This window comes from Cervus canadensis, chromosome 31 (genome assembly GCF_019320065.1).
Source record: "Cervus canadensis isolate Bull #8, Minnesota chromosome 31, ASM1932006v1, whole genome shotgun sequence".
NCBI classification, from domain to species: Eukaryota; Metazoa; Chordata; class Mammalia; order Artiodactyla; family Cervidae; genus Cervus; species Cervus canadensis.
The window spans coordinates 35,107,835-35,684,550 of NC_057416.1; the positions used below are offsets into that span (position 1 = coordinate 35,107,835).

The 576,716-nt window shown below is 44.7% G+C and overlaps 13 protein-coding genes and 1 non-coding gene across 50 annotated transcripts in view; 9 read left to right on the top strand and 5 right to left on the bottom strand.

Annotated features, from left to right (window-relative positions):
- Positions 1–40,369, bottom strand: part of SLC20A2 (solute carrier family 20 member 2) — a 109,132-nt gene extending 68,763 nt beyond the window's left edge. Inside the window, exons 1-2 of one of the 3 annotated variants that reach the window (XM_043454706.1) lie at positions 35,961–37,915; positions 34,713–34,811 (exon numbers count right to left, since the gene is read on the bottom strand). The gene's annotated coding sequence lies outside the window, so the exon portion shown is untranslated. Of the gene's footprint in view, positions 1–8,183; positions 8,562–34,712; positions 34,812–35,960; positions 37,916–40,235 lie in introns of those variants that run through there. The other 2 variants (XM_043454707.1, XM_043454708.1) reach the window with 2 other exon arrangements.
- SMIM19 (small integral membrane protein 19) lies at positions 40,261–53,566 on the top strand. Of its 2 annotated transcripts, none has more exons than XM_043454709.1 (4): positions 40,261–40,397; positions 44,735–44,872; positions 46,353–46,477; positions 51,638–53,566. In XM_043454709.1, exons 2-4 carry the CDS (start codon positions 44,739–44,741, stop codon positions 51,700–51,702), a joined length of 324 nt encoding a protein of 107 aa, XP_043310644.1. In that variant the 5' UTR covers positions 40,261–40,397; positions 44,735–44,738; the 3' UTR covers positions 51,703–53,566. The 2 variants fall into 2 exon arrangements, with proteins under 2 accessions (XP_043310644.1, XP_043310645.1); XM_043454710.1 differs by lacking the exon at positions 40,261–40,397 and adding an exon at positions 41,656–42,125.
- A 14,551-nt stretch (positions 53,567–68,117) lies between these two features.
- On the top strand, positions 68,118–68,221 carry LOC122432669. The gene has a single exon (XR_006266932.1). It is a non-coding gene; the product is annotated as a U6 spliceosomal RNA (small nuclear RNA).
- A 67,814-nt stretch (positions 68,222–136,035) lies between these two features.
- On the top strand, positions 136,036–166,168 carry CHRNB3 (cholinergic receptor nicotinic beta 3 subunit). The gene is made up of 6 exons (XM_043454357.1): positions 136,036–136,215; positions 147,636–147,787; positions 148,972–149,016; positions 159,453–159,562; positions 159,812–160,694; positions 163,244–166,168. The coding sequence occupies exons 1-6, from the start codon at positions 136,164–136,166 to the stop codon at positions 163,376–163,378; spliced, it is 1,377 nt and encodes a 458-aa protein (XP_043310292.1). The 5' UTR covers positions 136,036–136,163; the 3' UTR covers positions 163,379–166,168.
- Positions 166,169–174,286: 8,118 nt separating this feature from the next.
- On the bottom strand, positions 174,287–189,328 carry CHRNA6 (cholinergic receptor nicotinic alpha 6 subunit). The gene is made up of 6 exons (XM_043454358.1): positions 188,869–189,328; positions 186,553–186,692; positions 180,067–180,111; positions 178,938–179,047; positions 177,859–178,837; positions 174,287–175,512 (listed from the first exon to the last, which is right to left on the bottom strand). Exons 1-6 carry the CDS (start codon positions 188,945–188,947, stop codon positions 175,381–175,383), a joined length of 1,485 nt encoding a protein of 494 aa, XP_043310293.1. The 5' UTR covers positions 188,948–189,328; the 3' UTR covers positions 174,287–175,380.
- A 25,926-nt stretch (positions 189,329–215,254) lies between these two features.
- Positions 215,255–223,644, bottom strand: THAP1 (THAP domain containing 1). The gene is made up of 3 exons (XM_043454236.1): positions 223,307–223,644; positions 218,947–219,142; positions 215,255–218,218 (listed from the first exon to the last, which is right to left on the bottom strand). The coding sequence occupies exons 1-3, from the start codon at positions 223,375–223,377 to the stop codon at positions 217,844–217,846; spliced, it is 642 nt and encodes a 213-aa protein (XP_043310171.1). The 5' UTR covers positions 223,378–223,644; the 3' UTR covers positions 215,255–217,843.
- Positions 223,645–227,521: 3,877 nt separating this feature from the next.
- On the bottom strand, positions 227,522–260,779 carry RNF170 (ring finger protein 170). 4 transcript variants are annotated; one of them, XM_043454233.1, is made up of 7 exons: positions 260,615–260,779; positions 254,317–254,460; positions 245,144–245,219; positions 243,520–243,628; positions 238,344–238,417; positions 234,184–234,294; positions 227,522–227,813 (listed from the first exon to the last, which is right to left on the bottom strand). In XM_043454233.1, the coding sequence occupies exons 2-7, from the start codon at positions 254,451–254,453 to the stop codon at positions 227,688–227,690; spliced, it is 633 nt and encodes a 210-aa protein (XP_043310168.1). In that variant the 5' UTR covers positions 254,454–254,460; positions 260,615–260,779; the 3' UTR covers positions 227,522–227,687. The 4 variants fall into 4 exon arrangements, with proteins under 4 accessions (XP_043310168.1, XP_043310167.1, XP_043310169.1 ...); XM_043454232.1 differs by having other exon boundaries at positions 227,522–230,589; positions 260,615–260,772; XM_043454234.1 differs by lacking the exon at positions 254,317–254,460 and having other exon boundaries at positions 227,522–230,589; positions 260,615–260,770.
- Positions 260,780–260,862: 83 nt separating this feature from the next.
- HOOK3 (hook microtubule tethering protein 3) lies at positions 260,863–351,302 on the top strand. Of its 5 annotated transcripts, none has more exons than XM_043454229.1 (24): positions 260,932–261,057; positions 265,325–265,479; positions 268,851–268,936; positions 283,786–283,858; positions 287,017–287,067; positions 288,604–288,736; positions 292,116–292,183; positions 298,884–298,946; positions 300,453–300,536; positions 306,106–306,269; positions 309,406–309,546; positions 311,050–311,251; positions 314,492–314,602; positions 315,532–315,619; positions 321,691–321,760; positions 323,690–323,830; positions 328,434–328,521; positions 330,783–330,788; positions 332,744–332,778; positions 334,809–334,891; positions 335,908–336,008; positions 337,175–337,279; positions 337,994–338,065; positions 341,655–351,302. In XM_043454229.1, exons 2-24 carry the CDS (start codon positions 265,384–265,386, stop codon positions 341,793–341,795), a joined length of 2,202 nt encoding a protein of 733 aa, XP_043310164.1. In that variant the 5' UTR covers positions 260,932–261,057; positions 265,325–265,383; the 3' UTR covers positions 341,796–351,302. The 5 variants fall into 5 exon arrangements, with proteins under 5 accessions (XP_043310165.1, XP_043310166.1, XP_043310164.1 ...); XM_043454226.1 differs by lacking the exon at positions 260,932–261,057 and adding an exon at positions 261,769–261,838; XM_043454230.1 differs by lacking the exon at positions 265,325–265,479 and having other exon boundaries at positions 260,863–261,057.
- Positions 351,303–368,625: 17,323 nt separating this feature from the next.
- On the top strand, positions 368,626–392,107 carry FNTA (farnesyltransferase, CAAX box, alpha). The gene is made up of 9 exons (XM_043454382.1): positions 368,626–368,847; positions 371,081–371,166; positions 379,091–379,205; positions 382,535–382,639; positions 387,091–387,217; positions 389,266–389,414; positions 389,913–389,975; positions 391,037–391,208; positions 391,475–392,107. Exons 1-9 carry the CDS (start codon positions 368,657–368,659, stop codon positions 391,595–391,597), a joined length of 1,131 nt encoding a protein of 376 aa, XP_043310317.1. The 5' UTR covers positions 368,626–368,656; the 3' UTR covers positions 391,598–392,107.
- Positions 392,108–397,586: 5,479 nt separating this feature from the next.
- POMK (protein O-mannose kinase) lies at positions 397,587–414,361 on the top strand. Of its 15 annotated transcripts, none has more exons than XM_043454032.1 (8): positions 397,587–397,735; positions 398,897–399,224; positions 400,169–400,441; positions 400,563–400,652; positions 401,493–401,648; positions 403,493–403,998; positions 411,549–411,734; positions 412,167–414,361. In XM_043454032.1, exons 6-8 carry the CDS (start codon positions 403,717–403,719, stop codon positions 412,935–412,937), a joined length of 1,239 nt encoding a protein of 412 aa, XP_043309967.1. In that variant the 5' UTR covers positions 397,587–397,735; positions 398,897–399,224; positions 400,169–400,441; positions 400,563–400,652; positions 401,493–401,648; positions 403,493–403,716; the 3' UTR covers positions 412,938–414,361. The 15 variants fall into 15 exon arrangements, with proteins under 15 accessions (XP_043309967.1, XP_043309973.1, XP_043309962.1 ...); XM_043454027.1 differs by having other exon boundaries at positions 397,603–397,735; positions 398,886–399,224; XM_043454030.1 differs by having other exon boundaries at positions 397,603–397,735; positions 398,886–399,224; positions 401,493–401,614.
- Positions 410,330–425,722, top strand: LOC122432250 (60S ribosomal protein L17-like). The gene is made up of 3 exons (XM_043454042.1): positions 410,330–410,340; positions 418,239–418,241; positions 425,094–425,722. Exon 3 carries the CDS (start codon positions 425,131–425,133, stop codon positions 425,683–425,685), a length of 555 nt encoding a protein of 184 aa, XP_043309977.1. The 5' UTR covers positions 410,330–410,340; positions 418,239–418,241; positions 425,094–425,130; the 3' UTR covers positions 425,686–425,722.
- HGSNAT (heparan-alpha-glucosaminide N-acetyltransferase) lies at positions 422,102–455,687 on the top strand. Its single transcript, XM_043454026.1, has 18 exons — positions 422,102–422,290; positions 430,128–430,243; positions 434,857–434,993; positions 435,214–435,335; positions 437,805–437,874; positions 441,519–441,588; positions 442,249–442,346; positions 444,083–444,159; positions 444,777–444,807; positions 445,932–446,092; positions 447,230–447,345; positions 449,326–449,447; positions 449,858–449,984; positions 451,073–451,159; positions 452,771–452,848; positions 453,695–453,765; positions 453,851–453,963; positions 454,592–455,687. The coding sequence occupies exons 1-18, from the start codon at positions 422,188–422,190 to the stop codon at positions 454,771–454,773; spliced, it is 1,881 nt and encodes a 626-aa protein (XP_043309961.1). The 5' UTR covers positions 422,102–422,187; the 3' UTR covers positions 454,774–455,687.
- A 7,322-nt stretch (positions 455,688–463,009) lies between these two features.
- Positions 463,010–492,848, bottom strand: INTS10 (integrator complex subunit 10). 3 transcript variants are annotated; one of them, XM_043454273.1, is made up of 18 exons: positions 492,639–492,848; positions 491,852–491,919; positions 490,371–490,474; positions 489,470–489,609; positions 487,449–487,530; positions 486,846–486,986; positions 486,099–486,270; positions 485,451–485,620; positions 484,554–484,687; positions 478,481–478,634; positions 477,037–477,119; positions 475,866–476,018; positions 474,388–474,496; positions 470,776–470,855; positions 468,981–469,143; positions 468,072–468,165; positions 465,290–465,367; positions 463,010–463,407 (listed from the first exon to the last, which is right to left on the bottom strand). In XM_043454273.1, the coding sequence occupies exons 1-18, from the start codon at positions 492,765–492,767 to the stop codon at positions 463,251–463,253; spliced, it is 2,211 nt and encodes a 736-aa protein (XP_043310208.1). In that variant the 5' UTR covers positions 492,768–492,848; the 3' UTR covers positions 463,010–463,250. The 3 variants fall into 3 exon arrangements, with proteins under 3 accessions (XP_043310208.1, XP_043310210.1, XP_043310209.1); XM_043454275.1 differs by lacking the exon at positions 492,639–492,848 and adding an exon at positions 492,312–492,450; XM_043454274.1 differs by lacking the exon at positions 465,290–465,367 and having other exon boundaries at positions 492,639–492,845.
- Positions 492,849–539,869: 47,021 nt separating this feature from the next.
- The window catches only part of CSGALNACT1 (chondroitin sulfate N-acetylgalactosaminyltransferase 1), a 329,577-nt gene continuing 292,730 nt past the window's right edge, over positions 539,870–576,716 (top strand). For 6 of the 11 annotated variants that reach the window (XM_043454678.1, XM_043454691.1, XM_043454684.1 and 3 more), the window contains exon 1: positions 539,870–540,004. The gene's annotated coding sequence lies outside the window, so the exon portion shown is untranslated. Of the gene's footprint in view, positions 540,005–540,439; positions 540,463–576,716 lie in introns of those variants that run through there. The other 5 variants (XM_043454673.1, XM_043454686.1, XM_043454681.1 and 2 more) reach the window with 3 other exon arrangements.

Consider the following 576,716-nt stretch of genomic DNA (forward strand, 5'->3'; position numbering starts at 1 on the left):
CTTACTCATCTAGATACGAGTCTGTGCTCCCACTGAATGAAGAAGGGCTCTGTGACTCAACGGAAGTTGGACCCGCTTGGCAGCGAGGATACGCTGATGTGGCCACCATCAACATACCCTCACTGGGAACAGAGCTCCATCCACTGACTTATCTGACTATTTGGGTTAAACGGTTCACCCACTGCTCCTTTCCACCCCCCTGCCCAGAGAAAAAGATGATAAACCCACGTGAGATGTGTCTTTTCTTCCTGGGGAAGGCGAGAGTGTGGAGAAGGATTACGAGATTATTCCAACCATACCATTGCTGGAGAAAGAGGTGAAGATGATGAAGAAAGGAAGGAGAGGATGAAGAGAAAGACGCTCCTTGTAAGGATGAAAACGGTAAGAAGGAAACCTGAAAAACCAGCTCTCTGGCCTCCCAGGACTCTGAGAAAGACTCCTGATGAGTAACAAAGGCTCTGAACCAAAGATTAGGCCACAGAGTGATTCATCTGGCTTCCCAAGGCACTTTTGCTTTAAGTTTAAGGTTATCAGTCTTGTTAAAAGTGGATTCAACTCAATTTCAACCCAGACCTCTGTCCCCAAGTGAACCTGGTGATGGATCCATTCATTCTGGTCAAGGCTTAGTGTTTGAAGACTTCAAAGGGAGACCTTTGCCACAGCCATCAAAAGTATTTATTCTTTCGTGTCACCACACAAAGTGGGTAGAAAGGGAGGCCTCCTGTTACGACTCAAGAATTTCTTGTCAAGTACCACCAGTACCAAAACAATTCCCCCAAATACCCTTCCGATTAAGGCCCTAAGGACACGCCGGGAACATCTGGCAGAAGCAAACTAGCAACAGATGCTCTCTTATGCCATCATCACCTTGGTTAACGCTGCCGAGATGCACGCAGAGGCCACACGGATAAGTGCTGCCTAAACATGACCCAAAGCCCATGGCCATGGTTCCACCCTCCACTATTCTGGGCTTAAGTGGATAATCTTCACGCTAGGTGTACTAAGTTAATGACTTTTAAAAATATGTTTTATTTGCCAGCTCCCTGTCTTCCCTCTCCACATAACACTGAACCTGGTCAAACAGAGATTCACGCGAGAGTTCAGAGACCCTCTGGAGCACCGAGGTCTCACGGCAGACCCTTGCCGGATGCCTTTCGCCTCCGCCTGGAACAGGTGTGCTCAGTGGGGCCTGACTCTCTGCGACCCCACGGACCGCAGCCCGCCAGGCTCCGCTGTCCATGGGACGCCCCAGGCAAGAATACTGGAGTGGGTTGCCATTTCCTTCTCCAGGAGATCTTCCCGACCCAGGCATGGAACCCACGTCTCCCTGCATTGGTAAGCAGGTTCTTTACCACTAGCGCCACCTGGGAAGCCCAACATGCATGCGTATAAATGTAATTTTGGTACATACAGAAACTGCTGCTGCTGCTAAGTCGCTTCAGTCGTGTCCGACTCTGTGCGACCCCATAGACGGCAGCCCACCAGGCTCCCCCGTCCCTGGGATTCTCCAGGCAAGAACACTGGAGTGGGGTGCCATTGCCTTCTCTGACATACAGAAAAGGAGAAAGTAAAACAAGGAACAAAGCTCCTAGCCCACTCCTGCAAAATGACCACTGTTTCTGTGTACAATTGGGTGTACTCGGTTTATCCACAGGGGGAGGTATTAATTACGTAAGCCACTGAGAGGCCACTGATGAATCAAATAAAAAAGTCAAAATAAAAATGAATTACAACAGTTCTGTTTTGAAAAGAAAGGTTTTCATTATTTCACAAGTAATATATGCTCGCTGAAGAAAAAAGCCTAAAATACAGGTAACCAGAAAGCCAGGGGAAAACATGAGCTCATCCCTACAGCTAACTGACGTTATATTTGGGGCACTGCATTCTTTTTTATGTGCATATAAATGCCTTCCTTTTAAAAAAGGAATTAAAGCTATGAATACCCATTTAAAAATATCTTCCATTCAAGAAATGAGCTGATACATATGTTTTTTTGTAACCTGCTAGTTTTACTCCACATACATCCAACACCATCATTTCAAACGGCTGCAGCGTGCTGCATTATGGGGCAGGACCATAAATTATTTGGCTTCCCTGGTGGTTCAGATGGTAAAGAATCTGCCTGTGATGTGGGAGACCCGGGTTTGATTCCTGGTTCAGAAAGATCCCTTGGGGAAGGGAATGGCAACCCACTCCAGTGTTCTTGCCTGGAGAATCCCGTGGACAGAGGAGCCTGGCGGGCTACGGTCCAAGTACTTATTAGGTTGTTTCTGGGGATCTTCGATTGAATTATTAGGTCAGTAATTCTTTCTAATAACAAACTAAGGAGTTTTTCTTTTCTCTCCTTTCAAAGTAGTTACATTTTTTTTTGACTCAGCAACTGCCATGAGATAAAGCTAATCCCAAATGACCTAACCATTCTCACTTTTAATGACACATCTGTGGGCTAGATATGACTGACTTTAGAAACAAAATTATTGTTGCCAGGATGAAATACCCGAAGAAAGACTATTCCGTCACTTTTCTTTGTATGGAGATGAAAATAGCCTTTGCCTGCTATCCTGAAGAACCAAATCAACTAGCCACTGGGCGTTTCCTCTCCTGGATATATAGTTACTGAGAGTTCAGGAGTTTAAAAGACAGTATGTTCAATTCAGGGGCTGATCCAGGGTGTTCAAAGTCGGCCGTCTCTGCTTCTGCATTGCTGAGATAAACCTGTGTTCCCGGGGTGAAACCAGAACATGGACCAGGCCTCACACTGTATGTGTGACACAGACGTAGGCCAGGATGGCGCACACGCCCTCACGTCTGAGAAGTCAGCTTGCTCCAACATAACGGGGTCTGAGGACTCGGTGACACCTCGCACAAGGCACCTGCCCCCTCCACCCTCTGCCTCCCGGGACAGGGCACACTGGAGTCCGTGCCACACTGCCCTCGCCTGAAGGAATGCTGAATCCTCTGCAAATGTGTAACAGAGAACAAACGCTGAGGATGCCCCCGATCCAGTTCTCAGGGCCGAGCTCTGAGGGCCTCCGGGCCGGGCCCAGGTCCGACATGGCCTCTCTGGGAACAGCAGCAGACCCCCGCTGCGACTCTTTCTAGGCAGCACTGTCAGAACACGTCCTCAGGGAACCCTTCCTTCACTCGGATCGCAGAGAGCGCTGATTGTCCCAAACGCCATACAGGGTGTAACGGACGGAGAGCCCACACTCTCCGGAGTTTCTGCTTTCCACCCCAGACCACTCCTTCCAGCAAATCACACACAAAGAATGTACAAAAGGGCAAAGACCATGAAATTAAGATGCATCTGTATTACGTGCAAGATGGAGGGTGGGGAGGGACGCTTAGGAGGGAGCATCTGGACTGGGGAGGCCTGAATGGTGAGCAGCCCGACTCCAGGTCATTCATCACATGGATGGCGGCAGGGCACCTGTGGCCTTGGACGCTATGATGGAATGATTCACTGTTTATTTGCGTGAAGCGCCTACTATGTGCCTGGCTGGCTGCTTGCTGCAGATGTAAAACAACAGGGTAAACGGGCCCCCCTGCCCTGGCTCCGGGAGACCCACTAACACAATACATCGAGGTGCCCCTGTCTCCAGTCTCCAGGAGTCAGATGGAAGTCCCCGTGCAGGCATGAGGGTCAGTGTTCCCGCAGCGCAAGGGACACAGATGGGGGAGTGGGGTAGGGTCACACTTCCCCCCGGCCTCCCTGCCTCTGAAAGGGGGACGAGTCCCCCCTTACGTGGGGACTGTCACAGCATCCTGTGACATGGAGGGGCCACGGGCTAACACCAAGGGGCCCCCATTTTCACCGCTGCTCAAACTTGCCCACCGGTGGCTGCTGAAAAGCCCCGAGGAGACAGTCTGTTTAATGACGCACTGTACAGAGCAGAGACGGCGACACCTGACCACACAGCATGACTGCATCGGCCTCTCGTTTGCGCCTCCTCTGACATGGGCAGTGTCCTAACTACTGAGCTCACAAAAGTAATTGCAAAATCCTCCTGGTTCATTATTAGTCTTCTCGAAGTGACAGGAAATGCAGAGAGGAAGGAAGGCTGGCAGGGACTCCGACAGGTCGTTTAACTCCTGACTTCAGACGGAATACTGAAAACCCTGCAAAGACCCAGGTTTCAACGGCTTCAGGAAAACAGCTTCTCTCTTCCCGTACCCCAGTCCCCCATTTTATAACAACACTCTTCTCTCTCTGCACCTTGACCAGGGGCCCTCCAACTTCATCCAGCTCACCTGGGGAGTGAGTTAAAACACAGATTGCTAGGCCCTCCCCAGCCCCATAGTTTCTGAATCAACAGGTCTTGGGTGGAGCCTGAGAATGTACATTTTTCCCTAGCTCCCAGGTGGGGCTAAAGCTGGCTGCACCACGAGAACCACGGTTCTACCCTAACCGTCACTGGACCAAACCCTTACGTTCTCAAGAGAACTGGACACCAGTTGGCCTCTGTCCCCTGGCCCTGGAATACAGACGCCGGAATAACGATTCAAGAGCCCCCCTGGTCATTTTTTACCCCCTCCTGGCTAAATAATGGAAGTTCCTAACATCTTTTATAGGCATCGTTTTTCAACCCTTTAATCCTTTCTGAGGTTCTCTGTCTAGCTCTCTCTGAAGCCCTTTTAGCTGTGGGGCTGTGAACCAGGCCTGGAGCCTTAGTCAGAGATGGGATGAGGTTGAACACAAGGGGCAAATGACTCATACCACATCTCCTGGGTATTAATCTCTAGCACCCGCGCCTGCCTTATGAGTGCCCTCTGATTCACACCATTCTGACTCCTTTATGGGCTGCAGTAACGCCGGGCTGACCTTCGGAAACGCCTTTCTTCCAAGAAGCTCAAAGCCCTTCTCTAACTAATGTAACCGTTGACCCAACATCCCCAACTGGGCAAAGTAATCTGTTCAATTGTGTATCAGTTTAAGGAGAGAAAGTCTGGAACCCAAATATCAGATTTCTACCCAAATATCACTGTACGGAGAAAGAGCTTCTTACATTTATAATACATTTGAACATGTAGGTGGTTCATGCATAGGCTAGATGGTGCGCTGGATGTTTCTGGCGGTAATAATGGAGCTGACAGGGGCTTCCAGGTGGCTCAGAGGCAAGGAATCCACCTGCCAATGCAGGAAACGCAGGAGATGCAGGTTCGATCCCTGGGTTGGGAAGATCCCCTGGAGGAGAAAATGGCAACCCACTCCAGAAGCCTGAAAAATCCCATGGACAGAGGAGCCTGGCAGGCTACAGTCTATGGGGTTGCAAAGAGTTGGACAAGACTGAGCGACTGAGCATGCGCATGGTATCAAGCTGCCTCCCCTACAGATGAAAAATAGGTGCTTTCCAGGTGCAGGTGAAACTCCTGACCCCCTTCCCTGTGTGGGACTCATCCCAGGGGCCCTGGGCCGCGCACCAGGCCCTGGGGGCCTCTCACCTCCATCGCTTCCCCAGCTGCAGGGAGAGACAGGGGAGGAGGGCCCGGCGGCACTGCTGGCCGCCCGACCCCATGAGGCCGGAGCCCAGATGGACCGAGAGCAGCCCACGGGCCCCCCGCCCCCGCCTCACATGTTCTCCTTTTCTTCTTCTCTTCCTGGCTCTGCCAGTTCACTCAGTGTTAAGTCGGGCCCGCACTCCGCATCCCGCCTAACATGAGCACGTGGGCTCCTGGAGTATAGGAACTATGCCTTCTTTGTGCATTGTATGGCTCTGGGGGTGCTTCATACATGCTAAATAACAACAGCCTCTCAGCACGTCCAGGAGCTCTTGGCATTCCTGCTGGGGCCCAGATCCTATTACCATACCCTTGTGCCCGAGACCCGCAGCGCGGAAGACACCCTCTGCTCTCTGCTCCTTTCATGCCAGATGAAACAGTGGAAAACTCGGTTGATCAAGCCCTGTTCCTGCAAGGTTTCCTTCTGAAAGAGGACATTCTAGAAGTGTGATCACTGGGCACCTGCATTAGGCTCCCAACCAAAGGGCAACCTGTTAGATCATTTCAGTTCCATTCTGGCCACGCCGACAGAGGATAAAGGGGACCCAGAGAGAAGGTGCCTCTCTGCATTCCTGAAAACCCCTCAAAGCTTCAGAGCAGAAGGCTCTTCTCTAGGAATGAAATCCCAGGAAAAGCAATCTCCTGTGATCAGGAGTTGTCAGAGCCTGCGGGGCCAGGACTATTTTAAGAGGGGGAGGCTGAGGACAGGAGGGCAGGCGGCCAGGGAGAGCAGCTTAAGCAGGGCTGGAGGACACACGTGCAGAGTCAAGTGCAGGGGGGTGGTGGGCAGCACAGGCGTGTCTGACACACGGTGACACACGGTCGGAGCCACGGGCTCCGGGTCCCTTCCCCAGGCCACAGAGCTGCCCGTGTTTCTCAGCATCTGGACATCCTGCTGGGGACTGAGTTGAGCTGACTGCAATTTGTCATGACCAAGGTCACAGTCAAGGTCACAAGCAGTCCGGAGTCTCTTCCCAGGAGGGCACTGAGAACCCCGTCCCTTCCCGGGAGACCCCTTCCTTTCCCCGGGCACTGGTGAGCCGCGGGAGAAGGGTCTCTGCTTCAGCAAACCCTCCCGACATTCCCACACCAACACTGACATCACCTCCTCTCCTGGATCACTCTCTCACGGCACATAAATCACGAAGACAAACACTCGGAAAGTGTTTACGAGCATTTTAGCAACTCCACCTAAAAGAACATATGCTTCCTCATAGTAAAAACACCTTGGGAAACATCCTTCTGTTAAATTTTTTTAAATGGACAAATCTTACATGGCTTTTTTTTTTTTTTTGCAGGACTGAACTACAGTTGAGTGGCTGAATAATAGCTTGAGGAGGATCTAACACCCAATCACAGTATACCTCTAAAAACACTCCACTGAGATTCTGATGGTACTTCATTAACAGTTAAAAGAAAGAATAAGAACAGTTACTTTCTTTGGATAAAAGTATATATTCCAAAGGAAATCCTGGAACGAAGTCCCTTCAACTGCTGAAGATGACATTACAGACTTTTCTGTTATAATCACAATGAATCTGGATGGCAAGTTTCTCTTCTGCTCAATAAAAAGACTTCAGCTTTTTAAAAAAAAGTTTCCTTCCAAAAATAGACCAAGAACTCAGTTCTATTTTCCCGTCTTACATTCTTTTCCTACTAAATGTACCCTGAAACATTTCCTTTCATTGTTGGCACCTTGGGTTGCTGGGATTTAAAATCGGACAATACATAGTAACAAAGAAATCTTTAAATAAAGCTTTCCAAATGGAAAAAGGCATCTGAGGGTATGCCTTCCTCTGGGACCAGAGGATGGAACCCTGATGCCTGGGAGCATTAGAACTGTTTCATTAAAATCCACATGTTAAGTGATAAAGGAATTCCTGCCAGGCTCTGTGTTATAAGCAACTTGTTTGGCATAAAGTCAGCATCTTGTGAATTAAAACACACTCTGAACCAAGCCAGGTGATTCATACGTAATTAAAATGATTCTACATTAAAATCTTTAGTTTTCCTCAGTCCAAACTTAAGTTGGCAATGACTTGTTGAGTTGAGAGCAGTTGAGATTAGGGAATTTCCTGACCTTTGGTTAATTCTGATCCCTAACTCAATCTTCTAGAGAATAATTTCAATTACTTTTCCAAAGGCTTCCTCTTAAATTTATTTTTTAAAGGGCTTCTCTTTAGACATGGGTCTATTTTTAGGCACCAAATTCTCCTTTAACAAAAACTATCTACACATTTCACAAAATTACATTTGACACTCCCATTACATCTGTAGATAAACCTGTAGCTCACAGTAGGTATAACAGGAGTCCAATTTCAACAATTTCCCCCTCTAAGAGTTAGGTCACCACTGAAAATAAAGCTCAATGACACACCATTCCATTAGTCAAATATTTCAACAGATAAAGTATGCAACAATGTGCAGATTGCTTTTGCAAAGATAAAAATAGTAAGAATCAAATACTTTCTCTTGGGAAAATCAAGTGAGGCAGGTTTCCTGTAGTGAAATACGTTTAAGGAAAGACCTCTGGCCACCATTCTTAGAAGCCTCTAAAGCACTCAGCCCAGAGTTCTCCGTTTTCCCAAGAGATTAAAAAAAAAAATGACAATGGATAGCAACATGAGGGAGAACCTAGGGCGAAAAGAACAAGGAGAAATCTGAAAGATTCAGCCGGTACTTACAAGAACTTTCAAAGGAAATGGGGACTGCAATCCTTCAGAGACCGCTCTCCGGATCGCCAACACGGTCTGAGTCTAAAATAGGCTTCTCTCACACTGGCCGAGAAGTCACATTTCAGCTTACTAACTTCTACTCGGGTAAACAGTTTTACAACTCATAGAACAAACCCCCGGCTAAAATTAACCGCACCGGCGCAGCCCGCAGGAACTCGCTGATCTGCATCAGACGCGCCGGGATTTATTCACTGGGACAACATCGGTGTCCTCTTAATGGGAGCTCCGGCCAAGGGGCGTGCCCTGCGAACAATACAGAGCATCGTGATTATGCTAATTACTGAATGCGGTCCCGGTCCCCGGGTGCTATCTCCTTCCTCGCTGTTTTCACAAGAGCCGGCCCACGGGGAGGGCGAGCTCTTTTTCAGCACAGGCACTCTCTGGATTTTTCAGCTCTTTCAGATCAGACAAAACTTTGGCAACAAGGTGGCAGTGCTGTGTGCTCTTCACAAGGGAAAAAAAAAAAAGTCAAGGGACATTCAGTCAGATTATTTACACAGCAGATCAGACCTCGTCCTGTTGTTTGGTCTGCTTAAGTTGTTGTGTTTGACTCTTTTGTGACCCCCGTGGGCTGCAGCCCGCCAGGCTCCTCTGTCCATGGGATTCTCCAGGCAGGAATACTGGAGTGGGTTGCCATTTCCTTCTCCAGGGGATCTTCCCCATCCAGAGATGGAACCTGCATCTCCTGTGTTAGCAGGCGGATTCTTTACCATTGAGCCACCAGGCAAGCCCAGATATGATACTATAGGAAACTGAACAGGCGTCAAAGACACATACCAATAAGTCTATCAACAAAGGACCTTAAACGAAAGCTTTTTTTCTCGCTACATAATGAACTAATTTCATTTATTTGCTCTCTGGCTTTGTCTTCTGCACCTCCCAAGGAGTTGCTATGAGGATGCAGGTTTACCAATACACTACAACTGAGAATAAACATCGCAAATATTCACAAAAGGCATCATCCTTAGCAAAAAGCATTTTGAAGTGCATTTAATTGCCTGGCTGGCTAGAACTGGTCAACCGTCCTTTGACAGTTGGTGACAGACCATCTATAAATCCTGTTGAAGCTCAGGCTGACAGTTAAAGACCTCATGCACACAGCTGATATTCAAAAGAAAATTAGAGGTGACACGGAACTTTCTTTGAAAAATACAAACTGCCTTAGTAAGTACAACCAGGGTCAAGGACACCAAACTGCTTAATATCTACTCAAGATGGTTCACACTAGTTTGTTGTGGATATTTTAGTTCTTATAGTATATGTTGCTCTTATTGGGTACTTCATGAGAGATATCAAGGCATGAATGTCAATCAAATCTCCGAACATCTCTGGGCAATGTCATTCTTCCATTTTGTTTTTTAAACATTTGGGCAAACAGGGAAATTCAACGGCTTGTTCCATGCTTTTCGCTAAATCAACATGGGATTATTCCATCCTGCCTCCTAACCACTCCATGGCATGTCTTCCATATTAACTATTTAGCTATAATCCTGCAAATCTTGTCGGAGCTGTTTGTTTTTCTAATTTTAAAATGTCATATGTCATTTTAGATTTCAGGAGATTTATTCTGCTCAGCTCCCCAAATCCCAGGTCAACTGTGGTACAGGCATATGACGTGGAACCAGAAGACTTGACCCTGTCCTAACAGCTCCGGCACGCGTGACACGCCACTCAAGGTGGCGAACAGCTTGGTGTTCACTGGCATGAGCACAATCCCCCTCCTGGCTGTTTACAAAAACTGTGGGCTGCCAGTCTGGGTGTTTCCACCCCCAGAGCTCAGCTTTAGGCAGCGGCAGCCAGGAGTTGCTCACCCCTCATGAGATGGTAGCTGTCTGCGCTCATCAACCACCCCAACCCGAGTCCCTGCAGTGGGCACCCCACCCCGAGCCCAGAGGAAAGAAGTTGGTACTTATCAAAGATGACTGACCTTGGATGAATACGATCAATTCTCTGTGATCCACAGCGAACATACTCTGCAATTCTCAACACCAAAGGACACTGTAAGGCTATTTTCAATACAGTGATCCTTAACTTACTACATCATAGTGCAGTCAAAGAGTTTCTAAGCCAAACAGTACTTCTTCCCTCAACAAACAAAAAAGCCAATATACCATAAGCACCTATGCATCAAATCTGGCGTCAGAGAGAAACAAGGCAGTGGATCCCACGTCCCTGACGCTGAAGGCAGGGGACGCTAGGCAGTGCTCCAGTTCTTCACATGTCAAATATGCTGAGTGTGACTACACTGTTTCTTTCAACAGTGGCCACACCTGTCCCAAGATCCAAGAACTGAAACATTCCAAAGTAAATAGTCTATCTTCCAGTGTCCATGAGTCACCCTGCTGTTTCCCTTTCATTAGCGAGAAGAATGTAGGAGTCAACTGTATTCTGTCCTGGGCATACCTGTGATGGGAGAGAAAAATCTCTGTGCATCATTTAAAAGCAAGGGAAAGCCTTCCTGTTCGAGGTCACACACTGTGGGGCGGGCGGCGGAAGGCACAGCTGTGCCAGTGAGGGGAGGTGATCTGTGGGTCTCCAGTCCAGCAGATCCAAGAAATCAAAACAAAAACTCACAGTAATGGACTGACCTGGATAAGGACCCTCTGGAGCAGCTACTTCTGTAATTCAAAAATTTCCAGTCACATTAAAAAAGTAAAAATAAACAGGTGAAATTAATTTTAATAATTTTTTTTATTGAACTCCATATATCCAAGATACCGTCATTTCAACATGTCATAAAGATAGCACACCTGAAACTAACACACAGCGCTGTAAATCAATTATGAAGTGAAGTGAAGTCACTCAGTCATGTCCGACTCTTTGCGACCCCATGGACTGTAGCCCACCAGGCTCCTTGGTCCATCGGATTTTCCAGGCATGAATACTGGGGTGGGCTGCCATTTCCTTCTCCAGGGAATCTTCCCGACCCAGGGATCGAACCCAGGTCTCCCACATTGTACGCAGACGCTTTACCGTCTGAGCTACCAGGGAAGCCCATACTCCGATATAAAACATAAAAAAGAAAACAGGTAATGACTATACAAACTGCCAATGAGAGGGTGGGAGAAAGGGAAAGCTGAGGAACTCAGACAAACTGAGATGGGAGGAAAAGGACTTAGAAGAGAAAGAAAGGGCTAAAAAGAGGACAGATGGATGAAATGGAGGAGAGGTGAAAAGCAGAACAGAGTCTGTCCCTGGGCACGGAGTCCAGGTACAGAATCGTGTAACAAACCCTGGAACCTTCCCACCCTGGGACCTAGTGTTGAGGACACAGAAGAGAGGAAAGCCAAGGTCTCTGCGTCATCCAGGAGCGCACGTCTGAGTGAGACGGACAGACCGCCACTCCCCACCCGGCACACACGCGGTTCTTGTGAACGTGAAGACGCAGCTATGTGCCGCGTCCTAGGGGAGCGCACAAGACAGGGGGCACGGTTTCATCTTTAAATGACGGGTACTTTTCATGAATGTAAATTAATTTTTTTATTCAAGTATAGTTGATTTACAGTGTGTGTTCATTTCAGGTGTTCAGCAATGTGATTCAGTTATAACATTCTTTTTCAGATTCTCTTCCCACATAGGCTATTCGGGCATAGTTCTCTGTGCTAATATACAGTAGGTCTCTGTTATCTATTTTGTATATATATGTATATATTTATATGGTATGTACATGCTACTCCCAAAGTCCTGATTTATCCCTCTCCCCTAAAATTTTAAATATATGTCTTAGGCTGTCTCAGGATTCTGCATTTTATTTTGAAATCTCCAAGAGTCACAGATAGACTAATTATTCTAACATACTTTTAAAAAGGACATCTGGAACCAGCAGGAAAGTTTCCTCTCTGAGGTATTCATCATCTTCAAGTTAAACCTGGTGATTTAGTCCAACCAGTGAAGGGAACGGGTGGGAAAGAAGCAGAAAAGGGGAAAATTCACATTTCATGGTCACCAGTTTTTCAGAGGATGGCATGAAGGCCATCAATGGCTTCGTGCTCAAAAAAATTTAAAAAAAACCCAAAAAACCCTCACCAGTCCACTGGGGAGAAAGTCAGAAAGATCTGAGTTCAAAAGGCAGCTCCTAACCCACGCACTTGACCTTGGGCAATTCAGCTGACCTGTGTGAGTCCACCTCCTCACCCGCCCCATAAAACAGGGGCGGCGATGACACATCGAGGGGCCCTAAGGACTTCAGTCACCAGGCACCCGCCAAGCACGCGCTCCCAGTAAACTGCCACCTTTAGGCCCAACAGCCCGCGCCTGGGACATTACGAGGGAGGGTGAGAGGCGTCCTGCTTTAGTTCAAAGCTTCAAAGAATAAAAGGTTGAAAGGGGCTCCAAATAATCGCGATGCACTGCAGGGAAGCCAGGGCCTGTAAACTCGGCTCTGAAGACCGTGGCCTGGGCAGCCGGCTCAGGTCTCCTCCACTCCAGCAGCATATGCTGGGAGCCGAGGGCTGGCTCAGAGCCGAGGGACACTGACCGACCGTTCGTACAAGTTCTGTGTCCGGGCGATGGGGCGGTAATAACCCCCTATCAGCTCCCACTACCCTGGACCCACACCCCAGGGGAGTCCCTGCCCACACTGACTCTGGGCTTGGTCTGCGGGGCAACAGCAAACATAACCCAGAGGCTTGAGTGCAGGCCTGGGGTGGGGGAGCCGGCCCCGCTCCAGCTGCACTTCAGGGCAGCGAGGCCACCACTGGACGCCCGCCTAGCCTTCTGAGGGTAAGACCACGTGGGGCACAGACTTGCCATCTGCACTGAAGCCCCATCCCAGCCAGCCCGACGATGGCCCCCACAGGCTCAGAGGCGACCCCAGGCCAGGCGGCCCTAGCCAGGCTGCCCGCTGACTTCAGAGACCAACTGGCTAGCTCCATCCAAGCAGAAGAGTCACCCAGGTGACCCACGGAACCGTGAGACTTCAGGCTTCCTTTTCCCAGCTGCTAGAATTAGGAGGCCTGTTACACAGCAAAAGATCACAGATAGACAATCTTCAAACGGTCTCTAACAGTCCATCCCTTTACTTTCAAATTAAACCCTCTCAGACTAATCTGTGTCTATCTTACTCTTAAAAAACGCACAATTCTCTTTAAAAAAAAAAACCCCACAATTCTGATTACTACAATTATTTTGTCATATCCACCAGCAGGTTAACCAAACTAAAATGAAACAGTGATACAGTCTGCATGTGAAACTGCTAAAATGGTTAAGTTTAAGCTTTATTTGTTTCGTTCTATAACTAGAAACAAATATTGGGTTAGTTAAAAAGATTGTTCAGGTTTTTCTGTATGCTTTTATAGGGAAACCCGAGCAAGCTTTTTGGCCAAACTAATCTATGTGGCCTTCAATGCTACAACTCTCTGCTAAAGGAATGATTTCTCGGGCTTCCCTGGTGACTCTGTGGAAAAAAAAAAAATCTACCTGCCAATTTAGGAGACCCGGGTTCGATCCCTGGTCTGGGAAGATCCCACATGCCGAGCTGCAGCTAAGTCCTCACACCACAACTGCTGAGCCTGCCCATGCCCTAGAGCGTGGGAGCCGCAACTCCTGAAGCTCACACTCGGCAACAATGAGAAGGCCACGCATCGCAACTAGAGGAAGCCCGTGTGCAGCCACGAAGACCCAGTGCAGCCAAATAAATAAAACAAATAAATAAATTTTTTTAAGAAGATGATTCTCTGTCCTGGCCTTCAGACTGATTACATGGGTATAGTTCACGGCTGTTCAGTTCAGTCGCTCAGTCCTGTCCGACTCTTTGCGACCCCACAGACTGCAGCAAGCCACGTTCATGGCTGTTCAGTACGTCTTAATACTTCAGAAATGGGTAAGAGTACCATTTACGCACAGGTGAGCAGAGAAGACTGATTCAAAGAATAAACCACTTTTTCTTCTGCGCTTCTGTAAGCTAAAAATATATACACATAGCAGCCAGTTCTTCAAGACACTTCTTTCTTAAGACTTTGATAAACAGCTAATTCTGCATAATTTGTAACAATTATATCAGGACTATAAAAATAAAGGCAGCATTATTACTGCTGCTGTTTGAATACTTATTTTAGACAGTTGATCTTTTTAAGTATCCTAGAAGTCCATGCGGAAAATTTATCCTCACCATGCATTCTTAAGTTATCCATTTAACAGACACTTGCTAAACAACTGCTTCCTGCCATTCCGAAACTCTCAAGCATTAACAAGATTTGAACAAACGGCAGGATGCCCAAGATTGTAGCAGAACATGGTGTTAACGACAGTGCTGCCTTCAAGAGGCTTATAATCTGATAGAAGACATGACGGCATATATATAAACTTTCTACCATATAAGAGGGTAATCAGTAAGCATCCCAAAGGGTAAAAATCCATTCCAACAGGAATGTTCTGGTGGGGTTAGTCAAGAAAGGCACCTTGGAGAAAATAACATGTGAATTTGCCTGCTGATAAGCTTTCAACATCGAAAGAAGTGGAAAGAACATTATACAGAACCAACAACGTGCAAAGTCAGAGAAAAAGGAATGCTGTGATGCATGTCTGTACCATGTATGTCTGGGAAATAGATTTCAGCTCTGTCACTTAGCAGCTGTTTAGACCATTGATAAACTTGCTTCCTTTCTCCAAATCAACGCTGCGAAGTGTCCAATTCGAGAGTATGGAGTCCAGAGCAAGACTGCCCAGGCTTCTTCCAGTTTCTAGTTGTTGACTCTGGGCAATTAATTCTCTCTGTGCCTCAGTTTCATCATCTTTAAAATGGGTATAACAACATACAAACTCCATAGGGTGACTATGAAGATTAGATGGGTTTATATTTGTAAAGAATGCAGAACAGTGCCTGTTGCTTAATATATAAGTGAAGTCACTGAGTCATGTCCGACTCTTTGTGACCCCACAGACTATAGCCCACCAGGCTCCTCCGTCCATGGGATTTTCCAGGCAAGGGTACTGGAGTGGGTGGCCATTTCCTTCTCCAAACATTCTGTTAAATAAACAAACTCACACATTTATGCATAATAGCAAGATAGGGAGACAGATGTGCGTGAATATAGAAATATACATATAGCTGTATCATCAAGGACAGAACCTGGTATGTACTAGATGCTAGATTCATATATATATATATATATATATTTTTTTTTTCCCCTTTGAAGTTCACAGACACTGCACTAGAACACAGGGTCATATATGCCCCAATATTAGCCTCCACTCAGTTAAAAGATTGGAGACTGGCCTTCCCCTTTCTCTTGAGGCAACAACTCTACCTGGGAGACGCCAGGCTTACTAAACTGCTAGACAGACATAGCATGGCTGTCAGATTCAAACAAAGCTGCGCTAATGTCTCATGTAATAAAAACACTTTCAATGGAAAAACAAGCATAGGCTTATTAAGTACAATCTGAACCTCTATAATTTATTAGCATTCAAGCTAATGCAAAACAAGAAACCTTAAATATACTGCAATCTAAGATTTCAGGGGGGAAACAAAAGCCCTGAAAAACAAGATTTTAAGCCACGTGACTCAAAATGTGGGTTAACAAAATCCTAATTCCAGTCTAATTTGGCTTCAAGTAGTTATATATCCAAACTGAAAAATTTTTAACTAAAGTTTTATTACATGAATCTACTAAATATGAAGCTGAATTTCCCATTTTTAAGATGAAAATGGGAAACTAAAGATAGTTGACAGATCATACTAAAAGTACTTGAAAATGTTCTGCTACATTGAAGTAAGTGAGCATTTCCTGCATCTTATACTATCTGCTTAGAGACCTCTTTTTCACAGATAATGTATAGGTAAAAACTTCACCTGCCACAAATCAAACTGCACTGGTGAAGAGAATTTGAATTAACAAGTTATCTTGAACTCCTTAATGATAAATGCACCTTCTCAGCTTACTCCATCCAATTATAGCAAAACTGTTAAGAATCGGGCAACAAGCTACTAACTTCCAAAATCTTTTGGTACATTATCAGTTAATATTCATTTCTATTTCAATCCACAAGCAAATAAATCTGTTTCAGAAGCATCTACAACTTTTTTTAGAGTAAGGGTTACCCTACTTTCTAACTTGAAATTTAAGACTTTCTGAGGAAAAGAGGGTTGCAAGCAAGTTCCTTAGTAAGAGTTACCCTTCCGGGTTCATTTGAATCCCAACTTCACTACCTGCTGACTGAGCCACCACAGGCAAATTAACAGACTGTTGTAAAAATGAGTTAATGCACATATAACACTCAGAACAGTACTTAGCAGATTCTTAAAAATATATATTTTACCTACATAAAATAATAAGGAATGGGAAATTGTGTTTGAACCACCTGTACATAGTAGAGATCTATCCTACTTTGGGACTCCTAAGTTTTTAGAGGAAATTTTCAAGGTAAAGCTAAAAGGACCCTCATTAACAGCAGTCCAAATCCACAATGTTTTACTAATAATAATTTCAATTAAGTTCTCAGGGTTCCTATATTCTATTCTCAAGCCACCAAGCCGCTAAAATGCCAAAGTGTGTGGGGAAACACAACACTTGGTACCAGTTTACCAAGAGAGTTGGGAAATCAAGAATTTACTTTCTAATTTTTAATATTTTTGTTGTAAACGGATGCAGTCCATTCCCAACCAGACACACTAGAAGTGGTCACTTTGGCAATAAGTGGTTCAAAATCAACCTCAAATTACAGCAGCTGAAATATTTGTAAGAGATTCTCACTTCACTTGGCTACAAGAATCCAGCAGGGACCTGGCTTCTACAGGGGGAGCAGAGGCTACCTCCTGAGATAGATGTACGCGATTCAGTCTCAAGCACTGTATATTTCATTTTAACAAATGCTCCCATGAAGGCTCGTTTTTCAAAATATCAGCAATAAGCAAAGAAGGACTAACAACTCAGCTCTCAGAACTGTAACAGCCCAGTAATTAGAATAATCCAAGAGGCTGTTCTCTGGAACACAGAGAGACCCTGGTTCACACAAGGAAGGGAGGACGAGCAGGACTGGGGTATCTGTGGTTATTGCAGACTGTGAAACAGGAGACAATTACCCATTTTAGACCTTAATGCTCACATTGTAAGACTTGGTCTGTTCTTTTTCTTGACATTCTATTCCTGTCTCTCCAATTGCCAGGAGAGGGAACATCACCCAATTCTTTGAGTCAGATCTGTTTTTTAAAATAGCCTCCTAGAAAATAACTAAAAATTAATCTTTTCAGTTTCACTACTTAAGATCTTTTCATGTAAATGACACTGAACGGAGGAGTTCCTGATAAATCCAGATTCTTTAAGGCTTAACATGGGGAACACAGCCAATATTTTATAATAAGTATAAAGGGAACAAAGCCTTTAAAAGCTGTGAATTGCTATGCTGTAGACCTGTTACTTATAAAACATCGTACAACTATACTTTAATTTTAAAAAGTAAAAAATAAACCCTCTTTTTAAATAAGATGATGGATGCATAAAAGAGAAGCATATTAATAAATTCCAGCCAACACTTCGATTTTGAATAAGAAAATCCTTGTTCTCATTATTCAACTCTAAGATATAATACAGGATTACAGGATAACAAACAGCCAGTTAGACAAAGAGTATGCTAGTTGTTCATACATGGCATATCAGAAATACATGCAAATCATGACATCAGACTAGTACTTACTGTTCTTTGTATAAGTGTTAAACAAGCCATCTCTTCTCACAAGAGTGGGGTGGTGGGCCAGTGTTCAGTAAAATAATTCGGATAAAACCTCAAACATCCCCCCGCACAATATCCAAAAGAGTCTCTCTGAGATTATTTACCAAAAGTAATCTCTTTCAAAATTTAACTAATTCTGGCCACTGAAGAAAAGGGGGAATCAATCAAATTTAAGTTATGATTCTTTAGAATGTGTTGGACAATTCTGAGACACACTGAGGAAAAAAGTATTAAAGACAGCCAAGCGAAGGCAGCAGCTAAAACACAGAGGCCAGAGGTGAGATCAAAATTAGAAGCGTATAATGTCTGGAGGACTGTCCATATAAGGATATCTTTAAATCAGTAACTAAGTCGGGACCATCCACTGGGCAAAATAAACATCTGCCATCATCGAAGCGGCTGACTCCCATCTCTCATTCAGAAATCTCTGGACCATCTCAGGAGACAAATATGACGTGACTTTGCACTCAACAGCGTTTGGGGCTGTTCTCAAAGCTGGTCTCGACTTTCCCAGTCCCACGTGAGAAACACATATACATGGATCTTTTTTACAAAAGTATGAAAACGCAACAGTACAGGGGACTTCCCTGGCCTTCCCCTGAGACTTCACCTTCCACGAGCGGGATGCAGGTTTGATTCCTGGTCTGGGAACTGGGATGCCACATGCTTCCCAGCCAAAAAAAAAAAAAACCCGAAAGCATAAAATAGAGGCAGTGTTGTAGTAAATTCAAAGCAATATTAGAGGATAAAACTTCTGCCAAGCCTTCCTCACCCCATCTGCTAGGCTATATTTACGTACACTCCCTAACCCCATAAATTTCCTGATCCCCAGAGTGGGCTGCTGTTTTCCTGTTTCATTTACTTATTTGTCAGACTCTCAGGGAGCTTCTTAAGCTGGTGCCAAGCCCAAGAAGGATGAAATAAATAAGGATCTTACCTTCTAGGAGTTCAGTGCGGTATGGCAGGCAGACACAGAGATAACTAATACAGCGTAAGGCCTATGTAACTAACAGGAGTTTGCACAAGGAGGCTTGCGGCTGTCTCTGGCATCGAGGGGAGGGTCTGTGATGGAAAGGACCAGGCAGAGAAACAGCAGAGCGATCAGGACAGGCAAAAGCTCAGAGTCTGTTCTGAGAACAGCAAGAACTATGTGCCTGGAGTGTGAGTGACAGGATGTGAACGGGGGGAAGAGGCAGAAGATTAGGCTGGAAAAGGCAATGACTGAGGTCCCTGCGGGCAATGTGAACTCTGATCAGCACACCGACCCGCCACCCTGAGGCTCTCAACTCCGGCTACACATCAAAATCTCCTGGGAAACTTTAAGACAGAATTGATGTCTGGTATTTACTAGTATCAATTAATTGGTCGAGGATGGGGACTGGGCGTTGGTGTTTTTAAAAGTCTTCTCATGTGATCCTAGCATGTGGTTGGGATAAGCACAGTCACTACAGGCAACAGGGAGTCAACACAACCAAACAAGCAGGATGAGGATGCAAGAACAATAAAAAAAAAGGAAAAAGTGAACTGAGCAATAGAGTGCAGAGCAGACCAGAGAGACTTCCCTGGTGGTCCACTGGTTAAGACGCCGCACTTCCAGCACAGAGCGCCTGGGTTCAATTCCTGGTCAGGGAACTAGATCCCACAGGCCATGGGGTGAGTCCAAAAAGTAAAAATGAAAATATAAATAAATAACATTCTAAAATTAAAAAATAAAAGAGTAGGTCAGAGGCACAGAGACCAGGGTAGGAATGTCCATTTACAGGTTCCTGAATACAGACAAAGAGAGGAGAGTCTAAGCCAGTAGTTAGTACTAACCTTTTCTGGGTCACCGACCTACGTGAAAGTGAGTGATAAAAGTTAAAAGCCTTAAAAAAAAGAAAAGCTGAAAGCCTTTTCCTAAGGAAAAATGCACATATGTAAAAAAATGTACAAATAATTTCGAGGGGTTATGAACCTCTTTTGAGTAGGGGATTCAAGTGAGGAAATCCTGACCCTAAAAGCATTGACTAGAAAGAGGAGAGACACTTGAGGTAGAATCAACAGCATTGATGACTCCCAGGTGAAGGGAAGGCAGAGGGATTTGGGCTGACGCCACCATTTCCAGCTTGAGAGTTGTAAGTGATCAACTTACTTAAATGTCAGGAACGTCACTAAGCGGTAACGTGTATTCATCTCAGTGAGTCTTCCCAGTCCTAGAAGATGAACTGCCATCTTATTCACCACTGAAGAAATTGAGATTGAGAGGTATTAAGGAGCCTGTCCAAGGTCAGGCAGTGTGAAGCGGTGGAGCGGGGATTCAATCCCAGATAGGAAGACTCCAGAGCCCCCAGCATGCCTGGTGAGTGGTCTCCATTCATTAAAAAAGGAGAGACAGGAGGATGGGGCAGAAGTAGGTTCAGTAGGGCAGGAAGAAGGGGCAGGGGAGGGAACACAAACATTACCTTTAGATATGCCATGTTCAAGACGGTACAAGACATAGCAATGACATTGTCTGCTGAATCGGGGTGGGGGGAAGAAAAAAGAAAAGAGCTCAAGGAGGGGACAGTGGAAGACACAGCCGTAGAATGTTTAGCGAGTTCCCTAAACACGTGCAGAGTTCCAGCACATGCTAAGTGCCTCTCTGCAGGTGTAAGTGCTATCCTTCCCTGTCTCTACAAATGAGCGAACAGGACTCGGGAGAGCAAGGCTGCCGAGCCAGCCAGCGGCACAGCCCACCCCCTAACCTAACATCTCTGGCACCAGAAAAAGGAGTGGAAACCATGGTCCTGAGTGGTAGCAGCTCTTACCCTATTCTAAAACCACTAGTGTGAGATACAGGTTTCTTTTTTCTCTTCCAAAACTTTATATAAAAAAAAAACTTGACAGTATTTATTTCCACCATCTAAAGGATTCTGATATTATTTCAATTATTTGAGCGACAAGAGATACCTGCGTCTCAACCAGGTGAAGTATCAGAGCTACACTTTCGCAGGGCAGTGTGCAGACTCAGGTGCAGGCCTGTGCAGACAACAGACATGACACAAATTCCGTGCAGCGCTATTATCATCTGAGTCAGGATTCAGAACAATTAGCCCAATGGAGATAAGTGTCCTGTGTTCCCGGAGGCCACAACGAAGCCAGGAAGTGGTGAAATTTCCTTTTTTACTCTTTTTGTAGCATGAAAAGAATGTGGCTTTTCTCCTCTCTAAAGAAACAAAAATAAACTCTTAAACCACACACTGCAAGTCTAGACTAGTTACTTCAGGTTTAACAGTGGAATAATTTATGCACTGCACGTTTCAGATAAAAACCTGTTACAGTTCAACATTCCGGCACCTTTAAAAATACCTGTACTGGCAGTCACGTAGCCTTTGAGTTAAAAGCATCAAAAAAGTACTTTAAAAGAGCCTGCAACATTATCCTAGAATTTTCTCCTGTTCTAGAATTCAGGTACCCGAGAGAAGAAATACGATGATCCAGTGAAAAGGGTATTGAAGTCCTAGAGCACAACCTCTCCCTCACAGGAGGATTCCTTCCAAAGCCCCGGTCCTGGTCACCCGTCACTAGGCTTGCAGTCATGACCTTCCAGGGCCCCACCCCATCACCGGAGACCTCTCACTAGGTGTTTGTGGGTGCTGCGTACCATGCTTAGTCGCTCAGTCGTATCCGACTCTTTGAAACCCCATGGGCTGTAGCCCACCAGGCTCCTCTGTCCATGGGATCCTCCAGGCAAGAATACTGGAGTGGGTTGCCATGCCCTCCTCCAGGGGAATCTTCCTGATCCAGGCATTGAACTCAACTCTCCCGCATTCCAGGTGGATTCTCAACTGGCTGAGCCACCAGGGAAGCCCTCGCTAGAGCTCAGATGGAGTCAGAATCCTTTGCCTTGTAATTTCCATTCATCAAATATTTACTGAGCACCTGAGATCCACAGCACAAGCTCTGCAAACCCCCTTCCGGTCCTGCCGGTCCTTGATCCGCGCTGCTCTCTCACACCCCCTCCCCCTGATCCAATAACAAACTCCTCCCCCGGGGGATCCTCAGTGACTCCACTTCTCAGCCCATCACTTGTCTCCCTGCTCTGCTGGTGTCTCACCGAAGCGTCGGTCACAGGCGTCAACACAGCCCCCAGGTGTGGTCCAACGCCTGTTTTTAGCAGCTGCATCACAGGGAGGCTTGCAGAAGCCTGTGGTCAAATAAACCCTAGCTGATCTTGGGTGTATGTGAGCCAATTCTCGACTCCTGCAGATGCTTCCTCTTGCTGATTTTATTTAGAACGCTGCCACAAGCTATCCAGATGATTCTGATTCGAGAGTCTGCTCTGTATGGCATTAGTCATCTCTCCTAGGTGGATGTCATCTGGAAAGTTAGATAAACTTCTCTCAATCCAGTCTTTATAGAAAGAGGACACTGTGATTTAAATGTGCTATCAACGGGAACTCAAAAGTTCCCTGTGGTCCCAAAGATCCCTTTATAGAATCTCAAGGCTCAGAACTACCATCTGATTTTATCCATTTCAGCCTTTCTTGAGGCAACAGCTCTGCTGAAAATCTGATGAAAGCCATCACAAGGATTTGTTATTCAGCCACTCAGTTGGGTCCGACTCTTTGTGACCCCATGGACTGCAGCATGCCAGGCTTCCCCGTCCTTTGCTATCTCCTGGAGCTTGCTCAAACTCATGTCCATCTAGTCGGTGATGCCATCCAACCATCTTGTCTATCCTCTGTTGTTCCCTTCTCCTCCTGTCTTAAATCTTTCCCAGCATGTCGCCTCTTTGCATCAAGAGACCAAAGTATTCGAGTTTCAGCTTCAGCATCAGTCCTTTCAGTGAATATTCAGGGTTGATTTCCTTTAGGATTGACTGGTTTGATCTCCTTGCAGTCCAAGGGACTCTCAAGAGTCTTCTCCAACACCACAGTTCGAAAGCATCAGTTCTTTGGTGCTCGGCTTCTTTATGGTCCAACTTTCACATCCGTACTCGACTACTGGAAAAGCCATAGCTTTGACTAGACGGACCACTGTCGGCAAAGTGATGTCACATGTACACAGTTTTGCAATCAAGATCAGATGGTTCCAGGACCTCCATGAAGCCCATCCATTGGCCTGTTGAGGTAAACTTAGAAATTCTAGAAGCTATGAAAAATATCTATGGTCATTAGGATCCATTCAGAGCCATTTCTAAAATAACTGATTCTCTATCTAATGCCCAACAACACCCTGAAGAAGCCAATTAATTGGAACTCAACGGACCTTAATTCACTAATTCTACCAGAGAAGATATAGAGAAACTAAGAAATCTGAGGAAAACCAAACCACAGGTTATAAGAGTACTTTAGATACAAAAGTTATGCATACAAAGATACATGTTGCAACACTGTTTATAGTGGAAAAAAGGAGGGGCCATCTTGAATATCCATCCTCAGGGAAATGGCTGAATGAATTATATATGTTGAAACTGTTATTCATTTTTTGAAAACAAGAGTTAGATCTGATCTATTGATCTGGAGAAATAGCCATGATCTATTATGAAGGAAGAGAAAGCTTTAGAATAATGTATTGAGTATGATCCTATTTGAAAAGCAAAAAAAAAAAAACCTAACAAATCTTATTGTCATTAAACATACTTTTTTGAATATAGGAAAAGGTGTAGAAGAATTCACATCCGTGAACACGGATGGGGAGGAATGAATTTTGTTGTTGTTCATCCTTGTGTACATTCACGTGTTACAAGCAAATACTGATTTTGCAAAGCAATACATTTTAAAAAGAAAAGAAACTAAATAAAGTTGACAACAGGATCTATAAATAGACTCAGCTCTCTCACCCCAACACTTTAGGCAGGTTTTCTAAACCTTTTCTGATGTCCCCAAAAGGTTCCCACCCACAGGATGCCTTGGACCAAATCTAACTTCTTTTTGACTTTTCAGTGATTCTGAGTTTTTCACTGTTGGGTACTTGATTCACTGTCACAGGCATTCTTCTGTTATACTTATGAAAGCTGTGTTTTGTAGATTAAATGTGTCCACAGTCCACAGGTGTGATTTTTCCCCCCTTAGGAAAATATCCATCTCGGCAGAGCCATGAATAAAAGGAATGCAGAATCCGTGAGCCCAGTATGTGGGAGATGCGTGCATGAAGCACAAACACTAGCCCATTCTAAAGCGAAGACACAAGAGCAGAGACACTGTTGTCTGTTGGTTCAGGGGTTCTCAACCTTGGCTAAACATCAGAATTACATAGAAGTTTTTTAAAAATACCAGTGCCTGGGCAGCACTTTCAATGATTCTAATTTAATTGGCCTGGTTGTAGGTACTTGTTTCATTCTTAAAGCTAACGAGATAATTCAAACAGAGTTAAGAATCACTGCTTTCTACATTTCACTCTTTCCTTTCTTCCATTTTTTTTTTTTTTTACAAAGAACATTTTATCGGTTACATTAAGGCTAGAAGATAGTCGTATGTGGGAAAGCCAAAACTGATCAAATCAGTTGATCCTGTCCACTGTTTATAAATTCCTATCATCCTTATGTGGACTTCTGATGCCAATTATTAGGTTGGTGCAAATGTGTTAATAAAGTTGTTTAAATCCATGGCTATCATCAATAGAAGCCCTTCACATGTCAAAAGAGTATTTGTAGCTTCATCTGAATAATGACTCATCATTTATTATAAACTTTGGAGGCAATGATTTTATGAAACATTTCAGGACCCCTAAACATGATGTTGGAAAGCAAAAAGCATTAGCACTGACCTACTGATTATCTGAAATGTTGCCAGACATTAGCCAATGATGGACTTGCTGATTTTTTGTGCTAATCTAGAGGTATTTTTAAAAATTAATCTCTACCACATCACAGAAAATTGAAAACCAGAAAAATCATTATATGAAATATCTGTCCCACTCAAATTTAGTATCTGAGAACAATAATATACCCGAGAAAACACGCTAATAAAATATGAAAGGGGATTCATTAGCCAAATGAAATATTTATTTAGTACCCATTACATTACAGTACAAAGAAGACAAGATTCTATACTTTGGACGTATGCCACAATTCAAGCAGATAATTTAAAACAAAGGACAATGACAACATATGTTACTTTACTTGCCTTTATATGTAAGTGTGGATGGTATTAGCATGTATTTTCAAAGAAGCTTTCAGCAGCCCATCCAAAAAGTTCTGATCAAGGAACTGCATTCCTAGGCATTTGTGAAATGAAAACTCGGGTCCACACAAAACACCTGCACATGGATCCTCGTAACTGCTTTATTTGTAATAGCAATGAACAGCAAACCACCCAAATGCGCTTCCAAAGGACAAATGGTTCAACTGTGATGCATCCATACCACGGACCAGTACCAGGCAGTAAAACGGAACTACTGATATACACAACCGCGAGAAGGCATCGCAGGGGCACCATGAGGAGTTTAAAAAGCTAATCTCAAAAGGTCACGTGCTGCACAATTCCATTTATGTAATATTCTCAAAATGACAGAATTATAAAGCCGGAGAACAGATTAGTGGTTACCCAGGGTTGGTGGGCAGAGGGAGGGTTATGACGGAGCAGCAAGCAGAAAGCCTTGGGTTGATGCGACAGCTCTGTCCTCCTGATTGTGGTGGCGGGTTACATGAATCTACACGTGATGGATCTGACGGAGAAGGGACAGGCTACCCACCCAGTATTCTTGGGCTTCCCTGCTGGCTCAGTTGGTAAAGAATCCGCCTGCAATGCGGGAGACCTGAGTTCAATCCCTGGGTTGGGAAGACCTCCTGGAGAAGGGAAAGGCTACCCACTCCAGTATTCTGGCCTGGAGAATTCCATGGACTGTATAGTCCATGGGGTTGCAAAGAGTCAGACATGACTGAGCGAATTTCAGTTTCACACATGATGGAGCTACACAGAAGTACATACACACACAAATGTGTGTGTGTAAAACTGGAGACAACAGAGTAAGCTCTGTGTGTTGTACCAGGGTACAGAACTACACACAAATGCACGCCTGTAAAACTGAAGACATCCAAGTAAGCTCTGTGGGTTGCACCAAGGTCTGTCTTCCGTCTTTGCTCCCGTACTAGCTGCCTCTGTGGGAAACTGGGTGAAGGATACACAGGACCTCTCTGCATTTTTACAACTTTCTGTGAATCCGTAACCATTTCAAGACAAAAAGTTTAAAATGAGTTTGAGGGAAACATAAAACTTACTTATGATAAACCATTTTTCTTAATCTAAAGGAACGCAGGTGGCTCAGATGGTAAAGAAGAATCTGCCTGCAGTGCAGGAGACCCATGTTCGATCCTTGGCTCAGGAAGATCCCCTGGAGAAGGGAATGGCTACCCAATCCAGTATTCTTGCCTGGAGAATCCGAAGGAAAGAGGAGCCTGGAGGGCTATAGTCCCGCCAGGGTCTGTAAGACCTGGGGTTACAAAGAGTTGGTCACAATTGAGCAACTAACAGTTTTACATTCATGGACAAGTAAAGGGAGGTATGCCAGATAGCTGGAGGGGAAAAGATGGAGGGAATACTTACAGAGGATATCTGCAATATCGCACCCCAGGCATTACAGCGGATCTCGTTCAGTCAACACTCGGTCCAGTGAGGTGGCTGCCGCTAAAGAACCGCACTTTCAGATGAGGAAACAGAAAGAGAAGGTAAGAAATGCAACCAAGGGCACGCAGCTGGCACGGAGCAATGATATCAAAGTTAAGAAAAGACCATCTCAAAGCAAACAGGATTTTAAGGAGAAAAGAAGAGCCATTTCTGCATCAAGAAGGGTTTAAAAGGTAGTTTAAAATAGGTAGAGTAGGTGAAATGCTACAGATGTAAATCTTAAAAAGGCCCACATTCACAGCACACTGGGTTGAAAGTGTGTCTTCTGAGAATTAAAAACCCACGATACACATTAGCCCTGGATAACTGGATGCACTTGACCAGAGAAGAATGCGAAACTGTGGTTATTTCTTATTTACCTTTAAACTTCTGCTTAGAAATGAGAAGGGTGACACCCCTTTAAAAGGTGCTCGATGAATGAAAATAGGAGATAAAAGTGAGCCAAAATTCAGAAATACCACAAACAGAGGAAAACAAAGCTGATTATAACAAAGCCTATTCACAAAAGAAAAGGGACAGTCTGCAATCTTGTCAAAAGACGGGCAAGATGGTCTGAATGAGGTTAGCAGAAGACAGGAATCTGCATAGGATGACCACAAGGATGAGCAAGGTGAGTATCTGTCTGCAATAAAACAGTTTTAAAGATAGTAACGCAGTTAGGCTTGGCTTCAGTCTGGCTTAGAAAAAGTAAGAGGAACCTTTCTGCCCTTCATCACTCCATCCATAAATTCAATGCAAATAATACAGTGGTGGGGGTGGGGGGAGTGGATGGAAATTTTAAACAAGATTGGTCACAAGCTGACAGATAAGGCCGGGGCGACAGAGACGTGGAGATGAATTCTCAAAGCAGCTTTCAGGACCTCTGGCGCCACCTGCACCAGCAGCCCTGATCCCACGAAAAAAAAAAAAAAGCAAAAAGGGAGGCGACAACAGCGATAAACACACCACTGTTTTCATAGGTCTGGTGAAAATGCTCACTCCTCAGAAAGCTGCTTAAGAGAGCCTTAAGAGAAAGTCAGGGACACTGAAAACAACACTGGCAGTCCCTTTAACACAGCAACTGCCCCAGGATGACCAAGCAACATTTTCATAAGTGCAGTTTTTGAAGACTGCTCATCACAGCATTGTTTACAATGGCGAGAAACCTGATACCTAAATTATCAAAAAGGGATTAAATACATTATGGTATACTCGTACAATGGAATACCAAAGAGGGATCAGACATATTATCATATACTCCTACGGTGGAATACCGAGCAGCTGTGTGAAAAAAGGAAGATATTAACCCACAATGCCAGGGTATGAGGACTTCCCCTGGCTAAGACTTCACCTTTCAATGCAGGGGGCTGGGGTTTGCTCTCTGGTCAGGGAGCTAAAACCCTACATGCCTTATGACCAGAAAACAAAACATACAACAGATAACAACGTTCTAACAACTTCAGTAAAGAGTTTAAAAATGGTCCATATTAAAAAAAAAAAAAAAAACTTACAAAAACAAAAACAGGGTACAGCAAAGGGAGACAGGAATCAACGAGAGCTGTTCTGATTGGCCACAGCGGGAGCCGCCAGAGCGATATTTACTGCATCTGATTATAACACCAGTATGATCATCCAGCAGTCTGCATGGGTATAAATCAAAGGCTGGATAAACGAATAACTGGGACAGCAAACGCCCTGTGCGGAAGGTGCCAAACACAGTGGGGAGATCCCCTGCCCCGCCCCAAGGAGGTGGAGCAGGACCCCCACTCCCGACGTGGGGGCTGCCTTCTTCCCAAGAGCACTGGTGGAAAAGGCACAAAGAGGAACTTCGCAGGAGAACTTGACAAGCATCCCCTCAGCCAGGACACCAAGGTTACAGTCACGCAGACAGGAGGTCGCCCTGAAACAATGCCATGAAAACCACACTCTGCCCCGGCGGTCTCTCTCCCCCCCACACACAACCCCGGTTGAACCAGGAGAAAAACGTCAGACAGATCCCAGTTGAGGGGCGCTCAACAATATCTGACCAGTACGCCCCCCCACCCCCAGACTGTCCAAGTCATAAAAACCAAGAGAAGTCTAAGAGACTGTCCCAGGCAAGAAGAGCCTGAGGAGACGTGAGGACTGAAGCCTGGCGTCCTGGTTGGGGTCCTGGAACAGAAAAAGACAAGAGATAAAAACCAAGGAAGTCTGAGGAAGCGGGGACTTTGGCTAATGACGACCTATCAATACTGGCTCATTAGTTCTGACAAACACACCACATCAAGGTGAGATGTTACTGACAGGGGAAACGGGAAGCTCTCAGTCCTAGCTTTGCAGTATTCTATAAACCCCAAACTCTCCTAAAATAAAAAGATTAGTTTTAAAAACGGAAAAGGGAAAATTTTAATGAAGATATATCAACTCATGATGCTTCAGAATGGTGGCCAATATGTAATATATGAAAGATGAGTCACTAGATAGCACATGTTATAAAACTAGTTTTGCTTAAAAAATACACATATATATCTATATGCCAAAAAGTCTCTATGGCAAAAGACCAACCATACATCAAATCACCGACCTAGCGATTTTCACCGTCTCCTCTGTACTTTTCTAGAGTAGTTGGTTTTGTCTCTCCACTGAGCACTGGTTACATTTAATATTGAGCCTCATTAATTTCCATAGTCAAGAACACTGTTGTTTTATTTTGGGGAAAAATTAGGTGTCTCACATAGAATTTATATAGAGTCCATTTTAGTTCAAAATAATATGCACTTATAAAACAGCTGAACTTTAACTTTTTCAAGAGGAAACATTTCAAAAGGCAGTACATTTTAAAAAGGCAAACATTTAAAAAGTGACGGAAAGCGTGGAATTTAATCAGACCTGGAGTGTAATCCTAGTTTCACCATTTACTGTCGGTGTGACCTCGGGCGGTTCAATCCCCTCCTCTGCCCTCTTTAACAATGGGGAAAATGTAACACAACAAGCCTCTGGATCTGCAGAACTGACCTAACATTTATTTGCCTATTTATCAATATAAACACGTATTTATATACCACATAAATATATTTTATCACCTCAAATTTTATTAGAAATTATCTGAGTGGTAGCAAAGAGTTCAATGTATGCCAAGAGCCTGACCCTACTGAGGTTCCATAAGGGCAATTGTTATTGTTATCAATAATAATAATATTAAAAAATTCAAGAAAAAATCAAACACTATCAGAAAAAAATTTCACGTCTCAAAGACTCTAACAGGGAGCACCCAGAGACAAGATCAGCAGCTCAGCCCATCTCACACCATCTGCTGCGAGGTCCCAGAGCCTCTGCTAACTAGACATTCATTAGGGCGATTAAACACATTAACGTGCCCACAGGACTGCTGCTGAGAATACTAAGTGAAAGCCACTTGTCCAATCATAGCCAGCTTAAAACTAAACTTTGGAACAGTAATGTACCAAGTGCCTCCCTTGCTATGGAAATACACTTTCCCTACCTGTGAATGGAATGTCAATACAAATTAACACCAGCCATAAAACACAAACCAAACTGATTCAAATCCCTGGACTACAAACAATGAACTTTACTGAAGATGCTTTAGACAAGACACATATTTTGATCAAAATTCAGGGCTGGTAGTTCCGTCTCAATACTGATGTTTAAAAATTATCCCAAATATAAGCCTTATAGTACACAAAATCACAAGAAAATAAACAAATCTAATCATGACATTAGTGGACTTTTGTAACAAAGCTAAACAACCCAGATCAGAAGAACCATTTGTCTCCAGTTAAAACTTAACCCAGCCTGATTTATCATATGGTCCAAGACAGACTCATATTTTAAGACCTGCTAATTTAGGAAGAAATGAATCCAACCATAAGCAAAATAATATTAAATCATTGTGCCAATTTTTTCTTGTTGTCATTGTTTAGGCGCTAAGTCGTGTCCAACTCTTTTGCTACCCTATGCACTGTAGCCTGCCAGGGTCTTCTGTCCATCAAATTTCCCAAGCAAGAAAACTGCAGTAGGTTGCTATTTCCTTCTCCAGGGGATCATCCCAATCCAGAGATCGAACCCATGTTTCCTGCATTGGCAGGTGGATTCTTTACCACTGAGCCACCAGGGAAGCCCGTCAGTTTTTTTCTACTACACTAGAAAATGCAGATTGTGCAGTTTGGTTCTGGTGAAAGAAGTTAATGTAAACACCTTTTGAAAGAACAAAAATGTAGATATAATCCAGGAACTAAATTCAGGTTCACATAAAATTCAGGCATTGAGATCATAACTACACCAAGACTGATTTTATAACACATTCCAAAGCACCTGTATCCAGTAAGTCTTCCTCCAACTTTTCTGAAAGCAGTTGTTACGAGAACCCATCCCGGTGACGTCACTCTAGCTAAACACTTTAAAAGCTAATGGCATATTTTTATCACATATGCTTAAGTGAGCAAATTTTAAATTTGAGAATGGATGTGACTTACGGGAAGAAACAATTGTCATTGAGAACTACATCTGGCAGGTAGACTAAGGGAAATAAACTTCTGGTTTTAAAAAAAAAGAGATTGACTATAAGGTTTTGAGTAAGGTAAGTTTTCCTAAAAACTATAAAAGCATATGTGAAACGGGAATTCCACTTGTTTCGGGCAGCAACATTGTCTACGGTGTAAGAGTACATTCATCTGCCACATTCTCTCCCGGGTGTCGTGTTCTCCAAATTTTAAACAATAATTGAAGAAGGGACCGTCCACTAGAGCCACCTGGGAAGCCCATAAGAAACCATACATATTACCTCATTTAACCCATGCAAGATTACTAGACAATTTTCACTATTTTAAGTGGAGACACTGCGTCTGAGTGCTTTAAGGAAGCTGTCCGACTCACACAGGTAATAAGGGAGGGACCACCCATGACTTCATCATCACAACACACACACCCCATTATCTACACATTGTATCTGACATTCTGAGGTTTCTGACTTATACTTTCTGACTCTCTCAATTAATCTGTTCCTGTGATAGCTGCTGCTTATGTAAATACACTCTTGCATTCGCCCCACTGCATTGTGATCGTTCACTCATCAATAATTCCCTACTCAGTGATGAGCTTCTGGAGAGAAGAGCCCACCCTCTGCCCATCTCTGGAACCTCAGACCACAGTGCTGCACTCAGCACGCCTGCACGCATTTCCTGTTAGTACCTAACAGTGGTTCTGATGTTGATTTTACTATCTGCTCACAAGTGGTGAACGTGACAGAATCAGCTCCAAGATACCTGACAACCACCATCAGAATCAGGGCAGGCTCCGGCAGAAAGAAGATTCAGTATGATCAGCTTCCATTTGCTGGGTGGTTCTTAAAAGCAGTATTTAGATACTACATTGTATGGGCTTCACTGGTGGCTCGGACAGTCAAGAATCTGCCTGCAATGCAGGAGACCCAGATTCAATCCCTGGGTCGGGGAGGTTCCCCTAGAGAAGGGAAAGGCTACTCACTTCAGTATTCTTGCCTGGAGAATTCCATGGAGAGAGCAGCCTGCTGGGCTACGGTTCAGGGGGTCACAGAGTCAGAGATGACTGTGCAACTAGCACTATGTGGTTTACAGGGTTTTCCTTTCTACGTTTAATAAAGCTGCGTCTGTACTCACATCAGTCCACTTTCAGTAGTTTATTCACACAGCACCACACTCATAACACATGCAAGAATGAAGGAAAAAATATGACAAGGTAAATCATCAACAGGGTAACATTTTGCTAAAAAGCTACCTTTTCATCAGGACTCCAGAGTCCAAAAGGGCAAGAGTATACAATTTATATGCTTTCCAAGGCAAGAAGCTAACAGGGTTGGTTATTAATGACACTTTGAGACTGTTACAAAATGACACAGGTTAATACTTAAGGACATCAAGTCTCTCAAAATAAAATATTTACAAGATTAAGTTTGTTTTGTTATTCAAGTCTTAGAACTTGAAAGTATAAAAAAAAAATGATGACCTTGTATTAACATTCAGTGACAGAATTACTGATACTTTTTATCCTTTTAGGGGAACTTTTACCTAATAAATCTTAAGTGTCTGCCGGTTTGTGGTTTTAGTTTTCCTTCCCCTTCTAGAAACTATGTGTCCTTTTGTGGTATTTACCTTTCTCTTCCCATTTTCCACCCACCCCTAACCCCAAACCTGCTTTGAATGTCTGTCTTTACTCTTTCAAGGCAAGGCAGTGAACTGAAAAGGCAAGAACTCTTGAATAAAGAGTTAAAAATGCCAGCATTGTATGATTACCCTCTCTTTGGAGTAAGTTTAGTCTTCTAGAACACCCATCTAATTCTTAGAAGCAGAAAACACAGGAAGCTCAATGTTCCAAGAAAAGTTAATAATAACTGATTCATCCTGGCTACCCAGGAAATACACAGCAAGGACGTGGGTTCCATGCAAATACAGCCAACAAATTCATCTAGTAATGCCTGCCACCCAGGGACGAGGAAAATAGAAAAAGGCTCATGGAGCAAATACACAAAAGGCGTAGGAAGAAAACAACAATAAATGCAGTGTGCTGAGCAGGAATCAGAGCTGGATGAAGCCCATGACAGGCCAGGGAGCGCTACAGACAGAAGAGGCAAGGTGGTACAGAAGTCATCACCAAGGGGGAGCGACAGAAACGAGCGGGGCTAGGTGGGAAACCGGGGCTGACAAGTGATAACAAGAAAAGACCGCAGGGGCTGGCTGGGAAGGGGTACGCCCAAGGAAACCGAGGGGAAAGAGAACAGAGAGCATTCTTGACGGGAGGCTGAGTCATAGAAAAAGGCAGGAAGGAAAGACACCAAACAAGAAATTCTGGACAGATGAGAAATAAACACTAAAGTGAGACCAGGTGATAACTAGGCAGGGCAGAAAGGCAAAAAAAAAAAAAAAAGAATGAGGTAAAAGAAGCCTCTGTGAAAGGAAATACTAAAAAAAAAAGACAAATGGTTTCAGGAATTTCACTTTATTAAATTTTAAAATCTGTTTTGTTTCTGTTTCTCTGTTGGGTAAAACTTGATTAAGAACAATGGTTTCCACAATCTCCAGGGGAGAAAAGGTATTGATGAGGTCAACTGACTTAGCAAGAGTTAGAAGAGCTGAAAACAGTCCAATTTACTCATGTCTGTTAACCATCTTAGCTCTAACCCACAGACTGACTTTCACACTGACCACATGTACACACACATTAATGACCTTAATGATCAACTGCTTCATTTGTTGATCACAAAAGCTTCCTCTCTCTCACTTTTTCTCTTTTTGGGCTTATCAGTGTGTGGAGAAATCCCTGCTTCTTACTATGGCGGTAAAAAAGAAAGGGCAGAGTAAGAGTGTGGCCTTTACATCAATATTGCTACAAAGAAGTCTGATGGAAGCTTAAAACAAGGTTAGAACAATAATGGGGAAAAGATGTAAATTTCCTGTAAATTCTACTTCTGGGCTCCTACATAACTAAAAACAGAACATCGTGATCATGCTTCATTTCCCTCTAGCAAACAGAGGAAGAAAACAAAACACCAAATAAGAACATAAAAACAGTAAAAAAAAAAAAAAAAAAAGAAAGAAAGGAAAAAGAACGACAATTACTCTACTCTTGATCCTAGGAAAGTCTGTTCGTGAAGCTATGATTCATATAATTCTTATTTTTAAGCTGAAAAAATACAGTCATTGGATTTTTACAAAAATCCATGCAAGAAAAAAGCAGGCACATACACAGGCCGAAGGAAGATAAAGGAAATGAACCTGGAGTCACAGAGTTTTGAACAATCACTGAGAAGAAGCAATTCCTCGACATCCGGCACTTTGAGGAATTCTTCAGTGAAAGTCAACGTCTGGGGCCAGCATCCTACTACAAGCTCCCATTTCCCCTATTGTATCTACTACTTTTCTATCCACGCAGAAGCAAACTCTGATTGTAAGCAGATTACCAGCTTTAGCAGTAGAGGAAAAAATTACTCAATATTACACACTAAAGCAATGGGTTAACAAAGACAATGTAAGACACACGAGTCATGCCACTTTGTAATTGCAGAACTATCTTCTTTCAGCTGCTCACAAGTGCTAAACCGCATTGGGTTGCTTCTTGAAATTTGCCTTTTCTTCAGTTTTTTTTAAACCATTCTTCCATGAATATTATATCAGATCACTTGGCCCTACGGTCTTTTCACAGGCATCTGACATGATTACTTCTGGGAATGCTGCTGTTCCAAGGCACTGGGACACATCTTGAAGGAACAAACCTGGTTTTCTGTCCCTACTGACGACATGGTGAAAAGAGGACTCTCTAAGCTCAGAGAAGACGTGGAAGCCAAACTGTGCTGTTTCCAAGGTAAGACACCCTAAAAAGAAAAGAAAACAAACAAACAAACAAACAAAAAGTTAAAAATCAACCAGATTTCCAAAAGAAACTCTAATAAAGTAGTGAAAATTCTAAGACTGAATAAGTAACGCATAAAAAACTTTAATCTTTCACTTCAGTTTTTAATATTCTATAGTTTCAAAAAAAAATGTTACAGGGCATCACAGGTTACATAATAAAAAATACTGCAAATAACTTGCTGTTCCTGAAATTAACAAAAAGTATCCATTAAAATTACAAAGAAATTTTGGTGACTGACATTTTGATCTTTACCTTAGCCAGAACAGAAGACAGGCTTTGAGAAAACACTATTTCTCTGTGTTCATATCTGACTTGGAAATGGTATGAACAAGTGTCATTTATATGGAGCCATAAAGTGAGTTACAGAATTGATGCCCTGGAAAATTTCTTCCAGCCATAAAACTCTGAAATTGCACACTATCTGGTGATAAAATCTTGAAGCCAGTGAGCCAGCTGTAGGGAAGCCATTTGACTTTGCCCTGATTCTCCCATCTATAAAATACAGGGCTGGTTCTTCCAACAGGTGGAGATGGGTACCAGGATCACCTGAGGAGGACTTAAATACAGCTGCCCCGCCCCCCCCCCCCCCCGCCCCCGCCAGCTGTGGCTCTAGGGAGCTCTAATCTCTGGATTAAGAGGAGGCATCTGTCACTGTCACTGTATAAGCAGCCCTGGGTCGTTCTGTCTACACTTGTGCTTAAACCACCGCCATACTGGTCAGGGTGCCACTCTACCACCCTCAGAGTCATAAAACTGGGCAGGAGGGACACCATCACCCCAGCTTGACAGGTTTAGGACAAATGAATCACTGTCTCTTTCTCTAAAAATCCCTGTTCAGAGAGGAAGCTGAAACTAAGATTGAGGCTAACGTGCCAGTTGGATAAAAACACTTCCATGTAGATTCTTTTAGCCCCAACTGTAGCCTTGGATAATTAAATAGAAAACAACTGTGGGCAATATTCACAGCCATCAGCTCCTTTGCTGACGGGCCATCCCAGAATATGAGCTGATGTTAAAAGGAGAGCAGCACTGTGTCATTTCTTACTGAAACTACAAGGCTGTCCCCCTGACCCCCCAGCAGAAGTGATGTGTCCCCCAGAACACGTACCTGCAGAGCTGCTAACCAGGCCCGGGCCTGCTCCAGGGCACCTCTTCCTCGGATTCCAGGGCCAATGGTAGTGCTCCCTATCGGCGGGGTCATGTGGGTTCAGCGGACTCTGTTGGCGCCCAACACCCCCAAAATAACACTGTCGTCTCCCAACTAAAGGGACATACAACTGGGCTTTCGAAGAAAACCATTTTCCTTCATCTTGCTGCGTTCTGTTTGCGGGCCCTCATCCAAGTCCATGTGGCTTCTGAGTGACCTTACTCCAGGTCTGTTACCAAACCAACAGTGCTGCTTTACTTTTGTTTTTTAATCCACCAGAGAAATACAGCTTGGTTGGAAGAGGCCTCCAGGCCCCAAAAGTGTGCTCGGTTGTCCAAGACAAGCTGAAGAAGTGAGTCAAGATTTCATGTAAGGACCAGGCAACCGGACAGATGGGCACCGGAAGCCTTCCATGACACTCCCATCCTGGTAAGTTACATTCACTAGGGGGTTAAAAGTGTTTTTAAAAAGAAAGGTAGTAACGAGTTCATTCAGTACTGTTTTATTTCACATGAGTAGACACTGAATTAGTATCCTAAACAGTCACGGCCCTCTGTCCTTGTGAATCACCGTCCTAGAATTCAACAGGAGTAACCAAGCAAGAGCTCTACTGCTCACTCAGCTTTGAAATGCAAAGTCCGGTTTCTCTTCTTGGTGCTTCCAGTCACATCAAAATAGAGTCCCCTCAACCATTTCATTACCAACCTCTTCTGCCTGGAAAATCCGGCATAGCCTCTGTACCTGAGGGTCACTGCCACTGTGAGTGCTACTCTGAAATTGTAAAAGAGTTTGTGCAGCTGAGAAACTAGGGTCAAGTTCTAGCTCTCTCTTCTATCTTTGATAAAGTAAAGCTCCGGGGAGAATCCACCCTGATTCCAGAGCCAGGCTGCCTGCGGTTCGCATCCCGTCTCCCTGGCTTACTGCTCGTATTGTGATCTCAGGTACGTGGCTGAATCTCTCTGTGCCTCAGTTTCTCCATGTAAAAAATGGGACTATAACGGGACAACAGGGTTGTTGTGAGAGTCAAATAAATCTAGATGCAAAAGCACATTCTAGGCACTCCATCAATAGTAGCTATTGTTATTTGCTTTATGTAACTCCAAATTCTCATACTTTTCCACATGTGTACATAATGTTTGCTCAATGTTTACCCACTTGAGGCCTGGGACCACATCTTGAGTTTTTCTGACATTCCCCCATGGCACCTACTAGTCACTCAAGAGGTAAAAATGAACCTACTTGGTATAGATTGTTATACCAGATGAACAAGGAAGTTCTCACACACAGACCTGTACAAACATGTATTCCCTACCCTCAGACAGCCTGTATTTTGGGTGGGGAAACAAAACACAGGGAAACACTCCTACAACAATATAAAGCCATAAAAGATTGAATGCCAAGGGTTCCTTGTGAGCTGGGGCCGTGGAGAGGGCGAGCCTGCAGTGGCCCGCCCTGCCCCTGGAGGCAAGTGGAACTTCCACAAGAGGCGGGCACAGAGAGCGGATTCTGGCATACCTGTTCATCCCACAAACATTCACTGGTCACCTTCCGCAGGCCGAGATACGGCCATGAGGGACCTAGAAAAGGCCCCAGCACCGCAGGACCTAAAAGGGCACTCACTCCACGTGACAGCTGAGTTCTGAAGTAAGGAGGAAGGGGTGTTCTTCTCTCGGATGAAACACAACACCGCTTCAGCACCTCACAGACAGGAGCCAAGGCTGGCATTACGGTTGCTCCGGCTTCCAACAATGGCAAACCCACAGAAGTTAACAACTTTTCCTGTTCTGTACTCTCAATATGCTCCACTGTTTATGAAGCACGTTAAAGAGACATTCTCTATTATTTCTGAACACAAATAACATATAAGAGGTTTACAGACACACACAGTCAGTATTGTTGGAAAGGTTTTCAGAGGCCGTGGTGCCCACAGACATCAAACATCTCCCAGGGAAGTGCCTGAAGATGCATGTGGTGGCAGGAATCAGTTAGTCACCATGGGCGGAAGGATTAACACTTGCATCTTTGTCTTCTACATCCTTCCACTGATGACAAACCTCCACTCATCTCCTCCCGGAAGAGAATGCCTTTGGGTAAAGGAACCTCTTATACATATCGACTGGCAAAAGCGTTCTCAAATCCCTTACTGATGGCGGACCACTATACAAAGATGGGTTAAGTCCAACACGCTCTCATCACAAATAAGACACGTTTCTGAGCACTTCCCTCCTCCTCTGCAGGCCTTTCAACCGCTTCGACTCTCATAGGATGCACACTGCTGGATCCCACCATCGCCCCTGGAAACAGAATAATCTTCTTTTTTTTTTTTTTGGTTGCCCTGCACAACTTGCCTGCCCAGTGATGGAAACCACGCCCCCTGCACTGGAAGTACAGTCTTAACCACTAGACTGCCAGGGAAGACCCAGAATAAACTTAAGGATGTCCAAACTACTCAATTAAATCCAGTCAAAAATTCCTTAATGCACAAAGTACTGGATTCAAATATGTTTAAGACATTCAAAGGCAAACTAAAAAATGAGGTTAGAACCCCTACAACATAGATTACATAACATTCCTAACCTTCATGTACCCATGAATGTTAGACTCATCAACAAAGTAACAGTCAACCCACTGCTTTTTATTCCCTTGGTCTGGTACTGGAAAATCACCCTTCCTGTATGTCATTTGTTAACCTCTTAATTAGGAATGTCACTAAGAGACTAAACAGGGTAAGAAGAGACCTTTCACCAGGAGCAATTAAGGCTTTCCCAACATTTACTTTTTCTGAACGTCCAAGCACAGCCTCTTGATTGAGTGACAATGACATGTAATGGGAACTTTGATAAAAAAAAAAAAAGAGACACAGGGCTTTGGAAACTACTGAATACTCCAATAAAGGGACTAACTGCAATTCCATGCAATTGAAAAGCCACCTTCCAACTTGAAAAACACATTTACTCTGAGTCATTTTATATTGCCAACACCCTTGTTTTACGAAAAACAGAAACAGAAGCAATTAATGTACATATTCACCATTTGGACACATTCAAATCAAACTCGTGTACTCAAGTACTTCAGAGTAACCTCTGTTTATGCAAAAAGTTATCCCAAAGATTAAATGAGGTAAAGCGTGTAGATGATTTGAAACAAGTCTGGCAAACAACCACTACTCAACTTTGCCCAGTATTACTGTTTCTAATTTTCCAACTTTGTAATCATACTAAGCAGTTGTAAAGCATGATTATGTATACATAATGTATATAAGCTAATACGTGTTACTACCAGAAATAATGTTTTTATGTTATGCACCAAGCAATGCTACTCATCTAGACAGAGGTGTTTAATTTGAACAGAATAATCCAAAGAGCAGCAGAGAAAACTTGCTACGGGGCAGAATGTTAAATGTTAGCTCTAATCTCTGCTTATCAACTAAGGACACAGCCCCTACGTCGTCTAGTGCGAATTATAATCAGCAGTCAGCTGATTCTACAGAACTCGTTCAAAAGGAACAGTTAAGACCTCAACCTCGTGGATAAGGGGCCATTTACTTGCGAGGCTGCGCCAACCACTGAAATCTGATTACTTCAATACTGACGCTGAAATCCTACATAAATTCATTACATGTCTCTTGCCGGAATTTTTTTTTTTTTGCAAGTCCTTACACACACACACAAAATTATACCCCAAAGCCACTTAAACTGACAAGACGACATCATCCTGAACGCATCCGGCTTTTAAAACATTTCAGTCGCTTCGGCCACGCATCATTTACGATGACAGGGAATCGCTGACGATGTCAGGGACAGCGCAAAAGCCAGCTTGGAGAGCACGTGCCTTCCTAAGTCAATACGAAAAGTAACCCTACGCCCACATCACGAACGGGGGGGGGGGGGGAATCTTCGCGTTTCCAAGCTGAATCTCTACCCGGGGCGGGGGCGGCCAAGGCACACGCCCTCCTCGCATGCCGGGCCGGCGCCGCGGCGCCCGGGAGACCCCCGTCCCTTCGCCCGCGCGATCGGGCGCGTCGCGGCCGGACGCAGGTGGACTCCAGGCCGGGGCGGCCGGACGCGGGCCACCGAGCCCCGGGGGCCGCGGGGAGGGGCCGGCGCCGCGGGGTCGGGGAGGGGAGCCGGGCCGCACTCACGCGCCCGCGGGCGGTCCCGGGGCGGTCGCCGCGTCTCCCCGGGTCGCGCCCTGGCAGGGGAGCGGGGCGGGGCGGGGTGGGTGAGGGGGAAAGACCTGGCTCCTCGTTCCCTCCGGAAGCCGCCGGGCAGGCAGGAAGTGACGAAGCAGACGCCGTCCGGTACGCGCGGGAACCGGGTCCGCGCGTCCGGCCGCCGGCGCGGCGCACAGAGCCCCCGCGGAGCAGCCCGGCCGCGCGCCGCCGGCGGAGCGAGCCGCGTGAGTGGCCCCGCGCCCCGCGCCCCGCGCGGCCCCGCCCCGCCGCGCGCCCCGCCCCGCCCCGCCCCACCCCGCCGCGCCGCCCCCAGGCCCGCTGCCCGCGCCCCGGCCGGAGCGAGCCGCCGGCTCCGCGCCCCAGAGACGCGGGTGGGGAGGCCGGGGCTGGCGGGGTGGGGCCGCGCGCTGCCCGCCCCGGGACGGGGCTTCACCGCCCGCCCGCCCACTCTTGCTTTCCGGGAAGAGCGCGCCTCACGCGTCTGGGTTGGGTCGGGAGCGCGCAAGTGCGTGACTCGCCCGCTTGGGGGTGGCTCCGGGCGAGTTGTGTAACCCTCACCCTCACCGCCGCCGTCACCCCCGGGGCTCCTGCCAAGTGGGAGCTCGAGTGCGCCCAGCACGCGGATGGTGAGGAGTCACCGAGTCTGTGGGCTGCCCGGCACGGGCGCCCTCAGATGCCCATGCGATGCTTCAGCGGCTCGCCGGTCGGAGGCCTGTGACTTTGTCCCTTTCCGCTCCCGGAGCCCCAAACCTTGAGCGCTTCGGAGGATGGAGAGAAAAAATCCAGTCAATGGTGGCGGTGGATTGTGTTGTGTGAGGAACTCGTGAAACTGTTGAAGTGATTCTCATCTGGATTCGTTTCAAAATAACAAAGCTCTTAAGTGAGAGGCGAAATTGGTAACATTTAAGACGTGATGACAAGGGATCTTCAAAATTGAAGATCCCCTGGAGGAGGGCATGGCAACCCACTCCAGTCTTCTTGTCTGGAGAAATCCACGGACAGAGGAGCCTGGTGGGCTACAGTCCATGGGGTCGCAAGGGGCAGACACGACTTAGCGACCAAACCACCACCACCAGAGGTGGTATCAGGAAGCCCAAACAGGAAAAAAAAAAAAAAAAGTATATATATATATATGTATGTATACATATATATATTTAGTTTATGATAGTCACTTGATCCCAAGAAGAGTTTTAGTTCTCTACGTAAAAGTTTGTCAAACTGAGATCTGTCCCTACTTCTTGTTTTGCCAACTTTATCTCTGGATACTTATGTTGGGCACTTATTTTCTGGTTACTTATTTCAGCGACTCCTTGCTGAAATAGTTCAAGCATTAATTTACAGGAAGAATATGTGGGAAAGTTTCTGTTTTCTCAGAAAAGCCCTGCATGACAATCCAAGCGCACGGGTGAGCTTGCTGAAATATCCATTAACTTGCCAGGAAGGAACCATTGTAATACCCCCGGGCATTTTATCCTCAAGAGGGAGGTTGTGTGTATACACTTGGTTAACCTGTGGTGAGCTGGGAGGGGGCTGGTCATAGTTCAGGCCACATGGGGGCCATCGTCTGTCCGGTGACTTTGGACAGGCTTACAGAATCATGTCATTCATTGGTTGTGAGGGAGGAATGGGCAGGACAGGCCTACCCCTGGTGCAAATCTTTCACAACTACACTACTAAAAATAACTCGTGCGTGTCCCCAGAACAGTAGTGTTACTGCATACTGTCATTGCATACCAATCAAGTTGTATAACTCTTGGTAAAATTTCACCATTTGTGGTCAGCAGTATTTTAGAATCCCTCTCCAAATATAAGGAGAGACTGGCATATTTGTAGCAGGAGGAAGACAGCTCTGTAGGAACTCACCATTTATTGAGGGGTGCAAGAACAGAATTTTGTGAAACGCTGAAGCAAGAAATTAACCTGGCTCAGAACAGTCAGGTGTTAGAACACAGGTAGGAGACCCTTTCACAGTTGTGTCAGATAAAGGGCACCTACAAAATGTCTCAGTAGCCATAGATATCTATGTTCCTCGTTCCTTCTCTCATTTCTTATTAACTCCCAATCCTGAAACCTACCCCACTCAGGGACGGCATGGTAATGCCAAGCCTTCCACAGCATCTCAAATCAGACATCTAAAGTCATCTCTCTCTTTTTAAAATAATTTTATTTATTTTTGGCTGTACTGGGTCTTCATTGTTGTGCAGTCTCTTTAGTTGTGGCGATCGGGGGCGGGGGGCCGGGGCACTCTAGTTGCAGTGCACCGGCCTCTCACTGGGGGGGGGGGGCTTCTCTGGAGCGCAAGGGCCTCAGTAACTGCAGCAAATGGGCTCAGCAGTTGTGGTTACTGGGCTCTAAAGCACCGGCTCAAGGGTTTAGTTTCTCCGAGGTATGTGGGATCCTCCTGGACCAGGAATCAAACCCACGTCTCCTGCTTTGGCCGGCAGATTCTTTACCATTGCCACCAGGGAAGCCCTAAAGTCGTCTCTTAACAGCTGAAACAGTCATTGTTATTTTACATTTTGGCACCAACGAAAATCTAGAAAAAAATTCTAGATTCCTTACCCATAAAGACAGTTGTAGTCTCTGATCTTCCAAAAGTTTCCCCTTTTAAGGTAGGTTGATTACTTAACCATGAATGATGTTACATTCAGAGAAACTCTGGAGTTCAGTTTTAAGGCATAAGAATCGAAACTGAATAACGTCAAATCCCTCTGCACCTCCCACTCTCTTTTAAAAAAAAAAATCCATCGCCAGTCTTTAGTAGCTAGCAACTGTGTATGTTTAATGATTTAGTGGTCTTTAGATCTTGCAGCTGTTAAATTTTATCATTTAAATTGTTTTTATTCATCGCTGACTAATTTTCCTAAGACCAATCTTTATTTTCATCAGACACACATAGATGTTTCAGAGACTTTACTCTTGCCCTCAGTGTCTAGGATTTAAGTTAAATGGCCATTCAGTGATACTCACTTTATTATAAATGAATCCAGTCTGTCCCCAAACCTCTGCTAGAGATTGCAGGTGTAAGAAAGGGGCCAATAAGCCACCTGACCTGGGAGCAGACCCTGGGGAAATTTCGTTTTAGGCAGAGACAAACTAAGAAAACAGACTGCCCTTAATGTGCACTTATTAACTGAGACAAATCTACATTAAAAAACATTTTGGAGGCTCATAGGACAGATATTTCAGTGGAGGAATTTATGCAATGCTTTCACTATTTTAGGATGTCTAGAAAAAATTGTAAAATGATTTCTTAGACATTCCACATACCCATTTTCTTGGTATTAGAAAATGACTATCATTAGAAACTACAGTAAGTTATCACCTGTCATTTGTTCAGTTATTCTCCTGATAGAGTGTCTAAAACAACACTTCTGAATTTCTTCCACATATTAAATCATTTATACTGACTTAGTTGAGATTTAACACAAGGGAAGAACTTTCTCTTTAAGGAACAATTCAGTGAACTTTCCAACGGCAATTGAGAAACTAGAACTCTTTCCCTCGCTACTTGATACACTTGCTGTTATCACTCTTATTTTCTGTGGGAATGTCCAAAGAATGCACTTCCTTGAATAGAAGTCACAGCTGTGTAAATAGCAAAAAGTGACTTTTTATAGCTTCTTTCAACCACACTTGGCCAGGAGGCCCAGGCTGCACAGATAAAGCTGCAGACACGTTCGTTTTCCAGGTGCGTCAGGGGCCTGCAGAAGAGCGTGCTCCCGGCCAGCGCATCTCCTCAAAGCCAATGTCAGCAGTCCGACACTGTGCTGTTCTCTTAGCATCCAGGCCAGTTGTGTGGGCCTGTGTCTTAGTATTCAGGTGCATCTGCCTGGGCAACAGTTACGGGTTGGAAAATGTACAGTGATATTTCAACCCGTATCCTTTTAGAAATATTTTTTTTTAATCTCCAAGTTTGAACTTTTATGTAGGAGCTGTGATGTTTCAAAGTCAGAAATAAGGGGAAATGCGTTCCGTGCCTTAGTGATCTAGATCAGGGTTGGTCAACTTTTTCTTGCCTTTTTTTAACTTAATTTTTTATTTTATTAATTAATATCCTGGGGTATGAGTGGTGGTTTACAATATTGTGTCAGTGTCAAATATACAGCACAAGTGACTCAATCATACCTGTACATGTAGCCATTGTTTTTCAGATTGTTTTCCAGTATAGTTTATTACAGTGTTGATTAGCGTTCCCAGTGCTACACAGTAGATCTTTGTTGATTATTTACTATGTAGTGGTGCACATGTCTCAATCCCAAACTCCTAATTTATCCCTCCCCACCCCCCTTCCCCTTCCCCCTTTGATAACTATAAATTTGTTTTCTAAGTCTGTGAGTCTGTTTTCTGTTTTGTAAGATTGTAAATATTTGAGGCTCTGAGGGCTGTGAGGTGAAAACGCAAGATACTGGTAGTACTCTCAACCATTTAGAATGTCTCCGTTGGAAATGTAACACCATTTTTGGCTCCTGGGCCACACAGAGGCAAGCAGGCCCAGGCCCTCTGTTTGCCCGCCTTTGTCCCGCCTTCACCATCACCCGCCCTCTTTACTGTCTTCCAGGCCCATGCCTGGGGGCTACGGAGTGATGGGGGACGATGGGGCCATGGACTACAGCGTCCACGAGGCCTGGAATGAAGCTACCAACGTGTACCTGGTGGTGATCCTTGTCAGCTTCGGGCTCTTCATGTATGCCAAGAGGTAACGGCTTGAGGTTCTCTGGGTTGATGATAAGATCCTGAGCATTTACAAGTTTTGCAGGTTGGTTTGATCTAAATTCAATGCACAGAAACGATTTCACCAGCATTTTGGTTCCTACTATGAAAGCTCTCTCTCCTCGGCCCTGCCCTCAAGTACCAGACCCCAGGTCTTGGCTCGGAAAACCCAGCTGCTCCAAAAGACGGGCTGTGAGTGCAGCTCTGGGCTCCCAGGCCAGCTGCTCTGTACTCCCATTCTATCACTTCTGATATAGCTCAGAGTTATCACTCAGCCAGTTCACTATCGCCCTCAGACGAGCACATATTTTTGGCCCATGTCCCTGAAACACTCACTCCTACATGTTCAGCTCTTCTGTTGCACGTTTCAAGCCTTCCCTTCTGTTCCTTACACATGACTGTGTCCCAGAACTTAGTGAATGATGTTGTATGGTCTGATTTCTTGTCTGTCCATCCTGCAAACACTCAGTCCCCCGAAAACAGGGACTTTTATTTAACCTTTGTGTCCCTGAAGTGGCGCATTAGTGTAAATCCTCCACAAATACTTCCTGCTGTCATTCCAGACACTGTCGCACAGTTTAACTGTCCTTTTCCACACTCCCTGGCTCCTTTAAGTACAGTGGACAAAACGGGAGGGAGGTGTTGGTTTGAAGAGGAAGAACAGCAGTAGTTGGATTGAGTTGCTTCTGCTCATAGCCACATGCTTTGTGACGTCATGTACCAAGGTCAGAGGCATCAGACAGTTCAGGGTAGTTAGTCATCCAGGAGTAACTGCTGCCTGGCCTGGGAAATAGTTCAGATTCACACTGCCCGTGGGACACGCAGGCTCGCCCTTCACAGCCCGGTGAACCCTGAGCCGCTGGCCTCCTGGACTCCAGGCTGGGGGCGGGGAGAGACAGGCCCCCAGGGGTCGCCCCAGGGCTGCTGGCAGGTGACAGTGGTCCCCTAAAAAGAGCTGCCACCTCCTCCCCACCCCACCGTTTTAAAAGCACAGACAGGCTGCTGTTCACTTTAACTAGATGACCCCACTAAGGCCATGCTACTCTATTTAAGAGTATTTATTCATTGTTTCCCAGAATTCAGGTCTGCTCACCTTCTGTTTACTCACTACCCCCAGTAAATGAGCTTTATTTGTGTGACATGACGGAGGAAAAAAATCATACTTTTTTTTGTCTGTGCATTCTTGTAAACAATAGGGCATTTTTTATGGAGGTGAGGGGAGACATGTTGTATGAAGTCGGTGTATTTAGTCACTACTTTTCCTTTCTTGTAACTCTGTGACTATACATGTACAACTTCTTACTTTAGTGAAAGAGAGAATACTTGAGCCAAGGGACAAAACCGAAGATGGACTCATGGCCACCTATGTCCTTTTAATGCAGCTTTTGGTTACTGCGATCGTGAGAGTGTTACAGTCCTATAGCTGTGAATACAAATCTCTCTTCCACGTTGTTTTTGTGTTTTAGAAATAAAAGGAAAATTATGAGGATATTCAGCTTGCCACCTCCAGCAGAAACTCTGTCAGAGCCCAACTTTTATGACACAATAAGCAAAATTCGTTTAAGACAGCAACTAGAAATGTACTCCATTTGTAAGTATACCCTGTGCCTAATCACATACATGTTGTTCAGTCGCTCAGTCATGTCTGACTCTCTGCAACTCCATGGAGTGTAGCCCACCAGGCTCCTCTGTCCATGAGGTTTCCTGGACAAGAATACTGCAGTGGGTTGCCATTTCTTCTCCAAGGGAGTCTTTCCAACCTAGGGATCGAACCTTCGTCTCCTGCTTGGCAGGCAGATTGTTTTTCACTGCACCACCTAGGAAGCCTTATTACATACATAAGCATGTTTAATACATACATTTTTTATTTGAGTCTAGTTTTCAAAGGTTATCAGAAAGAAATGATAGTGGCACAAGGAACTATATTCAATATCCTGTAACAAACCTTAGTGGGAAAGAATATGTATATATATATATGTATATGTGAATCACTTCGCTGTACTCCAGGAACTAGCACAACATTTTAAATCAACCATACTTCAGTGAAAAAAAAAATTTTTTTTTTAAATAGCTGATAATAGAAGCATAGTACCCAGTTTGCATGAAGTGAGTGATTCAGGACCCTTCTCCCACGTGGAGCCCTCCCCCTGAAAGGAGCCCTAGCAAGCTGTTCATGTGATCACATTTTTGAAACTTCAGCAAAAGTTAGATGTTTTGCTAGCCGATGAGACTGCTGTCTGGTCCTCCTCTGACTTGCCTCATGTGCAGCGGCGTTGAGGTGGCCACGAGCACTTTGAGGATCCAGCTAAGGGGAGGTTTTGAGTTGAAGCTGCTTTTAGTTTGGGTTTGAATTTTGTGTTCACAGAGTTTGCAGTCACTTCAGTTTCAATTAAATGACGGCGTACCGCAGCCACATTATGGGTGTATAGGAGCAGCTTCCAGGCCGGAGGTTATTAACGTGTCCTGTGACACCGAACACTGGGTGTGTAGGTGGTGGAGAAGAAGCAAAGGTTAAAGGGCACAGAGCCAGGGTGAATTGTACATCCAAGCCACAACCTCTGATGCCACCATTGAAAAAACGAGGTGCGGCTTCCATGGTGTGTCATTAAATGAGGAAGGGCAGGATGCAGTTGTATATGTGCTGGGGTGCCACTCCTTTAACACTGAATGACCGCAACATGTATGTGCAGTAAAAATGTTCTATATCATTTTTCTTATCGACGTGTAGTTGAGTTACGATGTTGTGTTATACCTGTGTTTACACGTATATAGCCCAGTGATTCAGCTATACGTTTATATATATATATATATATGTGTGTGTGTGTGTGTGTGTGTGTATATATATATTCTTTTTCAGACTTTTTCCCCTATAGAGCACCACAAAATATTGAGTATAGTTCCTCGTGCTATTTAGTAAGTCCTTGTTGGTCATCTTTTATGTTTAGTCATGTGCATATGTTAATCTTAACCTCCCAATTCATCCCTCCACCAGTCCTTTATGTCTGTGGGTCTATTTCTGTTTTGTAAAAAAAGTTCATTTATATCTTTTTTGTTTTTTTAAGATGTCACATATAAGCAATATCGATGATATTTCTTTCTGTGACTTCACTTACAGGGACGTTTAGATTGCTTCTGTTGTCTTGGCTATTATAAATAGTGAACTTGGCCTGGCTGTTATTAATCATGCACCTATGAACATAAGGGTACATGTACCTTTTCATCTCTCTGGTTTTCTCTGGATATATGTCCAGGAGTGGGGTTGCGGGATTGGATATCTTTAGTTTTTTGAGGAGCGTCCATCCTGTTCTCCACAAAGGTTGTACCAGTTTACATCCCCACCAAGAGTGTAGGAGGGTTCTGTTTTCTCCACATTATTACTTACAGGCTTTGATGCTGGCCATTCTGATCAGTGTGAGGTGGTACCTCCTTGTAGTTTGGATTTGCCTTTCTTTAATAATTAGTGACATTGAGCATCCTTTCATGTGCTTGTTGGCCACATGTTATGTCTTCTCTGGAGAAATGTCTGTTTAAGTCTTCTGCCCATTTTTTGATAGGATTGTTTGTAAAAATGCTCTGTATAATTATGCAAGCCTGGAGGAAAGTTTGGAAAGATACATGTGAGATTATTAGCATTCGTTACCTTGATGGGGATGCTGTGGAACTCAAGGAGAAAAGACAGTATTTTTAAAAGAAAGATGTCTACAGTAAAATCTTAAATGTGAATGTGTGCGTGCTCATGGGCATAAAAAGAAGCAAGAAAGAATGATCAGCAAGATATTACTATTATATCTCTCAGGAGACTGGAATTTCAGGTGAAAAGTAGGAAAATACACACACACACATATATATATGTAATTTTTATAACACAAGTAGAACTTCCAAAAATTCTTCAGCATAAATTTCACACTGAGAACTGTAGACAGCAGTTCCTCTGTGGAAAGGGGCTGCAGGGCTGATCAGGTGGGAGGAAGATACACTTTCAGTGTTTCCTCTTGGGGTCCCTTTTGCATCTTGTATCATATTTGTGTGTTACTAGTTCAGAATAAGAAGTAAAACTGAATTTCACAGAGCAGCGTTATTCATAGCAGCCAGAAGATGGAAACACCCCAAGTGTCCTTGACTCCTGGGTAGGTCCACGGCCTGTGGTCTGTACATGCACAGGGTGTCATCCAGCCTTTAAAGGGAAGGGAATTCTGACGGGTGCTACAGCAGGCATGAACCTCGAAGACATGATGCTTCATAATTACTCTTATCAGGAAGCGAAGGAAGCCAGTCACAAAATAAATCGTATGCGATTTCACTTCTGTGAAGCAAATTCCCAGGGACGGAGCGTGGAGTCCTCACCAGGGGCTGGAGGAGCAGGGAGCGGGGAATTCCTCTGTGCGGAGAGGAGAGGGCAGCGTGGGGCGGCGGGCAGATGGGTGCGGCTGGTGGCAGCGCAGCAGGGTGAAAGGAGCTTCTGCCCCTGAGCCACCGAAAAAGGGTGCAAATGGCAAATTGTAACGTTTTTGTATTTTACCTCAAAAATAAAAAATCCCCAAGAAAACCTAAGTATTAAAAACAAAAACACAGAGAGCGAGAAGCCCTGTATGGAAAATTAAAGCATTAGGCTTTCCTTGATGCCTACTCAAAACAGAGGTTAGTGGGAGTGCCCTGGTGGCCTAGCAGTTAGGATTCAGTGCTTTCACTACGGAAGCCAGAGTTCGGTCCCTGGTGGGGGAATCTAAGATCCTGCAATGCCGCGCAGCGCAGCCAAAATACAAAAACAAACAAGAAACCCCCAGAAGTTAGCTTGCATCCCCTCCCCAAAATATTTACTAGCATAGCATATACAATTTTAAACCCAGTGTACCGTTCTTTTTCTTCTATAATGAGAATGGCATAAAAATGAAATTTGTCCAAATGCCTGTATTTGTAAGGTGTGTTAGTTTTCTGCTGCTGCTCTATTACCACAAATTCAGTGGCTGATACAGCACAAATCTTACAATTATAGGTTAAAAGTCCCACAGCAGTTTCACTAGGCTAAAATCATGGTGTCAGCAGAGTTCTGTTTCTTTCTGGAGGCTGTGAATGAGAGTGTGTTTCTTTGCCTTTTCTAGCTTCTAGAAGCTACCGTATTGCTTGGTTTGTGGCCTCATTCACCCGTCTTCAAAGCCAGTGGCATCGCGTCTTTCTGATCATTCTTGCATTTTTATAAGCTCCCTCTGTCTCTGAACTCAGCCAGTAGAGGTTCTCTGATTTTCAGGGCCCCTGGGATCAGGTTGGGCCAAATAATCCAGGTGATTATGTAATCCCCCCATCTCAACGTCCTTCATCAAATCTTTAAAGTCCCTTCTGCCCTAGAAGGTAACATATTCACTGATTATGGAGATTAGGATGTGGACATCTTTGGAAGCTGTTGTTCTTGTAAATAGTGAGTGTTTGCACATTTAATGAGTCCCCTCACATCGCATCGTTCTTAGTGTTGATGACATATCTAATCCTGATTTAGTCTCTAGGTTCAAGAAAGAAGCAAACAAAATTCTCTTCCTTAAAGAGTGAAAGTGAAAGCTGCTCAGTCGTGTCTGACTCTTTGTGATCACATGGACTATACAGTCCGTGGAATTCTCCAGGCCAGAATACTGGAGTGGGTAGCTATTCCCTTCCCCAGGGGATCTTCCCAACCCAGGGATTGAACCCAGATCTTCTGCATTGCAGGCAGATTCTTTACCAACTGAGCCACCAGGGAAGCCCAAGAATACTGGAGTGGGTAGCCTATCCCTTCTCCAGGGGATCTTCCCGACCCAGGAATCGAACCAGGGTCTCCTGCATTGCAGGCAGATTCCTTAAAAAAGGACCCCCCCCCCAAATTGTATAAGCTTTAGGCCACAAAAGTCTGGATCCACCCTGAGTATATAAACAAATAGTATTTCTTCCTTGGCTGGTAAAAACTTAATGAAGAGACTAAAAAGCTTCAAAAGCTAAACCATTCACAGGACTTTGGCTAAGTTAAGAAGGTTAAGATCTTCAATAATTATCTCTCAGAAAAACAAAAACAGTACAGAATTGCAAGTCTGTTTTTTCTTCTTGTTTATATTAATGACAATGTTCAGTAAATGTCTTAGGCTTGTCATTTAATATATAGTCAAATTCTTTATGATGTGGGCAAAAGCATTATTTCATTTATCTTGAGGTGGAGATGGAGGATAAGAAAGAAGGACACTACAAAATGTTACTTTGAGTTTAGTAGCTTAATTAGTGTTTACCCTATATTTTGGGCTTCCCAGATGGTGCTAGTGGTAAAGAACCAGCCTGCCAATGCAGGAGACGTGGGAGACGCAGGTTTCACCCCTGGATCAGGAAGATCCCCTGGAGGAGGGCATGGCAACCCACTCTAGTATTCTTGCCTGGAGAATCCCATGGACAGGGGAGCCTGGGGGGCTACAGTCCTGGGGGGTCACAAAGAGTCAGACATGACTGAAATGGCTGAGCATGCACACACTCTGTATTTTGATGTTCTGAATAAGCCAATGTACAAAACAACAATAATAATAAACATTTGAAAATGGATATCAGCACTGATGAGAAATTAGAGGATCACAAAGTATCATAAATTTCCTCTAGTGAAAAAAAATTGTTTAATTCTAAGCTGGTTCTTTACTGAGAATCATGACTTGGCTGTAATTTAATGATGTGAGCTCATAATGATTTTGCGACTTTATTAATTGTATCTCCTTTTTTCTTGTTTTTTGTTTTGTTTGTTTCCTAATAGCCAGGAAGTATGACTATCAGCAGCCACAGAGCCAAGCTGACAGCGTGCAGCTCTCGCTGGAATGAAATCTCAGAAAATCAGCGGCATAAATGCTTGTTGTCCAAGAGTGCAGTCTTCTCCCGCTACTGAATCATGGCCAGCATTTTCGGGTGTTTTTTTTTTAACTTCTGTCTCCATAAAATCATTTTGTTTGTGACTTTCCCCCCAATTTTCTGGTGTGTTTGGTTTCGCTTTTTAAAATTTCATCTCCAAATCATTTGTTCCACAAATTGAAAATGCCTTCAAGGGCCTGAACACAGAGAGTCAGGGAAGGTAGACGGTCACCAGAGATGGCGATCTTACCTTGTGAAGACCTGCAAGTCCTTCAGGATGCAATCAGGAGCAAAAGCACAAGAGTCTGGAGGCCACTTTTGAACTTTTTCGCAAAATTAAAAAATAAAAATCAAATCATTGAAAGAACTTCCTCTTCAATTGTGCCATGGGATAAATGTCATAATGGATAAGGGACTAACTAACGTGTATTCTTGTGGCTGTTGTTACCTGAGATTGAATTAGCCATCTTTGCTTCTTCGGGAGTCACACAGGAAGCTGTCTTTTCTGCACCGTGAAATCCTGACGCACACCCCCCTGCTAGCTGTGGAAATTTCCTGGGGCTGAAGTTCATTCCCCTTCATGGTGTTCCCACAAGTTCCTTCCCCCAGAAGAGTCTTTTTCCAGCCATGCCAGGGCCGTGCTGCTGAAGACATGGGCACCTCTAACTGGTGCTAGCTACTTGCTTTGGGATCTTATGACTATAAATGTTTAACTGTCTAGCTTCTTGGGCTTTTTTTTTTTTTTTTTAACCGTAATAAGCTTCCCTATAGACTTCATATCTTGTACCATTTTTGTGTGGAAAACTTCATGCTGAAAACACTGAAATGTTTTTGCCCAGGTTTTCATATTTATTTAAATAAAAACTGATTGGAGACAATAGCAGGTACATTTAACTGTCCATGTAACTGTTCAAGAATTTGTTTTCAGGACTTCCGGGGTGGTCCAGTGGCTTAGATTCCATGTGGCCAATGCAGGGAGCCCGGGATTCAATCCCCCGTCAGGCAACTGGATCCCACATGCCACAGCTAAAGATCTCAAATGCTGCAACTGAGACCCAGAGCAGCCAAATAAATATTAAAAAAGAGAAAGAATTTGTTTTTGAATCAAAATGCAATTTTAAAAGAGTTAATATTTTAAATGTTATTGCCTTTTCCTTTACAATTATGAAGTAAAGAATATAAATTTTATTTTGTTGGGGTTTTTTTTAAGTTTTTTTTTTTAAGTTATTGCATTATTTTGGTTTTTTTTTTTTTTTAAGGTGAACCATTTTAAAAGTCTTTATTGGATTTGTTATAATACTGTTTCTGTTTTTTCTGTTTTGGTTTTTTGGCCAGGAGACATGTGAGCTCTTAGCTCCCTAAACAGGGATCAAACCTGCACCCCTTGGATTGGAAGACAAAATCTTAACTACTGCACCACCAGGGAAGTCCCAAGAATATAAATTTTAAATGAAAAAGTTTAGGCCAAATGAAATCATTTCAGGGAAATTGCACTTGCTTTAAAATGTATGTCATTCAAAAATGTATATATTTTACAAGGTGGATTGTTGACCAAATGGAATAATTCTTTCTTAACCCACAGATGACTTTGAATTCCCCACCTGTACCCAGAATGAATACATTGACTGAAGGATTGTAAACAGTGGTAATTATGGCCTGGGGTGAGCAGAGCAGGACGAGAACAGTCTCTTAAACTTTGCTCTTACGTAATCAGGAGTGGGAGTGGTTCACATGCTGTCACTGATGTGAGGCACAAACCTGGATCAATTATGAAAACTGGCTATCTCAGCTGATTTGAATAAACTGTGTACCTAAATAAATATAAATCACAACAAAATTGATGGTGATGGTTTTTTATTTGTATCCACTAGCCATGAAATCAAAAGACGTTTGCTTCTTGGAGGAAAAGCTATGATCAATCTAGACAGCATATTAAAAAGCAGAGAGATTACTTTGCTGACAAAGGTACATCTATTCAAGGCTATGGTTTTTCCAGTGGTCATGTATGGGTGTCAGAGTTGAACCATAAAGAAAGCTGAGCACCGAAGAACTGGTGCTTTTGAACTGTGGTGTTGGAGAGGACTCCTGAGAGTCCCTTGCACTGCAAGGAGATCAAACTAGTCCATCCTAAAGGAGATCGGTCCTGAATATTCATTAGAAGGACTGATGCTCAAGCTGAAGCTCCAATACTCTGGCCACCTGATGTGAAGAACCGACTCATTAGAAAAAACCCTGATGGTGGGAAAGACCGAGAGCAGACGGGGACGACAGAGGATGAGATGGTGATGGCATCACCAACTCGATGGACATGAGTTTGAGGAAGCTGCAGGAGTTGGTGATAGACAGAGAAGCCTGGCGTGCTGCGGTCCATGGGGTCGCAAAGGACACGACTGAGCGACTGAGCTGTGCTGTAGACAGATCAGGTGGCTTTTTATCTGCACCCACTAGACGGTGAACACTGGGCTCTGGCGAGTGAGAGAGCAAGATTCCTCCTCGTTTTTCTCTAAAGCCTGATGATGGGAGTCACACCCCCTACCAGCAGGGTCCACATCGAGGCTGCTTTGAAGTTTCTTCTCTGCTTCCACAGCTGAGTGGGGGAAAGGGGGAAGCCCTGCAGGCACACTTCAAAGCCACACCAGCTGACTGTCCTGCTTCTGCACCCCCTCGCCCCCGGGAATCCATCAAGGGTCCACGACGGAGCTGTTTTCTTTGGAAGAAAAGTGACATGACTAATAAACGGGTCACTAACACTTCACTGCGTGAAAGATGCGAGGTTAGCGCGATGGGGCAGCTCCCCTGGCTGCACAGCTGGGCCAGCCTGCTGCTCCATGGGCACAAATGTTTGCTCTCAGCCTTACACCATTTCCGGTAGAGTTCTTGAGGATTCACCAGAAAGGAAGATGCAGAGTTTATGGTAAGATGGCTGTAATGTTGGAAATATATTTCAAGTATTCAGTAAAAGTAAGATAGAAAATAGTAATGAAAGTAACTTCAGCTATTAAAAGTAAGTGTATCTTAGTTAGACACTACTATATATAACGTACGTATGTATATATGTATTCCAATACTCTTGCCTGGAAAATCCCATGGATGGAGGAGCCTGGTGGGCTGCAGTCCATGGGGTCTCGAAGAGTCATACATGACTGAGCGACTTCACTTTCACTTTTCACTTTTATGCATTGGAGAAGGAAATGGCAACCCACTCCAGTGTTCTTGCCTGGAGAATCCCAGGGATGGGGTCGCACAGAGTCGGACATGACTGAAGTGACTTAGCAGTAGCAGTACCATATATAAAATAACATGATATCACTTATATGTGGAATCTAAAAAAAATTATACAAATGAACTTATGTACAAAACAAAAAAAAAAAAGACAGATTTTGAAAGCAAACGGTAGCCAAAGGAGAAATGTCATGAGGAAGGATAAATTAAGAGTTTGGGATTGACATATGGATGCTGGAAAGCTGGAAATAAAAAGGACATTTGACTTATATCCAACCTTGTGCATAATAGCGAGACTCACAGAAGAGTGACTGGAGCTTAGTCTTAATGTTTCCCACGCGATTTTCTAATAAAGTCAGAGCCAGACAAAACTACAAAGCAAGAAGCATCTCTCACCTGTCTTTTTGCCCCTCTTCAGCCTCTTTCCAGTCTGTATGGGTGACGTTAAGTCTTGATTAAGGATTTAAGAGTGAGGATGAGGAATTAACCCAAGAACTGAGGTGAGCCCTACATGGAAGCTTCCAGCAACAGGTTATCTTTCTCCTACCCTGGACCTCTCACCCTCAAATAAACAAGCAACCTTTAACACTGGAGTCTGCTGACTTTTATTTACATACAGTAAAAAGCTAAAGCTGTTTGTGCAGTAGCCACACCCAAGGGAGGAAGATGGTAAGTCAAAGCAGAAGCAAGTAACCGTCTGGGGTTACTGGGTGCTTCTCTGTCCCAACTGTGATACTGAAGGACCACTGTGCTATTCGTGTCTTTTATTTTTGATGTTTCTTATTCCAAAGCTGCTTTCTTCTCTTCCAAATCAAGAAGCAACAGAGGTCTCATTATTACGAAAGAGTGGCTCCATCCTGGGGATTTTCATGAAAGAAATATTTTGACAGATTTCAAACTAGCTGAAGAAAGCTGAGAATTTTTAACTGCAACTAATGTTGATGTTGTTAAACTCAACTGCAAATCCCTTTGACCTCAGAAATCTGGAAAAAAAAGTCCCACATGAAATATTTATGATATAACAAGTAAAGGTATTTTATTTATTTGGGGGGGAGGGATTATGTCTCTGAATAACATTTTATTTTGAGATTTAAAAAACCAGGCACATTTAAGTTGACTACATGCCAATATGGGCTTCCCCGGTGGCTCAGGCGGTAAAGAATCCACCTGCAATTCGGGAGACCTGGGTTCGATCCCTGGGTTGGGAAGATCCCCTGGAGGAGAGCATGGCAACCTACTCCAGTATTCTTGCCTGGAGAATCCCCATGGACAGAGGAGCCTGGCGGGCTGCTGTCCGTGGGGTTGCAAAGAGTTGGACACGACTGAGCGACTAAGCACACAGCATGTGCTAATATAAATCTTATATCTGGAATGCTTTCTAATAAATAGTAACTAGTCCAGAGTAAATGCTTGGTAGATAGTTGCTGAAATAATTAACTGACATCAACTTATAAAATTGATGTTTATTTTTTGTATTTTTAAAATAATTCTGCTTCTGGTAATGGAGGACTAATTGTGTCAGACTCTCTTACAGATAATGAGTTCAGAACAAAACATGAAAACAATTTGAAAGAAGCCATAAACAGAGAAACAAGGAAGAAGATAACCCTTGAAAGAAGGGACCTCAGTGGTTGAGATTTGTGTCTATATGGGTTTTTTGCCTGAAGGTATTTCTTAGTCCTCAGTTGAGAATAACTAGAACTCAAGCAGAAAGCTACAGTGAAACTGATTTGACAAACAGGATAGAGTTCAGAACTTCTAAACTGAAAAGTGAGGAAGAATATCTCAGAAAAAAGTGAATCACAGAAAAAAAGTGAACCCCAAAAGGAGGAACCCCAAAATCTGCATATAAATTCTGCCAAGTCCTTGGATGATCCCCGAATCTACATGAGAGACCCCAAGGAACCTGGCAGAAATCAAACAGCTGAAAGAACTAAGGATGGCATTCAGCTGGTGCTTACCATTGGCCAGGTACAATTTGAATCTGGCCAAATTTAATTATGTGCTTGAACAACCCCAGCACTTCTCAGAGGAAATTAACAGAACCTAGAGTCTCTAATACCATGTCATCCAAAAATGCCCAACATATAATGAAGAAGAACAGGAATGAGAAGAGCAGGAAAATGTGATTCACAGTCAGGAGAAGAAATGGGACAATATGGTCCATAGTCAAGAGAAAAAATGGTCAAAACATACTGACTCCAAGATGACCTGGATGTTGAATTAGCAGACAAGAACTTCAAAGTAGTCATGACAAAGATGTTTGGATAAATAAAATACTTTCAAGTAGATGATAATCAAAAGGCTTTAGCAGCAGCCGACCTGCCGACCAAGAAATACTAAAGAAAGTTCTTTGGGGAAAAAAAAAAAGAGAAGTGCTGGCACCTGGAAACTCAAATCTAAGCAAATTCTAGGCATAATGAATAATCAGTTGGGGAAAGATATTGATAGAGCAAGTAGGGGCTCTTATCAAGAGGGAATGACGAGTATGTAGAACAGTTTGTACTGTTTTCATTTTTATATAAGCTTGGAATTACTTTGTTATAGAAAAACATTTGTAAATCAGCTTCTTGGTCAACCAGATTCTATTTTTTGTACCATATCAATCATCACTGAAGCTGACTCTCCAATAATTTGGCCACCTGATGCTAAGAACTGACTCACTGGAAAAGACTCTGTTGCTGGGAAAGATTGAAGGCAGCGGGAGAAGGGGATGACAGAGGATGAGCTGGTTGGATGGCATCACCGACTCGATGGACCTGAGTTTGAGCAAGCTCCGGGAGTTGCTGATGGACAAGGAAGCCTGGTGTGCTGCAGTCCATGGGGTCGCAAAGAATCGGACACGACTGAGCGACTGAACTGAATCATTGGCAAACGGAAAAGCAGGTGTCTGGACAACGTTATGTTTATTTCTTCTCTATTTCTCCCCACAGTGTCCAAAATCCTTCTGCTCCCTATCAAAGTCTATTCCAGGAAAGAATCTAAAACACACTTCCACAAAAATAAAAATAACTGATAACCGTCAAAGTGTTAACTTCTTACGGGGTGTCTGTTCTACATTTTTAACAGAGAGCCTCCAGTTGGAAAGAAGTGAAGTTTTCAGACATTACAGAGAGGTTTAATTCTTAGGGATAAAAGTATGTTTATGGCCTCTGAAATCATATCATGAAAGCAGTTAACTAAATACCTATTTATTTGGCTCCTGTATCCAATTCTGCCCTCTTTTATCATCTTCATGGGCTTCCCTGATAGCTCAGTTGGTAAAGAATCCACCTGAAATGTGGGAGACCTGGGTTGAGAGATCCCCTGAAGAAGGGAGAGGCTACCCACTCCAGTATTCTGGCCTGGAGAACCCCATGGACTGTATAGTCCATGGGGTCGAAAAGAGATGGACACTGAGCAACTTTCACTTTCACCATCTTAGTTCCAACACTAGCAATCAGAATATCACCTCTTCATCCACCAAAATGATAAGATGCGTTAGATTCCTAAATAAAGAGAGTGATTCTACAGTTTCATATGAAAACAGGGCATCTCAGTGATGTAGGGATAGAGATGCGCTTTTGTTTACCATTTTACAAATGAAGAAAAGTGAACAGTGGGATTGACTCTTCCAATCCTGAATGTGTGCAAGTGTGCTCAGTTGTGTCCAAGTCTTTTGCGACCCCATGGACTGTAGCCTGCCAGGCTCCTCTGTCCAGGGGATTTTCCAAGCAAGAATACTGGAGTAGGTAGCCATGCCCTTCTCCAGGGGATCTTCCAACCCAGGGATCAAACCTGCGTCTCTTACATCTCTTGCCTTGGTAGGCAGGTTCTTTACCACTAGCACCACCTGGGAAGCCCATATACATACATACATATGTGTGTATATATATATGTATGTGTGTGTGTGTGTATATATATATATATATATATATAATTATTCTTCAAAAAATTAGTAATTAAATTTTAGTTCATCATACCAATAAATCTGGTGGCCTAGAAAATCAAAAAAAGCGAGCAATCCCAAAATGTTAGCTTTTGTGTGTGTGTTGTTACACATTTGCCTTTCCAAATTCATATTTTCACTGGTTTGAGATTTCTTACATTCATTTTAGGACTTCCCTAGTGGCTCAGTGGTAAAGAATCCACCTGCAATGCAGGAGACTTGAGTTCAATCCCTGAGTCATGAAGATCCCCTGGAGAGGAAAATGACAACCCACTCCGGTTATTCCTGCCTGGAAATCTCATGGACAGAGGAGCCTGGCAAGCTGCAGTCCATGGAGTCGCAAAGAGTCAGATATGACTAGACAATAACAACAAACTCATCTACACCTAATAGAAAAGGCCAGCAAATGCAAAGCTCTTTGAATTCCAAAGGGAAAGAAGATGGCTTGGGGCTGACAGGGGTTGCAGGGAAACTACAGATTCGCCAGCTGGTTTCAGACAGTCCTGAGTGGACCAATTCCATCTTTATCTTGAAAGTGTAGTCACGGTGCAGGTGATTTCTTTTACAAATTAATTTCTCTGTGGTTACATTCAGATTTAGCAGATTACAACAGCATCACAATTTGAATTTACTTGTCACCATCTTCTGCAATTTATAATTCTTAAGCAAAATATAGTGGATCTAGAGTTTATCATACTAAGTGAAATACGTCAGACAGCGAAAGACAAATACATGATGTCACTTATTATGTGGAATCTTTAAAAAAAAATGATATAAATGAACTTATTTACAAAACAAAAGCAAACTCACAAACTGAGAAACTTATGGTTAGATTACCAAAGGGAAAGGTTACGGGAGAGGGATATATTAGGAGTTTGATACTAACATATATATACTATTATATGTAAAAGTAGGTCATCAAAAAGGACCTGCTGTTAGCACAGGGAGCCCTGTGTGGGAAAACCTATATGGGGAAAGAATCTGAAAAAGAATGGGTATATGTTTATGTATATGTATACCTGAATCATTTTGCCGTACACCTGAAATGAACACAGCACTGTAAATCCACTTTACTCCCGTATAAAATAAAAATTTTAAATATCTAATGACATTACTGTCATATATCAGCAAAACCTCAATCAACACAGCACTATTGATTGGAAATGTCTACTTAAAAAAATGCACAACATGAAAGTTTCACGTTACTTTTATTTGGGGCAAAACGAGGAAGGCAGCCCAGGAGACAGCAGCCCACACAGCTCTGAGAAACTGCTCCAAAGGCAGGGGGGAAGGTCGGTATGTGATTTTGGGAAAGCGAGAGTACATGCAATCAAGCACATATTTTTCCAGAAGGTTTCTGCTCGTCACAAGGAGCAGTCGTCACCGTAAAGGATTTTAGTGCTTTTTTGGATATGAGGCGACACAAGAGTTGGGCTCATAAAATCAGCTCCTGAAAACATCTCCCTGAAGACCGGCCCTACCAGTGTTCCTAGAGCACTGAGCGCCTCATCCCAGCTCTCCACTCTGAACTCCTTTCAGGGGCTGTCGAAGGGCAGCAGCCACAGCACGTGATCTATTCCTTGTAGAGGTGGGTGGCAAGGGCCCGTGACAAGTGCCAATTTGTCGTTGACAGAAACCAAGCGAACTGTGTCAACAGTCCGGGCCGCGGGAGGGGACGCTGGCCTGGCTGATTGCAGACCGACTTCAGACAGCTGTGTCGAGGTGTCAAGGCTTTGCTACCAAATCTTTTAGAGAAAAGAATTCCTCCTTTTCTTGAGACTTTTGACCATCAGTGTCAGTTTTCTCTATTCATGTTCAAGTCTTGCGATATTTTCTGCAGAGGACTGGGGACTGGGTTTTAAAAACCTCAGTTCCAAGGACAGATTTTCATTCATCTACCAGTGGTAAATAAGTCAAAGTAGCTGGAGAAGTGGTTACTTACTCAAAATTGGCTTATTTGGTTGCATGCTAGCTTTACTTAATGTTCTGGATATTTTTGGCTACTTCTAATGCGTCTTCTTAGCCTGAGGCCTGTTGCCACGGTGAAATAGAATTAATAACAGCATTAGTTATGCTAACTTAATACTTGTAAAATATACGCTTTCTTTGTTTATTAAAAAAAAAAAGACCTTGGCAAGTCAAGCATGCTTCAAAGGAGTTGTAAAATTTTTGGAAACAGTGGTCCTTAATTATAGCTGTGGAGAAATTTGAACTGCACATATTAACCAGACACTTGGTGTTCTGTTAGCTGATAGCTCTGGCCGAACATGCCGTTTGCTTTCTCAAGCTGTTTGAGAGTAAATTTTAAATTTAGCTTGAAACAATTCTGAATAGAGGGAAGTCACTTCATGGTCCAAACAAACCATTTCCTTTTGAACTCTATTATAAACTTCTGATTTTTGGCCAATCAGAAGGATCTAATTCATCTTTCTCCTAAGAAGTTAAAATATAATTTGAATTTGATTTAGTTTGTATCAAGTCACATTTAATGCAATCAAAGACAAGTCTTGACTGCTATATGTTTTGGGACAATTTTGAAAGCGCCAACCAAGAGAGAAAATGGACTAGGTAATGGTTTAGTTAACAGAACACAGAATTTGAAACCCAAGCTTCAGCCTGTTTCAATCTGTGTGGTTTCTATTTGAATATGAGTGTAGCTTACTAAAGAGTTGGACATGACTGAGCAATTTCCCTTTCACTTTTCACTTTCATGCATTGGAGAAGGAAATGGCAACCCACTCCAGTGTTCTTGCCTGGAGAATCCCAGGGACGGGGGAGCCTGGTGGGCGGCCGTCTATGGGGTCACCCAGAGTCGGACATGACTGAAGCGACTTAGCAGCAGCAGCAGCAGCCGCAGTAGCTTACTAACCTCACCAGGCCTCAATTTGTTCATCTGTTAAGTGGAAATAAGACTGCATTTATCCCAGGGATGTTCACATCCTGAATGATGTACCACCTGAACCCCTTGGATGGCAATGGAATAATCCTTGGTGATGCTGTTCAATATTCGTTTACTGTGTAACCGATTTCTACATTTAAGAGTTTGGAAGAGCGAAATCAGACATGCATAGAGTCCTTAATGCTTCCAGGCCATAAAAGCATGTATTCTTCAGCTTTCTCTGCAGTCCCAGGAAAGGCAGCTAGCTCAGGAAAACTTATAACGTACAGGAATCAAGTCATCAAACTTTGACGACTCCCAAAACCCTTCAGGGGACTTCCTTGGCAGTCCAGTGGCTAAGACTTCGCCTTTCAGTGCAAGGGTTGTGGGTTTGATCTCTGGTTGGGGGGCTAAGATCCCATGTAACTTGCAGCCAAAAAAATCAAAACATAAAGCAGAAGCAATTATTACAACAAATTCTATAAAGACTTTAAACAAATGATCTGCATCAAAAAAGCCTTTTAAGAGAAATCAAAACCTTCAGTCTTCTGTGTCATCCTTCAAGTAATAATAATACCTCCATGTTTTTCCAGATAGAAATATGGGCCCAGGGAAACTAGGGAAAGTCTCAATGTTAAAAACCAGAATTATGTTATCTCTTGAGAGCCTTGCCATTCTGTGCTTCAATGATTCTCATGATAGAAATGGAATGGTCTGGAGGTTCAAGCATTGTTTCCAGTGGAAAATAGCGCAGATATTATTGCTGGGGAATAAATTAGCTTGCCTGATTTATCAGCCTTATTCAAGTCTCTTGGAGATCAAAGGAAAGTCAAGCATATAGCAGCAAAATTTCCTTACAGTATTTTTACAATCTCATTCCCAAATACTAAAATATAGAGGATTCTTTTTTTTTCTTTGTATTCATTCAATTACCGCATAGTTTATAAATCACACGACTGTTTTGTACACTTTGTACCAGACAAGTCTGGGCACGCAAAGCTTGTAGCCAGTTCACAAAAGCCACTTAACATATTTGTTTGTCATTTAAGTTATGACTTTGAAAACAAAAGAAGACAAGGCCTTTCACAGTGACAGACAGGCTTACGTAAATTGCTGCACAAACTAAATTCAAAATAACTCCAGTTCACATGGAAAACATTATTATTTCATTGCCACTCTGTCATAACACTCTCTGATAATTTAAAAAACATCCACGGTAACTAATAAGTATGATGCAAAGGTTTCCATACCTCTTCTCCTGTGTATCCTTTTGGTAAGTCAAAGAAACTGCAGGCACCAAGGCTTTCTATTAAGGATGGGCTGAATTCTTCCTTTTGCTTCAAAGCACTTATTTTGTTGTTGTTCAGTCGCCAAGTCATGTCCGACCCTTCGCGAACCCGTGGACTGCAGCACGCCAGGCTTCCCTGTCCCTCACCATCTCCCAGAGTCTGCCCAAGTTCATGTCCATTGAATTGGTGATGCCATCCAACGATCTCATCCTCTGTCGCCCTCTTCTCCTCCTGCCTTCAATCTTTCCCAGCATCAGGGTCTTTTCCAGTGAGTCTGTTGTTGGCATCACGTGGCCAAAGTATTGCAGCTTCAGCTTCAGTATCAGTCTTTCCAATGAGTATTCAGGGTTGATTTCCTTCAAGATTGACTGGCTGATCTTGCTGTCCAAGGTCTCTCAAGAGTCTTCTCTAGCACCACAGTTCAAAAGCATCAATTCTTCAGTGCTCTGCCTTCTTTATGGTCCAGCTTTCGCATCCGTACATGACTACTGAAAAGACCATAGCCTTGACTAGACCGATTTTTGTCAGCAAAGTGATGTCTTTGCTTTTTAACACACTGTCTTGGTTTGCCATAGCTTTCCTGACAAGAAGTAATCATCTTCTAATTTCCTGACATGTAGATCCAGAAAAGAGCCAAGAGGCACAGGGTTAGGAGCACATATAGGGTGTGGGGTTTGTTCTTCTGCTTCTTTCTATTACCTCCTTCTGCTACAGTTACAGTTCAGTTACTCAAGAATATTACAGTTTTTTAAAAAGAAGGCTCCTGCAGCCTTCAGTGACTGAGTGAACACAAGGTCAGTAGGTATGTGTGGTGGGCGGGCATTCCAGGGGCTAGTGGTGTGAGCTATGGTCCAAGACAGACGTGTTTTCCATCCCAGCTCTTTTTCTTACCATGACACTCTGTACTTTCATCTCTAAAACAGAGGTAATAACTCCCACCTCAAAGAACTGTTTCCAGGGTTAAATGCAATTCCCAGTAGTGGCGTCTGACAATATGTATTCCATAAGAATTGCTGTATACTCACTTTGAGCCAGCCTATATATTTTATGCTAAAAACAAAGCATTGCTAGAATGCTAGAATGAATCAAGGAAAAAGACTGTTCTCAAGAGTGAAATGGTTGTATGATATAATTTAAAAAATAATGAAGTTTCTTACTTTCTATAACATACAGCAACAGAACATTTGTAGATTATGGTAAACCTGTTTAACAACAAATAAGAAGGATTTAGAATTATCATAGCAGGAGATCCTGGAAAGAGGTGGTAGATGTCCTTGATTTCAATTGTAGCTTTAACCCTTGAGCAAACTTCTTTAGCTTTGATCTTTGGCTTCCTTGTTTGTTAACTAAACTCCTGGAAGGGGTGTAGTGAGGATAAGATATTAAAACAAAATATATGTTTGTCCATCTGTCTAGGATAATATATTAAAGCTATATACATGTCCATCTATCTATAGAGAGAGCACACAATAAACTATATATATATAGTTTATTATATATATTATATTTATTTTATATATATATATAATCTAATATGTTGACAAATTTTCTACTGCAAGTAGGGTTTTTAAAATGTTTTAAGTGCTAAAATTAATCAGATATATGTAAATATTCTTCTTTGCAAAATTATTTGCATAATTGCCTACAGTCCTTTTGTCATTTGTATAATTAAAGCTTAATGTGAAGGGAGCTGTGATTGTGATGGCCACATGGGGTGGAGGGCAATTTCTATTTCCTGACCTGAGTTGTAATAACAAGGACGTATCTGCCTTATAATTATTAACTAAGCTATACATTTGTTTTGTGTGGATTTGGGGGTCTGTATTGTATTATACAATACAATTTCTTTAAACAAAAATTCACTCAGTTCCATAGCCAAGAAATGAAAGCAACCTAAGAGTCCATCAACAGAAGAAGAAGCAAAGAAGATGTGGCATATAGATATAGATATATATTCAATGGACTATTACTCAACCATAAAAAAGAATGAACTAATGCCATTGCAGCAACATCGATGGACAAAAAGATTATTATACTAAGAGAAGTAAGTCAGATGGAGAAAGACAAATATCATGTGGCATTGCTTATTTGTGGAATCTAAAAAGATGGCAAAAATAAATATATTTACAAAACAGAAACATATTCACAGGCATAGAAAACAATCTTTTGTTACCAAAGGGGAGAGGGGGAGAGCTAAACTAGGCTTTGGGGATTAACAGATACACACTACTATACACAAAATGGACAGAAGGACCTACTGTATACAAGAGGGAACTATAATCAATATCTTGTAATAGCCTATAATGGAAAAGAATATGAAAAAGAATACCCATATATATGTATTGTTATTGTTTAGTTGCTAAGTTGTGTCCGACTCTTTTGTGACCCCATGGACTGTAGCCTGCCACGCTCCTCTGTCCGTGGGATTCTCCAGATAAGAGTGCTAGAGCGGCTTGCCATTTCCTACTCCAGGGGATCTTCCCAACCCAGGGATCAAACTTGTATCCTTCGTCTCCTGCTTTGGCAGAAGGATTCTTTACCACTGAGCCACTATATATATATCCATGGGTATATGTATATAAATTACTTTGCTGAACCTGAACACAACACAACCCAGAAACTAACATAACATTGTAAATCAATATACTGCAATTAAAAAAAAATTTTTAAAGGTATTCCATGGCTGTCCAGTGGTTAGGACTCCATGCTCTTACTGCTGAGGGCCCAGATTCTATCCCTGATTAGGGAACTAGGATCCCACAAACTGTACCACACAAAGAACTGCACCACTCAATTCAGTTACTATATGCACTACGACAAAGGTAAAATCATAGAGGACTGGTTCAGCTTTTATTCAAGTCCTAAAAGCATAAAATAAATGAGGGCTCTTGATGCCTGCCTTTCTATTGGGTCCTTCCACCAATACCCCACATTGCTATCTGTGTTTTCCACTTTCATGTGGGAAATTTTGGATGCCAAGAACTGTGAATATAAAGTGAATTTGTGTCATCCTAGACAGTAACGGAGTTTACATAATCAGTGTTGTTAAGTGTGAATTGTTAGTCGCTCAGTCATAACCAACTCTTTGCGACCCCATGGACAGCCTGCCAGGCTCCTCAGTCCATGGAATTCTCTAGGCAGGCATACTGGAAAGTGTAACCATTCCCTTCTCCAGGGGATCTTCCCCACCCAGCGATCGAACCTGGATGTCCTGCATTGCAGGCAGATTCTTTACTATCTGAGCCACCAGGGAAGCCCTCTAATGTTGTTAATTCAGAAAGATTAATCAAGTTGTAATGAGGACTTGTGACTTCAGTTGCAGTAAGCATGGTGGTACCCAACTGAAGAATAAAAAGAGAAGTCAGTTAAAAAGAGATCTGATGACGAAGTTGAAGGTGAGTTGACTTTTGTATGTCTAGTAAAAGAATAAAACATTGCCTTAGCCATAATACTGTGTAAGTTACTATGACCGCTAATGAAAACATAAAAGTTGCAGTTATTCTGTTACTGAGTAGAAAACAGGTAACTAGGTATCTCTGGGACATTTACTGGCGAGGTCTCAAGTTAAAGGAATAGGGGGGTACCTTATGATCAAAGCTTCATGAAACATCAGAAGCAGAAAACCTGGCGAGAACCAAGGAAAACCTCATCTCCCTCCCCTGGCCCTCTGGACTCTAGCTCTCTCCTCTGCAGACCACCTCCCTCTCCTTAATGAGCGGCTCACACACGCCCCAAAGGGCTGCCCTAATTCAGGGTCTCACGGGACCATCCTCTGATGCTCCAATTCCAAATAACTGTGGGCAAAAGAGACCACAGGAGCAGAAGGTCCTCTGTTAAGGCGTTGTAGAGCCGAGAGGAAATGACTTCCTTTAATTCCACACAGTTAAATGCACGACCACTAACACAGGTCCTCTACTCATTCCACCAACACGGAACTACCGTGAGTCAGAATGTGCTGGGGATTCAGAGGTGAATAACTCCCAGTCCTTACGCTTGAGGAGGTCAGACTTCAGACAGTGAAACAGACCATCAAAAGACATTCTTAAAAGAGGATAAAACAAAGGAATTATAAAGTCTTTCAAGATCTTAGAGGAGGTGATGACTAATTTCACATAGGAGATTGTGGTAGAATAATCTTGAAGAATGAGTATTAAAACTCACAAACACAGTCCGGCAAAAGATATGGGAATTAACATTCAATGCTCCTGGGACTATCTCTTCAGTGAAGGACAATATGGATTAAATCCTGATAGATCCAAGAGGCGAGCTTTGCAGTATCTTAAACTGACGACAAAGATCTAAGGCAAATCAGGAAGAAAATGAAAATCCCAGTGAAGATGATAAAGCTTCTGAGCAAACAATGATCAGACGAGAAAATCAAAAGCATCAAGCATCACTGGTCCACGCACAGTTTAGAACCAGTTAGACCAGCAAGATCAGCAAGCTGGGTAGTGCCAAAGGTGGGCAGGGCTGTGGGGCTGTGGGCTCTGACGTGGGCATCCATCCTTGAGAGAACTCAGCGGTGCTTATCAAGTCTGATTAATTTTCTGCGTCCAGAGCTAGGGGACAAAGTGAAGAGGTCAGGTCAGAAGGCATTCGTATGCTTGACTTTGATTCTTTTTTTATCTGACTGTGCCTTCACTGCAGGGCACAGCCTTTCTCTAGTTTTGGTGAGCGGGGGGCTACCTTCCTTGCAGTGCCTGGGCTTTTCATTGCACTGGGTGGCTTCTCTCGTTGCAGATCACAGGCTCTAGGGTGGACGGGCTTCCGTAGTTGTGGCTAATGGGTCCTAGAGCACAAGCTCAGTAGTTGTGGCTCTCAGGTTCTAGAGCACAAGTGCAATAATTATGGCTCATGGACTTAGTTGCTCTGGGGCATGTGGGATCATCCCAGACCAGGGATCGAACCGGTATCTCCTGCATTGGCAGGTGGATTCTTATCCACGTACCATCAGAGAAGTCCATGGCTTTGATTCTAAAGACAACAAAGAACCAAGCGAAGATTCTAAGCAGGCCAGTGACATGGCCGGAACAAAACTGATGGTGTGTGGGGCTAAAATCAGAATTGGGGAGTGCCTGCTTCAGCGGCACATATACTAAAATTGGAACAATATAGAGAATAGCATGACCCCGGGGCAAGGATGACACACAAGTTCGTAAAGTATTCTCTAATTCTGATGAAAGTTAGTCACTTAGTCGTGTCCGACTCTTTGTGACACCGTGGACTTAGCTCATCAGGCTTCTCTGTCCATGGAATCCTCCAAGCAAGAATACTGGAGTGGGCTGCCGTTTTACGTATAGCTGACTCACCTGCTGTGCAGTGGCAACTAACACAGTGTAAAGCAACAACACTCCAATAAAAGTTTTAAAAAAGAATTCCAGCTCCAGCTGCAGCTGTTAAAAAATAAATATATAGAGCTTCCCCAGTGGCTCAGTGGGAAAGAATCAGCCTGCCAGGGCAAAAGGGACACGGGTTTGCTCCCTGGGCCAGGAAGACCCCACGTGCCACAGAGCATCTAAACTCGGGCGCCTCCACTATGGGGTCGGTGCTCTAGAGCCGGGAGCCACAGCTATTGGCCCAGGTGCCCCGACTACTGAAGCCCCGCACCCTAGAGCCCAGGATCCACGAGAGAAGCCACTGCAACGAGAAGCTGTTGGAACACAACTAGAGAGTGGCCCCCACTCCCTGCAACTAGAGCAAAGCCCGCACATCAATGAAGACCCAGCACAGCCCCCCCGCCCCGCCCCCAGATATATATAAATAGGGCTTCCCTTGTGGCTCAGCTGGTAATAAATCTGCCTGCAATGCGAAAGACCTGGGTTTGATCCCTGGGTTGGGAAGACCCCCTGGAGAAGGGAAAGGCTACCCACAGCCCAAAATAAATTAAAAAAAAAATATATATATATATAAATAGTTTTTAAAAACTGAGCAGAGGGGGGAATGGCAGCTTAGAAAATGAGTCAGTCTACGTTAGAAACTAATACGATATTGTAAAGCAACTATATGCCAAAATTTAAAATAAAATAAAATTTCAGGAGCTCTGGCTATAAATCTGGCTCCTGCAATGTCAAAGGAAAAATGAGTTAGGGGCATGGGTCCAGAAAATGACATACAGTGAACAAAACAGACTGCAAAAGGGTACGCAGACCCAAGCTACCACTACATAAGAACCCAAAGCAGGTTGGCTAGAGATCAGGAGTGAATCTGGAATGAGCCTGTCATATTGAACATTCAAAGGTTTCTCTCTCCCATGCAGCAGCTTGCTTATGATGTTGTTATTGTACAAAATATTGTTTAGAATTCTGTAGCCTAAGTTAAAAGCATTACTTAGGGGGAAGAAAATACTACACAGAGAGGTAAGAACAGAGTCATTATCCTTTGATCCTGTCTGGAAGGTGAGGTGGTTTCAGACAGTTACTTTTTATATGACTGTTATGAAAATATAGAGCCTAGTTACACATCAATTACTCTTTAATTACTCTGAATTTATGGGATTATGGATGATTTTTTAAAAATATGTTTCATATTTTTATGGTTTCAACAATGAGGTCATACCCCCTTCATCTACCATTTTCCAAACTGGACTCTGATTTTAATATAGATGCGTGTGGGATTTGTTTCACATAGAAGTGCAGTGGAATCATAAACCCTGAAGCTGAAGGTAATTCCTCTTGGGGAATGAGCTGAGCAGTCCAGCTGGTCCCTGGGCTCACTGTGGCCTCGGTTGTGGGCAAAGCAACCCAGGCCCCAGGGCGTGTGGGGAAGTCAAGCCTGGCTACCAGCTGGTTCGGGCAGTCACGAGACCCGCCGAGTCCATGCCGCTCACCAGTCCAACCAGTAGACAGTCAGGAGGGGCTGGTTAGCTTCTCTTGTGTGTGGGCAGTGAGTTAATTGCCTTTGCTCTTAGAAACTGTTCCTTTTGGCTTCTGCAGCCTGAATATGAATTAGCACCCTTTCTTCTGCACATCTACCCATCTCAGGGCGACGCCAATGCCAAGGATACACAAAGTCCTTTTTCTTCTTTGCCTCTAGTTTTCTGCCTTTGCTCTCTCCTTCTGCCTCTCTCTCTGCTTTTGCTCAGCCCCAGTCTGCTGTCTTTTCTTTTTGTACCCTGTGTCCTAGGCTTGCTGGCTGGTTTCCTCATTAATCCATGAGAAGGCTGCACTGACACCATCTAGACAAATGGGCCCTTGGGTCTGTGTGGTCTTCTCCAATGGGACTGTGCAGAGAGCAGGCTGGAGGGTTTATGCTACTTTGACAGTGATATATTCCAAGACCAAAGAGCCATGTAAACATAGTTACCTGCTGGAATGTTTTTTTAAAAAGTAAGTACTTGGGGTGCAGGCAAGCTCTTAATTCTATTGAAAGTATCACCCAACAACGGTACTGAAAATATCATTTCACTTTTCAATACTGTTCAATACCAAAATGGTATTAAAAAAAGAATATTCAAGTCTATTGAAAATATCACCCTACTAGCAATGGGCACCAGGGATTATGACATGTCAGGCCCAATTTCCTCACTGGTTTTAACATAAGCACCTTTAAAGAACTGCTTCGTACTTTTTGGCCATGATGATATGATTTACTATATTAAAATAGTAAATGAATAATGAATAATTGACATTATTTACTTATTAGTATCTCCTTAGTGCAATAGGTGAGCTCCCAAAAAGTAGTATAAAAACCAAATTAAGAATAGAATTTAAAATGAACTAAGCTCTGTGATGAAATGCTACTGTTAATCGCTGGAGAAATAAAGAATCTTCTTGCAAATGAGGTAGCTGCATTAAAGTGTGGGAAAATAATAGAATTTGGAGTAATAAAAGCTGGGCTTCAGTTCCGATTCTGCAGAGTGTGAGCTGTGCAATACCCAAGTGCTCTCAGCCTTGGTTTTCTTCTGTAAAACAAGGATTATTTCAGAATGTGATTGCCCTTGGAAAATTACAAAGGACTCTCCAGGTGTGAGCTGGTGCTGTGATTATCGCAGAGACTTTTAATACACACGTTCCCGCGTGATCCTCCTGTATCCGGTGTTGGAGACAGCTGACTTTATTATACGTCTCTGTATGGATGAGACACTTAGCTGTGTGTGTGCTCTGTCGCGCAGTCCTGTCCAACTCTTTGCGACTCCATGGACTGTAGCCCACCAGGCTCCTCTGTTCAGGGGATTTCCCAGACAAGAATACTGGAGTGGGTTGCCATTTCCTCCTCCAGGGGATCTTTGCAACCCAGGGATCAAATCTGCGTCTCTTGCATTTCCTCTTTTGGCAGGCAGGTTCTTTACCACTCTTGCTCCCTGGAGAGTCAGGAAAGTCTAGGGATTGACACATGGCACCATCTCACCAAAGGTAACAGAGACAAAAACCCAAACCCAGCTCCTCTGGTTCCTAAACCCGTACATTTCCCACTAAAGCACACTGCCTCAGGCTTTAGGAGCGGGAAAGGGAGATGAATTCTTACACATCAGTATGTTTTCCTGCGACAGTGGAGACTGGGGGTGGGGTATGTGAATGGGTGGTGACTGCAGTTCTAGGTCTATCAGTCTATATCTCATTAGCTATGTGATTGCAGATTGTATGCATGATGTGTGTCCGACTCTTTGTGACCCCACAGACTGTAGCCCCCTAGGCTCCTGGGATTTTCTGTCGGTGGGATTTTCCAGGCAAGAAAACTAGAGTGGGTTGCCATTTCTTTCTACAGGGGATCTTCCTGACCCAGGAATCGAACCCAGGTCTCTTGAGTCTCTTGTATTGCAGGTAAATTCTTTACTGCTTGAATCATCAGAAGAGATGCAACTATATGAACCTGGATATAATACTTAACCTCATGAAATGGGTCTAACGTAACTAAATGGCTCTCCATTTAGTCAACTATTAAAGATAATAATATTTAATTTGTAGGGTGGGTAGACGGTAGACAAAATACAATGATGTGTGTCTTATACAAGGTACATAAAAAGCATTCATTAAGGAAAATACCAGTGCCGAATTCAGGTCTACAAAGGTGTGGGAGAGAAGAAATCCAATGTGTCTAAAGTGGCCTGTGGAAGGCAGTGTTTTTGTCTGTCCTGCTGTCCTGCAGGGTCACTTGGTGACCAGGAGGAGAAGAACATTCCCATCCTCCATGAATTTTCTCCATCCATAGTCATGGTAGCCATTGAAACCGCCTGCAATTCAGAATATCCTTCCCACTTCCTGAAAAGCAATACATGAATTCTTTCTCTCTTTCTTTTAAATTAATTTACAATGTTGTGTTAATGTCGGCTGTATAGCCAAGTGATTCAGTTATATACATACATACATTCTTTTTTTTAAAAAAATATTCTTTTCCATTGTGGTCTCTCATAAGATAGTTAATATAGTTCCCTATGCCATGCAGTAGGACCTTGTTTATCTATTGTTATATGTCGCAGTTTGTATCTGCTAATCCCAAACTCCTAGTTTGTCCCTCCCGACCCCTTTCACTTTTGGTAACCATTAATTTGTTTTCTATACCTGTGAGTCTATTTCTGTTTTGTAAATAAGTTCATTTGTATCCCCTTTTTTAGATTCCACATATAAGTGATATCATATGATATTTGTCTTTGTCTGGCTTACTTCACTTAGTATGATCATCTCTAGGTTCGTGTGATGGGATTTTCTTTTCTTTTTGAGTACAGTTGCTTAACAGTGTTGTTAGTTTCTGCTGTACAATGCGAATCAGCCACGTGTACACAGATATCCCCTCTCTCTTGAGCCTCCCTCCCACCCCATCCCGCCCCTCTGGGTCATCACAGAGCCCCGAGCTGAGCTTCCCACTAGCTGTCTATTTTACACATGGTAATACATCATCCCTCAAATGGACAGAGGGAGGCCATATAGTCGAAATACTGATAAATGACGTTTTATAATCCTCTGAAAAGAAATCAAATGAGACTTATAGAAATGCATTGCAACAAAGTTTAAATCAGCAGCATGCTGAAGGCTTTGTCGGGAACTCCAACAACCAGAAGAAACTTTCAAAAACTGAGCAGAATAGGAAGAGACATGGTCACGATAAAACAGAAAAGTCATCAAGTACAAATAGAGGAAGAGGAAATGGGTCTTTGATGGGCTAAAAAGGGAAAACAAGGAAACCAAAAACAAAGCAGCCAAATCTAATCTATGGACCAGAATCGTGTAGAGAATCGAATAGGGAATGTGACGGAAGCACGTGGTGGACTGACCACATTAATGGCCCTAAGTGATCGTCTCCCCCTCTGCACGCCCTTCCTCTATAGCTCTGGAGTGTCTTCCACTCTGACTTTGGGCTCCGCTGTCTGAGTTGACAAAAAGACAGCAACAAACATGACTCATATAGAGAATTCACAAGTGCTCAAGCCCTGTGGCTGCCCACCTTCTCTTCCATCTGCCTTGAGCCTGTGCCTAGGCAAGCCTTGTGGAAGGTGAGTAACCACGGGGGGCAAAGTCAAGTCATCCCAGCTCTAGATAGCCTCACAGCCCACGGCTGTCATCCCTCCCACTGACCACAGGCGAAGTAAGCCAAGCTGAGCTATTAGCTGAGCCCAGTTCAGACGGGCAGAGCCACGCTGCTGACCTGTGAGTAATACATGGCTATTGTTTTAAGTCATCTTGTTTGAGGTGGTTTGTCATAGAGCAGTAGTTAATTGATAACACAGACTTGAGAGTGTATCCTAGAATTTAGGGGAGATAGCAGAGAAACACAGAGGATGTGCATTTAGAGGACAAGGACATCCAACACATGGATAGCTGGTATTCCTACAGAAAACATCAGAAAAAATCAAACAGAAGGAATTATCAAAGGCAAATTAAAATTTTATTCCTAGGTGAAGAAATCCTACGTAGTCAAATTAAAAGTATTCATCAAGTTTAAGACAAAATTTATTTTAAAGGCTTATACCAAGATATCATCAGGCACATTTTGAATTAACAAATATTTTCTTCTGTAGCCTATTAACAACTCCAGAAAGAATGAAGGGATGGAGCCAAAGCAAAAACAACACCCAGTTGTGGATGGGACTGGTGATAGAAGCAAGGTTCGAAGCTATAAAGAGCAATATTGCATAGGACTCATTTGAAAAAACCCTGATGCTGGGAAAGATTGGGGGCAGGAGGAGAAGGGGAAGACAGAGGATGAGATGGCTGGATGGCATCACCAACTCAATGGACATGGGTTTGGGTGAACTCCGGGAGTTGGTGATGGACAGGGAGGCCTGGCGTGCTGCGGTTCATGGGGTCGCAAAGAGTCGGACATGACTGAGCAACTGAACTGAACTGAATATGGTAAATTACACTGATTGATTTTCAAGTATTAAAATAGCTTTGCATTCCTGGGATGAGCCCCACTTGGTTGTGGTGTATTATTATTTTTATATATTTCTGGGCTCAGTTTGCTAACATTTTGCTAGGAGTTTTTGTTTTATGTGTTCCTGAGAGATCTGCATCAGTAGTTTTCTTGTAATATCTTTGTCTAGTTTTTGTCTTAGAGTAATGCTGGCCTCACAATGCAAGTTGGGAAATATTCCTTCCTCTTCTGTTTTCTGGAAGAGAGTGTGTAGAGTTGTTTCTTCCTCAAGCATTTGGTAGAATTTTCCAGTGAAACCCTTTGGGTGTGAAGCTTTCTTTATGAGAAAGCTTTAATTTTATACTACAAATTCAATAGATACAGAACTACTTCAGGTCATCTATTTTCTTCTTAAGTGAGTTTTTATCTTTCAAAGAATTGGCTGATTTTATCTAAATGGTCATATACATGAGCACAGAATTTTTAATAGTGTTTCCTTGTTATCCTTTTAATATCTGTATGTTCTGTCGTGGTAATGCTATTTTCTGACTCCCCTTTTTTTCTTGGCCAGTGTAGCAAATTCTTTTTGCTTTTTTCAATCTGTCAAAGAATCAGATGATTTCTCTACTGTTCTTGTTTTATTGAACTCACATCTTATCTTTATTTATTTCTTTATTTATTTTTACATCTTATCTTTAATATTCCCTTCTTCCTGCTTGCTTTGGGCTTTAATTTGCTCTTTCACAGGCTGGAAGCTTAGATTATTGTGTGCTGCGGACTGAACATGTCCCCCACCGAATTCACATGTCAAAACTCTAAGCGCCAGCGAATGGGAGTTGACATGGGGCTTTGGGGAAAAGAGTAGGGTTAGATGAGGTCATGACGACTGATCCCCTGTAAAAGAGGGGGACACGGGATCTCTCCCTGAGGGCCCTTGCCAAGCACCTGACCTTGCTGGACCCCTTATCTTATACCTCCTGCCTCCAGAACTGTGAGAAATAAATGCTGTTGAAGTCATCCAGGCTATGGAATTTGTTATAGCCTGAGCTGACTGAGACTGTGGAGAGGCAAACTTTTTTCTATAAAGGGCCAGATATTAAGTATTTTAGGCCTTGTGGGCCACATGCTGTCTCTGTCACAGATTCCATATATTTTTTACAACCCTTTAAAAACATAAAAATTGTTCCTGGTTTATGGGTTTTTAAAAAACAAGCCACAGGCTGGACATAATTTGTGGACCATCGTGGGCCAAACCCTTGAAATGGAAAATTTGAATAATATATTTGATAAGACAATATAGTGAATTTTAAAAGCCTACATCAAACTTTGTACCTTAGAGATGGTTCCTGTGTTTATTCAATGAGAGCTGCTTTGGTGGCTAGTTTAGAAACCCTCTCGAGTTATTTTTTAACTTAATTTTTTGTACTGTAATAGAGTTGGTTTGCAAGGTTATGTTAGTTTCAGGTGCACAGGTAAGCGATCTACTTATACATGTGTGTGTGTGTGTGTTAGTTATTCAGTCGTGTCCGACTCTTTGCGACCCCGTGGGCTGCAGCCCGCCAGGCTCCTCTCTGTCCATGGGATTCTCCAGGCGAGAGTGCTGCAGTGGGTTACCATGCCCTCCTCCAGGGGATCGTCCCGACCCAGGGACTGAACCTGGGTCGTCTGCATTGCAGGCAGATTCATCATCTGAGCTACCTGGGAAGCCCACTTATACATATATCCATTCTTTCTCAGATTCTTTTCCCACATCAATTACAGAATATTGAATATAGTTCCCTGCGCTATACAGTGGATCCTTATGTATTATATATATGTTTGTGTGTATATATGTTAATACCAAACTCCTAATTCATCCCTCCCCACCACACAGAAACTCTCTCAAACTAGCTTATACAGTGAAGGAGCGGTGATGAGTGTCTGAGGAGCTGCAATCCAGCTGGTTTCAGGCTCCAGCTCTGGTCCAGTTAGCCGTGACCAAGGCAACAGGTCCCACACCCGAGAACAAGAAGGGCATTATCTGAGAGAGGGTCATGAGTTTAGCGCGTATTCAGAACATATCTGTGACATGACAGCCTCCAGAGAACAAGTGTGTTCTCTCTCTCTCTCTGTCTCACACACGCACGCACATACAGACATGCATGCCCACACATGCTCCTTGCTCCACGGATGGCACCTCCTAAGGGGACCCCTGCTTCTCAGGTGTTTTTCAAGTTGTGAACTGCCACCTGTTAATGGTAGAAGATTACTTTAGTGTGTTGCTTGGCTCTGGAAAAAATGAACTAGAATAACAAAATATCAGGATATCTTTGCCGGTAAGGCTATGTGTTGTTTTGAGATCTTTACTTTCCTTTTTATATAGAAATGGATATTCAACTAAAAAGTTTACAAAACACTCAATTCTTAGTACAAACACAATTACACTCAGCCCCCACCCCGAAGGAGGGAACCAACCCCATGTGGACTAAATTATCAATTCACCTACTTCCCTTCCACACGCGCCTAGAAAGAGGGCTGTCTCCAGGTATGAAACATCTACACTGGACTTAATTGTCTATCTGTGTGAAGTTTAGATATAAAGTTATGTTAATGTGGTACAATGGATGGGAGATCTTTAATCTTCCTCTGTGTGTGATTTTAAGTAATATTTGTACCATCTACTCCTAGAGAGTTTGAAGAGGCTCAGCTGATGGGCTGGCTGTGATATACACATGTTTCACTGGCAGTGTTTTTTAATGACAAGTTCAACTCTTTTAAACTTTACTGTTCTGTTCAGTTCTGCTATTTCTTTTAGCATTGATATTGATCATTTATCTAAAAATCATTTATTTTCTCCAACTTTTCAAATATATTAATTTGTAGAAGGCTTTTTCTTATACTTATTAAATCTCTTCTGCATCTGTTTCTAATATTTAATGTTATATGTTTATTTTTCATAACTGGACTTACTAGAGGTGTGTCTATTTGATTGTTGCTTGTTGTTTTCAGAGAAATGGCTCTTGAATTTATTTAATTCTACCATTTTGCATTTTAAAATTCATTATTTTGGCTCTTATCTTTCTCAATTTCTTCCGCTTTCCTTAGATTTAAAAAATACATAGTTTTGCTATTTACTAATTTCTTTAAGAGAATTCTTGATGTATTTATTTTAACATTTTCCTAATGAGTAATGAAGTCATTTCAAGTGATGAATTTTCTTAAATACCATTTTGGCCTTACTCTGTAATTGGAGTGTCTTAAAAGGTTTTTGCAAAGAGTTGGACATGACTGAGCGATTGAACTGAACTGAACTGAACTGAAAAGGTTTTTGACTGTTTTCAATTGAAATTTCTATTTTAATTTTAAAAATTATTGTATCGTGACAGCAGAACTGTGGCCTATATGATTTTAGCTTTTTAAAATTCATATGTGGAACCTATCTTTTTTTTTTAAATGATACAAATGAACTTATTTATAAAACAGACTCAGATTTTGAAAACAAACTTCTGAGGAGGACTGTAGGCTTTCAAATACAGAAGGCTCTAGTGGGGTAGAAATTGGTACAGCGAGTGGGTCTGTAAGTAAAAGACCCTCTGGGAAAAAGTGGAGTTGGGGCTCCTGAGGGTCACCCCACCCCAGGCCAGAAAGCCGGTCATCTGTGTAGTCAGCTAAGGGGGCCCTTGGGTCTCAGCCCTCAGGCCCCCTGAAGTTAAGGCTCAAATCAGAGTGAACACCTTGAGTAAAATGTCCCAGCAAAGTGACAAATTCCAGACCAAGGTGGCTTGGCTGGAAAAAAAAATAGACAAAGCCAAATATTTGAAAATACTGAAATCAATCTCATAATCAAGCCACATTGCAGCAGCTAAGTTCTGTACTTTGCTCTCACCTCTAGTGCGGAGGGTTAAGCCCTGTGAGTTGGACTCTGGTGTTTGCCATGGAGGCGGGGGTGGGGGTGGAGGTGGGCGGACCCTGAATTAGGAGGAAACCCAGACTCCTGGGAGGGGCTGGGCGCTTCCCTCCAGACCCCACGGCTGAGGCAGGTGGACGGGCATCCCTCAGCAGCTGCTCTGGATGACCGGCTTGAAGAACAGCATCAGTGGACGCTGATGCCATGGAAACCTCCCCAGTCCATTTCCCCTCTCCGCAACTTGGGACTAAGACGTTTACAAGACAAGAAGGTGCGGTCCAACTCCAGCTGTCTAGCTAACTGGTACAGTTATTCATAGAGCTACCTGAACCTGGCACAAGATGCCAACTTCTGTATTGGGTTTCAGCAACTTGAGCAACTAAAAATAACATTGTCAGGCAGCCTAGTAAGACTCCATGAAGCTATGTCTCCAGGAAAAGAAAAGTCTGTTAAGTGAGGGTCCGTGGATGACTGAGCACCATGCTCTAATAAATCCATCTGAAGAGTAGATCCACAGAGAAAGAAGCAGAGCTGGGGGTCAGAGAGACAAAAAAGACATCATATGTGTCCCTGAATTCAGCCAAGATGGAAGCAACTTCTGTCCATTCTGGTACTTTCACTTCTTGCCTAAGACAGTTTCAGTGGGATTTCTATTGTAGGTAATCAAAATGTTCTGACTAATACAAGTGGTATAATTGTTGGAAAGGAGAGAAAACTTTTCACTAGTTACATTAACTACCCGGAAAACCCCAGAGAATCAGCCGAAAACTTATTCAAGCAAATAAAAGATGAATTTTTTTCAATCAGTGGTGTTGGGATGTTAGATCGCTACTTCAGACCAAAATACATTTCAGAAAGAAAAAAGATGTAATTAAACCACAAAAGAAATAGAAGAAAACATGGGGGCTTCCCTGGTGGCTCAGAGGGTAAAGAATCTGCCTGCAATGCAGGAGACCCATGTTCCATTCATGGGTTGGAAAGATCCCCTGTAGAAGGAAATGGCAATCCGTTCCAGTATTCTTGCCTGGAAAATCCTACGAGGAAGCTGGGCAGCTACAATCCATGGGGTCACAAGAGTTGGACACGGCTTAGCGACTAATCAACAGCAATATGAACATATTTTTATCTGATTTAGGAATAGGAAAAGCTTTTCTTGGCATTCAAGCCAAAGCAGAAGGTAAGGAAGACAGACTTGTAAAAATTAACTCTCACTTTAATAACAATAAAGTGCAGAATGAAAAATCATTTAAGATGGGAAATTTGGGAGGAGGATCCAGTTTGGGGTTTCCAGGGACTGTCTTTGAGAGTGGAGAAGATGGTTGATTTGCTGTGGGGAGTGTTGGTATTTGTGGAAACCACTCTGTCGAAATGAACTACAAATATATGCAGTGTGGCTAAAGCTGAGTGGTGATCCCAAGTTTAGAGACACGTGTTTGGAACAATTTAGCATAGAGATGATAGTTAAATCTACTAGGTCTTCATAGAATTGGTCAACTTCAGTTTCTTCAGCATCAGATGTCCTTTTCATCATATGGGATTGGAATACAAAAGTAGGAAGTCAAGAGATACCTGGAGTAAAAGGCAAGTTTGGCCTTGGAGTACAAAATGAAGCAGGGCAAAGGCTAACAGAGTTTTGTCAAAAGAACACACTGGTCATAGCAAACACCCTTTACCAACAACATAAGAGATGACTCTACACATGGACATCACCAGATGATCAACATCGAAATCAGATTGATTATGTTCTTGCAGCTGAAGATGGAGAAGTTCTATACAGTCAGCAAAAATAAGACCTGGAGCTGACCTTGGCTCAGATTATGAGCTCTTTGTTGCATAATTCAGGCTTAATTTGAAGAAAGTAGGGAAAACCTCTAGGCTATTCAAGTATGACTGAAATCAAATCCCTTATGACCATACAGTGGAGGTGATAAATAGATTCAAAGGATTAGATCTGGTAGGCAGAGGGCTGGAAGAACTAGGGATGGAGGTTTGTAACATTGTACAGAAGGCAATAACCAAAATTATCCCAAAGAAAAAGAAATTCAAGAAGGCAAACTGACTGTCTGAGGAGGCTTTGCAAATAGCTGAGGAAAGAAGAGAAGCAAAAGGCAAAGGAGAAAGGGAAAGATATACCCAACTGAACGTGGCGTTCCAGAGAATAGCCGGGAGAGACAAAAGTGCCTCTTAAGTGATCAATGCAAAGAAATAGAGGAAAACAACAGAATGGGAAAGACTAGAGATCTCTTCAAGAAAAACAGAGATATCAAGGGAACATTTCATGTAAGGATGGGCACAATAAAGGAAGAAATGGTAAGGACCTAACAGAAGCAGAAGAGATTAAGAAGAGGTAGCAAGAATACACAGAACAACTATATGAAAAAGGTCTTAATGACCCAGATAACCACAGTGGTGTGGTCAATTACATAGAGCTAGAGTGTGAGGTCAAGTGGGCCTTAGGAAGCATTATTATGAACAAAGCTAGTGGAAGTGACTGAATTCCAGCTGAGCTATTTAAAATCCTAAAAAATGATGCCATTAAAGTGTTGCATACAGTACATCAGCAAATTTGGAAAACTCAGCAGTGGCCACAAGACTGGAAAAGAGTAGTTTTCATTCCAATCTCAAAGGGCAATACAAAATAATGTTCAAACTCCTGTACAGTTACACTCATTTCACATGCTAGCAAGTTGCTACATGTGTGTGCACAGTTGTGTCCGACTCTTTGCAACCCCATGGACTATAGCCCACCAGGCTCCTCTGTCCATGGGATTTTCCAGGCAAGAATACTGGAGCAGGTTGCCATTTCTTTCTCTAGGGTATCCTTCCAACCCAGAGATCAAACCCGGATCTCCTGCATTGCAGGTGGATTCTTTACCACTAGCAACACCTGGAAAGCACCCATGTTAGCAAGATTATGCTCAAAATCCTTCAAGCTAGGTTTCAGCAGTACATGAACCAAAAACTTCTAGTTGATAAGGTGGATTTTGAAGACGCAGAGGAATCAGATATCAAATTGCCAACATTCGCTGGATCAAGGAGAAAGTAAGGGAATTCCAGAAAAACATCTATTTCTGCTTCATAGCCTATGCTAAAGCCTTTGACTGTGTGGCTCACAACAAACTGGAAAATTCTTAAAGAGATGGGAATACCAGACCAACTTACCTGTCTCCTAAGAAACCTGTATGCAGATCAAGAGGCAACAGTTAGAAACAGACATGGAACAACAGACTGGTTCAAAATCGGGAAAGGAGTACCTCAAGGCTGTATATTGTCACTCTGCTTATTTAACTTATATACAGAGTGCATCATGCAAAATGCCAGGCTGGATAAAGCACAAGATAGGATCAAAATTGTTTGAAGAAATATCAATAACCTCAGATATACAGATGACACCACCCTTATGGCAGAGAGTGGAGAGGAACTAAAGAGCCTCTTGATGAAGTTGAAAGAGGAAAGTGAAAAAAGATGGCTTGAAACTCAGCATTCAAAAAACTAAGATCATGGCATCCAGTTTCATTACTTCCTGGCAAATAGAAGGGGAAAAAGTGGAAACAGTGACAGATTTTATTTTAGGAGCTCTAAAATCACTGCTGACACAAAATTAAAAGACATTTGCTCCTTAGAAGAAAAGCTATGACAAACCTAGACAGTGGATTGAAAAGCAGAGACATAACTTTACTGACAAAGGTCCATAGAGTCAAAGCTATTGTTTTCCCAATAGTCATGTACAGATGTGAGAGTTGGACCATAAAGAAGGCTGGGCACCAAAGGATGAACGCTTTTGAACTGTGGTGCTGGAGAAGACAAGAGTCCCTTGGACAGCAAGGAGATCAGTCAGTCCTAAAGGAAATCAACCCTGAATATTCACCGGAAGGACTGATCCTGAAGCTGAAGCTCCAATACTTTGGCCACTGGATGGGAAGAGCTGACTCATAGAAAAAGACCCTGATGCTGGGAAAGATAAATGGCAAAAAGAGAAGGGGGCAGTAGAGGAAGATGGTTAGATAGCGTCACTGACTTGATGGACATGAGTTTGAGCAAACTCTGGGAGATGGTGGAGGACAGAGGAGGCTTGTGTGCTGCAGTCCATGGGGTCACAGAGTTGGGCATGACTTACTGACTGAACAACAAAAAGATCTACTAGAGTGGATGGGATTACCAAGGAGTGAGAAAAAAAAGTGGTCCCCAGAAGACACTAACGTTTAAACCCCAGGAGAATGCTTATATCCTTCAGGGCAAGAGATGCTCCATGTCTGAACGTTCTGAGTTATCCCTGTGGCCCTGATAATACCTAGCACAATGCTGGGTACACATTGAATATTCTGCAAGCACCCTTTTGATTTTGTCCACTTTTAAAAATTTAATTAACTTAAAAATAGGTCAATTCATACGATTCACAGTTAAAAGGGTGTGAAAAGACATTTTCTTGGTACCTCTGTCCCTAAACCACTATTTCTCCCCGCTGGAATCAATCAACATCAATACTTTCTTGCATATCATTTCAGAAATATTTTATATATATGTAAGTAAACAAAGATACATTTAGTAAAGCCCTCTTGTTTCAACTTCCTTTTTAAACAGACACAGTGTTCCAGAGATTGTGTCATATCAGTAAAGCAAGAGCTTTATCATTCTTTTTAATGACTGTACAGTATTTCAATTTATAGATTATGATTTATTTAACCAGGCCTTCTGTGACAGCTATAAAGTAGGAGTCCCCAGCCTCCTGTATCTAATGCCTGATCGTCTGAGGTGGAGCTGATGTAATAATAATAGAAATAAAGTGCACGGTAAATGGAATGCACTTGAATCATCCCCAAACTATCCCCTGCCCCTGCCCCCATCCATAGAAAAATTGTCTTCCATGAGGTCCCTGATGCCAAAAAAGTTTGGGGACGGCTGCTGTAAAGGTTATTTACGATATTTTGATTTAACTAACAAAGACAGGATAGAAAATTTTTATTGCAAGTCATCCAATGGCGGTGGTTTTGAAATGTCTCACGTTGATTAGGCTGAACCATGGGCTTCCCAATTCCCTGTTGTGTATATTTCCTGCCAGGGGGGACCAGGGAGACATTTTTGTCACATGAGATTGGAGGACAGATGTGAAGATGCAGCCATTTGCTCTTACCCTGAAAGGTGAAATGTCTGTCTTCTCTTCCATATTTTCCAATAAGCTGTGATTTATACCTTTTGTTTCCCACTGGGCTTTTAGGTGAGACCCACCTGAAGCATTGCAGGCCGGTTAATTGTTGCTTTGCTGTTTCTTGGTTAAGTTTCCTAGGCAGCCTTTAGAACAGTAAATTAATATTCCAGCCATCTTGCAGATTTCTCTCTTAGCCACTCACTTCTAAAATTCCTTGGCAAGGTCACAGATGGTGTCCTTCTCTGCTGGTATTTTGGTCACATCAAGGCTTTTGTTTATGCCTTTTTTCCTGCAGGCCAAAGAGTGGGGATATTTTTGGTGAGAATTGGAGTTTGATCTCAAGGACTCTCCAAGCCGGCAGTGCTGTTATCTGTTCCGGGGACCCCACTGGTGTGGGCGATTATGTGTCTGTAGACACTGCTAAGGCCATATTTTCATGCCCTCTTGTGAACTGATGCAACTTTGCAGCACTGGGAGAGGAAGAATTTCAGCACATGACTTCACTAGAAATGAGTGCAACAGCAAGGGATGTTTTGAGATGGGGTATCTAATCTAAAGCTTTCATTGTACAGATGAAGAAGGCTGAGGTGAAGAAACTGAATTTAAAAAGTGATGAGTTAGGGGCTTCCCTGGTGGCTCAGTGGTAAAGAATCTGCCTGCCAGCGCAGGAGACACGGGTTCAATCCCTGGTCTTGGAAGATCCCACATGCCCTGGAGCAACTAGGCCCACAGTTACTGAGCCTGGGCTCTAGAGCCCAGAAGCTGCAAGTACTGAAGCCCGAAAACAAAAAACCGTAGAGTCTGTGCTCTTAACAAGAGAAGCCCCCACAGTGAGAAGCCCACACACCACAATTAGACAGTAACCCCTCTTGCTATGACTAGAGAAAAATCCCGAGTAGCAGGGCAGACCCAGCACAGCCACAGTGTTAAATAAATAAATAAATTTAAAGTGACAAATTAAACTCAAAGACTTTTTTTTTTGGCCACTCTGAAAAGCATGTAAGATCTTAGTTCCCTGACCAGGGATGGAACCCGTGCCCCCTGTGTTGGAAGCCTGGGAGTCTTAATTACTGGACCACCTGGGAAGTCCCTAAACTTGAAGACTTTGGATGTGGGAGTGGTGTCCTCTCTTCTCACCTAGACTGTCCTTTCTTCTTTAACCTAAAGTGTCTCAACACTTCAAAGGAGCCTCTGGGATAGTCATTGGTTCCACCGTAAGCACCACAGTAAAAGACAACTGGTCAACTGCATCCCTTCTTAACTGGCGCTCAGGCCTGGAACCGTGTTTGACCTTGTTTGTCCATCTGCAGACCTCTGGGCTGATACAGCACTTCTCAGAATGGGGTCTGGGGACCCCTGTGAGATGGCAAGACCCCTTCAGGAAGTTTTCAAGGTTGAAACTATTCTTACAATAATATTGCAACATTATCTGCCTTTGGCTCTCATTTGCTCAGGAAGATTTTCCACAATTTTCCAAGAAAGTGTACTTAGAATACAAATATGTGCATTTTCAGACATTAAGTTTGTTCTAGTACTTTTGCTGACCTCGTACTACCTTCAACTATTTTTGCTATAATCTGCTTAACCTCATTATTGTTCAGTAAATAGCTATTTGGACATCCTAAAGTTTGCCTCCAGCCTACTTGGAAAAGAAGTAAGCACACTTTGTTGTTTTGATTTACAATCATTTTTTGGAGATTTTTAAAAATTCAAGTATAACTGATGTACAGTATTACATAAGTTACAGGTGTACAATATAGTGATTCATAATTTTTAAAGGTTATATTCCATTTATAGTTGTTATAAAATATTGGCTCTGTTGCAATCATGCATGGGTGCGTGCTAAGTCACTTCCATCCAACTGTTTGCAACCCTATGGACTGTAGCCCTCCAGGCTCCTCTGTCCATGGATTCTCCAGGCAATAATACTGGAGTGGGTTGCCATGCCCTCCTCCACGGGATCTTCCGGACCCAAAAATCGAAACTGTGTTTCCTATGGCTCCTGCATTATAGGCGAAATCTTTACCACTGAGCCACCGGGGAAACCCCCTATTCTTATTTTTAAAGGTGATTGGTTACTTTCTCAACCCACAGCTTCACCATCTATGTATACAGTCATTTCTCTGGCTCAGAAGGGAGGAACTTTCAAAGAAAAAGGGTGAAATTGTGAATAAGAAATAAAAATATGGAGACGGTTATCTTCTCCTGGGCTGTATACATGTTAATAATTTATGACTATTCCTGAAAGTATCATGGTGAGTGATTTCTGGTTTCTGGTCCCACATGTAAGGAGCTTAGGCGTGGTCACTCCATCCCAACAAGTACACACAGCTGAACAAAACAAAAATCAACAACTTCTTAGATCTGTCGTCAGAGCAGTGAAGTCACAGAGCAAGCAGCTGTCCGAAAAATTAAAGAGACAGACAGGTGGAGAGGATCATGACCTACTAGATATGAAACCTTTGAGTAGGAAATTCTGGGGGAACCAGTGCCTGGGTAGGGAAACCTGAACTATAAATGATGAATTGCTGGAGACTCAGAGGGGACAGTCTGAGAGTTAAAAACTCCAAGAAGATCCAGGCATGGGGGTCCCCATGATTTTGAGAGGTTTACCTCCAAGAGCTCATAGTGAATATCAGGAAAAAAAAAATCCCTGTGCTTTTGCCAGGAGGAAGAGAAAAATAACCATTGTGACAAATCAGAGAATTCTGTTCTTCTTAACAAGGGCTTCCCTTAGGAGAAACTATTTACCCAGAGCCTAACCTGTCAGGGATTTATTGGAGCCTAATGATCTCGGGGAAGGGAAAGACCTGGCCCCAGACCCCCGTACTTTCCATGTGGGGAAGACAAAGGCCCAACTCCAGCGCCTTCCACCCATCCTGTCCCCCCAAAGATGAGGAGAGGAACTGAGAAGCACCAGGGATATTCATAGTATTCCTTTATTATTATTTTTTTGATGTCCATGAGATCTTTAGTAATACCCTCTCTTCCCTTTCAGATACAGTAATTTGTGTCCTCACTTTTTTCCTCAGTTAGCCTGGCAAGAAGCTTTTCAAATTTATTGATTTTTCCAAAGAACCAACTTTAGGTTTTATCGACTTTCTCTATTGATTTCCTGTTTTCAATTTCATCAATTTCTGCTCTAATTTTTATTATTTCTTTTCTGCTGCTTACCTTGGATTTCCTCTTCTTTTTCTGGTTTCCTAAAAGAGAAGCTTGAGTGATTGGTTTTAGAAATACCTTCTTTTCTAATATATGTGTTCAATGTTACAATATTTCCATTAAGCACTATTTTTGCAGTATATTATTAAAATTTTAATGTTTTATTTGTATTTTGTTCAAAAATTTAAAATGTCTCCTGATATTTCATCTTTGCTCATGTTTTATTTAGAAGTATGCTGTTTAGTGTCTAAAAGTTTGGGGATTTTCCATTTTCTTCCTGTTATTTATTTCTAGCTTAATTCCACTGTGGTCTGAGAGTACATGTGTATGATTTTTGTTGTTTTAATTGTGTTATGGTTTGATTTTTATGGCCCAGAATGTGGTTTATCTTGCTGAATGGTTCATATGAATTTGAGAAGAATGTGTAACTTGCTAGGCAATAAGACAAGAAAAGGAAATAAAACATATACAAATTGAGAAGGAAGAAATTAAAGTATCTTTATCCACAGATGACTTGATCATCTATGTAAACAGTATGAAAGAATCAACAAAAACCTGTTGGAACTAATAAGTGATTATAGCAAGTTTACAGGATACAAGGTTACTATACAAAAGCCAATTGATTTCCTACATACCATCAATGAACAAGTGGAATTTGAAATAAAAAACATTACCATTTACATCAGCACTCAAAAAATGAAATTTTAGGTATAAATCTAGTGAAATATATACAAGATCTACTTGAGGAAAACTACAAAACTTTGATGAATGATATAAAAAATGAACTAAAAAAACCAGAGAGGTATTCTGTGTTCATGGATAGCAAAACTCAATGTTGTCAAGATATTAGTTCATCTTAATTTGATCTACAGATTCAGTGCAACCCCAATCAAAGTTCCAGAAAGTTTTTTTTGTGGATATAAACAAGCTGATTCTAAAGTTTGTATAGAGAGACAAAAGACCCAGAAGAGCCAACTCTTCTGAGAAGAAGAGTTGAGACGGTTGAGAAGAACAACAAAGTCAGACTGACACTACATTATTTCAAGATTCCCTATAAAGCTACAGTATTCAAGACAGTGTGATACTGGTGAAAGAGAAAGCAAATAAATCAGTGGCATAGAATAAACAGCCCAGAAGAAGACTCACATAAATATAGTCAACTGTCTTTGACAGAGAAGCAAAGCATTACAATGAAGCAAATATAGTCTCTTTGACAAATGATGCTGTAACAATTGGATACTCACACGCAAAACAAAATTAGTCTAGGTACAGACCTCACACCCCTTCCAAAAATTAAGTCAAAATGGAGCATAGTCCTGAATGTATAATATAAAACTGTTAAAAACTCCTAGACAATGTCATAGAAGAAAACCTGATGACTTTGTGTATAGTGATGACTTTTTTGAGACGACATCAAAGATTTGATTTATGACAGAAATAACTGATAACCTGCACTTCATCAAAGTTAAAAACTTCTGTTCTCTGAAAGACACTGTTAAGAGAATGAGGAGACAAGACACAAGCCAGAAGAATATATTTGCAAATGACACCTCTGATAAAGGACTGCTCCCCAAAATATACAAAGAACTTTTAAAACTCAACAATAAGAAAACAAACAGATTTAAAAATGGGCAAAAGATTTGAACAAACACCTCACTATAGAAGATATATCGATGGCAACTAAGCATATGAAAATATTCAACATCATAGGTTACTAGGGAATTGCAAATTAAAACAACAAGATATCACTATGAACCTGTTATCATGGCCAAAATCCAAAAGGACAGAAAATGCTGGCAAAGATGTCGAGCAACAGGAACTCTCCTTTGTTGCTGGTGGAAATGCAAAATGGTACACTCACTTTGGAAGACAGTTTCGCAGTTTCTTATGAAACTAAACATACTCTAAGCATAAAATCCAAGTGGCACCCGTTGGTATTTATCCTAATGAACTGAAAACTTATGTCCACAGGAAAACCTTCACACGGATGTTTATAGCAGGTTTATTCATGAGTGCCAAAACTTGGAAGCATCCAAAATGTCCCTCAGTGGGTGAATGTATTAATAAACTGTGGTACATCCAGACAAAGGAGTGTTATTCAGGGCTAAAAAGAAATGAGCTATCAGGTGAAGAAAAGACACAGGAGAAACCTAAATGCATATTACTAAGTGAAAGAAACCAATCTGAAAAGTCTACATCAGTCTGAAAAGTCTTCAAGCTATATGATTCCAATTATATGACTTTCTGGAAAGGGCAAAACTATGGACATGGTAAAAAGAAGAGAGGCTACCAGGAATGAAGGGGAGAGGAGGGATGAAATAGCAGAGCACAGAGCATTTTTTAAGACAGTGAAACAATTCTGTATGATACTACAGTGGTGGACACGTGTCATTTATATTTATCAAAACCCACACATTGTACAGGACCAAGAGTAAACCCTAATGCAAACTATGGGCTTTGGGTGATAATGATGAGTCATCAGTTGCAATGAATGTACCACTTTAGTTCAAGATGTGAGGACTTCCCTGGTGCCTTAGACAGTAAAGCATCTGCCTACAATGCGGGAGACCTGAGTTCAATCCCTGGGTCGGGAAGAGGAAGAGGAAGATCTGGAGAAGGAAATGGCAACCCACTCCAGTATTCTTGCCTGGAAAATCCCATGGACAGAGAAGCCTGGTAGACTACAGTCCATGGGGTTGCAAAGAGTCAGATAGTTCAAGATGGTGGGGGAGTTTGAGTGGGTGTGGGTATATGGGAATTCTCTGTAAATTCTGCTCAAGTTTGCTGTGGACCTAAAATCACACTAAAAGCTAATGTTCATTAATTAAAAGAAAGAGTATTGTGATGCCAATTAAGTTGTGGTATCACTTGGAGACTAGTCACTCAGCATTTGCCGAAAAAAGAATTTAATATTTTAAATATAGGCGTGATGAACTCCTTAAAACCAAAAAGTCATTTGTTACAGATTTTCAGATAGGAATGAGGAAACCTCCAGGATAACTCACAGCATAAGTTATCTTATTAGGTTGGCTGAAGAAATGCACAACATAGCTGAAAAGCTATCTTTATAGTTGACAATGCGGAATGCTTGCTGGATGAAGTCTTCAGGGAAATCACCACAGTGCTGCTTCCCAGTAACACTAACTTGTTGCATTAAAGTTTGGGCCACAGAGGTGCCAAATGGACTCATGTGCAGAATTGCACTTTTCCTTTACCAAGGGACAAATCTATCGAGGTGGCTGAGTTTGCTGTTTTTTAATCCGCTACCAGCCCCAACTAATAAACATTGGAGATCTTTCACAGGAACACCCGACAACAAACACTGAAGATCCAAAGACCGTTTCTGACAACAAACTCCTTGCTTGGCAAGAAACACAACGTGTTGAATGACTTTTTTGAGGCTCACGGTTTATCCTGGAACAAGGCTGTTGACATTTGCATGGATGATACAAAAGCCAAAGCGAGTCAAACGGGTGGCACTTTAGCATGAATCGAGGAAGTGGCATTAAAGTGGACCCAGGCTTTGGATTTGTCACTGTGAAGTTAAAAAAGAAAACACGAATCAGTTTCACTTAGCAGTGTCCTTGACAAACCTGTAAAATTTGTTGGTCTCATTAGATCTCAACTCCTTGAGTACACGTCATGACGGTACTGGTGTTTCTCCCTGACAAAGTGGAAGCACTTGCGTTGCAGGCTGAAATTTGATGTTTGTCTCAAAGAAAAACTCCTGGAAGGTGTTTCAGTCGTGAGTTAAACAAGTTACTTTTGTCATGGAACACCACCACTTTCACTTAAAAAAAACAGCAGAAAGACAAATCATGATTATTCAGGCGTGGGTATTTGGCTGACATTGTGTTGGAAATTAACAGAGTGAGCCCTTTATTCCAAGGAAAGCAACTGGTTTTTGTTTTTTTTTTTGCTATGATTAAGACTGAACTTTCAGGAGAAAATTATGTTCCGTCACTCAATCATGTCCGATTCCTTGTGATACCACGAGCTGTAGTCCTCCTCTGTCCATGGAACTTTCCAAGCAAGAATACCAGAATAGGTAGCCATTTCTTCCTCCAGAGGATCTTCCTGACCCAGAAATTGAACCCGTGTCTCTTATGTCTCCTGCATTGGCAGACAGATTCTTTACCACTTCACCATACTGTAAAACGGAGAAGGCAATGGCACCCCACTCCAGTACTCTTGCCTGGAGAATCCCATGGGTGGAGGAGCATGGTAGGCTGCAGTCCATGGGGTCGCGAAGAGTCGGACACGACTGAGAGACTTCCCTTTCACTTTTCACTTTCATGCATTGGAGAAGGAAATGGCAACCTACTCCAGTGTTCTTGCCTGGAGAATCCCAGGGACGGGGGAGCCTGGTGGGCTGCTGTCCATGGGGTCACACAGAGTTGGACACGACTGAAGCGACTTAGCAGCAGCAGCAGCATACTGTAAAACCTGAATTCACCATCACGTTTGACAGCTTCCCAGTATTTTATAGGATAGATGGCAACTTCAATGAATTCTTTTGTATCGTATGAATTATGTCAATGCTTAGAAGATCTGCATAACTCAGTAAACCAATATTTTCCAAATGAAAAAAATGTGTGTTGTTATAGAGTTGGGCTTCCCTGGTGGCTCAGAGGTTAAAGCATCTGCCTCCCACGTGGGAGACCCAGGTTTGATCCCTGGATCGGGAAGATCCCCTGGAGAAGGAAATGGCAACCCACTCCAGTATTCTTGCCTGGAGAATCCCATGGACAGAGGAGCCTGGTAGGCTACCAGTTATAGAGATATTTATGAGTAAAATATCCATCCAAAGTGCCAAACAGACTCATGGATTTGAATGTAACCATTAAAATGGTATGAAGAAAAAAAAAAATGGTATGAAGGTTTCATTAGTGTGGTCCTGATTCCTCTTTGTAAGTAAAGTTTCAATACTATTACTTGGTATAGTATCAAAAAGGAATATCCATAATCATCTGAAAAAAAATTGAAAATTCTTCTCCCTTTCTTGTTTATCTGTGTGAAGCTAGATAGTCTTCATACACTTCAACCAACATAGCAGACTGAATACAGAAGCAGAGATGAGAGCAGTCTTTTATTATAATAACTCAAGACATGAAAGAGATTTGCAAAATGTAGAACAACTAAATTTTCTCTTTTTTTTCTAAATTTTCTTTTGTTGTGGAAAATATAGTTTAAAATACAGCTTAAGAAATGCCATTGTGGGACCTCCCTGGTGGCGCAGTGGCTGGGAATCCTCCTGCCAGTGCAGGGGACACAGGTTCAATCCCTGGTCCCAGAAGATTCCACAGGCCGAGGAGGAGCTAAGCCCACAAGCTGCAGATACGGAGCCTGTGAGCCACAACTAATGACGACCCTGTGCCCTAGAGCCCTGGGGTCACAACTGCTGAGCCTGTGAGCCACAACTCCTGAAAACCAGGCACCTAGAGCCCGTGCTCCGCAACAAGGGAAGTCACTGCAATAAGCCTGCGCACCGCAATGGAAACAGTGCCCCCACTCACCGCAGCTAGAGAAAGGCCGGTGCAAAAGCAGCGGAGACCAAAACACAAACACATGCCACTGTGTTATCTATTATTTTTAACGACTAAATACCAAATGTTTGAGAATTATTGTACTCACCTATGCCTCTTCATGCCACTTATCACATACCTCCCAATCCAATAAAATTGGTCATGAGCACTCAAGGCTATTTGAATTGCCTGCGCTTTTCTCATTTATTCACACCAATTCTCATTCTGGCTCCACCTCTAGCTTCTACAGTCCAACTCTGTACACACCCCACCTTCCTTACTCTAGCAGAGCCCCGGTTTCGTTTTTCCCTCCTCTGAGTGGCCTTGACCTTCACAGCTGTGTAGGGTTCTAGGGCCCTCTCTGACCCCAAGGGGACACCTTAGTTTTGTCTAACCCAACATGGTGCTCTCGTTCCCCTCGCTAAATCAGTGGTTTCAATGTGCTTGTGAGCCCATGAGACGTGAGAAATCTTCTGAAGACCCTGGAAAGGTCACCTCAAGCTTCAAATGGGATATAAGACAGGGTTGATTCTCTCTTTCTGCCTGGATGTTGTTGATATACGAAGCCCGGAATCACTGCAGCCATTTGGGACCCATGAGGAGAATCAGCCTAGTGAACAAATCAGAGTGTGGACGATGACAGAACATAAAGAGACAGGCAGTTTGGCCCTTGATGACATTATTGTTTTATAAGCCAGCCCTGCCACTGCCCAATCTCTATAGAGTTCTTACTAGGGAGCTCTTATTTTTCCTATGGCTTAAGCCGTTTGAATGAGAATTTACCTTTTCTTTTAGCTGAAAATATCCAAACCCCTCTGGATATTCATGGGAATTACTTTTCCTTGCCTCTGCCCACTCCCGTTAGCTCTCCACTCTCTGATTTCCTTGAGTGAGAAGACAGTCTAGCAGAGGGAACTTGTTAGTCACTCAGTCGTGTCTGACTCTTTGTGACCCCCATGGACTGTAGCCAGCCAGGCTCCTCTGTCCACGGAATTCTCCAGGCAAGAATACTGGAGTGGGTCACCATTCCCTTCTCCAGGGGATCTTCCAGACCCAGGGATCGAATCCTCGTCTCCCACATTGCAAGCAGATTCTTTACTGACTGAGTGACCAGGGAAGCCAATTAGATGATAACTCCATAGTAAGAAATGCGGCCTTTTGACATCTTCACCAGGAGCTGATAACTTCCAGCTTCCAGCTGCAATGGACTTGTTTTTTTTCCAAAACACCTGGCATTTGGCAGAGGCAGTGCTGCCCACTCACCACCACGCTCCGCGGAGGCCGAGTGCTGAGGCTAATCTGCCCTGTTTCATAAACGGAAGCGTCACAAATCGGAGCTGGACAAGGCTGCCCAGTAGAAGAATGTGGTGGCCCCGTGGTCCCTCACAGCCTGTTCCCTCCTAGGAGATGCAGGCGCTACCCGGTTTCCAAGCAACGCCTCTCCCCTCCAACGCCCCTGGGAGAGACAAGGTGCGCCTCCCGGCAGGGAGCAGGCCTGCTGGTGATGGGGTCCGGGAGGAGTGTCCCGTGAGCCAGGGATGGGGGAGCACGTGTGAACCTCACCCAGAGGTGGCCACGCTCTGATCCGAGGGCCACTTCCTATCTGGGGAAGGGCGTCTGTGCCCTGGAGTTCTGATGTGGGGCTGTTCGTGCCCATGGCAACCACCCCATGGAGTCCTGGATGCGAGCTGCCCCTGTCCCGGGCACACAGCCAGCTCGTGTGCTCCCTGCTGGGCCGAGCCCCAGCCCAAATCTCCCCTTTGTTCCCCGAATGGCTTGTATCCCAAGCCCTGGGAAACAAACACAGCACTGTTAGAAGGGAAATGGGGCCCCAGGCTTCGACTCAAGGCCTGGCCTTCACACAGGCACCTCGAATCGGATTCACCGGGCGCCGTCTGGAGCAGTGCTGGCTGAGCCCGCTGCGGAGAGGCAGCCCGAAGCTCGGCCTCCCGGCTGGATGTCTGGGCAAGACTCCTGTGTTTACCCTGCTCCTTCTGTTCCCTCACCCCTTCTCCCATCAGAGCAGTTACCTCTGGGGAGGGCAGGGACCACCCCCTGGGAAGGACAAAAAGTCACTTCAGCTTTATTTTCCATCTTCTATTTCTTTCATAAAATGAAAAAAGAAAATCAGTCCCTCAGTCATGTCCTACTCTTTGCGACCCCATGAAATGTGGCCCTTCAGGCTCCTCTGTCCACAGGATTCTCCAGGCAATAAACACTAGAGTATGTTGCTGTTCCCTTCTCCAGGAGATCTTCCCGACCCGGGGATTGAACCCAGGTCTAACCCTGTATTGCAGGCAGATTGTTTACCATCTGAGCCATGGGAAGCCCCAATGAAAGGTCTCTGTAATCTTTTTATGACAAATTATTAATATGTGCTATTTTAGGGAGTGACTTAGTTACTCCATATTTTTCTGAATTTTTAAACTTAATACAATATTTCAACTGTTAACAGTGGTGAAATTAATAGTGATGCTTTCTTCTCTCCTTTTGTTTATGTCTCACATTTCTTCTAATGAGCATGCTTTGCTTTTCTGATTGAAAAAAAAAAATCTTTTTTAACTGTGTTGAGTTTACACAGGGGCTGTGAAATGTGCTGTGTGGAGACTTATTTGGGTGTGAGACTGCTTTGTTAGGAGATGATACTGGAGGGCACAGACTATACAGAGTCCCTGAGGAGCAGAATAAAGACCTTTAATCATAGAATGAGACTATCGTGGGTTGAACTCTGACCGGTTCAAAGGTAAGTACATAAGGAACATAAGGGGGCATGCCATCTTCAGCTCACACTTAAATCAGAAAGCTTGTCCATCCTCCAAGAGAAAGTTGTGATAGTCCCTCCTCTGGAGGGGGCAGAGAGACGGTCTTACCCAGAGAGGGAAGGCATTCCCAGGAAGGCACTAAGGAGTCACTTGAGCAGCAGATGAACGATGCAGGAAGCTGGGAATCAGGTCAAGTTAGAACCAGGGCTCTTTGAGGAGGCCTGGAAAGTCATAGTACAGGTTCATGGCATACCCCTTTTATTCCATCTATGCAGATACCTGAGTGTGAGCAGGAAAAGACAGAGATGGGTAGAATGGATAAAAACACAGGCCCAACTATATGTCGTTCTACAAATGAAACCCCAAAACACAAACAGGCTGAAAAGGGAAGGATGGAAAAAGATATTCCATGAAAATAGTAACCAAAAGAGAGCAGGAATGACCATAGTAATATCAGACAAAATAGACATTGAATCATAAATGTTTACAGAAGACAAAGAAAGACATTATATATTAATAAAAGTTTCAATAGAGCAAGAAGATACAGCAATTACAAACATTTTCAAAACTAATTGCAGACCATCAAGATATATTAAGCAAAAACAGGCAGAATGGAAGGGGCAAATGAGTTTTACAATAATAGTTGGAGATTTCATTACCTCACTCCCCAATGATGAATTTGCCTCTGTAATTTGGGTGGGCCTCACCCAATCAGTTGACAGAACAAAACTGACTTCACTTAAGCAGGAAGCAATTCTGCCCACAAACAACTATCAGACTTGAACTGCAACATCAGCTCTTCTTGGGTTTCTAGCCTGCTGGTCTACCCTGCAGATTCTGGACATGTCCCTTCATAATCATGTGGGCTAATTCCTCAAAATAAATTTCCCCCATGCTCTCTCCTGTGTGTATGTTGACTGAAAAAACACATAATCTAAAAGTTGAGAATTATCTTTTATTCAGCAGACATTCTGAGGACTTCAGGCCTGGGACACAGCATCTCAGATAATGCTGAAAGACTGTTCCAAAGAGGCTGGGGTGGGGGGGTGGGGTTGGATACCAGGATATATGGGGGATTTTGCAACAAAAAATCAAATAGTCAGAACATCAAAAGATCATTGTTAATTAAAGAAAACCAGAGATGTCAAGTTAATGAATTTGGTGCTTTTCTATGTATGGGAAGATGCAGATTCTGGGATCATTGAAATCCCTCCTTGGTATGCGCCTTAGCTATCTGGGGCCAGCATCCCGTGGTTCCTCATCCTGAGTGGCCTCGGGATGCACTGTTGGGGTGGCTGCAGCACTTTTTCCCATCCTGATTGCCTAGGGCTCACCGTTGGGCTGGCTGTAATGCAATAGCTTGATGGCTGCAACATGCTTTGTTTACTCATGTGGCAAGCAACGTCTTTCTTTTATCTTTTTTTAAGTGCAATGATTAAGACCCAGATACAACATTCAGAATGAATAATTCACTTTTTTTTTAGCTTTAGTTTTTGCTTATTTGGCTGCAATGGGTCTGAATTGTGGCTGGTGGGATTTTCGAGGTGGTGCATGGACTCTCTAGTTGTGGCATGCAGGCTTAGCCGCCCCACGGCATGCGAGCTCTTAGTTCCCTGACCAGGGACAGAACCTATGTCCTCTGAATTGCAAGGCAGATTCTTAACCCCTGGACCATCAGGGAAGTCCCCAGTTTCGGCTCTGTTTCTCTGGAGAGCCCTGAATAACACACGCACACCCAGAAAACTTCACATGACACACACTCAAGACAGTGAGACGTGAAGAAGAGTTCAAGCAATGTCAATAATTTTCACTGTTAGGAAAATAAATGGGTTTTGGCTGCTAAAGCTCAAAGGATTTTTAGGAATAATCTAGATTGGTGGTACCCAAACTCCTTTTTTCCAGATCTTACTCAGGGTAAGATCTGGAGAATCCTCTAGTCCTCAAAATTTGTTTTGAGTAAGCTATCTTGGCCTCAGATAGCTAAGGCACATACCAAACAGTGATTTCAATGATCCCAGAATCTGCATCTTCCCATACATAGAAAAGCACCAAATTCATTAACTTGACATCTCTGTCAATTCCAATTCCGAAATTCCTAATTCCAATGTACTGAAATGGGATAAAGGAGCCCACTTACTTCAGCCGCCTTATTCTACCCCCTCTCCTCTTCCCAAGGCACCCCTGGAGCCACAGCTTCTAAACTCGAACCTTCCAGCTCACTGTTTACAAACAGGACTAATGTGTAATGTGCCCCGGGAACATATTTTTTCGTGTCCCCAGTTTTATTTTTATGGTAGTCTGCACCAGCGTTATTTTAGAGATAAATTCCTTATGCTTGTAGCTCTTGAAGAACTATAATAAAACAGATTTACCAATTCAATTAAAATATTACTTCCAAGCCCATGCAATTTAACTTACAACATTAGTTTGCCAGACAATGTTGTTTTGCTTGAAATAAATTGCTACTGGTGATGTGAATATGCTAATAACTCTAGGGAGAAGGCTTTCCTGGGTCTGACAGGCCCACTTCTTTCGGTGAAAATTACCAGACAACCATCATTTACAGCAGGCCCCATGTTATCATTTGGCCCTTACTTGATGTGGATGTTGTAGAGACCTCTTCGGTCCTTTTCTGGGTACCCCCCCGGAAATGAGAGCAGTCCTGCCTGTCCCCAAAGAAAAGATAAACACGAACAGATACCTAGGCTCAGACACCTAGGCTGGCAGCCCTTGGTTAGAGGGAGCAGCAGAAGGAGCCAGGGAAAACCTTACATGAATTTCATCAACATGAAAAAATTAATAGAAGAGCAAAGGCTATTAATCAGTGAGTGGAAATGAAGGGTGTGTTCTTATCTTACTCTTGTGACTTTTCTGCAAGTTTGATTTTTAAAAAACAATTCTCACAGAGAACTCAGAGCTTGCAAGTTATGTCCAAACCCTGCAGTGTGAGAAGCACTAATCTTCAGCCGTTTATATAGATTGGAAAATTGAACCTCAAAGGCCAGGAATGATTTACAAGGATCCTGCCGGGCTAATGGGTAGAGAACTAAAATTAGAACCTCAGTCTCCTTGCCAGGGGCTTCCGTGGTAGCTCAGTGGTCAAGAATCTGCCTGCCAATACAGGAGACACAGATTCAATCCCTGGATCAAGGTCCCCTGGAGAAGGGAATGGCAACCCACTCCAGTATTCTCACCTGCAGAATCCCATGGACAGAGGAGCCTGGTGGGTTACAGTCCATGGGGTCGCAAAGAGTCACACACTACTGAGCGACTAAGTGACAACAAAGTTAGAACCTCAGTCTCCTAGCTGAGACCCTTCCCCACATTATCATGAACGGTAGTGCTTAGCACTCTGATATTCTCACAAGGATGTATTTTGCTGTAGGAAACTGGTAAGGATTTCATAAAACATAGACCCAGGTTTCCAGAACCCTACTAAGCTGACCTTTGAGAAACACCTGCTGGTATACCACCCCCTCCACCCCCAACACAGGCACGCCTGTCCAGCACGCACAGAGAAGGAGGTTTCATTCTTAAACAGAAAATCTCTGTGTTGTCATACTCCTGTGACTACATCCTTCCCCAGTGAGTACCGCCTGAGGCCAGCAGGGCCTGGGACCACTGCCGCTCCCCGACCACCCGAAGGCACCTTCTAATCTCTGAGTCCTGCCTTCAGCTCTAATTTTTCATCAATAAGAGAGATAATGTAAAGCTTAAGGAAGGAAGCAAAAAATTATACTAAAAGGCACCAATACGAGTACTATAGGTGGCCATTGTGAATATACATATATACATACATACATATATATATATATATGCTTTTTCTACTTTCCACCCGAAATCCCACTCCACCTAAGAGATATGCTAGTAACATCTTACTGATCGTTCTTGCTTCTTTTTAACTGTGTGCATGTGCTAAATTTTAACTATAGACAACTTCCTTTTAAAAATATCCAGTCTTGAGACTTCCCTGGCAGTTCAGTGGTTAAGACTCTGCACTGCCGATACAGAGGCTGCAGGTTCAATTCCTGGTGGAGGAACTAAGGTCCCACATGCCTCGTGGCCAAAAGAGCTTTTCAAAAAAAAATCCAGTCTTTTTCCCTAGAGTCCCGCAGCGTCCCCATCAAGGTAATAAAAGTTAACAATCTGATGTGTATCTTTCCAAGCCTTCCTCCAGGCTTGTATAATTAATTATATAGAACATTTTTACAAATAACCCAATCAAAACATAGGCAGAAGATCTAAATAGATGTTTCTTGAAAAAAGACATAATCTGCCAATAGGCACATGAAACAGTGCTCAATATCGCTAATTATCAAAGAAATGCAAATCAAAGCTACATTACACTAAAACACGGAGAAGGCAATGGCACCCCGCTCCAGTACTCTTGCCTGGAAAATCCCATGGACGGAGGGGCCTGGTGGGCTGCAGTCCATGGGGTCGGGAAGAGTCTGACACGACTGACAGAATTCACTTTCACGTTTCACTTTCATGCATTGGAGAAGAAAATGGCAGCCCACTTCAGTGTTCTTGCCTGGAGAATCCCAGGGACGGGGGAGCCTGGTGGGCTGCAGTCTGTGGGGTTGCTATGAGTCAGACACAACTGAGCGACTTCACTTTCACTTTTCACTTTCATGCATTGGAGAAGGACATGGCAGCCCACTCCAGTGTTCTTGCCTGGAGAATCCCAGGGACGGGGGAGCCTGGTGGGCTGCAGTCTGTGGGGTCACAGGAGTCAGACAGGACTTAGTGACTAAACCACCGGCTCCACACTGTTCATAGGAATGTAAACTGGTGCAACCACTATGGAGAACAGTACGGAGGTTCCTCAAAAAGCTGAAAACAGAGTTAGCATATGAGTCAGCAATCCCACTCTTGGGTGTATATCAAGACAAAACTATTTTAAAAGATACGTGCGCCCCAATGTTCATAGCAGCACTATTCACAACAGCCAAGACTTGGAAAGAACCTAATATCCGTCAACAGATGAATGGATAAAGATGTGGTGCACACATGCTAAGTCACTTCAGTTGTGTCCAACTCGTTAAATATATATCTTTGCAACAGAATTCTACTCAGCCATAAAGAATGAAATAGTGCCATTTGCAGCAACATGGATGGACCTAGGGATTTATCACACTCAGGAAGTCAGAAGGAGAAAGACACTTGTATGTGGAATCTAAAAAAATGACACAAGAAAACTTATCTATGAAACACAGACAGACTAGACGATAGACTTGTGGTTACCAAGGGAATCAATCAGGGGTGGGGGAGGGACAGACTGGAAGTTTGAGATTAGTGGCTGCAAACTATTAATATTCTATACAGGATGGATAAACAACAAGTTCTTACTATATAGCACAGGGAACTATCTTCAGTATTCTGCAATACACCATAATGGAAAAGAAGATGATAAACGATGTATGTATATGTATAACTGATTCACTTTGCTGTACAGGAGAAATTAACACATCATTGTTAATCTTAATATTTATTAACTTTATTGTTAATTGTTAATACTTCAATAAAATAAATTTTTCTTAAATTCCAAAAAAAATAAAATAGGAATATGAAACAAAGCACAAAGGTTTTAGAAAAAGCTCATTGTTTAAACCATCTTTTCCCCCAAGGGATAGGAATCTGATTCAGCATTAAAGAGCTGAGCGACTGAGGTGCGGTTACTGCCAAAAGGCTGATGAGCCGAGAAGACTCGGAGAAGGGCTCCAGTCAGTACTACTGTCTCCATGTAACAAGAGGGTCAAGTTCATGGGAAACAGCCAGGGGGAAATATCAAGTCATGTTTCATGTGAAACACAGACACTATAGGTACTCATCAGAGGAAATTACATGCAGAGGGGGCGATTCAAAGCAAACCTCCTTCCCCAATGCAAATACACAGAACTGCAAATCCATGGCAAAGGGAACTCTCCTTTGACTTTCAATAAACCGCCAACAACCTCTGAAAGCTATAATCTAGATCTTAAGGGTCTACACAGACGATTAAGCTGTGGATGAAACCCTCAGACCACAGACCTTAGAAGTTGCACAATGCTGTCCACAAATGTTAGGTTCACAGTTCATTAGAAGGATCCTGGAACCCGGGCCAGCATGCCAGCCAGCATTCTGGTGCCTTTCGGAGAGTCTCTGGTGATGGGAAATAAAAGTCTGTGAACAGTTTGGGCAGTTGAGAAAAAAAGTTTATAAGTTGCCTGGGCAACTCCGCCCACTGTTCCTGTTTCACAAAGGAACCCATCATGGACTGGAAGGGGTTGAGGACTTCCAGTGCAATGGCTGGACTGCCCAAGAAGGTGGCTTCTGGAGAGAGGTTTCCTTTTGATTCACTGGTGTGTAAACGTGGAGCCCCACCACACCCCCTCCTCTGACCCATGCTCCTCCAGCAATGCCACCCAATCCCAGTGACAGGTACCTGCTGCCTCCTCCCGATGCACGGGTTCCAACCCCATTCTCCAACCTGGATGTGCCCCCCCACATCTGGAAGGCCCCCTGGACACTGAGCGTTGTCCTTGCCCCTTGCTGAGACCCTCAAGTGTGTTTCCTGAGCCTCTCACTTCCTCCATGTGCCCCTGCCCCCACTGCAGAGCCATCCCAGCTAATCCTCCTGCCTTGAACTGGCTCTCCTGGACCCTGTCCTCCTCGTCGCCTACAGGAGTAAATTCAAGGCCATCAGGACAGCGCCGAAGGCTGTTCAGTCTGCTCCCTGCCCCGCGGCTCCACTCGACACACACGTCCCACAGAGGCCAGGCGTGGGCACTCCACACCCACAGAGTCCTGGCCGCCAGCGTTTCCACGCTTCCCCTCGGCCAGAACCATTCCTGCCCAGCTGCATCCTAATTACTAGCTTTTCCTCCCCTCTTACTTGGAATAAATGATCTGATTTTAGTTTTCTGGGTCTATGTCCAACACAGAATGCCCAATCTGATAACCCACTCCCAACAAGGGCCTGTTGGATACCCTCAGGGAAGGTGGGTTCCAAGCTCTACTTTAACAAAATTGTATTTGGGGGGGAGGTGGCATAAGAGATCTTACTTCCCCCACTAGGGATTGAACCCATGTCCTCTGCACTGGAAGCCCAGAGTCTTAACCACTGGACTGCCAGGGAAGTCACCTGAGTATTACTTCTTACCACGTGGTAAACTTCGGCCCTGGGAGGGCTGGCTGGCCGGGCTATTGGCCAGAGATCTAAATGACCATGCAGTGAACATGCTGAAGGGTTCATAGAGGTCCAGCACCCTGAAGATGAAGCTCCCTGCTGGGCCTTTGTCTCTAAAGGAGAGCCTAGATTCTGATCAACTCTAAGTTCCCTTCAGGTTTCAAGAAATACCACCTGATGAGATCAAGTGGCTTTGTCCAGGGATTCAAGGCGATGAATGATGAGAAGGGACAGCCACGTGCTGTGGACACCCTACCGTGGCCCCCTAAGGTGGTGTCCCATTCTCTGGAGACAGCAGACATCCCGCAAGGCTGGGGACACAGATGATTGTCCTGATTGGGGGTGGGGGGGAGGGGGGTGAAGGGAGGGGGGTTGGGAGGGAGGGGGAGGGTGGTGCTAGGAGCGGGGAGCAGGCAGAGGCCAGGGATGATGCTGAGCATCCTGCAGACCCCACGGCAAAGATGGCCTGGCCCCAAGGTCAGCACTGAGGTGGTGAAGCCCCGCCTAGCTTGAGTTCTCATTTACCAAGAGGTCTGTGAGTCAGGTCCAGTGCATCCATGCATCATACAAGACAGGCAAGCAGACGAGGAAAGGTCACCATCACTGGACTTCCAAAGAGTTTGAAGGTGGGTATGCATGTCTCTGTGTGTGTGTGTGTGTGTGTGTGTGTGTGTGTGTGTGTGTTTAGGGCAAAAAGTTTAGGGTCCTTGCCTCTTCAGGATTCACCCAGGCAGATTCATCCAGACTGCCCCCTTCCAGCCCTAAGTCAGATGGAGGCAGGCAAGACTGACTCTGGACAAATGCAGAGCATCCCACCAGCTCCCAGTGACCTGCCCACTGCCCTGTTGGTCCCTGCCCTCCAGTCTAGCGGAAGACGTGACACTTCAGTGTCTCAGAAACATTTCCATGAAGACATCCCGGGGTACTGGGAAGCCAGCTTCGATCTCCACTGCACTTCCTAGTGCTTTGTTGCATGTGATTTGAAGTGTTAATCGCTCAGTCATGTCCCAACTCTTTGAGACCCCGTGGACTGTAGCCTGCCAGGCTCCTCTGTCCATGGAATTCTCCAGGCAAGAATACCGAAGTGGGTTGCCATTTCCTTCTCCAGGGGATCTTCCCGACCCAGGGATTGAACCTAGGTCTCCTGCATTGCAGGCAGACTCTTAACCGTCTGAGCCACCAGGGAAGCTGCTGCATGTGGTTTGGGGTTATCCACTGAAGGGACCTGTAATAGTCACACTCTAACTGGATCTCAGCCCCTTCCAGGGGTTTCTGTGGCCCGTCAGTGCCCACCATGGCACTGAGTCTATGGCAGAAATTCATTAAAAACTTGTTTGATTACTTTCTACCTTCTAAGAAGATAATTAGCAAATTACAATAACTCCCCCTATTAAGTTTATTCCCAACAGTTCTTTTTCTCTACCCACTCCCTCACCCCCTGCAATCTGAGCCTACATTAATACCTCTGTTAGCAGGCATTTCAGATGGGGTAGGGATAGTTGGAGAGGATGCTTGGGCCAGCGGGAGGTGGAGGGCGCCTTCCCTTCAAACCTGACTTGGGTAGGAAGGTGACACAGAGCTGTCCTAGACGCCCCACAGTCCCAGGGTGAGAGGCTGGCCTTTTTGTCTCTTCTCCAAACTTCTAGCAGAAGCAGAAGCCAGTAGTGCACGTGGACACGGAGAAGTAAGAACCAGGTGATGGGAAAAGGGTCTGTGGTACCGCCTGCTGCCCTGGCTCTCTCCATCTTGCTCTGACTTTCCCAAACTCGTGTCTGTTTAGTTCAGACTTGGGACCAAAACACCTGGAGGGTTTCGGGGTCATAAAATGATGCGCCTACCTTTGTGATGATACTGGCCACCTGGTGCTGTCAGATACTCTTGCATCAGCAGAATGGATGGCATTTTGAGGACCACTACCCACTCTGCAAGTCTATGCACACGGAATGGGAAATGCCTTCAGAAACCACCTGGTTAGAGCTTTAGGACCGAACTAGTCAAAATCGGGACATTAACATGACTCTTTTCTATCATCACTTGGATTAGGGAGTCACCTGTGAATACTGGCTTTCCAAGCACAGTCAAGGGGGTGAAGTTAACGTCAGATCCCTGCCTCCAGATCTTCATTAACTCCCCTGTGCTAAGTAGGATGCTTCGAGGTCTGGACGGAATGACTCACTGACTAAGAGTCAGGAGACCTGGAACCTGGCCTCTGCTTGGCCACTGACCTTCAGTAGGTGATCTCATCTCTCCAGGGCCTTTTTCTGAAATGTGGACAATTGCACCCGCTCTACCTGTCTCCCAGGTGTGCTGTGAGGGTAAGCAGAGTATATGGCAGTGCTCCTTACTCCCCAACACACACAGACATTAAAAAGCCCTCTTGGTACGTTCTGGCTCTTTTCATTGTGCAAATATAGGCCTTGCCTTAGGGTTTTATGTGTTGTTGCTGCCTGAACGGCTGGAGGAAATGTCAAGGTGGACTCGGGAGGAAAGGAGGAAGCCAAGGCCAGCTTCTCCCCACAGTGCCTCCAGCCTGAGCCACCCCCTTTAGCGGCCATGGGTCCCCAGTATCCCCCGGTGAGCTGGGGGCTTAGCACATCATCCCAGGTGCTGTGGGCAGACTCCGTCCTGTGTTTTCAGGGCCGCGTAAGAGGAACGATGCCCGCCTCAGCGTCTCCGCCCAGCACGCCCACACCTTTCCAGGCAGCTGGCCACTTCCATTCCCGCTGGGCAGCCTGACGGCTCACACGACTCCTTGGCTCCCCCAAGGTCAAGCCTACTTCCCACCGTGGCTCTCCCACGGCCTTGCCTGCCAGCCTGGCTGGAATCCCGCATTGTGCTGAGGAGCAGGGAACCAAGGGTCGGTGGGAATATTGTGCAATTCCTGGGGATTATGGTAATGTGTATCCCCCTTCCATTTAATCATAAGTAGAGACAGCTAAACACTAGATTATAGGCATCAGAAGTTGTTGACTGTTTACTAAAACCAGGAGGGCAGTCCAGTGTGATCCAACAGCACATATTCATTAAGGGGGGCGGGGGGAAGGAAGTGCTTTTAAACTTCTCCAGTGCGTATAATTTACTCTGATGAATACCCAGAGAGTATGTGTTTCATGTCAAATACAAGTTAATTTTCCCTCTGGCTCGTTCCCATGAACTTGCCACGAGGCCATAACTACTTAATCCACTCTAGCACGGGGTTTCAGAAAACTCTTACTAAATTATAGTCCTGGAGTTCCTCCCTCTCACTGAACCCCACCTGTTACCTCGTCTGTCAACCCAGATGAACATACCTTTGGCTCGGTACCCCCTCTGAGACCTTTCATAGCATCTTTCCCGGGGACCTGACATCCTCAGAGTCACCTCTCTGTCCTGTTACCTCTGCCACTAATTTCTTCCCTTTTCTGATGTCGAGAGAACCCCAGCCTCACATCTGCATCAGAGAGAAACAAGAAAACAGCACCAACAATGAATCCAGATATGCTTGTGTAAATGTTTTAACATACAGTTTGGGGGATCACCATCACCGTGGAATCCCTCTGCTTCATGTCTTAAACAAGACTCACCATCTTTCATCAACTCAGGAAAATTTCTTGCCTTTTGATGTCTGATTTTTCTTCTTCTTTTTGTGGTATTCCAGTTCGCTGAGATTTAAACCTTATCATTCTGTCCTTTCTGGAGCAGGAAATGGCAACCCACTCTAGTATTCTTGCCTGGAGAATCCCATAGACAGAGGAGCCTGGTGGGCTACAGTCCATGGGGTCACAGTCAGACGTGACGGAGCAACTGAACACACACACGTTCTGTCCTTTATCATCTTTCTTTCTTTCTCTCACATGCTTTTCATTTCTTTGTCTTTCTGTGTTGCATTCTGGAGAGGATCTCTGGGTATTTCTCTGTTCACAACTCTTTCTGTCTCTTATGTTTACAACAAAATGAAGCATCTTATTGAAGCACAATAAAGTCTTAAGTTTTTTACACAAACACACTCATACCCTTGAGCAGATGTCAGCATTAAACAGTTGCACACACATCAAATTTCAGCCGTTCATTTGTTAATAAGGTTAAGTTCCCAAAGATACACCAAAATGACTTTGCACAGTTAGGGGGAAAATATTATCTCCTAAGTAGAAAATTGTGTGACTGGCTTCTGAAAACCTTCATTCGTAGTGGCTTTACAAAAAAAAACTTTAACTGAAAAGTCCGTGCCTTCCTTCCTTCCTTGGCTGTGACCTACAGGCCCTGAGTGGTCAGTGGAAACGCTAGGTTGGGAGTTGTTCTTTTGACCCTGATGTAAAGACTGGACGTCCTTCTGTCCCACATGACATCAGATCTCTCTAGGACTCCAGCCTCAAGAGGAGTCAGATCAGGTTGAATGCTTAAACATATACAAAGACAGAAGACTGTATATATATTTATAACTGAGTCACTTTGCTACACAGCAGTGCTTAACACAACATTGCAATTCAACTATACTTCAATTAAAAAAATAGAAGACTGAATTATCCAGGGCCAGGAAAAGATTATATAATCTTTTATCTAAGAATCTTCCAATTCTTCCAGATTTGACTGAGCTACCTTTTAACCTATCCACTGAGTTTTAATTTCTGTTTTTATCATGGTTTTATTTGTTTTTAAAGTACTGGTCTTTTTTTCACATCTGTCTGGTCTGTGTGGTAGTATTTTATTTCTTGCTTCTTTTTTTGATTTCTTCTTTTACTTCTATGTTATTGTCATTGCTGTTTAGTTGCTAGGTCATGTTTAACTTTTCTGTGACCCCGTGGACTCTAGCCCACCAGGCTCCTCTGTCCATGGGATTTCCCAGGCAAGAATACTGGAGTGGGTTGCCATGCCCTTCTCCAGGGGATCTTCCCAACCCAGGGATTGAACCTGCGTCTCCTGCTTGGCAGGAGAGTTCTTTACCACTGAGCCCCCGGGAAGCCCTTTGCTTCTTTAAATGCTGTGAAATGCCCACTTTCAGTTCTCCCGGGGACTTGCCAGTATCTGGGGGTCTGCCCTCTCATTGCTGGTCCTGCTGTCTCCGGCTCTGAGGCTTTCTCCTCCTGCGTTTTGTGACTGGGGCTATGAACTTGTGTCCTACTTACCGAGCTAAATTTGCAGAATCACACGCAGCTTTGGCTGAGTGTGCAAACCTCCAAAAAGGTTTTACCTTTCATTCTTCCAGGGGCCCTCAACCCAAGACCTCTGGAAGTTAAAGTTCCCAGTCCTGGAGTTTCTGGACAGCCCAGATGGCTCACATTCAACCCACTGAGGGAAGGCCGTGGCTATACGCTTTCAGAGGACTTTCCCCCCTTATCTAGAGTCAGGGTCAAAGCAGATGAGTTTCTTTGTCGTGTCTTTGCTGGTACAGAGCCATTCAGGTCCATCTTTATGCTGAGGGTGGCATATATATGTGAGGAGTCTTATTTCCAACTTCCCAACCTGCACGGGCCCAAGGTCTTGTCTCTTTACTCCATCCGTTCAGTTCAGTTCAGTCACTCAGTCATGTCCAACTCTTTGCGACCCCATGGACTGCAGCACGCCAAGCCTCCCTGTCCATCACCAACTCCCAGAGTTTACTCAAACTCATGTCCATCGAGTCGGTGATGCCATCCAATCATCTCATCCTCTGTCATCCCCTTCTCCTCCCGCCTTCAATCTTTCCCAGCATCAGGTTCTTTACTCCATGGGGCCACTCATATCCACAGCTCTCAGAAACCGAGGCCGTAAATACCTTCCTGGGGTCTATGCATAGAAGATGCCTGAACCTGTGCTTTCCTGGGCTCTCTTCATTTTGACTGCCAAGAATTTCCCTTGCTTTCTCAAAAGTAAAGTCACTGGCAAGATTATTTGTAATAGTCAAGATATGGAAACAAGATGTCTCTTGACAGATGCACTGGTAAACAAAATGTGGTAATTAAACAGTGGAATATCGTTCAGCCACCAAAAAGAAGGAAATACTGCCATTTGTGATGACATAGATGGACCTCGAAGGCATCATTCCCATTGAAATGTCAGACAGAGAGACAAATAACATTATGATCTCCCTTATATGTGGAATCTAAAATAAAAACAAAAGCCAAAACTCAGAAAAAGAGGTCACATTTGTGGTCACTAGGGGCAGGCTGTGGAGGGAGGTAGAACTGGATGAAGGTGACCAAAAGGTACAAAATTCAAGTTAAAAGATGAGTAAGTACTTGGATGCAATGGTTAACATGATGGCTGTGTGGTTTACTTGAAAGCTGCTAAGAGAGTAAAAATTAAGAATTCTCATCAGAAGGAAGAAAAAAATTTTTTGGCAACTATATGAGAAAATGGATGTTAAATAAACGTACTTGGTAATCAACATGCAGCACATACAAATCAGATCATTATGCTGTATACTTTAAACAGTGTTGAACGTCAGCTGTGGGATTGCCAGGTGGCTCAGAGGTAAAGGATCTGCCTGCCAACGCAGGAGATGTGGGTTCAATCCCTGGGTCGGGAAGATTCCCCTGGAGAAGGAAATGGCAACCCATTCTAGTACTCTTGTCTGCAGAATCCCATGGACAGAGGAGCCTGGCGGGCTACAGTCCATGGGGTTGCAAAAGAGTCAGACACAACTGAACACACACACACACACGTGAACACACACGCACATGCACACACACATGCACGCACGCACACGCACACACACGCACGCACACATGCACATGCACTCCACCATACCATATGTTAAAAAAGGAAGCTTCCTCCCATATTCAAAATCTTTTTCCCTGGGAGGGAGGGGAACTTTTGGTAGGAAAAGAAATAGTACCAAGCCAGTTCCCCCCAACACACTGCTAAAAAAAAAAAAAAAAAGCCTTGAAGCGAATGTCCCTGGAGATATGAATATTGTTTATATCTTGGATGATGCCACAAACTCAGACACGGGGACAGGGGAATGCCTAAAAAAGGTTGCATTCTATTCAGGGAGCTTAATCTTAAATAATCTCATTAAACAATTATACATCCTTGCTTCCCTAATGTAAATTTCTTGCTAGCATGCATGTAATCATATGCACCAAATGGAAGACTGATTCAGACGTAAAGAGGATCCTAGAGGGAAAATGGTACCGCAGAGGATGAGGGTGAGCTGGGGTGGGCGCTGTGGTTAATGTCACTCCTGTGAGGGATGGCCCCTTGGATGCTGGACACCATCCAGGTCGGGCCCACTCTTAGCCAGGTTTAATTGTCTCCCAGAAGAATGGTTTGCCCAACACACTTACATCGGCTGGTATGTGATTGTCCCACCACAATGAAGATATTGTGGTTGCTGGGACTGAGGAGGCCGCTGTGGTGAGCAAGCTCCAACAAGCTAGTTCCCCCGCTGGGCTTGCAAAACAGAAACCAAGTCAAGTGTAGGAGCAGGAACGGGGTTTTTCAGAGCGGCTCAAAGCCATTGACGGAAAACTTCGTCTTGGCTGGTGAGAGCACATGCTCGGATGCCGTGGCCGGAGCTTGGGGGGATGTTTCCAACATCCAGGGTTCACTGGATCTGCTCTCTTCCATCACAAACGGTTCGGTGTTTCTGTGTGTTTGCATTTTCACACCACCTTTCCTTGTTGACATTGGCCGTGGTCTTGGGAGGCAGTAGAAAGTAACGTCTCACGGCCGGAGTGAAAACCTCAGGGTTGATGCTTACCACCCATGTGAACTTGGAAAATTGCTTAACATCTCTGAGTTCAGCTCCCCCAAATGAAAAGCGTGGATAATAACAGTGCACATCTCAGCAGAGGTCCAGATAAGGCAAAGGCTTTAGCGCATTTTTTGGCAAACAAGAAGCCCTCGAGAAGTGTAAGAAGGTCCTAACGTTATGGATGGTGGCGTTAGTAAGGGTAGAACAGCTGTGGGAAAAGTGAGCAACAGAAAATTCCCCGGGGCTCTGGTTTCACTCGACCGAGCGCTGCGTGGGGCTTTCTTCCTCCTAATTAATTCCTGCATCCTGTCCGTATCCTGTTTGTAACCTGGTCCTGCCATTTACTGGCTAAGTGACCGTAGAGAAGCCTGGTGCTCAGGACGAGTCGTGTGCTAGCCCATCTCCTGGCTGACACGTAGGAGTTTATTTTTCGCTCATGCAGGCTTGGCTGTGGGTCCAAGGAAGCCGGCCTCCCTGTGGTGGCCAAGGTCACCAGGACGATCACGCCTCCCAACCTGAAGCCTCCACAATTGCCCCTCGAACAGGTGTGGTCCAGTAGCCTTCCTGAGCCTCGCTTTCTTGATCTACCAAATGGAACTAATGCCTCCCAGGGCGGTCCTGAGGATGAGCAGCACGTAGAGAGGATGGATAGCACCTGTGCCAGGGTCCTGGCAGGAAGCAGATGGTACACTGACTAGAATTTATCGTGCCCAGAGGACATGAGTGAAGAGACTTGGTACAGCCTGTGGGCAGGGGTCTGAGGTCCGATTCCTTAGAAGCAGGTCAAGCCCAGCTCTAGAGCGGGGAACAAGAGTCACCCTCCCATCTCGGGCACTTAACAGGGCATGGGAGGGGGAAGATGGAGCATATCCAGCTCAGCCCAGAACGGACATTCATCAAATCTAAAACGCCCAGGCTGCACCACTGCTCAGGTGGGCTTCTGGAGTGTTGGTTGGTTTAGTCACTAAGTCGCGTCCGACTCTTTGCAACCCCATGGACTGTAGCCAGCCAGGCTCCTCTGTCCATGGGATTTCCCAGGCAAAAATACTGAAGTGAGTTGCCATTTCCTTCTCCAGGGGATCCTCCCGACCCAGGGACTGAACCTGGGTCTCCTGCATCGCAGGCGGATTCTTTACCGATGGAGCCATCAGGGAAGGCCCCCCCGCCATCAACCCTTGGGTCTGGCTTATTCTCTGGTCCTGCTCTCCCCCTTAACTGAAGCATCCAGAAGAAAGGGGCGTGACTGCAGACTCCAGGTAGTAAGCAGCACAAACCCAGAAGACCGTGTGTCGTGTGACCACCCACGTGTCTTTGGATGCGCCGAGACCAGTGGTCCCGTAGGCATGGACAGAGCCTCCGTGTCTCCACGTGGACACGCTCGGCTCCCAGAGGCCCCACTTAGAGGGATGTGGAGCAACCAGGACCCGGAGGACACGCTCCCCCGGGATCAGAGTCACCTCCCCTCCCTCCTGGACTCGCGGTGACCCCCAACGGGCCTCCCTGCTCCGGGCCCACTCCATTCCGACAGCCTTGTTCCCATTTTAGAAAACATTCCCTGCTCCTTCTTTCACAGAGAACCAAGTCCAAACAGTCAGCCTGCGACCCAAAACTACCTCTCTCCCCTTCCACCACAACCTCCGCCCAAGGATGACCCCAACCACACCCACATATTCAGTTTCTTACAGTTCCCCTCCCCTGAGCTTGGCTCCAGGTGGAAGCTCCTGCCGCCAACACCCATGGCCCCACCATCCACTCCAACCTGCTTCATCCTCCCGGGAGGAAGAAGTCTCTTTGTCTCCTCCATGGTAGTATGACTGCTGTCTGCCTAATGGGGCTGATTAATGTCTAAGTCTGTCTCCTTTACCAGATTACAAGCATCACCAAGATCATCTTCATTTCTGTAACCTTCTAATGATGCTTGGCATGGCATTTCACACGCTGTAAATACTCAATAAGTAAATCCATTGAGTCTTTTTTCAAAGGTAGTTCCTAGAAGAGCTGGGAAAAGAGGAGGCTCCATTGGCAGCCCTTATTTTTATTCATTTATTCATTTTATAAGGGGCTTCCCTGGTGGTTCAGACGGTAAGGCATCTGCCTGCAATGCAGGTTCGATCCCCTGGGTTGGGAAGATCCCCTGGAAAAGGAAATGGCAACCCACTCCAATATTCTTGCCTGGAAAATTCCATGGACTGAGGAGCCTGGTAGGCTACAGTCGATGGGATGTCAAAGAGTTGGACAGGACTGAGCGACTTCACTTAACTAACTTATTCATTTTATTGTATCTTTTTATTGAAGATTTACAATGTTGCATTAGTTTCAGGTGTAGAGCAAAGTGATTCATATGTATATATTCTTTATCAGAGTCTTTTCCACTATGATTTTTTACAAGATATTCCATAGTTCCCTGTGCTATACAGTAAATCCTTGCTGTTTATTTTACATATAATAGTTTTAATTGTATATAAAATCTTTTAATCCCAAACTCTTAATTTATCCTTCCCCTCTCATTTCCCCTTTGGTAGCCATGTTTGCTTTCTATGTCGGTGAGTCTGTTTCCGTTTTGTAATTAAGTTCCTTTGTGTCATATTTTAGATTCCACATATGGGATATCATATTTGTCTTTGACTTAACTTCACTTTGTATGATAAATCTCTAGGTTCATCCATGTTCCTGCGAATGGCATTGTTTCATTCTTTTTTACAGCTGAGTAATATTCCATTGTATATACCTACCTCTTCTTCTTTATCCATTCATCTGTATATACGTATGTATATAGGTACCACCTCTTTTTTATCCATTCATCTACTTCCATGTCTCAGCTGTTGTAAATAGTGCTGCTCTTAATTTGAATACATCTCTCTTTTAAAAAAAAAAAATCTCCAAACCTCAAACTTCTACCAGTAGAGGGACAAGGAGCAGAGGAGACACAGCTGGTGTGCCCTGCCCCATGAGACCCATTAAAAGACTGCCTTCATTTCACTTCATTCCTTTTTTCTTTATTCTGTTCCGTGGCGGTGAGTTCCACCCTTCTGTCTTCTAGGTCACTCATCTATCCTGCTGCTTCCGTTACCCTGCTATTGATTCCTTCTAGTGCATTTTCCATTTCAGTTACTGCGTGGCTCATCTCTGCTTGTTGCTTAGTTCTTCTAGGGCTTTGCTAAGCATTTCTTGCACTCTGCACCTCTCTTCTTTTTCTGAGATCCTGGACGGATAACCTGCAAGGACCTACTGTTAACACAGGGAACTCTGCTCAATATTAAGCAACAACCTAAATAGGAAAAGAATTTGACAAAGAACAGATACATATAAATGCATAACTGAATCAATTTCCCGTACACCTTAAACCATCACCACACTGTTCATCAGCTATATGCTGCGCTTAGTCGCCCAGTGGTATCCGAGTCATTGTGACCCCAAGGACTCTAGCCCACCAGGCTCCTCTGTCCATGGGGATTCTCCAGGCAAGAATACTGGAGTGGGTTGCCAGGCCCTCCTCCAGGGCATCTTCCCAACCTAGGGATCGAACCCAGGTCTCCCACACTGCAGGCAGATTCTTCACCAACTGAGCCACCAGGGAATCACAACACTGTTAACCAACTGTACTTCGATATAAAATAAAAAGTTTTTTTTTTAAAAAGAGCACAGAGGGAGTGTGTTGCTTTAGTTGCACTAGAGTCAGGGTTCTGGGAGGGGCCCAAAGGCAACAGAGCCTGCTTCTGGGATGGCTTGTGATCTTCCACATCAAAATCACAAGGGCAAGGGGACGAAGGACTGGCTCTTCCTCAAGTGCCTGTCGAGATGGACTCAGAGATCTCTTCGGGACGTCTGCACACACAGGACTCCCCAGAGGAGCGAGTGCCCTGCCAGGACCCCTGCTTCTCTGCTGCAAGCCTTCCAGCCCACGGTCCATTTGCAAACACGTCCTCACCTCTATGGCTGAGTCTCCAGGGAGGCTCTGCGTCCCTCCAGTACAGTCTGGAGAATGAGGGCAGCCTCCTTTCCAGGATGGCTCGAGCCTTGCCCACCCCCCTGCCTGCTCTGCCCTCTCCGGCACCCTGGGAAGTGGCCGGTCATTTCCTGTCCCCCGGCCTGGCCCTGACACTGGCCCGGGACAGGGGGAGGGCACCTCCCCACACACCACTCTCCCTCCCTCCGCAGCAGCTGAAAAGTCACATTCTGTGTTTGCGATGCGTGGTGTTCCAGTGACGAGGTCCTAAGCCCGGTGCAGACAGCTCATTGTCCCCACTCCCTCCGGGTGAAGGGCACAGTGCTCGGTGGCCCGGGGCGTGAGTACCCGGGGTATGAAGCAGCTGAAAGACGAGAAAGGTCATGGAGACGCAGACAGAGAGAGCAGACTCGTGGACCCAGAGGTGGAAAGGAGAGGGTGGGACGAATGGAGGAGTAATATGGAAACACATACACCACCATCTGTAAAATAGATAGCCCGTGGGGATTTGCTATACAACTCGGGGAGCCCGAACCAGGGCTCTGTGACAACCTAAGGGGTGGGATGGGGTGGGAGATGGGAGGGAGGGTCGAGAGGGAGCAGACATATGTATGCCTATGGCTGATTCGTGTGGGTGTATGGCAGAAACCAACATGCTAGTGTAAAGTGATTATCCTTCCATTAAAAATAAATAAAATTTTTTTAAAAGATGGGAAGGGTCAGAAAGCCCCAGCTCCTGGTTTAGGAGTAAAACTCACTCGGGTCCTAAATCAAAATATTCCTCCTTCTGTGTTCACCTGGCTGCTCTCTTGGCGACCTTTCCCCGGGGTGGAACAATCTGGGGGCGGAGGGGGGACAGGCTCACTGCGCTTGGCTGGCCTGATGACGTCATTGACGACACGGACCTGACTTTGTGTAGAGCAGGCTCCGTGTGTTTATGAAGCCTGTTATATACTTTGTCATTTAGGCTTTTATGAAGCCTTTTACGTACTTTAAGATATCGGTCTTTCCAATGAACTCTCCATTTGACAGATGAAACACTGGGATCTCAGAGGTGAACCCCAAATCCACAGATCTTCCCACTGGCCTACAGCTCCCTGTTCTGCTGAATTTGATGGGAGACTATGTCTCCTTTTAGACCCTCCCACCCTGCAGAGTGGGGAGCTGGGCACATAATAGATGCTAAATAAATGCTTGTCGATTGAATGGAAGAACATTTGCACCCCTCAGAGCTCAACAAATACCTGTTGAAACTGACTTGCCCATGACCCCTGACCCTCCCTCAGGCTGTGACCGTCCCAGGTTCCTTCAAGAATGCAGATGGCAATGCTGACAGTTACCTGGGTCACAGCAGATCAAAAACTGAACTACTTACTCCCCAGCCCCACACCCGCCCCAGCCTCATCATCTGTCCTTTTGCCTCCCAAATCCTCCCAGCTCGCACTTTCGTAAGAGTTAACCTCATCCGGGGCTTGGTGAGCGTCAGAAACTTGATGGAGTCGCCAGGTTCCCAGCACCTCACGTCCATGGATTAATCAGTATCCCAAGATTATAGGATGTCAGGGCTGGAAGCTGCCCCGTGCAAGCCCTTCATTACAGATGAAGAAACCATCCCCTCAGCGGGATTTGCAAGAACCAGAGGCGGCATCACTGCACGTCCCATCTTCTCACTCAGCCTGGGTCTCCATCCCCATCAGACCTGACGTGACCTTTCTAATCTCCGTCCTCCCAGGTGGTTATTTGTCAAGTGCCTGCGTGTTTCAGCACCGCGTTTTCTCTGATTCCCATAGAGTTGACAGCACAGCTCTTTAGATCCTGCCGCATGAGCTTAGACAACGCTGCTGGCCTTTCCCAGAGCTGAGCAAAGTTCATTAACTTGGCCCCAGCGTCTGATGAGACTGTTTTTCTAGAAACTTCCTAGCAGTTAGCTGGTGGGAACTTTCCCTTACTAAGCAAGCAGCATTCAAACGCTCTTCATTTTATCTAACATCCCCTACAAGGCTAAAGCTAACTCAGGATACTCGAGGGCTGCGAATAGCTAATCAATTCAAACAGAGTTATTTAGCGCTTGATTAGGAATGACCAAAAGTCTGCGGACTCTGGTTTCAAGCAGAAAAAAGTCACTTGGGCTAAATTCATCTAAAGGCACAGGCAGCCCTCAAACGGACGCTGGATGGGAATTGCACACGCACATCTGGTCTGCGGATCTGAGCAGGCCAGAGGGCTCTTCCGGCCAGTGGCTTTCTTCCGGCAGAAGCACCAGCTGTGTGCTCCCTGGAGCTGAGCCCCTCAGTAACCCTGCGGGGCGGTGTCCTCGTTTTACAAATTATACAGCGGACAGCTCCCTTCAACTAAAAGGCACGGTCACTCACTCGGGCTGATGCAGCTAGAATAAACCAGCTTCCAAGCCCAGCTCTGTCTGTGGATTCAAAGACGAAGCTTTCTCTGTTTCACCTGTGGGATCCTTCTTTCCCTCCCCACCTTTCCCTCTCCTCTCTCTTCCTTTCTCCTTCCCTCTCGCTACTCTTTCTTTCTTTCTTTTTTTTTTTTAGAAGCCAAATGCTTTTTCCAACCAAACAGCACACAAATCCAAGCATATAAAACATCCCAGAGACTTCCCTAGTGGTCCGTGGCTAAGACTCCGCACTCCCATTGCAAGGGGTCTGGGTTCGATCCCTGATCAGGGAACTAGATCCCACATGCTGCGATTCAGACCTAGCGCAGCCTAATAAATTAATTAAAAAAACAAAAAAACAAAAAAACCATGCCCGAGCAGAGTCACATTGCTTCATTCGTCATTGACAAAAACTGGAGACACACCCCGTGGCCTGCAACAGATGAGCGAGCTAGCAAGCTGGTGTGCATGCCTACAGTGGAACACACTCAGCTACAAATAGGAGCCAGCTCTGATACACGCTGACCGTGGGTGAACCTCAGAGTGATTTTGCTGAGTGAAAGAAGCCAGACACCAGAGTGCCCACTGCCTGATTCCACTGACACGGAAATTTAGAAATGCTGAAGCCAGTCGATGGTGACAGAAGGGAAATCAGGGTTCCCCTGGGGCAGGGGCCGGGGGCTGATTGCAAAGTGGCTGAGGGAAGCTGGCCATTTCAGGGGTAATGCAAGTGTCTCTGCACGTGGATTGTGGGCTGATGTTTCTAGTTGTCACCACTCACTCAAATTCACACTTGAATGGGTACAATTTACGGCTTGTAATTACACCTCAGTAACATCAGTTTATCTGTGTTGTTTTGGTTTGTTTTGAAAGCAGAACTGCTTTAATTGAGCAAGGGGGGGCCTCAATCCCGTCCCTTCCCTGACCACTTTAATGACCTGTGGTCCCCTAAAGGACCCCGGAGTGCTCTGTGGAAATTTGCATCTTCCAGAGGAGGTCGGCCACCCCGAGCTGCCCCACACCGCCCTAACACTGCCCAGCAGTGGAGGAGGCTTTCTAAAGGGCATGAGCTCGGCTCGTTTCCAAGTAAAGCACCTCAGCATCCTTACTGCAGGCTGCAGAGGGCCAGCCAAACCCTGGACAAGCTCTGTCACTGGCAGGAAAGAGGCTTCTGGTCTAGTTGCGGCCTCTGTATTGTAAAAAGGAATGCTGGTGCGGAATGGGGAGCTAATAAACGAAGCTAAGGAATTTCGTGAGCTTGGGTATGTGTGTGTGTGTAACTTTGCTTCACGCCACTTGGATGCAGGAAACGTTTTGTTTTCTGTTCCTCAATCAGATTACCTCCGGCTGCAGTCTCCACTGACCAGAGCAACGGGATGAGCAGGATCTGTTTTCATTGCCTTGGGGCCGTGCAGGAGTCCCAGGGTATTGATCCGTCCAGAGGATTTCAGGAAGCAGCTCTGTCCTTAAACTTCCTGGTCCCAGCTGGGCGCCCAGTGCCCGACCTCTAGGGTCCATTTCAAAGGCAAAGTCTTTGATCCCTGGTTGAGGTGGGGAGGCCTTGCACCAGGCCCCCGGTGGACACCAGTATCTGCCTCCCCATCCATCTTGAAGCCAGGCCCCCATGGAGCCCTGGGCACAGGAGGGCTGGTCACTGTGGCCTCCAACAGCCTGCAAGCCTCCTCCCTTCTCTCGGGGCCAAGGGATCCCCTTCTCTGCTTTCCATCCCCCCTCCTCCCCAAGCTGGGCTGCCTTGATCTCCTCCATTCTTCTCCCCAGGACCATCCACCCTGGTCCCCTAGTGGGTCTGGGGATGGCTGGTGTGGGGCAGTGGATTGGAAAGGTGGGGAGCAGCCAGCACACCCCATCCTTCTTTCCTCTGATGGGAGCAGGCAAAGAGGGGCCTTACTCTTCCTCGGTGAACCTGCAGCTGGGAAAGAAAGACTGACAGGGGCCAGCTTCCTGATTAATAAGAGAGTTGGTATTTATGTTTGCGTAAGATCCACGAGTTAAAGAATAGGTTTATCTCTTCCACAATCGTATCTCCTGCCTTCAGCTTGAGACTGTCTGCTGCTGCTGAGTCACTTCAGTCGTGTCCGACTCTGTGCAACCCCATAGACGGCAGCCCACCAGGCTCCCCCGTCCCTGGGATTCTCCAGGCAAGAACACTGGAGTGGGTTGAGACTGTCTAGGTGATCAATAAATATTGAATGAATGAATGAATGAAAGGTCAAATGAATGAATGGATAGGAGATGCCTGGAAGACACACGCCACACAGGAACTGGTTATTATCTTTGGGAACTGGAATTCCATGGAGAACTATTCCTTACTATTATCTATACTTCTGTATTATTTGTATCACATAAACTTGTGTTTAGTGACTCTGTGATGTTTATATGTGTATGTCTGTGTTAGTTACTCACTCGTGTCTGACTCTCTGCAACCCTATGGACTGTGGCCCACCAGGCTCCTCTGTCCATGGGATTCTCCAGGCAAGAATCATGGAGTGGGTTGCTAGTCCCTTCTCCATGGGATCTTCCCAACCCAGGGATCAAACCTAGGTCTCGCACATTGCAGGCAGATTCTTTACCGTCTTAGCCACTAGGGAAGCCCAGTGTTTATATATTCTGTACGTAAAAACCTTTCAGACTGTAAGGAACATGCACACGTAAAAGCTTTATTATAATCTTGCTGTGAGAGAGAGGCTGTCCGGCAGACATGGTTCATTTTTGATGGAAGTCTATTTTTGGATGACAAAATGTTAAAATAATGGACTTAAGCCAGACTCAGAAAGGTCAGAGTGTTTGCTTAAACATCTCTAGATCTGTGACTGACAGTGGGAGACGAGTCTCTCAAACACTGCTTACTTGTCGTATAGTTAATAAGAAAATCACTTTAGCATTTTATCAGAAATAACAATATCCCAGGAGATGTGAGTTTTATCCACGTGAATTGTACCTCTTCCAGACCAGTAGATTTAGGGCTTGTTGAGCGGTTCAGCAACATAATCAAGGACCCCGGCCTGTTTAGATACGCTCAGTATATTGACATCTTGTCCTCATGCTTGTTGGCTAGTAGTCACAAGATGGCTGCAGATGCACCAAGTATCATGGCCTCACACTGTATTCAAAAGCAGGAAGTAGCAAGGAAGGAAGTGAGCAGAAAAGGACCTTCTTTTTAGTAGGGAGAAAAACATTTCCACAGAAGTCCCCCAATACATTCATTAGTTTCAGGACTGAGATGTGGCTGCTAGTCTCAGCTTCCCTTTTTCCTCCGGCCTTCTAAACACTAGCATTTCTCTGATTTCTTTAGGCAAACTTAAAAGATCTTCTGCGCCCTTACTGTACCTCTTGGATCCTTAACAATGAAATTTAATGCTGTCATGTCTTTAAGTTCCTTTCTTCCTCAATGAACCCCAACCTTTTTTATTTTCATCCCCAGGCTCTGACATCTTATAAGTACTTTTCTCATGTATTTTTGAATGAATCAGTGAATGAAGGAGGGAAGGAAGAGGCTTTACCTCAAGTTCCTGTTTTTCTTTCCTGCCCACACTTTTCTGACTGGTGATGTCAGCCCTAATACATCTTCTAGCCTAAAGTCTTGCCTTTCAACTCCTCTTAGAACTGGGAGTCTCAAACTCAACACATGTAAAATGGAACTTATCATCTTCCATCAAAAATAAATCCTCTGAAATGGAGATAATATTTTGGAAATATGTCGGTTGCTTTTCTCCGTTATAATCCCCCATGTGTGGTTTCTGACCACTCATTTGCCTCCGAGAGGGTTCAGCTTGTTGTGGGAGGAATGCAGGGGAGGAGGATAATAGTCAGCTTTTGAGCCTTTCAAAAACAACTGTATGTTATGGAAAATTCCAAACACATGCAAAAGTAGAAGATAGAAGTCTTCCTATTCTCGTCACTCAGTTTCAACATCTGTCAACCTATGATCAGCTGTGTTCATCGGTACCCTACCTTCTCCACAGGGGGTGAGATGGTAAAGAACCTGCTTGCCAATGCAAGAGATGCAGGAGGCACTGGTTCGATACTTGGGTCGGGAAGATGCCCTGGAGGAGGAAATGGCAACCACTCCAGTGTTCTTGCCTGGAGAATCCCAGGGACGGAGGAGCCTGGTAGGCTACAGTCCATGGGGTCTCGAAGAGTCGGACATGACTGAGCGACTTCACTTTCAATTTTCACTTTCATGCATTGGAAAAGGAAATGGCAACCCACTCCAGTGTTCTTGCCTGGAGTATCCCAGGGACGGGGGAGCCTGGTGGGCTGCCGTCTATGGGGTCGCACAGAGTCGGACACGACTGAAGTGACTTAGCAGCAGCAGCACACTATCTTTGGGACAAATACCTGAAAGCAGGAACACCAGTTCAGAGAATAAATGCATGTGTAGTTTTCATAGATCCAGCCAAGTTCCCCTTCATAGGAATTAGACAGTTTTGCGAAAAATTCCCACCAGCAACTCATGAGAAAGCCTGTTTCTCCACAGCTTGGCCAACGGAGTCTGTGGTCAAACATTCTGCCTTTTATCAATCCGCTGGGTGAGAAATAGTATCTCAATGAGTTTTAATTGGCATCTCTCTTCTTGTAGGCAAGGTTGAGAATCTTTTCACATGGGGAAGGCCCACTTGGATTTTACCCTCTGTGACTTCTCTAGTCTATGTTTCTATAGATCTGTTGAACTTTTTCTTTTTTAATTTAGATGCTACTTTTATATCACGGGTAATAACCCTCTGTCTATAATACGTTTTCCTGGCTTGTTATAATTTCTTATGGTACTTTTGCCATGAAAACTTTTTTTCATGTAATCAGATTTGTTGATCTTTTCTCTCATTGCCTCCGGCTTTTAAGCTCCAGGAAAGTTTTCTCATTGCATAAGTTACAGAGGAATTCTTCTAGTAGCTGGAGGGCTTGATTCTTCATATTTAAATCTCTGATCCATTTGGAACGAATCTCAGTGTACCATGTGAAGAAGGGATCTAATTTTATCTTTTTCCACATGGCCGTCCAGGTATCCTTAAACCCTCTATTGAAACGTGTATTTTTGTCCTATGGACTTGAGATACCTCTTTCGTTAGAAACTAAGTCTCACATGCAAATGGATCTTTTTCAACATTTTCTAGTCTGTTGCTTGGTCTGTGTGTCTATTTCTGGGTCTGATTCAGTGAGAGGGTTTTATAATATTTTCCTGTTTTCCCTGTTATTCTTTTTCAGGGGCTTCCTGGATATTCTTGGTTCTATGTTCTACAGAATAAATAAACTATTCTTTTTATAGTTTTTAGGGTCATATACTTTATAATCAATTTAACTTTCATGACAGTTCCCTGGTGGTTCAGCAGTAAAGAATCCTCCTGCAATGAAGGGGAAACAAGAGATGTGGGTTCAGTCCCTGGGTCAGGAAGATCCCCTGGAGAAGGAAATGGCAACCCACTCCAGTATTCTTGCCTGGGGAATTCTTGCTGGATAGAGGAGTCCGGCAGGCTACTGTCTATGGGGTCACAAGGGTTGGACAGGACTTAGCAACTAAACCACCACCAACAACAAGCTTTATGAGGTTATCAAGATCCCTGGCAAAGTAGCCAATTTCAACACCCAGTACCTACATGCCTCTCAAAGGAAATGAAGCTGGGAGGTGGGGCGTGGTGAGCATTTGCTCAAGACAGTGAATCATCCAGAGAGATTGAGACTCCACTCGGGGAAACTGGAGGGCGTCCTTTCCTGAACTTTCCAGAAGGCGAGATCTCACATTTGGTTATGGAGAAATGAAGAGGATGTGTTTTCACTACATTTCAGCACGGGGGGCAAGTCAGTTTTGTTGCGACTCCTCTTCCTCTTGGTTTTCTTGCTTTTCTTAATAGCATAACCTTCCTCCTGTCTTCTAGATGGGAATCTCTGGCTGGCTTTGCCCCGCTCCTTCCCACGCACCATCTCACGGGCCGTCCAGGCCTGCCGGTTCCACCGTCACGGTGTCTTCACATTTTCCAGGATAACAGATGGGCAGGGCCTCAAGACTCTAACCACGGGCACCCGGCTGTCATTTTCAAAAGACACACATTCTTTCCAGAGCCAGGTCACTGTATACACACACACACACATTTCTAGCCAATTAATTTTAACCAATTAACTTTAAGGAGCAAAGGATACCACTCTCCTCGTGGTCTCCTCTGTCCACTATACAGCATAAATGCTGCCGTGGTTCGTTGTGTGAATTTAGAAGAAAGCCGTGTGCCTTCTCCAGACTGCGGCTGGTCGCAATCGAAAATGTATTTTCTGTGGGCTGCAGACAGATCTCTCTTTAATAAACATCTACATGCATATTCAGAGATTAAAAACTAGTGTGTTTTATCTTAAAAGCAGCGTGTTTTATCTAGGAACATTTTTAGAATTGAAAAAAATGCGCTCAGATTCTACGTCCCGTGTGTGGCAAGAGTAACAAGCTCCAAAAGACTTGTATGTGCTGTCTTCGTCACAATAGCCGGAACTGCCAACAACCCAAAGGCCCACCAGTGAGAGAGTACATCCCTCGGGTGGAATTCTCCGTGGTAATGAAGAGATCAGACTAGGGCCAAACACATCCATATGGATGATATGCAGGCTTGAGCGTGGACCAAAGAAGCAGATTAAAAAAAAAAAAAGAACAAGAAGAGTATATAGGCATAATTATCATTTTTATGAAGTTCAAGACAGGCAAAGCCACGCATGGTGATAAAATCAGAATAGCCCCTGTGGGAGGGGGTGTGGTCTGGGACGCTGCAGGAGGAACCTTCGGGGCTTGGAGATGACCCTTATCTTCATCTGGGAGATGGTCACCTGAGTGTGCAGCTGTGCAAAGACTGAGTTGTGTCTTTAGTACTTACACACTTCCCTTGATGTATGTTACACTTTAACTTAAAAAAAAAAAATCTCAGAGGACCTTCCCTCCTGGATCCTCCAGGACAGCAAACTTCTCTAAGATGCCCTGAGCCCCCTCCCGAGTATCTGACACAGGAAAGGTACGCAGTACCGCGTGTAGAACAGGTAACTAACGAGAACCCGCGCTACGACACATGGAACTCTCCTCGGAGCTCTGTGGGGACCTAAACGGGGAGGAAATCCAAAAAAAGAGGGGATGTGTGCAAATATACAGCTGACTTGCTTTGCTCTAACCAGAAACTAATACAACGTTGTGAAGCAGCCATGCTCTAATTAAAACATATTTTTAAAAAAAGAAGAAAAGCCATGTCCTTCATCAGCTGGGAGACTCAGACCTGTGTGTTCTATGTAACGGCGCCCCCTACAGCACAAGCTAGACCCGCGTCTTAATTCCAGGTGAAACGGAATTTCTCAGCCTGTTTCCCACCTGAGGGAGAACAACCTGGCTCAATTCTTGGGTCAGAAATTAGAACGTGGCAGGGTGATGCAGGCCCTCCCGTCAGGAAGACGGGAGTCCTCGTGGCAAAGCGTACATCCGGTTTCTCAGTTTCTGAGGGTGGGAGTCACCCTCTGATTCTTGTGTTATTTTATCCTTCATGCCTTCAGCACTGGCTCCCCTGAACAGAGTAGGGAATCAGGATGAACGAACGATGCGTGGTGGATGGACAGATGGATGAAACCTTACGTCTCTAGTAAAACAGCTTAACGATCCTTCCCAGGACTTCCTACAGCCCAGTGGTTAAGACTCTGCGCTTCCAACCCAGGGGACACGGGTTTGATCCCTGGTCAGGGAACTAAGAACCCACATGGCGCCTGGCACAACAACAAAAAAAGAAAAACAAAAATGATCCTCCCTAAATGCGTGTTTTCTCTGTGGTGAGTCCTCCTCAGGGCTTCGTGATTAGAAGAAGCCTCTCTCATCCTCTCTGCCCCATGTCTCTTGTGTCTGTGATGAAATATAATTACATCTAAGTGGTATTTTTCTCAGGGTTCCTCTTGGTTGGAATATGCCCTGTTCTCATGGTTTGTGTCCCATGATGAAATTTTTCCAGTGATAAGAACTGGCTTTTAATCTCACATTTTCTTCTTATGGGAACTGGCAACATTAAGAATCAAGTTAGTTTGAAATTTTATATATATATATATATATATAAAATATCTAGGAACCTTCTAGATAACTAGGAATAACTATATATTCTAGATAACTAGGAATAACTATATATTCCTAGTTATACATATATATATATATATATAATACATAGATATATAGACAAATAGATAAATATTTGGGTTTTTCACCAAAGGCTTCATATGTAAAGCCTTTCTACCTGAGAAGAGTGAATTTCTCTTCAGAGCCACCCTTCCCCTACCCCCCAGCCTGGGAGCCTGGAAAATAAAGGTCCCTCCACCCAAGGGAAGGGAGTGGGATGACTGAGAACTGCTTCCAGGCTGGTGAAAGCTCAGCCTACAACCGTGGAAGGGAATTGTTTGATTCAAGGCTGCTGTGTCTCTAGGGTTTGTTAGAACTGAAATGGTTTGTTTGTGTTTTTTAATTTATCTTATTAAAGTATATTTGATTTGCAATGTTGCATTAATTTCTGCTGTTCAGTTCCGTCCAGTTCGGTCGCTCAGTCATGTCTGACTCTTTGTAACCCCATGGACTGCTGCACGCCAGGCTTCCCTGTCCGTCACCAACTCCCAGAGTTTACTCAAACTCATGCCCATTGAGTCGGTGATGCCATTCATTTTCCTGCTGTATCCATATATCTGCTGTATAGCAAAGTAATTCAGTTGTGAGGGTTGGACTACAAAGAAAGCTGAGCGCCGAAGAACTGATGCTTTTGAACTGTGGTGTTGGAGAAGCCTCTTGAGAGTCTCTTGGACTGCAAGGAGATCCAACCAGTCCATCCTAAAGGAGGTAAGTCCTGGGTGTTCGTTGGAAGGACTGATGCTGAAGCTGAAACTCCAATACTTTGGCCACCTCATACGAAGAGTTGACTCATTGGAAAAGACCCTGATGCTGGGAGGGATCGGGGGCAGGAGGAGAAGGGGGCGACAGAGGATGAGATGGCTGGATGGCATCACCGACTCTATGGACATGAGTTTGAGTAAACTCTGGGAGTTGGTGATGGACAGGGAGGCCTGGCGTGCTGCGATTCATGCAGTTGCAAAGAGTCGGACACGACTGAGCAACAGAACTGAACTGAACTGAACTGATCCTTCACCCTCCAGAGAACTGAACTCCTACTGCATGTTGGATCAGAAGCAGAACCTGCCCTCAGCAGGTTGACATTTGGGGCAGGACGAGTCTTTGTTGTAGGTCTCCCTGTGCCCTGTAGGTGTTTTGTAGCATCCCTGGTTTCTACCTGTCGGAAGTCCCATTGTGACAACTAAGATGGCCCCCAGTTGAGAAGCACTGGATTAAACTGACCAGAGGAGAGGGCCTATACTCAAAACCCAAGAACTGGCTCCCACTTGTCTCTGCCCCAAACTTCCAACACCCCCTACTGATAAGCCACTGGGAAGGGATCAGTGAGACGTGGAACCCATGACTCTGTGGCAGCCACAGGGTGGGCTGGGGTCGAGGGGGTCAGATACAAGACGGTAACAAAACCAAAACCTTACGACAATGGCTGGTGTCCAGGGCCTCTTCTGCCTGGAGTCAGGCCATGGAGAAATCACACAGAATTGCAGAGCTGGTGAAATCAAGGAGAGTTTGATCAAGCTTTCTCTATCAAATCTGAGGGCCATAGCATTTCCTTTGTGGTCACTCTGATGTAGAAGGAAGTGAACCCGAAACCTCCCCAGTGAAATGTTTCCAGTGATTCATTACATGGGTTCACGGATGACCCGCGTGGCTACGGTGCCCAGGTGGGCGGAGAGTCCCCGTGCGTGTGGCCGCAGTGAGTGGACACCCTGGGCTGGGAGGCAGCCCTCCCCGGGGCAGACTGCGCCTGCTGCGGCTGCTGTGTTTCCCGGGGTCGTCTTGACACCACGATTCCATCCAATGCCAAACCCTATCTGCTTTTCATCAAGGGCCCTGCCTAGCTCCTCAGCTATGGAGGAGGCACAAGACCAGGTTCATCGTAGCACCTCGGCCCTGGCCACAGTGACCCGGAGCCAAAATCCCTTTATGACATCTTCAGAGTCGGGAGAGAAGCCTCCATCCCCCCGGGTTGGGGCTGTTGAAAGGCACACGTTAGGCTGGGTTACCAGGTGCCATATTGTCCATCACGTGGAGAAATCTGTCTCTGTTCGTGGGGACCAGAGCATCACCTGGGGATAGGACATCCTGCTGACTTTGAACCCTGTTCCTGACCTCCACAGTGCCCCAAGTCCTGATCACAGCTTCCCTAGTACACAGAGCCTCCCTTGGCTCCGCAAACCCCCAGGACCACTGCAGTAAATCTCCGCACCTTCTTATTCTAAGCAGGTGTGAGCTGGAATCTTGTCTGTTGGAACTAAGAAAGGGCTGGCGATTCTAGACTGGAAATGTCATTGAGGACATTTCCATTTCCATTTCCACTGAGGACATTTCCATGTCCTCCATTTCCATTGAGGACGTTTCTTAGGACTCTGTCTCATCACTTTTGCTATCAGTCACAGTTTCTTTTATATATTTATTGAGGGGCTACTTCCTAGCTGTGGTGCATAGAATTCTCACTGCGGTGACTCCTCTTGTTGCAGAGTATAGGCGCTAGGCTCACGGGCTCAGAAGTGATGGCACCCCAAGGCCTGTGGAATCTTCCCAGACCAGGGATCGAACCCACGTCCGCCGCATTGGCAGGCGGATTCTGAACCACTGGACCGCCAGGGAAGTCCATCAGTCACAGTTTCTATCACAGATGAATCTCACAACTGGCTTTCAAGAGGGTGTGTGTGTGCTCACTTGCTAAGTTGTGTCCGACTCATTGTGAGCCAATGAACTGCAGTCTGCCAGGCTCTCCTGTCCATGGGACACTTACTGATTAATACCGAATGTTCTATTCTGAACAGCGGCAATTTTTAAACAACAGTCTTCACGTGGTTGACAAAGCCAGAAATCTACCTGCTTCACTGTCCCCAAACACACACGCCTTCACCTTGTCCGACAGGGTCCGTGCTCTCGGGTAGGGACAGGCTGTCTGCGGCAGGTCACCCTGCTCATCTCCGAGGTGGCTCAGCAGACATGCTGGACGTGGTGCCCTTCCCCCCTCACGAGGGCCATTCTGAGGCTGATTAGTCTAAGAGGACAGTCTTTAAAGCATGGAAGGCCAGTCCTATCATGGGTTTATCAGTCTGCAGCCACTTGCTAGAGCCTATATTCCATGGACAGTATTATCTTTTTAACACCTATATTAGCATTTAATTAGCAGTCAATAAATATTACATATGCATATAATGATGTCCAGTAGATGGCACATGGAAATCGAGAACTCATTCCCTGATCTTCAAGTTCCAATTATTTGAGTGTTTGTCATGTCATTCTTGGGGCCAAAGAAGCTTGTGTTGTGGAGGGGAGGGGGGATCTCTCTGTGGGCCAGATGCTTCATCTGCTGAGACCCTTTTCCCACTATTGAGGTCTTTGCCTCCAGCCCTTTAGAGACAGAAACTCCACATTTCCAGTCTCACCCTTCAGTGGTCAGCTGGGTCCTCTGAATATCTCCAAAATCCACAATTTACAAAAAAATAAAACAAAGCATACTGACCACAAAAAAGAAGGATAATCTCTGTTTTCTTTTCTATGAGCCACCTGTTCGTATCTTTGTTTATCTGATATGTATGTCTCACCATTTTGTTTAACGCAAAGGAGAGGTAATTCTAAAACCTGTGCCTCTGAACAGCAAGAAATTATAAATTGTTGTCAGCAGTTGCAAAGGAAAAAAAAGTAATACTTTAGCCTCCCATTTTATCCTTTTATAATCCAAAGTACAATTGCTTTGTCATTATGGAAAAAGATGGATGTGGTTTAAGAAGCTCCCAAGGATTCACCCAAACATCCACTGCTTAAAACCTGATTCAGAATTTACTTTGTCCTGCCTCTTGGCTTAAAAAAGATGCAAGTAGTTTTGAGAGGGACACGGCTTGCCTTGTGAGTAAGACGATCGTCCTGTAAGATGGAGGGTTGGACCGAAGTCGCTAAGGAATGCATAAATATGGGAGCAGAATAGCAGAGAAAAAGAAAGATGGGAGAGTGAAGGGAAAGGTAGAGGATGTAAGAATTCTTGTCAAAACATGTCAGAAAGTTTCTGTTTCAAAGTATTGGGTTGACCAAAAAGTTCACACTGGTTTAGTATGAACTTTTTGGCCAACCCAATATGTTTATGCTTTCTCCTGCATTAAGTTCTCACTAAGGATTTTTTTAAATGTCAATCTCTCAAATTTCCTTAATCAAGTATATTAAAAATGCCAAAGCCCTGCATGGCTTATCAAAAATTCAGAAAATAACAAGTGTTGGTGAGGATGTGGGGAAATTGGAATGCTTGTGGACTGCAGATGGGAGTGTAAAATGGTTCAGTCATTATGAAAAACAGTATAGAGGGTCCTCAAAAAAAGTAAAAATAGAAATACCATATGATCCAGCAGTTTCACTTCCACCTCAAAAGAACTGAAACCAGAGACTCAAAGAGACATTTGCACACCCATGTTTATAGCAGCATGATTCACAAAAGGCAGAAACGACCCAAATGTCCATTGATGGGTGAATTAATAAGCAAAATGTTGTCTATACAGTTAATGGAATATTATCAGGCCTTAAAAAGGAAGGAAATTCTGACACAGGCTGCAACATGGATGGACTTGAAAAAACAGCGTCAAGTGAAATAGTTCAGTTCAGTTCAGTTCAGTTCAGTCGCTCAGTCATGTCTGACTCTTTGAGACCCCATGAACTGCAGCACGCCAGGCCTCCCTGTCCATCACCAACTCCCGGAGTTTACTCAAACTCATGTCCATCGAGTCCGTGATGCCATCCAGCCATCTCATCCTCTGTTGTCCCCTTCTCCTCCTGCCCTCAATCTCTCCCAGCATCAGGGTCTTTTCAAATGAGTCAGGTCTTTGCATGAGGTGGCCAAAGTATTGGAGTTTCAGCTTCAGCATCAGTCCTTCCAATAAATATTCAGGACTGACTTCCTTTAGGATGGACTGGTTGGATCTCCTTGCAGTCCAAGGGACTCTCAAGAGTCTTCGCCAATGCCACAGTTCAAAATGAGCCAGTCACAAAAAGACAGAGGCAAATAAAGCTCTATCATTCTGCCTCAGAGACAGAACGTAGAATGGTGGTTGCCAGGGCTGGGATGGGGGAGGATGGGGAGTTATAGTTTAATGGGGACAGAGTTTCCATTTCAAGGTTAAAAGAGTTCTGGAGACAGGTGGTGGTGACGGCTGCACCCCCGTGAACATACTTAACACAACCAAACTGTACACTTAAAAATGGTCACGATGGTAAATTTATGTTATGTGTATTCCACCACAAATTTTTTTTGGAAGTCCATGGCTCGAGAGTCATGTCCCTCTTCTGAAGTCTGCAGCCCCACCTGCCAGATCTCCACGCATCACCCTGAATGTAGTGGGTAACACCTGGAACCTTGTTGGAAACTGGGATCTTACGGGAACCATGAAAGATCGGTCCCACCCCAGACCTCCTGAATCAGAAACTCCAGCCCTGGAATTATCATCGTAACACGCTTGTCAGAGGACTCTGATGTCCCTCAAATATGAGAACCGCTGCCCCGGGGTGATAGACGTGGGGCAGTTGGAAGGGATATGTTTGAGATGTCTTGGAGGTAGAAAGAATATGACTTGGTGTAGAATGGACGTGGGGCAGAGAAGGCAGAGGCTGGATAGATTTGAGTGAATGAATGTCTTTTAAAACTATTCTGCTCTTACTTTTTCTTCCTTTTACTAGAGTCAGAAAGAAAAAATAAAAGCATGCTTTCTCAAAGCATCAGGTTGGAGAACAGGAAATAGGCTAGGATGGTTGATGTATAATCTTTAGAAATCGCAGGAGGTAAGCTTTATCCAGATGTGTACTTAGCTGCACACACAGCAATTATGAGGCAGGCAAGCGGCCGAGTCATACATTTGCTTACCAACAGGCCTGGTGACCTCACACACAAGACCCACGCTTACAACACACCGCGGAAAGCTCTGAGCAGGCCTCTGTTCCCTCCTTTTGTACCATGTCAGACAGGGAGGGATGTAGACCATGGCCTGAGACTCAGACGTTGCTGGGGCCAAGGAGTTTCAGTTTTAAAACTGGGAGAGTCCTGGGCAAACCGGGATGGTTGGTCTCCCTACTTACCATCTAGACTCATAGAATTTCAAACCCAAAGGGGACCCAGAGTTCTTCTGGTCTGTGGATCAACACTCTGGCTATGGCTTAGAATCACCTGGAGAGCTTAGAAAAATATCTGACTCCCAGGCCTCTCAGTAAACCAGTTAAAATCTGGCCTAAAATGCCTGGGTGCAACACCAGGCATCAATGTTTTTGAAAAGCTCCCCAAGGGAACATTGAGAACAACTAACCTAATCCAGCATCTTCACCCAATGGAGGAGGAATCTGACACCACAACAGATTATTCATCCAAGATCACATGATTAATTAGGGGCAAATGCAGGGTTCCTAAGAGTAGGTCAGGGTTCTGCCCACACACCACAGCCCTTCTGTAGATGATAACTGAAGAGTTACCTGCAATTAACCCTGGCCCAGGGTGATTAACTAGGACCACTCGCCCCCACACCGCTGTCTGAGCCTCAATAAAGCCATCGCAGAGCGGCCAGCTGTGTGCCCACGACTGAGATCCCACGCTCTCCTTTCTTCCTTCCAACTTTCCTCCCTCCCTGCTGCTCCTGAGGATTTCAGACCCGGTCCCTACCCCTGGCTCAGGGGTGCCCTCTGCCCCTGGTTACAAATTTGGCCTCCACCCCTGGCCCTTTTTCCCTTCAGCCCCTGGAGGTCCCTCAGCACATCTGCTGTGGGCACCTGGGTCCACTCGCCTGGGTCCACTCGCCTGGGTCCAGGGCCCACCCGGAGGCACCCCCACCAGGAGGGGCAAGGAAGCGCCTCTGACTGCAGAGTTTACTTTGTAGAACAAGCAGAATCCACAGGATCCTGTTCCCCAGGCCAGCGGGGAGCCTGGCTCTCTGACCACTTGTCCCACAGCTTGAAGCAAGCCCCACTACTGAGGACGCAGCGCCTAGGAGGAAGTAGCCTGCCTCGGCCTGGTGAGAGGCCTTGGGAAATCAGAGACCAGGGGTGGCTCAGCTGTCACCCTGACCGGGAGAGAGCCCTGAAAAATGATGACCACCGTGCAGGTAGCTCGTGTCACTCAAAGAGGACGAAGGGAGCCCTCAGACGGGAAGCCAAACAAGGTTTGAGGCATGAGATGACACGTGCTGAAGGGCATTTCCAGGCCCATGATGGCGCTGCTCCTGGGTGGGGTGCCACCGTAGTGAAGAGAAACTTAGGTGACTCTCGTGTGCCCTAAAGGCCACTTGACCCGGATTCACAGGGTAAATGCAGTCAGTGAGTCAGTGACCCCACTCACCACCCAACGCGGGGCTTCCCATCCAAATCAGGTTGACCCTGGTGCCCCAGCCAATTGGATATTTTCCATTGTCCTCTTTCTTGTTTTTTATTCTTTATCCTATAAAAGCTCCCTGCCTTCTGCCTTATTTTTCAGTCTTCCAAAATGAGATCTACCCACGCAACCCCATGGACTATACAGTCCATGGCATTCTCCAGACCAGAATACTGGAGTGGGTAGCCCTTCCCTTCTCCAGGGGATCTTCCCAACCCAGGGATGGAACTCAGGTCTCCTGCATTGCAGGCGGATTCTTTACCAGCTGAGCCACAGGGAAGCCTAAGAATACTAGAGTGGGTAGCCCTTCCCTTCTCCAGGGGATCTTCCTGACCCAGGAATCAAACTGGGGTCTCCTGCACTGCAGGCAAATTCTTTACCAACTGAGCTATAAGGGAAGCCCATCCACTACATGAAGGGTCAAATATTTGTATAATCCGAATTGTCTTCTTAAAAAGAAATTTTTTAGCAGAAAAACAACGAGAAATCCACCCCCCCCCCACCCCGCCCGAGCCAGGGGTGTCGCCTCTGGTGTTAGAGCCAGCCTCCAGGGAACACAGAAGTTCTAAGGCCGCTGGGCCTTTGGGTCCTCGTGGTCTGGCTGCTCTCACGCTCCTCCTCCTCCTCCCGGTGGTTTCATGTGGTTAGTTCCCTGTCATCGAGTGTTTTCTCTGGGTCCTTGCGGTACCCGAACTTGGAAGAGGATGCTGGTCAGTGGTCTGTGGTCCATAAGCCACACGGGCCGCCTTCCAGACCCACCAAAGCAGAACCCCCAGGGAAAGCATCCCAGAATGACTGGGAAGCGCTGGTGTGGGTAATGACTTTACAGATGGCTTCTTCCTGCTCAAACCCTCCTTCTGGACAAACGCCAGGCCTGGGAGAGCGGATCCCTCCAGCACTGGGGCTGGGCTGACTCCCTGTGGTCGGGGCATCAACTCGGCCCCGAATGGGTTCTCCGGAACTGTTGGACCAACAGCCCATGTCTTCAGGTGCTTAGTTTTGAATTCAGGCAGACTGTTTTTGTTTTGCTATTTTATTTGTTAATTTAAAATTTAAGGAACAAATGCCATCTAAAGTACACACCCATCGGAAAGAGGCCTGTTGGGGTAACCTGCAGTCTGACCACAGTCCAGCAGGGGGCGTCGGCGCCCACTGCACCGCGCGCCGCTGAGTCCTCGCCGGTCCGGGCTCTGCTCCGCGGACCCGAAGGAGCACAAAGGCCCCCAGGAGCCCTTGGCTTTCATTCTTTGAGCTCAGCGAAGAATTCGACACTTATTTTAAAACCATGATTTTCAAATCGCTACGCATAATGAGAAATGTTACTACTGCGAGCCTGTCACACAAGTGCAGAAGCAGAAAAAACGTCTGGTTTTACTGTAAGTTTGGTAAAACCTCTCAGGGTCTTGGTTTTAGTCAAGGTTTAAACCAAATTAGAATTAACTTAAGTTTAATGAGTTAACTTTAATATGTTAATTAAGTTTATTTATAAATTGTAAGTGAATTAGGAATTTAGAGTGAAAAACTAGGAAATTCTTAAATTTAAGAATTAAAAAATAAGTAAATTAGGAGGACGGATGGGCTACCCACTCCGGTGTCGTAGCCTCATGGAGAATTCCATGGACAGAGGAGCCTGGCGGGCTACAGTCCATGGGGTCACAAAGTTCCAATGCAGCTGAGGAGTATGATTGAGTAGGAGAAGGGCTGTCTGCTGGGACAGACCCCTGCTGATTAGAGGGGTGTGTGTGTGCCCAAGTGCACATGTTTTTTGAGCTTCCCTGGTGGCTCACTCAGTAAAGAGTCCACCTCCCGGCGCAGGAGACGTGGGTTTGATCCCTGGGTCGGGAAGATCCCCTGGAGAAGGAAGTGGCAACCCACTCCCATATTCTTGCCTGGAGAATCCCATGGACAGAGGAGCCTGGTGGGCTACGGTCCATGCGGTCACAGGAGTTGGACACGACTTAGCAAAGAACAGGTGAGGGAGAGCACACGCTGGCTCCATGCAGGATGATTTTTTGAGACATGAATTGATACAAATTTGTCTTCTCTGTAGTTTTCTCTCCCCTACATTTCCCAAGAAAGGGGCTAGGGCTCCATACGTCTACAGAGACTGAAAGCAGAAGCCATCAAAGACAACCTCTCTTCCTGTTTGATGTCAGCTTTCACCGCAAGTGTAAACTCACTGAAGGGATTATTTGAGGTATTTAGAGCAGGATGGAGATGAGGTGAGTGTCTTCTAAAGGGAGATGGGCCAGAAAGTCCCAGAGACAGGCCGGCCCCTCCAGCAGCGGGGACCAGCGACTAGGGGACCCTGTCACCCAGACTTTCTGGCCGGGAAAGGGTAACAGAGCCGCCTTTTCCACCAGAACCATGTGGCTGCCCTCGATCCTCCGCTGTGGTCAAGATGGACCAGAGGTGACAGCCTGCTTGTGGCTGGGGGCCGCAAAGGCCTTCCCAATGCTTTTGCTGCTGAGCCAGGAGGCCGGAGCTCCTGTAATGACAGAGATGGTATTTCCTGCCTGCTCAGTGGAATGGCAAGCTCCATTTTCTTTGATTTATGGAAAATGAAGAAAGGCAACACTTCCTGCACCCCTGGGTTAGTGACTAATTGATTCCTGAGACCGTTGTAAATTCGCAGCAGGCCTGGAAAGCGGTTCAGATGGATGGGAGATCAGTGTCTAATTGTTTCCTTCCTCTTCGTCCTGAAGCTCTCACATGCAGTGGGCCCTGGGGATGCTGGGGAGAGAGGGTAAGAGTTCTCGGTCTGGCCAGCCTGAAGAGCCTGTGGTCTGGGGAGGGCTCCACCGCCTGGGGGGGTGGGGCAGGTTTCTGGAGGAGTGAAGAAAGGAAGGAGCTGGAGGAGGGAACGTGGTCCTGCCTCTCCTGGCAAGACTGTTGGGACTTTATGCTGGCACCCTGCTGAGCATCACCAGGTGTTTGGAAGTCACCGATGCTCACAGAGGAGCCTTAATGAGGTAGAGGGAAATTTTCGATTGGATTAAATCAGTGTGGCCGGGTGGGTTGGCAGCACCCAGAGGTTGCTACTCCAGCACTGGGGCCCTATCAGGGGACTCTGCTCCCACCCAGTCTCTTCTCCTTCCAGCCCTCACCTACTCTTGTCTGATCAGCAGATTTGCATTTCTTGAGGACCCTCTGTGTGTGGACAGCGCTGAGCTAGGTGAAAATCAGACCAACTGTGGACTAGGTGAATCCAAAGAGGAGGTGGAGATTTCCGCCTCCAAGTCCTGGGAGCGATACAGAAAAAGACAGTACTCCGACTGTTCTTTCTCTTGTGGATTATCTGCGGGCCCTGGGATCCGAAACCCGGAGGATGCTCTGATCGTGAAGCACGCCAGAACCCCTAGACAAGGGCAGTGAAGGGCATAGTCATTCGTTTTAAAAGCTGAGATGTGGAACTTCCCTGGTGGCCCAGTAGTTAAGAATCTGCCTTGCGACGCAGGGGACACAGGTTTTGATCCCTGGTCTGGGAAGATCCCACGTGCTTCGAGGCAACTAAGTCCATGAGCCTCAACAACTGAGCCCGCACACCCTAGAGCCTCAGCTTTGCAATGAGAGAAGCCCCCGTAATGAGAAGTCCATGCAACACAGCTGCAGCGTAGCCCCAGCTCGCTGCAACTAGAGAAAGCCCGGGAGCAGCAGTGAGGATCCAGTGCAGCCAAATATAGATAAATAAATAGAATTAAATTTTTAAAAACTGAGGGGCAATAGACATACAGCACTGTGTTAGTTTCAGGGTCACCACATAAAGATTGGATATTTGTATACATCGTGAAATGACCACCACAATGTCTAGTTAGCACCCATAAGTACACATGGTTACAGAAAGTTTTTTACTCGTGATGAGAACTTTTAAGATCTACTCTCTTAGCAACTTTCAAATATGCAGTACAGAATTATTAACTATGGCCTTCCCAGGTGGCTCAGCCATAAAGAATTCGCCTGTGATGCAAGAGATGCAGGAGATGCAGGTTCGATCCCTGGGTCAGGAAGATCCCCTGGGGGAAGGGCGTGGCAACTCACTCCAGTAATTCTTGCCTGGAGAATCCCATGGACGGAGGAGCCTGGCAGGCTGCAGTCCGTAGGGTCACAAAGAGTCAGACATGACTGAGTGACTGGGCACAGCAGCATTACTAACTACCGTCTCCATGTACAAACACCCCCAGTGCTTGTTTTATACCTGGGATCTGTAGCTTTTGACTCATATTCACTATTCTTAAGCTGCAAGTCCAAAACGAAAGACGACGGAGAACGCTGGAGGAGAAACTTGCCCTGGCTTTCGTGTTGCGTGTTTTCATTCACGGTTTTTCTCTTTTACACAGATCTCCAACCATGAGCAAAACAGCACACAGCCCTCAGAGTTGTCCGGCTTCACCCTTCACCCCCTCTCCCTTGCCCTGCGTCTCTTGGCGGGAGAGTGAATTAATAAGTCAGGAGTTAGGACCCAGAGATAGTTCTCAGACTTACACGATCTGACAGCTGACTGGGAATCAGTGAGGTGTGCTTTCAGAGACCTCGGGCTGATCCGAGCCGGTTTGAGCCTGGTTTACCCTCTCCAGGTGTCCGCGTCCTCTGGGTTCCACTCTGGACTTTGAAGCTCTGCGTTTTCTCTTCAAAACCCCCCTTTCTGATGGAAAGATCCTGCTGTTAAAGAGGAGGAAGGCATTATCTCTCTCAAGCCGGCATCATTATGCTAGCAGCCTTTATCCTGGTGCTCAGCGCCCTTGGGGTCACCCACTCAGGTAAGCTCAGGTCGAAGCAAATGAAAACTTGATCATTGCTGGTGCTGATAACATCAGGATTAAAAAATGTGATGTGTAGGTATTTTTAGGTTAATCTTTGAGATAACCTTTAAAAATGTAGCTCCGATGAGTAATTCCATGAAGTCTGTATATTGCTAAAGAAATCATATGAATTCTGTAATGTTTGTACTTTTGCCATTGACTCTCTTATTCCTTTGGAGTCACTATGAGCTTGGTAGGAAGATATGAAAGCAGGGGAAATGTTATCAAGTGCACTGAATGATACTCAGAGAATTGTTAAAGTATTTGGCATAGGGATTGATTATATCAACATTTTAGTATCGTATTTATTATCATTATACCTGTGCATAGATGCTTCATTGTCCAAAATATCGTGCAGATATAGAAATACTTTTATAAATTTGTGTATGTAGGTGTATTTAGTATGTTTTTTTATATCACAGTTAAGCAAATGTCCGTGAAGTGGTGTGAGTTTTCTGTGACTATCTTCCACCAGAAAATAAAGGCATTTTTAATAAAGAATGAGGACAAATAAAGGAGACAGAGGGCATGAAAGGAAAGTGGGAGAAAATAACTGGGAAGTTTAGGGAAACGTGGTCAACATCACCTGCCAGCTTTCTGGGTGTGGAAATCATTTCACTTTTCCTGCAACTTAAGAACAGCAAGCTCTTCCCCTGACACCAGATTCCATACGGAGCCAGGAGACAGATGGTGAGAAAACAGTGTAGTTCCTGTAGCAGTTTGTATTTATTTGTAACTAGTGTTTTGGCCACATGTAAGTATTGTCATTTTCAGATGGAGAACCAGAGGCACTGAGATCGACTTGCCCAAGTCCTTAAATAACGCTTGGATTTAAAATCCTGTGACTCACACACACACCCGAACATTATTATATGTTCAAAACGTGGCCTGTGCTCAAACCTGGGGCTCAGAAACACACAGAGTCGTCTCTAAGTGCAGAGAGCATTGAATCCAGTTTGAAATATCACTAAATCTGATTTCTTCAAAGTCTTTTTTTATTGAAGTGTGGTTGATTTACCGTGTTGGTCAGTCTCTGCTCTATAGCAAAGGGACCCAGTTATACAAATATATACATTTTTTAAAGTGCTTTTCCCCCCATTATTTTTAATCCCAAGAGACTGGATATAGTTCCCTGTGCTGCACAGTAAGACCTTGTTGTCTGTCCATTCTAAATAGTTTGCCTCTACTGATCCTAAACTTGCAGTGCACCTTGCCAATCATAAAAATAATAATAAACTTCTGTGTGTTTTAGCGTGCAATTAATCATACACATAATCAGCTTCTATGCAATTTACATCTGGTGTTTTTCTGCCTTAATTACTAGAGCATCCTATTTCCTATGCAGGAATTGATTCCTAACATTCTTTTCGGCAGAGAAACCATCTCCCGGGTCAGCAGGGCTGGTTAGTATAACCCCTCAGGGTCACCCTCAGCGGGTTCACCCATGCCTGCTTCTCTGCATGCAGTGACAGTTGCCTAAGACGGTTGGAATCGGACGAGAGCCTGGCCCCCGGCTTTTGTATGTGTGCTGCGGGAGTCTAGAAATGTGTGCCTAGCTGTGTGCACCTGTCACGGATCTGTAACAAGTTCACGTAGTCGCCTGCGGTAACTCTGGAGTCTGTGAGCGTTTCTAGATCCACTGGAGAGTCTCTTTCTATTTTTAGATCTGTGCCACCTTTCCTTAAGTTCTTTAACTTCTCTACTCATCATAAAGAAAACGATGAGTTTCCTTTTCTTACACAAAGCTACCTTTTTCAAATGACAAGGGACAAGCCCTCATTTCTGTTTATCTGGTCTTGGTGGAAGGATTGCTGTCTATGGCCACACATTTGTCTACTACTCCAGAAATAGGGACAGTATCTTATTCCTCTTCCCATCCTTCTTAACAAAAGATGATGTGTGTTATTCATTGAAAAAATATTTATTGAAGGTCTACCACATCCTAGGAATTGTTCCAGTATGGGGGATGCATGGAGGAATAAAACAGTTGTTCTGAGAAGCTCTCATACTAGCCAAAAGCCATTAAATATTTATTATTTGAGTCCATCCTGAGGGCTAGCTATACATGTTGGCAGAAGAGACTGTGGTAAGATTTTTTTGGGGATGAGGTAGTGATAATGAATGAAAGGCAAAACCAAAATACTCCAAAAGGTGTTAAACAAAGTATATGCCTCTCTCAACAATACTTGCTGAGATTTGAAATTCTTCAATTATCTGTTTTCTTTCCTAGCTGAGAATAACCAGGGGTGGCATTTTCAGTAAAATCATAAATAATCATGGGAAGTTTCACCTATGAAGTTTGAAGCGGGGTTCATTTATACTATATGTTACAGGTGTACAATGTGGTGACTCTCAATTTTTTAATTATTGTGTTTGTTTATTTTTGGCCGTGCTGGATCTTCATTGCTGGGCTCTTCTCTAGTTGCGGCGAGCAGGGCCCCCTCCTCGACGTGGTGCCCGGGCTTCTCACTGCGGCGGCTCCTCTTGTTGGGGGTCTAGAGCACAGGCTCAGCAGTTGTGGCCCACGGGCTTAGAGGCATGTGGGATCTTCCTGGATCAGGGCTCGAACCCATCTCTCCTACCTTGGCAGGTGGAGCCTTCACCACCGAGCCCCAAGGACGCCCTGATTCATGGTTTCTAAAGGTGATATTCCCTTTGTGGTGGTGTTCAGTTGCAAAGTCGTGTTTGACTCTTTGCGACCCCGTGGACTGTAGTCCTGTCCCTGGGATTTCCCAGGCAAGAATACTGGAGTGGGTTGCCATTTCCTTCAGGGGATCTTCCCGATCCAGGGATAAAAATCCACATCTCCTGCACAGGCAGGTGGATTCTTTACCACTGAGCTGCCGGGAAAGCCACACTTCGATTGTAGTTACTCTAAAGGATTGGCTATATTCCCTGTGCTGTACATATGTCCTCATAGCTTATTTTATACCTAATAACTTGTTCATCTTTATCCCCTGCCTCATATCACCCTCCCCTGTCTGCGCTGGTAACCACTGGCTTGTTCTCTTTACCTGCGAGTCTGCTTCTTTTAAGTTATATTCACTACTTTGTTGTCTTTTTATTATCTATTAAGTTTTATCAATTATACATATTTCTGTGTGAGAGAGTTTGCCAAAATTTTTATAAAAGTGATTATTGATGTGGGATTGAGCAGGGCGCAGAGTCTGAGCCTCCAAAGAAAGGAGAGGAAATAGTCCTGAGGAATAAAGAGAGCAGAGCCTCAAGTCGTAGGTTCCAAAGAAAAATTTGTCTCAAGCTGGTTGTGGGCACCCGATCCAAATCTGTCTCGATTCCACCCTCTGGCGTGGAGCGAGCCCTAAGCTCATCACCGTCAGCGCCTGATCCCAGGGTAGCTTTAGTTACCATTACCCGGATCCCTTCTCTGCTGCAGGCAGGGGTGAAGGCCTGTTCTCCAATCAAGGGTGCAGCTTACCCGCCGGATCTTTTTGTATTTGGGGGAGCAGCAAATATTGGCAATAAGGGGATGCATTTGTGGCTGTTTTATGGACATCAAGACCCTGGAGGCACAGAGTGTGTGGGTGGCTGGACCTTCCCCATCATCTATGGCCCCGTTTTCACGGCCTGGAATTGGGAGCAGGCTCTCGTCTCTGAGTCTGAGTCCGGGGCCTCTCCATGTGGATAAGTATTAATTAGGTTCTTCATTCCATTTGAGTGATGAGTTTGGCAAGAGACTCGGTGGCCTGAGCCGAGGGCAGTGAGCCCTCCTGCAGCACGGCCCCCGCCCAGTTTCAAGCGGAGGAAGTCACTAGGACCAGGAGGGCGCTGCAGCCCTGTCTGTCTGTCTGTCTGTCCACATTGCTCTCAGGTGCACTCTGGTTCACCTTTTTTTTTTTTGCCCTCTGCCTGCGGGACTGCTTATCTGGTCCCAGGGGAAAGATTTTGATGAAGAAAACCAAGGCAAAGTGGTCAAGTAGAACTGGGAGTTCCCTGGCGGTGCAGTGGTTAGGACTCTGTGCTTTCACAGAGCTGAGGCCAAGGGTTCAATCCCATGTCAGAGAACTAAAATCCCGCAAGGCACATGGCAGGCAAAAAAAAAAAAGACTAGGGAGAATAGAAGAAAGGGAGAGAAAGGAGTTCCGGGGGAAAACAAAATTCCTTTTTCACCAAAAGAGATGGTGAAAAGCATTTCTAACAGGCAGCGCACACTCTCTGAAGATGTATGTGTATGTTAGACTGTGTGTGTGTGTGTGTGTGTGTGTGTGTGTTGGGGAAGCTACAGGGAAACGTGGGGAGACCGTTGTCCAGCCTGAAGCAGGATGGCTCTGTTCTGTGACTGTAAAGCGCTGGGCAGCCCCCCGCCCAGAGAGTGACCCCAGAGCAGCACCCAGAGAAGAAGCCCACCCACAGCAAAGCAGCAGGCTGCTGGGTGCCCCCTGCCGCAGAAGGAGATTGGGGGGCAGATTACAGAACACTCTCAGCAGGGTCGAGTGTCTCCCCAAGACCACACAAACACCACCCGGGACCTGGTTTAAGAACACCACGCTCCCCAAAGATACACCACTTGAAACAACAGTTTGGAAAATACAGTGCTAGCCCCACAGCAACAAAAATAGCAGTAACATTGAATGTGCACTCATAGATGTGAACTGCTGGCGCAGATTTTATGTGGCAGGGAGACATGCTGGCAGGAACAGTCTTTGCCACCCCAATCCTTGAAGAACTTCATGAGCTGATGGAAAAGATGGCAACTTGGAGTCAGAAGACCACAGCGCCCCTCATTCTCTGGGTGACCCCTCCCAGCTCTCCTGGGTCTTCACCTGTGAAGCGAGGGGCTTACGTGTCTTGAAAGTCCTTTCCAGCTCTATGGTCTTCATGTCTTTATCATTTATCTTTCTCTCCTCTTTAATTGATGCTGAAATGCTCTCCCATCCCTCCCCCCAGAAAGCTGACTTTGGGGAACGAAACCCCCACAGCAGAGCGGGGAGGAGGCTCACTCATCTTCCAAGAGCAGTTTTCTGACTTGTCAGTGGATCATTGAGATGTGTCTTAGAAGAGTGATCTTATCTAATGAGTTTGAAATATAAGTCTGTTTGCAAAAATTGGGTTTACACACAACTGCTCAGGCATCTCTTTCTTTTTGTAATTTGTTTTTGAAGTTTTATGGAAGTACAGTTGATTTACAGTGTTGTGCTAATGTCTGCTATATAACAAAGTGATTCAATTATACGTGCATATATTCTTTTTCATATTCTTCTCCATTATGGTTTATCATAGGATATTGAATATGGGTACGTGTGCTATGCAGTGGGACCCTGTTGTTTAGCCATCCTTTTGTAAAATTAACTGATTAATTAACTTGGCTGCATCGGGTCTTATTCAGGGCCCAGGGGACCTTCTCTGCTGCACGCGGGATTTTTCACTGGGCCGTATGAGGTCCCCTAGCTGTGGCACGGAGTCTTCTCTCAGTTGTGGTGCATGGACTCCAGAGCAGGAGGGCTCAGCAGTTGCTGTGTGAAGCTTTAGTGGCCCTGCAGCATGTGGAATCTTAAGTTCCCTGACCAGGGATCAAACCCACGTCCCCTGAGTTGGAAGGCAGATTCTTAACCACTGGACCACCAGGGAAGTCCCTATCCATCTCATACATCACAGTTGACATCTGCGAACCCCACCCTCCCAGGCCTTCCCTCCCTGACCCCCCACCTTGGCAACCACCAAGCTCTTTTCCATGTCTGTGAGTCTATCTCTGTTTCATAGATAAGTCCATTTGTATTGTATATTAGAAGGAATCCATTTACTTCTTGAGACCACTTGTCCTGGAAATCCTGAGAACATCTGTGGTTCCACAACTTCTGGAGCCACGAGCTGGTCCCGTGCCCCCACCCCTCAAGAAAATTGTAACCTTCTGTGCATTTATTATTCGTTTGCTCATTCCCTAGAATCATCTCATGTTTATTGAGGCCCTAGCCTTGAAGAATCAACATGGAAGTACTTGCCCTTCCTCATAACATCCTATTTTACAAGAACAAACCAGAAACCTTTCCAGGCCTGTCCTCTGCATCTGCTTCAATAACATCAGTGACTTCAGTTTCTATTTGGGGAAGATACTAGGCAGAAAGCATCCAACCTTTGGCCTTTATCTTCTCTTTGTTGGTAAGGTCTGTTTTGGTCAAGGCCCTTTTGTGCTAGTCAGCTCAGGCCACCATAACAAAATACCACAGACTGGGTTGCTTGAAACAGATTTCTTTTCTCACAGTCCTGGAGACTAGAAATCCATGAGCAAGGTGCCAGCAAGCTTGGTGTCTGGTGAGAGCTCCCTCCTGGCTTGTAAACAGCTGCCTCTGGCTGTGTCCTCACATGACCTTCCCTCTGTGCTACCCGGAGGAGCGTCCAGGGGTCTCCTCCTCTTCTTATGAGGACCCCAACCCTGTCGGACTAGGGCCCCACCCCTATAACCGGATTTAACCTAAATTACCTCTTTTTAGGTCCTGTCTCCAAATGCTGCCTTCCCTGGTGGCGCAGCGGTAAAGAATCTACCTGTCAATACAGTAGCTGCAGGAGATGTGGGTTCGATCCCTGGCTCGGGAAGATGCCCTGGAGAAGGGAATGGCAACCCCCTCCAGTATTCTTGCCTGGAGAATCCCATGGACAGAGGAGCCTGGCGGGCTACAGTCCACGGGGTCGCAAAGAGTCAAGTGTGGCTGAAGTGACTTAGCGAGCACGCATGTTTCCAAATGCAATCACGCTGGGGTTTCGGGCTTCAACATATGGAATTGATGGGACAAACATCCAGCCCATAAGAGCCAGGACAGAGCTACACCTTTTCCTCCTCAACTCAGAGGGCAACTCGCCTTCTGACGTTGGTCACAGGGTCAGAACCCACACAGTCCTGAGAGCACATCTGCTCGCTTCCCTCTGGAAGCTGGTGAAGAGCAGGGTCCAGCCGTCCTCTCAGAGGGGGTGGGCTTGGGGTCACAGGGGCTGGGGAAGGTCAGGTCACAGTCTTAGGAGACCCTTCCCAGCACGCAACTCCCACTGCCTGCAAACCGACAGTGAGGTTATCCTGCCAGGAAGGAAGTTCCGCGACCCAGTCTCTGCTCTTCTTAGGATGCTTCTCACACGTCCAAAATCATGATGGCGTAAGACCGTTCCAGCGAAGAAGCCCATACGGCATGCATGAGTGGTGCGTGTTGTGTGTGTGTGGTGGGTGTTTCATGTGTGTTGTGTGTGATGAGTGTGGTGTGTGTGTTGTGTGTAGTGTTTGTGGTGGGTATGGTGCCTGCTGTGTGTGTGGTATGTGTGGTGTGTATATGTGTTGTATGTCTGGTGTGTGTCTGGTGTGTGTTGTGTATGGTGGGTGTGTGGTGGGATGTGTGTGGTATGTGGTGCCTGGTGTTTGTGGTATGTGTGGTGTGTGTATTGTGCGAGGTGTGTGTGGTGTGTGTGTGTGCTGTGTATGGTGTGTGGTGTGAGTATAGTGTGTGTGTGGTGTGTGTGGTATGTGTGTGGTGTGTGTGGTGTGTATGTGATGTGTGTGTGGTGTGTGTGGTGTGAGTGTAGTGTGTGTATGGTGTGTGTGGTGTGTGTCTGGTGTGTGTTGTGTATGGTGGGTGTGGTGTGTGTAGTATGTGTGTGGTATGTGTGGTGTGTGTGGTGTGAGAATAGTGTGTGTGTGTTGTGTGTGGTGTGTATGGTGTGTATGGTGTGTGGTGTGAGGATAGTGTGTGTAAGGTGTGTGTGGTATGTGTGTGGTGTGTGTTGTGAATGGTGGGTGTGTGGTGTGTGTGGTGTGTGTGGTGCGAGTGTGGTGTGTGTGGTGTGTATGTGGTGTGTGTGCTGTGTATGGTGTGTGGTGTGAGTATAGTGTGTGCATGGTGTGTATGTGATGTGTGTGTGGTGTGTGTGTGGTGTGTATGGTGTGTGGTGTGAGTATAGTGTGTGTGTGGTATGTGTGTGCTGTGTGTGGTGTGCGTTCTGTGTGTGATGTGTGTGTGTGGTGTGTGTGGTGTGTGTGTGATGTATGTGTGGTGTGTGTGTGATGTATGTGTGGTGTGTGTGTGATGTGTGTGTGGTGTGAGTATAGTGTGTGTATGGTGTGTGTGGTATGTGGTGTGAGTATAGTGTGTGTACGGTGTGTGTGGTGTGTGTGTGTGGTGTGTGTGGTGTGTGTGGTGTGTGTGTGATGTATGTGTGGTGTGTGTGTGATGTGTGTGGGGTGTATGTGGGGTGTGATGTGTGCGTGGTGTGTATGTGATGTGTATGTGTAGTATGTGTGTGGTATGTGTGGTGTGTGTGGTGTGTATGGTGTGTGGGGTGTGTGTGGTGTGTGCTGTGTGTGTGTTCTGTGTGGTGTGCGGTGTGTATGTGATGTGTGTGTGCTGCATATGGTGTGTGGTGTGAGTATAGTGTGTGTGTGGTGTGTGTGGTGTGTGTGCTGTGTGTGCTGTGTGTGCTGTGTATGGTGTGTGGTGTGAGTATAGTGTGTGTGTGGTGTGTGTGGTGTGTGTGCTGTGTGTGCTGTGTGTGCTGTGTGTGCTGTGTATGGTGTGTGGTGTGAGTATAGTGTGTGTGTGGTGTGTGTGGTGTGTGTGCTGTGTATGGTGTGTGGTGTGAGTATAGTGTGTGTGTGGTGTGTGTGGTGTGTGTGCTGTGTATGGTGTGTGGTGTGAGTATAGTGTGTGTGTGGTGTGTATGGTGTGTGGTGTGAGTGTAGTGTGTGTGTGGTGTGTGTGGTGTGCGGTGTGTATGTGATGTGTGTGTGGTGTGAGTATAGTGTGTGTGTGTGGTGTGTGTGGTATGTGTGGTGTGTGTGGTGTGCAGTGTGTGTGCAGTGTGTATGTGATGTGTATGTGTAGTATGTGTGTGGTATGTGTGGTGTGTGTGGTGTGTGTGGTATGTGTGGTGTGTGTGGTGTGTATGTGATGTGTGTGGGTAGTATGTGTGGTGTGTGTGGTGTGTCCGAGGCCCTGGGGATGAGGGGCGAGGCCCGGGTGGGAGCGGGTAGGCGCCCTGTAGGGCCTGGGAGGCCTTGGTAAGAACTGGCTGTTTTTCCCCAAGTTTGATGGGAAACCATGGGGAGGGTTTGAGCGGGAAGCTGACATAATCCTCCCCGGCTTTTAAGCGATGATCTAGCTGCTGGGCGGAAAATGGACCGTGAAGGGGTGAGTGCGGCAATTAGCAGGCAGCACACGGATCCACGGGGGAGGTGATGGGGTCTGAGGTCAGGGCGGTACCCGCAGGGGAGCTGGGAGCCATCAGAGCTGCCTGCTATTTGTAAGAAAGCTAAGCCCGGATGTCCGGTAGGGAATTCGTGAAGGGCAGCTTCCTCTCCCAGAAGGCTTCAGGAAATTTCTCTTCTCTATTCCTCCCCCTGCCCACATTTCCCGGAACATTTTAGGGCCTGTACGGAGGGCTGTCCTGGCCGCCACCCACTGACCTGCTCTTCAATGAAGTCCTGCTGGCTAAGAATAGATGAAGTATCCAAGTTTAAGACTGGTTAGCCCTTTGAGTGTCTGTGAGTGTGCTCAGCTGAGTCTGACTCTGTGCAAACCCATGGGCTTCAGCCCACCAGGCTCCTATGTCCTTGGTATTTCCCAGGCCAGAGTACTGGAGCAGATTACCATTTCCTTCTCCAGGGAATCTTTCCTGACCCAGGGATCAAACCCACATCTCCTGCATTGCAGGTGGATTTTTTTTTTACCACTGAGCCACCAGAAAAGCCCAGCCGTTTGAGTTAGTAAGCGCAAATGTAAGGTCGCCCCTCTACCACTCAGATGCATCTCCATCAGCTTTCTGGTGCAGAAGAGAAAGGGCGCGGCAGCCAGAGCATCAGCCCCATTGTCCACACCCTGCTAACCCCGGGAGGGGGTTACCAACTACGCTGAGAATCATCACTCCTTGGTGAAGTGGAGGTCCCACGCATCTGTGGGGAATGAGTGCGACTTTGCTTTTCTTCCCACAAAGAATCTCACGGTTTTCATTGGTCAAATGTGGGGGTGTGTCTTGCACGTGACCTGGCCCATCATATGTGCATCTGTCAGTGGGAAGAGAAGGCTTTCTGTGGGAAAGCAGAGGGTGTGGAATGAGTCACTCTAGGACTGAAGAGCATCCTGGACAGAGGAAGGGGGGCATAGTTAAAACGACAAGGAGGGACTTCCCTGGTGGTCCAGTGGTTAAGACTCTGAACTTCCAATGCAGGGGGCACAGGTTTGATTCCAGGTCAAAGAACTAAGATCCTGCACATGCTGGTGCAGCCATAATTAACTAATTTTTAAATTTTTTTTAATTAAAAAATATGTATAAAACAATGAAGATCTTCCTGGTTTGGAATTGGATAGCACAGCCCTGAAAAGAAACAAAACTAACCTCGAGACCACATTCCTAAACCACTTCTTCAGTTTGAGAGTTAAAGCTTGAAATTAGGGCTTCCAAACATTTAGGGGCAGAGAAGAGTTGTCAAGAAGCTGGCTGTTGTAAGGGAAGTCTTGCGCAGGAGGAAGGAACAGAGCAGACGGGCCACGTGGCAGGTGTTCTGTGACCACAGGCTGGAGGCATGGGAAATGGCCCTGGCCACTCCCTCCCTTGGCTCATTCATTAAGTAGATACACGGTGAGCTCCTGGTGTGGCCGAGCACCGTGCTACGTGCTGGATGAACATCATCAAACAACATGGAGTGTGCCTGCCCTCGTGGACCCCAAGGGCAGGACAGACAAAGACAAATATAGACAGATTGTGAAAGGGACGTGGAGCGGCCAGGCCAGGCGCGGCGGTGGGCAGTGCATGCAGGCAGAGACCGTGGTGGAGGACAAGGGGGGCGCTGTGGGTGATCCTTTGGGAGTCAAGGTGATGACCTCATGATGGGAAAGCCCTGTGAGAAAGTAAAGCTCTGGGTAAAGTACAGAGTCTGCATGCCCGCTAAGTCGCTTCAGTCGTGTCTGACTCTTTAGGACCCCATGGACCGTAGCCCACCAGGCTCCTCTGTCCATGGGGATTCTCCAGGCAAGAATACTGGAGTGGATTGTCATGCTCTCCCCCAGGGAAGAGTATAGAGCCTACTTTTATTTATTTTTTTCTTCCAATTTTATTGAGATGTAATCAACACATAGCCTTGTGTAAATTTAGGACGTACGGCATATTGATTCAGCTTAACGTCCATCAGAGAAGGATGACCACAGGATGGTTGGTGAACATCCACGGTCTCAGACAGGGACCACATTAAAGAAACAGAAGGAGAGTATTTATGTGTGGTTGGGGAGAGAGCTGAGGTGGAATAGGAGAATGTAGACCGAGAAGCCCAGTAGCCTTAGTCTTGCCTTACTGAATCAGGCTGTCTAGAAACACAGGACGGTCCAGCTGGGGGATGTGGGGTCAGCTGTCCCGCCTCCCCGGTTAATTCAGGTCCCCTCCTGTTTGTCCAGCCGCTGCGGGATTCAAGTCCATAGCCGAAGAAGAAGATGCGCTGCTCAGACACTTATTCCAAGGTTACCAGAAATGGGTTCGCCCCGTCTTACACTCCAACGACACCATAAAAGTCTACTTTGGATTGAAAATCTCTCAGCTGGTAGATGTGGTGAGTAATCCCTGGCCCTCAGCTGAAAAGAACATGCATTCCTTCACCCGTTGTCTAGGCTAAGATTTGATTTTGTTTTCTTTCCTCCTGTCTGCCATTTCAGTCTTAAAAATAACTCAGCGTGAGAGAAAACCTGCCCTGAGAAGCCAGTGAAATGACCCAAGGAGAGAATGTTATTTTCATGGCAACGCTGTTGTAGGGGAAGGGGGGACTTCTTGCTGAAAGGAGGTGGGCCACGGTTAGGAGGGCATCTCTCTGATGGGTTTACTGGAGCTGCCAAGGTGAAGAGCAGACAGGGCTGAGCCCGGGGCTTCCTCCGTGTCCTCTGGGCCAAGCCAGGGCGGGCAGGGGTTGGAGCAGAGAGAGCCGCGGTGACAACCCCGGAGACAGTCCCTGGGTGACCCCATTCCCTCCTGGACCCCTTGAGGACCCCAGACCTTTCCCTGACACACCCCCGTGCCTTAATTTTCCTATTGGATTCACACTTCTGCCATGAGCTTCCTGGGGAAATCCGTGAACTTTGATAACCCAAATTCTGCAAAATCATGCTACTGTGGTCCCCAGAGTCCCAGAACAATCTTCCCCCATTGGCCATATCCACTCATCATCACCCCCTCCCCTGAACTGACTCAAAGCCCAAGATTCCTTCTATAAAATCATACAAGGCCCACCTCCCATTTAGCTAGTATTTCATTCTGCTTCACACCCTTACTGTGCCTTTGGTTATGCAATTTATACAAATATCACCACAAGGAACTGCTACTTGCTCTCATTATTATTTCATTTTAAACAAAATAAGCCAATATTGTAGGGTCCCAATGCCATCGGGCTTCCCTGGTGGCTTAGACAGTAAAGAATCTGCCTTGTAATGCAGGAGACCCGGGTTCAATCCCTGGGTGGTAAGATTCCCTGGAGAAGGGAATGGGAACCCACTCCAGTATCCTTGGCTGGGATATCCCATGGACAGAGGAGCCTGGCAGGCTACAGTCCAGGGGTTGCAAAGAGTCGGACATAACTGAGTGACTAACACTCACTCAATGCCATTTAACTGTTCTTAAGTTGAGAATCCTTCCAACTTTGGACTGCTCAAAGGTAAGATTTCAAGAAGTCTCTGTGACCAAAAAAAAAGAAAAAAATCCAATACACAGTTTCACTTGATTTGAATTTAATTTTCCTTTCCTTAGGATGAAAAGAACCAGCTGATGACAACAAACGTGTGGCTCAAACAGGTAACTGTGAGTCCAAGGACCGTACCTCCTGTCTAATTGTCACAGCTCTTTTCCACTGAGAAAGGTTCCCATGGGAAAATAATTATTTTAAAGAGTGCATTGAGTTCTTCAAGGGGACATTTGGGAGTGTTGGGGGAAGGGTTTCTTTTTAAAATTTTCTTCCATGCAAGTTGGAGGTCAGTCTGGAAGCTTGTAGGCGCTGTCTTCTTGCTCCTGGAGGGGGGTCTCTGAGCGGGTGGGTGGGCAGGTGACCCTGACTCTGAGTCCCCAGCATCGGTTCCTAGGCTACTTGAGAAAAGGGGGGCAAGTTCCAGAGTGCAATTTACCCCACTGAAGCTAAGACAACCGAATAAGAAAATCAGGGACAATAATTCCCCTTCCTCCCCCTGGTCCTCCCTAGGATGTTGCCCCTCCCTTAATGCTGTTCTCTAGAAAGAGAAAACGGGATGACAGAGCCCCCCCTCCCCACTATCAACTTCAGAATGAGGTGAAGCCCAGGTCAAGATGCTGAATCCACAAAAGCAAGGGAATGATGTTCAGCACTCAGCCTGACCACAGCCTGTCTCCTGCTCTTTCTAGAGTTGCCAGGAAACAGTTACCCTTCAAGTAATACCTATGTTGTGTAAAGGAGAAAATATTGGTACTTCTTTGACAGGAAATGAAAAGGTTGATTTAACTTCTTACTTTTTGGTTTTGTTAGCAATTACTTTTTTTTTTCTTTTTTACCAGAAGTCCAGATATTACCTACTCTCCCAGAGATTTAAAATCTAGATATGTTAGCTATATCACTTAATTTTAACATGTGTACATAGCATTCTTCACTTGTTTATGTTGAAATGAGTTAGCTATCTGTTCCAGTTTAGTGCACACTCATTCAGGTCTTTCTGCTAATGGTTTATAAGGAACAATAAAAGACAAATAAAAGGATAAAACACTCTAAGGAGATTTTCTGGACCTCATCTGGGGTCATCAGATTTCACCGACTCGAAGCTTTTGGTCAGATTTGGGTAATAAGTATAAATTTTGCTAGTTTCTAGTTCTCTGATTCTTTACTTGGTGGATATGTTAGCATATTATGAAATGGATCTGCATATTATTTTACTTGCAAATAAAAATGTTCAGGAGAAAATAATAAGCTGGGAATGTAGGTATAAAAATACAATTTAAATAAATAGGGACTTCCCTGGCTGCCCAGTGGTTAAGACTCCAAGCTTCTGAGGCAGGGGTCATGCGTTCAATCCTTGGCCAGGGAACTAACCACATGCTGCCTGGCATGGCCAGATTTTTTTTTTAATGTAATAATAATAATTTTAAAAAATAAAATGAATAAATGTATTTTTCAATATACATTCCTTGGGACTTATCCCACTTTTGCACTTTAGAGGCTATGGAATTTGAAGGTATTCTGAGTTCATAAAAGTCAGTAAGAAGTCCAGTATTTGCATTTTCACAAAAAGAAGAAATATTTTTTCTGTTGAAGTGTAAATAAGCTTAGGACGTTGGCAAAAATAAAACAGACTCTCACGCCTCCACACACACCTCCTCCAGCTGCCCCTTGAGGTTACAGTCTTACACATAACACAGCGGTCGGGGACCCTTGGCCTTTGAGGTATAGGGACTTCTCACTTGCCTGAGATTTTGGAAACAAGAAGTCATTTTAGGCGAAGAGAACAAGATTAGACATGAAGGGAAGAAACCGTCTTTCTCGGGCTTCAGCTGTTCTTTGGAAACGACCTCCAGCAAAGCAAGGCCCCTGGAATCGCGGTCTGGTGTGCACCTCCAGGTCAAGACAGAACCGACACCTAAAAATCCCCGAAGAGAGCGAGAGAAACCTATGGGGGGGGGGGGTGCGGGCGGGTGGGCGGCGAGTGGCTAGCTGACATTTAGAAAAGCCTGCTGGAAACTTGGGTTCCCATGTCATAGAAGTAACAGGAGTAACATGGTTTCATTGCATTAATTTGCAATGGGTTGTCATAGCTCTTATCCATTTACATTTCTGAACCTCTCTAAATTAGCAAAGTGGGTATCATTACGCCTGTTACCGGAGACAGAAGAGTCTGCTTCATCTGGCTAGAACCAGCTTTCCCCAGCTGGAGCCTGTCTGCACATCTAGCCTCGCACAAAACATCCAGCCCTATTTCTAAATTAGAGGAATATCCAAAGTAGGAGAAACCACTGAGAACATGATGAAGCTATGAACCCACTCACACAGATTGGGTTTGGAGTGGGAATGTCACAATAGGTATTAGCCAACAAGGGCTATGTTATGGTACAAACAGTGTGGGAGCAAAAAAGATAGGAGAATCTCTGGCCTGGTGGCAGGCAGGGAGGGCTGCATGGAAGAGGAGGCATTGGAGCTCCACCACAATGTTCCTTTTATACTTTCTTTTTTATTAAGTGTAAAAGAGTAAAGGAAAGGACTAAAGGAAACAGATGGAAAAAGAAGATAAAACTGACATTTTAAAAAACTAGCACTAGTGTTTTACACAGATCTCAGTTTCAGAGCAGCCAAAGACAATGTTAAGATTTATTGAGCATCTGTTAACCTTCCTTAACCTCTGGGACCTCACATGAAGCTGTTCTAAAAAGGCATTTAGGAGAGAATGAGGCTGGGAGTCACTCCATAGATTCCACAGGGTTTATTGAGCACCTACTAAGGGCCAGGCAATCTGCTAGATTCAGGATATACAGAGCATAAAATACAACCCTGCCTTCAAGGAGAGGATCTGGTGTTAATTGTGTAAAAATAACCTCTGTAATATGATAGACACCATAAGTAAAGTATATACATAAGATACTGAGTTATTACAATAATGACAATGAAATGGGGGACAAATCATGAAAGTCTTCCAAGCAGAGGAGACATTTCGGTGTGGTCCGCAGGATCAGTAGAGGTTCCATGATCCATAAAGGTGGAGAAATTGTGACCCACATGAATAGGTTTCCCAGAAACATGACTTCCCAAAGCTCTCACACCAGAGCAAAGCTCTAAGAAGCTCATTCCAATCACCTCTGTCTACCCCAGTAAAAATAAAGACAAAAATGACCAAACCTCTCTTTTTTCGTTGCCCTCTCAGACACTGAAAAATGTTCCTTCGTTCATTTCCACAGAGAGAATAAAATTCTGCCTGCTTGGTTCTGAAGCAGGTTTCCTGCAGCATACCCAAGTGAGATGACTGGTGTTTGGTTTTGTTTTTTAACCCACTTCCTCTGCTCTATCTTCTATTTCCTTCATCTTCGTCTGGTATATTTAGACATTTCTCTTCTATCCTTCCAACCGCAGACCTTTACAGGCACAAATTTAGTGACATCCTGAGAAAGTCCTCTATGGAGAGCTATTTTTGTGTTATTGATTTTTATCTTGCAAACTTGTTTGTCTTCATACTTCCAGAGAGTAATCTAAACCCTAGAAGTCAGAAATAGATTCTTAACACGGACTCACTACAACTCTGTGAAAAGGTCTTCACTGCCCCAGCCACTCAGGTTCCACTTCGTCTTTGTCAAGGGTAGGAAAACCGCATCACAAGCACCTGAAGGGGATGGAAGACAAAACCAACCCTTCCTCACTGACAGGACAGTTGGCCCTTTGCCTGGATGTTACCCTGTGAATAATCACTCTGACAACAGATGTCAAGTGTATTCACTCAACTAGCGCCTCCTGAATACCTACTATGTGCCAGGGCCATATAGGGCAATGGGCCTCAACTCTGGGGGCAAAGTCCACGAGCCAGAAGGTTCTGAGCGACCAGGTGTTACTGTTGCTGAATGTGGCTGCTGTCCCAGACCCCCGGCAACCCCGGGGACACAACGCTCCCTGAATCTTACAAGGACAGCACCTTGGACCAATGTGGTTTCTCCAACAGCTGATTCCTGTGTATTTCATTAGTTCAGTTCAGTTCAGTCACTCAGTCGTGTCTGACTCTTTGTGACCCCATGAGCTGCAGCACGCCAGGCCTCCCTGAACAATACCAATTCCTGGAGCCCACCCAAACTCATGTCCGTTGAGTCGATGATGCCATCCAACCATCTCATCCTCTGTCGTCCCCTTCTCCTACTTGTTTGGCTTATGCCAGGTCTTAGCTGTGGCATGTGGGATCTAGTTCCCTGTCCAGAGATTGAACCTGGGCCCCCTGCATTGAGAGCACAAAGTCGTAGCTACTGCACCACCAGGGAAGTCCCTGAATCCCTGTTTTAGATCACAGTAAGTTCAGAAACATGGAGGCCTCATTGTATGGATCCCTGCAGCTGGTTTTGGAGGAGAAAACCAAGAAGCTGGCTTTAAAAAAAAAAAACAAACCTAAAGAAAGGTTGGCCTTGCTATAAGGTCTGGGCCATCTCCCCAAAGCCTAGTTATCTTCCACAACCTGCATGAGCACCTATATGTCTAGGGATTTACCTTAAGCCTCTGTCACCATCTTATCTCCTTCCTTTTCCATGGCTTCACTCTGACCTTAGCAGAGGAGGCCCTGCCATATGGTCTTCTGATTCATGTGGACCCTGAGAAAGAATCAAGTGAGTCAGGGACCCAGAGTCTTGCTGCATAAACTTGGCAGGTCACTTCCTCTCTGACCCTTGGTCTCTTCATCTATGAAATAAGGCAACACCCAGCGGCAGTGTCTCTAGGTGGTTTAACGGCATCATGTGTGTGCATGTGAATCCTCTGAGGTCTGGCAGGTAGTGGGAACTCAATAAATGTCGTTTCCTGGTGCCCTCTTCATAGACTTTCTCATCTTTTAATGACAAATCCCATTTCTTGGCCTTGACAACTCAGATATAATGGGAATATGGTGGTGGTTTAGTTGCTAAGTCATGTCCGACACTTGCGACCACATGGACTGTAACCTGCCAGGCTCCTCTGTCCATGGGGATTCTCCAGGCAAGAATACTGGAGTGAGTTGCCATGCCCTTCTCCAGGGGATCTTCCCAACCCAGGGATCAACTCTGGGTCTCCTGCATTGCAGGCAGATTCTTTACCGACTGAGTTACGAGGGAAGCCCCAATGGGAATATGAAAAATATAATATGCCATGTTGCTGTCTTTAAGATTAAAATGAATCAACAATAATTTCATTAATTTAGATTTTTTTTCCATATCACATGGCATAAGGGATCTTCGTTCCCCAAACAGGGATTAAACAGGGTCCATGGCAGTGAAAGTGCTAAGTCCTAACCACTGACTCTCCAGGGAATTTCTGACATTAATTTAGTTTTAAGAATTTCACACCTGACTTTGAGGTAACTGAAAATCCCAGGGGTGTCCCAGAGGTTGCTGATCAACCAGAGGTTGCACCAGCAAGGAATATTTGTTTCTTACTATCTTTTGTTCTTGGGATTAATAATTATTAATTTTATAATAATATGTTTTCTAATTATTAAGAATCATTAGAAGAATTCATTTATTATTTTAAAAAGTCATGACAGGTTTTTTTTTTTAAGTCTTATGATTTAGGTTTAAATGAAATTTGGTTCTGGATTGTTCTGTAGCTTGACATTTATGAATGATATTTCAGGTAATATATGTAAGAAAAGACAATTTTAAGGGAATATATATGATATGGATTTGAAGTTGCACCTTTTGGAATTAAGAAAGCTAGACTGGGAGTATTTTTCTATTTTTTCTCCCTCAGTCCGAGATTAACTTTGGTATTTGGCCCTGACCTCCCCTGTGCTCCCCTGTTCTTACAATAATAACAAGCTCTCAAGCCCAGGACTGCTGCAAAGTGGAGCTGATGTTTATACGGAGCTTTGAGAGTCTTGGCAGGGACGTGCTGTGTGAACACTGGATACTGTTTCTCATCTCCTGCTATAGAAAGGCAGAGACAGGAGGTTAATCTCCAACCCCAGGGTTTCACAGAGAGAAGGGAAGTGACCAGAAAGCCTCACAGCCCCTTAGAGAGCAGGACAGAGGATGTGGGCTCTGAATCCTCATCCTGATTCAGCTGACTTTAGCACGAGCAATGACGCTGTGGCGTGGGGCTCAGCCGGCATCGTGGTGGACCACGTCCTGCTGGAAATTCGGTGAGCCCCTTTGATGGGCATGTTGGCAGGGACAGCATCTCTAGTTCCCGGGGTCTGACCTCAGAAAGACACTGAGGTTGTAAGGAATGTCTCTCCAGTCCTGCAAAGGAGCACAGCCAGTGAAGGATGGTCCAGGAGTGGAACTCTAATTCGATATTCAATGCATTCTCTCTCTCTCTCTCTCTCTCTCTCTCTTTCTCTCTCGGGTACCCCCAAGAGAGTCCCACTGACCATGAGTCCCACTTGCCCCCCGTTCTTTACTGGTCAAGAACGCACCCTGAATCCACTGGAGCTAATTTTATATCCTCCTCGAGGACTCAGACGTGCCCCTCATTCATCCATCCACTCACATCTGCTCTTCATCCTGGAACAGCATCCTCAGTAGCCTGCTCCCTCCTCCATGGTACCCACTGCCCCTTCCTGCCCTCTGTCCCAGCTACAGTGTTATCCAATCAGAACCTCCTTCCCTGTCCACTCACTGTCCCCCATCTTTTCACCCAAACCGCCCCCTTTGTGGCAGGGAGCACAGGGTGATGGTTTGCCTGTTAGTTCATGGGTTCTAGAATCTTCCCTGGTGGCTCAGTTAGGTAAAGAGTCTCCCTGCAGTGCAGGAGACCCGGGTTTGATCCCTGGGTTGGGATCCCTGGAGAAGGGGATGGCAACCCACTCCAACAGTCTTGCCTGGAAAATCCCATGGACAGAGAATCCTGGCATGGGCCCCAGGCCATGGGGTCGCAAAAAGTCAACACAACTGAACGACTGACGCACACACTCCCCACCAGGAGTTCCCACAGAAAGGAGTGTGAGTCTGTCTGGGGGGCAGAAAGAGGACTGAATGTTCTATCACGGGTTCTGGTCTGAGGCAGCCCTGGGCTAGGAGGACAAGGCGTCCCTGCTCAGAGCTGGTATAAGCCTCGCATATTTGTGGGATGGATTAATTTCCCCCAAATATCAAGCTTCCTGAAGCTTGGCCTCTGGACTCCCTCGGGCCACAGCTGTCCATCCTGCTGCTGGAGGTGAGATGGGCAAGACAGATCTTTCCAACGGAACCGTCTCTCCCCTGGGGCTTGGCCCATTGCCCTGAGCATAGTCTGCACAGCTGCTGTGTTTGTGAAGATTTGCCCCCGGAATCTGAGCTCCCCACCTTCTTCCTTGGCTTCGATGAAGGTGACCAGTTCCTATCGAAGAGAGACTGAATTCCAGAAGCAGCAGATTGATTTGGAGATCTTTAGGTTCCAAGCGGAGACACTGTGGGTTTGGACTCACTGACTCTGTGCTCACTTAACACTGATATTAAAGACGGAGCCAGAGTGTAAGATACCAGTTCCAGTCAGTCTGCCCAAACATGTGTCTGTCCCCAAGGCTCATCGCCTGCAGCTTGCTCCCTTTGCTGTCGCTGTTTGGTCGCTCAGTCGTGTCCGACTCCTTGCGACCCCACGGACTGCAGCACGCCAGGTTTCCCTGTCCTTCACCAACTCCTGGAGTCCACTCAAACTCATGTCCATTGAGTCGGTGATGCCATCCAACCATCTCATCCTCTGTCACCCCCTTCTCCTTTTGCTTTCAATCTTTCCCAGCCTCAGAGTCTTTTCCAGTGAGTTGGCTCTTGACATCAGGTGCCCAAAGCACTGGAACCTCAGTTTCATCTTCAGTCCTTCCAATGAATATTCAGCATTGATTTCCTTAAGGTTTGATTGGTTTGATCTTTTTGCTGTCCAAGGGACTCTCAGGAATCTTCTCCAGCACCACAATTCAAAAGCATCAATTTTTTGGCGCTCAACCTTCTTTATGGTTCAACTCTCACATCCATACATGACTACTGGAAAAACCATAGCTTCGACTGTATGGACCTTTGTCAGCAAAGTGATGTCTCTGCTTTTTAATGTGCTGTCTAGGTTTGTCCTAGCTTTCTTTCCAGGGAGCAAGTGTCTTTTAATTTCGTGGCTGCAATCACCATCCACAGTGATTTTGGAGCCCAAGAAAATAAAATCTGTCACTATTTCCACTGTTCCCTGCTTGAGGTCTATTTTATATGTAAAAACATACTTTTCATATATATAAAGAACTAAAACCTCAGTCATTAGAAAACAAACAACCCAATTAAAGAATATGCAGAGGACTTAACAACCACTTCACCAAAGAAAATGTATGGATGACAGATAAGCACATGAAGAAAAGCTCAATGTCATTTAGTCATTAGGAAAATGTATAGCAAAAGCCATAATGAGATACTCACTTTACAACTATTATAAATATTTCAGTGTGATTGTACCCAGGACTGGAGATGATGCCAGACAGCTGGAATGCTCATGCATTGCTAGTGGGAACAGAAAATGATCCAGCCACTCGGTGTCATATAAAGTTAAACATACACTCACCCTATGACCCTGCCATCCACTCCTAGGTATTTACCCAAGAGAAAAGAAAATGCTTTTCACCCCCAAACCTACAAAATTTTTATAGTCACTTTATTTATAATCATTAAGAATTGGAATGAATCCAGATATTTTACCTGGTGAATGGATAAAAAAAAATTGTGGTATATCCTCACAATGGAATACTTCTCACTAATAAAAAATGAACAACCTACCTAGAATCCAAAAAGGTATTTCAATAGGTAAAAGAAGTCAGGATGGAAAGCCCATTGACTGTGATTCCATTCTCTGGCATTGTGGAAAGGCAACATTATAGGATCAGAAAGCAGAGCGGTGGTTGCCAGGGATGGGGGAGGTGGGAGGGTCGATTACAAAGCGCAGCCTAAGGAAATTGGGGGCAGTGAAGCTGTTCTGGTGTCTTGATGGTGATCATGATTATCCAGCTACTTGATTCTAGAACTGGACACAGAAGAGTGAATTTTATTGTATGTAAATGTTTTAAATGTAAAAGTGAAAACAAACCACAAATGCTGCTCTGGGTTCCCTTCAACGTTTCTGAGATTCAGACTTGCTGCTGATGGCAGAAGTCTCCTTGCATTAGTCACTGTTGTGTTCAACCCTTTGAGACCCCATGGACTGCAGCCCGCCAGGCTCCTCTGTCTATGGAATTCTCCAGGCAAGAATACTGCAGTGGGTTGCCAAGTCTCCTCAGCAGGAGACAAATTTATTCATAGGAAGGAAATCGTATTTGTTTTTCAAAGTGGGCAGACGAAGAGGAAGAAGAGAGAAGCTTGTGAGTACCGAGTAAGCATGGTAAATGCTTTGTTAGTTTGAGCTCTTAAACTGTCAGTCTTCATATGCATGGTTTTCCAAAAGTAGTCATGCAGTTTTTCTTAATCCTTTAGAGTGTAGCTTTCTAAAGTCCCTATCTTTTTAAATTTGGTGTTCAAGGGTCAAGCCTCACAAATATTGTCTAAGAGAGACGGTGTCTCATCTGGAGTGTATCATTCCATCCTTTTCCAGGCATCATGCATATTTCAATACTGTACCATCTAGTGAATCATCCATCTGCTGACTCCTGATTTTTTAATGACAAAGTTGGCATCACTGGGCTCCAGGGAGCCTCATACTGGGCACACCCTTCTGTCTTTCTGAAATGTCATTTAATATTATCCTGCATTATTCCTCAACTGTCCGCATGACAGATGGTGGGATAATTCACTTTCAGGTCAGATTTCATAAGATGCTGGATTCCAGATCTTTTTAAGTCCACTTCTACTGCAATTGGGTCATCCATACATCATCCTTTTGACCTTCATAACCCAATCAATTAATGGTTTTGTTAATCTGGATCCTTCAGCCCCTGTAAACCATGCTAAATGATTTCATTCTATTATGAGGAAAAATATGCAAGCTAACAACATTTAGCAATGTAATTTAAAACTGGATTTGGTGCTTCACAGAATAAGAACAGATTAGAATGTAAAAGGAAATTCTTGGAAAATATTTTTCCATTGGATAAAATTTATAATGTCCTCAGTAGTCAGCAGATACTGGATACTTCATATTAACATATTGTGAGGATCTTTGTCCAAGACTCTTGATTGATATTCAAGATCATTTATATCCATTTTCATGAGATAACAATATCACTGGATAGACCAACTCTCCAAGAATAAACTGAGTTAGAGCTGCCTTTGCTTTCCTTTTGTTTCTTCAGAGAAAATAGGCTGAAAACAAATAGGTCACAAATCAGTGAAGTTTGTTGCTGAGCCTCTGTCATTTGTGAGGTAGTCAAGGCAATTTTGGAATTCCCTGGCTGGACAGGTGTGAGAGTCTAGACCTTCAAACACCAGGCTGGCTTGTGTATATCTTCAACTGCCCTGAGTCAGGGCCATAGGCCTAAAGCAGATGAATTCCTCTTTTAAAATAAAACATGAGATTCATAAATTAACATAAACTCGAAGATTCCAAACTCGAACTGATTTTTCAGGATAAAATTATTCTGAAATAATTTTATTAATTTATATTCATTTCCACACAGGAATGGACAGACCACAAGTTACGCTGGAATCCGGATGAATTCGGTGGGATTCATTCGATTAAAGTTCCGTCAGAATCTCTCTGGCTTCCTGACATAGTTCTCTTTGAAAAGTAAGTATCACAAGAAAAATCCGCTAGTCCGATGAGGAATGGAAATAGAAAAACCCAATTGTGCCAAAATAATTAAGATAAAGGTACAACCTTGAGGAGAGAACTGTTTGTTCCTTTCGGAAATCTTGTTGGATGCTGGGATAGGAAAGGAATAAAATACAAATAGGACAGGGATGGTGGGGGGAAAAGGAGGGGGGGGTGCTGCTAATCTGTGTTAGACCAACAGTCCAGCGAACCGTCTTTCCACAGCGCGGACGGCCGGTTCGAAGGCTCGCTCATGACCAAGGCTGTCGTCAGATCGGACGGCACCGTGGTGTGGACGCCTCCCGCCAGCTACAAGAGTTCCTGCGCCATGGACGTCACCTTCTTCCCGTTCGACCGGCAGAACTGCTCCATGAAGTTCGGCTCCTGGACTTACGACGGGGCCATGGTGGACCTGGTCCTCACAGACGAGAACGTGGACCGCAAGGACTTCTTCGACAACGGAGAGTGGGAGATCCTGAACGCCAAGGGCACGGCCGGGGGCCGGAGGGACGGCGCCTACTGGTACCCGTTCATCAGCTACTCCTTCGTGCTGCGCCGCCTGCCCCTCTTCTACACGCTCTTCCTCATCATCCCCTGCCTGGGGCTGTCCTTCCTGACCGTGCTGGTCTTCTACTTGCCTTCCGACGAGGGCGAGAAGCTCTCCTTATCCACCTCTGTCCTGGTTTCCCTGACGGTCTTCCTCCTGGTGATTGAGGAGATCATCCCGTCTTCCTCCAAGGTCATCCCGCTCATCGGGGAGTACCTCCTGTTCATCATGGTCTTCGTCACCCTGTCCATCATCGTCACCGTGTTTGTCATCAACGTCCACCACAGATCTTCCGCCACCTACCACCCCATGGCCCCCTGGGTTAAGCGGGTCTTTCTGCAAACCCTTCCTAAGTTACTCTGCATGAAGGACCACGTGGATCGCTACTCTCTCCCGGGTAAAGAGGAGAGGAAACCCGCCGTGAGAGGTCAAGTCTTCGAAAGAAAAAAACAAAAGCAGATGAGTGATGGAGAAAAAGTGCTGGTTGCTTTCCTGGAAAAGGCGGCAGATTCCATCAGATACATTTCCAGCCACGTGAAGAAGGAGCATTTCATCAGCCAGGTGAGGGAACAGTTGGGAGAGCCGACTGAGATTTTTAATGTCTGTCTGTGACAGACGGGGTCCCTGTTTCACACGTGACCTTATCAGCTACCTGCTTGATATGCATATAAGGGCTTCACACAAGCCCTGACACAGAATAGGGACTTCAGTATGAATTTTCGGGGAGACCTTCACAAAAACAGAATGAGCAAAAGAGAAGCAACTCTAGATTAAGCAAGACTCCTTCTCATTAGATGTGATTCTACTTAAATAATTCAGTTCTACATTGAAGTTGTTTGTCCAGGTCTCTGGTCTCTTATTTCATTTTTATGGGATGATGGATAGCTCTATTCAGAATATTTGGAAATCAGAAAACAGAAAGAAGCTTTATATTAATACGAAAACATGATGTAACAAGTATTTAGTTCACAGATTTAGTTTTTAAGATGTGGAAAGGATGTGGATTTCCGACTCAAAACAGTCCTGCTTGCAGATGCTACCCATGTTCCACGTGACTTGAGAAAAACTACTTAGCTTGAACTTGTGTTCTGAACTCTCCCTTGAAGGGAGGCATTACTGACATCAAGTACAAAATATGTGCCATGTGCCCGTAACACATGGTCTCATGATGTGCGGACAATAAACATTAATCCTCATCTCTCTTCTCTCCATCCCTCCCTCCTCTAAATGGTCCTTCCCCTGAGAAAGACAAATATTATTTGACATATAAATACTTAGCACAAATGGGAGTCTGCTGCTTAAAAAGAGTTAATATTTATACCAGTTTATACAGTTCCATTATTTTACTCTAAAATCAATGAAAAGTAGTGCCAACAGCCTAATGCCATAAACAAACTTAAGAAAGAATAGGTTTTTCAACAAACATCTTCTGTATTTTATATGGGCACTGCCTAGAACCTCCTCTCTCTTACAATTTGTCGTTTTTTAAATCCACTGAAAAAGAATTTTTAAAAGCACTGGGGAAAAAATTGCTGCTATGGAACAAGCATTTCAGCTATTAAGATTTTTTATTTCTTTACATCTTTTAGAAATTCAAACACAAAAATTTAAACAGTTTTTTATAGACTTTCCTGGTGATCCAGTGGTTAAGATTTCCAAAGCAGGGGATATGGGTTTGATCCCTGGTCAGACAGCTAAGACCCCACATGCCTTGTGGCCAAAATAAATAAATAAATAAATACCGAAGTAATGTTGTAACAAATTCAAAAAGACTTTAATAGTGGGTCACATCAAAACTAAAATATTTTTAAAATTTTTTTAATAAAAACTAGCTTTTAAAAAAATTATAAAAATAACACATCATTGACATAAGGAATTGGGAAAATATGAAGCATTTAAGATGATTCATATCACTAATAATCCTCCACTTAAGGCTGACATTTTAAAAATTAAATGTGTTTATTTTTAATTGGAGGATAATTGCTTTACAATATTGTGCTGGTTTCTGCCATATATCAACATGAATCAGCCGCAAGTATACATACGTCCCCTCCCTTTTGGACCTCCCTCCCACCTCCCACCCCATCCCACCCCTCTACATTGTCGCAGAGCTCCAGATTTGAGCTCCTGCATCATACAGTGAATTTTCACTGGCTGTCTAATTATACATATGGTAGTGTATATGTTCCAATGCTACTCTCTCAACTCATCCCACCCTCTCCTTCCCCACCGTGTCCACAGTCTGTTCTCTCTGTCTGCGTCTCCACTGCTGCCCTGCAAACAGATTCATCAGTGTCATCTTTCTAGATTCCATATATATGCGTTAATATATGATATTTGACACTTAACATTTTCATCTTCTTCGTGGTTTCCTCTAAGGTTGTATTTCTAAACCTCTACGTGTGCAACATTTTCAAGTTCTACATCCTCATTTATGTTCCATCTAGAACAGCAGGCATCCTGCTCAGCACTGTTTTTACCAAATCCCCAGGCAGTAGGAATGGGACATTTATTTTCCCTTGAAAGATCGCAGGCCTGGTCTCTGAGACTCCCCCAGCCCGCAGCTTGTCCTGGTCTGGCCTGGCCCTCCCAGGCTGCAGACCAGTCTCCCAACCCCCCTTCCTGCAGAGGGGCTAGGTCTCCTCTGTCCCTCACCACTTCCTGTCATCTCTGCCAGGAGTGTCCCCCGTAGCCCCACCCAGCTGTGGAATGGGGGAAAAGAGGTCACTGAAATAAGTGACCACACAGATCCTTAATTTATAAATTCGTGCTATATTTCCTATGTCATGTCAGGAAGCATCACAGTAGGAGATGCTGGCTTTTTATTCGCATAAAAATCAGGCCTTTTCTGCTTTAGTCAGTAATGTTTACAACTGCATCAGTGATTCTGTTGTTTCTGTTTTACGTCCTCGATGTTCCCCTGAACTTGAGCTACACGCCGTTTTCTTGGGCATCAACCATGAGGTCCCAGGAAACCGATGTCTCAGGGGAGGTACCAGGTGCATTGGGAAAACCGCAGGGCTGTGATCCGAATAGGACTCCTCTGAAGTCCCTGAACTCAGAACAGCGTGCAGCATCCTGAATGGAAGGTGTCTCTTTCTCTTCGGCAGGTGGTGCAAGACTGGAAGTTCGCAGCTCAAGTTCTCGACCGGATCTTCCTGTGGCTCTTTCTGATCGCCTCCGTCACCGGCTCGGTCCTGATTTTCACCCCTGCTTTGAAGATGTGGCTACACAGTTACCATTAGGAGCAGGTCTCCAGAGCGATCTAACACACGCCCCTAAAGACAGAATCACACCTTAGAGCCGACATCCAGCCCCCATGTGTATACAGCATGCACACGCACGTGCTCGTCAGGAGGCCCCGAGGGTGGACAGTGTCTTGTGTCGTCCTCAGCGAGGCTGAACCTCGGTTGCCATGACAGCGAGCTGGGAGTCAATTAAGCAGACCCTCCTCAGACCCCGGCTTTGGCTTCCGCAGACCTTCAGGGAGGAATTGTGAGTCCGGGTCTGAGATCGTGAGCCTGCAACACACAAGGACGGTTGCTGTGTTTCACCAAGAACTCCAGGAAAGGGAAGACTCCAGCACTGGCTGGTGTCCTTAGGGGTTTTGCCTGGCTGCCAGCTGGCATTGGCATCATTATTCTGTAGCCATGCGCCTGCCCTGCGGGTGAGCCGTTTGGGGCATCACACTGGCACCAGGGCACGGCACACCTGTCGTTACTAAGATTCCAGGAAGACTCGAGTCCCCCCAAACCTGGCATTCGTTCTACATGGTCTGGCTCGAATGTGGTCCACCTCTAAGCCAGGTTCCTCGTGGCTCCTTCATAGACTCACGAAGGTTTTCAGGTGGTCACGCCAGAGGCTGCTGTGGATTGGGACCTGCTGTAAGGCCTTAGCAAAATAACTTGCAGTAGAAACAGTGTCATCGGCTGCCAGGAGGGCAGTCATTATACCCATTCTCTTTTCCTAGAAAACTGAAATTCTGAACGTGCTCTGATAATGGTTTTTTATGTCCCCTCATCTAGTCTAATCCATTTCAGCAGCATCCTCCGGGCTGCTCACCCAGTTTTTTCCCTCCCCCTCCCCTCTCCACTTCTTCCTCTGAGAACACTTCAGTTCTACTCACTTATAAATTTCAGTTATACAAAGCAGTGTTATCAACAGTGGTCACCTTGTTTTACATTAGATTCTCTGACCTTATTCATCTTATAGCCCAAAGTGTGTACCCTTTTACCAACCTCTCCCTATTTCTCTGCTGCCTAGCCCCTGGCAACCACTTCTCTCTGTTTAAGATTGTTTAAGATTTGTTTTTTCCTAGATTTCACATATGAGTGAGATCATCAGTATTGTCTTTCCCTGTCTGCCTTATTTCAAAGCAGCATGTCCTCTGGGTTCATCTATATTGCTGCAAATGACAGGATTTCCTTCTTTCTATGGCTGAATTGCATTCCATTGCATATATATCACATTGGCTTTATCCATTAATCTGTGGACAGACAGACACTTAAGTTGTTCCATGTCTTGGGTGTTGCCAATAACGCTGCAATGAACATGCGGGTACAGATATCACTTTGAGAGAATTATTTTATTTCCAGGAGTGGAGTTGCTGGAGCGTATGGTGGTTCTATTTTTCATTTCTTGAGGAACCTCCATCTTCTTTTCCGTAGAGGCTGCACCAATTTACATCCCCACCAATAGTGCCCAAGGAGTCTCCTGTCTCCACATTCCCATCAACATTTGTTATCTTCCTTATGACAACCATCCTAATGAGCACGAGATCATCCCTCAAGGTGTTTTTTTTTTTTTTTATGTTATTTATTTGGCTGCATCGGGTCTTAGTTGTGGCATGCAGGGTCTTCATTGACTCATGTGAGGTCTTTCATTGCAGCTCACCGACCCTGTAGTTGTGGTGGACAGGCTCAGTCGTTGCTTGCGTCATGTGGAAACTGTTCCCTGACCAGGGATCAAACCTGCCTCCCCTGAATTGCAAGGTGGATTCTTATCCACTGGACCACCAGGGAAGTCCCTCGCTGTGGTTTTGATTTGCGTTTCCCTGATGCTGCATTTCCTTTCATCTACCTGCTGGCCATCAGAGTGTCATCTTCTTCGGGAACATATCTATTCAGATCCTTGACCCATTTTTAAACTGGGTTATTTGGGTTTTTGCTACTGAGGTGGTCCTTGCATATTTTGAATAGAAACCTCTCACTGAATGTGTATTTTGCAAACGTTTTCTCTCCTTCTATAGGCTTCCTTTTCATGCGGATGGTTCCCTTTGCTGTGCAGTCCCACTCCTTCATTGTGCTTTTACTGCCTTTGCTTTGGTGTCAAATCCAAAAAAAAAAAAACCATTACCAAATCCCATCCCATTTCATTTGCCTGGTCCTGCCCTCTGAGAGCACCCACCCCACCCTGTCTCTGAGACTCATGGGAGAGGCTCACAGACTTTTCTCTCACAGATGCCAAATCCTGGATTTTAGCCTGAAACAGCTGTTCTCCTTTCCCAGTTCTAAATCCAAATCCTTCTCTGGATTATTTTGTGCAGGGCATATTTCTTATAAACTCTTTGCAGCTGGCACTTAGAAAATCCAGTTTAATTATTTAACCTTTTCACGCAAATTCTTACCAATATGTTGAACTTTATTTATGCCATTTTGCTTGTGTTTTCTGTGTGATGTTTTCTTGTTCTTTTTTTTGCTCCTTTTCAGCCTTGACTGAATTTCCTTTCCCTCTTCTTCTCTAATGATTGCAAGGGATGCACCCTTTTCTAGTAATCTATTAATAAACACAGTTGAACCTTTTTTTTAACCAGTGTTGAGAATTTTAACACCTGTCCACTACACTCTAAACAAAACCAGATACTAAATCACCTTCACCTCCCCCCTTTCCTTATCACCTTTTGTGTTTCTTCTAAATCATCCAGAATTTAGCTCATTATTCATTTTTTATATTATGTGTCTTTTTCTTCTGAATAATGTCTTGACAACACATTTTATCCACAACCCCACTGGTGGTGGTTTAATCGCTAAGTCATGTCCAACTCTTGTGACCCCATTGACTGCAGCCTGTCAGACTTCTCTGTCCATGGGATTCTCCAGGCAAGAATACTGGAGTGGGTTGCCATTTCCTTCTCCAGGGGCTCTTCCCCACCCAGGGATCAAACCCAGGTCTCCTGCATTGCAGGCAGATTCTTTACCAACTGAGCTATGAGGGAAGCCCAACCCCATTATAAACAATTAATTGTATTATTCATTTCTGGGTTCACTGTTGTATTTTTTTAATCTTAAATTTTCTCACTTTTCTAATCCTGTTTTTCCTGATGCATTTCATTTCAGAGGACTCCATCTCCAAGTCATTTTTGCAGGAAGTTTTGAGTGTGTTAGCCTTTCTGAATCCCTGCATTTCTGATATTGTCATTTATTCCGCCCTCACAGATCAGGTGGACTGGGTGTGAAATTCTGAGTTTACAGTCATTTTCCCTCAGAACTTTGAAGACATTATTCTACAAAATGCCATGTTATAAATGAGAACCATGGTGACAGATGATTCTTATTCTTACTGCTGTAGACTCCCATTTTTTCTTTCCTGAGACTTTTAGGCTTTTCTCTTGATCTTTGGACTTTAGAAATAATCTCCTGTTTGCTGTATGTGGACTTGCTCTCTCTCTGTCTCCTTGTCTTGGCACGCGACGAATAATGTCTTTTTTCAACTCATACAAATATTCTTATCTCCCTTCTTTTATTATTCCCTATCTCCCATTCTCCTTCCCCTTTCTTTCTGAAATTTCTAATAGGAGGATCTTGGTATCCCTATATGTCTTATTAACTTTTCCCTCCTACTTTTTATTTAAACTCTTTACATTGTCAGCTTGATGTTGTAGCTGACTCATTTGCTTCACCGTCATGGTGTCTTCTTCTATTTAGCTCACCTACCCCGGTAGGGGATTGGTATGTTTGTAGATAAATCATGTATTTGTTTTCTAAGAACTCTTTAATTCTTTTGGATGTCACACCCTCTGGACTATCTTAAGGATACTAGTTATAGTTACTTTAAAGTCTCCTTCTATTGTTTACATTAAGAATTTTTCTTCAGGGGTTAAGCTTGCTGATTTTTGATGCTTTTTTTTGTGGTCATTTAACTCAAATATTTGGAGTTTTTTAATTGTTTATTCACCTGACAGGAAAAGCAGTTTTTCGTTACAGTAAGTCTGGCCCCAGCCACTTTTCTTTACCTTCTTATGATTAAGCAAGCATTTCTCTAAGGTGTGAGAACAGCTCATCCTCTACATTTGGGACACCCCTTCCTTCATGGTGGCCAGACGCGACGGCAGGCACTACCCTAATTCTCTGATCTGGCGCACACTCTAGTTTTTCATGTATCAAAATGACCACACCAGTGAGGACAGGCTACAGAAGCCATGTGAGTGTGGATAACCATAGCAGCAGCTCCTCCAGCCTCCACTCATCTCCCTCACACAGAATCTTACGAGTATTGTGGGGTTTTGCTGGAAAAGATGCAATTTCTTTGACAGTCACAATTCTGCACGGAACCACAACGTCCATTGCTCTGTTAGGTTTGACCGTAAATCCAATCTCGTCTGTCCTATGCCTTTCAGCCATCCCCACCAATCCAGCCTATGAAAGCATCTCAGCCACCTTTTCAGTACTCCTATGCATTCATGTTCATTTTACACATCTTCCAAAATATCAGTGGGATTTAGAGGACAAAAAAGAAGAAGAAAAGGAAAGAAACACATCGGCCAGCCATTTATCCTAGAACTCTTTTCTAAATCTGAATCCCTATAGATGGGTCCAATTGTCCATGGCAACTGGACACTGAAAAATCACCCTAAGTAGTATCACACCATGAGAAGAGTGGGGTCTATTTGAAGGGCTGAATGACCTTGACTTTGCTGCCTGGTGGGTGGTGGATGTGAATGTAGACTAGAAAAATGATTCCGTTGGGAATAGAATTGCGAATTTCCCAGCAAGAAAAAGTAATGCGTGTCTTGACGTTAATGACCCATCAGTGTTCAGATGTGGCAGGAGGACCGTGTGCACTCTCTCAGGGGCTCTGCAGACCTGCTCTGTCAGTCTTCTGGATCTTTGCTGAAGTCTCCAAACTGCTGTTCCTGCCTCGAGGCACTCACCATCCTGTTCATACCAACTAGCCCTTCTCCTTCACGCCCAATCTCTCTTTCCCTGTGCCCTTGATCCCACCTCCCGAAAATGGTTCCTTTAATTACCCTCCTGTGTTGTACAGTTTCCTTTCCTGCCAAGTGCCCGAGCACAGAACCATAGTGAACAGAAATGACAGCATTTTTTCAAACAGCCCGGACTGCATTTTTAGACTTATTCCACTCGAATCACTCTCAAAAGCAATTCTAAACTTCGAAACAAATCACATGTATGTATTTTGGGTGTTTAAATAATGTTTAACATGATCAAGGCATTTGTTTTCAATAGATACATGACAAAGTAGAAACTAGGGCGCTAGAAATCTTGGGTTCTTGACCAGCCTTAAGTGAGATGCCTGCCCTCTCTGGGTTTTATTTTCCTGGCCAATAGCAAGAGGTTATGACTCATGACCTTTGAAGACCTCTCCTGCTCCCTAATTCTACACTTAGAGGTTAAATACTGGACCTTTAACAATTTTTAAACCACACAAATTCTCATTGCAATTTTGTTCCTTTGGGAAAATGTAATCGGCTCTATCACTGCTTTAGGACAGGATTTGCAGGAATACATTCTGATGAAAATCAAGAATTCCCAGCCTTAGTCCCTAATGGGATGGTGGACTCAAAGGGCAAGTCACTGTTCTTCATTTTATTGAGAACACTGTTGACTGAATTCACTATTTAACTTGGTTTAGTTCATTTAGTGTGCTGGGTAAATAACAGTACTGATCTTGGAAAGATGCATTTAGAATTGAATTCAGTTTTAAATTATGAAAAAGGTCACACAGAACACTTTCCACAGAAGCCCCTTTCCGACCATACACAAACACAGCAAAGGCCAAGCATTGCTATGTGTGCCTGAAGCTTAAGGCTCATCACAGCTAAACTGGGAGGTGACGATGGTCTCAAATGTGGGGAAGGATAAACATTTATGTAGCGTGATAATCCTAAGGACGTCGCTGCAGAAGGTGACTGTAAAGCAAGGAAATTTTACTTTCAAATGCATAGCAGGACAAAATGAATGAGACGTTCCAGCTAATTCCAACAAGTGGACGTTTGGAGACCTGTGGAACTTTCTATCTCACACGTTCACGTGCGTGAGCATGCAGGGCACACTTGCGGGCACACACAGGTGAGAGCTGTCCTCAGTTGTTCTCAACCTTCAGCTCTCTGCTCACACCCCCTCCTCATGACGTCATCGCAGAACACACAGCCCTCCCTCCCCGAGCTCCTGGCTCTTAAGAGCCTGCGGTGTTTTCAGTCTCTGATATACAGTTTAGAACATAATTGTTCTCTACTGCTTTATTCTGTGAATTTTATTTCCTCAGCTAAACCATAGCATATACTCTGTTCCATCCGCAATGGCATCTAATAAGAGTTGAGTATGTGGTCATGGCTTAGTTAATATTTGCTGATTAATTAACTCAAACCACAAAGTTTGGATTGGGTTTTTTGTCTAAAATGAGGACAAATTTGTATTCTTGCTCAGCCTCTCCCAGTATTTCCAACTCTGTGTGTGCACATGTAATTTTCAGTACGCGTCTTAAAGAAATCTTTTCTTACATTAAAAAAGTTCTAAAATGCTATGATCATACTTAAAAGAATCATTAATTTCATATTGTAGTTTACCTATCTCAAGAATAGCCTAAATTAAGAACTAGCTTGTCTAAAGTAGGATTCAATCCGTAGAGCTATGCCTTTTAAATCTTTTAATTTCTTTCTTGTCACTGACTTCTTGAAAGGAGTAGATCAGTTTCCCCCAAGAATGTCTCATTTTTAGGATTTGTCTGGTTACTTGCTTCTGGTATCAATTAGCTTTTCCCTCTGTGTCCTGTATTTCTTGTGAATTGGAAGCCACAACTGTAATCTAGCTCAATATTGTTGGCAGAATACCTCACAGATGATGGTGTGTAGTTCCTATTTACCGTATAAGGGGATATGCTATCCAGCTGTCTTATCATTCATGTTAAAACTAATCCCTGGATTAAGGTGATCTGTCCACCTTAATCTACTGGTAATTTTAGAAGTATAGTCTGTGGCCATAACACACAGCAAAGTTACAAAGACTCTTACCTGTGACCTTGGTCCCTTTAAAAACGGTCTCTAACCAGCTACATTAGAACACTATAATTTTCAAAGGGTAATATCTTTATGCTGAGGTGGGTTTTTTTTAGTGTAATCATTTTTTCTTGGAAGCATCTCCTATTATGTATTAAAATGAACTTGTTTAACTAATAGCTATGGTGACTACCAGTTATATTTAACCTGATATACATTCCTTCTTTGAAATAACACTTTCTATCCAGTATGTCAATAAAATAGTACTGAAAATAAAAGCAATAGTATTTTTTTTGTTTCACGGACCATCTTAACGTCAGATAAACCAAAAGCAGCAATATGCCCACTGGTGTGTGTTGTCACACCTCCGCACAGTCCCCTGGGCTGTTGTAGGATCGGACGTGTCCCTGAAGGCTCGGGGGTGGTCCCCGCCAGGCCAGAAGAATGAGGTCTCCTCAGGGAGGTCAGCAGGAAGAGGACGCATTGTGAAAACTGACTCAGGCCTCCTCTAAACAGCCCTGGGAGAAAAGGTGTGGTGGTTTTGGAGTGTGTGAAGCGTGTGGTGTATGTGGAGTGTGGCGGGTGTGGTGGGTACGGTAAAGTGGCAGTGATGTGCCTGGTATGTGGTTAGCATGGTGGGAGTGGTAGAGTGCTGTGGGTCATGTGTGTGGGTCATGTGTGTGGGGTGTGGTGGGTGTGATGCACATGGTGTGTGGTATGTATGTATGGTATGGTACGTATGGTATGGTACACATACCATGCATGGTATGTGGTAAGTATGGTGGGTGTGATAAGTGGTGTGTGTGATATGTGTGATGTGATTACTAGGGACTAGGGTATGTGTGGTGAGTGTTTGTGTATGTGTGTGTATGTGTGTGTATGTGTGCGTAAGGGGTACAATAGCAGTTCTGGCTGAGAATCGCTAGTTGCACCAAAGGGTTCAGATAATAGTTTCCAAGTCAAAAGCAAGGCTGGGCAGGGGAGATGCCCCTCCCTCATCCCCCTGCCCCCCCGCTGCACCCGAGAGGCACACTGCAGGCCTCCGGACGTCGGAGCGATGGGACAGCCTATGCAGACGCTCTCCAGGCGCCCGGGTGGTACGCCGAGGTCCCCGAGTCCTCATCCTTCCCTCTGCCCCGGGCCCTTCCCTGCCCCGGACACTGTCCCTCCTGCCTGAACGCCCCCGGTAACAGGGATCAAGCCCCGGTGCGTTTGGCCAACCGCTGCCCACTCACAGCCCCGCAGGCAGATTTTGTTTGGCTGACACCAAGACCTAATGTTTGCTTACTTTAGTAGCGACATTTTAAAGTTAGGAGATTTTATATAAAAAGCTGGATTTGGGGTTTATCTTGAAAAACCAGACGATCAAGCTTCCCAGACCACGTTTACCGTGATGAGCAGGACACGGGGCCCAGCCGGGGGAAATCCGCCTCCGGTGGCAGCGGGCAGACCCTGCAGGGTGGGCCCCTCGTGGTGGGTCTCTCTACATGCGTCAGCATCTGCTGACGTCCAGGCTTTTCTCCTCTGCCCGCTGTCTCCGCTCCTCAGCTGGGGGAAGCGTGAACACAGGGGGCGGTTAGGGGGGGAACCTCAGGATGCTTCACTCGGACTGGAGACTTGGAATCCCAGCAATGTCTGCTATTCCGCTCAGCACTGCCTGATCTCATTCTGAAGACAAACATACTGCCCGCAAGTTATTTGTATCCCTGGCCCCTGCTACAGACAACTTTGACCCCAACAGTCCTGACCTCCCTAAACTAAGAGTATTTGCTGCCTCCTCTTGTTACCTGGTTTGCATTAGAAGTTTTCTTCTTTCTGATTACTGACAGGGCTTCCCTGGTGGCTCCGTGGGTAAAGAGTCTACCTCCAGCACGGGAGAGCTGTATTTGATCCCTGGCTTGGGAAGATGCCCTGGAGAAGAAATGGCAGCCGACTCCAGTATTCTTGCCTGGAGAATCCCATGGACAGAGGAGCTGATGGGCTACGGTCCACAGGCTTGCAAACAGTCAGACACAGCTGAGTGACTCTCACTCACGGACAGTGAGAAGAGCTTTTCCCTGGCCTTTGGGAGGACGTGGGGATGGGAAGGGAGGAGACGGGCCACGTCAGTTGATTTTCTGTCTTTTTGGATTCCCTTCTCATTAAAGGGACTAAGTTATCCAGGGGCAGAGAGAAGCTTTAAGAGTTAGGAGGTGTGAGTTCGAGAGATGAATTTGTTAGCTATGTGATCACAGGCAAGCCACTCTGCCTCTTGAGATAGAAAGAGTCACGCTAGATAATCTATGAGCTCCATGCCATCTAAGGCATTGATTCTTTCGGTCAGATACACATGCTGTGGCCCCTCTTGTTCAAGTGCTTATTTCATATTTTTAAATGTATGTTGCTTGTTTGTTTGCTTGTGACAAGATGCCCCCAGCGCCCCTCAAGGATCACAGAGCACCCCCACCTTCCTGTTTTGCAGTTCTTAAAAGTCTTATTTTTATATCTGACAAGGGGTTAATATATAGTATATATTAAAAAGCCTTATAGCCCAACAACAACAAAACGACAAATAATCCAATCTTAAAAGGGACAAAGGACATAAATACACATTTCTCCAGACAAGACAGACAAATGGATAGTGAGTATATGAGAAGATACTTATTGTCACAAATCATCAGGGAAAAGCAAATCAAAACCACAATACACTACCTTATACCCATTAGGATGGCTATTATAAAAAAATAATAATAACACATGTTGATAAAGGCGTAGAGAAAATAGAGCCCCTGTGCAGTGGTGGTGAGAATGTAAAACGGGGCAGCTGGTATGGAAAGGAGCATGGTGGCTCCTCAAAAAAAAATTCATAATTTATTGCTTCATGGGTGCAGAGTTTAGTTTTGCAAGACAAAGCATTTTGGGGATGGATGGTGGGAAAAGGTTGCACATCAGTGGGAATGTTAATTAATTAATTAATGTTAGTTAATGTTAGTTAATTCCACAGAACCGTACACTTAAGAATGGTTTAGAAGGTGCCCTTTGTTATGTGTATTCACCACAATTAAAACTTTTAAACAATGACATGAAATAGTGATTTGGCTTAATAGTTTAAAAAAAGGTATCAGGAAACAAGTAACTCTCTGTGAAGATAGAAAAAACAGAGGCAATCTAATCACATGACATGATGAGAGTTAAAAGACTTTAAAACAGAATAACCTGTGCCTGGGGTCCCAGAGCGGGCCTTAAGCCCCGGGATGAGGTAGACATGGAAGAATTAGCACATGGTAGTGAGTCAGGCCGGACTGGGACCCTTTGTTCTGTGCACGCCCCCGCACTCAGCAGCACCAAAGAGGTAGGCAGACCACTTAAGCCACCCCTCTGGTCGGACCCGTGGACCCCCGTGGCTGCCCTGCATGCCTCCAGAGAAGCAAGCAAGGGCACATGATACTTGTTTTCGCTCCCTCCTAGGCCACAGAAACCTCAATAAAGCCTTGCCTGAATTTCTTGTCTGGCCTCTTATCAATTTCCATTGATTAAGAGAAGGTCAAGAACCTTGGTGGATATCAGAAATAGAAGCTGTAGTGTATCAACACAACAGAATCACAAAATTTTGCAACCACAAAAATTATACTTCAAGACTGCACACCATCACGGAGAAAGGCTGCTGACATGATGTTGAGAAAATAGCAAAATATAAAACTGAAAGGTAAGGTGTCTAATTATGTGTGCCTTTTAGACAGGGACTCCAATGGAAAAGGCAAAATGAAATTAGTTCCTGTGTCAGGGTAGGTTTTTTTTTTCTACTTTAAAATGCATCTTTAAAATTGTTATGATAAGTGTATACAAAAAATAAGATGATAAGTGAGAGTAGAATAAAATAGAATATCCAAGGTTCTCCCTCTCAGAAAAAGGAAATACTCCGAAAGATACAAGATCACCATTCCTTCAAGAAGAAACACTTTTATTTTCAGTCTCAGCTACACAGAAACAAGTGGAAACAGCTAAGGAGACGAGATACCGTTTGGACCCAAGGCAAAGGCTGCTCCAGGTCTGCCGGCCAGAGCTCACCCTGCTGTCTGCGCTGTGGTGACATTCCCCACGTGACACCTGGCCCTGGAGATCTCTGTGTTCACGGCTTTTCCTAAAAAGCTCTAAGTGTGTGGACAGAGCCTATTTCGGAGTCCACGGCATGCCTCCCACAGTGCTGGTCACCGCTGAAGTCTCTTGCCAGATGAATCTAATTACATACAGGGGAACGGTGTGGGGGAGGGAAGGACTGGGAATTTGGGATTAGCAAATGGAGTATATACGGAATGGGTAAACAAGATCCTACTGTACATCACAGGGAACTATATTCATATCCTACGATAAGCCATAATGGAGAAGAATCTGCAAAAGAACAGATACGTGTGTGTGTGCGTGTATATACAACTGAGTCACTTTGCTGTGTAGCAGAAACTCACACGACATTAAAAATCAACTATACGTCAATAAGATTTTTTTCAGAGGGTAGACAGACTACCTGATGTTCCTTTTTACCAGTTACTGCGTTAAATAATGCCGCAGTGTGGGCTCCACGTCACAGAGACAAGCATGGGAAAGCAAGCATACACAAGGTCACGGGTGCTGCAGGTGTCGGCAAGTCCAAGGTCCAAAGTCGCACGTCTGGCAGATGTCGTTATACCGAGAAGTATATAAACCGGGGAAGCAGAACACCTCTTAGCGTGACTCGACTTTGGTTCCGTGTCTCACTGGACTGTGGGTCGCTCACGTCCCCAGAAGCCAAATGTGTACAGACAAGAGAAGCCTGCGGGGGCTGCCAGCTCTGAGCTCCAGTATCAGGTCCCAGACCCTGGGGTCTTAAAGCACCCCTCTGCACCCCCAAAGGAGGGCCATCCAGGCTTGTCATTGGCAGTAAGGCCCTCTTTTTCTATCTAGATGTGGACCTGGTGGGAAGTTTTCTATCCATTTCCTGGTGATGGGGGAATAAACACAGTGTCTGTTCGTTTCTGAAGATGAAGGGAAAATCCATCCTTACGAATGCCCTGTGTTCCCCAGGAGCGGCTGGAGAAACAGCCCTGCAGTTCCAAACACACAGACGATGATGAACACCCACAGGAACACCCTGTCCACCACCATGGCCACGTATTTCCAGTCGTCCTCTACCTGAAAGACAAAATGTCAAGCCCCTGTAAAAACTGAAGACCAAAAAAAAAAAAAAAAAAAAAACTGAAGACCATGGGAGATAAGCTCTGTTTCATAAATAAGCTGCCTCCTTTGCACAGAAGATTCGCTGACAACTTTTAAAGCAAGTATCCCTACCATTCTGGTTAACCCGTGTCTCCGCCATAGTGTACACAGACAGCAACCGTCTGTCTGAAGACAGAGAGTGCATGTGCGCGATCATTCCTGGGGCAGAGGGCTGCAGTCGGCAGGCTCCCGCGGGGCACACAGGGCTTCTCCTGACTGCAAGTGTGTGTGTGTGTGTGTGTGTGTGTGTGTGTGTGTAAGTCGCTCAGGCATGTTCAACTCTTTGCAACCCCGCGGACTGTAGCCCGCCAGCCTCCTCTGTCTGTGGGATTTTCCAGGCAAGAAAACTGGAGTGGGTTGTCATTCCCTTCTCCAGCCTGACTGCAAGTAGCAGCCTTGAAAGAGCTGCTCAGATTGTTCCATTCTTGCACTAACTGAGAAAAAAAGCACAACCTGAAAGTTGAGAAATTTTTTTTAATTCATTTTTAATGGGGGGAAAGTTGCTTTACAATAGTGCGTTGGTTTCTGTCATACAGCAAAACTCGAATCAGTCATAATTACATAAATGTAAGTCTCTCCTTCTTGAGCCTCCCTCCCCTCCCCTCGAGAGTTATGTTCTATTCGGTGGGTTTTCTGAGGACTTCAAGCCTTGGGGGCAGCCTCTGAGATCGCTCTGAGGGACTGCCCTGAAGAGGTAAGGGAGGAGCCAGGATAACAAGCAGATTTTGCAACACAGACCAGGTAGTCAGAACATCAGAAGATGATGTTGCAGAGCATTCTGTTGCATTTTACTGCCACAGTCATCCTTTGATGTTTCAACTGCCTAGTTTTTGTTGCAAAACCTCCTAAATATCCTGGCTCCTCCCTATCCAGTCTCCTGGGATAAACCCTAATGGAAAAGAACATTTAAAAAGACTGTATATATATGTATGTATAACCGAGTCACTTTGCTCTACAGCAGAAACTAGCTCAATATTGTAAATCAACTATCCTTCAATTGTTTTTTAAGTTTTTTAAAAAGATTACCATTAATTAAGGAAAACCAGGCACCTCAAGTTAATGAATTTACTGCTTTTCTATAGGTGGGAAGAGGCAAGAGTCTAGGCTTACGGAAATCATTCCCTGGATGTGCACCTTAATTGTCTAGGGCCAGTATCCCGCTTTCTCCTTCCTGAGGGCCCTCAGGGTGCCCAGTTGGGGGTGACAGCAGTGACTGATGGCTTGATGGCTGCAGCATCCATTGTTAACTGATAGAGCGGGGACATTTTGCACCCACTCTTGGCATGAGCACCATGGAACCTCCTGACCCTGTGGCGAGTCCAGGAACTGGGTTTGAGGCAGCAGAGGGTAGGGGAAAAAGCCCTGCAGGATGATGGTCCCCCATCAGGAGCCAACAGCCCCCTAGACCCTGGCATCACACTAGTGTGGACAATTCCTTACATCTCTCCTGCCCTTCCTGTTCCCAACCTCCAAGAGCCCTACTGGGTGGTGCTGAAGTCAGAGCAACCGTCCCCTAGGTCTGACAGAGGTGTCCTCACAGAAGGGAGTCCCAGACTCACCTGCTCCTGATACAAACCCCCCCTCCACCTGTGTGACACACACCTGGTGTCCTCCCCGGCACCAATAGGCAGACTTCAGGTCTGCGATGCCCTTTCGTTAGGAGATAAGGATGCTGGCAGCTGCCATCAGGTCAGACCCAGACCCCTGGCATGAATTTTCAGAGGCGCCTAGCTAGTCATCCTGGTGGAATGGGAAGTTGGCGTACATTTCTTGAGCTCTCTCTTTGGAGGATGGGGAGGCCTGTCCTGCTATAGTTAGACCCTGGGCAGCAGGAGCCGACTGAGTTGATGCTAAAAATATCCTAGAAGCTCATTCAATCGGCACCTGGATCCCTGTCTGGTCTAGTGAGTGTGATGGAGCTAAAGCATTCCGTCCTGTCCCTTGGCTGGCTCTTCCCTCTCCCAGCCTTCCTTAAGCAGGGGCTCTCCGTCTAACTAACCAAGACTGCCCTGAGTGTTTATTTTAACCAGATTTCACTTGAGTTGACATTTCTGGAGGCAAAGATTTGCTCTGAGGCTACCCCTTACTCCATCCCTTCACCAGGGCAGTTCACCCAAAACTGCAGCATCGCGGAGCTGGATCTCAGGGCACCCACTCTCTGACTGTCTTGCAAACAGAACTCACACTGGAGTTCTGACTAGGGTTCATGCAGGCCCCCTAGGACTTCCGTGAGTGGACAGGCTAGAGGACTCATGCATTTACCTCCTTTGTTTCATTTTGGTTCTTCATGTTTTCTGCTATGAAATGAACACTATCGATTACGTCTTCGACTTCAGGCGAGAGCTCCGAGTTTTCAGCCATCCACTGTAAAGGCTGATGACTTAATCTTCTCTTGCTGGTGGCGGGTTCACCGGATCTATGACAGTGGCAGCATTCTTTAAGAAGTCTGGGCTCTTTGTGATGATCAAACTTGACTTTGGCAGGCCTACTGGAGACTCCTTTGGGGTTTCTATCAGATCCTGTCTCCTTCTTCTTGTCCAGAGGCCTCTTCATCATCAGGATCTGGGGTAACAGCCGGAGGAAGACCGCCTTCACCCACGTGGGCATGTTGTGGGTGGTCGGGGTGCGATAGTGGATGTTCAATACAAACACCGTCACCACAATGGACAGGGTGACGAAGATCATGGTGAAGAGCAGGTATTCGCCCACCAGGGGGATCACGAGAGATGTGGACGGGATGGTTTCTGTGATCACCAGCAAAAACACAGTCAGAGAAAGCAGTACTGAAATGCAAAGTGTCACTTTTTCACCACAGTCAGAAGGAAGGTAGAAGACCAAGACAGTGAGAAATGAAATAAAGAGACAGGGGATGATCAGATTAATGGTGTAAAACATCGGGAGTCTCCTAATGTAGAAAGAATAGGTGATGTCTGTGTATATCTCTTCACAACAGTTGTACTTTATGTCATGCTTGTAGCCAGAAGCATCGACAATTTCCCACTCACTGTTCTCCCAAAATTCATTCATGTCTACTTTAGAGCCAATGATTAGAAGGTCAATTTCAGCTTTGTCATAAGTCCAGGAACCAAATTTCAGGGAACAATTTTGATGGTCAAAAGGGAAAAAAGTGATGTCCATTGGACAGGAACTCTTAAAAATCGCGGGTGGAGTCCAGGTTATCATGCCATCGTATTTAAGAAGAGCTTTTGTCTTGCCTTCAACTTGGAAGTCGCCAACCGCACTGCAAAGTAAATCAGACACCGTTAGTGACTCCCCCGTGCTTCGGGTCCACCTGCACCAAAGGCAGCTCTAAAAAAAGACTGGCTGTCGGGTACGCATACTTGTTGTAGAGAACGATGTCGGGCTTCCAGATCATCTCGGCAGGAACACGGAGAGTCTCAATGCCATCATATTCCATGGGGTCCCAACGCAGCTTATAATCATTCCAGATCTGAAGGAAATAGGAGTCAGTTTTAAAAATTCTTCACTTTCTTCTAATGTTAATTCTATAGTGGTTCAACAGTTTTTTGAAAAGATTTTTGTTTGAAGAGTACATGGTTTAATCCGTCATACCATCTTATTCTTCCTTTTGCTCTTAATCTTTTATGCGGATTTTGTAATAAACCTATCATCATACTATCTTTTAATAACAGAAATGAATTGCTACTAGAAGTCCTTGGAATGTGGACATGTACAGTGCAGGGGACCCTGGTTCAATTCCTGGGTCGGAAAGATCCCCTGGAGAAGGGAAATGCTACCCACTCCAGTATTCTGGCCTGGAGACTCCCATGGACTGTATAGTCCATGGGGTTGCAAAGAGTCAGACATAACTGAGTGGCTTTCACTTAACTTTGGTTTCTACCAAAACCTGGGAGGTTAAACTCAAGGTGAACAAGATGGCTGAGCTGATTGGGGCAAAAATAGGTTATCCACTAGAAATTAGATATGTATCTATTGATTATTAATTAGCTGGTCAAGTTTATAGACTCAGTTTCCACATTCCATAGACTATGTTCAATCTCTAGTAGCAATCCATCTCTAATAATAAAAAGATAGTAGGATGATAGGTTTATTACAAAATCTGCATAAAAGATTAAGAGCAAAAGGAAGAATAAGATGGCAAGACTGATTAAACCAAATAGTGGGAATCTAAGCCACAGCAGAATCAAAGAATGGGTAAGCATCTGGCTCTGGAGCTCAAGATATAAGCAAAAATAGGAGACCTGAGAGCAGAAACCTTCAAAGGACAGAGTCAGTGAGAACTCTGTCAGTAGGTTCTGCACCTGAAGCTTGCAGCCAGGCAGCTGTTACCAGATTGAACTTTGGGCTTTGAAGATAGATAATATTTTATACTCTGTCATAAACTGGAGATGGAAAGTGGGAGTGCTAGTGGATTTTATCCACTGGACATTATTAAACTGACATGTCAGTGACAGTTCCCAGAGAAGAGTAAGGGACACAGGCACATACGTGACGTAGCCACAGGTTGGTTTCCATGATCTGGTTCACTTCATCCTGGGAAGAGGAAGCAATGTTATTTTAGCCTCAAATGTACCAGCTAATAGAAGTGAATCTTAGAGCGAAAATTACAACTACAAAGAGCTGAGCTGAGTTCGAGCTAATGGAGGAAAACAAAGAAGACTGAAAAGGCAACTTATAAAAATCGACCAAAAATACAATATTTCCACACTGGTGCCCACCCTGTCGACTTCTAAAGGAAATGTGGCTTTACTACTGTCTTTCAAATCTGACTGAAGCTTCACTTTTTCTGTAAAGGCTTTCTGACCTCTGCAGCCCACAAGGCCTTCTGATCTCATGAAAGGAAAGAAGGGAGAGAATGGAGAGTGGGAGGAGGGAGGGGACACCCAGCAGACGGTGGAGGGCATCGTTGTTTTTGCCATCTTCTTCCCCAGCTGCGCCCCAGCACCCTCTAGGCTCTGAGTCCTGAGCCCAGCCACCCCTCGAGGTGTCAGCTCAGCTCATCATGGAGCCTTCCAGCTGGATCCTGCCACTCCCCGCAACACACCTCTCACTCCCGTCCAAACCACTGCCGATTGCCTCACTCATTCATTAACAAATATTTATTGAGTACCTACTATGTGCTCTATGAATGCTGGGGTTACAGAAATCACCAGGATTGGAAAATACCCTTACCTATTGGCTTAAAGCTCAACATTCAGAAAACTAAGATCATGGCATCCGGTCCCATCACTTCATGGCAAATAGATGGGGAAACAGTGGAAACAGTGTCAGACTTTATTTTTTTGGGCTCCAAAATTACTGCAGATGGTGACTGCAGCCATGAAATTAAAAGACACTTACCCTTGGAAGGAAAGTTATGACCAACCTAGATAGCTTATTAAAAAGCAGAGACATTACTTTGCCAACAAAGGTTCATCTAGTCAAGGCTATGGTTTTTCCAGGGGTCATGTATGGATGTGAGAGTTGGACTGTGAAGAAAGCTGAGCGCCAAAGAATTGATGCTTTTGAACTGTGGTGTTGGAGAAGACTCTTGAGAGTCCCTTGGACTGCAAGGAGATCCAACCAGTCCATCCTAAAGGAGATCAGTCCTGGGTGTTCATTGGAAGGACTGATGCTGAAGCTGAAACTCCAATATTTTGGCCACCTCACACGAGGAGTTGACTCATTGGAAAAGACCCTAATGCTGGGAGGGATTGGGGGCAGGAGGAGAAGGGGACGGCAGAGGATGAGATGGCTAGATGGCATCACTGACTTGATGGACATGAGTTTGGGTAACTCTGGGGGTTGGTGATGGACAGGGAGGCCTGGCGTGCTGTGATTCATGGGGTCGCAAAAAATCAGACACGACTGAGTGACTGAACTGAACTGACTGATGTGTGTCTAATGGAGAAGGGAATGGCAGCCCATTTCAGTATCTTGCCTGGGAAATTCCATGGACAGGGGAACCTAGTAGGCTATAGTCCATGCAAAGAGTTGGACATGACTGAGCAACTAACACACACACACGTATGTATCTAAGCTATTAGCTGGGAAGACAGAAAATCAAAAATAGATATATGATACAATGATAGATATATGATACAATGTAAGATGCTTCCCTGGTGGCTCAGATGGTAAAGAAGCTGCCTGCAATGCAAGAGACCCATCGATCCCTGGGTTGGAAAGGTCCCCTGGAGAAGGGAATGGCAACCCACTCAGTATTCTTGTCTGGAGAATCCCCATGGACAGAGGAGCCTGATGGGTTACAGTCCATGGGGTCACAAACAGTTGGACACAACTGAGCAACTAACACACACACACATAATGTAAGATAGTGATAAGTCCTACAGGAAAAAATAAAGAGGGATTGAGTGGTGTGTGTATGTGTGTGTGCGCGCATGTGCACATTTCTTTAAGACAGGGTGAAGCAGGAAGGCTTCTCTGAGGAGATGGTTTAAGTAAGTACCTAAATGACCTGCAGAGGGTCACGGATCTCTCTGGGAGAAACGCATTCCAGGCTGACATCCCAAATATAATGTGTTCCTAAGTAGCTACCACCTCCCAGTGGAGTAGATACTGAAGACACATCCAGAAACTCCCAGTGCAACACTAGGAGGCTGTTGATGGCCACTAGTGCCTCCAGTGGGTTCCCAACACATACCAACTTTTCTCCCCCAGACACATGAGCACCTTCCAGAGAGAAACGCTCACAGCTGAGGGAGCGGTATCCAAGGTTGGACACCAGCCCACTGTGGTTCTCTGAGCTGCTCTGCCCTTCTCCATGCCCCCCAGAAAACACTACCTCATCAGCTTCCTCCTTCAAAGAGGTTTGTGTCAAGTCACGGTAAGCCCCAGGGTTTTCAAACGAGTTTCCTTAACGGCTTTCTGTTGGTCAGAGCAGGCAAAGAAATGGACTATACTTGTCCATGACTTTACAATCACCCAAGTCTAAGGAAAATGCCTTCTGCTCATAGGAGGGTCACCTTGTGACCTGCAGATTGCAGCAGGGGCCTTGTCAATAAATCCATTGGCTGTCAGTCAGGAGTGGACTAGCTCTGCAGTCCAGAAAGGTCTCAGAGGTAAGTTATAAACATCTTCCAAAGACTGCTTCCCCTCTGTCCGCTAATATACTGTTCAGAGAACCAGAACACACTGTGAACTAGAATGTTGTGTTCAGAGAATTAAAATCAGCTGGCAATATCACCCAGTATCCCTCTCCCCATCTGTACTTGCACGGCCTGGTGGAGCTCCAGGTGGTGTGGGCCTGTTTCATGGAGGGTAGACATCCCCAGAGGTGTCAGTCAAATTGATGGATCAGGACCTGGTCTGGAAAGTCTCATTCTCCATCCAGTGTCAGACCACACCAACGGCCATGGGAATTGCTATCAGACAGTGCAGGTGAAGGAGGCCCGAGACCCCCACAATGCCACCCCACATTCTTGGAACCATCACCCTGTGCCTCTCTCTTGGGAAAATAAATGAGTTGACACCTTGATTGAATTAAAGGATTGGAATTACAATTTTAAGTGGACTCGATTCTGGAGCAGCAGCAACAGATTCAGAGGCTGAGATCAGAAAGGCCAGGTGGGCTACATTTTGAAAGCCTCTGGTTTGTCATTTCAGGTGTGCCAGGCCACCAAAAACAGGGCAGGGGCTCTGTCCTGGCTCCATGAGGGGGGCAGTAGACACACTCCTGCTCTGAAGGTCCTTTAGTCAGTAAACTTTGCCGCCAAGGTCATTCTATGCAGCAGCAAACACCCTTCTGTGCAGAGCCCTCTGGTGCTCTAAGGCCAAGTGTGGGGCTGAAACAGCAGTGGATGGCCTAGAATCTTCTAGAAGGGAGTCGGTAATTGCATGCCTGGGCTTTACTACATCACGGTCACCCCCAGGCCTCACCATGACTCAGTGGCAACCAAGAATACGGCCCCAGGGACTTGTGGGGCTCCGCATGAGAACAGGTAGCCTCCAAAACACTAATTAGGACTGAGGTAGTAACGTCGGACAATGTAGACTCAGAGGAAAAAAATTTCTAAAGATGAAGAGGGATGTTAAGTAATGACAGAAGATCTAATCCTACAGGAAGACCTAATGATCCTAACTGTGCACCAAAAACAGAATTATATGAAACAGAAGCTGATAGAGCTGGGAGAAGAAACAGATAAATCCCCAGTTAGTTAGAGATTCCCAGCAACCAATAGAATTACTTGACAGAAGTCAGCAAAAATAGGAAAAATCTGAACAACAGGATCTAGTCGATGCATACAGACACGCCACTCAAAAGCAGCAGAACACACCCTTTTCCAAGCATGAATGGAATATTAACCAAGATAGATCATATCCTTATCATGAGCCATCAAACAAGCCTCAAAATTTTTAAAAAGTTGGAATCACAGTGTGCTTCTTACCATAATGGAATCAAACTAGAAATCAATAACAAGAAGACAGCAGGGAAGTCTCTAAATCCATGGAAATTAAATTTCTAAATAATCCATGAGTCAAAGAGAAGGTCTCAAAGGGAAGCTTTTAAAATACATAGAACTGAGTGGGAACAAAACCATAATACATCAAAATATAAGGGACACAGACAAAAACAGTTCTGAGAATAAAATTTGCAGCTAAATGCTTACATTAGAAATGAGAAAGTGGGCAGTTGGCGTTAGCAGAATTAATTTATTAGATATAGAATGAATAGACAACAGGTTCTACTGTATAGCAAAATATCCTATGATAAACCATAGTGAAAAAGAATTTTTTTAAAAAAATGTGTATATATTATATATATCTAGCTGAATCACTTCGCTGTACAACAGATATTGATACAACATTGTAACATTTATTAAAGGAATGAGTGGGGGCTTCCCTGGTGGCTCAGGGGTAAAGAATCCACTCGCCAGTGCCGGAGACACGGGTTCGATCCCTGATCAGGGAAGATCCCACAAGCTGTGGAGCGACTAAGCCCATGAGCTGCAACTACCTAGTGTGTGCTCCAGAGCCCGTGAGCCACAGCTGCTGAAGCCGACTCACCCTAGAGCCCTGCTCTACAACAGAGAAACCACCCCCCTGAGAAGCCCTCGCACCAATAAAGAGAGCAGCCCCTGCTAGCCGCAACTAGAGAAAAGCTCAAGCAGCAATGAAAGCCTAAATAAACACGTTTATTTAGCACAGTCAAAAATGAATAAGTGCATAAAATTATTTTTTAAAAAGGAACCAATGGACTCAATGCTAATTTAAAAAAATTAAAAGAATGAGTGGTCCTGTCTAGGTGGGAGAAATCATCTGGCTCACTTTTTTAAAATCAGTGTTTACCAGCGTACACACACTTCCAGCCTGGGCCAGAAGCCAGAGGAGGGGCCAGGGTCAGCCCGGTCCCCTGGGAAGTGTGCGGTGAGGAAGCCTGGTGGGTGGGCCCAAGACTTCACATCCTAATCCGAGGGCTTCCCCCAAGGCGCGACTGGAGCCACCATGCTTCTCCCAAGCAAAGCTGAGCGGAAGGAGGGCTCCTCCCTGTCTGGGGCGGCCCCCCACCCCCGCCCATGTGCCATCTGTCTGTACACCACCGTCTCACAGATGATCCATACGCCCCTCAGTCCGGGAGCCTGCCTATTCCTAGAATTTGGTCCACGTCCAGAGCCTCGGGCCAGCCTGCCCCTGCCACGCCTTGGAGTCCAGAACCTGCCCAGTACTGGGGCACCAGGCCCCACACCTCCTCTGCCAGGACCTAGGTGCCAAGATTGTTCAAAACAAAGAACTCTCGTCCTCCCTGCCCTTGAACAGGTACCAATTAATTTAAATGAAGACCTCCAAACACCCATCTGCTTCTCAGGACTCAATGGAACCCTGTATAACAGAAAGTGAACTTTTTCTTTATTCTGTAAAACAGGAGACTTAGAGCAATTCATCTGTAGAGTAAAACAGGCATGAGCTTTGGGGTTAAACAGGCTTGACTGAACTGCAGGGCTGCCATCTGTAATCACGTGTCGTTGGGAATGTGGCTGACTTGAGCTGCTCTTTCCCCAGCTATAAGATGCAAAGGACAGCCACGAAGTGTAGACGCTGGTACATAATAGGTGCATGACGAAGTCAACTCCTTTTGTATTCCCCCTTCAACTGCGCTCCTTCGCCTCTTGGCTTCATAAACTGGTTCTGAGAGCATTTCCAGAAATATACTACCTTAACAGAAATAAATATATTACTTTGCTAACAAAGGTCTGTCTAGTCAAAGCTATGGTTTTTCCAGTAGTCTTGTATGGATGTGAGATTTGGACCATAAAGAAAGCTGAGTGCCGAAGAATTGATGCTTTTGAACTGTGGTGTTGTGGAAGACTCTTGAGAGACCCTTGGGCTGCAAGGAGATCCAACCAGTCCATCCTAAAAGAAATCAGTCCTGAATATTCATTGGAAGGACTGATGCTAAAGCTGAAACTCCAATACTCTGGCCACCTGTTGCAAAGAACTGACTCATTGGAAAAGACCCTGATGCTGGGAAAGACTGAAGGTGGGAGGAGAAGGGATCAACAGAGGATGAGATAGTTGGATGGTATCACCGACTCAATGGACATGAGTTTGAGTAAACTCCGGGAGTTGGTGATGGCCAGGGAGGCCTGGCGTGCTGCAGTCCATGAGGTCCTAAAGAGTCGGACATGACTAAGCAACTGAACTGAACAGAAATAATGACAGCATCCTCGGGGGAATGGATCCCTTGCCAGCTTTGAAGGGCTGATACTTCATAGATTCTTGTTTGTTCCTTTTTTTTTCTTTAAGTTTTTGCTTTTTTTTTTTTTTTGGCTGAGCCACATGGCTTGTGGGATCTTAGTTTCCCGACCTGAGATCAAACCTGGGCCCTTGGAGTCCAGCATGGAGTAGTGCCCACTGGGCTGCCAGAGAATTCCTTTAAATCCCTTTATTTACCCCCATGCAGTGAGTGGGAGTTTCTCAGACCCTCAGAGCTGGAGCCCCTTGAGACCACGTGGTACCTGGTGACCCCCTCGCACTTACCACATCAGCCAGCTGCGTGATGGCCACTTCAAAATACACAGTGATCGGGTCGGAAACGTTCTCCACGGGCCTGATGAACTGGTTATAATGAGCGAACAGCTTGTGAAAGAGCCTCTCCTCCGACGCGCAGCCTGCACAGCCTTTGGGCCAAACAGAGGGCGGCGTTAGAGAAGCAGAGAGCGTGCCCGCGTGGAGGTTCCAGGGCCTTCCCTCCCCCGGAGGCGGCACGGGCATCAGCGTCCCCCAGGACCACGTCCCCTGGCTCTCTGGGCCGGGCTCCTCGCCTGTCATGGAGATGACAAGAGAAGGGCCTGCATCTCAGGGCTGGTGAGAGGGTAAAGAAAGTGATGCTGGGAAGAGCGCTTCTAAGTGGGTGGTCAGCTCTGTCACTGAACAGAACTCACCGTCTCGCTGATCTAGTCATTAAAGTCCTGAGCTTCCCAGGTGGTCCAGGTAAGACTCTTCCTGCCAATGCAGGGGACGTGGGTTCGATCCCTGGTCCCGGAAGATCCCGCATGCCGCGAGGTATCTAAGCCTGTGCACCACAACGACTGAAGCCTGGGTGCCCTGGAGCCTGAGCTCCACGCCCAGAGAAGCCCACACAGTTAGAGAAAGCCCGCGCATAGCAGTGAGGACCCAGAGCCGCCAAAAATTAATTCATGAATTAAATTAAAAAAAAGAAAAAGTCCTGCTCTTTCTTGTCAAAGGACTGATCTGACTGGTCTTTGTTTCTACCACCAGAAGGGTGTATAGCTGGGGAAACTTCATCAAACAAACTCAAAGAGTTATCAAGTTTATAAAGGTCTCAAGCCCTCCTCCTTTTTAAAATCAACTTTCAACTTCAATTATCTGGGAGATGTGTGAGAGTGCGAAGTTTCTAAGGAAAATTTTGCTGAAAACATTTTTTAAAGAACCCCCAAAGTTCTTAAGCAATAGCTCTTTCGGTCATCAAATTTCAGACAATAACGTAATCACATTTCCTTGTATTTTCCCAAGAATGCATTAAATGTGGGTTACTTGCCTTCATTTGGCATAATTCATCTCATTAATGCCCTTTCCATATTCTTCCTCATAAAAGTCAAATTTGATACCTGAAATATTAGGCTATATATTTCCCAAAGGGATTTATGCCCTGAAAGAAAAAAAATTTAAGGGGTTGCCAACTTACTAGGCAAAAACAAATGAAATGGTAGCTGTCATACTGCTAAATAAAAACTGTTCTTTGCCAAATGCATTTGGAAACACGGAAACACTGAGATTTCAGCAGGAAGGAACAGTTTTTTTTCTTGAACTTTTTATTTTGTCTTGGGGTATAACCGATTAAAAATGTTGTGATAGTTTCAGGTGAAGAGTGAAGGGACTCAGCCATCCATATCCCTGTATCCATTCTCCCCTAAACACCTCTCCCATCCAGGCTGCCACATAAAATTGAGCAGAGCTCCTTGTGCTATACACTAGGTCCTTGTTGGTTATCGATTTTAAATATAGCTGTATGTACTTGTCCATCTCAAACTCCCTAACTATCCCTTCCTCCAGGCAACCATAAGCTTGTTCTGTAAGTCTGTTGAGATAGGAAAGAACAATTTTAGACATAAACCATCCTTGTCTGCCAACTTTATTAATAATGATAGAGATATTTCTCCATAAAACAGGTAATACAAAAATCCTCCCATTCCCTATTTTCCTCCTTTAAGATTTTGCTTTTCTTTTGAGACATTTCAGATGAACCCTCCATGAGTCTTGACAAGCAAATCCCTGCAAGCCCACCGCACGTGGAGGTGTGGCTTTGCAGACATGGACAGAGAGGCAGCTGTCTATTTCTAAGACCTAACTTTGAAAATGAATGACCTTCCTCTTGAGACAGACCTCAGGACAGGAATATAACGTATTTCCCCAAACAAAGACAATTACATACAAAATGGAAGGCTTCATAGTATCAGCTAATAAACCACAGTTCTGAAAAAACATATAAATACAGATAAAGAAATTGAATATATCCATAGCAAAGATAGACAGGAAAATGTACCATTATTACTGTTGCATATTTTCATTGGGAAAATAAAATAAACCATGGTTTACAATGTTTTCTTGTCCTCCCCATCCCATCCCCCCCAATCTCATTTTACATGTTAAGTCAACCAATTAAAAATGAATAGGTTAATTAACAGCTATATGAGGAGTCACTCCTGTACAAACACTCTCCATATTTATCCATGGAGTATCCCATCTCTGCTCAGCGGCACACAAATAGAAGTGTATATGCACGCAGCTAAAAACGGAAGACCAAAAAAAAAAAAAAGCAGAAATAAAACCTACCTTTAAAGCATAGTGCAAATACACACCACCAGGCACACAGCGCAAAGCGAAGGGCTCCCTGACCCCCGCGGGGCAGCATGATTAAAATACTCTGATTTCTTGTCCCGGTCAAAGGATTATGGAAAACAAAGAGCTATCAGCCAGCCACTCACACCGGACTTTAAATCACCAGAGTCCACTGCAGTCCAAGTGTCTTCCGTGAAATGAAAACCTTCACAAATGTAACACGGTCGCTCCCAATATCAGAGGCTGAAGCCAACCGGAAGGGCAAGCCCAAAGGACTCAATCTGATATCAGATGAGGCATCTCATCTTCTGACACCCCAGATCGCTTCCCGCGCAGGAGTGCAGAGGAGGAGAAGCAGGGGGGCGGCTGGGCAGACAGCCCCGAGGAGGGACGGCAAACTCTGTCGTGGTCAGTGCATCTTTGCCGAGCATCTTTTCCCAGCCACGGTCCTGAGGGCAGCGAACACAGCTTTCCTGAGCTGCAGCTCTAGGTAAAGTGCCTGCCAGGTCCCAGAGCGTGTATTCTGATTCACTGAATTCTCTAGCTCATCGGGGCTTAATCTTGTTACCAGGAAACATTCTAAAATTGGAGTCCCTGTTAGGTGTGGCTCTGGGAGAACAGAATTAATTTGGTTTTGTCTGACTTCTAGTGCCTGGTCCTTCTGTGCTCAGAGATCGTCCTACAGGGACTAGAGATCAGCCTCCTGAGAATGAGAAAAATGAATACTAAACACACGATGCCAACTGGACTGTTCTATGTTTATTTAGACATCCTTGTCACCAGTTCATTTTCTTATCATTCGCTTCTTTCCTCTGTAAGTTGTGTCAGTAACATTTTGATGAATTATGCTTTCTGGCCAGGTTTTGGTGTTGGTTAAGGGTGAGTTAACAGCAAAATGAGAAGACAACCTACAGAATGGGGGAATTTATTGGCAGATCAAATAAGGGGTTTGTATCCAAAATATGTAAGGAACTCATAAAACTCAAGAACAAATGAATAAATCCCAGTTGAGAAATGGTCAAAGGACCTGAATAGACAATTTTCCAAAGAAGACACAGATGCGATGGGTATATGAAAAGGGGCTCAACCTCACTTAATCATCAAGAAATGTGAATCTAACCACAAAGAGGTATCTCCACCTACCTACCAAGATGGTGTTGTAAGAAGACAAGAGATACCCAGTGTTAGTGGAGAAAAGAGAATCCCCGTACAGTGTTTGGAATGTAAATTTGTGCAGCCACTCTGGAAAACAGTAGAAAGATTCCTCAAAAAATTAAAACTAAGACTACCATACGATCTAGCAATCTCACCTCTGGGAATATATCCAAAGGAAATGAAAGCAATTTCTCTGAGCAATATCTGAACTCCCATGATCGTTGCAGCATTATTACTCACAAGATATGGAAACAGCCTGGTGTCCCACGATGGATGAATGAACGAAGAAGTTGTGATATGCATTTATGTGTGTGTATAACAGAATAGTATTCAGCCATGCAAAGGAAGGAAATTCTGCCGTTTGCGACAACAAGGATGAACCTGGAGACATTAAGCTCAGTGCAATAAGCCAGAGGCAGACAAATACTGTATGATTTCATGTGCATGTGGGATCTAAAAAATTCCAGACTCATAGAAGCAGAGAGTAGGATGGCATGTTGGTAGGAAGTGGGATGGGGTGATGACGCACTGTTGGTCGAAGGGCAGAACCTTTCAGTCATAGATGGATAAGTGCTGGTGATCTAATGTATAGCACGGTGACTACAGTGACCATATCTTTGAAATTTGTGAAGAAAATAGATCTCAAGTGTTCTTACCACCCCCTCAACACAAATGTGTCATGATGATGTGAGTGATGCGTTAGCCTAACCGTGGTGCTCATTTCACAATATAATATATGTCAAATTGTCACTTTGTACACTGTAAGTATACACACTTTCTATTGGTCAATTACACCTCACTAAAGCTGAGGGAAAAGAGAAGGAGTGACACACAAAAGATGATGCCCCAAGGTCCTCCCATCCAAGCATTCCATGACATCGTCACGGAAACTACACTTGGCAACTGTGCAGGCTTTAGACTAACAGTTTCCCTCACGATTACACTGGCTTTGTATCTCCTTCGAGAACGATCACTTATTTAGCACCAGACTTAGACCAGGGGCTGGGCTGGTTGCCTTGGATATGTCACCTTAAGATGTTAGTCAGTCTCCTTGAAGCACAGGGGCTTTTGCCCTTTGCCAAAATGTCATGAGGAGTTTGCAGAAAAAGTATCTGGACAACACTTTACTGTGATGGATGAAAAGCCATCGCATACCCTGAAATGGGGCTGTGCCTCTCTAGTTTTTAGGGTAAAACCCAAACCAGGTTGGCTGTCTTCAAGGCACCAACATTTTCTAGCGTTTCTATTGCTCAGGCTTTGATGGGTTTGTTCTTCATACTTTCTAACAGACACACACTGCAGTCTAGCAGGAAAACTGCTATCTCACGTCTTTTGTTTTGTCCAACCATCCTTCTATGTAGCCATCCCCTGTCAGCTTAAAGAGCCCCTCTAGAGGAAGGATTCTGATGAGACTCATCCATCATCGGCCTTTCTTTCTCCCAGGAGCGTGCAGATGTCTGTCCCCGGCGCTAAGGTGCAGAGTGGGGGATAGGGGGACTTTGTGGCTGGGAGGGGGTCACAGAGGGACCTCACCAGAGGTGAAGGAGGCAGAGGAAAGAACATGGACTTTAGAGTCAGACAGATTTGGATTCTGGCCCCATTACTTAGCATCCCCTGAGATCTGCCATCATCAGAAAGATGTGATTAAATTTGGTAACATAAATCCTTTAATCTCTCTGTAACCAATTTTTCATGGAATTTTTACTCAATCTCTTACCGGTACATATAAGTAAGATGATTAAGTGAATCTAAAACCTGAACATATTTTAAGTATATTTTTAAAAATATTTCTTAAAATGTTTAAAATATTTTAAAATATATTTTAAATATTTTCAGGAAGAGTATATGTTAAAAGCTTGTAAAGTAAATGCATTCTCCCATTCAAAGAAAATGTTTAAACTATCCCCTCATTATCAGAAAAATTCTTGAACTTTGTCACTGAATTATGGACTTCAAGCCATTTTTTAAAATTGCAGAGAAAAAAAATAAATAAATAAAATTGCAGAGGAAGAGGTTAAGAACAAGCATACCAGGGAAAACAAGCATACTTTCAAAAAAATTTTTTTAATTCAAGTAATAAAAGTTTAAAGACAATGTGTCTTTCCCTGATGTTGCTGTACCGTTTCAACTTCACATTCTGTGATTAGCTTTTGCTTTGCCTTGTTGAACCAGTTGAAAGTTTCATGTTACTGATCATGGTTTATGCAGGTGGAAAGGCTGCCTGGAGGTGAGAGGTTAATTAACATGGGAAGAGCTGGGGCGTTTCTCCTTCCCCAACTTAACCTGCACCCCATCACCTCCTCCTTCCTCTCGGCCAGTTCCAAAGGGAAAAAGGAAGAAGTAGTGGATCTTAACTTTCTTCAAGACCATGAATGTCTGATAAAGACTATGGATTCTGTGCCCCGCACCCATGTGCATCAAACACCATGTGTCATATAATTCCCAGGGGTCCCAGACCTGTGGAGGGCAGCCCTGGGTAGAGGCAACTGCAGGTGGTTCCATCGTCTTCCCAGGATCTGTCCCCAGTCACTCCACATCCTCCCTTTTTCTTTTTTGGGGTTGTTGTTGTTATTTAGTGACATGTTGTTTAGCCCGCCAGGCTCCTCTGTCCATGGGATTTTCCAGGCAAGAATACTGGAGTGGGTTGCCATTTCCTCCTCCAGGGGATCTTCCTGACCCAGGGATTGAACCCTGGTCTCCTGCACTGCAGGCAGATTCTTTACCAACTGAGCTACCAGGGAAGCCCTTAGAATATATTATTCTAAATGTTTATTAATATTTATTAATTTTATTTATAAATAAATTTATTTGTTTATAAATAAAATATTTACTAATATTCTCCTTATAGCATGTGTGCCACTATATTGAGCACCATTGTTAATATCATTGCAGGTCTTGGTTGGGGCAAAATAGTTTTAAGGGCTCAAAAAAAAAATGGCAGTTTATCTGAACAATATACACAACACCACAAGCCATGCAACATCTACACATCCTCTTTTTTCAGAATAAGATATTCTAAACAGCTACTGTGTCAGGAAATCAGGACTTCCCTGGTGGCCCAGCAGTTAAGACATTAACCTTTCATGGCAGGGGGCGTGGGTTTAATCTGTGGTCATTGGGATTTTCCACATGGTGCAGTGAAAAAAAAGGTTAGCACCTTAAAAAGCTAATGTGTCAGGAAATTGATAGGCTTCAGAGACTAATTGTTGGCTTCCTTTTTGGATTTTATCCATAGACACAAACTTCAATTTGGAGGTTTTCTTCAGGGGGTAAAAAGTAATACTGGTTAATATGAAACTTTTTTTATTAATATATTTTAAGCTTTTCCCTCCCTAGCTGCTAAATTAAAGCTATTGCTTCATTCTGCTCTGCAAATAAAGGAGACTATTTGATACGGTTTCATAAAATTGGTTATGTTCTTATTTGAAGTTTCAGGGATTTGGGGCATAGAAATTGCATGAATGAACATTTCATTGACCTTTTTCCCACTGTCAGTTCTCTTTAAACTCAAATGAGAAGACTCTTCAGTTGTCCCTAAAGAAATGTAAAGGAAATAAAGCTTTAAACATGTATTATTTATAAATCCACTGCAGCAAAACATCTTCAATAATTTAATGATCCCATATGCTTGGCTTTGCTTTTTTTTTAAACTGTCATTAAACACTCACGTGTTTAATATCCCTAGTCAGTAGCATTTCAAATCCACCCCACTTGACATTTCCCAGACAAGGAAAATCAAATAACAAGAAGGGTAGTATTCAAATTAAATGGTCATTTTAGACCACAGAGAAACTTTAAATAAATAGCTCATAAGAGAGGCTCAAATGAACCGTACAACACCCACATTTTGTCCATGTTAATTTTAAGAAATAGAGAAAGCCTTAGAACCTGGGCTGGGGTCAAGCAGTAAAAGTAGGAAGCTCATTGCAATGTTCAGACATTGAATAATGATGATGGCTCTCTCTCAATCACGAGGCTAAGCCCTGTATCATCTCTGTTTTGTTTTAATCCACATGGCATTCCGCAGAGGTGAGACCCAGTTTTGTTAAGGGAGGATGCTGGCACTCAAGACAGTCCATCGTAGCAGCCGCATGGCTGAGTTAGGATTCCAATCTAGGTCTGTCTAAATCTAGAAGTAATGCTTTCACCTTAAAACTACACTCAAGTGCTTTTAGATTCATGAATACTTTATAAATCTGATGTATTTTTAGAGGGTTGTTACTGAAATGGGCCACGGTTAGCACTAACTTTGTTATTATTCCCAGTGCATCCCTCATGTGAGCTGGGAAGGTCAAGGCTAATTTGTGCAGGGAGTTGAAATGATGGACACAGGATCAGACACGAGTGAAAGCCCAGGGGATTGCCCTGCCTAGGGCTCAGGTGAGCTCCCTACCCCAGGAGTGTGGGGTTACAGCCACGTCCATGTTTGGGGGTGCTGTTGCTGGCTGTGCTGTGAACATCACTAAGTACCACAGTCTTCCAGCCAGAGTGACTCCTGCCCAGGACCCTGGGAATTTTGTAACTTCCCCAGACTTTTCACTGCACTAAATGGGCAGCAATGATCTCTGGGTCTAACACAGGAGAAAGAAATGTGATTAAATCATGAATGCCCTCAAAGGAAGAATCAGTTCAAAGTAACCACTGTCCTAGGGGCCAGCAGTTATGGTGATAGAATATATTCCACTACAGCTGACCCAGCTCTGTGATTAGAAAGAGAAATTAGTATTAGTTTCCCAGGGGCTGCCATAATAAATTACCATGAACTAGGTGGCTTCATATAACAGAGTTTTTCTTTCATAATTCCCGAGGCCAGCAATCCAAAGTCAAGATATGGGCAGGAAGGACCACACTTCCGCTGAAGGCTTGAGGGGAGGATCCATCCTCTCCTCTTCCAGTTTCTGGAGGCTCCAGGTATTCCTTGGCTTGTGGCAGCATCACTCCCCTCTCTGCCTCTATCATTACATGGTCTTTTCCCATCTGACTGTGCCATCTCCTTTTGATCTCTTGTAAAGAAAGTGGTCATACAATTTAGATCCTACTGGGCAATCCAGGCTAAACTCATCTCCAAATCCTTCACTTTAATCACATCTTGTAAAGACTTTCTCAAAAAAAGTCACATTTCAGATGAATGGATGAAGAAGATGTGGTCCATGCATACAAGGGAATACCATTCAGCCATAAAAAGGATGAAGTAATGCCATTTGTAGCAACATGGACGTAACTAGAGATTATCATAATAAATGAAGCAATTCAGACAAAGACAAGTACCATGCAATATTACTTATATGTGGAATCTAAAATATGATACGAATGAACCTATCTATGAAATGGAAAGAGAAAACGGACAGAGAGAAGTCTTGTGGTTACAAGGGGGAAGTGGGTTGGGAGAGGAATGGAGTGGGAGGTTGGGATTAGCAGATGCAAACTTTTATGCAGAGTATGGATAAACAACAAGGTACTACTGTATAGCACAGGGAACTATATTCATTATCCTGTGATAAACTATAATGGAAAAGAATATATATATATATGTATATACATATATATCTATATAACTGAATCACTTTGCTGTACAAGAGAAATTGATACAACATTGCAAATCTACTATTCTTTAATAAAAATAAATAAATGTCCAAGAAGTTTTCAGATTAATGATTTATAGCTAACAAGAAAAAAAAACCCACCAAAGACAGTCAGACAGTTGCATTCACAGATACGGGGGTCAGGACATGGACACATTGTTTTAGGGGCCACCGTGTACCCCACTACAGCATCTCACAGGGTTGTGATGAGGATCTAATCAGAAATTGTATGTAATAGCAGCTACTGACGTACCATAGGGGCAACACACATTCATTTTCTTCTTTCATATAGCAACATTTCCATGTGTTCAACAGACCTGGGGGAGCAGTGGGAAGACCCAGAAAGCAAGAGTGCTTTTTCCCATAGTGATACAGGTTTCTTGTTCTTTCAAAGAAGAAAACCTGAAAAGTCACTTAGATGACGGTTCCTGATGTACGTGCATGCTAAGTGCATGCTAAGTCGCTTCATCGGGTCCAATTCTTTGCAACCCTACGGACTGCAGCCTGCCAGGCTCCTCTGTCGTGGTTCTCAAATGTCCAAGCGCCTCAGAATCCAGGTGGGAAGACAGTCTTCAATGGTCGGACTCTGGCCTCATCCTCAGAAATTCTGATCCACAGGCCTGGGGTTGGGCCCAGAAGCTGCATCTTTAAAAAGCTCCCAAGCTGATCCCAATGCAGGTGGTCAGCCCCACCCCCCTGAGGAAGTCCTCTGGAGAGCTGCCTGAAGGTTCCCACACAGCCCATCCACAGAGCGCATCTCTGATATTATAGAGTCAGACGTTTCTGGGACAGACACATCCCAGCAAATTTGTATGTCACATAGCAAAGACCTTAGAGATATTCTGAAGTTGCCATACAGGCCCTGTGCTGGAGGTAAAAAAAAAAGGCTCATTTAACTTCAGGGTTGACCAAGACCTACTATGTTCTGGGCACAGTGACAGATACTGAAATATACCTGTAGAAAATACATATTTATTTTTTCAAGTACCCATGGCACATTTACCAAAACTGACCTCTTATTATGGCTCAGCTGGTAAAGAATCTGCCTGCAGTGCAGGAGACCTGGGTTTGATCCCTGGGTTGGAAAGATCCCCTGGAGAAAGGAACAGCTACCCACTCCAGTATTCTGGCCTGGAGAATTCCATGGACTGTATAGTCCAAGGTGTTGCAAAGAGTCGGACACGACTGAGTGATTTTAAATGTAAAATGACCTCTTATTAGGAACCTAAAGCATCTCAACAAGTAACAATACACACCATACAGAAGATTCTCTGTCCACGAAAAAGCAAAATGGAACATCATCGATTCCAAGATAGTTCCCTCATCGTCCCTTTCTGGCAGGTATTAACCGTTATCTCAGTCTTTTATTTTTTTAGGCTTGGGGGCAGGTGAAACCAATAAGGAACAGAGCTCTTCGTGCTCCGGTGTCACCAGCTGGAGCATAACTGAGATCGTCTTAATCCCAGCTCCCGATGGCACAGTGACGCCTGCCTCCAGCCATGCAGAGGGCAGCATGCCCCCCAGGCCTGTCACCCCGGCTGCCGTCAGTGCCCCTTTGGGAGCTCAGCCTCCCCGGGCATTCCTGCTGCTTTGCTGAGCTCAACTGCCTTCCCCAAAGCCAGAGCGGATCTGGGTCTGAGATCCTGGGAGATGGCTGGAGGGATGGGGCAGGGAGACGGGGGCCGGGCAGGGGGTGCCCAAAGAGCCTTCCCCTCTGCCCATGGCCCTCAGCACAGCCTCCACCTGCAAAGCCTGGCGCCTTCTATTCTGGAGCCCCCACAGCAGAACTCCCCCCTCTTCGTCACCCCGAAAAGGCAGAGGCCCCAGTGCCCATCTGTGGCTGGGAAAGCTGGGGCAGACGGAGGCTGCCAGGAGACTCGTGTCCAGAGGCAGCTGTGTGAAGAGACTGGAAGGGATGAGCAGGAGGAGAGGGCATACACCGGCAGACACCGAAGTCCTCTCAGGGTGGACAGCAGGCCCCTGCCAGCTCACTCACTATGCCAGCTCACAGATGAACTCTTCAGTTCAGTCGCTCAGTCGTGTCTGACTCTCTGTGACCCCATGGACTGCAGCACGCCAGCCTTCCCCGTCCATCATCAACTCCCAGAGTTTACTCAAACTCATGTCCTTGGAGTCGGTGATGCCATCCAACCATCTCATCCTCTGTCGCCCCCTTCTCCTCCTGCCTTCAATCTTTCCCAGCATCAGGGTCTTTTCCAATGAGTTGGTTCTTCACATCAGGTGGCCAAAGGATTGGAGTTTCCACTTCAGCATCAGTCCTTGCAATGAACATTCAGGACTTTGAATATTCAGGATTCCAATGAATATTCAGAACTCTTAAAGGAGATCAAACCTGTGGGAAAGGAAGTGGACTGTGGCCCAAAAGAGGATATCAAGGCAGCGTGCTAGAGGCTACCAGGTGGGATCAAGAGATCTACTGACATTCACCACTGGCCCCCTTTGTGGGGAGTCCCTGGTGGAGTGGTTTTACCTGTCCAGGCTGCCGTTTCTTCCTTAAGACGAGGTGCACAGCCAGATGGCCGCAAGGCCATGTCCAGCTCTCAGCTGCATCCAGCAGAGACAAGAGCAGATATGCGGTGGTAACCTAGCGTGTCAGTGTTGTTATTAAATAGCCTAAAGAAGTAGCCTACTATTAGAAGGCATCAGAGCACCACTATATCAATTCCACTTCTTCCCTTCCCTGGTGGCTCAGACAGTAAAGAATCTGCCAGCAAGGCGGTTCGATCCCTGGGTTGAGAAGATCCCCTGGAGAAGGGAATGGCTACCCACTCCAGTATTCTTGCCTGGAGAATCCCAGGGACAGAGGAGCCTGGTGGGCTACAGTTTATGGGGTCGCCCGAACGATTTACACTCTTCCCTAAACGTTACCTGGAGAGGGAATGATACCAGAGACTTATGAATAATGAGCTGTGTGAGTCGGTCATGCAACAGAGATGCCAAGGGTCACATCTAGAATGAGACCTTCCAAAAATGTAAGGAAATTAAATGAGCAGTATTAGCAGTGTATTATTATCGGGCTTAAGCATTCCCAAAGCCCCCACCCCACCATGGCCTCGCAGGGTGATCAAAGAGAAGAAACCATCCAAGCAGGTTCTAAAAATTATAAGAGCACGCTTTCTATCAGTTGGTAACATCCAGATGCCCAGAAAAGCTAAAAATACACACACACACACTGAAATGAATCAACCACCAAGGTGTGTCCCTTATCTGGCTCTGCCTTTTTTTATGTCTCAGGGCAGCCACCTTAAATCCTGAATTTTATCATTTAATCCAAATACTCTCTTGAGACGTATATTAAATCATGGTAAAGTTCATAACATTTCTTGAGAAAATACATTGAATAAGTCTGTTGGGGCCATAATAAAGTTGCATGCAGATTGCATGACTACTTCTCACTTTGTGTAGTTTAAAATTTCAGTTTCAAAGGCTGGAAACATTTCAAAAGTGCTAGAATTTTCTCTGGAAAATTCACCAAATATGTCTCAAAGTGTTTTCAAGTTTGACTAATTTTGATTACATAACACTTAGATGGATAATTTCAACAGCGAAAAATGAGCTCCCTCCAAAGTCCCATAAGGAAGTAGTTAGTGTTGATATTTGAAGAAAGAAATCTTTTTTTCCATCAGAGGACTACAATATATGTTGTATGATTTTAAGTTTCCAAGTATTATGGTTGACTTATATATATATCTTTCTCCCTTCGTTTCTGTCAGCTTTTTCATTTATTTTCGTGCTCTGTTACTAGATTCTTATATGTTTTTATCTGTTAGATCTCCACGATGGATGGGCCAGTTTCTCTTTCTTATACTTCCTTCTTTATCTCTGGTAAAATTTTGTTTTAAAATCTATTTTGTCTGATGATAATATATCCACTCAAGTTGTATTTTGGTTGTTGTTTGCAGAGTATATCTTTTCTATCTTTTGCTTTCAACCCATTTGTATCTTTGAATCTAAAATGCATCTCTTACAGACAGCACAGGTTGGATCATGCTCTTTTTTATCCAGGCTGACACTTTCTGCCTTTTGATTGGATTATTTAATCCACTTAGACCTCATGTTGTTATTGGTGTTACATCTGTCATTTGCTTTTTTGTTTCCATCATGTCCTTCATTGTCATATTTTATATTAAGTGGATTTTTCTAACGTCACACTTGATTCCCTTTAATGATTTTTAAGCTATATTTTAAATTTATTTTCTTAATGGTTGATTTAGAGCTTATAATATACAATTTAACATGTCTTATCCTATTCAGATTTTTACTAATGTAATTCTAGTGATACAGAAGCTTTACTTCCATGTAGGCCTTGTCTTGTTGGCCCCACCCTTCTGAAGCAGACTTTCTGTTACATTAAGCTAGATGAGGAGCAGACACTCAGAAATCTTTCTGTTTTTGCCTCTTGTGCACCCCTCCTTTCAGAAGTGTCCAGTGCCTCCAATTCCTGGCCTTTATGGGGCCCTGCCAAGCCCACCGACAAGGACTTGCTCCCCTGCTGGCTTGGGTTTCATTAACTCAGTTATCACCCATCTGTCTCTCTTCTAGTTTCTAAAATGTTGTCCTTTTCTTCCATCATCTTTGCCCTTATGAGCTTATATAATTTTCAACCCCCTTCGGCATTTTAATGGAGTTTCAGTTGGATGAGAGGCATATTTTAACCCACCACTAGAGGCCTATGTCCCATAACTCTTGAGGAGAGACCCCTGCGCCCCAGCAGACTTCCCCCTTCACCTTGACCATCAGAACCAAGTCAGCCACCCAACCCTAAACCCATCACTGCAAGGAAGGTGAAACTGATTAGTGATTCAGAACCTAATCCAAGATGGGTGTTTGAGATCACAGCATCCACCTTCAAGAACCTTAATTAGGGCTTGGAAACACCAACTTCAAAACACTGACCCAAACCAGAAGACAACCTCTTAAACACTGCAGTCATGTTTCATAACTCTGCCTTTAGCTGTGAGCGTGGGTGTTTATTTGACTGAGGGAATGGTCTAATGTGTAAGTACAGTGTCTGGCGATTACATTCATGCATAAACCAGTGAGATGGTAAAGGCAAGATGATCGTAAAGGTGCTCCACCCAGATAAGACCTGGAATCACAGAGGGAGGAAAGCTTCTGAGCTTGTGATTATATGGCCTGAATCCTGCTGGGCGAGCCAATGACCCTTCCCTTCTGTGTAAAGAGGCATTTTAAATGTCAAGGAGCTGCAAGACAGGCTTAGCATAGCTCTCAAGCTAAATACTGAATCAAATTACTTCCAAGACTCCAGTCTCACAGTCATATTGATCTAACAATGGCCAAAATGGACTAGACCAAAAAGTTGAGCTATTTGGTTTATTGTGGAATTCATATATATATATATATACGTATATGTGCATGTGTATATATGTGAGATATATATGAGACAGTCATTTGAAAACCCCCGGTTTTATGCTATGGGCTTCCCTGGTGGCTCAGCGGTAAAGAATCCACCCGCAATGCGGGAGACACAGGAGACCCAGATTCACTCCCTGGGTTGAGAAGATCCGCTGGAGGAGGACACGGCAACCACACCAGTATCCTTGCCTGGAAAATCCCATGGACAGAAGAGTGTGGTGGGCTACAGTCCAGAGCATTGCAAAGAGTCAGACGTGACTGAAGCAGCTTAACACATGTAGTTTTATTCTATAAGATATTAAGTATACCCTCTAACAATTTCAATCATGTGACTTTTTTTTTTTTTGGTCTGAAATTAACATTTGTCATAAATTAAGCTTTGGACTTAATACAAAATATTAAGAGAAGGCCAATTTGTTATACAGAGAACAGGAGGCATGGTCAAACTGCCTTAAAAAATAAACAAGCAAAAAAACATGGAGGGGCATAGTTACTGAATTGCCTGCTATAAAAACCTTGTAGTTTGAGAAAGAATATAAGAAAATAAAGAGGCTCCTTTTTTTAAAAGAAGTGCTCAATAGGTTACACTTAAATTACAACAAAAAAGTAGTGCAAACACGTAAGTACTTTTTCCCACACATGTCCCTTACCTTGATGCTAAAATGTACTTTCCTGCAACATCCAAGTTTTTATGTACAACAAAATAAGACATTTCTAAATATGCTGTCCGTCACCAGCAAACTCATGAGTTTAAGGCCTCCTCCTAGGGGAACTGACTCAAAGTTTCATAGAAGAAAAGAATATAGGAAATCTTCTAAGCTTTTAAAGTTGATGGGTGATCTGAGAAAAGAAGAAAACTATATTACACTCTTTGGTTTTTAAAAAAAATATGATAAATAAGTTTCTTTCCAGGCAACAAAACTGGAAGACAGTTGAAAATCCTCATCTGATATTCTTCAGCTGTTCATATCTTTGCTAATAGAGAGACAGAAAGACAGAGGACAGCCTGTACAGAATCCAGGTTCCCACCTCCTGCTGCATTCCACAGGGTCCTTGAGGGAAATGTATGGTGGTGAGGAGAAAATACTATGTATAAAAGCAAGCAGATATTTACCTTTTTACTGGTTTTTAATTTAATTTTTCCTTGTAGTTAATGAACAATGTTGTGTTGGTTTCAGGAATACAGCTAAGTGATCTCATTATACATACACGTATATCCAATCTTTTTCAGATTCTTTTCCCAAGTAGGCTATTGCAGCATATTCAGTATGTCCTTGCTGTTCATCTATTGTATATACAGTAGTGTGTATATGCTAATCCCAAACTCCTGATCTATCCCTCTGCACCTTTCCCCTTTGGTAAACATAAGTTCCCCTTCATGGATCATAGCCTTGTTGTGGCAAAGGGGCGTGGGTAACTCACGAAGGTATGAACCTCGCCATTCAGGGCTGCCCACAACAGACAGGTCCCAGTGAAGGGTTCTGACAAAACGTGGTCCCCTGGAGGAAGGAAATGGCAAACCGCACCAGTATGCCTGCCAGGAGAACCCCATGAACAATATGAAAAGGCAAAGAGATATGACACTGGAAGATGACCCCCTCAGGTCGGAAGGTGTCCAATATGCTTCTAGGGAAGAGTGGAGGGCAGTTAGCAATAGCTGCAGAAAGAATGAAGCAGCTGGGCCAAGGCAGAAATGATGCTCGGTTGTGGATGTGCCTGGTGGTGAAATCCCTATGCTATAAAGAACAATATTGCATAGGAACCTGGAATGTTAGGTCCATGAATCAAGGTAAACTGGATGTGGTCAAACAGGCAAAAGTGAACATCAACATCTTAGGAATCAATGAACTAAACTGGACGGGAATGGGCGAATTTAATTCATATGACCATTTTATCTGCCTGCAATGCAGGAGATCCTGGGTCAGGAAGATCCCCTGGGGAAGGAAATGGCAACCCACTCCAGTATTCTTGCCTGGAGAATCCCATGGACAGAGCAGCATGACAGGGTACAGTTCATGGGGTCACAAGAGTCAGACATGACTTAGCAACTAAACCACCACCATTATATCTACTATTGTGGGCAAGAATACCTTAGAAGAAATAGAATAGCCCTCATAGTCAACAGAAGTAAGAAATGCAGTACTTGGGTGCAATCTCAAAAATGACAGAATGATCTCAGTTCATTTCCAAGGCAAATCATTCAACATCAATCCAAGTCTATGCCCCAACCACTGAAGCCAAGGAAGCTGAAGTTGAATGGTTCTATAAAGACCTACAAGACCTTCTAGAACTAATTAACGGGTACTAGATGGGAATACCAGATCACCTTACCTCCTGAGAAACCTATGTGCAGGTCAAAGCACCAAAAAAAGACGTCCTAGTCATCACAGGGGATTGGAATTCAAAAGCAGGAAGTCAAGAGTCACCTGGAATAACAGGCAAGTTTGGCCTTGGAGGACAAAATGAAACAGAGCAAAGGGTAAGAGAGTACTGTCAAGAGAACACGTGGTCACAGCAAACACCCTCCTCCAACAACCCAAGAGATGACTCTACACATGGACATCACCAGGTGGCCAATACCCAAATCAGATTGATTATGCTCTTTGCAGGCGAAGATGGAGAAGCTCCACACAGTCAGCGAAAACAAGACCTGGAGCTGATTGTGGCTCAGATCATTGTTCCTTGTTGCAAATTCAGGCTTAAATTGAAAAAAGTAGGGAAAACCACTAGGCCATTCAAGTACGACATAAATCAAATACCTTATGATTATACAGTGGCAGTGAGGAGTAGATTCCAGGGATTAGATCTTGTAGACAGTGCCTGAAGAGCTACGGACGGAGGTTCACAACACCATACAGGAGGTGGTGACCAAAACCATCCCCAAGAAAAAGAAATGCAAGAAGGCAAAATGGCTGTCTGAGGAGGCTTTACAAATAGCTGAGGAAAGAAGTGAAGCAAAAGGCAAAGGAGAAAGGGAAAGATACACCCAACTTAAAGCACAGTTCCAGAGAATAGCAAGGAGAGATAAGAAAGCCTCCTTAAGTGAACAGTGCAAAGAAATAGAGGAAAACAACAGAATGGGAAAGACTAGAGACCTTTTTAAGAAAATTGGAGATATCAAGGGAACATTTCAAGCAAGGATGGGCAAAGTAAGGGACAGAAATGGTATGGACCTAACAGAAGCAGAAGAGATTAAGAAGAGGCGGCAAGGATACATAGAATAACTATACAAGAAAAGTCTTCATGACCTGGATAACCACAGTGGTGTGGTCACTCAGCTAGCGCTGGACATCCTGGAATGTGAAGTCAAGTGGACCTTAGGAAGCATCACTACGAACAAAGCTAGTGGAGGTGATGGAATTCCAGTTGAGCTATTTCAAATCCTAAAAGATGATGCTGTGAAAGTGCTGCACTCAATATGCCAGCAAGTTTGAAAAAGTCAGCAGTGGCCACAGGACGGGAAAAGGTCGGTTTTCATTCCACTCCCAAAGAAAGGCAAGGCCAGAGAATGTTTACTACTGTACAGTTGTGCTCATTTCCTAAGCTAATAAGGTTGTGCTCAAAATCCTTCAAGTTAGACTTCAGTTAATCCTCCAAGCTAGACTTCAGCAGTACATGGACTGAGAACAAGCTGGGTTTTGAAGAAGCAAAGGAACCAGAGATCAAATTGTCAACATTTGATGCAAGAAAGCAAGAGAATTCCAGAAAAACATCTATTTCTGCTTCTCTGATTCCACTAAAACCTTTGATGGTGTGGATCACAACAAACTGAAAAATTCTTAAAGAGATGGGAATACCAGATCACCTTACCTATCTCCTGAGAAACCTTTGTGGGCATCAAGAAGCAACAGTTAGAACCATACATGGAACAAATGACTGGTTCAAAACTGGGAAAGTAGGACAAGGCTGCATATTATCACCCTGCTTATTTAACTTATATGCAGAGTACATCATGTGAAATGCCAGGCTGGATGAAAAACAAGTTGGAATCAGGATTGCCAGAAGACATATCAACAAACTCAGATATGCAGATGATATCTTTCTAATTGGGCTTCCCAGGTGACGCTAGTGGTAAAGAATCCGCCTGCTAATATAGGAGACTTAAGAGACACAGGTTTGATCCCTGGGTCGGAAAAATCCCCTGGAGGAGGGCAAGGTAACCCAACTCCAGTATTCTTGCCTGGAGAATCTCATGGACAGAGGAGCCTGGTGGGCTAGAGTCCATAGGGTCACAAAGAGCTGGACATGACTGAAGTGACTTTGCAAGCACACACCATTCTAGTGGCAGAAAGTGAAAAGGAACTAAAGAGCCTCTTGATGAGGGTGAAAAGGAGAGTGAAAAAGCTGGCTTAAAGCTCAAGATTCGAAAAATGAAGATCATGGTATCCGGGCCCATTAGTTCATGCAAATTGAAAGGAGAAAAGTGGAAGTAGTGAGAGAGTTTATTTTCTTGGGCTCCAAAATCGCTGGGGACTATGCAGCCACAGAATTAAAGGACATTTGCTCCTTGAAAGAAAAGCTATGACAAACCTAAACAGCATATTAAAAAGCAGAGACATTCTTTTGCTGACAAAGGTCCATACAGTCAAAGCTATGGTTTTTCCAGATGTCATGTACAGATTTGAGAGTTGGACCACAAAGAAGGCTGAGTGCCAAGGAATCGATGCTTTCAAATTGTGGTGCTGAAGAAGACTCTTGAGAGTCCCGTGGGCTACAAGGACCAGTCAATCCTAAAGGAAATCAGTCCTGAATATTCATCGGAAGGACTGATGCCAAACCTGAAGCTACAATACTTTGGGCACCTGATGTCAAGAGTCGACTTACTGGAAAAGACCCTGATGCTGGGAAAGATTGAAGCCAAAGGAAAAAGGAGCAACAGAGGATGAGATGGTTGGATGGCATCACCGACTCAATGGCCATGGATCTGAGCAAACTCCAGGAGATAGTGGAGAACAGGGGAGCCTGGCATGCTGCAGTCCGTGGGGTCGCAAAGAGTCAGATATGATTTAGTCACTGAACAACAACAACCCATAAGTTTGTTTTCTACGTCTAAGAGTCTATTTCTGTTTTGTAAATAATTTCAGTTGTATTTTGTTTTTAGATTCCACCTATGTGATATCACGTTATATTTGTCTTTGTTTGGCTTATATTGCTTAGTATGATCATCTTTAGGTCCATCCACGTTGCTGCAAGCGGCATCATTTCATTCTTTTCTATGGCTGAGTAAAAACATTTACTGTTTTTAAGCCTGTTGCTCTAGGCAAGGGCTGACACACAAATACCTTTAGAGCCAAGAGGAAAAGGGCTGGGGGACTAACCTGTCCCTTGAGTCACATGGAATGAAGCTGTCAGAATTTCTGATTGTTCAAAAGAAACACCACATTTCAATTCTATATGATCACTCTTGATTTTTAATTTGGACACATTAAACATGTAAAATAGTTTGTGGCCCCACAAAACATACCTGCTGGCCAGAATCAGATGTAACCCTCAATTTCTTCACTTCCGCTCTTAGGGGAAGCAGAGTGTCTGCCACGGGGAGGTTTGCTGAGTCACTTAAGAAATCACAGCTGGACTGTGTTGCTGAGCCAGGCTGCACTGCCTGGCTGCTCTTCGTGACCAAGTAAGATAAAAGCTTGACTTCTGTGCAGTTTGGGAGCCAAGAAACAGACAGAAGAAAAGCTCTTGGAAGTGAGCATGAAAGCAGATTTCAGCATCTGGGGAGAGGAAGGTGCTGAGAAACTGGTGTTAATAAGACAGCTAAAAAAAAAAAAAGACAACTGCAGATTTAGTCTGTGTGTAGTGAGTATGTGTGTTGTGTGTGGTGTGTGTATGGGGTGTGTGTGGTGTGTGTACAGTTTGTATTGTGTGTGTGTGGTGTGTGTGTGTGTGGTATGGGTGTGTGTGTACATAGTGTGTGAATATGTGCCTGTATTATATGTGCGGTGTGTGTGTAGTGTGTATGCGTGGTGTGTGGTTGCATGTGTGTTGCGCGTGTGGTATGGTGTGTTTGCAGGGTGGGTATGTGTATATAAGTAGCATGTGGTGTGTGTGTGTGTGTGTGGTGTGTATGTGTGTGGTATGGGTGTGTGTGTGTATACAGTGTGTGAATGTGTGTTGTGTGTAGGTATTAAATGCACGGTGTGTGTGTAGTGTGTATGTGTGGTTGCACGTGTGTTGTGTGTGTGGTGTGGTATGTTTTCAGTGTGTGCATGTGTATGTATGTAGTGTGGTGCGTGTGTGTGTGTGTGTGTGTGTGTGTGTACACGCATGCGCTTGCTGCCATACCCTTGTTATTATGAACTGAGCGAGCCTGATTCACCCACGCATTGCAGTCTTAACACCAGGGGAGTAAAGCCAGAGTGGCCTCCTTGAGAAGTTAAATAATTTTTGAAAGAACGTGTTATTATTAGGAACTGCCTGCAATGCAGGAGACCTGGGTTCGAGCCCCTGGAAGAGGGTTGGGACAATTCCCTGGAAGACGGCAGGGCAGCCCAGTCCAGTATCCTTGCTGGGAGAATCCCATGGACAGAGGAGCCTGGCGGGCTGCAGTCCACAGGGTCGCACAGAGTCGGACACGCCTGAGTGACTGAGCACACACATACCAGGATGCAAATGTGTACTAAAAAGGAAAATAAAGGTTTCAGTTAATTCATTTTAATCTGGAGAGCGACATGTTGATCATGGGACCTTTAAAGGAGGTATTATCTTTACGTGATAAATCTTTCAAAGGCTGCCGATACCAGGCTTCCCCTGCCACCTACTGGTTGTTGGTTGCAATTTAAAGAAAAATCTAAGAAAATGTAAAGAGAACCACCACAAACATGAGCGTGCCAGCTTTTGAAGCAAAATATCATCAGTAAACCTTGAAATCTCCTGTCGCCCCCTCCCTGACCGCATCTCCCTTCTCTTCGGAAGTATTCATTAGCTTGATTTATATGTATGCAGCAGCATCCTACCACACTTCTTTATAGTGTGCACACACACACACACACACACACACAAGTGATGCTGGTGTTTTGCATGTTGTTAACAGTGCACAAAAATATCCAGGGTCACACAGAGTCAGACACAAGAGAAGCATCTTAGCACGCATGCATGTCTCCTGTAGACAGCATATGAAAGTGAAGTGTCAGTCGCTCCGTTGTGTCTGACTCTTTGCGACTCCAAGGACTTATATTGTCCACCATGCCCTCTTCTAGGGGATCTTCCTGACCCAGGGATCAAACTTGGGTCTCACGCATTGCAGGCAGACTACCATCTGAGCCAGCAGGGACAGCTTATACCTGGAGCTTATTTTTCTTTTCCACTCTGACAACCTCTGCCTCGTGACTGGGTTGTTTAATCCATTCATTCACATTACATGCTATTATTGACATAGCTGAATTTTTTTGACCAGCGTTTTGCTTTTTGTTTTCTGTATGTCTCACGCCTTACTTCTCCCATCTCTTTCTGGGGTGCTTGCTGTGCGTATGTTAGTCTAATCATTCTCATCTCACGGGTCTCTTAGGCTCTGTTCGCTTTTCCTCAGTCTTTTTTCTTTGTCTTCTTCAGACTTGGTCATTTCAATTATCCTAGCTTCATGATTGCTGAATCTTTCTTTTGCCTGCTTAAATCTGCCTTTGAACTCTCTGGTGAAATTTTCATTTCTCTTATCGTACTTTTCATATACAGAGTTTATGTTTGGTTTCTTTGAAGGTTTCCTACCTACTGACACTTCCATTTTGCTCAGACATAGTTTTCTTACATGTCTCCATATCTTCGTTTCTAGTTCGTGAGCATCTTTAATACAGTTGTAAAGTCTTTGTCTGGTAGGTTAGCTTTCTTGTCCTTCTCAGGGAGAGTTGTGTAGGTTTAGTTTTTCCTTTGCTTGGAATGCCTTTTTTTTCCTTTTTTCTTTTTGGCTTTCCAGGTGGTGCTAGTGGTAGAGTCCACCTGCCTGTGCAGGAGACTCAAGAGAAGCAGTTTGATCTTTGCGTTGGGAAGATCCCCTGGAGAAGGACATGGCCACCCACTCCAGTATTCTTGCCTGGAGAATCCCATGGACAGTGGAGCCTGGTGGGCTACAGCCCATGGGCTGCAAAGAGTTGGACATGACTGAGCGACTGAACATCCATGTTGCTGCAAATGGCATTACTTCATTACATTGACTTTTTTTTGTTTTATGATTTTTTTTGTTGTTGTTGAAAACTGGACATTTGAATCTAATGATGTGCTAACTATGAGAATCAGATTCTGCTGCCAAAATCTTGGCAGCAAGATTTTGCACCAATGCTGAACAGAAATATGGAGATAGAGCTATGGAGAAGAAAGAAAGAGTGACCTTATTTCTTTGCCAGGCAAAGGGGGGTCACAGTAGGCTAGAGCCCCAAGAACTGTGAGAACTCCCTGAGGTATAGGGAGTTTATATAGTTAGTTCAGTTCAGTTCAGTCACTCAGTCATGTCTGACTCTTTGCGACCCCATAGACTGCAGCACGCCAGGCCTCCCTGTCCATCACCAACTCCCGGAGTTTACTCAAACTCATGTCCATCGAGTTGGTGATGCCATCCAACCATCTATTCCTCTGTCATCCCCTTCTTCTTCTGCCTTCAATCTTTCCCAGCATTAGCGGCTTTTCCAAGGAGTCAGTTCTTCACATCAGGTGGCCAAAGTACTGGAGTTTCAGCTTCAGCATCAGTCCTTCCAATGAATATTCAGGATTGATCTCCTTTAGGATGGACTGGTTGGATCTTCTTGCAGTCCAAGGGACTCTCAAGAGTCTTCTCCAACACAATTCAAAAGCATCGATTCTTCAGCACTCAGCTTTCTTTATAGTCCAACTCTCAAATCCATACATGACTACTGGAAAAAACCATAGCTTTGACTAGATGGACCTTTGTTGGCAAAGTAATGTCTCTGCTTTATAATATGATGTCTAGACTGGTCATAGCTTTTCTTCCAAGGAACAAGCGTCTTTTAATTGCATGGCTGCACTCACCATCTGCAGTGATTTTGAAGCCCCCCCCACCAAAATGAAGGCTGTCATTGTTTCCACTGTTTCCCCATCTACTTGCCATGAAGTGATAGGACCAGATGCCATGATGTTAGTTTTCTGAATGTTGAGTTTTAAGCCAACTTTTCCACTCTCCTCCTTCACTTTAATCAAGAGGCTCTTTAGTTCTTCTTCACTTTCTGCCGTAAGGGTGGTGTCATCTGCATATCTGAGGTTATTGATATTTCTCCCGGCAATCTCGATTCCAGCTTGTGCTTCATCCAGCCTGGGATTTCTCATGATGTACTCTGCATGTAAGTTAAATAAGCAGGGTGACAATATACAGCCTTGACGTACTCCTTTCCCAATTTGGAACCAGTCTGTCTCTCCATGTCCAGTTCTAACCATTGCTTTTTGGCCTGCATACAGATTTCCCAGAAGTCAGGTCAGGTGGTCTGGTATTCCCATCTTTTTAAGAATTTTCCAGTTTGTTGTGATCCACACAGTCAAACGCTTTGGCATAGTAAATAAAGCAGAAGTAGATGTTTTCCTGGAACTCTCTTGCTTTTTTGATGATCCAATGGATGTTGGCAATTTGATCTCTGGTTCCTCTGCCTTTTCTAAATCCAGCTTGAACATCTGGAAGTTCATGCTTCATGTACTGTTGAAGCCTGGCTTGGAGAATTTTGAGCATTACTTCGCTAGCGTGTGAGATGAGTGCAGTTGTGCAGTAGTTTGAGCATTCTTTGACATTGCCTTTCTTTGAGATTGGAATGAAAACTGAACTTCTTCGGTCCTGTGGCTGCTGCTGAGTTTTCCATATTTGCTGGCACATTGAGTGCAGCACTTTCACAGCACCATCTTTTAAAATTTGAAATAGCTCAACTGGAATTCCGTCACCTCCACTGGCTTTGTTCGTAGTGATGCTTCCTAAGGCCCACTTGACTTCGCATTCCAGGATATCTGGCTCTAGATGAGTGATTACACCATTGTGGTTATCTGGGTCATGAAGATCTTTTTTGTATATTTCTTCTGTGTATTCTTGCCACCTCTTCTTAATCTCTTCTGCTTCTGTTAGGTCCATACCATTTCTCTCCTTTATTGTGCCCATCTTTGCATGAAATGTTCCCTTGGTATCTCTAATTTCCTTGAAAAGATCTCTAGTCTTTCCCATTCTATTGTTTTCCTCTATTTCTGTGCACTGATCACTGAGAAAGGCTTTCTTATCTCTCCTTGCTATTCTTTGGAACTCTGCATTCAAATGGGAATATCTTTCCTTTTCACTGCTTTTTGCTTCTCTTTTTTCTCAACTATTTGTGAGGCCTCCTCAGACAATCACTTTGCCTTTTTTGCATTTTTTTTTCCCTTGGGGATGGTCTTGATCACTGCCTCCTGTACAATGTCACGAACCTCGAATCTATTTCTCACTTCCACGGTATAATCGAAAGGGATTTGATTTAGGTCATACCTGAATGGTCTAGTGGTTTTCCCAACTTTCTTCAGTTTAAGTCTGAATTTTGCAGTAAGGAGTTCATCATCTGACACACAGTCAGCTCCCAGTCTTGTTTTTTGCTGACTGTATAGAGCTTCTCCATCTTTGGCTACAAAGAATATAATCAATCTGATTTTGGTATTGACCACCTGGTGATGTCCATGTGTAGTGTCTTCTCTTGTGTTGTTGGAAGAGGGTGTTTGCTATGACCAGTGTATTCTCTCGGCAACACTCTGTTAGCCTTTGCCCTATTTCATTCAGGTCTTCTAATTTTGATGGGCTTCTCTAGAATCCGCCTGCAATGCAGGAGACCCCAGTTCTATTCCTGGGTTGGGAAGATCTGCTGGAGAAGGGAAAAAGCTACCGGCTCCAGTACTCTGGCCTGGAGAATTCCATGGACCATACAGACCAGGCGATCGCAAAGAGTCGGACATGACTGAGCAACTTTCACTTCTCTGGTCCCTTTAATCCTGCCTTCAGGTTACCTGGCTGTCCCCTCCTTTGACCAGCAACTGTTCAAACCTGCTCTCGGAGCTCAGAGAAGGTCGTGGAGGCTGAAGTCTTGCCTACAAGAAATGGGGGACAAAAAGACCTCCATGTCTGGAAGCCCCAGAGGGCCCTGCACAGCATCAATTCTACGCTCTCCTCAGGGTTTACGGTTTTTGTTTTTTTATTCTTGTAGACGGTCTTCTGAAGATCTGCCAAGTATTAGCATGATGTGTAAACCTAAGGTCTTCTCAGGTCTTTTCTGAACCTGAACCTTTCCCTGGGTATGCATAGTGACTTTCTGATTTCATTATATGTGAGGTTGCTTTTGAGTGCCCTAGTCTTTAATGCCTGGCTCCAAAAATGGGAGAAAAAATGAAGTGGAGAGAAGGCACCAGCCCTTTAAATCCTCTGAAGTCACGTCCGCCAGAGCAGTGAGGCGCGTGCACCGACAGCTGCCCACTTCTGTTCCTGCACCCTCGTGATCAGAAGCAGCAATCAGCGGTCAGAACACAGACTTCCGACATTTGGAGGAAAGGATCCTTCTTGCCCACCTGGGCTCTCACAAGCTGTCTGCAAGGTCTCCTGCAGCTCCTCCAGCACCTGCATGGGCTGGGGGAGTGACACGGGTGGTCCTCACTGAGCTAGTTGAAACTGACCAAAATGAACCACCGTTTACCATCCAAGCCTTCCTCTGGAAGTTGCAGGCCTTTATCAGATTCCGGAGTTTCAATCGCTTATATCAGATAGTCTGCCAGTATTATACTTGCTTTGGCTGGGAGACCAATTCTTGGGGGTTCCTACTCTACCATCTTCCCAGAAAGCTCTTTCTTCACCTTCATTTTTGAAAGATAGTTTTGTTGCATCATGTAGTTACATAATTACATTCTTGGTTAAACGTTTTTAAATTAATTTTTATTCAAATATAATCGCTTTATGATGTGTTAGCTTCTACTGTACAGCAAGGTGATAGGTTTTTTTCTTCCACCTCTGTCTCCTGGCCTTTATTTTTTCTAATGAGAACTTAGCTGTGAATCTTACTGGTGTTCCTTTGTATATAGTCATTTTTCTCTTGCTGCTTTCTAGTTTTTTTATCTTCGGTTTTCATCATTTTTACTATGATGTGTCTGGGTGTCGATCTCTGTGTTATCCTAACGCTGTTTGTTGAGCTTCTTGTGTGTGTGAAAGAAAGCGTCACTCAGTCGTGTCTGACTCTGCGACCCTGTGAACTGTAGCCCACCAGGCTCCTCTGTCCATGGAATTCTCCAGGTAAGAATACTAGGGTGGGTTGCCATTTCCTTCTCCAGGGGCTATTCCCGATCCAGGGATTGAACACGGGTCTCCTGCATTTCAGGCAGACTCTTTACCATATGAGTCACCAGGTAGATTAGAGATTTTCCTCAAATTTGGGAAATTTTCAGCCATTATTTCTTCAAATACTCTTTCTGTTCCTCTCTAGTAACTTCTCTGGTTTCATTCCTTAGGAGGTGCAGCCTTGGGCACACACACAGTCAGGCGGGGTGACAGATTTTAACCGATCTTCAACAATTTCCCGATCTGTTAAATGATCTGCCTTTCTTGGTGGCATACTGAGAAATCAGCTCCAATTGTTGGCAGATTGCTTTGTTTTTGATGATGCCCTGGGGCATGAATTGCTCTGCGATTGGATTCAGTTAAATTTGGGTTCTTTTGCAGAGTGGCAGAGGCAGGGCGTGAGGCCAGTCTTCGAGTTTGTTACGATGCCAGGAAAGCTCTTCCTACCTGGCACTTTCCCTGGCTCTGGTGAGTTAGATTGCTCTCGCTGGTACATTTTGGTGCTACCAGCCTCCTAACTGCTAACCACTAGGTTCTCCATTCTTCTTGAGAGCACCCTGAGGCTTGAACTTCCCCCCCCCCCCACTCTTCCAAATAAAATGGCTCCCTCTGGTTTGGGGAGAGCTTCAGAATGCTGTTCTTACAGACCGCCACATCACTGAGGGAAAAACACCTGAATCACTGTTCTGGAGCTGGCAAGTGGCCCCATGGCCTGCTTCTCTAGGACTGATGTGCCTGCGTTAGGAGTAGAGCTCAGTCTGACTTGCCTCTCCTGACATGGAAACTTTGCCCTTCGGAAGGGAATCAGGGTTCCGGGATTCTTGGCCTGCTACACCTGGGGACCTAGGGTGGAGCCTCCATCCTGTAAATGGGAGCTGAGTGGAGGAGGGGAGTCCTGACCTCTTGGCTGTACTTACCTGGAGTTTATTTAGCCTTTGATACACTATAGGGTCCTAAGAAATACTGGCAGCCTCCCCTCCCTGGGAGACACATACCGTAGGCCACGATTGGGAACAGGTTAGGAGGAGACATAAATGCCAGTCTTGACTTTCTTATGAGATTCAGATGTTCCTGAAGGTTCATGTGTTGTATGCCCTTAGGACAACATGCAGACTTTAAATGGTTGTTTTCCTCCACTTATGGTAGTTATGGTGGGGAGGTCAGAGCTCCTTACGGAGTCATTCCAAAAATCATTTCCTACTTGTCGTTAATACTGTAGCTTCTCTCACCAAAAATAGTTTAAAATCAAAGTTTATTCCTATCCCATGTGACATTAAAAAAATGAAATTATGATCATCTTAAAACTCAAACTGCTCTGAATTTGGTAATGAATAAAAATTTTGAAGATTCTGAGTTTAAAAAAATTTTTTTCAGGAAAAAACTCAGTAGAACAAAGTCACGTCCAAGGTAAAAATATATATATATATCAAGACATGGAATTGAAAGAGAATATTACTTCAAGCAAATTATTGTCATTTTAAGGACAAACTTACAATTTTTTTTTGCTTGTGTGCAAATCAGTTTGCTTTGATATTTTTCTTTCACATCAAGGACTGTATTGATATTTTAATACACAATCATAGAAAAAATAATGTCCAGAAACCCTGGTTACCATATCAAGAGCAATGCTCTTCATTCATTGGTATCAGATTCACATGGTCCCCAATACCAGAAGAGTAATAACCAAACAGGCAAAACTGTTCTTTCTCCTTTAAACATGGTTGGCCTTTTAAGAGTGTGGAACACAACTGCAAGCTTTCCTTCTATAGATCAAGTGGACTTTTAAATAATAAGGGTCACGACTGACTTTATAAAAGCCATAGGTTTGGGGTATGTGTGTGTACACAATTTTTTAAATAACTAAAGATCAGAAAATAGGACTTTGATCTTTAAAAACAACAACAACAAAACCCGTGTCAAGTGGAACTTTCATCTGCCTTCACCATTATGGCTACACCTTCTAAGAAAGGGATTACACAAATTATAGTTAAAAGAGAAAATCTCATGTATTTAGGTTTCCAAGTAAAAAGTTTTGCTAGTTAACTTTAGACACCACTGTTTCTTAACTGCAATGACAGAATTATTTTTAGTACATGTAGCAGGCACACAATAAACATTTAAATTATTTTACAAAATTTTAAAACTTCTTTAATTTGGAATTTGATAGTTCAAACTATGCAGTAGTTCAAAGTGAAGTTTATAGTTGCATTAAAAACAAGTATTTTTTAAAAGTGGCAACAAATGCTACTCTATTCCAGGAACTCATTTCAGAGCATCTAAACAGCACTGCTTACACATCAATGGTACACAGAGAACAGATGACCAGTTGTCAGGGATATTTCACAAGGGGATTCCGCAGGGTTTGGAGGTGACGCAAGTGGTCAGTCACTTCTAGCTCCCTTCTAACTCTAACATTCTACAGTTTTCCTAGCAGCTCTAATCAGGAAGAAGTTATTTCTCCTATTACTGCCAGATTGTATCATTCACAGAGGGAACCTTCAGGATGTTACTATCTGTGCTTAAAGTAAATATCATCTTTCACACTATGATGAAACTCACAGGGGTCTCCTCCCGACTCATTCCAGACAGAGACCTTGCCCAGCTGTTTCAGACTGTGTTTCACTGTGATTGGACAGGACCTGTTTTAGCCTGAATGTTCTCCTTCTCTTGGCAATGTCATAAACACTACAACAGACAAAATGAGTTTTTAAAACATTTTAACAAACGTTACATTTCAAATTCAGAAATAAGCACCTGTACTTCAAATTCTGTAGGTTAAACATAGTAAGTGATCTAAATGCAAATAGTTGGTACACATGCTGTTGCTCGGTTCTCTCCAATTAGGGATGTCTGTCCCACGAAAAACAGTAGCTTCAGGTTAATTCACAATGCTAAGATGCTAACTGATTATGATGGTCACTTATACAATTAATGTTGGATTCCTGGTTCTGATGACATGGGGACACACACACACACACACAGACACAGTTTTCTTTTACGTCCATGACAGTTTAGTTTTCACATATATACTTTGTAAAATATTTACCCACATATCCTCCAGGAATTGCTAGAGAGATGAAATGTAAAAACACACTACTTGAGAGATTTTGTAGCTTCTAAAACCAGTGATGAGACCCATGAATAACTAGAGAAAGTCCTCTGACTCCTTAGAGTTAGTTCTAAGTGTTATCAGATGATAAAATTTCAAGTAGTCATAATTTTCTACTTTTGAAATACTGGTTCATAAAAAAAAAAAAAAATCAAATCTCCATGAATCAAAGCACTGGCAGGATGGCAGTGAGCTACACGGAGAATCAGGTCTACAAAAGACGCTCCTGGACTGACGACTGCCAATCTGTAACACTGCCTTCAAAGGTCTGTGCAGCACTCTGAAATACAGAATAATTATAGTTGGAACAGTTATTCTAAATCTAAGTAGGTAACTCCTACGGCAGTGCTTATTTACTCAGAACTGTTTTCATTTCAAATCTATGTAAAATTTCTCAAAGTTAAGAGCACAACTCACAGTCTGAACAGAAACTGCAAGCATTTGAGTCTCAATTTTGAGTAAAATAAGCATTACCTATTAGGATTCTTTCGGATTCAAATCACTCATTTAGGTAAATGGGATGTGATTTTTCACTTGTGGTAAAAGTGAAGAAATCGTCTTTTGTGTGACGCCTTGACCAATCAACTCGTCAAGAGCAAGATTTCCACCTTATGCAATGAGTCACGCTCTACCCACACGACAGAGCTGGCAGAGACCCGGGCACACACACACCTACAGTGGGGACAGGATGCCCCTGATCTCAGAGCAGTGAGAGGAAAGGCAAGCCCTGGGTCAGCCCCAGTGGTCTCTGCTCATCTCCCTGGTAACGACGTGCAGTCTGCTTGCTGGAGAGTGTGCCTCCCACTGGAGACACACTTCGAATTCTATAATGCTGGATGGGGGCGGGGAGAAAGGAAGGGCCCCACTCTTTAAAAAAATCCCTTCTTTAACATCATTTAACCATTATGATTAGGTATGGAATGGCAAAACTCGCCAAGTTAACTCTGATAGGGATTCAGATAAATGAATCTGTTGACTTTACAAATAAGAATGTGTAAATATATATATATACATATATATATTCTGGGATGTTATGTCCTATGCTTCTGATTTAAAACGTGACTAAGTTCTCTCAATAAACTGAATTAAATTTTTTTAACTTGAAACTTAAATCATCCTTACTGCACTGTTCTCATTCTCTTTACTTTTTATCTTCGAAACTTGTCTATAAATACTCGAATTAAAAAACAAAATTCCCCAATCTTGAAACCAACTTACACTGAAGCTCTGAGGTTAGTTTATGACTTTTAAAATATTTTGCTAAAATGTAAAAACCCTGAAATTACAAACAAAAAATTTACAGTTTTACAGTATATATCTAATTTATTCTTTTAAAAAAATATTCTGAATTGCTTTTGTACAAGTTATCAAGTGTAATCTCTTTTCAAATGAAATTCCTCTCTAGGGTAGAAGAGGGTAGGTGGTATTGCCCCATGAAAAACCAATACAAATTTCACTTTTTCATGCTGGGACTTCGACTATCTCGAAGTAGTCATTGGGGAGAATCACGTAGCCCCTCTCGGAGACGTCGTCTTTCTCCTTCTGGAAGTGCACCACCTCCTTCAACTTCTCCAGCTGCCTCTCCTGTCTGCGGCACCGCTGCTGGGCAGTCTTGAGCTTCTTCCGGAGCTTCTCCACTTGCTGCTCCAGCTGGTGGATCCTCTTCCGCTGGTGCATGGTGTCCTCCACGGTGTAGTTGTGGTCACAGAACACAGAGAGGTTATCGGGGGTCTGAAGAGGAGGCATGAGCAACCCGATCGCGGCATCAACCTGGGAAATGGGGGGCGTTAAAGGAGGCGGCGGGGGCTGTTCCTGCGGCTCCAGGAGATCTTCTTTCTGGAACAAAGACGCAGAGCATGTTTGAGCTTCATTATGAAAAGTAACAGATTAAAAGAACAGACTGAATTCTGCACCTGTGTAATATAAGACTATTAGACTTAGTTCTGCCTCCTTGGCATAGAAATAGTATAAAATGAAAAAATAGTTTCAATTTTCCTTTTTTACCTGAAGTAGAAATGGGATGTAAGAAAGGCAGAATGATTAATCAGATTTAATTAAACACTAAGCACTGAAAACTGAGAGGAAAAATACTCTGAAACTTAACTATCATTGTTAAAGAAAAATAAAAACTTATCAACATATAAGCAGGAACGTGGGGCTTCCCAGGTGGCGCTAGTGGTAAAGAACCTGTTTGCCTACGCAGGAGACGTAAGAGACATGGGTTCAATCCCAGGAAGATACCCTGAAGAAGGAAATGGCAACCCATTCCAGTACTCAGCTGCAGAATCCCATGGACAGAGAAGCCTGGTGGCCTACACAAGCAGGAACACAGACTGATCTTAAAGTAAGTTAAAAGTTAGGCTGAGTGTCTTAGTGTGAGAATATTTACTTTACTAAACACTCTGTATCTTTAAAAGTATTTTACTGTGAACAGTGGTCATTTACAAGGGATGGGTTCCAGGTAACATTTACATTCTTAACACTACTGTGGATTTTCCAAATTTCCCGGTGAACACACTGAGTCTATGAAAAAAGACCCACCCAGTATTTTACACGCCCCTCACCTTGTCGTGCGGCTCGGTGCACAGAAATATCGTGGGGACAGCATCCTCTTTCAGCAGCTTGTTGTTGCACTCCCGCTTAAAGCAGTCCGGGGTGAAGTGCTCTGAGCAGATGCTGCTGTACTTCGTGGGCTTAAAGTTTTTCCTTCTGACGGCTGCCTCCCATTTCTTACAGAGACTGGGTCGAGTAAGAGGAAACCTAAGAAGACAAAATGATTCTGTTTTCTAGCCTTACTCAGAAACAAAAAGGCACACCCAGGCTTTCCTTGCTTAGAAAAGAATTAGCTGACAACCATGGGTGTTCACACACCACGGGAGTGTGATTAATGCACCTGCTCCCACTAATCCTTTTTTGACAGTTTGTCAGTTGTACCCTTATTACCCTAGTTGCTAAAGATGTACTTGTTTGGACATAGAGAACAGAGCTGTGGTTGCCAAGAGGGAGGGGAGTGGGGAAGAGTGGGATTGAGAGTTTGGGGTTACATATAGAGAATGGATAAACAACAAGGTCCTACTGTGTAGCACAGTGAACTACAATCAAAATCCTGAGATAAACTCAAATGGAAAAGAACATGAAAAAAAAAAATGCATACCTCTGTATAACTGAATCACTTTGGCATACAGCAGAAACCAACAGAATGTTGTAAATCAACTATATCTGGATAACGTAAACTTTTTTAAAATGGACTTGTTTTAAAATCCTATAACTAAAGTGACCATCACTAGTGTGAAAAATAAGTCACCCCTCCTAGCATGGTATTTTTTTTTTAAAGCAGCATTTCTTATAGGAATCTTATTGATCACAGAGCAGTTATAAGAATGTGAGATATAATGATGTATACAATCTAAACAGGCCAGGCTCATTAGGATTTACATTATGCAAAAAACATACGTATTAAAAGGCAGCCACGTGGTCAGACGCACGCAGCTGGCAGAGCGGGTGATGGGAGGGTAGGTTCAAGGGCCCATGTGATGTTTTTCCCTCCTTTGCAGTAAATAATCTTCACAAACAGACGCACCTAATACACAAGGGTAAACCATATAGCTCCACCATCCAGCTATCTCAGTTTTTAAGGCTTTTTATATTGAAGACACTAAAACTTCGGGTAAAATACACATGCTATAGAGTGAATTTGTATTATCTTTTTACCAGTGATCCTCTGTGTACTGTAAAACAAAATTGCACGTTTATAACTACGTACTGAGACAAAGCTTTTTGTTCTCTTGAGAATCATCTTGACAAATATGAATCAAATTATAGTCAAATCATAATGATAAGGAAATAAAGTATTCATTTTAATTTACCTCTTCATCGACTGAAATACATCCGTTAGGCCCAGATAAAGGGAGATAGGAAGATTTGAAACTTATCTTGATTCTGTTTCTCCAGGTAAAAGATTCAGTGAGTGGGGATTGAAACAAAGCCAAAGAAGGGTGATTCGACCCTGTCCCACAGCTTGTCTTCCAAGTGATACATGCTTGAGCCTGACTCCGCTGTGGTCATGAATCTATCTTTGGGGTAGTCCCTTCTCTTTGCGCAGAACATCTGTTCCCACTGCCACTATGTAGAAGCTGAGAAAAGAAGGACTCCTAGAAGGTTCCTGCTGGAAGTGCCTCTAGAAGTAGACACAGCAGCAACCACTGGTAAACTCAACACCCTGGGCCTCCTGACCAAGGATTACAATACAGCTTATTTCTGAGGTCAAGATCCTTCCCAAAACTGTTCTTTTAGATAAGGGATGAGATGTAGATTAGCCCTTCTTTTGGTCAAATCAATTATTTAACCGAGAGCAGAAACTCAGTGTTTCTGAAACATGTGAATGTCATCCTTAACCAGTGCCAATGAAGGGTGTTCCTTATGTCTGGATTCCCTCAGCCACCTCATTAGAAATGGGGAGGGAGGAGCTGAAAGCCTGTGATCATGTCACCATCTCCAGACCTGTTCCTTCACTTTGGAAGTCCTGGAGGTCCATCCAACAGCTTTCTGAAATTGTAATAAATCAAGAGGCAACATTAGGAAGCGTTAAGTGTTCTATCTGCTTCTTGGAAAAGGAAAAAAATCAACATTCTGGAGACCTCTCCCTACAAACTCTGATTTTTGTTTCTCATATTGAATGTATAAAAATGCACCCACATTCCCTGTTAAACATGGAAGGCCCTCACTCCCCCAAAATTTAAGATTTTGTTTTTTGTAATTATTTGCCTATAAATGTGTGGATCACAACAAACTGTGGAAAATTTTCAAAGAGATGGGAATACCAGACCACCAGACTTTCCTGCCGCCAGAGAAACCTGTATACAGGTCAAGAAGCAACAGTTAGAGCTGGACATGGAACAACTGACTAGTTCAAAACAGGAAAAAGAGTTACATTGTCACCCTGCTTATTTGACTTATACACAGAATACGCATGCGAAATGTCAGGCTGGATGAATCACAAGCTGCAATCAAGATTGCCAGGGGAAATATCAACCTCAGATGTGCAGGTAATACCACCCTAATGGCAGAAAGCAAAGAGAATCTAAAGAGCCTTTTGAGGAAGGTGAAAGAGGAGAGTGAAAATGCCAATTTAAAACTCAGCATTCAAAAACTAAGATCACAGCATCTGGTCCCATCACTTCATGGCAAATAGATGAGAAAAAAAAAAAAGGAAATCGTGGCAGATTTTATTTTCTTGGGCTCCAAAATCACTGTGGATGGTGACTGCAGTCATGAAATTAAAAGGTGCAAAAAAATAAATAAAATAAAAGATGCTTGCTCCCTGGAAGAAGAGCTATGACAAACCCAGACAGCATATAAAAAAGCAGAGACATCCCTTTGCCGACAAAGGTCCGTCTAGTCAAACCTATGGCTTTTCTAGCAATCATGTATGCGTGTGAGAGTTGGACCATTAAGAAGGATGAGCGCTGAAGAACTGATGCTTTTTAACTGTGGTGCTGGAGAAGACTCCTGAGAGTTTCTTGGACTAGGAGATCAAACCAGTCAATCGTAAAGGAAATCAACCCTCAATATTCATTGGAAGGTGCTGAAACTGAAGCTCCAATACTTCAGTCACCTGATGTGAAGAGCTGACTCACTGGAAAAGACCCTGATGCTGGGAAAGATTGTGGGCAACAGGAAAAGGGGGCGACAGCGGATAAGATGGTTGACTGGCATCACCCACTAGAAGGACATCAGTTTGAGCAAACTTGGGGAGGCAGTGAAGGACAGAGAAGCCTGGCGCGCTACGGTCCATGGGGTCGCAAAAAGTGGGACACTACTTAGCAACTTAACCACCACCTACAAATAATCTGTATAATCTACCACCTGTTCTCCTTTAGCTATTATCCATTTACAGTCGGAAATTTTTGCAAGACACTTTTACCGTTATAGAATTTGTAAATACTGAATTTGGCCGATTGAAAATGGCATCGTGCGGACAACAGATCATCGTTATCATTCCGTTGTGCGGCTCTTCTGAGAGGCTTCTATCTTTTAGGGCTCTGGCCGCAGCAGCGTCCGGGAGAAGCAGCCCCGAGGAGGGGGGCGCGCTCACCCTGACCCCGAGGGCTCCCCTCACCACTCGAGATGCACTGTCACTGCCCGGGCTACACTGCGCATCTTGGCAGTCCCTGAGGCTTTCTCCGGAGCTCAGCCGTCCTTAACAGTGGGGTCCCAGAAGCTGAGTCCAAGACATGCTCCCTGACATACCGACAGGTCAGTCCTCACCACACCGATGCCGGACCAACAGGGTGGGAAACGTGGGACTCTGCTTCTGCTTCAACTTCCCTTCCAAGAGTTACTACCACCTGCCGTCTCCGCGGCCCGGGTATGGAACCCTCACAACCAGCGTAAGTTCCACACAGCGCCCGCGAGCTTCGCACCCGCTACCCGGAGAGGCGCGCGAACCTGAGCGCGAGGGCGGGCCGCCGCGGGGGCGCGCGCCGGGGACGCGCAACCCGGCCCTGAGGAGGCTGCTTGGGGATACGCCCACTGCCCGGGCCCGCCCCTCTCAAGGTCTCGCGCGGAAACGCTGTAGGCTCCGCCCCCGAGCGCGGCCTTCGCACTGGGTCTCGCGCAGGCCCGCGCCTGGCTCCGCCCCTCTCACAGGTTTCGCGTGGAAACACGTCTGGCTCCGACCCTGAGCGCGCCCTTCGCACCGGGTCTCGCGCACGCCCCAGCCCCTCTCACAGGTCTCGCACGGAAACGCGCCTGGCTCCGCCCCCCGAGCGCGGCCTCCGCACTGGGTCTCGCGTAGGCCCGCGCCCGGCCCCGCCCCTCTCACAGGTCTCGCGCGGAAACGCGCCTGGCTCCGCCCCCCGAGCGCGGCCGCGCGCCCCCCGGCCCAACTAGGGCCCAGCCCCGCGAGGTGTGCGGGGTCCTTACTTGTGAAAAGAAACGGGTTTATCCTTGTCGTATCGGTTCTTGCAGCCGTAGGCGGAACAGGACTGTACCATCCTTCCGGTCCTCAGTTACTTCACTTCTGCCGCCCCAGCAGGCAGTTGAGGCTGTTATCAGTGTCGCCGCGCTCTGCTTTGACACCCTCGCTCTTTCTGTAGCTTTGGCCAACAGTCAGAATGATGAGGGCCTCACTCGGGAGTCACTAATGTGCCCGTTTTGTTGTTTGCATTAGCGGAAAGACCACAGCCATCGCCCGTCTCCCATCTCCAAGATGGCGGAGACAGCTTCAACCTCACCTCTCGCGAGGAGTTGGTCCTACTGTTTCTAATTAGCCCTGAGGTCAGAGGTAACGTTCCCTGGGACGCAGGCCATTGGCTGAGGCCTGGCGTTGCGGAAGTGGGCGGGGCCCCGAGCTTCCGGAAGGAAGAAGGAACTAGCTGGGAGGAGGGGGGCGGGAGTGCAGGACCAGTCCCGATCTCTGCGATGCCTCCCTGGCTTGTGTATCCCGTGCGACTGAGGTTGGAGAATTAGGTGAGACCAACCAAGTTGCGCCTGTCCAACTTGAAGCAGGACAGCCGCAAAGCTGAGGTGGTCGGGTAATTGGGTTCGTCTCTTTAAAAGGGCAGCCACAGTTAGAGTGATTTGTAGGACTTGCTGGGCTCCTCTCCATCCCCGTACCTTCCTCTTCAGGTATTCGGAGCTCTAAGGAGCTCGGGGACCAGAGCGCAACAGTAAAAGCGGACACCCTCACACACGCCAGGCCCAGTCTTCCCGGGAGGCCCGAGACTAAGACCTTGGCTTCTGTAATAATCCTAGCGGTCCCCTAGTGCTGTGTTGGGAAAATCCGTCTGAGGGACGTTTTTCCTCCTCGGCTTGCTTCTTTCGTCGGTGTGGATGGCGAACTGTTGTCATCTCATGGCTCTCTCTTTATTTTCAATCGGTGAGCAAGGCTAGCACATCTTCATAGAGCAGCTGTTCTAGTGAGGGGAAGACAGACAATAAAAATAAAAATCATTGTGCCAAGATGCCTGAGTCTGAATACATTAGAATGCTGTAAGGCTAATAAGGGTAGAGGAGAGGGTCACTGTCCAATGTCTGAGAAGGGAACATTTAACCAAAGAATGGGGAAAAGTCTAGTAAGGAATGACGGTGGGGAGAGCATTTCCGGCACAGGGAGTGGGTGCTAACTACGGCGATCAGGCAGTAGAATTCTGTCTTTTCTGGGAACCGAATGGAGGCTGTGGGTAGAGCCCAGTGAGCCAGGGGAGAAGGGCATGAAGTGAGGGTACGGCTAGTAAGTTGTTGGTCTGATGGTAGTGCAGCGGGAAGCCAAGAGTCATTTTAGGCCTCAGAGAGATGTGATAAACATATTTAAAAGGTCATTGTGACTGTGTATCAGAAAGGGGTAACAGAGAAAGTGAGCAGACCAGTTAACAGGCAAGGAAGAGAATGGTTCCTTTGGTCAAGGTGGTGGCAGCGGATAAGTATATAAGAGGTAAAAACACCAGGGCCTGCTGCTACATGGAAACGAGGAGGAAGAGAAGAATCACGGTGGAGTAGAAAATGGCAACCCACCCCAGTGTTCTTGCCTGGAAAATTCATAGGCAGAGGAGCCTGGTAGGTTACAGTCCATGGGGTGGCAGAGTCAGACACGACTGTGCAGGCACCCACACGAGCTTGAGTTTCTGGCTTGAGCAGTGCCTTTGACAGATGCTGATGGCCTTAAAAAAAAAAAGCTGTCCCAGCAGAAGGGAGGACTTGGAGGGTTGGGAGTGGTTTTGGAAGCTGGGTCAGTGGAGTTGTAGGAGTGAGGAGTATAAGAAGTGAAAGAATAAGCAGTTCTCAGGGCCTGAAATACAGGCTACTAAAGAAGCGTGAACGATCCCAGCCAGTCCAGCTCATGCTTTTGAGGTTTGTGATCTGGTCATTTCATTTAGTTGAATTTCCCTCCAAAATTCTGTTTTTCCCCCCTCTTCCATCTGTCTTCCAGCTAGCCATAATTTGGAAATAAAATAAGCACTTATTACTTGTTGAATATTATCCTAATGTTTCCTTACTTCAGAATGGTAAATTTACTGGTAAAGTGAGTTGCATGTAATTTAAATATATATATTATTGAATTGAGCTGAGTGTTGTATTTTTCTTTGTAAAAACAACCCCCCAAACTAAATTTTCGTTGTGGTCTGCAAACCAATTTATTTGCTTAATAGAAAAATAATTTTCACTACCTCTAACCCATCATCAGCTTTTCTTTTTTACTTTGCCTGTTTCTTAACACATCCTAAGGCTAGGATAACTGTTTCTTACTTGTCAAGGGATGACTTCAAGGAAGTCTTTCAAAGACTTCATCATACTTTCAAAGATGATTGTCTGCTTTTTAAAAATGTTAATGGAAGCCACCCAAATGTCCATTAATAGTTGAGTAAGTTGTGGCACAGTCCATAAATGGAAACCTATATGGCAAGCAAAATATAGCAGCCCCACCACATGGATACTTCTTAGAAATGTAATGTTGAAGAAATCAGGCACATGAAGGGAATTATAGGATGGTGGTGATGCCTCTGTTGACTGAAGTGATAGTTGAATGATATGTTCATGTCATGATAAGGCATCATCTGATCCTAATGACTTACTTTTGGTGTTTGACTTTAATAAAATAGCTTATTAAGCAAACAAGGGCCACACAAGATAGGCAAAACTGCCCTTTTTTTTTTTTTTTTAAGAGAAAGCTGTTTGTATGGTCATATGATCTCTTCATTTGACCCCTTCCATAAATATCAAAGGTTAATACATGTATAGCTTTATATGACCATCTAAAAGAATAAATAGGGATAAACTGAAGGATACTGTTAATTGATGTTCTTCAAAGTCTTAAGAGGCTAATTCATTTACTAATATAACATTTTTTTAAGGAAAAGAGAAAATTTACCCCTTAAGCTGAAAAGGGTAAGTTTTGTCTCAGTTTTTCTAGAAGGGTACACTGAAGAAAAATAAGCCACTTGTTTCAGTGTTGGAGAAGGCTAAGGCCTAAACCTGCCTTAAGCTTACTGATCTCTGTTTAGATTTTAGTTTCTATCCAGGTATGCTACTTTTTCTATAAAGTTTTTATATTAAAATTCCCCCCCCCCCTTCATTCCCTGTGGGCCTCATTCTTTTCATCTGTAGGGTGAGGTTGTAAGACTGAAGAATTCTTAATTTGGAACCCATGAATGAATGGGCAGCTCTTTGAATCCCCTGAAAATGAACCAAAAGTATACCTGTGTGTAGCTGGGGAGCTATTCATAGTTTCTGTTTTCACAGAGAAAACACAAAAATTCGTCAGTTTCTAGGGTCCCTTATAGCACTGACATTCTAGGATTCGTGAAACAAGATGTTCATGTAGATATAAATTACAGGTTTTCTGTAAGACTGATTAGCAGAGTGAACGTTTTGATCTGAATTATTAGATATTTTTAAGTCTTTATTTTTAAATTGTGTTTTGAAATTAAATAAATCTGTTAGATATAAAACATCTTTAGCGTTTAGCCCTCTTCTGTGTCACATACTACATTCCCCTCAATAGGTGATAGTCTGGAAGGAAAAGGACAGCGGTGAGACAGGTTCAGGGTTGTCTGACAGCTGTGTACTCCTCTCGTGCCCCGTCTGGATTGGGACAAGACGGGCGGCAGCGGATGAAGCAGACAGTGACTGACAGCCTCTCAGATGTGCTTGCAGTCAAGAACTCCATGCTCAGAACAAATACTGACACCATGATGGGGTCTGGTTCTGATGCTACAACAAATGCTCAACACCTGTCTTTACCTGTGACGGGATCACCTCCTGTCAGCAGCCCCTAAAGCCCACCCGCCCACTCTTGGGAGACTCTTAGGTCTTAGGGCCTTAACACCTGAGTGCCCTTTCCTATCCCTCACTAATTTCAGGTATCAACCAACAATTTCCATAAGATACACACTCACGTGGGGTGGGAATCATGGTGCAAGTCTTAACTCTCATTCCAATTTCACCCTTAACTGTCTAGAATTAATATAGATTGCCCAGATTAAATAATATTCCTCAAAAACATTTCTATGTTTAAAAAAATTTTAAGTATCAAAGCAAAATTGGTGAAAAAGTCACTGCAACCATTTTATAGGGAATGCTGTTTCAGGAGTTCTGAAATTAAGGCAAACAGTATCAAAGAAACCAGACAGTAACAGCCACTTTTAAATGTTACATATGTTGCTTTTATTCAAAAGAATAACTAACTGCTTGACAAACTCTGAAATCACAAAGTTTGAACCAAACTGTCAGTCCTCTGAGACAACTCCGTGAGGTAGGTATCTGCACGCACTGAGACCAACACAGCCCTTCCTCGTGTTGCTTGCTTTCAGGTGCTGAGAAGGTGGTCGCTGGAACCACTGTTCTGGTGGGCAGTTAGACAACTGTTTCCTCCGACCAGCTTCGCTCCCCACAGAGCTACCCAAGTTATCATCTGCTCCTGGGGTTGGACCATCTGTTTTTGTGAAAGTTACAATATTATTGTTTATAAAACTCCAGATTGTTGCTTTGATTTATAAGCTCTAAGGCTGAATCACACAAGTACTACTATGATGTTTAAAACACTGATTGACTACCTGCATTATATACTCAGATCCCTTTACATTTATCATCAGTGATCAATAAAGGTGACATCATAAACAGGTCTAGAATTCTGAGATGCCACATGTTCCCTTTTCAATTTAGTAAGACTTCACACAGTGTTGTATGTTACAAAAGTTGGTACAATACACCTCTATCAGAAAAGCTGTAGAAGGAATTCCAGATATTACAATCAAAGCACTGTAAGTGTGATATTTGAAGCAGAACACATGCACAGAAAATTAAATCCTTTCAAAGATGACATGGCTGCAGCCCCACACCAAGTGTGTAGTTGTTAGGAAATGCGTTTCGAGACTAGTAGATGGTGGTGTAACAAACTCCTACTCACTGCTTTTCAAGTCAGTGCAGCTGAAATGTTTCCCTGTGAAATGTGCTACCCTGTGAGAAGTAGACTGTCAACTGTAGAACCAGGATTCATGTAGCTGTGATGTGTCTTCTTGCTAGACCTTTCCTATTCCTATGTATGTTCCAAACATCTTCCAAAGGATCCCAGTTTCTCCCCATGTAGGAATCCTAGGCATCTGATACCAGTTCAGTCACTTACTTGCGCATGGCTTCAGACCAAAAAAAAAAAAAAAAAAAACCCTTTCATCTACATCAGGAGTTTCATCTGTGAAGAGGAAGGTGATGCCCTGCCTGCCTTCTTCACGTAACTGTCTTGAGGGTAAAATGAAATGTGTGCAAGAAACTGCTTTAAATACAATGTGCTGTACTTAAGGATTTTGTTTTCCTCTCTGACAAGCAGCAGCTTGGTCTTAGGCCCAAGTGACAAGGCACTGTTTCTGAAGTATCATCCATCATTCAGCATCTCATCAGTTGATAGTGTCTGGCTCACCTGGAGGACTGTGACTGATCTACGTTTCTCCCCGTCTGTCCACAGCGAGGCCCCCTGACGTGGGGGTGGACAAGGTGGGCAGCGGGGGACTGCAAGGGGCAGAGCTGACACTGCCTGAGCCCCAGGGATCAGAGACCGCCCTGCAGTCCAGGTCACTCACGAGCAGTGCCAGCCGAGGGGCCTAAGATGTCGTAACACTTGTGGTTTTGATTCTTCGCAAACAGCAAACTGCAGAGGGGAGCTTAGGTACTTAACACTGCAGTCATCCAAACACCAAGATAACTTCCGTACTCATCTCCTTCTGCATGAGGCCTGATGAATCTGGGCTATATCCTGCTGTCTAAGGACAGTATTACAACAGTTTTCTGACAAGAGAAAATTAACCAAATCTGTCCACCTGTTGCTACAGCCCATTGTTAATTTCTCTTGTCAGATTTAAATCGTGCTCCTAGTACCCTCCGATAAGCATCCCTAGTGGCTCAGATGGTAAAGAATCATCTGCAATTCAAGAGACTCAGGTTTGATCTTTAGGTTGGGAAGATCCTCTGGAGAAGGGAATGGCTACCCACTGCCGTATTCTTGCCTAGAGAATCCCATGGACAGAGGAGCCTGTTGGGCTGCAGTCCACGGGGTCCCAACCGAGCAACGAACACAAAGCAGGAAAGAGTCCCCTCCTGAGGGCTTTGGTGCTCACAGTCACGAGCGCCGCTTTCCTGAGGAGGGCTGAGCTGCCATGAGTCTGCAGTATCACCCAGGTTCCTGAAAAAAAATTCCCTTTTGACGACACTGAAACTTTTAAATGCTATTCCTATAAAAGGACCAAACTCTTTCAGAAATGCCGTAACAGAATATCAAGTGTGCTGACTGGAGACAAATGTCTTACAGTTTGTTAATTCGTCTATTGATTAAGTGTTCTGTAAACCAAGATAGTGAAATCAAATTAACAAAGTTCAAGTTTCTTCTTTCACTTTCAGCTGATAACAAAGAATTATATTGGAGTGGAAAAGCAGAACTGCTTCAAATGCACAAAAGTTAGCTAGTATGCAAAGAAACACTGACTTTTCCCCAATATTGTACAATATTTTATTGTAACAAACATATTTAGGTGAGGCTCATAGCAGTATATTATCATGTAGGTACTCACTGAGAAGGATGAATCTGATTAACTTTACATCTGACAATATCTCACTAACCATTCAATTAATCTGAGTAATTTGGGGGGGGGAGAAGGTAGAAGAAAAGGAGGCATCCCATTTTATGCAATTCCATATTTTTCCACAGAGTTTATAGACAACACAGAATCAAGATACAGTTGTAAATCATTCTAATTCTAACCTTAATATTAGGATCTGCAACATGTAAAAATTCCAGTCATATATTGCTAGGTATTTGCCAAATGATAATCAAATGTTTGTCATAAAGTGGTTTTAAGCTCATTAGATAATATTCAGATACTTCATACTGCCATGGTCCTTTTGTCTGATGTTACACGTCAGCTCAGATGTTTTAGTAAACTCATGTTTTTTCATCTGTTTAGTCTCTGTGTTATTACTTCTCGATACATAATAGAGATGTAGATGAGCAACAAAAAGATGACAAAGAAATCATCGAGAAAGCCGAGAATTCCAAACAAGGCTTCAGGTACAAAATCTAGAGGTGATATAAGATAGAAAAATGCTCCCATCAAACAAAGTATTATCCTGATACGGAACATCCAGAAAAGGCCCCCGACTGAAAACATCTCTCTGAATGCATGCCTCAGTAAAGTGGGGAGGTCCATAATTCTTTCCATAATCTGGCAGAAGAAGAACAAATATTATGATTTGGTATCGAACGTGTCAGACTTCAAAATAATACAATTTTCTTAATACATGCAGTTATTAACATAAATGAAGGAGTTTCACATACTGGCAGAACACCATATTTTCTACTTACTCATTTTATTTAAAAAATAGTTCTCTGATTACTAGGTTTTTATAAAACAGGTCTTATTTCAGATAACTGAAAAGCAACTAAAGTGTCAACAAACTTAAAATACAGGATATAGTATTAATAATACAAAATCAAGTTATCTCTACTTTGAGTTAGTAAAATAAACCAACGAAGAACCTGTGTGTAGTTTTAAGCTGAGGCTTGAGCTCAAGTCTGAACTTTAAGGTTGGACAGATCTGGGTTTGAATTCAAAGTCAATCCCTTATTAGCCAGGTGACCTTGGGGAAGGTTGTTTAACCTACTTGAGATAAGTCAGCATCTAACTGAGTATACGCCACAAGGAATATTAAGAACTAGAAAAGATACTGTTATAAAAGACCTTTATAAATTGCCAGACAATATATGTAGAACATATAAGTATATATATATTATTTAAATATACAGACACATCAACTTGGATGGCTTTGACCATCTAAGAGTATCAATGAAACTGATTTCCTTCTTAGGATGTTTATTCTGTTGAACTTGAGTTTAAGTGAATTACTAATTGCCACAATGATTTTTGGAATGCCAGGCCTTACCCTTTCTGGAAATGATTATTTTTCTGAATATATACAGACTAATAATTAGATTATACTTACTATGTAAATATAACTGAAAACCACTGAATTACATAATTGAAACAGGTATACTTTATGGCATGTAACTCACATGCAAATACAGTTGTTCAAAAAGAAAAGTACCCGTGCCTATTTGTGTGACCCTGAGCAAGTCAGCTGACTGTCTGACTGCAGACGTGTCACCTGCCCCGTGCAGCTTCTGGCTGACTGACCGTAAGGTCCTGTGTGATAATGCGGCACTCTCCAGTCACGTCCTGGAGGTCTCATTTCTGAGGGGCTGGGAGATGCAAGAGAAACTGGCCAGGGGAAGCACGTCATTTCCTGTGGTCATTCCACTGCCCACAGTCCACCTACTGCTAACCATCTGTATAAAATCATAAATCCAACAGTCTGTATTTTATTTGTCTAACAAGTGCTGTCTAAATTGAGAGGGAAATGGGGAGAACTGAGCAAGAGATGAGAGAGCAGTTTTTAAAACCCCACTAGATAAAGAAAATCTTATAACTCCTTTTGGAAAACTGGTCCCCAAAGAACAAGAATGGTCTTTTTACAATCACTTCCTATGTCAATTTTCTGTTCTCTGTGGAAGAAACTAATATTTAAAGCAAAACAACTATACAGCTTTCACAAGGTCTATGGTAAATTATTTCAAATATTCTAATAACCAGCTGATACATCCTTTGAATACGTCTCTGTCCTTTACCAGAGCTATTTTGTTCAGTTCTCATACCATATCATTTACACAAAATCTGTAGTGATTAGACAATAAAATATGAAATGGGCCATCAAGAAATATTTGTATATTAATCACAGTATGACTCCAACTCTGAGGCAGAATACCAAACTAAGAGCTAAATGTCTTTATTAAATTGTAATTTCATCACACACCAAGCTTTCTTACTCATTAAGTATATATCTGACACACAGAAAATAATTGAGCAATGGTATGCTTCACACTTAAAAATATCGATGAATATCTTTAAATTAATTTTTTTAACCTCAGTGGTAGTTCCTGAATTTGAAACACCAATTTTCAAAGAATCATCCTAAGATGCCTCTGGAGGATATGTAAGAATACTGCTGGATAAGAAACAGCAGAACAGGCTCCCAATTACCCAAGGAGGACAGTAGTGACCTGGTCAAGCTTTCCTTGCAGCTTAGACGTCTGAAAGACTCGCCCATCACCATCCACAACAGGCAAACTGTGTGTATGCCTTTAAATGTACCTGCCATCACAAATGAGGAACAGTACGTACACGGGAACACATGTCTACACAGTACGTATGTGGGAGCACAAGTCTACACAGGTGTTTAATACAGAGGTGTAGTATCACTTCTGTCTTAAGGATAACTGTAAGTTATATGCTAGACAGCATATTAAAAAGCAGAGACATTACTTTGCCAACAAAGGTCCGTCTAGTCAAAGCTATGGTTTCTCCAGTAGTCATGTATGGATGTGAGAGTTGGACCATAAAGCTGAGCACCGAAGAACTGATGCTTTTGAACTGTGGTGTTGGAGAAGATTCTTGAGAGTCCCTTGGACTGCAAGGAGATCCAACCAGTCCATCCTAAAGGAAATGGAAGTCCACTGGACTTCCAATCAGTCCATTGGAAGGACTGATGCTGAAGCTCCAATACTTTGGCCACCTGAGGTGAAGAGCCAACTCATTGGAAAAGACCCTGATGCTGGGAAAGATTGAAGACGGGAGAAGGGGACGACAGAGGATGAGATGGTTGGATGGCATCACCGACTCGATGGACATGAGTCTGAGTAAGCTCTGGGAGCTGGTGATGGACAGGGAGGCCTGGTGTGCTGCAGGCCACGGGGTGGCAAAGAGTCGGACACGACTGAGCGACCGAACTGACTGAAGTCCTACAAACAGTAAGGCTGACTGCATCCCAGGCACTGAGATTACAGTAGTGACTAAACAGACACGGTCCTCACCCTCGTGAAACTGTCTCCTGAGAGAACGGTAATGAACAAGGTCGGAGGGCAATGACAGAGACCACCCTGGTTGATCAGGGAGAGTCTCTCCGAGGAAGGTCTGTTTAGGGATGACCCGGAGGATGAGAAGTCAGCCAGGAGACAAGCAGAGGGACAGGCATTCTGAGCAGTGCCCTTCACGTTACGTCTCGTGGCCGAGACTCCAGGAACGTCCCGCTGGGGTGCTCGCTGAGCGGGTGGACGTCGGTGCCTAGAGCTTTCCGTAAGGGTTTGTACTGTGTTCTGGGTTTCGAAGTACACGTTCAGTCACACATGCACTTCTAGAATCCTCTGTTGCATTTCGAGAACACTGGAATGAGTCAGTAAGGTGTGAATTTTTAATCTATCGGATGCCTTTTGGGGGAGGAGGAGCAGCTGTAGAATTAACACTATTTCTTTTAAAAATAGAATGCTTTTAAATACCTGACATACGAAACCCTCAAAACTTAGGATTACTTAAGGAAACAATCCAAACAGGGTAAATAAACAGAGGAAACACAACTATAAAACTCCCTTCAGAAGTTCTCACTTGTAAGTTTCCCATAAGACAACCCCTATTTGAGAATCACCTAAGAGTCTGATAATTTTACCTTTCCCTCCAATGTTTTCTATTGCTTTTCTTTGGCTGGTGTCACTTTCTTAACAAGTTTTATAATGCCATTTTTAAAAGGTAAGAGAACTAGTCCTTGGGAGAGCTGTAAACCAGTTGCTGTAAACAACAACAAGAAGGTAAAGAATTTACCCAACACATACAGACTTTTCACAGCTAGAGAGTATTTGCCGGTAAATCTCACTTCACAAAAGACAAGTATCACTCCACTGTTAACTTTGCACCTGCTGCAACATTACTTACAGATCTGGGCTGCCCTGAGAATCTCCGGTTATAATCACTGATATCCTGATGCAATGAGACAACATCCTGAGACTGGTCATTTTCACCAAATACTGGGAGCAGTAAAGTCACCTGGATATTACAGAAAAAAAAAAAAAAGTTGGCACACCTTTCTAGAGCATTAATTTTTTTCATCTTACGTTAGTATTCACTAAAATGAGATAAGCTTCTGAATTTGGATTTCGCTCATTTCTTTTAACAAAGGCCACACAGGAGAGGAAAATAAGTTATTGTTTCCTTACAACAAAATCCAATTCAAAATGTTGTTGCACTCCTATAAAATAAAATGAGCAATGGTTCAAAGACTTTTCAATCCACACCAGGGAGCAAGTCAGTGGTTCTCTTTGGGCTAACATATTTGAAGATACGAGAATGATGAGAAAATACTCAGGAGCAAAGTGGCATAAAAATATATACTTATTATTTTGAGAGAGAAAAATTAGGGATTTCATCTTCAATTAATATCATGATTACTTATCCTCACTGGCATCTGAATTCTCTTTGAATGCCACGAACCACAATACAGGCATGAAGCTACTGCACCCATCTCTACCACGATCAAAAAGGTAATTCTTGACACTATCGTGTAAAGCAGTGTTTAACCCGGTTTCCTCTGTGGAGAGGTGAGGAGGATCACAAACGGCCCGGGGCTACACTTGGGTAATCTGAAGATGATGGAACCTCGAAAACAAGTACATTTAAAATGTAAGAGCCCCCAGAGAGATGGGAAGCGGTCAGGATAGATCTGGGTTTCAATCATCTCGCTGTGGGTTTGACCCCTCCTCAGCTCGGCTGCAGAACCGGGACTTGACTGCTCAGATGCTTCCCAAGCAGCAAAACACGGGAGCCACCAAGAGCCGCAGGTGACAGGAACAGCAGCTGCAGCCGCCTGTTAATCCAGTGAGTTCTTCACGGAACAGGAACTGAGCGCCTGCTCTGGGCCCGGCTTCCCTGGGGCTCAGACAGTGAAGAATCCGCCTGTGATGCAGGAGATGTGCATTCGATCCCTGGGTTGGGAAGATCCCCTGCAGAAGGGAATGGCTACCCACTCCAGTATTCTTGCCTGGAGAATCCCATGGACAGAGGAGCCTGGTGGGCTACAGTCCATGGGGCCGCAAAGAGTCGGACACGACTGAGCAGCTAACACTTACTCTGGGCGAGGCACTGTGCTAAATGCTAGATACACAAAAAAGTGAAGATGTGGCCTTGCCCCCCGCGTTCACAATCCCCTAGACAGAAGAGGAGGCAGGCTTGAATGCAGCGGTCATAAAGCACTGGGGTAGGCGTTATAATGGTGCCAGAGGGCGAGGACTTCCTCTGTCTGGAGTGTCCCAAATGCCTGACACGCAGGCCTGCCCTAGGAACGTGGCTGGACCGCTGGTGTGTCAAGTGTGCATGCTCAGGGGAAACGCGTGAGCCTGTTCCAGTCATGGGCAGCAGCCTGTGTGCGATCCCCAGTGAAGCAGGTGGTCAGGCAGGTAGATGAAGGGGTCGCTTCCTCTGCAGTTGGGGAACCTACAAGCTATCCTATTTAAAATAACAGCATCTCCACCTTCTAGCCTCTAGCCAATGCAGGTGTGGTCCAAAGGATGCGAACATACATGTGCTTTGTGAAAAGCCATGGGGGCGCAGCAGGAAGAGGGAACAGATGGCGGAAGCAGTCTCCGGTGCAGACCTTCGGCCTGGGCTCCGTGTTGCTGGCAGAGATGAGAGGTGCTCCGGCAGGGAAGCTTCAGCGTCGACTGCCTTGTGCCGCACGTGAAATCAGCCGGAGAGGTGGGACCAAAAAAATCATTTTTGTCCTAATCACATGACAAAAAAGTGTGACGGAGGCAGAATCTGGAGATGAAGAGGCAAGAAGGAAAGAAGAGAAAGCCTTGAACCTTTGTCTCTCTGACCAAAAAAGAAAGAAGTGACGGTGGGGGGGTAGTGGATAAGCCAGAACCACGGCTGAGAGGCACACACGTGTGTTCGTTTCTGTGTGTGTTTGTGCCTCACAATACATTCTATACGGTTTTATTTATACAACGTCCAAAAATCAGGCAAAATGAAACCGTAATCTAGACGAGCATGCTGAGGCAATGAAACTATAAAGAAAATCGAGGAAATTGGCCTATTAGCACAGTCCAATTAAGATGGTCCAGATTAGGACTATTAGGGTAGTTAGGACAGCAGTCCTAACAGTCACACGGTGGTCACCTCTAGGAGAGAAAGGTGGCGAGGGTCGGGGGAGAGACTTGGACGAGGTCCTGCAGAGGCTGCTGGGGCTGCAGCCAGTGTCCAGCTCCTCATCGAGGTGCTGGTCACTCCGTTCAGTTCAGTTCAGTCACTCAGTCGTGTCCGACTCTTTGCGACCCCATGTTCTGCAGCATGCCAGGCCTCCCTGTCCATCACCAACTCCCGGAGTCCACCCAAACTCATGTCCATCGAGTCATGATGCCATCCAACCATCTCATCCTCTGTCGTCCCCTTCTCCTCCTGCCCCCAATCCTTCCCAGCATTAGGGTCTTTTCAAATGAGTCAGCTCTTCGCATCTGGTGGCCAAAGTACTGGAGTTTCAGTTTCAGCTTCAGCATCAGTCCTTCCAATGAATATTCAGGACTGATCTCCTTTAGGATGGACTGGTTGGATCTCCTTGCAGTCCAAGGAACTCTCAAGAGTCTTCTCCAACACCACAGTTCAAAAGCATCAATTCTGCGCTCAGCTTTCTTTATAGTCTAACTCACATCCATACATGACCACTGGAAAAACCACAGCCTTGACTAGACGGACCTTTGTTGGTCACTCAGGTGTGGCTGGGCGGTAAGTCAGTCAGCTGTACTTCTTTATCTTGTCCGCTTTTCTGTATGTCCACGAGAGTTGACAAAGGATTTCTGAAAACCTGTTGCTCCTTCTCTGGATATTCTGTGGTCTCTCTGGGTTGGCGCCTTTCCCATCTCAGTGGGGTTGCCAGAGGGAGCAGATGGAGGCGCTCAAGTCTGGCTTCTCGACTTGGAAGCTCTCTGTCCTGCTCAGGACTTCCATCTGTCCTGGAAGACCTCCCACATGTTCAGCACTCATTTTCAGGCGTATGTTTTAAATGAAAAATGAAATATAAAGGAAATTTTGAAAAACAATGTACAGTTGATGGAACACCCCATTTTGCTATATTTATTAATTTAAAAACAAAGAACTTTGGTTTCTTAGAGTTTTCAGTATTTTGTGTCTCCGGTGTCAACGGAATTGAGACCATTTGGCGCATCTCACGTGTCCTAACATTTCAGCCTTAAATATACGTTTAAAAAAGCTCACGGCCTCCCTCCTGATGTAGTTTCTATATCAACTAGGATGGTCTAATCTGTTCTGATAATGCAATGTGGCTGCTGTCGCCAAAAGAGACATTTTTTTTTTTTAAAGTATTGTTCATCATTTAAAGCTATCTGGATCCTCACCATGGAAGGGTAGATTAAAAATAAAGTACAACCAAAAAACAGTTTTTTTCAAAAGAAGTCTATGTGGGGGATATTTGCTTAACCCTGATTGCTAGTTCAGTTATTCCTTTGCTGGAGTTACAACAAAGACTTCTTAGGGTTTGGGGTGTGGGGTGGGGGACTCATTCACCAGCTTTTTTTCCTCACAACAACTAAAGGGATATCAAAGGGAATTTCTTTCTTTGGGGCATCTTACAGACATTTAAAAAAACAATCGAGAAACATCATAGAATCTTTGCATAAATGAAGTTCTGCTAAAAATATAAGAATAATTCAAGAGTCAGACACAGAAACTACGTAATCGTGTCCAACTCTTTGTGACCCCCATGGACTGACTATACAGTCCATAGAATTCTCTAGGCCAGAATACTGGAGTGGGTAGCCTTTCCCTTCTTCAGGGGATCTTCCCAACCCGGGGATCGAGCCCAGGTCTCGCACATTGAAGAGAGATTCTTTACCAGCTGAGCCGCCAGGGAAGCCCAAGAATACTGGAGTGGGTAGCCGATGCTTTCTCCAGCAGATCTTCTCGACCCAGGAATTGAACTGGGATCTCCTGCATTGCAGGAGGATTCTTTAGCAGCTGAGCCACAAGGGAAGCCCAATTTACAAAATGGACTTGTATAAATGATGTTCTCTGGACACCAACATTACCGTTTGTCTACAGATCGGACAACTGATCGCCCCAAGCCATGAACCGTATCTCCAGTATGCAACAATGCAGGTACCTAATGGGAAGAAAACATTGATACCGACGTTAAGTCCATATATCCCGAGAAAGTTTCATATATCTGAAATATTTTAACAACATCACCTACTTTAGAATGTTTTTTACTTCATCCAACCAACTCTTCAGGCAAATTCAAATCTAATAACAATTCCTAGCCAGTGAAATATATTTTAATTTAAATTACAAGCTATAATACAAGCATTTTTACAATCAAAAGCAAGCATGAAGCCAGAAACTATAAAACTCTTAGAGGAAAACAGGCAGAACACTCTGACATAAATCGCAACAAGTCCTCTTTGACCGACCTCCTAGAGTAATGGAAATAAAAAGAAAAATAAACCAATGGGACCTAATTAAACATAAAAGCTTTTGCACAGCAAGAGGAAAAGAAAACCTTCAGAACGGGAGAAAATAATTGCAAACCAAGCAACTGATGATTACTCTACAAAGCATACAAGCAGCTAGCTCATGCAGCTCAGTATCAGAAAAACGGACAACCCAATGAAAAAATGGGCAGAAGATCTAAACAGACATTTCTCCAAAGAAATATATACAGATGGCCAACAAACACATGAAAAGATGCTCGACATCACTCATGATTAAGAGAAATGCAAATCAAAACTACAGTGAGGTATCACCTCATACCAGTCAGAATGTTCATCATCAAAAATACTACAAACAGTAAAAGAAGGCAAGGATGTGGGGGAAAGGGAACCCTCTTGCACTGTTGGTGGGAATGTAAATTGATACAGCTTCTATGGAGAACAGTATGAAGATTGCTTAAAAAAAAAAAAAAAAATCTAGGAATAAAACTACCCAGCAATCCCACCACTGGGCATATACCCCAGGGAAATCATAACTGAAAATGACACATGTACCCCACATTCACAGAAGCACTATTTACAACAGCTCGGACATGGGAGCAACCCAGATGTCCATCAACAGACGAACAGATAAAGAAGTTGTGGTACATATATATATATATACACAATGGAATATTACTCAGCTATAAAAAGGAGTGCATTTGAGTCCATTCTAGTGAGGTGGATGAACCCAGAGCCTGTTATACGTAGTGAGGTAAGTAAAAAAATAAAGACAAAGATCGTATATTAATGCACATATATGGAATCTAGAAAAATGGTACTGATGACCCTGTTTGCAGGGCAGGAATAGAGATGCAGACGCAGACAACAGACCGGTGGATACAGCGTGGGGAGGAGGGGGTGCGCCGAATTGAGAGGCTAGCACTGACATATATACACTACAGCGTGTAAACTAGACAGCGAGCGGAAAACTGCCCTGCGTCACAGGGACCCCGCTTGGTGCTCTGAGGCGACCGAGCAGGGTGTGATGGGGGAGGCAGGGAGGCTCAGGAGGTAGGAGATATACGTACATATGTGGCTGAGTCACGTTGCTGTATAGCAGAAACCAATATAACATAAAGCAGTTATCTTCCAATTAAAAAAAAAAGCAAGCATGCATTAAACTGCTTCAGTGCTATGAGGTGCAACAGAAATTACTGCATTTCTTACATAAAATAAGTAAAATAATTGAACATGATTGTAAACATGATAACCGACAAATCGGTGTCAATTTTCTGTTCCAAATTTGATGCATACGTTATAAAAACACAAGTTCCATATTTTTAAAAGTTTAGAAAACCAAGTTATTTAAGTAACAATAATTAGGTAATATGAGTAAGGAACCAAAGGATACAAAGATTACTTGCTTCCTGCCCAAATAAACTTCATAATCCAGTTAAGTAATTTAGTCAGGTTTTATATTGGATGGATTGGACTTCTCTGCTTAAAGGTGTTGACGAGCAGTGAAACAGCTAAACACAGCCTAACAGGAGGATTTACAGACTGTAAAAAGTGGTGGTCTTTGAGCTCTGTGTATATACACTGAAGTTCAGACCAGTAACAAATCAAGAAGAAACATTTTTTTTTTTTTTTTTTAAGAAGAAACATTTTTTTAACACTGGCTGATATTAACCGAGCCAGTTCATGTTCTTCTCTGCAGGCCCCCGTTTCTCGGATTGTCCGGGTTCCACGGTGCCTCTGAACTAAGTGCTCCCTGGCGCCTGCTAAAGTCTTCTGTATTCTTCCTCTTACCTCAGCCACCCAGCTTAGCCCTCTGTGTTCCTTGTTCTGATTCTTCCAGATCAAACACACGTCCGCAATTCAGAGCGAGCACTGACAGTCGGCCTGAGGATGCCAAGGCGACGTGCTCACATCAACCAGAAGGCAGGTGAGCCCTGAACCATCATCCTAACTTTCGGGACAACAGGAGTACAGAATTTGAACCCAACTTTGTGGGGTCGGTAAGACGTAGTTCGGCAGAACACAGGAGAGGAGCACACTCCAGGTTTTACAATAAAAAAAAAAAAAAAAGAGTACGTGCCAGAGGCCGAAACACTGGTACCTGAGGAGCCTGGTGAGCAAGCCAATGGCTGAAGCCACGGCTGGCCCACTTGGATGTCAGTGACTGGGGGGAAACTGGTTCAACAATTTAAAGGAATTTAAATGCCAAACCACCTGTATCTGGAATCTTCTTCTGCTCTTAGAGGGCTCTGTTAGATAATATTTACTAAATACTTTGAGCAATCTAATGCCATATGGAAACTACTTGAAAGCAAAGGATCATAAATCTGTGAGTATTATTACCATCTGTAACGATGCCTCAGATCTATCTACTACCTTTTCACCCAAAAAGTCCAGTGTGCTTTGACACATGTTGATTGATTTAATCTTATTTCCACAAATTGGAATGCAGGCGTCCTTGTTTGCACGTTACGTAACAGCCGCTCGCCTACACTGGAAAACTGTGGGCCAACTAATCAGACTCGGTTCACACACATCTGCTGGGATGTGCTTGATGCTTTTTCTCGCTTCCTCAACTTTTCCACCTCTTTAAATGGGAGATCCGGGACGTCCCTGTGGTCCAGAGGGTAAGATTTCATCTTGCAAAGCAGAGGGTGTGGGTTCAAACCCTGGGTGGGGAGGACCGGCCACATGCCTCCTGGCCAAAAAAAAACCCAAAAAACACCAGGAAGTACACAGCAGGGGCAATATTGTAACATGCTCAATCAAGACTTCAAAAATGGTCCACATTTAAAAAAAAAAAAGTTAAAAGTAAATAAATAAAAGGGCGATCCACCTCAACTGGACTACGGGAGAGATGACTCGATGACCTGAAGTCAGGCCACCATCTCTCTGGATCTATTTATTTTATAAAATGGGAATGAGGCCGCACAAGACCACTGGAGAACTAGATACAGTAATGTGGGTTACAGATGCAAGGAAGGGGACGTGGGGGGCTGCTTGGCTCTGTAAGGGCGCAGAGCTGGAGTGCCCCGCAAGCACCTCGTATCTATATCCTTGAAAGGCTGTTCCAAGAAACACACTCCTGTTTACTGTGAAGTTGAATAACTAGGTGCTGTTTGTTTTTTTTTTTTAACCTTTGGACCCACAGACGGTAAACAAATGTGTCCGACAAGTAGAGCAGAGTTAACAGGAGGAATCTAACCTATTACCTCAGACCCAGAGGCAAAAAGAGCAAGCGCACAGCACAGCGATCTCTCAGCTGCCTGGGTTACCTGCTCAGGGCCCGGCCTGGCAAACAGACTCCGTCCAGCCAGCCAGACCTCCCCGATTCCCAGCACCAGCCTGGGGTCTCAGGAGAGAGGACGGCAGGGGCCACGGCCAGACTCGGCGAGGGGCTCCAGCTGACAAGGAGCAGAGACCAGAGCTCCGAGCAGGGAGCAGCTGTCTTCTCTGATGGCCGTTTAATTCCGCCCACCCCTCTGATAGTGCGTTACTTTGCTGCTCACCAGCACTTCCAACAGATAACTAACGATACACCATGAAATGTTGTTTTATAATTCGGTAGCTCCTTAGGCTAAAACCTGCGGGAAGAGGCTGAACTTAACGGATGAGGCAATAATGGGACTGGCAAGCACTGACGGAAGGAGCACGGGGTAGAGAAAACCCTGCGTCAGCTGGACAGGCTCCAAATCCTATTTCATTCCCAACAGCATCAAAGGGACATGGTGTACCTCAGAATTCTGAATCTCAGACAAAAGATGCAAAGGGGAGAAAGCAACACACAGATCAATGTACGCTACATTCTTAAATCAGTCTGGACGCGGAAAGTGGGTACAGCCTGGGAGCAATCAGAACCCCATCTTGGTTCAAATGGAAATGCTCCCAATAAAAATCAGGTCTAGTGATGACAGAAACCTTAAGTAGAGAGTCGCGGTGTAAACCACCGATCATGCAGAATTCAGCCCTGGCTTTGACGTTAGACCCGGGTTTAAAAGCGAGCCCCGCCTGCCTGCAGCTGGGATGCCCTCTGCCAAACGTCAGCACCGCTGCACCTGGGTCTCCTCATCTGTGGGCTTGGAGGAGATGCGGGTGTGTTGTGTCCAGCACACAGCAGGCATGGAATAACTGAACTTCCCCCATCGCACGTGACCACAGCCAGCAAACAGCTACAGGATACCCCGCTGCTCTCGATGAACTCTTTCTGGAAGGTCGGGAAGAACACCCAGGGGTAGACAGGGTGACATCAACGTCCCGATACTCAGGGTGACATCAACGTCCCGTCTCGTTCCTTCACATGCTCCAGGGTTCCCGAGCTTCTGGGGGTCACGCAGGAAGAGAGGGAAGAACCTCCGTGTCGACTAAGAGTGAAAAAGGGGTGTAGCAGAGCTGAGGGACGGTCTCGGGCAAGGTCCCTGAGGGAAGACCCTTCCTGACCCTTTGGAAAGAAAAGGTAACAAACGAAGACACCCGAAAAGTGATGACAAAGGAGGGCTTCAGTGACTCCCTCGTGGTGCTGACACACTTACCATTCAAAGAAACACAGTGCTGTTTACTGGGGATGTGAATAACTAGGTTTTTTTTTTTTAAGCCCACGGACACTCAATAAAAGTGGCTGGCAAGAAGAGGAGGCTCCCAGAAGCAACCCGTCCTACTCGCAAAATACAGACGGTGACGGAAAGTAAATAAGAGGACTCCCGCTCGCCTGCACACACACACACACAGGTCTCGGTCTCAACAGTCCCTCTGACCCAGAGGTAAAGCGCCGTTTGCTTACCGCAAAAGAGATGTCCGCAGTTGGTCTCCACAGGGAGGGAAGCTTGGTGCAGACAGATCGGACAGTACATGTCAGTGTAGAACTGCTGTCGGGCGGCAGCAGGCGCATCCTGGGGAGAACAACGCGTGCACGGTCAGACACGACATGCGCGGGCGTTGCACAACCAGCTGCTTGCTCAAGTACACTTGAGGATACAGTCAGGACTGCGTAATCCTTGCATTTTAGACGGGCACTCCGTGAAGGTATTACAGGTCTGATAAACTCACGAGCCTCCGCTGCTCTTCTCCTGACCCTGCACGGGCTCTACCTTTCTTCCTGAACACAGTGTAAACAGGAAAACCTCGACCAACTCTGGAGGGACTCTATTAGAAAGAGTTAAGTTATGCTGAATTACTCTGAAGGCTGAGCTAAAGCCTTCATTCGCTGAAGAACACGAGAGGCCAAACAACTCTCCAAGTGTTAACTTTCTTCTAACATCTCTTTCATTCATACATTCCTGACCAAGTTATGTGCTTGGAGAGTCAATGACATAGGTACATGTGAAATCACTTTGTAAATTAGAAAACGCCATCCCAGCAGGAATTATTGATAACAAGAGCTCTGGAACACAATACTACGAATATGTTTACACTATTTCTGTGTCAATGCATTTAAAGTTCTCTGAAGCAAGAATTCTCGTCCATTTAGTTCATGAATGAATGTCCAATGCCTGGAACAATATCTGGCATATGGTAGATGGTTAATAAACAAGAGGTAAATGGATATATCATAAAAACTCTCTTTGGAATTAAGGCTGGATTGGTGGGTAGGCAATCAATTTTTAATTTTTTTTTTTTTTGATGCTAGCCATCTCAGGTGAAGGTGTGCTATGCTTCAGTCATTTCACTCATGACTGACTCTTTGTGACCCCGTGGACTGTAGCCCACCAGGCTCCTCGGTCCATGGGATTCTCCAGGCAAGAATACTGGAGTGGGTTGCCATGCCCTCCTCCAGGGGATCTTCCGACCCAGGGATCAAACCCGTGTCTCTTAACATCTCCTGCATTGGCAGGTAGGTTCTTTACCACTAACACCACCTGGGAGACCCCATGAAGGTGTATCATATCCTACTTAACCCAACCTTTATGAAATATATTTCTGGTTCTTGGTGAGTCCATACAGCTAAAAACAAAGACGAGGCAGAGGAGAGTTCTCCTCTCTGCCTAGCTAGTTTTGTTAATTTTGACCAGAGAAGGAAAAAAAAAAAAAAGGAAAAAACCCACCTGTTATAGTCATTTATCTGAAGGTCTTAGGGGAATATATTTTAGAAAGAGTAGTTTTTCCACCACATTTCATTAAAGTCAACGAGACACTGATTTTCTCCTTATCAGTTAAATAGGAAACTGCTGTCTTTTAAAGCAAGTTAAAATTAGCACATGAAAATATCTTAAATTAGATTAAGGCTAATCATCTGCCTAATCTGAAAATGTACAATCAATAGGATAATGAAAGGCAACTCCAAGCAGGAGAGAAGCCCATGCTTCGGTGGAAGGAATTTACTGATATTTCATCACGATTTCTTATGCAAAGGGAGTAAGACTATGCCCTCCCTCACACAAACGCACAGACCTGGGTCACGACAGTACCTGTTCTGTTTGAAGCTGTTCCCGAAGCACTCTCACCAGCTCTTGGTTTTCTGGGTGAATATTTTGATGTGCATTTCTGTTGAAGAAACACATAGTAAAGTTTTAACATAAAATACTGTCTGATGAATCAGTTTTCCTTCTGGATCTAACTTTTGACCTAGACTTCTGGTAACGTGAGAAGCAGAGACGACGGCCAACACCTGTACTCCAGCTGCAGGACTGAACGTTCCAGGCCATTCTGAGAGCACTGATCAGGTTTAACTAGCAAATGATGAAACCCACAGGCCTAGCGCCTTGGGGACTGAACGTAATTGTTCTCATATAGAGAACAACTAACACATTTATTTCTTCTGTAAAATGTCTCGTGTTATTATGCAAGACACATCTTTTCCATATCTAATCAGGTCTTTCTCCCAACTTTTCACCTATAACAACAAAGGGACAGAGAAAAACGCAAACCAAAATATACGACGTAGCAAAGCCCAAACCTATCACACCACCAATATCTTAACATTAACAAGACGTGGATGGACTTAGAGTCCGTCATACAGAGTGAAGGCAGAAAGAGAAAAACAACTACTGCATATTAACGCCTATATGTGGCATCTAAAACAATGGCACAAATGAACCTATTTCCAAGGTAGGGATAGAGACGCAGACGCAGAGAGCGGACTTGTGGACGCAGCGGGGGAAGGAGAGGGTGGGATGGACTGAGAGAGCAGCACGGACATACACACACCACCACGTGTAAACAGACGGCCAGAGGGGACCTGCTGAAAAGGGAGGTCAACTCTGTGCTCTGTGCTGACCCAGGGGGGTGGGATGGGGGGCGGGACGGAGGCCCAAGGGGGAGGGGATGTATGTGTACACACAGCTGATTCATAACACTGTACAGCAGAAACTAACACGTTGTAAGCAATTATACTCCGATTCAAAAAAAAAAAGGGTCAAAGGTAAGATGTTAGTGGCTGATACAAAAGGACAGGAGACCTGAGGACTGAACATCAGCAGTGCTCCTTAAGGCTGCAGGGTGGGAAGCGTAGATTTACATCTGAATCGGTTTAATTTCATTTGGCTGGAGCAGTTTTTTCTAAACCTAAATCTCTTTTAATGGCAATATTTCAAGTCCACTCAGCATCGGTGTTAATCTATAGAAGGACCTTTACTCTCTGGCTGAATCAATATTCCCCAGCAACTAGAATTCCATATCAGCATTTCAATGGGATAAGAAAAATTACAGATATCCATCCTATGGCTATTTAATTTTTAGTAAAACATTCAAATTTTAGAAAAGAAAGCTGAAAAAATATAACCATTATTTCAGAGATGACAAAAAAAGCAATTTAAAGTCGAATATCTAATCAGAGGCTTGACATCAATGTAATGAAACTGCTTGAACTCTGGGATTATTTATTTTTAAATGTTATGTTCTTATGATTGAATGAATGAATCACTGAAAGAAAGCCACTCTGTGGGAAAAACAATCTGTCCAGGAACAGACTAGGAACTGTCTCATTTACACACTAGTATGGGCTTCCCTGGTGGCCCAGATGATAAAGAATCTGCCTGCAATGCAAGAAACCCAGGTTGGATCCCTAGGTTGGGAAGACCCCCTGGAGAAGGGAATGGCTACCCACTTCAGAATTCTTGCCTGGAGAATCCCATGGACAGAGGAGCCTGGTGGGCTACAGTCCATGGGGTTGCAAAGAGTCAGACATGACTGGGCAAGTTAACATTTTCACTTTTTCAAACACACAGCTAACTGGAAATTCTTGACTCTTTGACACTGCAGAACCATTCATTCCCTTTCATTGAAAAAAAGTCATGAGTTTCAGAGTGTGTGTATGTATATATATATATATATATATATATATATATATATATATATATAAACCATGTCACTGGAAGGTATTTCTTTTAGTTTCTTTCCATAAAAGAGAAGATATAAAATTCTTATATCTGATAGAATATTAGAAAGTCAAGGTGCAGCCAAAGAACAAGAAAAAACAGCCCAAGATTCTGATCGTGTCCTGAGTTCAGGTAACCAAATGTGACTGGCAACTCTGGGTACAGAACCAAAAATCCAGAAGATGGGACAATCCAGATAGACTGAGAGCTAGATTAGAAAATCTGGAACACACAGAGACACATACAGAGCAAACTGCAGCTTTGTCATTTGTCACGTGTGCTACAGCCCATGACACCAAACCTAGACGTCACGCCTGGCCCACCTTCCCCAGGTGATGTGAGTCAGCCAATCTGGGGTTTCTGGGTCAGCACCAAGGAGGTGGTCTGCAATGCTAAGACCCTTGGCATTTCCTTCCCCCAGAAGAAGTAGTCCCGGCCTGAAATAATCCCTACTTTTGCGAATAACTTCCTTGCCCCACCCTCCTTCTGCCCATGAAACCCTTCCATTTCATACAGCTCCTCTGGGCACCTCTCTACTTGCTGGACAGGAAGCTGCCTGATGCATGAATAGCTTAGTAAAGCCAATTAGATCTCCAAATGAACTGGCTGAATTTTTGCTCTTTAATACTATGATCACCTTAGTGATGAGAAAATGATTGCATTTGACACGAAGAAGGTCTGAAGTGAGATGTCAAAGTGAGTGGGTCTACTATGAAACAGAAGAACACTTGTTGTTGTATCTATCAATGATTTATGGTCCTTCTAGGTTCTTTGAAAGGAGAAACCAAAACTGTCAAACCAGTTAAGTTACACGTAGCCCTGGAAAGGAGCCAGGAACTTCTAGGGTGAGGAAAGCAATGATACCCAAAGCCTGGGTCAAGAAATGAAATTGGAATCAAAGTTTACTGATATGTAAGCATAGCTTAACCTGCCTACCAGACCCTTGTCACTGGCTTCTGGTCCGTCAACACATGGCAGCTATTATTAATGGCTTAAGAAGGAAGAACAAATAGAAAATATTTTAAAAGAAATTAAACTACAAAGCACTGCTGAAAAATATTAAAGAAGACATCCCATGTTCACAGATGGGAAGACAACACTGTTAAGATGTCAATACTATCTGAAGTGATTGAGCTCCAGATTCAATGCCACCTCTTATCAAAATCCCAACAGCACTCTTAGCAAAAATAGACAAACGCATCCTAAAATTTACATGCTATCTCCAGGGACTCCAAAGAGCAAAATAATCTTGAAAGAGAGGAAAGAAGTTGCAAGACACTTCCTGATTTCAAAACTTGCTACAAAGTTATAGTAAAAACACTGCCGTACTTGTAACAAGGACAAATATATAAACCAAGGGAGTAGACCAGAGAGACCAGAGATAAACTCTTATATATGGTTAATTGGTTTTTGACAAGGATGCCAAGACTCTTTAGTGGAGTAAGGAAAGTCTTTTTTCTGACAAGGATGTCAAGACTCTTTAGTGGAGTAAGGACAGTCTTTTCAACAAAAGATGTTGGAAAAACTGGATATCCACATGCAAAAGAATGGATCTGGACCCTCCCCTCATATCATATACAAAAATTAACTCAAAATGGATCTAGCACCTAAACTTACGAGCTAAAACTATAAAAATCTTAGAAAAAACATAGATGGAAATCTTTGTGACCTTCGATTTAACAATGATTTCTTAACCATGACACCAAAACATGGGCAACAGAAGGAAAAAAAAAAAAGATAAATTGGATTTCATGAAAATTTTTTAAATTCTGTGCATCAAAGAACACTATCAAGAGGATAAAAGCAGGGCGTCCCTGGTGGCTCAGTGGTAAAGAATCCTCCTGCCAATGCAGGAGACACGCTTCAATCCCTGATCTGCGAAGATCCCACATGCCTCGGAGCAACTAAGTCCATGCCCCACAACTACTCAGCCCACACTCTGGAGCCGGAAAGTGGCAACTACTGAAGCCCTGATGCCCCAGAGCCCGAGCTCCATGAGGAGCCTGGGTACCCAAACTAGAGAGGAGCCCCCACTCTCCACAACGAGAGAAAGCCCACGCGGCCAGCAACAAAGACCCAGCACAGCCAAACAAACAAATACGATAAATTAAGATAAAGAAGAACTTAGAAAAGAGGCTCAAAGACAACCAACAGAATGAAAGAAAATATTAATAAGCCATATATTTGATAAGTGATTGAGACAGAATACAGAAAGAACTCATAACTCAAACACTAAAAAGCAAACCTAATTCAAATATGCATGAAGGATGAGATAAACATTTCTCTAAAGAAGATACACAAATCGCCAATAAGCATGAAATGATGTTCAACATCATTGGTCATTAGTGAAATGCAAACCAAAACCCCAATGAGATACCAATTCACATCCACGAGGATGACCATCAAAAAAAAAAACAGAAAATATCAACTGTTGGCCAGGATGCAGGGATACTGGAGCAGTCCTGTGTTGCTGGTGGGAATGTATGACGGGGCAGTTGCTGTGAAAAACAGATTAAATGTTCCTCAAAAAGTTAAACACAGCATTACTGCATGAGTCAGCAATTCCAGTTGAAAGCAGGGACTCAAACACTCAACTTGTAGCCCCGTGTTCACAGAGCGCCATTCACAATAGCCAGAAGGTGGGGACAACCCAAATGTCCATCAACAGATAAATAAATATAGTATACACATGCGATGGAATACTATTCGGCCATAAAAAAGGAACAAAATTCTGGTGGGTGATACAACATAGATGAACCTTGAATGCATTACACTAAGAGAAATAAGCCAGACACAAAAGGACAAAATACTGTCTAATTCCGGTTTATAAGGTATATAAACTAGCCTAATTTCTTGAGACAGAAGGTGGAATAAAGGTTACCAGGGATTGGGAGAGGAGGAATAGGGAGCTATTATTTAACTGGTAGAGTTTCTGTTTCAAATAGTGAGAAAGTTCTTGAAATAGACAGTGGTGATGGTCTATTACAGAACACTGTGAATGTTCTGAATGCCAACGAGTACTTAAATGACAGCTTTTATGTTACGGATATTTCACCACAATGTGAAGAAAGAATGAATCATAATGACTAAAAACATCAAAGAGATTACAGAAAACAGACAAAAGGCTCCTTTGTTTGACTCTTATACAATGCATGCTACCTACCCTCAAACTTATTGATGACTCCAGTTGAAGGGGCAGGATTACAGCTGCAAACTGAATTTGAATCTGAAGAGCCAGACAGCAACTTAAACTGACCTCCCTACCCGAGTCCAATCGTGTGACAGATTCAATACAGCATCTATGCATTGGGGGAGCACCTTATGTTATCTGAAAAGTTGTATCTTAAGTTAAGCTAAAACCTTGTCATTCATCTCCACCTGCTGGGCCTATATAACATAACAGGAAATACACACCTGGTCTCTGCCCCTGGTCCCTGGCACAGACCTCCAGAAACACTTGTAAATTCCTAAGTGATAAGTGCATTAGGAGCACCTTTTATTCTATAATATTCGGTCTCTGACCTGGTCCCTCACACAGAGCTCCTGAAACCCTTGTAAATTCCTGGGTGACAGGAGTGTCTTTTGTTCTAAAGAGGCAACTCTGGGAGTGCACCCGGATGAGGGCTGGTCACCGGAACAAGGACAGGATCAGAAGGCTGGAATTTTTAGCGTCTCCCACCCCCTCAACTCCTGGCCCCACTCTCTAGAAAGAGGAGCGTGCCCAGAAACAGAGTTAATAACTGATCATGTCTGCATGAAGACGCCTCCATAAAAATCCCTGGAGAGCTTCAGGCAAGTGAACACGTCCACCCCAGGAGGGGGATGACCCCACACCCCAACCCCACAGGGACAGAGGCTCCTGCACTCAGGACCACCCCCCGCCCCCAGGCCTCACCCTGTCTTCCTTGTCACCTGTGTGTGTATCTGTGTCCTTCATCACACCCCTTAATAAACTGGTAAGCCCACTGCAGTGGTAAGCAGTTCTGTGAGTTGCTCTGTGAGCTGCTCTGGAAACTTAATCCAACCTGAGGCGGGGGTCACAAGAGCCTCCGATTTCTGGTGGAAAACCTGGGGACAGAAATCAGACCGAGGCTGTGGGCAACCTGGGGACCTATTACTGGCTGTTGGCATCAGAAGTGTGGTGGGACTGAGCCCTTAACCTGTGAGACGATCTGACAGTGTCTCCAGGCAGACAGGGTCAGAACTGAGTTAAACTGTGGGACACCCAGATGGTGTCAAGAAGAACTGCTTGGCAGGGGAAAAGCCACACACATTAGGTGACCAGAAGTAAAGAGTTCCGTATAAGAATAAAGGAGACACACGAGACAGAAACAGTACGAATGGGTCCCTTCACTGCAGAAGAAGCAAATGTCTATAGGTCTTTCCTGGACACCCTAGTTCAGCCCGTGAAGCTACACAGAACAAACCTTTTTCTTCTTCAACAAAACACACCCTCGTCATATTTAAAGCTTGTGCATCCTACAGTCTTTCCCCTAAGCGAGATATCCCCAGTTCTTTCAGGCATTTTTATATGGTTTGTTTCCATAGCTTTACCTGTTTTGATAATCTCCCCTGAATCTTTTCCAGTTTAAAATGCTTGACCCAAGCTGAATATAATCTATATGTGAACTTTATCTGACTATTCTGATTACCATACCCTAATGCTGGTTAAGTTTTTGGCATCTACAATACACAATTGCTTTATTAACAGAAACTTTTTATTTTGGGTTTCACATCACTGCAGCCTGTGAGGAAAAATCTTTTATTTACAAGTAATAATTATCCCCAGTAGAGAAATTATAAAAATAAAGGAAAACTATTTTTCAATAAAATTATTTTATAAAAATCCATCTTAAAAACAAAATGGGCTACTTGACCTATGGTTTTGTGATGTGTTTTTCACTTAATTCTACTCAACAATTTATCATGGATACTTTCAAATGATAATAAATTCGTATCTATATCCCATTCTTAATGGGTAAGGAACAAATTCTTTTTTTTTTTTTGGTATTTACCTAGTCACGACTCATTTTAAAAGCAGCGTTACTGAGATATAATTAATCACCACAGTCAATTTTAGAACATTTTCATCACTTCAAAAAGAAACGTTCAGCTATCACTCCTTATAACCCCACCTTCCACGCTGTTCCCTCTGGAATCTACTTTCTACCATGAATCTACTTTCTGTCTCTATAGGTTTTCCTTTTGTGGACGTACAAACAGACTCAAACGCATGGTCTTTTGTGTCTGGTTTACGTCACTTAACACAATGCTTTCAAGTTTCCTCCATAAGGCAGCATGGATACATCAGCGTGTCACTTCTTTTTATAGCTGAATGATATTCCTTTGCATGGACCTACCACATTTTGTTTATCCACCTTCCTGTTGATGGATCCAGTCATCTGTTTCCACCTTTTGGATATTAGGAACAATCCTGCTGCAAACATTCCTGTACAATTTTTTACATGGAGATATCCTTTCATTTCTCACTGTACATATACCTGGGAGTGAAATCGCTAGGACACATGGTAACACTATGTTTAGTCATTTGAGGAACTGATGGCTTTCCAAAGTGCCTGCGCGACCAGTGTATGAGGGTTCCAATTTCCCCACATCCCCAACAATCATTATTACTTGACTTTTTGAACCCAGACATCCTAGTGAAGTGGGTGTGAAGCTGCATCTCACTGTGGTTTGATTTGCATTTCCCTGAATGACTAACAATGTCAGGCATGCGTTCACATACTTGTTTGTACATCTTTGGAGGAATGCCTATTCTGATCCTTTGCCCATTTATTAACCGGGTTATTCGTCTTTTTGTTACGGAGATTTGAGTTCTCTACATATTCAGACATAAGGGCCTATGTCTGAAATATTTCAGGTCAGACATGTGATCTGAAATATTTTCTCCCAGTCAGTGAACTGACTTTTCATTGTCTTTTTTCTTTTTTTTCTTTTTTCATTGTCTTGATGACAGACTTTGAAGCAAAAAAAAAAAAAAAAGTTGTTACTTTTGATGAATTCCAATGTATCTATTTTCTTTTGTTGATCATGCTTGTGGCATCATATCTAAGAATCTCCATGATTTACTCCCAGAGTTTTATAGTTTTAGCTCTTACATTTCAATCTTTGATCCATTTTGAGTTAATTTTTGTATATGATGGAGTATGGGTCCAACTTCATTCTCTTGCATGTGGGTAACCAGTTGTCCCAACATCATTTGTTGAGCTCTTTCTCTACTGAAAGGTGTTGGTACCACTGTCATAAACCAGCCTGCCACAAGGACATAGGATGACCCATTTTTGAACCCTGATTCTGTTGTTATCAATACATCAGCTATCCTTCTCAATGAACAATCTAATAAACATGCTTCTGTTTTCTTCTTCACAGAGATGAGTAGAACAAGCTCAAAGGTCAGAGCCCTACCAAAATTCAGTGTCTTCTTTTGGTTTACATTAAAACGTTAGTCAGTACTCCTGGGAATGACCTGTCAACCAGTTACAAACTCAGGCACATCTGCTATCATCTGGTCACCATTTCCCCACTATGTCCCCAAGTGCACCACCAAGAACCGTGCTAAGTGTTCTACTGAAATCAACAGCGTCACCCTAATTCAGAAACCAACCATGCAGAGGTAAGAGAGAATGCTCACACCCTGTTCAATAATCCTTTCTTAATTGTTATAAGAAACGAAAAGATCTGTAGTTTCTGGAACTAATCTCTTCTCTATTTTACACTTTTTTGCTCATTTCTGTTTTCAGTGATACATACAAAATTAACCTCTATTCGTCAGTATTTACATTTCTAGTTTATTACCTTGTCTCTTGTACTGGCATACAGACATCTGAGATCTTTAAGTATTATTCCTGATTCCGTAACAGTAACTTTAATTCTAATCTTAAGTCCCTCTACACTTTCCAGGGTATTTTCTGGCCCCAGGTTTTTCCATTTAAACATGAAAATATATTTGCGCCTATTGTATCAGCTGCAAGTTGATGAATTCAATTATGAAAATTACAATGTTAAAACTGTGATAGTCCAACGGAAAATATTAACATTTCATTCAAAATATGGATGACAAATTTAAACTTTTTCTGACTAGATAGATGACGACAGGAAAATAAAATACCTTAGTACATTATCACAGTCACTGAAGTCTAGTACTTCCTTTCCACGTTAAGTATTAAGCATTACTAGACACAGTCAGAAAGTCAGTTGCCCTTGGAAATATGCATTATTTCAATTCTTTTGTCCTGTGGTCTCACCTGAAAAGCGCATATACCAGGGTAGCAATCAAAGCGAAACTGACCACAACCGCCGCAAGCACCTGGTCACTTACTCCTTCTATGACTGAATCATCATCCAGTTTCAAACTCTGAACTTCACCTTGATGTTTGGCCATTCCAGGTCTAAAAGGAAAAGAAACAAGACGGACATTGCAAATAGCACAGTGAAGATGATGTCCATCCATAAAAACAACTTAAATGTAGCTGACCTCTGATATAGTTGCTTTTTTAGTGCCCATTAAAGGATAACTCCAGCAATGAGTTGTTTTTTTTTTTTTTTTTTTAATTATTAAAGAAGAGGACTTCCCTGCTGGTCTACTGGTTAAAAATCCACCTGCCAACGCAGGGGACAGGGGTCCGATCTTTGACCTGGGAAGATCCCACATGCCACAGGGCAACTAAGTCCGTGAGCCACACGACACAGCCCGAGAGCCTAGGGCCCGTGCTCTGCAACGAGAAGCCGCCGCAGTGAGAAGCCTGTGCACCACAGTAAGAGAGTAGCCTCCACTTGCTGCAACTCGAGAAAGCCCGCACGCAGCCACGAAGGCCCAGCACAGACAAAAACAAAGGAAAAAATAAAGTGTTAAGGAGTAAAAGACATTCCTCATGCCCAGGGGCTCTTTCCTTACTCCTGAACACCACAAGCATTCCCCAGGTAGATCACACCCCGTCCTGTCCCTCACTGAAGGTGGACCCTGGAATGCACCACGCATGCACAGGGAAGCAAAGAGTCTGCTTCTGCAAACACTCCTGCCTTACCTGGCACGGAGTCCTGCACACAGCAGGGCCTAATAACAGGAGCGGCTTACCTTACTTACGGTGTTAGCAATCTGAAAAGTCAAAAGACTGTAGAACATATGGCCTTTTACAGCTATCCTGAGACTGCTTGAATTCATGAAAATTCTGGTGCTTGGAAAACTACTAGCCTCACCTGGGACTAAGCTCAGCTTATGGTTCAGAATTCTGTGAACTGCTTGGAACACAGAATGACTCTGAGGTTGAATTTTCTTATGAAGAGAAAAGGGAACACATGAAAGGATCCTTCCCACTTGAGAAAGTTATCACTCAACTGGAGGAAAATAATACCCGAATTCTATAAGTATGAGGGAAGTTAGCCAGACCACATCAGAGTCCAAATATCACAGGTAATTCTTATTTCTTTCAGATGACAAACACTAAAGTTACTTAAAATCTTATAAGACACCTAAAGGGAAATAAAGGCAATAAATATTCAATGACACATATACAACTATTTATAAACAAAATCCTCTATTTGTATAATGTACTGCCCTGAAAATAGCTTTATTCAATGGCATCATTAATCAGGTGAGTTTCTGTTAAGAGGAAACTTTGAGTGTGAAAGTCTTAACGCTTCAGAAAAGGACCTGAAAAACTAGTAAGAAAATGAATGACCTCTCATGGAAGGAAACTTAAGCAAACAAAACAGATCAAAGACAGCTTTCATCGGCTTTATACATAGTAATGGCCTGATGCATCGGGAACTTCCTAGTGACAGGTTTTGAGTATCCTTAATGAAAGCATACACCAGGAACTCAGAGAAGGAGCTTTCACCTCAGGATTTTATTCAAAAGAACACTCAGATGAACAGCTAAGTGAAACCGAAGAAAAGAGCTTCCACCAATCTCGGGGTGGACCGTGCGGACAGTTTTAGATTTTATTATGGTCAGGTCTCCTCTGTTTAAATTAGGAGATGCTGGGTCATGTCAGAAGAAGTCCAAAGGGCAGTGAGGCTGACTCACATTTGCTCAGAGATAAGCAAATGTTATCCCGCGTCAAGAATCCCAGGTTCTAATTACTGAATCAGGTTGCGAGGATTCCCTCATACGCTGGACGTTTAGGGAGTTTATTACTTTGTACTTAAAAAAAAAAAAAGGGTTGCATTTGTTTCCGTCTTCTTCCAGGTGTAACCAGAGATAATGTGACTAAATTCTACTATATAAACTATATATATATACACACACACACACTATATATTCCTTTTTTATTGGAGTAAAATGCTTTATAATGTTGTGTAAGTTTCTGCTGTACAATGATGTGACTCAGCTATAAGTATACCTATATCCCCTCCCTCTTCCCCTCTTGAGCATCCCTCCCGCCACCCCCAGCCCCCTCCTCTAGGTCATCACAAAGCCCGGGGATCAGCAGGTTTGCCACTAGCTGTTACACATACGGCAGTGTGTGCATGTCAAGCCCAATCTCCCAACTCATTCCCCCCTTCCCTATAACTGAATCGCTCTGCTCTACACGTGAAACTATCGTAACACTGCCAATCAACTACAGTTCAATAAAAAAATGTCTATATATGCACACAGTCTACTGAAAAAATACATGACTTCTACCAACGATGCCCTTAAGATAACTGCTTTCTTCACATTTCCGAGAGCTCAGAGATCCAGGATACTTTGAGTGCTGCAGGATCATGTAATGTGATTTGCATCATCTTAGAGCAAAAGTGTCCAATGTTGTTGAAACGAAGAGTCGCTTTTTATTTCCACAAATTCTAGTGTCACTGAAGAAGGTGCCTGGGCTGAGAGAGGGTGGGAAGGGCAGAGACAGCCGGGGAGTTTCACAGAGGAACCTGTGGCCCTTTCGGCTGCATTTCCTGGCCACGTGGAAACCCCAGCCCTCGCACGGACAACTACTAATGGTGTCTGATTGGCTTGTTGGGGGTTTCAATAGTTAACTTTTGCCAGCTTTCTCTCTTATCATCAAAGTCAAAAAAAAAGACCTGTAGGAGCTAATGACTCAGAAATGAGGTATTGATACCACCACTTCAGTTTGGAAAGAGGCCCATCTAAGATTACAGGGGATAAACAATAAAAAGAAATAAAATCATCTACTTGAAGAGATGACTTGAAAATGAGTTCCAACGTCAACCTGAGCTCCAGTCCTCCAGGTTCTACTGGCCCGAGACCAAACAGTGCTGCTGACTGTAAGCAAGGGCAAGGTTCTCAGCTCGAGCCCAGACACCATGGGAGGCACCGGGGCCCAGAGCTCAGCTCCGATTCTGCTGTCACTTAAATCTCTTAAGTGAGTGAAGTCGCTCAGTCGTGTCCGACTCTTTGCGACCCCATGGACTGCAGCCTCCCAGGCTCCTCTGTCCATGGGATTTTCCAGGCAAGAGTACTGGAGTGGGTTGCCATTTCCTTCTTAGGACCGCTCATTTTCTTCAAAAGGAAAAGGCTGGGGTTTGAGGATTTCTTAACTTCCTTTTACCACCACACTTCTCTGATGCAGAGTTTTTTTGGGAATTAAAAAAAACAAATAAATAAAAGGCAGGAAAGGTAAATAGCAAAGGTTAAAACGCTTGCAAGTAGGCAGCTGGCCTGGGAGAGCCAGATTCGTATCTTTCCCAGGATAAAATTCTACAGTCTGAATTCTTTTCCAGGATGTATTACTTTAATAATAAACACAAAGGCCAGTGCCTGCTTCCTCCCTTCAGGGCGGAAAATTAGGCTTCAGTGCTCAAAGATTTAAGACGTCTACCATTCCTATCAAGCAACTTAGAAACTGCTGGTTTCCGGGAGGTAGGCACCTTCTGAAGACCTCAGTGACACGAACTACAGGGCCTCGCTCTAAATGCACTGAACGCGCTACTTGCTTGAAACCCCAAGGAAAGGGTATGGAATTTATAAAACATGGTATCTCATCTATTTCATAGGATCCTGTCAAATGAAAACAAGTGATCAGTACTCTGTCTTTAACTATTTGAGATTTACAGAAACAAAACACATTGATCTTGGGAACGGTGTTGATAATTGATAGAAGAGGAACTGACTGCCGCAGTGGCTTCATTACCACGCAGCTGGCCAACTCTTACCGAGCAGCTTAATATACTGAGGAAGAATGAGTTTTGCAGTCAGACAACTGCGTACTTGTGCAAAATATGGATCTCAGCTTCCTCAGAAGTAAAATACATAAAATTAACAAACTTATGTTGAACAGCTACTTTTTTGACTCCCCACCCCCCAAAAAAATCCTTGTTTTGTGGAGTTGATGAGATAATAAAGGTAAAACATTTGGCATGTTGGCAGGCTCTCAATAAATGGAAGCTACGATACTTTGATTACTATTATTAACCATCTTCAAGGAGTCCACAGACCCATGATAAAACTTAGCCACGCCTTCCCCACAACTGAACTGAGTAGCATCCCAAGCCCTCTTTAATCAGAGCTCTAAGTATGTAGTTCTTGGGAGGACTGAATAAACTTGGCACATTGCCACGAAGGACACCGCCGTGTTTAGGTGAAGCTGATAAAACAGCTGTAGATGAGAACTAGCTTCCAACTAGCCTGAGAAAGGAGCGAACTGAGACAAGTCCCACTCACTTCCCTTTGGTCTTTTCCAAAGCTTTCAGGAAAAAAAAACAGCACAGACAAACACAGGAAGTGTAGGAAGTTCCATAACTTCAAAGGAGAAAACTTAACATTTTTTTACCCAAACTCATGTAGAAACATGGCTTTTGCAGACAACTACTCACATGCGAGAAGTTCTTAATATGATTTCCTTCATGGAGGGGAACTGCAGCTACCGAATGGAAAGCTCAAGAACACATCACGCACAAGTGAATTGTGGGTGAGCCCTCAAACCTGAGACCTGGGAGGCCGAGGTCAAAGCCCCGAGAAAGGGAGCAGGTGGAGTGAAGATGCTCACTCGGGACAGGCCTTTCAGAAAGGATCCAGAACCCAGGAAAGGCTCCACGGGTGGGCAGACCGACTTGCTGACTTCACTTGCCTAACAAGGCAAATGGTCACTTAAAAGTGCCAGGGAGTCAACAGATATAACTTGGCTGGGAATGTAGAAACTCTGGTTCCACAAAGGTCCAGAGGCACCAAGAGAGGAAACAAGGGCAGGTGGGGGGCATTTCATCACTTCTAAAGGTTTCTCTGCCTTTAGAATTAAATGCTGTAGGGAAGAATACTTAAAAGACCACTGAGAAGACTCTAGGTAATATTTTCTACATTCAGAAAATGAAAAAACCTGACAACTGCTACTCTGAAAAGCATCACTAAAAACTCAACGCTGGGACTTCCCTGGTGGTCCAGTGGCTGTGAATTTGTCTTGCAATACAGGGGGATGCTGATTCAATCCCTGGTCAGGGAACTAAGACCCTACAGGCTGCAGGGCAACTAACACAAACTACTGAGCATACATGCCATAACTAGAGATCCTGCTTGCCTCAAAAAGACTCCCTGTGCTGAAACTAAAACCTGATGCAGCCAAATATATATATATGAAAACAACAACAAAACTCAATGCTATCTTGGCAGTTCTGCAAGCTCAACAACAAAACCTAATCTTAATGGGTAAAGGGGGCTCCAAAACCTAGTCTTAATGGGAAAAGTGGACTCCAGGAACTGAAAACCAAAGAAAGGTGTGTGCTGGGAAGCTAATCTTGCTGCACCCCAAATAAAAGTCCGGCATCACGTGGCAAAGTTATGCATACCCTATACCTCAAAAATTCTAGGATTCAAAGGCACCTATCTCTCAAAAAACTTACACGTGGCACCTGTCTATAGAGATAAGAATGTTAGAGCATTGTTCTTAGCCACAAACTAGAAGAGCAAAATTTGCCCATCAACAGTAGCATGGACAGACGGTTGTATTCATACAGCGGAATACTAGACAGCAGTGAAAACTACCTAGGGATCTGCACAAATTTACCAGGAAAGAAAAGCCACGAAATGACACACAGAATTTCGCAGAAGTTCAAAAGCAGGCAGAGTAAAAACGGCGTGGTTTAGGCACTGCAGACGTCGTAAGGAAGCTATAAGGAAAAGCAACAAAGTGAATATCACAGAAGTCAGCGGATGGAGGAGGGAAGGTGCTCAATAAAGGAACAGGAGGTGGGGGAGGCAATGCTGTTTGTTTGTTTTTTTTTTTATCCTGGCTGTTTCTTACTAACTAGTATTTAGGCACGCACGCCGTGTGCACTTGCCTGCACACGGTGTCTCGCCTAATGATTCATCGGTAACGCTGCAGAGGGTGCATGCTCTGGAAAGGGGTGGGGGGGGGAGGGTGAAGGCCAGTCCCCTGGCCACTGGGCAAGGAGGGCCAGGCCGCGGTGCTCCGGGGGGTGGGGGGGACCGGCACCACCACCCTCCGCCCCTCCGCCGCCCCCCCCAGTCCCCCGCTTCCCGGGGCCGCGAGGTCCGCGCGCCCCGAGCTCGCCACGTCGGCCGTCCGGCGCGGGCGCCCGGGGCCTCCCGCCGTCCCGCCCGGGCCCGGGGCCCCGCCGGCGCTCGGCCGCGCGTACCTCTGCAGCGCCGGGGACGCCTCGCAGCTCCCGGCGACCGAGGCGCGGAGTGTTTCCGGGGCCGCCCGCCGCCCCCGCGGGCACCTCTGGCCGCGGCCCCCGCCTCCTCCTCCTGCCGCGGGCCCGGGCGCGGGCGCGGCGCACGCGCGCTGCGCGCTTCCGTGCGCGGGGGTGGCCGGCGGGCAGCGGGCGGGCTGGGCCGTGCGCGGCGCGGGCCGGCGGGCGGGGCGCGGGCCGGGCGAGGCGGCGGCGGCGCGCCGGTGACGCTGCGGGAGCCGCAGCGGCCTCCAGCGCCGGGCGGAGTCGGCGGCCGCGCGGAGGACGCAGCCCGGGCCGCGCCGCGGGCCTTCCAGGCGGGGCGGGGCGGCCGGAGCCGCGGCGGGAAGATGTTCAACGTGGAGACCCTGGAGCGGGCGGAGCTGTGCGAGAGCCTCCTCACTTGGGTAGGTGGGCGACGCGCTCCGGAGGGGACCCCCGACCTCCGCCAGGCCGCCGTCCCGGGGTCCCCCAGCCCCCACCCCGCGCCCGGCCGGCGCTGCCGTCACATCCGGGGCGCGGGGCCCCCGGTGCTGGGCGGAGGCCGGGGGCCGCCGCGGGACGGCGGGCGGGGGGCTCCCGGGACGGCGGCCCGAAGCGCCCGCCTTTGTTGTCAACGCTGGCAGGACGGCGCAGCCCCGGGCGGGGCGGGGCGGGGCGGGGGGAGCCGCGCGGGGAGGCGGCCAGGGGGGCTTCCATGGGGGCCCATTCCGGGCATCCGGGAGGAAGGGAGAGGTGCCCGGGGAAGGTGCTCGGGATGGAAATAGATCCGCAAGGCGGGGGGATCTGGGCGTCAGTAGTGGGAGTCGACATTTGCGGAGGGTGGGGGGAGCGCCACGCTGTGGCTTTCTCAATTTTCAGTTATTAAATGTTGATTAAAATTCTTACATGTGCCTGTAAAGGTGTTCCGTTCTCACGCCAAGAACCGTGCCTGTAGCAGCCTCTTCTACAGCTGGACATTAACACCCAAGCTTGTGTGTTTCTCTTAAGTGTGGTGTCAGTACCCGAGTGTGTGTGTGTGTGTGTGTGTGTATCTGCAGAGCCACGGGATAAACCCGCTACTTCTTTTGGGGAGATTTCGTTTCACTCACTGCTAAAAAACGCTAAATATCACTTTTAGTATCACTTTTAGAATGAAGCACAAATATATGTATGGAGGTGACTACAGCATATGTATTAATGCTCCAGGTAAGAAACAGATGCCAAACGGATTATATTTAGCGGTGCCTTGGGTGATGAGCTTGGATTGTGGACTTGAGTCTCGTCCGTAGGGACTTTTAAGCGGAAGGGTTACTGGGGCACTGCCCTAGGCTGGTTGTAACAAATGTGAAAATCGTCTGAGATTGTCATAATTTATCTTTCGTCACAGATCAAGTTGTGTTTTCTGAAACAGTATGTACCACGATAGAGGGGTCTGTTCAGTGACTTGCATGAGGCCGTTATTGGCATTTCAAATTGTTTGCAGTAGTATATAGTTCACACACAGCTTACAGCTAGAGTGAGGTGCAGCTTCACGGGGGGAAATGGGTTTCACGGCTGTGTTTTAGGGCAGAGACAAACCTGATAAGGTACATCATGTGGCCAGAGTTTGACTGGGAGGACAGAGATAAAGGAAAGAATCACCACATTCTTTGATTCTGTGGAAGGACTGGATTTGGCAGAGGTTGTAAACAGAAGGTGGAAGATCTGAAAATGAGCATTTTTGAGTCTGTACCTCCCTCAGTGCTAGAAAGAAAAAAGCCAAGAGGGCAGAGATGAAGAAGGGTATTAAATCTGAAGTAGGGCTACATTGTTTAAAGTTTGGAAAGACAAGTCACAGAAGAAAAGGTGTGTTTGAAGGGCATCTGCCAAAAGGCGGTGATCAGTGCAGTGATTTGGGTGAAAAGTGCTAATAAAAGTAACAAAGGCAGAACCACAGAGGGAAGTTTGAAGGGGTACTAAGAGAAGCTGGTCATGGCAGCATCTATTTAAAATCTGGTAAGTTGTTAAGAAAATAGAGATCATCAAGGTGATCAGCTCCAGAGAGTGGTTAAGGGATCTGGCTTTGTAGAAAACAGCCTTTTTGAAATTTCACTGGAAGGCTCATCAAGGAAAGTTTCTAGGGGAAAAGATAAGAGATTATCAATGACAAAACCGGAGGGCAGAGTCCAAACAAAGATAATCAATTCTAAGACTTGGAAACATTTTAAAACGTTGTACGTTGAATCCTTTCCAAGTAAAGTTGAGTTTAAATGCGGGGTTTGTTCTTCTAGTTGTTATTACAAATGTGGAAAATGTCCGAGGTAGCTGAAAATGTGCCTTTAACTCCAGTAGCTCCCCTCCTGTCTGAAGGCCAGATTAATGCCAAAGACAGTTCCAACACGAAAAGTGAGGAAAGAAAATGTATGCTGTACATCCCTCAGAAAAGACCGCCCCCCCCGACATTTGAAATAATTTGCTCTATTTTGTACGAAGTTCTAGCCAACCTGGTTCTGCAACTGCTCCGCGCACAGCAGGTGGAAAGGTAACTGCCACGCTCAGCAAGATGCAGGCAGTTGTCAGTGGCAGAGAAGACCCGAGAGCTACAGGTTCAGCCTAGGTCATTCAGTCCTTGAGCTGCATATATGGCTACGCCTCCACATTCAATCACTGAAGAATTTAATTATGGTCCCGAACATCAAATAAGAGCTTATTTTCACTCCACAGCATTTAGGTTGAGACCAGAGGTATATAGTACTTATAAGAAGTTCTTCCACCAGAAGTAGTTGAACTAACAGCATCAAGGCACTTGAAAGGATAACTGTCGCCACCTGTACAGAATTCATTTCTGTGGGACTTCTGATTGCCCCAAATGCTGGCTAAATTTGCTGTTGTATCAGAGAGGTTAGCCCCAGAACCACATGTTTCCACATTTTTGTTGAAAGAGCAATGTTTGTTAAGAGACAAAGTATCATCCTACCTAGGGAAAATAGTTGAAGCTTACATTCCGAATCAAAGTGGATGCACCAAGCAAGTTCAGCAGGACGTGCTGGAAAATTTCCACTCTCCCTGTCTTCCCCACCCTCTGAGTCAAAATGCACTCTTATTAACCTGTTAGAAAAAGTCTGCCCTACGTAGTACACCTGTTCCTTCGATCCGTGCAGGAAACGATTGCTCTTTCCTAGGGTTACGAGACTGAAAAACCAGAAAGAGTCAGGGATGCCCCCAATTAATGGCAGGAAGCTAAGTGGAACAGGAGCCATCCCCACACAGTGATATCAACACACCCTTGTAAATTTTCATGCAGTGGCCTGTGAGACGGCGCACCGGTGCTCACAGTCAGGAAGGATGTGTTCCTGTGCTGATACCTCCCCCGTTCACTCACTCTGCCCTTCTAACGCTGTTCTGCTTACCATTGGTGTCCTCCACTGGAGGAACGAAGGAGTCAGATGTACAAAAAGACATAGTTTTTAAAAGCTTTAACTTTCTTATCTTTTTTTTTCCCCCTAAGTAGAGGGCCTGTTTAACCTGTTCAGAGTGTAGGTTCTGAAATTTGACCACCTGGGTTCAAGTCCTGAGTTGGCTGCGGGCTAACTGTGGGTAACTTTGGATGAGGAACTTCACCTGTGTTCAGATTGTATTCGGGGTGACGCTGAGAAGTGTTTCCTATGCATTAGTATGGATCAACATAATTGCAGGGCTCGTCAAAGTGCCGGTTGCCAGGTCTGGATTCCAGAGCCTGTAATTCGGGAGGGCTGGGCTAGAATCTGCTACTCTGCGTTTCCAACAGGTTTCCAGGTGGTGCTGTTAGTGACCTAAGCGCCCACGCTGAGAACCTCTGCTCCAGAGCAGGGTTTGTTAACCTTAGCATTGTGGACAGTCGGGACTGGATCACGTTTGTCGTGGGCACTGCCCTGAGCTTACTGTAGGCGGTTCAGTAGTAGCATCCCTGGTCTGTACCTCCTGGAGGCCAATAGCTCCCACTCGGTTGTTACAACTAGAAGTTTCTCATAGGGAGCAAGATCTCCCCCGGTTGAGAGTCACTGCTGTGGAGATAGTCATTCCAGGTGAGCTCGAGCTTTGCCCTTCTCATGACTTTGTGGGGGCCGTGAGGTGGAGCTCCCGTTGGTGTTAATAGAGCTTCTTGGAATTAAAAGAGAGGTTATGACCCTTGAGGCAGAATTTCATGCCCTAATGTGGTTGCATGCAATTACCTTTAAATTTTACTCTACTACTATCCTGAAACACCCTGTAGATGTTAACTCAAGAGTTTACGAGAACTGGTAGGTGACAGACTTTTTTTTTTTTTTTTTTTAATAATACCTGTACCACAAAGTTCTTTTGAGGTGCACAATTCAGTGCTCTGTGGTGTGATCACAGATTGTCAACCTGTCTAATTCCAAGAATATTTTTATCGCCTCAGAAGGGAACTCCGCAGAGAGAGTCTGTCTGGGACCCACGTTACTTTTATCTCAAGGCAGAGATGGACATCCTCATGAGCGGCTAAGAACCCTCAAGAGCCAACTCAGAGAAAAGAATTGTTTGGAAGCCACATTTAAAAAATTAAAATGAAAATAGTTTTAAGTCCCACGAGATAAACAGATAACAGTCTTACAAGTAAATTACTTGCATGATTCAATTGCCTGCTTTATTGAGTTTTTTTCTTCTGATTGCCCAGTGGCAGTTTTCTGATCTTTCATCCTTTGCATTTGGTAGCGCTTTGGATCAGAGGGCTCCACCTGCCAAACTGGTGCCCTGGCTCAGAAGATTATTTGATGAACTTGTTAAAAATAGACTCCCAGCCTTCTCCAGCTTCCCAGTTGATTCAGTGTACACCCTGGTCTGGGAACTGCTGCTTAAGGCTTTTACAGGTACCTAATGTGCGTTTGTTTCCTCATTCATTCTTGAAGCACCCCTCCAGAAGCTATTTTTCCCAGTTCCTAGGTTGAAAAACTGGTATGACAAGAGGTAAAATGGCATATCCAAGGTCACATGGCCAGTAAATTAGGTGCAAACCTAGAGATGGAGTTCGTTTTTTTTTTTTTTTTTTGAGGGGAGGGGGAAGGCCACGAGGCAGGTGGGATCCTTTTTCCCCACCTAGGGATCAGACCCATGCCCCCTGCTTTGGAAGCGTGGAGCCTTAACCACGGGACCGCCAGGGAAGTCCCTGGAGTTACTGTTTACCTTCCGAGCATGTTCAGTGAGAGGTCTTCTGGGTCAGGCTGGGGGTCAGGAGATGAGTGAGGTGTGCCTTCGCCCGCTGCTGTTTTTTATTCTAAGCCTACAAGAAAAAGATGTATTCAGCAACTGTAGGATGACAGTGTATACTTAGTTCTGTTTAAACTATTCAATACTTTGTTACCACCACGTTATCAGTGAGAAGGCAACAGGCGGGGGTGTGGAGTAAAATTCAGTGTCATTTCCTACAGATGATGTTTATCAGGCCCATCTATTCATTTACTAACAATATATTGAGCCTCTGCCACCCGTAAGGTTGGTGTCGGGGGGCCTGGTGGGCCCTTTCATCACCTCTCCCAAAGAGACATCCGAGTGAAAACCACCCGCTGGGCGATCTTTCAGGTCATTTCCTTAGTTCCCCCCGTGTAGCCATCTCCACCCACCAGACTTTGCAGAAAAGAAGCAGCAGCTACTGACTGCAGTTGTTCACAGTTCTTGGTTTAAAGGGTTGATGGATGGCACAGCGCAGAGACGTGGACCCCGCCCCACTGTTGGACAGTAGATTACTACAGCGTTTGTCAGGGGCAGCTCTGCGATGTTTATCAGAAACTTTAAAGCGTTCATACACTTTGGTCCAGCATATTTACTTCTAGGAATATGACCCACTAAGTAAAACGTACTGAAGGCAGATGGTCCCCTGAACATTATTTGCAGTGTTTCCATGGTCGTCACCTGGTTTGACCTCAGCTGTGTTAACATACAGTCAAAGGCTGTGGTTTTTCCAGTGGTCATGTATGGATGTGAGAGTTGGACCATAAAGAAAGCTGAGCACCGAAGAATTGATGCTTTTGAACTGTGGTGTTGGAGAAGACTCTTGAAGAGTCCCTTGGACTGCAAGGAGATCCAACCAGTCCATCCTAAAGGAAATCAGTTCTGAATATTCATTGGCAGGATTGATGCTGAAGCTGAAGCTCCAATACTTTGGCCACCTGATGTGAAGAACTGACTCACTGGAAAAGACCCTGATGCTGGGAAAGATTGAAGACAAGAGGAGAAGGGAACGACAGGGGATGAGATGGTTGGATGGCATCACCGACTTTATGGACATGAGTTTGAGCAAGCTCCGGAAGTTGGTGATGGACAGAGAAGCCTGGCATGCTGCAGTCCATGGGGTCGCAAAGAGTTGGACATGACTGAGTGACTGAACTGAACTGAACTGTGTTAACACACAAACCTGTTAACACAGGCCTCCCTGCCTCCTCCATGCAAGCCTTTCTTCACGCTGCAGCTGCTGCAGTCCTTGTACTATGCAGATGGCTCAGCCTCCCTCTCCTGCTTAGAATCCTTTGCCTGTTCCACTTGCTCTGAGGATAAAGTCCTAACGTGGCTCGTGAGGATTTGCAGGATGGTGCTTCCTTCTTTAACCGTGTCTTCCAGCGTTTACCCTCTTTCCTGTTCCATCCTCTGATGCCCATGCTCTTCCGTTTTACTAACCTATAAACTGCAGAGCACATCCTTTTATCTGTTCTCAGAGATTATTTCTTTCCAAGTCCTGGTTGCACTACTGAGTAGAATCATTGTTGGCTGAGCATGTTATCTTGCTCAGAAATAACAAATGTGGCTACTGATTCTCAGCTACATCATGTTAGTTGTAATTCATGATATGTTTAAAATCACAGTGAACTGAGGATCTAACCCAGCTGTAGCTGTGATTTCTACGTATTATCAAGCTGTTTTGGTTCTTTCTTTCTTCTGGCTGCACCCTATACAGCTTGCAGGATCCTGGTTCCCCGACCAGGGATCAGACCCGTGCCCCCAGCAGTGGACGTGCAGAGTCTTAACCCCTGGACCACCAGGAAGTCCCCCACAATACTTTGGTTCTGAGTGAAAGAAATCTCAGCTTGGCCAGATGTAAAGAAGAGATGGATCTCGCATCACAGGAGGCTCTGAGGTTTAGTCTGGTGGCTCAGTTTTGGCCTGCAGGACCTCATTCTTCCTGTTCCTCTTCTCTGCCATTTACTGCGTTGGCCTCATCCTAACAGTCACAAGATGCCTGCTCGTGGCCATTGAGGCCGCCAGCATGCTTATTCACACCAGGGAAGGTTGGCTTTCCTTCCCTGGAAGCCCACATTAAGCCTCTCTTTGCATCCATTTGGTCCAGATTGTCTGCCTGAGAGCCTGCCCGTGAGCCAGTCACTGGCAGAGGGAATGCAGGTGCCCTGACTTTCTCAGGTGATTATCTCTGAGGATGCTGAATGCAGGGAAGCTGCCCAGCGTCCTCCACAGTCCCTTTTACCAAAAGGAAAAAAATTGCAATGCAGCCTGCAGGAAATTTCCCATAAGGGAAAACATTTCTTACTGTTCTGCTTTTATTTTATTTTTTAAATAGTCAGATCTTTATTTAAAACTCCAATCTGCCAGCCTAGCGTTTTCCACCAGCTTGGGGAGCAGAAACCTTCACAGGCTTCCCAGTCTTCTGCTGAGATGCTGCCTCTGTGGGGCCTTTGCAGCGGCCATTGCTGCCCTTTTAGATGCTTGCTTAGCCTTTTTTGCTTCCTTGGTGGCCCTGCCAGCTTATTCTCATTGAGCCTTCCTAAGTTCAGGTTCTGATTTCCTCTTGGCCGTCACATCAGCAAGAGATGCACCCGTGTCAGCCCTCTGGAATTTGAGTGCACAGCACGTTCTTTTCTTTTGAACGTCTTCCGACTGTCCGTTTCTGTGCTTGCTTCTGTAGAGGACAGTCCAGTTGGTCTGACGAGGATTCCTCTTGGAGAGGACTGGCAGCTCACCTTTTGCATCAAGAAACTGGAAAACCTTCCCATCGGTCCTAGCGTAGCGCGCCCCCCCCCCCCCCCCCATGCCCTGGGTAGATCTTGAACCTGCTGAAACTGCCCAGCTCCACCTTCAGGGTGGCTAATGCCAGGGAGAAGGAAAGATCTGTTCTGCTGTTTTTAAATGTATTCAACTCCAAGATGAGGTAATGAAGCCTGAGAATTCTGCTGTATGGTTAACTGTGAAATCATTTCTCTCTCTCTCTCTCTTTTTTTTTTCCCCTTTTTTCCAGATCCAGACATTTAACGTGGATGCACCATGCCAGACCGTGGAAGATTTAACGAATGGGGTTGTGATGGCCCAGGTTCTTCAAAAGATGTAAGGATAAATCGCTTTCTCTTTTTCTGTGTTACGTACATGGATATTTATTAGATTGAAAACATGGACCAAAAAATAAAGTGTTGGCTTGAAACACGAGTTGCCTGTGGACTGAGAACCGAGCAGCATGTGTGGTTTGGGTGGCCCATGCTTATTTCAGCTGCGGGGTAGTTAAGGCTGCAGTTGTTACCATATTCCAGCCGTTCTGGAATTCTTCATGTGTTTTTTTCAGCAAGTGTGGCAGACATTTTCATGTTAGCATCCCACTTTTGCCATTCTAGAACGCTCTTACGAGGCTTCCTCTCTCTGTAGGACTCTGCCCAGATGTCTCATCAGCAAGGCTGATATATTTATATTTCTACATTTTATAAATGTTTTATTTATAAAATAAAGGAAAGGCGTGCCCCATGTTCTGTGTCCCTGTTAACCTTCTGTGTGCTTCTAGAAGTGGGTAGCGCCATCTCATATGCCAGGTATTTTGCTCGTGTGTTACCTGCTGCTTTCACGGACACCCATATGCAGACACACACACACACAGATAAGCTCCACCTGGGGGTGGGAGGTTCCTTTTGTTCACTGCTGTATCCTAGCACCTAGGACAGTACCTGGTTTTGGAGTAAGCCATCTGAAAATGCCCTTTCTTTGTGGATCCAAAATTGTCAAATGTCAGCATCTCTGTTGGTTCCGTCTGTATCCTGGGTGCTCTGTTCACTGACTAACAGAAGGAGTGAGATACTCATTTGGGATATATCATGTAAAATAATCCCAGTTCTTTCCTTCTAAGCACTTTGAAAGCATAGTAGTTATAAAATTGATATTATTAGGTTGTCTTGAACTTGTGACCTAGGAACTTTCAAGTAAAGGATTACCTGTGAATTTACGATGTCATTAGTGATGCGATCTGGGGGACATGGTTGTCTGTTGAAGCCTGAGACACTGAGAGATTTGCCTGTGTGTGACCTGCCGAGGTTTCCCGCAGCACGGTTGAGGACCTGTGTCACCACTGAAGGCTTCTTGCTGTTGCTCGCCTTGCAGGGAGCTGTGGAGAGCAGCTCGTCTGAGAAGCAGCTCAGATGCCTGCGTTTCAGGGACTCTGCCTGCCTTTCACATTAGGGGTTTGTGCCTGAGAACTGTAGCTTGCCGTCTTTCTTCTGCACTCACATGGCACATCCCTCATGATACACAGGCTGTAGGCTTTTTGGTGGAACTTGAGGAGGCTTGCCTAAAACCTGACCAGCCCTGGGCCTAGCACTGAGAAGAGTGGTCTTGTGATTTCCATGGTCACCTTTAAGTGGTGCCCTAATAGCGTTTTAAACAGCCTCGAGAGTTTCACTCAAGTTCTTAGTAAGAATTATTTGTGGGGAAGTGGGCATAGCTATGTGAGCTTTCCAAGTCGGTGTCAGTAAATGAGTTTTTTTGTCTAAGTTACTTTGGGTAGGATTTCTATCCATTGTAGAAACCAGGAGAAAGCCTGTTTGTATATATTATTTTACCAAACCAAGATCGTAACATACATTATGTTCTGCCAAGTGGTTATTCTAATTTATTGTAGTCTTGTAGGTATATTTCTCATCAAGATTTTGTTTTTGTACCCTATTTTCTCAAAATGCATCCCTTTTTTCAGAAAAAGGTGACAAATTTGTGTCTATGTATGTATGTGTTGTATGTGTATGCATGTATGTGTGCACACATCGGTGTAACCACCACCCAGGTAGAACTGTACGATATTTCAGGCTCCCAGATGGTTCCTGCCATGCCCTTCCGTAATCAATACCCCTTGTCTCCAAGGTACCCATGATTCTGAGTTCCAAACCATCCTTCTTACAAGTGGAATCTTACAGTTGATACTCTTTTGTGTCTGATTATTTCAACATAATGTCTGCATGACTCATCCATGTTGTTCTGTATTGTCTGTTTTAAATAATTGCATCATATAGCTTCACAGAAGCTTCCTCCTCTGTCAGTTTGATATTTACTGAGCAGCTACTCTGTGTCCAGCGCTGGTGACGCCAGGGGCAAGCACAGACCACAGGGTAGTTGTGTTCAGAGAGTTTATAACCTAACTATGGAAACAAACTTGCTAATAAAACAAGCGCTGCAGAGAAAGTTGTGAAAGTGTCCAAGTTAGCAGGCGACTCTGCAGGACTCGCATTCAGAAGAGTCCAAGCGGTAGATGTCCGTATGGGTGTGTCTCAGTGGAAGCCGTGAGTGTGGATTACATCGCTCAGGGAAGAACATGGAGGAAGAACACAGGTGTACCTGAGCTTTGAAGACCTCCGACGTTCAGCTGTTGGTCAGAACGTCGACCAGCAGAGGGACTGGGAAGGCCTGCAAAGTGTGGGAGCCAGAGAAAGGGCAGGTCTCTTCATTTTGTCTGAGCCGAGCAGTGAAAAACTGGATCTTCCTGCTGTTTTAGTAGAAATTTTATCAAATATATTCATAGTATGCTTATTGTTAGTGCAACTGATTTTTCCCCCTCATCTTTTAAGTCATTTTCTGCTCATCTGCTTTTCTGCTTCCAGCATCTTGTTGCTGCCTCCTCTCTTGCTGTTTGCCCATGTAGGTTCCCCTCTCCCTGTTTTTTGTTTTTAATCAGTAGACTTTGTTTTTTGGAGCAGTTTTAGTTTCACAGCAAAACTGAGTGGAAAAAAGTTTCAATACGGGACGATGAGAAAGTTCTGGAGGTTGATGGTGGTGATGGTCGGACCAGAGTGTGAACGTACTTCATGCCTCTGAGCTTAAAAAATGGTCTAGATGATAAAATCATACGTATATTTTAACTACAATGAGAGAAGTTTTTAAAAACTGAGCAAACAGTCTGGTGACCTCCCACCTGCTCCGTGCCGCACCCCACACAGGCCCTCCCCAGTGTGGGACGTTTGTTACCACTGCTGAGCCTGCGTGGAAGCGTCGTCATCACCCAGCCCCCAGTTTACGGCAGCGTTCAGTCCACGTCGTACACTCTGGAGTTTCATTACAGCCACACAGAATAGCATCTGCCCTGAAAATCCCAGAGCTCTGCCTAGTCACCCCCACCCCCAATTATTGTCTCCACTGTTCCGCCTTTTCTGGTCACGCAGATGTAGACTGACTTCTTTCACTTAATAATGTGCATTTAAGATTCCTCCTTGTCTCTTCCTGGCTCACCCGTTCATTTCTTTTGAGGGCTTATCCCTCATTTTTTAAGTAGCTTTGTTGAAAGTGATGTGCAATGAATCGCACATTTGTAGAGTAGAATTTGATGGTTTTGTTTTTTTTTTTAACTGGTGGAGATGCCCAGGAAACTGTCAAGAGAATGAGCATATCAGTCACTTCAAAAGATCTTCTCAGCCTCTCCTTCCAGCCCCCTCACCCCCGCCACACACACATCCCCAGGGCAACCACGGATTTGCTCTTTGTCGATTAATTTGCATTTTATAGACAGTTATGTAAATATGCTCATAGTATGTTTTGCCTTTAGAGGGAGAGGCGGTGGCTTCTTTCTGTGCAACATAATCTGAGATCCATCCGTATTGTTGCCCGTATTACTCTAGCACACGCATGTTGCATTGTACAGGCACAACTGTAGTCCATCCCTCCACCCCTGGGCTACTGTAGTCTGAGCTGTTACAGATAGAGTGAGCCTCTGTTAGCATCACAGTCGATCACAAATGCTGTGAGCATCGGTGTTCCCATCTTTGTATGGACATACGCTTTCATTTCTCTTAGGCAAATTCCATGTAAGGGTGAAATGACTGGTGTATGTTTAATGTTCACAGGCAGTGTGTGAGTCTTCCAGTTGCCCCATGGCCTCAGCAGCACTTGCTGAAGCCGGTGTTTTTCATTATAGCCATTCTAGTGGCTGTCTAGGGGTACATCACTGTGGGGTTTACTTGTATTTCTCTCAGCGTGATGACTAGTGACATTGGGCATCTTTTCTTGTGTGTGTGTGTGTGTGTGTGTGTGTACACACATATATATATTTCCTTTGGTGAACAGTTTGTGGTAGTCTTTTTTTAATTTTTTAAAACTGAATATAATTGATTCACAAAGCTGTGTTAGCTTTTGGTGTACAACAGGGTGATTCGGTTATATGCATATATTTAATATATTCTTTTCTATTGTAGTTTATTGCAGCTTATTGTATACAGGTTCCTGTGCCGCAAAGTAGGACTTTATTTTGTATGCGGTAATTTGTATCTGCTAACCCCAAACTCCTAACTTATCTGTTGTCTCCCCGCTTTCCCGTTTGGTGACCATACATTTGTCTTCTGTGCCTATGAGTCTGTTTCTGTTTCACAGATAGGTTCATTTGTGCCGTGTTTTAGAGTCCACATATAAGTGATATCATGTGGTATTTGTCTTTCTCTTTGACTTCCTTCACTTAGTACGATAATCTCTAGTTGTATCCATGTTGCTGCAAATGGCGATATTTCCTTCTTTTTTTAAGTGGCTGAGTAATAATCGCATTGTATATATGTACCACATCTTCTCTATCCACTCCTCTGTCAGTGGACATTTAGCTTGCTTCCTTGTCTTGGCTATTATAAATCCTGCTGCTGTGAGCACCGGGCTGCATGTTCCTTTTCCACTCAGAGTTTTTTCCCAGATACAGACCCAGGAATGGGACTGCGCAGTCATCTGGTAGCTCTGTTTTTTAGCTCTCTAAGGAACCTCCATACCGCTCGCCACGGCGGCCGCTCCAGTTTACACTCCCACCAGCGGGGAGGGTGGGTTCCGTTCTCTCTGTCGCCTCTCCTGTCTGCCTTGTTTTTTTTTTTGTAATACTTTTATTTACTTATTGGCTCTGCTGGGTCTCTGTTGCTGCTCAGGCTTTTCTCTGGTTGCGGGGCGCAGGGGCTGCTCTTCCTTGCAGTGCGTTGGCCTCCCGTGTTGCGGGGCACGGGCTCTGGGGCGTGCCCACCTCAGTCGCTGCGGCACGTGGGCTCAGGAGTTTGGGGCTCTCGGGGGCTCGAGCACAGACTCACTGCTGGTGGTGCGCGGGCTTCGCTGCTCTGCGGCATGTGGGATCTTCCCGGCCCAGGGATCAAACCCACGTCTCCTGCATTGGCAGGCAGATTCTTTACCACTGAGCCCCCAGGGAAGCCCCTTTTGCCTATTTTTTAATTGAATTGTCTGTCTCATTGAATTTATTGTTCTTTGTTTCTAAATACATGTTCTCTCTCAGACGTAGGTTTTAAAATATTTTCTCCCAGCCTGAGGGTTCCCCTTTAACTTTATTAATAGTATCTTTGCAGAGCAAATGTTTTTAAACTTTTTTTTTTTTTTTTTTTTAGTTGGAGGCTAATTACTTCACAACATTTCAGTGGGTTTTGTCACACATTGATATGAATCAGCCATAGATTTACACATATTCCCCATCCCGATTCCCCCTCCCACCTCCCTCTCCACCTGATTCCTCTGGGTCTTCCCAGTGCACCAGGCCCGAGCACTTGTCTCATGCATCCCACCTGGGCTGGTGATCTGTTCACCATAGATAATATACATGCTGTTCTTTGGAAACATCCCACCCTCACCTTCTCCCACAGAGTTCAAAAGTCTGTTCTGTACTTCTGTGTCTCTTTTTCTGTTTTGCATATAGGGTTATCATTACCATCTTTCTAAATTCCATATATATGTGTTAGTATGCTGTAGTGTTCTTTATCTTTCTGGCTTACTTCACTCTGTATAATGGGCTCCAGTTTCATCCATCTCATTAGAACTGATTCAAATGAATTCTTTTTAATGGCTGAGTAATATTCCATGGTGTATATGTACCACAGCTTCCTTATCCATTCATCTGCTGATGGGCATCTAGGTTGCTTCCATGTCCTGGCTATTATAAACAGTGCTGCAGTGAACATTGGGGTGCACGTGTCTCTTTCAGATCTGGTTTCCTCAGTGTGTATGCCCAGAAGTGGGATTGCTGGGTCATATGGCAGTTCTATTTCCAGTTTTTTAAGAAATCTCCACACTGTTTTCCATAGCGGCTGTACTAGCTTGCATTCCCACCAACAGTGTAAGAGGGTTCCCTTTTCTCCACACCCTCTCCAGCATTTATTGCTTGTAGACTTTTTATTATTAAATAATTATTATTTAATAATATATTTTTTTAGTTCACCTTTTTTTTTTTTTTTGAACTGTATTAAGAAACCTTTAATAGACACAGGGTCACTAAGATTTCCTCCTGTGTTTTCCTCGAGAAGTTTCATGGTTTCAGTGCTTATATTTAGGTCTATGATGCAGCTGAACCGACATGCTGGGATGCGTCATTCTACATTTCCCGGCATGAACCCTTGGTCGCCCGGTATCACTGCCGCCCCGGCCCTGCCGTCTCCCTCTTCTGGGGGACCGCCTCCTGCGGTCCTCTCTGCAGACCCCCAGCACCGCGTCCCCCCTCTCTCTGATCACTTTCCAAGGTGGGGGCCATCATACTTCTGAGAAGGTTGAGACACAAGGAAGAAAACCTCCCTGGCGTCCCCGCCCCCGCCCCCCACCACCACCGCCAGCGTCCGTGCGGCCCCTCGCTGCCCGTTGCCGCCTGCGGGCTGCAGTCCCGCCGTCACGTCCGCACCTGTGGGCGCTATGCTGGCTCCCATCACCTCTCCTGCTCAGGAGCGTCGCTCTTCCCGTTGCCGTCTTTCCAACACCCACAGCCTCCCCTGCTCTGCGGGGCCACATCCCCCAGCAGGCTTCTGTGTCTTTAAACAGACTTCGCAGGACCCTGCTTCTGCCCGCCACCATGCCGGTCCTCCTCCTGGCGGAGCGTCTGTCCCGGACCCACCCCCCGCCCCCCGCACATCCTCTTCCGGCAGAGTGTCCCCACCATCACATTGGAGCCGCTCTTGTTTGGGACATCAGTTATCTGCGTGCCGCTGATGCCGTCTCCGTCCTCGCCTGGACCAGCAGGAACGCTCCAAGGATCTCTCAGTCCTCGCCGGGACTGACGAGAGCGCTCCAAGGACAGATGCTCATCTCCTTACTGCGTCTTCCTTGTGGCACTCACTCGCATTTGGCCTCCAGGGTGCTGTGGCCGCCCGGATTGCTCTCCTGTCTCGTTGGGTGGTCTGCATTTCCTCGGCTGGTCTCCCTCTCCTGTGCTCCCTCCTAGGGATGCGGAGCCTTAGACTCAGGCCTCACCCCTCTTCTCTTTGGTTTGCTTCACCTCTTGATGGTTAGTCTCACGGCCTGGAATATCATCCGTATCCTGATGATGCTCAGATTTTATCTCCAGCGTGAATCTCTCCTCTGGCAGCTGGACTTGGTTTAGGCTCAGCATCTCCGGTCAGATCTGAAAGACATCTCAGAGTCATCACGTCTAAAGCTAAGCCCTGCCTTCTACCCAGACCCACTCAGTCAGACGTCCTCATTTCAGTGGTTGGCGTTGCTGGCCTTGAGCTGCTTGGACCTTAAAACCTCTCTCTCCTCCTGTTTCTCCACATCCCGCATCTAATCTGTAGAAGATACTGATGGCTACATTTAAACTATCGCTAAATCTAGCCTTTAGATCTGACTTCCAGATTACAGAGGAATACAGAGGAAGAAGTGAAACTAAGTCACGAGGAAAGGATCAGACAAATCCGGAATGTGGGCTGTTTCGCGGGACAGTTGACTCGGTCTGTTCAGCAAGAAAGGGGTGAAGAGTTCTAGATCAAAGAGCCCAGACAGACAGACACTGATCGGACACGTCGGATGGCTCATCTTGGAAGACCTACCGTGGGCAGCAGCGTGGACGCCCCCGAGGACATCGTGCCCAGGTGGTAGCCGACCGGCTACCAGGAGGCCAGACTCCACCCGTGATGTCCGGGAGGTGTCTGAGGTGGTCGGACTCGTGGAGTGGTGGCTGCCAGGGACTGGGATTTGGGGAGACGGGGAGTTGGTATTCTGCAAGTAAAACGGTTCTGTTCCATGAGATGCACAAGCCCGAGGTCTGCCGTGCCGCGCTGCTCCTGTGTCTGACAGGACTGAACTCTGGCCTTGAGTGTCTCTTGAGAGGGCAGAGCTCATGTTAAGTGTTCTTACCACAGCTCCAAAAACAAAAGCAAGTGCAGTGCGTGACTCTTGGGTTCTGTTTGAACAAAGACTCCTCAAGGACGTAATGGAGGAGATTTGAGTGTAGACTGAATATCAGATGGTATTCTGGGAGCGTTTCTTTGTTATGTGAGGTGTAGCATCAGAACCGTGGTGGGTGAGGTGCAGGTAAGTGCCTCACTTACCAGAGGTGTATTGTGAAATTTTTAGGACTGAAAAAGGTTTATGATGAAAACTACTTATTTTCCCACTACTGTATGGGTCTAGCCGCCCTGATGGTGTTAATTTCCAGACCGGCATCGGTGTCTCTGCAGTTGCCTGCCTGCAGGCTGACGTGCATGCAGCAGCCAGAGGGTTTCCTGATCAGGTTTCCAGCGTCAGGCCGGCCCTGGCGCCCCAGGTCACTCGGGGTGAGAACCGAGGGCCCACACGTGTCTGAGTGACACATCAGAGCCCACATGACCTTCACACTTGGCACCGTCCTGACCTCACTTTCCTGTGTTCTTGCCGCTCCAGGCTCATCCTCACGCATATCCCGCCCCAGGGCTTTTGCACGGCCCAGCCCACTGCCTCCAATGTTTATCAGTCAGACCTCCAAATGCCACTCCTCACCAACTGCCAGGCCCCCCGATAGTCGTTCATCTCCCCATGTAGCCTTCCCACCCCCCGACCACCTGTTTAACTTGCTGCCACCCTCAACTTCCAGACCCACTTGTCCGTCTCTGGAGTACGTGTTCTGTAAATGTTAGCTGAATGAATGAATATGGAATGATAAACGTTGACTTTGAAATGAAAAGAAAGCAACTTTTATTTTCTTTTATCCTTTATCTCCAAGAAGAGTTCCCAGCTTTTATGTCATTTTCCATCAAGTTTCCCTGACGCCAACATCCCAAGGTGACTCAGGCCCCACAAGTTGAGATAGAAGTCCTTTGCTGCTAACACTTAGGGCACCCCAAGTGTTAACTTGGCGTTAAGGCCCAGTCCCACGGGACTGCCCCCACTGCAGACGCCACGTGGATGTGTGTGGGGTCCTGGGGCCCCCACACTCCTGCCTAGCCAACTGCAAATGCTGGAGTTCCTATGAACCCCCTTGTGTTTGACATTTGCGAGAATGACACAAAACTCGGGGAAGCCCTGTGCTTACGATACCAGTTTTATTGTAAAGGATCCAACTCAGGAACCAAATGAAAGAGATGCCCAGGGGTGTGTGGGGTTTAGGGCAGGGCAGAGCTCCGTGCCCCTGGCCCACTGCCCTCCCAGCACGGGGCTGTGCTCACCCACCCCGAGGCTCCTGAACCCTGCTGTATGGAGTTTATTTGGGGGTTTCACTACAGAGCCATGAGTGACGTCTTTAGCCATGAGTTTGAACTTTATCTCCATCCCTTCCTGGGGGTTGGGGGTGGGGCTGTACGTTCCTCTGGGACCAGCCGTGGTCCTAAAGCTGTCTAGGGATCTCACGGTGAGTCATCCCGCTAGCATTGGCTCGGGTGTGGCTGGAAACGGCTCATGATGAATTGTAAAGGACACCCCATCACTCAGGAAATTCATAGGCTTTTAGGAGCTCAGCCCTAGGAACCAGAGACAAAGACCAAACCTATTTCTTGTTCTACCACAACCACATATTGATTGAAAGAGCCAGATCAGAAGCTGTAAGAGGTGCCTCTCAGTGCCGTCAGGTTTTATATTTCAGAGATCAAGAATGAGGGAAAAGAAAGGAGATGAAATGACGGTCAAGCTGTGGACAGTGGTGGAAGCGCTCTTTTGGCCTGTGGGACCGGATTGCCTGCCTTGGTTTAGATAGAGCCTGTCCCTTTTGTGCCTGTGTTGCTCATCCGGATACAGCTGGGGATAAAGCATAGTTCACTTTATTTTTGTTGTCATTAAGGATGCAAAATATAAATATCATAGCTAACTCTTCAACATCCATTTAATGGCAGGGGACCAAAATGATTGTTTTGTGTAATGAAAAGATCATGAGAAAATAGACCTAAGAATCAACATATCTATTTAAAAAAAATAATAAAGGTTGCTACTAAAAATACCGTTATCAAGGATATATGTATAATGTAGCTGATTGACTTTGTTGTATAGTAGAAGCTGACACAGCACTGTAACGGAACTGTGTCTCGGTTTTTTAAATGCCTTATTAAGAAATTAAGTCAAAATGCAGGGTTTGTTTCAGACATCTTCATTTGCGGGATTCAGGTAGAATATTATGGCACTTGAATAATTTCAGCAGTAGAAATAAAATTTAATGTTTTGGTTTCTGTGGAGGCAGTTGACTACAGGAAGACAGTATATTTGTGGAATTACACAAGCGATTAAAATTAATGGGCTTTTCCTTTAGCTTAAGCTGTGACAAAGAAGCTATAGCCAAGCAGACATGTTACTGGAAAAGTCAAGGAAATGGCTTTGTATGTTTTGTGGTTGGTTTGCGTTGTTTTCTTAGCACGAGTCAGGACGTAGTAAGAAGCTAAAGATAGTCCCTTACTCATGAGGAACACTCCCAGTAAGATTATCCCTTGTTGGTTACATATCTGTGCAGAAGTATAATCTGTTAGGATTTTGGAGAAGATTGCCTTTATGTTGTTTGATCCTAGCCTGAGAACGTTAATTAGGGGTTTTGAGAAAACACCGGAAATTGTCAACTGCCTAGAGAAACAGAGTTATGGCTAGATGCCGGCACATTGAGTCAGAGTTCATGACTACAGAAAGTCACTTTAAATGGAAGCCGGGTGGGGACTACTGTTCCTTTTTTTTTTGATTGATGTATAGCTGATTTACGGTGTTGTTAATTACTGCCGTGCAGCCAAGTGGTTCAGTTTGACATATACCTTCTTTTTAACAAAGCATCCTTTTCCATTATGATTTATCCCAGGGTATTGAATATAACCACCCCCCCTCCATGCTGTACAGTAGGACCCCGTTGTTTATCCACTCTCTGTTCAACAGTTTACATCTGCCAGCCCCGACCTCCCCCTCCAGCCCTCCCCGACTTCCTCCCCCGCCCAGCCTGCTCTCTGTTCTCTTGCATAGATAGTTCATTTGTGTCGTAGTTTAGATCTGTGGACTCCTGTTGTTGCTGTGTTCCACCCAAGTGGCAGATTGGAAGCTCATGCAGTAAAAGCGCTATGACTTTTCCCAACGTTGTCCGGCGCACAGGTATCGGTCGGGACTGCCGGGAGTCAGACCCGAAGTGCTTGGCAGCCGGCAGTGGCCGGGACACACGCCTGCCCCCACTGAGCACAGAGCGTGGTCCTGAACGTTGTGGATCTTTGCTCTCCGTGTCTGGTCTGCTAAGCAGGAGGAGAGGCTTGGCCATAAGACCGTGGTGGTGATTGCAGGGGACCGGTTTCATGTTGAAGTCTTCTCATCTGTTGTCAGAAGAACGGCAGTACCATCAGCTGTGCCGCTTAACCACATGAACGTGGGGCGATCGCTCACCTTCTGAGTCTGATGTTCCGCAGCGTCACGTGGGGACACTGATACCTTCCTGGCAGGGTTACCGTGAATGCGGAGTGCCAGGCTCTGTGGCTCGGACGTTACCCGTGCTCAGTTCAGGGTGGTAACAGCTGCCTGGGTTGTCCGTCCTTCTCTGCTCAGGCACCTTTTGAGGTTCTGATGCGGTGGTCTTAGGAAGAAACAACTGTATCCTAGTGCTTGGCTTGAAACGTTTTATTCAGATTTTTCCAAGTTCTTCAATTCATGGTACTCTTAATTGTAAACAAAGTATTCCGTAGTCTTCGAGTTCTCAGAGTGTATAGTTTCTTAAACATTTTAAAGCATTCTTTGTTTATAAGTTAAGGGGTTTCCTGTTGAGATGGAAGTCTCTTTTAGCTGTGTGGCCCTGAGCCGCAACTGAACCAGGAAGTCTAGTTTGCCTTTGGCTTTGGGTGAGCATCCCCCACTTAGCACCAGACTCACAACTTGCCCTGCTCGTGAGTCTTTCTTATTTGGAAAGACTGTTACTTGGCTGGCAGTGATAATGATTTTTAGATTATGGCTTTTTCAATGATTTAAGTATTAAAAATATGGAGTTTTTTTATTTTCTGAATTACTTTCATGATAATTCTGTAATATTTTAGTAGAATTCACTTATATTGTCGTTTTTTCTTTGCATTATCCATTGTCGCAAGAGGTTTTAAGCCGAGAGGCCTCTTTCTGAGGGGTTGTCTGCCCAGTGTGTATCCCACTCCATCCTTGTGGTCCCATGGCAGTCAGACTGGGGATGGAAATGGACTCTGGCTTTGTCGTTTGCAGTTTCCTGGGAATTTAGAATTGGGATTGGCTGGGGGTTGCTCTTCAAAACTCTCTCCTTGAACTGGCATGGTGAAGACTTGGAGCATGTCTGGAGAAACAGAAAAGACTGGTCTTCAGAGAGAGAAATGTATGGATGGGCAGAAGCAACGGTGAAAGTCAGATGAGTACCGTCCAGATTCCTAACAGCCTCCCTGTTCTCGGTCTCATTCTCGAGGCGGCCCTCTGCCTTTCTGTACCATAACGGACCTCAGTGGTCTTCCGCAAGTTCCTTCTTACTGCAGTTTGGCTCAAATTAGTTTCGGCTAAAGAAGCTACATTAAGCTCGAAACAAAAATAGTTGAGTGTGAATATCTACATGCAGAAGAATGAAGTTAGATCCTTTACTTACACTATGCACATGGATCATAACCTACCAGAAGAACACCTACATTTAAAACTGAAGCTGTTGAAAATCATAGAAGACGACAGAAGAATAAGTCCTCCTGACCTTGAATCAGGCAAAAGCTTCTTAGATATAATACAAAGAGCAGACATAGATGAAATTGAACTTTATCAAGATTAAAAACAATTGTGCCACAAATTGTGCCATCAAGAAGTTGAAAAATGATAATTCACAGAATGCAAGAAAGTATTTACACATCTAATGTCTGATAAGGGGCTTTTATCCTGAATACTGAAAAAGAAAAAAAGCAAAACCAAAAACTAACAACTCAGTAAAAAAAAACCCAATTGTTAAATTGGAAAGATTCTAAATAGACTTGTCCAAAGAGGATATACAGATGGCCAATGAACACATGAAAAGATGCTCCACATTATTAGTTATTAAGATGATGCAAATCACAACCACAGTGAAACAGGACTTCACATCCACTATGACAGGCATAACTAAAAAGAGGGATAGCAACAAATAGCAAGACGGAAAAAATGGAGCTGATGTGTGCTACTGGTGAGAATGTAAAGTAGTACAGCTGCTTTGGGAAACAGTTCAGTCATCTTTCACGTGTTAAACAGAGTTGTTAGGGGACCCAGCAGTTCCGTTCCGAGGCACATACCCACATGAAGCATGTATATCAGCTGATGAATACATAAAGTATAGTGTACCCATAAATGAAATATTATTGAGCCATAAAAAGGAAAGAAGGGGTGACACATGCTGCAATGTGGATGAACTTTAAAAACATGCTGAATGAAAGAAAGCAGACAGAAAAAACCACAGTGTGTAATTTCATGAAACATACAAAACAGCAAACTCTTGAAGGTAAAAAGCAGATTAGTAATTCCTAGGGGCCAAAGAGAGAAATAGGGGTGAAGGCTAAATGAATAAAGGGTTTCTCTGGGGGATGATGGAGAAGTTCTCAAATTAGATTGTGGTGATGTGAATATACTAAAATCCACTTCAAACAGGTGAGTTGTATGGTCTGTGAATTATATCTCAATTAAAAAAATTAAAGAGACAATAAAGTGAATATGTTAACTTTGGTACAGGCTTCAAAAATAATCATAGTAGATTTCTATGGAGATAACTTATTCCTTTTTTTATAAATACATATGCCTAAAGAAGTACATCTTTATTTTTTAATAATAAAATTTTGAAGTTCTAGATAGCATGTTATTTCATTTAGAGATAACTTGAAATTTAGTACTGATTGTGCATATCAGTTTGAGTGACAGTTTAAATTGAGACTGTAGATTTTGTCCTAACATGTTTTTCTGGTTGCTATTACATTTTTTGGGTGAATGGAGACAGTTATGTTGTGAATGGATCTTTCAACTCAGCACTTGCTAGAGCAGGTCAGAGGTGTTCAACCTGTGGTCTTGAACAAATACAATTTCATTTCTTAGAGCATCTGTGTCAAGAACTTCAAGGTGACATGCTAGGCTGAAAGCTTTTTTTCCCCTTTCTTTCTAGTATTTATAGAAGTTTTAGAGGTTTTCCTAAGAAAAATAAGCATAAGTTTATTCAGGTTATATCCTTGTTTCGGTTTGTTTGTCCACGCCAAATCTAAGTGTTATCTTAGATTTAGGGCTTCTGCAAACAGAAACAGTATCCAACTTTGTCTGATGCCTACTTTTACATAAACAGGTCTCTATATTATTTAAACACATTGAAATTTTAGTAACATTGTTGGTGACCTTCAAGGTAGTAGGGGATGAAAGGCATTGAAATATTAACTGACTAGCTTATTTTAACCTTATTCCTAATATATTTATTTGGCTTTTTAAAAATAATCGTCATTGACTTTGACTGCTTTTAGATATTAGTGTGGTATCTACTAATTCCAGATTAGTGTATAATTTTAAAAATATATTTAACTTTATGTTACAACTTTTCACCTTTTAGCTTGTTTTTGATTAAAAAATGTTTTTAACAAGCTGGTAACAGTTGATTTTAGAGAAACTTACTGTAATTGCATTCAGTCTCATGTATTGAGTTATTTTGTGACTTATATGTGTCAAATACTTTTTTACATGGCAATTAACTGATGATGCAAGATGAATTTCAATTGTGTGTGTGTGGGTGTTTTGTTTTGGGTTGAGAGCTACATGATCTTAATATGCTAGCTTTTTCTTATTTGCAGAGATCCTGTGTATTTTGATGAAAATTGGTTAAACAGAATCAAAACTGAAGTAGGAGATAACTGGAGGCTGAAGGTATTTTATTTTTACGTCTTTTGCTTGGGGGTCTGTGCCACTTGTTGACTTTCGGTCTGATGTGTCTGAAATGGCGTTTGGTGAATAACCTAGAACTAAAGATGGGGGTAACCTGAAACTGCTCGCCAAAATGCTGTCTGGTGAAGCACAGTGATCGAGGGCTCAGACTGCCTGTGTCCACAGCCCAGCCCGCTGCTCACAACCCCGGCCAAGGCTTCAGCCCCTCAGCGCCTGAGTTCCCCGTTTCTAAAATGAGGGTTGTGACAGGATCTGCCCCATGGAAATAAATGAGTTAACGAGTGTACTGTACTTAGGACAGTCATGTTAATTGCTAGTGTTGTTATTAAAGATAAGGAAATATTGCTCATTATTAACTGTGTCCACAGCACTCAGAGAATGAATTATTTTTATTTCCATCCTGGTAACCTTAGTTTTCAGTACTTCTCAAGCATCTTTGACCGAAACCCACAATGAGAAATGCGGTTCACACTGAAGCCTCCCACCCACCTAAGTGTATGTGCATGTGTAGTTAGTTAAGTTTCTAACCTTGCTGTATGCAGTAATGTTTTGTTTTTATTTTTAAAAATACAGATTGCAGCCCATCTGTAAATTATTTTTTTTACCTTTCTGTCTTGAAATGATTATAGACTTCATAAGGGGTTGGGAAAAGAAAAGTACAGAGAAGTTCCACGTACCGTTCCCCAGTTTCTGTCAAACCTAGGGTCTGATGTGGGTGCCCCGCACCATGTATTTGGAGCTCCCCAGCTCTGCGGACACTGTTCTCTGTGCGTGTGCGGCCCCGCCTGGCTCTGTCCATGTGCACGTGTGTGTCACCGCCCCACAGCGGGGCTGCGGGCTGCTCCGTCCCTGCCAGCCTCCCCACATGCGCACACACCACCCAGGCCCTCGGCCACTGCCGCCTCCCTCTCCATCTCTGTAATCTTGTTCCACGAGATCATTCTGTGGTCATCACTGGCAGGGTGGAGAACTCTAGAATCATTTATTTTTGGTACGGCTTGTTGTTGTTATCTACTCACTAAGAGTCGTGTCTGACTCTTCGCAGCCCCATGGACCATAGCCTGACCAGCCTCCTGTGTCCATGGGATTCTCTAGGCAAGAATACTGGAGTGGGTTGCTGTGCCCTGCTCCAGAGGGTCTCCCGACTCAGGGGTCAGACCTGCGTCTCCTGTGCTGGCCGGCGGGTTCCTTACCCCTGAGCCACCAGGGAAGCCCCTGATACACCTTAGTAGTGACTCAAATGCAGATGACTGAGCTTGTGAAATCCCTGGACTTAACGATGGGCCAAGCTTGGTTTGTTTTTATATTTCCCCATAAAGCACATGTTTGAGGAAAATATTTATTCATTGACTAGACATTGGGTCTGACAGAATCTAATTCATCTTTTTCACTAAACTGAAGTGAATGGATGCTGTTTAATGGCACTGTTTTATTTTCGAAATAGCCTTTCAAGATTAGGTAGTTAAAGAGGTAGCTCTTCAGTGTTATGACATACAAATCAGGCTGCTCACCAGCTCATGGTTGCTGCTGAAGGAGCTGTATTCCCCACTCCTGTGTACACGGCTTGTACACAGACAGACACATAAACACACACGGTTGTCAGTGTCAGGAGGGCGGCAGGGCAGTAACCCAGAGAAGGGGGAATCTTGTCGTGTTCTTAATGTTCAGAACTGAAAGTCACCGTTGTGATTTGCATTCCTGTTCTCTGTATCATATCCTGTGTTCTATTTCTGCAGCTGTATTTCTTCAGTTTTAAGATGCCATTGATTTTAAGATACCATTGGTGAATGAATGATAAGATTTGTAGTTTTTTCCAGTGGCGAATAAACTGTTTTAAGCGAATGCATTGATCTTTAAGACTTTTTCTAAGTTAAAATGTTAAAAGATAAATGAACACGGTAGCACCAGAGAAAGCAGACTATATGTTTCCCATGACTCCAGGTTTTCTCAGGGATGTGAGCATGTTGGTCTTGTTTGTGAGACTTTTTTTTTTTAAAGGATGATGTTTTCAGTTTATTGTCTTCCCTTAAAACTCAGTATGGCTTCGATGAGCCTGAGCCCCACTGCTGTGGAATCTTTCCTTTGATGACTACCACTGCTCCGAAGGATGATGTTTTCAGTTTATTGTCTTCCCTTAAAACTCAGTATGGCTTCGATGAGCCTGAGCCCCACTGCTGTGGAATCTTTCCTTTGATGACTACCACTGCTCCTGCCCTCTCTCCTAGAATGTCTTCCACTAGGAGCATCCACCTGGGGACAGCCAGGTGGATGATCGAAGGAATCCTACCGTGTGTGCATCCTGACGCAAATCCAGCTGTCTGAGTTGGGTCCAAAAAACAAGGGGGAAAATACAAGTCTGCAGTAAACAGTGCAGGTGACCGCGCCTGTGGCTTCGCCCAGGCGGCAGAGCCAGGAGCCTTCACCGGGGAGTTGAGTGGGTGTCAGTCCCTCAGCCTGTCTTGTTGCTAAGTTGCTCCTTACCGCACTGTTGTCTTGCAGTCCTGAGCATTGTACAGACATGTAAAGATATAGTCTTTTTTTTTTTTTTTTTAACCTAATGGCTCCTAAATATTTCCTTGGTCTCAGCTGAATGAACACCCTCTTTCTCTGACCATGGAGGAACTTAGAGACATTTCTTCATAGGTGACAACCTGATTCATAGGTTGCTTTGCAAGATTTCCAAAGATAATTTTGACTATAACTTTTGCTTAATCCTCTAGCTTTAGAACTTAACCTCTGTGTAAGATGTAACTCTGCTTTTCTGGGGAAAACGGCACTGAACTCAAGTCTTCAGTAAGGTTGCCACATTTTTTTTCTCTCCCTGGAGAAAATCTACGTAGTTTGATCCTACTGTTAAGTCTTACACAATTACCTTCTGATTTTGTCAATGTGGTCAGAACATTGAAAATTTAACTTAATAATTGGAAGCTTAATTAATTTGCTTTATAAATCTTTTAGATCAAATAAATTAAACCATTGAGAGGCCCTTTTTATGATGGTGATTCAAATGTCCTGTTGAATTTTATTTTTTATGTTTATGATTAACAAAAATGATTGGTTGATTCAGAAGTTTTTTAGGTTGAAGTATGTTTTCATCTGTGGCTGGCCTTTACCCAGTTGTTTTCTCTCTCTTTAAACAGATAAGCAACTTAAAGAAAATTTTGAAAGGAATCCTGGATTACAATCATGAGGTAAGGACATTTTTTTTCATTTTCCTTGGAAGTATTACTATAGGATAGTTTAATTTTACAGTACTTGAAAATAGTTTCAAGTAAAGGAAAAATTAACTCAGAATTAATAATCAGCTTTACCTTCCATTGTATAGTCTCTATGATGTTGGTTCAGAAAACCAGCTATTAAGTGGTTTTTAGATAGATAATCTTTTTCACTATAATATGGATAGTTTGTGAGGGGTTACTCATTTATGTAAGCTTTCCTTTCTGCTGTCTGTTAACTCTGCTGTCTTTCCTTACTCATGAAGGTGCAAAATTACAAGTCCCTTCCCTGCTTCCATCTTATTCCTTGGCAGACTCTCATCCTAAGATTAACTCAGTTTATCCCCTGAGTCTGTATCAGGATGGTCAGGATATCAATGGGGAAAAGAATCAGACAGTGGAACTAGTTTTTCTTTAAATTTCGTGATCACAGATAGCAAATGAACACACCACAGCCTAGAAACACCTCTTATTTCCATAATGTTTTTCTCCACAAACTGACTTGCATTTAAATCCACATCTGTGCTTAGGTTAACTGTCCTCATCATCTCAGCACGTGACCCTGCCATCCACCCTACTGCTCAAGTCCAGCCCCTGCAAATCATCCTACAGTAGTCCTCCTCCTTCTGATACCCTCAGCACGACCTGTTGGTTAACTCTTCAGAATACCATATTCTCCATCTCTGCTGCCAGCGCCCTACACCAGGCCGTCATCAGCTTTTGCTTGGGTCGCTGATGTAGCCCAGCTGGCGGCCCGGGCCTCACTCTTGCCCTTCTGCGGTCTCTTCTCCACTCTCAAGCCAGGCTACTTTTTTTAAAATGGAAATTCGATTCTGTCACTCTCGTCCTCCACGTCATCCTCCTTGGTTTCCCGTTGTGTTGAAAATCAAATCCTTACTTCTCACCAGGAGCCACCGGATGCCACGTGACCCGTTTTTCTCCTCTTTGCTCACCTCCCATATTGCAGCCACATTGGTCTTGCTTTCATGCTTTTAGGGTCTTCTTCACTGTACCATCATCAGACAGAAACCCACCCAGTGGTCCTCAGATGCTTCATTTGGGGCCAGTCTCCCTTCTCTTTCCTGACACGGGCGTCTTGTTGTTAGCATTTTGGAGTCACGTGGAGTGAAGGTGACCCGGGGAATCCTGCTGCTGCGGGCGTGAACCTACATTCTATTCCTGCTGTTTGCGGTGCCCCCAGGTTTCAGAACCTCTTGGGCTCTCCTTCTCTAGGGAGTGCACAGCCGGTCTTCCTGGGGGAGGTGGAGGGCCCAGTAGTGCTATTTCTCTGCTCAGAGTCCACACCACATACGAGATTACAGACTAGGTTGCCGTGACTCAGGAGGGTTATCACTTACGCGTGGGAGGTAGAACTAGGAATTGGGAGTGAGGTCGACCAGACAGCTCTGCTCTGAGCAGGGAGTTTGTGGTGCTGACCACTCGTCTCTCATCACGTATTTTATTTGGCCACGTAGGTGTCACTGCAGCTCTCAAGTGTTTCTCTCTGGCCAGATTCTAGGGCAGCAGATCAATGACTTTACCCTTCCCGATGTGAACCTGATCGCAGAGCATTCCGACGCCGCAGAGCTGGGAAGGATGCTTCAGCTCATTTTAGGCTGTGCTGTGAACTGTGAACAGAAGCAAGGTAACGTATTTGAAGTTAGCGCGTGCATATAAAATAACCGAAGAAAGTAGTTCATATACGTGTATACAGATCACATGTTCAAACAGGAACATCTTAAGGCCACTCATGAAGAATGCCCTTTTCTGTGATTTTGCCAGTAATCTGTTTTCAAGCTTAAGAGTTTTACAAGTTAAACTTATTTGATTGCGATGATTTCCTTCCCCTTTCTGCAAGGCTACCTAATTCGTTGAGTGTAGATTATTTTTAACTACACCAAATCTGATGAAATTTACTGTTAATTGGACAAGGTCCAGCCAAATTAATTACTGATTAATAGTAATTAATACCTATGATCAGTTCAGCTATGGAAACTTAAAATTTGATATTTTAGATGGCAAGATATATAATTTACCTAAAATTAGATATTTTAGATGGAAGGATTTATTTCACAAACACTTAACTGAATTCACGCATCAAGCTCGGGTTTGGGACAATCAGTCGGTCGACCTAGTCCCTGCCCTCGTAGAACTTGCAGTTGAGTGGGATGGGCATTTCTAAGTAGGTGCTTTGATTTTAAAAGGCAGATGAAAATTATTTGGTATAGTTCATTGAATTCAGATAAGAATTTCTTACGTGTTTATTCTGAGAGTCCTCAGCTCTTGGAAGTGTGTAGCCATTAAGAGTGGCTGGTAACAAGAGTCCGAATAGGAAGAGATGAGAATTTTACCTATATCTATAGTCCTATGGGAAAGCAATCATAACATTTATTGAGCTTCTCACACAGACCACGTGTTCTGTGTAACACCTAGATTGAGTTTTTCCCTGAAAATTATGTGAACAGTGAACACTCTAAACAGGATTTTAACACCCCACTGTCCAGAGAGCATTCTCTGTCCTCAGGAGGACAGCTGAGAACTTGCATCAAATGCCGTGAATCTCTGGGTTGCTGAGTGTTGCCTTTGCTGGGCATGTAGGACACGAGGTGTGAGGCTGACCAGGGGGCTCTGCCATCTGCCGCCTGTCCCGGAATCAGGTGCTCGGCCTGTCTCCTCGTCTCCAAAGTGAGGGTGTGAAACCCGATCATCACGAGTAGTCAGTGAAGCCATGTGTGTGTGTTTGCTCTGTAATCCGTAAAGCGCAGCAGAAACATGTGCTTTCTGTTCAGAGGATGTTTTTGGGTTCCTAGAGTGAAGAGCAACTGCTCAGAGTGTTGGCTCAGCGTCCGTTTATCTTGGCCTCCCGACTTCTCAAACCAGGGCAAATACATGGTGGTGGATTTGAAAAAGCAAAGATGAGTAGTTAAAAACACACTAATAATACTACTTAACTGAATGTCTGCCTTCTGCCTGGTAACCCAACAAAGAACACTTTTTGTAGATTGGGAAGCCAAGACTCATATAAGTATTATTTGCCCCAGATCTCTTCCTCATGAGAGGCCAGTGAGGACAAAACCCTGTGTCTCTTCCACATGAGAACTTGGTACTCTGTGCTAAACTGTGCTGTAGGTTTTGGACCTAGACGCTCCCTTTTCAGGATAAGCTCTCTGATACAGCCCACCTCATCCTCCACTGCTCCTGAGTCTGCTCCCAGGACATGCTTAGATTGTACATGCTTAGATTTTTAACTTTTAAGATTTAACTTACTTTTTTTTTTACTTTTCAAAAAGCGTGCACTAACCTGGTTCTCACGTCATTTTATGTCATCCGGCATTTTACGGTGTTCGCGGGGAAGGGCCTTGACGTGGCAACACCGCTTCTTAACTAACGCTTCCCCTCTCACACCTGACTAACCCTCCGACCCCGCACGTCCCCGGGGCTGCTGGCCCCGTTCCCCCCGCCCCAGTCTCAGCCTTTCGTTCTGCTTCCAGCCGTGCCAGCGACCCCGTAGCCGGGAAAGGCCGTGTTTGGTGCCTTGTTCCCAAGGCTCGTAGACTGCGCCTCGCAACAAACCAAACGGACAAAACCTTGAGCTCAGAGGAGAGGAATTTCTTCTTAACCAGAGAGAGTGACTAAGTTACGACGTACACGATTCCCACTTCTGACAGGGCCTGTGGTTTAGGCATGTAATGTGTATGTCTGTGTGCATCACCACACATTTGATGGAGTTTACAAGTATTCTTAGGGCAGTACTCCCTTAGAAGCGTGTTTTGTTGAATTAGAAGCTTAGGCATTAACAACTAGAATGTCGTGATTTAATTGTGAGGTCACATTTTTTTTTTATATACAAGTTACCTGTCAAGCTAAGGATTATAGTTTGGCATTAAAAATCCAGGAATCTCTTGCCAAAAGATCACTAACAGTTGCACAGTCGGACTCCCTTTATCTCATATTAGAATGCTGAGCCAGTATTTTTTGGTGTTTTTATGGATATAGAGTGGGAGAGGAGCAGATTAAGGCTAAAATTTCCTAATGACTTCAATTTTTGAAACATTTCTTATTAAAATATATTTGCCATATTTGTTGAAATCCAGCTGGCCTATTGGTTTTTTATGCTTCATCCTCACTCTCTCATCTGTTATTGGATCTGAAAATAAAACTATTTCCAGGGCTTTTTTACAAGGCAAGACATCTTTTTTCCCCCACCTGTGTCAGTACTAACAACTAAGGGATTCTTCTCTTTTGGCAGTTGTGAGGACAAGGTTGATGAAATTGGTGCTTTCACGTATTAAAGATGTGGGTCATTACTTTAAAGCCCAGGGTTACACAGTATTTTTAAACTATGATATCAGTCTCTATCTTAAAACCATCTTAATTCTTTGTTCTAAGCAGCTCTCAGATTCCCTAAGTTGTTTTTTTTTTAGTTGTAGAAAATATTAAGGTAAAAATTACCATTATGAGATGGTTAGATAGCATCACTGACTCAATGGACGCGCTTCTGAGCAAACTCCAGGAAATAGTGAAGGGACAGGGAATCCTGGCATGCTGCAGTCCATAGGGTCGCAGAGAGTCAGACACGACTTGGCAACTGAACAACAACAAGAAATTATACAGTTCAATACTGTGACGTCACATAAGAATAAAACACAGACATCCAAGTTTTATAACATGTCACAGAGAACAGTGTGAAAGATGTTTAAATTTTAGGAACAGAATATAGAGTCCTTTCCTTCTTGGCCTTACGCTTTACCGTTTCATTGCTTTGCAATCCTGAAATCCTCCGTTCCTGGGACTTTTAGCTGTAGCCTCAACTTTATGGGGGAGGGGAGAGTCAGTTTCAGGAAAGAAGTGTGATTTTCAGCCTTCACTTTACCTCCAACACACGTATTTAACCACATACGAGAGATTCTGAGGAAGAATCAAAACGCGGGCAGCTTCTCACCAGAATTGATGAAGTCTTAGCCTTTGCTCCCTTGGTTGTCTGTCACTTGAACACTGACATCCCAGGTTGTTCTCGCTTTCAGAGTACATCCAAGCCATCATGGTGATGGAGGAGTCTGTTCAGCATGTTGTCATGACCGCCATCCAGGAGGTACGTGGACCTTTGTGCTTACAGTTCGTGAGGAATTGAAGGAGCAAACCTGAGTCTGAGCATCTGAGATGGAAATTTTAAGGCGATTCGCCTGCTCAGGTTCTGAGAATCTTTTCTTTATACTTACGCCATGGCTTATCTCATTTTTATTTAAATGGTAAACATTCCTCTTGGGGGTGTAGATATTCGTTAACTATTCTTAATTTTTTTTTAATACACTGATGAATTAGGAATAGTAGACTGACTGATTCTTGAACGCAGCGCCTTAGACCGCTGGGCCATCCTGACTACCGCTCTGACTGATTCTTAAAGCCATTTTAAGTAGTATCTGTCTTAACCTACAGACTGCCTCACATCTAAGTATTGGTTTCTTGTTTGGGAGAAAATCTGTCTTCAACTCCTGCCAGACTCAAAGCACTTTCTAGATGAATATTTATTTGCAACTGTAGGAGAGGAAAGATACTTTTTTCCTCTACCCTTCCAAGTTGTCTGCTGGGGCCTCTAAAAAACAACAACAACAAAAAAAGATTAACAACAGTGAAGCATACAAACGTATTTAAAGTAAGTTTCGCACAACACAGGAATCTTTGTGAAGAAGGGAAGGCTGAAGTGTTTCGGCCTGCGTGGATTTGATGAAGAGTGGAGGGTCCTTTGGTGAAATGTGACAGGGCGGGAAAAGGGCAGCAACGGGTCCTGGTGTTCAGCTTCCTCTCGCATCCCTGGGACCTGGGAGGCACGGATACGCCTCTCCTCTGACATCGGGAGGGCACCTCTCCCGAGAGGAGCTTAAGGAAGGTCAGGAAATCTTGGCTGGCCTCATTCTTTCTCACATTCCTTCAGCTTGAAATAGTCAACAGGCCAAGGTGCATATTTTGGGGTGGCATGTCCTTAACTCCGTCTGATGTCAAACACAGAACTATAGTATTGAAAATGGAATATAGATTAATAACTGGTGGATCGTAGGAGGGGAGAAATGTTTAATCATAAAAGTAATGGGAGAAACCTTTAAGGGAACTGTAGAATGTAAGTAAGTAACTAACAGGAAAAAATGCTAAGTGCAAATTAAGTATCTTCTGTTCAATCCAACCAACTGACTGTGAATGCAGAGGTTCCCACTCACCCTCAGATTTGGTCTTTTGCTGGAGTGACTTGTAGAACTCAGTGATGGTGACTCCCTGCAGTGGAGGTCTGGGAGGGTCCCTGACTCAGTCTCTGGTGTCCCCGCCGTGGGGAATCAAGGGGTGTCCCCTCTGGCACGTTAATGTGTGACAGCACGCAGGGTGCTGCTGCCAACCAGGGAAGGTCACCCGAGTTTTGGTGGGGCTTCGTTTTATAAGTGTGAATGATTGGATCGCTGGCCGCAAGGTTGAATGAAATTTCCAGCCCCGCCCCCTCCTCCCCAGAAGTCAGGCTGACATCAAGTGGCTCAAAACCCCAGCCCTCTAATATGTGGGGACAGAGGCCAGCCAGAGCCTCTCTTATTACACAGGACCTTACTACAGAGCAAAGCTCTTAACAGAGGGTCAGTTTGGCAGTCTTGCGCTGATCGGGGTAGGAGGGTAAGACGCAGGGTTGTGAGTGTTCAGATTACACAGTGATGGTCACCAGAGCGAGATGTGAGTCTGAATCACCCTTCAGTGCTCTCGGGCTGCCTCTGTCGGCATCAGGAGCCCAGCTCTGTGCAGCTCGTGGTCTGCCATCCCTAACACGGGATTCCAGCCCTGTGGTCTGCCGTGGCGGCTTGTGCTTCAGTCCCTACATCACGTCCTGCCCAGCAGGCAGGGCTGAAGGAAGGTTCTCCACTTCCTCTTAGAAAACATCTAGGAATTCTCACGCTTGTTACCCAGCTGTTTCTCACGCTGGCACTCGGGGCAGCTGGAGAATGTGTTCTTTATTCTAGGTGATCATGGAACTCAGCCAGAACGTGAGGGTTCTGTTACTAAGCAAAAACAGGAAGAAATAACAAGGGGGCCGCTAACTGTCCTGCCTTCTGTGGTTGATCCTGTATTTCCACTCTTAGCAGTTTATCCTGAGGAAGTCCGAAGTACAGAGGTAGACGGCGATAATAGTAACAGCAAGCGTGTATCCACACCTGCTCTGTGCTGGGCCTCAGTAAACACGTCACATCTGTTAACACTAACTCACTTAATAGTCACTGCAGCTGGGATTAATGCCACTGAACTGTGCACATAACAATTGTTAAAATGACAGCTTGTATGTTACAGATATTTTACCACGATTTAAAACCTTTTTAAAAGGTTGCATCTCATCCTTTGAAGAATGTACTGTCACTGTCCCCATTTTAGAAGAGAGGAGACAGAGGCCTCGGCAGTGTGAGCAACTAGCTCAGGCTCACAGCAGAAGCAGCGGCAGAGTTAGAACCCGGGTAACGCAGAGCCCGCGCCTAAGGCCCTGCTGCGTCAGCGCAGGTCTGTTCATTCAGCCTTGCTTTCTAGGACTGAAACACTAGGAATAACCTCACTGCCCAGCACTAAGGGGACGGGCAAATGAAGTGTGGTTCAACCACGTGTTGGCGTTTTATGTAAGCACTAAAGCATATTTTTTGAAAAGTAATGATGTGGGGCAGGTTTATGACCTGTTAGGGTTAAAAAGTTAGGATGCAGAACATGCAAGCTGTATAATCCCATTTTTGTTAAACAACAAAAATTAAGATGTGTGAAAAGAAACTTCCCAAAATGTTCACTGTCTCCATACGGTTGGGTGTTTTCTGTTCTGCATTCTCATATTTTTCTATAATAAAAGGTATCTTTATTTGGGTTTTTCCTTTTCACTGAAATCTGTAACTGAGTGATTTTCATTCTGTGAATCTTATCCCAAGGAATTATTTAGAAATTCAGGCCATGATTGGGCTCAACTTGATCAGCCTATTTTATATTTACAAAAATGTGAAAATAGTGTATTTCCATTGGCAAGAAGGTGACATTATAGCACCTCCACTCCATGGTTTATTATGTAGCTGATAAAAATTTGTCACCAAATAAAGGTATCTTCCGACAAAGGGAAGACCTTTAAAATGTCAAGTGAACACAGCAATGTATGAAAAAGGTATGTGCAGGTGGATATTGAGGTGATATGTCTATTCTGTGCATACTGATCTTGTTCACTTAGCAGATACCCATTGGGTGTTTAGAATGCAGCGGGGACAGTAGACGCCTGCTGATAGATGCACCTGTGAAAAGGTAGACGTGGTCTCTTGTCTCACAGAGCGTGAGTCTAAAGGAAGACCTGGTTAGACAAGGAGTTCAGACACCTCCAGAGTGGTCAGAGCGAAAATCACCGTCATGGGCAAAAGCCGCTCAGTATGGGGACAGTGAGGAGGGCTTACTAGAGAACGTGGCATCTCAGCTGAGCCCTGGGGGAGGAGACAGCTGCAGTCCGGGGCGGGGGTGGGGGCAGGTGGGGACACAGGAGCTGCAAACCTGGCTAAAGATACAATGCCTTTTATTATAGAAAAATAGGAGAATGCAGAAGAGAAAGCCTCCAGCCATCCGGAGACTGTTAACATTCTGGAAAGTTTGCTTTCGCTCAGCAGACGTGGGAGGTGAGGCAGGAGCCCTAAAATCAGTAGGATGTTGAATGAGTTGGAATTTTGGAAACCAGTGAATAGACTTTCAAGGAGAAAATCCAGTGAAGTCTGTATCTGAGAAACTCTAGGCAATGAGAAGGATGGACTGGAGAAAAACAACAGCCAGAAAAAGGAGGGCAGGCGCGGCCTTAGTAACTGTCCGCTGAGAAGGGTGGGAGCCTGAACTGGGTTACAGGGTCGGGTCCAGTGTGGGCAGACGGAATGCTGTCAGAGCTTTGGTCGGTAGGCCTGGTGACTGATCAGGCCTTGGAGGAGGACCTGGAGGCTGGACGGACCTGTGGAATTGAAGAAGGAGTTCTGTAAGATGATTGTTTGTCTTTATTCAGGTGCTTCAGATTGCAATTTTTTTTTCCTATTGTGGTAAAATACACATAACTATAAACTTTGCCATTTTCAAGGTTATTTTGTAGCACGTCTCAGTGTTTAGCTCCTTTTTGTGGCTGAGCGGCAGTCCGTGGTGTGGGTGGCCCGCACTGTGTTCATGCACTGTCAGTGGACACTTGCGTGTCCACCTTTGGGGTATGTGAGTGGCGCTGCCGTGAATGTGTGTAAGGTTTTGCTGTGTTTTGTTTTGTTTTTTTGAGCACCTGTTTTTAATTCTTTTGAGCATCTACCCAGAAACTGAATTGCCGGTCCATGTGGTGACCTTGTGGATGACTTTTTGAGGACGTGCCAGTGTGCTTCCCACAGGCGCTGGCACCGTTGTCCATTCCCCCCAGCAGTGCCCCGGAATTCTGGTTCCTCTCCCCCATCGTCCACCTTTGTAACTGCCCCTCATCCGAGTGGACGGGAGGTGTTTTCCCATTGTGGCCTATTTGTATTTCCCTCCAGGCTAGTGACGTTGAGCATCTTTTCATGAGTTTCCTGGCCGTGTTACAGGATCTTCTTTGGAGAAATGTGAGTGGTAGTCAGATACATGATAGTCCTTGAGTTCTTTAAATGCTAATATGACAAAGCCACACGAGAGGGTAAGACAGAGGTTGAGATGACACAGGAGGATGGTAAGTGGTCCATGGTCTGAGAAGCCGGGAAGAGACAGGGTTGAGAGCGTTAAGTGGAGGGACCAGCCTTGGGTGGGAAGAACAGCACTTGCATTTTAACCAGATTGAAGGAGGAAGGGTGGCCGTGAATGTGGCCACATTCTCTAGGTTAACACATAGGAAATTGAGGAATTTCTTACCTGGAGGCAAAGTCTGGTCATAAAGAGTAGGGAGAGTTGGTGAGGTTTGAGAAGCAGGGACGGTTTGGAATAATCTCTAATGGAATGAAGAGGCTGCTGATGGGGAAACATAGCTGTACTTTGGGGCAACTTTGAAGGCCTAGCTGACCCTGGAAACCGTACATGTTTTCTGTTTTAAAAAATATCTTGACTTTCTCAGAACTTAGCAGTCAGGGTTGACGGCCAGAAGAGAAAGGTGGTTGGGTTGGTTTTGGATTGATTTTTTCCCTGGGAGAAGGTACTAAGGTAGGAGAATTGATTATGTTAAAACGAAATAATAGACCACGAAGCCTAGGCCAGAATGCGAAGGTAATTGATTAAACAGATGCCGAACCATGTCCGCCGACGTCCGGAGTGAGGCGATTGCCGAAGAGAAGGCGACGAGAGTACACTCTGGGCAGGCAGAGCAGTGACATTCACCTGGAGTCTGAGCAGAGTGAGGAGGGAAGTGCCTGTGACAGTGGAAATCAGAGGGAAGCACGGAAGCGCAGGGCCCGGGAGGGAGGGGCGGGCAGACCCCTGTCTGTGAGCGACCCGGAGAAGGCGGTGTTGGGGCGGGATGCTGTGCTGCTCGGGCGGGGACTCACATGTAACTGGGGGTGGGAAGAAGACCGCAGGAAAACGCTTCCACTCCCTCACCCACCCCTCCGCCGCTGCCCGGAACCAGATCCGTCACAGCCCTTATCACTGAGCTGTCTTTCTTACTTGAGCTGTATGCGGTCCGTGGCACAGGTGGCTTCTTTCATAGTTCAGACTTACAGAAGTGGTTATTTCTGGATGGTAGAATAATGGATTTATTTTTGTATTTTTTTCCTGAGTTTCATCTTCTCTGTGTTGGTCCCCCCCGCCCCCAATTGGGAGAAAATTCTTTTGAACCTCATTTTATTAATATTCTTACAATGGAAGTATTTTAAAAAATGAAGCCAGTTTTCTTTTATACTTCCTGAGATTTTTTTTTTCCCCGAATTATGCTAAGGACTTTGACTCTTCTCATGACAGGATTAGAGAGCAGTGGTTCTCAGACTTCCGTGTGCGTCCTGGGCCCTAACCCCAGAGTCTCTGGTTCAGTAAATCTGAGCCGGGGACCCAAGGATGTGCATTTCTGGCAAGTGCTCAGGATGCTGGTGGTGTTGGTGTGGGGCCCTCACTTGGAGAACCCCTGATCCAGAGAAGAAGGTACAGCTGAGCAGACCAGCTCTGTAAAGGGTAGGGTAAAGGCTGAGGTGACAAGATCTCTCAATGAGATGTCCCCACCTTTGTCCCTCTCTTGTCCGTTTTACAGAATATAAGACGGGAAACAGGAGGAAGTGGGGACATTTTTGGTCTGCCCCCAACATTTGTCCCAGTCAGAATTTTGCCCTTTCTCCCCAAACGCTCACACACCCCCTGGATCTTCTCTGTGAGCAGCACAGGGGTGGGGGAGGCTGAGAGCTAGATTTGTGTGTGTGTGTGTGTGTGTGTCATCTCTGAGCGTCAGCAGCTCATTTGGGCTGACACTGATCTGACCCACATTTATTCTTCAGAGATCGTTACCTAGCAATGCTATTTTTTTGGTACCGAAAAGTCAATGTTTTAAAATATTTAGCCACATTTCAACTTAAAGGCTTGTCTTTTTTCATGGTGAGGATAGGTAGTACTTGATTCTCATGAGTGGCCCCGCCCTGAAGTTGCACACGTATGATTTTAGGTGAAGGCTAATCCTGCAGCGAAGCAAAGCTTCGACGTTATAAGAAAATGTTCCTTTTACATTTGTGTTTTTCATTGTAATTTTTACAATTCTCCAGCAGCCAGGCATTCATGTTTGTTGTTGCAAGTATATTATGTCAAATGTCATTTTTGTCTCCTGGTTGTAATCATTTAAATCTTGATTTCAGCTGATGAGTAAAGAGTCTCCTGTGTCTGCTGGGAATGATGCCTATGTTGACCTTGATCGCCAGGTACCTGGTCTTGCATTGTTTCTATCTGTGCAGAGTTTGAAGGGTAAACTTTAGATGTTAATGAAAAGGGTGTTTCAGCTTATGAAATACATTGTTGTAATTCTTTATTTTTTACCAAAAATTCAAGAATGTCACTTTTTTTTAAAGCCACTTTACTAATGGATAGTAAACATTTGTAATAAAATTTGTAATTTGTAACTAATATAAGTTATTAAATAAATTAGCTTCTTTAATTCACTATATTTTGTGTTTTCTAGTCATGGTTTTTCTTTTTCCATTAGTGATAGCATTCTGTATGCCACATTTAAGAAAACAGATGCAGTCCTGGGACATGGCATGCCTTTAGTCCTACAATATATTTATAATACAAAAGATTTTGCCTTTTATTTCATGTTACTCTTCAATTGAAAAAGTTTCTTTTTCCTTTCATCTTTGTGAAGATGTGAATAGTCTGTCAGGAGATACTTAAATGTGCTAAGGAGCTACTGTATTTCTTTAAGGAACTCTGCATTATATTCTTATGGTTTTTAACAGAAAAGTTGATTTGTAGTTTTAATTACTGCTTTTTAATAAAATGTCGTTACATTGTCAGTTGCTGTATTCTGCTCTTCGGGGACATCTGTTCCATAATGAATAGAAACCTTTGTGTTCTTTGTCTTGTCTCACTTCTTCCCCATGGTTTCTAAATGTTTTGCAGGAAAATCTTTGGGTATGCTATAATTTTAGCCCAAATTGTAATTTGTCTTTTCCTTACTCTGTGGCATCTGAGTTTAAACTTGTTACCTTGAATGCACTTTTTGTTTTTGTGTCCATTACGCAGAGATTTTTGATCACATGAAATGAAAAGCCAATATAATTTTATTTTCATTGATTTTTTTCTTCTAAAAAGTCAATTAACTTTAATGTTTTCATACATTGCTAACTTAGAGTTTATCATAATACTGGGACCCAGCTCGGGACTGTTTGGTTTGTGCTGAGAATCAGGATAATAAAAACCTTTCATTTTGAAACTGATATACTAAATTAACACAGAGGTTTAATACGATTGAACATTTGTGTTGAAATACACTAGCTATTTAACAGTCGAACCCCTGTTCTAGCACGTATAGATTTTACCAAAGTAAAATTTGTCAGTTATTACAGAATCAAAACATTACCAAGCCCAGATAAGAAAAGATGTGTAAGAGAACCAAATTCCAAGTTCAGAAAAGACAAAGCTTAGGACTAAAAGATATTCATAGTTAGAAGTGGCTTCTTAACAATAGAAATTTGGTCTAAATCATTTCCAAACAGTGCGGAGTTTATTTATAAATTTCCAGATTTGTTCATTGAACATTTATCAAGCGTCAGAAAAAAAAAAATTGTCTTCTTTTGACTCATGCAGAAGGGTTCTTGATTTCTGCTGTCCCCCAGAAAGAGAAAGGAGTTCTGTCCTCTACATGTGTGATTGTTAGCTGTTGCCACGTCGTATTCCAGTGTTGACTGTAGCTCTTCGTTTCTACCCAGCTGAAGAAAACTTCAGAAGAACTAAATGAAGCTTTGTCGGCCAAGGAGGAAATTGCTCAAAGGTGCCATGAGTTGGATCTGCAGGTAAGAGGGCTGTTCCTGAACCACCTGTCTGAAACGTGCTCTCCAAGTCCCACCACATGCAGTGGGTCCCACTTGCAGTTCAGTTTGGCTGTAACACAGCCTAATTAGAGAATAAAAATACTGGAAAAAGAGTGCAGACCTAGCAAAGATCAGAGTTTTCCTTCCTTCTCACAACTCCATTCAATTCCCGATGAATGAATTAAAATGGGATAAGGCCACAAGAAGAGAAAGAGGAGGGAGACCAGCGCTCAGGAGACTGGGGGAGATTTTTTAAAGTCCTGACTTGTAGTGTTTGCCAGTCTCCACGGTATACACACTCTCAGTGACCAGTACCAGTTACCAATGGTTTAACAGTCGGCTCACCTGTCTCCTGAATATTTAACAGGCAGCTCCAATATAGCCAGCAGTAGCACACCACACTCGTTACCCACTTCTGAAGTCCAGAGACAGTTGGGAAGAGTGCTGAATGGCCTAAAAGCAGTAAAGAGTTCTGTGACCCAGAACTCCTATAAAGGGGGATGGGGACTTCCCTGGTGTTCCAATGGGTAAGAATCTGCCTCCCAACCCAGGGGATGTGGGTTCGATCCCTGGCCCGGGAAGGTTCCACATGCTTCGGGGTAGCTAAGCCTGTGCCCCACAACTACTGAGTCCGCACTCTAGAGCCTGAGGGCCCTTGTTACTGAGCCTGGGCGCCTGCAGCCCATGCACTGCAATAAGAGAAGCCGCCAAATAAGAAGGCCGTGCACCCCAACTAGAGAGTAGCACCCACTTGCTGCAACTAGTATGCCCAAGCGAACAAAAGAGACCCAGTGCCACCAAAAATAAAAGTAAAGAGTTTAAAAATAGCAACAAAGAGGGATGGGCTCCTGTAGCCAAACCCCAGAGAACCACAGGGAGCCCCCCCACCCCCACCTGGTAGAAGGCTGCAGCGAGGTGCAATGGGGTCTCCTGTAGGAGAGCGCCCCCAACGCCCATCACGTGCTGCAGACACCCTGACCTGAAGCCGGCTTGCTATCAGAGGGTTCTCTTCTGAAGAGTTAAGCAAACAGGAGTATGGGAGGATAGACTCAGTATCACAGGGTTAGACCCTTTGCATTTTGACCTTTCCCGGTTCTCTAATTGACAGAGAGCATGTGAGGAAAAATGCATGGCAAAAAAGAGAACAGGAAGGTGAATAGGAAGCTGGCCCTAGAGGAAGTGGAGAAAGTGGGGTAGTAGAAAAGTTTTCTTTTTGATTATTTAGTGCCCCTGTGCAATGCAGCTCTCAAATAAGGACAAGATGCTGTTTAAAAAAGAAAAAAGAGATCAAGAAACATGTGAAGTATTAGTCGCTCAGTTATGTCTGACGCTTTGTGACCCCGTGGACTGAAGTCCGCCAGGCTCTTCTTCACATGGGATTCTCCAGGCAAGAATACTGGAGTGGTGTGCCATTTCCTACTTCAGGGGATCTTCCTGACCCAGGGATTAAACCCAGGTCTTCTGCATTACAGGCAGATTCTTTCCCATTTGAGCCACCAGGGAAGCCCCTCAGACTGAGAGGAACACTTAAGTAAATTAAAAATAGAATTCTCAAAATAAAAATCCAGTAGAGTAGTTAAAAATGAAGTTGAAGAAATCTTTCATAGATAAAAAGAAAATAAGAAATAAAATATAGTTGTCTTGGATTTACCACAAAACCAGAGGGCAGGAGAGAGTGGATGAGGTCCAGATGGTGCATAATTGGCCACATGTTGATCCTTAACTAAAGCTGGGTAGTAGGTGCTCAGTTTGTGATATTTTCTGCTAGAAGCGTTTTACTTTGAAGGCATTAATAGTTGCTTTGGATGCAGATAGAATTGTGATGAGAGCACACTTGTTGGGTTATATAGTAAATAACATCTAGTCATAATGTAAGTGCCCTTGGAAAAGGAAATGGCAACCCACTCCAGTATTCTTGCCTGGGAAATCCGTGGACAGAGGAGCCTGGCGGGCTACCGTCCATGGGGTCGCAAAGAGTTGGATGCGACTGAGCATGCATGCAGTGTAAGTGCTGTTAATTGCTTTACAGGTTTTAAAATTTAGCTATGCATAAATTATTCACAGTAGTAAGATTGGTTGTTTTTACGAGCAGAATAGAAGTATTACTCTTGGTAGTATAACTTTCAGTCATGCGCTGGGATTGGCCCTCTGTGTCACGAGTGAAGTGGTGGTGCAGGCCCGCTCATTGCTCGCTGTGCTGTCCGTGGTGCTTTTGTGCTGCAGGGTTGGGGCTGAGGACCCACAGCGAGACCCGTGGCTCTGAAAGGCCGAGCTGTTCACAACTTGTACTCCGGCCTGGAGAGTTCCATGAACCGTATATAGTCCATGGGGTCACAATGAGTCAGACACGACTGAGCGACTTTCACTTTCATGAACTGATTTGCAATGTTGTGTAGCAGAAACCTTCCCTGGTGGTTCAGATGGTAAAGCGTCTGCCTGCAATGCAGGAGACCCGGGTTTGATCCCTGGGTTGGGAAGATCTCCTGGAGAAGGGAATGGCAATGCACTCCAGTATTCTTGCCTGGAGAATCCCACAGACGGAGGAGCCTGGTAGACTACAGTCCAATGGGTCACAAAGAGTCAGACACAACTGAGCCACTTCACTCACTCACTCACAGCAGAAACCAACACAACATTGTAAAGCGGTTATCCTCCAATTAAAATGAATACATAAATAAAAAGAAATTAGTAAAAAAGAGATGCGTTTTTAAGATTTAAACTTTAAATGTTTATTTTAAAAAGAATAAAAGAGCAGAAATAGACCCATGGTATAGAATTGAGCTGTTACTCTATTCTGAGAAAATACTCAAATCTGACAAGATAGAGAGCTGGCATTTCAGACTCATTCGTTTATTCAACAAACATTGAGCACGCACTCCAGACCTTTATAGGTCCATAGCTGCTGTGGATACAGTGAAGTTGAGGGGAAACACAGAACTGGATAAAACATTCCTGCCCCTAGGTGCTTACGTGCATATGAAGAAGACACAATGAACAGGATAAGAATACAGTCTGTCGTGTGTTGATAAGGGTTCTGGAGAGAGGGAGACTCTGGGGAGCAGGGTGGGAGGAATTTGTTCTGATGGGTCATCAACAAAGCCTGCCAGCAGAGGCACCGAGTTTGTAAGATCCTAAGAACGTGGAGGAGCTGGCCTCCCAGTCTTCCCCGGAGGTGCGTCCAGTTTCAGCGCACCTGAGTGGATCTGGAGAGGGGAACTGTCCACAGAGGCCAGACAGGCCTTGGGAAAGGCTCAGTAAAGGGGAAGGCATTCCAGGCTTGCGAACAGAGTCATCCTGTGATCCGAGTTTTATTTTCATGGGTTTTGATGGCTCCTGGGTGGAGACCAGACCAGGGGTGAGGGCCAACTCATGGAGACTGATTCAGACGCCTTTGGAGCAATCAGGTGAAAACTTAGGTTGGCTTCAGTCAGGATTGAGGGGTGGTGAGAAGTGGTGGAAATCTGTTTGAAGGCAGAGCCGCTGATGTTTGCTGGAAGAGTGGGCGTGGATGTGAGGATGAGCTGTGACGGATCCTGACCGAGAAAGTGGAAGGACAGAGTTAGCACTGCCGAGACGGGGAGATGGCAGGCGGGCTGGCTGGGGTGCGGGGAAAGTCCCACCTGCACAGGTTAAAGTCAGACGCCTCGTGGACGGGATGCCCAGTTCGGGATCCCAGGCTGGAAATAGAAACGTGTGAGCTCTCGGTGAATACCTGGTGTTTACAGCCTAGATACTGAAAGACATCCGTGTACTTAGGAAGGAAAAGCCGTGGGTGCCCCAAGGCAGGGACGTGGAGAGGACCAGGAGAGGGGGGTGTCCGGGGAGCTGCGGGAAGCAGAGCTCCGCTGGTCCTAGGGGTGGTGGGGCAGGAGCTCTGCTGGAACAGGTTCAAGAGGAAATGGGGGCGGAGACGGAGAATTGGAAGTGGAGGCGGCTTCTGCTTTTCCAGGTTCTTGAGATGTAGTTGGCCTACAGTAAACTACCCACTTTTGAAGTGTACCATTCTGATGCCTGTTGACATCACCACAGTCAGGATAACGGGTTCTCTTGTCATCTTCTTCCAGCCCCGGCTCTGCTTTCTGTCTCTGTGGATTAGCTTGTTATCTTTATCTTCTAGAATTGCATATAAAAGGAGTCACACACACTGTACTCTTTTTCTGCCTGGTTTCTTTTCTTTTTTTATTTTTTTGAGATTCATTCATATTGTTGGTATCAATAGTTAATTCTTTTGTTGTCAAACAGTGTTGTGTTTATGGATGTGCTGTTACTTAGCTATTCACCTGTTGATAAATATTTGTTTTTCTGTATTTGTGTTAGTTACTCAATCATGTCCGACTCTTTGCAACCCCGTGGACTGTAGCCCGCCAGGCTCCTCTGTCCATGGGATTTTCCAGACAAGAAAACTGAACGGGGTTGCCATTCCCTTCTCCAGGGGATCTTCCAGACCCAGGGATTGAACCTGGGTCTCCTGCATTGCATGCAGATTTCTTTACCATCTGAGCCACCAGGGAAGCTGTTAGAAACGAAACTGCTACAAACATTCTGCACCTCTGGGTGAACATATGTTTTGTTTCTCTTTGGTAAATAAATACCTGAGAGTAAACTGTCTGCATCATGTGGTAGTTCCATGATTAATTTTTTAGAAAAATGCAAACCAGATATTCACAGCGCTCGGAATAGTTCACATTCTCACCAGGTGTGTTAAATTCCCACTTGTTCGCATCTTCGCCGGCATTTGGCACGGCCAGTCTCTCTAATGTTCGGCTTCCTAGTGGGAGTGAGTGTGTGGATATAACATTATGGTCTCAGTTCGCTTTTCCTTAATGACTAATCATGAGTGTCTTTTTTGTGTACTTAGTTGCTGGTGTGTGTGTGTGTCTGCTTAGTTGCTCAGTCATGCCCTACTCTTTGTGACCACATGTACCGTAGCACGTCAGGTCTTCTGTCCATGGGATTCTCCAGGCAAGAATACTGGAGTGGGTTGCCATTTCCTGCTCCAGGGGATCTTCCTGACCCAAGGATCAAACCTGCATCTCTTGCATCTTCTGCATTGGCAGGTGGATTCCTTACCACTGAACCACCTGTGAAGCCTTTTACATGTCTTCTTTGGTGAATTATCTTTTCAAATATGAAATTTAAAAAATGAATTATTGCTGACTTTTACATACTGCTCTGCCTATGCAGTATTCCTAAATAATATAAATGTTTTAAGTGGAGATTACTTGTACTTCTTTAAAAACAGGCTTTAGTTCATAATGGCTTCCTTGGTGGCTCAGATGGTAAAGAATCTGCCTGCAGTGTAGAAGATCCGGGTTTGATCCCTAGATTGGGAAGATCTCCTGGAGAAGGGAATGGCCACCCACTCCTTATTGTTGCCTGGAGAATGCCACGGACAGAAGATCCTGGTAGGCTACAGTCTATAGGGTCACAAAGAGTCGGACGTGACTGAGTGACTAACACACGCACAATTCATAATGGTAATTTACAAGTGATTAATGCGGATTCCAGTGTAATTGGAGAAAACAACCCCTGTCTTTCTACATTTTAACAGGTCGCAGCGCTGCAGGAGGAGAAGAGTAGTCTGTTGGCAGAGAACCAGGTATTAATGGAAAGACTTAATCAATCAGATTCTATAGAAGATCCTAACAGTCCAGCAGGAAGGAGGCATCTGCAGCTCCAGACTCAGTTAGAGCAGCTCCAAGAAGAAACGTTCAGGTAAAGGACCCCTCACTCAGATCTGATCCTTTAAAATGTGGTAATGTCTTTTGCAGTTAAGAGTACAGTGTTAGGACTTCCAGGTAACTGCAGACCAAGGTGGCTCTGTGATTAGCCAGTTCCCAAAAGTCTCCCCCACACCGTGAAACAAGCACACATCTGGGAAAGTTCTCGCCTCAACCTGACTTGCAGACAGAACGCCCCAGCTGAGCCGTGACTGTGGGTGACGGGAAGGAGCAGATCCCACCCGCCCCACACCAGGTGCTTGGAGACAACTAAAGTCAGACTGAGAAAAACATCAGGGAAGAACTGGCAAAGGGGCCTGAGAGTGAGTTGGAATGGTCACTGGAAAGATTAAGTTCACTCAAATTTGAAAATTAAATTTAAAACAAAAAAAGGAAATTAGATCACAAACTGCAGGGATAGGATTTCAAATTAAGTGTATCTTCTTCAACGGCCAGATGCCAAGGGGGGAAAAAAAAAATTAACCAGGCATGGAATTTAGAGATTGTGCCTCCCAGGGCACAATTTACGGTCACAAGACAAAGGCCAGGTGCGAGGTTTATAGAGACAGATGTAGTTAAAGGGCAAGTTGATGTAAAGGAGTCGTCCTCTAACACATCTTCTCGGGGAGGAAAGGGCCGAAAAGGAAGAGGGCCCACTAGCAGTTGAATGGTGAAAAGGAAAATCTGGTGTCCTGCAAGACTGAACAGAACTTGTATTCTGTGGAAGGACTTGGCAGGATGATAAAAATACTATGTTACAACTTTCTAGAAAATGTATCATGACCCATTTCTTACCTAGCCATAGATTTTCAGTGTTAAAACTGTGGGTGAAATTAAGTATCATTACTTATCCACTAACTTAATATGGTTACCTATCTATCAGTCTTTGTTTTTCTCCAGTGAAATGTGAATGTTTTGTTTTGTTTTGTTTGCCTTGACCGGAAAAAAGGACAGTTTCTTAGTCTTCCCAGAAATCTAAGACAAATAGTCCATTGCTTATGGTCTACAGCCGCAGTTTAGACTGTGACCTGAGGACTCTTTCGGGGTCTTCAGGCCCTCTCTCTTCCAGCTGCATGTCTGTTAGACTGGATTTCCTTCATGGACCTCTGCCAAAAAACCCTCGCATCAGACGCATGTAGAAACAGGAGAACCCAGCTGTCTTCTAGTAAACCAGTGATTTGAATCACAGAATGTAAAAACATAGCCACTCTTCTCACCAGTTTTAGAAAAGAGTTGCTTTTCATAAACTGTATATTGTCGGTATTAACATAATGGGTTTATTACTGTCATTTTCAAATGACTAACATCTCATTTATAAGTATTCTTTAAATAATTTTGAAAAGAAGAGTAGCAGACTCAATCCAGTGCTGTAGTAAAAATAAGCTTTATCCCAGCAATATTATTAAATCTGTTACAGTAACTACTAAATCTACTAGAGTAGATAAATGTATTATGCCTCCTCCAATCTGTAAGTTAGAGAAGGAAGAATAAACAATAAGCTTGGTACGTGAGATTATCAGTAAAGTTAAGAATATAAGATGAAGATGAGTATTAATCTATTAATATTATTTGACTTTTTTCTTGACTCTATAAATCCTCGCTTTACCCCTTACTAGCTGTGTAAGCTTCGGCACACCTCCATTTCTCTAAGATGGTCTAATAGTTTTGTCTACTCTCCAGAATTTTTGAGAGCATTAAATGAATTAACATATGTAAAGTATTTTAAGAATATTGCCTGGCACATAGAAGCTATATATGATTTAGCTGTTATCACTTTTCTAGAAAATGAAATAAGAAAAAGAAATGAGATTAAAATACTGGAAAGACAAAAAATAAATGATCATCATTTATAAATAATATGTGTGTCCACCCGAAAATAGAAGAGAACCAACTGAAAAGTTCTTAGAACCAAAAAACATTTTAAGAGAGAGAGGGTTATGTGACACCTTTGCTTATGTCGCAGGCCTTTCTAGCAATAACTAGTTAGTATCACCGGGAAAATTCTGCTCATAAGTATATAAATGAAGAAGAAGAAAAAATTTTAATGCTTACCCTAATGGAAACAGCTTGGTACCCATACAACAAAATACAAACACCAGTGACTCAAATGAAGATCCATAATCCAGTCTAAGTATATATAAAAATGTGTAGTATGATAAAGGTGGCATTTTCTAATCAATAGGGAAAGGTTAAGTTATTTGTTAAATAGTTTGGTTATTAGATTGGTAGGTATTTTGACAGGAAAAGTTAGATTCCTACGCTGCATTATGTACCCAAATGGTCTCCTGAGAAATTGAAAACTTTAATGTTAAACAATGAAACCCTATAAATACTAACAGAAAATAATGAATTAGAAGAAAAAAAATTCTAATTGTGCATTAGAAGCAAAAACTATGAAGTGTGAGATTCATTAGTTGAATTAGATAAAAACTAAGAATCTATGCATTAAATACATAAATTAAAATAATCAGTGATTAAAAAAAATAATCAGTGATAAATATTTGTGACATGAGAGAGAATCCTGTAAATCCAAAGGAAGGGTGTTTGTATTAAGCAAAACAAATGCATACATGGAATTCCCCAGCAGCCCAGTGGTTAGGACACTGCGCCTTTACTGCAGAGGGGCTGAGTTCAATCCCACAAGCCATGAGGTTCAGCCAAAAAAAGCAGCAACAAGTTAAAATAAATTAGGAAGCATATTATCCATATTTTGGAGGTGAAAAGATCTATGAAAAGAAGTCAGGTTGGAAGTTACACCCCACAAATGTTAACAGTAGGTACCTGTCTAGAGTAATGCATGATTTTTATCTTGTTTTTCTGCATTTTTTTAAATTTCAAAAGGGAGTATGTTCATTTCCTAATTAAAAATAAAACGTAATGGCTGTCATATTTTGAAAAATACCACTTGGTGTCTAACTTTCTGAGTAGAGTAATGGCTGTTGGTCTTCAAGTCTCAGAACAGCAGAATCTGTTTCCAGGAGAGTTAAAACTTGGAAATACAACATACGGTCACAAAAGCAGGAGACAGGTTCCAGAAGAACGTATTTTGATTTTTCTAAACTTACTTTTACTGTTCTAAGAAGAATTATTAGTAAGTAGTGCTTTCTGGGTCTGTTTTGTTTCAATGACAGGCTTGAAGCAGCCAAAGATGACTATCGAATACGCTGCGAAGAGCTGGAGAAGGAGATCTCTGAACTTCGGCAGCAGAACGATGAACTGACCACTCTGGCAGACGATGCTCAGTCTCTGAAGGATGAAATAGATGTTCTTAGGTAACCAAGCCCCCCATCCCTGTGGGATCTCAGACCTGTCATCCCCCAGCACAGATCCGCCTCCAGTGTTCCCGCTATCAGGTTTCTGAGCACGGGAAGGTGTCTAAGAGCCAGGACCCCGGGGTTCACCTCCATGGAACCATTTCTCATCTGTAAAGTGGAAATAGTACACATGCCCACTCAGGCGGACATGTGGAACTGAGTGAATTTACATTTGTAGGCACTCGGAACAGTATCTGGCAGATAAGTGCTGGATGTAAACGTTGGTTAGGTAGGAATTCATCTCAGATCAGCACTCCATGCTTGTGTAGCTGTGAGCTTTTTCTCTGCTGCTCCTGGGTTGTCAGTCTGCGTCGTCCAGCTGATCAGTCGTCCACTTGCTCAGATCCTGTCTCCCCCACGAGGCTCATTTCCTTGCTGGACTCAACTGCGCTCTCAGCCGGCCCCCCCTGCTCCCTGCCTCTTCGGTTCTCCACCGTTCTGCCTGTATAACCTGTCCTCTGTCGGATCATTCCAACCATCTGTATCTTACCCTTTGGCTCTTTAAATGCTGAGAACAAATAGAATCACATAGTGGTGTCATTTTTGTCCTCCCGCAGACCTAACGGTCCTCACCCTCCTCTGGGCTCCCCTCACTGGCCCCCTGTTCTGCTGCCCACCCATGGACGGCTCTGTCCCCCACTTGGGTCGTCGCTGCTCTGAGTTTCCCTAACTCTTCTCACCTGGCTGTCCCCCTGCCCCCACCTCTCCTGAGCTTCAGTCTGGGTGGATGGCCTTGTCCCCTGCACCGAGGGCCGAGGCCGTGACCCGTGGACCCGCCGCGTGCTGTCTCCTGCATTCCCACCGCCTGCGGGCCTCTGCTGCCGGCGTGCAGACTGGTGCCCGTCCTCCCGTCCATTGCTGATCCTGGTGCTCTGGTCTCAACCCTTCTTGGCTCTGCAGGGACCAGTACCACGTCAGTTATCGCCTCTCTTCCCATTTGAATCTCCCCCCGCCCCAGCCCACCCCCAAGCATCTATTTGTATGTTTCGGTCCCTCTCTTCTTAGAAAAACTGAGAGAAGTATTACTCTCTCCTCCTCTCCAGAACAGATTTAGATTACACGGGGTCAGATTTACATTCTCTCCTTAACCCACTAGAATTCGCCACCGCCTGCCCCCACTGCTCCTCTGAAACAGCTGTTACTCTGGTCACTGGTAACATCCAACTGCCAAATTATTTGGACACCGTACAATTTATTTTGCTTTTGTGCTGCATGGAACTCTGACTGCCCGCTCCTGCTTGCATTCCTTAAATTTTATGTTATGTTCTTCATTGCAAATTTTGCTGTCGCTTTGGTCATACTTTTGAACCTGCCCAAAAAGCTAAGCTGGACTCAACCTTTGGTCTTGTCATTTTCATTAGAACGTGTTATTTCCTGGCGATCTTCCTGGTTTAGCACTGTCTACAGCAGCTTTACAACTGTGGGTGTGTTTGTGATTCCTGGTTTCCCATCTCGTTCTAGACATTCTTCTGATAAAGTGTCTAAACTAGAAGGCCAAGTAGAATCATACAAGAAGAAGCTAGAAGATCTAGGTGATTTGAGGCGGCAAGTTAAGCTCTTAGAAGAAAAAAATACTATGTATATGCAGAACACAGTCAGTCTAGAGGAGGAGCTGAGGAAAGCCAACGCGGCTCGAAGTCAACTCGAGACGTATAAGAGGCAGGTAAGAAGAGTGGCGTGGTTTCTTAACATTGTTAGCAGCTGAATTCTCCGCAGAGTTACACTGGCTTATCAGAGTCACTGGCTTGTTTCCACGGTGTTCGGTGTTTCACGTCGGAAGCTGGGTTCTTACCCAGAGGTCATCGATTGGTCCCGACAGCAGATACTCATGTTACGTCCTAGTGTACTGCCCTGAGTCTCGTCTGCTGGGCTCAGACCTCTCTGGTTGCAGCAGTCGGGGGCTCCTCTTTATTGAGGTGCACAGGCTTTTCCTTGCGGTGGCCTCCCTTGCTGCAGAGCGTGGGCTCTAGGAGCACAGGCTTCAGTATTTGTGGCAGCAGGGCTTAGTGGTTGAGGCCCACGGGCTTAGTTGCCCTGCAGCATATGGGATCTTCCCAGAGCAAGATGTGAACCCACGTGCCCTGCACTGGCAGGCAGATTCTTAAACTTTAGACCACCAGGGAAGTCCTATATGCTGATTTTACAATCTTGTCAAATTCCCATATTATTAACTTCTTTTTTTTTTTTTTGGACCATTTTTAAAGTCTTTATTAAATTTGTTATGGAAAAAAAAATTTGTTATGATATTGCTTCTATTTTATGCTTTGACTTTTTGGCCATAACGCATGTGGGATCTTAGCCCCCCTGACCAGGGATGGAACCTGAATCCCCTGCAGAAGGCAGAGTCTTAACCCCTGGACCACCACAGAAGTCCCCCATATTACTTCTAATGATGTCTGCTAGTTTTCTTGTCAGAAGTCATATTTTATACACATAAAAATCTTTTTTTTTGTTTCCTTTTACAGCATATACCCTTTTTTTCCTTCTTAATCAGCATGCCTGACCTTTACTACAGTCTTGAACAGAAGCAGTAATAATAGACAACCATTTCTTGTTGTTGATTTTTTATGCAGTGCTTTAAGTGTTTTGCCAGTATATTATAAGGATTGCTTTAGGTTTTTGTAGCCACCTTTTCTTAAGAGTAACAAAATTTCATTATATTCCTAATTTCCCAGGTATTTTTCGTAAGCGGATATTGAATTTAATCAGCTACACCTGTTAAGAGACGCCTGTGCTGCTGCTTCTTTCTGTTAATCTGATGAATTATATTAATAGATCTCTGTGCTTAAACCATCATTGCATTCCTGAGATAAACTCAGGCATAGCAGATTTATTTGTTGTTTCACATTGTTAGATTCACTTGGTTTATTTTACTTGGAATATTTTACCTCTACGATTTGTTTACTCAAAGTTTTCTATCTCGTGCTTTCCTTGTCTTCTGATTTTGGCATCAAAATTATACTCAGTTAATATAATAGAGATGTTTTAGTAGAACAACCCCATGCACCATGTATGGCTGGTAGGGTTTTTTGGTGGATACATTTTTCCACAACATTTCATTATGAAAATTTTCAACATACAACTAAGTTGGAAGAATTACTGAAAGTTAAATGTAGCTCAAAGAGGCTATACATGAAAACAAACAAACAAACAAACAAAAAAAGAGGCTATACATGTGATTAAAGGGTAGTAAATTAAAATAAGAAATGATTTTATCAGAGTTGCAGAGAAAAGAACAGAAAGAATTATAGAAGGACATTATTTGAAGGAAAGAATGGCTGAGTGTTTTTCAGAATTAATGAAAGACATCAGATTTAGTATTAACAGTGAATTACAGGGTTGCGGAGGGTGGGCCCCGGGTTGGTGGCAGCCATTTCTCATCTAACCCTATTTGAGACGGGCGTAGGCGCTGTGCTTTTGCTTACCGCGCGCTGTTTTTCTCGCTGACTTTCAGCGGGCGGAAAAGCCTCAGCCTACCGCCAGACACCATCCAGTGTGGAACAAACTAAAAATGTCAGCCGCTGGCTCACTCACCTCTCCCGGGAACCTGCGGTGGCCCGCCTGCCCAGCCCCAGCGCCCCGCCTGAGGCCACAGTCGGCCCGAAAAAAAAAAACAAAAAAAAAAGTGAATTACAAACAGAATAAATAAAAAAGAATTCTACACCTATAATTATTATGGTGAAATTGCACTACAGAATATAGAAATATTACACTTGTTCTCTCTGTTTCTGATCTTGTTCAGTCGCTAAGTCGTCTCCAATTCTGCAACCCCATGAACTGATTTCTGACCTGGAGCTTAATGTTATTTTATTTTTCGTTGTAACACTTCTCTTTCTGCAACTTCTCTTTTGGTGGCTAGTCACACCTGTATGATCATAGTTGGTGGTATTTTATTCTTTTTATAATTTAGGTTTCTTTCTTTATTTTCTTTAAGTATTTAACTCCAATTTGACTTCCTCAGAGGGCTTATTTGACTATTTTGCTTTTGTTCGTACTGTTAATGTTTTCCTGCTGACTGTTGTTCTTAGTGGTTTATTTCTTTAAGACTTTTTGTGCTTTGGGGTCTTGCGCTCATCTTTACCTTTGAGAGTGCCGGGGACCTGGTTGAGGTTGTGTTCCTCCAGACAGTGTTGTGTTTTTCGTATGCCAGACTTTCCACTGTGTTACCAGCCAGGATGACTTAAATTAATTGCCTGGCTTAGGGTTTGCTAGACAAGGCATATGGCAAAAATTCTAACATAAATCCATGTATCCATAGGCTATGGTTACAGATTTTCAAGTTGCACTCACTTTAAGGCAGGCAGGTTTCCTTATTGACTTTGCCAGCTGATGAATTTTTTTTCCTAACCTACCTGTTTACTGACTCACCATCTTTCAGAACCCAAGACAGTTTACCAGCCACCACCTGTCTCCCAATATGGTAAAGTTCTGGGCCCCTGGCACTTGCAGGTGGCATCTCACAGTGCCCGTAGCTTCCTCAGAAACCTCCTCTCCAGTTTTAGCCTCTGATGACCTCCCACTTTCTTACAAGCTTAGCAGTGCCGTCGGGCTTTTTTTCCCGTTAGCATTTCTTTTGCTTCATAATAAAAGGACTTCCAGACTGCCCAGTTTCCTGTGTTGCAGGAAACGGAAGTCCTGTAGGTTTTTCTAGGTTTGAGCATTTGTTCTTCCAAACGATCTGGTTTTAGAACCCACAGTATCTAGGCAGATATCTATACCTAGGTTCTCTCTATACTATATATATCTATACTAGGTTCTCTCCATTGAGTCAGGCTTCTGTATCTTACCTATTTTTTTTTTTTTGAGTATCTGTGGGAAAAATAATCTTCATAGATGCATAGAAGAAATTTGATAATTTCTAATGTATCAAATGATAAAAATTAATGATACCTTTCTATACCAGGTAGTAGAACTGCAAAATAGATTATCTGAAGAATCGAAGAAAGCTGATAAATTAGATTTTGAATATAAGCGGCTAAAAGAAAAAGTTGACAGTCTTCAAAAAGAAAAGGATGTGAGTATACACGTGGGCATTTTGGTTTTGAGCAGTGCCGAAGTTAAGAAAATGATACTCAGTTCTTGTTTTGACTACATTAATTTCTTCTTCTATTTGTAAACTTAACATTTAGAGATGCTCTTGATTTTTTTAAGTTATTTATTTTTCATTGGCAGATAATTGCTTTGCAGTGTTGTATTGGTTTCTGCCACCTGTCGGCATGAATCAGCTGTCGGTATATGTGGGTCCCCTCCCTCCTGAAGCTCTCTCCCACCTCCCACCCTTCTAGGCTGTCACAGAGCGTCGGATTTGAGCTCCCTGCACCGCTTGATGTTTAAATTACAGAAGATTTGTATTTGTGTTTCAAAAACAGATCTAAAATAAAAGATTGAGAGACTGTTTATTCTAATTTATTTTATGTATATTTAACTTTTGTACCACTGTTGCTTCTTTTCCATCATCTTGTGACTTTCTGTAAATTTGTGTCGCTGTATGTATTTCTGTTTTCTGTATATTTAACATAGAGGACACAGTTCTTTTTGGTGGTGTTCAGCATATTTTGAAGCTTTTAAAAATATTTTTACTTTGTCATAATTCATGAATATTTAAGATTTTTATGTTTCATGAAAAGTTATTTATATAATCAGAGATTCATTGTTAAGAATGGAGTAGATAGTTTTGTTTCTTACGATTACCTAGATAACATACTGCCTTGCACGTAGTATATATTCAGGTAAATAATAGAGGTTTAAGCCCTCTTATTTCTGTATGGTTAAACTGGAAAGAGTCTAATCTTTTCCTTCTGTGATTGTTCTATAAAAGACTAAAAACTATAACATGTTCATGTTCCCCACTGTTTATCACTCTGTCAGGTAAAGGCAGAGACCACTAATGAGTAAATTCATGAAGGTTGAAGCTGACTTCCCTTGTTCTTACTGTCCCTCCAGAGGTTGAGATCGGAAAGGGATTCTCTGAAGGAAACCATTGAAGAGCTTCGCTGTGTTCAGGCGCAGGAAGGACAGCTCACAACTCAAGGTAACAATGTTCCAGAAGCCCAAGCAAGATTATCTGTTTCCCTAGTATCAGGAAAAATGTTAAGATTCCTTTTAAGATGATTGTACCAAAAAAAACAAGAACTTAAAGCTGGAGAAGAGGCCATGAGATTGATACAAATTTTGAACTGTTACCCAGATTTTATGCAAAATAGATGGTAGTTATGAGACCAGATTTACTTACCTACTTTTAAATTTTAATTATATTCAAATGTTTAATATAATATATATATACACACACACACACATATACACATACACCACTTAGTCGTGTCCGACTCTTTGCAGCCCTGTGGACTGTAGCCCTCCAGGCTCCTCTGTCCATGAAATTTTCCAGGCAAGAATATTGGAGTAGGTTGCCATATTCCCAACGCAGGGATTGAACCCTCATCTCTTGTGTCTCCTACACTGGCGAGCAGTTTCTTCACCGCTAGTGCCACCTGGGAATGCATTCAAATGTTTGGTTTTTATTAAATCAAAAGCGTAAATAATTTGTTAAATCATTTCTGTTAATAACCTGAAAAGTTTCTAGTGACCTCTTTTAAAAAGTATGTCAGCCTTTCTAAATCAATGATCTTTCTTTCAGCTGAGATGAGAGGTGGGTATCAGTTCACTAATACCCACAACCTGGGGACTTACATCCAAAGTAGAAACCTTTTCCTCCTCACAGGAAAGGAGCAGCGCCTAGCTGAGAGTTTACCTCCCACCTCTTGGGGAGCCCGGGAGCCTGGCTGAGGACTCACCGTCTGTACACTTCGCCGTCTGTTCGCTCCCACTCACGTTTCCAGCCCCTGGCTTTCCTGTTGCCTGAGACTAGACGTTCTCTTTTCCTCTGACTGCAACCTCCTTCTTCCTGCTCACTCCTTCTGCCAAACCTGCTCGTTCGCTCCATCCTCCTTCAGCCCCCCCTGTGCTCTCCAGTGACCATATTGAGCGCCTCCTTTCCCAGCTCACCCCACCTGCGTACCTGCATTTCAGCCGTGTTCTCACCGCCACTGTCTCTCCTTATCCTCTTGACCTATTTCTGGACCAGCTTGCCAAACCCTAGCTCAATTTTTTTTCTATAATTTTATCTCTCTGTTTATTTTTTTGCTGTTCTGGGTCCTTGTTGCTGCGTGTGGGCTTCTATCTAGCTGCGCTGAGCGGGGACTGCTCTTCGTTAGAGTGCCCGAGCTGCTCGTTGCCGTGGCTTCCCTTGGGGCAGAGCACGGGCTCTCTGCGTGCGGGCTTCAGTAGGCAGTGGCACCCCACTCCAGTACTCTGGCCTGGAAAGTCCCATGGCCGGAAATCCCATGGGCTGCCATCCATGGGGTCGCACAGAGTCGGACACGACTGAAGTGACTTGGCAGCAGCAGCAGTGGTGGCTCATGGGCCTAGCTGCTCCACAGCATGTGGAATCTTCCTGGACCAGGGATCGAACCCCTCTGTCCTGCATTGGCAGGTGGATTCTTAACCACAGCACCACCAGGGAAGTCCTGTGGTTTATTTTGTACACAGTAGCTTGCATCTGCCAATCCTGAACTCCTGATTTATCCCCCCCACCCACCCACTTTCCCATTTGGTGACCATAAGTTTGTTTTCTGTGTCAGTGAGTCTGTCTCCATTTTGTAAATAAGTCATGATAAACACTCTTAGAAACCTGGGAATAGAAGGAAACTTCTGCAACCTAGTAAAGGTCATCTGTGAACATCCTCCAACTGACCTCATGCTTAGTGATGGAAGACTAAATGCTTTTCCCCTAAGACCAACAAAGCAAAGCTGTTCAGTCTAGCCACCAGTATTCAACATGGAGTTTCTAGCCAGTGCAGTCATGGAAGAAAAAGGCATCCAGATTGGAAGGAGATCTGACAGAAGAGTTGAGCAAGGTCTCAATGTCCAAGATCAGTGTATAAAGACATTTCTGTGTACTATTAGTAAATAATCTGAAAATGAATTTACAATAGTATCTTAAAGAATAAACTGCAAATAAGTTTAGCAAAGAAATGCAAGACTTCTATACTGAAAACTATGAATCATTACTAAGATAAATTAAAGATATAAATAAATGTAAAGACATTACACATTTGGTTGTTGGCAAGGCACTATAGTTAAGACTGCAATTCTCTTCATGTTGGTCTAAAGATTCAGTGCAATCCCAATCAGATTCTCAGCAGACTTTTTTGTAGAAATTGACAAACTGGTTCTACTGATACAATTTATATGAAAATACAAAGGGTCCACTAAAACCAAAAAAAAATCTTAAAAAATAAAAAGCTGGAGAGCTTACACATCCTGGTTTCAAGAGTTACTACAGGCACTTCCCTAGTGGTCCAGTGGTTAAGACTTCATCTTACAATGCAGGCCATGCAGATTGAATCCCTGGTCTGGAAGCTAAGATCCCTCGTGCCTCAGGGCCAAAAAATGCAAACATAAACAACAGAAACAATATTGTAATACATTCAATAAAGACTTTAAAAAAGGTCCATGTCAAAAAGCAGAAAAAAAGAGTTACTGTAAAACTACTATAGTTGAACACCGTGAAATTCACATAGGATAGGCATAGAGATCAGTGTAGTTATATATTAATTATATATTAATTATTATATGTTATATTACATAGCAGTATATTAATATACTACATAGTATAGCATAATATGTGATATATTTTATATAATTGATTATATATAATTATATGTTAAATATGTTATAAATATAATTGTTATATTGTTTATATATTTATAAATATTTATAAATATATTTATATTTATAATGTTATAAATATAATTGTTATAAATATAAATGTTATAAGTATAATTATATGTTAATATGTTAAAATATAAACATTAATATAATATGTGTATTGATTTATATATATAATATAATTATATATTTTTATATATATTTAATATATTTAAATTTATATATTATATATAAGTATGTAATATAATTTTATTATTTGTATAATATAATATTTATATAGTTATTTATATAATTATAAAACTGATTATATTTATTATTTATATAATTATACTAATTATTTAATATATATTATTTTGTATAATATCTATAATTATATATAATATTAATATATTTAATATATAAAATTTAAATATACACATTATACATATAGTTATATATTTTATATATAATTTAAATATATAATTATATAATTATTATATTATTTATATTATTAGCTATATAATATATTTTTATATATTTATGATTTATACATACTATATGTTTTTAATATATTTAAATTTAGTGTATATATATGATATATTATATTCTATATATTATATATTATGGCTTCCCTGGTGGGTTAGAGGGTAAAGCCTCTGCCTGCAATGCAGGAGACCTGGGTTCAATATACTTGCTTGGAAAATCCCATGGACTGAGGATCTGGGTAGGCTACAGTCCATGGGTCGCAAAGAGTCAGACACAACTGAGCGACTTCACTTCACTTCATATATAATTATATATAAATGTGATTATATAATATAAAATTATATAATATATAAATTGCATAATTTATATATTATAAATTATAAAATATAATTTTATATAAGTGAATATAATATATTTTATCAAATATATTTTAAAAATTAATATATATTTTATAAAATTTTATAATATATTAATTTATATATAAATTATAAAGTATTAAAAATATAGATATATTTTATATTTAATAATATAATGTATATATAATAATAGATATTATATAATATATAGTATATTAATATACCACATTAATAGAATGAAGGGGAAAACTGCATCATCATCTCAATTGATGAAGGAAAGGCAATTGAAAAAATCAGACACCCTTTCATTAAAAAATAATGTAAATTAGGAACAAAACGAGAAAGGAAACTTCTGCTGCATGAGAAAAGTCATATGAAAAACCCTCAGCTAACAGCATACTCAGTGATAAAGGACTAAAAGCTTTTCTTCTAAAATAATAAGGAATAAGACAATGATGCCTGCTACTACCACTTCTATACTTTTATTCAATATGCTACAGGAAGTTCTAGCCAGAGCAATTGGACAAAGAAAAAAGAATCTAAATTTGGAAGGAAGAACCTAAAATACTTGTTTGCGGATGACATGCTCTTATATGTTGAAACCCTTTCCTACATAAAGGGAAAAAAATTGTGAGAACTAATAAAATGAATTCAGCAAATTTACAGGATATAAAATCAAACCACAGAAGTGAGTTACATTTCTATACACTAGCAGTGAACAATATGGAAAGTAAATTAAGAAAACGCTTTGTTTTACAGTAGGATTAAAAAGAATAAAATACTTGGGAATAAATCTAACCAGGAAGACACTTCTACCCTGAGAAGTACAAAACACTGCTGAAAAAAATCAGAACCTAAATGGGATGATATCCATGTTCATTTGAGACTTAATATTGTTAAGATGACATCACCGAAACAATCTACAGATTCAGTGCAATTCTTATAAAAATGCTGATAGTATTTTTTGCAGAAATAAAAATACCCAGCCTAAAGTTTACATATACTTTCAAGGGATCCTGAAAAGCCAAAGCAATCTTGAAAAAGAAAAAATTTAGCTTGAGGACTTACACTTCCTGATTCTAAAACTTAGTAAAATGTTAGAGTAATCCAAACCGTATGTATAGGTGAAAGGACAGATGTATAGACCAATGGAGTAGACTATAAAGAGCCTGGAAATAAACCTTCCCATGGACAGTCAGTTGATTTTCAACAGGAGCATCAAGACAACTTAGTGGGGGAAAGGAAGGTCTTTCAAGCAGATTGTGCTGGGAAAGCTGGATGTCCACATCCAGAAGCATGAAGGTGGACCCTTACACCATATACAAAAGGAAGTCAAATGGAACCCTAAATGTAAGGACTAAAACTGTAAAACTTTAAGAAGAAAACATAGAGAATCATCATGATGGATTCAGCAGTGATTCCTTGGAATTGATACCAAAAGCACAGGCAGCAAAAGGAGTAATAGGTAAACTGGACTTCATCAAAATTAAAACCTTCTCTGTATCAAAGAACACTACCAACAGAGTGAAAAGGTAATGTGCAAGATGGGAGAAGATATTTGCAGATCATTTATCTGATAAGTGATTGATGTCCAGAGAGTATAAAGGACTTCTACAACTTAGCAGCAAACAAGCAAAGGACTTAAGGACATGTTTCTCCAAAGAAGATATCCAGATGGCCAGTGTTTGTTTGTGAAACAGTGCTCAACATCATTAGTCATTAGAGAAATGCAGATCAAACCCATAGTGAGGTACCATTTCATACCCATTAAGATGGCTGTCATCAAAAAAGAGAGAAAAGGGAGATAACAAGTGTTGATGAGGATGTGGACAGATCAGAGCCCTCTTGCAATCCTGGTGGGAATGTAAGATAGGTCAGCCACTGTGGAATAGTTTGGTGGTTCTTTATAATAAAAAGTTAAACAAAGTTACCATACGATCTAGAAAGTCTATTCCTAAATATATACCCAAAAGCAAGGACTCAACTAGATCCTGGTACACCAATGTTCACAGCAGCGTTATTCACAGTAGCCAAAAGGTGAGAACAACCCATGTGTCCATCAACAGATAAATGAATAAAGAAAATGCGATGCAAGCATATAATGGAATATTGCTGGGCCATATAAAGAGATGAAATTCTGATAAATGCTGCAATGTAGATGAATATTGAAAACAGCATGTTGGGTCAAGTGAGCCAGACACAGGACAGATACTGGTATGAATGGGCAGACATTGGAATTAAAGTTACAAGGGGCTGAGGGAGAAAGCAGTGGGGAGTAGTTACTGCTTAATGGTTACAGATTTTATGTGTTGAGTGATGAAAGCATTTGGAAATAGACAGTAGTGATGGTTCCACAAAATAGTGCCTTAGCGCCAGCATAGGACTTAGCGTTACTCAACTGTACACTTAAAAATGTTAACATAATAATGATGATGATGGAAGGCAATTGTGATGTAGTTTTTATACCTTAATGCTCAAAGTAGGGTTCATATAGGGACTAAAGGAGGTAGTTGTGGTCTCTCTTAACCTTGAATCAATGCTTGTGTGTTTATAGGGTTGATGCCTCTGGGAAGTCAGGAGTCTTCAGACAGTCTTGCAGCAGAGATCGTCACACCAGAAATCAGGTAAGGAGATGGTGAAGTCCAGTCACACTTCACAGTATTGTTGTAGAAAACTTACTCCTCTGTGATATAGAGGACCAGTTACTTACTCTTTATCACTAACGCTTTCAACCTGAATTCGAGGTTCTGTGTCCTTCATTTCAGCACGTTAGAGACCTTCTCAGCTGGCCATGCAGGGGCTTGGTTTCTCTCTTGGGGAGGACAGGGTCTCACACATACACAGCAGATGAACACATCTCTGCTTGGGTAGCCTCAGCAGACATTTAGCCATGAAACCACTTGGTCCAAAGACAAAGGTTATGCTTAGCCATCAGCCTGCAAAATACTTAGTGGCCGAGATTTATTACCTAAGTGCAGGGAATGGTCTGGGGAAGACAGAAGCAGAGACAGGAGGAAACATCGCCCTATCTCTATTGCTCTTCCCTCAGTAGTTCCTTACATTTGTATTTTAAATATTCCGTTTATTTTAGTGTATGCCTGGCTTTATGCATAAGAACGAATAATTGATTGGAAAGCATCAACTGTCCAGCAAAAGGTTAATGATTAATCCTGAGTATTGCTTTTACTTTATTTGAGCTAGTTTGCCCCCTTTTCAAGTTAACACCAGGTCTTGATTCTTGATAGCATCCTTGGAGGTATTTGCTAAGATAACGGTTATGTAGAAGTTTTATAAACTGTGAAAGTTGCCATGGGCATTCAAACACTTGTTGAATAAATGAAGACAATATTTATTATTGTTAGCATTTGTTTAAGGACAGAAGGTGTGTGATGCAACATCAATTCTGGAAGCATCTTGAATACCTTTTACTTTTTTGCCATCTGGTATGGTACTTTATTATTGGACCAATAAAATTTGTTTCACAAATAAATACTTATTTTTATGAATGTTTGTAAATAAATGCATGCTGCATGCTAAGTCTCTTCAGTCATGTCCGACTCTGCAGCCCTATGGACTGTAGCCCACCAGGCTCCTCTGACCATGGGATTCTCTAGGCAAGAATACTGCAGTGGGTTTCCATATCCTTCTCCAGATCTTCCCGACCCAGGGATGAAACCTGCGTCTCCTGCATTGGCAGGCAGGCTCTTTATCTATAGTGCCACCTGGGAAGTCCCTATAAATTAATGATTATGTCCGAAAATCAAATTTTAAGGATGAAGTCGGATTTTTTAATTGAGAGAAAAGAACAATGATGAAAATTCAACAAATAGCTTTTATAGAGTATTACTCAGTACAAATTAAAATACACTCTGTGTCTACAAGAGCTACCAAGGTGAAACAGTGCAAGGGGTGAAACTTCTCAACACATTAATAGACCAATATTGACATAGGTCAGCATTCTTGATACATAATGAGATTGTCTTTCACAGTTTGCAAAAATCTATTAAAAGTGATAATTTTCACTAATGTTAAGGGTGTGGAAAAGTTAGAAACCTCATAGACTAAAAATAAAGAGATACAATTTTTTAATTGAGATATAATTGACATATAACTTTGTAGTAGTTTTAGGTATACAACATAATGATTTGATACATGTATATGTTGTGAAATGATCGCCATAGTAAGTTCAGTTAGTATCCATCACCACAAAGAGCTACAAAAAACAATTTTTTTTCTTGTGGTTATATAGCTTTTCTTTTGAGCAGTTTGGCAGAATGTGTAAATGTTTAAATCAGAAAGGAAATGGGATTTTGAAACTTCATTCATTACACATCATGATGTTTGGAGATTGTTTATCTTCAGACTGTCAATTCTATTATGAAAAGAAAGGGCTTGAGACCTGAGACATGACGTCTTAGCCAGTTAGGAGCTAAATTTCTTGCAGGTTTTTTTTTTTTTTTTTTTTTTTTCATTTCTGTTCTATATATTAAATCTGTAACGGTGCCTAGCTGGATTTTGATAACCGTGTTAATCAGTTTTTCTTCCACTCTCAGGGAGAAGCTCATTCGTCTTCAGCATGAGAATAAGATGTTGAAAATCAACCAGGAGGGTTCTGACAACGAGAAGATCGCCTTGCTGCAGAGCCTTCTGGATGACGCCAACCTCCGCAAGAATGAGCTGGAGACAGAGAACAGGTGAGGACGTGGCGGCCACTCCGCTCACCCTGATCTGATCCCTTTAAACACAGATCTGAGCTGTAGGGTGCAAGTGAGAGTGTTCTCCTCTGTTTCATATCACGAGTACTTTTTTCCACTTACGGGCAGATTTGCCCAAAAGTGCTGTGTCTCTGTGATAGAGGCCCCATCTTCAGTTCTTCAGGCAAAATGATAGGAAAGGCCTGCCATTTCCCCTTCCTAATCACTAATTAAAACTAGAAGCTTAAACAGCCTGCCAATGCAGGAGACACAGGTTTGATCCCTGGTCCAGGAAGCCCCCACGTGCCAAGGAGCAACGAAGCTCATGCACCACACCTCCTGAGCCCAGGAGACACACCTCCTGAGCCCATGCTCTAGGGCCTGGGGGACACAGCTCCCAAAGCCCGAACACCCTGGAGCAACAAGAGAAGGCTCAGCAATGGGAAGCCCACGCACCACGCTGGAGAGTAGCCCCCACTCACCACAGCTAGAGAACGCCCACACGCAGCAGTGGAGACCCAGCGCAGCCAAAGGCAAAATTAATTACTCAAAAATAAATAAAATCATTAAAAAAAAACCCTAGAGGATAAAATCACATCACCATTAATTGACAGTCTTTGGAGACACTTTTACTTCATCGTCATGATCAGATTAATCAGTTTGCCCTGTGTAGACAAGCTGATGTTTCAAAGAATCATTTGGTGTAAGGAACATAGTGGGATCCCTCGTAACTGAATTGATAGAGCTTTCTTTTTTTAATCTGTTAATTCTTGCTACTCTAGTTGGAAATCATCCATCTTATGAATAATTCAATTATTTTGAGAAGTTAGTATCTGCAAATCTAATAAGCATATCACTTTCCTGCTTGTAAATTTTCAGAGTATTGCAGTAGGCAGTCATTCCAACTACTTTTAAAAGCAATTCTTACTCTGGCAAGGATTACTTTTATATTTTGTTGTGACAATCTTCTGATTCTTTTCCTTTTTGGAAACGTTTCTTAGATCCCAAACATATGGTGTCTTTTCTTTCTCTTAGAGCTGTGATATTCTGTCATTTTTTGAGGGATTTGACATTTTTATAAATAGTTTCACAGTTGATGTGATATTACAGATTCTTTGCTTATTATGCCTGATAGATTTGGCATTTTCCAGGTATGAGTCAGTCTTGAGAGTCAAAATTGTTATGACAGTTTTACATACTCCACCTTTCTTCCTGTGACTTTAATTTTTAAACCTGCTGAGGGAGAGTCAGCAAACAGTGTATATCACAGGGTGAGGTATTAGAGTGTAATTGAATATAAACATAAGAAGACATTTGCACATCAACTCTTAGGAGCATAGAGTACTTTATTAAAAAAATACTTAGAAAAAGTGGGAAAAGAGAAGGGAGAGGAATAAGAACAGTGGAAAATAGGTGGCAATCATGCAGAGCCCAGGTGAGAGCATCTTGAATTACCCCTCCCTCCTCGGCCTCCTCTGTATCTTAGCATCTTAGTCAGGAGAGCCTTCTCCCGACACTGATTTCTTGTCAGTGAATCAACACCGACTACATCTTCTGTAGCACTTTGCCATGTCTTTCACAGGCCTTACTACAGCTTTTGCCCTTTTCTCCTTAAAAACAGAATGGCTAGCTGTCATTCGTATTAAGCACTTGTACGTACAGATGACTGGTTACCTCCCAAGTGCCTGTTATTTGGTTTATCAGATTGCAACACCAATAACTTACCTGTATATCATAGCCATCCGTGGGTTTTATGACCTGCCACAGTGATAATAATAGTAGCAGCTAGCATTTATTAAGCCACTATTTGTTCCAAACACTGTGCTGAGTGTTTTGAACATGTGGTCTTACTTTATTAAAGTTTTGCAGATGGAGGAATTTGGACTGAGACCCAGGCCACCTGATTCCAGAGCCTCTCGTCAACCAGTTTATCTTCTGCCACATTTGTAAAACACTTTCTTTGACGTCTTCCCCTCACTGGATGCTTTTCCTCTTAGGTGAATTATCATGTGTTGTCTTACTGAGTTTAGTAAGTACGCACATTACCTGGTCTCTACCTTAACCTCCTGCAGGTTGACAGCCCTGGAGTCGCATCAAGCAAGCAGACTTTCAGTCTCATTGAGTCTTGGAGCCATATGACCATAAATCTGATTTGCTCACACCGTACCTCACCTTAGAAGGAGAGCTCAGCCTCCAAAGTCCTTTCCAGTTAGTTTTGCCATGAAGTTGGCGTTTGTTAGAATCCGTGACCCCTGCTGACCCTCCAGCAGTATTAGGAAAGGCATGAAGTGTCCACCGTACAGCCACATCAGAATCTCTCTCTCGTGAGGTCGGCATTATAACCCATCACTTCTTTTGTCGGTGAACCTTTTCATATATACTTAACATACGTTTTTTAGCTTCATACATGTGTGTACACGCTTGAGCCATACTTTAACCAGTATTTTAGATTGTGTGTTATGACATTTACAATGGCCTCCACTAGTAGTAATATTTGTTGACTAAATAAATTTCAAAAATCGCTAGGATGGAAAGTTGAAATAGTCTTATAGTTTGATGTATTTTCCATATTGCTTCCTGAGAAGATTAAAGAATGTTACAGTCAGTAATGTACTTATGTACCTCTGTTCCCATATTGAATATGAATTTTCAGATAATTCTTTCACTGAGTGGAAAAGCAGTTCCTTCGTGTGAAAAATTACCAATTATTATTATAGGTTTATTATATCTTTACTGTGAATCTCACTAAATTATAGCACCTCGAGGTTTCTAATAAGAATTTCTTGTTGAGTAAAAAGCTTCATGCTGAAATTCTTGGCTGTTTGGATTCTAAATAGTCATTGTCCTGTTTTTTCCTTAATGGGGGGCATCTGACTTTTCCCAAAGTGTTAATGACGAGAACCGCCAGCCCCGTGGGAGCATCCTGGACTTTTCTTCCTCCCCTCTTTACCGCGTTCACTGTTGATCACTTCCCCCTCCTCAGTTCTTCTCAGCTTCAGGAGCAGCCCTCGGTTGTTCCTTCTGAGTCCCTGGTTCCTCTCCAGGGTGAGCCGTCCCTTCCGCCCTCTGCTTGGTGATCTGCTGGGGACCTTCCTGGTCTCTTGTGCGCCGAGCCACACTTTTGGCGGCCACTGCCGTGCTCACGGCTCCAGTGATTGCCAGATGGCCCTCAGGTCTGTAAGGCCCACTCCGCCCTCCTGCTGGGTGCCAGTGCAGCCGTTGTAACAGGCATTTCCCATCACTTCATTTTCAACAAATACCAAGCAAGTTTCTTTGTGCTCTGGCTCAGCCTGTCCTCCTGTGTTCCCTTTCTCAGGAAGTAGTTCTTGGTCGCAGAGAGTCAAATCCTCAGCTGTGTTTTGCTCCTTCTGTTCCTTTGTGGTTTCTGTTCTTCTCCTCCTCGGACCCCTTCTGTTTCAGGGACGCGTGGTCATCACCGCGGTGGCCTCTGCCTGGCCTTCCTGCTTTCCTGCTGCTCTCCGCCTTCCAAAATGATCTCTTTGACTCACCCGGCACCGTGATCTTTCTGAAATACTGTCGGCTCCTTCAACATCACCCAAGACCCACTAGTCACCCAACCGTTGCAGCCTAATGATCTAGAGAATTTGTGGAGACTGAGCCCCAGAGTCAGCATTTTTAGAGGCTGGCTGGGCTATTCCCTTGCAACCAAATTTTAGACCCAATTATAGGAAATGGCAACCCGCCGCAGTATTCTTGCTTGGGAAATCCCATGGACAGAGGAGCCTGGCGGGCTACAGTCCATGGGATCACAAAGACTCAATCACAGCTGAGCGACTGAGCATAGGATAAATGAAAACACACTTGAATTTCACACACAGTGGCCCAGCCTCTCCTCTGGTTTCATCTCCAGCCTTCCTTCCCCTCATCACGTGGTCACAGCGTAGAATTCAGCCACATCATTCCTGAACTCATTGTACCTGCTCCCTTTCTATACGCTGTGGACGTGCTGAATTCTTCTTGGTCTTGAATCCCCTTTCCACCATTAACCACACAAGCATTTTATTTGTTGTTCTGGTCTCAGTTCAGGTGAAGCCTGACTCCTCCACACTCTGAGGTGTGGTCCTCGCTTCTCTGAGCAGTTATCACTCCTCTCTGTGCTTCTGTGTGCTATGTTGAAGTATTTATGTTGTATATTATTTGTTTACATTTTGCCTCCCCAAGTGCAGGTTTTTTGTTTTTGTGTTTTGGCTGCACCCGGAGACTTGCCCGATCATAGTTCCCTGACCCGGGACTGAACCCAGGTCCCTGGGAGTGAAAGTGCTGAATCCTAACCACCGGACCACCAGGGACATCCCACGAGGATCTTTCACCACTACACTGAGCACTCATTTGAATAAACATATACCGAAGTGAATTTCAAACGAATATATGTGCATCAGTATACCAGCCCAACACAACGTGTCTATCAAAAACACTGCATTGGATGTCATCATCGAAATTTCAAGCTATACAAAAAATAATGACAAAAGTGAATTGATACGACTGTAATATGAGACTTTGTTTTGCTCATTATATGAAAACCTAAGGCAAAAGGTGTAAGTTCAGTCAGAACTTGGAACATTAATGTATGTTTGATTTCTAGGCTGGTGAATCAGAGACTCCTGGAAGTGCAGTCGCAAGTGGAAGAGCTGCAGAAATCTTTACAAGATCAAGGCTCAAAGGCAGAAGATGTAAGTCCTATTTTATACAGTAATGGCCCAACAGTTTCATAATGTTCAGAAAAGCTATAACTTTTTTTTATGGTCTCTATCAAAATAACTCTGATTATATTGGTTATAGAAAAGAAACAATATTTTCCTTTTACTGATAGTCCTTATGAAAAGACCAGACTTTATTGTTTCATTCAGATTCACCCTGCTAGGAATTAGAATTTCATTTGTAGTTTTTAGCTAAGGAATTAGGCTTTTGTGTTCCACACATGCTCAACTCAGTTTTCAGAGTATTGATTTTCCTTCTGGTCAAAAAAAAAAAAAGTGCTGATAGAATCTTAGCATGTTCAAGTAGCAATGTTTGATATAAAATTTGGCTTTAAGAAAATAATGCCCTTCCTAGAATCCTACCCTCTCTGGGTTTATGAGTCCCTCTTTCTACCCCTGCCCTTGGCCACACACACACACACGCTCAGATAGAAGCTCACGGACCTTTTTTCCCTCTGCCCCTCTGTCACAGCCCTGCCTGCTCGGCGGGCGCTCACCTAGGATACAGCAAGAATGTGGAGGCAGAAACAGCTCCTCCTTCACCCCCTCCTGCTCCCCACCCATCAAGGTGCTTACATGGCATGTAGCAGTCAGTCTGACAAAGGCGTGCAGCAGTCAACGTTTTGCAAATCCTGTACATTTAATGAGCTGTGTGCAATAGAGCTACACTTGCAGAGTGCTCAAAACTAACCTGAAGAGGGGATAAAAAACTGAATGTTCGTGAGCAATCTCTGCTTCCGTCAGATGGTGATTTTTTTCCCATTGCCAGTGCAATCCGCTGACTTTTGAGTATAAACCTGTTCGGTTGTTCTCATTGTTGGAGTCATTCTGGGCATTCAGCATCAAAACTGTAGACCCATCCAGTTTCATCCAGCCTTAGTAACCTAAGAGGGTATTGCTTAAGGCCTACGAAAGCTCATCCATGACCTGATGATTTCTTGGGTTTCTTAAGCGCGCACCGTCTGGGTTACACTGGCCACATGCTCTCTGAGGTCACAGGTTGCAGCTTATCCTCTAAAGTGTAGTCCTTCTTAGCTCCCCACGTGGATTCCCAGTTCCCCAGATTCTCACCAACGTTTAGACTACCTCATTCCCTTATTAAAATGGGACTAGTTTACTTTTTACACATGCCTTTATCCAGAACACTAAATGACAAGCAGAGCCAGAATTTGTGTGTGAATATACCAGTAAACCTCACCAAGAGGGTCTTAGAGGTGAACCGAAGTGACATTTCTTAGTTCAGTGGAACCACTAGGTCCCTTAAACTGAGGTTAATGTAGACTTGGTTTTGGTCTTGGAAACTCTGAGGAGACTTCCTGTTGGTCTGTTACGGCAGAGAGGAGAAGAATGTGTGGGTCATAGGAAGTAAATATGACAAAACATCGGTATCTGCTCAACCTCAGTGTTAGAACAATAACCGCTATACTTGTTTCTCTGATATTAAAACACACAGAAAGAGGTTTATTCTACAGAAAATAATTTTACATGGCCTGATTAGGTATCACTGTGGGAATGAAATCTAATTAAATACGCTGCGTGTCACTACTTCAAGAGACAACATTTCAGAAATGAGTTGCCAACCCTGAAAGTACTGTTAGCATAAATGACCCGGTTTATTTGACTGTCCAGGTGCTAATGAGATGTTTTGCTGTAAATTCCGGAAATTCCTCTCAGAACTCTCTATTCTGTAAAGATTCAGATAGAAGCTTTCCTCACTCTGACGATAGGCTGGAGGAAAATGTGGTCCACGCCGTGTGGTTCTTCCCCAGCAGATGTTTCAGGCTTTTGTCTTCTGGCTCTCATTCAACCTACAGTGTTGCCTCTACAAACATGTAGTGCATAGAACCACCTGCCAGGTGGGATGGGTCCTCTCTGAAGAACAGCACAATTTCCACCCATTTCTGTTATCAAAAGCACAGTCGTGTGACCTTAAGGCAGAGTAGCATGGTTTGCACATTTTTATTATTATTTTTATGTCATTTATTTTTAGCGTGGAAGCAGAAAAGCATTGGTTCTATCCAGGCATATGGATAATTTGAGCTAGCCACAGTGTATAAAACTCCAGAGAACAAGACAGGATGAGATCATAGAAGAAAGAAAAATGTACATTTTTTGAACAAAATGCATATCTTTTACTTCTGTTCATGAATTACTAAATCGTTCCTTCTGTTGGCTGCTGTGTATGCTTCATACTAATATGTCTTCTCTGTCTCTTGGCATGGTTTCTGCTCAAGGCTATTGTAAGTATGGCTTCCTATTCATTTCTATATATTGAGCAGTGTTTTGATGTATGCATTATCTGCCATCATAGTTGATGTTGTTGAAATTTTAAATTACGGGGCTTTTATGCAAAATGAAGATAACCAATATTACCTATAGGTTTGTGCCCTTTACAATTCAGATACTTAAAGGATATCAAAAAGCTAACAAGTCAGACTAAAAGGCACTCAGTTCCTTTCTCTCCCCACGGCGCTCCCACCCCAGTGTTGTAATTGGTTTGTTTTTATAAAGTGTTTTGACGCGAGCTTGCTGCCACAGTCTGGCCGCCTCCTGCCACGCTCTATGAGAGAACCAGTCTTCAGCTGGAGAGGCGTGCGGCCCGGCCCTGGAGGCGGGAGCATGAAGGCCGTGCAGAGACTCTGGGTCTGCAGGCCTGGGCTCTAGTTCGGGCTCTGCCTCTGGAGACGCCCGGACGTGCCCCCAGCCTCACCTTCCTCGTCCCCAAGAGGGGTTGGTGGCACCCGTCGTGGTGAGGTTGCCACGAGTCAGCGCACACGACAAGCTTCAGTGCTGTGCCTGGCCTGGTAACAGCTCATTAAATCATCATCTTATTGCTGCATACTATCTCAGAATAAACACCGACAATGAATTTTGCTTAGAGCCTAATCAAAACATAAATGCACAATGAAAGCGAAGATGTTTTTTGAAAGTGTGTTCGTTTCACCCTCGGCACTGGAGAAGGGACGGCAGTAATCAAATCCAGCGGGACTGTTGTCTTTCTCTCTGCCTGGGGGACGCAGTGGTGGAGAGCACTGTGGCCCAGTCCCCTGGCTGCAGTTGACACGCTCAGCAGAGCAGGCATGTCAGTAGTCCGGGGCTGGGTCAGAGTGGGCTGGAGCAAGTGATTACAGCCATCATTATCGAGTCGGGGCTGAGACTGGAAGGGCCTGGTGTGAGGGGTGTGTCCCCCCATGCGGCTCTGCACTGAGTGGACAGTCTGTTTTCTAAGTCTGTATTACTTGAATCCGGCCGAATTAATTGTGTAACCATGTATCTCAACATGGACTGCTTCATAAAATTCATTCATAATATGTACCCTGCTAGTGCTGACTTTGATCCTGAAACCTGGCGGTCCTGTATGGAATGCCATTATTCTTTGCTTATTCTTTGCATACGTTCTGACCTCCTACATCTCAGGGGACTCTTTTTAATACCCAGGCAAAGCTGCATTCCCCAGCATGTTAAATGCTGTGGCTAACTTATCTTTCATTTTCCCATTCCATCATATTGGTTATTTCCAGCCTGTGCTTCTCAGAAATCTCGGATTAAGTCACTCATTGTTTATAGAAGTTGATCTCATGACACAGGGAAAACAACACAGTGGACAAAAAGTATCTTGTGTATTATTTGTCACTCAGTTGTGTCCGACTCTGTGACCCCATGGACTATAGCCTACCAGGATCCTCTGTCCATGGGATTTTCCCAGGCCAGAATGCTTTAGTGCGTTGCCATGTCCTCCTCCAGGGGATCTTCCCGACCCAGGAATCAAACCTGGTTCTCCCCCTTTGCAGGCAGATTCTTTACTTTCTGAGCCACCAGGGAAGCCCAGAAAGTGTCTTAGGGCAAGTCTGTTGCTATTATTAGACTTTACTTGCCTATTGTGTCCAGGAATATTAGGTCTGTACCTGAAGGACTTTTTTATTCATTTCCCTGGCTATAAGTAGAGAATTCAGATATGCAGTTTTGGGGTTTTTTATACTGATTGCTATCACTTTTGAGCTGTTGTCTCCCTTATCAGAGAGAAACAAACTTGGGTACATCATGTATTTTCAGACTTTGATCAGAGAACTTACTGAGGGCTTGCTCAGAGTTACTTGCTACCCTGAACAAGTACTCTTCATTTTTTTAAAAAAAAGTAATTATTGTATTCGTTAAAATGTCAAGTAATAAACTATTTTCTATTTTCCATTTTCAGTCAGTTCTTCTAAAAAAGAAGCTTGAAGAGCATCTGTGAGTATAAAAACTGTTGCGGCCCATTGTTGGGGTGTCCAGAGAAGCAGAAATATTTTATGTTGGTGGTCACAGAGCATCTAGGCAGGGGCCTGGGTGGCCCTCAAGGTAGAGACGATCATGAGACACGTTAATAGTGACTGGTTTTCATGGAAGACAGTTTTTCCACAGACAGGGAGAGGGGGAGATGGTTTCGGGATGATTCAAGCACGTGACATTTATTAATGCCCCTGCTGAATGGAGGGGAGGCGGAGCTCAGGGGTGACTGTGAGCAGCGGGGAGCGCCGTAAATACAGTGAGACTTCCTCGCTGGCTGCTCACCTCCTGCTCTGCCCCCTGGTTCCTGACCGGCCACGGACGGGTGCCAGCCTGTGGCCCAGGGGTTGTGGGCCTCCTGGTCTAAAGGGTCATCTCCACCCAAGGTCCTTGAATCAGACCAGTTGCTGCATTAGAACTGTGTTCTCACGTGAGCTTCCAGAGTTTTCTGTCTTCACAGTAGTATTTATGGTCCCAGGTAGGACTGTGTGACCCTCCGGATCAGGAGGCAGAAATGTTTCCTGTAAGAACAGAGAGCAGTTGCTTCAGGTTCTGCAGACCGTGGTCTGTGCCGCAACCACTTAGCTGTGGATCGAAGGCAGCCGTGGATAGTGTGAGTGTAAAACCAGTGCCGTGACTGTGTCCCCAAAGCTTTCTACGCTGAAGCCGGCCTCAGGCTGAATTCGCCCCCCTGGACTGCACTCTCCCAGCTCTAGAGCCTGTGGCCTAGAACCTTCCTTTTTATATAAATGTTTTAAAGTATCATTAAGCTTGTCACAGTAGCAGCTTTTCGAAGACTTCCTTGCATTGCAAGCATACCTGAACACAACTTTTTAATCTAGAAGATTCCATTTTAAAATACGACATTTGTTTTCTCATGAAGAAGTGTTTGTCCCTCTTTATCGGAGGTTGACGATGTTAGGCATGTTTTGTGATTTCTCTCACACCTAGTATCAACTTTAGTCCTTCTATCTGTCGTACCCTGGCCGAGCCCTGTCCTTACAGACATTGAGTGTGGGTGGCCATGGGTTGCCAGCCTGGTGGAGTGTTCCATTGGTGGGCTGTGGTGAACCAGACACCCTGGGTACCTCAGAGCTCACGTGACATGTCCTGCAGGGATTGGAAAGAATTCTCCGGTCCGGCAGCTCGCTGCATGCTGTCCAGATTCTTCTTTAATGTGGCAGAAGTGAGTGCTCCGAGCCACTGACAGTTGGTAGCAAGTCTGACCCTGGGCAGGTGCTTACTTCTAGAATAGCACCTGTCACCTCCCAGCCACTGGGGGTTACCTGCAGTGAGAACTTCATGCTGAAGTCTGTCCTTTTGTCATTTCCCACCCCTTTGTTGCAGAAAATAGAATGCCTATTGTTTCATAAAACTACTGTCTGACTATGGTTCTGTGTTCAGTCATTTACGTGGTAAAAATCTTCCTCAAAAACACCTGATTAGTGAAGAGGAGGCCTGTATTAGTTCCCCGTGGCTCCCGTGACAGATTAGCAGAAGCTGCAAGGCTAAAAACAAGTCTTGACAGTAGTAGTTACGGTTCCAGGTAGGACTCCGTGACCCTTTGGGTCAGGAGTCAGACGCATTTTCTATAAGGAACAAGAAAGCAGTGGCTTTAGGTTTTACAAACCATAGTCTGTGTCACAACCACTTAATTCTGATTTGAGAGCAACCGCAGACAGTATGTAAACCAAGGCTCTGTGTCCTAAAAGCTTTCTACACAGAAATGGGCCACGGGCTGAATTTGGCCCCCTGGGCTGAAGGTTTATATGAAAGAATGACTTCTATCTCAGACTCTGAGATTTTTGTCTCTCTTTTTTAGTCGTTTAGAAAATACTAATATGTTTATGTTGATTAAGTCTTTTCATCTTTGTTTCATAGCATTTGTGTGCTATATGCTAGTGTATCCTAAGAATAAAGAACTTACATCTTTCATTTCAAGTGAAGAAAATGAAAAACAGTAGTAGGTGACAGAGTTGTATATTTTGGTACAGAGAGAAGCTGCATGAAGCCAATAATGAGCTGCAGAAGAAGAGGGCCATCATTGAAGATCTAGAGCCAAGATTTAACAACAGCTGTGAGTTTTTCCTGATTATCAGAGTTTTCAGTTGGTTAGGCATGCATTACCCTCATGATAATGAGTTTAGGTAAAATTTTGTTCTTTTAGAAATAGGCCCTATTATATTTTCTAGCAATTAAGGAATGTGCCCTGTTCACAAAGAGCACAGAAAGAGTATGTGTGTGTGTGTGATCATCGATACAACAGTTCTTAGATTTCTAATTCCGTTGTGGTTTTTCCTTAACTATGAATGCTAATGAATATTTTATGAAGTTATTTTCACAGTGTAGTTGCAGTATATCAGCCAAACTATTTTACTTTTATTAATATTTGCACATGTAGGTAACTTGACCATCGATCCTTTTGTGTTGAGGCGGGAGCAATACAGATTTTTACTTTTTTCGTGTTGTAAAATATACATAACATAAAAAATGACCATTTTAACCACTTTTAAGTATACAGTTAAGTGACATGTTAAGTATTTTTGCAATGTCATACAGCCACTGTCTATCTCCCGAACTTTTTCATCTTCCCAAACTGAAACTCTCTACTAATTAAACACCCACTCCACGCCTCCTGTCTTCCCAGACCCTGGTCACCTCCATCCTGCTTTCAGTCGCGTATAAGTGGAATCATACAGTATTTGTCCCTTTTTGTCTGGCTTATTTCACTTTGCATAATGGCTTTCATTTTCACTTCATTTCATGTTGAAGCGTGTATCAGGATTGAAGCTGAATAATATTCAACTATTTGTATACATAGACCACATTTTGTTATCCCTTTAGCCTTCAATGAATGCTTTTTATAATTTGTGTACTTCCATAGTGTAGTTTTTATTTCTAAGAAAAGCTTTCTGTTAAAAAAAAAAAAAAGATTGTGAATTTTTAAAAATAAAATTATATATAAGAATAGACCAAACAGTCTCTCAAAGCTGTTAACTATTTACTGTTCTGTCAGTTGAAGTATTTTTAAAGTTGTTATGGTCTTTAAAAAAAAAAAAATTTTTTTTTTTTTTTTTACTGTCTCATCAATAGCCTTAAAAATTGAAGAATTACAAGAAGCTTTACGGAAGAAAGAAGAGGAAATGAAGCAAATGGAAGAACGATATAAAAAATACCTAGAGAAAGCCAAAAGTGTAAGTGTGAGTCTGCAAATCTCACTGCTTTCCGATCGTGGTTCACTGGCGTCTCGTGATTCTCGTGATTCTCGTGATACACGCCTGAACCATGACCTCTCAGACCACGAGGAGATGGACCGAAACGGTGCCCCACCCCCGGGCTACTTCCTTGTTATCAAGAGGAAAGCACCTTTCCATGTAGGAGAGGAGGGGCAGTCCTCACCTCGCCTCATAGTTCAAGTTAGCTGTGTGAGCAACTTCCCTGGTGGTCCAGTAGTTAAGACTCCACACTTCCAAGGCCCGGGGGCATGGGTTCGATCCCTGGTCAGGGAACTAAGATCCCACATGCTGCACTGTGCGACCGAAACAGAAGATTAGCTGCACGCTCTAGGAGGACCGACCTCTGCCTCCCGAAGAGCCTCAGCTGTAGTCAGCCCAAATCTAAACTGGCTTCTGGGCCTAGTTGCCAGTTCCCAGGGAGAATGAGGTTATTGGAACCGGTTAAATAAATTACCTTTAGAAAGTCATTGGATAAATCCAGATTTTGGGGTGAAAATCCATGTTATGAAAAGTAGAAATAGGCATTGGAGTGGAGGGGGAGCCCGAGAAGTCTGTGTTAAAGGAAACGTGGTCTCTCTGTTCTGCTCTTACAAGTTTTCTGTAGACTTAATCATTTTTCTGCAGGCTTGATTGGTTTTGACAGTAAACTGATGGGCCAAAAAGACCCTTCCCGGAAGCCCACAGGTGTCCCAGCGAGACTTGTGTCCCCCGCCCGAGTCTAAACCCCAGCCTGTGGCAGAGGAGACTGTCACAGTGACAGGAGTATAGACATGGAGACCTGTGGCCGGCTCACACATCTGGTCAGAGGCAGAGGCCCCTGAATCAGTTCAGAAGAACAGAAAAGGGAAGCCTGCCGTCAGTCGTGTCTACTGTACTGTGGTTGACGAATTTTAAGCCAGAATTACTTCTTATAATGGACTCTTTCACTTAATTTTAAACTTTTCTGTAATTAAAGGTTGTAACAATGGAACATCATTTCATACATTCAGATTTTAAAGTATCCTCGTGAGATAGCTTTGGACTCTCATAAGGTTTATCCTTTTTTTTTTTAAATAACTGCTGCCGTAGATGTCACACACTGTAGGTTTGAGACTTAAACTTCTTTCTTTTATTACTTTTTGCAGGTTATCCGTACTTTAGATCCTAAACAAAATCAAGGAGCAGCACCAGAAATACAAGCTCTTAAAAATCAGCTCCAGGAACGGGACCGGCAATTCCATTCATTGGAGGTAGTTTACTATATAATATGATAAGACATTTGATTTTTTAATTTTTGATTCTAGAAGCTTTGCCATGTCCAGTCTCCACATCTACAGGGCACAGTTACCAAAATCTATGGATGCATAAGTCCCTTGTAGACAGTAGTAAATGTGGTTATTTGCATACAGTCTCTGCACATCATCCATGTGCTCTAAACCATCTCCAGATCAGTTATGCAAGGTCTTCGCTGGTTGCTCAGGCGGTAACGAATCTGCCTGCAATGTAATACCTAATGCAGTGTAAGTGCTATGGATTTTTTGGCTGCTTTTTCCTATTTTGGAATATATGGCTTTCTGTTTGTTTTTGTCATTGTTTAGTCGCTAAGTTGTGTCCAACTCTTTGTGACCCCTGACCTCGTGGATTCTAGCCCACCAGGCTCCTCTGCCCATGGAATCTCTCAGGCAAGAATACTGGAGTGGGTTGCCGTTTCCTTCTCCAGGGGATCTTCCCGACCGAGGGATGGAACCTGTGTCTCTTGCATTAGCAGGGGATTCTTAACCACTGAGCCACCTGGAAAGCCCTGCGTTTACTGTTTTGGGTCTGGAGTTGGTTGACTCTGTGGATGTGGAACCTGTGGATATAGAGGGCCAACTGTACAGTTGTGCCCGTGAATTTAGATGGGCATGAATTAGATTTTTATTACTGTTGAATGTTTTTCATGCTTACATGTGTTTGCTTTTTAGAAAGAATATGAGAAAACAAAGAGTCAAAGAGAGATGGAAGAGAAATATATTGTCAGTGCCTGGTACAACATGGTAAGAAAATAACACGTCAAAACACTTTGCAAAGTTCAATGAATATGTGCCGGGACCAGCCGGCAAAGAGAACAAGTCCCGACCGCAACCACACGGAAGCCTGAGGAAAAAAAGCTGAAAGTAAAGGATGGGGTCGAGAGGGCTGAATGCTCTTTAGGCAAGTCAGCGAGTTTATTGAGTAAAACAGCTACCTTTATACTAGTACAAGCAGAAAACATAATTCATAAAAAATGCCATCTGGTGTTTGTCACATCAATACAATTCTTTGTTTCAAGTGATTGCAGAAGCTTACATCTTGTTTTTGGCATTCCCAAAATAAACTACTAAGTGAAGGTCACTACTACGTTTTTCTCAAAGAAAAACAAAGGAGACCCGGCAAATGTTTTACTACTTTATCATGGGGTGGCGGGACAGGGAATGGCCTCTTTCAAGGCCTTTCCCAGGGCCTTTTTGGGCCTTGAACAGGCCGGCTCCCCGCAAATATGTATTATTTGTTATACTGCCTTTAGTGTAGAAGTCATTCTGCCGAATGAATCTGAAAGTAACTGCCATCCTAACGCACACTGACAGAACCCTAATGCTGATCTTAGGGCCGAACAGCAGATACGAGAAGCCACCATAAACGGGGTTAGAACACTGGGCACTAGGATGGGAAAATTCCTGTCTCTCAGAACCATCTGTCCTTGGGCGTAGTGACTTCAGTCATATCTAAACACAGGTGGAGTAGGCTTTGTTTTGTGGGACCATTTCAGTGCCTTTGCGGGAGTGGTTCTTGCAACGAAGATAGTTTAATTGTCTCACAGGGTTTGGTAAACGTTCAGTGTGGGACCCTGAACAAATGCAGGTTTTGAAATTGAATTTTCCAATACACCAAAAATGTATGTATTGCAGAGCAAAATAAATGCTCACCAGCATTTTGACTTTCAGTAAGATTTTTCCAGATACCGAGAGCTATGGATTTTGAAGAATGCTGTACTTTTTTTCAATTTTTTTTTTCCTAGACCTTTTCATCTTCTCTTTAATAACTTTGTTTATTTATTTCCTTGTGGGCTGCATTGGGCCTTGGTTGCTGTGTGGGCTTTTCTCTAGGCGCAGTGCGGGGGGCGGGGGTTACTCTGTAGTTGGGGTGCGCAGGCTTCTCACTGCGGCGGCGTCTCTTGTTGCAGAGCACAGACTTGGGCCCGTGGGCTCAGCAGTGGTGGCACACGGGCTGAGTTGCCCTGCAGGGTGTGGGGTCCCTGGACCAGGGCTCGAGCCCATGTCTCCTGCGTTGACAGGCGGAGTCTTTACCGCCGAGCCACCCAGGGAAGCCCTTCTTTTTCCTCTTTGTTCTTCTTCCCAACACGACCACTTTTGCCTTTTCAGGATGTGAGTTTAGTTGCCTGCGACAGATTCCTTTCCCCGTACCCATTTGACCCTGTAGTTGTGTCCGTGACACAATACCATTTTACAATTATAATTGTAAATCATGGCATTTTACAGCTAGAGTTGGTACTGTGTCTTAAAGGTTAGTGTCCCAGGCCTGCTGATAGTGTAATTTGAGCTTTCGTCAGAAATTCACACAATTTTATGGCATGTCCACATTTATATTTATTTGCCTTGGTTAAAGCTACATATTTAAGATTTTATCACAGTTTTAGAAAAGAAAAGAGGAAATCTTACTGGATTTATGGTATCACTACTATTAGTATAGATTGATTGAAAATAAAATGTAAAAAATAAGAAAAAACTGTATCTAAGGGAGGTCTCTGGGAACTGGTCCTGACGTCACCCCTACTGGTTCCTCTTTGTCCTCCTTCAGGGTGAGCGTAGCAACCTTGGAGCGCTGACCCTCAGTCCATACTAGTGATTTCATATGGTGATTTCATATAGTATGATTTCATGAAATCATACTAGTGATTTCATGACTTCACATATTATGTTTCTTACGGAACCAGACTGATTTACTCTGTGACGTAGTATTTAAAGAAGAATCCTATTGATAGTTTTCAACTCTGCAGAGAGTGAAGGAATAACTCCCAGTAGGATCTCACAAGTTATGTTCAGGTAAGATAGCTGGAAAAGCTTCATAGGGCTTCACTGGCGGCTCAGCGGTAAAGAATCCACCTGCCATTGCGGGAGATGTGGATTCAACCCTGGGCCGGTAAGATCCCCTGGAGAAGGAAATGGCAACCCGCTCTAGTATTCATGCCTAGAGAATTCCATGGACAGAGGAGCCTGGTGGGCTACAGTCCATGGAGTCACAAAGAGTCGGATGTAACTAAGTGATTAAAGCAACAAACAGCAGAAGCGTCATATATACATTCAGAAAGTTCTGTATCTCAGACAACTGAAATGGAAGTGAAGGTGATGAGTAGCTTGGTACCTGGTGAAAGGTATTAAGTGTCTCAGAGAATGGCCTTGTGATGGATCCTGAGATCTTAAACGTGTGTCAAGAAGTTGAATAAGTTGCTTTGATAATGAAAGTTTTTTTAAAAAAAAAGGTATATTTTAAATATAATTGTTAATGTATGTAGGCAAATCAGTAGGTTAAATATTACCAATAGATACTTGTCCATTTTCTTCAGATCCTTAAATGGTTTAGTTTCAAACTGAGTGAAAAACACATCCTGGCTTTTCTCACTGGGAAAATGGAGGATGTTGGGTCTCCCCAAAATACTGAGCCCTGACCCCTGTTTCCATGGAGCTGACCAGTGATGGGAGGTGTATCTTGTCTTCTGTGCTGGTTGCCCAGCTCCTCTGGGTGTCTCTCTGCCTCTCCTCCTGGCCCTGGTCCTTCCGCCTCCTTGTTGCCAGCGTCCACCTGCTCCCATCGTCTTGTCTGCAGTCACTGGCGGGAGGAGCCAGCCGCCCTCAGCTCCTCCCATTTCTCTGGCCAGCCTTCTCTCCAGCTCATTCAATGAGCACTGAGGCCGTCTTTCCCCATCTGCTCAGAGTGCTCACTGTTGGCTCCTCCCAGTTTAGAGAGGGCCGCAGGCTGCCTCCCCGCTGTTCGGAGGTCGTGGGCCCGCGGGTGGGCTCCTCTCTGTCCTCAGGAAAGACCCCTGCGCTAAGTGGGCCCTCTGCTGGGGGCCGCCAGGAGCTCCCCTTAACTTGAGAACACAAGTCTGCCTGGGAAGAAGAGCAGCGCAGTGGTATGTATTACACCTGGTGTGACTCTCCGCCTTCAGAAGGAACAAGTGCTGTGTGGTCTTCTGTTCTACCTAAACCCTGTGATTTCCGTACCCCTACGTGAATCAGCCGCTACCAATCAATCACCCTTTTCCTCCCTTGGAAAATCACTTGATACATCTGATCTGAAAGGGAAGTGTGTATGATTTCGTGTGGGTGATATAATTCCAAAGATCCATCTCTTATTATCTACCGTCCAGATTATTGTAAATTCAGAAAATTCAGCCTTCATTTCTCCACAGGAAGATTTGTACCTAATTGTTGGAACTAAAATGTCTCTAAGACCTCAATCTGTAATGAAGAGAATTACAGATTAAATCGTGCCGTCTGGCCCCACGTAACAAATTCTGCATGATGGTTTTCCGCTGTGAGAGTGTGTTCCCCTGTTTCCTGATGACTTCTTTTCCCTGTGATGTAGGGGATGACTCTGCACAAAAAGGCGGCCGAAGACAGGCTTGCCAGCACAGGGTCGGGGCAGTCGTTCCTGGCGAGGCAGAGGCAGGCCACCAGCACGCGCCGGTCTTACCCGGGCCACGTCCAGCCGGCCACTGCAAGGTAGACGAGTCCCGCCGCTGGGATCAAAACACCCGCGTTCAACACACACTTCTGTTACATGTAACGGCGTTTCAGGAAATTCAGCCCGCTTGTATTTCGTCTCTATTTTATGTTACCATTTACTTGTGTCTCATTTGAGGACTTTCTCTCTTCTATATCTGTAATGTTTTAGTTTCTCAGTCCTTTATTTTGTAGTCCTTTCAGTTCCTTTTAATGTGCCAAAAAATCTTTTTAAATGCCCAATTAAACGTGTTGTATATTAGTGTAGTACTTTCCTTTGTACGAAAATGTCCTTTCCCCAATGGTGTAGGCTTTGTAATGAATTAGATTTTCTGCCAATAATTGATATACAGTTTATATTCTTTATCGTGCCTCTGTGTTACCATGCTTTCTAAGAATGTCTTTGTTTAAAGGGAATTAATCTTTTTATGATGTATTAATCTGTGTTTTCAATTGTTTTCCAAATGCACTTCAAATAACTTACATATTTACTATATAAAATGGTTGGCAAGTGCACTTTTTGCAAAGACATAAATACATCGGCAGAGGTGCTAATCAGCTGTCACCGAAGGCCCCTGAGAGAATAATTTAGAGGGAAAAAACGAGTTTTCACATTGTTTTATAGGAAATTAAATTTGTCTGAAGATTTGGAAACTATTTTTAAAACATAAATAGAATTTCATTATTTCCTGCTATCTTGTTTGCTGGCAGAAGTGAATGTGTTGGTTAGGCTATTCGAGGAGAAGTTACAGAAGAAAAAAAATCAGGCAGTACATTCTTTTTTTTTTTCTTTTTCTTGTTTTGGAATATCACAGTAACTGAGGATCAGATTCTAGCAATGGGGCTAACACTGAATTTCAACCACCCTCCACGTCTCAATGATTTATTTTTTATATACTTCCGAGTCACAGGTAGCCTTACCTTTGGGGTAATTCCCTTGCTGACTTGCACCTCATTTGTCTTATTCCTTAATACTAACCCTTCTGTTTCTCACTAATTCCTAATACTGAACATCTTAATACCAGTCATAAGATCAGTAAGTGACTTCCTGTGTGTGATGTTTATGACAGGTCTGTTTCTTAATTCTGTGGATGAGTCTAAGAATTTGCTGCTGAGTAGATTCTCTCTCTGGTATTTGGTTGCCCCAAAGTGCTTACATTTGTTGACAGATTATAAACTGTTTATTTACGTTGATGAATGGCTGTCAAGTAACAAGAGATCGTGAAGCACTTTGACTATAGAAGGTGCTATATAAATGCAAAATATCATTCATTTGAACATGAAATGTCTCTGGCTCACTTTCCATATTGGTTTAAATATTTGGCCCCAAATTATATTAAATATATTCCCCTCCAACCTTTCTCTTGCACCACAGCCCATTTTTTAAAAGCAAAAATTTACTGAAATTAGGTTGATTGTTTGTTCGGTTTTGGTTTTAGATAGGTTACCTATTAAGAAGATTCTATTTCATGTACTTGCTGTTTGGAAGTTCAGGTTTCATTTAGTTTTGTACATTAAATATAAATGAGTAACTTTAAATCAAGCTAAATGTACCTAAGAATTCTCAGAAACTTTATTTGGATGTCTGATTTTAAATCCTTATTTCCTTTTTTTAAAGAAAATGGTGTTTTCATTTGTCCTCAGAAACTGTACCTGGAGAAGGGTATTAGAATGTATGCAGGAGTGACTCCATGCCTTGAGCTAATTTTTTACATTAAGTACAGAAGTCTGAGCTCAGTGTGAATGCCTCCGCCTGTTAAGAAGAAAAGCAGGAGGAGTTAGTAGGAAAGGACAGAACCATGTGAGTAGGTGCATCCTGGGACTTCTGGAGGCTGGGCAGACCCAAGCACATGGAATGTGTTGACAATAAAAGATTAAAATCTAAGATGGTTCAGCCTCTCCCACCCCCACTATGTCCTATCCCCTTATTTCACAAATTAGAGAACAGATCCAACTGTTTTAAAATAAGGCATGAACACTAACCTCGGTAAAATTGAAATTACTGGTAAATACACCAACAGAATAAGATAGACTAAAACCAGAGTCCCTGAACTGTTCCTTACGTGGATTCTATCCCAAGAGATGAGGAATTTTCCTTTTAGTTCTCTATTTACTAGCCCCGTCCTGGCCTCCTACCCACCCACCTACTCAGATTTGTTTCTCCTCATGGGAAAGTGCCAAGCTCCTGGAAGGAAATTTTCCATCCCATTTTTCTTCAGCATCCCATTATTTTGGTGTTTACATTCATAACCTTCACTCACCTTTACAGCAGGCTTAAGTTTTAGTATATCGCTTTCATTCCATAGTAGAAATGTTATTTCTAAACACTGTGTGATGTTTTTTGAAAAGCAGGAATAAAGCTGCACTGTCCCAGTGAGATCCCTGCTTCCTTGGCCCAGCTTTTGGGCAGGGTTTGATGAATTTCTCTTTCCCCAGTGATGATTATTAATCTCTAGGAGGTTTGTGCCAATGCACAATCTCTCTGCAAGTTGCGAGACGGTGGGCACCTCACGTAGGCGGGAGCCGAGCTGGGCTATGCTGGACAGATGCCCACGCACAGTGGCTCCGTGAAGCCCACGCTCCCTGGGGCAGTGAAGCCAGTCCTGACGCACCATGGAGTCAGCACAGAGTTACTGTGTTAAGGGTGAGGCAAGGCGTCACCCCAGGCCTGAACTCTTCTAAACAAAAACCTTATTTTCTGTTTTCCTTCTAACCAGGGTGAGAAAATACAAACTTAGTAACGAAAGACCACAACAGCATACATTTTATATTCTGCAGTGTGTATTTAACAAGTTTGTAATGGGGGGAAAAAATCCAGCAAATATTATAGTTTACCACATCTTCAAAAGAGAATAAAGAATACAATTGTACATATCTTAAGAAAACTCATACAAACTCCATCGTATCTTTTTAGTATATGTCTGATTACCTAATAACCAAGAAGAAAAGAAGTCCCAAAAGAAAAGCTCCATTTTCTTTCTTTTTCTTTTTTTTGGCCATGCCACGTGGCATGTGGGATCTTAGTTCCCCGACCAGGGATTGAACCTGTGTCCTCTGCACTGGAAGCAGGAGAGTCTTAACCACTGGGCCACCAGGGTAGTCCCAAGGCTCTGTCTTCTAAACACTGATCAGGATTGAATTATTTCTGTTTGATAAAACTGGCTAGTGAGATGATTTCCTTATAATAAGGATGATCTTGTCAGCTGTTGTTTTGTCAAGGTCTTACTGCTTTGTCTGTGTAGTGACAGCTCAACTGCATAAACCTAAGCTAAATGTTTCCAGTCAGAGGCATCCGCCCACACCGATCCGCAGGCCTCAGGAAGGCACGCGAATCTGTGCTGTTAGAGACAGACCAGCAGTCGGAGATGTGAGCGTAAGTGGGGTTTAAGTTGAAAGAGAGGTACATTTTTATTTATGAATTCTTTTACTCACACTTCCTTCTCAGTGGCAGTTTTATTTATTCACATCTAATGATAGAAGATATTTTTTGGAGTCTCTTGCTCTCTGACCAACATTCATCTTTTAAAGATAACAACACCCTGTTAAAAGTTTGAAAATCTTTATCCCGATATAAGAATTGTCTTGAAGCAAAATTCTTAATTTTTGAACTTATCCTGACTTCCTGCATTGAATCTCCAGTGGTCCAGATCTCAGGCTCCGGGAGCGTTAGAACTTTCCCCAGTTGGAACACGTGAGGTTTATCTGACAAAGCACTGGTAACCCAGATAGTATAAACCTCATTAGTTGAGAGCCACCTAGATAAGAACGTCTGTGACCCTAGAGGGAGAACACAGTGCTTGTTTAGCTGAGAGCAAAACAGCAACATGAGCTTTGTTGTCTGTTCCTTAAGCTGTGGACGCATGTTTTGACTTTTTATCCTCAAATTACAAAGTGACTCTGCCTAGAAATGGCTGTGGAACTGATGGAGGGGTACATTTCTCAGCAGTGATGTCTGTGTGGTACCCCGCAGGGTAGGAACAAAATAAGAGGGGATCTCAGAATCTTTGAAAATTATTTTTGCATGCTTTTTCCTCCCCCCCCCACCTTTTTATAATGATCATCTCTCTTCCTCTAGTTCCAACTGTCAAAATGGCAGCTCATTTTAGTAGATGTACAGCCCAGTTTCACTACATTTAGAAAGCAGTTTCAAAAAAAAAAGAGCAGTTTCAGAGCTTATTCTTTGTAACTATAATGATTCAAGTATTTTGTATCATGACGTTTTTATATGAGGGAGGCTATTCTCTGTGTGTCTGTCATCGTTTTTTACTTTCTATAAAGCATATTTAAATAATAATTGGTGTATGTTCATTTTATTGAAAAATTTGAAAATGTTTTAGTGACCAGTTTAAGCACGGTAATTTTATTGTTCTTAAGTTGTGCAATAAATAATGTTTATTTCTCAGAAGCCTAAAAAACATAAAATAATTTGCTACTGACACAGCTACCCCTCCCCATCCCCCTAAATCGTGGAAGTGTCAAAATTTTGCTCCTGTTTTTTCATAAAGTGAAGGACAGGGCAGGTGTGATGACCTCCATCTCTTTTCAGTCACTGATTATGTTCTTGAGAAATATGTACCAATAATTTGTTTTAAAACAGCCTTTTATCAACCTAATTTCCATGTATTTATAAATATAAAAGCTTTAAAATTTATATTTAATGTTATCCTGAAATATACTTGGATTCTTCACACTGCACTTAACATGATAGAGAAGGGACATTACTTGAGAAACAAGAGACCTGAACCTAATTACGGCAAGTATATGAGTCTGGCAATTGCGGCCTGACAATGCTTCCCAAGAATTCTGTTTCAGCAATTATGCCTCTCTCGTGTACTTTTCTGCCTTCTAACATTTTCCAATAATATCCTATGAGACAAGTTTGTATGCTACCTGTAAGAGAGCATAGAACTCTGAGAAAGTAATCTAAGGCTGCCAAGGCAGATCCATTCCTAGAGAGTAGATCGATTATCGGAAGACAAAAAGACCTAATTATAAACAAATATCCAAGCAGACGGAAGTGCTGACACCATTCAACCTACACTTGGTCTTAATAGTAATACTAAAGTAGTAGTTTACATAAAATCTTCTGACTTTATTACATGGGCATTCTGTTAAAAAAAAGAGTAGACAAAAATAATTTATTTTCTAATCGTCCTTCCTTTCTGTGGGCACTCACTGGGCACAGATTAACAGTACATGTTTGTGAGTGGAGAGGAAAGCATCAGTTTTCATCTTGAAACTGGTAACCCATTACTCACTCTAAACTAGATCTTTAAGACTGTGAAGATAGGATGGTGTGATGAGATGAGACCTCTCTGGTGACTGAAACTCAACTACCAACTCCCTAGCAGTAACCTGGCTCTGCTGATGTGTGCGGTTTACAAACCGTACACTCAGTTTTATGTCTACCTTAATTATACATAGTGGCCCTGCAGAAAATCTTGTTTAAAATGAAGGCAAGAGTAGACTTCCTATGTGCATATATTCAAGGGGAGCCTTTGTGTACCTGGTAACATGACTGTCAGGCTCTGAACTAGGTGTTCAGGGTCTGATGATGAAATCATCAGAGAAAGTGTGTAGGTAGCCTTGGAATGTAAGGATGATGGGGCTATCAAATACCCTAAGTTATATTGACTCAGAGCTTAAAAGGATAAGTAAGTATCATGAGAAGAGCAAGCTCAGAGTGAGAAAAATCACCAAAGCATGCTGAGGCTTTACTGCATGTGGGAGACTTCCGAGCAGTCCTCATTTAGAGATCTCTTAACTGACAAAGGAGAATAATTAGATTAGCATTAACAAGTATCAAACTTATAAAAGGGACTCGTGTTTATTCTTGGTGTAATTTGTCAGCCTGTGGACAGTGATTACTGTATATACATTCTATATATGTAGAATATATATATAGTGTGTTTATTTTATATATGTCACTATTAGAGTTGAATGTCTTAATATTATTTACTACTTCTACTCACTTATGTATTATTTATACTTTACTGCAAGACTCACAGCACTTTACTTACTAACATTAGATAAGTATTTTCCTTCCACCTTTCTGTGGCATTTTCCATGTACATCTTTTCCACTGGGGTTCTTTTCCTTCTTTTGGAAGACCACTAAGACAGCCGTAAAAGATCGCCCAAATAAATGGGCTGTGCTCTCTTCCTGAAATGTTTAAAGTCTGATCTGAAGTTCTGAGTCTAGAACTCTATCTGAAGCTGGGTTGGGGCTGCGAGTCATTAATTATATTTTATATTTCATGTTAATAAGACTCATGAAGTTAATACTTACGAAGCCAAGGTCTCTCACAGACACACTTTAAACTCCTTGTTGCCTGGAGTTGCATTAATAAAAAGTGAACAGTCTTCTGGTTCATCAGAAGATGCTCTCACCTTTCATTTACCTGTCTCCTAAAATACAGACTGGCAAACTCTCCTTCACTTTCATAGTTTCTTCATCATTGCATGTACTCAGACACAAGAGAAAGAAAGCCAGACTCCAGGAGCTGTGATGTCCAAGAATCTGGGAAACGCTGGGATTGAGGTGATGGGGAAAAGCAGATACTAACCATGGCAGGATGCTACAAAAGTGGTCTTAGTTCTGCTATAACATATGCCTTATGAACCTGGCCATTTTCTAAAGTTCAAATATGGCAAAGTTTCCAGCTTTTTTCTGTTGAGAGATGTTTTGTGGAGTCAGGACTCTCTTCATTTGTACTTGAATATATTTGTATTCAAATTGGTCAAAACGTACTGAAATATTTGTTGTTACATAAACATTAACACAGTGATTACTGCCAAAGAACAGGGAGATATGCTCGTTAAGAACATTCTCGTAAGAGTTTTGTCTTATGTTTAGATGAGAGAAGTGCTTTTAGAGCGTGAATAGTTTCTGCAGTGCTTGCTTCTATGTTAACCTCTGTTCTGCTGATGTGCTCGGCGTGGGCAGGTCACCTGGAAGACAGCAGCACAAATAGAGAAGGCTGGACTCTAACCTGGGAGAGGAGAGCCACTCCTTATCCTCCCAGAGTAAAAAAAAAAATTAAACACACAGTCACACTCACACATGGGGACAGAACGTTGAATGGATAAATCATCTTCTACATGTCTTGAGCATCCTTTGGCTTCTTGCTAATCTATTTAAGAGCAGATTCTAGACCTGCATTGTCCAATCCACTAGCCAATTCCCAGCCACACGTGCTGGTTTAAATTCAAGTAAAATTAAGACTCCGGTTCCCCAGTCCCCCAGCCACATTTCATCAAAGGCCACCCGTGGAAAGCAGTTACTGTACCAGACAGCACAGATCCAGAACGCGTCCATCATTAAAGAAGGCGCTTTTGACATTTGGTGCCCAAAGAGAGAGTAAGGATGAAATAAAGACGTTCAGTTAACTTATGATACACTTATAGATTTTTCTGGCATCATTAAAGAAAGATATTTTTTTTTAATAAAAATTAATACCAGCCCTTTTTAAAGACCTTGAAAAATCAAAACCCCATTCTTTGAAACTAGTTTTCAATATATTTTTTTAAACAGAATCTTAGCACTTTACTTTTTAAAGTGGTATAATTAAATGACTTCATAAATCATAACTTAGTATCTTCAGGTTCTTCCCTTTTTTAAGTAGTCTTTTAAAATTGATGATAGTTTCTAACACTTATCCAGCAGAAACTGATGAATGCTTATTTATTTACAAGTAAAAGTTGATAGATGACATAGTCCTCTATTTTAAATCTATTCTGTTTCTTTCACATCTATATAGATCTAAGGAGATTTGCCAACAGTTTTTTCATTTCTGCCCCCAAAATCACATTTGATCATCTTTCACCTTAAAGGCATATCAAGATCCAAATAGTTTCTTTGATTTTCTTCCTAGTCTCTTGCTCTTAACTACTTAGGTTATGAATCAAGTTAAGTTTCATGTATGAAGCAGATTTTATTCCAGCAACTTAGTTAATGAAACATTTTTTTTTAAGATTTATTAATTGCCTTGGCTTATTACTAAAGCGCTTAGCATGACTCAACAGATCTATACAAATGCATCTTTGAATTTTTTAACGAATAGAAGAGACTAATTGCAGCTCTTTGGAGTCAGCTTGGTATTTAGTGAAAACTGTACTGTCAGAAAGTCAGATACTTTCCTCTGCCTTTTCAGTCTTTTTAATCAAGCTGCAGACTTGATCCAGTAGTGTCAAATTACAAACAACTGTAAAGAAATTCTTACTCAAGTACAGATGGGCACATGGCATGATTTGAGTTTATTATTTTTTGGTGGCCGAATTTAAGTGTATATTCTGCAGAGACTCATATTCTTAGTTAAGGGAAATTTTCAAGATGCTTGAAATAAGAAAGAACATGCTAGTATAAATACAGGAAATGACTGTACACAAATGCCAATCAGCGATTTGGGGCCTTTTAATTTTTTTAATAGTCTTTTGTTTTTTTAATAGTCTTAGTTATTAAAAATTCAAATGCACTAATATGCCATTGCTGTCACTAACTTTGCTGTTTACAGATTATATGTAATTCATACTGCTTTGTGCTCAGAAGAATAATTTCCAGGTTTAATCTTGTTTTGCAATTTTGTGTTTTGAAATTTGCCCCACCATTTATAACACCCAATTTTTGGTTGTGTAATGAATGGTAAAATTCAAACATATCTAATAGTTTAATAATTTGCCTTATTTCAGTTAACAAATTCTATCAAAGATTTGGGGATAGAAAGAGGCTTTTTTTTTTCCTACAGTATTTTTTAAACTTTTCAGACGAGCTGGAAAACACTTTAGTACATTAGAGTTGGAGTTGTATTGGTTACAGTCCCAGCTCTATAGCCTTATACTCATGTCTTAAGTATTACTGATTGTTCTATGAATTGTTAGTTTGATATTTGACATTGTAGTTATCCACCTTGCAGTTTAGCCTTTGCAAAAAGGATATTGCTAGGTATGTTCTTATTTCTGGTTGACTATTGAATTTGTAATTTCACAGTTTCATTCTGAGTCATGATAATCCCAAAAGGAAACCCATGTAGGACTAAATTTTTCACCTCACAAATGAATCAGTGCAGTTTCAGCAACCTCATACATAAATGCATCCAAGCAATGTCACACCTGTTTACCAGTCATTGACTCTGTTAGATTCATGAGTTTTCTCACCGTTTCTCTGAGATAAATGACTTGTTAGAGAGCCTCATTAAGAAATTTTCACCAAAATCACAAAAACACAAAGTCCAAGAAATCACCAGAAGACAGATTTTTAATTTTTTGAAACCTTATATTGTATTTCCTTTTGATGTCACTTATTCATTTTAATTTTATGACTGCCAACTTGTTATGGTATTAATTATATGTATATGTTTATATGTATGCATATAATATATGTATATGTATATGAAGAATAAAGTTAAGATTTGGTCAAACTATATTTTCCCATTCAAGTACAAAAATGTTTTCAAGGCTGCAAAAAGTGTACAGTTGTTAAACAAGTTGTAAATAAAGACTTGTATAAAAATTCAGTTTAGATTATTTTTTCTTCTCTTAAACCCTGACACAAACACATTTAATAATTGTCTTAAAGTATTCATCCACTTGCCATAGTGTCCTGTCAATTTAGATGTTATGCCACTGACTTACTGTAAATCAGGAATGTTCTGTGAGCTTTTTCCCAGTACGTAGGATGGGTTTTCTTTTGATTTAGGCTGGCACATAGCGTGTGTAAGTTGATTGTCCAAAGTTCTGAGGGATGAAAGGTAAACCTGGCTTCTCCCCTCTTCACAGACAGTCTAACAGGAGCCATGGTAGGTAGGTTACCTTCTTTCACAATATATTATTCTTGAAGCATCCTATTTAGGCCATGGGGCTTCCCAGGTGGCTCTGTGGTGAAGAAATCACCTGCCGGGCAGGAGATGTGGGTTTGATCCCTGGCTCAGGAAGATCCCCTGGAGGAGGGCATGACAACCCACTCCAGTATCCTTGGCTGGAGGATTCCCATGGACAGAGGAGCCTGGGGGGCTACAGTCCGTGGAGCACAAAGAGTCGGACACAACTGAGCGACCAAGCACAGCAGAGCACAGAGTGGAAGCAACTGTGGAGATGTTGATTATATTGATAATTCCAAAGTGAAGTTAGTACCAGGATTAAATACAAACAAACCAACCCTGTTATGTCCCTGGCCAGAATAGTGCTCATTTTAATGTGCATTTAAAGATGACATTTTAGTGTCAGAAAGCAAAATATAAGTGTTCTTCCTTCACCAGCGTGGAGCAACCATATTAAATTTAGCCTTTATTTAGAGTGTCTGCCCTGAGGACTGAATATTGAAGCGAAGGGGAAGGGAGTGAGAAGGTAGGTTGAATCACAAAACTGGAAGCAAAAAAAATATATATATATATATATTTTTGCCTTCAAACAGCCGTGTGATCAAATGGGGGCCAACACAGGAAAGTTCCCACCTACTGTGGTCCAGCCCGAAGACCCCAGCCGGCCGTGAGGATGGTTCGCGCCATCTGGTCATCCCTGCGGCACAGAGCGCGCGGCTTTGGCGATGCCGTGCCCTCCCCGGGGCTGGGACAGGCCCAGCCACTCTCCATCGGAGCTCCTCACTCACTCACAGTTCTGGTGACGGCCACGGCTAGGGTTGTCTGCAGACTGATCTCCCCTGTGTGGCACCCAGACTGGGGTGTACAGGGCACCCGGGAGGGATCAGACCACTCCTCACGCAAACTCCTGACGTGGCCAGGGGGACCACTCACTCGGAGTCTCGGGGGAGAGGGGCCTGCTTGACGCAGCTGCTTCCCCCAAGCAGGAGGCCTGAGAAACCCCAGAGAGAGCTCCAAAGCTTGTCAGGACCCAGCCTCCGAAACCTCAAGCATCAGTTCTTTATTTGTCAGGATTGTCTCGAACTCTACCAGGTCCAAGGGGCTGACCCTCCACTTCGCAGTTACTCTAGCTGCGTTGTTCTGGAGTCAAAGATCAGGAAGACTGTTGCTATGAAGGTCATACTCCTGAAGTCAGAATATTTTCCTGTTTTCTAATCCCCACGCCAAATGCACCCCCAGGGGTGCAGAACCACCAGGTATGTAACTAAAACTGTGAACAACACCTGCAAAGCTTGAAGCCACAAAAAACACTCAGGCTTCTTTGGACAGGTATCTAGTTGTATGTGAAAAGTCATAAAGTGTTAGTTGCACAGTCATGCCTGACTCTTTGCAACCCCATGAACTGTAGCCCGCCAGGCTCCTCCATCCATGGGATTCTCCAGGCAAGAATACTGGAGTGAGTTGCCACTTCCCTCTCCAGGGGATCTTCCTGACCCAGGGACTGAATCCCGGTCTCCTGCATTGCAGGCAGATTGTATGTAACATGAGCTCTAAAATGTTTCCACTCCCTACTTTGGCAGTTAACTTCTGGGATGATATTTTAAGAAATTTGCCCCAAATATGAATGCTTCTGTGTAGTGATGAACTGTCCGTGTTCCTTGCCGAAGTCCTCCGTCTGCACAATGGCTCCTCCTAAAGGACACATGTTCAGACATCTCCCCCACGTCCCAGGCTGGCATTGTCAGTTTTTTCCACTCTACTGAATCCTTCCTGTTAACATACAAGCATGCTGCCTTTTCTCATATCTCCAACCTGTCTTTATTAATGAATTATTTTTCATTTTTAAACTGTATTTTTAAGTGTGGAGTTTAATAATTTTTGAAATGTATAACATGATGAACCCATCAACGGTCAAAATAATGACCACTTCCATCACCCCAGAAGGTTCTCTCAGACCCCCTGGTGATCTCTCCAGGCCCTCCAGCTCCCCTCCATCCATCCATATCCCTGGGTGACACCTCTGCTTTCTGACACTGTGGCCTGTTCTACATAGTGTACGATTCTATGTAAATGGGATCCTGCAGTGTGTACTCATTTTTATCTGGCTACTTCTACTCAGCATAATTAGAGGTTTATCCATATTGTGTGTATCCATAGTTCTTTTTATTGCTGAGTGGTATTCCATTGTGCAGATATGCTATAATTAGTTTATTCATTCGCCTGTTCATTTTATTTGAATGTTTCCAATTTGCAGCTATTCCGAATGAAGCTCTGTTTGGATGTGTGATTCATTTCTCTTGGTTAAACACCTAGAGTGGAATAGCTAGGTTACAAGTCGATTTAGATACTGTATTTATACATATTACCAATTTTGACTTAATTTTTTTATATGGTGCAAGTGCGAGGTATGAATTGTAGGAGTTTTTGGTTTACTTGGATAGGCATATAGAATGATTCAGCACCATTTGTTGAAATTATCTTTTCTCCACTGAAATGCATTTTACACTTTTGTTGAACATCTGTTGTCTATATGTGTCTTATTTCTGGATGTCAGCTGTTACATTGATCTGTCTTGACACCAGTAATACCCCATCTTGATTATTGCAGCTTTATAAGAAGTGTTGAAGCCACACAGTGTAAACCCTCCATCTTTTTCCTATTTCAAAGTTGCTTTAACTGTTTAGGTCCTTTGCATTACTTACCATATGAATTTTTTTAATTTTTTTTTTTTATTTTTTGGTGTTAGTTTTTCCTCATACTCTTTATTTTTTCCATTTTGTTTATTATTATCTGGCCCCACTATACGGCATGTGGGGTCTTAGTTCCCAAGCAGGGATCAGAAACCTGCCCCTGCAGTGGAAACACAGCATCTTAACCACTGGACCACCAGGAAAATCCTCCCGTATGAGTTTTAAAATCAGCTCATCAATTTCTACAGAAGAAAGCCTGCTGGGATTTTGATTGGGATAGTGTTAAATCTATAGATCAGTTTGGGAAAGTTGACACCTTAATATTAAGTTTTTCATCCACAATAAATTAATTAAAAAAAAAGTTTTTCATCCATTTGTTTAGGTCTTCCTTAATTTCTCTCACCAATGTTTTATAGTTTTCAGTGTACATTTTTTCATATCTTTTTTCAGATTCATCCTAAGTATATATGTCATATTTTTGATGCTTTTGTAAATAGTATTATCTTTCCATTTTAATTTCCAGTTCCATGCTGACACATAGAGATACATTTGAACTATCTCTTGGTTTGCTTAATTTTCTTTATTTTTTTGGTTTTGATTTCTAGCTCATTGATACCTATTCTGATATTTATTATTTCCATCCTTAAACTTAGTCTTAATTTGCTCTTCTCTAATTTCTCAAGGTAAAAACTGAGGTAATTAGCTTGAAACCTTTCTTATTTTCTAATACAGGCCCTTAGTGCTAAAAGTTTCCTTCTCATTACTACCTTAGCCTCATTGCAAGGTGGATTCTTAACCCCTGGACCACCTGGGAAGCCCCCGCCTGTCCTTTGAAGCTCTGAAGCCAGGCGCTGACTTCTCCTCTCTAGCTACGGAAGTCCTAGATGGCATCTGCTTCCAGTAGAAGACTGTTTTGTCTGCACGGAGTATCTGTTGTTCAGCACAGCCACCTTCAGGAATTACCTTAGCTAGATCTTCTGGTAACTTGCTACACCTTCTGTATCAGCACTTTTTCATTTTTATGCTATACAAAGAGCTTCTTTCCTTAAACCTCAGGATTAAACCCTGCTACTTCAAACTTTTCCTCTGCAGCCTGCTCACCTCTCTCAGCCTTCACAGAATTGAAGAGAATTAAGGCCTTACTGTGGATTAGGCTTTGGCTTAGGGGGATGTTCTGCCTGCTTTGATCTTCTATCCAGACCACTAAACCTTCTCCATGTCAACAGGAAGGCTGTTTCACTCTCTTTTCATTCATGTGTTCACTGGAGGAACACTTGTGATCTCCTCCAAGAAGCTTTCCTCTTCATTCACAACTTGGCTAACTGGTACAAGAGGCCTAGCTTTTAGCCTGTCTTGGCTTTCAACATACCTTCCTCACAAAACTTAATCATTTCTAGCTTTTGATTTAAAGTAGATGTATGACTCTTCCTTTGACTTAAAACACTTCCTTTTACTTAAACAGAGATCAGTGTACGGTGCTAGCTGGCCTAATTTCAAAATTGTTGTGTCTTGGGGAACCAGTAGGCCCAAGAGATGCGGAAACAGCCAATTGATGGAACCAGAACACACACATTTATCAATTAAGATCCCTGTCTTAGGTGGGCATACTTCGTGGTACTTCGACAGTGTTTCAAAACCTGATATATATATATATATATGTATCACCAAAGATCGCTGATCACAGATCATCATAACAAATATAATAAGAGTGAAAAAGTTTGAAATATTATGAGAATTACCAAATTGTGACACAGAGACAGACTGAGCAAATACTGTTGGAAAAATGGTGCGAAAAGACTTGCTTAATACAGGATTGCCACACACCTGCAACTTGTGAAAAACACAGTATCTACAAAGTGCAATAGAGCAAAGTGCAATAAAACGAGGTATCATCACTGCCTCCATCCTACTTCTAAAAAGCTAGTCCCGAAGTCAAGCTTGGGGAGTGAGTGACAGGAGGTGGGATCACTGGGAATCATCTGGAGGTGGCCGCTTCCGGTGAGCTGTCTGCTCAGCCTGTTTGTTCTTCTGCACGTGGTATGTCTTATTGCTCTGGCTGATTTTAAAGGCATCATTGGTTTTAAGCAATTTGACTTTGATTGGCCATTATGTCTTTTTCTTTTTTTCACACTTCTTGAGTTTGGCTTTTATTGAGCCTCATGGATCCCTAAGTATATACTTTTCCTCCAGCTTATAAAAATTGCAACCCTTATTTATTCAAATACTTGTCTGTCTCCCTGCTCTTCCCCATTGGGAGCCCCAGTTACACATGTATTAGTGAGCTGAAGTCCTTGAGGTTCACTGGTGCTGTTAATCTCTCTCTATGTTTCATTTTGGGTAGTTTCTACTGCTATGTCTTCAAATTCACTTTTCTTCTGTAATGTCTAATTTGCCACTAATGCCACACAGTATACTTTTCATTTCTAGAAGCTCTAATGTTTTTATTATTTTATATACTATATATATTTTTTCCATGTCTCTACTTAATATGTTTAATCTCTCCTGTCGCTTCTTGACCAATATAGAACACAATTATACCTATATTAATGTCCATGTCATTAAAAGATGCTTGCTCCTTGGAAGGAAAGTTATGACCAATCTAGATAGCATGTTAAAAAGCAGAGACATTACTTTGCCAACAAAGGTCTGTGTAGTCAAGGCTATGGTTTTTCCAGTGGTCATGTATGGATGTGAGAGTTGGACTGTGAAGAAAGCTGAGTGCTGAAAAATTGATGCTTTTGAACTGTGGTGTTGGAGAAGACTCTTGAGAGTCCCTTGGACTGCAAGGAGATCCAACCAGTCCATCCTAAAGGAGATCAGTCCTGGGTGTTCATTGGAAGGACTGATGCTAAGGCTGAAACTCCAATACTTTGGCCACCTCATGTGAAGAGTTGACTCATTGGAAAAGACCCTGAGACTGGGAGGGATTGGGGGCAGGAGGAGAAAGGAACGACAGAGGATGATATGGGTGGACGGCATCACTGACTCGATGGACATGAGTCTGAATAAACTCCGGGAGTTGGTGATGGACAGGGAGGCCTGGTGTGCTGTGATTCATGGGATCGCAAAGAGTCGGACACGACTGAGTGACTGAACTGTATCTTTTGTGTGACACTTTGTCCAGCCTTAGTTACTTTCCTCTCATGCATACACTGATCACTATTCAACTTAGCCTCAACACAGATCCTCTGCAAGGCTTCAGAGCTCTCTTTGTAGTATTTCTGTTCAGATACTCTATTCTGTAAAGTTGAGCCACTCGTCTCAGGACGACCTCTGTGTCCTGCCTGGTTTCCCCTCACCACATCATGACCTGGAAGTGTTTCCTAGCCTGGAAGCTGGGACAATCACTGGATTCACCTGTGTGTCTCCCATCACCCAGGAATCATTGTCGTTTTCCTGAGGTCCAGTGATTTGAGGACTGTTTGCCTCACTTTTTTGACCTAGTTTTTTAGTTGTTTCATGTTGAAGGGTAAATCCAGTCCCTGATACTCTGTGTTTGCTGTAGCTGAAATTCTCATTGTTAAAAGTGTAGGCAGGATAATTGCACTAGAGTTGTATTTTTCTTTTTTTTTTTTTAGAGTTGTATTTTTCATGTTATAATAAAATTATATGATGCTTGGATTTGCTTCAAAATGATCCACTAGACTGTGAAATCAAATGAAGGATACTGATGAAATGGGTTTCCATGAAGGGATGCTTTCAGTATTTGCCTGACAGGTAAAAATGGTGGTTCCACTGTATTATTTTTCCTCTGTATTTGTGTATTTGAAATGTTCAATTATGAAAAATAAATACAAAGTACTCATGCATGCTAATTTTAAAATTTACTACAAATCAACAGTAATCAAACCAATGTGATACTTAGAAAAGTTATACATAGACATCAGGGAATAGAAGTGAGAGTCCAGAAACAGTCATTATATTTATGATTAATTGCTTTTTGACAAAGGTATCAAGACCCTCCAATGGGGCAAGAGAATTATTTTCAACAAAGTGTGCTAGGAAAGTGGATGCACATGCAGAAGAGTAACGGTGGACCCCTGTGCTGTGCTGAGTCATCCAGTCGTGTCCAACTCTGTGTGACCTCATGACTGTAGCCCGCCAGGCTCCTCTGTCCATGGGATTCTCCAGGCAAGAATACTGGAGTGAGTTGCCATGGCCTCCTCCAGGGGATCTTCCCAACTCAGGGATCGAATCCAGGTCTCCCCCATTGCAGGCGGATTCTTTACCGTCTGAGCCACCAGGGAAGCCCTTTAATAAAGGTGGACCCCTAGCTCACACCACATATAAATATGAAATCAAATTCGATGATACACCTAAATTTAAGCATTCACTATGAAACTTAGATGGCAAACACAGACGTCAGTCTTGTTGGCGTGGATCTCCCTCGGCTCCATCAAGCACTTTGACCATCCGGACACCATGTTTTCTTACTTATTTCACTGCTACCCCCCTACAGGGTTCTCTCTGGGTTCTCTCATTGGAGCTGTCCCTTCTCCTCAACCTCCAGTGTTGAAACGCCCCAGCATTGGTCCTTAGCCCCCTTCTCTTTACTCTCTCCATTGGGGATCTCATTCAGTCTCATGCCAGTTCTGTAACATCTTTGGACTAAAGACTCCCAAATTCAAATCTTCAGCATAAACCAGAACTCCAGGACTCCTATGCCTACTCAGTCTATAGACGTGGATGTGTAAGAGGTTTCTGAATCCTAACACATCCGAAACAGCTCCTAACCATCACCACCCCAGCCACCGCACGTGCACACATGAAGAAACAGAATTTCTGCCGTTGCAGCAGAATTCCCACACCTACACATGTTAGCTCCTTCCTTGTCATTGCTCAGGCCTTGGGGTCATCCCTGCCCTGCCCTTTTGCACACCCTGCTCCCATATCCAGTAGATTAACAACTCTCAACAATTCTCCCTTCAAATTTTAGCCAGATTTTGATCACTTCTACCATTTCCACCCTAGTCTATATCACTCTCTATCCTGGTCAAGGCAGCAGCCTCCTCTCTGGTCTTCCCTGCTTTTACCTCGCCCCACTCTCCCCATTTTTGAAGAGCTGAAAGACAGCTTGTTGCGAAGGCGCAAGTTGTATCATGGCCCTCCACTCCTCAGAATCCTTCAGTGACCTCTCAGCTCACTCCGGAGTGAACGCCAAAATTCTGCCACCCCTGTGTGTTCTGCTCTGCTTAACCCTCTGACTCCTCGCCTACTACCCGACCTCCCACTCACTCCCCTCCAGCCACACTGGCCTCCCAGGCCCGTCCACCCATCAGCTTGTCTTTCTTCAGAGTCTGGGCTTCTGCCAGGAGTGGTCCTCTGCACACACACTCACACTGACCTACCATTTTTACCTCCTGCAGTTCTTTATTCACACGTCACCTACGACCTGAGCACTTCCCTAGCAACATCCATAAGAACCCACCCCTACACTCCGCACCTCTTTGCCTGAGTTTTTTTCCTTGGCATTTACCACTATTCAATAAATATTATGTTTATCATTTTTCCTCTCTCTCTTTAGGATGAAAATACCATAAGAGCAGGAATTTTGTTGGGTTTTTTCCCTTGCAGTTGAGAACAGAAACTGGTCCACTGGTCACAAAATGAACATTTACTAGATAATGTGTATTAAAACGAAGATATTCATTGAATGCAATATTATAACAGGAGAAAATGATAAATAATGTTAAATACTCAACCATGGATAAGTTACTAAGTATTATATAAAGTATAATATCTAAAAGGAATATCATTCAGTCATTAAAAACTATCTGTTCCATGGCAGAAGCCAAGTTGTACATTATATTTGGCCAATGTATGTTAACAGTTGTCTGAGTGTTCAGACAGAAGCAAGCTGCCTTAATTAAACTAAAGCTGTGTTTCTTCCCTCACATAATTTCATGCAGCCTTCACAGAAAGACAAGTTACAGCTTTCTTTCGTAACAGAAAATTGTTTTATTTTTTAATTTTTTTTAGAAAATTGTTTTAATGCAGTACAATTTTTACACAATTTTCTACAAAAGTCATCACTTTCAAATCAACCTAGCATAAAACCTTTAGCTAGAGTTGGTTTGACCTACATGAAACTCCAGAAAAACAGGATTCTACATTCCTTGCCTTTGATACTTTTTCCCAGCACCATCTTCATCACACTTGTATGTGTATAAATTGAATTACAGTTGATGCTTGAATGACAGGGGTTTGAACTGCATGGGTCCTTACACATGGATTTTTTTTTTTTTTTTAATAAACAGAGACTGCAGTACTATGGGATCTATGGTTGGTTGAATCCACAGATGCACAAAGAACCAATGCCAAGAGTCAACTGTAAAATTATATTGTAGGCTTTCTACTGCATGGGTGTTGGCACCCCTAACCCTTGGGTTTTTCCACTGTCAAATGTAATTTGTTTCCCTTTGGGGCTTTTCACCATTTTACTCCAATTTTGTTTCCTTAAAATATTTTTTATTCTAAAATATAATACAAAAACATAAAAATACATAGGATGAAAATATACTTAGTATAGTACAGAGTACAATTTTACTAGTTGTCATATGGTGAATACCAATGTACCACATCCCACAAAAAAGTGAAAGTGTCAGTCGCTCAGCCATGTCCACGTCTTTGTGATACTTTTGAGTGTCTACTAGTGGCAAATGACTCAATTTTTGTTTATCTGAAAACTCATTACTTTGCTTTCTTTCTTGAAGGATACATTTACTGGCCATAGACTTCTACCTTAGCGGGTGTCCTCTTTCAGCAGCTTGAGGACATCCTCCCCTGCCCGGGTCACTATCTCATGTAGTGACTGGGCTCCACTCGGTCACGGCACTGGGGAAGTTGAAAGCTCAAGCATTTAACACAGTTCCCAGGCACCTAATGACTATCCAACTCATGAGGAAACCTCTGGAAGCGTGCAGTCAAACTGAGAGCATCAGGACTCCCCTGGTGGTCCGAGGGCTAAGGCTCCAAGTTCCCAATGCAGGGGGCCCAGGTTTGATCACTGGTCAGGGAACCAGATCCCACATGCTGCAACCAAGACTTCCCATGACACAACTAAAGCTCCCACATGCTGCAATTAAGACCTGGCAGAACCAAAAATAAGTGACAGTGTCATTTAGCCATACCAATGAAAAGCTCATATCAATAATGCCTAAAAGTCAAACATAAACTGATGATGAATTGGACACATGAAAAAGGTAAATTTTGTGAGAGGTAAAATACACCTTCATAAAAATTGATGGGACTTCCTTGGTGGTACAGTGGTACAGTGGATAAGAATCTGCCTGCAAGTGCAGAGGACACCACAGGTTCGATCCCTGGTTGGGGAAGATTTCTCAGGCTGCACAGCAGCTAAGCCCATGGGCCACACCTGCTGAGCCCCCGGCTCCAGAACCCAAGAGCCACAACTGCCGAAGTCCTTCTGCCTAGAGCCTGTGCTCTGCAACCAACAGTAGGCCCTGCTCGCCACAACTAGAGAAAGCCCAAGTGCAGCAACAAAGACCCAGTGCAACCAAAAAATTAATAATAAAGAGAAGAACTGATGAACAATTTGCACTACAACTTATATCACTTCTTAAGTAGTTTTATTTACACACACTTATGATTTATTTATATAATAAATGGTAATCCATTTTAAGTTGGACCATAAAGAAGGCTGAGCACTGAAGAATTGATGCTTTCCAACTGTGGTGTTGGAGAAGACTCTTGAGAGTCCCTTGGACCACAGGGAGATCAAACCAGTCAATCCTAAAGGAAATCAACTCTGAATATTTATTGGAAGAACTGATGCTGAAGCTCCAATACTCTGGCCACCTGATGGGAAGAGCTGACTCATTGGAAAAGACCCTGATGCTGGGAAAGGTTGAGGGCAGGAGGAGAAAGGGGCAATAGAAGATAAGATGGTTGGATAGCATCACTAACTCAATGGACATGAGTTTCAGCATACTCCAAGAGATGGTGAAGGACAGGGGAGCTTGGCGTGCTGCAGTCCATGAGGTTGCAAAGAGTCAGACACGTCTTAGTGACTAAACAACAACAACAAATCTATTTTAAAGTTGTTTATTGATTGGCTGATTTCTACATTTAGCACAACCATGTGTGTATGTGTCTATGTGTAAGTTGTTCAGTCATGTCCAACTCTTTGTGACCACATGGACTGCAGCCCGCCAGGTTCTTCTGTCCATGGAATCTCCAGGCAAGAATACCATACTGGTTGCTAACCAACCCTGCCTAGTGTTATGGCATCTTAACGTCCCCAGGAAACCTGACGACAAAGCAGCGGGATGCACCACGGACTCAGCAGGGCAGTTGTTTTCAACCTGGGCTGCATCTCACAATCATGAGGGGAGCTTTGAAAATACATGGATGCCATGCCCTCACCCTTGACCAGTGAAATTAGGATCCCTGAGGCTGGGGCTTAGTCACTAGAGTCTGAGTAAAACTGTCCAGGTGGGACTTCCCCGGTGGTCCAGTGATTAAGACCGTGATTCCACTGCTGGGGGCACAGGTTCAATCCCTAGTCAGGGAACTAAGATCCCACATGCCACGGGGCAACTGAGACTGCCTGCTATGATGAAAGATCTGCATGCTGCCATGGAAATGGAAGCTCGTGGGTGCTGCAACTAAGACCTGATGCAGCCAAATAATTTTTTTTTCTTAAAGAATCAAAAAAAAAAAAAGAAAGAAAGAAATACTGGGCAGAGGAAGGCATCCTTTGAAACAGGGTTGGCAGGCCTGGGTTTCATATGTGTTGGCTCCTAACTGTTGACCTTCTCCATGTCCTGTAACAAGTGCATCAGGTCTGGCCCAGGGAAAGTGGGGGACCAACAACTGCCCTGCTTCTCCCCAGGGTTCTTCTCATCTCAGATGAGACATCTGTGTGTCCCGCAAGCCTGTGTCCTAATGGATATTCATCCAGATCCCATCTGTCCCTCGTCCTCTTTGGTGATGACTTTCTTCTACCCCGTCTTACATCTTCCCTTCTCTGACTTCCACCTCTCTGACCATATTTTCATCAAGCATCTTTAGGCTGCTTCTCATATAACCTCAGGGACTGGTATGAAGGCAGGGGTGTTAGTGCACAATTCCAAGCATATCGCAAGGATCTAGAAGACAAGGACAGGTTGAGAAGGTCCACGTGCTGACAGGTATCCAGCTGTCTTGAAGGAGGCTCAGCCAGTCATTTTACTCAGATTGTATTCCTATTTGGACTGATTTGTTGGCAGAGCTAATAGAGTGTAGTGTACCTAAATTGAAAGAGTGGCAACAGTCATTGATTTTCCCTTCCTATAACTAACAACTTGAAACAGTATGTTCTGTAATTTATTAGAGTTTGGAGGAGTCATTACATTACTGGGGTTTGGAGAGGTACATATCACTGGATCAAGAAAGACAGAGAGGATATACTGTAACCAAAAAAAAAAAACACATATATTTTCATTCAATACTAAAGTCTGCCATATAAAAATGACTTAAAAAAATCACTAGAAATACATATGTGTGGATGTAGAACCATAGGGAAAGAACACAGTGGACTACTGAACTAAAACAGGACTGGATGGTCAAAGGGTTTTGTCTACTCTGATCAAAAGGAACACTGACCTTAGTGTCATTCTTAACTATTTTTGGGTCTTGCATCCTCCATCCCGCTAAGCCGTCAGCAAATCCTATCAGATTAACTTTTTTTTTTTTTTCCTGAAGGCCATTTTTTTTTTTTTTTCTAGTGGGTTTTGTCATACATTGATATGAATCAGCCATGGATTTACATGTATTCCCAATCCCGATCCCCCCTCCCACCTCCCTCTCCACCCGATTCCTCTGGGTCTTCCCAGTGCACCAGGCCGGAGCACTTGTCTCATGCATCCCACCTGGGCTGGTGATCTGTTTCACCATAGATAGTATACATGCTGTTCTTTTGAAATATCCCACCCTCACATTCTCCCACAGAGTTCAATAGTCTGTTCTGTATTTCTGTGTCTCTTTTTCTGTTTTGCATATAGGGGTATCGTTACCATCTTTCTAAATTCCATATATATGCATTAGTATGCTGTAATGTTCTTTATCTTTCTGGCTTACTTCACTCTGTATAATGGGCTCCAGCTTCATCCATCTCATTAGGACTGGTTCAAATGAATTCTTTTTAATGGCTGAGTAATATTCCATGGTGTATATGTACCACAGCTTCCTTATCCATTCATCTGCTGATGGGCATCTAGGTTGCTTCCATGTCCTGGCTATTATAAACAGTGCTGCGATGAACATTGGGGTGCACGTGTCTCTTTCAGATCTGGTTTCCTCAGTTCAGATTAACCTTTAAAGAACACACAGAATCCGTCCACTACTCATCACCTCCACCTCAACTGATACAGTCCATTGCTTCCCAAAACTGTTAATCATGACCCAGGGTAAGAAGTACATTTCACAACGTGGTCTATTAAACCTCAACATATAGAAATTTACAAAACTTCACCCCAAAATTACTTTCTTTTTCTAAGTGTACGGTGCACTATTTCCTATTCCATTGTGTTTCATTTTTTAAAATACTGGTCACACAGACCAAAAAATGCTGGTCATGGGATCAGATACCAAGAAGGAACTTGGGATGTAGGATTAGGGACAAATACCTGAGGGTCAAACTGCAAAGCAGGCACTGGGCGGCCTCAGCCTCGCGAGTGTGGGGGTGTCTGGTCAGTGTTCCCCGTCAGGCTGCAATGGCCAGGCCTCCCTGGCTCTGCCTCCCTTAGTGGGCTGTCCTCAGGCCACGATGCAGGAGGCTGACCGCTGACTGCACTCCCCAAAGTTGGGCAGCAAGTCCTTACTTGGAGGAGACTGGCGGGTCACCGAGTCCTCATAGGATCCACTCAAATGATTTTATTACCCATTGGTGAATTGTGAACCATAGTTTAAACACTCTGACCTTTGGCCTGGACTGCTACAATAGCTTTCCACTCATCTGTTTCCATTCTTGCCTTTCTACTGCATGTATTTCACACACAGTAGCCAAAGTAATCCTTTAAAAATGTAAATCACATGTCCCTCCCTTACTCAAAACCTTCCACTAATTTCCACTTAAAATCCAATCCCACAAATGGTCAATAAGCACGTGAAAAGATGCTCAACATCACTAAACATTAGAGAAATGCAAATCAAAACCACAAGTGACGATACCAGTTCACACTCATTCAGATGGTTATCAGAACAAAACCAGGAAACAACAAGCATGGGTGAGTATGGAAAGAAATGGAACCCTTGCACACATGCTGTGGAAAACAGTTCCTCAAAAAACTAAGAATTACCATATGTCAAGCAATCCCACTCAGGGTAAACACTCAAAAGTGAAAACAGGGCCTGTTAACAGATATTTCATTGTTCACAACAGCAAAAAGGTGGAAACAACCCAAATGTTCATTAATAAGTGAATAGATTAAAAAAATGTGGCCTAGCCACACAATGGAATATTATTCAGCCTCAAAAAAAGAAGGAAATTCTGACATATTACAACATGGATAAACCTGGAGGCCGTTACACAAATTGAAACAGGCCAGGTACCAAAGGACAAATACTACATGATTCTACTTCTGTGAGGGTGCAGAATAGTCACAGTCACAGAGAAAGAACGTAGAATAGTAGTTACAAGGGCTGGGCGTGGGGGACGGGGAGTACTTGATGGAGACAATTTCAGTTTGGGAGGATGATGATCAAGTTTTGGAGGCTGATGGTAGTGATGGTTACACGACCATGTACACGCACTTAACATCACCAAACTACACACTTAAAAATGATGGCAAAGCTAAGTTTTATGCTATAACTATTTTAACACAATAAAAATAAAAATCCAAATTCTTACCACAGTCTCTGGCTGCTGCTTCAGTCTTTGTGGTTGTGCAGTCACTCAGTCGTGTCTGACTCTTTGTGGCCCCGTGGACTGCAGCACGCCAGGCTTCCCTGTCCTTCACTATTTCCTGGTACTTGCGCAAACTCATGTTCATCAAATCGGTGATGCCATCCAACCATCTCGTTCTCTGTCATCCCCTTCTCCTCCTGCCTTCAATCTTCCCCAGCATCAGGGGCTATGGCAAGACTTTATCACCTACCAGTTCCTTCCCCTCACTCACAGGCCTTCAGCCCTGCCGGCATCCTTTCTGAACCCAGACCAAGCATGCACTCCTGTTCTCTGATTACTAAGCTTTTCCTTCTCACAGGTCTCTGCTCAGACAGCCCCTGAAAAGCCTCCAGACCATCTACTGTTGAGGGTGAAGAGTAATTTTTCCTCCACCCTTCTGAGTTCTTGGTTGAGACTCCAGTAACAAAAGACTGATTAACAAGAGAAAAACATGGTATATATTAGCATGTATACCTCATGTATCAGAGAAGGCAATGGCACCCCACTCCAGTACTCTTGCCTGGAAAATCCCATGGATGGAGGAGCCTGGTAGGCTGCGGTCCATGGGGCCGCTAAGAGTCAGACACGACTAAGCGACTTCACTTTCACTTTTCACTTTCACACATTGGAGAAGGAAATGGCAACCGACTCCAGTGTTCTTTTGTGTGTGTGTGTGTGTTTAAACAGCCCATTTAATGACCATTTGAAATATATAATCTTAACATTTTAATAACCAATTTGACTACAAAAGAACAAGCACAGTTTGATAAAGTATCACCACTACATGAATTTTATAATCCAATACTTTACAAATTAGTTTTGGAGGTTCTGAGGAAGAATGGCTCTCAGAATTTCCAAAGAAATTTAGAGATTGAAAACAGACCACTTGGAATTCGCTAATGAAAATAATCATGTTAGCTGTCAGCATGCCTGACTTTTAGAAAATTCCTAGGTGTCTCTTTGGTGTACATTGGAATACACTATCATCCACATGAACCCCACTAAAACTCATTTCTAGATTGTTTAGGGGTTGATTAATTATGTTATGTTTTCCAACCCCTATCTGCTCCTAAGAGATTGTATATCTTCTAAAGTTCTCAACTCACATTGGGTTTGTAATTTAAAAATTAAGTTGCAAATTGCAGTTTGCAATTGGGTTGTAAATAATAACAAGACATTTTTTAATTATTAGGTTCTCATACTCGAATTAGAAAAGGTTGATTTCAAAACTTGCCCTGAGATTTAAAAATGCATGGTGATTTTCTTGCCTGGAGAATCCCAGGGACGGGGGAGCCTGGTGGGCTGCCGTCTATGGGATCACACAGAGTCGGACATGACTGAAGTGACTTAGCAGTATGCCTGTGTATACCTAGAGAAAATACAAAAATGACTAGAGATATCCAAAGGAAAACTAACAACTCCCTGAGGTGGTTTAGAATTCAGGCTTAGGGAATTCCCTGGAGGTCTAGAGTTAGGACTTGGACTTTCACTAGTGAGAGGCCTGGCTCAGTCCCTGGCTGCGGGAGCTGGGAGGCATGGCCAAAAACAAACAAAAACGAATTCAGGCTTCGGGGAGATGAAGACCTCTTACGGGGAGAGTAAAACGTTTTTAGGAACAATGAAAGACGACGAATGGGCCCTTAGAATAGGTTGGAGATATGAGAGTTGAACAAAACTTTTCTGGGTGTGGCATCCACTCCTACTCTTGAAACTCCCAGGGAGAGGGCTTAGTTACACTGAGCTCTTCTTTGGAGGGTCTGTGTTTAGGCAGGTGAGGGAGTTCAGAGAAAGCTTCTCCCGCATTTGCTGTTTTTCAAATGCCTGCAGCTCAAAACAACCGAAACACCAAAACACCATCTGTGGAGTTGCTCGTCCTGGACTCTTAAAGGCATATTTTAGAGCAGAGACTTTATTTCGTTCACGAGCAAGCCCTGCCTACACTTGGTAGTCAGTGTGTGTAAAATGAACGTTTACCTTTCCTATAACGTACACACATTTTCCTTGTATAATCAGAACTTTAATTTCAAAAGACAAAAGCCCTGGTCTACTGGAATTCTGCAGTCTAAACTCTTGGCACCCAAAAGGAAAAAACAAACAAACAAAAAAACGGTGTACGAGGAATGTAAATGTCGTTGGAAGAAGGCTAACGCGGAGCGCTCATCCAGGCTTCCGAGGCTCCCCCGGCGGCACCAACAACCACCGAACAGCACGAGCACGTTCGGGACACCAGCCACAGGTATTCAGTCAGACCCGCGGACCGGGCGAGGGGGAAACCGACGTCCCAGTAAGCGAGACACAGCCCCCCAGCGCGCACCGCGCAAACCGAACACAGCCGGGCAGGGGCGCGGGACCCTCTGGCCCGCGTCTCTATGGTAGGCGCGGGACACCGGAAGTGGCTGTCGTGAGGGGGCGGGGCTGGGGGCGGGCCCGGGGGCGGGGCCTCCGCCACCTCCTCAGCTCGGGGTAGAGCAGTGATGGCGGCCGCCGACGGGGTCGGGGAGGCCGCGCAAGGCGGGGAGCCTGGTCAGCCGGAGCCGCCGCCGCCGCCCCAGCCGCATCCTCCTCCGCCGCCTCCCCAGCCGCCGCAGGAAGAGGCGGCGGCGGCGGCGTCCCCTATGGACGACGGGTTCCTGAGCCTGGACTCGCCCACCTATGTCCTGTACAGGTAACGCCCACGGCAGGCCGTCTGGCGCCGGAGACCCCCGTCGCCCGCGCCGGGCTGGCTGGCGGGGCGGCCGCGGCCGGCGCTGTGGCGCGGCCTCGGGAGTCCGGCGGCGGGGGTGGGGCCCGGAGCCTGAGGGCTCGTGTGCGGTGGGGTTGCTGGCAGGGAGTGATTTCCTCAAGGTCCTAGGCTGGCTCGCTTTGGGGACGGGTCTTCCCTGTGGGTTTTGTCCTGCCGACACGCAGAGAGCTCGCCTGAAGATCTTAGGGACCCCAGGACAGCGTCGTCTTTCAGCGGTTTTAGCGCCGAGTTACGCTCTGAGGATGAGAAGGGGGTGACAAACCCCGTTACTTGTCTCCTCGCCGCCCGGGCCGCGGTGTCAGCGGCGCGCTGTGTAGGGCGCTGCCGCAACTTTCTCGCCTTTTCCTCCCCGACTTTTGCCCGGCACTCGGTCCGTCCCCATCCCCATCAGTCGCTTTCTATTGGTCATGCCCATTTTCACCCTCCCCCCCACCCCAAGCTCCACTTGAACCTGCAGAATCGAATGACAGACAAATCCTTTTCTCGCGTGTCTTATTTTTCCTCCCGTAATTCTAGGTAAAAGCCCCATCCGATGGCTGATTTGCCTAGATTTTAGGAAGCGAGTTTGAAAGGCACCTCTCCAGGTTGCGTCCTCGAAGTTAATGTGTTCGAGCTCTCCGTTGGTGGAGGTGGCCCCCACAGCCCTCAAGAGTTCCTCACGGAGGCGTGCGATAGTCGATAGTCGGGTTTCCTCCCTGACCTGTGTCAGGTTCCCCTGCCCGAAGCTTTCTCGTGAAGTGAAAGTGAAAGTCGCTCAGTCCTGTCCGGCACTTTGCTACCCCACGGACTATATAGTCCATGGGATTCTCCAGGCCAGTAGCCAGAATACCGGAGTGGGTAGCCTTTCCCTTCTACAGGGGATCTTCCCAACCCAGGGATCGAACCCAGGTCTCCCGCATTGCGGGCGCATTCTTTACCAGCTGAGCCACCAGGGAAGCCGAAGAATACTGGAGTGGGTAGCCTTTCCCTTCTCCAGGGGGTCTTCCCAACCCAGGGATCGAAACCGGTCTCCTGCATTGCAGGCGGATTCTTTACCAGCTGAGCTACCAGGGAAGCCCTAGCTTTCTCATACCGCTCTCATCGAGGTCTCACGCCTCAGGAAACGCATGCTTTCCACTGCGTTTCTCCTTATAAAATGGACACAATTTTAGAATTTGTCTACATACCACAGAATTTTTGCTGCCCATAGCTGATTAGTACACAGAACTGAAAAATGGGCAGTAGGATAAGACTATAGGTAAAAGAGTGGTTAAAGAAAATTTGGTCACCCTGAGCAGTTTACACAGCAATGTCTATAGGCACCCATTGTTGCCACTATAATCTATTTTAGCTTTGATAATGAGAAGTAGTAGTCACTGAATATTTGCTATATGCATTTATTAGATGCTGTGTGTATAACGTACAGCATATATACTTAAGCATACAGTAATATTATATAGTACATTTAGTGTGTCTACTCTGTAATACATGCTAATTGTATAGTGTATATAGAGCATATTTACTATGTACTGTATGCTTACTATTATGCACGTTTTCAGCGCATAACGTTATCTCAAACCTCCAGATAGCCTTCTAAAATTGGTTGGTAATAGTATCATCTCCATTTTATAAATGACAAAATTGCTGCCCAGAGAGTTTAAGTAACTTTCTCAAGGTCACAATAGCTAGTTCAGTGGTAGAGCCAGTGTTCCACAGATTCCAACCTCTACTGACCACCTGGACCGCCTCTTGGTGTACAAGCAAATGATAGTGATTACTTTTATTTTTAAATATAAGTTTCTAGTTATTTAGATGATTCAAATAAAGTGTTATTCAAGTTTTTAAAAAATGTTGATTGACTCCAAAGAGTCTTATTAGACCAATGAATTGGATTGATTTCTAATTTAAAACTATTGTGTACTTGCTACAGAAACCTACTTTTGCATTTAGGCAAAACTTTAAATTAGAAAACTATTGATTTAAATTACTTTAATTGGAAAATTATTCACTTTATTTTTATTTCAAAGTTTAATATTGTAAATCAAAATGATAGACTTGTTCATGAAGAATCTCACCAAGATGTTAAAGTGTAATCATTGACATTTTAAAGAACATCAAATTTCATTTTTTCTTTACATGCTTGAATATAATCACTGAAAAATATCTATATTTTCAGGGACAGAGCAGAATGGGCTGATATAGATCCAGTGCCACAGAATGATGGCCCCAATCCAGTGGTCCAGATCATTTATAGTGAGAAATGTAAGTTTATTTTTAATTGGGAAAGGCCTGTAAGTCAAATTAGTAGCAAAATTGAAATTCACAACTATAGATAGATGACAGATTTTTGTCTGATAAAGGTCTAAATGACTTAAACTAATCTTGTGGGGGTTTTGTAATTTACTTTCATGATGACAAATTTCATTTTGTCTAAACAATGGACATACTCTAAATATAAGTCCTAAATGTTACTTTATAATACATAGTAGCTACTATGTGATTGCGCTTTTCATTTACTATTTAATCTGTACATAAAATTGATGTTGTATCCCTATATCATATCTTACATAAAATCAATTACATGTGGATGAATGATTTTCTGTTTTATTTAGAATAAACTTTGGTTGTTGAAACATGAGCATTTTGAACTATATTTTGACTATGAAATGTTTGACTCAGTTCGAATGCATTTCTGATATTAAAGTGAGTGGATTATTTTCTTTGACAAAGTGTTCTTTCATAATGAATGTGGAATGCTTTGTAAATTGAAAACCATGCAGATGTTGTTATTCTTCAAGGAAAGGATAAACAAAAGAGAATGCTTGTTTTGTAGTTTTATGTATGTGTGTGTATATATATATGTTTCTTTCAATTAAGGCTCTTATCCGAAATTATTCCTCTTTTACAAGGGAATTTTTTTTTTTACAAGGAATGTTTTTACATTTTACATGTTTTTACATGTAAATGTTTTTACATTTTACAAGGAATGTTTTTTCTGATTATAGGGTAATGTCAAGAAATGTTTGTAAAGAAAGAACAATGGTATGAGAGTTTGCCTTATCAAATATGAAAGTGTACTACTAAGCTTAGTTCTTAACATGTGGAACTGGTACAGAAATAGATTAACAAATAATTAAAAATTATCAGTGTAGGTAAGAACTTGATAAAAAGGACATTTCATATCTGTATGAAAGATGGATTAATCAAGTAATGATTTTGTTACAGTTACCTGTGCATTTGGCTGTAAACAAAGTTGTATCCCTATATCATATCTTACATAAAATAGATTACATGTGGATTTAAGTTCTAAAACAGAACTGTAAACATACTAGGAGCAAATAGTGTAATCTTTCATTCTTAGGGTAAAGAAGGAATTACTAGGCAAGATGTAAAACTCAGAATTGATTGAGAAGATCAGAAGGTATGAAACTGAAAAGCTTCCAAATTATGAGAGAGATTATACGTGAAGAGATAATTCACTGGAAGAAATAAAAATGTCTGTGAAGAGCTAGTAACCTCACCAGTGATCAGAGAAATGAAAACTGCAACTTTTCCAGATTTGTAAGGCACCTTATGGAAACTTACACAGCCATACATTTCTCTCTCAGTTAAAAATAATAAGATATTTTTTGCAGGGTTAAAAAAAAACAGCGTTTTTAATTCTTAAATATATCATTGTTAGAAAGCACAAAGGAAAAGAGAAAAATGACCCATCAGTCAAAACTGATCTATGAGTGTATCAGAATTTTTCCTTTGTGCAACGGAAGACACCGTGAGTAAGTTAAAAGGCAATCAGCAGTTTGAGAGAAGATGTATAAACAGAGGATTGATACTCAGAACCTTGAAAGGAATTTCTAAAGAAAAAGAAACTGGCAGACTAATAAAAAAATAGACAAATGGTATGAAGTGGCACTTCATAGAAGATGCAATTTCATTGGCCATTAAATAAGGGGGAAAAAATCCATTATCATTAGAAATGAGAAATAAGCTGTTTTGTGATGTCAGATTTGAGAAGTATGAACAGATCTATAGTTTTCAGGTGGAAATTTTTGTATGTTTAGCCATTTTAGAAAGCACTGTCATGTATATATTTAGTGAAAGTGGGAAATTCTCACATCTTACAACCTTTAAGTGCTGCTTCTCATGATTCATTCTGGGTTCACTCTGGCTTATGACTTCAAAGACATGTCCTTGGACTTCCCTTGGTGGTACAGTGGATAAGAATCCGCCTGTCAATGCAGGGGACACGGGTTTGATTCCTGGTCCAGGAAAATCTTACATACCTCAGAACAACTAAGCCCATGTGCCACAACTGCTGACCCCAAGCTCTAGGGCCCAGCCTGAGCTGCAGCTACTGAGCCTGTGTGTCTAAGGCTCAGCAACAAGAGAAGCCCGAACACCACAACCAGAGGGTAGCACCCACTCTCCACAACTAGAGGAAACTTGTATGCAGTAACTAAGACTCATCGCAACGTAAAAAATTAGTTAAAAAAAAAAGACATATCCTAGGAGGCTAAGAGCACAGACTTCAGAGCCAGACCACCTGGTTCAGATTCTTAACTGTGCCACTTTACTGGCTCTGTAACTTCGAACAAGTTATTTTACCTCTCGTACTTCTTGTTTCCTCTGGTGCAAAGCGAGAATAATAGAAGTAACTACTGTGTGTATGTGTGTGTCAGTGTGAGTGTGAGAGTCGCTCAGTCATGTCTGACTCTTTGCAACACCATGGACTATAGCCCGCCAGGCTCCTCTGTCCATGGAATTTCCCAGGCAAGAATAATGGGGTGGGTTGCCATTCCTTTCTCCAGGGAATCTTCCCAACCCAGGGATTGAACCTGGGTCTCCTGCATTGCAGGTTGATTGTTTACCATCTGAGCCACCAGGGAAGATAACTACTTTATAAACCACCAAGGAAGATAAGTGAGTGAATTATGCACGTGAAATAATGAAACAGTTCTGATAACTGTTAAAATTCTCAGTAATTTTTGAAAAAGCAAAATATTGGAAACCAACTATATATTTGTGTTTTGAAGAATAGATAAATGTATCGTCATACAATCGTATGCTGTATAATCAGTAAAAGGATCTTGGGTGTGTGTGTGTGGGAGGTGTTCAGTCCTGTCCGACTGTTTGTGACCCCATGGACTGTAGTCCTCCAGGATCCTCTGTGCATGGAATTCTCCAGGCAAGAATACTGGAGTGGGTTACCGTTTCCTTCTCCATCGGATCTTCCTGACCCAGGGATCGAACCCGAGTCTTCTACATTGCAGACAGATTCTTTACCAGCTGAGCCGTCAGGATCCAAGAGGATCTTAGGTCTGTTATAATAGGGACAGATTGTGGAAACAGTATTGAGTGAAAAGGGGGCACATAAGTTTTAGAAACTTTGAGTATGACAGTATATTAAATTTGTAATTTTTAATTAAAAGACTTTTAATATAAAAATTTAATATCAGAAAAATCTAATAAATATAAAATTCTATTTATTAACCCAAAATAGCATTGACATGTAAATTATGCCATATCCACTGTATGGAAAAGTGAACAAAGAATGACAGAGATGTATATACACAGGCATAAAAGGACACATCACTGAGGGGAAAAATGCCAAAAAGCAGAATGAAAATGTTATACCAACTTCATTAAAAATAAACAAGAACAGAGCTGCATTTATCTGCTTGGAAAAGTGTCTGGAGAGACATGTAAACTGGACTGGTAGCAGCCATTCCCACTGATACAGATCCAGTGCAGTGGGCAGCAGCACCAGATACCAGAAACTTCAAGTGCTTTTTAAAGTATCACGTGCTCATTGTGGGCTTCTGAGGTGGGGCTAGTGGTAAAGAACCTGCCTGCCAATGCAGGAGATGCAGGAGACGCTGGTTCAATCCCTGGGTTGGGAAGATCCGCTGGAGGAGAGCATGGCAACCCACTCCAGTATTCTTTACTGGAGAATCCCATGGACAGAGGACCCTGGTGGGCTACAGTCCATAGGGTCGCAAAGAGTTGGACACAACTGAAGCGACTTAGCAGGCACACACATGCTCATTGTAGAAAAATTTGAAACGTTACCATCAAAAGAAGAGTCTCATCATCCAGAACTCTAACTGCTGATAACATTTGGTACATAGCCTCTCACTCCTCAGCAAATACGTTTCCACAGAGTTAGGTTTGTTTCTTTTTTTTTTTTAATTAATATTTATTCATTTATTGTTGGGCACACCACGTGGATTGTGGGATCTTAGTTCCCAACCAGGAATCAAACCATGCCCACCCCCAGTGAAAGCATGAAGGCCTCACCACTGGACTGGTCAGGAATTCCCTCCACAGAGTTAGTATGTGTGCACGTGTGAATGTAAAATTATGTGTGTATACTCTGTATATATCGTTAATGTGTTACAAACATTTTGTTTCACATTTTAAAGTGTTTTGGAGCTTGGTTCTTAATGACCACATAATATTCCATAGTTATGTACCATTTATGTTTCTAAATTTTACTTTGGTGTAAATTAAACTCAGCATTCTAAAGATAGTGTTTAGAAGTAGATGATCTTTGTGTGCTCGGAAAGAACTATAATTATTTGTGCTCTCCTCTGATAATTTCACTTTGGGGGTTGTAGTCTAAGGACACAACATGTGTGTGCTTGCATGTGTGTGTGCATGCTGAGTCACATCTGACTCTTGCCACCCCATGGACTGTAGCCCACCAGGCTCCTCTGTCCATTGGAATTTCCAGGCAAGAATACCAGAGTGGGTTGCTATTTCCTCCTCCAAGGGATCTTCCCGACCCAGGAATTAAACCTGCGTCGTCTGCATTGCAGGTGTATTGTTTACCACTGAGCCGCTGGGGAAGGCACACACATAAATACATTCATGTGTATTGTTTATTTTTTAATGAAAAGTCGCTTAAAGTAGTGATTTTTATGAAACAAAATTGAAAAAAATCTACATCAGCAGTAGCAGCAGAATGGTTAGGCAGATTAGGATATACTGACATGCATACTGGCCTGCTAAAAGTTTGTGAGCTCTTGTCAGTAATTGGAAAATGGTATGTTATAAGAAAAATAGCATAACATGTCCACATAGATTTTTAATTGTGGCAAGAGAAGTATGGGAATATTTAGCATCTGGGTTTTTTTAAGCAGTCTGTCTGGGGCCTTAATCCGTTCTCTACATTGTGCTGTGATGTGAGGGCATTTCAACTGCAATGTCTCCTACCTAGTTCATTGTGACTAGCGGTATGGTCTTGGGTGTCAGACTAGATTTGTATATTTAACCTCTACCTCCAAAGTACTCTGGGCCACGTGAACTTGTGAATCTCTCTAAGCCTCAGTTTCTCTTGTGGAAATGAGAATAAAACAAGATAAAAATTGTCAAGGTCTAAAGTTCTGTCAGTTGAGAGGCTGGCAAAGATCAGAAATTCTGATGCTGTCTCAGTGAGGATGTGGAAAGTACAGGTGTATCCATGCCTTCCCGGAGGCACTGTATATTGATCAGACCTTTCTTGAGAGGTTCATCTGGCACTGTCTGTCAGCACCAGCCGTGCACGTACTCTTGATCCACGTGTATAGCCCACGTAGGGGCTGAATTCGCACGTGTGCACAGAAGAATACAGTGACAGGACAGCGAAAGAAGGAAAGCCGCTTAAACATACATTGACAGGGATGAATTAGATACAGTGGCCATACAGTGCAGTGCTGTGCAGCTGTTTGAAAAATGCAGTAAGCTTTGTAGTGGAATGCAGTGGAAAGTTATGTCTTCTTCCCATTCTTGTTCCTCCAACTAGTATTATTCATAAATAAGCATATATTGGGCTTCCCTGCTGGTCCAGTAGGTAAGAATCCATCTGCAAGTGCAGGTGGGTCTGGGAGGATGCTGCATGCCACGGAGCAGCTAAGCCCACACGCTCTGGAACCCACCTTCCACTGCAGGAATAGCTGCAACAGTGAGAAACCCATGCACCATAACTGCATGAGGACCCAGCACGGCCGTAAAAAAATAAATAAGCAGATTTTTTTTTTTACCAAGCATGTATTTTAAATGAATAGCTGCTATTATGCAACTTCCTTTTTTCACTCAACAGCATCTTAGAAATTGTTCCACTTCAGTATATACTAGAGCAGCATTGTTACTAATAGCTACATAGGGTTTTGTTGTATGGGTGTACCATGAGGGACTTACCTCATTCTTTACTAATGGAAATTTCCGTTTCCAATTTTTCTTGCTTTTTATTTCTTATGTTATCAAATAACTCTCTAAATGTCCTTGGATGCTTTGGGCACATACAGGAGTTTATTTGTAAGAAAACTTAACTGGATTAAGAACTAAGGTCAATGAATAGTCAGTTTTAATTTTTAATAGAAATTACCAAGTGGTTTTCTATAGATATGTGTACTAGTTTATATGACGTTGAATAATGTATTAGTTAACTTTCAGATATTCTGGATTTCGAAAAGGCAGGGAAACCAGGGATCAAATTGCCAACATCCGTTGGATCATTGAAAAAGGATGAGAGTTCCAGAAAAACATCTACTGCTTTATTGACTACACCAAAGCCTTTCACTATGTGAATCACAACAGACTGTGGAAAATTATTAAAGAGTTGAGAATACCAGACCACCTGACCTGCATCCTGAGAAATCTGTATGGAAGTCAAGAAGCAACAGTTAGAACTGGACATGGAACATCCCCGTTCCAAATCGGGAAAGGAGTATGTCAAGGCTGTATATTGTCACCCTGCTTATTTAACTTATATGCAGAGTACATCATGTGAAATGCTGGGCTGGTTGAAGCACAAGCTGGAATCAGGATTGCCAGGAGAAATATCAATAACCTCAGATACGCAGATGACACCACCCTTATGGCAGAAAGAGAAGAACTAAGGAGCCTCTTGATGAAAGTGAAAGAGGAGAGTGAAAGGTTGGCTTAAAGCTTAACATGCAGAAAACTAAGATCATGGCATCCGGTCCCATCACTTCATGGGAAATAGATGGAGAAACAGTGGAAACAGAAACTTTATTTTTTGGGCTCCAAAATCACTGCAGATGGTGACTGCAGCCATGAAATTAAAAGACACTTAATTCTTGGAAGAAAAGCAATGACCAACCTAGACAGCATATTAAAAAGCAGAGACATTACTCTGCCAACAAGGCCCATCTAGTCAAAGCTTTGGCTTTTCCAGTAGTCATGTATGGATGTGAGAGTTGGACTATAAAGAAAGCTGAGTGCTGAAGAATTGATGCTTTTGAACTGTGGTGTTGGAGAAGACTCTTGAGAGTCCCTTGGACTGCAAGGAAATCCAACCAGTCAATCCTCAAGGAAATCAGTCCTGAATGCTGAAGCTCAAGCTCCAATCCTTTGGCCACCTGATGCGAAGAACTGACTCCTTGGAAAAGAGCCTGATGCTGGGAAAGATTGAAGGTGGAAGGAGAAGGGGACATCAGAGGATGAGATGGTTGGATGGCGTCACCAACTTGATGGACATGAGTTTGAGCTAGCTCCAGGAGTTGGTGATGGACAGGGACATCCCATAGACGGCAGGGACAGGGCGTGCTGCAGTCCGTGGGGTTGCCAAGAGTTGGACACGACTGAGCAACTGAACTGAATGTATTAGTGAAAAAAAGACAGCCCAGAGCATAAGAGTGTGATGTGATCTCATTTGTATTAAAAAAAAAAAAAAAAAAGGAAGATAGAATCACCTGTATATGATAGGATATATTTAGAAGGATATACTAGAATCACTCTGCAGTTGCTTCTTGGGAGAAGGACTGGGAATTGAGTGGAATGGAAGCTTAGTGTGGGACTTGCTGTACTGTTTGAGTTTTCTGTCATGGTGTGGATTCCTTTTTCAGTTTAAGAAAGTAATCAAAATTTGAAAAAAATAGCCAAGTGAATATTTGAGTGTATGCATGCTTAGTTTTTCCTTAATACACAACATCGTTGGGGTATCTGGATTCTGGCATCAAACCCGAATGTGCAGTAAGCTCGGTCACATGGATTGTGGCTGTGACAAATTCTCAGGTTGGCGGTCACCATCGCTGGACTTCTTTGTTTCGCTTATTGTTGTAAATCGTATACATGCAATAAGATATCTTCCTCCTAGACATAGAAAACAAACAACATTTTGTACTATAGTGGTCGTTTTAAGCAAGAAAGACTGTCCTAATGCAGTTGTGTGCTCTGTTTCTAGTTCAGGACGTCTATGATTATTTCCGGGCTGTCCTGCAGCGCGACGAGAGAAGTGAGCGGGCTTTTAAATTAACCAGAGATGCTATTGAGTTAAATGCAGCCAATTACACAGTGTGGTAAGACACATCATCATTATTTCCTGTCTGAATGTCTGAGGTTTTCATTTCGATGTTTTTTTTTCTTAACTTTAATTTTTATCAAAATAATAAGTTACATATGAGTTTAAAGGTCACATTGAATGAAAAATAGCAGTCTCTGCCCCATTCTTTCTCACTACAGCGTTCCACTCCCTGAGGTAACAACTCCTCAGTGTTTTTCCTTAAAATCTCCTCTATAAATAACATGCTTGGTTGTTTTTAATTTTTTTATTTTAAATATTAGTCTTGCTATGGAAGACACAGAATTACATCTCCTATGCTGTCTCCATCACAGTTTGTTTTCTCTTTTCCAGTGAATAACTTGTCTTCCAAACTCTGTACCCCTGTTGAGTGTCTTGTTCCTGCTGAGCACAGTGGGGACCCTTCAGCAGATTGCGGCCCCGTACGTCAGGCCTGCAGCTCTTCCCTGTCTCGTCCCTGTCTTTGAGATCCCACACTTATCCCTCTCCTGATTTACTCTCTCATTTTATAGACCAGATCCTCGAAAACTTACAAAAGGATGTATGGGAAATTGTTACTGAGATTTTTTTTATGTTTTAGAGTGTCTTTGGTCTCTTCTTAGCTTTACTAATAGAATTCAAGATTGGAAATCATTTTCCTTCAGGTTTTCTAAACTATCCTCCTCTTTCCTTCAGCCTTTATTGAGAAGATCCTGTTCCTTCATTTTAACCTTTTCTTTAACTTTGGGGGGTGGAATTTTTTTATATTCTTTTGATAATTACTTCTCTGTTCTTTCTGAAATGTTTTTTAGTTGCATGTTGTAGTTCTGAGACTTGTCTTTTCTTATTTTCAACTCTCTTTTTATCTGCTTTTGAGATACTTCCCCAACTTTATCTTCTGTCTCTTTGGTCTGCACTCTTTTTTTTTTCCTAACGTGTATTTATTTATTTGGCTGCACTGGGTCTTAGTTGCAGAATGTGGGCTCTAGTTCTCTGACCAGGGACCGAACCCATGCCCCCTGCATTGGGAGCATAGAGTCTTAGTCACTGAACCACCAGGGACATCCCTGCACTCATTTTTATTTTACAAGAGCTCTTTTTTTGTTCTCTGGGTATTCTTTAGTAGCATTTTGTTTTTTTTATTTCACGGATGGGATATATTTTCATTTTTCTGTGTGTTTATTTTGGTCTCTTTCTTCCATGTACACATTTTTCTCAAATGACTGGTAGTTCGTGACTCTCATTTCACACCTACAATGGAAGCAGGAAAAACCTGCTTTGGCATCCCTGCGTGTTGCAGAACTGGTCATCGAGAGGGCTTCACTGTGAAGTTCCTGGAGGTGTGGCTGTTCTGTGTGAAATCTTCGCATGTCAGTATTTCTGGGTCTTTTCTCTTGGCTGGTTTGTGTATTTGAAGAAGAGCTGTCGGAGGAGTGCCCGTTTGGCTGCCCCAGTTCTGGGGGTCAGTTCTGGCAGGGAGGTCGGGCAGGATGGGGTTTCTGGCCTGTTGTTTGTGTCGCTGTTTTAAATTTCCTTGTTTCCAGCCTTCACCTCACCCTGGTTTGCGTGGTGTCTGATATTTCTTTCTGCTTCTGATATTTCCAGAAAATAAAGCCACTTGTCTGTTGTCGAGGTTTTTTAGGAAAAGCCCAGTCCTCCTTCTCCGGCACATTTTCTTTACTTGCACATAGCACACGTCACTTCTGGTCACTGAGGGCATGTGGGATTTTCCCCTACCAGGTGGCTCTCTGTGACAGCCCACAGGTGTCCTGTAATTTAGCTTAATTAATGCTGTCTGCCTGGGGGTGGTGTTGGACTCCGCAGGCTAAGGGCTCCGTTTCATAAGCTGCCCCCACCCAGGGCCGATTGCAAATCCTGTGCCTCTGCCTGCTGGGCTGTAAATCAGAGGCTCCAGCATCCACTCCTTGGGGCCGCCGACTGATTTGCGAAAGCAGCTCACAGAAGTCAGAGAAACACTTAGGTTCGCCAGCTGATTAAAGGATCTGGTAAAAGATGGAGACCCGCAGCCAGGTGAAGAAGGACATAGGGTGGGGTCTGGGCAGGGAGGTCCTGAGTACAGGAGCTTCTGTCCTCCTGGAGTGGGGGTGTGTCACCCTCCCAGGGCTTGGGTGTGTTCACCCACATGGAGGCTCTCCGAAGCCCTCCTGCTGGGATTTGATGGTGGCTTCCTCATGTGGGCATGATCGCTTATGAACTCATTTCCAGTCCTTCTCCCCTGTCTGGAGAACGGGAGGTGGGGCTGAACATTTTAAGCTTCTAATCAAGACTGGTCTTTCTGGTGACCAGAAGCCTGTCCAGAGTTGCCTCTGAAGAACTTGGTGTTTTTATAAGTCACTCAAAACTGTCAGTTTGCCATCTTCCATAGTTTTGTTGATCTCTTACAGTTGCTGTGGTATCCCCTCATCCCTGTGGATTTATGCTTTTTCTTTATTGTCATTTTTGTAGGATCTTATTAGAGGGTGAAGTTTGTCTGGAACTATTAGTGTCGTCTTCCATCACTTTGTGTCTCAAATACGCACTTCCAAGCTTGTAAGAATTTCTTTGCTATGTACAGCTCACAGCAAATTATAATTTATTTAAAATTCCTAAACTTATTTGCTGTTTTCTTAAAAACAGTACGCCTAAAATTACCCTATAAACCAAACCGAATATGTATGTGCTCTGTGCAACCTAATTTTCTTTAATTATAATAGAAATGCTATCATTTCTTCTATTTAGCATTTCATTTTAAAAGGTAACTTAAAATAGTTTTTGTGTCTCTTCTTATATACTGAGTTGAAATATTTTGAGATTTTGAAGTAAAAATAGACCAGAGTTATTATGTCTTTAGAGAAAAGGTTTTATTTAATGGTTTGACTTTACCTATCAAGAAATTGAAGAGAAGCTTGTTTTCAGTTATAAGTAGCATTATGATGATGGCTTTAAAAGTAAAATATTTGGTAATAGTTGTAATAAAATAGTGTATTATATGAATAATGTATCTAAATGAGCAAGTTATACCACGTGAGGAGAGAGAAATTTTTGATTCTTGTGCAGTAGAAGCTAGTAACCAGAGTATTACCTGAAAATAATCACTGATTGGTTGTCTTTTCTTCTTTCTCACACCTGCTGCGTTTCACTATTTTTACTTCAAAATTCTTGATTCTTCCAGCCACCAGTTAGTTGTACAAGTTTGGACAACCACAGGCAGTTAAATTCCTAACTTATTGGTTATATAGAATACCTACCAGAAATGTGTCTATGTTGTTGTTTTTTGGCTTCATTTGATGCTGTGCCTGGCAATGTACGTGGAGTAATGACACTATGGATACTTATTATTTGCTGTAGGCATTTCCGGAGAGTTCTCTTAAAGTCCCTTCAGAAGGATCTACATGAGGAAATGAACTACATCTCGGCAATAATTGAGGAGCAGCCCAAAAACTATCAAGTTTGGTAAGATGAACACAAGAAGGAAATAAGTTGCTGTGCTAATCAATTAGTACCTGCCAGTGGGTGACGAAACCATAAGGAACTGTTCATTTGTTTACAGTCCTTGCACCGGAGCTAATGTCACCTGTCTTACAGTGTTGTTAGGAGAACTGAGATGATTTTTTGTTTAATGTGTGAAGTGGCACTTAACCCACGGTTGACCCTCAAATGTTTGCTGCCATGATTTAAGACTTCGACATTAATTGTAATACTGCCAGAATCAGGAAAAAAATTCGAACAGAAAAATCTATTCAGTTTTCTGTTCAGTTTTCTATTCAGTATGTTATAAAAGGAGTCCCTGGTATTTGGTCTTTTGTTCATTTGTTTATTAAATTTTTTTTTTATTGATGCTGGAGAACAAAGATGAATGAAAGTCTATAAAGGAAAGCAGATAATGAAACCAATTATTTTACAGAGCAGTGTGAAAAGTATAATGGTGGAGCTCTTACAGTGTGTGTTCTATAAACTAAGCTCCTGACCTAGACCAGAGCATGGGTTTCATCAAGGAGGGAGGAGCAGGACACAGCGGGGAGGAGAGAAGTTTGGAGCAGGAGGACAGAGGACAAGGAGGAAAGAAAGGCAGAGTCTGGGCGGTTCCCAGCATTTAGCGGGCCGCATGCATGGAAGCGACCGTGGTGCTGGAGGTGATGGAGGGGGAGGCGGGAGGGAAGGGGCGGCGGGGCTGCCGGGTCCTGGTGAAGGAGAGGCGGCCCCGTGGTGTCCGTCGAGAGCTGTCTCCACTCTGTGCCGCTGACTGCCTGCTCTTTCTTCAGGGTCGCCACCATTTGGTTTTTTCCCAGTACAGTGACTGACACGCACACTGCCCTGTCTTTATGCCTGAAATTTAAGGATGATTTCTGCAAGGAGAGACTGCTGAGGCCAAGAGAGGACTCTGGGGAGAAACATGAAAGGGCATGATGCGCTCAGGGAACTCCGTGTGGTTCCATGTGGCTGGCGGGCCTTTGGGGAGTCCTGCAGTAGGAGCATAAAGAGCCTCACGGACACTGACAAGGGTTTGGAGTTGACCTTAGCCGCAGTGGAGAGCTTCTGACAAATCTTAATCTGGGAAGTAATGTGATTAGGTTTGTGTCTCAGGAGGTTTACTCTGCCAGCAGCTGGAGGATAGCAGAGTATGCCCGGAGCCCTGGCGGGCCGTTGCCATGTGGGGGTTAGGGGAGAGAGTGTGGTAGGGCTGGGGAGATAGAAGGATACATGTGAGAGAGGCTTTGGAGACAGAAGCAACAGGTTTTGAAGTTCAGCTTCTCAGGGGAGTGGAGGTGAAGAGTGATGTCTGTATTTTGGCTTGACCATTGGGTGAATGGTGGTGCCAGCCACTTGGGGAATTTTAAGGAAAAAAGCAGCACATTTCTGGAAAAGAAGGGTAGATGCAGGATTGGACAAGGAGGCTTTGATGTGCTGATAGAAAACCTGGCTGAAACTGCCCAGCGAGTGGTTGAAATGTGTCCCCCTTTGGTTGAAGTCACAGCTCTGGATGAGGATGCTCTGGGAGAATTAGAGGAGGTTGGGGACAGAACATGGGTGAGCATTGGCGTTCGAGAGGCAGAGAAGTGGTCCAGGATGACCGAGGGAGGAAACCAGAAGGTAGTGTCCTCACAGAAACCAAGAGGAGGGAGAGTTTCGGGAAGAAAGGAGTAGATGAGAGTATCCGCTGCTGCTGAGAGGCCCAGGAGAGCAGGAGGTGGAGACGACCCGTGGGTTTGTTCCATAGGCGGTTGTCAGTGAGCCATCCTCCCACCAGGGTAGGATGGGCAACTGGGCAGCAGTGAGGTGTCGGGGAGGATGGCGGGGGTGGCAGGAAGAGGAAATGATCCGCAGAGAAGAGCACGCATCACTTACAGGAGATGAAGTTGGTTCTTGAGAAAAAAGACAGAGCAAGCAGCTTGTCAGGGCTGTGTCTTTTGGGTTTTATTTTCCCAAAGTGGCAAAGACTTCATGATGTGGGGAAGAGTGTTAATGAAAGGGAAAAGGCAAGAAATCTGGAGAAAAAGGGAATAGAGTCAGAGCTTTCTTGGAGTTGGGAAGGGACCTAGCGCACAGGTTAGCCTTCAGAGAAGGAACAGCTTCCAGCTGTGGACCCGTCTGCAGAGGGGACTGCTCTCTGACCCGGTTGGGTAATAATTATCTGCATAGTCAAATACTGTTGTTAAGAAAGAGCATGAACCATAAATAGATACTTAATCTTCTCAAACAGTTACAACATAGTAGATCTGAGAGGGAGTAACAACATTTGGCAAGGCATGGAAGTGATAGCTATTGCAGATTTCCATCTGTAGAATTTTAAACATCTTTGCTTCTGTTACTTCTTTCCTTTTGAGGAGATGATGGTTATATTCCTGAGAAATTGCATTATAAAAGTTATTTTAGTAAAAAAAGTGTCTAGACAGTTTTCAGTCCCTCATTTAAAAGTTATTTTACCCTTCGGAATAAGGTGCTTTTATATAAAAGCTGTAAATATCCAGACGGGAGTTCCCTGGTGGTCTAGTGGTTAGGATTTGGGGCTTTTCACTGCCATGGCCTGGATTCAATCCCTAGTCAGAGAACTCAGGTTGCACAAGCATACGGCATGGCCAAAAAAAAAAAAAAAAAAAAATCCAGAAAATTACCTGAAGAGATATATAAACTATGTACTATTTTATCTTAAAAAAAAAAAGTGTCCAGACATCACAAGCTTTCTCAGCATTTGATTACATGTAGTTTTTGCTGAAGAGAAGTACCTTCCTTCTCTGGATACTGCAGACTCTGTCATTAACACATTACCACCTATCATTATGAAAAACAAAATACAGTGCCACCCAGAGTAGTGCTATTGGCAACCCAATAGTTTTTAATTGCAGTACACTTTATTTTTTAATTTTCTAAATTCAATTTTAAAATTTTACTTACTTATTTTTTACGGCACTGAATCTCCACTGCTGCACGTGGGCTTTCTCTGGTTGTGGCAGGCGAGGGCTACTCTTCATTGCCCTGTGCAGGCTTCTCACGGCAATGGCTTCTCTTGTTGCCGAGTACAGACTCTTGGGCAGGTGCGCTCAGTAGTTGCACTTCCTGGATTCTAGAGCACAGACCCAATAGTTGGCTCACAGGCTTAGTTGCTCCACAGCATGTAGGATCTTCCCAGGCTAGGGATCAAACCTGTGTCCCCTGCATTGGCAAGCGGACTGTTATCCACTCTAATACCAAGGAAGTCCTGCAGTGCGTTTTAAATTCCCCACTCCACTAGTTGTTATCATAACTAGGATAGTATAAGTAATTCAAATCATGTATGCCAGTTAATTGCACTTTTTATTAAATTCTTAACCATGAAAACTTACACTGTAAGATTAACCCCTGTATTTAACTAATGATCTTTAAATCATGGAACTTCTTAGTATTTTGCTCTGAGAAATCATTTTGACATGATGGAGGAATTAATTCTTAAGTTTTTCCTGAATTATAGAATTTGTCAGTAACCTGGAAAAATAAATTGTCACTAGTGTTCACCGACTTGTAAGTCTTCTTAAATAAATTATTTAGAAACCTTTCCCTCTGGGATCTTCCTTTATGTTCTCTAAGATGAAGTTTTATATTTTCCATGCATGTGGAGTAGGTCACCCTTTAAACATTAAATCTTTCTTTACTCGTTTTCTCCATCACCCCTGCTCATTTTAATGTAGTGAATCTTAATGGTTTTTAAAAAATAGCTTTATTGAGATATAATTCACATATCATACTGTTTACCCATTTAAGGGGTATATATGTCCAGCCATTACCACAGTAAATTTTGGAACATTTTCACTAATAGATTTTTATAAATATTTCAGCTAAAGAAAATTATACAAATAGAACCCGACAGAGAACTCTTAAAGTATTTTCCTAGTACAGAAATTCTTCTTCCGACCAACTTGTCACAGCTACTTGCCAGAGTAGAAGTGAATTCTGTTTTGCCCATGAGCTGGTGAAATAAGCAGTTGCTTGAATGGCGCCCCTTCGGACTTAAGGAAAACCGACAGCTTGTTGGTTCACAGACGGGCTTCCATACTTGATGAGACAGGATCATACTTCCTATAGTCAAATTGTGACATCTGGGCATGTTGAAAATTCTTTCACAGGATATTGTGGTTGTTGAGAGATTACTGTTCTTCTGGATTTAGCTGCATTTAAACCTTTAAGCCCTTGGTACGTGGATTCATTTTACATGCAAATTACTGTTTATTTTTCTCAGCTGTTATTCAGCGTTCTGAAATTTTTTTCTCTTAGAGTTTCTCCTGTGGTACCTTTTCTTCCCAGTAGAGTCTTGAGAAATAGAGGTGAATTTCTGTTTCTTGCATGTCCCTCCACATCACCTAGTACAACACATGCAGCTGATACTTTCGTTTTAGGGTAAATTCACATAAAATTCCTTCTGTTGAATTTAGGCATCATAGGCGAGTGCTGGTGGAATGGCTGAGAGACCCATCACAGGAACTTGAGTTTATTGCGGATATTCTTACTCAGGATGCAAAGAATTACCATGCCTGGCAACACCGACAGTGGGTTATTCAGGTATTGCCTTTCTTATTACAGTGTTATTCACATTTTTTTTTTAACAAATAATTTAAATTACTATCAGATTATATGTATACTTAAACTGAAACACATATAGATCATTACATACAATAATGATTAAGGTGATTAAGAACTATTAAGATATTTAATTAAACCTGACATCCTTCATGTTGGTTAACTTTCATGATCTATTGGGATATGTTGATGAGTAACTTCATATTAAAGAAGAATAGTGACTTTTTAATACTTTTTGATTGAGTTTACATCACATATTATATTTGCTAGCAAATTGAATAGAAAAAGTAGTTGTAAGTTTTTGATCAGTTCAGTTCAGTTGCTCAGTCATGTCCGACTCTGCAGCACGCCAGGCCTCCCTGTGCTTCACCAGCTCCCAGAGCTTGCTCAAACTCATCTCCATCGAGTCAGTGATGCCATCCGGCCGTCTCATCCTCTGTCGTCCCCTTCTCCTCCTGCCTTCAGTCTTTCCCAGCAGTAAAGTTTCAGTACAGCTGTTATTTTCATTAACAAGGACACTTTATGTCTTAAGGTATTGCATACATAAACCTTGTAATCTGATTGTACAGTAACTATTGAGTATTTTATTTCTGCCTACTTGTTAAAATTTTATGCTAAATCCTGAATAGAAGAAAATAGTTACGACTCCCACTCTGGGCATTTTTATTTGTTCCATCAAACAATTGTAGTGTTGTGGCTTGTGAATTTTTTCCAGTGATTGCTGCTTTCTGCACTATTCATTATACCAGGAGTATTTCACCAAAAGTTTTCAAGTTGTCTTTATTGATTCTCTTCTCTCCATAATTTTTTTAAATTGAAACAGCTTTGTAACGTAAAAATTTATATCTAAATCCAGTTGTGTATATTTATCTATATGTATTTTAATATAATTTTACCATATATGTGCATTTTTGAACACTTCCTTTTGCTTAATATATGTAATAATAAATCACATAAAATTAATATACAGTAGTATAGGTAATCATTGTCTTATTACTGAGTTTGGTTTTTTCTTCTACGTTTTCACATTAAAGAATGCATAAGGACTTCCTTCGTGGTCCAGTGGCTAAGACTCCGCCCTCCCAGTGCAGGGGGTCTGCATTCAGTCCCTGGTTGGGGAAGTAGATCCCACATGCTAAAGTTCCTGTGTGCCACAGCTAAGAGCCACACCGCCAAAACAGAAAGCAAACCAAAAAGCAGTACACAAGCACTTAGTTAGATATACTATTTTTTTCCCTTTGGATTTAATTTTTAGAACAGTTCTAAAAAGTTGGGTCAAGTAGTTAAAACATCCTTCTTGGTATCTAGATTGTTTTCCACAAGATGGTGCTGAATTACAGCCACTTTAGCTGCTAACTCTTACTCCCTAATTTTTCATTCTTCATGACCCTTCCCATCTTTCTTTGTGGCTGTGCCCCAAAGCGTGCAGGATCTTAGTTCCCAGACCAGGGATCAAACCTGTGCCCCCTGCAGTGGAAGCACAGAGTCTTAACTCCTGGATCAGCAGAGAAGTCCCCCATGCCCCTGCCTTTGATGACTTTTCCTTACCCTCCATCTCCTTGACCCGCAGCGTCACTCCCCTCCAAATACGTAATGAGTTTGTATCTTCAGTTCTCCCTGCTTAACTTTGTTAAAGTTTTATTTCCGTTTAAAAATTTTTTTAAATTATTTACTTATGGCTGCCCTGGGTCTTTGTTGCTGCATGTGGGGTTTCTCTGGTTGCAGTGAGCAGGGCTAGTCTTCCTCATGTGCAGGCTTCTTGTTGGGGGCACAGGCTCCAGGCTCAGGGGCTGCAGTGGTTGCAGCACACAGGCTCAGCGGTGGCGGCTCGCAGCCTTTCGAGCACAGACTAATACATTGCTCCGCGGCACGTGGCATCTTCCCGGACCAGGGATCAAACCCGTGTCCCCTGCATTGACAGGTGGATTCCTATCCACTTCACTAACAGGGAAGTCCTTATTTATTTCTTTTCACTGTTTATAAATAATAGGACATTCCTAATTGAATGGTTTTTTTTTATGTTCTTTTAGGAATTTAAACTTTGGGATAATGAGCTACAGTATGTAGACCAACTTCTCAAAGAGGATGTGAGAAATAACTCTGTCTGGAACCAAAGATACTTTGTAATTTCTAACACTACGGGCTACAATGATCGTGCTATATTGGAGAGAGAAGTCCAGTTAGTAATTTTCACTTGTTCACTCCTTAAAAGAATATTTGTGTGCCTGCATGTCTCACGCATCAGGATACAGCATAGAAAGACTGCCCCAATCCTACCCTAGGGCAGGATTGTTAGATGAAACTCATAATGATAAATGCACAATTAATACTCTGTATAGGAAACCTTTACTTTTAGTGTCTTAAGTTTCTTGAAATATTGTTGGTACTGTAGATTGAGAAGAAATCATATTTCATACTGTCTGAGAATCTTTTTTTTTAATTGTCTCATTAATCTTTAGATAACAGTCCCTGATGCTACATTACTTACTCTAGTGCAGGGTTTGGGGCCCAGTGTGTCTAATTTAGATCCAGTAATCTAGGGAGGTCCCAGGTCCACGGGGAGAGGTAAGTGGAAGCATACAGCAGCATTGTGACGCAGCGGTACAGGAACTGTTCCTCATTATTGTCACTGCTGTTTTAAAGTGATACATGTTTGTTTGTGACCTTTTCCTTACAGGTACACTCTGGAAATGATCAAGCTAGTCCCACATAATGAAAGTGCATGGAATTATTTGAAAGGGTAAGAGGTGGTTTTTGCTTTCATTTTTTAACCTCCTAATATGACGGATCATGGAATGTGTTCCATAATCAGATTCCAGAAAGATACTAAAGAACTCTCCAGTTCTCTGGATCTGAGAACGTGAGTGTAAGAGTGTTGTGACAGCACCCAAGAACAGTGCCCTCTCCCCTTTTCTTTACCTCCCAAGCACACACCAGCACAGTTTTTAGAGTAGTCCACAAGTGAACAATGGTACAGGTTTACCTGTACTGATGAATCCTGTGGTCTTTATGTCACAGAACAGAATACACACACCAGTTTCCGTTCAGCTCAGGATCACAGGAGCATGAGATACATCATTTATAAGCAGATTGCACAGATGTACACCCACTCTTTCTGAGGTCATTGCTGGAGATCTCCTGCAACACATCTCACTCCTTAAATCAGCGTGCTCTCTCTTGCCTGGCCACTGACTCACCAGACCCTTTGTTGAACTTAAAGGTCTCCAAGGGAATAAGCCCAAGGAGCACAGAGGATGGAGCTCAGTCGCATTTGGACGTCTGTCAGAGGCTGGGCTCTGTAATGTCTGGAGAGCTCAAGGGATGATTAACCATCTCAAGAAGCAGAAACATCTCTCCTGTCTTTTTTCCCTCACTTTTCAATTTTAAGATTTTTTTTTTTTCAATTTTGTGTGCTACAGTTTGAGTTATAAATGATTATCTTTAAACTTCATTATTCTTTTTAGCTAATTTTACTCTGCTCTTAATTATCCATCATAAAGCTCGGATTTAATTTAAAAATTTCATTTTAGAGCCCTGCTAATACTTTTAATGACCTGTATGAGAAAAGAATCTAAAAATGAGTGGATATATGTGTATGTATAACTGTTTCACTTTGCTGTATAGCAGCAATACAACATTGTAAATCAACTATACTCCAAAAAAATTAAAAATTTTTCATTTCATTTCAACCTCACTCAAAATACTTTTCTCGCTTATATTACAGGGCTCATTTTCTCTTACTCTTTCTACTATTCTTGTTCTTCCTTCTCAAAATTGAGAATAGTTTTATTTATTTTTTAGGATTTTGCAGGATCGTGGTCTTTCCAAATATCCCAATCTGTTAAATCAATTACTTGACTTACAGCCAAGTCACAGCTCTCCCTACCTAATTGCCTTTCTCGTGGATATCTATGAAGACATGCTAGAAAACCAATGTGACAACAAGGAGGACATTCTTAATAAAGCATTAGAGGTAAGCTGGCAGGATGTGGCACTTTTCTTCTGGAATCTCAGTGCCCCAGCAGGCGTGCCCTTTTCAAAATGCGGTTACTCAGAACTCCATGCCGGGCGCTTCTGTTCAGGGCTACACCCACATCACTAGTGCACGTGGTCTATGACTCTGATGGTCTGTTTCATTTGATCATGACCTGAATTAAGCTGTATTAGCCCAGAATCCCTGTTTGCCCTAGGGACTGAATTACACATTTCCTTTAATGAATTTTTGTTTTTTGTTTTTAGTTATGTGAAATCCTAGCTAAAGAAAAGGACACTATAAGAAAGGAATATTGGAGATATATTGGAAGATCCCTTCAAAGCAAACACAGCACAGAAAGTGACCCACCTACAAACGTACAGCAATAATACCATCTCGACGAACTTGATGGGATGCTTTTATTTTTTTAAGAGACTCTAATGAAGGAGTTAAAAACTAGAGCGATCATTCTCTTTGCCTGTGGTGTAAAACGTACAATGCACAGGTACTGCTTTTTAACATGAACTAAGTGTGATGCTCCTTGGGTGCTGCTGCTATTCAGACTAGTTCCAAGTAACTTGATTTTTTTTTAAGCAGAGAATTTGGGGGCGGGAGAGGAAACAGAAAGTCCATAAAGGAACTTTTGTAGTCTTATCAACATTTACTCTAACCCCTTAGCATCAACTTCTCCCTAAATGGTTTGTGTGTCAGGATTGGCGGCGTTAATGTTTGCAGGTATATAAAGGATATAAAGAACTTACCTTCCGGTTCAGAAAGCAGGGGATGCAGTTGTTAGGTCAGAGCTGCTCCGCCACACTCACAGCATCGTGCTCTCACTGTAACCAACTAATGCCAAAAGAATGGTTTTGTAATAAAATTACAGATGTATCCCAAAACAATGCCATGGTAGTTTGATTTTTTAAATAGCATTTAACTGTATACAAGGGACATTGTCTCAGCTTAGAAAAGCAGAGAATATGTTGCTGTAAAACTGAAGAAACCAGAAACATGACTGTGTTAAATGTAATTAAAACGGGAAGTGGTCAGTTCTCAACTACAAGCAACAGAATTCACTCAAGGTGGTTTAAACTCAGAGGGTTTATTGAGGTATATAGATAGCTCACAGAATAATCACCTGGTCTTCCAGAAATACATCCCAACACACCCCTGCAGAGCTGGACCGTCACATTGCTGTTAGCTGGGCTGGGACCCGGGACTGCTGGGTGAGGGTGCCAGCTCCATGTCCGCCTCTGCCACACTCCACATCAGCTCACCTGCCTCCCTTCCCACAGAGGCAGCTCCAGAGGAAAGGCTCCCTTTAGTGCCTCTGGTTGGAAAGAACCTAAAGGGCGTCCAGCACCCATAACTGCAAAGGAATCTGGGGAATGCAGTGACAGCTCTCCAGCCTCCACAGTTTGGGAGACACGCTAGGAACGAGCTGAAAGTTGAACAAGCTAGTTCTCTGTAGCTGCACATAATTAAATCTCACCTCACCAATGAAGAATATTTGATCACTGTTGAAAGCACCAAACTAAAACTAAAGAAATGATATAGTGTAGAACAGGGAGTTCCTCGGTGGTCCAGTGGTTAGGGCTCGGTGCTTTCACTAAGCAGGGCCTGAGTTCAGTCCCTGGTTAGGGAAGTAAGATGCTACAAGCCGCAAGGCACAACCAAAAGAACAAACCAAAAAGAACAGTCATCTTAAGAATTCAGAAGAAGAAAAAAAGAATTCAGAAGATAACAATATATTTTTTTTAATAAACTTTTTTTTTTTCTGGCTAAGGGTCAGTTTGTGTGATATTAGTTCCCCAACCAAGGATTACACCTGGCCACAGAGGTGAAAGTACCAAGTCTTAACCACTGGACTGCCAGGGAAATCCCAATAATAGTATCTTAATAATTGCTGGAGGAGAGAATACTCTGTGGGTATTATTGTCAGTTTTTGTTTTTAGACTCCAAAAGTCCCTGATTATATATTTGAAATCTTCATAAAGCATCATCCCTGTATAGACAGTTTCAGAGGTGGTGTCGTTCTTCAACCATGAAGTCATGTTCGGCTCTTTGCAACCCCATGGACTGTAGCCAGCCAGCCTTCTCTGTCCATGGGATTTCCCAGGCAAGAATGCTGGTCAAAGGTGTCATATGGAACAAAAATTGTATAGAAAAGTTCTCAGAAACTACCTCATCAGTGTCCCCAGATGGATTGGATTCAGGGTTGCTGACTCAACAGCCTCATAAAGAGACTTTAATAAAAAGCATAATGGCAGTTCACTTACTTTGAGAAATGTAACAGGCAGACCAAGCAGTTCCATCAGCCTAGCCACTTGGCATTTTCTGCCTGATGTTTAACTAAGATGGCAACTCATTTATCAAAAGGTTGCTTAGTGAATAGAGAGTCAAGTGAGGAGACTCCATGGTTTAAATGTACAATGACATTTTGATAATCCTCACGAGAGCCATCTCACAGGCAGCTGGTTACAGAGACCTGGGGGTGCACTTTTTTCACTGGACTAACAATTAATGTGATAGAGGGGGCTGCGAGTTCAGAATTCGTTGTTCAATAATACTTGCACTGTGTTGCCATCTGCGCTGCTGGCGCCTTAACTTACATCACAGCAGTGGCTCTGAGTCATCATTGTATTCTTCACTGCCTGCACCCATTGAACAATGTGCTTGATGCATCAGTAATTGCATATTTTATTCACAATACTTATTGTCTTCTCAGTATTTTCTGGGACTGAATGGAAGCATGCCTAAGGCATACTTTTTGGTTGTCTTGAAGAAAAGCGTTTATTGTGGCCCCAAACAGGCCACTCTTCTTGGAACGCTGCCGGGGTCCAGCCTCGGCAGGATCCAGGGGGTACCCTCAGGATGAACAGCTTCGGCGAGAGACAGAGAAGACATGTGAGACCAGCCTTGATAGGGCCAAGTCTGCGAGGGAGGGAGAGAGAGAGAGAGAGTGAGAGAGAGAGAGAGTGACCAGACAGGGGGTTCAGCAGAGTCTGGCAATGCTTTATTTTTTTACTGTAGCTTTTATACCCTAAGTTAGTACATTTCTAAGGGGAAGATAGTTTAACATTACATCAGCTTGTCCACGAAACCAGGGTGTTTTCTGCATACTTCTTGGTTTATGAGGGTCTTGTACATTATCTTCTGGCCATTTTATGCAAGTCAGGTGAATGTAAACCTATTTCTGTTTCTGTGGTGATCTTAACAGAAAAGTTACAGTCTCATAGGGCAACAGTACAGCATGTCACAACATAGTAGAAGTATAACCTTGTTAACATAAAAGTCAATTCTTCTGCAGAAGTTGTCAGTTGAATTTATCTAAGAGGTTTACCCCACACAGACTTTGCGGCTTCAGTGAGGCAGCCTCTGCCTAGCACTCCTGGCTGACAATTAACAACCATCTCATTATTACTACACTAGGGCTAAGCTCTTATTTTTCTAGATCTTTAACTATATTAACAATGGTTTCCATAACACAACCTTAGCACATTAAGAGCGAAAACACAGCAAGCAAATGTTAACCCAATAACCACTTTTAGAATAATTTTCCTTGTGTATTCTAATAGGGCTTCCTCACTCCCCAAAGGGCTCTATGTCTATTAGGGCCTTTATATGATCAGGTTCTTTATGCTGTTTTATGATTAAGGTATTATAAGCAGTCATGCATATTAGTACCAAGGGCATACACGCATTTGCTAATCAAACTAGAATGCCAGCAAAAGAGTTGAAATTGAAACACTCCTTTCATCCTGGATAATCTCATAAGATACCACTACCCAAAAAATTTATTGATTAAAGTTCTAAATTGATTCTTATTTGGAAAGAGATCGGGGAAGGCCTTCTGCCTGTGTCACAGAAATTAGGGAATAGTCTATTGAAGCAAGCATCAGAAAGACAAATAACATCTTTAAGGTGAGCGCCAGGGGGGCAGCTTTTCGGAATCCCTGAAAACCTGATCCACCTTGCCTGTCAGGTTTTCTCATGACCTTGTCATGTGCTGGCTCCCGGCAGAACGCCATTTGTACTTGAACAACTGCTGCCAATCATAAAATTTGTGCTTTCAAGGGAAAATTGTAATCTACCACAATGAGCCTGACAGCTTCGCAGTACCTACAGACCCTTCTGATGAAATCAAAATGATATTAATGAATTAATTCATTGTTGAGTCAAGAATGAATAGTTAAAATGTGTCAACAATTGGTGGGTCAACAGACCCAACATTTTCCAAACGACCCATCTATGATATTGTGCATGCGTAAACAATCCATTCACATTACAAGCTGTAACAACACAAAAGGTGCATTGGTAAGGCTGCAGATTTCCACACTGCAACTAACCTTTGAGAAACTACCACTTGTCAAATTTTGGTGTAGTATTAAAGATATATACAGCTTCAGGGAAGACTGAAAATACTGCCTTTCTGACTGTGTGTGTATGAGTGAATTTTCTTCATGTATTTTAATGCAAAACATCACACTGCAACAGACTGAATATAGCACTAGATAGGAGAATCTGGATATCTTCTATTAAGTCAGATGAAAGAGATTTACAAAATCTAAAGCAACGCCATTTTCCTGGTTGGTTGGTTGGTTTTTTGGAAAACCTAAGTTTTATAAAATGTTATTTTTGTCAACATGTGATGGGTTTATTGCTTTATTAATGAGTGAACAAAGTTTTTTAACTTCAAATATGGTAAACAGCACTAGCTTGGACACACAAAAAGGAAATCTGGAGCTAGAAAATAGAGTAAGATGCTACTGTCTCTGACCTCAGGGACCACAACTTTTGAGAGAGACCGAGTGTGCGTGCATGCTCAGTCGCTCAGTTGTGTCTGACTCTTTGTGACCCCATGGACTGTAGCGCTCCAGGCTCCTGTGCCTAGAGAATTTTTCAGGCAAAAACACTGGAGTGGGTTGCCATTCCCTTCTCCAGAGTATCTTCCCATCCCAGGGATCAAACCTGCTTCTCCAGCACTGGCAGGTGGATTCCTTACCACTGAGCCACCTGGGAAACCCATATTACATATAGTTACATTGAAATCGCCATCAGATAATTTTATACTTTTTGCATTCAACCACTAAGCATGTTTTGAATCACTCAGTAAGAGTAGTCTATTACATTTACCCAAAGACGTACCATTTTTGTTACTTTTCTTTAAGTCCTGATGTTCCAAGTTTCCTTCCAGTATAAGTTCTCTTCTGTCTGAAGTTTCTTTCAGATTAGTTCCAATGGTTGCAAATTCTCTTTAGTTTTCCTTCCGTTGAGAATGTCTTTATTTCATCTTCATTCCTGAAGGATATTTTTTCAGGGTATGGAATTCTGCGTTTACAATTCTTTCAGCACTTAAGAAATGTCATGCTGCCTTGTGTCTTTAGAATGGTTGTTCACGTACATGTCCTTCCTCTGCTTGCAAAATCTTTAGTTTGTGTCAGTAATTTCACTTTGATGTGTCTGGAAATGGAGATCTTTGGGTTCATTCTGTTTGCTCAGCTTCTTGATTCTATAGATTTGTGTTTTTCACCAAACTTAGGATATTTTAAGCCATTATTCCTTCAAGTAATATCTTCTGTGGGACTCTGATGGCAAGAAGGTTAGAGTGTTCTTGTCCAGCACGTGCCTTTTGTTCTTTTTTTCTTTTTTTTATTCTCTGTATTGGTCAAATTAACTCATTTCTATTTCTATATATCTATTCATTTCTATATATCTGTCTTCAGGTCCACTGACATTTTTTTCTGTCATCTGCATTCTGCTATTGAACCTCTCCGGTGAGTTTGTTTTATTTTTCAGCTGTAGACATGGGCATTGTAAGGGTTGCAGCTTATTAATTATTGTGAAGTGATGCAGAGTGATCTGAAATCCATTGCAAAGTTGTATCTCCAGATGTGGGTAAGTGTGGCACCTAACAGACGAACTGAGGACCCTGGGAGATGCTGAGGTGTGTGCGCATGTGCGTTCTGTGCATTCCTGTGCGCGGCTCAGCTGGGTGCATTTTTCTGCATTTACCTTGTGTTTTTTCCGGATGAAGCCACACTTTAACAAATATGTACGCCCAGCATGGGGATCCCCGGAGGCCTGTAAAGCCCAGAGAGCACTGGGCTCCAGCCCTGGGTCTGGGATGCAGGCCAGAATTTGCACTTCTACAAATTTCCCTGGAGCCATGAAACTTGGGCACCAGGTTGGAGGACCACCCTTTGGAAGCAGGGCCTTTCGCTGGGCGGGTCTAGAGCGTACCGGTCCTCACTGTCCGCCCCGCCCCGCCCCGAACTCGCATCCCCGGCCCGTAGCCGCACCACCGCCCTCGCGCACTTGAGAGCAGCAGCCGGAACAGGGGCAGGCCCAGTGCGCGGGGGCTGTTCCGGGTGCGCTCCGACTCCTGCTTTGCGTTCCGGCCTCCGGCTTTTCCGCATGCGTAGCGGGAGACGGAGCCCGCGCGGCAGCCTGGCGCTGGTCCTGCCGGGCGCGCTTCCGGCCGCGCAGGCGCAGGAGCCCGCGTGCCTGGCCGGGGGAAGGGACCGCAGGTAGGGGCGGCGGCGGCGGTCCCAGGGAAGGAGGCGGCGGCCCCGGGGGAGGGACGGCCGGCCGATCTGGGGAGGGGACCGCAGGTAGGGTGGTCGACGCGTAGCGCCAGCCCGCACCCGGAGCCGCGCGTGTAGCCAGCGAGCGGCGAGGGGCTGCAGGCGAGAATGGGGGCAGCTGGTCCGCGTATTGCCCGGCGCCCGACCCGGACTGGAGGCGGCGGACACTCCGCCGGGACGGACACCTCCGCCGGAGGTGGTCGGCGCCGCGCTGCCCCCGGGATGCGGCTCCGGGTCCGGTGTAGTCGTCTGCTGTCCCCACTTTTGAAAAAGAAGGGTTGAGCCGTGTTCTTTGGTGGTCTCGTTTTCTCCACCCTTGACCTCTGCTTTAGAACCTTAAGGCTAAGCAGGCATCCAGAATATTTAAAATAATTGTATTAATGTACCTGTGCTTTGTTGGCAAAGTGGGATACAACTAGAATTGTATTGTGGAGCACGAATTTGTTTCTTCCCTGGTTGTATAAGATATTCTGTAGTTGGCAGACACCATTTTTGTTCCATTGCTTTTCTTTTTCTTTAAGCTTCCTCCCTCCCACTGCCGTCTCTTTTTTAAAAAAAAATTAAGCTGTGAATGTATAGCAGTGGTTTCCACTGTTTCTGTTACCAGTTTTTTCTAATTATTGTCAGAAATCCTACGGGTCTAAGCAGTAGCTTTCCGTGTCATTTTGCTTTTTTCTGGGCAAGAACATTCCCTCAGCCATACAACCTTATCCCTTAACTCTGGGCAGCCTACTCCAGAAATATACCTTTAAAACAAACAAAAAATCAGGTGATGGAGTGGGTAAAAGACTTGTTTAATAAGTTGATGGAGGGCCTCAGGGTCTCAGCATCGATCTCCTAATCCCTGCAGTGACCCAGCTGTATTCAATTCAGTCCTATGCCTGAGGTTGTAGGATTTAGAGGAAGAAAGTTAACTTGAGGCCAGAAAGCTTGACTTTTCTGTGTACAGTTTTAGTCACCTTGGGTAATTCACTCTGACTCGGTTTTTCTTATCTGTGAAATGGGAATAGCAGCAGTTATATCTAGCTCATAGAATCTGTGTCAGACAGACATTGAAATGTTAGCTGAACTTCTGGTTGTGTGTCTTTCTGAGATGGTTTTCAGAAGTGCGTGAGGGGACTTCAGGATCATCGAAAGGCTGTTGAGGCGCACGGCTGTCAAGCTGACAAAAAGGTTAAAGGGGTAATGATGAGAGTCCAGCGCAGACTCGAAGATGTGAATGTGTCCTGAGACTGGCAGCCTTGAGCGGCAGAGAAGAAAGCGATGTCCCTCCAAAAGAAAACAAAGGAAGCTTCAGCCCTTGTAAGATCTGAATCTATCCCTGGAGGTGCAGAGTAGGATTGGGAGGTGAGGGGCTGCTCCAGTCCGCGGAGCGGGTGGTGAGTGAGAGCGACAGGGCGCCGGCACCGCGAAGAGAAGGAGCGCAGACACGGTAGGAGTGACGCAGGAGGGGGAGGCGGCGCCTGAGGCTGGGAAGACGGGGGGCCTAAAGGGGGGCCTAAAGGATCGACTGCCTGCTGCCCCCCAGCCGCCGGGATACCTGGGTACATGCGGCAGGCAGGGGAGGGTCCTCGGGGATCTCACAGTCAAGGAGGAAGGAACAGGCATCTCACATGGGGGCCTGCAGGGATGAGAAGAGCCAGGGGTGGGAGTGTGGGGTGCAGGCTGGGTCTGGAGAGGGGCACAGCGGCTGATCTTTTGCGGGGTAGGTATCAGAGTCTGGACTTTATTCTGAGGGCAGAGAAAGTGAAAGTATTAGTTGCTCACTCATGTCCGACCCTTTGCAGCCCCCTGGACTCTAGGCCGCCAGGCTCCTTTGTCCATGGAATTCTCCAGGCAAGGATATTGGAGTGGGTTGCCATTCCCTTCTCCAGGGGATCTTCCTGACCCAGGTCTCCTGCATTGCTGGCAGATTCTTTACTGTCTGAGCCACCAGGGGAAGCACCTGAGGGCAGAGAGGGGCTGTCAAATGTTTTTATTGCCAAGAGTGACAAAATTTGTGCTTCATGAGGACCCTGTGTATACCAGAGAGGACGTCTTCCACACGGGCACAGGAAGTGTGTGTAAAAGCTGCTTCACCAGCGGTGGTATAGTCAGTCCACAAGGGTGAACTAGCGTTTCATGTAGGCGCTTGGGTAAAACCTCAGAAACGTAAGGCTGGACTTTTAAAAGAAGCAGTTTACAAGGATGTACTCTTGGCGCTCCGTGTATTCCGCATCCCTGATAAGGGGACACTGTGCCATTCCATAGGAGGGACTTGAACCCCAGCAGACGTTGGTGTTCACGGGAGTCCTGGAACCAGGCCCCTGTGGTTACAAGGACAATACCGCTTGTGTAAAGCTTGGAAACATTCGTGCGTTATGTGTTGTTATTTAGGGGCACACATCCATGTGATGAAAATAAAAAGCACGCATGGGAACTCTGAACCTTCAACAGGTGCCCAAGTCACCTGTGTCAACACAGATGTCTGGACACCACCTCAGAGTTTCTGATTCAGAAAGTCCAGGGCGAGGACTCAACAACTTGTGTTTCTCAGAAGTTCCAGATGCTCCTGATGCTGCCGGTGCAGGGACCAGAGTTAAGCCGCTGACCCACCCACTTGAGGATGGGGGTTGCTTTTTGGGAGGGAGCAGAACAGGACTGCGAGGGGTACGTGGCTTTAACCCTGTTGGCATTATTTCTTTAAAAAGGGGGACGCAGTGTTACTTGACAGAGCGGATAGCTGCTCATGGTCTACGTTTTCACTTTTTCTGTGCTTGCAACATTTCAGGAAAGAAAAGAGATCCTGTTTGCTGCGGGGAATGGACTGGAAAAGAGAAAGCAGTGGTAGAGCCCGTGGGAGAGTGTCGCAGAAGCCCAGGTAGGAGATGCTTAGATCAGGGTGGGGGAGTGAGGGAAGGGGAGAGCGAGCAGATTTGGGAGCTTTCTGGGGGAGAAGCGACTGTCGATGGTGACTGGTCGGTCATGCTTAGGGGAGGGTGACATCAAGTTCCCTGGTTGCGTGCCCCTCATAGTGGGGACCCCTGCATGGCAGGCATGCTGGCGACAGGAGGGGGAATTGAGGGGTGGACGTCCCAGACCTTGAGGGGTCCCCAGCTGAGTGATGCTTTAAGAGAAGGAGCCAGGTCACAGCAGAGGCTGGAAACCATCTGCATCTACGGGGCCACCTGAGCCATGTGCATGGATGAGACCACGTGGAAGGCTTGGAATGGAAGAGGGGCCTGCAACACCCCGAGGGATGCCATCTCCTGAGGCAGGCCAGCCAGCTGCTGCCCGGCCACCCATTCTGGTGTGGCCCATGAGCTAAGGATCCCTTTCACATTTTTAAATGTTGGGGGGAAAAAAAAAAATCAAAGGAACAGTCTTGTGACTGAGGCTCGAATCTGAGTGTCTGTGAGCAGAGTTTTGCTGGAGCAGAGCCACACTTGCCCACTGGTGCGGGAGGGCCTGGCTGCTGCTGGCGGCCGGATGGAGGGACCGCAACCGTCCCCCGGTCGCTCTGCCCGGCCGCTCCACGCCCCGCGTGTCCCAGTGCTGCGGTCCTTCCATTACCGCTCTGGCCCCTAAAGCTGAACTTTTACTGTCTGGCCCTTTATGGGAAAAAGTTCTTCTGGTCTCTGACCTCAGGTCTAAGTTGAGACACTCTTGGTCGCTTTAAATGCTACAGAGAGACGGCAAGAGTTTTGCCTGTTTCTTGCAGGTCACCTTCTAAGAATCAGGCCTTGGGGGAAGACGCTCCGGAGACTGTGAGGCTGGATTGGTGAACGAACGGCGTCGTAGAGTCCACTGGAGTCCTGGGAGACGCCTGGAGGGAGGGCTCCGGTGAGAAAGATGCGGGCCCGGGATCTCGAGGATGGTGAGCAGACAGTGCCCGGGCCGTCACTGGGTGCTGCTGGCAGGACGCGGGCCGTGGGTGAACACCCCACCTCGTCCCAGAGAGAAGGGGCTTGAGTGAGCCTGGAGCAGAGCCGGGGGTCCCCGAGCTCCTTGCGGTGACGGCAGAGATGATGGAAGCCCCACGTTCTCTTTTGATCAGGGCAAAGTACCCTGACCCGTGGAAGAGTCCTCCCTTCTCCCATCCACCTACTAACCCGGCCTGACCCTGCTTAGCTTCGGAGGGGAGACGCGGTCTGGCGAGTCTGGGGTGGTGTGGCTGAGACGAGTCCCTCACTGCTGACAGTCCCTGCTGAGCAGAAACGCTGTCACTGCTGACCCGGCACCTGCAGCCTGGTCACTGGGAGATTACAGCGGGCACTTCTGAGACTGTGAGCACTGAAAAGAGCGGATTTGAGGGGGGAGGGTTGAGTTTGGGAGGTATATTTTTATCTTTTCGTGTTGAGATTTTCTATATATATACACCTAAGAATACATGCAACATCTTCATTCGTTCTCTGTTGACAAACACTTACTATTCCTTTCATGTCTTGACTATCGTGAATAATGATGCTATGGACAGAGCATGTATCTTTTCAAATTAGTAGGGTTGTGGGTTTTTTTTGATATGCACCCAGGAGTGAGATTGCTAGATCATATGATGGTTCTAATTTTAGTGTTTTATTGTTTTGAGGAACCTTCACATGGTTTTCCATAGCAGCGGCACCAGTTTACATTCCCACCAACAGTGTCAGAGTGTTCCTTTTTCTTCACATCCTCACCAACATTTGTTATCTCTGGTCATTTTTGGTCATGGCCATTCTGACAGGTGTGAGGTGATAACGTCAAATTTATAGTGTGTGAATTACGTCTCAACCTAAGTTTTTAATTGAATTATAGGTGATTTACACTATTTTGTTAGTTTCAAGCGTACAACATAGTGACTCAGTATTTTTAAAGCTTATGTTCCACTTAAAAGTTACTACAGAATAACAGCTGTATCCCCTCTGCTCAACTCTGGGTCAGAGACAGAAGTGGCTTCTCCAGGCAGAGTGACTTAGCTGCTCCAGACGAGAGCGGGGTGTCAGGCTCCCCGACAGGTCCTGGGGCTATAGACTTCTCTGCTAATCTGCGCTTGCAGAGAACAGTTTGCAGTGAGAAGGCAGGTGTCATTCAGAGAGGGTGGCCTGGAGCTTGGCAGTGCCCTAGCAGGGCACGTATGGACTGCCTAAGACGTGTGGGAGGAGTGGGTTCCAGGAGGGAGTGATGGAGGTCAGGGGACGCCGGGGGGCAGAGAGGGGCTGGCGGGGAGGCCTCGGCTCCCGGCCCGGCTGTACTGCCCCGGAGTTCGGGAGCCTGGGAGACCCCTGGCCGGGAGGGCCCGGGGGAAGCGGGCTGCTCAGACCATGGCAGAGTCACAAGTCTTATTCAACAGACCTCCTCTTTGGTACTTAGAGGCAGAGCGCTTTCAAACCAAAGAGCCCTGACCCCTGTGGGTGGCAACCAGCGTCCACCCCGGGCTCCTGGAGGGCCCGGCGCCGGACATCCAGGCTCCTTCCCTCCCCCGCCCGCCTCCCACCCAGGCAGCAGCGCCTGCCTCCACCGGCCCGCCTCCCACCCACCCCTCCCACCCCTCCCAGGGCACCCTTTCACACCTTTGCTGCTTAAAAGCATCAGGGGGCTTCTGAGCACCTCCCAAGGGGCACCGCAGCCCCTCAGCATCCCACACAGCCCCCAGCCCAGCTTCTCCCCTGCCGTCTCCAGAGCCGCGGTTTGCTTTCCTCTTAGCATTGCTGGCTGCTCAGGGCTTGTCTTTACTCCATGCAGGCGGCTGTGGGGGAGACAGAGACACGGCCGACAGGCCCGGGACTGCCTTCTGCTCGAACCTGCAGTAGAAAGTCGGGGCTCCGGGAGGAGCCGGCATCGGGCACGCAGCTGCTTCTCTCAAACCCCGATGCTCACAGCGGCCCCGGGCCCCTCTGTCCTTCCTGAGACAGGCTGGGCTGTGACTGTGCCTGTCTCCATCTGAGGGGCCAGCGGAGCGCAGCGCCATGGAGACGGGGCCCCCGGAGGGCAGGAAGGGGCCCGCGCCCAGGGAGCTGCCCCCGGCCGTGGGGCTGCTGCTGTCCATGGCGCTCATGAACGTCGTCCTCTACCTCTGCCTCGACCGGCTCGTCACCGTGCCCCGGGGCCCTGCGGAGCACCCCGGCCGCTGCCCGCCCGGCCACTTCAGCATGGAGCAGGTGACCACCTGCTCCCCGTGGCTGTCCTGCGAGCAGCTGAGGACGGAAGTGAGGCCGCTGAAGCGCGTCGGGGAGGGAGCTGTGAAGACGGTGAGTCCGGCTCACCGTCAGTGGGGAGGGCGGCTGGCATCACCCCAGAAACCTGGCCGCGGGGATGTCATCCCGGTAAAGGGTGGCCCACCCCCTTGTAGGGGGTCAGCAAATGCCTTTCCAGTCAACAAATGCCGTTAGGAACCCCGTGTCACAGCGTGAGAATGCTGTCATAAGTAGAAAAGCAAAATGGAAAGCAGTGCAAGACTGTTTCCATCTGCAAGATTATATACGGAAAAAATATAAAAATGATAGAAATCGTGCAGTGCTGAAGGAGGATTTGGGGCAAGCTTTTCTGGTTCTTATTTTTCCATCTCTATGGTGCTGTTTTTTAAAGACTTTTTATTTTACCTTGGAGTGTAGACAGTTAACAACTTTGTGATGGTTTCAGATGAACCACAAAGGGACTCAGCTGAACACATACCTGTATCCTTTCTCCCCCAAACTCCCCTCCCGTCCGGGCTGCCGCACACCCCTGAGCAGAGTTCCCTGTGCTGTACTGTAGGTCCTCGTTGGTTACCCATTTTATTTATTTATTACCTCTGTCTTTATTTTTATATTTTATTCTTTTTATTTATGTTTGGGGGCTGCGCTGGGTCTTCACTGCTGGGCGTGGGCTTTCTCTCGTTCCAGCGAGTGGGAGCAGCTCTCGTTGGGGTCCACGGGTGTCTCCTTGTAGTGGCTTCTCTTGTTGCTTAGAGCACAGGCTCAGCGGTTCTGGCGCACGAGCTTAGTTGCCCCGAGGCATGTGGAATCTGCCCAGACCTAGGATCAAACCCACGTCCCCTGCACTGGCAGATGGATTCTTTACCACTGATCCCCCAGGAGAGCCCGGGTTTTTTGTTTTGATGCTGTTAAGCGTCATGCGAGCAAGCTGTTGGTAAATTTTGGAGACTTAATCCCTCGTCGGTCACATCATTTGCAAATATTTTCTCCCAGTCTGTGGGTTGTTTTTTCCTTTTGTTTATTGTTTCCTTTGCCATTCAAAAGTTTTTGAGTTTAAGTAGGTCCCATTTGTTTATTTCTGTTTTATTTCCGTTATTCTGGGAGACAGATGGAAAAAGCAATTGCTGCGATTTCTGTCAGCGTGCTATAATGTTGATTAAGAGAATTTTTTACTTCAAAAAGAGAAACCAAAGGGGCCAATTCAGTTCTCATTAGAAGCCTCCAGAGCCCCGTCTCATGGGCCGTGTCTCAGCAGCGGTTGTGCCCGTGTTAACTGAGACAAGATGACTCTGGAAGTCAGTTAAGGATGGTGGCTTGTTCGTTAAAATGAAGGGCGACCAAAAGGCTGTTACCCTGAGATTTTGTTTCTTTGGCTGAAACTTGCCCTTGGGGCAAGGAAGAGAGCTGTGGGCTTGTCATCCCAGGGGGTCAGGTGGTAGTGGGTATCTGGGGACAAGGGTCCAGCAGGAAACCTGGGGATGAGCTGAGGCCGTGCCTGGCTGGCTTGGGACCAGAGGCAGGATGTGAGGAAGGAGTCAGGTGAGGGTCCTGGGGGGCTCCCAGCCTTGGGCACGCTGCCCCTGCATGCGGTGTGGGGGGCGGGGGTGCCGGCCTGGGTGGGGAGCGTGGGGACTGCGGCCCGACTGGATCTGGTGAGGAATCACTGGGTTCTGGCTGTCCCTGCCAGGCGGAGGCCGTGGGCCATCCCATTAGATTGGCCATGGGGTGTAAGGGACGGGGTGATGGAGGTGCCTGGCGGGGGGCAGCTGAGGGACAGGGTCAGCGGCGCCCGGGAGGTCCCATATGCACGTGAGGTGGCCAGGCCGCTGGGTGTAAAATCTGGCACTCGGGGTGGGGGGAGGCATAGATTTGGGTCGGTGTTGACAGCAGTGGGCGTGAAGATGTCCCCAGGGAGGGAGGTAGTGGAGAGAGGACCTGAAGCCAGGTAATTTCTGTCTCCTTCAAAGAGGGACCCTGTGGGCTCCCCACTTGTTTCTCTGTTGTTGGGCTCATGCAGAACATTTTTGGCATTGGTTTTTACCCTGAAGGAGGTCTTTGAGTAGCTTCAGTGATGGCAGGTTGTTGTTTGGGGACAGACGTGATTTTAGGGGATCTCAGCAGACTCCCACTAGACACAGCCGCGCGCAGTGTGGTTGGTTTGTTAAGGTGAAGGGCACTCAAAGGCTGTCACTGAGGTTTTGTTTCTTTGGCTGAAATTTGCCCTCATGGCACAAGTGTTCTGAGTGCAGTGTCAGCTCCCCTGGGAGCCCCATCTGTCCCTGGGACCCCAGGGCCTGTGCAGCGTCCGGCCCAGGGCGGCCTCCTGACCTTCCATCCACCCCGCTGCCCCCACATCTCCCTTGTGGGCATCCTCCTCTCTGACAGCATCCGTGTGCCCACCTCACAGACCTCCGGTAGTTTTCACAGCTGCTGCTTTTGTCCTTTAAAACTAAGGTACTTTCAGTTCAGTTCAGTCATTCAATCATGTCCGACTCTTTGGGACCCCACGGACTGCAGCACGCCAGGCTTCCTTGTCCATCACCAACTCCCAGAGTTTGCTCAAACTCGCGTCCATCGAGTTGGTGATACCATCGAACCATCTCATCCTCCATCGTCCCCTTCTCCTCCCACCTTCAGTCTTTCCCAGCATCAGGGTCTTTTCCAACGAGTCAGTTCTTTGCATCAGGTGGCCAAAGTATTGGAGTTTCAGCTTCAGCATCAGTCCTTCTAATGAATATTCAGTACTGATTTCCTTTAGGATGGACTGGTTGGATCTCCTTGCTGTTCATGGGACTCTCAAGAGTCTTCTCCCAACACCACAGTTCAAAAACATCAATTCTTCGGCACTCTGCTTTCTTGATGGTCCACATCCGTACATGACTATGGGAAAAACCATAGCTTTGATTAGACAGACCTTTGTCAGCAAAGTAACGTCTCTGCTTTTTAATATGCTGTTTAGTTTTGTCATAGCATTTCTTCCAAGGGGCAAGCATCTTATAATTTCATGGCTTCAGTCACCATCTGATTTTGGAGTGATTTTGGAGCTCAAGAAAATAAAGTCTCATTTTTCCATTGTTTCCCCATCTATTTGCCATGAAGTGATGGGACTGGATGCCATGATCTTAATTTTCTGAATGTTGAGTTTTAAGCCCACTTTTTCACTCTTCTTTTTCACTTTTATCAAGAGGCTCTTTAGTTCTTCTTCGCTTTCTGCCATAAGGGTGGTGTCATCTGCATATCTGAGGTTATTGATATTTCTCCTGCCAATCCTGATTCCAGTTTGTGCTTCATCCACCCTCAGATTTTGCATGATGTACTCTGCATATAAGTTAAATAAGCCAAGTGACAATATGCAGCATTGATATACTGCTTTCCCAATTTGGAACCAGTTCATTGTTCCATGTCCAGTTCTAACAGTTGCTTCTTGACCTGCATACAGATTTCTCAGGAGGCAGGTAAGGTGGCCTGGTATTCCCATCTCTTAAAGAATTTTCCACAGTTTGTTGTGATCCACACAGTCAAAGGCTTTGCCATAGTTAAGAAAGCAGTAGTAGATGTTTATCTGGAACTTCCTTGCTTTATCTATGATCCCAGTTTCCCCCACAGTCATTCTCTCCCATCAGGAAGCTTCCATAAGCCTCTCATCCTTCTCCATCAGAGGGCAGACAGACTGAACACTGCAATCACAGAAAACTAACCAAACTGGTCACGTGGACCACAGCCTTCTCTAACTCAGTGAAACTATGAGCCATGCCCTGTAGGGCCACCCAAGACGGACAGGTCATGGTAGAGACTTCTGACAAAACGTGGTCCACTGGAGAAGGGAATGGCAAACCACTTGAGTATTCTTGCCTTGAGAAACCTATGAACAGCGTGAAAAGGTCCTTTACAGGGGCACAGCGTTTGGGTTGGCGCCCATCAGAAGAACCGATTCAGTTCTTTCTCTTCCTCTGTCGCCCTCTAGCTTTGTGCAACCCCAGAAAGGGCCGATTGTGATGTTTTTCTTGTGGAAGGCTGGCTGGAGCACAAGTGTGTGAAAAAGCAGCGCCACCCTTCAGCCGCCTCCTCATCCAGGACCTCTCTTCTCCTCTGTGCTGAAGCCTGGGTGGCCTCATCCGGCCCCGTTCCTGCCTTTATCCCCTGGTGAACCCTGGACTTTCCTATCCCCTGCCTCCCCCAATCTTGGATGTTGAAAGACTTCTGACGCTAGGTGTATGGCAGACCATCCCCTCAGCCTCCTCCCCTCTCCCCACCACCCAGCTACTCACACCACGGCCAGGAGGCCTCCTTTTTCTTTTAAGTTCAATTTTAATTTTATATTGGGGTATTACTGATTTACAGTAGGCTGTTCAGATGTACAGCACAGTGAAATCTCACTCATCTGTCCTTCAGATTCTTTTCCCATATAGGTTGTTACAGAATACTGAGCTCCGCGGTAGAGCCTTGTTGGTTAGCCCTTTCATATTTAATGCCACGTGTGTGTTGGTCCCAGCATTTCTCTCTTCCCCGCCCCGGGAGGCACCGCTGTCATCCCCCTTTCTCCACGTCCAGGCTCAGCCCCTCAGAGGTTCCAGTGTCTCTGCACGTGGGAGAGAGCTAGGATGTGGCCTTTCCGGGGCTCCTGCCTCAGCCCCTCCCGACCCAGGGCCCCGTGCCTGGTGCCTGCCCGTCTCCATGTCCCCCAGCTGGGGCTCTCTGCCTCCGCGCCTGCCCGCTTCGGCTGCTCACGCCGCAGTTGGAGTGCCGTGTGTGTAACCACGCCCAGTGGTGTCCCTCCTCTGCTCTGCTCCTCCGTGCAGGGCACCTCGTCCTTCTCCAGTCCTTTCAGCGACCGAGGGCCGCTCCCAGCCTCCCCCCCCAACCCCCCCACCCCGCGCGGCTCTGTCACTGCAGGCTGTGGACGAATCTCCAGGGGCCACGCCCCGCTGTCCTTGCTGCCTGGGATGTGGTCTGCAGAAGCCACTTGGCTCCTTCTCCACCTCTGTCAGCTTCCTGTTTGAGCATCACCCCAGGGAGAGCTTCCCCAAGCTAATAAAGTTGTAAACTCTTCCCCCTTCCCTGCTTCATTATTCTCCAAAGCATATTTTACCTCCCAGTGCACTTTGCACACTTCCTGTTTATTTTCTCTTATCATCTGCCTCCTGCACTAGAATGTAAGTTTCACATGGCCAGGGATTTACTTCAGTTTTTTTAATTGACATAAGTAACTTGTTAAATGAATGAAGACAGATTAGACTTTGTACTGCAAAGAACCATGTAAACTATTTTCTAAAATTTGTCTTTACATTTATAATAAGAATCACATGAATGATACATGAAGAGCTCCTAGAAATTAATAAGCATGAAGCAAACAATCCTAGAGAAGATAGTATGAAGGACAGTGAACAGACTTTCCACAGACGACACACAGAAATGCCCAGGGATGAATTAGTCGTCAGGAGAATACAGATGAAAACAGGGAAATGTTTTTCATCTGGTAGATTGGTAGCACTTAGTAAGGCTGGAGGAGATGGCAGCCCACTCCAGGATTCTCGCCCAGAGAATCTGGACGGAGAAGCCTGGTGGGCCGCTGTGGGTAGGGTCGCGCGGGGTTGGACACGACTGCAGTGACTTGGCGGCGGCCACCGCAGCGTGGTTGAGGCTCGAACGTAAGATTCACGCACGATGGGAGAAGGCGCGTGTTGGCCCAGGCCCTGAAGGGTCCGATGGTACACAGGGTTCATTCAGTGATCCGTCTGCTTCCCTAACTTACGAAAACATCTGCGTGTGTGCAGAGAGATGTGAATATAAGGCTCTTCACTGTAGCACTGTTGTTAATAGGAAGTGAGTGGGAAATGATTTAGATATACATCAACTCTTTAAAAATAGATCACATAAGGTCATATTAAATGCCTATGTAGAATTACAGAGCTGTGTAGAAAAATGAACCTAAGCCACCCTGGCAGCATCTGTCCCAAATTTAATGAATTTTTATTATACTTCAGTTTAAAAAAAAACAAAGACCTTCTGTAAAATCTTACCTAACGTACACCAGTGTAGGTTGTACACCCATACTATGAAATGTTTTGAAGCTTTAAAAAGAATGACCTGGATCTATATATATGTATTGTAGTCCCATTTTATATAACAGACTCAAGTGCTGTTTTATAAATGGGTATTAATAACGTGTAAAAGCAAAGAAAAATGTCTGGAACATTACTAGTCAGACAGTTAACTAGTTCCCTTTGGGCCGGGGATTAAATTCAGAGGAAGGAGTTCTACTCCTTCCATATTTGAACTTTTATCAAGAAGAGTATTCATGATTATTTTTATAATATTTTTTAAAAAGGTAGATTGCTGAGAAATGATTCTTAACCCCTAACTTGGAATATGTAATATTGGAGGTTTCAGATATTTGTGAGAGATCCCAAAGACTAATGATATTTGATAATAAACATCAGTAGTATTTAATCTTTTCATTTATCTGAGGCACAAAAGTGAATGTGATGTAAGCGAGGTTCGGGAGGAAGTCATGAGGCCTGTGGCTGAAGCTCTCCCGCATTTCTTGTGGAATAAATGTGTAAAAAAACCATAGCAGCGTCTCTTTAGTGATCCCCATTTTATATGAAAAAAAAAGCTAATGCCATTGAGGGGAAGGGGAGCCCAAGGGAGTGATGGATCGCAACAGAAACAGGATTTTTTTACTGGAGTCAGAGATCAAATCCAGTGCTTGTGTAGCTCTGTGGAGAGAATAAAATGTGTTCCATATAAAAATTTAAGAAATGCATTCACAAAAAAAAAAAAAAAAGAAATGCATTCACGAAACATACAGTGATTCTAGCAGCAAGGGCAACTTGACTTCTTAGTAGAAATTATCTATAATGAAATTTCTCAGATTTGGGTTTTGGAGAATGTCTTGAAAGACAACTGTTTGAATAAATGATCAACAGCGACAGTTTAGTGGGTTTTTCTGTTAATGAACCTTCCTTCTCAGGCCCACAGTAAATCTTCATAGTCCTCCAGCCTACCTCCTCCATTTGATGTATTTTTTAGTTCCTTAAAGAATGTTTTAAAATATAAAAGTAGTATATATTCTTTCTTGTTATACCGAAAGGTATAAAGGAGGTGGGGGGGAAGTATGTAGAGAACAGAAAACGTCCTTAGATTTCTGTGTAATTTTGTTTTATGCAGTTAGAACAATAATATAAAAGCACTGTGTGTCCCGTTCATCTGTAACATTGCTTGTATCTGTGAAAACTCCATCAGATAGCGTCTGCACCCATAACCTTCCCTGAGTGGCCCTGCACAACTGGACCGCTTCTCAATTTTTGATGGGTGGACAGGTTCCAGTTAGGCTTTTATAAATAATGCTAGATTTTTATTTCTAGAGCTTTTTGTGTATTTCGGATTATTGCCTTAGATTTAAGTGCCGAAGTCTCTTGAAAACTACACCCCAAGTTGCTTCCATAACCTTTATTTTAACTACGAAGACATGGAGGCCAGAGGGACACAGCCCGGGGCAGCCGGGTCCTGGCCTGGAGCCTGTTTTCTCTTCTGCAGCCCCTGCCTTCCCTTTGGGGACTCGGGCAGCGGGTCAGCGGTTCTTTCTTCTTTCCCCATGATAGAAGTGTGCGCGCACGGCCGTGTGGGGCAGCTGCTCGCCGGCCAGCGGTGGCAGGACAGCTGGCCCAGGGCGTGCGTCGTTTCAGCTCCTGCTGTTCCAGCCAAAGTCACGGAAAAGCATGACCGTGTTAAAGCGTGTTCCCTGCGTACAGCCGTTCCTATTTGTGGTTTCCTCTGCACCTTTTAAGGCGAGTGGCAGTGCCGGTGTGAGGGGCTGGCTGGACTCACTCCCTACTCGGGGTTCTCCAGCTCTCCACTCGCCCCTTCCCCAGTCTTCTCCCTCCCGGCCCTGCATCGCGCAGCCCTGCTTTCCAACTGGGGGTCTGTTTGCTACTCCCTGTCTTTGCACGTGCAGCCCCCTCTCCGGGGTATGACCCCCATGTTCCACATCCGCTTTGCAGCCCCGTCATCCCACAGACCCGCTCCCGGGCCAGCTGCCCCGCCGCCTGCAGGCCGAGCCTTCGCCCAGCGTCTGGTCCGGCTCCCAAGCGAGTCTGCGGAACAGCCTGCGCTTGGCTCTGTGCATCCTCTGCACCACATCCGGCCCCTCAAGGCATCTGCTTCCTGGCTCACCAGCCAACGAGGGTTCTGGGTTGACCTTCTCTGTGGCTTTGTTGCAGGTGTTTCTGTCCGAGTGGAAGGAACGCAAGGTGGCCCTGTCGCGGCTCACCAGGCCGGAGGTGAGAGACGATTTCCTGCACGGGCTGCAGATGCTGCGGGCGCTGCAGAGCGAGCACGTGGTCACGCTGCTGGGCTACTGTGAGGATGACAACACCATCCTCACCGAGTACCACCCCTTGGGCACCCTGGGCAACCTGGAGGCGACGCTGAGCCTCGCCAAGTACCGCAGCCTGAACACGTGGCAGCACCGGCTGCAGCTGGCCCTGGGCTACGTGGCCGTCCTCGACTTCCTGCACCGCAGCCCCCTGGGCACGCTGGTCATGTGCGACTCCAGCGACCTGCCCAAGACCCTGTCCCAGTACCTGCTGACCGCCAACTTCAGCATCGTGCTCAACGACCTGGACGCCCTGCCGCTGGTGAACCGCAGCTCCGGGGCCCTGGTGAAGTGCGGCCACCGGGAGCTCCGTGGGGACTTCGTGGCCCCAGAGCAGCTGTGGCCCTTTGGAGAGGACGTGCCCTTCCAGGACGACCTCATGCCTGCGTATGACGAGAAGACTGACATCTGGAAGATTCCCGACGTCTCCAGTTTCCTTCTGGGGCACGTGGAGGGGAGCGACATGGTCCGATTCCACTTGTTTGACATTCACAAGGCATGTAAGAGCCAGGTGCCTGCAGAGAGACCCACCGCTCAGGCCGTCCTGGACGCTTACCAGAAGGTTCTGAATCTACTCAGAGACACCGCGACGTCTCAGACTAGAGAGATGCTGTGAAAGACAGGGTGGTTGCTGAGGGATGGGAGTCAGGGGACAGCTGGAAGAGCTGCCCCGGTTTTGCCCTGATGGAAGGTGTTAGCGGCTCTGCCCCGGGTTCTTCCTCTCCTGACCGCCTGGCGGGAGTTGCTGAGCAAGAGCACATGGGCTTGCTGTGAGCCTGGCTGCAAGCGAAGGGGGAGAGAAGCAGTGAGTCGGACCAGTATCTGAAGGAAGTAACAAAAATGAAGCTACAAAGAGGTGTCCCTAACAGCTGAATCCATAGGCTTGTAAGAAATGTGCGTGGAGAGGTTTTTAAGTGGCAGTGTGGGGAAGAGACAAGCGGTGGTTCTTGCTTTGTCAGCTGAGTATCTGCGGTGTGCTTCACGGTACCGAGGAGACGTCACTGTGTCTCAGGTGACTGCCCAGGGCCACGCCTGTGTCATCCACGTCCCAGCGAGCTAGCGTGCATGCTCTCTGAAACCTTGAGTGGATAAGGAGCTTTGAAAATATCGTGTATGACGGAAATCCCATCTGTGTTACTACTGCCTCGGATGGTGCTTGTGAAATTCCTCTTTACTTTCCAGCTGGATATTTATTCTGTGCTCAACATTAATTATCGTGAACATTTTACACCAATAGTGTCTGTCACTCACTCATTAATGGAAGGCGTTGACAGACTTTCCACTTGAGTTGCATGATTGAATCCTTCAGAAAGCTTTCCTTGGTCTCTGTCATCCTCATTTGCAGGGGAGGAAGGATTTGGTACATATTGATCACTACCAATAAGGGGGTCAAAGCTGGCATTGAGGGCAGAAAGGCTGTGTGCAGGCCTCGTGGTCACCGGAATTACAGAGAGCTGGCCCAGCCCCGCAGTCTCGGACTCAGTGTCTCGGTGGAGTCTCTGCATTTCTCACTGGTTCCCTGGTGATGCAGGCAGTGCTGCCGGTCTGGGAACCACATTTCGAGAACCATTGTCCTTACCTATCCAGGCAGTAGACAGGACGTGTGATCAGTATTATCCTTGTTCTACCTCCCATGGTGATTGAGTCCTGGGAGTCCTATGGTTGGTCAGAGAATACGCTTGCCCAGAGTATATTAACTGCTGCTCTTAGTTTTAAACATGCTGCCAGAACCCACGAGGATGGCTGTAATCAAAAGAATGGACAGTAACAAATGTTGGCAAGGATGTAGAGAATTGGAGCCTTCATACGTTGCTGGTAGTAATAAAATGGCCCGGCTGCTTTGGGAAACAGTCTGACCGTCCTCAAAAGGTCAAAAATAGAGTTACCGTGACCCAGCAGTTCCAGTTCCCAGTATTTACCAATGAGAATTGAAAACATGTCCATAAAAGAACTTGGACACAAATATTCATAGCAGCATTATTCATCATAGACAAAAGATGAAGATGTCCACCCGCTGGTGAATAGATAAAAGAAAATGTGGTCCCTCCATACAAAGTGGTAACATTCAGCCATGAAAGGAGTGTAGCACTTGGTCATGCTCCAACATGGATGAAGGTGCTAAGTGAAAGAAGCCATCACAAAAGACCACATGCCGTGTGATTCCATTTGTAGGAAATGTCCAGAATCGACAAACCCACAGAAACAGAAAATAGTGGTTTCAGAGGGGCTGGCAGGGGCTTGGACTTGAAGAATGGTGGGGTGCTTGCTCATGGATACAGGGTTTCTTCAGGGGAGATGAAAATTTCCAGAAATGGTGATGGTTGCATAGCTCTGAATATACTAAATAACACTGAGTTGTATAAAAGGGGGGCAGTTTTATGGTTTGTGAATTATATCTCAATAAAGCTGGAAAAAAAAAAACCCCACCTCTGCCACAAGACCATGTATCTCTTATGACCCTTTTGACTTGACGAAGTAGTTACCGTATGGAGCTGCTGATGTGATGTTACCCTTTTCATGTTGTAATTCTGGATTGAGGGTTTTCCTTGATTTTGGGACTTTGCATTAGAACAAAATGTTCCGTTTCAAATGAATTTCTTTTTAAATACTGATGATAGAGCAAAAATGAACAGCATGGCATTTGGAAAGGACACGGTGCCCGGGTCGGAAGATGTGTGAGTAACAGCTCCAGCTCCGCAGGTGACTCACCCGCGGCCTCGGACAAACCGATTTCCAAGTGAGACAGTCGGCGAGGCGTTTCCAGCCTCTGCTCCTCCCCTGAGTTCTCCGTGATGCTTTATTGTGCCAGTGCCAGGCACCACGCTGGACCTGGCCCTTCAGTTTCTACCTTCGGTAGCAACAGAACTGCAAAATCGTAAGAGGGAAAGAAAGACCCACCTTCCTGCTGTGTAAAAGAGACTCACTTCCATTTTAAGACCACACATAGGCTCAAAGTAAAGGGATGGAAAAAGATATTCCATGCACATGGGAGCCAGAGGAGAGCAAGGGTAGCTCTACTTCTTTTAGACAAAACAGGCTGTAAGTCAGAAAGTGCAGTGAGACAGAATTCAGTATATGATGATAAAGGGGTCAATTCATCAAGAGGGTATAAAAATCATAAATCTGTATGCACCCCAAAATGCATATAGATCTGATGGGAGAAATAGACAACAATACATTATAGTTATTACAATAATACCCCACTTTAATACCCCAATTTCAACAGTGGACAGATAATCCAGACAAAATCAAGAAGGAAACCTTGGATTTTTAACTATATCTTGGACTAAATGAATCTAACAGACATACATAGAAAATTCTACCAAACAGCAGCAGAATACACATTTTCCTCAAGCACACATGAAACTTTCTCCAGGACAGATTATGCTGTTAGGTCACAAATATTAACCATTTTGAGAAGATTGAAATAACATCAAGCATCTCATCCCATTTTCTTACCACAGTGGTTTGAAACTTCAATAGAAATCAGTAACAAGGGTGAAGACAACAGAAACCAATGAAGCAGAAAACAGACAAAGGAAATCACGAATGTGTGGAAATTAAAGAACACACACCTGAACAAACAATGAGTCACAGAAGAAATCAAAAGGACAATTTAAGTTCCTTGAGACAAAAATGAAAACACACTGTACCAAAACTTGGTTGTTCCTGTTCAGTCGTGCAGTCATGTCTGACTCTCTGCGACCCCATGAACGGCAGCACGCCAGGCTTCCCTGTCCTTCACTATCTCCCAGAGGTTGCTCAAGCTTGTGTCCATTGAGTCAGGATGCCATCCAACCATATTCTCTGTTGCCCCCTTCTCCTCCCGCTTTCAGTCTTTCCCAGCATCAGGGTCTGTTCTGATGAGTCGGCTCTTTGCATCAGGTGGCCAAAGTATTCGAGCTTCAGCATCAGTCCTTGCAAAGAATATTCAGGGTTGATCTCCTTTAGGATTGACTGGTTTGATCTCCTTGCTGCCCAAGGGGCTCTCAATAGTCTTCTCCAGCACTGCAGTTCAAAAGCGTCAGTTCTTCGGCACTCAGCCTCCTTTATGGTCCAGCTCTCACATCCATATGTGACTACTGGAAGAACCAGAGCTTTAACTAGATGGACCTTTTGTTGGCAAGGTGATGTCTCTGCTTTTTAATATGCTGTCTAGTTTTGTCATAGCTTTTCTTCCAAGGGACGAGCATCTTTTAATTTGATGGCTGCCGTCACCATCCACAGTGATTTTGGAGCCCAAGAAAATAAAGTCTGTCACTTTTCCATTTTTTCCCCATCTGTTTGCCATGAAATGATGGGACCAGATGCCATGATTTTAGTTTTGAACACTGAGTTTTAAGCCAGCTTTTTCACTCTCCTCTTTCACTTTCATCAAGAGGCTCTTTAGTTTCTCTTCACTTTCTGCCATTAGAGTGGTGTCATCTGCATATCTGAGATTACTGATATTTCTCCTGGCAATCTTGATTCCAGCTTGTGATTCATCCAGCCTGGCATTTTGCATGATGTACTCTGCATATAAGTTAAACAAGCAGAGTGACAATATACAGCCTTGATATACTCCTTTCCCAATTTTGAATCAGTTTGTTGTTCCACATCCAGTTTTAACTTGCTTCTTGACCTGCATACAGGTTTCTCAGGAGGCAGGTAAAGTGGGTGTGGTATTCTCCTCTCTTTAAGAATTTTCCACAGTTTGTTGTGATCCACACAGTCAAAGGTTTTAGCATAGTCAATGAAACAGAGGTAGATGTTTTCCTGGAATTTTCTTGCTTTTTCTGTGATCCAGCAAATGTTGGCAATTTGATCTCTGGTTCCTCTGCCTTTTCGAAATCTAGCTTGTACATCTGGAAGTTCTCGGTTCATGTACTGTTGAAGCTGAGCTTGAAGGATTTTAAACATTATCTTGCTAGTATGTGAAATGAGCACAATTGTGTGGTAGCTTGAACATTCTTTGTCATTGCCCTTCTTTGGGATTGGAATGAAAACTGACCTTTTCCAGTCCTGTGGCCCCTGCTGAGTTTTCCAAATTTGCTGACATATTGAGTGCAGCACTTTCACAGCATCATCTTTAGGATTTTAAATAGCTCAGCTGGAATTCTGTCACCTCCACTAGCTTTGTTTGTAGTAATGCTTCCCAAGATCCCACTTGACTTCACACTCCCAAGATGTCTGGCTCTAGGAGAGTGATTATATCATCATGGTTATCTGGGTCATTAAGACTTTTTTGGTATAGTTCTGTGTATTCTTGCCACCTCTTCTTAATCGCCTCTGCTTCTGTTAGGTCTTTATCATTCCAGTCCCTTATCGTGCCCATCCTTGCATGTAATATTCCCTTGATATCTCCTGTTTTCTTGAAGAGACTTCTAGTCTTCCCCATTCTATTATTTTCCTGTATTTCTTTGCATTGTTCATTTAAGAAGGCCTTCTTATCTCTCCTTACTGTTCTCTGGCACTCTGCGTTCAGTTGGATATATTTTTCCCTTTCTCTCTTTTGTGTCTGTTCTTTCCTCAGCTATTTCTAAAGCCTCCTCAGACAACTGCTTTGCCTTCTTGAATTTCTTTTTCTTTGGGATGGTTTTGGTCACTGCTTCCTGTACAGTGTTAAGAACCTCAGTCTATAGTTCTTCAGACACTCTGTCTACCAGATCCAATCCCTTGAATCTGTTCATCACTTCCACTGTGTAATCATAAGGGATTTGATTTAGGTCATACCTGTATGGCTTAGTGGTTTTCCCTGCTTCCTTCAATTTTGCCTGTGTTTTGCAATAAGCTTGTGGTCTGAGCCACAGTCAGATCCGCCGTCTTGTTTATGCTGTCTGTATAGAGCTTCTCCATCTTCAGCTGCAAAAGAACATAATCTGATTTCAGTGTCTGGTGATGTCCATGTGTAAAGTCATCTCTTAGGTTGTTGGAAAAGGGTGTTGACTATAACCAGCATGTTCTCTTAACAAAACTGTTTGCCATTGCCCTGCTTCATTTTGTCCTCCAAGGCCAAAGTTGCCTGTTACTTCAGGTATCTCTTGACTTCCTACTTGTGCATTCCAATCTGCTATTGAGAGAGTCAATTCCTAGGCAGGTTGATGAGAAGTCTAGGGGTCCCCATAGAGAGGGGTCTGGAATTCTCAAGGAGGAAGAAAGGACAAACTCCCCCCCCCCCCTCCACATTCCTTAGGATTATATAACAATAATGTATCCTGCTTGAGGACAACCTCTGGAAAAAACCTTCTGGCTAATTCTGTTATCTCAAATTGTAAATTATGGGAGTAGGTCTGGTGAGGTCTTTACAACCTCCAGACATTCTTTTGATTCACTGTAATAACTAATTTGAGAGTATACAATTCCATTGCTAACACTAGCAAGTGGGTACTCTTTCTACCCCCTTCTGATGTTTATGTCAGAAGCTTTCTCTATCTCCTTTATACTTTAATAAAACTTTATGACACAAAAGCTCTGAGCAATCCAGCCTCATCTCTGGCCCCGGACTGAATTCCTCTCCTCCGGAGGCCAAGAACCCTGGCGTCTTTGCATGATTCAGCACCAACCTTTCACTCTGATGAAAAGGACGTCTTTTTTTGGTATTAGTTCTAGAAGGTGTTGTAGGTCTTCATGCTGCTGCTGCTGCTGCTAAGTCGCTTCAGTCGTGTCCAACTCTCTGCAACCCCAGAGACGGCAGCCCACCAGGCTCCCCCGTCCCTGGGATTCTCCAGGCAAGAACACTGGAGTGGGTTGCCATTTCCTTCTCCAATGCATGAAAGTGAAAAGTGAAAGTGAAGTCACTCAGTCGTGTCCGACTCTTAGTGACCCCATGGACTGCAGCCTACCAGGCTCCTCCGTCCATGGGATTTTCCAGTAAAGAGTACTGGAGTGGGGTGCCATTGCCTTCTCCATGTAGGTCTTCATAGAATGGGTCAGCTTAAGCTTTTTCGGCATCAGTGGTTGTTCAGCATCATCATCACATAGACTGTGATGATGAATGGTTTGCCTTAGAAATGAATGGAGATCATTCTGTCATTTTTGAGGCTGCACCCAAGTACTACATTTTGGACTCTTGGTGACTGTGAGGGCTACTCCATTTCTTCTAAGGGATTCTTGCCCACCTTAGTAGATACAAAGGTCATCTGAATTAAATTCGCCCATTCCTGTCCATTTTAGTTTATTGATTCCTAAGATGTTGATGTTCAATTTTGCCATCTCCTGCTTGATCACATCCAATTTACCTTGATTCCTGGACCTAACATTCCAGCTTCCTGTGCATATTGTTTATAACATCAGACTGAACTTTCACCACCAAGCACATCCACAGCTGAGCACCATTCCCACTTTGGCCCAGCTACTTCATTCTTTCTTACAGTTATTGCCCTCCATTCCTCCCCAGCTGCATACTGGACACCTTCCAACCTGGGGGGGCTCATCTTCCAGTGTCATATATTTTTGCCTTTTCATACTATCCATAAGTTTCCCCAGGCAAGAATACAGGAGTGGACTACCATTTCCTTCTCTCGTGGACCACATTTTGTCAGAACTCTTCAGTATGACCCATCCATCTTGGGGCCATGCACAGCATGGCTTATGGCTTTATTGAGTTATGCAAGCCCCTTTGCCTTGACAAGGCTGCAATGTATGAAGAGGAAGCTGCAAGATTACGGGGCTGTTTATTGTGCATGAAGCCTTAACAGAGAAGGTTTCTGCCCTTAGGACAAACTCTTTGGTTCATGGAGTTCACCTTCTAATGCCATAGAAGCAGATAAACAAACACATGATGTCAGGTAGAGACAAGTAGAAAGAAAACAAGGCAGATAGAGCAGGATACAGAGACAAAGAAGGTTATAGTTTTAGATACGGCTGTTGGGGAAGGCCTCCTCGAAGAGGGTACCAAGTGAGCTGAGAACAGAATGAAGTCGGGGAAGGGCTGTGAGGTGTCTGGGGGAAGAACGATCCAGGTAGAGGGACCAGCCATGCCCAGCCTTGAGACAGGAATTCCAGCTTTCCCGGGGCACGGAGGATTTTGACAGAGCTGAGAGAGCATCCTGGAAGAGGAAGCAGAGAAGGCACATCCACCCAGTGGGCACTGTGGCCCGTCTGGTTGTGTGGGACCAGAGAGGCTGTTGGACGGCAAGTTGGCAATGGTCTTGTTATGCCACTTAAGACACCAGCATCCACTGACTCCCGGGATTTTGAGCCGTGGGGCAGGGAGGAAAAAAGGCGTCACTCAACTTCCTGACCGTGCAGCATAGAGGCTTGTTTTCTCAGAGAAAAGCCATGTGACTGAACTTCATGAGATGGTTCATGACCATGAGCTTCCTGAAAGTTATTCTCCACCCTAAAACAGCTTGCTATTGTCCTTAGAAGCACTAAATTCAACTCTATCATCAGGCTCACCTCCTGTCTCCTCCTTCCCCCCCGCCCCCAACAGAATTCTGCTTCCATCACACCGAGTCTATTCCAGTTCCTGCACTGAGCCATGCTTTCTGGGAGCCTTTGTACCTGCCGTTAGGAGTGCCCTCCTCCCTTCCTGTGGCTCACATCCCTCGGGACTCCGTTTAAATGTCAGTTCTCCTGGGAGCCTTCCCAGACTAGCTTAGGTGCTTCCATCAAATGCTGCCTTAGTATCTTGTCCTTCTATGAACATAGCACTCATCACACTGTATTGGAGCTTTACAAAATTATCAAGTAATTCAATATACAGAGAAGTATAAAAAATAACAGAGCACTCATAAGCCTATCACTGTACCTAAGCAATAAGTGGCTTAAGTGGCTGAAGCCCTTTGAAGCTGGCGCCCAACACTGAGCCACCACCCCCCTACCCCGCACCGTTCCTAAACTCAGCTTAAATACGGTGTTTAACTTACCATATGTATCTTCATACTTTTATTAGGCATGCACATAAGCTTAAACAACATACATTATTTTGCTTGGCTTTAACTTTACGTGTTATTGCAGAGAGATTTCTGCAGCTTGCATTTCCCCCTCAGACTTATTTTTGAGGTTCATCCATGTGGATACAGGTAGCTCTAGATCATTTCTACTGCTGTATACATACATTACACCACAATTTATCCATTTTCTTCCGTGGACATTAGATCGCTGGCAGGTTTTTGCAATTTCAAGCCACTCCGCCTCAAGCATGGTAGTTTCTACGTGGTAGTTTCTACATAACTACAGTTATGGTAGTTTCTGCCAGCGCATAGCTGAGTGTAACCACGGGGTCATCATGCCTTCGCGCATGATGGACTGGAACCAGCCCCTGCAAGTGGGGGGCAGCACGCGGTGGCACTTAGGTCGAAACTCTGCCTCCGGAGCAAACGCCTCCAAACGGGTGTTTTGGAGGCAAACGGGGGCTGGGACTCGGAACAGTGGGCAGAGGACATTAACGCCGGTTTTGTAGGGCGAAGAATTCAGCGGAATGTGGTTCAGTGAGAGGGGAGGGACCGCGGAGCACCGGCCCGGATGGGGGCCTGCAGTGCCCTCACTTCCGGACGCGTCTCCCCGCCGATCCCGGGGCAAAAAGCCCAGTACGGCTGGAGGGCTCTGGGCTCTGAGAGCGTCCCCATCCCCCAGAAGTCCTGTCCCGCCTACGGCCCGCCCACATCCCGCACTGGCCCCGCCCTCTCCCGCGCGGGTCACGCCCCTCCACACTCGCCCCGCCCCCGCGGTGACTTGCGCGGCGACTCGGCGCGCAGCCCCGGCCTCGCCCCGCCCCCGGCCTCGCCCCCGCCCCGCCCTCGCCCCGCCCCCGCGGTGGCTCGCACGGCGACTCGGCCGGCCGCTGGGCGATGACGGGCGCGCGGCCGCGCGCGGTCGAGCCCCGGGAACGCGGCGGCGGCGAGAGCGGCGGGCGCGGCGGCGGAGCGGGCGCGGCGGGCAGCATGGGCGGCGCAGGGAGCGCGGGCCGGGCGCTGGCCGCGCTGTTGCTGGCCGCGTCGGTGCTGAGCGCCGCGCTGCTGGCCCCCGGCGGCTCGCCGACGCCAGGTGAGTGCGCCCTCTGACCCGGCCCGCGGGGCGGTGCGGGGCCCGCCCGGGAGGCGCGGCGCCCGGAACTCGCGCGTCGTTTCCGCTGCGCCGCCCGTAGCGGGGCTGGGGCTCGCGCGCGGAGGCCGTCCCGCATCCCGCGGGCGCCCGCCGCTCAGCGGGAGGACGCAGGAGGGGGAGCGGGGTGCCCGGGGCCTCGTGGAGAGCCTTCTGCCCGGGTACCGGCGCCCTCCGAACGCAAAGCCGATCGAAGTGGGGCCGAAGCCCCCATCCGTCTGCCGCACGGAGGGGCTGCGGGGCACCGGCCGGAACCGCAGCCCGGAGCGCGGCGGACTCAGAGGCCGGGGCCACTGGGCTGGGTCACCGCGGCCGGGGGCGCAGCGGCAGCGCGGGGGTCGGACACAGAGGAGCCTTCCCGGCCCGCTGGGCAGTTCCGTTTCCATGGTGACGGGCCGGGCGCAGCAGCCACGGTCTGCACGGGAGTCCGGGGCCGGGTCTGCGGCCGGGGGGCGGGCGGGGCTGCTGTCCGGCCGAGAGGACCGGGCAGCTGACCCTCGCGCCCGCGAGCGTTTCCCGGGCTTGCCGGGTCTCCGAGCTCGCCAGGGAAGTAGGGGCGGAGGGGTGAGGCAAATTCCAGAGCGTTCCGCCGGACCCCATGGACGAGGACTTGGGGCCCTCAAGGATCTCGGTCCAGGCCCCTCCGCAGGGGGTGCTGGTCGGGGCTGGCGGGATCGGGGGTCACCTGCCTCTCCCCTCCCCTGCCAGCCCCTCTGTATCCGAACACATTGGGTTTGAGGCCGGCGGGTGTGGTTCAACCTGCCCCCGCCCCCACCCCCGTCCCCAGTCAAAGATGCTGCAGGGCGGAGACAGCATGGAATTTGAAGAAGGGACTTAGCGGATTCCGTTTGGTACACGGTCTCCCCGCCCCGCGTCAATCTCGTCCACTCCGCCTCTTTACGTTGTAACTGAGGAGCCGACCTCGCGGGTTACGTAATCTGCCCAGTCCCAACTTGTGAGGGGCAGACTCTGCACAGCGCTCTATTTGTCGTACTTCGGCATCCGTTGATAATGATCATCGTCGCAGGGAAACGGTGGTTTCTAAACGGCCCTCGCCGCAGCACCTTCCCAGAGCCCGGCTGCCGGGCTTCTAGTGCCACCTGGAGCCCAGGTTGGGGCGGGCAGATTCCTACCATAGGAATAAAGAACTCCACCTTTGTATGGATTGAGGACTCATTTGAAAAGGAAAAAAATAGTAGAATAAGTCTTTTAAAGTATGCTCAGCAAAGACACGCATGAGCAGGGAGGGAGAACCAGAAATTAAATATTTGGAAATGCAATAAAAGCCTGATATATGATCACTATTGAAAGGCGACTTTGTTTGCTTTACTTTCTCACCAAGACACTGTGGACAGGAAGAGGAGAAGGGAATTGTTCCTTCTGTGTCAAGCTCTGGGATCTCTAAGGTCAGCTTTATGGAAGTTGGCAGCTTTTTCTAGAAACTGAGCATCGGTTTCAATTTTGGTGTCATATTGGATGGCTTAGGAATTTTGTCCTTTGTGTGTGTGTGTGTGTTTGTGATTCAGATGCAGACTTATTTAAAAAGTTATTTTATTGAAATATAGTTGATTGGAACTTCCCTGGTGGTCCAGTGGCTAAGACTCCATGCTTCTAGTGCAGGGCGCCCAGGGTTCGATTCCTGGTCAGCAGACTAGACCCCGCGCGCCGTGACTAAGGGTTCATACGCTGCAGCTACAGATGCTGCCTGCTGCAACGAAGACTGAAGATCCTGCCTGCTGCAACTAAGACTTGGAGCAGCTAAATAAATACTAAAATATTTTTTAAAAAAAAAGAAAAAAATGAAGTATAGTTGATTTACAGTGTGCTTATTTCTGCTCTACAGCGAACTGATTCAGTTATATGTATATATCATTTTCATATTCTTTTCCTTTCTGATTTATCACAGGATATTGAATATGATTCCCTGTATTGAGCAGTAGACCTTGTTGTTTTATCCATTCTGTATATAGTAGTCTGTATCTGCTAATCCCACAAACGCATTGCTTTTTTAAAAAATGTTTGAATAATGCAAAAAGGTACAAAGGTACCCCCTGGCCTTACACTCACAGTGTCTTCAGCTGTTGTCTTCAACCTTGGCTGCACATTAGCATTCCTTGCGAGCTGTTTTTGTTGGTGTTGTTTGGGGAGGATAGCAAGTGCTGGTGAGCTTATGGAGAAGAGGGAACCCTCCCGCAGTGTTGGTGGGAATGTAAATTGGTACAGCGTCGATGGAAAACAGTATGGAGCTTCCTCAAAAGATTAAAAATTGATCCAGCCTTTCTATTCCTGGGTGTATAACTGAAGAAAATGAAAACACTAATTCAAAAAGATACATGTACCCCAATGTTTATAGCAGAATTGTTTACAATAGCCAAGATATGGAAGCAACCTAAGTGTCCATCGGCAGATGAATGAGTGAAGAAGATGTGGTGTGTGTGTGTACACACACACACACACAATGGAATACTACTGAGTCATAAAAAAGAATGAAAATTTTGTCATTTGCAGCAACATGGATGGACCTAGAGGGTATTATGCTTAGTGAAATAAGTTAAAGGCAAATACTGTATAACTTATATGTGGAATCTAAAAATAAAATGATCAAATATAACAAAACAGAATAGACTCACAGATATGGAAAACAAACCAGTGGTTACCAGTGAGGATAGGGAAGGGGGAGGGGCAAAAGTAGAGATGGGGGTGGGCAATTAAGAGATCAAACTGCTAGGTCTAAAATAAGCTACAGGGCTTTTCCGGTAAGCGGCCTGAGCTGACCTTTAAAAATGGTGCACTATTCACTCGACCCAGAAAACCCCACAAAATCATGCAAATCAAGAGGTTCAAATCTTTGTGTTCACTTTAAGAACACTCGTGAGACTGCCCAGGCCATAAAGGGTATGCATATCCGAAGAGCCACCAAGTATCTGAAGGATGTCACTTTAAGGAAGCAATGTGTGCCATTCTGTCGTTACAATGGTGGAGTTGGTAGGTGTGCACAGGCCAAACAGTGGGGCTGGACGCAGGGTCGGTGGCCCAAAAAGAGTGCTGAATTTTTACTACACATGCTCAAAAATGCAGAGAGTAATGCTGAACTTAAGGGCTTAGATGTAGATTCTCTGGTCATTGAGCACATCCAAGTGAACAAAGCCCCCAAGATGCGGCGCAGGACTTACAGAGCTCACGGTCGGATCAACCCCTACATGAGCTCTCCCTGCCACATTGAGATGATCCTGACTGAAAAAGAACAGATTGTTCCTAAACCAGAAGAGGAGGTTGCACAGAAGAAAAAGATACCCCAGAAGAAACTGAAGAAACAAAAACTTATGGCCCGGGAATAAATGCCGCAGAAAATAAATGCAAATAAAAGTAAAAAAAAATAAAATAAATAAAATAAGCTACAGGGATAGATTGTATAGCACAAGGAATACAGCAAGTATAGTAAGTTTAAATGGAATATAGTCTATAAAAATTTTGAATCACTTTGTGATACAGCTGAAACTGATACATTGTAAGTAAGTAAATCAGCTATCCTTCGCTTTTAAAAATACAACAATTAAATCATACTGGTTGGGCAGAGATTCTGATTTAATTGGTCTTGATTGGGGCCAGGGCATTGAGGTTTTTTTTTTTTTTTAAGCTTCTCAGGTAATTCTGATGTTCATTTAGCATTAACCCTCCATACAACCTTTTATAAAATAAGTAATTTTGATTATACTTAAGAGCTTTCAAAGTCTGAAATTCACATGGAAAAATTAAGCATGAAACAAGAACCTTCTTCCACCCACCACTGAAGACTCATAGAAATATGAATAAAAACAACAGTCATTACAACTCCAAAGGGATAATGCTATGTAGAACAATTACAAAGGAAAACGTCAACAGCTAGTGACTGCAGATTTGCAAATGGGAGCCCTCAAACCTGAACAAAGGAAATGAAGAAGAGAAATAGTTGAAAACATTACAACAAATAAGACAAAGGACTTAATATCACAGGGGCCTCGTGGTTAAAGAAACATTCCAACAGTTCACAGGAACGGAAAACAGTGATGGTCAACATTTGGAAACATGTTCAAACTTGCTAATTGTTAATTCAAAGCAGAATAATAAATTATATTTTCTATACCTCAGGTTAAAAAGCAAGGAAGAAAAACTAAAGTGGCCCAGCTGCTGGGGAACAGTTCTGCTAAGTCCCAGGAGACTGAGGGCACAGGTTGGGCGCCAGTCAGACTGGTGGGTCTCTCCAGGTCTCACCCACCTCATCCAGAAGGTGTGTAGTTACTTATGTCACCTGGGAGCTGATAAACACCACACCTGTCTTTACAAATTGTCACAGCTCAATTGAGGGAGGACTTTGGCTAAACGTATCAAAATCTGTTAGAAAGGCTATTTTTGGTTAAGAATTTCACTCCTGGAAGTTCATTCTGAAGGAGCTATGTCAAAAGACAATGTTGATTTTCAGATGTCTATAGTACCATTTTCGTGTAGGATATAGCATCATTTCTTTTTTTTTTTAAGATTTTTTTAATGTGGACCATTTTTGAAGTCTTTATTGAGTTTGTTACAATATTGCTTCTGTTTTGTGTCTTGGTTTTTTGGCCACAAGGCCTGTGGGATCTTAACCCTTCAACCAGGGATCAAACCCACACCCACTGCATCGGAAAGTGGAATCTTAACCACTGGACTGCCAGGGAAGTCGCCAGCATCATTTCTTATAATGGGAAGAAATGGGGAGTGGAATGAAATTGTAAATAAGGTTAAACAAAAAAGAAGAAACAGTTTTAAAATAAAAAAAAGTTTAACCACATCGTTGTCCCCTGCGTTGGTTGGATGTGGTCCAGACCGTTATACTTTGTCGAGCTCCTAACTTATTTTGAGGTTCCGTGCCCCACATTTGCATATGTTACCAATTTTAGCCTCTCCAGCAGTCCTCTGAAGCACACACTGCTGTAACCCCTAATTATTGATCAGGATGCTGAGATGTGGTGGAGTTCAAATTCAAGTTGGCTCAACTTGGAGTCCACACGCGTAACCCACCATGTCGTACTCCTGGTCCCAAACACTGCTCCCACTGGCTGCTTTTGAGAGGGCCACCAAAGAACAGGCAAGGCTACTGGTAAAGCTTTTTTTAGCCTGGAGGAGAAAAAAGCTTCAGTAGGTTATAAAAGATACATACTGTGTATTTTGTCTTCACAGGAAGCTAAATAAGGGTAAATTTGAATAAACTAAAGAAAGAGAGATTGATGTTGGCTGTAGTGAAGAATTTTCCAAATTAACCAGATGAGATACTGCATAGTCCTGAATTAAGTGTTTGCATTACAAAAATAAGAGAGGTTAGATTATTAGCTTTCTAGTTGTGTTATCAAATAGTTTCCCTTAACCCTCCTACACAGTTGGTAGAAATGGAAATTGGTGCAGCCACTGGGGAGAACAGGATGCAGGTTCATTAAAAAACTAAAAATATGACCCAGCAACCCCACTCCTTTGCATATACCCAGAGAAAACCATAATTTGAAAAGATGCATGCACCCCAATGTTTATTGTAGCACTATTCACAATAGCCAAGACATGGAAGCAACCTAAATGTCCATCAGGAGAGGTCTAGATAAAGAAGATGTGGGATGTGGCACAAATATACAATGGAATATTACTCAGCCATGAATAAGAATGAAATAATGCCATTTGCAGCAACGTAGCTGCAACTAGATATTATCCTACTCAGTGAAGGAAGTCAGATAGAGAAAGATAAATATCATATGATACCACTATGTGATGTGAAGTTGCTCAGTCATGTCCAACTCTTGCGACCCCATGAATCACAGCACGCCAGGCCTCCCTGTCCATCACCAACTCCCGGAGTCCACCCAAACCCATGCCCATCGAGTCAGTGATGCCATGCAGCCGTCTCATCCTCTGTCATCCCCTTCTCCTCCTGCCCCCAATCCGTTCCAGTATCAGGGTCTTTTCCAATGAGTCAACTCTTCGCATCAGGTGGCCAAAAATTAGAGTTTCAGTTTCAGCATCAGTCCTTCCAATGAACACCCAGGACTGATCTCCTTTAGGATGGACTGGTTGGATCTCCTTGCAGTCCAAGGGACTCTCAAGAGTCTTCTCCAACACCATAGTTCAAAAGTATCAATTTTTCGGCGCTCAGCTTTCCTCACAGTCCAATTCTCACATCCATACATGACCACTGGAAAAACCATAGCCTTGACCAGGTGGACCTTTGTTGGCAAAGTAATGTCTCTGCTTCTTAATATGCTGTATAGGTTGGTCATAACTTTCCTTCCAAGGAGCAATGGAATATTACTCAGCCATAAAGAAGAATGAAATAATGCTATTTGCAGCAACATAGATGCAACTAGATATTATCCTATTAAGTGAAGGAAGTCAGACAAAGATAAATATCATATGATATCACTATATGTGCAATCTAAAATAAAAGAATGATACAAATGCACTTATTTACAAAACAAACAGACAAACTTCAGAAACAAACTTGCACATTACCAAAGGGGAAAGGTTGGGGGGTATAAATTAGGAGTTTGGGATTAGCATTACAAACTATATATACATAGATATAGATATAATAGATGACAAAGTCCTGTATAGCACAGGCAACTCTACTCATTTGTCTGTAATAACCTATATGGGAAAAGAATCTGAAAAAGAATGGATATATGTATAATGAAATCATTTTTCTATATACCTGTTGTGCTATATACTAGCACAACATTGTAAATCAACTATATACAGCAATATAAATGTTTAATTACAAATTTTTCTTTTTTAATATTTTCATTAATTTTTGGCTTTGCTGGGTCTTAGTTGCTGCATGCAGGATCTTTAGTTGTGACATATGAACTCTTAGTGGCAGCATGTGGAATCTTGTTCCCTAACCAGGGGTCAGACCCAGGCCCCCTGCACTGGGGGTGTGGAATCATAGCCACTGGACCACCAGGGAAATCCCATCCCTTTTTTCCTTTTGCCTGGAAACTAGAGGGTAATTTCTCCTTCATCTAACAGATACATGTGCCAATAACAGGTCACCTTGTTTTCCTAGCAAATGGGCAGAGTGAGGTGGAGAGTGTGCATCACCCTTATGGAACCCAAAGAGCATCTGGTGAAGTGATGAGCTCTAAGCCAGGGAGCTCTTCTGTCCTTCAGACTTACGCTGTCTCCTTCCCCACATCACATCTGCCATGGGAACCAGTTGATCCTGAACCCCAGACCAAAGTGACCTCAAGCAGAGCTCCTCAGACTGTGAAGGGTGTGCAGATCCCCAAGGGATCCTGACTGGGGTCCTGCAGGTCTCACGAGCTGCCCGTCCCGGCTCAGAGCTGAGTGACGTGGACCAGGAGCTGGGACGTGGAAATCACACATATGGAGTTCCAGTGATTTCACAGAAAAACTCTGGCTATGGGTAGTGATGTAATCCTTGTGAGCCCTAGTTTCTTCATCTGTAGGGTGGAGGAAATTCCCAGCTCTCGAGGTTGTCATAGTATCAAAGAGAAGGTGCGTGGAAGCTACCAAACCAGTGCCCCTCACACCTTAGCAGTTGTTGAATGTAAGGTGTGATTGGTGTTAATTGGACCCTCGTTTGTAGTAGAGGCACATGTGTGGGGGGACTGGGTGTGTGTGTGCGTCCATGTGGATGGGGCGCGAGGGACCAGAAACCCCGGCATTTCAGAAGCATTCCTGGGAAGCCGCTGTTCACTCCAGTGCGACTTTCTGACACATCTTTCAAGTGCCTTATTTTTCTTTCTTTTCTATTTCTTACCAGACTTAGACAAAAAAAAACCCGTGGAGCTGAAGATGGACCAGGCTTTGCTGCTCATCCATAATGAACTGCCCAGGACCAACTTGACCGTCTACTGGAATTTCGATCGCTGTTACCATGTAGGTGCTACGTGCGTGCTCACAGTTGTGTTTCTTCTGAGGCTAGTCTGATGTGACCTTTGTGCTGTCATGAAGCCAACAAACACGTTTGTTTTATAATTTTTTATAATGTTTTATAATTTTCATTTCTTTACTTATGCTGGTGCTGGGTTTCCATCGCTTTGCACAGGCTTTCTCTGGTTGCGGTGCCCAGTCTCGTTGCAGTGACTTCTCTTGTTTCAGAGCACAGGCTCTCCATCTGTGGGCTCAGTAGTTGCAGCTCCCAGGCTCTCGAGCACGGGATCGGTAGTTGTGGTGCATGGACTTAATTGCTCCATGACACGTGGGATCTTTCCAGACCAGAGATCGAACCCATGTCCCCTGCATTGGCAGGCGGATTCTTTGCCACTGAGCCACCGGAGAAGTCCCCACATGTTAGCCTTACTGGTGAGGAAGGCTAGATAAAGGCTCAGAGGAATGCCATCATGGAGAACGCCTGGCAGTGGGCCACATCTGTTCATCTTCTTTTTTCCTTGCCCATCTTTTTCAGACCAGTGAGATGAGCAAATTGATAGACCTGTTTTTTGGGTTTTAGTTGTAATGTGGCAAGCGCTCTCTCACGCCACAGTAAGAGCATAAGCCAGGCCTGGGCCACTTGCCCATTTCTGCCACCTCTGAGAGCCTATGCCCTTAGAAGCACTCTCCAGGGGCCTAGTGTGTGACGGGTTTTCAAGTTGTAGAGGAAAGAAGCGCTAGGACTGGAGTCTCAGCAGGGTGTGCAGAGTTCGCTTTGCAGTTGGTTCAGTTTGACCCCTTATGAAGCCTGAACTAATAGTGTTTTATTTGACTTCTCTGCCTACTGCATAACCCTCTTGCTGGACTAGAGAAGGAAGGGATGAGACTCGGGGCTTCTCCACGGAGGGGTGCTGAGGGAGGCCCACGCTGAGGCCCTTCTGATGATAAGGGATTTTACATGAAGGTGTTAGTCCTGTGCTAAACCTTACTGCTTTTGCAGGACAAGGCTATTCTTCCTTGTAAAATGAAATAGTCTGCTTCCAAATTGAGAGCTCCAGTGTACCACTTTCAGAGGAGGCATTTTCATGGACAGAGATCTGTTTAGTGTTATTGTTTAGTTACTGAGTCATGTCTGACTCTTTGCAACCCTGTGGACTATAGCCTGCCAGGCTCCTCTGTCCATGAGATTTCCCAGGCAAAAATACTAGAGCGGGTTGCCCTTTCCTTCTCTTGCGAACATGTCCTTCATTGCGAGTGGATTCTTTACCTCTGACCCACCAGGGAATCCTCTGTTTAGTGTAAATAGCTTTTTTCAAAAAGGCAAATTTTTAAAAGTCCGCAGTATGGGCATCAGCTGGAAGATGATAGGGCAGTATGTGACACCTCCTGTAAGGTGACGTGAAACAGAACATCTGTGATAGTAAGAAGGTAGGTCAAGACCAAGAAAAGGTTTATCACACAAGAAGGTTTACGCATTTAACAAAACATCAGTCATGTCTTGTCAAAAGAGACTAAATAAACACAACAGGCAGAAATGATACTTTCTGGAATTTCATATCTCTACACAACAAAAATATAATGGAAGACAGAATACAAAGGTAAATATTTCATGGAAAATCTTTGACCTGGCCAAAGCAATTCTTATGAAAATTTGTGTCTAAATGTTTCAAACAATAAAGATGATGTTAATACAGTTAATACAAGTCGCAGCTTCTGTTTAATGAGGGCCTGCTCTGTGTTATGCATGTTACAGCTCATATAATCCTCACGGCAATCCAGGATTCTACACGCGGTGATGCTGAGATTAAGGGCAGGAAAGGGACTTTCTCCTGGGTCCCCCAGCAGTCTCGTGGCAATGCTGGGGTTCACACCCCTTGTTCTGACTTCAGAGTCTCTCCGCTTTCCAAATTCTGCTTTATGTTTATCAGGAAGAAAAGCTAGTGAGTAAGGATCTCAGGGTTTTGGAAATCAGTGTCATCATCCAAAGAAGAAAAAAAGGAAGCAATAAAAACAGTAACTATGGAAACTGCAAAGTGAGATAAAAATGGGAATAAGAATGAGCCACGTGATTTTTTTTAAAAATAAAAGTCACACATACTCTGTAATGGTCTATATGGGAAAAGAGTCTTGTAATTAAAAAAAGAGGATATATATAACTGATTCACTTTGTATTACAGAAGAAACTAACACAACAGTGTAAATCAACTATACTCTAATAAAAATTTTTAAAAAATCACACAATTGATAAATTACTGATATATTTAAAGAGCAATGGAAATTAATAAAATTGGAATTTATATGTCAACAGAGATTAAAATAATTACGGTTCAATGAACAGTTAAAACTGATCAATTTAAAGTAAAAAAAACAATTCCTTTAAACACTGTAATGTGAAGATTGATTCAAGAAGTTGAGGACATGTAATTTCCCTGGTGATCCAATGGTAAAGACTCCGTGCTTCCAATGCAGGGGGCCTGGGTTTAATCCCTGGTCTGGGACATTCCACATGCTGTGTGGTGTGGCCAAAAAAAAAAAAGAAATTGAGGACATAAATAGATCAGCAACTGATTAAGAAATCTGGAAAGTTATAGTGAATTTCTGCACATAAAAATAGATAATTTTTTCCTTTATTTTCAAATAATAAATAATTCTAAATCTATATAAACCCACCCCAAATATAACAACTATTGAAAAAATGATGGCTTGATATCTGATTCATTCTGCAGGGTGTTAATCTTAAAACCTATCAAAGATATGAGAAGAAATGCAGGTCAGTGTTTCTAATTAATGTGGATATAAAAGTCTTAAACTTGTATCAGGTAGAATAAGTTGGCATACTGAGAGATTTATGATGACTTATATTTTCATCCTTGAGGGATCTATAAGAAGTCATATATATGGACAATGATCAAATATTAATGGGAAGATTATAGTCTAAATGGAGAGAGAGCCATCACACACTGATGTGATGATTAAACATAGGAAAAATGGCAGTACTTCCCAGATTAGTTTATACAGTCAACACAATTGCTGTTATTACATCAATGGATACTTCATAGAAGCTGCATAAAGAGAATTCCAAATTATATGAAAGAGTAAGTGGGCAGGTGAATCAGAGGATGGCCCAAGAGTGAGCGGATGGTCCAGAGACTTGCTCTACCCGATGAGGTGCCTCACAGAGCGCAGTGGTGAGTGTAGCCAAAAAGAAACAGGGACCAGTGGTCCAAACGAGGTGTAAGAAGTAGAATCTAACCTACGTAATAGTTTAACATATTATAGCGAAAACCATGGGAAAGGCATTTAGAATTATCAGATACCATCTTTCAAATACCCCAACTAGATTCAAATGAAAAAAAACCTACAAATTTAAAAAAAAATGCAGAATACATCTTTATGCTCATGAAGCAATAGAAGAAGTAACACACCAGAGTAGTGTGAATGTATAAAGCTTTATAAACAACAGAATATAGCAAGATGAAAGTACTAGAGTTGGGAAGCGTTTGAGAGAGTTAGAAGCTTAATGTTACAGTTTTTGAGGACAGATTTCTAAGATTATGTTCAAGGGAACTAGGTTGGTCTAATGTGGTTCACACCATAGGGAACATAAAAGAACCAAAGAAAATGGAATTATTTAATCTACTGATAGGGGCTTCTGTGGGGCTCAGTGGTAAAAGAATCTGCTTGACCATGCAGGAGATGTGGATTCAATCTCTGGGTTGAGAAGATCCCTTGGAGAAGGAAATGGCAACCCACTCCAGTACTCTTGCCTGGGAAATCCCGTGGACAGAGGAGCCTGGTGGGCTACAGTCCATGGGGTCGCAAAGAACCAGACACAGCTGAAGCAACTAAACAACAACACATCTACTGATAATTAGAAATGTAATCTTAATGCTGTGGTATTATAAACTCCTAGTGCCTGAACAAAAGGAAGAAGGATGCGAAGTCCTGCTCAGGCTCTGAGAAATAAATCTGTTATAGGTTTTTATTTTATGTGAATGTTGTTTGGCCACGTGTAACAAGAATCATTAAAATGATGATTTTTTTTTTTTTAAAGCCAGTAATCTCATTTTTGGAAGTTTATCTCAGGAAAAGAATTTAAAAGAGTAAGAACATCATATGTAGATCTTTAAAAACAATATAATTTTTATAAATTATAAATATATTTATATTATCATATTTAAGTCATATCATTAAATTATGTCTTTCAAAACTATAATTTATATAAATTATATACAAAAGAATAAAGAAAAGCTTTGAAAGCAGCCTAAGTATTCCTAACTATAGTATGTGATGAAATATGATGTATCAATTAATATAACCGTTAAAAATATGCAAGTTGGGTAGAATCATATGTTTATTTGTTAAATTATAGGCAAAACCATAAAAGGCAATATTTAATGGATGCTCTATTTGTTAATGATGTGAAGAATTGACCTATTAATAAAGGTTTGTGTAATTCCATAGCAATACCTGCTTACATGGACAGACTTGACCTAAATTATTGAAATGTAAGAGTTCTTGACAAGCATGAAGGAGAAGTTTTCTCAGGCCCCTCTGTTGGATATCCAGCCACCGCAGACTGCCAGACCCCTAACCCCGACCTGTGCTTGCATCTCTAGTGCCTGCTCCAGGTTCTGGCCAGCGTCTCCCAGGGCAGGAAGGCCGGGGAGTCGGGCGTGGCGGCCGTGGCTGTGGGCACCCAGCACTGGTCCATCCTGCAGCTGAACGACAGCGCGGAGGGCAAGCACGTGTGCAGGTTCGTACCTGCTTTGCTGTGACCTACTGAAATCTGCACTTCTCTCTACTTGTTTTTTTCCTGTTTGGATTCTAGCTCCTCCTCCTTTCAGAATATCTTTCTGTGTCTTTCCTGGTCTCCATGCAGAAACGCCTCTCACTCTGTCTGAATGGCATTACCAGTATCCAACTCCTTATTTCCTAACCTAACAGTCTTTCTTCATTTTACCTAACCTCTGTAGGCTGGAGTACAAATTTGGAGAATTTGGAAACTATTCTCTCTTGGTAAAGCACGTCCGTGACGGAGTCAGTGAAATTGCCTGTGACCTGGTCGTCAACAAGGAGCCAATTGACAGTAACCTTCGTATGTACATGCTCTTGCTTGATTTTGAGAGTTTGCATTTTGAACCATTTCAGTTTTTGAGTATTGTTTGCAGCATATTGTGTAATTCAAATCCTGGATTACGGGTGGTTGTGTCTATCTCATTATGGCATATTTATAGTGTATTTATTGTGCCATTGGTATAGACTAAGAAAATGATGTGATATATACAAATATTTTATATTTCCACATATTCTCATAGTTGTTATTGGTTTAATTTTGAAGCATAAATAAGCCAAAAAAACTTATCGCAGTGGAAAGAAACTAGAAATTGGCTAGCAGTCTGGCAGTTGACTGCCAAGTATCTTTCCTTGTTTTAGGATTTAGAATACAGTGTTTTCTGTATGTGCCTTTGACAGTTCAGACATCCTCTTGGGTTCTGGAGGAGTTGTTCAGTCTCTAATAATTCCTCTGGAGGAAACGAGTCATTCCGGGGCCCCAGTAGATAGTATCAGAAGTCCCTGGGGCTGTTCCAAACAGTAAGTACTGTTCACAGTGACGCTGCTGAAGACTGGTTGGTTGTGTCAGAAGAACATCAGTAAGAGGCAATGTGAAAGGGCCGACATGGGAAGATTCAGTCATTAAAAGAATAATGAAGTAATTGATGGAAACACACTGAACATAACAAAAAGCAATAGGTTCACTATGAGGCTATAAAGCCCAAGGCCCCCGTCCCCAAACAAAAACAATATTTTGGTTGCCTTTGGGGGTTACAGGGACACCTGATGTTAACTGGTGCAATTAAAATAGTGGAAAAGCAGGATCATCTGTCATGCCTTTCCTGTTTTTGACTATGTTTTAAGATAACGAAGTAGTCCTAGGTGAAGAGGGTAAATTCTTTACAGAAGAATCCAGCTAATAATGTGGCAGAATATTTTGCAACACCCAATGAAGTCATTGATTTAGGCAAAAACCGTGAGTGGATGGAACCATCCGATGAAAGGGGGACTTCACATGGGAGGGGTCAGGCCTCCACCAGCTGAACATGGGCATCAGGCACACGGTGGGAAGCAGGAGGTGCTACTGATGGGACGTGTTGGTGAAGATGCCGCATCTGCGGAGCATCCCTGCTGGGAAGTGGGCCTTCTCGGCCAAGGCTGAACAGCTGACTTCCCATCTGCAGAACACTCGGAGGACCGAGGAACAAGATCAGTGACACCGGGTGGAAGCACCCTGGCAGATCTAGACCGAGAATGGGACGCCCTGATAGGAGACAGCCAGTCTCGTGTAAATCAAGTCCGTGACTGTGGACGAACGCACAGGACTTAAGAAACGTAACAACCGTGAAAGGTGTGAGCCCTGCCTCGGTCCTGAGTTGAACACATGGACTACAAAACGTGTCTCAAGACAACTGGAAAAATTTGAATATGGAGTCAGTGTTAGCCAGGGAGTTACTAATTTTGTATCACATTGTGCCTATACAGCAAAAGGTCCATTTTTAAGAAACTTTTCATTTTGAAATAGCTTTAGGCTTACGGAAACATTGCAAGGAAGCGTTCCCATATTCCCTTCGCCCGGCTTCCCCTAAGCCCCTGAACCGTACAATCACAGTGCCGTGATCCCTCGTATAGTTTCTGAAACCAGGCACTTAACGCGCACCCGGTGCTGTTAGCTGAGCGTCGGGCTTCTCAGGTTTCTCCAGCTGCCTTTCTAGTGTCCTTTTCCTGTCCAGGCTCCCAGGGCACTTAGTGGTCAGGTCTCCCAGGCCTTCTCTAAGCCAGTCTCATCTCTTCTAATCAGGTTTTCTTGATCTTGCACCACCTTGACACTTTTGAAGAGGACTGGCCAGTTGTCTTTACTTGGGTTGTCTTGCTGCTTTCGTGTGACCAGGGACAGGCTGTGTGTCTTCAGCAGAGTCCTGTGGAAGTGACGCTGTGTTCTCTTGGGGGGTGGGGGGTCAGGTTAAGGGTTGCATGATGGTATAGATGTATATCCCGAAGATGTGGGAATAAAATAACTGATGTCAGGGGTTTGCCTAAAAGACTTCGGGCAAAAAAAAAAAAAAGAGGGAGAATGAAGATGAAACAAGAGTGACAATGTTTGAAATTCTAGAATCTAGGCTACAAGTGTATGTGGGTTTATTATACAATTCTATACAGTTTTGAGTATGTTTGATATTTCTCATGATGAAAATTAGCACTTTAGTCATGAATCGTATTCTCAATTGTTAGTGAGAAATTTCACATAAGGGATATAGGCCTTCCCTTCATGTTTCCATTTTTATTTGTTTGCATTTTTTTCTTTTTTTCCACTTATTTTATTGAAGTACAGTTGATTTACAACATTGTGTTAATTTCTACTGTACAGCAAAAGTGACTCAGTTGTACACATATACATCCTTCTTCATATTCTGTTTGGGTTTTTCATTCACAGATTAACTGCACTGACATGACAGCCTTGACGCTTGTGACCACGCTTTTGGTGATGACGTGTTTCCTTTCGTCTTTGCAGCTCTGGGTATTGCGTTCCTCGTCGGCATGGCACTTATCATCGTGCTGTCCATCCTGAGGTTCTTGCTGAGGTAAGTTGGGGCAGGCACACTGGAAAGTAGAATATAGAAAAAAATGTGTTCAGAAAGGGTAGTTTGATCATTATTCCTGGATTAAATGAAAACTTCCTGTGTCCACCATGCCATCCTAGGCGTTAGGGATTCAGTGTTGAATAAGAGATGGCCTCTGACGTCAAGGAAATAATAACCTAGTTGGAATGGATCTTTACCTTCAATTCTCCCACGTGGCTGAAACGTAGAAGAAAATGCTTGAGCAATCACTGTTTCCTGGAGGACTCACATCATGCTTCGTGGCGTGTGGAAGTGGCCTGGGATGGTTTTGGGAGATGCTGACACCCTGACTCTCTTCTTCCTCTCGGCTCTGAGCCCTGAGGCCATGCCTCTGGCCCCAGCTCTTGCAGCCAGGACCTCCCACCTCGGGGCGGACTCTCCCTTGATTAGGGTCAGCCAGCTCAGAGAGGAAATTCCTTCCCCTCTGCTGGTATACTGCCATTCTGGTGAGTGGATTTGTGACCGGGAGAAGAACAAGAAAGTGATCTAGACTCAGGCCCAGCATAGGATCTTTCCAAGGGAAGGTCTTTCCTCTTAGAAGGAATAGGATTGAATTTTTGCATGCTCAGCCAATGAGGGTCTCAGGAAACACCACACGATTCTCTTGGTGAGCCAGATCCAACTGGAAGAAAGAACTTCCTAGAAGGAGTGTGCTTCCCTGGTGGAGAACCCTGGCTGTGCAGGAGAGCTGCCTGCTGCCGACGGTTCGCCTCACTGCCTTTCAGGGACGCCGTGCCGTCCTCGCAGAGGAGGTGCATCCCTTTGAATGTTGATGAGACGCAAATAATGTTCCAGTTTCTGAGAGTGTTTTCATTTGGTGTGGCTCTTTTTTTTTTGGCGAGCTGGGTCTCTGTTGCTGCTCATGGGCTTTCTCTAGTGGAGACAAACGGGGGCTAATCTCTAGTTGCGGCGCGCAAGCTTCTCACTGCGGTGGCTTCTCTTGTTGCCGAGCACCGGCAGGGTGTGCAGGCTCAGTAGTTGTGGCCCACGGGCTTAGTTGTCCCACGGCATGTGGGATCTTCCTGGACCAGGGGCCAAACCTGTGTACCCTGCAGTGGCAGGTGGATTCTTAACCACTGGACCACCAAGAAGTCCTCATTTACTGCATTTCATGTGAATGTTATCTGTTGCATCATGTTTAAAGTGGTAGGTGGCTGACACCAGGCTTCCGCAAAGAGAAGAGCGTCCCCCTGCCCCGTAGTGGAACTGAAACTCCTTTCGCACATGATTCTGCCTTCACAGCCTGCGGGCAGATGCTCCTGCGGGCAAAGCAGAAGTTCCTTGTATCTCTCCCATCAGCTTCCAGCTGCCCCTGGAAGCCCCAGGAAGTTCAGATGTGTGTGAACTAGAAAAGAATCTGAAAAAGTAGAGAAGAGTGCGTTGTGTCTCTCCTCTTCACCTGGGGGAACAGCACATATGAGAAAATAAGTGCTTCTTCTTTTTCAGCCTCAGTTTTTAAACATCTTTGTTGTTGTTGTTCAGTGCCCAGTCGCGTCCAGCTCTTTGCAACCCGTGGACTGCAGCATGCCAGGCTTCCCTGTCCTTCACCATCTCCCGGAGTTTGCTCGAAATCATGGGCATTGAGTCGGTGATGCCATCCAACCATCTCATCCTCTGCCTCCCCCTTCTCCTCCTGCCTTCAGTCTTTCCTAGCATCACGGTCTTTTCCAATGAGTTGGCTGTTTGCATCAGGTGACCAAAGTATCAGAGCTTCAGCTTCAGCATCAGTTCTTCCAATGAATATTCAGGGCTGATTTCCTTTAGGATTGACTGGGTTGATCTCCTTGCTGTCCAAGGGACTCTCAAGAGTTCTTCTCTAGCATCTTAACTTCTCCTTTTTACCCTGAGTTACTGGTTCTGTTTTAAGGTTTTCATGTGACAGTGATGTTACTAGCGCTGAACACACAACAAGTGGGAGCTGACTTGTAGGGAAAAAGAAGACGTTTTAAATGTATGCATTGGATATATGGGTCATATTTGGATACTGTTTTGAGCAATTAAATTGCAAAAAAGTTAGGAAAATTGAACTGGCTGGGTGTTTTTGGGAAGGGTGGATGGGGTGGGCCACACTGCTTGGCTTGCAGAATCTTGATCTTAGTTCACCCACCAAAGATCAAACCCACGCCCCCTTCAGTGAAAGTGCAGAGTCCTCAATCACTGGACCGCCTGTGTCCTACTTTAGATTCCATGTATCAGTGATAACCGTACTGGACTTTCTCTTTCTGAGCTCACTTAGTATGATCATCTCTAGGTCCATTCATGTGGCTGCAAATGGCGTTATTTCATTCTTTTTTTTTTTCATGGCTGAGTAGTATCTGTTGTGTATATGTACCACAGTGAATTTATCCATTCCTCCATTGTTTGTTTCTTTGTTACTGAATTGTAAGAACTGTTTGTATGTTTTGGAAGTCAAGGTCTTCAGTCACGTCGTTTGCAAATCTGTTCTCCCAGGGCGTCGTTTTTCTGTCACTTTGCTTGTGGTTTGCTTTGCTGCACAAAAGCTTTAAGTGTAATTGTTTTTGCTCTCATTTCTGTTGCCTTGAAAGAGTAACCTAAGAAAACATGGGTACAATTAATGTCAAAGAATGTTTTCTGTATATTTTCTTCCAGCAGTTCTATGGTGTCGTGTCTTATATTTAAGTCTTTAAACCATTTTGAATTTATTTTTGTGTATGGCGCGAGGGTGCCTCTAGCTTCATTAATTTACATTCAGGGTGGACAAATAATAAAATCAGAATCGCGAGAAAGTCACCCATTCACCTTGACACTCTTGTTTGTGCTGGTTTTGTTTATTGGTATCTTTGAAATTGAAATTACTGAAGTATAATTGATTCGCAGTGTGTTAACCTTCGCTGTAGCAGAGTGACTCAGTCACACGTGTGTGTATATACACATATACACACACGTTCTTCATCACGTTCTTTTCCACTGTGGTCCATCACAGGAGGTTGAGTGTAGTTCCCCGTGCCGTACAGTGGGTCCTCGTTGTTTCTCCGTCCTGTATACTGTACACCAGTTTGCATCTGCTAAGCCCACACGCCCGCTGCACCCCTCCCCGGCCCCCCATCCTCCTTGGCCACCGCCAGCCTCTCCTCTGTCTGCGCGTCCGTTTCTGATTCAGAGATCGGCCCCGCGTGGAAGCGGTGCCGGGCGCCGTTCGTCTTTCTCTGTGCGGCTCCTTCACTTGCTGTGATCCCCCCCGGGAGCCTCCTGCTCCTGCCCCGCTGCTGCCGTGGCCGCGGAGCCTCAGCCTCCCACGGCCGCAGACGCCGGGGTCCGTCATCGCTGCCTCGGGCACCCGCTGCTGCTCTAACTTTGACCAGAACTCCAGCCGCGGGGACTAACAATGTCACTTGCCCTCACGACGTTCTTGAGGGAAGGCTCCGTCCTTACCCCTGCTTCCTCTCTGATGCACTCATGCCGTCAGCGTCCTGCGCTTGAAAGTACTGCTGCTGGAAACTTTGATTTCTACTTCTGTTTCGTTGAAAACGGAAAATGTGTGATTCTTTGACTTTATAGAATGTGAGCTTTCACTTTCTTTCAGCATAATATTCTGAAATTCTGCCCAAGAAAATAAATTAACCAGGCCTTTTATTTGTTGACAGTTTGGAAGACTTTCAGAATTGGATTTCTAAAGCAATCAATTCTCGGGAAACCGATCGCCTCATCAATTCTGTGAGTGATTAGAACGCGTCGTGTGCGCTCTGGGTGACCGCCCCGATTGGGAGTTTACCGGCCCTCATTCAGTCACCTCGGCCGCCTTACGTTGTGCGCGCCCAGGTCGAGTGTCCTGCCTTCTCCATCACCGGAAGGGCCCTCCCGCCCCCGGGAAGGGCGCCCCCTCCTCTGTCTTGTGAGGCTGGAGCTCCGGCTCTGTGGTGACGCTCGGAGTGGACGGTCTGTCCGCTCCGCAGGCAGCACTGCCGAATCGACCCCGTCAAGTAGAGTGTCAAGATTAAAACAAAATGAGAGACATGAGTATTAAATCCGTACACGTGGTGGCCTGCCGTGGTGATTAAACGTCCTGTCTCGTGTTAATCAGTCCCTTATGGACACATCCGAGTCCACTCGCGGACATACCTGCGGGTGTTCTTGTCCCAGACATCCTTTGTGATTGTTTATCAGCCCGGCCACTGCAACCTCAGCAGAGGTGCAAAACCCAAGTCAAGTGAAACCCTAATCTCTAGGTGCGTCTTTACAAAAGCAAATGCAAGTGTCATCTAGCCACAGTGATCCTCAGCTTTCACTCTGCTGATTTCTGCCCTAAAAGCAGAAAAGTCTGGTTTACTCTTTTGCCTCATGAACTGTTTGCATTTTTCTCCCCTTTTCCGGAAGGAGCTGGGGTCCCCGAGCAGGGCGAGTGACCCCCAACCAGAGGCCTGGCGTCGGTTGGCGGCCCCGCTGCGCCTCCGCTGCGTGGACACGTTCCGAGGGTACGTGGGCTCCTGGTGACACATGGCCTCTGGTGGCACGTTCACACACACACACACACTTGCTGCAGGAGGTATTTCAGGCACCCTTTGCTCTCGAGGCTGGAGAAGGTCTCCTGCTGTAAAGCTAAATCGGCAGCCTCTCCTGGCTCGAGACTACCGTGCGAGCCAAGCGGACAGGTCACTCGGAGCAGCTGGCTGGGGGAGAGGCCGAGACCCGCCTCCTGGGGGCCCGGGAGCTGTTGGGGGGGTCACTTCCGTCTGCGAGGAGCTCCCCTGGGCACCCTGGTCCGCTCAGCAGCTGCACAGATGGGCCAGTGCCCCAGCCTGGAAACGGAATGCGGGACAGCCCCGTCCTCCTCCTCCACTCACAGACCAGCTCAAATGTCAGGCCCTTTTGATGGCAAATCCAGAGTCACACGGTCCAGAATGGCGGCCAGGACCGGACGCTGACAATAAGGCCTGAGACCATGTGGCCGAGAAGAAACCTCTAGGTGTCAGGTCTGGTCTTCTGTTGCTTCTCACTGAGGCCTTTCAGAACCCTTTCAGGGTCCCCCGACCCCGCCTCCCCAGGGCTCCGCGTGCCCCTCTCTGTGTGTCTGAAGCCTGGCCGTTGCAACACGAGCCCTCCCGTGCGCCAGGCCCGGTTCCAACTTGTCTTCATCTTTTCATCTCTCAGCAGTCCTGTGAAGTATATGCTTCCTAAAACATCCCTGTTTCTCATGGAGCAGTTGAGCCTCAGAGCTGAGTCAGCTGCCCGAGGTCACGCAGGGACCACGTGGGATGTGCATGCAGTCGGCTGGGCGCCAGTGTGCTGTGCTTAAAGCTCAGTCATGTCTGACTCTTTGTGACCCCACGGACTGTAGCTCCCGCTAGGCTCCTCTGTCCATGGGATTCTTCAGGCAAGAATACTGGAGTGGATTGCCATTCCCTCCTGCAGGGATTGAACCCAGGTGTCCCACCTTGCAGGCAGATTCTTTACCATCTGAGCCCCCAGGGAAGCCCAAGAATACTGCAGTGGGCAGCCTATCCCTTCCCCAGGGGAATCTCCCCGACCCAGGAATCAAACCAGGGTCTCCTGCATTGCAGGCAGATGCTTTACCAGCTGAGCTACCAGCTGACTTCTGGGCTCCACTGTTCCCACAAATCACCCTGCTGACACACTCGTGTCTTTATTCCCCACATTCAGGGGAACTGGCATCAGACAGCAGCACAGGCAGAATCTGTCTGACTCTATTCCTCTCTCTTCTGGAGATGTTCCCGGGTGTTCAGGGGTGACACTGATTCAGTGCTGAGATGTTTCAAGCACAGGTTCGGTGCGGTGATGGACGTAACTCTCTGTCATGGTCCCCGGGTCGGGGTGTCCCTCCTTCTCACAGAACTGATGGAGGCTCACCCGAGGTCCAGTGGATCCAAGAAAGAGGGAGCCAGGTCTTGACCTGAAAGACTGTCCCCCCACTACATTTCCTTCACCTGAAACACTTGAGTAATTACCACGGAACAGAGTGATCAGGAATGTTTTGCTCCATTTTCAAATTCCAGGGTGTAGTGGCACTTTTTCTTCAGACATCACGTCAGAAATGGCAGAGAGGACTTTTGTGCGGGGTCCTCCCTGCGGTGATGAGAAGCGGGAGTCTCTCGCTCTTGAAGGGTCTGCTTGCATCAGGGCGGCACTGTCTGCAACCAGGCGTCCCGGGCGCACAGCCGGGCCCTGAGCGCGCGTGTCTGTTACTTTGCAGGATGGCGCTCACCATCATGGTCTTCGTGAACTACGGAGGCGGGAAATACTGGTACTTCAAGCACTCGAGCTGGAATGGTGAGCCCTGCCCAGAGGTCGCCTGGCTGACTCGGGCCCCTCCAGAGCCGTGGGTGGAGGCTCCAGCGATGCGTCCCCTCGGATGGCACCTTAGACCTTTGCCTCAGCCTTCAGTTCCCGCCTCCCTTTTGTGTACCCTGGCTCCGCAGTGCTTCCCTGTCACCCCAGAGGTCTGTGGAGGTCGGTGCGGCCGGCCCGCGGGCTCTGCAGAGGGTTGTGAGGACCTGGGTGTTCCAGGCGCGCCTTGTGCCACAGCCTCACGGGTGCTCCGCACTGAGACGCCTGGTCCTCCTGGGGATGCCGTGGATCCGGGGGCTCTGAGTGATGCTGAATCGTGGCTGTGAATCTGCCTGGGGCCGTGGGTTTAGGATGAGTTCTGAGTAGCACTCCCTAAGATCGAAGACCGCCGGCATGCTTCTGTCCAGGCTTCCCGTGCTGGGGCAGCTCTCAGGAAGCGCCCCCTGCCAGCCCCAGCCCAGAGTCAGGGCAGCTCGGCGCAGCTGCGTGGGGTTTCCCTGAGGACGCGCCCGGGCAGTGAGAGATGGACGCCGTCCCGGGTCGGGGAGCGCCGACGCTCCGGGTCCCTTCCTCACTGTCCCGCTTGTGTCCTTCTGCAGGGCTGACGGTGGCTGACCTTGTGTTCCCATGGTGAGTTGTAGACCCACCACCCGCTCTTCATGGCCCATCTGCCAGCTTTGGTTTTCCGCTGATGCTGGACCTTCCTGACCCTGCCCTGAGTTCCGGCGGCGGGCCTGTGCTGCCCCAGGTCTCTGTGTGATGAGCTCCTCCCGAAAGCTGGGTTCCTGAACAACTCGGACACCTGGCGTAGCGCTTGTCTAAGACACATGCGCATAAAAGATGGGTGACTTCGGAGGGAGCGTTTTGTTAGTGTGCGTGTGATGTGGGAGATCCTGGAATCTTGTGGAAAGTCATAAATTCTGAATATTCCACTAATCCTGAAAATACGTGTGAAAATTTTATTTCCTAAAATTTTATTTCCTATACGCAGTATATCCGTAGCAGGGAATTCTGATAAATTCTGATAATGTGTATAACAGTTAATGATAGTAGTGAGCTAAACTCTAAAATAAGAGTGGAGTGAGCCTGGCTGTCTCTGGCTGTCCCCTTGGTTGAAGGACCCTGACTTTCCACACAGCGCAGGTTTTGCCGACACTGTGAACAACTTCCCTCCGTCATTTGGAGGTGTTTGTAGAACTGGCCGCGGGTTCCTGTCTTTGGTGCCTGGTGTTTCATTGCTGATATGAACTTAGGTTTATCTGGGCTGGTGAAGATTCCTTTATGTTAATTTTTTTTAATTGAAGTGTAGTTGATGTTCAACATTGTATAAGTCTGTGCCATATATGTGTATATTATATGTATATATATGTGTGTATAGTACATGTATATATATATATATACACTCACATATATTCTATTGGGATTCACAATTTAAAAATATAGTTATGATAAAATACTGGTCACATTCCTTATGTTGCACAGAATATCCTTGTAGCTTATTTTATACATAATAGTTTGTTTTTGGTGACTGAATGGGGGGATTGTCCATTGTTCCACAGGGTTTCCTCCTAAGACAGGATGAGAAGGGGCACAAACCTTTCAGACCGACACTGGAATTCTTCCTCCACCTCTAAGCCGATGTGGTTTCAAGAAATCATGTGTTGCTTCTCTTACATCTTAGGTTATAAAATACTGATGATGTAGAGACAGAAAAGTTGGAAGTGGCCACCGTGTAAGAGCTGTTGTTTTTTCAGGTTTGTGTTTATTATGGGAGCTTCGATTTTTCTGTCAATGACTTCCATTCTGCAGCGGGGATGTTCAAAATTCAGACTACTGGGGAAGATCGCGTGGAGGAGTTTCCTGCTAATCTGTATAGGAATTTTCGTTGTGAACCCCAATTATTGCCTTGGTCCATGTAAGTATTTTTCCCCTGTTAAAATATATTCAGGTTGAAATAGGGAAAAGATGTGTTATAGTTTGAAAGAAACGCAGTTCCTCCACCTTAAGTTTTGCCTGCAAAAAAGAACAGTTACTCGAAAAGTACATCTAATGCTTGCATGACTTTGGGCATTGTTATTTGTTTATTTATTTGGCTGCACCACACGGCATGCAGGGTCTTTGTTCCTCAACCGGGGATGGAACCCGCGCCCCCCCTGCAGTGGAAGCGCAGAGTCTTACTTAACCACTGGACAGCCAGGGAAGTCCCTATTATTATTATCTTGGAATTTGAGGCCTGAGAGGTGCCTCCAAGTCCAGGCAAACCCTTCTGCACAAAGGAGGACCCTGGGGCGGGGAGAGCGAGGTGCGGTGTCAGAGTAGGGAGGGGCACGGCGGGGCCAGACCAGCCGCTGGTTCCCGTTGCCGCCTCCTGCCGCTTCGGCCTCACCCGCTCTCACGGCGAGGCTGCCCTTCCAGGCCCCCCTGCGTGTGGACTCCCCTGCCGTTGTCGGAGAGGCGTGAGGGGCAGGACGGCGGGGGAAAGGGTGTGAGCCCGTGCTGGGGCAGCGACGGAGCCGGGCAGGCAGAGACGGCGGTCCGCAGAGGGCGCCCTCTCACTAGCCGAAGGAGACACGCTCACCCAGCAGCTGTCGGGCGAAACCCTCAGGCCTGAGACGCCGAGGCTTTGGGCGACGGGCGGAGGTGGGGCCCCGCGGGACGTGGGCTCCGCGGGGCTCCGCAGGGCACACATGGTGGGGCCTCCTGGGGTGACCGTCGGGCAGCCCCGCCGTCGCGTAGCCTGCGGGGCAGCAGAGCCCGGCCCGTGCCAGTCTGCCGGCTCCCCCAGGCTGGCAGTTGGATGCTCACCCTCGACGGGAGAAGGCGGGGAGGGGGCCTCCCTGCGTCCCCACGCTGAGCCGGACCCTCGGCTGCTCTGCTCCCAGCCTCCCTGCTGGGTGCGAGTGAGGCCCCTGACCCCCGGGTTCCCATCTCCGCACGCTGCAAAATCAGACTTCCTCGGCGCGGGAGAGGTCTGTGTGCCCCTCGGGAGAAGGTGGTGTCGGCGGGGTGAGGCACGCGGCGCTGGCTGACGCCCCTGCCCGGTGCCCTGCAGTGTCCTGGGAGAAGGCGCGCATCCCCGGTGTGCTCCAGCGCCTGGGGGCCACCTACTTCGTGGTCGCCGCGTTGGAGCTGCTCTTCGCCAGGCCGGTGCCCGAGACCTGCGCCTCGGTGAGCAACCCCGTTTTATACAGGGGGGAGGGTCCCCTATAAGTGCCAGGGCCGCCTTTAGTTCTGAGCGCGGAACCAAAGAGAACGAGACTCTGCAACTCTGTTGCGGAGCATCTTTTTTTCCTCTTCAAGTAGTTTTATTCAGTCTTTATATCCGTCTTTTTTTGTGTGTGTGTGATCAAGAACACATACCATGAGCGCTGCCCTCTTAATAAATGGTTCAGTTTCCATCCATCAGTGCGTTTTGCGGGCGTTGAGCAGCACCATCATCTGGTGCGCTAGCCCGGCCCCTCGGGGCGGCTGCCAGTGTTTCAGTCTCCTTGTGGAAACCTCAGAACCTAGCAGTGTCCGCACAAAGGCTGCAGAGGTCCGAGCTGGAAGGCGCCAGGTCTGCCCCGCGCTGCTCCCTGGTCCCTCTTGGTAAGGTGGATGTGAGGTCTCACCTCTTGTGTTACTACTTTCTGTCTCATTATAAATTGCCAAGTTCAGTTTACTCAGATGACAGCTATTTTTTTTGGTGCCCCCCTCCACAGTGGGCAAAGCTTTAGGTGGAAATGTTTAAATCTTTCCATGTAGCTCCTGCTTCACAATAAGCTTCTTAGCTGTATAAGCTGTATTTGTTCCCACTCCTTCCTGTGTAACTAGCAAGCATCCCTGAATCCCAGGTTCTCTTGGTTCTGCCTGTAAGGCTTCCTTGGTTGTGTATTGCTGGAGTGCGTTTTCCCGGCACTCCTTGACCCCGCTCCCCCCAGCGGCCCCTGCCCACGGCCTGAGCCCTCTGCTGCAGGCTCTGAAGGCCCATTGAGGCTGCCGTGTGTGCCTGGATGTGACCTTGGTGGCGGAGGGGGACTTGAGGGTCTGCGAGGCTCATCCAGGCCGCCACGATGGAGCCAGGGGCTGTGGGGACCCCAGGAGCAGGTGGGCTGTACCCCTTCAGCCAGCAGAGCTCCCAAAGCTGAAATTGCATTTTCCTGTTTAAAATTCAGTTGTATTTCTTTTTAAAATAATAGCTTTATTGAGATATAATTTGCATACCATAAAACTCACACCCTTGAGGTGTAAAATTGAGGGACATTTTACCAAATGTCCCAAATAGTCACAGACCTGTGCACTCATCACCACTGTCTAATTCTGGAATAGTTTGATTACCCCCTGAAAACACCCTGTCTCACTCCCAGCAACGCCCCCGCCCTAGGTCCCCGGCCCTAGACAACCCCTAATCTGCTGTCTGTCTGTAGATCTGCCTGTCCCGGACATGTCACAGACACGGAATTACATAGTATGTGGCTTCTCATGTCTGGCTTCTTTCATTTAGCAGAATATTTTTTGAGGTTTATCCGTGTTACGCCGTGAGTACTTCACTCCTTTTTACTCCTGAGTAACATTCTGTTTTCTGAATGTAACATATTTTGTATTCATTCATCAGTTGATGGATAGTTGACCTGTTTTCAGTTTTTGGCTACTATGAATAATGATTCTGTGTCCATTCATGTACACGTTTCTGTATGAACATCTTTTTAAATCGCTTGGATACAAGAGTAGAATTTTCCACTGACAACTTCTCAACTAGCATTTTACCGTGACATGTCATATGCTATGCTTGGTCACTCAATTGTGTCCAACTCTTTGCGACCCCGTCGACTGCAGCCCGCCAGGCTCCTCTGTCCGTCGTGTTCTCCAAGCAAGAACACTGGAGTGGGTTACTGTGCTGTCCTCCAGGGGATCTTCCCGACCCAGGAATCGAACTGGGATGTCCTGCATTGCAGGCAGATTCTTTACCAGCTGAGCTACCAGGGAAGCCCGTGTCACAGAGGTGGCGTATCTGCGTTTGGAATAAACAAACATCTATTCTGTGTTACCACCGTCAAGGCCAAGAGCAGCCTCACAGGAGCTTCCTGAGTGCACGTGCACCCCACGTCACTTCCCTTTCCGCCGGCGCCCAGTTCACATGTGTTCTTTCTGTGTGCCCCCCTCCCCCAGGAGAGGAGCTGTTTTTCTCTGCTGGACATCACGGCCAGCTGGCCCCAGTGGCTCTTCGTGCTGATCCTGGAAGGCGTCTGGTTGGCCTTGACCTTCTTCTTACCGGTTCCCGGGTGCCCCACGTGAGGAGCCCTGCGGGAAACTCTGTTTGCACATCCCTTTCTGCCAAGTTGGAGCCTCCGGGTTCCAGCTGTCAGCCTGCCCGTGTGGGGACCTCCCTTCCTCTCTGTCCTCCTGAAGACTCCCTGGTGTTGGGGCGGAGGGGGGAGAGGGGTGGATGTGGGTCCAGAGGCCCGTCTCCGGCAGGTCTCCCGGGGTCAGCGGGAGGAGGGATGGACTTTGGGCCCCCGCCCGTCCCACCCCTGGGGCGGCCAGGGAGTCAGGGGCTTTGCAGCGGGTGTGCCCAGCGCTCAGGCGTCGTCGGGAGGGTGGGAGTTGGCGGCGCTCTGGGGGTGTGGTGGGCGCGCACATGGCCCGTGCGCAGCCCTCCCCCCAGGCCTGGCGGGTGAAGCACGTGTTTCCGCCTCCTCAGCGGTTACCTGGGGCCAGGCGGCATCGGAGACGGGGGCAGGTACCGGAACTGCACAGGCGGCGCCGCGGGCTACGTGGACCGCCTGCTCCTGGGAGACCAGCACCTCTACCAGCACCCGTCCTCCACTGTGAGTGGGTGCTGCCCGGGCCGGGCGGACCCTGGTGGGGGAGGGGGGCGGCCAGATCTCATCTGCGACCGAGAGGTAGGCTAGGGTGGAGCCGAGCTGTATTTGAAGCTGGCTGACCTTAGAGACCTCACCTGAACGTTGGTCGTGGGCGCTGTGGGTGGTCGTGGGTTGGTCTTTGGCTTTTAAAGTGAGGCTGCCGGGTACCAGATGTGCAGGAGGTGCTTCCGCGTGGGTCTCAGGTCCGGGCGGGGTGGGCGGTTCCAACACAGGATGTTTGTCCAGCAGCGCTTTGGGATCAGCACGTGTGGGGCTGGAGGAAGTGGGACGGGGCAGAGGGACCGTCACACGCAGGCCCCGCTGGTGTCCTTGGGGCTGGAACGGCCCCTCAGAGGTGTTCTCAGTGGGGCGGGCGTGGGACCAGGCCCTTTGACATCCCTGGAGGGATGTGGGTGGGTCAGCAAGGGGGTGACTCCCGAGAGCTGGCTCCCTTCAGGGACGAGCCCAGGAGCAGCTGAGAGCTTTCGGCCGTCGCTACTTCAGGATGCCCTTGTCCCCCGAGGGGTGGGAGAAGCCGGGGCGGGATAGCTGGGTGATGCCCCCTGGCACCCATGACAATAACTGGCTCCAGTTCTGTAATATAATATTACAGAACTGCCCTTTCTATAATAACCATTTATCTTATAATGAAATAATGCAAATATGTTTTTAATTGCTATTTGCCTTAAAAGACAAAAGGAAGAAGTCATTGTCACAGTAGGCTTGATCCTAAAGAGTAAACCTGAAAAGTAAAAGATTCCATAGTGTTTGAAGCTGTCAAGGGACGCGTTGTGTCAGGGGCACGGGTCCCAGCACCATCTCCCAGACCACCTGAGGTCAGGGTGGCTGCACAGCACCGGGGCTCACATCTGTGTTCCCTTCCAGAGTGTCACACACCACAGAAGTATGCTGGCCACAAGTTGGCAGTGAGTTTCTGCAGCGAAACCAAAAGCATTGACTGCTGGGGTGTGATGAAGTCTGTATTTCGTCTGCGAGTTGTGTGTGTGTGTTTTTCCGTCAGTGAGTGAGTCCTGCCTCCTCGTCCTGTTCAGGTGCTTTATCACACCGAGGTGGCCTATGACCCGGAGGGCATCCTGGGGACCATCAACTCCATCGTGATGGCGTTTCTGGGAGTTCAGGTATGTGTTCATTTCACGAGAATGCGTGTTCCTGACAGTGTGTGACTATTGATTCATCACTCATCCACGTGTCCATTTGACTAAAAGAAGTCATTGGAAGCACAGTCTTCCGTGTAGTTCAGGCCTAATAGATTCTGCTTCTGTTTGACAGATGGTCAAAACTAGAAGGTGCCAAAAGTTAGCACGTTCATATAATTAGGTGTCATTCCGGTAGTCTGGGAAGTTATTACTCATGTGGCTCGTCCCGGCGGTGGGAACGGCAGCCCCAGGGTGAGAGGTGTCCCCGCTGGGCAGGACCGCGTCTGGAAGGTCACCTGTCACCTTTTGTGTGCACGTCACACAGTTTGAGATTATGCACACTCTGTGCCCGAGCCAGTCCCGGCAGCTCTCGGTTTCTCTCACAGGCAATCATGTTAAGATTCTGAGCAGCCCAGATTTTCCTCCCTGAAATTCTCCTGATTTGGTGTCGGAAACCATTATTTGAGAGGAGATGACTGGGAGGGGAAAGACCACGTACTCCTTCCTGGGGGACCTTTGTGACCCTGAAACTATTTTGCATGTGGCTGCCGAGTCCTCCAGATGTGGCTGATCTGAAGGAGGAACTGGTTTTTTATTTCATTTAAATTAACACTTGAATCATCACAGGTGGCCAGTGGCTCCCGTGTGGGACAGTATATACAGCATATACATTTTGGTGGTTAAATAATTTCCTGGGTAGAGATGCCGCCTTTCCGTCTGCAGCAGTGTAGAGTTTACGTTGGTGCTTTTATTCGTAAATGCATTTAATCCCCCTGTATGCTCTCCAGGTAAATCTATGCATGCCCTAACTCCGGTAAGGAGTGCTGACCGCCACCCGTGCCTGGACCTTGCGCACCCACTGGGCCGTCCGGGGAGTGTTTCTGTACCCCCTGTGCTTCAATAGCAGTTATATAAGTTATATAATAGCACCTAAATAAGTTAATTCACATAAGGCTCCAAAAACAGGACGTTCATAGGTTTTAGCTCTTATAAATTATTGTTAACACTTTCTTCATTGTTTTCAGAAAATCCTAATTTGGGGGGTGGTTTATGCAAAGTGCAGATTTTTCTGTTTTAAAGTGTTCCCTGCCTCTGGGTCCACACTGCACCTGTCCCCCTCCTGTACCCATGACAGGCGGGGCCATTCAACTGCCCAGCCTGGTCCCTGGTTACATGGCGGGGGGAATGACTTTCCTTGGCTCCCATCGCCTGTGGGAGAAGGCTCCTGCTGCCTGCTCCCTCCTTCCCACCTCTGACCCCCTTGGCCTTTCTGAACCACCTGCAGCCCAGCAGGGCGGCCGAGTGCTTTCACCCGTGTGACATGCTGCGTGCATGCTGTTCCAGGCTGCCCAACACTGTTCCTGCTTCGTGCTCATGTCCTCAGTTCAGCAGTGCCTCCTCTACGCGTCTCCCTCCCCTCCTCCCTCCCTCCCTCCCCTCTAGTGGTCCCTCTCTCGGTCCCCACTAGCCAAGGGCAGGGGGACCATTCATTCCCTGGTAACCTCAGTGCCTACAGGCGAGTCTGTCTGGGTAAATATGAAATAAGAATCCCCCTAGCTGGTTCTCTTGGTCACGCTGCATTTTCTTCCCCAGGCAGGGAAGATACTCCTGTATTACAAGGACCAGACCAGAGGCATCCTGATCAGATTCGCTGCCTGGGGTTGTCTTCTTGTAAGTAACCCCCTCCCTCACTGAAGTTCCTTCATGTTTCAAAGAAAGAAAAATTTAGCCCTGGGGTCATAGCTGTCATGTCAGAACATTCTTCACTTCATCATCTCGATGCCTAAATGCTCAGGTTGGTTTTCTTAGGAGAAGTCTTTTTAAGGAAGTCAGTGAATCCATGAGGAAACAGAGCGAGGGGTGGGTTCTGGGGGCCTTTGCCAGCAGGACCTGGCCCCCGATGACAGGTTGGCAGGGGGCAGAAGAGAAGCCTGGCGTTCCTCTCCCATCTGACCCTGCGGTCGTGTTTCCTCTGAGGATTCACTCAGCTGATCAGCTCATTCACCTTCGACTCGGGGCAGTGCTGACAAGGCGCTTTGTGGAGAGTATTTCCAGCTGCGTGTCCTGTTTGTCTGTGTAAATTGTTATTTTGGTTCTGGCTGTGCTGGGCCTCCATCGCTGTGCTCAGGCGTCTCTCTAGGTGTGGCGGGGGGGCTGCTCTGCTTGTGTTGCACGGGCTTCCCTTGTTGCAGAGCACGCGCTCTAGGGTGCGCGGGCTCAGTTGCTGGGGTACGCGGGCTTAGTTGCTCCGCGGCATGTGCTCTTCCTGGACCAGGGATTGAACCTATGTCCCCTGCATTGCAAGGTGGATTCGTAACCACTGGACCACCAGGGGAGCCCATGCTGATACATCTTAAACACGTGTTTCTAGTTAAAAGAATAAAACAGAGGGCACACTTTTCAGCTTTCCCTAAGCAAGGAAGTCACTCCTGGTTTTCAGTCTGGAACCACTGTTGTTTCTGGAGATGATAGAAAAAACTTCTAACATCTTTGTCCTCACCCCACCCTTGCCTCCAGGGGCTTGTTTCTGTGGCTCTGACGAAAGCATCTGAAAATGAAGGCTTTATTCCAGTAAACAAAAACCTCTGGTAGGTGCAGAGGCCCCGTTGCCGGCACACCTGGAGGGGTGGGCGTCCGCCGCGCTCGGAGCCCTGAGACACCCGCTGTCCCCAGGTCCCTCTCCTACGTCACCACGCTGAGCTCCTTGGCCTTCCTTATCCTGCTGGCCCTGTACCCCGTGGTGGATGTCAAGGGGCTGTGGACTGGAGCCCCGTTCTTCTACCCGGGTGAGCGCCCCCGCCCCAGGCCACGCGGAGGAGGGCACCCAGAGGACGGGCTGGATGCCGGGAGTGGCCGGCGCTGAGCGTGTCCCGGGGGTCCCAGACAGCCCCCCATTTTACCGTTTATTAGTTTGTGGGGTTGTAAATGCACCTGACTGGCCTCCTCAGGCAGGTCATTGGTTCCGGGCACTTCAGAAAAGGGGCCATGCCTTCTCATGGAACACCCCCCACACATGCACCCCACAGACAATGCGGGAGTGATGTACTTGGAGGTGCTGCCCGGGGCCGCTTGGGGCGGTTTGGACGCGTTTTTGCCCGAGACGACAAGGCAGCAGGTGGTTTCAGGGACTCTTTTCAGCCCCGAGTCCAGTGACCGTTACTCTCTCTGGCCCTCAAGTTTGCTGGGTGAAGAGAAGTTAATATTTCTGGTTTTCAGGTTTAGTGTTCCAGAGTCACACTTAACAAAAGGAGTACTTTCTAATTTTTGGATGTAATTTACACTTAAATCTCTTAACATACCCATCCCTTGTTTTTGGGGGCCATAGCCGATAGCAGAAGTGGGTGCTTTTTCTTTTTCCACTGAACCAAAGTCAAACGTCCAGAGTTAGGTGGATGACCAGCTGTGTCTCCCCAGGGATGAACTCGATCCTGGTGTACGTGGGCCACGAGGTCTTCGCCAACTACTTCCCCTTCCAGTGGAAGCTGGGGGACCAGCAGTCGCACAAGGAGCATCTCGTGCAGAACGTGGTCGCCACCACCCTGTGGGTGCTCATCGCCTACGTCCTCTGTAGGAAGAAGGTGTTCTGGAAGATCTGAGGCCCCGGCTGAGATGTGTTTCTGGCAGAACGACCGGGCCCCGGCGATCACCGACAGGAGTCCTTGCTCATGAACCGGATGGGCTGTGTGTTCCCCGGTTAAGGGGGCCATGCGGACGTGCTCAGGCTGGTTGACGGGGACACGGCTCGCCCACCTCTGCCTGTGTACGCGCAGCTCAAACAGCCGAACCGTCATTGTGTTCTTCTCTCCATCTGCCGTGTGAACGGATGCCTCTGGAACTTCATTCTAAGGATGTGTGGTTGCCTTTTTCACAAGGGGATGGCCAGGCCACTGCTTCTGTGACGGATAAAGCCACCTCAGGTCTGCCCTCACTGACCGCGTTTCCTGCAGATTTGTCTTTCCACGCATGTCCGCAGAGACCAAGACGCCACCATCACTGCCGTGTCTGACTGAAGCTCACTGGGTGTCATGTACAGTAACATAGTCTACTATATTTTGGTTACATACAGTTTAATATTCCAAGAAAGTCCAAGTAATATCCTTTCAGATCCGTAAGGTATGGGTGGGCCCTAAAAAATGCCTTTCCCTCAGAAGCCATGTTCTGCATTTCCCCACTTGAAAAGTAAGTGAAACTGTGGACGTGTGATTCCCAGCCACCTTCACCGACAGTTACCTACTTAGGCACCTCCCCGAGCCCATCACCTCCCCGTCTGTCTGCCCACCCGCCTCCCACCCGTCCGTCCGTCTGTGTATCTGGAGGGGAGGGGTCCCCAGAGCCATCCTCTATCTCTAGGAAGAGAGGAGCCCACACGCTCTGCCATCCTCACCGGGCAGGTCCTCTCCAGCCCCGAGACCCAGTGGGGTGGGAGACATCAGTGGCTTTCCTGAAATCCTTAGAAGAGATCATTTTGTTACCAAAAACGCTTCAAAATAAATGATAAGTTTAAAAAGCTCTCACTGGAGTGACTCCTTTCAGAATGACCCTCCACAGTGGAGGCAGCTTGCCTGCTTGGAATCACCAAACCAAAGAATCGTTTGTGGGGCGTGAAGGCGGAGAGCACAGCGGACCAGCCCTCCGTGATGCAGTGTCCTGTGCCCAGGCCTTCTGCGGCAGAGAGGTTGCGCTGCGAAGCTTCCTTGCGTGATGAGGTGGGCTCACCTCTGCCCGTCCCCTGGCGTCTGTTGTCTCCCTGCGTGGAGGACATGTTTCCCAGCTACCGTCTCAGCCCCAACTCACATCCCAACTTGTACCTGCCCAAGGATGCCTCTACCTGCATGACCGCCAGCCTCTGGGCGCCCCCCACCCCCTCGTCTTCCGCTGAACTTTCCAGCTCGGCCTGTCCCAGCTCTGCACACAGCCGACCCTCCGTCTCTCGGCTTCACCCGCCCGCCCTCTTGTCCACCCCTTTCCCGCGTTCAGTCTTGCAGAGTCTTCTCAGTTCTGTCTCCGGCTCCCACCCGGAAGTCCTCGTTCTCACGGTCACCGCCTGCCACGCTTGCCCAGACTCTTGGAATCGTTTCTGACCTGGCCTCCTCCCTGGGTCCCCCTGCAAAGTCACTGTCCGCTGTCGCAGGCTGTGCTGCATCTCACTGTTGGGGAGGCCCAGGCAGCATGGTGGAGTGGGCTGTGCTGGGAGGACGTGGACGACTTGTCCGAAGGAAAACGTGAGCAGTGTAGGTGGGAAACTGCCATTATGAAGTGTGCCCCGCTCCTTGTAAACCCAGGGCTGCCCCTCAATCCTGATTACCGAATCTGCTCCCCCAGTATCAGAACCAGGTTCCGGTTACCCTCTGGGGTGTAGCCAACTGTCAGCCCCGGGCGGTGGAAATTCAGAAACTGAGGCACTTAGATGACCTGTTTGCAGAGTTGATTTCCATTCTTTTTTCACAAGGCCTGATCAGTTAGTTCATAGAGTTGTGATTGCTTTAATTTTCCAACAAATAAAAGCCTTTCTGCAGTTGAGAGAAAAAGGATTATACTTCATAAAGCAGTGTTGCTGTGCCTAGTCGCTCAGTCGTGTCTGACTCTTTGCGACCCATGGACTGTAGCCCACCAGGCTCCTCTGTCCATGGGATTCTCCAGGCAAGAATACTGGAGTGGGTAGCCAAGCCCTCCTCCAGGGGGTCTTCCCGACCCGGGGATCGGACCCGTCCCACATTGGCGGGTGGACTGAGTCATGGGGGGAGCTCTCAGATCAAGTCTCCTCCTTATAAGAACTAATCCCCTGGAGCTGGAACAGCGTTGTGGGCAGGCAGAACCATCCCTGGCTGAGGCCAGAGGACCTTCCTGGCTTCCTCCCGGCCCTCGGATCCACTTCCTGCTTCCAGCCCCACTTGCCACCTCCTCAGGGAGCCGGGCGTCTGTCCCCTGAAGGTGACTAGTTGTCCTGTTCTGCTGTTTTCCTCTTCATTCTCTCCTGTTGACATCTGAGCTGTCACATTCGCCCCCTGCCTCTAGGGCTCCTTCTCTCATCTCTTTTTCTTGTCCCGAAGTAATACTGTTTTTCCTCTGGGTCTTCTAATACATGACTGGGGTCAACCTCGCAGCGTTTATCGCTGTCTGCCCTGCATGACAGCCATCTGGGTACCAGACCGGCCTCCTGCGCTGGACCGTGAGCTCACAGAGGGTGAGGCCTCGCCCGTCTGCACGTTCTTCAAGTGCAGACGCAGTGCCCAGTGCCCATGTGGAGCAGGCGCCAAATCAACCTTCGTGGAAGCAAAGCAGCGGTGGTGGGTGTGTTCTTAACTTAAGTGCCGATAAAATTTAGCGTATACCTGCAGTGCCTATGTGTGTGCACAGGGGTGAGGGGCAGCCATCTCTGAGGAAGCCCCTCTCTGGCAGGGCACCTTTGTGGGTGGTCACAGCTGTGTCCCCCCGGATCTCAGCTGGTGTGGCTGAGCAGGGCCCCTACAGAGGCAGTGCACCCCACTGGGGAGAACGCCAGTTAGGGTGTCTTGAGCTTGAAAGAGCAGGAACTCCAGCTCCAGCTGGGTTTGCAGGAGAGCATCACCCGGAAGTAGTCCTGGGGTGAGCGGGCGCCAGTTCAACCTCGAGGGCCAGATGCCACCCATCACCATCAGGACGGCCGCACACACTCAGCCCCTCCACGCGGGAGGGAGCAGGTGTCCCCTCGGTGCCCCGTAACGTTATTGGCCGGAAAACCACCCCCAGACTGTGCAGGACCAGCCGTGACAGGGAGCTTGGCCTGCCTGGGCCCGGGCTGAGCGGGGACAGCTGGCATCTCCCTGGGGAGGGGTGGGGACGCCCCCGGGCGGCGCTGGCTGCAGAAAACACTTGTGACGGGTCATCTTTGGAGGAAGTCGGGTGGAATCCTTGAGTAACAAAGCAAAACGTGCTGTTCTATAGCGGGGCTGTCGTAAGCTAATATTGTGTCTTCATTTGCGCACGTGTACTCTTAATTCCTCTTTATAATGAAGCTGGTAAGTTGCTGCTCTTACACTTTGCCTCCCTTCACTCTGGCCCATAAAAGGCCTCTTTCATGAACGCACAGTAATCGAGTTTGTGTCACCCAGTATCAGTTTAAATAAAAGTCAAAATACTAGCTTTTATTTTTCCTTTAATATTGTCTCAAATAAACAGGGGTGACAAACAGACTTTGAGAAATTTTCTCAGCATCTCAAACTGCCTTTCAGAAGAGGTTTCCGTCAATTGTAAAAATCCAGGGGTAGGGCTTAAAAAAAAAATCCTAACAGTAGAGCCAGAACCCTGGAACGATGCAGTTCAGGCTGTAAATACAACTTTTGTTTAGAGTTTGAAATTCGGCGGGAAAACGCGCTGCCAGCGGTGGTCTTCAGTTGTGTGTGTAACCTGTTTTCACGGGTGAGGCGAGCCAATATTTTTCTCCTGATAATTAGTTTTTCTTGGGCATTAATTCCCAAACATGGTTTTTCTCCAGGCTAAATGCATTTCCAAATTCAAAGTTGATTAGATATGCTACATGTTTGCATCGTGTCATAAGATGCCTCTGACTAGAAAGGAAGGACGGGGATGGTGGGCAGGGAAACCGTAGCTGTCCTGCTCTTGTGAGGCGAGGAAACAGTTACGGGTGGCGGACGGGCTGCAGTGGGCCAAGGACTCCAACCTCAGCCACAGGCGAGCTTGCACATAACTCCTCACCCTCTCATGGGGGTGGGGGCGTCTGTACTGATCTTGGACTTGTCTCGGGGCAGTTTTACTTCTTTACATTCAGTGGGTTAGTGCCAAGTGCTCCCACTTCCCGGGAAAGGACTGGTGACCCCATCTCCGGGTCCCCAGCTGCCTTTGTTGGTGTGGGCTTATTGTTACTCTGACAAGACTGCTTTGGAAGAGCTGCTTTTAGGGATTCCCTTTTAAATACCCCAGATTGGGAACAGGGTTCTCACAGCCTCACAGCCAAGATCATAGGAAAGGGGCCCTATTTTCCTGCTGCTTCACAGCTCAGAACATGTACTGAATGGAATGTATTTTTAAGAGAATAAAGTCTATTTTTTCTTTTTTTTGTATTTTAAAGATTGGGAGGGCCAGGGAAGTAGCCCTCAAATAAACTGTTATTACCTAATAGGCCCCCTGGCTGGGGACACATCAGTGTGTTGGTCTCCACCCACTCGCTCAGGCGGGTCCTCTGGCCGCTCCCGTGCCCCTTGGAGGCTGGGTGCAGCAGCTTCTCTTACATTCCTGCTCCAAGCACGGGACCAAGGAGGCCAGACCCTGTCGCTGGAAACCAGGGCAAAGCCGTGAGCAGTGACTCAGGGCACCTGGGGTGCATGTGTGTAGTTGAAGCTGCCTGTCTGCATGTATCCTCTGGCTCTAATGCGGTCTGTTGGCTCTGCAGCACAATATGTAACCAATAAAGCTCCCTCGTTTCCACAAAAAAAAAAAAAAAGATGCCTCTGACTCCATAACGCCTGATTTAATTGCGGATGTGCAGACGTGCAGAAGCAGCCAGCCTCCCCCCGGCTCTCCTTGGCAGCAACCAGCCCGAGCACATCTGTCAGGACAGCTGGCTCCTTCCCGCGGGGCCGAGCACATGGCTTCCCACAGTGTCTGTTACTTTCTCAGGGCCACTGGGATTCTGTCCTGATCTCCAGGACTTTCTCTACAGAGGTCAGTTCTTTTTCTGTTTTTCCCACCTTTCAGGGCTGTTCATTGTTCCGCTTTATCTTGTCAGTGGTCACGCCTTTCCACTTTGACACTAAGAAATGTCCTTCTATCTGATTAGACTCCATATGTTGTTTGGCTCGTTAAGTGGTGTGTGTGGCCAAGTCGCTCAGTCGTGTCTGACTCTTTGGACCCTGTGGACTGTAGCCCGCCAGGCTCCTCTGTCCATGGGATTCTCCAGGCAAGAATGCTGGAGTGGGTTGCCATTTCCTCCTCCAGGGTATCTTCCCGACCCAGGGATCGAACCTGCCCACGTCTCTTATGTCTTTCTGCCTCGGCAGGCAGGTTCTTTACCACTAGCGCCACCTGGGAAGCCCTGCAAAGTGGCACCAAATCCTGCCCGCCTAGGAGACAGCTCACGTCAGTTTAACAAACCCCAGGCACCGCTGAATTTAAAAAAAAAAGGGATGATTGGCCCCTTTTTATCTGGTGCCTACACATGTGGGTGTTGGAAAGTCTTGTTTAGATGTGTGCGGCCCTCTAACACTGATCTGAGGAAGGGATTATGAACCCGCAAAGTGTCAAGAGTGTTTACTGTGACAGTTGCTAGGGGCAACACACACGATGGTAAAAACAAGAGGATGCTTTTTTTAAAAACTTATTTTGTTTGGTTTCGGCTGTGCTGGGTCTTCACTGCCTCTGTTTTCTTTTTTGCTGGGCTTTTCTCTAGCTGCAGAGCGCCGGGTCTGCTCTTGGCTGCTCACTGTGATGCTCCTCTTGTTGCGACTCCCGGGCCCTGGAGCACAGACTCAGTGGTGATGGCACACGGGCTTAGTTGCTCCGTCGAGATTGCTGAGTCATATGGTAGCTCTATTTTTAGTTTTCTAAGGAGCCTCCACACGTGGCTGCACCAATTTACATTCCTACCAACAGGGAGGAGGGTTCCCTTTTCTCCTCACCCTCTCCAGCATTTATATGTAGACTTTTTGATGATGGCCATTCTGACTGAGGTGATACATACAATGAGGCCATACAATGAGGTGATACCTCATATGCGTTTCCCTAATAATGTGTGTTATCAAGCATCTTCCCCATGTGCTTCTTGGCCACCGGTCATCTTCAGAGAAATGTATTTAAGTCTTCTGCCCAGTTTTTGACTGGGTTATTTGATTTGATATTAAGTTGTGTGAGGTGTCTCTATATTTTGAAGACTGTCCGTTGTTATCATTTGCAAATGTGTTCTCTGGGTTATCTTTTTGTCCTGTCTATGGTTTCCTTTCTGTGCAAAAGGTTTTAAATTTAATTAGGTCTCATTTGTTTTTGCTCTAGGATATAGATCCAAAAAGATATTGCTATGATTTATGTCAAAGAATGTTCTGCCTATATTTCCCTCTGAGAGTCTCATAGTATCTGGTCTTACATTTAGGTCTTTAATCTATTTTGAGTTGATCTTTGTATATGATGTGAAGAATGTTCTGATTTTGTTCTTTTACACGTAGCGGTCCAGTTTTCCCAGCACCACTTATTGAAGAGACTGCCTTTTTCCCATTTCACGTTCTTGCCTCCTTGGTCATAGATTAACCACAGGTGCACAGGCTTATTTCCGGGCGCTGTAACTGTACCATTGAGCTGTGTGTTTCTTGGCCAGCACCGTCCTGTCGTGACGCCTGGAGCTTTGTGCTGTAGCCTCGTCAGGGCGCCTGATTGCTCCAGCTCTGTCTTTGTTTCTTACGATTGCTTTGGCTTATTTGGGTGGGGTCTTGTGTGTTTCCATGCAAGTTTTTAAAGCTTTTGTTCTAGTTTTGTGGAAAAGTGCCATTGGTAATTTGATAGGGATTGCATGGAATCTGTAGATTGTCTTGAGCCATATCGTCATTTTTTAAAAATATTTTTAAAAACATTTATTTATTTGGCTGTGTTAGGTCTTAGTCGGGCTCATGCAGTGAGTAGGCTTAGTTATCCTGTGGCATGCAGGATCTTAATTCCCCAACCAGGGCTTGAACCTGTGTCCCCTAGAATTACAAGGTGAATTCTTAACTACTAGGCCACCAGGGAAGCCCCTTGATATAAACTTCTTATGCAAAGTAGTGAAGCCATGCTCGACGGTTGACCAGAACCGGTGACTGACAGTTCCTGAGCTGCTCTCACAGGACAGGACTCCAGTGAAGAGAACAGGTTCAAACTGCTCCACCTGCGGCCTCTTTTCACTCAACAGGCTCAGTTTGGGTATGCTTTCTGTTCCTCTTTAAATGCAAAGCCTCCTGGCCTCTTGCAGCCCGGGAGCCTGGAGTCAGCTCCTGCCGGCACAAGGTGGCTAAGCCTGGTTGGGACCCCAACCCTGGAGGTGGGGCCGTGTGGGGTTCCTGTGAACGGCCTTCTGCCATCAGAAGCCTCCACCCTCAGATCACATTCGGGGCCTCCGGTATCAATGTGCCGAGGCAGGAGCCCAGGTGCCCCTGTACAGAAGCGCCATCACCTCATCTGTCCCCATGTCTGCGGCCACCCTGCTCCCACTACACGTGTCCCTCACCCCTCGGTGGGCGGCTCTGAGACTTGTTCTCCTGCCTCCTCACGTGGCTGCAAACCGCTGCACCTCAGCGTCTGGCTTGCTGCACGTCCGGCCAATGGACCTGCTTCACCAGCAGTGACTGAACTTCTTAGCGCTTTCATTCTTCAGGCTCCCGAGAACCAACTGTTCATGAGATGCTTACCTGAGACCTTTCAGGCACAGTGACAGAAAGCAACCTGACACCCGTGCTGGGCTTAGAGATGGGAGCCCTGGTCCCCAGCACATCCCTCTCCATCTTTACAGCCACCCGGGGACAGGCCCGTGCCTGCTCCCATGACCCGCTTGAGGCAGAGGCAGGAACTCTGCCCGGTTGGAGCTGGGCTGGTGGACAGGCCCTCTGGCTCTGGGCACCAGCGGCCTGGGGGCTGCAGGGCCGGGGAGGCGTCCTCCACACCCTTCCTGGGCCTCTGGGCAGCCTTCAGTGGAAGTTCACTCATTCATTCTGGCAAGAAGGTTTTCGGTAGTAAAACTTGCTGAAGGAAAAGGTCTAGGTGTTGATACCTAATATTCACCAAAGCCTAAACCAATTATGCAAAAGAAAATCTTGAGATCCTGGAAAGAAATGTCTTTCTAAATAAAGGAAACTCTCGTTCGGACACTTACAAGAATTAAAAAGTAAAAACAAAACAAAAAAAACTGCAATTTATTTACAAAACAAGTTCTTTTGATTTACAAAAATTACCCCAAAAAGTGACAAAAATAGAAATAGCTTCTCAGACTCTTGGGAACGACTTCTAAGTGACCGAGGAGTCCGAACCTGGAAGCCCCTTCTCCTGAAGCGCATCCAGTGGCGCTCCGTCCCCCGAGCCCGGGCCCCGGCGGCCCCCGGCTGCCCCGGCGGCAGGGCGCTCAGGCCAGGGTCTGGAGCAGCAGGATCTTCTCGTTGACGCAGAACCTGTGCAGCACCAGCATCAGGCTCTCGCCGCAGCGGGACACCTGGCGCTCCATGGCCAGGCGGAAGTCCTCCTTCACGCCCTTGGTGATGCCCCGGGTGACCGTGTGGTGCCTGGCGGGGCGGCGACAGGGAGACAAACGGACGGGTGGTTAGCACAGCCGCGCGGGTCCGCGGTCCCAGGGCAGGAGAACAGCCTGCCTCAAACCCAGCGGAGAGCTTCGGAAAGAAGAATGCCCTGACCAAACAGCCCCACCTGCCCGCGTTTCTCGGAAAGACTCAGAACTGGAGCGTCCCTTCCCCATTCGGGGAGTGGCTCTGGCTCCTGCAGCTCTGACGCTGGGCTCCCCCGTGAGTCACACACGGTTCGGTGACATGGGGCTCACTGCTCAGGCCACACGGTGCTTGGGCCCAGCCAGGCTGGCCTCGGGGGGCAGATCGCCTGAGCGAGCGGGGCTGCGGTTGGGGTCCCTGCACAGCCTGGGTCACCAACAACTCTGCTCCCCGCGATGCCAGGCCTGCGTGCGGGAAGCGGGCACAGCGGGGGTCCTCAGGTGAGGGTCTGGCACGGACACGGGGGAGCGGAGTTGCTGAAGGAGAGCCTCCTCGAGGTCTAGGGGGGCCTGGGAGCCCCCGGTCGGGGGAGCACAGCTGGGTCGCTCAGGGAGCCCTGGGGCGCTTCAGAGAAGGGGGGGTCACAGAGGGAACCCCGGACACCAACATGAAGGAAAGAAAAGAAACACCCAGCAAAGTTCAATGGGCTCAAGTCAGAGGAAAGGCACTGTAACCGCCTGCTCGGTGACGGGGTGGAGTCAGACCAACACGAGGCACCCTCTGCCTGACTCCCCTCAGACAGGCACAGGGATTTAAAACTAGACTTTGAGGTTACTGGCCAAAATTAAAAGGTTTGAGACCACTCTTAAAATGTTTTTGTTTTTAAAACCTGAATCATATAAAGTAAGAACAACAGAAGTGAAAAGTTGCAATGTAACAGAAGGGGGGGAAAAACCCAGGCTTGGTGAGAAGAGTGGGCAGTTTACACAACTACACAGCGTTCACCAGCACAGCCACGGACCAAACGCGGGTCTCTGTGGACACTTCTGGCTGGGTCCGGCTGCTGACCTCGGCAGGGAGGACACAGGGTCAGTGAGCCCCACTGAGGCACAAGCAGCCCCTCTGTGCTGCCGAGATACGGCTCTTGGGGGACCCAGCCTGCAGCCCCAAATGAGAGCCTGCCCTCCGACCCAGTGAAAGACTGGTGTTTGCAGACTCTGAGTGAAGGGCCTGGGTGCCTCCAACCAAAGGCTCCCCTGCAGGCCAGTAATCACAAAACGCCCTGTCCCGCTGGGCGTGGGCCCAAGGCCAGACTGATTCCATACATGAAGAGCAGTACAACTCAGTTACATTTATCACAGCTTCTATCGCTCTGCTAAGTTTGGATGAAGAAGAGAAGGAGTTAGGTTTTGTGGTTTAAGACCAGGATAAACAAGTTAATAAATGTGGTGTCCTGCCTACCAGTTATTTTCAATTCAGAAAGGTGAGGCCAGTGTCAGGAAAATAATTCTGCTAAAGCAAGCCCATTGAGGCTGAAACTTCAACCCTGGGCACTAATTTGGAAATCCCAGAATAAAAATGTACTTCTGAGTTTCACTATCCTTAAACGTTTATCACCAAATGCCTTATGTTTTATGAAAAGAGAATCGTAGTTCAGTGCCTGATCTGATATGCACTTAATCTGACACACTTTCATAAAATGTTCACTTATTTCCAGATCCATAATGATTTTTAAATTGAACACAAAACACTGGCAACTTATGGAAAAAAATAAGAAATGTTAACAATATTACAACCAGATGGCTTGCCAAGGAATGCGGAACAAATTAAAAAATTAAATAAAGCATGAAAAAAGGGCACCGAGGAACGGAGAGCTGAAAACCATGGGCGGTAAGACATGTCCACAAACAGCACACTATGAGCAGGCGTGTCCGCGCGGTACCTGTCGGCAGTCTGTATGCTGGGCTGAAGCACAGGGAAGAATTCCTGCTGCAGTAACCCCATGGGAGGGCTAGAAGGCCTTTAAAAAACAGCAAACAGCGGCATTCAAACACCCACACCGACTCAGCCTGCACTTAAAAAACAACACTCCAGAGAAAACGCATGAGACGGGGGCCGCCTGCACATGGCCGGCAGCCCCGGGCCCCGCGCAGCGGCTTGGGGAGGACGGGGCCCCCCGGCTGCACGGCCCAGGCCCCGGCTCAGCCCGCTGAGATCTGGTATAAAGGGGGTGCCGGGGAAGGGGCTGGTGTGGTGCCCCGGGACGGCCACGGAGGGGCAGGGCTCAGACGCAGCCCCTGCGCGCCCCTCATGACCACGCCAGGCCCACAGAGCAACCTGGAGGCTCTTCTGAACCAGCTCTGATGGGACTGAAGCCCCACATGGAAGAGGCCCTTCCGAGAAGACTGACGGGACGGCCGTGTTTTTGGTAGAGGCTGAGTTTCAAGTTCACAAAGTAGCGAGGAAAGGAACAGGAGGGGGGACAGTGTGAGTCTGGGCCGCGGCTTCGCAGGGCACTGTGACAATAACACGTTAGCCAGGGGCCACCTCTGAGAGCACCGGCCCGCGCCCAGCTCAGGGCACCCCGGGGACGGAGTGTCTGGGTCGCTCAGCCGAGTGCCTCCAAGGCACAGCCAGCATCCGCGGGGAAGCGGTTCTCTCCTTCAGATACGAGAGGGCAACCTGCGGAGCGCAGACCCGAGCTGGTCCCTCCTGCCGTCAGGCCCCGGCGCCCCGGCACTCGCCCCCACACCAGGACGGATGGGCGGCCTCACCCAGGCCCGGGGCAGGAGGCGCTGGCCTCTGCTCCCCGCATCTCTGCACTCAGCTGCGGGGCCCCCCGAGAGATCTGTGATGGCTGCGGACAATTTGTTTGCGAACCAAAAGGAAAAGGAATGGGAGAGTTTTACTCAAGATCCTAACTGTACCTCAACTGGCTCAGGCGGCCCGCTTCTCTGCGGGAGTTTCTCATCAGAAATTTGACAGGCAGGTTCAAGCGAACTCTGAGGCTAACACAGTCAGCTCACTACGCAGGAGCCCCCCCAGGCCTGCTTCCAGACTGACGGAAGAGCAGGTTTCCTAGGAAGCTGAGCGGTCTCCTGCAGGGCGTAGGGTGTCAGAAGAGGCTAAGGGTTATACTAACCGTGGGCGGGGGCACGATTAATCCTCAAAAGCCTAGAAATGCCTGCTGTGTCTCTGCCTCGCCCTCAACACCCCACAGTCAGTCACGCCGGCTGTCCAACAGCCCGGGTCTTCACCCCGTCCGAGAGCTGGTCTGCATGTCCCCGTCTTCAGCAGCTCAGTAAAACTGGCCGAAGAAGGAAGGGTCAGCCTTGACTGCCTGACAGCCCCGTCTCTCACCTTCCACAGCTGAGCATCAGCTTAGTGGTGGGAGGATTGTTAAACTGAGGCTTGACCTTAACTAAATGGAGTTGATCCGACTGAGGCTGTCCCTGTGTTATGACAGTTTGTATGGTGTGTGTTCATGGGAATTAAAGGAAAAGTTATTCAAAGTTATGTTTGTGAATCTAGCCTCAAAACCGGGCAGTCACAACACAAAATGGGTTACCAGAGGTTCCCGTGTCAAAAAGCCATCTTTGTTCTCAAACACCATTAAGAATATTTTGAACCAGGCAGTTATCTTCCCCACGTTCGAGGGAAGCTAACAGAGCAGGAAGATAAGCATGTCTGGCACACTTGCCTAAGCCAGCTAATGTGTAGAGGTCTTGTGTCTGCCTGTTAAATCTTCAGAATATTTAGCAACATCTGCCAAGATGAAGGACAAGCCCCCTCACCGGCTCCCAGCTTCCCACTCCTGACAGGACGCCACATGGGCTGAGCCCAACCCTGAGGTTTAGGGAATCCAGAAGGAACACCTCTCACTTCCCTCTCCTGACATTTCTAACACCCTCCATGGATGGAACAAGATGCAAATTCCTGCTTTCAACTGAAAACTCATCCCTCTCACGAGGGAGGAAAAGGAGGTGGTCCGAGCCTCAGCCGCTCGGGTCTGCCGAGTCTCCTGCAGAGACGGTGACCCTGACTTGCACACACGGACCGTGCAGGACGCGGGGGGGGCGGGGACCGCACATCACGCCATGCGTGGCCGCGTCTACAGCAAAGAGGACGCGCTGTCTACACCGCGATGAGGACTGGAGGGCAGAAGCGGGGGTCGTGAGCTATTTAAAAATCATAAATGGTCACTGACTTCATCCAGGTGTAGGGGGGCTCGCCCAGACCAAGCCCCAGCCTCTCTGCAGAGGTTGGGAGGGGAGGCACCTGATATGAGCCGGGCGACTCACTGGGGAGGGCCTGAATCACCACTGAAACCCAAGTGCAGTGTGTAAACCAAGTCTGCAGTTTTCTTCCTAGTCCAGCACAACTGTGGTGAAGCATGGCTTTTCTTAATGAAAAGTGTTCTAATCAGATAGGATCTGTATGTTCAGATCCTAATTACAGTCTGTATGTATTAGAAAGGAAAAAGATACCGAGAATGAGACTTTCATCTGGTGAAAAAAGTATCAAAAGTGACAGAACTACCCCAATTTAAACACGCTTCCATCAGAAATGTTGTTAAGGGAATGACAAGTTCAAAAGGATCCCTGGAATCAAACCTTCTTAAAAACAGACTAGGTCTGGATTCCTTCCTACTGAATGTCTGAAAGCTACAGAGATTTACAAACGTTTCCGACACATACACAGAGCGGGAGACGGGGGGTGCTTACTTGATCAGCATTCCTTGATTGGGCAGCAGTTCCAGATGGATCTTCCCCCCTTCCTGAGTTCTCAGGTAGGCGAACTCCTCCAGCATGTCAATATCTGAGGCCAGAGTCAGGAAACCGCGTGTGAGAGCCAGGAGCCCTGCTCTCTCGGAGGCCGACACGGACTCGCAGCGCCTGGGGAACTGGCCCACAGCCCTCCCACCAGCAACCCGGGCCCGCCTGAGTCCAAACCAACGATCCCTACGCCAACCAAACTCCCTCCCAAAGAGATGTTCGGTTTTCATATCGATGGTTAAACAGTCTATATGGTCGTAAAAGCAACACCTTTTGCTTTCTTGATAAGGAAGTGGAAAAAAAAGGGGGTGGTAGGGGTGTTATTCCCACCCTCTACCTCTACCCAAAGGTTAAGGAACACTGCTCTAGGCACCTGGATAGGAATGTCAGACTCCTCGCAAATGAAAACTAGTGTGTAAGAGAAGCGAGTGTGAACACCAGACCTCGGATGCTAAGGTGGCTTCTCCGTGATCAGCAGTACCACGCCCCATGCTCCCCGTCATGAAAGCAGGTGCTGGTGGGGCAGCATCCCTGGTGGGTGCTCAGCACACCTGCTGCTGTGACCACGGACCCCGGGGCCCATCCACCACCGCGGGGCCCTTCAGGCATCCCGGGTACCTTCCGAAGAAGCCACTCCAAGTGGAAAATGGACTGGGGCTGCCGACATTCCCGACTCCTCTCTGAGGTCTCTCCTTTCACAAGACCGACAGCCACGATCCCATCTCAGATCACGGCTCCTTGCTCCCCCACGTCACTGACACCACTATTTCTCCCCCAAAGGGTTCACTCATTTTTGTCCCATGCATTTATCCTTTAAAAAATAAAGAGCTGCTTCTGCTCAGACAGGGGAAAGGATACTTGTGACGTAATTGAAGAAGTTCTCGTACTGGAAGTTCCCTTGCTGGCAGATCTTACTGACGGCTTTCAGGAAGAGCGTCTCCCCCCGCGGCCACCCGTGCTGCAGCAGGACGATGACGTGGCCCAGCGCCATGTCATCCCGGCTGTCCGTGAAGGCTCTCAGCTGCGGACACGGCGGTGGGGGTCACGGGGTGACCGAGACCCCCCAGACACACTGCCCCCAGACGCTGCCGCGGGAGGTCGCCCGCGTGGGGAGGGACAGCGGAGAACAGGTCCACGTGGCAAATGGTGGGGAGGGGCCCAGCCAGGGGACCTGGCCCCCCAGCGCCCGGTGGGGTGAGGCGGGAAGAAGGGGGTCACGCAGGCGGGGACCGAGGCTCTAAACGTGGGGTGAGGCGGGAGGAAGCTGAGCACCAGAGGCAAGGATCGGGGGCTTCTCTTAAGGGGCTGGGTGGGGGGTGGAGGGCGGGCCAGAGGCGCCCTTGGAGAGAAGGTCTGAGGACACCCGAGGACGGGGCAGGCGGGGAGGAGGCAGGAACGTGAAGTGAGAAATGGTCACAGGGCCTCCTGGTCGGGATCAGCAACCCTCCAAGGTGGTTCTGCCGCCCGGGGTCCAGATCAAGAGTGAGGGCTGGGAATTAGCGCCCTGAGGCGGAGACGTCCACTCAGAAGCCACCGTGGGGCAGTTCAGCCTGTTCGCCCCCACCCGCCCTAGCCCTGCGTTCCGTCAACCGTCCTGAGACGCCCCAGCTCCGGGGACCTCTGCACACGGTCATCCCGGTGCCCTCACTCTAGGATGATAAACTCACAGCCCTCTCTGAGCCCAAGAGCACCTGTGCTCCCGTCTACTGCAGCGAGTACATCCTGACTTGCAGGCTAATTCACAAAACACTGGACATCACGACAGGCAAGGCTACGTGCGTGTCTGCCCCACTGGTACCTGCAGTAATAGGTAATATTGTGTCTCAAGGACGGAGGTTATCTCCTACTCTTCTTTGCCTAGTGCAGCTGACATTTAATAAATATTTGTTTATTCCTCCCACTGCTTCCCTCGCTACACCGACATGCTGTCGAAAGACTGACGTGTGCTCAAGGATGTCAACTTGAATCACTCCAGACCATCAGAACAATCCTCTGAATTACATTCCTTTCATGCTAATCATGAAACAGTGGGAGCAGTGACAGACTTTATTTTCTTGGGCTTCAAAATCACTGCGGATGGTAACTGCAGTCATGAAATTAAAAGGTGCTTGCTCCTTAGAAGAAAAGCTATGACAAACCTACATAGTGTATTAAAAAGCAGAGACATCTCTTTGCCATCTAAGGTCTGCAGAGTCAAAGCTGTGGCTTTTCTAGCAGTCATGTATGGATATGAGTTGGACCATAAAAAAAACTGAGCGCTGAAGAATTGATGCTTTCGGACTGTGGTGCTGGAGAAGACTCTTGAGAGTCTCCTGAACTGCAAGGAGATCACAGCAATCAATCCTATAAATCATCTATGAATATTCACTGGAAGGGACTGATGCTGAAGCTCCAATACTTTGGCCACCTGATGCAAAGATTCTACTGATTGGAAAAGACCCTGATGCTGGGAAAGACTGAGGGCAAAAGGAGAAGGGGCAGAGAGGATGAGATGGTTGGATGGCATCACCGACTCAATGGCGTAAGTCTGAGCAAACTCTGGGAGGCAGTGGAGGACAGAGGGGCCTGGCTACTGCAGTCCGTGGTGTCTCAAAGACTCAGACATGACTGAGTGACTGAATAGTCACAGCAGCATGATGAACATGAAGCTTACCTTAAAACAAGCCAACATCAAGTGCAGGCAGTAGGGCATGATGGCCTTGCTGGTACAAGGCAGAAGCTTCAGATCCGAACCTAAGAAAGTCCACAACAGGAAAAGAAGAGAGCTTAGAGGAGCAAATGTTTAAAGTGCTTTCCTTAAAACGAAAAGGGTAAGCAGCAGTCACATGGTCTCAAACACAGTTAAGCCACAATTACATTTAGTGAACATGAAATTGGTTTTTGAATCGTCTCTGGATTTCATGTCTCAATCTAAATTTCTCAAATTGCTTAAATACCTTTTATTATGAAATCTTTGAAATATATAGAAAATGACAAGACATTATCACAAACACCAGTGTGCTTTATAACTCAAGTTTTATAAAATGTTGACACTGGGTTTAATTTTTAGATTTTCATACACAGCATCACAAATTTCAGTTCACCTTCTGTGAGGCTCTTCTGATCCCTGCCTCCCTCCCTGGAAACAAAGTGAAGGTGAAAGGCACTCAGTCGTGTCCAACTCTTTGCGACCCCACGGACTACGCAGTTCATGGAATTCTCCAGGCAAGCATACCAGAGTGGGTAGCCTTTCCCTTCTCCAGGGGATCTTCCCAACCCAGGTCTCCCGCATTGCAGGCGGATTCTTTATCAGCTAAGCCACAAGGGAAGCCCAAGAATACTGGAGTGGGCAGCCTATCCCTTCTCCAGCGGATCTTCCCGACCCAGGAATTGAACCGGGGTCTCCTGCATTGCAGGCGGCTCCCTTACCAACTGAGCTATGAGGGAAGCCCAGAGGTAAGTGCTATTCTGAATGAGGGGCTCAGCACTCCTACACACACCGCGTGCCTGTCACGCAGGAATCTGTATCCACACACCTCAGAGGAGCGTTCCTCATGCTTCCCTTTCCCGTCTGCCGTATAAAAGGCGTCTCAGCCTGCGCGTCCCTCCGCTGATTGTCTGCATACTGACCCTGTGACTCCGGCTCGCTGGTTTTCCACGTTACATAATGTTCTGTTGTAACAGGGACCACCAGTGACGTATCCCTTCTTTCCCAGCGAACACTGGGATTTCCCATTTTTCACTATTACGAACAGTGCTGAAACATTCTTATACATGTTTGCTTGTATACTTGTAGAAAAAGCAGTGGCTGTTTTTCAAACCAAGACCTTAGTTCCTTTATGGTGTGTGCTCCTTATATCCTAAATCCTTCTCTACCCCAAGGGCAAGAAGCAGAGAGAAACAGAGGCACGGCTTTTGTGTGGATCCTGTGCACACAGACTTACGCGTGTTCACGCCGCTGGCCCTGGACTGGCACAGGTCTGAACTGCATGGGACCACTTGTATGTGGATTTTCCAGTAAACACACTACCGGCATTTTCACTTTACAGATCTCTAAATGAACTACTTTACAGATCTCTAAATGAACTAACTGCGGGATTACAGATCACAGCGTGTGCAATCAAAAGAACGCGGGTTTGAGCCCTGATTCTGTCCAAACTGTTGCAGCTTCCTGCCCTGGGAGTAAGTCACTAGTCAATTCCAGGTTCTGAGGCAGAGAGAGAAAAGTAGCTGGATTTTTGACTACTGGGTGGGGGGCGGAGAAGGGGGTCAAAGCCCTTGGGTTAACTCCTGCATTGTTCAAGGGTCAACTGTATACCTAAAACAAAAGGTTTGTGAAATAAATTTTATCCATTTTACTGGCGATACATTCATTTTAATTATATATTTACAGCCTATCTCACTAAAAAAGAAAATTTCTAGTTGAAAATCCACAAACCAGGAGGTGAGGGCCCATGTTTGGAAATCACTGATAGGTCTGCATCCAGAAGGGGCACATAGCCAGGCAGTGAGGTGTGTGACCTGGTCTGCTAAGCTGGTCTCCAAACCGACCGCATTAATCTATGCACCTTCCAGAAGCACATGGGTGATGTGGATCTTCACGTCGTGATGGTCAACACAGTCACCCTTTTTACTCTCCACATCCTCATGTAAAATGACAGCTTATTGTTTTAACCTGAATTTCCTATACTAATAGTAGGTGGAGAATCTTTCCAAGTAGTTTTGGGCAATATTTCATTGAATTTATCTCTAAGTAGTTTATGGGTTTTGATGTTATTCAATCTAGAGAATCCTTAGGCTTTTTTACATGGCCAAATATGTGGATAAAGACGGTTCCTTTCCCACCTTCCTTTTTCTTGCCTATTGTGTTGGCGAGAATCCCCAGGATGCTGCACTGAGGTGTTGGGGGCAGACACCTCTGCGTTGCTGCTGGTCTTGGGGAAAGCACTCAGGATTTCATAGCTAAGAATGATGCTGGGGAAGTTTCCTTCTATTTCTAGTTTACTGAGTTGCTTGTTTGCTTTTAATCATGAATGATAAATGCAGACATAATTGAATTCTATCTGGGTCTATTAGGACAGTCTTATGATTTTTCTCCTTTAATCTGCAAATGTGGTGAACTGTGCTGATCGGCTTTCCTGGGTTAAACCACTTTTGCATTCACTCAGCTGTTATGTCTTATCTTTCTTATATGTGGCTGTACTTGCTCATATTTTGTTAAGAATTTTGCATCTGTGATCATGACAGACCCTGGCCTTTAGTGTTCTTCTCTTGTGATGCTCTTGTTTGGTTTTGCTGTCAGGGTTACGCTGGTCTTAAAAACTGAAGGGGTAAGTGTTTTCTCTTTCTCTATTTTCTCAAAAACTACGTACAGGACTGAAGTCATTTCTTCCTAAATGCTTGTCAGGATTCACGGTGAAGCCAGCTGGACCTGGAATTTTCTTTGTGGGAAAGTTTTTGATGACAAATTTAATTTGATAGATATAAAATATCCTGATTTTCTACTTCATTTTGTGTCCATTTTGGTAAGCTGTGCTTTTGAAGGGATTTTTCCATTTCATCTAAGTTGCTGAATTTATTGGCATAAAATTATTCACAACCCATGCTCTTTCTGTCCTGATTTCAGCAGGATCCGGGGTGATGTTCCCTCTTCCATCCCTGATATTGGTCATTTGTAATCACTGTCTTTCTGATCAGTCTTGTTAGGGGCTCATCAATTTCATTAACTTTTGGCTTTATTAGTTTCCTTCTGTTTTCTTCTTTTTTTTTCTATTTCATTAATTTCTGGTCTGGTCTTTATCACTCCCTGTTTTCTACTGGGCTTGAGTTTGACGGCGCATCTTTTTCCACCTCTAAGATGGAACTGAGATCCGGACAGGAGGGCCCTCTTCCTTTCCTGTGAAGCGTCTACAGCTCAACTTATGTAGTTTTTCAACAAATGAGCAACTTGGAGTGAAGCTCAAAGCAGCCTGAGATACGCTGAGCAGTCCTTCTCCGCTAATCATCACAAAGTTTCCTGGAATTGGTAAAGATCGGAAAAGGAGTTCTCTGATATTCTTTGAAGATAGCACATTCAGGAAGTGAAGAGAGCGTCAGACGGAGGACAGACACACTGCTCGTGAACCCAGAGCCCAGAGAAGCCTGGCGCGCACTCTGCTTCTTACACAACTTGCCAAGCTCTGCAGATCTCACGATGTCACCTTGTCAAGAACTGTAAAAAAAAAAACTCCCAGCGGTGGATCCTAAAACTATTTCTAGAAAATAAAAATAGGATTTGCCACTGTACCTTTTCTAAACTTGGGCTTTATTTTGGAGGGTTCCTCCTGGGACTTGCCTCCGTCCTGGATGGGGAGGACCATGTAGCACATCAAATCAAGGACTTTCTCACACGTCATCTGGAGAAGACGAGACCAGAAGGAACTAACTGTAAGTTTCTAACGGAAACCACATCTCCGTAACTAAAGTCTCTGCAGCACACAGCAGGCCACCTGGGCACACAGGCTGGGAGCACTGGTGGCCCCAGGACCCCACATGGTCACTGCTGTTTGCTTGATAGTGAATGCGGAAAAATAACTAAGATTAAACCCACGCACTAGACCTTTCAGGGAGCATGGACCCACTCTCTGTTGTTAAACAAGAAAGAACAAAACTTAAAAACTAATCGAGTATTAACTGAACTACTAAAGTGTTTGGCAGCAGCATGGAATCCAAGAGAAGCACACCCCCTGTCCTAAAGACATTTACTAGCTCACTGCGTAGAGAAATTGACAAAATGGGACAGACGGTAAAGGAGCATAATTTAAAATGAAGTAGAAACACACACAGGGTAATAAACTAGCAGGAGAAGTTTTAGGCTGGACGGTTATCCTGATGTGAGCCTTAAAGCCAGGAGGGTTTTTATATGTAGAAAAGAGAAGAAAGGGTTTTCAGAGGAGAGAAAGGTGCAGGGAGGACTATGCACTGGCTTTGGAGAGTCACCTAAGGGTGTGGTTCAGAAAGCAGGGGTGAAACTGGACAGATGATGCACTAGCGGATGAGAGGCGGCCCCCGCGCCCCACTGAGCAGGTGGTCTCGACCCACAGAGAGCAGGGCATTACCCTCGGCCCACCCATCAAACTCCAGGAGTGACAGGGTCGCGGAGGGAGCACTTCCTGTGTGTCAGGCACAACCTTGCTATTACCTTCATTTTACAGACGAGGAAGTGCAATCTTAAATCCCTGCTTCCCAGCCTTTTTCCTATCTTGGCATGTCCAGAAAATACTTGTGAGGCTGCTCAGAGCGGGAAGCAGATGACCCCGGGGTTCAGCTGCCCAAGCCCTAGCTAACCACCTGGGCTGAGGGGCTGGCATTCCGGCACATCCAGAACCACCCATGGCCACAGGGTCATGAGGCTCCAGCTTCAAGAGGTGGGCAGCTGGGAAGTTAAAAACTTAAAACTCTGAAGATAGGCCAGTTAAGTGGTGGGCAAGGAGTGAACTCAGAATCAAATGCCACCATTCCTCAATACCCATCTCCTGACTTCAGGTACACGATGGAAAGTAGAAAATTAAATAAAACAGAATCAAAAAATAAATAAATAAATAAATAAAACAGAATCACTAAGCTTTTTCACCAGCAGACCAGGTAATAAAATCTAGGCAGAAACAGCAAGTTTCAAGTAAATATGCATGGAATTAAAAAGCTACTCTGGGAAAGAAAGGAAGCCCCAGGGTCGCTGAGGGCACCCAGGGGGGTCCCCACACCCACCAGACACCCAGGACTCACTCTGTACTCCCCCAGAGCGAAGTGGCAGGTGGCCAGCTGGATGAGTGCCCTCTGATGCTCCAAGGTGCCCTGCCCCGAGATCTGTGGCTGAGGAAGTGATCCCTGGAGAGCTGCCAAGTGGTGCAAGCTGGCGATGGCCTTCTTATATTGACCCTGAGAAAGTCACAACCGCAAGGAGGGAGAAACACGGCCATCAGGAAAAAAACTTGCTTTTTGCTCTTATATTCTATATGCCTTCATAAACTGTCCTGAGAAAGTACTCTTTTATGATATGCATCTTCGCAAACGATCTTCATACATCCTTTTAAGATCAGTACAAAGTAAAATAAATAAATGAATAAGAAAAAATAAATTAATAATAATAAAAAAACCTTCCAGAGCCACTAGCAAGCAACTCCAAATCAGGGACCTCTGCTGAACCAAGTAAGAAGGGAAAGGAGACTTAGCAACAGTATCAAACCCACTTAGTTAAAGCCAGTGAAGGATCTGTATGGAGGTACCTTATAAACACCAAGATTTTTCTTTCTGGTCTTAATTCTTGAGAGGAAATAAAATAACACAAGCTCTCTGATAAAAGTACATTTTGGATATGCTGTTTCTTTATAAATTGGAGAAGGAAATGGCAACCCACTCCAGTACCCTTGCCTAGAAAATCCCATGGATAGAGGAGCCTGGTAGGCTATAGTCCATGGGGTCGCAAAGAGTCGGACACGACTAAGCAACTTCACTTTCTTTCTTTATAAATATTTGACTATTTCTCCTCCATGAAGGCTGGAAGCAGGAACCTGCCCATTTTCGCAAGGGAGGCCCGAAGCCTCTCTATCTCTGGCCTGAGTCCTCTTGTCTCCTCTGGGCAGGTCCCGCTCAAGGACAGCAGGGCCGGGCGGCAGGGCTCCGCCAGAGCAGTGGGGGCTGAGCAGGGCTCGTCTGTCGTTGAAAAGTAAACTGTGACGTCTACAGAGGGGTGTGACCGGACACGCCCCACGTGACAGAGAAGATGTAGGCCTGTCACTAGGAGCTGCTCTGAGATGACGGAGGAGCACAGTCCCCCGCCGGTGAAGACAGAACGCTTGTCTTCAGAGCGGGCGGGGACACACACACCTTCACGCTGAAGATGTTCTCAGGAAGTCACGGTCTCGTCTGGACTCGGGTACTTACAAACCCACATTACCTGATAGATGATCATATCGTTGAGGAAGATTCTCAGCCAGAGCCAAGTATCCGTCTTCCACGCCAAACAAATTCTTGTAAATTCTGAGCAAGAATTCAAAAACAAATTTATCAAAGATATGTAACACGGAAGCAGGAAATAAAACTGATATACCCATCAAGAGAACAACAGTCAAGAGAGACAAATTATCAAAACATGCATGTAGCTTTAGACTTTGATTCCTAAAACAATGGTCTGAACTTTTAATCAGATGGTAAAGTTAGGGCAGAATCAAAGTGATAATGCCAGTCGCTCAGTCGTGTCTGACTCTTTGTGGCCCATGGACTGTAGCCCGCCAGGCTCCTCTGTCCATGGGATTCTCCAGGCAAGAATAAGGGAGTGGGTAGCCATTCCCTTCTCCAGGGGATCTTCCCGACCCAGGGATCAAACCTGGGTCTCCTGCATCTCCTGCATTGGTAGATGGATTCTTTACCAACTGAGAAAGAATACTTACCAGTAATACATAAGAAATATTCTCATCAGGCGCTGACACTCACTAAGCACATATCACGCGCTAAGAGCTGTTCAAAGTGCTTTTCACACATTACTTCATTTACCTTTTAAGCTACTTTGTTTTCATCTAGTTAAAACAATCAACATATGACACTAAGAGTTTCACTCATTTATTTAAAAGCCAACCTATAACTCAAGAAAAAAAATCCCCTCCAAAAGTCACAAACCTGTTCACAACTCTAGATGTGACAAATCGGGTGATGCGGTGTTTACTAGAAAACATGACGACACATCAGACAAAGCATCTGTAGAGGCACATGACAGACGCAGGCCGGGGACCAATGTCCACTGGCCAAAAGGGAAGTCACTGCCTCGATCCCAGAGTATAGAAAAATACGCTGGTTAGCCGAGTGCTAGTCATTTCTAAGTAATGTTGAACCACTCACTGGTGTAAATGTTACACAGAGAAACTCCCTCTTATTTACATCTATACTCAAAACAGGCTTCCTGCAGTCTTTGGAATTTGAGCTTTTCACTTTCAGGCAATGGAATTAATGCAGACAGAACAGCACTATCTCCTGTAACCTTAGTACATGTGGCTGGAGGCAGATACAACGCAGGGGGACAGAACAACTGAAACACACAGAACAAACCCAGCAAGCAAAGAAAAAGGCCAGCAATATGAACTGTAAAAGACCGAAAACTCTCCCTCCAACTCCACCCCGACTCTGATTATATTACCCAGTGTAGCAGTTAAGAGGAAAATGGTCATTTGAATATTTATAACTGATTGTGGACTTCTTGCTCAAAAATGATCCTAAAATGTGTGAACTACCATAATCAATTTACTTAGCCATTAGTGACTTGACATTTTGAGTAGAATAATGAATCTTTTTTGGTGTGATGATTCCACATAAAAACTGAAACATCCCAATAGGACAAGACCGCTTACCCTTGTCCAGGAATTCCAGGGAATAGAGCAGCTCCCAGCTCTCTCTGGCCAGCTTGAAGCTCTCCAACACCTCGATCGAGTTAGCAAGTTCCGCCTTGTTGATGACAATGTGACGGTTCCTTCCCTTTGCTGAACAATCTTCATCGTCCGAACTCTGCTTAGAGAATGTGAAGAACGTGACTGAAGTTACAGAAATACTCACTGCTGCCGCTGCTAAGTCGCTTCAGTCGGGTCCGACTCTGTGCGACCCCACAGACGGCAGCCCACCAGGCTCCCCCGTCCCTGGGATTCTGCAGGCAAGAACACTGGAGTGGGTTGGAAACAGTCACTACTTGAACATTATTGTATGTTTATTGCTGATGTCAACTCTGATTAGTGTATGAATTTTATATCAAAGGATACAATCATGAGTATACTAAAATATTTGGAATTTAACAATTTTAAAAGACAATATAAAATAATATTAAAAGATAATATAAAATTTTCATCCTTTCATGCACTCAATTTTTATTTTTAAAATTACAGTTTTCTGATGATAAAATTCTAAGGATAAATACTAAGGATAAAATACTAAGGTTATGGCAGCTTCAGAGTAAAGCTACAGAGTGAAAACTTCTAATAACTTAAAAACGTATTAATGCTATAAAAGCCAAAACTTACATTTTTGTGTTTAGGGATAGAGCTTAATTAAGTAGTACCTATTTTATAGTTTACTTTTTCCCAATATGTGACATTATTTAATTTGCTTTCAAAAAACTGTTGGGTAGTGGAATAAAAATTAAAGCCTGAGTCCTCTGAGAAATAATTGAGAGAAACTGAATTATTAAAAGTGAACTTATGTTCACTGCGTATACCTTCTCCAACAGTTACCCAATGCAAGGTATCTGGCTAGGAGTCCATTTGTCTGCACCTACCCATTTTATTTAATAATAAACATTTGTGATTTGCTTTTCATCTCAAATAATATAAAGCTGAAGAAGAAAAGAGGGCCTCAGGGAAAGGCAACTATTGTAAATGTCACTGAGTATGGTCATACTTTTTGCTGAAAACAAGTTAAGGTAAAACAGCTCCACTTAATTTTCCTGAAAATTTCTTGAATCTTTCATTCCACCAAAGTCATTTTTATTAACTCAGTGACCCAAATTAAATTCTCCCTGTAGATTTTTACTCCACTGAGATCATTAAAAAATATGTAGAAATAAACCTATCTATGAAAGATAAATAGACTGTGGCTGTTGGGGGGAGAGGCTGGGGAAGGGAAGGACTGGGATTTGGGATCAGCAGAGGCGCATTACATACAGGAGACAGATAAACAACAAGGCCCTACTGTGTAACACAGGGAACTCTATTCAATATCCTGTGATAAACCATAATGGAAAAGAATCTGAAAAAAAATACATGTATAACTGAATCAATTTGCCGTAGAGCAGACATTAATCCAACATTGTAAATCAACTATACTTCAATAAAAAAAGGTATATATATTTCACCTAAATATATCCAATCCTCATTTAAAAAAAAAGAACAAAGCTCAGTCAGGCTCACTAAAAAGAAAAAAAGAGGACCCAAATAAACAAGAAATGAAGGAGGAGAAATATCAACCAGTATAGCAGAAAGACAAAAAAATTCTAAGGACATACTATGAAGACGTTTTGTTGGCATGAATACACATCAACAAACTGCACAACCTAGCAGAAATGGGCGCGTTTCCAGAAACACAGAGCCTGTCAAAACGGATTCAAGAAGAAACACAATTTGAACAGACTGATCACTAGAAGTGAAACAGAATCTGTAATTAAAAAAAAAAACTCCCTGCAGACAAAAGTCCAGGACCATATGACTTCACTCTGGAGTTCTACCAAACATACAAAAAAAAAGAACTTATACTGATCCTTCTCAAACTCCTCCAAAACACTGAAGAGGAGGGAACACTCCCAAAGTCATTCTAGGAAGCCACCAACTCCCTGATACCAAACCAGACAAAGACAATTGACAAAAAAAGACAATTACAAGTCAGTATCTTTGATGAATACAGATGCAAAAATCCTCAACAAAATACTAGCAAACCAAATGCAACATCACCAATAAAGGATCATACACCATGACCAAGGTGGATGCATCCCAGGGTCACGGGATGATTCAACATATGCAAATCAATCAATGTAATATACACCAGATTAACAAAAGAAAAGACAAACGCCACATGATCATCTCAACAGATGCAGAAAAAGCATGTGATAAAACTCAATGTCTATTCTTGATGAAAACTCTCAGCAAAGTGGGTATAGCGGGAACGTATCTCAAATGTAATGAAAGTCATTTACAACAAACCCACAGCCAACATAATATTCCATGGTGAAAAACTGAGAGCTTTCCCACTAAAATCTGGAACAAGACAATTTGGAACATTCTCACCACACCTATTCAACATTGGAAATCCTAACTATAAAAATCAGACAAGAAAGAGAAATAAAAGGTATCCAAACTGGAATAGAAGAGGTAGAACTGGCAGTGTATGCGGATGACATGATACTCTATATAGAAAACCCTAAGGACTCCACACAAAAACTATTAATTAATGAATTCAGCGAGGTAGCAGGATACAAGATAAACAGACAGAAATCTGTTGCATTTCTTTACACTAACAATGAAGTATCAGAAAAGGAAGTTAAAAAATTAGAATCTCATTTAAAATCATATCAAAACAAATGGACAAAACCCCCAACAACCTAAGAATAAACCTAACAAAGGAGGGGAAAGACCTGTATGTTGGGAACTCTGATAAAGGAAAACTGAAGGTGATTCAAAGAAATGGAAAGATATCCCATGTTCTTGGGATGGAAGAATTAATGTTGTTAAAACTGCCATACTACCCAAAGCCATCTACAGATTTAATGTGGTCTCTATCAAATTACCTGTGATATTTTTCACAGAGCTAAAACAAATAATCCTAAAATTTATATGGAACCACAAAAGACACAGAATTGCTAAAGCAATTTTGAGGAAAAAGTATCAAGTTGGAGGCATAATCCTCCCAGGCCTCAGACAAAATTTAAAAGCTGAAGTACAAAACAGCCTGGTATTGGCACGAAAACACACACATAGGTCAATGAAAGCGAACAGAGAGCCCAGAAACAAACCCACATGCCTCCGGTCAATTAATCTTCAACAAAGGCACTGAGAATATACAGTGGAGAAAAGACAATCTCCTCAGCAAAATGGTGTTGGGAAAACTCGATAGGTACATGTAAATCAATGAAGTTAGAACTCTCCCTTGAACCATACACAAAAATAAACTCTAAACGGCCTAAAAACTTATATATATAACATATGATGCCATAAAACTTCTATGAGAGAATATAAGCAAAACATTCTCGGACATTAATCACAGTAATATTTTCTTAGACCAGTCACCCAAGGCAAAAGAAATAAAAGCAAAAATAAGCAAATAGCACCGAATCAAACTTAAAAACTTTTGCACAGCAAAGGAAACCATAAACAGAACAGACAACCAACGGACTGGGAGAAAGTATCTATGCACAATGGGACCAACAAGGGATTAATCTCCAAAATATACAGATAGCTCATATAATTCATATCAAAGAAACAGACAATCCAATCAAAAAACAGGCAGAAGACCTAAACAGATATTTTTCCAAAGAAGACATGCAGATGGCCCACAGGCACATGAAAAGATGCTCAACAATGCTAATTATTAGAGAAATGCAAACCGAAATGACAATGAGGTATCATCTTACATCAGTCAGAACGGCCATCCCAAAAAGGTCATCTGGTTTTTCTGTAACATCTCATGGAAAAATCTTTATAAACTTTTAGGACAACCCAATAAATCAACTATGTGTACGCTTAAAAAAAAAAAAAAAAAGAATGGCCATCATCAAAAAGTCTACAAAGATAAATAAATCCTGGAGAGGGTGTGGAGAGAAGGGAGAGAAGGGAGCCCTCCTACACTGTCGGTGGGAGTGCAAATTGATGCCCTCACTATGGAGATCAGTATGGAGGTTCCTTTAAAAGACTAAAAACAGAACTGGCATATGATCCAGCAATCCCCCTCCTGGGTATGGATCTGGAGAAAACTCTATTTGAAAAGATATATGTGCCCCAACGTTCAGTGCAATACTATTCACAACAGCCAAGACATGGAGGCAACCTAAGTGTCCGTCAGCAGATGAACAGATAAAGATGTAGTACACAGACACAATAGAATATTACCATATATATACATAACAGAATATTACCCAGCCACAAGCAAGAATGAAATAATGCCATTTGCACCAATATGGATGGACTTACAGATTATTATACTAAGTGACATAAAGTCAGAGAAAGACAAATACTATAAGATATTACTTGTATGTGGAGTCTGAAAAATGACACAAAGTTATTTACGAGACAGACTCACAGACACAGAAAACTTATGGTTACCAAGGGGAAAGTGGGGGAGAAGGGGTGGGGGAGATAAATTAGGAGTATGGGGTTGACATATGCATACTACTATATATAGAACAGATAACCAACGAGGACCCACTATATAGCACAGGGAACTATATTCAATACCTTATAAAAACCTGGGATGGAAAAGAATCTAAAGCTGTACCACTAAAACTAACATAACATGGTAAATCAACTAAAGTTAAAAAGAAAGTTCTACTCCTTAAGCTAACCTCAGGAGAAAAAGGCACTTCCCTCCTACTCCCCACCTTTCTCCACATTCCTTGACATCCAGGAACCCTCCCCACCCCACCCTATTTAGCTTCACCTCCTTATCCTCCTCAGGAATGACTAAGGAGTAATCCTCCTCAATCTCTTTCAAAACCAACACCTATCTCTCCGGCATCCTGGCTCTCCAGGGTCGTCTCCCACTCACAGGTGGGCAGTCTAGTGAGAGAGAGAAATACGAGCGTTGTGCTCATTGCTGTGGCAGCTTAAGGAATACGCTCCTGCCTCAAAATGAGATCAGGAGCTTACGGAAGGGACCTCACATGCAGGGGGTCGGTATGGAGTTCTAGACGGCCTGTAGAATTTACAGAAACACATAAGCACGTGCTGAGCAGACTCTGAGGCTGGAGTCCTGACCACAGGAAGGTACAGGAGCCTGTGCGGGTGGGAACACACCGCCCTCAGGGAGGACCCTCCCCGCCCCGCCACCTCCAGTCACCGGGCCGGTCACGTGAGCAGGCACTCAGGCTTCGGGCAGAACGTCCACCCCCTCCAGGGGCGGCCTCCAGCAGGGACCAGCGTTGTAAGACATCAATTAGTAAAGGGACGTCTGTCCGGACTGTGATGAGAAAACGCCCAAGTTTTAGACGCTGGGTTACTAAAAACCAAACACTTGTGAGTAAAGCAAGGCCTGTGAGCTGAGCTCCCGGGCCTCCAGGGCCCTTAACATATAAACACATAATCTGTATGCCCCTGCTACAACGGGACATATGCACACAGCAGGTGAGGGCCAGGGCGCTCAAGAGCTGTCCCATGCCTGGACCCACCCCGGGGAGGGCACAGCGGAGCACCCAGCACCAAAGGCCCTCGGGCGCAGGCGCCGTCGGGCGGATGCCCAGGACACGGGGTGCATGAGACAGCTGCTCCCGAGGGCCCCAAAGACCTTGTGCTCCGGTGAAGGGACAGAGACGGCAAGGCAACCAGCCAGGAAAGATTTAAGAACAGACCTCGCTAAGGGCTACACAGAATTAAAATACAGGAACAGAGAGAGAAAACGGAGGGCCATTCAGAGGCAGCCTCGCGGAGAAGAACACCCGGGCCAAGCGCTGAGTGGTGGGACCCAGGGGCGTGGCTGTGAGCTCGGTGGAGGCTGGGAAGGGGCCGGGAGGGTCCGCGGCAGGGAGGCCTGCTCGTGCCTGCTGTGGGGCCCAAGGAGAGGGTTCGGATTTTATTCTGAGAGTGGCGGGAAGCCGTCAGTGACCAAAGCGACATCTGGTTCACATTACAAAAAGAGAAGAGGCTGTGGGAGCCAGGTGGAAGCAGGGAGCGGGCGGTGACCCAGGTGACCCGTTTCTAGCAGACATATACTAATTATTAGATCTGAACGAATTACCATGGGTTTTTCTCTTCCCTCGGCTAGCTTCCTCTTCTTATGTATGTGCTTACTGCGATCGACCTCGACATCACCATACACGTTCGATACGTCCTCCAGGAGAACCAGCGGGACTTGGCTCGGGGCGTTGGGACCTGTGGATGGAGCGAGAAGGACGACACTTACAATGCAGGGAGGAACAGAGTACTTACTACCCGCTGGAAACCTACTCAAGCACTGTGTGAAACTATGATCACTATCGTCCCAACTGGCTAATCAAAGAAGCATACATATACAGAAATAAAAACTGTGCAGAAATACACCCAACTGTTAATAAACGTCTCTCTTGGTGGACAAAGGCAAGTTCCTTCTTTGTGTTTGTTCTTACGTTAGCCAGCAAATTTTTTACAATGATCACAAAGCATGGAATTACCAACAAAAGAGAAAAACTACAAAGATACACATACATTATTTAAATATATGATAATCTAATATATGAGATAATCTAAATGTATGAAATACTATAGGCAATACGCAAAAAAGAGAGCTATGTTATACTGTAAGTATTGTGGGTATTTCACCCTGTGATATTCTGTTTTTCCCATTCTCTAGAATTTATATGCATACATATTATTTAAAAAAAAATCTGTTGAGAATTTACCGTGAAATCTAAGTCAATACTCTGCTACATCTGCTGTTTTTTAAAAAGAGGCATTCAATATCTGTATTTAATTTCAGAATACCACTGCATCCTTTGATACAGAAGTTTTTAGTGAAAACACACATAAAAACCAACAGCTCATAAAAGCACTGGCAGTTATTTGGATCCAAGAACAATGTTGAGGTGAACATTTTCATTGTCCTCATCACCCTCAATGAGGCCAGTGGTCTGGGACACTGTAAGATTCTTAAACCAACCTTGGAAGAGAGACGGCTGTATGCTGTTGACATACTGGAATGCATTCTTAAAGAAGACCAGCATAGTGGAATAAACCACTTGGTTTTTGTATTTTGCGTGAGCTTCATTATCAAAGTTGTTCATGTATCTGCAGAGATCCTTCATTCTATGCAAAATATCACCATAGCTTCTGAAAGGTGAAGGACAACAGAAATTATTTAATTATTCTGAGTTTGTTAGCAAAACGTCTACGAGAGACAAGTGCCCATAGAACCATTACAACTACCGAACCATTACAACTACCAGATGTGGCTCTGGGCAGGTAAAATTACTCTCCACTGTCTGCAGATTGAGGCAAATTCCCCTTCTGAATCAGAGCAGCATCAGGACAAGAGCTCCTGACATGAATGTGCCAAGTAGGTTCTCTTTCCTCTAAGCACCAAGGAGAGCTTCAAGCTCAACAGCATCTTAAGAGTTCATGCTTCCGCTGGGAATCTTTAAACGAAGTGAAAAACTACACTCCTGCATATATAGTGAGAGTTACAGAGTCTGCCCCAGACAGAGGTGTACCATACATTATATGCTTCTAGAAAAAAAGTATTTTGTTTTTTAGAGATAATGCTATCAAATGATTTGTTATGCAGTCTTGGAAATGAACATGTTTTTACCGTCTTCCTTTATCCATCTGCCAGTCACACCTCATTCCAACAACATTCAAAATTTTAAACAATCTCTCCCAAGGGTCCACAATCTGGGACGATTTTTCTGTCAGCCCTTCTATTATGTACTTCTGAGAGCTACGTTTGCTCGGTGACATTAAATCAGATGTTTCCTGAGCACCTGAGATGTGAAAAAAAAGTGTAGTTTACAATTAATTAACATGACTACTTACTTAAAAAAAATGCTTTTATTTTTATTTTTGGCCATGCCCTGCAGCATGTTGGGATCTCAGTTCCCCGACCAGGGATCGAAACTGCAGCCCCTTCACTGGCAGTGCTGAGTCGTAACCACTGGACCGCCATGGATGCCCCACGACTTACTATTTATTTGGTTTGTATTTAATAGAGAAAAAAAAGGTCTGACTTCCCAGGCAAGAGGCAAGAACACAGAACCTCAACACGCTTGTGTCCACCCCTGGCGGAGCAGGAAGGGACCTGTGAGCTGTGGTCCATGTATGAAGCTAACCTTACAGTTCAGCAGCTTCACTGTTTCAATCAAGGGGGAAAATTGGTTCCAGAAAAGCCTTATCTCTTAAGTGTAGTGTTTTTTTCTAGGAACCCTCTTTTAGCAAGACTAACAAACTGGTACACATCCAGAGGAGAATAATCAAAACACTGAGGGATTTCTGAGCTGGAAACTGTACAAAATGAAAAAGTACAAAAAAATAAAATAAATTGCAAGCTATCCCCACTTACCTTGATGCTGATTCTCTATTTGAGTCGATCTAGTGACATAATTGATGTAAAATTCAGCTGCTTTGTTCAAGTACTTATAGAGCAAATTGGCAGGCAACCGAACGTCGTGGTTGTTAATTATTAGAGGAAGGACATCACACACTGTGAGAAGGGAAAATGAAGAAAAACTGATTAAGCTGTTTGGCTACTCTTGGGTTCTGGCAAAAACAAAGTTTAGTTTTTAGTTCACTTGGCCAAGAGTAGATAGGAAGAAAAGAACACCCTTATGGCACAGTTATTTTAAAAAACTGCAATGTAGAAGGACGCTAGTGGATGGAGTCAGCAAGGAGACATGGACTCTACATCACGAGTGACAGGTGTTTATTATTGTGCTTCACACCCAAATACATGGTTACATGTATTCTTTCGGAGGTATTAACTGTTACACAACAAAAATTTAGAAGTTGTTTAAAATGCTTTCTGAACCGAAAAAATAAACAAGAATTTAAATCCCATAATATGAAGAATTCCTTTGCTTTCTACAAATGAACTTATTTCTGAAATGACACCCCCAGCGCATTCTACTGACCCTAAGGAATTAATACGAGATGCAATTTTTCTTACCGAATAATTTTCTAAAGCAGTTGACAGGAGATTCTTGTTCCTCAATGGTCTCAGCCTCTAAGAGCGCCTCCCCAAGGCCAACCTGTTTCAAAACACACCTCATCATTTAAATCTGTTCAGTTTCAGATGTCCGGATTACATGAAGAAACAGTGCATGTGATATACTGATTTACCACATAGTTCGTATATTCAAACTTTCTCAAGAAACAAGAATTCTCACTTTAAAGGCTAGAAAACAGAAGAACACATCAGCAACCCTGCCCGGAAGGGAATCCCACGTTCACCTGACCACAGACCAGTGACGTTTTATTCTCCTCTGAACCAGCAAAATTAAAACACCAGTCAATTGTCTAAAAAACTTAATGGAAGCACTGGAGCTAGACAGAATGATAACAGAGATGTAGCAGTTTTTCTAAGAAATTCGGAAACTGACTTTATTCTCTACATCAAGATGTATTACGTAGACAAAACTTCACACTTTCAAGAGTTGCCAGGAGTAGCCAGCCGCACAGCCTGGACTAGGTAGGACAGAATGGTTTGGGTCTTCAGGCCACCTTCCCATTCTGACGCCCTAGCCCAGTGGAGAGCTGGCTTGTACAAACCCACCAAGACTTCTGCACTGTCTTCCTTGCAAACACCTGCTGATGCAGGGGGTGAAAGGAGGGGTTACCATGTGAATGATTACACGAGGCTGAAAGTTAAAGTCAGGAAGGACACTAGGCTGAACACTGTCCCCCCAAAATTTATGTCCACTCAGAACGTCAGGATGTGACCTCGCATATTTATCTTATAAAAAAGGTCTTCATAGAGGTAATCAGTTAAGATGAAGTCATACGGGATCAGGGTGGGTCGTAATCCAATGACTGATGTGTTTACAAGGTCACGTACAGACACGGGGACAACACACAAAGACGGGCCAGGTGACAACAGGGGCGGAAACTGAAAGATGAAGCCACAAGCCAACGAATGATAAGGATCCTGGTGCCCCAGGAGCCAGGAAGAGGGGGGCACGAGTCCTCCCCGAGCCCTCATGGGGAGCACGGCCCTGGCCATGCCTGGCTTTGGGGCTGTGACAGAATAAACTTCTGTTGTTTTAAGGCACCCAGGTTCTGGTACTTTGTTACAGCAGCCCTTTGAAACTAACACACGGAGATACAGAGAAGGTTAACCCGGGCAGCAGCCAGGAAAGTGGAGCCAGAAAGAATAAGCCAAAGGGTTTGGATTAAGAGTTAATGATCTGAAGCCCATCTCTCCATTACTGGCGATGGGAAGTGACGAACACAGCTGCGAGCAGGATGCTGGCCACCTCCAGAAGCAATCACACACCAACTAGCATCTGCCAGCAACACTCGGTAACCATCAGACGTGTGAGCAAAGGGCAGAGCAGAGCAAAAACTGACCACACGGCAAAGACATGTGAAAAACGTGCCCGTTCATACTGCCAACTATGGCTCGCCTTTAAATTCCAACACAGAGTTGAAAACTATGAAATAGATTATTTCTAAAAACTCTACTGTACTTTACAAATTGAAAGTGAGTAGCACTTTGGCCACCTGATGTGAGAGTGGGCTCATTGGAAAAGACCCTGATGCTGGGAGAGATTGAAGGCAGGAGGAGAAGGGGACGACAGAGGATGAGATGGCTGGATGGCATCACTGACTCAGTGGACATGAGTTTGAGCGAGCTCCGGGAGAGAATGAAGGAGAGGGAGGCCTGGCGTGCTGCAGTCCACGGGGTCGCAAAGAGTCAGATACAAACGAGCAACTGCACGATAGCAACAGGAACAAAAGCACTGTCACAGCTTGCTGCTCACGTCCTTACACCCTTACACCGGTGAGGCCACTTCCACTGGAAATTCAGAGTCGGGGAACAGTGACAGCCTTCTAGCTTTACAAGGATTCCTTTGATTTGAGTTCACTCTTTTCTGGCGCTCCTCATAATGAGAACAATCTGCTTTAGAATAATACACACACTCTGGCTCTGAAACATACTTGTGACTCCACTGATCAATTTTATCTTACCCCATGTTGCACCACGGTCTCAGGGAAGCGTCTCAGAAGTAGAAGCAGCATTTCTGAACGTTCCAAGGTGTTGAAGCATTGTTCCGTAACCTTCAGTAACATTTCACACTGGACCCGCCCAGGAAGAGTTTCAAATAAACCTGTATACGACACATTTCACTTCGTGAAGTCTTTCAGAAAGAAAATACAGAAGCGAAAGAGGAAAGAAGGCATCATCATACATAGAATGGGATATACTGAGTGAGGACAGGCTTCACTTAGTATATAAGTGAAGTATACTTGGTATTCACTACATAAAAGAACTGCTACTGCTGGATTTCACCTACAACCTGGAAGGCTTCCAGGTCAGAGTATTGGGCATAAGATGTTTGCAGAATGACCATGAAATATCTGGAGGCCTCACTGGATCTAGAAGAGAAGAATGATGTCTGGGAAGGGTCACAATAGTGCTTGCTGCTGGCTGAGATAAAAAGCATGTGTGTAAGCTAAAATGGCATGAACCATCTACTTCCTTTTTTGTCCAGAATCTGAAATATTGGATTGGCTATGGCACCCAACACAGAATGAAGGTTAATGAGAACATTCATAAATTACTAGAAGTTTCTCTCCTGTTCTGTGGAGGTCTGCATAATCTACAGGTGCTTTATGATTACTGTAGAACCTGCTAAAATATATTCAGTTCCCCAGGCTAATATCCACATCCTTTAAGAAAATTTAAAGGGTTCTAAGCAAATGCTCAAGGGATCAAGAGACATTTGTACAGGCTTCAGCTGCTAAGAACAAAACACATACATGGGTACCAATACCACAGATGTGACTTTTTTGTGTGAAATTATTACAAAGAATTTGACATTCTGGAAGTAGTAATTTATACACTATTATGTTAACACTTTGTTCTTACTTCGTAAGAATTGGGTTTGCTTATCCTGTGAATCGTTTCTTAATGCTGAGGTAATAATGCTGATCTCTCTCCACACCACCGGCTGATCTGGGAAATTCACAAACCTATTTTTAAAAATGAATGCATTAAATTAAAATGTCAGACTCCACATAGCATCCAAAAAAGAAAGTAAAAACAGTAGCATCAGACAAAAACACATTTTTCTTTATCCCAAGTGAATACATAGATAAACCAAAACAAACCAAAATAAAGATATAAAAATAAAAACTAAGAAAAATGAGGGTCCTTACAATAGACTTAAGCTTTTTTAGTAAGTGAAAAGACAAATGATCATAATACATAAAGCACTCCTGAAAAGCAAACAAGCAAAAAAAAAGAAACCTCCCAAAAGAAAAAATGGGCAAAGACAAATCACAGAAAAAATACAAATAGCCAAATATCACTTGAAAAGATACTCAGTCTTACTAGTAATACACTGAACACAAGTTTTTAAAAATAGCAAGATACTGTTTTCTCCTCTGCATGAGTGCTCGGTTGCTTCAGTCGCGTTCAACTCTTTGCAACCCTACAGACTGTAGCCCACCAGGCTCCTCTGTCCATGGGATTCTCCAGGCAAGAATACTGGAGTGGATTGCAATTCCCTTCTCCAGGGGATCTTCTTGACCCAGGGATCGAACCCACATCTCCGGCATTGCGGGTGGATTCTTTACTGCTGAGCCACTGGGGAAGCCCTTTCTGCTGTGGCACTGGCAAAAATTAACAGCTGATGCAAAGACTGATAATATCCAAGTGCTGGCAACGCTGTGGGAAAGCAACACTCATATACTGGCTGTGGAGATGTAAACAGGAACGGCACTCTTTGGAAAGCAGTCTGATGGTACATCAAAATTTAAAATCCACGCACCCTTTGACTATGCAAGCCTATGTTGAAGAATCTAAAGAAAAACACCAAAACCTGAGTACAGAACTACTTTCTGACACTCCTGAATATAATCTCAACCAACTGGAAGCTCCCTAAATGTCCCCCAATAAAAGGGGAGTGAAATGCTATGCAGACGTGAAAAAGAACTAAACAGATCTTTACATGTTGACCTGGAAAGGGGTCCATCACCCGTGGGTGAGCAATAGCGCTCACCGCTGCAACTGCTCCCCCAGAACTTACTGATGTGTGCTGTGTACACATATACACACACAACTCTGGTTGAGGCCAGGAGGGACTTCCACTTATTCTCTATGCTTCAGTACTGTCTAAACTTCTCAGAAGAGTGTGTATTATTTCCAAAATAAAATAAATGACTGAATAGAAGAGTTTTAACAAGAACAAGACCTAGTTAGACTTCTCTGCAGTTCAGGGAAGGCCTAGACCCATGAAAAAGTACGCTTTAGGTACCCGACGGGCAGAACTTCAGACCTCCCCGCAACTCCCTCTTTGACAGAAATCAACTCCCCACCCCAAGAGGCCGGGCCAGCTCCCCACTCACATGTCGTAGAGCAGCCTGCCGGCGGTGGCCGTCCGCTCCGCATTCCGCTCGATGGTGTACATCTCATACTGTATGCAACACAGCCGGGGCGGGGTCAGGCCCTCTGCCCGCCCGGCCTGCTCCTCCACCGTCCCCACCCCTGCAGGTCCTAGGATCTGGCATCACCTGTTGACCCAAACCACAAGGGCCCCCCACTCCCCACTCCGCCCCTGGAGGTCCTAATGTCGAGCACACCGGGCACACCTGGTGACCCAGACCACCAGAGACCGCCCCCCCGCCCCGCCCCTGGAGGTCCTAGGGTCGGGCACCACCCGGTCAAAGAAGCCTCAGGGCTCTGTCGCTCACAGCCCCGGGCCCAGCTTAGTGCAGGCCCGGCTCCCAGGTCGCCGGAGCCCGACAGGGCGCCGCCTTCATCATCCGGATGCCGGGAACGGTGTGTAGGTTTCCGCGGCTCTGATACCTTTACGCACGGCGGCGGCGCCTGCAGACCCGCGCGCGGCATGGCCCCCTTTACAGAGCCACCGCCCAGGTGGGCTCCTGTGGTCAGCACCCCGCGCCGCAGCTCGCCCGCGCAGGCACCCAGGACACCCCCATCCTGCCTCCGCCCCCGCGGGCGGCCCTTCCCCCGCGGCACAAGGCGCGGGCCCGGCCGCAGGGCGGCTGACGCTCCCGTGGCCCCGGCCGGCCCGGCCGGACCCGGAGTCCCCAGGCCGGCTTCTCCGGGAGGATGGGGAGCGGGGCGCAGGGCAGTGGGAGCCGCGCCCCCCGCGCGCCCGCCCGGCCTCACCTGGATGTTGAAGTCGGCCGGGTAGAGGCTGCGCGCCGTGATGAGCCAAGCCTTGGCGGCCCACAGGTCCTGCGGCACCAGCTCGCGGGCTCGCTGCACTAGAAACTCGCAGTCGCCCTGGGCGGACATGACGCGGCCCGAGCCCGCCGGACCTCGGGGCGGGGGGACGCCGCGGGTCTGGCCGCCGCCGGGGCCGCTACTGCGCAGGCGCGGGCCGCGCCGAGCGCTTCCGGGTTTGCCTGGCGGCCTCTGCGCCTGCGCCTGGCGGGGCCTCGGCCGGGCAGCTGGCCGGGAGCGTCCAGGTCCCCGAGGCCGCGGAGCGGCGGACGCGGGTCCGCGGGCTCGGGGCGTGATCCCCACTGCCGCCGAGGAGTCTGCGCGCGCGCCGCCCGGGCGGCCCCAAGACGCTGGAGAGGCGGGGGTGGGACCAGGGCGGCACCAGGAGCCCCTCGGCCGAGTCACCCGCGGAGTGGACGTTCGGAAAGGTCTGCGCGGGTTCTGGTCCCGCGGCCCCGCCGGCGATCGGGCTGCTGTGCGGACCTTCGGCTCGGCCACGTGTCACGGCCGCCGCGCCTTTATTCTCTGGTCTCTTCCGCGAGCGTTTCTTGAGTGATTGCAGCGTGAACGCTTTGCCAGTGCTTGGCTGCGGCCTGGGAGCTACTGAGTAGTTTATACCTGTTGGCGCCCCGGGTTTGCAGTGTTGGGGACCTGTGACCTGCAGAAAGTAGCTGTTTTAATTATCCTTTCCAACCGGGATCGATGTCATTTTTGCCAGATGAAAACTACACAGTCCCCCCCTGCTCTCGTGAAGGGAAGCCGCACTTAGGAACCCGAGGAAGCAGTATTTATTTGCTCAACAGGAAGAATGCGCCAAAATTTGGGTTGTGAACCTTCTTTTGGTTTTCAATCCAGGGTCTATATACAAAAGTTTAAGCAAGTTCTAGTACCACTGATATCTTGGATTTAAAGCCAAGGTTAGGGATATAAAACTGATGTGTCTGGAAAAAAATTACTATACACTTCATACATGGAAAAGTTATAGACATGTTAAATAAATATGAATATATGCATCACTATTGTGGACAGAGGATGTTGCCTGCCATTCCAATAAACAATGCATGTTGCCTGCCATCACCCCCAGCCTGACTTACATTAGTGCCCCAGGAGGGGCGTTTAGGATGGAGAGAAAAAGCATGCTGGCCCAACTAAAGATGCGTATCTAAAGAGTAATTTCAATGAGCCCAGAGTCTGGCGTCTAACAGTGTGTTTTGTTTTTTTGTTTTGTTTTGTTTTGTTTTCAGCAAAAAACTCCTAAATATCCTGACTCTTCCCTTGGCTCTTTGGAGCAGTTCTGCAGAGCTAGAGGCTGTCTCCTGGACTGTGGTCCCCAGTAGCTCCCTGAATAAAACGTGACCAACAACTTCAGGTTGTGCGTTTTTCTTCAGGCAATGCTATGGTTGTGTGTGAAGCCTAATATAGATACTTCCTAATTATAAGAATTAAGAAACAACCGTAAAGTCAGTGGTGAATTACCAAGCTACTTTTAGAGGAAAGTACCAAGAGGAGCAGGCCTTGCAACACCATCTAAAGCGCCAACCTTACCAAATCGGTCAAGGTTCGGATTCTTTTGTTTTGCTACGTTGCTCGTCGGCACCATTCTACAAACAGCAACTTTAATATCTCCCCACTTACCCCTAATTTTTAAAAATTGTTTATTTTTGGTTGCGCTGGGTCTTTGTTGCCACGCTAGGCTTTCTCTAGTTGCCAGGAGCGGGGGCTACTCTCTCCTTGTGGAGCACTGGCTCTAGGCTTGCACATTCAGTAGTTAAGAGTGTGTAGGCTTGTTTGCTTCCTGGCATGTGGAATCTTCCCGGACCAGGGATTGAACCTGTGTCCCCTGCATTGGCAGGTGTACTTTTTTTTTCTTTTTTCCAATCAATGGGCCACCAAGGACGTCCTACTCCAAATTTTAAAAACTCGATTTTGTTTCATTGGCATCCTCAGTGATATCTTTAGGTAAGAAGCACTGCTTTCCCCTCAGCTCCTCCATACATGAACTGTACTAGCACTTTAGAAAGCATTGTGGTTCCTAAAGCTCTTTCCTGTCCTGTGATTATACACAGGAACAGCCTGATTCTCTGTTCACTCTGTAGGCTGGGATGGATCGCTTGGTGATAGGAGTCTGTTGGCTTTGTAGAAAAGAAGAAGGTAGGAAACTGATAATTTTTATCTTGTGAAGATAAAAAAAAAATTGAGGGCTTGAACATTTTTTTATTATTTCATTGATTTGCATGTATAAATTGTATAAGGTTTTCAAACGGCTGAGTGAAGTGAAAGCCGCTCAGTCGTGTCCAACTCTTTGCAACCCCATGGACTATACAGTCCATGAAATTCTCCAGGCAGAATACTGGAGTGGGTAGCCGTTCCCTTCTCCAGGGGATCTTCCCAACCCAGGGAGGGAACACAGGTCTCCTGCATTGCAGGTGAATTCTTTACCAGCTGAGCCACAAGGGAAGCATATGGCAAAAATGACTGATTAAACTTTAATCATTAAACATTATGTTTTGGGTGTGGGATTACAAAACAGAAACCAAAACAAAACTCTGTACCTGTTCTTGAGTCTTCAGTTCTCTAGTGAAAGCGAAGGGCTAAATAAGGGAACTCTGATTATAATTTAGATGCCAATTAATTGGGATTGCCTCTGACTTTTTGCCAATATAACACAAGATTTCTGGTTATTTTCTAGCCAATTTACTAATTTTGAAAGGTCTCTAACTAAATACTGGATTAACCAATGAGTTCGTTCAGGTTTTTCCATAAGATGTAACAGAAAAACCTGAACAAATTTCTTGGCCAATCTAGTACTTGTCTTCAGTTCAGTTCAGTTCAGTTGCTCTGTTGTGTTCGACTCTTTGCAACCCCATGGGCTGCAGCACGCCAGGCCTCCCTGTCTATCACCAACTCCCGGAGTTTACTCAGACTCACGTCCATTGAGTCGGTGATGCCATCCAGCCATCTCATCCTCTGTCATCCCCTTCTCCTCCCACCTTCAATCTTTCCCAGCATCAGGGGCTTTTCCAATGAGTCAGTTCTTCATATCAGGTGGCCAAAGTATTGGAGTTTCAGCTTCAGCATCAGTCCTTCCAATGAATATTCAGGACTGATCTCCTTTAGGATGGACTGGTTTGATCTCCTTGCAGTCCAAGGGACTCTCAAGAGTCTTCTCCAACACCACAGTTCAAAAGCATCAATTCTTCAGTGCTCAGCTTTCTTTATAGTCCAACTCTCATCCATACATGACCACTGGAAAAACCATAGCCTTGACTAGACGGACCTTAGTTGGCAAAGTAATGTCTCTGCTTTTTAATATACTGTCTAGGTTGGTCATAACTTTTCTTCCAATGAGCAAGTGTCTTTTAATTTCATGGCTGCAGTCACCATCTGCAGTGATTTTGGAGTCCCCCAAAATAAAGTCTGTCCCTGTTTCCACTGTTTCCCTATCTATTTGCCATGAAATGATGGGACCAGATGCCATGATCTTACTTTTTTGAATGTTGAGTTTTAAGCCAACTTTTTCACTCTCCTCTTTCACTTTTGTCAAGAGGCTCTTTGGTTCTTCTTCGCTTTCTGCCATGAGGGTGGTGTCATCTGCATATCTGGGGTTATTGATATTTCTCCCAACAATCTTGATTCCAGCTTGTGCTTCATCCAGCCCAGCGTTTCTCATGATGTACTCTGCATGTAAGTTAAATAAGCATGGTGACAGTATACAGCCTTGATGTACTCCTTTCCCTATTTGGAACCAGTCTGTTGTTCCATGTCTAGTTCTAACTGTTTCTGCCTGACCTGCATACAGATTTCTCAGGAGGCAGGTCAGGTGGTCTGGTATTCCCATTTCTTTCAGAATACTCCACAGTTTATTGTGATCCACACAGTCAAAGGCTTTGGCATAGTCAATAAAGCAGAAGTAGATATTTTTCTGGAACTCTCTTGCTTTTTCAAAGAGCCAACAGATGTTGGCAATCTGATCTCTGGTTCCTCTGCCTTTTCTAAATCCAGCTTGAACATCTGGGAGTTCACGTTTCACATACTATTGAAGCCTGGCTTGGAGGATTTTGAGCATTACTTTTCTAGTGTGTGAGGTGAGTGTAACTGTGTGGTAGTTTGAGCATTCTTTGGCATTGCCTTTCTTTGGGATTGGAATGAAAACTGACCTTTTCTAGTCCTGTGGCCACTGCTGAGTTTTCCAAATTTGCTGGCGTATTGAGTGCAGCACGTTCACAGCATCATCTTTTAGGATTTGAAATAGCTCAACTGGAATTCCATCACCTCTACTAGCTTTGTTCATAGTGATGCTTCCTAAGGCCCACTTGACCTCGAATTCCAGAATGTCTGGCTTTAGGTGAGTGATCACCATCGTGATTATCTGGGTCGTGATAATGCATGATGCTGTGAAAATGATGTCGTGAGTCAAGGAAAACATTTAAAAGTAGGATGAAGCCCTAAGAGAATGCCTAATATGAGAGGAACATGACTGTGGGTAAGAATTATTTCATCACCGGGACTCTGCCTGAGACCTGCAAAAGATGCTGTTGCTTAGTCACTCAGTCATGTCTGACCCTTTTGTGACCCCATGGACTGTAGCCCACCAGGCTCTTCTGTCTGTGGGATTTCCCAGGCAAGAATATTGGAATGGGTTTGCATTTCCTTCTCCAGGGGATTTTCCTGACTCAGGGAACGAACCCACGTCTCCTGCATTGGCAGCTGGATTCTTTACCATTGGGCCACCTGGGAAGCCCATAAAAGATGTTAATGCACAGCAGTGTGAGATTTTTTAATCTAAATTTATGCCTTCTTCTAACTGTTATCATAATGGACAACAAGATGGTTTTAGGATAGTCTCTAAGCCCCAGGATCCCAATCCTTTCTCTACTGCTTTGCAATGCTCCACATCTTATTCATACACACAAACATGCTTTCTTTTGACCAAAGTGCCAAGTATGCCTTTGCATAATCTGGAGTATATCGTAAAGAAGACCTTAAAATCTGTGTATAAATTAATTTCCAGCTATCATTCTCAATAATTTTGAATTTCACTTGGCAACCTGAAGTCAGTTTCATATATATATATATTTTTTCTTTTGGCTGCACCAGGCCTTCATTGCAGCATGCAAACTTATTTGCGGCGTGTGGGATCTAGTTCCCTGACCAGGGCTCAAACCCAGGTTCCCTGCATTGGGAGCGTGAGGTCTGAGCCACTGGGCTACCAGGGAAGTCCCTGAAGTCAGTTCTTGTAACTGTTAAATGAGAGAGTTGACACTGGGAATTTAAAATGCACTGTACCAGAATGTAAGACGAAATAAGCCTGGGAGGGCAGGGAAGATGGCAGTGTAGGACGTGCTAGGAATTTGTGTCCCCACCTGCACAACGTGGAATTGGCCAAGTCTGTCTTCTGTAATTATTTTAGAATTTCAGAGTCTATTCAAAGGCTTGCAGCTTCCAGGGGGAAGACGAGCCTGGTGAATTATGCTTAATTTTGGTCAGTTTCAGCCTCCCGCGACAGGCGATCTACATCCTCCCGCGCCCCAGCCCACAGCCGCCAGCTGGACCAGCACTCTTAGAGGGGCTTGCAGGAGCCAGAGTGACGATAAGGACTTCGTCCTCCAAGTAACGGGTCTGGGTTCTGGTCACCGACAGCTGCCTCTGGTCGTGGAGGGGCAGACACAGAGGCGGGCAGGCAGCTGCATTTTCCACCATCATTGTTTCATGCTCCTCTACCTGAAGCACCTTCCAGGGGATTTAAAGAGACAATGGCTATTTTATGCCCTTTATTTTTCCATTTTTCCCCTTTTGGGTTATTTAAGGATTAGTTGCACATACGGGGAAATTTAGAAAGACCACTCCTGCCCAGTGTGCAGGCTTTCCTTAGATCTGAGAAAACCTTAAGTTTATATGTTTCAAGCTGATCCCTAACACAGAGACACCTACACACAAGGTTTTTTTTTTTAAAAAAGAACAAGAAATTCTAAAATTTTCATGGAACCACAAAGGATTTTGAATAGCCGAAGCAATTTTCAGAAAGAGGAACAAAGCTGGAGGCATCACACTTTCTGATTTCAAGCTATATTATGAAGCACTAGTAATCAAAACACTATGATATTGGCATAGAAACAGCCATATAGATCAATACAACAGAGTAGTGAGCTCAGAAATAAACCCATGCAAAAAAAAAAAAAAGAAAGAAACCCATGCATATATGTTCAGTTAATTCACAAGTTTACTATTATGAAAGGACAGTCTCTAATCAGTAAATGATGCTGGGGAAACAAGCCATGGCAGAAGAAGAAAACTGAACCATGTTCGTACACCAAACAGTTACACAAAACTTCCTCAAAATAGATTAAAGACTTGACCACAAGATTAAAGACTTGAAACCATAAAAATCCTGGAAGAAAACATAGGCAGTAAGCTCCTTGACCTTGGTCTCGGTGATGACTTTTTGGATTTGACACCAAAGCAAAGGCAACAAAAGTGATACTCTATCAAACTAAAAAGTTTCTACACAGCAAAGAAGAAAAAAAGAAAAGAAATCACCAATGCAATGAAAAGGCAGCATACTGAATGGAAGAAAATGTTTACAAACATATACCTGATAAAGGGTTACTATTCAAAATAAAGAAATGCAAGCAACTCAATAGGATTAAAAATGGGCAGAGGAAGTGTGTAGATGTTTCTCCAAAGAAGACATGCAGATGACCAGTAGGCCACATGAAAAGTTGCTCGACATACTAACCATCAAGGAAATACAAATCAATACCACAGTAAGTCATCATCTCACACTTGTTAGACTGGCTATTATCGAAAAGACAAGGGTGGGGATGAGGGAACCACTGTGCACTGTTGGTGGGAATGTAGATTGGTACAGCCACTATGGAAAACAGCATGGAGTTTCCTCAAAAAATTAAAAATAGAATTACCATATGGTCCAGCAAGCCCACTTCTAGGTATTTATCCTAAGGAAACAAAAAACACTAACTCAAAAAGCTATCAGCAACTGCAGGTTCATTACAGCATTATTTACAATGGCTTAAACATGGAAACGACATAAGTGTCTATCAATGTGTGAATGTATAAGGAAAATGATAGCATATATAGAAAGGGAAGATTGGACGCAACAGAAGAGAATGGATTAGTAAACTTGAAGGTAGCTCAAAATAAATAATTTAAACTGAAACACAAAGAGTAAAGTATTAGGAGAGAAATAAAGAACAACGCCTCAATGGGCCTGTGGGTCTAACACATGTGTGGTCAGGGTTCCAGAAGGAGGGAGACAGAAAATGAAGTTGGAATAATATTTGAAGAAATTTTAATCAAAATTCCAAATTTGATCAAACAAGAAACCCACAGACAGGGAAATCAGTGAATCCCACCCAGAAAAGAAAATACACCTGCAAAGAAAATCACACCTACACACATCATAGTCGAACTGCTGAAAACCAGAGAAAGCACAAGCTGGAATCAAGCTTGCCGGGAGAAATATCAATAACCTCAGATACGCAGATGACACCACCCTTATGGCAGAAAGTGAAGAAGAACTAAAGAGCCTCTGGATGAAAGAGGAGAGTGAAAAAGTTGGCCTAAAGCTCAACATTCAGAAAACTAAGATCATGGCATCTGGTCCCATCACTTCATGGGAAAAAGTGGCTGACTTTATTTTTCTGGGCTCCAAAATCATTGCAGATGGTGACTGCAGCCATGAAATTAAAAGACTTACTCCATGGAGTCTAGGACCAACCTAGACACTACTTTGTCAACAAAGGTCCGTCTAGTCAAGGCTATGGTTTTTCCAGTGATCATGTATGGATGTGAGAGTTGGACTGTAAAGAAAGCTGAGCACTGAAGAATTGATGCTTTTGAACTGTGGTGTTGGAGAAGACTCTTGAGAGTCCCTTGGACTGCAAGGAGATCCAACCAGTCCATCCTAAAGGAGATCAATCCTGGGTGTTCATTGGAAGGACTGATGTCAAAGCTGAAACTCCATACCTTGGCCACTTCATGTGAAGAGTTGACTCATTTGAAAAGACCCTGATGCTGGGGAAGATTGAGGGCAAGAGGAGAAGGGGATGACAGAGGATGAGATGGTTAGATGCCATCACTGACTCGATGGACATGGGTTTGGGTGGACTCCGGGAATTGGTGATGGACAGGGAGGCTGGCGTGCTGTGGTTCATGGGGTCGCAAAGAGTCGGACACGACTGAGCGACTGAACTGAACTGAATGCATTTTGTTATTTTCATAAGGGTTTGATTTATTTCTCCAATTAGATGGCAAGGTTTTTGAGGTCAGGCATTATGCTTTAATTCTTTTTAATGTTACACAGTACTGGGAACCGTTGTTATTCAATTACTATTTTATAATTAATTTTTTAGAGCATGAGCCATCTAAGGCCTTTTCATGTGTGATTTTGGGATGCAAATAATTTTATTTTGGAAGTTGCTACATTAATAGGAGTTCTGATGGGAGTGAAAGCAGAAATTCTTCTTGATAGAGAACAGTGATTTCCTAATTTTCGCTTAAACTTCTCTCATAACTTTTTTTCTGCTGAATCCTATTTGGAGTATTAATAATTCATTCATGTGTATATAGATGGATAGCTTGATATATTAAATTTGGTTGTAGGCATTAAACAAAATAAATGAAACCATGGCAAATTGGAAGAGAATGCAATTATTCAAGTTTAGCTGTAGAACACCTTGGAATGGTTAAGAATCACTACCATAAATCATCCAAATATCCCATAAATTTAACAGTTAACATTCAAAATGTATTCCCTAGATAATATCTTTTGTAAAAGCCATTGTTTTTATTCATTAGAATTGTGAAACACTAAGTGTTCTGAAAATAATATATAATTGTTATAGGAAATTAGAAAAGGGCAGAAAAGCGCAAGGAAGAAAATGTAAACCACTTGTAATTCCATCACTCAGAAATAACTGATATTACCAAGACCTATGCAGTCATTAATTTTTTCCACTTGCATTTTATTATTTTAAAGAAAAAGATAAATAATCCAATAGAAAAAAAATGGGCAAGTGGTTAGAACAGACCCATCATACAAGACTATGTGTAAATGGCCAATAAATCCATGAGAAATAAGAAAAATGCAAAGTACAATCATGAGATACTGCTCTGTAACCATACAACTATGAAAATGAAGAAAGACTGGCGATACCCAGTGTTATTAAGGACGTGAAACAATGGAAACTTTTGCACAACTGATGTGTCAACTGGTTGCAGGAAATTAGAACAGTGACATTATCTAGTAAAATTTCATGGCAAATAGATGGGGAAACAATGAAAACAGTGACAGACTTTATTTTTGGGCTCCAAAATCACTGCAGATGGTGACTGCAGCCATGAAATTAAAAGATGCTTGCTCATTGGAAGAAAAGTTATGACCAACCTAGACAGCATATTAAAAAGCAGAGATATTACTTTGCCAACAAAGGTCTGTCTAGTCAAGGCTATGGTTTTTCTAGTAGTCATGTATGGATGTGAGAGTTGGACTATAAAGAAAGCTGAATGCTGAAGAATTGATAGTTTTGAACTGTGGTGTTGGAGAAGACTCTTGAGAATCCCTTGGACTGCAAGGAGATCCAACCAGTCTATCCTAAAGGAGTTCAGTCCTGGGTGTTCATCAGAAGGACTGATGCTGAAGCTGAAACTCTAATACTTTGGCCTCCTGATGTGAAGAACTGACTCATTGGAAAAGCCCCTGATGCAGGGAAAGATTGAAGGTGGGAGGAGAAGGGGATGACAGAGGGTGAGATGGTTGGATGGCATCACTGATTCAATGGACATGAGTTTGAGTAAACTCTGGGAGTTGGTGATGGACGGGGAGGCCTGGCGTGCCCATGGGGTCACAAAGAGTTAGACACAACTGAGTGACTGAAATGAACTGAACTGAACTAAAACCCAAGATTCATGTATCATTGACTTAGCAATCCCACTCCTAAATATTTGCTCAACAGAATATGTCCTCCTACAGAATAAAAGGCTTGTAGAAGCATGATCATAGGAGTATTATCCATAATAGCCCCAAGTGTCCTTCAAGAGCAGAATGAATACAAACGTCATGGTCTATTCACGCAGGAACTTAGAAAGGCTTTCTCCATCCAATACACAGCAATGAAAAACAGTTATTTTGTGCAATGTGGGAGGTGGAAGTGGCCAGATGTAAAGTGTAATTCCATTTACGTAAAGTTTGAAAACAGATAAAAGTGAAACAAAATGTCTATAGATTTATACACAAGTGGTACAGCTACAAAGGAAAGTGAGGGAGTAATTACACTCATGTGTTCATTCAGCGAGAAGAGAGGGGTGAAAGCTGGAAGGTGGCGGGAGGACTCTGGGATGCTTGCACCTTTCTATATATTGGTTTGGCCAAAACGTTTGTCCAGATTTTTCTCCAAGATGTTACAGAAAAACACAAAATAAATTTTAGGTCAACTCAACATTTCTGGACCCAGGTGGTGGTTACAAGATACTCATTTTGTGACAAGTCAAATGTACGTGTTTCTTATGTGCATGCATGCATGCTCAGTCATGTCTGACTCTGCAACCCCATGGACTGTAGCCCGCCAGGCTTCTCTGTCCACGGGGATTCTCTAGGCAAGCATACTGGAGTGGGTTGCCATTTTCTCTTCCAGGGGATCTTCTCCACCTAGGGATTGAACCGAGTCTCCTGCATTACGGGTGGATTCTTTACTGCCTGAGCCATCGGGGAGTTTTCTTACATTATAGTGAACAATAAAAATGTTTAAAACAAAACAAAAGTATTGTTAATATTTGCTTTATATTTGTGTTCCTATGTTGGGTGCATAAGTTTTATAAATATTACAGTATCTTGTTGGACTGATCCCTTTATTAATACCCAATAACCTTCTGTATCTCTTATTATATACAGTCTTTGGTTTAAAATCTATTTTGTCTGATACGAGTAGATCTATTCAGGTTTTTTGGGTTCCTTTTGCATGGAATATTATTTTCCATCCCTATACTTTCAGCCCGTGTGTGTACTTAAAGCTGAAGTGAGTCTCTTGTGAGAGCATATAGTTGGATCTTGTTTTGTTTATCCATTTAGCCACTCTATGTCTTCTGTGGAGAATTTGATTTATTTAAATTTAAAGTAAATATAGACAGGCATGCACTTTCTATTGGCATTTTAAAATTGTTTTCTGGTGCTTTGTCATTCCTTTGTTTCCTTTTTCCTCTCTTGCTGTCTTTGTGTTTGGTGATTTTTATGTAATGGTATACTTAGATTCCTTTCTCTTTATCTTTTGTCAATCTACTTAAGGTTTTGCTTTGTGGTTATCATGAGGCTTATACAAAACATCTTATTTATAACAGTTTATTTTAAACTGATAACAAATTAACTTTGGATGTATACTAAATCTCTACATTTGTACTCCTTTTGTTAAAACATTTTGTTGCCAAAGTTTATATCTTTTTATCTTGCTCATCCATTTACAAATCACTGTGTGTGAAAGTGTGTGTTAGTCGTTCAGCCGTGTCCGACTCTTTGCAACCCCATGGACTGTAGTCTGCCAGGCTCCTCTGTCCATGGGATTGTCCAGGCAAGAATATTGGAGTGGGTTGCCTTTCCCTTCTTCAGGGATCTTCCCAACCCAAGGATTGAACCCAGGTCTCCTGTATTGTGGGCAGGTTCACAGATTCCTTACCCTCTGAGTCACCAGGAAAATCACTGTAGTTATAGTTATTTTTGTTAATTTTGCCTTTTAACCTTCATACTAAATTTAAAAGTGATTTACTCATTCCATTACATGAGTATTCTGCACTTAATATATATTTACTTTTACCAGCAAAATTTATACTCTCATATGCTTTCCTTTGACTAATTGGTGCTCTTTGTTTCACCTTGAAGAAGTCACTTTAACATTTCATGTAAGGTTGGTCTAGTGGTGATGAACTCTCAGATTTTGCTTGTTTGGAAAACTCTTTATCTCTACTTCAATTCTGAAGAACAGCTTTTCCAAGTAGAGTATTATTGGTGGCAGGTTTTTGTTTTTATTTTCTCTTTCAGCATTTGAATATATCTTACCATTTCATTATAGCCTTCACAGTTCTTCTGAAAAATCTGGTCATAGTCTACGGAGTTTTCCTTGTATGTGGCAAGCTGTTTTTCTCTTGCTACTTTTAAAATTCTCTGTCTTTAAGTTTTCGCAATTAAATTATATCGTATCTTCGAGTGGGCCCCTTTGGAATCATCTTATTTAAGAACTCTCTAGGTTTCCCAGATCTAGATGTCTATTTCCCCAGGTTAGGGAAGTTCTTAGCCACTATTTCTTTGAATAGCTTTCTGCCTCTTTCTCTCTCTTCTTCTTCTGAGACCTCAATAATTCGATTTTTGGTCCCCTTGACAGTGTCCCATAGGTTCCTTAAGCTCTCTTCACACTCTTTCATTCTTTTCTCTCTTTGCTTTTTTTATTGAATGAATTTACTGTCTTCAAATTCACTGATTCTTTCTTTGCTGCATCTAGTTTGCTGTTGAATTTTTCAGTTCAGCTATTGTACTCTTTAGCTTTGTGATTTACATTTGGTACTCTATTTTCTATCCCTTTATTGAAATTCTCCCTTTCTTCGCGCACTGTTCTCCTGATCTTGGTTAGCATCTTTAGGACCATTATTTTGAGCTCCTTATGGGGTAAATAAATTATTTTAGTTTCATTAAAATCTATTTCTGGGGTTTTATCCTGTTCTTTCATTTGGAACGAATTCTTCTATTTTTAAAAAGTTTTCCTCGATTCCCTTTGTTGGTTTCTATGCGTTAGATAGAACAGCCCACTTGCCCAGTTTTGGAGGAGTGGCCTTCTGTAGGAAATGAAACTTATTCCTCAGCCCCGTCCTTACTTTGGGTTGTCTCCAAATCTCTGTGATTGTCTAAGCAGACGACTTTGTTCCTAGTGGCTTCCAGTAGTTGAGGCTGTGCCAAGACCTGTCTGTGTCCTAGAGAAGAGGATCTCAGTCCATGCCTAGTGAGTGAAAGCTGGATCAGGCTTCCCTGGGGGCTCAGTGGCAAAGAATCTGCCTGTCAGAGCAGGAGACGTGGGTTCGATCCTTGGGTCGGGAAGATCCCGCCTGCCTCGGAACAGCTAAGCCTATGTGCTACAACTACAGAACCCCTGCTCTAGAGCCTGGAAGTCACAACTACTGAGATCATGGGCCGCAACTACTGAAGCTCACAAGCCCTAGAGCCTGCTCCCCAGCAAGAGAATGAGAAGCATTCTCATCACAATGGGAAGCCCCACTCCACAACTAGAGCAAAGCCCCCGCAGCAATGAAGACCCAGCATAGCCAAAAATCAATCAATAAATACATTTTTAAAAGGAAAACCCTAAAAAAAAAAAAAAAAAGCTAGACCTTCAGGCAGCAGCTTGTAAGGTATGGAAATAAACCTCTTACGGGGAAAAGACGGGGAAGAATTTTCTCTGTGCTCCTTCTGCACCGACCTCTAAGAGCACTGCCAGGAAGAACTGTGTCTTTGCTGCAGTCCCTCTGAACCCGTGGGCACAAGCCGCCCTGGCCATCAGGGCCCGGCTCTCAGGGGAGGTGCCCTCTCGATGGCGCCGCAAAATCCAGGGTGCCAGGTGTGTGCACCAGCTCTTCTCTGCTGCATCCCGGGCACTGCTGGCCGGCAATGGGGCAGAGACGGCGTGGAAACGCTCCTGCTGGCCTCCCCCGTCTCCGCGGAGTGTCGTCCTTGGTCGCTAGATGTGCGTTGGATCAGAAGCCTGACTCTCAGACCGCAGCTTTTTGGATAAGCATATAGGCTTTTTTTTGGAGAGAGCCTGGAGCTTGGGCGTTTCTAATTGGCGTCTCTGCACTGAGGCTTGGGGGGATCGTCTCCTAAGAATTCTTTCTCTGTCTCATCCGGTCCTGTGGGATCTGCGCGTACAAGTCCTGCTGGCAGCCAGAGACGGGCAATGGAGGCGCATGTCCCCCGGGCACACCGGCTGGGGTACCAGATGTGTGCACAGGCTCCTGCTAGGGAGACGCTCATGACGTAGATCCGGGCACGGGCAGGCACGAAGGTGGGACCCACTGGCCTCCCTGGTCTCTGGGCGGGTGGTCATGGCAGCCGGCCCCTCATCTTGTGCTAAATTAGAGGCCTGAGACAGGCTGCAGCTTTCAAGACACACAGAGAGGTCTCTTTCAGGGAAAGCCTGGGCATGTGCTGTCTCTGCTCTGAGGCCTGGGGGCAAAGCTGGGAACCCTCACAAGCCCTTTTGAAATGGGTTCTTTAAAGAGGGTTGTGAACCACAGTGGAGAACAGTATGGAGGTTCCTTAAATAACTAAAAACAGAGCTACCATGTAATCCAGCAATCTCACTCCTGGGCATATACCCTGAGAAATCCATAATTCAAAAAGACACACATACCCCAGTGTCCATTGCAGCACTATTTGCAATAGCAAGGACGTGGAAGCCACCTAAATATCCATCAACTGATGAATGGATAAGGAAGATGTGGTCCATATACACAGTGGACTATTACTCAGCCGTGGAGAGGAATGAAACTGGGTCTTTTGTAGTGATGTGGAAGGACTGAGAATCTGTCATGCAGAGTGAAGCACGTCAGAAAGAGAAAAGGAAATCTCATCTATGAATGCATTGTTGCAGCATCTAGAACGATGGTACGGATGAGCCTATTTGCAGGGCAGGAAAAGAGACACAGACGTGTGCAGAGCGGACGTGTGCACACGGCGGATTGGGAAGGGGAGGGTGAGATGAACCGGGAGGTTAGGATTGACGTAGATACACTACCACGTGTGAAATGGACAGCTAGTGAGAGGCTGCTGCTGAGAAGACCCTTCAGGAGGCCACCCCAGTAAATAAATAAATGAATGAATAATTTGAAAAGATGAAGAGAGTGGTGAGTTTCTCCTGATTGCAGGCTATTATGCCGGAGATGGGGTCTAAGGTGGGACGGCATCGCCCCCTCTCCGACCCGTTTGGATGTGAGTCGTTCCTTGTTCACTCTGTGTATCAGTGACTCACTCAGGGCCCTGATTTCCTTCGGAGGAAACTGCGGCACAGAGGGCTGTGTCCCAGGAGCAGGTGCGCTCGGGGGCCTCCTGTGTCACCGCCTGGGGCTGGGAACAAGGTCCAATCTTTGTAATGCTGTGACGGCTTCCTTTTCACCTGGCGTGACAAGAGGTTCCAGCTCTATCTTCGACATCTTCAGCCCTTACTTCAAGAAGCCTTGGGGTTTTATTTGTTTTGTCCCAGGTTGTGATTTAGTGGGAAATGATGCTTTGAGATCACAATCTGGGTTTGACGGATTCCCACTGCCGCTGGGGTGGTTATTGTTTTTTTTTTTTTTTTTTTTAATTTTTTTAATTTTTTTATTAGTTGGAGGGGTGGTTATTGTTTATAAGCCTTTTCAATGGACAGATCTAGGAATTACACCTATTTATTTATCTGTTTGTAAACTATGTTCCACCTGAAACTCTTTACAAAAATAAAAATTTTTACTTGATCACATCTATATGGCTGTATTTTCTTTCTTCTGCATTGAGTTCCCCAATTTTTACCTTGTTAGTATAGCCTTTAAACACTAAACGTTGGTTTTTTTACCCACATTTTAGACTTAGTTTAGAAGTAGCCATGCATTTAATGCTCATGATTAATTATTTTTATTTTATGTTTATTTATTTAATTTATTTATTTTAATTGAAGGGTAATTACTTTACAATATTGTGTTGGTTTCTGCCACACATCAACATGAGTTAGCCACAGGTATACATATGTCCCCTCCCTCTTGAGCATCCCTCCCACCCTCCCCTCACCCCACCCCTGTAGGTTTTAGGTGCGCAAGCGTGTAACTCGCTTCAGTTGTGTCCAAGGTTGCATGACCAATTCTTATGTCAATGTTTCTCAAGTATTTATTTGAAGCTTATTTTTTAGTAGACATTTCTGGAAAAACTCATGAGAAAAACATTCCCCAAGTTCTTGTATGTTTTGAGAATAATCTTCCTAAGTTTTCGTACTTAGAAGCTTACCAGGTTTAAAATTTTTGGTTCACATTTTCCTTCCTTGAGGATCTTAAATTTACTTCTAGCATAAAGTGTTGCTTTCAAAAAGTGTGATGATAAAAAGGAAGTGTCATGATAAAAATCTAACTTTCTTACCCTCACTAGTCAGTGGCCCAATTGCCTAGATTTCCAAAGAGTTTTTACATTTTTCACTTGTTATGAAGCAATAGGCAAGAGTCTTGTTGTGTTTTATGGGCAAGTCTTTCTGGAATGCTTTCATTAGTGTTATTCTGTCCCGTATTTTCATTTGGGATTTTACATGGGATTTAACTTTAATCATTGTCAGCTGCTCATTTTCTTGTGAAATTAGTTTTCCTGAACTTTTTGAAGGAGAAGTGATTCAGTCAAGTTTTTCTAACTTCACAGGGCTCCCTCTTCCATGTTTTTTGTGTCGTATTGACAATGTAAGATAGTTCACCTTCTGAAATTGCCTGGCTTTGTTCTCCCTCCTAGTTTTATTTGTGCTCTGATTTTCCTTCGCCTATGTTGTCCTTATCCTACTCAATTTTGTTTTTATGTCCAATCATTTCTTTTTAGCGTGTAGTCCAGTTTGTGTCTTCCTTTGTGGCTCAGCTGGTAAAGAATCTGCCTACAATGCAGGAGACCCGGGTTCAATCCCTGGGTCAGGAAGATCCCCTGGAGAAGGAAACAGCAACCCACTCCAGTATTCTTGCCTGGAAAATCCCGTGGATGGAGGAAGTTACAGTCCATGGGATCGCAAAGAGTCAGACACGACTAAGCAACTTCACTTTCACTTTCCAGTTCTGGAAGGGAGTACCGGCTGGTCAGTTTTGAGAGTACAAAGGATCTGGAAAGTTCTAGCCCTTTCAGACTAAACATGGATTCTTGCTCTTACCTACATTGGATTGTGTGAAACCCCTTCAGTTTCAGCTTTGGTTCTCATGGAGATCTGCTGGAATTTACAGTATCTATTGGCTGTTTTATGATGTTGCTGTTCTCAGATCTGTGAGATGCCTCATGACTTCCCTCTGCTTCCTCCTGCACAGATGCCAACAAGTGCATGCTAAATTGTTTCAGTCGTGTCCGACTCTGTGCAATCCCCTGGACTGTAGCCCCCCTCTGTCAAATTCTCCAGGCAAGAATATTAGAGTAGGATGCACGCCCTCTTCCAGGGGATCTTCCTGACCCAGGGATCGAACCCACCCATATCCTTTATGTCTTCCTCCATGGGCAGGCAGGTTCTTTAGAGCCACTTGGGAAGCCCGCGCAGGTATTGTGGTTGTTGGTGGTTTGTCTTTCTCTGCTTTATCTGCATCGTCGACTGAAAAAAGTCACCATGTGAGAGTTGTGAGTTACAATTTTGGGGGGACAATGAGGGCTATAGCCGGGGAGACAGCTGCTCAGACAGCTCTGAGGAGCTGTCCTGAAGAGGTAGGGGGGTAGCGCAGTACACACATGATTTTGGTGAAGGGGGTATAAATGCAATCGGGTACACATTTTGGCAGAGGGTTGGTACTAGTTACAAGGAGCAGACACCTGTTAATGATTCTCTAGATATGAGACGATGGAAGAAATTGGGCTCATAAAATCTTCTCCTGAAAATATCTATCTGAAGGCTTGTTTTGCCAGATTTCTCAGAGCACAGAGGACCTTATTCCTGGTCTCCATCCTGAACTTGTTTCAAGGTGTGTTGAAGGTCAGCAACTGGAGGGCCTAGTGACTTCATCCTTGTAAATGCAGACTGGGTGTGTGGCAACTTTTGGCCATGCGGGGGTCTGTGGGAATACCCCCTCACCTGGATTTGTTGTAAATGTTAGCCATGACTTTGACTTTACTATCTAGTTTCTCTTTCTATTATTATATCAAGATTCAGAAAGTTCCCCAAATTATGTCATCTCTGCTACCACGATCTTTCCAGAATCTATTATGGTGTTTTCTGACTTGTAGAGGTCTTTAATTTTAATGGAGTAAAAGTTATGACTCTTCATTGCTGTGGTTTGTGTTTATGCTTGTGTTTCTAGAAGCAATTCCTCCATTCTAAACTCAAATAAGTAGCCTCACATATGTGTGTGTATATATATATAATTTATATGTGTGTATGTATATACATATATATGGGCTTCCCTGGGAGCTAGCTGATAAAGAGTCCACCTGCAATGCAGGAGACCCTGGTTCAATTCCTGGGTTGGGAAGATCCCATGGAAAAGGGATAAGCTACCCACTCCAGTATTCATGGTCTTCTTGGGTGGCTCAAATGGTAAAGAATCCACCTGCAATGTGGGAGACCTGGATTCAATCCCGGGGTTGGGAAGATCCCCTGGAGGAGGGCATGGCAACCCACTCCAGTATTCTTGCCTGGTGAATTCCCAAGGACCGAGGAGCCTGGCTGGCTATCATCCATGGGGTCTCAAAGAGTTGGACACAATGACTAAACAACAACAATGTGTGTGTATATATAATGTATATTCCTATTGTATATAATATATATTATATACTATTGTGATTATACAGTGGAAGTGACAAATAGATTCAAGGGATTAAGCCTGATAGACAGAGTGCCTGAAGGACTATGGACGGAGGTTCATGACATTTTACAGGAGGCAGTGATCAAGACCATCTCCAAGGAAAAGAAATACAAAAAGGCAAAATGGTTGTCTGAGGAGGGCTTATAGATAGCTGAGAAAAGAAGAGAAGCTAAAGGCAAAGGAGGAAAGGAAAGATATATCCATTTGAATGCAGAGTTCCAAAGAATAGCAAGGAGAGAGAAGAAAGGCTTTCTCAGCGATCAATGCAAAGAAACAGAGGAAAACAATAGAATGGGAAAGACTAGAGATCTCTTCAAGAAAATTAGAGATATCAAGGGAACATTTCATGCAAAGATGGGCTCAATAAAGGACAGAAATGGTATGGACCTAACAGAAGCAGAAGATATTAAGAAGAGGTGGCAAGAATACACAGAAGAACTGTACAAAAAAGATCTTCACGACCCAGATAATCACGATGGTGTGATCACTCACCTAGAGCCAGACATCCTGGAATGTGAAGTCAAGTGGGCCTTAGGAAGCATCACTATGAACAAAGCTAGTAGAGGTGATGGAATTCCAGTTGAGCTATTTCAAATCCTGAAAGATGATGCTGTGAAAGTGCTGTACCCAATATGCCAACAAATTTGGAAAACTCAGCAGTGGCCACAGGACTGGAAAAGGTCAGTTTTCATTCCAATCTTAAAGAAAGGCAATGCCAAAGAATTCTCAGATTATCTCACAATTGTGCTCATCTCACATGCTAGTAAAGTAATGCTCAAAATTCTCCAAGCCAAGCTTCAATTGTACGTGAACCATGAACTTCCAGATGTTCAAGCTGGATTTAGAAAAGGCAGAGGAACCAGAGATCAAATTGCCAACATCCACTGGATCATTGGAAAAGCAAGAGAGTTCCAGAAAAACATCTACTTCTGCTTTATTGACTATGCCAAAGCCTTTTGACTGTGTGGACCACAACAAACTGTGGAAACTTCTTCAAAAATGGGAATACTAGACCACCTTACCTGCCTCCTGAGAAATCTGTATGCAGGTCAAGAAGCAACAATTAGAACTGGACATGGAACAACAGACTGGTTCCAAATTGGGAAGGGAGTATGTTAAGGCTGTATATTGTCACCATGCTTATTTAACTTATATGTGGAGTACATCATGAGAAACTCTGGGCTGGATGAAGCACAAGGAGAAATATCAATAACCTCAGATACTCAGATGACACCACCCTTATGGCAGAAAGCAAAGAAGAACTAAAGAGCCTCTAGATGAAAGTGAAAGAGGAGAGTGAAAAAGTTGGCTTAAAGCTCAACATTCAGAAAACAAAGATCATGGCATCTGGTCCCATCACGTCATGGCAAATAGATGGAGAAACAGTAGAAACAGTGAGAGACTTTATTCTTTTGGGCTCCAAAATCACTGCAGATGGTGACTGCAGCCATGAAATTAAAAGACACTTACTTCTTGGAAGAAAAGTTATGACCAACCTAGACAGCATATTAAAAAGCAGAGACATTACTTTACCAACAAAGGTCTGTCTAGTCAAAGCTATGGTTTTTCCAGTAGTCATGTATGGATGTGAGAGTTGGACTATAAAGAAAGCTGAGCACTGAAGAATTGATGCTTTGTAACTGTGGTGCTGGAGAAGACTCTTGAGAGTCCCTTGGACTGCAAGGAGATCCAACCAGTCCATCCTAAAGGAAATCAGTCCTGAATATTCACTGGAAGGACTGATGCTGAAGCTGAAACTCCAATACTTTGGCCTCCTGATGTGAAAAACTGGCTCATTTGAAAAAGCCTGATGCTGGGAAAGATTGAAGGTGGGAGGAGAAGGGGACGCCAGAGCATGAGATGGTTGGATGACATCACCAACCCAATGGACGTGAGTTTGAGTAAACTCCGGGAGTTGGTGATGGACAGGGAGGTCTGGTGTGCTGCAGTCCACGGGGTCACAAAGAGTTGGACAGACTGAACTGAACTGAACTGAATATTATTATAGTATCTATATGTATACTATATATGCAGTACTGGAGCATTTGAGGTACTGCTAATGAAGGAGGTAAAAAACAATAATAGTAAAATTACTATTACTCCAGTAACAGTGAAATGCTCCAGTACCGTGAAAGTTTAAATGACAATGGGAATTCAGATGATGCTGTATGGACCCACGTCTGGGTAGCTTGAAAAGCTCCCATATTTTTTTTTAGTACTTTATTTCTTTTCCTTTTGTACATTAAAAAAATTCCTCTGTAATGCTTTTGGTGTTTCATGAGAGTTAGGGACCTGGTTTTATTTTTACAAATAGTCATTTCAAAACCATTTACTCACTTATCTCTGTGCAGATTTAAAAGGCTTTGTTCATCACAGACTAAATATTCTTTGTACTTAGGTCTGTTGCTAAACCCTCTAATAATTTCCATGTGTCTATTTCTGTGACCACATCACGCTATCTTCATGACCAAACTTTATAGTTTTCTGTATCTGTTAAGTGCAAAAACCTTCCTTGTTATTTATCCTTTTCAACATTTCTTAACTACTCCTTCCCGTGTATTCATTAAGATGATATTGTGATTTCATCAGTTTCATGGGTGTTGTGAATTGTTTTTTCCAATAATTTGAAATAAATTATATTTTTGTAATCTAGAACTGTTTCATCCAGGAGAAGAGTCTATTTTTTTTTCTTTATTCCAACCTTCTCTTGTAGTCCTTTTGTAGTCAATATTTTCCCATAGATCCTCTAAACTTCTTTTTTTGGATGATGTAAGGATTTCTTTTGATTGTTATCTGAAAAGACTGTAATCATGCGCCCAAGTCACAGCACAGAGACCACCCAGTGGTCCCATAACCCCTGGTCCCTGGCCATTCCTGTCCATCCTACCACGCAGTGACCCACGCTTTCACTGACAAAGAGAAATCAACTGAACTATTTACTGATTCCAGGTCCTCTGTCAGTCAGAGGGTGGACTTGAGTCCAGAGCAGATGCTAAGAAATGGGGTCATCATACAAGCATGAGTGAACACTTGGCCCTTTGGCCATTAAGAAATCTAAAGACAAGCATGCGTGTTAAATAATTTCAGTCGTGTCCGACTCTTTGTGACTATATGGACTGTAGCCTGCCAGGCTCCTCTGTCCGAGGGATTCTTCAGGCAAGAATACTAGAGTGGGATGCTAATGCCCTCCCTCAGGGGATTTTCCCAACCCAGGGATGGAACCTGCATCTTTTATGTCTCCTGCATTGGCAGGTGAGTTCTTCACCACTAGTGCCACCCGGGAAGCCCAGAAAACAGGCATGCTGCTGCTGCTGCTAAGTCGCTTCAGTCGTGTCCAACTCTGTGCGACCCCATAGATGGCAGCCCACCAGGCTCCCCCGTCCCTGGGATTCTCCAGGCAGGAACACTGGAGTGGATTGTCATTTCCTTCTCCAGAAAACAGGCATAAACACAAACAAATATGACTTTAAATTTTGTAATTTTTATGGTAGACAATAATCATTTGCCCATCTGAGGCCAATAGTCTTTGTGTGTGGGGGGATGGGGGAGTGTAAGGAATTTATTTATCTATTTTCATTGGGGATATAGTTGCTTGCTCCTTTAAAGGAAAGATAAGACAAATCTAGACAGCGTATTAAAAAGCAGAGACAGAACTTTCCCAACAAAGGTCATATAATCAAAGCTATGATTTTTTCATTAGCCACGTATGGATATGAGAGTTGGACCATAAAGAAGGCTGAGTGTCGAAGAACTGATGCTTTGGAATTGTGGTGCTGGAGAAGACTCTTAAGAGTGCTTTGGACTGCAAGGAGATCAAACCAGTCAATCCTAGAGGAAATCAACCTTAACTGTTCATTGGAAGGACTGTTGCTGAAACTGAAGTTCCAATACTTGGGCCACCTGAACTGACTCACTGGAAAAGACCCTGATGCTGGGAAGGACTGAGGGCAGGAGGAGAAAGGGGCAGCAGAGGATGAAGTGGTTAAATAGCATCACCGACTCAATGGACATGAACTTGAGCAAGTTCTGGGGGATAGTGGAGAACAGAGGAGCCTGGCTGCAGTAATCCATGGGGTTGCAAAGAGATGGACATGACTTAGCAGCTCAGCAACAAATAGCTGCTTTATAATATGTTAGTTTCTGCTGTACAATGAAGTGAATCAGGCATATGTAAACATATACCTCCTCTTTTTGATTAGAAAAATGTGATCATTTCTCTCCTTTCCTCAAGAGGCAAGATTGGTTCCCAAGTATGGATTGCTGACTCCCCACATGAGGTTTGCTGTTGTTCAGTCAATCAATCATGTCCGACTGAACAGTGGTGATCATTTTACTAACAGTAATTCTATGTTTGTGGGTGGCAAGGGAATTTGGCATTTCAGAAGGCAGTTTGGCAATTTATGTATGCAAAAGTATCAAATGATTGCCTTTGACCCAGAAACTCCACTTTTACATATTTGTCTTAAGAAAATAATTAAGAGTATATTCGAATAGATCACTGTGATAACACTCAATGATCGTAGTTTGGAATAATGCAAAGTTGGAAAGAATAAATGTCTGATAATGGAAGATTTGGTTAAATAAGCAAAGTTATTGTCGTTTCAGTCACTAAGTTGTATCCAACTCTTTTTCGACCTTATGAACTATAGCCTGCCAGATTCCTCTGTCCATGGGATTTCTCAGGCAAGAATGCTGGAGTGGGTTGCCATTTCCGTCTCCATGGAATCTTTCCAACCCAGGGATTGAACATGGGTCTCCTGCTTGGCAGGTGGATTCTTTACCACTGAGCCACCTGACAGCCACCAGGGAAGCCCATTCAATACTTACAGTATACGAAACTATTTAAAGTGATGTTACAGGAAAGCATCTGTGAATGTGAAGAGTATTTCAATATACTTTTTAAAAGCTGCACTTTTGAGTTAAATTTTTTTTTTTCATTTTGAAATAATCCCAAACTTGCAGCAAAGAATAGTCAGTCTTTTTCTTTGCAGGAGACGTAGGAGACAAGCGTTCGATCCTTGGGTCGGGAAGATCCCCTGGAGGAGGAAATGGCAACCCACTCCAGGATTCTTGCTTGGGAAATCCTATGGGCAGAGGAGCCTGGCGGGCTACAGTCCATGGGGTCACAAAGAGTCAGACATGACTGAGCAGCCCCACTGCCACATGCATCTTTGGCAAGAAGGTCTCAGAAGTGATGATTCTTGCTGCATTCCGTATCAGGTGGGGAAAGTATATAGCTTCCTTTTGTCTCATTCCTGGGATACTTGATTTATCTGCTCAGTCTCCTCCACTGTAAAGTTACTCTTTTTGTCCCCTTTGTAATTGATAAGTATTGTGTGGCGAGCTCCTTTGAGAGTATGTAAACTTTCATTCTTTATCAAACTCCCGATTTGTTCATTTACGTCTACATGGATACAAGGATTCCTATTTCATTCCCTGCTTTGCAATCTGTCTCTCATTGTTTATTTGGTGTTCAATTTGTCCCATATTTGAGCAGGGGGAACATTTTCAAGTCATCTGTGCTCTTTTGACACATCACCATCATTCTTTGGGTTCTTTATTACTTTCTGGCACAATAGATATTCCAGGATCATCGTGTTTAGAGCAAGTTGAATGGTAACCCCCTCCAAAGATCTATCCGTGTCCAAATGCCCAGATTCAGTGAGTTAAAAAGTTAACATCTTTTGGAAAAATGATTTTTTGTAGATGTGATTAAATTAAAGATCTTGAGATAAGGAGAGCATCCTGGATTATCTGGTGGGCCTTAAGTCTAATCTCAAGGGCCCTTACTGGAGACAGAAAAGGAGAAAAGAGAGACAGAGAAGGCCATGTGAAGACAGAGGCAGAAACTTGAGCGGTGCAGCCACAAGAAATGCCTGGAGCTGGGGAGGGGCAGAGGTGAGGATGGGTTCTCCCCGGGAGCCTCCCATGGACAACGAACAGCCATGCCCACCGCTTGGTGTTGGACTTCCAGCTCCAGATCTTGGTGGAGAGATCTGACAAAGCATGGTCCATTGGAGAAGGGAATGGCAAACCACTTCAGTGTTCTTGCCTTGAGAACCCCGTGGACAGTATGAAAACGCACAAACATACAGCATGGAAGATGAACTCCAGAGTTACAGGAGGAAACATTTCACTTGTTCGAAGCCACAAGGTCTCTGCTCATTGGTCAGAGCGGCCTCAGAAACGAGCGCAATGTCCTCACCTTGCACCAGAAATGGCCCAGAATCAGCCACTTCTGCAGGAGCCCTGGCTCCTCCTAGTGTAGAACGGTACTTAGAAACCAACATCGGAGCGCCAGGTGTGCTCATGGCTATCCGGAGTCCTCTGTTCCCAGAGCAAAGGAAGACATAAATTCACACACATTCATAAACACATATTTAAAAAGTCAGAAATTCACACTGATTTCCCCATTCCAGTCTGCTCTTCTCCATTCCCACAGTAGGATCTCACCTCCCTGACAGCAAGACGCCTGGTTCCCGGCACCCTCAGCACACTGGGGTCTGTTGCTGGAATCCCCGTCTGTGTGCAGACACGCTCCCCTCCGGGTCACCCACCCGGCAAGGTGCCCTTGCCACTCCGCCAAGACCTCTGTGATCAGCCTGGTCCCCCGCTGCAGCCCGCTCGCCCACCTGACTGCCGACGACTTCCAGGGCTGCCCCCTCCTCCCCCATCAGACCCGCTCCCTGCCCCCTGCCCTCACCCCAACCATCACCGTGTGCCTTGTTGAGCCCCACGTCATGATGTGACGAGCCATGGCCCAGCCTGTCAAACAGGGAAAGAAAAATGAGAAAAGGAAACACAACATACATTTTTAAGTGCAAAAAATTGTGAATTAGTATGATTTGAGGGAAAATTTGTACACATGAGGCAAAGAATCTGGGCATGCCTATGGCAGGAGGGACCTGGGTGATTGCCGCTGGGACAGCCTGTCCATATTTGTTTTCTTTTCTCTTTTTGCTTTTTCTTGTCTCACTTTTCTTTTGTCCTCCTCTTCCTCCTCATCTTGCTCCTTTTCTTCTTTGGGAGGGGAGGCCAATGAGCATAGTTTATTTTTTGTAGCAACAACAAAAAAAAAACGATTGGAAACTTTATTTTTTAAAATTGATTTGAGATATAGTCAGTTTCAGGTGTACAGCATAAAACTTTGATATTTGTATATATGGCAAAGTGATCACCACAATAAGTCTAGCCAACATCCTCTGGAGACTTAATTTTTTTTAAAGCTTATAATTAAACTCAAAGTTTTTTCTTACTGGGTAGAGAGTAACTCAAAAAGTATGGTTCTCAGGATGACCTGAGGTTTCTTTTAACTTAAAAAATTGTTTTGAAGCTAACTTTTCCAGATGATAATGCAACTGATTTAATCTGCTCTCTGCTTGAGTCTGAGGATTTCTGTCTTTAAGATTGCTGACATTTTCCCAGCTGGTTTGTTGATGCAGTAAAAAAGAGATCATCCATCTGTGCTGGGCAAAGTGGAGAGCAAAAAAAAAAAAAAAGTGGAAAATAAGGTCCTTGATCTTTTTTTACACTCTCAAAGTCTAGTAAAAATTTGTTAGCATTTCCAATTGCATCAAGTTCAGCTGACTTGAAAGTAGCCAAAAATCAAGCCTAACTAAGAGCAATCCATCTCTGTGTAAATTTTGACTTCACAGACCTCGGTGGAATCTATGCAGCCGATTATAATTGATCTGTTTCAGGACACTGTGTACAGGTATGTGGGCTTCCCAGGTGGCGCAGCGGTAAAGAATCTGCCTGCCAGTGCAGGAGATGCAGGTTCGCTCCCTGGATCAGGAAAATCCCCTGGAGGAGGAAATGGCAACCCACTCCAGTATTCTTGCCTGGAAAATCCCACGGACAGAGGAGCCTGGCGGGCTACAGTCTACGGGGTGGCAGAGCGCTGGACACAACTGAGCGACTGAGCCCACAGGCACAGGTACGTGCCTTGTGATGTATACCGATAATACAGCCCTGGAATGTTAGTTGCATACGGTTGTCCCAGGTTTGTTTTCTTAATTGAGGTACTTCTGGTAGAATTAATTTCTCATTTTACTTGTGGCTGTTGAAAACAGACTCTGTTTAGATGGACTTATCCCATGAAGTCATCCTCTTTCCTCTTTGGCGCTTTCACCAGGGCGCGTTTCATTCCTTTGTATTAGTGACTTTGGCCCCAGGATGCTTTTTCCCACTCTGCCTGGTGTCTGAGCGAGCTTGCCTGGGCCTCTTTAGATTCCAGCTGTAGAGATTTTTGGCCAGTTGCAAACTCTTCCATATTACGGTGTAAAGGGAACTAAACGTGTGACACCCTGTGGCTTTAGGCTTTCATTTTTCTGGTTCTTTGGTTTGGATTCATTTTTATCCTTATGTCCACTGACGTTATTTTAATGGCCCATTTTTCAGGGAGATTAATTATACCCTTGGCACATCTGCTTTCCCATTTGAAAATTTTCTCTCTGCGACAGGATTGGAAAATAATAGGAATCAGTTCATACAGCTGCCTTAGTTACCAAGACAACAAACCGGAGAAATAACTGGCCTCTCTCTGTTTCTCTGAACTGCCTTCCAAATATGGTAATCTTCATCCTAAAAGCTGTGTATCTGTTTGAGATTACTACCTGAGTAGTTACCGAATTAATTTTTTAGCAAGAGTATTACTTGCCCTGATTATTAGAGAACAAAGCAGTTTTTGTTTTATCATCAAGTTTTATTTTACATTATTTTAGAACTTACACAGGTAACTTGTACATGATAAATTTAAGAACATGAAACTTTTTGGAAGTATCTGGGGGTAAAAAGGGCTTCCCAGGTGGCACTGGTGGTAAAATAATCTGTCTGCCAATGCAGGAAATGCATGAGATGTTGGTTCAATCCCTGGGATGGGAAGATCCCCTGGAGTAGGAAATGGCAACCCACTCCAGTATTTTTCCCTGGAGAATCCCATGGACAGAGGATCCTGGAGAGCTATAGTCCATGGGGTCATAAAGAATCGGACACGACAGAGCAGCGAGCATACATGCACACACACACATGGGGTAAAAAGTCTGTCTCGATATCCAAGATACTTATCTTGACCGGTATCAACATATCAAAGTGAATGTGAAAAAAAAAAACAAACCCAAAGTGAATGTGGTTCAGTAAATTGACTTAGGGTGACTTTTAGAACAACAATATATTCAGATTTTTTTTATTAAAAAAATTTTATAAAAATTTATTTTTTATAAAAACATTTATTAAAAAAATTTTATAAAAAATTTTTTATTAAAAAACCACATGTTAAATGTGTTAAAATAAAAAAAAACTTTTAAAAACTCTTTAAAATTTATATAAACAATATGTACTTCTTTGAAATTCAGAAAAAACAGGCAAGCAAAAAAGAATAAATTATCCACAATTCCACTACCCTGAAGTCACCACCAATAATATTAATTTTTAATGCTTTTCAAAAGAATTAATTTTTATTTTAAAGTGACACATGTTCATTAAGTAAAAAAAAAATACTTAGTCTCATTAATAATAATAATAAGAACAGTAATAAGAGCTGGTCTTTATTGAATGTTCCCTATACACCGGCCTGTGGTCTTAGCTTACACGCAGGAAAACACAACCATTTTCTGAGTAACATTTGAAATGTTATTGTTAATTTCTGATCCTTTCCTTCCTTCTGTATACAGACATTTAAAAAATTATGTAGTTATAATTGTACCGCATGAACAGTTTTGAATTCTGTTTTTTAATAACAGTTCTTTTCTGTGATGGTCCATTTTCTTTGATGTCACTTTTATAGTATGTTATCAGACAGTGGTATAAAAATGCCCTTTTCCTGGTTGTTTACTATTTCATGGAAGGCATGTAAACAATTCATTTAACCATTTCCATTTTGTTGGACATATTATTTCAACTTTTTCGTATAATGCTCTTTTTACGTTATTTCTTAGAGTAGATGATTTTCTTAGAATAGATGGGTCTATCAGAAACAGAACTTATTGGCTCAACTTAAGGAATAGTTTTAGACCTCTGGAATGTGTTTTCAAATTGCTTTACCAAAAGGTCGTGCTTACTCATGTTGGCATCATCATTATATAACAATACCAGGATGTTTCTTGTTCTTTTCTGGTTTGAGAGAAGCAAAATAATATACTGTATTTAATTAGTTTCTCTTTGATTATGACCGAGTTTAATGATCTAACAGTATCGTTCCCTTTTTTAATGAATTACCTGTCGTGATGTTGCATTTTATCCTCAAAACTGTAATGTCTTTTTAAATCGCGAGTCCTATATACTTATTGTACAATTAAAGCAATATAGAATGCAATTAAGAGCAGATACTCCTTCCCCATCTGCTTCATCTCACTCCCGCAGGACCGTTGGGCAGGTGCATCCTCAGACCTTTCTCTAAGATTCAGGAGTCAAGCTCTTTTCCTGCGTGGTGCTCAGTGGGAGGGAGCTGAATTTGATATGCGTTCTCTGTGAAGCAAAGACATTCCCCTTGTCTTTTGTACTTGCCAGCAGTACATTCTGTTCGTTGGCCTTCTCCTTCTTTTTTAAAATAGCTTTGTGTATTTGTTTTTGGCTGTGCGTGGGCTTTCCTCTAAGGAGCAGGGGCCACTGTCGAGTTGACCTGAGCGGGCCCCTCAGGGTGGCTCTCTTGTGGTCGGGGTGGGCTCCGGGCGCCCGGGCCTCGCCAGCTGTGGCACGTGGGCGCACGGGCTGTGGCCCCCAGGCTCCAGAACACAGGCTAAGGAATTGTGGCGCGTGGGCTTAACCGCTCCACGACATGTGGGGTCTTTGCGGACCAGAGGTCGAACCGCGTTGGCAGGCAAATTCCCAACCACTGGGTCACCAGGGTAATCCTGAATGCCTCTTTTAAAAAGAGTTAGGTTCTCTTGTTTCCTAATGAAGAATCACATCTTTTTCTTTTAAAGATTAGTAAATGCCTAAATTTTGCCATCTAAAGGTTTTAAAAGAACGTGGGGTGATGGATCATGGCTAGATCGTGTAAGACCAGGGTTTAACTACAGTCAGCTGAACTATTGGTGAGTAGATTTTCAAATTTTGGTTTATCAATTGAAAGGATTTTAATGTTTCACCATGATTTCGATTTCGATCTTGCCTAACTGGGCAGCTGACTTCTCAAACTACCTGTTCATTCTTTTTTTTTCCCCCTACTGTGTCAATATAAATTTACACAGTATAAAATTTGTTAATACCATTTTAATCATTTTAAGTGTTCACTTCAGTGGCATTATATTCATGATGTGCAACTGTTACCATATGTCCATTTCCAGAACTTTTTCATCACCTTGAGCAGAGACTCTGTACCCATTAAGCAGTAGTGGGTACCTCCCTCCCCTTCTCCTACCCATGGTAACTTCTATACTGCTTTCTGTCTCTGAATTTTCCTTGTCTGTGAATTTCATATAAGTGGAATCATAAAATATCTGCCCCTTGATGCCTGACTTATTTCACTTAGTATAATGTTTTCCAGGTTCATCCATGCAGTAAAATTTTGTTTATCCATTTACTTGTTGATGGACACAAAGATGTTTCTGCCTCTGGCTATTCTGAATAATGCTGCAATGAACACTGGTGCACAGATACCTGTATCTGTTTGAGTTTCTGCTTTCAATTCTTTTAGGCATATGCCTAGAAGTAGATTTGCTTAATCATATGATAATTATATGTTTAACTTTTTGAGAAACTGCTAAAATACTTTCTACCACATTCTCGCCATTTAAAATTACCACGACAATGAAAAAGTTTCCAATTTTTCATGTGTTGGCCGATGCTTGCCATTTCCCTTTTTTAAAAAATTTAAATAATAGTCATTCTGTTGTGTGTGGAGTAAGAGCACATTGTGATTTTGGTTTGCATTTTCCTAATGATTCATGATGTCGAGCATCTTTTCACATGTTTATTGGCTGTTGCAGCTCTTTCTTGGAGAAAAGTCTATTTAAGTTCTTTGCCCATTTGGGAATCAAGTTGCTTGTTTTCTGTTGTTGACTTGGAATTCTTTATGTATTCTGGATACTAATCTCTTATCAGATTTGCAAATATAAATATTTTCTCCCATCATGAAAGTGAAAGTCACTCAGTCAGGTCCGACTCTTTGCGACCCCATGGACTATACAGTCCATGGAATTCTCCAGGCCAGAATCCCGGATTGGGTAGCCTTTCCCTTCTCCAGGGGATCTTCCCAACCCAGGGGTTGAACCCGGGTCTCCCACATGGCAGGTGAATTCTTTACCAGCTGAGCTTGTCCTTTTACTCTCAATGGTGTCCTTTGATGTACAAAAGATTTAAATTTTGATGAAGTCTATTTTATCTATTTTTTTTCTGTTGCCTCTGCTTTTGGTGTCATATCCAAGAAATCATCTTCAGATTCAAAGATTCAAGATTCAAAGTTACGAAGGTATTCTCTTATGCTTCGTTCTAAAAGTTTTATGGTTTTAATCTCTTTAGTTCTTTGATTTTTTTTTTTGCTAACTTTTGATTTAAGTTTTGTGTGTGGTATGAGGATATTCAGTTTTCCCATCACCATCTGTTGAATAGATCATTCTTTCCTCATTGTATTGTCTTGGCATCTTTGCTAAAAATCAACTGACCATACATGTGAGAGTTTATTTTGGGGGGGCTTTGTGTTCTAACCTATCGGTTTATATGCCCATCCTTATGCCAACACTTCACTGTTTTGATTACTGATGTTTTGTGGTAAGTTCCCAAATCGGGAAGTATGAGAACTTCCCACTTTGTTCTTTTCTTAAAGTTCTATTTGGGGTCCATTGAGATTCCATATAGATTTTAAGTTGGATTAGTTTTATTTTTGTGAAACACATTATAGGGAGTTTGGGAGTTTGGTAGGGATTACACTGAATCTGTGGATCACCCTAGACACAACTGTCAACTTTAAAATATTAAATTTTCCATTCCAGTAACACAGGCAGCCTTTCTGTTTATTTACATCTTCTTTAATTTCTTTCAGGAATGTTTTGTAGTTTCAGCATACAATTTCTTGCCTCCTTAGTCATACTTATTTCTAAGTGTTAATTCTTTTTGAAGCTATGGTAATTGAAAAAATTTTTTTTTCTAAATTTCCTTTTCAAATTGTTCATTGCTGGTGTATAGAAACTGAATTGATGTTCATGTGTTGTTTTCGTATTCTTCAACTTTGTTGAATTCACTTATTTGCTCTAACGATTTTTTAAAAAATTAATTAAATTTGATTTGGAGGGTGGCACATACCCCTTCCATTCTCCAGCTAGTATAATATGTGGGAGGACTTTTTTCTTGCTTATTATTTTTTTAAATTAAAAATTTATGTGATTATTTATTATGGCTCCGCTGGGTCTTTGTTGCTCGCGAGTTTTCTCTTGCTGCAGAGCGCAGGCTCTAGGGCATGCAGGCCTCAGTATTGTGCTGCACGGACTCAGTTGCCCCTCGGCATGTGAAATTCCCTGGATCAGGGCTCAAATCCATGTCCCTTGCATCAATAGGTGGATCCTGAACCACTGGACCACCAGGGAAGTCTCTAATCTGTTTTTTTTGCATGTGGAATCCTTAAAAAAAATATTTTTTTTGCGTGGCATAGATGATCATGCCATGTGCTAACGGACAGTTTCACTTCTGTCAAGTTTTTATTTCTTTTTCTTGCCTAACTGCTTTGGTGAGGCCTTCTAGTACTATGTTAAATAGATGCGGCAAAAGTAAGCATACTTGTTTTGTTCCTTATTAGGGGACAAGCTTTCAACCTTTTATTATCAAATGTGATGTTTCCTGTGGGTTTTTGTGTATTGCCTTCATCATGCTGAAGAAATTTCTGTCTAGAAATTAGGCTTCTAGAATTAAGTTTGTAGAAATTGGAAACCATTTCAAAGAATTGAGAAAGCCAAAATCCTCAAGAGGGATGGTAAAAATCTTACTGTCTTAGTAGAGTTCTCCAGTCAATGATATTGTTTCAAACCAGACGTGATGGTACAAAATGGTACAGTCCTTTGTTATTACATTCAAGAGCTCTAAAGCTATTCATAACCCTGAGCCAATAATTTTTTTGAAGAGTGATTTATCCATTCTAAGGAATGGACTTATCTTAAATATATAAAGAGTTTTATAAAGAAGCAAAAAAAGTTTCTGCATTGTATTGTGCATCCTGGGACATGATTGGGAAAGTTGAAGTCAGAGCATGGATTTGTTCACAGCTATAGAAGGTTAAAGTCTACAGATTGCTACCAGGACAACACAGAGAGCTTCAGACACCTTCTCTTCACTTTGCATCCACAGTTCTTTTGTGAAGTGAAACATTAAAAAAAATAATAATCCAGTGTCTCAATGTGATAATGTGGTCAACGCTGGGTGGCTAAGTAAGATCTCATGTTAAGGAACAAAACGGATTTATTTGGCAAGACAGAACAGTGGAGTAAGGGATGAAAATGGTATTTCCAGTGTGGTTTATGTGTCCTTTGCATCAGGGATGCTCTAGAACAGCGGTTCTGAACCAGGGGGATTTTGTCCCAAGGGACCTTTGGCAGTGTTTCATGAGACATTTTCTTGTCCTGACTCGGGGTGGGGGGATAGGGGATGGGGGACACTGCTGACATCTAGCGGTAAAAGCTGGAGATGCTGCTCAGCACTCTGCAAGGGTCTTCCCTTGTAGCTGGTAAACAATCTGCCTGAAATGCAGGAGACCGGGTTCGATTCCTGGGTTGGGAAGATCCCTTGGCGTAGGAAATGGCAACCCACTCCAGTGTTCCTGCCTGGAGACTCCCATGGACTACAGTCCCTGGCGGGCTACAGTCCATAGGGTCACAAAGAATCGGACACGACTGAAGCGACTTAGCAGCAGCTTCAGATAAAAGCATCAGATAACAGTGTGTGTTTGTGCATTGGGCTTCCCTGGTGGCCCAGTGGTAAAGATTCCGCCTGCCAAGCAGGAGACGGTTCGATCCCTGGGTCAGGAAGTTCCCCTGGAGAAGGAAATTGCAACCCACTCCAGTATTCTTGCCTAGGAAATCCTCTGGACAGAGGAGCCTGGCGGGCTACCATTCTGTGGGGTCGCAAAAGAGTCAGACACGACTGAGCGACATTTACTTTTAAAAACATCAGTTGCCTGTGACATGCTAATTCCCAACCCCTGTCCCATTAAAGAGTTTAGAAACACAAGGATGATGTGAAATATTATTTTTAAAGATGGAAGTGATCCTGGTAGTTTCCTGGTGACTTTCAAAAACTTTTTTATTTTGTAAAGTTTTAAATATAGTCAAATGTAGAGAGAATAGTATAATAACAAATTCTCATATTCTCATCGCCAAACCAGTGTGCCAATCTTGTTTTTTCTACCTCCTAGCCCAACTTTTTTCCTTTGTTCCTTGAAGCCTTTTAAAGCAAACCACAGATACCAGATCATTAAACCCATAAATATTTCAGTATGTAAGTAAGTCCTTTAAAAATTACATCTGTTAAATCTTTGTTAGTCTCACTCTCTCCTTATTAGATTAGGAAATTAACAGGGTTAGTGATTTCTCCAAAGCCATGTAATTAGTGGCAGAATCAGAGTGAGAATTTTAGTGTTCTTAATATTTAATCCCATATTCTTTCCCCATAAAAATGTTGCCTCTAAAGATTACCTGCTTTCCTCTAAAAAGAAAAAAATAGGAACTCTGCAATTAGATTCTCCATGAGTATCTTATATTGCAGCCATCTCGAGAGATATTAAAAATGTAAATTCCTGAGCCCTGACCCCAGAGAATCTAATTGCTTAGGGCTGAGGTGGAGCCAGTGGTTTGTTGGAGTCAACTTATCCTGGTTAAGAGCCAACTATTAAATTTTAAGGAATTTAATGAGCCAATGACCAAAGATCATTAAAGATTAAATTATATGTGCTAACAGTTAAATACTGTAAATTAGAAACAAAGATAACAAATATTTAAAACTCATCACCTCTTAGACTTTACTGCGCTCCACTATGATCTGTGCTCTCGAGGCTATGCACGTTGTGTCTGGCTGGTGGAAATACCTGTGCTGCTGGGCGTCTGTTCCGCTCGGCATACTCAGTGGAGGCTTGAAATCAGCCAGGTGAGAGCATTTACATGTGGAAATTGACAAAACAAACCAGGCTTGGTTTATGGTTTTGTTGATTATTTAGACTTAAGAAAGTAATGGAGAAAAATGTTGATAATGCAGATGGAAATTAAAATGTGTCGTGTCTACGGCCATCACATTTTGAATAGTACAAAGTATGATAAAATATTCTTCTAATAGTCAAAAAGCAATTACAGTTCAGCAGTCTCTCACATCATTAATAGTTGACATTTCACTTTCCTTTTACTTATTAATCTTAACAAAAATATCGACCCACATTCATGTTGGAACTACACTTATCATCAATCGCCACTACAAGTTGGCTATAGATAGAAGAGTTTTGCAACAAAAAGAAAGCTTTCTGTAGGAATCAATTAGCTGTACAAAATTTATAATAAAAAGATTGTTGTGTCATTAATAGTAAAGTATGTGTTATGCATCTTTTTATCAGCAAGAATATACTTTTGTATATTGCCTACATTGTATTGTAGAGCACCTACATTGTTTTCTTTTTTTGCTTCTTTGGAGAGCTAATTGATGAATATTTTCTAGTTTCTGGGTGAAACTCAGGAATCTGCATTTTAATGAGCATGTTTGGTATTCTTATGCCTCCTGAACTTGGAGAACCTCTGTTTTAGCTGTTGAACATAAAGATCGGGAGCATTACTCAAGACTGGGAACGAATCCGTTCCTGAAGATGTCTCTCCTGCCCTTTTACGATCCTCCCCTCCCACCTCTCCTGGCCACCTTACACCCAGGCATCTCTGATCTGCTTTATGTCACTAAAGGTCCTTTTGCATTTTCTTACAGAATGTGCACTTTTTGGTTTGGCTTTGTTCACTTAGCATAACTGTTTTGAGTTTCATCTATGTTGCTGTCTGAATAGTTTACTTCTTTTTATTCTGAGTAGTATTCCATAGTGTGGATTCAACACAATTTCTGTATTCATTCAACGCTGATGAACATCTGGGTTGCTTCCATTTTTGCTGATTACAGATAACATTGCTGTGAGCATTTGTGTGTACATCTTTGGACATACATTTGAATTTCTTATGCGTAAATAGCTGCTGCTGCTGCTGCTAAGTCACTTCAGTCGTGTCCGACTCTGTGCGACCCCATAGACGGCAGCCCACCAGACTCCTCCGTCCCTGGGATTCTCCAGGCAAGAACACTGGAGTGGGTTGCCATTGCCTTCTCTGGTGTAAATAGCTAGGAGTGAAATGGCTGAATCACCTGGTTGATGTGTGTGTAACTTTTTAAGAAACTGACACACGGTTTTTCAAAGTGTCAGAGGTCATTTTTTTCTTTTTTTGTGTGGTGAGAAAAGCACGAGTGATTCTGACATCGGCTTGAGATTTTCATGTGAACACCCTGAGCAAGCCAGTAATGCAATTACACAGTAATTCATGTGCTTTAAATAATTATGTAGTCTTGAATCCGCAGGAGTGGGAAGAAACTAGTTTATAGCAATGAACACTGTATGGAGCTCGAGATGCTTATTTAATTCACTTCATTGGCTGATGATACATTTGTCCGAATCTGTTTTCCATTTCTCTGCCGTTCTTGTTTGCCCTTCCATTTCCTTTTGTGATATTCTGAACCAGACAACATCTTAGGAGGTATTTTAAAAGGTTTAAAATTTGGGGGTAATAAACAACTCACTCACTTCAGTAAGCATTATGCTATACATTATTTGATTTCAGTATTTTAGCTGAAGGCAACTAATTAATATTTAGCACATATACACTGACGACATACTCAACATAGATAAAGGGGTGTGTGTGTGTGTGTGTGTGTGTGTGGTGTTTGTTTTCCACTCGAGAATATCCTCTATGAATATCTCCAGAGTAGTGAGACCAGCGATGCTTCACTCAGGCTGACGGGGGCTGCAGCTCTGATTCCTTTCAATGACATGTTAGTTTCACAGACTGTCACTCCAAGAAGCTACCTGGCTGGCCTCTCAGTTTACCTGGCTCTGAGGGGTCCCTGTGAAGAAAGAACCTGAAAGCTAAGACTAGATATGTGATTATGACATAAATAAATTTTGCAAACCCCCATCCAGTAACAGCCCACCTCCGGTTAACTGTGTCTAGAAATTCAGGGCTGCGTTTCTGACAGGAGGTGGCCACAGGGAGCCCTGACTAGGGGACGCTTTCTTGTGTAAACCTGATGGCTTCTTCACCACTTCAATTGCAGTGTTATTTCCCAGTCCCCCCACCGCGGCCCCCGGGCGGACTGCTCAGAGGCAGGCTGGGAAGAGCCATGAGCCTGCCTGAGCCTCACGGAGATCCCCCAGGAAGACTTGGCCCCATAGCCCTTCCTGCCCCAGGAAAGAGGCCACACGTGCAAACTCCCCAAATCAATGGACGAATGCCCAGTTCCCTTTTGATGAAATTCAGCTGCAGTGTGGTATTGTTATTTCTTTTCCCATTTTATTTGTAGCACCATACGACTCTGGGGTTAAAAAAAGAGAAAACACCACATCATATGCACAGCAATAAGTAACATTTCACCACTCTCTCCTGGGCATTATTCTCAAATATTAATACACAGCAGAAGTTATGTCAAGTCTTCAGAAAGCCCCTTCTCAGTGAGAGAGCAGTCTGTATTCTCTGCCCATCAAGATAAAAGCTCTGTCTGGAGGGAAGCGCTGTTTATAGATCCTGGGACTATTCGTCTTCCAAGATGTTGGTTTTAAAAAAAAAAATTAGGAATGAGAAGTATCTGTTCTGTGAGAAGGACAAGAAACAAGAATCCCTCTCTATTTCGACAGGTAAACACTGTTAGTACGACTCTAGTTGTTGGCTCAATAGCTTGAAAATAAAGGATGTTGCCTGTCACCTCAATTGGAGTAGAAAGCACGGCATCACATGACTAAAGAATAAAGCAAACGATGGAAAAAGTAGGTCCATTCATTAAAATCTTGTTTAACTTTGCATTGTAGTACTTGGCCACACTTGCTAAAAACTCTGACCCTGTGTATTTATTATTTTTTAATTATTTACTTTTTATTTTGTATTGGGGTGTAGCCGATTAATCGCGTGAAAGTCTCAGGTGAACAGTGGAGGGACTCAGCCATCCATATACGTGCATCCACTCTCTCCCAAACTCCCCTCCCGTCGAGGCTGCCACAGAACATTGAACAGAGTTCCATGTGCTATACAGTAGGTCCTTATTAGTTATCCATTTTAAACATGGCAGTGTGTACATGTCCATCCAATGGACACAACTCCCTAACTATCTCCTCTAACCCCATCCTTCCCCCTGGAACCATAAGTTTGTTCTCTAAGTCTGTGAGTCTCTTTCTGTTTTGTAAGTTCATTGGTATCATTTCTTTTTAGAGTCCACATATAAGGGATATACAATATTTCTCCATCTCTGTCTGAAACTTGACTCAATCTCTAGGTCCATCCATGTTGCTGGAAATTGACCAGGTATATTTAGACTCGGGGTCCCCAACTTCTGGGATCTAATGCCTTGATGACCTGAGGTGGAGTTGATGTAATAATAGAAATAAAGTGCACAATAAATGTAGTGCTCTTCAGTCATCCCCAAACCATCCCCCCTCAATCCTGGTCAGTGGTGAAATTGTCCCTTGGGAAACCAGTCTTTGTTGCCAAAAAGGTAGGGGACCGCTGCTTCAGACCATCAGAAGCACTCGAATGTTGGAATGTGAGCCAGGTGGGCTAGATCCCACGTCTGGATTCACCTTGTCCTCAGAGGGGGCCTGGAGATATGGCTGGTCCCCAGTTTTTCCACCACAAAGAATATACTTTATAATTTTTTGCCCTGCAGACATGATGTTTTGAAACATATTCTTAGTTATCTAAGTAGTTATTAATACATCAGGCTAAGACAGGGGACCCCAAAGGTGTGTCCACTGGAAAAGAAGCTGGTCTGGGCATGAATCCTGGCCCTGTGGCTGACCAGCTATAGGATCTTAGAAGAGCTATCAGTTCAGTTCAGTTCAGTTCAGTCGCTCAGTCGTGTCCGACTCTTTGCAACCCCATGAATCGCAGCACGCCAGGCCTCCCTGTCCATCACAAACTCCTGGAGTTTACTCAAACTCATGCCCATCGAGTCGGTGATGCCATCCAGCCATCTCATCCTCTGTCGTCCCCTTCTCCTCCTGCCCCCAATCCCTCCCAGCATCAGGGTCTTTTCCAGTGAGTCAGCTCTTCACATGAGGTGGCCAAAGTATTGGAGTTTCAGCTTCAGCATCAGTCCTTCCAATGAACACCCAGGACTGATCTCCTTTAGGATGGACTGGTTGGATCTCCTTGCAGTCCAAGGGACTCTCAAGAGTCTTCTCCAACACCACAGTTCAAAAGCATCAATTTTTCGGCACTCAGCTTTCTTCACAGTCCAACTCTCACATCCATACATGACCACTGGAAAAACCATAGCCTTGACCAGAGAGACCTTTGTTGGCAAAGTAAATGTCTCTGCTTTTTAATATGCTATCTAGGTTGGTCATAACTTTCCTTCCAAGGAGTAAGCGTCATTTAATTTCATGGCTGCAGTCACCATGCGCAGTGATTTTGGAGCCCCAAAAAATAAAGTCTGACACTGTTTCCACTGTCTCCCCATCTATTTCCTATGAGGTGATGGGACCAGGAGAGCTATATACACTCTCTAAGCCTGTTTCCTCATTGGGTGTGGCAAGCATGTAAACGTGTATAATAGCTGAGAGCAGCGCCTGCAGCATAGTAAAAGCCAAAACCTTAACAATGATAATGATAATGATGACATTATTATTATTATTTGAATTAGCCAGACAGAAGGGCCAGTCCTCCTGAGAGCGGCCAGGAGCCCCACCCACAGTGTCCAGAGGGACACGGCAGACTTTGGGCTGAGGGATGTTGCTATATTTTAAAGGGGTGTGGTGTGCCCGGCAAGAGTTCGTGGGCAGGGGAGGGTCTTGTTCGAGGGCAGGGGTCTGAGTGGATTCTGCTTGGGTTGTCTAGGTTAGAGCAGGATTCGGTTAGGGAGTAGTGTTGTAGGTGGAGGAAGTGAAACTGGAAAGAACAAACTAAAAGTCACCAGGAAGGGATGAGGGTCCTGGTCAGACAACCAGGCTTCAAAGCCGTGGTTGTTCTCAGAGGAGGACTCAGACCTACAGGAAGGGGAGAGGGTGCAGCTGGTGGGGAGTGGATGCTCACGGTGGATACAGACTGAGGGCAGCAAGACCAGAGACATCGCTTGCTGCTCCACTGTGGGGCTGTGGACCTGAATGTGTACGTGCCTACTAAGTCGCTTCAGGCGTGTCCGACTCTCTGGAGTCTCATGGATTGTAGCCCATCAGGCTCCTCTGTCCATGGGATTCGCCAGGCAAGAATACTGGGTTGCCATTTCCTTCTCCAGGGGATCTTCCTGACCTAGAGATCAAACCTGCATCTCTTAGGTCTCCTGCCTTGGCATGCAGATTCTTTACCACTAGCACCATCTGGGAAGCCTGTGGACCCAAACAGTTTAGGACACATTTAGGGTTCGAACACGGCTGGGTCTTTAGATTCAAGGTCTTGAGAGCCTCTAACAACAATGACCTTTCCCATTTGTAGTCACATTATTTTTCTATTTCATCTCTGATCCATTCCAGATTTAAACCAAAGATTCACCCTTATCAAAGGGATAGGATAAATTTACCTGGTGGCTTGAATTACAGATATGGTCGTGATGCCAGAAAACCACAAGGATGAGTAAATATACAGGCAGTTACAATTTTAGGCTGAGGTGGGCGGCCAAGGTGGTGACCCTGTCACCATCCACATCTCCCAAAGTCCTGCAAATGTCATCAGCAGGAAATCTGATGGATTTACTGTGAATGGATCCATTGGGAGATGTCAGTGTAATTGCACCGATTTCAGATGATTCTAGTAGAAAAAAAAAACAGGGAGACTTTTTGTGGCTAGTTAGCTGATGCTGTCCTACTGGGGAGAAACATACTTTTTTCTGCTGGGTTTTTGAAGTGATGATAATGTCTTACCTACAGCTGAATATACCCAGTAGATGCTACAGAACTTCACGCTCACACCCCTACCCCACCTCTCAAAGCCCTCTGGCTCCTAAGATCCTGGTTCCTGTCTTTCTCACCACACTGGTTAGTTTCCTTCACAAAACCTCTTTTTTTGTCCAGTTAACTCTAATGTCCCCTGGATTATGCTCTCAGTAAGATCCTTTCACTGTATATACTTTCACCCTCATTTAAATGATCACATGTTGTACGTGAGGGTCTCCCCATTCCGCCCCAGCCTACCCTGAGTTCCAGATCTCTGGTTCTGACGGAAAACCAGACCTGTCCGATGGGTCCCCCAGATACTGTAAGCTCAGCCATTTTCACACTGAATTTCCTGTTGGCGTAAGCTGATCACAATTCACGCCCTCCCTCCAGCCCCTGCAGAGCGGGGAGTGTGTGGACCTCCCTCTTAGGGCCTCACAGAGGCCTTGGGGGGGATGTGCTCTGAACAGCTAGGAGCTCTTCCAGCCAGAAAGGCTGTGATTAGGCAGCTATTACTGCCGGCCTGCATACACAATTTCCTGCTCATGAAAATCACATCATGAATTCCTTATTTGCCATTCAGAGTCCCCCGTGGCCTGGACTCAGGCCACTTCTGGACTCTTACCCCTCTCTCCAAACGTGCCCTGAGTTCTGCACCATCTCAGGATGTATGCAGCTCTTTCTTTCCTGGCCTCACTGCTCAATGATTCTTGGTACCACCCTTCTATCTTCTCTGCCCATCAAAAGCCTACTCATCTTTCAAGATCCATCTGGAAAGCTACGTCTAACATGAAGCCGTCCACAGGCATCTTGAAGGCCTCTCTTTTTCTTCTTTGAGTTCCTATAATGCTTGTCCCATGTTTCCTGTGGCTTCCCTCATAGCTCAGTCAGTAAAGAGTCTGTCTATGGTGCAGGAGACCCGGGTTCAATTCCTGGGTCAGGAAGATCCCTGGAGAAGGAAATGGCAATCCACTCCAGTATTCTTGCCTGGAGAATCCCTTGGACAGAGGAGGCTGGCGGGCTACAGTCGGTGGGGTCGCAAGAGTCGGACACAACTTAGCGACTAAACCACCAACCCAATCCTACTAGAGTAAAAGGTTAAGGGTTGTGCTTAGCCGTTCCACGTGCCTGGCACACTCAGACTGCCTAACTCACTGGTACGCCATGAAAAGTGATTTGCCTAAAACGTTCTGGCTGTGTTTACATAAAAGCTAAATGTGTCTCATACAGCATGGGGGGCAGTGCTGGCATTTTGGAGTTTGAATAGCTCCCTCTCAGATGCACGTGTGCGTGAGTATACACAACGAATCCCTTGTGTGCCTGGGTTTAGACATGTATGAAGAAAGGAAAGGGAAGACCCTTGCTTCTGCAATTGGCAACGCTTGTTTCCTGCGGCAGCTCTGCCTTTCCGTGTCTTTTTGGTCAGCGGTCATCACACTTCCTGGGCTTCCCTTTATCAGTGATAAAGGAACTCCAATGCAGGAGATGTGAGAGACTCAGGTTTGATCCCTAGTTCAGGACGATCCCCCGAAGGAGGAAATGGCCACCCACTCCAGTATTCTTGCCTGGAAAATCCCATGGACAGAGGAGCCTGGTGGGCTACAATCCATGGTGTCGCAGAGCCAGACATGACTTAGTTACTAAACAAAAACAGCAATTGCACTTATTGCATCTCCTTTAGGATGAATTTTCCCTGACCTCTTGATTTTGACTATCCTTGCCCCTCTCATCACCAAGTGTTAATATTTTACATACTAGCTTTCCTGTTCTAACATCCTTTTGCTTAGTTGCTAAGTCATGCCCAACTCTTTGCGACCCTGTGGACTGTAGCCCTCCAGGCTCCTCTGTCCATGGGAGTCTCCAGGCAAGAATACTGGAGTGGGCTGCCATTTCCTTCTCCAGGGGATCTTCCCGACCCAGGGATCGAACCCATGTCTCCTGGATTGGTAGGCGGATTCTTTACCACTGAGTCACTAACATCCTTGAGTCAGCTTATACAGCCTATGTCTACTGCCAGTAATAAAGATTCTTACAGTAACATGTTATTGAAACACATTCTCTTTTTAACAGAGATCTTATAGCATGTATTTATAGCAGTGACAGGGCCCAGAGTAAGGCCTGGAGGTCGGACAGGACTTTGAAGATACTGACTTAAGTGATAAATGATCTATTTTTTTTTTTAAAAGATGCTAATAATGCTTGGAAAGAAATAGTAATATTTAAAATAATCTATCCATCAGAGTTAAAAAGGTTGGCTGCACAGAGTTAAAAGGGCTATGTGTACAGAGTCATCTGTATACTTTAGAGACCTGGGGGGTCCAAGGGATATGTCTACAAGCTGGTATTCCTGCTGTCCAAGAAGACAGGCCCGGGTGAGCTAGATCTCTACAAGGGTGGATTACCACGACTGCTGTAGAAATAAAAGGCCCCGTCTTGAGCTCATCTGTGTTTAGATCTCAGGATTTTATGTCAGGCGGATGCAGACCAGATGTGAGTTTGTCTCTGGTGCTGCCCCGCTCTAGGGTTTTTCTGTGGTTCCCTCTGTAAGGCGTTTCTCGTCTCCTGGGGTGGGGGGTGGGGATGCTGGGGGCACAGACGCAGAGTGGCCGCGTGGTGTGCTGGATGCTTCTCGGCGAGCCTGCTGCCGGCACGAGCCCGGGGAACTGCTCCAGCCGCCTGGCACGTGGGGAGGAGTGCTCGCTGGGGGCGCCAGGATGGGAGGCTGTCTTGTCCCTCTTGTCCTGCTCCTGGACCGACCTGGGGAGAGAGAGCGCGAAGAACAGAGGGTGCAGGACCGCAGATAATACCAAGCAACTCATTGAGTCTGATGCCTTCTGTAAAGATGTTATTACAGAACGACTACCAGAAATGAAAAGCATACTTTTCCTTCCCTGGTGGCTCAGCTGGTAAAGGATCTGCCTGCAATGAGGGAGACCTGGGTTCGATCCCTGGGTTGGGAAGATTCCCCTGGAGAAGGGAAAGGCTACCCACTCCAGTATTCTGGCCTGGGGAATTCCATGGACTGAATAGTCCATGGGGTCGCAGAGAGTTGGCATGACTGAGGGACTTTCACTTTCCTTCCTTCCTAAAACTGGGACCTCCCCTAGTCCCCACCAACTCATACACATTTGCCCAAGTCACAGCCTTGGAGTTACCCCAAGTTACTCTCTTTTCGTTCCGCCCTCTGCCGTGTAGCACGACCACCATCCACCCCACCAGAAAATGCCGTGTGGTCACACTCCAGGTTGTATCCTGAGCCTGCCTCCCCTCTCCATCTCTTCTGTTACCACCCTGATCCTGGTCACCGTCACCCGCTGGACTACTGTAGCAGTTTCTTCATCAGCCTGCCTGCTTCCTCACATGCCTTGCTGAGTCACTCTTCTACATAACAGAGTCCTTTTTGGAAAATGTAAACCAGATCACATCGTTCCCAAGTTAAAACCCTCCAAAGACTCCCCATTGCACTTGGAATGAAATCCAAAATTCTCACCAAGGCTTCCCCCAATTTTTTTTTTTTTAAAGCATCCCTTACTCAGTCAACACATTTTATTTTATTCTTTTAAAAATATACTTATGTGGCTGCACCAGATCTTAGTTGTGGCATGTGGAATCTAGTTCCCTGACCAGGGATCGAACCCTGGTCCCCTGTATGGGGAGGGTGAGTCTTAGCCACTGGACCACCAGGGAAGTCCCAGTCAACACATGTTAATCGCCCTTCCACTACGTTTGAGTTACAAGGCTTATGGAATGAGGTCTTCAATGTGTGTGATTTTTGGTCTAGAAAAACAAAGCTTGCCTTTTTAGGTCACATGTTACTTTCCTCAGTTTAAGTGAAAATCTACTTGCCAATACACTGCATACCCGGGAGATGCTACGGACTATAATTAGACCCAGCCTGAATGATGCACCCACCCCCACACCCAGATCCCTGCTTGAACACGACAGACCTCACCTATCAAATGAGTCCCTCTGACTCCACAGGACAGTTGCTGTAATCTAAGAAATCAGATAACCCTGGTTATTAGAGCTATTTAAAGGAAGAGTTAACACACTTGAGTGACCGCCTGACTGCGTCTCTTAGTAAAACAGTAATTGAGTTTTAATGAATGGGCTTCACAACTGTTCCCTCTGCTCCTGGACGGCTCTGGGTCCGGCTTCTCAAGGATCCTGGCGAGGCCTAGCAGTCTGACCTTGAACTGGGTGAAATAATTTTGTACTTAAAGCTTAGTACCGGGAAAAAAAAAAAAAAAAAAGCTTAGTACCTATGCAGTATATATCTGAAACAGTTATTAAACAAATTACAGATTATACTATACATATTTTGTATTTTCTCAGTATAAAATTTTGACATCATATGTATTGTTTTGCAGTATATGTATTTTTATTCATTTAAAAAATGTGTTACTTTTCCCATATAAATTTTTAAGTTGATATGTTGTATATTCCTTTTACTTAAGAAATTTTTTTTTTTGGCTGAGTGGCATATGAGTGGGATCTATAGTATCTTAGTACAGTATGTTTTCATATGACTAGTTCTTCCCCCGCCCCCTGCCCCCATAAGGATAAAAAATCACTCTGGCATCACGATCTTATTTCCAGAACTTTCTGTATATTTTTGTACTTTTAACAACATTACCAGGACCTGTGAAGGGGGTAGCACCTTTATAAATAGGTTATGGAAATTCACATAACATATTTTGAATCCTAAATCACTATGTTTGTGAAAAGCGTTTACATAAGAACATGTCGACTGAAAGCTGAAACCCACGTAGAAAACTAAGAAAGTCTAAGGGAACCCATTCTTCCACTGGTCACTGTCCCAGATCCCTTTGTCTATGTCCATCGCAGAGGGCGGAGCTCCAGGGGTGAGCGGGATGCACGTCCCCTTGTTCTGTTTCTGTCCCTGGTAGAGACTAAGGATGACCCACACCACCTCAGACCAGTGCCCCCTCTGAAACAGTGCCCCCAAATAATCTATATAATCAAAATAGTATCTACCATATAATTACCAAAATAACATCTACTTTCTTTCTGGGTAGCACACCCACAGAAAGTATTATGTTTTCTCACATTAAGCTATGACTTAGTTTTGTAGTTTTATCATTTTTCAGCTGTCTTATTTTTTCATTATTGTATTAACTATTGTGAAAATGTACTTTAGGATCAGGTACACCTTAGCCAGCCCTTTATGACTCGAGACATGTGTGTCGATGTGAAACATATTGATGCCTAGATCACTGTGCTGATCTATTAGTATCTAACTGAGAAAGACTGGAAAACTTCTTCAGATACCTTGACAGGTGTGTTACAAACCCTGGAGAAAAGGTGATTAGTCTTGACTTGATCTCTGTTTTCCTTGTATGGGACAGGGAAAGAAACAATTGCAGCCACAGAGGGTGCCCCCTATCTTCCCCACGGCCAGTCCCCATGACCTAGAAATTGAGTCCCCTGCAGCCCGGTCCAGCAGCCCCTGCTCAAGTTTTTGGTTCATCCTCCAAACCAGATTCTGCACTTAAACCCTAGTAAATAGAAATTCTGGAGACATCATTGAACAGAGCGATGGCAGACACCTCAGCAGAGGAAAGAAAATAAATGCTTTAACAATCCACCTATCACTTCCCGGAGGGGGGGAAGTTGGTGACAGCTGGAAGGCTCTGAAGAGGTTCCTTATTCCCCAGAAGGCTTGGTGGTGCTGGCTCTAATCTTTACAGGACTCATCACTAACCCAGCCTCCATGGGGGCCTCCATCTGCCCAGCGGGGACTGTCACATGACATGGATGGAGGAGGCTTGACCAATGACTTGTAATATGTGTGGATGCCCGTTAGCTATTAATTGACCATCTCCGTTGCTTTGCCACGTTTTGGGGGCAGCCCACTGACACTATTTTTCTTTCCTTTGGGAAATGCTTGCTTTCCCCCCTCTTTCCCAAATCACAATTGAGCTCCTGTGGGGACCTCATCACGAGGTAACTCACTCAAGGGTGTGGGGACTGGGGCCCGAGCCACCGAGGTCCCCGGGCATCCGTGGAAGAGGGATGACCTCGCCTGGGCCGGGGGCCGTCGAGGCAGGAAGCAGGCTGAAACCGCCGGACTGCTGGCTCCTGGAGGTGCTTCCAGCAGGCAAACACGGTGCCTGCCTCCGGGACTACGGCCCTGTGCCCGCAACTCCTCGGCCTGGGGACTTCCAGCGCTCCGTTTGGCCAGGCAGTGGACGGGGCACCAGGAGCCAGAAGACTGCGTTTTAGCTCTGGTCCTGCCTTGGCACAGCCGCGGGGCCTCTGCAGACGGGATGGCAGGTGGAGAGGTGGCCTCCTCCTGCTGGACACTGGCCCTCCCGAGTCTCCTTCATTATACCGGGGTTCAAGATACCCCAAACTCCGCCTCCCGAAGAAAACCTACAAGTCCAGGGCACCCGTGGCCCCGAGGGCATGTGTGTGTGTCGGGGGGGCTTTCTCGTCCACACCCTCCTGCCTGCTCTCCACCCCCATCCGCCACCTCCCTCCGCGGCCCCCCAGCGGCCGTCAGGGGTCCCTGCAGACCTCACTCCCCGCAGCGGCGGGGCTCGGGGCTCACCGCTTTCCGACCTTCGCGCGCGACGAGTACACGCTCTCTCCGGGGCGGGCGTCCGAACCCCCCAGGGCCGCGCAGACGGCGATCACGGGATTAATTCTCCCCAGCGCCGTCTGCAAAGTTTTGGTGAGTGAGTCGGCCCAGGGCGGGGAGGGCCGCCCAGAGCGGCGAGGGGCCAGACGGGTGGGAGGGAGGGAGGGGGTCCGGAAAGAGAAAGGACCACCCTCGCCGAGGAGACACCGACCCTCTCTCTCCCGGCCGGAGCCCGGCTGCCGCCGCGTCCTCGCCCCCCTCCCGCAACTTCTCGGGCCTCGGGCGCGCGCGGAGCCGCCACCTGCGGGGTGGTCTCGGGCGCGCCCGGCGCGCGGGGAGCCGCTCGGGCCGGCGCGCCCCCCGCCCCGCCCGCGGCTCGTCGCCCCCCAAGCCCCAGCCCCAGCCCCGGCTCCGGGCTTGGCGGCGGCCCCGCGCTCCCCGCCCGCGGGTCCCCGGAGGCTCGGCGGCCGCCGGAGCGGGAGGTGGAGCCGAGCCCGCGGCGCCGCGCAGGAGGAGCCGCCGGCGCTGGGAGCGGCCGGCAGCGCCCCGCGGTGAGTCGGGGCCGGGCGCGGGCGCCGCGGGGGCCGTCGGGGGCGTCCCGGCGCCCCCCGGCCCGCCACCTCCGGGGGGCTCGCGGAGGCAGGGCCGCGCACAGGGGGGTCGCGCCGCAGGGAGGGGAGGGAAAGGAGAGGGGCGAGGGCGGCTGCGATCGCGAGGCGCCGCGCCCGCAGGTGGGCGCGCGGGGTCGCCGGCGAGGCTTCCCGAGAGGGGTCGCGCGCGGCCGCGCCGGGGTCCCTCTGGCTTCACTAGCCTCCGGCGGCGGCCTTTAGCTGTTTAATGACTTTCTCGAACACCCACTTTAAAAAGTAGCCTCTGCACGTGCCCACGTGACCGCTTTGCTGCTCCGCACCAAATCGTCTTCCCTGGGATGGAGCGGGCGCTGGGAGCGCGCCTTGGCGGCGGGAGGCAGCCAGCCCTCTGGCCTGGGACCCGGGCCCGGGGCGATCGCGCCCGAGGGTCGCCGCGTTTCGGGGTGCTGGGAGGAAGTGCCTTGTGCGGCCCGTGGAGGGGCCATTCGAGGGCACTGGTCTGGGGTGGGGCGGAGGGCGGAGGGCGCGGGTGGGGGTGGGTGAGGAAGGCGCTACAAAGACGCCCAAAGTTGTTGTTTCCGCGGCGCTTCCTGCACCTGCACTGGCGTCGGGGACTTTGAAGTTATCTTTTCATCGATGAGCGAAGGGACGGGAGAGGAGGAGGCAAAACAGCGGCGTGCAAGCCGAGACAGCGAGCCCTGGGAAGCACCAATTCATGATAGAGGGGGTGTTTCGCAAACTCCACTTTCATTCTGATTTCAAAGCCTCTGAGTGGTTTTTACTTAATGTTATTAGAGAAGTCTAGATAATAAAGATAATTAGCTGTTCTTTCACGTCTTTTTTACTAGAAATTGAAATTCAGTTCTGCCGGATTTCTTGTATTTTGTTCACATTTTCATTCCAGAAAGTCATAATTATCATAGCATTACTGGCCACAATGAAGTTACGAACAAGCCCTGCCCAGTGGTGTCATGTTGCTAATTGGAAGGAGAAAAGTGTTTCAAACTTGGATATAGAAGCATAAAGCGAAAACATGAAGCTTTAGTTTTAGAAAGTGATTTGAACACGTGTGGTGGTGTTCAGTCGCTAAGTCAGTCCAACTCTCTGAGACTCCATGGACAGCAGCAGGCCAGCCTCCCTGTCCTTCACTGTCTCCGGGAGTTTGCTCAAGTTCATGTCCATTGAACTGGTGCATAATAGGATGTGGAGTGGGCTGTTGTGCTTCCAGAGAAGGTCGGTTCCTGGAAAACCAGAGATGGGCCACTACGTTTGAAATATGTGATGGTTCTTTCTATCCTGTATGTGCTCTAAAGTGTATGGTATTGAAATGCTTTAATTCTGTTCATCTTTGTGTTCCAAACCGCAAACTGTATTAATGAAGTTCAAAGCAAAATCTCCAGCTTTTGGATTCACCAAATTATACTGAAGTGATGGGAACTTTGGCTTTGCCATCTCAGACTCCTGGTCTCCAAGCAGCCTCCCCTTTATTAACTGTATGACCTTGGGCAAGCTCACAGCCTTGGTTTCCACTTTGTTAAGAGCCAATAGTATCTCTCACTTTATGAAGCTGTTCGGGAAAAGGAAATAACACTTAGGGACTTACCCCTAGCATTGGGAGCACAGTAAATGCTCTGGAAAAGTTGTCTCTTGTCTTCCTTCCAGATTTGGCATGCCTCAGTATAGTTGTTTTTCATTTAAACTTCCTTCTGCCTTGCCACCTTCCTTCCTGTCCATTCATTCAAGCGCCCTTGACTGAAGAGCCTCAGATGCCGCCCTGTCTGGGTGTTTGGAAACAGTGGGGGTGGGCGATCCTGCAGGTTTTTCCTGTTGGTGAGCCTCCATCATGAAGTCACAGGTTGATGAATTGTCCTTCCTAGTCTTCACGATGCTCCAGATCTGTCCCTGGTATAATGTTGTCACGTTGGAAAGAAAGTACGGGAAGTGTACGGTGCTGGCTCTGGCTCTTAGCTTGTGTCTCCAGGCCAGCTCGGGCCTGGCAGGGTGGGGCTTCATAAATATTTGTGGATTTGAAAGACAGGATGTAATGAAGTTATTCTTCAAGTCACATTTTTTTTTCCTAGTGAAAGCACCTTGGGATTCTAAATGATGGCTCTACTGTATATTGGGGCTAATAGAGGTTATTATGGAAGGCAGCTCAGGTAGACTTTATTACCTATCGATTTGCCCTGGTGGTGAAGCAGCCTTGGAAAAACTGCAAAGCCAAGTCAGAGCCGCGGCTCCACCACTAGGGGCCCCCTCTGCATAGTATATCAGCCAGGCTGTTCTTTGCCATTATGTCCTTTAATGCAGCTTTCCCCAACCTTTTTGACACCAGGGACTGATTCAGTGGAAGACAGTTTTTCCGCGGACTGAGGGATGGGTGGGGGATAGTTTCAGAATGATTCAAGTGGATTACATTTATTGTGCTCTTTATTTCTATTCTGATTACATCAGCTCTGCCTCAGATCATCAGGCATTAGATCCTGGAGGTTGGGGACCCCTGCTGTAGTGTATCAATAGCAAAGGAACGGAACTTCTCGGGTTCTCCACATGGAAAAGGGCAACCTTGTGTGAGAAGCATTACTGAATGCCTAAAAATATGTGCAGGTGGTCTTAAATGTCAGATTCGGTACCATTTTAGAATAACTTTAAAATTAAAGGTTTAAAAGAGATTTAGGAATTGGGTTTTTTGCTCTGTATATCCTTATATTCCAATATATGATTTGAAAAACTGTCTAAAAATTCAAATCTATGCTTTTGGCCTAGTATTTTCAGGGTTTAGGGAGAGTGTTTTTGGTTGAGCTTATTTTTATCTTTTAATGTGCTTAATATTGCTTTGTTTCCTCAATTGGTACTTGGAGCACTAATTACTTGCTTCTCAAGAAATTTATCTGGCCAGCAGAAGCTGCTGGTGTCTTTTTTAAAAAAGGGGCTGCATGAAATTTCACACATAAAAAGTATATTTTATTATATTCTGAGAATGTATCGTTGAAAAGCATTTTTCTTCTGGGAGTTTTTGAAAAACCCTCTTATTTCCAGATTCTAACCTGAATGAAGCTAGTCAGGCTTGACACTATTGGACAACTTGAAGGTGTGTTGGTGTTTTTATTAGTCAGATGGAATTTGCTGTTTGGTAGGAAAAAAACACAAGGTATGTAAGCAAACATGATGACTGAAAATATTGACATATTGTTTATGGGTGAGAAAGAGACTATTGTGCTTTCAACTTTTCAGTAAAATTATAATTACAGTGACAAAGTAAATACCAATCGGTGAAGTAAAACTTAACAACAGTTACAGAAGAGTTCAGTGCATTGCAAGCCCCAAATTTTACCGAGGGGTTTCTTATCAGTTCAGAAAGTCATCAGACTTCTGATTTTCACATGATGGAACTTCTATTTTCAGTATTTTTAATGGATGTGTAGTTGATTTAAAATGTGTTAATTTCTGCTGTACAGTGGGGTGATTAGGATATATATTCTTTTTATATTGTTTTCCATTATGGTTTATCATAGATACTGACTATAGTTCCCTGTGCTATCCAGTAGGATCCTGTTGAGTCTGCATGAAAGCTTACGTCTGCTGACTCCAACCTCCCACTCCACCCCTCCTCCAGCCCCCTCCCCCTTGGCAAGCACGGTCTGTTCTCTATGTCTGTGAGTCTGTTTCTCTTTCATAGATATACGTTCATTTGTGTCATATTTCAGATTCCATTTATAAGTGATATTGTATGGTATTTGTCTTTCTGACTTATTTCACTTAGTGTGGTAACCTCTCGGTCCACTCTATCCATTCATCTGTCGATAGACACTTAGGTCGCTTCTGTGTCTTGGCTATTGTGAATAGTGTTGCTATGAACATAAGGGTGCGTGTTTCCTTTTGAATTGTAGTTTTGTCTGGATGCATGTCACATGGCGACCCTTTAAAACCAGGCAATCTGTTCTTTGCTGCCTTTCGGTCAAAGTCTAGATCATTACTAAGAACCGGGGAAGAGGAATTTCTGCTTCGCCAAGGTTGTAGATCATTCTTATTATCCCTTCCCCACGAGTAAGCTAATGTCTGGGAGTTATGTTTGGGATTCTGAGCACGTCACAGAATCACACAGATCCTGTTTGCACAACAGCTCTTCTCCGGAGCTGAGTGAGTGCTGCGGTGGCCCTCAGACGTCCAGCAGTGAGGGCTCCCCATATTCACGCCCCCCCTTCCCCCCTGAAGGTGGCTGAGGCTCAGCCACAGCAATGTGTGTGTAGAGCCACGTGCAGAGCGTTTGAGTTTGGCCTGGAGCCCCGGAGCTGACCAGGATGATGGCTGCCGGGGGTGGGAGGAGCCGCCTGTTTACACCTGGGAGTCTTTTTTTAGGAACTTGCGCTTGGGTGGTGCTGGGTGCACGGAAACAGAACCGCTAGAGTTGGCAAAGAAAAGTTTGGATCCTGCGACGTAGTGGCATGCTGCTTTGCACAGATAATTTAGGTGCTGTTTTCAGAGAGTGGGAAACAAATGGGGTCATGTCTGATCCTTTGTTTCCTTTTCACACCCAGGGATATTTGAGTTGATGGAGGAAGAGGGAAGTGGGAAATAGGAAGGAGGGGATGGGAGTTGTCTGTGTACACTGGACACCGAGGCACGTGGGCACACGCCCTGCAACTTGATAATAGCGGCCGTTCAAAAGAACCCGCCCGCCAGTGCAGGAGATGCAAGAGATGCAGGTTCGATCCCTGGGTCGGGAAGATCCCCTGGAGGACAAAATGGCAATTCACTCCAGTATTCTTGCCTGGGAAGCCCCGTGGACGGAGGAGCCTGGTGGGCTGCAACCCATAGGATTGCAAAGAGTCGGACACAAGTGAGGGCCTGAGCGCAGCACAGCACCCTGGTGCTTGGGGGAAATCCACATCTACTCCGCTGATGAACTTACTAAGGTGCTGGTCTTGGACTTAGGCCCTGGGTACTCGCAAAGGTGACCTTCTGCTTCTGTCTCCCGCCCTTTAGAAACCTGCTTCAGTTGTATCTGCTGACCTCTGTGAACAGGCTGCTGCCGTTCCAGGAGATGCCCCTGTGAGCTGGAGCATCCATGGGCAACTGAATGTGACCTCATCCTGCTCAGCTCCCGCAGGGCACTCTTGTGGGGGCACAGGTTGCACAACTGTGTGAGAGGCTTACATCTGTTCAAGTGTTTAGAACAGTGCCGGGCACCTGGTTGATGAGAGACCATCGCTGATGCTGGTGGTTGCTATTATTTATTCCTGATGGCATTGCTTTCAGGGTAGAGCTTGCTGGTAGGCACAACAGTTTGGAACAGAGGCTTCAGGTGAGCTTGGTGCTTATAATAATGTCTGCAGAAGCAAGTGATTCATTCAGATTTTTTGCTGCATTTCCATTATAGTTCTTCTCTTCATGTGACAAAAATGGCTCACACAGCCCTTAACCACGTGGCAGCCTGTCTCCTAAATGCGGGCCAGGAGTTACTCATTTTGCCAGCACAGCAACCTTAGAAAGACACACTCTTATTATCTGCATTTTGCAAATGAAAAAACCAGGATGTAGAGAGGTGAGTTACCTGCCCAAGGTCAGCTCAGAGGTGACGGCCTGGGCCTTGGGTCCTTGTCTCCCACACTCTGCTGTCTTTTCCAGCATCAGTACTCCTTGAATTGGTAGCTCGGAAAACGTGTTTGTGTCCTGAGGGTTAGCAAAATGTGAAAACATTGATTTTCCTTAGATTCTTGTGTTTGTACCCTTTTCTAGACCCGATGGAGCAAGATGATAAATAAACTGTTATCAGTGGGTCTGCTTCAGCACTTTTTATTTGTAGATCATTTATGTGGCTTTTTCTAGTAGCTTGAAATACAATACAGTATGGTACAACTTACTTCTGCACAACATTTAACATCTTAACAAGGTGCTTTGTAGGCATGTTATAAGCAGAATGTATGACTAAAATCCAGCGCATGGGTTGCAGAATATTCAGATGTGAAGGCTGGAGTCAACCACTCATGCATTCACTTAACAGAAATTTCTCACCTCTTTTCTGAAGGTGCTCTGCCAGACACTGAAGAGACGGCAAAGGTGTGGAAGGCTGCAGGGAAGAGGAAGGCTCCGGGCCTTTGTGGGGGGCATTGCTGGGGTTTGAATCTCAGCTCTGTTGCTCACTGACCAGGGGTCTGGGTCCCGCCAGTGGACATCTCTGAAGCTTAGTTTCTTGTATGTGTGTGTATGTACATAATGGGGAATGTATGTATGTATGCATGTATGTACTTAATGAGGAATGTATGTATGTATGCGTGCATGTACATGATGGGAAATGTATGTGTGTATGTACATAATGGGGAATGTGTGTGTGTGTGTACATAATGAGGAATGTATGTATATATGCATGCATGTACATAAAGGGGTGTGTATGCATGCATGTATGTACATAATGAAGAATGTATGTATGTATGTATGTTTGTATGTAATGGGGAATGTATGCATGCATGCATGTACACGATGGGAAATGTTTGTGTGTATGTATGTACATAATGGGGAATGTATGTGTGTATGTACATAATGGGGAATGTATGTATGCATGTATGTACTTAATGAGGAATGTATGTATGCATGCATGCATGTACATAATGGGGAATGTATGTGTGTATGTACATAATGGGGAATGTATGTATGTATACATGTATGTACATAATGGGGTGTGTATGCATGTACGCATGTACATAATGAAGAATGTATGTAGGTATGCATGCATGCACATAATGGGGAATGTATGTATGTATGTGTGTATGCATGCATGTATGCACATAATGGGGTATGCATGTATGTACACAGCAGAGTATGTATGTATGCACATAATGGGGAATGTATGTATGTGCATATGTGAAATGTACATATGTATGTATGTATGTGATGGCGAATGCATGTGTGTATGTATCATAGTGGCGAATGTATGTATGTGTGTACCTGATGGGGAATGTATGTATGTACATATGGGAAATGTACATATGTATGTATGTATGTGATGGAGAATGTATGTGTGTATGTATCATAATGGGGAATGTATGTGTGTGTATATATATCATAATGAGGAATGTACATATGTGTATACCTGATGGGGAATGTATGTATGTACATATGGGAAATGTATATATGTATGTATGTATGTGATGGGGAATGTATGTATGTACGTACATGATGTGGAATGTATGTGTGATTGTATCACAATGGGTAATGTATATATGTATGTACATGATGGGGAATGTATGTGTGTATGTATCATAATGGGGAATGTATGAGTGTATGTATATATCATAATGGGGAATGTATATATGTATGTACTTGATGTGGAATGTATGTGTATGTATCACAGTGGGGAATGTATGTATGTATGTATATATCATAATGGGGAATGTATGTATGTATGTACATGATGGGGAATGTATGTGTGTATGTATATATCATAATGGGGAATGTATGTACATACATGATGTGGAATGTATGTGTGTATGTATCACAATGGGGAATGTATGTATGTACATACATGATGGGGAATGTATGTATGTATGCATGCATGTACATAATGGGGTGTGTATGCATGTATGCATGTACATAATGAAGAATGTATGTATGTATGTATGTTTGTACGTAATGGGGAATGTATGCATGCATGCATGTACACGATGGGAAATGTTCGTGTGTATGTATGTACATAATGGGGAATGTATGTATGTATGTATGTATGTATGTTTGTACATAATGGGGAATGTATGCATGCATGTATGTACATCATGGGAAATGTTCGTGTGTATGTATGTAAATAATGGGGAATGTATGCATGTATGCATGCACATAGTGGGGTATGCATGTATGTACACAGTGGAGAATGTATGTATGTATGTACATAATGGGGAATGTATGTATGTACATATGGGAAGTGTATATATGTATGTATGTATGTGATGGGGAATGCATGTGTGTATGTATCATAATGGGGAATGTACGTATGTGTGTACATGATGGGGAATGTATGTATTACATAATGGGAAGTGTATATATGTATGTATGTGATGGGGAATGTATGTGTGTATGTGTCATAATGGGGAATGTGTGTATGTACGTACATGATGGGGAATGTATGTATGTACATATGGGAAATGTATATATGTATGTATGTATGTGATGGGGAATGTATGTGTGTATGTATCATAATGGGGAATGTATGTGTGTGTATACATGTCATAATGAGGAATATACATATGTGTATACCTGCTGGGGAATGTATGTATGTACATATGGGAAATGTATATATGTATGTATGTATGTGATGGGGAATGTATGTATGTACGTACATGATGTGGAATGTATGTGTGATTGTATCACAATGGGGAATGTATATATGTATGTACATGATGTAGAATGTATGTGTATGTATCACAGTGGGGAATGTATGTATGTATGTATATATCATAATGGGGAATGTATGTATGTACATACATGATGGGGAATGTATGTGTGTATGTATCACAGGGGGAATGTATGTGTGTATGTATGTATATGTCATAAAGGGGAATGGTAATACTCTGTTGGTGGTTGCAGAAATTAAATGAGATGCTTGGGAAGGCATGAGACCCCTAAAAGTGGGGAGTCCTGACCCACAGTGGTGCCTACCTCTTTTTCTTTCCTACCTGTCTCTTCTCCTCCCATCCCCAATTACAGGGGGTGGTAGAGATAAAGAGGCTTAGCATCCTAGACAGACTGATTTAAAATCTTCCTTTCTGGCTCTCCTTGTGGGGCTGGGACAGACCGGGCATATAGGGACACGTGAGCTGGTCCCAGTGTAGGGCTTCTGCCATGTGGGGTTGCTACCCAGGAGCCCAGAGGAGGATGAATTCCAGGGAGCCAGGGCGGCTTCGAGCCCAGGATAGGCGACTAGGGATCCAGAGATGAGGATGAGGGTCTTTTGGGGGGAGCAGCCAAGAACTGTGGTCTCAGGAAAATTGGGACAAGCCACAGCTGAATTTGAGAGTGGCCCCTTCAGGGGAAGGGGCCTGGGATCTGGGTGGAGGGGAGGCAGAAATGTGAGCAGCTTGTTTTCGGGGGCACGAGGGGGGTCAGGCGGCTCAGATGTGCGGGCTGGCGGCTGTGTGGGGGCCCAAGGAGTGGCCTGCAGGCCCCCGGACGGCCCCCAGTGCTGCAGGGCCGGCTACAGACTCCCAGTTCCCTGGCTTCCCTCTACAGGGTTTTTCCAGAAGCACCGCAGCCTCTCCCAGCAAACAGCCAAGTCAGAATGATTAGTTGTTGCCAGTTTCCACTCCAGACCTTCAAGGGCTCGCTGGTATCACAGGAGAATAAGCCTTTGCTTATTCCAGTTGGGGATTCGGTTAAACACACCCAGATCTGTTCCTGGTGAGGCAGGGCGCCAGGCCCAAGGGGTGCCGGTCAGGGTCCTCCTGGCATTTCTGTAGCGTGGGCTCTGTTGTGAGGTTGGGGGTGTTTTCAGGGAGATGTTCCCAGTGGTTTTATGATAATGGGCCGCCTTGTTTGGTGTCCGGGGGTAGATGCCATGTGTGGTAAGGATGGAATGCAGGCTTCACAAAATCATTACAGTCTGGGAACGGCACCTCAGCCAGGGAACAGGAGCCCTGAGTCATTTGTCCTGCGTTGGCACGTGGTCATAAACCAGCCCTTCTGTGGATAAGCAAACAGAACCTGCCCAGGTGCAAGAGAAGCTTGATTCAGGGTTTAAAAAAAATGCAAAAAGTTTTAAAAAGGTACTGAATCAGGGAACCATTCATTTAAAGCAAGCTGCTGTAGTCTTCAAAAGCCCATTTAATAGAATTAATAGTTTGTATTAAAATGAAATGAACAGGCAGACTTTAAAAAAGCCACAGAAGGTTAGCTTTGTTGGGAGCAGAGGAATTCTGCTCATGAAATCCAGGTTGGTTCCCGAGGTTCTTGGAGAGCTGAGTGGAATGGATGTTTCCTGATTGCTGTAGTAAGCGAGACCCAAGAGATGTGGGTTCAATCCCTGGGTCGGGAAGATCCCCTGGAGAAGGAAATGGCAACCCACTCCAGTATCCTTGCCTGGAGAGTCCTATGACAGAGGAGGTTGGCGGGCTACAGTCCATGGGTTTGCAGAGAGTCAGACATGACTGAGTGAGTGCGCTTGCACACACACGCGCACACACACACACACACACACACACATACAGGTAAGTGACAATGTCTGGGAGGAAGTAGGCTGAGTGAGGAGGCAGCACCTTGGGGGTGGGCCTGGGCCTTGGAGCCCGTTCATCCAGGTTCACACTCCACCCTTTCTTAACTGTGCTCCTGGGCAAGTCACTGAATTTCTCTAGGCCTCAGTTTTCTCATCTGTAAGATGAAGATAATAGTGCCCATCGCGTTGGGCAGCAGGCAGATTGATTTAGAAAATGTTGGTGGACTGCTTGGCACGTGGGGGGGACATGGTGGCATCAGCTGCTGTGATTGCAGAGCTGCCCGGGGAGGAAGGCGGGAGGGAAGACGGGGACCAGGAGCTCCTGCGTCCGCCCGGGCCTGCGCTCTTCAATTCTACTTTTGTCTGAAGTTCTAGAGGATTGTAATCCAGTATGTCCTGAATGTCCACTGTGTGTGTGTGTCCCGATGATAAGGTGTCTGGGGGTAGACTCTGATGCCATAAAACTGCCCTCAATGTCTTCATGTAGGTCATAGTCTTAGGCCAGGAGGGGCAAGACCGTGACTGGGTCTTGTTAAAGAAGGAACACCCAGGGACCTCCTTAGTGGTCCAGTGGTTAAGAATTCGCCTTGCAATGCAGGGGATGCCAGTTTGATCGAGGTTGGGTAACTAACATCCTACGTGCCAAGGGACAGCTAAGCCCACACGCCGCACTCCCGAGCCCTTGCAACACAACTGGAGTCCATGCCCTGCAGTGAAGGACCCACAGGAAGCAACTAAGACCCAATGCAGCCGAGTAAATAAATAAATATTATAAGAAGAAAGAATGGCTAGTGTCTCTCGGCTATTTCAACGAGCTGCCCGAAGGATAGTAGCAGGCCCTATCATATTTCCTATCTACTCTACATACAGATGGGTAGAAAATAAGTACTTCTTGGACATTATAGACATAAATCACTCAAAATACCCAGGGTACCTTCGGCTGTCTTCTTTGTGTAGAAGTGAGATTTATTTACGGATGTGTGTGGCTACATGAGGGGCTTCCCAGGTGGCTCAGTGGTAAAGAAGAGACTCAGGAGACATGGGTTCGATCCCTAGCTCGGGAAGATCCCCTGAAGGAAGAAATGGCAGCCCGCTGTAGTATTTTTGCCTGGGAAATCTCATGGACAGAGGAGCCTGGCAGGCTACAGTCCATGGGGTCACAAAGAGTCCCACACGACTGAATACCTGAGGACACAAGTGTGTGCCTATGTAATGAGAAGCCAGCAGAGGAGAAGTGTTTCGGGGGGTATTTCTTTGGATGTGCCTGTGACATTCAAACTCTTGTGTCTGAAGCATGTTCTTTTGGTTGGGAGGGTCCTTCCTTGATGGTGGGAAGGATTGAAGGCAGGAGGAGAAGGGGATGACAGAGGGTGAGATAGTTGGATGGCATCACTGACTCAATGGACATGAATTTGAGCAAGCTTCCAGAGTTGGTGACGGACAGGGAAGCCTGGCATGCTGCAGTCCATGGGGTTGCAGAGAGTCGGACATGACTGAGCGACTGAACTGAACTGAACTGAACTTTATGTCTTTTCGCTGAACTTGTGGCCCATAGGTTTCTGGGCCAGAATGATGAGAGAGCTCCATTTACAGAGTTTCTCTTTGTTTTGTTTTTCTCCTCCACATGGCCTGCGAAGTCGCTTCTGTCGTGTCGGGCTCATTGTGACCCTATGGACTGTAGCCCGCCAGGCTCCTCTGTCTGTGGGATTCTGCAGATGAGAATACTGGAGTGGGTTACCATCTTCTCCTGCAGGGGATCTTCCTGACCCAGGGTTCTAGCCCAGGTCTCTTATGTCTCCTGCATTGGCAGGTGGGTTCTTTACCACTAACGCCACCAGGGAAGCCCTGTGTATACAGGTTGCTTCAGAAGGAGTCTCGACTGATGGAGAGAGGATTCCCAGCTGACTGACTCTGTGACCATGAGCAGGTTCTTAATCCCTAAAGTAGGAATTTGATCATTGAGACTCAGGAGCCATTTTAATACAATGCAGTGAAGTGGATGGACTATGAACGGCTCCATCAGTCAGATCGGTGGTTGAAGCCAGAACCTGAGCTTAAAATAAGTTACTCCCTTGGATCACATGAGCTGATTCCACATCTTGGGTCTTGGGTTGTCTCAAAAATGATTTTTCTTTGTAGAGAGGGTATTATTCACGGATGTAAATAAAAGATCCTGAGTGTGTTTTTCTGTGAATATCCTTGGGTATACAGGAGAATTTATCCAGCTTTACTGGAATTACCTTTTTCTCTTCCTCCAAGAGTGAGTCTAGACCAGTGCCTGGGCTGTCATTAGCCTCCTCAGGGCCTTTATGCCGAGCACGAGTCTCATATTCTGATGGAAACGGGGCGGAAGCAGGAGGAGATGCAGGATCTAGACACGTCTGGTTGCCTGAAAGCACAGGGAGGTGATGGTTGGGTTTGTGGGGAGCGTGCTGCCTGGGGTGGAGGTGTGTGGGAGGCACCAGCTTTTAGAAACTCTCTTCGCTGGTCCCTGTAAGTGATTTAGTGACCGTTTCATTATTTGGGAGGGGGAGCAAATGTAATGCCAGTGTGAGGTTGACAGGCATAACTGCAACTCTTAAATCACTTAGGAATGAGAGTCAGAGAATGAATGGAGACGCTTTACTAAAGCCTAGCCATCCACTAGGCGAAGAGTGCCTGGCACCAGTCTGTCTACATGAACTAAAAATTTTTGAAATGGCAAAACGGTGCATCTGAAGGGAACACTTGGATTCTGGAGGATTTGTCGACTTCACTTAACGGTCTTGTCGGTGACTGCTTGGTGTTGGAAGTCATGGTTGTGGGGGACCACCGCTTAGCAAGCATACATCAAGAGAAATGTTATCTCTCAGATCAGTTAGACCAACAGTATTTTGCAGAAATAATAGCACATTTGAGATCATTTGGACTGTCTCCTGGTTTTCAGAACAGAAAGAAGCCCGGAGAGGGGACGTGCCTTGTCTAAGATGACCCAGGTGCTGAGTGGGAATGACCCAGGCTACTTGTTCCTATCTCGCTGGTCTTGATGGGCCGTGCAGTCTCCTTGGGTACCAGGCCGGCTGGCAGGTAGTTTTAGGTGCCCCGACAGTGATGTACCGCTCTCAGATTTTCCTGAATGTGGTTAGGGAGCTCCCTTTGAGTGCCTGGCACTGTTCTCGGTGCTAGAGATACGTAGGTAAAAAGACAAGGGTTTCTGACCTCAAGGAGCCCACAGCATGAAATACGAAGAAGGGATATACTGTCAAGCCGTGGCTTAGTGCCACATGGGACATCGACCCTGGGATGGTGAGCTCTTCGTGCCTACTTCAAGATCAACAGGATTCGTTTTTATTTCCTGTTGATTTTACAGCGTCCGAAGTGGGAATGATGGCCATACGCTTCATGAATCAAATTGAATGATTCCAGCTTCGTCTGGAGTCATGCTGTACACATCCAGTGAGAGGTTTAAAATTTGAAACCCTTTGTCCTCTGCACTTGAAACGCATGGTCTTTCTGGAAACACTTGGTAAGAATAGTTCTGGATGAGTTTGTTTATGGACACAAATCAAAAATCGGATTGTTTACGCCAAGGAGGAATAAGATGTGAATATAGGTGTCACTGAAGCTACGTCAGGGGTTGAATAATAGGTTTTTAAATTAAATGGAGGCCCATTTTTTCCCCCACCAGGAGTGCAAAAGTGGCAGAAGCTTAGGAATAAATCTACTTAGGTACTAAGTAGTATCCGAAGCACTTTATTTGTGGAAGTTTTTGAAACTCCTATGAAAAGACAGGAAGAACCAAGATTCAGGTAGACCAGATGCCGTGACAGGACTGGTGGCATGGCAGGGAGACCCAGCATTTTCTTTCTTTCTTTTTTTTTTTTTTCTTTTATTTTTATTAGTTGGAGGCTAATTACTTTACAATATTGTAGTGGTTTTTGTTATACATTGACATGAATCAGCCATGGATTTACATGTATTCCCCATCCCGATCCCCCCTCCCACCTCCCTCTCTACCCGATCCCTCTGGAGACCCAGCATTTTCACGAAAGTCTGGCGCTGTAGCTCCTGAGTCCAGGCGTGGTACCCCCATGGTAACAAGCCTGCTGCAGCAGCGCCTTTTGTCATTTTTGGACAAGACCGCAGACCCTTGGAGCGTGGGGACTGCAGCTCACGCAGTTGTTTGATGCCCTGCAAGCAGAGTGGCTCAGTGTATAGACACGGAAGGTTCTCTGTAAACACGCATGAAATGAACAGAGACATCAACTTAAAATCCACAGGGTTGAGAAGAAACTGTGTTCACAAACAGGACAAGTTACCTCCCAGGATCCCTGCCCGTGCGTGTAAAGCTGACCTTGGAGAAACCAAACACATGACCCGTCCTTAAAAATCCTTTTCCGTATCACGTGCTGTTCGTAAGCGTGCCTGTTTGTAACTCTGTTCCCACATACTGTTTTCTACCTTGGTGTTTTCTTGCAAGCTACCTGTAAATCAATTATGCATTCATAATCTTGCGGCAGGCTGGCTGGATTTAATAGAGTCAGGAAGGCTTCCAGCACATTAAGTGTTCTTGAAGGTAATAAAAAGGAGGACTAATTATCTCGCTGAAGTGATTATGAGAGAGACGTTGGAGATCTTGACTTATGGGGATTTTGACAGCAGTCAGAGTGGTTAAGAAGCTTTGAGAAGTGGCAGAGCTGACTTGTTTCAACCAAGGGATTTCCTTGCGTCTATGATGTGGGTGTATCTGTAGTCCGTTGAGCAAGCGGGCAGGCTGAATAATGCACGGTGTGGCCGGGGCTGGGGCGGTGATTGGAGAGTGCATGCCTGGCGCCCACCGTGGGAGACTGAGGTTTTACCTTGAATGATGGTACCTCTCCTGTAGCCATCTGTCTTGCTCTTTAATGAGCAGTATTCCTTATCAAGCCTGATTTGTGTACATTGATTACGCCATCACACGCGTTAAATATTAAAGTGTTTTCCCCCTCATGTGAAGTCTAATTAGGCAAAGTGCTTAGCACAAGCCTGGCATTATCGTTCAGAGTAATAGCCTGGTCATTCCGTGTGACATACCTCAGCTTCCTGGGTCGTTTGTCTTTTCTTTTTTCCCTCCTATCAGAGTGCCCGTGTACCAGATATAATGCAGCAAAGTTTGATGGAGGGTTCAGCCCTGTCAGGCCATTAAGAAAGGTCCTGCTACAAAGATTATGAGATCTTTTAAAAATGAGTGGAGTGATGTATTGTCTGTAGTTGGCGTTTTTTCATGGGTCGGGCTTCTGGACAGATATTTCTGATGAAACTAATTTTTACTAAATTGACGAATTGTAAAATAGCTTTAAAGGCTAAAAATACAAGTGACAGTGTTGTTTGGAAGAGAAAACCCATCAGTAAATATTATAGTTGCACTTTATACATGCAGCAGATAAAAAGAGTAATTTTAGATGTCAAACCACTATCTCTTGATAGTCCAATGGGGTGGTCCATTACTTACTTTTAAAAACATATTTATTTATTTGGCTGCACTGGGTCTTAGTTGCAGCTTGTGAACTCTTTATTTGTAGCATGTGGAATCTAGTTCCCTGACCAGGGGTGGAACCCAGGCCCCCCTCCACTGAAATTGTGGAGTCTTTAACCATTGGACCACCAGGGAAATCCCCATTACTGAGTTTTTCAGCTTATTTCTTCTGTGCAGTTTTAATTCAGAAGTTAATTTCGTTGTGGATTTCATAGCAAACACTTTGTATGAGGCCAAAGGTAAGATTATCGATCAGGCTAGTGTCTCTGATAAGTTATCCACCTAATTTTGAGATCCCTGTAACGAACGTTGTCTTTTTTTAAAGTGTTATGGTACTGCTTCAGTATTTACCTTTCTCAAAAAATCCACAGTCTGTTGTGAGCATGTGCACGCATGAGCACACACATGTGCAAAGTGTAATCTGGGGTTGATGGGCATGGACCAGCTTAGCAATAGGCCTGGTTTACTGCTTACTGTTGTCAGGGAGAAAAGCTTTTAAGGCCTGTTTCACGTGATATGTGGTTACCAGGCTAATAGATTTTTCCCTCTCTTGGTCCCAACAGCTCACGTAGGAGCTTTGAAAGCACCTTTTCCCCTTCACAACTGCAAATAGCCCTAGCACTGCCTGCCCTTTTTGCATTCTGGAAAGAAAGCAATCTGTATCGCCTTGAAGTGAGAGTTATTTTGAGTTGTTTTTGAATGCGGTCAACTCAAAATGAGATTTCGCTGAGTTAAAATATGGGTATAAAGATCAGAGAACGGAAGGGAATTCACAGATTGTCTGGTCCAACTTTTCTGCTTCCTGCGTGGGGACGCCAGTGCAGAGAGGTTGGCCCTCCTCAAGGTCACGGGGTGTTACCAGGGGTCCCGCGTCCCTGCATTTGCCTCCAGGCCCGATGACAAGTCTCCCAAGGTGACCCTCGGGCCAGGGCCCATCTCCTTGCCCTTCACAGGTGTGGTATCCCTGAGCTTCAAGTTAGAAAGGTCTTGAAGGAAAGCTTGCTGCCTTTTAACTAGCTCAAGGCAGAACCTGTCTGGGGTCACAGAAGAACTTATATTTTGTATTTGCTCATTGCCATCTTCCTAGAAATGGAGAACTAGGGGCCAGTGTCTCCCGCTGAGTGGTTCCGAGTTTAGTGGGGGGTGGGTAGGAACGCTGCTGCGTGCTCTCCTGGGATGATGGTCCGAGGGATGGTGGCTTGCTGCTCGGCCGACGTGGGGCTCAGCTGGGGAGTCGGGTTCTCTGTTCCGGAGGCCCAGGGTCTGACCTTTGTCAGCCTGCGGTGGCGTCATCAGGCCTAAGTCATTTCACCAACACGCCAAGGCACAGAGGTTCGTTTACCTTGACGAGTGACTGTCTTGGTGGTTGGTAAGAAGCCTGGTGGTTAAGCATGTGAGGTCTGAAGCCTGACGTACTTGAGTTTGACTCGGTGCCAGGGATGGGGTTTAAGCAAGTGACCTTAGCACCTGAGCCTCCGGTGTTCGGTCTGTAAAGTGGGAGTCGTAGCAAACATTTATGCTGTACTCACACTGTGACGTCCGCTGTCTCAGTGGTTTAGGACCATTAACTCATGGCGTCTTCACAGCAACCCCAGGAGGTGGGTACCACCGTTATTCCCGCTTTACAGGTGAGGGGACTGAGGCCCAAAGAGGTTCTGGGAATCGCTCACGATGACAGCTTTTAACGGGTGATGCGAGTAGCATTTGAATCTTGGAGCCGGTTGCTCTGAGTCCCCTCCTCTGCGGTCTCTCAGTCAGGTTAACTTGATTGTGAGAATCACGCGAGGTGAGCTGCCCTCGCTGATGGTGAGAGAGCTGGCGTCGCCTTAGCAGTAGCAACAGGAAAATCTCCGTGATCAGCACCTTCTTTGCCCTTCACGGGGCTCCCAGAAACCAGATCATAATCAGAAGGTCGCTCTGGCAATTACAGAAGTCACGCAGAGAGAGTTGAGGAGCCTTGATCGGACGTTCCTCGGGTGGGCGGTGTTGGGGACAGCCAGGGCCGGCGGGCTGAGCAGATGGTCCGGACTCCTTTCCAGCTCGCGGGGCCTAGGGACTTTCTCCCCTCGGGTGGCTCCAGGGCCCCAGACAGCAGCTGCGATCTGTTCGCTCTCATCTGTCACTGCTGCAGCACTGACCTCCGCCCCTCACGCCTCCGAGGCCACCACGGGAAGGGTCACACTTGGACCGGCTTGCTCCACTTTGTATCACGTTCATAGCCTCGTTGTCAAGTGCAGGCTCATGTCCAGATTGTTTGCTGTGGAGTTTACATATTACGCTGTGCCTGCTGCTTCCTTTTAAATTCATTAGTCATGATAAATACATGCACGTGTAAGCATGCGTGTCCCTTTTAGCTTATCATAACAAAGCGAATGGCTGTCCCGGGAGCATCTAGCACGTTCCCTCTGAAGCCCCAACGTAGCTTCTGGGTCAGATTCCCTGCCTTCCTCCCGACCCACCCCCACCCAGGACTTCCAAGTACTGTGTTAATCGTCTCCTTGCTTTATTAGAGTTTACTGCTGACGTGCATCCCCACGTGAGTTATTGTTTTCTTTAAAGTTATTTATTTTTAATTGGAGGATAATTGCCTTACCATGTTGTGCTGGTTTCTGCCATCCATCCACATGAATCAGCCAAAGGTATACACATGTCCCGCCCTTCTTGAACCTCCCTCCCCGCCTCCCACCCCATCCCACTCCATCCTGCCCCATCATAGAGCACCAGGCAGAGCTCCCTGTGCTATATTGCCATTTCCCATTAGCTATCTATTTTACATGGGACGATGTATATTTATTTCATTGCTACTGTCTCCATTCGTCCCACCTCTCCTTCCCCTGCTGTGTCCACATAAAATTTATTTTGCCACAGGCTGTTGAATTGGAAAACTTGACTAAAGCCCCCAGATGTATCAAATAGCAGTGACAAAAATAAGTTGTGAGAAAGACCAAAATGGGCATTTCAGAGGCAGTGTCTGAACACGAGGTTCACAGCTCTTGAAAATCCTCCTTACTCAGAGGGTATAAAAAGCATCGCTCTATTTGTGGAGAATCCTCTGCTGTGAGTCTGTACCAGCCCCTCCCCCGGGAGGAAGTGTCCCCTCCCCCGGGAGGAAGTGTCCCCTCAGCTGGGGGGGCCGGCTCTGAATCTGGTGAGATGTTTTGGGGGCGTGGAGAGTGAGAGCTGCTGGGACAGGGCCCCCCACTGCCACGTGTGTTGGGGTGATTGTGAATGCTTCCCCTGGACCAGGTCCCCTGCAGGGAGGGGGACCAGCCTGGAACTTTGACCCCCACTCAAGGGCACAGTCAGAGGAGAGCTTTTGGGCTGAGTCTCAGGGACTGGGTCCATCACCCATAGCACAGGATTTGAGGGGAGTCCCTGGAGTCCCTACAGAAGTACCCACAAGAGTCAGAGAGTCAGGTCTGGGTATCTGCTGGTCCAGAGAGTGCAAAACCTCTTGTACTGGTGAGGAGTAAGTTTGCCGGCATGTAAGTGAAAGAACAGTGGTAACACACAGTACAAGTTAATTTCTCTCTTATGTACAGTCAGTAGGAAAGTGGGCAGTTCAGGGGCTCCACAGAGTTGTCAGGATCACCCCTCCTAGTTCACTGCCCCAAGGCCCAGGCTCATGACTGTGGTCCTTGTGCTCAGGGTCGGAGGGGCTGCTGCAGTTCCGGCCATCACATTATAGCTCGGGCAGACAGAGGCAGGATCTGCTCCCTCCCTTTTAAGGATACTTTCAAGACACACACTCAGCATTTCTGTTTATGTGTCACTAGTCAGAGCTGAGTCACGGGGTCATGCCCAGCTCTAAGAGATCTTTGGACATGGAAGCTTATTGTTGGGTCACTATGGGCCCAACTTAAAATTGGGATTCCTTTTGTCAAGAGGAAGGGACGAGTGGATATTGGGAGACACCCAGAAGTCTGTGCCACTTCATTTTCATGGTATTAGCAGCCAGGTGGCCATTCCAACACTGGAGGAGAGGTAACCAGAGCCAGGAAGGAGAGGTGGGGAGAATTACTTTTTTGGCCTTACTTCAAGGATGGATAATGTACTGACTTGACATTTTATTTTCTGAATCATCATTGTATTTTTGACTTTAAGTAACTTTAGGAGTTTCTGTTACCTACAAGTAGCCAGAGAATTATGGGACCTACTGAAGTTTCCCTTGGGTAGCAGGGGGAGTACATACTGCTTGAATATTATATTTATTTCAACTGAATAATGTCTTTATCGTGTAAGACCTCCATGCCATCTTCACACCTAAAAAACTAATAATCATCCTTTAAAAGTTGCCTAATAGCCAGGCTGTGCTTAAAATGTCCTCATTTTGTAACTGACTGTGGTGATGGACGTTAACTGGATTTACTGTGGCAACTATTTTGCAATTTATACAAATATTGGATCACTGCATTATACTTCTGAAACTAATTATATTGTGTTAATGATACCTCAGTTAAAAAACGCATATTCTGGGACTTCCCTGGTGGCCCAGTGGTTAAGACTTTGCCTTCCAGTGGAGGAGGTGTGGGTTCGATCCCTGGCCAGGAAGCTGAAATCACACATACCTTGAGGTCAAAAAGCTAAAACATAGAACAGAAGCATCACTGTAACAAATTTAATAAAGACTTTCAAAATGGTCCACATCAAAAAATTCTTAAAAAAAAATTCATACTCTAACCTCGTAAATCTACTTATAAGGATTCATCCTACAGAGATCATCAGAGTAGTATCCAAAGGTATGTAAAGCATGTTCACTGAAGCATTATTTATAGAGAAGAAAATCCTAAATATAAATCAATGGGAAGTGGTTAAGATACCCTAGTGTCTCCATACAGAGGAATTCTTATTAGCCTTTAGAAAGAATGATGTAGATGATTAATGACGTATAAGTGTTAAAATATATCGATAAGTGAAAAAAATTTTTCCTTGATTGTCTCAAGAAGTATCTTTTTGTGTGTCTCATTTTCAAAAGGTGGACGTGTGTGAGGTGTATTCAGACAGTAGAAAGTTGGCATAGATTAGCCCACAGTGTTCCCCTATCAGTAGAAAGACCTAGACCTCTCTCAGCACAGAGAGGCTCTGGTGCACTGGCTCTGTGATCCTGTTTTAAGGAATTTGGAGGAGGTTAGTGATAAGAAGGCAATGGCATCCCACTCCAGTACTCTTGCCTGGAAAATCCCATGGACGGAGGAGCCTGGTGGGCTGCAGTCCATGGGGTCCCTAAGAGTCAGACACGACTGAGCGACTTCCCTTTCACTTTTCACTTTCATGCATTGGAGAAGGACATGGCAACCCACTCCAGTGTTCTTGCCTGGAGAATCCCAGGGATGGCGGAGCTTGGTGGGCTGCCGTCTATGGGGTCGCACAGAGTCGGACACGACTGAAGCGACTTAGCAGCAGCAGCAGCAGCAGCGTTAATCCGGGTTTCCCTGGTGGCTCAGTGGTTAAAAAAAAACCCACCTGCCAATGCAGGAGACTCAAGTTCGAGCCCTGGTCAGGAAGATCCCCTGGAGAAAGAAATGGCAACTCACTCCAGAATTCTTGCCTGGGAAAACCCTCATGGACAGAGGAGCCTGAAGACTGCAGTCCATGGGGTGGGAATCTATAGTCTGTGGGGTCGCAAAAGAGTCAGACACGACTGGACAGCTAAACAACAACAAGTGATAATCCACATTGGCCTTAGCTGACTCCTCAGTTAGAAACTTGAGTCAGTGGAGTTTGACTTGGGGATTATCCTGGACACAGAATTGGTTTATTCTTACTAATTGAAAGTATAGGTCTTCAAAGTGGGAAATAACGGGATCTATTTTACACTTCAGTAGAATTTCACATTAACCACTGGTCAAGTGTGGCATTGAGTGTGATTTGTAATGGTAACATAACCACAGGAAGTGTGTTCCAGACTGGCAACTGTGCTTCATAAGACTGTGTATTTAAAATCTATGGATAGGATTATATTTTTACTTACCTTAAATTTACTATACACCTTCCACATAAAGCACTGCTGTGTCAGACAAAAGAAATGGAAAACAGTGTCTATTCTTAGGTCATTATTGCCTGTTCTCCCCATTCTTGCCACATGTTTTACTCTTTATCAACTTATTAATTCTCAGAAATCCTCTTTCAGTGCTATACCATTCCCAAACATGTTAGTCTAAAGGACTGGTTTAGGAGTATAATCCTTTGAAAGTAAAGGTTCTCCAGTTTTTAGGTTCAGTTTAGTTCAGTTCAGTTGCTCAGTCGTTTCCGACTCTTTGCAACCTCGTGGACCTCGCACACCAGGCCTCCCTGTCCATCACCAACTCCCAGAGCTTGCTCAAACTCACGTCCATTGAGTCAGTGATGCCATCCAACCCTCTCATCCTCTGTCGTCCCTTCTCCTCCTGCCTTCAATCTTTCCCAGCATCAGGGTCTTTTCCAATGAGTCAGCTCTTTGCATCAGGTGACCAAAGTATTGGAGCTTCAGCTTCAGCATCAGTCCTTCCAGTGGATATTCAGGACTGATTTCATTTAGGATTGACTGGTTTGATCTTCTTGCAGTCCAAGGGACTCGCAAGAATCTTCTCCAACACCACAGTTCAAAAGCATCAATTCTTTGGCGCTCAGCTTTCTTTATGGTCCAACTCTCACATCCATACATGACTACTGGAAAAACCACAGCTTTGACTAGATGGACCTTAGTTGGCAAAGTAATATCTCTGCTTTTTAATATGCTGTCTAGGTTTGTCATAGTTTTTCCTCCAAGGAGCAAGCGTCTTGGAATTTCATGGCTGCAGTCACCATCTGCAGTGATTTTGGAGCCCAAGAAAATAAAGTCTCTCACTGTTTCCATTGTTTCCCCATCTGTTTGCCATATTTTATCCTCATACTTACATATGAATTTAAGATATCTGCATGTTCTACCTTTAAAAAGAACAAATTAAAAACAACAATAAACTCAGTATCATCAAATTTACAAAACATTGGATTGGCCAAAAAGTTCCTTTGGCTTTCAAGTAAAAATAAGACACATTTTTAATTTTTACCAAGAACTTTATTGAACAGCATATTTACCATCTTGTTCCACTGCCTTCTGCCATTTTTTTAGGCAGCCTCATAATTCATCTTTTCAAAATCTTTTAGGTTTTTGAGCAGAGAAGTGTTCCAAGTGCCTCTTACAGCCTTCCAGGGAATTGAAATTTTTTCCATTAAGAAAACTTTGTAAGACTGAAATAAGTGAAAATCCAAAGGTGCAGTGTCTGCTGAATACCTCAGATCAATCAGAACTTCCTAGCTAAACTGTGATAGTTTTTGCCTGGTCATCAAAGAAACATGGTCTTATGTCATCCTGATGGAAGATTATGCATTTTTGTTGACGAATTCTGGATGCTTTTTGCCGAGTGCGGCTTTCATTTGGTTTAATTGGAAGGCATGCTTGTTGGAATTAATCATCTGGTTTTCTGGAAGGAGCTCATAATAGAGGACTCCCTTCTAATCCCACCGTATGCACAGCATTACCTTCTTTGGATGAAGTCTGGTCTTTGGTGTGGTTGCTGGTGGTTCATTTCGCTTGCCCCATGATCTCTTCCATTCCACATTATTGTATAGTATCCACGTTTCATCGCCTTTTGTATTCTGTTTTAAAAACGTAATGTTTTTATGTTTATGTAGAGAATCGCATGCAGAAATACGGTCAAGAAGGTTTTTTTTTTATCACTTTCGTGGAACTGAAACATTGAAGCGATGAACATAACCACGCTGGTGCAAATGATTTTCGAGACTTGATTTGGCTGAGTATGTTGGCTGTTCTCAGTTAATGTCTTGATTTGATTGCTGTCAACTTCAACTAGTCTACCTGACCATGGGGCGTCGCCTAGTGAGATATCTCCAGCAAGAAACGTCGCAGGCCGCTTTTGACACGTTCAATCAGTCACAGCACCTTCTCTATACACGGCACAACTCTTTTTTTGGGTTTCGGTTGCATTTTTACCTTTCTTGAAATAACAAAACATAGAATGCCCAAAAATACTGCTTTTTCCTTCTATCTTCAATATTAAAATAGCTACACAAAAATTCACCGGTTTTGATAATTTTTTTTAAACTTCATACTGATTTGACTGATACGGCAGCTGTCACAGTACAACCTAACAATTGTTTTGAATGAAGTTTTAAAGAACTAAGCACTACTCAAGCCTTCTTATGGGAAAACCCAACAAGCTTTTTGGCCAACCCGACAGTTAAATTAGAAGTTATTTACATTCTAAAGAAAGAAAACTACCAAACTTCCCTTCATAAGGTTCAGTAATACAAGATAATACAGATAGCAATTCATACATTGAGGTAGGGCATTAGGAAATGATATAATTTTGAAAGATTCACATATGTAAGTGTTTTGCAGCTTGACTTGTTGCCTGCTGTGTCTGTGAATTCTTCTTACTTTTTGGTGTGTATTGTAAACGAACCTTGATGTTATTTTTTTTTTTTCATTTATTTTTATTAGTTGGAGGCTAATTACTTTACAATATTGTAGTGGGTTTTGTCATACATTGACATGAATCAGCCATGGATTTACATGCATTCCCCATCCCGATCCCCCCTCCCACCTCCTTCTCTACCCAATCCCTCTAAACCTTGATGTTATTATTGATTCATTTAGCACATGCTCACCGAGCCCCTGCTACATGCTCTGCTTTGAGCTGGTGCCAGGGAAAAGTCACATGAAGACACAGCTGCTTTTTATTCTTATTTCAGGGTTGGGGAAATCCAATATCTAAGTGAAAGGTCAACTACTGGAGAGTCACAATTTGTGTTTGTGTTCTGGTTTTCAAGAGCCGGGTCTTGAGCACAGCAACTAATTTGGTACGTGTTCTGTGGCAGCTAATAAATAGAGTTAACCAAGTAGACACTTATGAATCTTAAATTGGTGTATTTTGTTGTAGAAATACTGTTAAAAACTCTTTAACGTTTGTGTTTCAGGAAATTAAAAGTAGGTGAGTGCATATCCTTGTTACCATCAATTAAGTGGATAGCAATCAAATCAAGACATTAATTGAGATTTGTTAGTATCCATCAAGGAATACAGTTAACCCTTGTTAATTTGTTTGAAAATATGCCATTTTTAGTACACTAATTTCTAGGAAAAAGGGAGATCTGATTAAATCTAGATTGATCCAGATTGCAGCATTTGGCTTACATTACTTAATTCTCTTAACCTGGAAGATTTAGAATTGATTGTGAAAAAGGATTTGGCGAAGGACACTTTTTTGGAAATGTCCTTGTTTTCTGTGGGCCATCAACACACTATGGAGATAAAAACTCGGATGCCATACATAATGGAAGTGGCAAAGACAGAGGTGCAGCATGGCCTGACTGCCTGGTTATTATTTGATTCAACATTTTCATTTATTTTAAGGAAATGGCAACCCACCCCAGCGTTCTTGCTTGGAGAATCCCATGGACAGAGGAGCCTGGCGGGCTACAGTCCATGGGGTCGTAAGAGTCGGACATGACTGAGTGGCTGAGCACAGCACAACCATGGCCACAGTTTAAAAGAAATCCTTAATGTGGAATTACAGAGGATGCTGACCAGTGAATATCTGCTCTTGGTTTATAAAAAATTAAAGCTTAAGCAAGAACTTTTATTGTGGTAAAATACACATAAAACTTACCATCTTAACCATTTAAAAACAGTTACTTAAAAGTGTACAGTTAAGGAACATTTAAGCACATTCACACTGTTGTTCAACCATCCCCACCATTCATCCCAATCAGGAGCTGATTGTTATTAGTATTGCTATTATTTTGAGGCATGATGTTCTAGCTGGCCTGATGTCATTTCATTATTTCATCATTTCAATTACAAGTAGCATCACAAGTTCTCAGGTCTTTCAGTTTTAAGGTGGTATGTCACATAGCACCCTTTTCTTTAAGAGAGTCCTTCCATTTCCCAGGTGGCCCTAGTGGGAATCTGCCTGCCAACTAGGAGACACAAGAGATGCTGGTTCGATCACTGAGTCAGGAAGCCCCCCTGGAGGAGGAAATGGCAACCCACTCCAGTATTTTTGCCTGGGAAATCCCATAGACACAGGAGCCTAGTGGGTAACAGCCCTTGAGGCTACAAAGAGTCGGATGCGACTGAGTGACTTTCACTTTTCCATTTCCCCACACTCTCTAATCCCGGTCAGAATCCCAGTTAAATTTAGCTCTGCTACTGAGTTCAAGCTCATACTGCCCCCCACATGACACACCAGTAAATCGAGTGACAAGTGTTGGGGCAGGGAATAATAACTTTATTTGGAAAGCCAGCAGTCAGAGGAGATGGTGGACTGTTGTCCCGAAGAACCACTTTACCCAAGCTGAAAGGGGAGAGGGTGTGCAAACTTCTTGGTACAGGAATCCTTTGTTCTTGGAGCTGTTTACAGCATCAGGTCAGATAAGGATGTTCCTCTAAACCTCTAACAAGACAAAAGTTACTCTCTGTTCTGCAACTTTTTATCTCTATATGAGTAGAAAAGGGTTATACCTTTAAAAGTCAGAGCCTTGAGAATGGGCTTCCTTTACATTTCAGGCCATAGGCAACATTTTAAACTGGTAACAAGAGCCACAAGATACAAAGTTAAAGTAATAGGGAGTCAAATTTGTTCTTCCCTATTACAAACCCCTGATGCTTCCGCTCCTCTCCTGCCTCACTCCTCCCAGGGATATTTGCCCCAAGTCTCTGCAAGCCTTAGACTGTGTCCAGATGGCTGAAGGATGAAGGAAGGTTGTGGTCATGTAGGCATGGTGCAAGAGAGCTGCCTATGAGCAGCCTTTCCAGGTTAGTAAGGAGGTTCTGCCCAATGGCAATTGGAGTCTGGTTTGCAAGATGAACGGAAAATGGGAAACACGCCAATTACTTCATTGTGATTGACAAGTGCCAGCAACTTAAAGGAGGCATTGTAGGAATGCAGTCAGAGGATGGGCTGCAGCTCCCACTCAAAAGCCACTGGCCGGGGCTGGAGGTCCAGCTGCTGGTGGCCCGTCCGTGGCTCAGCACACAAGGAAGATGGCAGTCCGCTCAGAGCAGAGACCTGCTTATTTCCTCCTGTGGGTCCATCTTATCATTTTACTTTTTTAAATGTCTTTATTGAATTTGTTACAACGCTGTTTAGGTTTTGGATTTTTTGGCCAGGAGGCATGTGGGATCTTCAGTCCCCGACCAGGGGTCAGACCTGCACCCCCTGCATTGGAAGGTGAAGTCTTAACCCCTGGACCACCAGGGGGGTCCCCTCATTGAACTTCTGTGCTTATCCCCCTCACCCCGATTTTTTGGATACAGTCCATTCAGAAGAGCCGTCACTGAAACATTGTCATTCTCAGCATGTACATGATACACGTTTAACAATGGCAGAGCGTTTTTAGGCGTCTAGCGTGAGCAGTTTCTCTATTAACGACTTGATTGGAGGGTCTCCAGTATGCAAATTCTCTCTTGCATTTCAGCCCTCTCCAGAGCCAGGGGCTGTGCAGGGAGCCTGGCCTGCTTCCCAGCAGTCCTGTCTCTGCCTTCTTAATCCTTCAGTTGGTTTGGATTTGGGGATGGTGATCCTGAGAGTCTGTAGGAGGGAGGCTGGTGACTTGTCATGTGATTTTGGCTTTGTGATGTTTCTGCTTTTCTGTCACTGAGGCAGCTGAGAGTTGGGGTTGCAGACTGGGGATCTTTTCACTGTTTCGTGGGCACCATCAGAAAGATTGGAAGGTTTTACCTAGGAGGTCTCTAGTCTGGTGGGCTGCCCTGGTGCTCTTCCCTGTGGTCCCCCCTCTGCCCTAGAGGGTGGCCTGGTTCTGGTTACCTGTATTTCTCCTGGGTGGGCTCTTTGGTGCTCCCTCCAGGGAGGTGTCCCTCCTCCAGCGAGGAGCCTGGGATCATCTCTTCCTCCTCACTGCTGCTTAGCAACCCCAGGGGGATCTGCGTGGTGGGGATTACCCTTCCCTGGGAGGTCAAGGACTGGGAAGGGAAGTCTTCTCACATGGTAGGTATGCCTCGTCACTTCTGGAGCTTACTTTTCTGGGGCTGGGCAGTTCACAAGAAAAACATCGTTAGGTTGAAGCCAAACGTGTTGGTGAGGTCCTGGGCTCTTGTTGATGTAAACCTTGATCGAGTCTAGAACTCTATGGAGTTTGCTAGCCAGCATTCTCATACTGAAGCTTCTCTCAACATCCTGGGCTGTCTAGTCTGTTTGAATACTTTTGGAGGTAGTAAGCTGACTGCTTTACAGTGGGGTCCATTCTGAATCTGAGTGGCCCAGTTGGAAAGTTTTCCACATATTTTCTACAGTTTCTACCGATTGGTCTTAAATTCTGCCTCTTAGAGACATGAAGAGCAGTAGGGTAAGAATGGGTATGGTTTGCATGGGAACCCTGTCTGGACACATGGACCTGTCAAGTAACAAGCAAGCATACATGTCAATGCCTCAGTATTGGAGTGAGGTGAGCCTACTTTTTGACTCCCATGTGTATTAACTCCCTTGGGTTAATATGTGCGGAGTATCTTAGTGCATGCATTAGCTTTCAAAAGACACTTTCTTACCAGGTAGCGGTGGCACATTTCAGCCACAGTGGGCTGCATCTGGTAGGCACAATTTAACCGCTTTATGCTCTTATGGAAATATCCGTGGAATATTTTGTCAGAGGACACAGGATATTTGTGTTAATTGCCTTGGGTAAATACATTCATGCTTAAAAAAAGAAAGGGGGCAGTTAAAATTTTCCTTAGTAAACTCACCACTAACATGACATCTGTAAACTCATAGCTCCTTGCCTGACGGACAATTTTATTTTCCTCCTTTTTTTTTATTTCACCTTCTTGAAAGGCCCCCTGGCTGGGATGAAGTTAGGTCTCCCAGGGTCCAGGAAAGGGTTAATTTCTTTTTCCGCAGTGTGGTAATACACACCTAAAACCACTCCAGAGTTTTGGGGAGAAATTGTAAGAAAGTATTAAAACTTGAGAAATGAATTAACAAGCCACCTTTTTATGGGGCAGCAGTGTGCCTCTTCACTGAATGAATAGCACTTTATCCTCAGCTGCAGAAACCGTGGGCAGAAATGTGGGGCCAGCTCTGTATCGAGGCGGGTGCCTGTGTGTGAACGTGTGAGTGTGTGTATGTGTGCACGTGTGCTCACACTGGAACAGACTCATGCAGAGAAGTCCGACTTAAACTCCTAGGACCCTGAAAGAGAAGGATTCAGAATAAATCTGTATCTTCAGCTCACACCACGGAGTTTAAGCCTTTCTTAAACTTCATTCTTACTACAGTTCTAATAATTCCTGCTACACCCATGGAGAATGATCCTTATCCTGTTAATGAGCACAGGTTTGTGTGCCTAGCCCGCAGTGAGGCCAAACAAACCGAAACGTCGGAGTTTGGGGCAGAGAAAGGTTTATTTCAGGGCCATGCAGGGAGATGGGTGGCTTGTGCCACCCAAACCCCTAAACTCATTGAAGGGTTTCAGCAAAGCACTTTTAAAGGCAAGGTGAGGGGTGAGGTTGGCGTCAGAAACTTCTTGGTGTGGGAATCCTTTGTTCTCGCAGGTGTCCACATAGGTCAGATCAGGATATTCTGGTGAACCTCCAAGGACACAAATGTTACTCTCCACTCTGCAACTTTTTATCTCTATGTGATTGGAAAAGTGCTACACCCTTAAAGGTCAGAGCTTTGAGAATGGGCTTCCTGTATGTTTCAGGCTACAGGCAACATGCTTTTACAAAAGGTGCAGAGTCAGTATGACTCAGCAGAGGCCACGGGGCGCAAAGGTTCAAGTAAAAGAGAACAGATCTAGTATGTGTTCTTACCTACTTACAGTTCTAGCTTTCACCCTGCTCACGGCTTATTTTTAAGGCGAATAGATGTGTTAATATTTTTGCAAATCAAATACCTGAAATATAACTGTAAAAAAAAAATGAGTCCTTTTGGAAAAATGTAGAAATGTAACATCCCTTTGTGTGGTCACCGTGGTGTTTTACACAGACAGACTCCCTCAGTCCTCACGACAGCCTGACGAGGCGGGCACCCCCACTAACTCCATTTTACAGGCTGGGGGTTGAAGTGCTAGAGTCTCCCCAGCTCGTCCAGGCCTCGGCTCTGCTGGGGGGAGCCGGACTGGAGGCCCTGTGGTCTGTCCGGGGTGTGGCTTTCCAGGGTGTGGCTCTGGGACTCCTGCCTACCCTGTAGTGACGTCTGCATGGTTGAATCAGGATGAGGCTGAGAGGTTACAGCAGGGACACTCCACAGTTCTTTTGGTGGCTGAAGGAGAAATTTCTGGGTCCCCCTTGCGTGGTCTGAGGGGCTCCCGCGAGCAGGGCCGTTCTGCTGAGATTCCCGTTCCTCCCGAGCCAGGGCTCCGTGGCCTTCAGGGCACTGCCGGCACCTGAGTGTGGGGACCGGGGCGGTGGCCGTGCCTACGCGCTGACCCCGGGGCGGGGGAGGAAGTCGCGGCCGCCTGCCCCCTGTCCGAGGTACCTCTGCCCGTCCTGCGGTGAGGAGGACTTGGTCACCCCCGGCCGTGGTGACCGCGCCGCGGCTGCTGGCGGGGAAAGACGTCAGCCAGCCATGGTTTCAGAAGCAGGGGGAGACGGATTTTCATGGGCCGTCAGCAGGGTCCACCCTGGGTGTAGAAAAGAACATAATGATCTTGGTAAAAATAATATTTCATCTTCATAAGGAATCTTAACAAGTAAAGAAAATATTAAAGAAAAAGACAAACATCACTGCTGATTCCACTGAAACAGACTTTTTTTTTTTTTTTTAACTTTATTTCATATGTAAGGTGAGTGCAGAGAAAAAGAGAGTGAGCTGGTCAGTTGAGTAAGAAAAGGGAAATTTATTAGAGGGAAAAGAGAGGGTGACTGGCCCTTAAGGAGAACCAGCGTCCTCCCTTTCTGACGGAGTCCTCCTTATACCCCACCAATGGAAATTCCCTGAAGGGATGGTCACGCAGCCAGAGGTCTGGAATCTGGTGGTCTTTCATCTTTGAGATGACGGGCGCCAGTGAGATAACAGGATGCCATTGGGGCAGTTTGGTCAGTCTCACAGATCACTGTGATTTTATTCTTTGTTTGCGAGGTCGACATAAGGAGCCTTCTTATCACTGAGACCCCACGTGGGCCCTATCACATTGAAACATTTCATTTACGTATTTGACGGTGCCAGCTCTTAGTGGCGGCATATGGAATCGGCTTCCCTGACCAGGGATGGAACCTGGGCTCCTTACGCTGGGGATGCTTGAGTCTTAGACACTGGACCACCAGGGAGGTCACAACTTTTTATTTTAAACTATCACCCCACTCCTTCCGTAAAGCTCTCTGATCTCCTCTGGGGGATTACACCTCTCCCCACGTTGTAGAGTCCTGGGGAGGGGGGGGGATGGTGTTGTTACAAAGGGGCTTTGCCCCCGGGGTAGGCCTGTGACCTAGGTAAACAGTGTTCCTTCCCAGGGATTTGAGGAAAGTGACAAAGTTTAAAAATACCAGAGCTCGGAGCGCATTTATCCCTGGTAGTGGCACCTGAGTGACTCCTCCTGGGTGAGGACTTGCTTGAAGCACCTTATTTCTCACTTGTTTGCCAGCTTGGCTCCCCAGCTCCCAGGATCGTGGTAGAACTTATTTGGGTCGAGTTAGTCAGAACTGTGGTTTGCAGTTAAAGATCTCTAACAGATAACACTTGCTTTTTAAGAGGAAATTTCTGCCAGTGCTCAATATATTTTCCTTCTGTTGTCTCTGAATGTGTTTTTACATACTCAGTATTTATATTGTTCATACGATTTTATGCCTATCCTGAAAATAAGTGTTTTTCCCATTTCACAAAAGTAGCTGTCTAATACTGTATTGCGTGGATGTTTCATATTTACTAAGGTAATTAACATTTTTGTCTTAAATAAATGTCTTTTTGTTTATTATTCATCATTTTAGGAACAGAGGGCTGTTTCATTTATTCAAGGTCCTGAAGATATTTGCGTTAAAATTTAATTTTCACTTTCCTTAAAGTTTGTAACTATTTACAATACCTTTTTAAAATTCAGGCATGCAGATTCAAGTGTATGCTTTCTAACATACAGAGGATTCAGGCAGGATTGCCAATGTCTTAGCAAGTCTGAGGCCCATGACTTTTCCAGGGTAAATGGCCGTGATTACTGGCCATGCTTACCAATTTCTGGTTTTTGCAGAAATTCAGATTTATTGGTGCCTTGTCATGGGCTCTGACTTATCGAGTTGGCTTTCAGAGCCACTCTGGACACTTCCTAGGGTCTTGGGCAGCCCGTAGGCAATGATTCTGGGAACTTTGTGTCCAGAACCACCTGGCTCTGACTGTTCCAGACGGTCAGCTGCTCTGAAACGCTGCCTGAAGACAAGAGCCTTTAAGTTCTCCACCCATCTGAGAATGAGCTTTCGTCCATGCTGTCTGAAAAAGATGTGTGTGTGTTCCCGGTCTGACATGGCTCGCTGGGTAAGGATGGAGTCAGGGTCAGTTTAAACCTCAGGGGTCATGGGTAGATGATGGTACAGGCTGAGGCTGATGCAAAGTGCCATGATGCAGCCGGGCATGTGGGGGCACCAAGAGGGGGTGAGGCATCGCCCCTGACCCCCTACCGTTCTCTAACCTCCCGAAAAGTCGTGATATCCAGGGACACTATGGAGCCCGAGACACTTGGGCAGAGCGGACTTACTGGTGCCTCGCTTTGAACTCCCTGCAGCTTCTTCACCCTTCTCGTTCATGAGCCGGGAGTGCTGTGGCTGCAGAATGATGACCTGCAAAGACGCCTATCTCCTCATCCCTGGAGTCCGTAGTATCTTATGTGGTAGAGAAGGTTCTGCAGGGGTGATGGGGATTAGGGCCCTGGAGATGGGGAGATTATTTGGATTATCTTGGGGAGGGGCAGTGTAATCGCAGTGTTAAAAGACTTGGAAAAAAAGATGTGATGGAGAGAACAGAGAACCCATTGACACCACACCAAAAAAACACAACTGGCCATTGCTGGCCTCAGAGGTGGGGCCAGGAGCCACCAACCAGAGAGAAGGCAGCCCCCGGAAACTGGGAAGGTGGAGAAATGGTTCTCCCCCAGGAGTCTCCTTGTGCTCCAGAAGGATCCAGCCCTGGGATGCTGGGGCCAGCCCAGGAGGCCCATTTTGGACCCGTGACCTCCAGACCTGTAACACAATAGATTTGTGATGCTTTAAGCCACCAAGTTGGTGTAATTTGTCACAGCGGCTGCAGGAAGTGGGCGTGAGGTTGGTTTCCCCAGGGGCTGCCTGGCTCAGGGCCTCGGACACTGAGAAGCCAGGGCAGGGGTTTCATGCAGAAACCCCATGTTCAGGCACAAATGTACTCGCCAGCCAGAAAGTCCTAGGGTTTTAGAAATGGGCTGTTTGAAGCCCCTATCCTTAAAGAATGGTGATAAAGTTGGTGATAAAAATAGAACAGATGACTTCTATTGATAGAAGAAAGTCTCTTACCCTTGAAAGACAGACACTTTGGTTAAGAATGGAACTATAGATCAGAGCTCTATTTCAATCCCACTATTTTTATTTTCACTTAGATTTGGGACCAGGACAGTTTACAGATTATAATATAGCCAGGGCATTTATAGACTGTTCTCATATACAGTACCATTAACTGGTGAAGGTGTATCATTATGCCTCATTTTGAGCTTCGAGGAGGAGGCACTTTTTCCAAAGTGCAGCTCTTATAGTGTGGGAGGAGCTGACCATGACCTCTGTGCCCTGAATTAGAAAATAAACCTGTCCACTTACCTTCCTCCCCAGCCTTCATGGCCTCTTTTTTATTCCGGTCGCATTGCCTCCTTAGTGGCTAGTTTCATACATTCCATTTCTTTTTTTTACCCTTGCTAACCTGAGAACTGATGGAGTTAGCCACCCTTGAGGTCTGAGATAAACGTTTCTTCTTTCTCCAAATAGTCCCTGGTGTCTGGAGCGGATGCATGTGATGTGACGTTTCTACATCACATGTGGATGCGAACACCCAGCGCTAATGCTGAAGTGAATGCATAGTATTTGATGCTAATGCGGACTTCCCTGGTGGCTCAGCGGTCAAGAATCCACCTGTGAAGCAGGAGACTCAGGTTCGATCCCTGGGTCAGGAAGATCCCCTGGAGGAGGGAATGGCAACCCTCTTTAGTATTCTTGCCTGGAGAATCCCATGGATGGAGGAGCCTGGCGGGCTGCAGTCCACGGGGTTGCAGAGTCAGACTGAAGCAGCGGAGCACAGTGCTAATATACAGTGTTTAATGCTAATATTAATATATAGTGTTTAATGCTAATATTAATATATAGTGTTTAATGCTATTATTAATATATAGTGTTTAATGCTATTATTAATATATAGTGTTTAATGCTAATATTAATATATAGTGCTGACAGCCAGGTGTTTTTGTTACTGGCATACTTGTCTTTTATCAGCATGTTCAAAATGTTAAACACACTTATGATATTGTGTTCAGTTCTTTAGGCTTATACCAAAAGTCTTCCCAAATATAAGAACTTGAGTATAAGGGAAATAAGGTTTGACCTTAAATTTTGATATCAATCCATTGGGTCTTAGGGTCCAAGCCCAGAATGCCTCATCTGTTTCAAGAGCTAAAGTGTTTTCCCAGGATGTCAGCTCAGGGGTAACCTGACTAAGTGAGGTAGCCGGTGTACCTGGAGGGGGCTGGCTGTCAGGTGGAGACACTGAAAAGGACAGTTTAAAAAAAAAATTTTTTTTTCTTAGTATATATATTTTGTTGAAGTATAGTTGACTTACAGTGTTTCAGGTTCACAGCAAGGTGATTCAATTACACATACATTATTTTTCAGATTATTTTCCATTATAGATTATTACAAGATTTTGATTACAGTTCCTTGTGCTATACAGTAAACCTGTGTTGCATATCTATTTTTTAAAATTAGAAATTTAGCATTCTAGTCATATGAAGTCAAACAGGTGGAGTCAAAATGGAAAAGGGCAGTCTTGAAATGGACTTTGAAATTGCCTCTCTACATTTTGTCCCCAGAGCTGTGGTGGGTGGCTGGTAGTGGAAGCCAGGGAAATCCAACTGCAGTGTATGGGCTTGGTTATCCCGAGGCATCTGAGATCTTAGTTCCCAACCAGGGTTCAAACCCTGTGTCCTCTGGGTTGGAAGGTGGGGTCTTATCTACTGGACCATGGAAGAAGTCCCCAAAGTAGCTTATATTGAACTTAAACCAGCATCAGTCAGCTTTAAATCACAGGAAGAAAGACTTTAGTGCAAAATTTATTTTTTTTTGCTTGGGTTGAAGACCATCTCGCTGTTGGTACCAGCTTGTTAAGACACTCAGCTATAGCGATATAGCAAATATAGTTAGTTATCTTCAGTCTTTACACTGATTGCACCAGGGAATTTGTTTTTATAGCCATCACTGTTTCTTTTGAAATTAATATGCTGAGCGGGACATTTAACGATCCATAAAAATATTGACTTTACGTAAAAGAAACAGCCAAAGCCAGTTAGCACCGTGTGAATCTGCATATGCAGGCCGGCTCATCAGATGGAAGTGTGTTTTCAGCGGGGTGCTGAAGGTGTAGTTTTTGACTATGTAATGTGCTGAGAAGAAATGGCTGTCTTTTCAGATTTAACCTTTGAGATGGCAAGTGGAGTTCTGTTGACTGTTACAGCCTATGTGTTTTAGGTAAAATATTTTTTGTAGTTACTGATTTCATAGTGAAAGCATGCTCTTCATGCTTCTTTGATCAGGATCCTTCTCTGGGTGTAGGGTGGGGTGGGTGGAGCCGGAGCTTGAGGTCTTGGCTGGGGCCCTGGGGTGTGTCTGTTGTGTCTCCGTGGAGGACAAGTTCCGTTTTCTCCTGGGTGGTGTTTACCAGGAGGACCGGGGGCAATGGAGAAGCCCTTTGTCCTCCAAGAATTGATGTTTTTGAACTGTGGTGTTGGAGAAGACTCCTGAGAGTCCCTTGGACTTCAAGGAGATCCAACCAGTCCATCCTAAAGGAAATCAGTCCTGAATATTCATTGGAAGGACTGATGCTGAAGCTGAAACTCCGATACTTTGGTCACCTGCTGCGAAGAACTGACTCATTGGAAAAGAGCCTGATGCTGGGAAAGATTGAAGGCAGGAGGAGAAGGGGATGACAGAGGATGAGATGGTTGGATGGCATCACTGACTCGATGGACATGAGTTTGAGTAAACTCTGGGAGTTGGACAAGGGAGGCCTGGCGGGCTGCATGGGGCCGCAAAGAGTTGGACCAGATTGAGCGACTAAAACTTTCACTTTCTTATGTGATTTTCTGTATACCGGAAACGAACACAAGCCTGGGTCTCCTGCATTACTGGCAAATTCTTTACCGTCTGAGCCACCAGGGAAACTCAATCTCTTACTTCAATTAAAAAAACATAGAACCACCCCTCAGATCACAAGGGTGTGAACGCTAAAGAGCATCTGTGGCTGGGGAGTGCTGACGGCCCAGAGCCCGTGCGGAGTGGGGTTGGCGGGTGGAGGAGGTGCCCCGTTTGGGACT

What these genes read in the sequence shown, in the direction of transcription:
- SMIM19 (XM_043454709.1), top strand. Translation starts at nt 44,739, where the DNA reads ATGCCTGGGGGCTACGGAGTGATGGGGGACGATGGGGCCATGGACTAC. An exon ending in CTCTTCATGTATGCCAAGAG is followed by an intron (nt 44,873 to 46,352) that starts GTAACGGCTTGA and finishes TTTGTGTTTTAG; the next exon opens with AAATAAAAGGAAAATTATGA. An exon ending in ACTAGAAATGTACTCCATTT is followed by an intron (nt 46,478 to 51,637) that starts GTAAGTATACCC and finishes GTTTCCTAATAG; the next exon opens with CCAGGAAGTATGACTATCAG.
- LOC122432250 (XM_043454042.1), top strand. Translation starts at nt 425,131, where the DNA reads ATGGTGCACTATTCACTCGACCCAGAAAACCCCACAAAATCATGCAAA.
- HGSNAT (XM_043454026.1), top strand. Translation starts at nt 422,188, where the DNA reads ATGGGCGGCGCAGGGAGCGCGGGCCGGGCGCTGGCCGCGCTGTTGCTG. An exon ending in GAGGGCAAGCACGTGTGCAG is followed by an intron (nt 434,994 to 435,213) that starts GTTCGTACCTGC and finishes TAACCTCTGTAG; the next exon opens with GCTGGAGTACAAATTTGGAG. An exon ending in CTGCCTGGGGTTGTCTTCTT is followed by an intron (nt 452,849 to 453,694) that starts GTAAGTAACCCC and finishes CCTTGCCTCCAG; the next exon opens with GGGCTTGTTTCTGTGGCTCT.
- HOOK3 (XM_043454226.1), top strand. Translation starts at nt 261,784, where the DNA reads ATGAAGCACAAATATATGTATGGAGGTGACTACAGCATATGTATTAAT. An exon ending in TCATGACCGCCATCCAGGAG is followed by an intron (nt 292,184 to 298,883) that starts GTACGTGGACCT and finishes TCTTGATTTCAG; the next exon opens with CTGATGAGTAAAGAGTCTCC. An exon ending in GAGCTGGAGACAGAGAACAG is followed by an intron (nt 323,831 to 328,433) that starts GTGAGGACGTGG and finishes TTTGATTTCTAG; the next exon opens with GCTGGTGAATCAGAGACTCC.
- INTS10 (XM_043454273.1), bottom strand. Translation starts at nt 492,767, where the DNA reads ATGTCCGCCCAGGGCGACTGCGAGTTTCTAGTGCAGCGAGCCCGCGAG. An exon ending in GCAAACCCAATTCTTACGAA is followed by an intron (nt 489,610 to 490,370) that starts GTAAGAACAAAG and finishes TGTCGTATACAG; the next exon opens with GTTTATTTGAAACTCTTCCT. An exon ending in TGATGTTGGCTTGTTTTAAG is followed by an intron (nt 469,144 to 470,775) that starts GTAAGCTTCATG and finishes CCGTGTCCGCAG; the next exon opens with CTGAGAGCCTTCACGGACAG.
- CHRNA6 (XM_043454358.1), bottom strand. Translation starts at nt 188,947, where the DNA reads ATGCTGCCCCGCGGGGGTCAGGGAGCCCTTCGCTTTGCGCTGTGTGCC. An exon ending in ATTTGCACTATGCTTTAAAG is followed by an intron (nt 186,693 to 188,868) that starts GTAGGTTTTATT and finishes TTTGGCCCAAAG; the next exon opens with GCTGTGCAGGCTGCGCGTCG. An exon ending in ACCAAAATGAAACAAAGGAG is followed by an intron (nt 175,513 to 177,858) that starts GTAAATGCATGA and finishes TTTGTCTTTCAG; the next exon opens with GTAGAGGACGACTGGAAATA.
- FNTA (XM_043454382.1), top strand. Translation starts at nt 368,657, where the DNA reads ATGGCGGCCGCCGACGGGGTCGGGGAGGCCGCGCAAGGCGGGGAGCCT. An exon ending in CCCACCTATGTCCTGTACAG is followed by an intron (nt 368,848 to 371,080) that starts GTAACGCCCACG and finishes CTATATTTTCAG; the next exon opens with GGACAGAGCAGAATGGGCTG. An exon ending in GCATGGAATTATTTGAAAGG is followed by an intron (nt 389,976 to 391,036) that starts GTAAGAGGTGGT and finishes TTTATTTTTTAG; the next exon opens with GATTTTGCAGGATCGTGGTC.
- CHRNB3 (XM_043454357.1), top strand. Translation starts at nt 136,164, where the DNA reads ATGCTAGCAGCCTTTATCCTGGTGCTCAGCGCCCTTGGGGTCACCCAC. An exon ending in CCTTGGGGTCACCCACTCAG is followed by an intron (nt 136,216 to 147,635) that starts GTAAGCTCAGGT and finishes CTGTTTGTCCAG; the next exon opens with CCGCTGCGGGATTCAAGTCC. An exon ending in AGGAGCATTTCATCAGCCAG is followed by an intron (nt 160,695 to 163,243) that starts GTGAGGGAACAG and finishes TCTCTTCGGCAG; the next exon opens with GTGGTGCAAGACTGGAAGTT.
- RNF170 (XM_043454232.1), bottom strand. Translation starts at nt 254,453, where the DNA reads ATGGCCAAACATCAAGGTGAAGTTCAGAGTTTGAAACTGGATGATGAT. An exon ending in AACAGCTTCAAACAGAACAG is followed by an intron (nt 243,629 to 245,143) that starts GTACTGTCGTGA and finishes TGTTCTCCCCAG; the next exon opens with GATGCGCCTGCTGCCGCCCG. An exon ending in CTGCGGACATCTCTTTTGCG is followed by an intron (nt 238,418 to 243,519) that starts GTAAGCAAACGG and finishes TCTTCCCATTAG; the next exon opens with GTACCTGCATTGTTGCATAC.
- POMK (XM_043454032.1), top strand. Translation starts at nt 403,717, where the DNA reads ATGGAGACGGGGCCCCCGGAGGGCAGGAAGGGGCCCGCGCCCAGGGAG. An exon ending in GGGAGGGAGCTGTGAAGACG is followed by an intron (nt 403,999 to 411,548) that starts GTGAGTCCGGCT and finishes TCCCCATGATAG; the next exon opens with AAGTGTGCGCGCACGGCCGT. An exon ending in TTTCCTCTGCACCTTTTAAG is followed by an intron (nt 411,735 to 412,166) that starts GCGAGTGGCAGT and finishes GCTTTGTTGCAG; the next exon opens with GTGTTTCTGTCCGAGTGGAA.
- THAP1 (XM_043454236.1), bottom strand. Translation starts at nt 223,377, where the DNA reads ATGGTACAGTCCTGTTCCGCCTACGGCTGCAAGAACCGATACGACAAG. An exon ending in AAACCCGTTTCTTTTCACAA is followed by an intron (nt 219,143 to 223,306) that starts GTAAGGACCCCG and finishes TTGTCTTCTTAG; the next exon opens with GTTTCCTCTTACTCGACCCA. An exon ending in GCACCGAGCCGCACGACAAG is followed by an intron (nt 218,219 to 218,946) that starts GTGAGGGGCGTG and finishes TCTTTGTTCCAG; the next exon opens with AAAGAAGATCTCCTGGAGCC.